Source organism: Pelodiscus sinensis, chromosome 27 (assembly GCF_049634645.1).
Source record: "Pelodiscus sinensis isolate JC-2024 chromosome 27, ASM4963464v1, whole genome shotgun sequence".
Lineage (NCBI taxonomy): Eukaryota > Metazoa > Chordata > Testudines > Trionychidae > Pelodiscus > Pelodiscus sinensis.
The window spans coordinates 4,111,385-4,688,100 of NC_134737.1; the positions used below are offsets into that span (position 1 = coordinate 4,111,385).

Genomic DNA, 576,716 nt, shown 5'->3' on the forward strand with positions numbered 1-576,716 from the left:
AGTATGCTTAGCTGAGGTCTCATTAGTATGAAATTTGTGAGGCTACCGGTGACCTCCCTCTAACCTGAGCTGTACATTCTAGATGTCTGTTCTAGTCTCTCATTCTGTACCAGTCGTTTCTACAGCTAGCCACACTGTGCATTAGGAATCTAGCCCTGTGTTTGGTAAGAATGCTGATCCCAATACAGAGCCATTGCTAAACTATTCCACCAATAGATTACATACATTTTCATATGGATATGTGCGGTTTCTGCTCTCTTCTTTCTGTTCAGTGATTAGATAGTCTTCATTTGCCTTTTGTGGGTTTGGGTTGGGGGGATACTGGCATTTGTGGGGAAAACTGCTCTCCTATTTAACTACCCCATCCTGCCCAAATCAGCTTGCACTCCTTCATAACTGCTGCCCAACTTTTATGGTAGAACTGAATGCACTTAATGGCTCAGGAGGCAAATGTACAAAAGCTACCACAGATTCCCTGAATGGTAGGCTTCCATACTTCTGTTGGTAGCTCAGTATTCTTGCTACCCCGTCTCGACACAGTTCAACCACGTATAGACGAATGACAAAGCTGCTCTCCTTGAGGAGAGGCAATCTTACCCCCTTTTTGCTATAGCTTGTTAGCATCCCTGAGCTGGAAGAGACCTCAGGACATCATCCAGTCCAGCCCCCTGCTCAAGGCAGGACCAATCCATTGGCCGGTTCCCCCCAGAAAGCAAAAGAGGCTCCATTCAGCTGGAGAAGGGACTCGCGTTGTTGCAGCAGATGATGTGTGTTTGCCATTTCTTAAGGCAATGAAATGCACTGAGAGCACTTTGGCCTCTTATACCCGAAATGGGGCCATGCTATCAAAGCACATGCAATCTGGGTCTAGAACCGTGCATGGGAATCTCTCATGCAAGATCAATAGACCCGAAGGGAACAGACCCCATATAGATGCCTTAGAGAACAGTCCTTTCTGTCGCAGGAGAACGGACAGTTCCCGAGTTGAGTTCTTGCCTTCCTTATTCCTACCTGAAGCAGCCAGATTCCCCTTAGACACCATCTGGTGGTGAAATGTGTGCTATGTGCAGGCGGATTCCTCTCTGCCCGACACCGAGGATGCAGATGGTGACATGACATCACGGCTGGCAGAAATGTGAGAGACCAAGAGCCCTGCTTAGCTGAGCCAGTGCTGAATTCCTCACTTACTAAAAATGAATATGGGAAAACATCCCAGATGCTGCATCTGCCCCTCTAGCTCTCATTCACAGGAGGAATCAGAAATGGGTGGGTTGGACGCATATTACTGTGTGTTCGTTCGTCTAGCTTAAACGCTGCAAAATTCTCCTGACAATCCTGTGTTCAGCTGGCACTTGGCCATCAGACTGAAACACGTACAAGGCACAAAGGAGGGGAAGAGGTGGTACAGGTGTAGGTACATCGCTGCTGCTCTCTCTGTAGGACATGCCAGTTGCTTGCCTTACACTGATGTATAATGAGAACCCAGGGTCCTAGGATGACCATACCTGTTATCGTCTCAGTCTCCTTCGATGCCTGCAGGCTCCTTGTTGACTTTACGCAGGCAGCTGAAGTCAGTTGGTGAGGGTTGTGGGGTTTTTTGGACTGAATAAAAGCACAGCATGCAGGAGCTGGCCCAATCCTCACCATTCCTTGGTGGTGAATTCTGATGACCTCACTTGATTTAAATCTCACCCTTTCAACATTGGTTATTAAACAACCAGTTATCTGTGGTGCACAGCTTGTTACTGAAATACCTCTGGGTACATAGGTAGCTGGCTGAGCTCATTTAAATATCTGATTTATGGCTTCTTTCTAGCAGGGATAGCCGGGAGAGTGGATAGGTTTGGATAAATATCCAAAGGGCAGACCTTGTCCCAGTCAAACCACTTAACATCTGTGTGTGATTCCTATCCTTAAAAGGAGAATAACAGTTCAGGGCAGGGACTGAATCTTTGTGTATCACTGACCATAATCTTCACTGAAGTTTCTGGGAACTACTGGAATACCAATAATTATTCAAACTGGGTCTGGGCTGGGTAACTTGAAAACAAACTTTCACACTGTACTGATATTTCTCATACAGCGCAGAACAAATTTCAAACTAGTATAACTTCACTGACATCAATATTTCCCTGATCTGCACCAGTGTACGTGAGAGCAAAATAATTACTTGCAGTTAGGGGAGTAGGAAGGGAAATAAAAATTACATATATCACTCCATTTATTTTTTCATGTCAAATTAATTAAAAGCACATTTATCGAAGCCCCACCAGCAATAAAGCACATACATATTTAATATTTATTGAAATATTCATGTTACATAGCTTTAAGGCTTCGATAAATATTATTTGAATAATCAATTGAAGTTTAATCAGTGCTTTAAGTTTTGAATTTTTTTAATTGCATTGGTTATTGTATGTGTATTTTGAGCCCTGATTATTTTCAGCTGAAGACTTTTTTTACTGGATTTGTATAAAAAAATCCAATAGCAGTCTCAGCTCAAGATGCATTGAAACTAAATACATCTGTTTTTAATAACCAGATGACATTTGATCAACATAATTGTCATCTTAGAGTTAAATGAAGTCTTCATTTGATTCATGTAATTCAAAATATGACCTTTATCTTCCATCTCTTAGACACCACAAAACTCTTAAAATTCTTGGAGGTTTCCTATGATCCTCTTGGGTAATAAACAAGATGAATTGGAATTGCTCATTTATTATCATAAATTTGACCTAGCTGGTATTACTGAAACCTGGTGCAATGATTGCTGTGATCAGAATATTTATAAAAAATTATTATAACCTATTTAGGAAGGATCAAGTGAGCAAAAAGGGAGGGAGTGTGACAGTGTCAAAAGTGGCATACCCTTATTTTGATCTTCACTGATTGTTGATCAATGTCCTAACATAAAACACAAGATGGCATATTGGTATCTGCCAAAAGACCAACAAATTGTTCTAGGAATCAGATGGCTGCCTCCTTGTGCACATATCTACAACATGTAGGGAGCGGGAAAGTTGTATAATGTGGGAGACTTCAATATGAGTGTCATGCTGCCAGTACAAAAACATCCTTGGAATCTACTATATATGAGAGCGTTTCTCTGAGTGTCTGTTCAAGAAGGCCTCCCAAATGATAAGAGCTAGGACTATCAAATATGATATGCCGCTTCCTCTTACTATAAATGAAAGTGAAGTTAGGGTTTGTCACAACAATGGGATGTGCCCGGAATGTGATTTTCTCATGAGATGGAAAGGGAGGGATCTGGTTGGAGGGACAGTTATACTGTAGAATGATCAGAGATGGGGACTGGGACAGCTAAAATACCAGGGCTGTCTACACTGGCGGGTTGTTGCGCCAGAAGTATGCAAATGAGGCTAAGCGTGGAATATCGCTGAGCCTCATTTGCACATCTAATGAGCCACCATTTTTGCAGAAGAGGCTGTTGTGCCAGAAGGAGCTGTCTACACTGCCCCTTCTTGCGCAAGAAAAACCCTCTTGCGCAATGCCGTTATTCCTGAAAATAATCAGCACAGTGGCATTGCGCAAGAGGGTTTTTCTTGCGCAAGAAGGGGCAGTGTAGACAGCTCCTTCTGGTGTAAGAGCCTATTCTGCAAAAATGGTGGCTCATTAGATATGCAAATGAGGCTCAGCGATATGCCATGCTTAGCCTCATTTGCATATCTCTGGTGCAAGATCGCACCAGTGTAGACCTAGCCCAGGTGACAGCGGTGGAGAAAGGGACGGATATATATATAGGTGCTGTTTTGGCAATGCCAACTTCATAATTATAAGCCAAAAAGCATTGTGGGAAAATTTCATCAAAGAAAAATAAATGATTGGAAATCCTTTAAGAACATCTTGCTTGATGTAAAAAGCCACTATCAAGGAAGAAGGCTGTATTAATTTAAAAACAAGCCTGGTTTAGAGGAGAAGTGAAGGCAGCTATAAAACTTTTTCAAAATGGAAGGGTAGAGTTCATAGTATTACATATGAAGCAGAAGTTAGGAATTCTAGAAAATGGATAAGGGAAGCCAAGGCACTCAAGAAAAAAACCTATAGTCAGAAAAGTTAAGGGTGATAAGAACAACTTTAATATGTTGGTTGCTTACTAGGAGGAAACAGTAGAATTCTCAAAGCAGAAATGGCAGAGTTCAATAAATATTTATGTAATTTGAGTGGGGAGGGGAGAGGTGATGTAGTCATATTGTATGATAACTCTATTCCACTAATGTCTCAAGATATTATACTGCAGCTACTAAAGCTAGACATTTTTAAATTGGTAGCTTCACATAATTTACATCAGAGTTTTAAGAAATGCCTAAACCACTGATGTTTGTTTTTCAATAAGTCTCGTTAACAGCAGGGACGTTCCAGGAAACTGGAAGAAAGCTAATGTTGTACCAATATTTTAAAAAGTAAATGGGATGACCCCAGTAATTGTAGGGCTGTCAATCTGGCATTGATCACAGATAATGGAGCAGCTGATATGGGACTCGATTTTAATAAAGAATAAAAGGAGGGTAATTAGTGCCAGTCAATGGGGGTTAATGGCAAATAGATCTTGTCAAACTAACTTGATTTTTTTTGTAATGAGATTACAAGTTTGGTTCATACTAGCGTTGATGTAGTTAGACTCCTTTAAGGCATTTGACTTGGCACTGTATGGTATTTTTATTAAACACTAGAAAGATACAAAAATGACATGATGCCTATTACATGGATGAAAAGATGGCTAAGTGAGAGGTCTCAATGTAATTGTAAATGGGGAATCCTCATCCAACAGGTGTGTTTCTAGTATGGTCCTGCAGAGATCCGTTCTTGGCCTAGCACTAATTAATATTTTTATTCATGATCTGGAAGACAACATAAAATCATCATTGATAAAGTTCGCAGATCATACAAGCATTAGGGGAGTAGTAAATTATGAAGAGGGCAGGTCTCTAAGAAGGTTGTGGATTGCTAGGCAGGCTGGGTGTAAGCAGATGACTTTTTTAAAATGGCTAAATATGCAGATGTGAGAACAAAGAATGTAGACCATATTTAAATGAGGGGATTCTATCCTTGGAAGCAGAAACTTTGAAAAAGAAATGGGGGAGTTAGTAAATCAGTTGAATGTGAGCTCCTGGTGAGACCCTATGCTCAAAGGTGTTATAGGTTGACCCTCTCCAGTCCAGCACCCTTGGGACCTGACCAGTGCCAAACAAGAGAATTTGCTGAACCATGGGAGGTCAGTATTGTCTAGCAGCATCAACACTTCCACTGCTTTTTGGGCTCTTAGAAGACATTAAGGGTACATTAGAGCTAAGTAACAGCACAGAACACTGAAGGCTGCGACTTTATGGGACCACAGGAAATTTGGCCACACCCATAATAAGTGGACATGGGTCTAACTAAAACCACGGACGTTGCCAGACAAGAGTGATGGACTATGGAAGTTGAACCTGTAATGGAATCCTTGGATGCATAAATGGGGCATTTTACTTCTGTTTTGGGTACTGGCAGTGCAACTGCTGTTGGAATGGTCTGTCCAGTTCTGGTGCATTCAGTTGAAGAGGGATGTTAATAAATTAGAGAGAAGTCAGAAAAGAGAATTGGGAGGAAGGTGGGTTAAAAATGCCTTACAATGATATACTCGAGTAGCTGAAACTTTTCAGCTTTAGAAAACAAAGGTGAAGGGCAGTGTTCCTCTGTAAGCAATGCGTTTGTGTAAGCGGTGCATCTCAGGAGAGATTCAAATGCCACCCAGCTGATTAGCAGAGTGCCCACAGCTAGGTCTTTCTTCTGGTGGTGCACATTCTTACATGCCTCAGTGCATATAACAAAATTTATTCTGCACGCGGACGGGAGAAGATTAGATGTAACTTTGGTTAAGGGGTGAATTAATTAGTCTGTTAGTTCCCCTGTAGGGGAACTAATATTTATTAATGGGCTTTTTCATCTAGAGCAGAGAGGTTATAACATGATCCAATGTCTACGCTGAATTTACACAAATTCAGACTAGAAACAAATTGTACATTTTTTTTTAACTGGGAGAATAAACAGCCATTGGAACAACTTAGCAAGGGTCATGATGGATTGTTCATCACTGGCAATTTTTAAATCAGGATTGGATTTATTTCTAAAATCTGCTCTATTAATTGTTTTGGAAAAGCTCTGTGGCCTGTGAGATAGATGAGGTCAGACTAGATAATCACAGTGGTCCCTTCTGGCCTTCAATCTTTGAATATCTTCAGATAAATAAAATATGGGAAGTGAGCAATGGCTTCTCTCCAGGGATCTGCGACAGACTTAGAAGCTTTTTAAAATGTTTACCTAGTGACTCGGGGGCCTAAGGGTGAGATGTTTTTTTTTCTCTGCAAAGTTCCACTTTGCCAGGTTCCTTGGTCCGTTTAGCATTGCTGAAAATCCTACTGTGTCTAAGGCTACGATCGTGTAAATACTTTTGCTGTTAAGCCTTGTCTACACTACCAAGAAGATGGCTGCTGCCACAATCGAACTTCTGGAATTTGATTTAACGAGTCTAATTAAGACTCACTAAATCAAACTCAGAGGCACCCCTGCTGGCAGTCAGTACTCCTGCTCTTGAAAAGAGTAAAAAAAGCAGACAGGAGTGTTTGCTTCCATCCATCTCCTGCTGTATGGATGCTGTCAAGCTCAGCTTAAGGTAAGCCAACTCCACCTACCTTGTGTACCTTAAGCCAAGCTGCCAGGTCTAGTATTGACCTGGCCTTCATGTGCATAAAACTCTCAAGAGCTGGTCATAGATTGGCAGTTGTCCTATTCTGGCCCAGGTCAACCTAATTACTGAAAGTCTTCACCACCTGATGGTGGTTTAGTGGCCAAAATAAGAAACTATAATTAGGAAGGAAACTCAATTCCCAACCTATGTCTCCCTTCTCCCTCCTCTTCCCCAAGCTCTGCCTGATAGCACTGCCCCTTGCCCTGTCATGAATGAATCGCAGCCATTTTCAAGTGAGTGGTACTCTGCACACACGTTTTATGAGCTAAGATGCTAGAAGTTGTACTTGCTGACCCTGCCTTATGTGGCTCTGATTTATAAGCTGCTGTACTCTGTGCTACTAAAGCTTAAGGATCTCTTAAGTCTTTTCTTTTTCCTTTGCAAGACAAATAAAAGGCTGCTATGGCAATTTAGAATGGAAGTTGGAGCCTTTAAAGAGACCACAAGCAAAACAGAAGAAGAAAGAAAAGGGTTGTTTGCTTTTGGTTTTTTGTTCGCAGCAGAGAGATTATTGTTGACTTTAGGAAAAGTTCATCCTGAAGGCAGTTGCATGAGTTTAGCAAGATTGAGCTGTTTAAAATTTCAGCGTTGTCCGCCAAAAATATAATAGGAAGTTGTATAGAGAGGAATGTGCTGACAGCAGTAATGTTTTGGTAATAATTCATGTGTTGTAGATGATGCTCTGGAAAGCAGCCCAGCTGGCTAATGGAGATTGGTGATGCTCTCCTGCTGATGGCTGTACAATTGATTGGCATTTCTGCTCCATCATGAAATCAGTTTGCAAATGAAATGAAGATGGTTTCAAAGACAAGGGTTTGTGGAGAAGCAGAGAAGGGGAAAGCGCTGAAAGTAACAGAATACAAGGTTCAGGGGTCTGAGTCTTGTCTAAATGAACTGGCTTGGTTTGATTCTTGATCAGTATTGCATGTTTCTTTCCTTCTGCCTCTTCATTTTCCTTAAGGGGGGTTGCAGATAAACACCTAACTGGATATTCAGAGGCTACAGATCTGTATGTGTAGTCTTTCCCAACTGGCTGTTAGCAGTATTCATGCAGACTAAGGAGAAAAAATCCAGGCATTACTGGTCAAAAGGCATATCGCTTCAGTTCATACCTGGTTCTCGAAATGCATGCCATGCAGAGAGCCCAGACAAAATGACACGCCACAAGTCTCACGTCAACCACCTATTTTGGGAGGAGCTTTGTGTGAGACCTCTGGACAGAGGTGAATTTCCCCACGATCTGAAGCATCTATAAACCGTGTTGAGTGTGAGACTTGGCAGTGGCTTGATGCTTTGCAGTTGGGAGAACTAACATCTCATCTTCTCCAAAATCCCAGGTAGCCCTGAGCAAAATCTTGGCCATCCTTAAAGAAACCTCCATCACCACCTCTGCCTGCAGTGTGTGCGCTCTATGCCAAAATGTGTGATGTTATCTTGCTGCTTGGTTCGATTTATTGTAGATCCAGGGCAGGTCTACACAACTTTACAGGAGAAACCAGGACACTGCAGGGAGACTTAACCACTTTTATTATCAGTTTTAAGCAGTTAATACAGTTTAAGTTTTACAAGCCTTAAAAACAATGACTATAATATTTAAACCTTAAATTAAATACTATAAATTCTAAAGCAATTAGTACAGCACAAAGCAATGCAAAAGCAATTCATAGAAGAGCTACTATAATACAATAATAGAGCCTAGTTGACTTACACTTCACCCATATGCTACCTACAGTACCAGGCAGGAGGTTGGTGGTCCCTTTGATTCCCACCCGTCGGAATGCCATGCAGTGTGAAGGGTCTATTTACTTTTAGTTTCATTGACTAGTCAATCTTGCTCATTCTTTCCCATCAATTCTTCTTACTAAGCCCATTTTATAGCAAAGCGAGAGTTGGTCGTTCTAATATGTACCAATCAACTGCATATTGTGTAAGATAGCTAAAATGCCCAGTGCCCTATTTGGGGTACAACTTGCTACTCAGGATGTTGCACAAACTGTGCATAATTGACAGTTTTATGGCTGCATCTAATTTTTGTTTAGCAGAAACAGAAGTACCAGTACAAGGTTGCTTGTCATGTGCTCTTGGCATGGTCTCGCATACTATGCTTAATCTGTATTGTTATGCAAAACGTTCCTGCCTCCTGAGCCTTGCCTGCGTGCTTACATGCCCCAGACTTGAGACAGGCCTGGGTTTTGCTTGTTAGAGATCTGCACTGTGGTCAAGGCAGGGTAGTCCAGACTCGCCTAATGTACCTGCTCCTCCAGCTGCTAGTTACAGCTATTGGGTTGAGTCCGGTCTTAAACTAATGCCCCAGTTCTGCAAATCTCTCACTCATTCTGCTGGTGGGTGCTTCTGTAACCCACACAAGTAAGCTATGTCTACACTCGTGGCTTCTTGCACAAGTGTGGCTAAGCGTGGAAAATCGCTGAGCCTCATTTGCATACCTAATGAGCCACCATTTTTTTCAGAAGAGGCTCTTGCACAAGGAGCGTCTACACTGCCCCTTCTTGCACAAGAAAAACCCTCTTGTGCAATGCAGTTACACCTATTACTTTTCAGGAAGAATGGCGTTGCGCAAGAGGGTTTTTCTTGCGCAAGAAGGGGCAGTGTAGATGCTCCTTCTTGCGCAAGAGCCTCTTCTGAAAAAAATGGCGGCTCATTAGGTATGCAAATGAGGCTTGGTGATATGCCCTGCTTAGCCTCATTTGCATATTACTTGCGTAAGAAGCCACGAGTGTAGACATAGCCCTAGTGTGGTTCATTGTTCCATGCAGTGGCACCTAGACCACAGCAACAGATAAGACCAAGAGACCTCTACAGCATGGGCTGGGAGCCAGCTGGCCTTTAGCTCCGAGGCTAGAAGCTCCTATACTAAGCTCCCAGAGGCCCCAGCTTCAAATCCACCTGGTGGTGAATACACTTCCACAGGTCATCAGTGGGGTTTTGGAAAACCACAAAATTATGCCCATGCAGCTCTGATTAGAGCATCCCGGACACATGGCATAAAGAAAGCAGGAATTGCCTGTCCTTTCCAAATGGAGCAAAACATTTCTGTAGCACTCCACAACCCCCAGGTGGTGGGCTGTGCCTTTAGCGCGGTTACCAGATGGAATAGCTTGGCGCTAAAGCAGCCTCCAGATTCTAAGCTCCATCAGGATGAGCATAAAGCTTGCTAGAGAACTAAGAAACTGAAATGGTCGCCAAATGAAATCAATAGGTAGCAAGTTTTAAAACAAAAGTAAGTTTTCCTTCATGCAACTCACTGCTAACCTGTGGAACTCCTTGCCAGAGGAGGTTGTGAAGTCCAAGACTACCAAGGGTTCAAAAAAGAGCTAGATAAATTCAGAGGATAGATCCATCAATGGCTATTAGCCAGGATGAGCAGGAATGGTGTCCGTAGTCTGTCAGAAGTTAGGAATGGGCCACAGGGGAGGGATCGCTTGATGATTCCCTGTTCTGTGCATTGCCTCTGTGCTTTATTAGGGGAGTGGATAAACATGCACCCAGGAATAGACCTATACCCTAAAATGAAAATTGCAAAAGAAAATAGGCAGAGTTGGACTAGAATGAAGACCCTAATGACTTTCCTTTATTTAATGTTGTCTAGATTTCTATGTGCTTGGATGTAATGCAATACCTTTCTATTGAGCCAAATAGAGAGGTATTTACTCGTGAGTTAATAAGTCCTAACTCAATCAAAACTCCAAGTTACATCAGCTGTGTTTCTAATTCATAATGGCTGAAGTATGGTCCAGATGTCCCGCTCTTAGCATATGGTTTTGGCTTTGACTTCCTAGAACAGACCTAAACATTCTATACTCACGTTGAGGAAGCCTTAATACAGCCCTTCATGGAGGGTCTCACCTCCCAGATAAAATGTTATAATGTTCTTGGAACAGTCTGGCGGTAACTGTTCATGCCAGACACAGCAGCATATGCCGGGCAGAGAAGGGAGTACCTTGGGATGAACACTCCAAATTGCTTTGCTAAGCAGCATGTTTCCCATGCTGCAAATATATTCTGGGTTTTTTTGGTTTTTTTAAGTGGACTTGGTCCAAAGATTTCACTCCAAACTGGTTCCATGGGCTACATGGGATACCAATTTCCCAGGTTCCTCCACTCCACATCCATTTTTCTTCAGCCTTCTAAGACTGGTACATTCATAAGTCCTGAATGAGCCAAGTTATTTTTTAAAAAAAGCTGAGAATAGACAAGTCCTTGACCAACAGCAATTAGTTCCTTGCTATTGTGAATTTACAGTACCTCAATCAACACTCTGCCCATGCGATTCAGACCTATCTCCATTTAGCATTAGTAGTTTTATGCCAGCTTCCCACATACAAATCCATTTGCAACAAAGCCCTAGCTTTCCTCTTTTCAGTTTTGTTGCTGTAATAATCTGTTTAATGGGAAAAAATCCAAAGTTATGAAACAAAAGGACGAAGTATAAAAAACACATTGTGTGAAATGAATAGAATTCATTTGACGCTCAGAAGAAAGCCTATGGTTTCATAGTGCACAATTGTGCATGTTTTACAGATGAGGCCAGTTCATGAGGTGGTTTATTACTTTGTACTATCATACTACTGAGCAGTGCTAGGCATGGATCAAAACCTCATATTGCTAGAAGCTGGAGAGCAATAGAACAAGAAAAACTGGGTCCTGGCCTCAGAAGTGTACCCCCTACTTTTGAATTGTAAGTTAACTTTAAAAGCACCCCTCTGGAAGGGAGAGAAAGGGATCCCCAAATCACAGGCTGAAGAGCAAATAAGACAAAAACCCATCATAGCTGGAGGCATGATCAAGCAGGTCTTTCAAAATGTCATTTATTAAAGATGATGGACATTAATAAAAGCTTCCTCCATTGATCTGCAAAGCTTTTGCAGAGTAAAAACTAAGAATGAGTATAATGAGATTAGTCTTATATTTATGCTGCATGGTCTTATGTTTTAAATTCTGCAGATGAAAGAGTCAGTCATGAAAGGGCAATGCAATGGAGCACTATCTTAAGACCATGTGAATGACTTGTCTTCTTATTACCATTGTCACATGCCTGTTGTATGTATTTTAGATTTCCTTCTTTCCTTCTTTGTCACCAATCTGGGGCTCAGACAGTGGAAGGAAGGCAAAACCCAAGGAAAGACGCGGGGGCGGGAGGGTGTCAGAAGAGGAAAAAGTGATGACAAAATAGGAAAACATAGCAAAGAAGGGATGAAAGAAAGGGAAAGGGGGAAAGGTGTGATTGAAAGATCACTCCCTTCCATACATTATACTTAGGGCATGAAAATGTTTTATACAGATTTATGTAATGTCCAGATATTGACAGGAGAGCATTCGATTTAAGAAACCCCCCCAATATTCTAATTCTGCTTCTGGAGAAGGAGAGATTAAAATCCCTAAGGAGGCTTCTCAGGTGACGAAGACAGGAGAGCATCAGTTTTTCTTTCATTAAACAAAGCCGTTTAGAGGAGTGCCAAGCATCTTAACTAAGGTTATTCCTACTGGTGGGTGGAGGGGGGGGGGGGGAGAGAATGCAAATGGGTCTGACATGCTTCGTAGGCTGCAGATGCCTTGAACTTTGTTTTCCAAAAGAGAGGAAAAAAAATCCAGAGTGCTGTTTTTCCATGTGTCGGCATGCAGGATCAACTAACAGTGAAACTAGGGCACCTTTAATTCTTCCCGTTCACCAAGCCCAAGACCGTGCTTACCCATACAGCAGTGACATTGCTAATCAGGGAATAATAATTCCCAGAATCAGTAGGATAATTGCTGATGAAAAGGGTAACTAATGGGGGAATAGACTGAAAGATTGACAGGCATTGCAGTCTATGAAGCCACAGCCAAATGCCAGTTTAATTGAGCTTTGATAATTTCCAGTTTGGAGAATTTAGTGAGGGGTATTTCACTAAGTGCTTTTAAAAACTATTCATCTGAATGAAGAAAGTACCATTGCAGAATGGATCTCCCCATTTCTCACCTCACTCATTCCGCTTCTCTCGCTTGCAGGTCCTTGTTCGCCTGCCTGATGCAGTTTACAGCTGCAAAGGGGTTAAATCATTTTGTCAGGGGATTCACAGCCCAGACCTACACTCTGATCAAAGCTGCCCAAGTCCTGCACAGCCAAATTTGATTTTCTTACGAGGGCAGGGATGCTACTCTGATGGGAGCAGGCAGCCACCTTGCGGAGCTGTAGCTATGGGCCGATGGACTGCAGCTGCATTTGGCAGAGGGAGATGGAGAGCAGATGATGATGGTTTAGAGATAAGTACACTGCTAAATTTTAAAGATTGATTAGATGTTAGGAATTAAGTCCTGCTCCATCCCTTTACATACCCTATCGGGACAGGCTCTTGCCTACACTGTGTTCAGCACTGACTCATCTGTACCCCTGGGCAACATCTGTTGTAAGCTGTGGGTAAATTCCACAGTGTAGACACAGCGTATAAAGGCACTGACTAAGCAGCCACAGTTGAAAGGTGTTTTGCAGTTATGAAGGTTCTGATCCAGCTATGGGCCAGACTGTTGCCTTGAGTGGAACTACTCCTGTGCTAAAAATTAGGAAATTAAGCCACCTGCCTTAATTGGTTTTAAATGGTAAATTAGGGCCAAATGTTGTGAAGTGCTGACTGACCTCTGCTGTCAGGCAGGCTGTGACGGTGCGTTGAGGGTCCCCCGTTTCCTGCACCCCGAAATGGCACAAACAGACTCCATCAGCCAGTGGAATTGAGGGTGGTTTATTGCTCCTCCAGGATACAGCATAGCACAGATGTAATCTGGTTACAGGAACTGGGGCTAAGAGGCCTCAGTGCCCCCCTTGAGATAGGGGAGTCCCAGCCCCCCTCCCCAGCTCCTTCTCGCCTGCTTTCCAGACAGGAACTAACTCTACCTCTCCCAGCCCTGCCCCCAGCCAGGGCAGCATTCCACCTCCCTTTGTTTCTCCCCATGGGGGTAGCTGGTTCAACCGGTATGGTACCTTTGCATAATAAGGTTTTCCCTGATGGGTCTTGCTTCGGACAGCAGAGGTCACCACAGCCCAGCAAGTACCCCCACTACGTCACACAGGCCCATAGTATTTCTGAAATTAGACTGTGAAAGTGAGCTTTTTAAAAGCACTTGGTACTGGCTGAATCTACTCCCATTCAGGATGGTGACAATTTTACCCCTGACAGTTACGCCAAACTCATAGAATCATAGAATATTAGGACTGGAAGAGACCTCGAGAGGTCATCAAGTCCAGTCCCCTGCCCTCTGTGACAGACCAGGCCATGTCTGGGCACAGCTGAAAGCGTCCGTTCAGGGCGAATTGCTCAACTTTGGGGCTTCTTACAGTCCCCAGACTGGTGACCTCTCCAAACAGGCCACAAACCAGTCCCACAGAGCGCTTCAGCTGCCTGCCTGAAGCCTCACGAGCAAAACCCCTCCGGCACCCCAGCAATATCCGTGCCCCAGGTGGCCCCAGGACTCATACATGGGTGGGAGGGTCTTAGCACCCAATCCCCCCTACCCCGAACAAGTTGTCCGGTTCCAAGAAACCAGCCACAGATCCCTGGTCAATTTGCCCTCTGGACCTTACCCAGAAATCACGCTGGGCCAATCCTTTAGCATCTAACAACTAAAGGTTTATTACCACAAGGAAGAAAAGCATGAGAGTAAGGTTGTTAAAGGAATAGTACATTACATGCATCGAATCTCCCAGTCCTCGATGCAAGCTCTAGCAGAGATGTTACAGCTGCTGGCTTAAGAGTCCTTGTTGCACATCCTAGGATCAGGATGGGTTCACAGTTCTTTCCGGCTCTTCAATCCCTGCACTGCTGCCTCTAGGATGAAGTGCTGAGCTGCTGACAAAAATGGAGTCCACCACATGGCCTCTTTATACCTCCTTCCTGGCCTCTTCTTGGCTGCAACAGGCAGCTCTCAGGTGTCCGCCCTCATGCTTTAGGTGTGTCCTTGGCCCCTCGAGTGCCTTTGTTCCATAGGGCCCCGCTAATTAGCATGTCCATAGGCTGGGTTCTGCCCAATGCTCAACACATTCAGAGAAATATTCAGTATCCACACAGATTACAGATTCCTAACTACACACACAGACATTATACAATCACATACATAGCATACACAGGATCAGCAGACAGTAAGCTCCTATTCACCACCCCACATGGCCCCCTTTTAATACCATTTTTGGGGCCAACACCCCCACCTAAGGGTGCAGCAGTGACCTGGCTGCTTCCCTCAAATTCAGTAATGTGACACCCTCATGGCAGGACCAAATACTGTCTAGACCATCCCTGCTAGACATTTATCTAACCTACTCTTAAATATCTCCACAGATGGAGATTCCACAACCTCCCTGGGCAATTTATTCCAGTGTTTGACCACCCTGACAGGTAGGAACTTTTTCCTAATGTCCAACCTAAACCTCCCTTGCTGTAGTTTAAGCCCATTGCTTCTTGTTCTATCCCCAGAGGCCAAGATGAACACGTTTTCTCCCTCCTCCTTATGTGACACCCTTTTAGATATCTGAAAACTGCTATCACGTCCCCCCTCAATCTTCTCTTTTCTAAACTAAACAAACCCAATTCCTTCAGCCTTCCCTCATAGGTCATGTTCTCTAGACCTTTAATCATTCTTGTTGCTCTTCTCTGGACTCTCTCCAATTTCTCCATCTTTCTTGAAATGTGGTGCCCAGAACTGAACACAATACTCCAATTGAGGCCTAACCAGCGCAGAGTAGAGTGGAAGAATGACTTCTCCTGTCTTGCTCACAACACACCTGTTAATGCATCCCAGAATCATGTTTGCTTTCTTTGCAACAGCATCACACTGCTGACTCATATTCAACTTGTGGTCCACTATAACCCCTAGATCCCTTTCTGCCATACTCCTTCCCAGACAGTCGCTTCCCATTCTGTATGTATGAAACTGATTGTTCCTTCCTAAGTGGAGCACTTTGCATTTGTCTTTATTAAACTTCATCCTATTTACATCAGACCATTTCTCCAATTTGTCCAGGTCATTTTGAATTATGACCCTATCCTCCAGATTAGTCGCAACCCCTCCCAACTTGGTATCATCTGCAAATTTAATAAGCGTACTTTCTATGCCAATATCTAAATCGTTGATGAAGATATTGAACAGAGCTGGTCCCAAAAACAGACCCCTGCAGAACCACACTTGTTAAGCCTTTCCAGCAGGATTGTGAACCATTAATAACTACTCTCTGAGTACTGTTATCCAGCCAGTTATGCACCCACCTTATAGTAGCCCCATCTAAGTTGTATTTCCCTAGTTTATTGATAAGAATATCATGCAAGACCGTATCAAATGCCTTACTAAAGTCTAGGTATACCACATCCACCGCTTCTCCCTTATCCACAAGACTCGTTATCCTATTAAAGAAAGCTATCCGATTGGTTTGACACCATTTGTTCTTTACAAATCCATGCTGGCTGTTCCCTATCACCTTGCCACTTTCCAAGTCTTTACAGAAGATTTCTTTAATTACTTGCTCCATTATCTTCCCTGGCACAGAAGTTAAAATAACTGGTCTATAGTTTCCTGGGTTGTTTTTATTTCCCTTTTTATAAATGGGCACTATATTTGCCCTTTCCCAGTCTTCTGGAATCTCTCAGGTCTCCCATGATTTTCCAAAGATGATAGCTAGAGGCTCAGATACCTCCTCAATCAGCTCCTTGAGTGTTCTAGGATGCATTTCATCAGGCCCTGGTGACTTGCAGGCATCTAACTTTTCTAGGTGATTTTTAACTTGTTCTTTTTTTATTTTACCTTCTAAAATTACTCCCTTCCCACTAGCATTCACTATGTTAGGCATTCCTTCAGACTTCTCGGTGAAGACCGAAACAAAGAAGTCATTGAGCATCTCTGCCGTTTCCTGTTACTGTTTCTCCCTCCTCACTGACCAGTGGGCCTACCCTCTCCTTGGTCTTCCTCTTGCTTCTAACATATTTAGAAAAAGTCGTCTTGTTTCCCTTTATTCCCGTAGCTAGTTTGAGCTCATTCTGTGCCTTTGCCTTTGCCTTTCTAATCTTGCCCCTGCATTCCTGTGCTGTTTGCCTATATTCATCCTTTGTAATTTGTCCTACTTTCCATTTTTTATAGGACTCCTTTTTTATTTTTAGATCATGCAAGATCTCGTGGTTAAGCCAAGGCGGTCTTTTGCCGTATTTTCTATCCTTTGCACACATTGGAATAGCTTGCTTTTGGGCCTTTAACAGTGTCCCTTTGAACAACTGCCAACTCTCCTCAGTTGTTTTTTCTGTCTAGATTCCCATGGGACCTTACTTATCAGCTCTCTGAGCTTACCAAAATCTGCCTTCCTGAAATCCATTGTCTCTATTTTGCTGTTCTCCCTTCTACCCTTCTTTAGAATTGTGAACTCTGTGATTTCATGATCACTTTCACCCAAGCTGCCTTCCACTTTCAAATTTTCAACCAGTTCCTCCCTATTTGTTAGGATCAAATCTAGAACAGATTCCCCCCGGTAGCTTTTTCAACCTTCTGAAATAAAAAGTTGTCTCCAATGCAGTCCAAGAACCTATTGGATATTCTGTGCCCTGCAGTGTTATTTTCCCAACATATATCTGGATAGTTGAAGTCCTCCATCACCACCAAATCTTGGGCTTTGGATGATTGTTAGTTGTTTGAAAAAAGTCTCATCCACTTCTTCCACCTGGGTAGGTGGCCTGCAGTAGACTCCTAGTATGACATCACCTTTGGTTTTAATCCCTTTTAAAAACTGAATGCTTATGCCAATTCCCTGGCTTTCAGGTGTGGGCATGGTCTTTTTCTCCATCATGTGATCTTCAGTGCTTTCCCTGTGAGAGATGGTACCACTTCTTCCACGTCCCCTACTTTCTCTGTAGCTGTGTCATTTCCAGGCAGCCCCTTTGGCCAAGGCTTTCAAAGATAATGTGAGGTCGTCTTAGGGGAGTGAAGTTCTGAGGCCCTCGGTTGTGACCCGTGAGGTCTGTTTCTCCGGGGGCATGTGATCAGCACTTTCGGAAAATCAGGCCAAAGTGTTTCAGACTGGGCACCTGGAACATAAGAATTTCCACACTGGGTCAGACCATAGGTCTGTCTCGCCCAGTGTCCTGTCTGCCAACAGTGACCAGTGCTAAGTACCCCTGAGGGAGTGAACAGAACAGGGAATCATTACGTGATCCCTCCCCTGTCACCATTCCCAGCGTCTGGAAAACAGAACTTTACTTTTTAACCCAACAACCTTTCTGATGGTTCTTGGCTTTCCCCGCCATGACCATGAGTGGTCAGTGCAGCTGGGGCTGGGGGAGGCAGGCCCGCAGCCCCACCTCCTCCACTGAGGCTCTTCCCCCCTCCCCCCCACGGGGAGGGGATGAGCATATGCACACCCCAGCAGCAGCAGGGAGGAAAGAGGCCACACAGAATAGTGGGAAGAGAGGCATCTGCTGCCTGAGCTGGCCCAAGCTTCCCCCACCCCAGGTGCAGCAGGTAAGAAGGTCACATGGCTCCAGCTTCTCAAGCCCATGGAGCACTGGGGAGGGAGGTGGTGGCATGGCCCGAGTCACCCCAGAGCATGGAGGAGGGCAGGTGCTGTAGGGCAGTAACACTCCACCCGCAGTACGTCTCTAGCAGACGTTCTCAGGGCGGCATGTGGGTGGGGTCAGGTTGGGGGTTTGGGGATGGCAGAGCCTTCCCCCTCCTAAGCCACTGGACACCTATGTCACTCACATAGCACTAGATGCTTGATAACGTACATCATCAGCCTAAGAGTAACATTTTTAAAAGCACATAAACAATTTACATAATTAAATCCCATTTTCAAAAGAGACTCAAGCACCAAAGTCAGTTTAAGTTCCCCCCCAGGTCTTCAAATCTTAAAACCCAGTTCTGCTTGGGCTGGTTTGAGTTTCAGATTAGTTTCTCCCATTAAGGAATGACACGAAATTTCACAATGTCTTTGAGTCCCATAGTTGGTGAAAGTTGAATTCACACTAAAGATTCCAGCAGGACAGGCCACCTCTGATATGATAATTTCCCATGTCACTCTAGTCTTATTGTTGGCTTACATAATCGTATTGGAATTACTCCTCGCCTGCCACTCCACCTCAGCTGGGATGATGTTTTAAACGGCAAACCTCAACTCTGGTTTCCCCAAGTTTCACCCCTCCTTCCTGTGTAATTTGGGTGTCTGTTCTGCATTATTGTTTGGCATTCATGTACTATGCTGCACTTTTTATAGACAAACTCACAGCCTCTTCAAATACTAAACCCACTAGGAAGCCATTTTTTTTCTTAAGCTGTCTCAAATCCTTCAGTCGTAAGACAATCCAAAACCAGAGACGACTGCTACAGTCCTCTCATAAGGGGCACTAGCTACTAAAGGCCTTTGAGGATGCTATTTTATCTACTTAACCTCTGTTTCTTTCTACTTGTTTTCACTAATCAGTTTCCAGCAGCATTCTGGTTTTGTTTTTTGGTGATTTAGGGAGCATTTAGCCCAAATGTTCTTTTGTATGATTCCATTTCCATGACCTTCCACTCTTTGAAGCTATTCACCACCAAGGTGAATTCTCTTCCTCAGTTCACCAATTAAATATACATATTGTAGTGTTCCTGAAAAGATGTGCAAGGGGAGGATCAGGAAGATAAAGCATTTTTGGAGAAATTATTGATCAGGATTTCAATGGAACTGTCACCGTGTCCTATTTGTCTGAACAGAACTGCATCTTGTGGCTTTCCCAGGGTTAAAGGAGATAACCTCTTTGCTTGACAGTTAATTCATTCATTAGATAACAAATGTATTTAGCTCTCTTTTGAGGGCCATATCCTGATTAGGCATGTTTCTAAAGACCCTGGAAAAAATAAGAGGCTTAACACATAGCAGGCTCTGAGAGATCTTTGTCCATAATCAGGCTATGAAATCACTTAAAGATAGATGAATGAATAGACAGGTGACAGGGTTAAAGAAATGCTGTGTCTGAAACTAATTGAAAATGAACTGCACCTTGCATGGGAGAAACACCTTCTTTCTGAAGAACTCAGTGACTGATGAACTTCTATTGATTCTACCTCCCACAGCAACTAAACCCATTTTATGAATGGGCAAGCAGCACAGAATGGCAAGGGTCCAATATGAAGCTAGTGATGGAGGCAGTAATAGAAATCAGGAGCTCAAATTGCCAATCTCTAGCTCTGATGCTGATCAGAAGGAAAGAAAAAAAGGAAAAAAAACTGTGCGGAAGTGGAAAATGTATAAATTGTTTGCCTTTCTGATACAGTTTGAACTTCTCTAATACGGCAACTTCCACGGTCCAACATATTAGGGAGCTGGATGTCCACTTATGGGTGTGGCCAAGATTATCCTGGTCCCATCAAGTTTTACAGCCACCACTCCTAGCTCTCAGTGTTCTGTGCTGTTATTTAGCTCCAATTTACCCCTAAATGTCTTCTAAGAGCCCAGCAAGCAGTAGAAGTGTTGGTCATGCTGCCAGACAATAATGACCTTCCGTGGTTTGGCAAATTCTCAGGTTCAGTATCAGTCAGAGCCCCAGGGTGCTCGACTAGAGAGGTTCAACCTGTATTTGAGACTCTGTTCTTAAGTAAGAAAAGCGGATGACAAAGTACTAAAAAATGCACAACTAGTATAATTTATGGCTACATTAGTTACTGAGTGCAATTACATATTTATAGTATGACCTCTTGTTCATATTTATTAAAAATAAAGTATCTGGATCGTACTGTAAGCATAAATGCAAACGTGTATCCAGCCACTTCCTCCCTGCCTCCTCACACTTCCTCTAATGTATTTGTATCTGATGTTTATGGATTTCATTTAAAACTAATAAAACATTGAAAATTGGAGCGGGGAGGAATAGCAATGAGAAGGGATGATGATGGGAAAAGACCAGGGAGAAAGAGCTGAAAATGAAAAGAATGCCTGAGGAAGGGAAAGAGGTGACAGGGTCTACAAACTCCCTAACTGCGTACATTTCATTCAGCTTTGGGAGCCATCAAATGAAATTAATTATTAACAATTTAGACTGTGTAGACTAATTTCTGTACTGGGGCCAGGCTGGAATCTTTCCTGATCAAGTTGAACAGGAAAGGATTTAAATTGAGGTCCCTGAACTGAAAAGATAATACATTAATCTAACTCATTACACAAGCCAGAAATGAATTCATTTATTTTTTCAATGATGAAGTATCTTGTTATCTGCCAGAAAAGTGGGTTACTAAATATATAGAGCGATATCCTTGCGTGACATAGAACTGGATGTCGGCATGAGATTAAGAAGCGGGGGAGGGAAGCTGTGGAAAACAGAATTGTCCAAAATGATCTTTTGCTTTTGTATTGCTATGATCAGCCTTTTGTTTCTGAATTTTTGTTTGGATCAAGTTGTGATGATGGGTTTGTGAGGGGGGAATACACCCTTCCCCCCCAGTGCTGACAATTCAGAATATTTCACTCTTGCATAAAACGGTATGGACTATAGATGCAAGGAGGTCAAGTGATCGCTTCTGGATTTATATACTTGAACCTCTTTAATCTGGCATACGCAGGAAAACAGGGTGTGCTAGATTAAAGAGTTTGCTGGGTCAAAGAGGGTGCTACGGGGTCTGGGCATGAGGAGTATGGGGGTAAGTCACTTACCTGGTACCTCACTCCTAGGAGCACATGTGGCTCCATGCTGCTCCCAACCACTGCCCCCTGCCACTATGGGAGTGGTGGGGGAAAGTCACAGGGGAAGCATAGCGGTGTGCTGCCATTCCCTCAGCTGGAGGGAGGGGGAGCAGCAGCAGGCAGAGCTGCTTCCTCCTTCATACCAGGGGTGTTCCCAGATGAGGGACACCCAGGCTATGTCTACACTGGTGGGTTCTTGCGCAAGAACCCGTGGCGTGTCCACACTGCCTGCCTGCTGTTGCGCAAGAAGAGTTACAGTAGAGAGTGGGAAGAGAGGGCGTCTTGTGCAAGAGCTACGCTGTTTTCTAACAGGTGTAAGCCCTCTTGCTCAGGAGCTCTTATGCAAGAGTGCAGAGTGGACGCGTGGCAGGGGTTTCTTGCGCAAGAAAGCCCTTTGGCTAAAATGGCCGTCAGACCTTTCTTGTGCAAGAAAGCATCCACACTGCCATGGATGCTCTTGTGCAAAAGCACATGGACGTGTTCTTGAGGAAGAACCCGCCAGTGTAGACAGCCCCAGAGTACAGAGGTTCAAGTGTACTATATAACCGTAAAGTGAGAACATGCCAGTGGACTTTACTCCTTCTATTAAGGGAGTTCACAATCTATGGCCCAGGTCCTGAGGTTCTAATTTAGGCCGAGATCTTAAAATGTGACTAACGATTTTGTGAGGGCCTCTTTTTGCTCAACTTTGCACACCTTAAAGGGGCCTTTTACTTGTAAGATGTGTAAAGCTGGGCACCAGAAAAAGCTTGGACACACTACTCCCTAGCCCCTTTTTACAGTCAGTGTTTTTATCGGTTATCCTCCTGCCTAAGGGCTGGTTAACTCTGTTTGAAATGTATTTGGCTGGAGTGAGGGCTGCTGCTGCTGCTTAGGCTCCGGGCATGAAGAGAGGCCCACCAGGTAAATCTGCCAAACACTTTATATGAGCTGCACCTCCCCCCCAAAGTGAAGGGTGCACTGTCTGTCCAAGCCAGAAACACTGTGCTTCCACGCACTTCTCCTCCTTTCAAGTCCTCAATACTTAGCCCCACAGAGCTGGTAAAGTATTTGGCTTAAAATAGTTAGACTTCCTGGAAATGGAGGGTTAAATCCCAGCTCCTGGACTAGCTAAGCTCTGCCCCCTTTGGATGCAAATATAATTGCAAGATATTCACTGTGCCTCAGAGGCTACAGAAGTTCTGTAACAGGACAGCTGACCCACTCTGACCAGCAGGGGCCGACTGGTCTGGTGGGATACTGGGAATTTCCTGGTGGGCCGTTGTATCCACCCGTGATGGGCCGCCGTTGCCCCGTACTCCGAGCAGCTCTGCGTCCATGCTGTATGAGGTGCACGGAGTCTGACCCGCTGCTTGTGCTGCGTGCCAGACATGATGCAGGGAAAGAAGGCAGGGCTTGAGGGGCACGCAGGGGGTGACATCATGGGGAGGATCGTTCCCAGGCCTATTTTGATTGTCAGTCAGCTCCTGCTGACTAGCAGGGGTTGAAGCAGGCTGGAGGGAGTGTGCGCAGAGCCCCAGCCAATCAGAGGCTTGTAGGGAGCCAACCAGAGGGTGGCTTACTGGGGCAACCCTCTTATAAAGAGCTGCTTAGAAGAAGTGAAAGCAGTTGGGTCCTGACCAGGTGAGGGGGTGCAAGACGGGTTCCCAGCAAGGGAGAAGTGATGTTAGATATGTCGACTCCAGCTACATAAATTATTTCAACCCTCTGAAGTAGTGTAGACCAGGCCCTAGAGTGGGAAGCTAGTTCTGTGCATCTCTTGCAACCTGTCGGAGGAGCGGGGCAGGATGTTTGGGAGATGGGTGGTGCACTGTGGGTTTATCAGAAGGCTGTTTTGAAGGGTGCCCATCATTCTCCGTGCAGTGCATGTGGGATTTGTTTAGCCAGGGGTGCGCTCACGGGCATAAGAGTCGTCATGTCAAACTTGACTATTCATTCAGAGGTCATTATGTATGTATTGCAGTGGCCTCATTGTATAAAAGCCTTGGTTAGGGCTCCCAGACTGAAGTCCCTGTTAAATCACCAGATGTGCCTTTTCTCAGTAGTGATAGAAATGTAGCTGTTAGTCTGGTGTAGCTGAAACAAAAAACAGGACTATATAGCACTTTAAAGACTAACAAGATGGTTTATTAGGTGATGAGCTTTCGTGGGCCAGACCCACTTCCTCAGATCAAATAGTGGAAGAAAATTATCACAACCATATATACCAAAGAATACAGTTTAAAAAAATGAACACACATGAAAAGGACAAATCAAACTTCAGAACAGAAGGGAAATGGAGGGGAGGGGTAAATGTCTGTGAGCTAATGATATTAGAGGTGATAATTGGGGAAGCTGTCTTTGTAATGGGTAAGATAATTAGAGTCTTGATTCAAAGTTAAGTGTAAAGTGTCGAATTTAAGCATGAATGACAGTTCAGAGGATTCCCTTTCAAGTGTTGTCTTAAAAGGCCTTTGATGCAGGTAATCAAATTGTTGAGACAATGTCCTTGCTGGTTGAAATGGCAGGAAACTGTTTTTTCTTTGTGATCCTGTCTTATATCTGTTTTGTGGGCATTGATCCTTTGGCAAAGTGTCTGACACGTCTGTCCAATATACATAACGGACGGACACTTTTGGCACATGAAAGCATAAATTATATTTCTGGATGCTCAGGAATATGTATTCTTGATCTTATAACTCACTTGGTTAGGTCCAATAATGGTATCAGCAGAGTGAATATGTGGACAAAGCTGGAAATGGGGTTGGTTTGCAAGGGAAGGTACCAGGGTTGGTATTACTGTGGTATGTCCTGTGGTTGTTGGTAAGAATCATCTTGAGGTTAGGTGGTTGTCTATAGGAGACTATGGGTCTGTCTCCCAGAGCCTCTAGGAGTTGAGTATCCTGTTCCAGTATAGTCTGTAGTTTATTGATAATGTGTTGGACAGGTTTAAGTTAGGGGCTGTAGGTGATGACAAGTGGTATTCTATTGTTGGTTTTCTTGGGTCTGTCTTGAAGTAGATGGTTTCTAGGTATTCGTCTGGCTCTTTCAATTTGTTTTTTTATTTCTCTGGGTGGGTAGTTGAGGTTTATAAAAGCTTGGTAGAGATCCTGAAGTTTCTGGTCTCTGTCAGTGGGATTAGAGCAGATGCAGTTGTATCAAAGGGCTTGGCTATAGATGATGGATCGTATGGTGTGTTCTGGACGGGAGCTGGAAGCATGTAGGTAACTGTATGAGTCGGTGGGTTTTCTGTAGAGTGGTGTCTAATTTTCCATTGCTGATTTGTACTGTGGTGTCCTGGAAATGGATCTCTCGTGTAGAATGGTCCAGGCTGAGATTGATGGTGGGGTGTAGGTTGTTAAAATCTCTGTGGAATGTCTCCTTCTGTTCTGAAATTTGATTTGTCCTTTTCATATGTTCATTTTTTTAATTGTATCCTTTTTTATATATGGCTGTGACAATTTTCTTCCACTATTTGATCTGAGGAAGTGGGTCTGGCCCACGAAAGCTCATCACCTAATAAACCATCTTGTTAGTCTTTAAAGTGCTACAGCGTCCTGTGTTTTTTTTTTTCTCAGTAGGTTTGTCACATTCCAGCAAAAGAGGCTATAAGGTGGGTGCGGTGCAAAGGCGTTGTGTGTCAAGAGGCAACTGAAATTACAATGGACAGTTCTTAGGCAATTCAGTTGCCTTAAAACTCAAGCAAAGCTGCTAGTTGTGATCTGTGCACATTTCCCCGTGTCTGCAAAAAGCAGAGTACAGATGGCTTCTATAGACGGCGGCTCCAAAAAATCCCCACTGCCCGCTCTTTTCAATCAAGCTGCATGCTTCATCTGTGAATTGAACCAGACTTCATGAGAAGCAAGGCCTGTGAGCTCAGCATGGGCTCTGGCATACAGGAGGGAGACGGAGCCAGAAATTTCATGCCTGTTTATATAACCCATTCCAATGGGCAGAACAACCAGCATCTGTCTCCACATTTAGTATCTGAGGATGCTTCTCTTCCTTGGGCCAACATTGCCTCCTGCGTGCACTGTTTTTAAACAACACTTTTTTTTTCTTTGGAAAAATGTGTGAAGCACGAAGCCTTTAATAAGGCACAAAGAAATAAACAAAGGATGTAGGACTGTGGTGTCCAGGAGCTAGGGCAGGGACTTGGGAGATCCTGATTTCCAAGCCCAGCTCTGCCATTCATTTCACTGTGTGCGCGCTTGAGCCAGATACATGCAAGCTACATTTTTCCTGAGTCGCTGTGGTGGCAGGTACGTCTGTTACTGGGAGCCCAACTTGAGACTGAGGACTGAGCACCGGAAACTTCCTGTGACTTAAACTGCATCTATGGTTACGCCAAAAATCATGCACAGTGGACAACAAAGCCCTCCAAGCCTGGGCATAACATTGCCCAACTCGGTGCATGAGAGAATTCCTGAGCTATACCCAATTCTGCTCTGGTGTAAACTGCCTGAGCATTTTTCTAGCTGCTGGACAGGCCCTATAGCAAATCTATCTCTGCAGTTACTAAGTACTTCCAGCAAGATTCCCTGACCTGACAGCAAACCTACTCCACTTTCTTTTTATTTCGCTATTAAAGCACCTCTGCCATGACCAGCTTGGCAGCCTGCTGCTCAGGAAAAGTGAGGCATGGGTCCAGTGTGAGCTATCCTGTACACTCCCTCAGGTTTCTGTGGAGGTAGGCCCAAGCTGCAAGAGCTGTCTTTAGCTCAGGGGTCAGAAATCCACTGGGCTACGTCTAGACTGGCATGATTTTCCGGAAATGCTTTTAATGGAAAAGTTTTCTGTTAAAAGCATTTTCGGAAAAGTGCATCTAGATTGGCAGGATGCTTTTCTGCACAAGCACTTTTTTCAGAAAAGTGTCCGTGACCAATCTAGATGCACTTTTCCGCAAAAAAAGCCCTGACTGCCATTTTCGCGATTGGGGCTTTTTTGTGGAAGACAAATCTCAGCTGTCTACAATGGTCCTTTTGCGCAAAAGTCTTTCGGGGGAAAAAAAAGACTTTTGCCCAAATGGGAGCAGCATAGTATTTCCACAAAAGCACTGACAATCTTACATGAGATCGTCAGTGCTTTTGCGGAAATTCAAGCGGCCAGTGTAGACAGCTGGCAAGTTTTTCTGCAAAAGCAGATGATTTTGCGGAAAAACTTGCCAGTCTAGACATAGCCCTGGTGTTCAGAATCCAGGGAGTTGATCCTCCTCCTACAAAGAAAGAAGCAGCGTTCAGCCTTCAAATAGCCCTAGCCTTCATGGGCAAATGATGCCTGATTTTGATATGTGCCTACAGTTAGTTTTCCAGTCTATCTACTGTACGTGAGACTCAACTAAGCCAATCATACGTGTCTTCACATAAGATGGAATTTGAATCTGAGCCTCTATGAAGTATGCTAAGGTGTTGGCTTCATAGCGCAGACATATCAAAGCATCTAAAGGGGGATCTGTTCTGCCAAAATGCTGAGCATCCTCATCGGACGTTCACTTTGATTTGTGCTCAAAGGAGCCCACTTTTCTTCCATCAAAGGGAGAAAAACCCTTCCTTTCAGCGAGGAACGTAATTAATAGAGCTAGGAGGGAAATGGGTTTCTCATCCTGTGAGAACTTTGGGGGGGGGGGGGGGGGAATCCCATATCAGAATAAAACTTTGAAATCTTGAAAAACTATGTGAAGCGAGGGGAGGAGGGGAATCAGAACATTTCATTTTAATTGACTGTTTCCCCCTCCTGTAATTAGCTTAACTTTTGAAAGGAAAAGTGGTTTCAAACCCAGAATCCAAATGTTTTGTGTCCCAAAAGGTTGAAATGAAATATTGTGATGACTTCAACATTCTTCCAAAAAATTTCCCACGGGTCCCTTTCTGCAAGAGTTTCTCTCTTGGCAAATTGGCATTTTCTAGTTGAAAAATTCCTGACCAGCTCTAGTAAGTTGTAGCTGGTTAGAGTGTCAGATGGCTGGTACAGAACCCTGATCAGACTTCAGAGAGAGGGAGGAGGATTTTGCAGGATTGGACCTGTAGGTGGGTAGAAGGGAAGGTGATTACACTCCTACCCTACTACCTCATCTCCTTAGTGCAAGGATATGTCACCTCTGCTATCCCTTGGTGACAGCTAGAGGGAGGTACAGATATTGACATCTGGCCTTGATCTCGTCTTCAATTTTTGAAATAGAACAGAATTATCTCTGATACCTCTGGGAATAAAGCCATGCTGTTCTTTCTATCTTTGGGTCATTCACCTTGCCCTTTAAGTCATCTGAGGTATAGTGATAATCGCTTGGCTTTCATGTTTAGCATCAGCTTCTGCCTTGCTTGGATTTAAATGGGAATGAAAACAAACAGGTTCTTTTTTGCCAATGTAAACACAGTGTCGTTTAATAGACGATAGCACTCTAGTTTATTCTCTGATGGAGACCATGTGTCTACCAGTCCCACCTTGTCTGCTGCGAACAGGAAGTGGCTATTAACAACATTGATTCCCCTCTTAGCAGTAAAAGTTCCCCAGGGGGTTCTAGTCTGAGGGCTGTGACTCTTAGATGCTCATTAACGAACTGCCTGGTGTTGCACAAAGACTAGGACTTGCTTGTATGCAGATGACACCATTCAGCTAGGGGAGGTAGCAAGGCTAGTCTGTCATCCTCAAAGCCACCACTTAAAATCAAACACGAACAAGGCCTGCTCACCACTTGAAAGGAAGAGCCACTCATCTCCCTGCATGACGGGAAACAAACACTATTGGTGTTAGTGCGATTGTGGCTGTTTGAGCTCGTAGACTTCCCCGGTTCTCCTGTCACTGTTCGGGATCAATGCTGAGGTCTTATCTAAAGCAGGGGCCCTTTTTTAACTGGTCGTGGGCTTTCCTTTAGCATTGCACTGCCAAGAGGTTTGACTCATCTTGCAGCATAACTATAAACATCCTTCCAATGTGTAAGTTAAATTGGTTTCCTGGCAGCCCATCATCATATCATCTCTCTCTCTCTCTAGTAGCCCAGTGTCTGAGAGTCTGTAATGTCGAAATGCTGTCTGTTCCCTCTGGGGGGCGCTGTTGCTGAAATGCTGGCTGTTCCCTCTGGGGGGCCCGTGCTGCATGGGGAGTGTGGGGCCCTAACGGCTGCTTGAGCCTCTTGCTCCCCCGCGGCAGCCCGGCTGAGTGGCGCAGAAGTCAGCCGCGTGCCATGGTGGGAGGCGAAGGGAGGCGGGGAGGCGAGATGCAGCATGACAGCAGCTCCAGGCCCCGCCTCCTGGCCGTGAACATCATCGCCCGGCCCCCCTTCACCTCCTGCCGTGGTGCTCGGCTGACTTATGCGATGTTCAGCCAGGCCGATGTGTGGGAGCAAGCGGCGCAAGTGACCATTTGGGCTCCGTGCCCCCCCATGCAGCACGAGGAGTGTGGAGCCCAAACGGCCATTTGGGCTCTGTGGTCCCCCCAGTGAGAGGCAGGAGGGGGAGGAGAAGTGACAGAGAAAGGCAGGAGGAAGAGGAGAGCTGAGAGAGAGCGGGAGGAGGAGGAGGGGAGGGAGAGAGAGAGATGGAATGAGAGACTGGAGGCTCAGGAGAGAAGACTGACATGGAGGAGAGACCTGAAAATCCCATTTTATGATGGGCTAATTGGCTAGTCATATGTATAGTAGCCCAGTGTCAGCGAGTCTGTAACACTGAAATGCTGGCTGTTCCCTCTGGGCAGCCCGTGTTGCATGGGGAGTGGGGGGCCCAAATGGCTGCTTTCTCCCCCGAGGCAGCCTGTCTGAGCAGCGCAGAAGTCAGCTGAGCGCCATGGCGAGAAGGGAAGGGGGGTGGGGCGGTGTGACAGCAGCTCCAGGCCCCGGCCCCTAGCCGTGAACGTCACCACCCCACCCTCCTTCACCTCCCACCATGGCGCTTGGCTGACTTCTGCGCCGTTCAGCCGGGCCACCGCGTGGGAGCAAGTGGTGCAAACGACCGTTTGGGCTTCACGCTCCCCATGCAGCATGAGGAGCATGAAGCCTAAAAGGCCATTTGGGCTCCGCGGTATCCCGAGTGTGAGGAAGGAGGGGGAGAAGAAGAAAGAGAGGCAGGAGGTGGAGGAGAGCTGAGAGGGGGAGACAATGGGGGGGCGGGAGAGAGAGAGAGAGAGAGAGAGACAGACACACACACACACACACACACACACACACACACACACACACACACCAGAGGCTCAGGAGAGAAGACTGACGTGGAGGAGAGACCTGAAAATCCCGTCTTATGATGAGCTAATTGGCTAGTTGAACAATACTCGCTTATAAAAGAGTAAACTTATAAAACAATGAATAGTCTTGCAGCACCGTAGAGACTAACAAAACATGTAGATAGGATTATGGGCACAACCCACTTCATGAAAGCTCATGATGCCATCTATGTGTTTTGTTAGTCTCTAAGGTGCTGCAAGACTATTCGTTGTTTTTCCAGTTAGACTAACTCAGCTACCTCTCTGAAGCTTATAAATGAGTTATAGTGCCCTACTTAGCTGAGTGATAAACTCAACAGCACTTCAGAAACCTTCCTGGTGGGATCACCCAGTCTCCTGCTGGTGCCAGTCCAACCCATGGCAAATGCTCTGTCTTTGTCATGCCCCGCTGGTCTATAAAACCAACTCTCTAACTAGCCTCATTAGCCCTTGTGTTTGGGTGGAAAACATTTTAAACTATTCACATACTCAATAATTTCCCTGGGACTCTTTCCTAGCTCTGCAATTGTTGCATTAATTGTCTGAATGCTAGAACTAATCTATAGCTATTTCGGAGCTTTGCAGGTTTCACTATGACAAGGCACAGTCTCCTCTGAATTTCACAGTGAGACTGAAAAGAAGACACGTCCTCCTGCTCCTATAGCACAAGTTGTCATTGCACTGGGGGTATGCCTACACTACAGAGTTTTGTCGGAAAAATGCTTGTTTTTCCAACAAAACTTGAGGAACATCCACACTGCAAGTGCGTTCTTCTACAAGAAAATTGAAAGAACAGAGGGGGAGTTTTCTGGCATTGGTAATCCTCATTCTATGAGAGAGAAGCCTTTCTGCAAAAGAGCTCTTTTGGAAAAAGGTGCATGTGGATGGGGAAGAGGGCGTTGATTCAGAAGAGGAGGAAAGAGGAAAAAGCACAGGTGTGCTGGTGGCCGTTCCACCCGTAGCAATCTCCGCTTACGTGTGAGAGTGTCAGTTCAGTCTGGTTGCTCTCTTGTGAAAAAGCAGATCACTTTTTCGATGCGCTTTTGAAGGGTGGACGCTCTTTTGGAAGTTTTTTGGAAGATTTCATCTGAAAAAAGCTTCTTCTGAAAGAAGTTGCTGGTAGTGTAGGATCAATGACACCCAGTTCTAGAAAAAACAAGTGGTCCTGTAGCTGTGTGTGTGTGTGTGTGTGTGTGTGTGTGTGTGTGTGTGTGTGTGTACACATATATATAGTATCATGAGCTTTTCTGGGTATAGCCCACTTCTTCAGATGAGTTCTCCAGTTCTAGTTCCACCCAGTTTAGTGAGCACCTGCCCACATACATTAATTATTTTATTACAGTGCTTCTAGAAAAACAGAAGTCACTTGATTTTGTGCAGCACCTCTTGCCCTGAAAGATGCTTTATAGACCTGTCCTCCCGGTGCAGCTACCGCCAGGATGAAATACAGCATGCAGCATAGCTGTACAGAATTTCAGGCTAGGAAATGAAGAATACCAGATCTGTTTCTGTCTGTCGGTAGCGGGGATTTAGGGAGGGAGACTGTCACTGCATGAGTTGGAAATTGCCCAGCGTTGCAGAGCTATCGCACCAGTGAGCTGTTCCTTGGGATTCTTAATGACCACATGTGTTCAGGGCTTGGGTTTTACATCTCCACTGAGTGACAGCACCTCCAGCTGCACAGTGCAATGATGACAATTTCAAAGGAAATGGCTGTATTTGGGAATGGACTGTTACAGAGGGCAAAGTCTTTTCTGTGGTTTAGTTTTTCCTCCTCCCTCTCCCCCCACCAACCCTTCTGTGGAATTCTACAACAGAGTCTTCCATGAAACTATCAGATGGTCCGAAAAGCTTTCCTCTTCCATTACACTTTATAGGGCTTTTCCATCAGGGTACATAGGTCTGGCTCTCAACTCACCTTTCAGAGGTCCCTGTTACTCTGCCATTTAGTGCTTGATAAAGCAGCAACTAGGGCTCTGACTGTCTCTCTCTGAATAGGCTTTCCCACCCTATCCGAAGCACCCAGCAGCCTGAGATTGTTCTGGGTGGATGGTTTCTTGGCAATCCATTTGCTCACATTTAGACTAGGATGCTGTAACTGGTGCTTAGACTCAACAACAGATGTAACTAATTAGCAGAGCCCTCCATGCAGTGACAGTCTTGCTGTCCACATGACATTCAAACCAGGATCCTCGCAGTACACAGGAGGCATGGCAACCAAACTGGGCCTGGTTCTCCCTAACCCAGGCAGTAGGATGTGTGTTTATCTGGTCTCAGGTGGAAGTTGCTCCTTGCCAATTTGACATGGGTCACATGTATGTGTGACTTGGCTACAAGTGAATGTGAGCCCGAATCTGTATGCGTTACTCAGGCTAAATCCTAGTGGAGTGAAGTAATTCTGCTTACTGCTGAGCTGATACATTAAAAAGCATCCTGTGTCAGATGTAATCCCTCACCCACAACGACCACCTTCCTTGGGCTGATTTCAGTACGTAGTGCTCAGTGCCTCGCTAAGGACAATAAAATCGGGCTGTGCATTTGTCACATCCATAATGGTTCAGTGTGTCTTATGCACCCTCCTTCTAGTGGCTGCTCCAGAAAACAGGCGTCTACTGCAGCAACTGATGTATGCATGTACTGCTTGAGTTCCAGAGATAGCGACGCAGGCATTCACATGCTGCAAGTACTAGATCGAATGCTTGCTAATTACCTGTGCTGCCTTTATTACTAGGGAGCTGACCCTTTTAACAAGGTTGGCTTTGTCAATGGTCACACACACACACACACACACACACACACACACACACACACACACCTCTAATGTTTAGAACTTCAGCTATGCAAATGGTGTAACTGAAGTCGCTGTACTTAGGGTGGTGTCTTCCATGCAATAAGGTCTGCAGGAGCTGCTCTCCCATCAACTCCAGTTACTCTTCGGCTATGTATACATTCGCGGCTTCTTGTGTAAGAGAGATGCAAATGAGGCTAAGCATGGAATATTGCTGAGCCTCCTATGCATACCTAATGAGCCACCATTTTTGCAGAAAATGCTCTTGCGCCAGAAGGAGCATCTACACTGCCCCTTCATGCACAAGAAAAACCCTCTTGCGCAATGCCGCTTCGCTGATTATTTTCAGGAATAATGGCATTGCACAAGAGGGGGTATGCTTCATTTGCATATTTCTCGCACGAGAAGCTGCAAGTGTAGACCTAGCCCTCTTGTCCTGGTGGAGCATCCATTCACTGTGTAGAGAGGACAAGCTCTTACTAGCCTGTGGATCACATGGGGCTTTTCACACATTCTTTAATTAAGCAGTGACTCATATTGCTAATAGGAGAGAGGTGGTATTAATTCATATTACAGCAGTGTAAACAGACATAGGCCAGATCACACTATGGGGGAAGGTTGGCTAAAGGAATTAAAAAAGGAACTGGAGTCAACCTACATTAAGCTGAGTTTTGGCACCGTCCTCACAGTGGGAGGTCGATGGGGGAAACTCTGCTGTCGACTTATCTTGCTAAATGCGAGGAGTAGGAGTACCAGTGCTAAGGGGAGTGGCCCTCAGTGTTTGGTTTAGCAGATCTTTTCTAGACTTGCTAAATCAAATGCTGGGAGATTGACCGCCTTTGTGTCAATCTTCCCACAAGTGGAGACATGGCCGTAGAGGGAGCAAAAGGGACTTGCACATAGGGGGTGGCTTGGTTTCAGTGCTGTAACTTTCTGCTCATTTGTCCAGTCAGTCAATTATGCAACTTCGTGAAACTTTCACACTGTAGAAGAGCATTTGTATTTTATTTATTTTAAGATGGCTTTCCTATTAAATCACTGCGCTAAAAGCTCCATTTAACCTCTCTGATTTGGGTATCTATATGTTAGAAATATTTCAGCGCCGCGAATAGCAATAAAGAAATCTGATCTTCATTTATTCCCAAGCAATTAAACGTTATAAAGAAATTACGTTTCATTAAGGAAATAGGTCCCTCAGCCCTAGGAATGCCATTTATGAATATTTCTTTGTAACGGGAGCATGCGCATGTTGACAGGAGATACTAGAAATATAGTTACAAACAGCTATTGAAAGTCCCAGGCACAAAGCATTTTTTTTTAATTTTTAGATGGTAGTTGGTTACGTAGTTTGCCAGTCTGAGCTGTCTAGCTTCTCACAAAGATGGGAGAACCTTGATAAATGTATTGTTACCTAAGAAAGGTGCTATATGTGAGAGAAGGCCACATTACACCCAATGATTCCTATATTTAGCGCAGTAACATGTATTTGAACTAACAAGGACCCATACCAATAGTCACTGAGATTGTCTACACAGTGGAGCTATTCTGCATCTTAAGAGCAAGCCAACGGGCTCACTATTCCAATGCCCCGTAAACCTCATTGCATGAAGGATAAAGGACGTTTTACTATAGCGCCTTATTTCAAGGTAAGGGTGCTGTGTAGATGCACCTTGATTGTGATGCTTTACCTGCTATTTGAATAAGAACATAAGAACGGCCGTACTGGGTCAGAACAAAGGTCCATTTAGCCCAGGATCCTGTCTGCCCACAGTGGCCAGCACCAGGTGCCCCAGAGAGGGTGGACCGAAGACAATGATCAAGCGATTTGTCTCCTGCCATCCCTCTCCAGCCTCTGACAAACAGAGGCCAAGGACACCAATTCTATCCCCTGGCTACTAGCCTTTTATGGACCTAACCTCCATGAAATTATCTAGCTTCTCTTTAAACTCTGTTATAGTCCTAGCCTTCACAGCCTCCGCTGGCAAGGAGTTCCACAGGTTGACTACACGCTGTGTGAAGAAGAACTTTCTTTTATTAGTTTTAAACCTGCTACCCATTAATTTCATTTGGTGTCCTCTAGTTCTTCTATTATGGGAACTAATAAATAACTTTTCTTTATTCACCCTCTCCACACCACTCGTGATTTTATATGCCTCTATCATATCCCCCCCTCAGTCTCCTCTTTTTTAAACTGAAAAGTCCCAGTTGCTTTAACCTCTCTTCATATGGGACCTGTTCCAAACCCCTAATCATTTTAGTTGCCCTTTTCTGAACCTTTTCCAAGGCCAAAATACCTTTTTGAGGTGAGGAGACAACATATGTAAACAGTATTCAAGATGTGGGCGTACCATAGTTTTATACCGGGGCAGTAAGATATTCTGTGTCTTATTTTCTATCCCTTTCTTAATTCCTAGCATCCTATTTGCCTTTTTCACCGCCGCTGCACCCTGCGTGGAAGTTTTCAGAGAACTATCCACGATAACTCCAAGATCTCTTTCCTGATTTGTCGTAGCCAAATTAGCCCCCATCATACTGTACCTATAGTTGGGGTTATTTTTCCCGATGTGCATTACTTTACACTTATCCACATTAAATTTCATTTGCCGTTTTGTTGCCCAATCACTCAGTTTGGTGAGATCTTTTTGGAGTCCCTCACAGTCTGCTTCTGTCTTGACTATCCTAAACAGTTTGGTATCATCCGCAAACTTTACCACCTCACTGCTTACCCCTTTCTCCAGATCATTTATGAATAAGTTGAAAAGGATTGGTCCCAGGACTGATCCTTGGGGGACACCACTAGTTACCCCTCTCCATTCTGAAAATTTACCATTTATTCCTACCCTTTGTTTCCTGTCTTTTAACCAATTCTCAATCCAAGAATACTATTGATAGATTTGTGCACTATGAGTGGGAGAAACCAAACCTTCTGTGGAATCAAAAAAAAAAAAAAAAAAAACCTTTGCAAGAACCTGATCCTCTTTCACAACTGTGAGTGACCCAAATTTTCTGTCATTCACACAGCAATTGCATGTTCTGCTGTGCTTTTGTAACACTGACAGGCGGAAGCAAACATGGAATCTCTGGAGCTTAGTGCACGAGCCTCTACCACTTGAGCTAAACGCCAGCTCGCTCTCAGCTAAGGCTGTACAGCAAATTCATTCTTTCTCTCTGTTAAGTGTCTAAGTGCCACATCCAGAAGGTGCGTGGGTTATTCTTCCACGCAGTTCTCTTTTCAGATGGACTGGAGAGGATATAACTGTCTGTCTGTTTTGTTTAGGAACAGTGAAACAGCTAGAGCAAAGACTCCTCATAAAGAAACCCAATACCTGGGTAATAGTCAGCAAGCAGAATTTGTTAAAATGTTGCATTAGATTCTTAAAGGTTTGGAGGAGGAGGACTTGGAAGATAACTGGAGTAAGGGAAAAAAATCACCAGTGCCATTTGCAGAAGAGCACACGCATCTTCTGAGCCAGAAGTCCTTCTGTGTAAGAAAATATAAATCAATGAATAAAAGCTTCTGAGAAGATGGGTTAATAGACTCTCGGGCATTTTCTAGTGCCTACTCCAACAGCCTATCATAGTTGTAAGGAAGACTAGGCCTTAGTAAAATGTTTCCCACTCTAACAGATAGATGCTGTCCTATTTAATTCCAGAGTACTATACATTAATTTTTGTCTGTGCTGTATGGCGTTCCAAACAGTGTGTTTGTGGCCACTGGTGAACAAAGGAGACTAAACTGAAACTCAAAGTATTGTAGAAGCCTGGTTGTTTCTGTCTGTATTTTTTAGTGATTTTTTTTTTTACATTAAATGTTTTCTATTTTAGACCAACCGTGTTTCCATGTTTCATGGCGATATCTCTCCTACCTCACTGTAATCAAGATGCATTTTTAAAAAAATCCACTTTTGCTCATTTTTTATTAATTTTCAAGTCTCCCATCAGACGAGTGAGATTTTTGCATGGCAGACATACATGCACACACCTGGTCTTGGAGAAGACTTCTGGAGATGCAAGTTCCCTCCTGAGCATGCTTCAGTTGATGAAAATTCTGTTTGCAAGGAAAATCAACTTTGGGATCATTGAGAGCAAGATTTTTTTTTTCCGAGCAATTGATTTGGTCCATAAGATGCATCAGATCATTGCGTCGAGTAATATAATTTTGTTTATTATCTGTTTCGCATATGATAAAAACACAGAGGAGCCAACTTGGTGGTTTCTGACTATAGCAGAATGACAAAGGGGCATGCACTACCTCCATGCTGAGTGTCTCGTGAAGCAGAAAAGCAATTCAGTCAGACTAAAGGCTACAGATGAGGCCATATACTCTCGGCAATAAATGCAAATGATTTGAATTCATTGCCCTGGTAAAAGAGAGAGAGAGAAATTAAAGCTAAAGATGTTGCAGATCACGAAATTCAACTTTAAGCTGCCACAAAATTAACATAAAAGAAAACATGATACTAAAGGGGAGAAATAGATTCACTAAAATAATCTCTCTGCTAATGAATAGACCTGCTCTGGTTTTAAAGTACCTTTCTGTCCTCCTCCTTTTCCCCCCACCCCACCCCAATCAACTGCAATCAATCTGCTGACTACATCTTGTAAATATTTGGATGTTCATTGGCCCAAGAAAACAGATCATCCTCCCTTAACATCAAAGAGTCTTTGCTAGTTCCTTTGTTAAGTAACAAATGGTTCCTTTAAAAAAAAAAAAAAAAAAAAAAAAAGCAGATTCATGTTTTCAGGGTTACACTGTTTTTGTTAAAACAAAAAACAGGATTATGTAGCACTTTAAAGACTAACAAGATGGTTTATTAGGTGATGAGCTTTCGTGGGCCAGACCCACTTCCTCAGATCAAATAGTGGAAGAAAATTGTCACAGCCATATATACCAAAGGATACAATTTAAAAAAAGGAACACGTATGAAAAGGACAGATCACATTTCAGAACAGAAGGGATGGGGGGGGAGGTAAATGTCTGTGAGCTAATGATATTAGAGGTGATAATTGGGGAAGCTGTCTTTGTAATGGGTAAGATAATTAGAGTCTTTATTCAAACTTAGGCGTAAAGTGTCGAATTTAAGCATGAATGACAGTTCAGAGGATTCCCTTTCAAGTGCAGTCTTAAAAGGCCTTTGAAACAGGATGCAGGTAATCAAGTCGCTGAGACAATGTCCTTGCTGGTTGAAATGGCAAGAAACTGTTTTTTCTTTGTGATCCTGTCTAATATCTGTTTTGCAGGCATTGATCCTTTGGCGAAGTTTGAGACATTTGTCCAATGTACATAACGGACGGACACTTTCAGCACGATAGCATAAATTATATTTCTGGATGTGCAAGAATATGTGTTCTTGATCTTATAACTCACTTGGTTAGGTCCAATAATGGTATCAGCAGAGTGAATATGTGGACAAAGCTGGCAATGGGGTTTGTGCAAGGGAAGGTACCAGGGTTGGTATTAGTGTGGTATGTCCTGTGGTTGTTGGTAAGAATCATCTTGAGGTTAGGTGGTTGTCTATAGGAGACTATGGGTCTGTCTCCCAGAGTCTCTTGGAGTTTAGTATCCTGTTCCAGTATAGGCTGTAGTTTATTGATAATCATAGAATAGTAGGACTAGAAGGGACCTCGAGAGGTCATCGAGTCCAGTCCCCTGCCCTCATGGCAGGACCCAGTACTGTCTAGACCATCCCTGCCAGCACCAATGCGGGGACCTGAATATGGCCTTAGCCAGGTCATTGAGGCCTTGGTCATTGGCAGAGCCAATCGTGTGTGTTTGTTTTGCCTTGCATCTGGGAGTTGTATGTGTAGAGTGTCATTAATGTGTTGAACAGGTTTAAGTTGGGGGCTGTAGGTGATGACAAGTGGTGTTCTATTGTTGGTTTTCTTGGGTCTGTCTTGTAGTAGATGGCTTCTAGATATTCGTCTGGCTCTTTCAATTTGTTTTTTTATTTCTCCGGGTGGGTAGTTGAGGTTTATAAATGCTTGGTAGAGATCCTGAAGTTTCTGGTGTGTTCTGGATGGGAGCTGGAAGCATGTAGGTAACTGTATGAGTCAGTGGGTTTTCTATAGAGAGTGGTATCTAATTTTCCATTGCTGATTTGTACTGTGGTGTACTGATTTGTAATGAGCTATGACATTTCTTCTCTCCTGTTCAGTGCAGGAGGGGGAAGTGGTCCTAGCCTGCTTATTCATCAAGTAACGAAGTGTGTGTGTGTGTGTGTGTGTGTGTGTGTGTGTGTGTGTGTTCTTTTAATGAAAAGAAGTCAGAAGCTCACCAGCTCAGACTACAAAGCTAATGGAATCCTCTTATAAAACATGTACTGCAATGATGTCCCTAAAGTCTGTTGAATTGCTATAAGTTGTGGTGTTCTGGACCATTTTTAGAGGAAATTGTGAACACTCCTGGGCAGTGGTATCATCATCCTTGATTGTGGCCTCCATGTGCTACCAGAAAAGAGAATTATGGTTTTGAATAAGGATTTCACACTGAAAAGTTTTTTTTCTTCTAGTCTGTGTAAAACTTTTCTGTTGTAAACTTTAATTTAAATTACTTCTACAATTAAATTGGAGTGATGTTCTGTTGGTTTTATCAGGGATTTCTGTAGATTGGGAAAGGAGCAAAATATGCTCTTGCAGAATAATATAGTGTTTTCTATATGTGTCTACACAGCAAAGTTACTTCACAAAAACGGCCATTGTACCGAAATAACTATGCAAGCGTCCACACAGCAATTCTGTTATTTTGAAATAATTTTGAAATAACAGATGGCTTATTCCGACTTGTGTAAACCTCATTCTGTGAAGAATAACGCCTCTTCCAAAATAGCTATTTCGAAATAAGGCGTGTGTAGATGCTCCACCTCTGCTATTTCGAAATAGCTCCTCACCAGGGCCATTCTAAGTTATTCCTCCTGGGGCTCTAAATTGAGATAGCACGTCCACATTAGGGAAGCCTGCAACAGGACTAATTATGAGGCTTCCTTGCAGTGTAGACTATTCCGGAATAGCTTATTCCGAAATAACTGTGCAGTGTAGACATATATGATAGGAACAGTGGCCTTTTAAACAAGGCATTAGAATGGGATTTGAGAGCTGGGTTCCATTCAGACCTGTGTGACCACTTAATCTTTCTGTGCCTCCATTCCCTACCTGTAACATTGGGGTGACAGTCTTTCCTTTTCCTTATCTATTCCTTAGGCCATCTTTATTCCATGTATAGTCTTAAGCACCAATTCACTGGGCTATCCCTATTCAGAAAAAACACACAAGCCCATGCTTGATTCTAAGTCTATTCCTAAGTGTCATTGGATTTAATGTAATTTAAGCATGTCCCTGAGGTTAAAAAGTTACTTGAGTGCTTTTCTAAATATGGGTGGACTGCTACCTCATGGACTTAGTCTATAAGCTCTTTGGGACATGTACTCTCCTTATAATATATATATATATGCATGCCAGCTAACAAAAAGGGGGCCAAGTTTGTGTTCGGGCAACTCGATGCTTTTGAAATGCGTAATACGTAATAACACGCCAATGCAAATACAATTAACTATGGTCCAGAGCACTGCCCTGTAGTGGTTTGAAATGTTAGTGAAGATTACCATGAGGCACAGACCTTATGATGATGCCTACTGTAAAAAAAAAAAATCTATGACTACTGTAATTCTGTGTGTGCACCTCGAGATTGTGTTAGGTCATATAACTTCATGACTGGGCATCTAGTAGGTAGGGGCTAAATCTTGTCTTGTCATCTGAAGGCTCTGGAATGGGTACACGTACACTAGGTTGTCAAAGTTGGTTTGGTCCATGCTTTTTTTCTGGATTCCCCTACAGCCTGACAGGGACAATCTGAACACGGTGGTGAGATTGAGAGGGGACAGTGTGTAAGGTTCTGTGGCTGCAGAAGGAAGTGTGTGTATGTGAGCATGTATACTAGAATTACACTATAGTGATGGTTCCCTTTCTTTTCTAGATAACTATGGCGCATCTTAGCTACACCATCCAGAAAACAAATCTGCTTTTCATGCCACTCTCTAATAAAGAATTTTGAATGCCAGCCTCTCTAAACCCCACTGCTTCCATACCTTGTAATAGTACCAATTGTACAAGGCGGGGAGTCACAGTGGTGCAAGTCCAGTTTCAACAGGCTGTAGAATGAGTCTCAGGAAGACAGGTATTGCAGTTCGTTAGCCATGTATTAGTGCAGGTACTGGGAACCCTTTTGGGGTTATGGGCTGCTGACCAACAGAAAAATCAGTCGGGGGCTGCACACAAGTAAGAAGCAAAAAAACCCAAAACAAACCCCCAAACCCTCACTGACATGGACCCCGACTGAGAAGGAAAGACACTCCCCGTATTCCTCTCACACCAGTGCCTGGGGAGCCTACACTAGTAGATTTTGGCTATGTCTACACTACAGAGTTTTGCACAAAAGCAGCCGTTTTTGTGCAAAAGCTCACAACGCGTCCACACCTCAAGCGTGTTCTTGCACATGTAAAATGAAAGAACAGAGGGGTTTTTCCAGTGTAGGTATTCCTCTTGCTACAAGGAATAATTCCTTTTTGTACAAGAGCTCTTTTACAAAAAGGTGTGTGTGGACAGGAGAACAGTGGGGTTTTGCTCAAAAAGAGGCAATTGAAAAAAGCCCAGATGCCCTGGTGGCCATTCAGTAAATAGCAATAAGAGTGTCCTTTCGAGAAAGCATCCATGCAGTTTGGATGCTCTCTTTCACAAAAGCGCATCGCTTTTTCCATGAGGACACTTTCTTGCGCAAGAAGTTTTTGCAGAAGATCTCTTCCGAAAAAAGGTTCTTGTGCAAGAAGCCTGTAGTGTAGACATGGCCTTTGTGTGCTCTAGCCCCATGGGAGGATGATGGTGGGGGAGGAGGGCCTGGAGCATCAGCATGGGCTCCCCAGGGCTGTAGTGGGGGCAGATCAGGCAAGCTGGAGGCCACATCTGGCCTTTAGGTTCCCCACCACTATACTAGTGCCAGAAGTGTTAAGTACCAGTACATGTAACAAAATGCAGGACAATGTAGCACTTTAAAGACTAACAAGATGGTTTATTAGATGATGAGCTTTCGTGGGCCAGACCCACTTCCTCAGATCAAATAGTGGAAGAAAGTAGTCACAACCATATATACCAAAGGATACAATTTAAAAAAATGAACAAATATGAAAAGGACAAATCACATTGCAGAACAGAAGGAGGATGCGGGGGGGTGGGAAGGGGGAGGAAGGAAGGTAAGTGTCTGTGAATTGCTGATATTAAAGGTAGGGAGAGTGGGATGTTTGTGAGTTAATGGTATTACAGGTGATAATTGGGGAAACTGTCTTGATAATGGGTGAGAAAGTTCAAAGTACATGTAACAGTGCGTGGTAATCTCTTATGTAGAAAGCACTCGTTTCAGCTCCTGTATAAATTGGAATGATAATACTGAACAAATAAATATAATTTAGGATTTGTTTTCAGGGGCACTGATGATAATTCAGAATGATTCAAGGCCTGAAATGCCAAAGGGAAAGGAAGGTTGAGAAGATTCCTGTGCCAGAAACATGCAGGAATCTGAAAAGTTCACCAGACATTGGCAGTGGTGGAACCAAAGAAGTTATTTTGCCAATCAAAATTCCTTCCCCTGCCCCTAAGCTCTTTGTCTAACCCAAACAGTGAATCATGCATTAGAAATATTGAAGCATTTATAATTAGAAGCAATCTTTTTTTTCCTTTGTCTGGACTGGCATATTCAGTGGGTTGGGTTTCAGTGCCAACAAATATTTGCCAAGGAAAACTTTCTCATTTAAACCTTCAGCTTATCCAAATAACGAGACAAGAGCTGGAAGTGGGCTTTGGCTAAGTTAAAGGATTTCAGCTGGGTAAAACAATACACTGTTCCGTTCATTTTTGAGCTAGTCCATTTTTATCACTTTGATTGGAGGTAGGTGGTTGGCCTATTTACCCATGTGACCAGCAGGGTGCATAGCTTACATAGCACATGGCATTGTTTATCATGTCAATCTCTGTGTCATCATAATGGAGTTTGTAGTTGGACATGTTTGTTTATTCTTTTCTTCTACCGATACCTCATGAGAAATTTTGGACCCTCCCTTATTAATCCATGGCCAAATTCCACTACCATTATGCCTGCTGGACCATACTTTGCACTCCATGAGGAGTGTTATGAAGGCCATATATACTCAGTAAATCATGAGAGGAATCCCTTCTTGAAGTTCAAGAACTGAATACGGAGATGTCGAGTGGATGGGGCCAGATCTTCAGCTGATGTAAATGACTTCCACATACCTAAATGGATTTATCAGACTATCCACTCCATGTTTAGGCTCTGGTCTACACTAGAGAGTTCTTTTGAAATAACTCCCCTTATTTTAAAATAATAAACAGATTGTTCACACTACCAAGTCCATTATTTTGAAATCTGTACTCCTGCTCAGTCCATAAATCGGGTAGTCTCTAAGGTGCCACAGGACTCTTTGTCGTTTTGTCAAATACACACTGAGGCCAGGTCTGCCCTATGGCCAAAGGTCATCTTAAGGTACACAATTCCAGCTACATTAAAAATGTAGCTGGAGTCAACGTATCATAAGCCAGGTTTTGGTGCCTTCCCCACAGCTCCCACTGAGAAATGCTCCAGTCAACTTCCCTTACTCCTTGAGAGGAGTAAGAGTCTCAGTGGGGCCACCCTCAACATTTGATTTAGAGGGTCTTTACTAGACTCGCTAAATCGAACACCAGAAGCTTGACGGTCGTGACATCAGTCTTCCCCGTAATCTAGAGGTGGCCAAATACAGCCACTCATCTGAAGCTGACTGCAGTTAAAGAAGTGGCCCACAAACTCTAGGGTGCACCCCTGAGGGGATGTGGAGGAACATGTGGGAGGGGTGTGAGGCAGGGTGGATGTCCACCTTGCCCGCAGCTGCAACCAAGCTCTGCCCTCAGCCACAGCCCCACCTCCATGCCACTATCTCAGTCTCTGCCTTCACCCCAACCTCCTCTGCTAATGGACCCTTGACTTCAGTAATGGGGGAGGGAGCTGTAATCCCTACAGGCTAATACTGAGATACATTAGGAGGAGCATTTTAGGACAGTGGTTCTGCTACTGGCCATGCTTCCCCCTTGCTTTGCATAGATTCTTTCGGGGGGCTGTCAATCAGAAACGCTTCTCCAGCACTAAATGCACTTCTTTTTTATTACTGCATGCTATTAAAATTGCACCATGAAGTCTCCCCTAATATCATAGGGATTTGTTAATGGCAATATTTAACTTTTGGCAGACTGGAATATAAACATTTGCATATTCATTATGGTAACTTATTGGCATATACACTATGGTAATTAATTTTAAGCACTTGTAACCACCAGTGGGTAGATTTGAACCTGGGACTTCTAGGGCTTCATAGAGGACCTGCTGCCGCTTGAGCTATAAAGCCATCTGCTGTGGTTTACTGTCCCAAGTGGTGGTACGTAGATGACTTACAGTGAGGTGATAAACTACTTTGGGGAGCAAGTGATGTGTTATGTATGATTTTTTTAAGGTGGAAAGTGAATACTTTGTGGGAGGAGATAGCTGGAAGCTGGGTTTACAGTTCTCTTTGGAAGGGAGCAGGGACTGATTCCATTACAGGTAATATGGGGGTGCAACAGGAAAAGTTTGAGCGCCAATGTCTTAACAACAAGGGGCACAAGGAAGCAGCATGTGTTCTGGTGAACGTGAGATGAGCTAGAGCAAGGAAGAAAGGACAGGGGAAGGATCATGGACCACATTTCCTCCAGAGCACTTTTAACTGTGTTTTTTTTCCCCCATTCCATTATATCTTTCTTCGTCTTTTGCAAGGAAAAGGGAGGCTTCATTGACAGAGCTCCAAAGGGATGTTGTTTTTTTTAACTTCATTGCTATTGCTTTCATCTGTGGGCTCTTCAGACAGGGTATGTTTAATTGGGGTCCTGGTGAAATAAAATGTTCAAATATATTGAAAGGCAGCCTTTTTCCTTTCGTAACATTAATCCCCCAACATCCCTGGACCCCTTGCCGGCTATTGAGCCAATGAAAAGAACTGGAGGAGGTCCCCCTTTATGCATGAGGCAATAGTGGGAAAACTCCCTAGATACTCTTATCTTACAGAATCCAATATGTCAATTAAAGCTGACAGATCTTTCCGCAATAATCACTTATACACGCACAAAATAAGTCTCCCTCTGTGATATGTCTTTCTAACTCAGAGCAGACTTCTCGGCCGCTATGGGGTAGAATGGTAGAGGGGAACATTTGTTCACGTACAAAAGCTAAGACACACTGTTTGATGTGCAGCATGTAGCGGGTAGGTGCATTATTAAGTCTTATTTTACACACACGAGAGAGATTCTGGAGAGACACATTAGACTAGAAGCTGCTGCACCAAATTACTGTGGGGGAAAAATGGCTGATACACTCACAAAAACAAATAATTTAAATAAAGCCATATTCTTAATGGCTTTTATCAGGATTTGCATAAAAAAATTAAATCAATATCTTTCCCTGTCTTTTCTGAGCCTGGCTGGGCTCCTGCAAGAGAAAGGGTCTTATTTAAACTTCCCAGCTTCTATTGGATTGTGAATTTTCCTTCTCTCCTCTACCCCCTATGCTCTCACTACCCTTCACAAAGAAATTGCTAAGCTAGGATAGAAATCCAGTAAAAGAATATTAAATGATATGCAGATTTGGGGCACTATATTCCTCAGTTTCTTGCAAAATACTGTATAAAATTCTGAGCAGGAAGATTAACACATGATATAGTCACCAAAAAAAGGGGTTTTGGTTCTTTTTTGTTTCTCCTTCTGTTATGCAGTGAACAATCCTGGTCCTTGAATAAGTGGGGGAGAAAAGATGAAATTAGAGTTTCACAAAACTTGTTCTGTATTTTTATTAAAATACACTAGATAAAGGATCATTAAAGGAGATAATACTGCAGGATAAAAAAACATAATTCCAGTCAGTCTTGACAATATGCTCCCACAATCTTTTTTCATTAGGACAGCAGGTCTTAACTGATGTCTTTGAGGATAATGCTAAATACGCCAAATGATTGCTATCCATAATGCACATAGTGTACAGTTTTATCCATAAAGTAGCTTGCTCATAACAGTGCCCATCTTTCAGATTTGGCAATATAAATGACTACAGTGTGTATATGGTTAGTCTGAGAGGCTCCCACAATGAAGGCTGGATATCACGGTCTAGTTCATAAAAGCAAAAGTCCTCCTTTTCTTATTGGTCACATTCCAGAGGAGCTAAAATCAGAACCCTGCATTTAAACATCTCTCGCACTTGGAAGATGTTCACGTCAGCAGAACATTCAGAAATGCTCACGCGCACATTGAGAGCCAGATTTTCTCAAGAGTTCTGCTCCCTGGGTTCACACTGGGTGCTGATGAGCTCTCGACAACATGGCCATAAGCATCACAATGGGGTACTGAGCCCATCTGCAAACCTGGCCCCCACTGTCAGTTCTGAGAACTTGAAAACCTGTCTCCTTAGCAGTTTTCCCTGTAAGCCGAGCAATTGGGCAGTCACCCAGGAGAAATTCAAATGCCAGCTCTCTGATTGGCACAGAGCCCACAGCCGGCAACATGCTTTTCTACTGGTGGTGCACTTCCGCACCTGCCTCAGTGCACATAAAATTTATTCCACTCATGGATGGAAAAAAATTAGAAGGAACACTGATCCTAAGGCTCAGACAATGTACACATGCAGCCAATAGTGATTCCCTTTAAGTTGTAAGGGTTTTGAAACAACAACTATCATCTTTTATGATGTGATACAATAGGAAGAGAGCCTAAGCCATGAGTCCTTTGTGTCAGAAGCCTGGTATGAGGCTGGATCTGCTTGCAGCCTCTGCCAAGAAACAGGGGTGATATTGCCGAAATACACTTTCCCAAAAAGTCCTAGTCACAGAGTACTCTCACAAACACATCCTGGTATCAGGTGGTTCCAGAACATCCCACTATCAAGGATGGTGCCTAAACATTCCCCAAGGATAACAAACACACTGACCCATTGTTACGGGCATACATCTGTTAGTGGTCTGGGAGAGTCTGTGGAATACTACTATCTTGTTTCATCAACAATAAACCTGGCTGGGTGCCTTCATTCCTTAACAGATCTTGTGACCCTTGGGAGGTTTGCTCGAGTTCTGTCATGCCATCTGTCTGCACAGGGCTGGGGAACACACATACAGCCAAACATCTATGAACATCTCACCAAATGTGTCTACATCACCTAGCATGCTGGAGCCTCTTCCTGCTTCCAAAATACAAATAAGGGATAACGATGATTTGGGAAGGAAAACCCCACTGCCATTCCTGACTTCTGCTTCATCCCACAAAAGCAAGCAAATCAGAGTTGAGTGGCTTAACCCAAGGTTTTCAGGGCAGCCCAAATCCGCAGAAATGGAGGAAGGGGGAGAGTTTTAGACATAACCACATACCTGACATCCATGACTACTGGTCCAGGTTTTCAGGCTGAAAATATCTCTACTATTTTATTAACAGGAACTTTTTAACTTGACCTTAAACCAAAAATGACAAGAGGAGAAGAATATTTTCATCCCCACTGTGTCCGCCACCCATTGATGGCAAAACAGGAATGCTCATATGAGGGCCATATTTGTCCCTGAGGGTACGTCTACACTGCATCCCTAGTTCGGACTAAGGATGCAAATGGAGACGACCGAAGTAGTTAATGAAGCGAGGATTTAAATATCCCGCGCTTCATTAACATGATCTCGCCGGCGCGCTAGTTCGAATCACAGCTGATTCGAACTAGGAAGTGCGCGCCGGGATGCGTTAGTTCGGACTAAAGCCCTTAGTCCGAACTAACATTACTCTTCACTGCGCGCACGTCCTGGTTCGAATCAGCTGTGCTTCGAACTAGCGCGCCGGCGAGATCACGGTAATGAAACACGGGATATTTAAATCCCCGCTTCATTAACTACTTCGGTCATCTCCATTTGCATCCCTAGTCCGAACTAGGGATGCAGTGTAGACGTACCCTTAGAGATTATTAAGATGCAGATTTTTAGCAGGAAACACTAGAGCAACTCCGCTCTTCTGTTTCATGTCAAGGGCTGTGTAGAGACTCCTCAGTTAGTCTAAAATTGATGCAATGGCCTGTAATCGTTCATTCTGATCCGTTACAGTCCATTGGGTGAATGCATAGCCCAGCCCTGCTCCTTTTGCTGTGTTCAAAGCCTTCTGAAGTTCTCTGCCCATGTGTCCACCTCTTGTTCAAGCAAAACACCTCCTTGGCTACGTCATTGTCGTGATCGGGGCTTTTTTTGCGGAAAACACTACTGTGCTGTCTACACCGGCCCTTTTCCGGAAAACTGTTCCGGAAAAAGACTTTTGCCTGAACGGGAGCAGAATAGTTTTTCTGGAAAAGCACTGATGATTTTACAGTAGATTGTCAGTGCTTTTCTGGAAATTCAAGCGGCCAGTGTAGACAGCTGGCAAGTTTTTCCGGAAAAGCGGCTGATTTTCCGGAATAACTTGCCAGTGTAGACACAGCCCTCTTGTTTTAAATTTCATTCCAAGAGCCATGATAGTTAGTCTGGTTGCTTTAGAGCTAACACACAACAGAAAGCCGCCTTGATGACTTAGGAGCCAATAGTAATAGGATGCAGAGTCTGTTGGAAAAGATTTCAGAAGGGACAAGTAATTGGGAGTATTTCAGTTTGTTTTTGTTTTGTTTGTTTGTTTGTTTTCAGTGCTCGGTTTACAAGCCCTTAAAGGGGGCTTGATTTTCAAAGTGTTGAGTGCCTGCCTTGTGGGAATATGACCCCTGTTTGAATCTGAAGGGAAATATGCAGCCCCAGAAATGTCCATTTCAAAGATGCAGCGGGATATTTATAGAGAGAGTTTAACGGACATTTATGGTCTTTAGACCCGGGGTTGTCAAACTTTTTTTCTCATGATCCAGTTGAAGAAAATTGTTCATGCTGTGACCCAACAGAATGTGACTGGAGTGTGGGCTCCAAGGTGGGGCTGAGGACGAGAGCTTTGGGTTGTAGGAGGGAGCCCTGGGTGGAGGCAGGGTCAGGGCTGGGGCAGGAGGGGCTTACCTTGAGCAGCTCCCGGTCAGCGGTGCAGTGGGGGTACTAAGGCAGCTTCCTGCCTCTCCTGGCACCTCAGACCAGGCTGTGCCCCAGAAGCATCCTGCAGCAGGTTCCCAGCCAATGGGAGAAGAGAGCTAGCACTCAGAGCAAGAGCAGTGCATGGAGCCCTGGGCACTCTTCCCCCTACACTTAGGAGCCAGGCCTGTTTCCGGGCACTCCAAGCATCCTACACAGTCTGCAGTGCTAGGGACAGGCAGGGAGCTGCCTTAGCACCCCCCACTGTTCATCTGATCCCCCTGCAGCAACGAGACCCATCACCTGACACTCCACCACCCAGTCCTGGGTCCTGACCCAGCGTTTGAAAACCACTGGTCCAGACCTATAATGGTTACATTATTGGAACATTTTGGGGCCTGGGAATGCAGTGGATGTGTGTGTAATTGCACTGGAACTTGGCATGCATGCGGCTTGTGTGGCTGTCATTTCGATATTTAGCCAATTTGGAAGCTACTCTGCTTGGATTTACTCAAATTGCCGGGTGATACTAGTCACTGAGTAGTAGTACAATAAACCTCTGATGATGGTAATGAGCCATAATAAGTTTGACACACAAATAGTTGTGTCCAGCAAGTGCAAGTTTAAATATCACGTACATCTTCACTGTGCAAAGAGTCAGCAAAGCAGAACGGTGATTAGCATTCTGTGTGTTAAGAGAATTAAAGAAGGCAGGTGGAGTTCTTTTTTTCTCCTTTTATTGCCCCCATTGAAATCTGTTGCCTCCTCACAAGTAAAGTGAATGTCAGGTTTGGATATGTATCAGGAAATGCCGATGGGAGAAGTTGCTGATCCAGGTCACTTCTCATGTCCCAGCAACAGTGGATCTCCAACTCACAGCCTGCTACTCCAGAAGCACAGATTTCTGTCACATCAGCATCACTGCCCGTATTCATAGACCTAGCAGCAGGGAAGCGACTTGTCTGAGGTCACATCCACAGCTCAGCAGCAGAGTGAGTACTAGCCCTCAAACTCCCGGAGAGGCATAAGGATCTTGCACAAAATGGGTTTTTGTGCAAAAAAAACCCATCCACACTGTTTGTTTTTGTGCAGAAACGCTTTGCACAAAACTGGCTTGAATAAATTATGCAAATGAAGCATGGTGATATGCTAATCCACATTTCATTTGCATAGGCTCTTTCGACAAAAGCCGTAGTGTAGATGAAGCCCTGATGTCCAGGTTTGTTTTCCATGCACTCCACCACAGTGGCTCCTCCTAAGATCAGTAGTATTAGCATTATCAGGCCAATGAGACACAGGTGAGCAGTTCTGATTTCATCCAGTAGAGGGCAGTCACACACACACTAGCTAGTTCATTACAGTTTACTGCTAGAAGAAGAGGAGAGAAGGGGAAATACCAGTCAAAGATGTTGCTTCTTTCCTACTTGCTTGCCTGTCTCAACCTTATTTGCATATAAAGACCTGGCAAAGTCTATGCTTTTAAAATGTCTCTGTAAACAGTATTTTGCAGAATTCTTCAGTACTTTCTCCATAACATGCCCTGTTCTTGAGATATTTTTAGGTGCTTGCAGAGAATGGTTAAGAAATGGCATATTATCTGAGCCTTCAATTTTTGATATCCCAACTCGGCGCAGATATGGTTGGCAATTGTGTTTTTTGACAGTAACAAGGCATTCTGTAACTCAGGAGTCATACATTCTGTACTCCTGTCCTTGAACTTAATGAAAACATATTTCAGTTAGAAAAACTTCCATGTTAATTTCAGCTCCATTCAAATCACAGGGGGGAAGGGACAAGTGTTTAAATGTGCCAATATGATACTGAGGAAAAGGGCAGAATTGATAACGAAAAGAAAAATCCCATCAATCTTCCAAGGAAAGCAAACAACAGAGAGCAAAAAAAAATATGAAAAATTACTTGACAAGGTTCCTTTAAAGAAGAAAAATTGCATATACTACAGGTTACATTCCCATTGATCTTTCACTCAGCTTCCCATGTATATGTGGACTTGACTATTTGATATTTCCTTTTATTGTCAGAGGTAATAACTGAGTGGAAGCAATCATTTCTAAATAACGGCCTGCTATTCTCCAATTGTAGTGATTAATGCTGAATAATTATTAGCTCTGAATATTGCATTGGATAGATACGATGGTAGTAGCTAAAAGCTGTCAGCAATTGGCATCAGCACTAATGAATGAAAATCTCCCTCGATGGAGTAGTGCTTGGTTTGCTCAGGAACCTATAGATGGCACTCTTTTCTCTCCCAGAAACATCAAACAGCTGTTTTAAATCCAAATCAGCTGTAGACCTGGATTCCGTTTTCCGTGACCCTCATGCAATGTCCTAAATGGACACATGGAAGAAAAAGGGAGAGATGTGCCTGTTTTCAGTATTTTAATTGAAGGTAAAATCCATGTTATCTTTGGGAGCACAATTATATTATACAGAAAACATTAATGCCGTTGGCTGCTGCATAAGTCTGTGCACGCCCAGAGAAACACTAAAGGAAATTCACAAATCCTTGTTATCCAGGCCTTTTAGAGAATAAGAAAAGCTGTTGGAAAAATCGAAAGGTTTAAAGGAAAAATCGAAAGGTTTAAAGGAAAAATCGAAAGATCTAAAGCTGTTGGAAAAATCTCGAAGAGATTCATGACCCTTGCACAGGGATGCAAAGGAGTTTGATGTATCAAAGAGGGAAATCACACATGTATGGGATGGGGGGCTCTACAGCTAACCAACAACTCTCTCTGACTCCCAGCTTTACAGACTGTTAGAAGACTGGTTTGCAAACTATCGCCCAGTCCCTGAGCTCTGCCAGAGAAATGCTCAGGACAGCTTCGGAGAGTGATTTTAAGCCTCTTTGTCCAGGCACTAGCTGGCATGGGGACTTGTAGCCCTTTTCTGGTGAGGGACAACAGCCAATTACTCCATCCCGGCTTTGAGGCAAGTAGAAACAGGGAAGGAGTGATATCTTTGAAGCACGACTCCGGGTGCTGGTCCTGGCTGTGTTGCTCTGTGTAAGGAAGTTGAGAGTAACCACATGGCCTACTGGGCATGATCTAAAGGTTTTACAGTGAAGCCACGGTTACATATATGTCAATTTGAAAATGTCAGTGACCTTGTGTCTCCAGCAGCTGCACGCCTCGCTTCATGGAGGATGTGGCAATTATGGTTTCAATAGATTGTAACACTGCTTCTTCTGTAGCTGATTCCTAGAGCCCCTCCTGTCACATATGGTGGACACCAGGAGTTGGACTGACAGTGCAACATGGATTGTCGTGCAGGAACTAATTTTTGCATCCTTTGCCATGGGGATATACGCAAGCAGTTCTGCATGTTTGCTTGTGTATATAAACATATGATTGCCTGTTACATGTTGTGATTTTGTGCAGGTGTTTGCGTGAAATAGAGATGTGGTTCCCTAAAAGCTTGGGGATTCAGGCATGGATTCAAATGCTTAGACCGGATATGGAACCGTTCTTTCAGTTTCAGAGCAGTATGAGTGTCTGTGCATGTGGGTGTGAAACACAGGCATGGAAGGGGTGTGTGGAGAGGGAGGGTATTTACTAGTGCAGAAGCTGATGAAGTCCCACAAGAATAATGTTTCTTGCTAAATTTCACCAAGAGGTGGTGGAAATCTTGAGACAAATGCCAGTGTTGTGAGATACTTGCCTTATGGGGCTGAATACATGTGAGAGCAAGCTGCTGAAATTTTGATGCTATAGCAGGTGGAAATGTGAAACCTGGTTTGTAGAATTGTAGGATTGGAAGGGACATCGAGAAGTGAGGTCATTTAATCCTGTGCCCTGAACTCATGGCAGGACCAAGCACCATCTAGATCATCCCTGACAGGTATTTGTCTAACCTGCTCTTAAAAATCTTCAGTGACAACGCTTAAGTACCCTGAGAGTTAAGACATTTTTGCCCAGTCTAGACTGTCCTTTCTGTAACTGAAGCTCAGTGCTTTTTGTTCTATTCTCAGAGGTGGCAGAGGACAATTTTGCTCCCTCCTCCATCTGAAAAACATTAAATGTGCTGTATTTGAAAAGTGGAGGGGAAGGGACTACACAATCCATCATTCAGATCCACATTTGGCCTAAGCAATTTGGAAACAGTTCAGGTCAAACAGCAGTTACAATTCACGAGCTGGCCAAAGTAATGCATTCGCAAGCTAACTGAAGTGGTTTTAACTCACAAAAGCTCATGCCCAAATAAATCTGTGAGTCTTTAAGGTGCCATATGACTCCTCATTGTTTTTTCAGATACAGACTAACACAGCTACCCCTCAGAGACTTTTCTGGGAATGGTTTTCCAATCAGCTATGCACCCACTTTTTAGTAGCACTATCCTGGGTTGTATTTCCCTAGTTTGTTTACGAGAAGGTCATGTGAGCTGGTTTCAAAAGCCTTACTAACATAAGGATATATCTCATCTACTGCTTACCCCTTATCCACAAGGCTTGTTATCCTATCAAAGAAAGCTACCAGGTTGGTTTGACACAATTTGTTCTTGACAAGTACATGCCAAGTGTTACTTATCTTATTATGTTCTAGGCATTTGCAAATTGATTCTTAAATTATTTTCTCCATTATCTTTCCTGGTACAGAAGTTAAGCTGACTGGTCTGTAGTTCCCTGGGTTATCCTTTTTTATAAATAGGCACCTAGCTAATAGTTCATATCTCCTTCAGTCAGCTCCTTGAGTATTCTAGGATGTAAATTATCAATCCATGGTGACTTGAAGACACCTAACTTGTGTTTTAACTTTGTCTTCCTATTTTAACCTGTAATCCTACAGCATTTTCACTGGCATTAGTTATATTACATGTCCAATAGCTACTAAGCTTTTGGAGAAAAACTTTGAAACAAAAAAAAATCACTTAGCATTTCTACCATTTCTACATTTTCTGTTTTTATTTTCCTCTTTATTGAGTGATGAGTCTACCCTGTACTTGGTCTTTCTCTTGCTTCTGAAGTATTTATAGAATATTTTCTTCTTAGCCTTTGTCTCTAGCTATTTGTGCCTTGGCCTGTTCAATTTTGTTTCTGCATACGTGTGTTATTTGTTTATATTCATCATTTATAATTTGACCTACTTTCCACATTTTGTAGGATTTTTTTGTAAGTTTCAGATCATTGGAGATCTTTCACTTATGTCAGGACTGTCTTTTGCCTTACTTCCTCTCTTTCCTACACAGTGGGATATTTTGCTCTTGTGCCCTTCTGAAAAACGGAAGCTCTCTTGAGTGGTTTCCCCCCTTAAACTTGTTTCCCATTGGATCTTATCTACCAGCTCCCCTGTCTTTATTGTGGTATCTTCCCTCCGACCATTCCTTAGAGTCATGAACTCCATTTCATGATCACTTTCCCCCAAGCTGCCTCCCACTTTCAAATTTGCAACCAATTTCTCCCTATTTGTCAGAATCAAATCTAGAACAAACTCTCCCCACAGTTTTCTTCTTCTGAATTTTTTTTAAAAAAATGTCACCAATACAGTCCCAAGAACTTATTGGATAACCTGTGCCCTATTGTGTTCTCTTCCCAGCAAATGTCTGGGAAGTTGAAATCCCCCATCATCACCAAGTCATATGCTTTAGATGATTTTGTCGTTTAAAAAAAGCCTCATCCATCTCTTCTTTATAGTTTGATGAGCTGTAATAGACCCTTTCAGCTTCCAACGCAACCCAGACTTAATTCAGATCTCCATTCAAACATCTCCTTTGTTGCCTTTGAATACATATGCAAAAAATGGGAGTGGGCAACCCAATATGAATCCAGATTTCACCAGAGGTCAAGAGTGGTCAGGGCTGAAGATTGGATTCGGACCCAGCTCTTGTGCATATACATTTACTTGTATATTTGACACACAGAATCATAGAACAGTAAAACTGGAAGGGGCCTCGAGAGATCATCAAGTCCAGTCCTCTGCCTTCACGGAACGACCCAGTACCATCTAGACCATCCCTGATAGATGTCTACCTAACCTGCTTTTAAATATCTCCAAAGAGGTAGATTCCACAACCTCTCTAGGCAACTTATTCCAGCATCTGTCTATCCAGTGGATGTGTGAATAGGGGTGATGCAGGGCCACGACTGTATATTGATATGCTTGATACATTTTTTTATATATAATTTTGATAAGTAATATCAATGCTTATTTAAAGGGTTTTTTTCTTTTTTTTCCATTAAATTTCTATAGCTGGTGGGAAATTTTGGAGGGGTCAGATAATTATTTAATGACCATAGACACTGCAGTATTAAAAAGTTAGAGCTTCATTAACAGCTACAACCTACGTTGCTAACATCACGTCAAAATATAGAAGATAAATATCCTTAACTCAAACCTTACTAAGGCACAGCATTTGTCTTAATTTGCCTATCTGTAAACTCTGATTATTGTCGCTGGAAATATATTTTTTTCAGCAGTCGTGTGTGGGTGAAATCGATGCTTTCCGACATTCACCGCTCAAATTCTAATCCCTTCCAAGCCTATATAGATACAAGCTTTTTCCTTTACCTTCCACAAGGGGCAAGTTACAAGAAGTGGCCACAGGCAAACTAGCAATTCCTGCCTTTCCCAGTAGGAATGATTGAAAACAGTGGGGCTGAGGGAGAGAGCGAGAGAGAAGTGTCTCTTTCCAATCTCACTCCCTGTGTTATTCTGAACAGAGACAGTGCAGGATTAAGCCTTGCATCTCATTTGTTTCATTCATTTTATTTCCTGTGCCTGTAGGAGCCCTGACAACCTCCCCTCTACCCCCCCTCCCGCTTCAAAGGCCAGACAGCCTTATGCAAATCCTGGTTGGTCAGAGGAGAAAAAAACTTGGCTTGCTGGGAGACCAACCATGAACAGCACCTAAGGGCTCCTGTTGCAACCAGGCTCAGGGCTGATCTTGCCAGGTGTGATGGAGCGGCATGTTCCAGAGACTCTCTTCCCCGTGGCGATGCTCACAAGCAGGGGGAGGAGAGGGGAGTGGGGTTTGTGCTTAGCAGGAAAGGTTCCAATCCTGCCCTGTTTGGTTTGCAACTCCAAGAGCCAAACTCCTGAATAAAGTACACAAGACAGTGGGGTTTGCATGCAGGTGAGTACTGGCAAAAGGGGCTGAACAGGCAAACGCTCTTTGTACAGGTCCTGTCCATTAAGTTCCCAACAGGGGCTGCTTCTTGGCTCTGTGTGATTTGTTTTCCCTGTTCACTTTCCTCTGGCCTGTAAATGAGCCACTTGCCTCTGATGTCTCTCTACTGGTCGTAAGATGCCCTGAGTGGCAAATACCACAGGCCAGCAGACTGTTGGGAGAAAAGGCTGAAAAGTGAAACACCGTTCCCAGGTGGGGGCTGGGAGCCCATTCACATTTCATTGCACTGTAGGTTATAATTGGCCCATTACAACCAGTAAAAGGGATGTCATGCATGTGCTGTTTACACAAGTGCACAACGTATCTCACAAACAAAAGTACACATGCACACAAAGAAACATATACCTGCATCCCGATATTTACTAAGCTCTGGGACAATATTAACACAAAGCACTAAAATGCACATGCAAGAGACATGCACAAAATAAAGGCACAGGAACTGCACAAAATAAACACACACTTATGTTCACAAAATTAAGGCACAATAGACACAAAATACAATACTTTCCATGAACAAATAATGAAGTACTGGCATAGCATACTATTAAAAAACAAAAACACACACCATCTACTCTCACAAACAAATATATATCTCTATGCAATACATAGATAGCATGAATGCAAAACAATATACATGCTGAAACAAGAGAGGACTATACAGCACTTTAAAGACTAACAAGATGGTTTATTAGGTGATGAGCTTTCGTGGCCCATCACCTAATAAACCATCTTGTTAGTCTTTAAAGTGCTGCATAGTCCTGTCTTTTGTTTCAGCAAGATCAGACTAACACGGCTACATCTCTATTACTAAACAATATACATGAGATTCATACACAGTTCTGTCATGGCAGTACACAAATGCACAGGATATTCACACGTGTGCGTCTACACGCAGGCACAGACAAAAATGTGCAGCACACATTAATACAACAATTAGGTATATTTCCACTCTTCATCCTTATTTTTCAACCCAACTCCACACATTCAATACTGATATTTATTGCATGCTTTGAGTGCAAGAAGGCATCCTGTGCTTCCCCAGACACTAGTATATATCATCTGCTTCAGGGATGGGAGGAGACACAAATCCAGGTGAGGAATCCCTCTTTAGATGTTTCAGGAAAAGACACACTAGTGCCCAAAGCATCTAGAAAAGGGGCTGTAAATACAGGCTCGTGGGTCAGATCTGCTCCACCAAAGTTAGCCACTGACAGGCCCCCACCATGGTATTTACCTGCGCCTCCACAGGGACAGGGACAGCTGCCGTTAGCCACAGGTTGATATTTCCAGCCAATGGGAGCTGCAGTTGCCTGTTCCTTTGGGGGTGCAGGTAGATATAGCAGCAATGGCCCACAGGGGGCTAAGCCTGGTGAACCGCCACCAATTTATTACCCAGCCCTGACCTAGAACCACAGAACTGGTCATACAAATGGCATCATTCATCAGCTCACCTTCCCTAGCCAGGTGAATCCCAGAGCAGTGCTGTTTCCTGCCTGCCCGTGCCACAAAATAAACCCTAGCTCCTCGCATGCATCACAGAGCGGCTTCCTCTGTTGCCCTCCTAGGCTGCTCTCCAACTCAACTCAGGAGTTAGGTTCTCCATCCAGGCAAACAATTTGCCACCAGGAAATAACAAACAGGAGGCTATCCTGCAAGGAGGCGAGCAATGATTGAGATGCTCTGACCCACCTTGTACAGCTTTCTGGGAAAGGAGAAATTGCATTAGCAGGACGAGCATTTAACCAAAGCTGGTATTTGTAATGGGATTTAGTTCAGTTTGCTGTGAACGAAAGACACAGTCAATATATCAGGCAGGGACAGAATAATGAAAGAGCAGAGATTGCTACGGGAATGATCCTTGAAGGCACAGTGAGCATGCTCCTGATCTGTGTCCTGTGTACCTTTGCAGAACATCTAAATTTCCCCAATATACCCAGTCTTAGGGAAATCAGTGGGACTCTACTGATTTACTTCAGTGGGAATGAGATCTGGCCCATATGTGGAATAGGGGAGACGGGACACCTCTTTTCTATGCTTTGGAAAATTGCAGGGGATGGGTTTAAAAAAGAAATCTTTCCCTGGATGATTGCAGGCATAGGAATTGACCCATCATAGGAGGGTATTTACAATCATTTGTCTGCAGGAGAGGAGGTCAGTTTATTATCCTTTTACAACCCCCACCTTCCCAAATTGGGAAGCTTCTTTAACAATAGGTGCAAGCAACAGACATAGGTTTGTAGGTTTGATTCTTCTCCCTTTCCTGATAGACTCAAAAAAGATCCCTCTGAAATAACCAACTCACTCTTACAAGGGAAAAAAGACAGCTAAAGGGGAGAGACTGCTCCGGCCCTCTCCTGCCCTTTACAAAGAGGACCGGGTTCCTTTCTGAGCCTGACTGAGCCAGCTTTGCTTTCCTCCAGCTCGTCCAGACATTTGTAGCTGCAGGCAAATGACCTGACACTAGAGGGCAGCTAAAGAATCTCTACACTGGTGTTCATTTCTTCCCCTGGAGTGTGTTCCTGGATTTCTGGGCAGAAGTGCAGCCTGATTTAAGTCTCTTGTTTATTAAAAAGTGTAAGGAGTAGCGCCTGGGAATCCTTTTGGGGTCCAAGTCGGGCTCTAGCTTTCCGCTCTCAGGGATGAAGCTGTATTGCTTTAAACTCTACACCTGTGTGGCTGTAGCTTTAAGCACCAGGCAGACACATGACCTGGCTCTGCTGAATGAAGAGAAGCTGTTTTTATTTCAGCGCTGAAGGGAGCTCCGCACAGAAGAACCAGGAAGGCTTGAAGGGATCTGGATGGTTGGAATATCTCCCCCAAGACCGTGGAGTTTTAGAAAGTTTTAGCTGTTTTTATACATACTTTTCTCACGGTATTTTAATGTGCTTTCTGGTCCCTATGAATGTCTTCCTGGGTAGGATCATTCTCTTATCTAAAGAGTGTCAGTCTTCAAACTTTCAGGAGATAAAACATAAGGCAACACTGTTTATGCCCCATGGCTTAAAAACCTTCTTTGGCAACCATCTAGCAACCCACCCCTGTACTGTGAGGGCAGTAGCTAACTGACACAGAAAGGAAGTGAGCACCTGCTAAGGAGAGGAATGGGGATTGTTTCTGCTTTGAACAACATCAGATTTGATTTACCCTAGAAGAGCCCCCTCACTCCACGTACTTCGGACAACTGTGTTAAAAAGAAGCAACCGTGCCATTATGCACTGATAACACAAAATAACCACCCAAATCTCCCATCCTTCCCTATACATTGTCCCCAGTGATAGCTCCCTTCTCAGCTGCCCTCCTAAAATATGCACCATGCCCTGGGCAATAAGAGGTTGGGCTAATTCAGGCCAAAAGGGGAGGCAGTTTCAAAGGAAAATGGTGAGGTCAGATTACTCTCCAAGCAGACCCTTATGGAGGAGCAAACTGAAGCCCAGATGGACTAATGGCCATGGATAACACCTATGGCAGTGTAGGAGCGGCAAAGGGAGATTTCTCAGTAGTTAGGGGGCTAAATTTTCAAGAGTTCAACCCTCCCACCTGGAGCCAGGTTGGTTAATAGTGCTCAGGACTCCAGGGGGATAATACAGAGCCAGAGTTTTCAGGTCTCCCCGTGGTGGAAGCTGAGGTGCTGTAAGTCTGTCTGGGCTGCCTCTCTGTTGGTCAGTAAGCCTTTGCCCTGACCTGGTTGTCCAGGAGAATCTCAGAGGCTAGTTATTAAGTCTTATGCCAATTCTGTCAAGTTCCCTGTGCTATACATGGAAACTGAGGCACAGAAGTCCAAGTTCTCTGGTGCAGGGCCTGGCCCCTTTCCTTCATTCTGGCCACATGGGAAGTGCAGAAGGCTGGTTACAAAGAGCCCTTAGAGAGCAATTACCTGTGCAAAGGGCTGTGTGCATAGCTCACCCCAGAGCCCAGAAGTGTGGACTGTCCACCCCATTAATCCCCTAGTTAATGCTTATGCCTGCTGGGCTGCAGTAGACAGGAAGATGACAGACCCCTAACTGTGGGCTTGCAGGGGGGCTTGGAAGCCTGTTCTGCAGCCTCTTTACTGCTCAGGGCCCTGTGTGACAGAGATGCGGACCCCACCAGGGCGTGGTGTGTGTGTGTGTGTTTGTGTGATGGGGGTGTTAAGAAAATAAAAGGTAAATGCAGCTCCCCCCAACACCTGCCACCTGAGAGGGGACCCGTGGGACGTGCTGGCGGCAGGGGAGGCTCTGTCCGTGTTTCTGGTGGGGGGGACATGCTCTTTGCCCGCGGGAGGCCTGGGCAGGGTGGGGGTTCGCCGCGGCGCGTCTACACGAGCCCGGCTCCGAAGGGCGGGCGGGGAAGGGTTAAGGCCGGTGCCGGTATGTTAATGAGCTGCATGGTGATGCGGGGAGGCCGGCTCTAGCAGCCAGCCGGCTGCTGCTGGGGGGGATGCGCTTCCCGTGCCAGGCAGGCGCCCACAGTCCCTGGGAAATTCGGCGGGGAGGCAGCGCGGAGGCAGCTCCCGCCGGCGGGGCCTGGGGGGGGCAGGCGGGCCCGGGGCGGCTCATGTCCCAGCAGGGGGCCAGGTGGGCAGCGGGCAGGTCGGAGCCAGCCGCTGCCTGACGCCGCGGGGGAGCCGGCAGGAATACGGAGCGGCCGGCGGGGGATGCCCGGGCGCCGCGCGGAGCCCCGCTCCCTAGTGCCGAGGCGGCGGAGGGGGCAGCGGTCCGCCCCCCGAGGAGACGGCCGGCGGCGCAGCTCCGGGGGGTAAGTAGCGGGGCCGGTGCCCGCGCCCCTCTTTTTGCTGCGCGCGGTTCTGGGGGGCGCGTCTCTCCGGGGTCCGGGATACCCCCCACGCGGGGTGGGACTGGAGATTCCTCCCCCTGTGGGGGACCCAGCCCCCCGCGTTTGGGCCCGGGGCTCCGCGGGAGGGGTGACAGCTTCGCCTTGTGGGGGGGTCCCGCCAGCTGCCTTCCCCCGGAATTGGACCCCGCGATGCCCCCGGAGAGCCCTTTGGTCCCCGCTCCTGCCCAGGCTCTTCCTTGTGCCTGTGGGTTTCCCCCCCTCTCGGTTTAGCTCTCCCGCCCCGTGTGTTTTTATTCCTCCGTGAATCGCAGCGGCTCCCTTTGCCGTCCGGAGCGAGGGGCTAGAGGCGGAGACCAGCAGACAAAAAAGTTGCCCACTGACACACAGACCGTTACTCGAAGCGCTGGTGAATGCCCGCAGCTAGTCCCAGGAAAACTCCCCGCTGCTGCCACATCTCTGGCTGAAGCCGGGTGGGCAGGGGGCTAGAGGGAAATCAGCCTGCCCTTTCTCCAGAGAAACCCTGTGTGTCTCTCAGTGCCGGGAAAATCCAACACTGTTTGGACCATCCCTAGAGGATTTTACATCCCGGCTTGACAAGCCCTGGCTGGGCTGATTGAGTTGGGGTTGGTCCTGCTTTGGGCAGGGGGCTGGACTGGATGCTTCTTGAGGTCTCTGCCAACCCTGGGATTCTATGATTTTGTGTTTCACCATAAGGGAAGCAGGACATCTATGTGCATCTTCGTCTCTTCTTTGGGCCTCCACTGAGATCTGCAATAGGCCAATACTTGCCTTTCTCCTGGGCCAGCAATGTTGGTATTTTGTGGGGCTGGGGACAGCGAAGGTCCAGTGACTAATTCTGTAGCAGTGTCCCAAGCTAGCATGGTGGAAAGGGGTTAGGAAGTGTGTGGTGGGTAGTTGAAATAAGAGAGGTGTTAGCAGGGAGCAATGCTATACAACCCCATTTCCAAGAGGGGTTCCCATTATGTGCCTGGTTCTTGACATTCTGGTGCTGTTTGACATCATAGCCGAGTTGTGGGAGACAGGTTGGGCTCTCCTTTGCTGGACAGTCCATTGGTTTGCTGCCTCTGAAAGTTAAGTCAAATGCCCTATTTCTGCAGCTGAAAGGCTGCTGCCTCAAAGAATCTGTGCCCTCTTCAGAGCAGAAGTTCTTCTCTACCCCCACCCCTCAACACAGATATTAACCCTCTTATAAAAATAATTTAACTCTGCTGCTGCCTTTGGCCAATTTCCCACTCACTCTGAGTGCAATGCGATAGTTCAGGGAGCTGAACGAAATAGCTTTGATTTTGGAAAAACGGTTCAGCTAAAGAGAAACTAAAATGTACAATTTCTTCTGTGAAATGGCTCGGGTGGCAAAATACAGGCACTTCACTCCGCTCTCCTCGCCATCTCTGCTGGGCTCATTGCAAAGATAAAGTAACTCAGTTTACTCTTCATTGCCTTTATATCTTTATTTGCTGTAATTATTTGTGGAGTTTCCCCCGGCTTATAACAAGTTGTGCAGTGGGAACAGGTAACAGATGCTGTTGAGAAGCTGCACAAAACCACAAACATGATAGAAATAGCTTCTTTTCATCACACGATGTGCTTTTCTTCCCATTTAACCCTCCACTCCCCCCTGCTCCTCAGCAGAACAATCTACTCTCCCCTGAATGGAGTGAGTGGCCAGGAGAAGGGAAAGCAAACCAGTTGTGACCGCTAGATGCCTGGGGGTGGGACAACGGAGAAGAGGTGACTCCAACTGTCCTGTGCTCTTGCACTCTCCCCAGCAAATTGCATGCGTGTGTGACAAGCTGTCTTGCAAAGCAGCTCTGTGGAAAGGAGATGGGGAGCCGTTTGTGGGGTAGATACTGTGGTCCATGTGAGTCTCTTGTTCTGCGTGCGAGCTGCGATTGACTGGTCCCTCCACGCTCCAGGACTGGCTGTGTACAGTTGAAGCCTGGAGCAAGCCTTGAGGGTATGACCCAACGGCTTGGGTGGATTGTAACAGGTGATAGAATTCTCTTCACTGAGCCTGCGTGCTGCTTGAGAGAGTCTAGCTGGATGCTTCAGGGTATGTGCCCAAGATTCTAAGGGAGATACCCAGCCTTCTCTTGGATGCCCACACGATGCATGCCAAAGGTTGCTTTTTGAAGTACCTTTGTCCAGGGATGCCTGGTTTAGCAGAGAAAAGGTAAAATCCACCACTGGCCAGAAATACCCATATCCACACCCATGCTTCAGTCCAAATGTTGCGCTAATCAAATCGCTTTAATTGGCCCGGTATAGCTCAAACAACAAACATGCAATGGGGTAGCGGTGGAGAACATCCCTTCCTCCTCGTACTTGTTGTAGCGATCCCTTTCCATGAGCAGCAGCAAGGTGTCCGTCCATCCATCCCCTTCCCCTCCTTTCCATTCCAGTCTTCAGGGGTGTTTTTTGGCTGATGAGAAATTTGTTTCCTTCCTCTCTCTGTCATTCTTAAGGGCTGGGGGGATTGAGAGATAAGCCTGTGACGGCCCTTTCACATCTCTAAACACTCCTGATTACTCAGCTAATCTTTATTTCATGGGCATGTTAAAAGAAACACACAAATGGAGAAAGTGGAAGGTGGGGAGATGTTTAAAATACACAAGAAAGGAGCCGGCAGCAGTATAATCAGTCTTATGCCAGTGATGTGAAATATTTATGGGTCTAAGTTGTGGCAAGATTTTTCTCCCTGCTGCTTCCCTCACCCAGCCTTTCTCAAATGTTTCCCTTTAGTAAAATAATCATTAAAAATCCGGCGTGAGGGGCCTGATGGCTGTTTCCCTCTTTACCCAGCTGTCTCCTGGTGGAGTTGCACACAGCTGTCTGTACACATCGCCTGGGGGGCACAATGTACTTCTGTCTGTCACTACCAATGAGAGAGCCAGGGACTGCTAGCCAAGCTACCCAAACCATAAAGAGACCGGAGTGTTGTGTTACAGTCAGTTAACTAGAAATCATTCCAAACCATCCCTTTGGCCAGCCAGTGGAAAAAGTGGGTGTCTCTTTGAGGTGCTTGCATTTTACCATGGTAGTCTGCTTCCGCTGTGGGCATTCTGCTATTAAGTCCTTAGATCTGAGTTTTCAAATTTTTTTTCCCTCCCTCCCCCCCAATCTTTCTCTCTCCCCTGCAATTCAAACAGTGATGAATGGACAAAAATCCCTCAAGGGAAACATTTTTTCACTTAGTTACAAAGATTTCATGGCTAATTAACGTAAATGTGGGTTTTAGAGTGTTAATCTCTTAACCAGCTTGGCTAAGAGGCTGGGAGGACAACAAAGAACAGGACAAGAACGGAAGTGGCGGGGAGCGGGCAGAGGTAGAGGTACTACCAAGTTTTCCCTGGGGTTTGCCTATAATCTTGATGACTGAATTCTTGGTGCCTATATAGTTATGGCCAAGAGTATCCCACATATGCCTGGAGTATGTCCACTTACTCCTTGGATCCATGTACCTTCCCTCTTATGCCCCCTTTTCTACTCCCCAAAAGATCTAAGCTCAGCTCTCTGCAAGACTAACGGACATTTTGGGCTGAGGCTGTGGAACATTCTTTGTGAAGAGTGATGGGAACAAAGCTTCAAGGATAAAGAAGAGAAATTGGGAACAACAACAAAAAATAATCCAGGCAGTATATTGGCCTGAGGGGGGGGGGGGGGTTACATTCAGATTCTAAAATGCTACATTCAGATTCTTTCTCTGTAGCTATTTATTGGGGTGTTTTGAAGAGAAGGGCGTGCAGCAGGGATGCCCCAAACAGTCACAAGGCTATTGCTTCATGCTAATGCCACCCAGTTCTGTGCCAGAATTGGGAATCAGATTCGTTAAGAAAGTAGATCTATGGGAGAAAGCTAAACTGAGCACATCAAACTCATGTCGCTTGTGCCTTTCACCTTTTTCTCAAATCTAGGCTTCTGAGTTTAAAAACCTGCCTCAGAGCCACCCAGCTTTTGCTTTGCACAGGGATTTTTTTCACAACTAAACTTTGACAATAGATTTTTCAGTTTTAGTTGCACTCCACCTGTCCGCTATTCCACTCTTTCTTTCTTATCCTTTCTCTTCCCCTACACCAGGATCCATCATTGAGAGCCGCCTTTGGCCTAAGAGACTAGGACCATTTGAGAGCAGTAACCATTTGTGAGCTCGGAAACATAATGCATTGGGCAGGCCCGGCTGTGAGTCTTAGTGGGAATAGGGTACAATTATTGCTGGAAGATGGAATGAGGATGGATAGTGGGCTACCTGAAATACCATCTCACTCCACTAGAGGGGGCGGACGCAGATCAGGCTGAAGTGTACTCAACAGCTGCTTTCATGGGGGGGAAGAAATAAAAGAGCAGGAAACTGTCACCACTTCTAACTTGGGAATGAACTAAAACTGGCCATCTCATCGCCTTGAGTGCCACTGGAAGGAGACGTTCAGAGAAGCAGCACTGCGAATTGGACCCATAATTTCCCTGAAACCTACCTGTTACTGGAATCAGCATTTCTGGGGGAGGTAGGAAGACTTCAGTGCTTTGCAAAGATTCCCCGATAAGTCAGAATGGCTATAGCTAATGCCCTGCCCCCCCCCCCATATACACTCACCCAACCCCACATCCCTTTTTAATCCATGAAAGAGGAACTCTTTCTGCAACACCTGCTGTGGCCTGGCTGCAGATGGGGAAAAAAATGTTCTCAGGTGGTGGTAAAATTGCTCTGGCGAGATTTAATTAATAAATAAAGGAAGGAAGATAAAATAAGCATGCATAACATATGTCAGTGATGCATCTCTCTAATCTAATCTTCTGCTGCATGTTCTCTGCTGGGTCTTGTCTCTGAGTTATAATCCGACCGTGTGTTTCAGTGAGGTTGAAAAATATTGTTTGCCTCACTTTGCTGGCTAAAAGGTGTTTCTGGCCACTCTGTGGGATGGCATGTAGCAGAGATGGAGTGCTGAGGAAAAAGGTGGTCTCCCTTGTTCCGATCTGCTATATCCTTTCTCGCATTTCTCGGTGTAATCTCAGCTTCTCGTTGGGTGAAATAGAAAGGGGGTGGGGAGGGAGAAGGGATGAAAAGCAAGATAAATGCATCATGTTATGAAAGTTTAATCCTGCTTTGCCTGGGCTAAAATTACATTCAGAGCAGGAGATAAAAGGCATCAGAGTCACATTATACGGATAAAAAAAAAATCCAGATCATCTTAAAAAGAAGAGTGATAGGGCTCAGCCCGGATCACTATCAGCCAAGCCCTCCATCCTGCCCAATGCAGATGTGTGCTGTTTTGCTGCAACGGGAAACCAAACAAGGTGGGCTCCTTGTCTGCAAAGTGCCAGCAATCTACAGAGGTTAAAGGCCACTGATGTGAAAATGCCTATTTTGTTGTAGCTGGAATCTAGGGAGCAGTGTTCAGTCTGTGCAAGAATAGCCAAGGCCATTTGTTTTGTCCCAGCATGTGTATCCCCCTTGTTGAACCGGATGAAATTGGCATAATTCAGTTACGTGTCATGGGGCCTTCAGTGCTAAAGAGCTAATGGAGGTTTTCCTCAACATGACAAGATAATTCTGGCGGCTTTGGAATGTGAGTTCTAACCCACTGTCTCTGTGAAGTTCCAAGTGGCTGTTGCATGAAAAGCAGTGCTAGAGGGTGGGCATCTTGATTTGGACAGAGCGCTCCCTGGGTGCGCAAGGCATGGAAAGGTTCGGTGGTGGGACTCTGAGTGTGGCCCCCTGGAGGACGATGCTAACACGATGAGTTGCCTTAGACACTGTTAATCATTTCTGGCATCCCTTTTGCCCAGTATTACCAGGGCCGGCCCACAACATTTTGGCACCTGAGGCAGGGAGCTCAAATGACATCCCCATGGCCCCTTGCTTGGGCCAAAATTTGGAAAGGTCTCAATTCTCTGGGTCCTAGTGGCGCCCCCTTACAGTCTGGCACCTGTGGCGGCCGCCTCAGTTTGCCTCATGGTAAAGCCAGCCCTGAGTATTACTGTGCTTTACATATATTAAGCTTTTCCTCCACAGCTGTAGGAGATCAGTACATTCTCTGATTTACAGACCTGGAAACTGAGGCACAGGCCTAGAACTCAGGAGGAATCCTGTTCTAGGGCACAAGCACATGGCCTTAGACGTTTCCTAGGAGAGCTTGCTATACAAACACATCGCTCAGTCACCAAATGAGGTCTCTCTTCTTGGACATTAAAACTCCTACCTGGGGCATATCTCAGTTTTACCCGCTCGTATTGAATTGTTGCTTTTACACATGGTGTGGCCTGTAGCATGAGGGTGCCTTAAAAATGTTGCACTGTGGAGAGGACCATTTGGGGAGCAGCCTCTTGTTCACCTCGCAGTCTCCTAGGTTTCAGCCCCGAATTCCAAGCCGCTCTAAAATGAAGGTATGTTCTGGACCAGCAGGGTTGGAGTCAGAGAAGTGGCAGCAGGGAGGGTAGGACAGGCGGGTCCCTAACCGTCTGAAGGCACCATACTGATTCATGGACCAGAGTTTTGGAATTGCTTCCCGAAGTTCCCGGGGCCTCCCTTGCCTAGGGGGGAGCAAGGCTGGAAGTGGTTCTGGTGTGTTTGTAAGAGCACAGCCTCCCCAACAGGACTGGGACGCGTCTTCCAGCCCTGCCCTTGCTTTGCAGTGACTTCCCCGCCGTGCAAAAGTGAAAGGTGACGTCTGGGTAAATATTACGTTGACCTCTCACCTCGTCGTCCTCCTGCCGCTGCTGCTGCTTTCTTTTCGCTCGTTAATGAAGCCACCAGATGCCCTGGAACTGAGCTGCAGAGGGGGAGGGAGGAGTCGCTCCAGCCTGAGGCTCACACACTGCGCCTCTAAGGGAAGAGGGGGGATAAGTAGAAGGGGCAAGACAACATTTGCTTCAGCACCGAAAGCTAAACAGGAAAGGAAAGTCTCCTTCCTCACTGCCTGGTGGGATTGTGCACCCCCTCCCCCTGGTAGGGAGTGTTAAAGAAACATTTGCTCGGACCTGGAGTGCTGCTGTTTTGCTGGAGAGGTGGGAGCCAGCCAGAACTTGACAGCTGTCTCCCAGCCGGCTCAATGAGGCTCTCCACGTGAGCATGTGACGGTACAGTAAAGGCCGCTGGGATGTGGTTTTTTATGACATTGCTATATCAACAGGCGTGCTAGTGTTGATACAATTATACCAGCATTTTTTGTCAGCGTAGCTCATTTTGTTCAGGGAATTGATGTTAGCGATTCCTCAAAAAACTCTCATGTGCCAACGTAGGCCATTACAGCTATACCAGCAAACCTTACTGTAGTGCAAACTAGGCCTAAGGGTTCGACTTCGCAAAACTTTCAGTGTTTGGTTGTGGGCAAGTCTGTAATTTTGTGATTTCCACACACACACACCCTTTCCACGCAGATACGTTTGTACAATTACAGACTCAATGCCAGGCATCCAGGTTCTCTAAGCAGCTTACTGTTTACAAGCCAGCACATCTCGTCCAATGCTCATAGGGGCCGGCATGTGTGTCTTGGGCTTGTGAGCGCAATGTTCTGTTAGCAAGCCAGTGCTTGTCTTCTGAGCACCCTGGGCCACTGTTTCCCATAACTGTTGGGCAGCTACCCAGAAGAGATTCAGGTGCTGCCCCACTGATTAGCAGAGTTTCCAGAGCTGGCAACATGTGTCTACTGGTGGTGCACATCTGCACATGTCTTGGTGCACATAACAAAATGTATTCTGCCCATGAATGGAAAAACTAGAGGGAACATTGCCCTGGGCAGCAGGATAGTGAGCAAGTCCAGCCTTTGACCCTTTGAGGTGACGCAAAAGTGCTATTGACAAGGTCCAAATGGATCCAAGAGGGGTGCTAGCATGACAGACACCAAGGACTGAACCGGAGACTTGCGGAGACAAACCTGTGAGCTGTTACAGATGGAACTCAAGAATCGGGTCCTGTAGCTGCAGCTGCAACAGCCTCCTGTCCTCTGAGGATCTGCATAGAAGAGGATGTGTAAAACACACTTGTCTGTAGATTCACATCTAAACGCCATGCCGCTTGAGGAAGGTCTTTTTAGCCTTCGTTTTCCCAGCGTGGAGCTTAGAGGGAGACAGGTTAATGGTTCAGGAGGAGGCCACTCTCCATATGCATCACAGAGAGCTAAAGGAAACAGCTTATTACAGTTTTCAGCTCCTGACCGGCAATTACCACCATTTGGAAACAACCATTTTAACTCACTCAGCGGCAGCTACTGATCAGCGTCAAGCTACAGAGCTCTGACTGCCCTTTACCTTGTGTCAGGAAGTCCAGTAATTCTGGAGAAAACAGGAAGCCTCTTGGGCGGAGTGTCACAGATTACTCACTTGCTCTTCTACATGAGAAGACTTTCAAGACGGAGGCTCCACTTTGATATGTTCCCAAAGCTGCCGTCAGGCCCCAACTCCACTTGGATCGAGTTACCTATGTGCTCTCCAGATGTGAGGAACAAATGAGTGTAGGAGATTCCTTCAGGCGTGTGAGGAGTTGTAGTTTTGGATCTAGGTAGACTCACTTGTGCCATCATCAGGACTTTGCATGATACGCATTGCAGTAGCTGCCCTTGTCTTGGGGACACTATGCAGCCATAGGTGAGCTAGGCAGGAGGAGGAAGGTGGCAGCTCTGTGGCTTAGGTCTTTCGGCTCCCATGGTAGGAGTCCTATAGGATGTTGGTATCTAACTGCAAGCTGGTTAGAGAAAGATGGAGGAGAGGCATGACCCATACACAGACTTGTACCTGTTTAACAAGAGCTGTATGAGTTAAACCCATACAAGTCTGTGAGAAGACAAGAGCAGAGTTTAGGGGTCCTATAAATAAGATACTATCATGGCAATTTGGGGGCGCAATCCAGACCAGCATTTGAAGGCAGCCTGCAACTACCTGAAGGGAAGTTCCAAAGAGGATGGAGACAGGCAGTTCTCAGTAGTAACGGATGGCAGAATGAGGAGCAATGGTCTCAAGTTGCAGTGCGGGAGGTGTAGGTTGGAGACCAGGAAAAACTATTTCCCTCGGAGGGTGGGGAAGCACTGGGAAGGGTTCCCTAGGGAGGGGGTGGAATCTCTGTTCCAAGAGGTTTTTACGTCTTGGCTTGACGAAGTCCTGGCTGGGGCGATTTAGTTGGGGATGGTCCTGCTTTTAGCAGGGAGTTGGACTCAATGATGTCCTCCCGTCTCTTCCAACCCTAAGCTTCTGTGATTCTAAGAGGTTTTCACCACCAGTGTTTCCTCTAATTTTTTTTCATCCATGGAAAAAACTTTCAGTCTTTGATAGAGAATAAAGTTTTATATGCACCAAGGCATTTGTGAATGTGCACCACCAATAGAAACACACAACCTGTCTGTGGGTGCTCTGCTAATTAGCTGGGTAGCATTTGAATTTCTCCTGAGAGGCTACACAAGCCCTGCTTCTCTGGGTGTGTTACGTTGCTTGACTGAAGTAGCTCTCAGCGAGTGTTTGTTTGAGGTAGATTTCTTACCAGCCTTCCTTCTTTTCCCACCATGGCTGATGTTCTCTTAGCCAGGGCCTTCCACAGAAGCCCAAAGGGCTGGTTTCCCTCTTCTTCCCAGGTGGTGGATCTTTGCATGAGGAAATATCAATAACTCTTAATACACCACACCCCCACACATATCGTGCATGAATGTAAATGATCAGAGTTATTAGTTTTCCTTAGATGCAGATTATAACCCTAATGCGGTGGGAGACACTGAATTAGTCAGGCCATCTAAAACCCATTTTCTGACTGTGAAGCCCTTGTCCTCTGGCACTGGGATGTTCTTAGGGTTTCTTTCCCCTCTACTACCTTATGGCCGTTCAGGACTACTGGCTCCTATTACTAGCACCCCCCCACAAAGGGGCGCCCTGGGGGGCTGGGCTGTAGTGGTCCCCTGCTGGATTAACCATGCTTAATCAGTTAAACTTCGTATTTAACCGGTTAACAGATTCACTGTGATTTTATATCCCTCTCCTGACCCTAAACGCTCTTAACAATCTGGCTCGTAGTGGTACTTCTCCATTTCCCTGTCTATGGAATGGGTTGAATGTTTGTCTACTTGGCAGGTAGGTGAGGGTGTGATTTGTTTTGGGATCCTTTTATGAAAGAGAGTAGCGCTGGGCGAAGGGGAGGGAATTTGCATCAACAGTAATCCTTTCACAGTGGTACCAAGCTCCATTCCAGCATTTTTCTCTGATCAGCCATTTGTCAGTCTCTAAATGCGGAACTTTTTACCACTAGTGCTGGGTTAACTCCAGCAGAGAGGGTGAGCTTGTCTGTAACCAATGTGCCATGCTGTATTTTGTTTGTACTGAGAGACACCAGAGCTTTGGGGGGTAGGGGCTAGGCGGTGTCCTTGTGCAGGGGCAGTCTGCGCAAGCTTTAAATTCACACCGCAGCGACGGCGAGTCTGCAAACACCTTTTTCAGCTCAGCTGAAGAAAGCATTTGGAACCAGTATTTGCTTGTCTGATACAAGGTCTTGGGTAATGGGGCTTTTCAAGGCATAGAAATTGCATGGCATGGGCAATTCTGGTACATCAGTTCCACCAAATAAATTTTCTGACTTTCAGGTGGTCACAGATTGTCACGGGCTGGGATGTGCTAGAACTAATCCTCCCAAAGAGACAAAGGCAGCTGCTATTTAAGGGGCTTGGGAGCATGTTTTGTAACTTGTTTAAAAAATGAAACCCGCTCAAGGGATCATAGGCCATTAGGAAGCTTGTCTGAAAGCAACCGTGCTAGAAAGTTGGGTGGGAATTGGATTGATTTTCGCAGATGAAGCTCCCATTTGACTTCTCATTTGGCCCCAGGGCAGCAGTAGCTGAAAGTTGTTACCCTCCGGCAGCTGGTGGGTGGCTTATATGAGCTTCTGTCTGACTCCTGGTGCTCAAGGCCTATGTTTCCTAAAGGGTCCATTTTTCAGAAGTACTGAACATCTGCCTTCTGCAGATCAAGTTCCTTGAAGGATCTTTCATATTAAGCACAATGTTCTTGCTAATCCTTTCCATCCACGTGCAGAATCCATTTTGTTTTGTGCACAGAGGCATGTGCAAATGTGTACCAGCAGTAAAAACAAACCCTAACTGTGGGCACCCCAAGGAGGGACTGGGGTCCAACTGTTCTAGTCTCTGTACAAACAGCACAGACAGTTGCTGTCCCAGAGAGTTTGTGATCTAGGATTGAGGCTGGAGAATTAAGATATAGCAGTTGAATGAGCGCTGAGCCAGATGTTCAGGTTCCTAGCATTAGACCTGTACCATGGAAAATGTGGATATTTTGAATAATTTTCCATCCCAAAACAGTCTGAAAGGTCAAAATCTTAAAAATTTCTGTCAACTAAAAATCCAAATTTTAAAAAAAGTTGGAATCAGTCAAAACATTTCATTTTGATGGCAAAATATTTCAGTTTTGACTTTTTCTTTTTTACTTTCATTGGCTTCAATTTCTAAATTAAAAGTTGTTGGAAGCTAGAAGACCAAAATTTTTTATTTGGAAAATATCAGAATAAAATGTTTGAACAATTTCAAACTGTTTTCCCAGATTTTTTTTTAAATAGATACATTTGTTGAAACCAAGCCTTTCCTGTAAAATGCTTCAGTCTTGACAGTCACTTTCCAAGAAAAATAAATAAATGGTTTATCAAAATATCCCAGCTGTACTTAGCGTCTGCCATTTGGGCTGGATTTGCTGACGTGTTGAGTAACCAGGAGCCCCATTGTGAGATTTAAGGCTAATTTTGGCATCCCCTGGTAAGAAACCAATTTTGTAGCTTCTAGCCTTCGTAAGCATCCTGCAATAGGGAGCATGCAAACAGCCCCGTAAAGTGAAATACAAAGGCACTCTCCTTGTGTGTCTGACTATTCTCACATCAGGGATTTGGAGAAGAGATTTGCTTCCTTTAGAAGGCAATTCTTGTACTTAAATTTCTACTTACAGCTGCTACAAATGACAATTGGCAAACAGTATCAGATTTGCCAGAGGATACTTATCTCCCCCTCTTTAAAAAAATATTCCAAACAATGTACAGTTTAACATGAAGAAAAGCCAAACACTGAGTCATAAATGTGTTAATCCCTAACAATTCCTGTTGCTTTTTCTGCAAACTCCCCTCTATAAACATGCATTGCCAGGTTATCTAATCCAGCCATTTTGTTAGGGAATAGGATGTCATGCTAATTTCCTTGTTTTGTGATCTGTGGTGGTTTGTTTGGTTAACAGTGTTACGGACCTTATAACTACCTCACAGAGAACTTGACATTGTTCTGATGGATGTCATTGGAAGCAGGGCTCAGCTTGTATCAAAGTGTAGAACACGTTACTATTAGTCAGGAAGAGGGGTTCTATTTTACATGAGTTCTCATCCTCAGAGCTTCAGTTCACATTCTGAGGTTTATAGGAGAAATTTCGCTTTAAAACATTTATTTTTGTCTCTCTTTCACCCAAAACAATCAGTCAGATCAGATTGTTTGACACAAGTCTCATGATCCTAGGAATTATGGGACAGTAAACCTAACTTTTTTGCTACCAGACAAATTGGTTGAAATTATCGTAGAGAACAGAATTATCTGACACAGAGATAAACATAGTGGCTACGTCTAGACTGGCATGATTTTCCGCAAATGCTTTTAACGGAAAAGTTTTCCATTAAAAGCATTTGCGGAAAAGAGCGTCTAGATTGGCATGGATGCTTTTCCGCAAAAGTACTTTTTGCGGAAAAGCGTCCATGCCAGTCTAGACACGCTTTTGCACAAAAAAGCCCCAATCGCCATTTTCGCGATCGGGGCTTTTTTGCGCAAAACAAATCTGAGCTGTCTACACTGGCCCTTTTGCGCAAAAGCTTTGTACAAAAGTACTTTTGACCAAATGGGAGCAGCATAGTATTTCTGCAAGAAGCACTGATTTCAGACAGTAGGAAGTCAGTGTTCTTGCGAAAATTCAAGCGGCCAGTGTAGACAGATGGTAAGTTTTTCCGCAAAAACATCTGCTTTTGCGGAAAAATTTGCCAGTCTAGACGCAGCCAGTATGTTGGGGAAGAGCCAGCATGGCTTCTGTAAAGGAAAATGTCTCACCAATCTATTAGAATTCTTTGAGGGTGTCAGTGTTCCAGTGAATACAGTGAGTTGGACTTTTCATGTCTACACTGGGGAGTTATTTCAAAATAACAAGGCGAGCGTCCACATGACCAAGCCTGTTGTTCCGAAATAATGGGCTTATTTCGGAAATAACAGCTCCTGCTTGTGAAGAGGAATAAGCTTATTTCGAAAGTTATTTCGGGAGTTATTTCAAAATAACCTGGAAGTGTAGCCATAACTTCAGAAAGCTTTTGGTGAGGTCATGGGATAAGAGGGAATGGATGGACAATGGATCAGTAACTGGTTAAAATACAGGAAATAGGGTAGGAATAGTCCATTTTCATGTTAGACAGGAAAATAGGGGGCACCTCAAGAATCGGCACTAGGACAAGTGCTAAGTTCACCATTTTCATAAATGATCTGGAGAATGGCGTAAACCAGTGGCACCCAACCTGTGTCCATGGAAAGTTTAAAAATAAGGATCGGGCCTACCATGTCTTCTTTTTTTTCTTTTTCTTCCCCCAGGCTGGGGTGGGGGGTGGGGATGGTCAGTGAAATTTTAATCGATTGAAAAAGGTTTGGGTTTGGAACCACCGGTGAAAAGGGTCCGTATGCTCGAAAAGGTTGGGAACCACTGGTGAAAAACAGTGAGATGGCAAAGTTTGCCGACAAGACCAAATCCCTCAAGATAATTAAGTCCAAAGCAAACTGCAAAGGGCTATGAAGGGACATCACTAGACTGGGTGACAGGGCGACAAAATGGCTGATGAAATGAAATGTTGATAAATGCAAAGTAATGCGTATGCAGTCTGGTCTGCTGGCAGTGGTGTGTACTGTGGCTTTTTGCAGCACTCTACTGGCAGTGCAGCGAGGGTGAAATTAACTGATGGCCATATGCTGCTGGGTGCATTCACTGAAAGAAGACTGTTGTGAATGGGACCAAAGGAAGCCTATTCTGATGGAACAGGGGGGAGGGGAGCTCTAGGCATTTGGGGACTAGGCAGATTTTACTGTTTCCCTGTGAAATACGGTCCCACAAGTCCTGGGTGAATATATTGTATTCCAGGCACTGCTGGCTCTAGGCCAACATGGTCTGGACGTAGGAAGGAAATGATTCAGTTGCTTTACAGACAAGTGCTGCTTTCAAACTGAAAGGGGCAGGAGACAGCTGAGACTTCAAAACTCGTTTCCCAAGTGAGTCAAGTTGTTGTTGTATGTATTGGTGGCAGGGCCAAAAGGCCCCAGGCCTGGGTTGGAAGCCTGTTGTGTGAGGCATCCAAACCTCCATCCCTACCCCAGAGCACTTGTGTGCCATGCACATGTTGAGAGAGCACAGGTGGATACAACCAACCAAAAGCAGGTGGAGGGGAGACCGCAGAAGAGTGAGAATAACCGATGGTCATAAGATGCTACTGTCTAGCCAGTTCCTTCTGCGTGGCAAGCACTGCGGAAGGGTGAGTTTTAAAGAGAGGAGTGCAGTGCCAGTGCGTGTTTTGATGAAGAGCTTTTCTCGAGCAGAAAGTGCAGCATGAGAGATATTTGCAGGAATGGTAGAAGCACTATAGGCTTGTAGTGACCAGAACATTGGCTAAGGAGACGGGAGACCCGTGCTTAGGCAAGTTGATTTGCTTTTCCATGTTGTTTCCTCTCACTCCCTCTATCTGGTCCGTAAACTCTCCTGAGTCTGGAGCTGGTTTTTCATGATGTGTTTGTATAGTGGATCTCTATAGGCCTACTAGACGCTACCATAATTAACAAGAGATGGGTCAAGTCTTTTACCCTGGGCAGAGTTTTGGGCCCCTGAAAACCACGTCATGCCATCCAAGTCATCCTTGGTTACTTCCCTGTCTTCTGCCTGATAACCTCTTATCATTGGCATGCACAGGCCTAAGCATCTGCTTTCTCCATCCTGTTGTCAGCTTGGTTGGAGAGGAAGGCGTTTTTAAATGACAGTAAAACCCTTAGCGAAAAAACCAGAGTCAGTGTTAAAAATAAAGAAAACAAGACAGCTTGTTTCATCTAAACAGAAGGGTTATTAAACCAGCTTGAATTAATCAGTGATCTGCCAGTGCTCTGAAATTGAAAAGCAGGGCTGAGGAACAGAGCAGCTGAGGGGGAAGACTCCACTTTCCCAGGTAGAAATTTACATCAAAGTCCTGCAGGAGAGATGCTAATGTGCTCTCCATGGCAGGAAGTGTTCCTGCTCCTCCGCTTCCTTGGGAAGATGCTAACAATGCATTAGACTCTGGGGCACTCCATCCGTCACTCTTCTCTTAGCCTGAGCGCAAAGGGAACAAGTGACGATGTCTGGAAGGGCTTCACCTGTCAGCACCTGAGTCCCTGGTAGGAGTTGGTGTTGAGGCTGGGAAGCCCCAGGAGATCTCCTGAGGAGTTTCTACCTCTGCCAGTTGTCACTTTCTGCAGCGGTCTAGGAAGGATCTGTCCTGTTCATATCCGTGCATTATGTTTCTCCAGCATCTGAGCATCTCGGCGCTTTCCATAAATGTTAATGAAGCTTCAGACACCCAAATGAGGTAGTTTAACGGAAGGGTAAATGGAGGCCCAGAGAGGCAAAGTCACTCTACTCATGTTGGTTACACTCCATGGCCTAAATGTCCACTGAAGGTTATGAGTGTTCTTCAGCCCGGCAGGTTTGACGCACACTGAAGGGTTCTTCAGTGGTATGGGATGTTCTGTATTGAAATAACCAATTTAGTGTGGCTGTTAAGTTGAGGGCTTTGAACACTTCACAGCTCCCTTACTGTCTGTCAGATGCCATGCACACAAGTGGCACTGTAGAAAGAAAGAGTCGTCATTCCCCGGTGGAAATCCCAGGATTTGAAGCGACAGCTAGATTTTTGGGAAGCAAGTAGCTGGTCTACCGGATCTCATGAGTCCTGAGGCTACTAAAACCAATAGTGAGGAATCTGGCAGGCTACTGGAACATCCAATAATGGGTGCTTAGAACAGGGATGGGGGACCTTTATTGGGTGGGGGGCTGCTGACCCACAGAAAAATCAGTTTGGGGCTGCACAAAAGTGAAAAGTAAAGAAAAAAAAAACCCACATTCCCCTCACACACCAGAGCCTAGGGGGGAGTTCAGTTTGTGGGGGAGAGCTGCTGTGAAGAGGGCTTGGGATGTGGTGTCTGAGCAGGTGTCTGGTGTTTTCCAGCTCCCCAATGCTGGGGGTTGCCCCGAGCCTCAGGAGCCAGATCCAGGCAAGCCAGGGTCTGGAACTGGCCCCTGGGCTGTAGTTTCTCCACCTCTGGCTTAGAGGGTGATAAACACGCTTCATAGGCTGGGGTGGAGTGGGGTGGGGACCCTCCAGTTAGTGGCAGAATTAGAATATAACGCCTGAGGAGGTCTGTCACCTGTCCCCAAGCTAACTGCAAGACGTGCCCGGTTTCAGTGCTGTTGTGCACTTTTAATCTTCCTCCGCCACATTCAGGGCTAAGTTTTCCCTACCCCGGAAGGATTAAGATCAAGAGCCTTGAGAGCCGGTGTAAGGGGTTGTTTCTTTTGATGCTGCTTGGTGCTTAGTTTCACATGCTGAAAAAATACCTGTCCCCAGCCCTGTGAAAACAAAACTCTGTATCCCGTAACCACCAAGCACCTTTCAAATGGGGATTTTCACCCAAGCACGTGGGTTCATGTTCTTAATTATTTCAGTGCTGCTGGCTGAGTGAACTCAAGAGCTGGCCAGCTGGGGATATTCAGCATTTCAGAACCTAATTTTAACAAATGTACAAGTTCCTCATTTACCTAGGTAATGGCACTGGGGCTGCAGTGTAAATACATCTAGCTGCCATGGGGAATATTCAGGATAACAAATTCCACAGTGCTGTGCTGGCTGGCATACCTAAAAGCTTTTGGGGGTGGGGTTTTTATTTAGATTTGTTTGGGGACCCATTTAATTCAGAAGTGGGATTCATCCACTGCCTGCATTGATCCTGGGAGCTCTACTCTCGTGGACTCACTCCATTTTCCTCCTATAGTTCCAGAGCAGCTCTCTGTACCACAGGGCAATCAGAGGTCTTTTCATACATAGAATACTAGGTTGGGACTCAGGAGGCAAGAAGCTAGTTTTCCACTTTGCCTCTGACCTACTATGTGACCTTGGTCAAGTCACTTAATCTGCTTGTGACTCCGTTTCCCATCTATACATTTGTATCTCACACTGGGATGGCATGGATATAATTGATTAATGACTGTGAGAGGTTCAGATGCTACAGTGGGATAAGCCCCTAGATAGAGGTGTGGCTTTATTCAATGCAGCTGAGCCCTTTACTCAGGTTTGGATGAAATAACCCAAGATTTTTTAAAAAAAGGGGGATGGGAGTCTCCTTTTTCTTTGTCAAGGCAATAAGGAAACACTGCAGGGTCTACACTGGATTTTGTGCTAAATGGTTGCATGGTGAGTAAAGCCATCTTTCCTCTCTTCCCAGGCCCTTCCCTAGTGATACTGGATAATTTAGAAGCCCTTTTGCAGCAGTAAGTTTAAAGCTGCCAGCTGCTCTCTACAAGATAATAGGTGTTGGATAACAGTGCCATGAAAAGAAAAGGTGTTTTGTTTCTGCCACCTTGGTGTTCTAGGGCAGCAGTGAATTTTGCTAGTTTTATTTTGGGTTGGTTAGGACTTGTGCTTCCAGCTGAGATGAGCAGCCGCTTGCAGTTCATATGTGACAGCAAGAGCTGGGGTTCTGCTATAGACCCTCAAATGAGATTTAAGATGACATCTTGGCTCCATTAAAGTCAGTGGGAATTTTGTGACTGGCTTCATTTGGGTCAGGATTTTATCCTTAGCATAGGATGCCCCTGTGCCGTTACACACCACACCTGTGACGAACACTGAGCTGCAATTCACAGAGATAGCTATGTCTGTGTTCATTTGTATGACAATAGTGCCTAGAGGCCCTATAGCGCTAGGCACATGAGTGCAACTTGTCCAAAGTTGCACAGACAGTGCATAGCAGGGCCTGGATTACCAAGCCAGGTTTCCTGACTCTTACTCCAATGCCCTAGCCAGGAGGCCATGATGCCTTGCATGTAGAACCTCTCCCCTGGTGATTTCAGAGCATTTTCATCAGTTAAACCCATCTCCCCATCCCCACCCCAGTGATGAAAGCATTATGCCCATTTTACAGATGTGAAAACTGAGGCACAAAGATGCAGGAAAGGGACTTGCCTGAGAGAGCACAGTGAATCAGGCACAGTGGCATATTCAAAAATAGAACCAGGGTGTTGCTACCCTATCCACTATTCGGACTCCCTCACCATCCTGCCTAAAAAGGAAATATGCCATCTCAACTGCTAGGAAGGGACTTGCCCAAAGTCCTGCTCATTGGTTTTTCTCTTCCCTTTATCCTAAACTGGCTGGTGTATGTGTGGGAGAGAGATATGGAGAGGAAGGGGGAAAGAGAAGGTTCATCCGGTACATTTGTTGCATAAACAATATCTCAGGCCGGGACAATCTGAGTGCATTTTAGTACATAATTCATGCAATTATGTTTGTTATCAAGGAAATGCCTTTTCACAGCTGGGTTTTATTTTCCCCTCCTCCACCCCACTCCCCCAGTCCTTGCGGAAGCAATAGCCACAATACTGTACTTTGCCCCGCTACCTCTTTCTCAGATAGCTGCGAACAAGCTTGCAAAATCCTGTCTGCATGAATAAGCGGCCTAAGGAAAAGAGAGGGGGGTGGGATGTAACTGTGAGGGTCACTCGTGGTTATTTATTTTGGCTGTCAGAGTGTTATCTGGGATGAGGGCTGTCTTAGGGAAATGTAAGTGGGTTTCATGGGGGGACCAGCATGGACAATAAAATAAGAAAATAAGGCATAGATCTAGACTGTATTTCTAGCCAACTCTTCAGAGAGTTAATTGCTGCCAGGGCCATGAAAAAGCCTCACTGCTGTGTCTTCCTAACCTTTGGTAGGAGCATCCATGCTACAGACTGAACCTCTCTAGTCCGGGACCTGACCGGTACTGACTCAGAGAATTTGCTGGACCACAGGAGGTCAATATTGTCTGGTAGCATAACCAACCCTTCCACTGCTTGCTGGGCTCTTAGAAGACATTTAGGAAGGGGTGGCCTGTCCATATAGGTGAACTAGGTGGTCGCCTAGGGTGCCAAGTTAAATGGGCATCATATGGTGGCATAATATCATTGAGGGGTTTGGAGGTGAGGGCGCCGATTGCATGATTCACCTAGGGTGCCAGTTGCTGGCAGCTAGTCTAGGGCTGCCCCTGCATTTAGGGGTAAATTGGAGCTAAATCACAGCAGAGAACAGTGAGAGCCAGGGTGGGTGGCTGTAAACAAACTTTATTGGGCTGCGAGAACATCTGGCTCACTAAAATCATGCCAGACCACGGGTGTGGCTGGACCAGAGAGTGCCGTACTAGAGAGGTTCAACCTATACTGCAACTTGGAGAAGGCAATTTGCAATAGCTCCCATTGTCACTCGACATTGACAATCTGGGTTCACAGCTAGCGAGAGTGTTAAACACCGGGAGTTCCTAGTGGGTGTTTCTCTGGGAAAGCTCTAGCCAAGTGTAAAGATGCGACAGGATTCCTCTCCTGTGAGCAGGACTAGCAGGAATGTCTTCAGGTGGAGTTGGAGGCATCTCACTGTGTCTGGCTGTTACCTACACACAGTCCCTCTGCTTCATGAACGAAACAAAGCCTCATAAACTGTTCTAGCAGCCTGATGATTAACCATTCAGAGCCCAGCATGCAGAAGATTGTCAGCCTGCTTGTTAGCTTAATTATTTATAACCACTTTAATTTATTTGTTACGTCTTTTAGAGGGAACCCTAAAAATGCCCCCAACAAAAAGCTCTAGGTGGCCTTGTAATTACCTTTCTATCTTACAATATCATAATGATTTCAGATCATTATCAAGCTGGGTAATTGTAGTTTGCATTGAATTCTGAAGTACATCATTGAGCTGACTAGTAAACTTAGAGAACAATATCTGTATTTAAAAAAAAACCACACAGTTGAAGTTCCCATTTTCTTGAAGCTGGTGCAATTTGGGGAGCCTAAAATGCACAGACATCCCATAGTCTGGATGAAATGGGATCAGGCTTTGAGCACTGGGGTGGGACCTGAATCCTGTTCCCTGCGCTGCCGCTGGCTTGCGGAGTGACACGAGGCTGTCTGTGCTTCAAGTTTCCTCATGTGTAGCGTGGGGATAATGCGACCGACTGCCTTGTAAAGTGCTTTGAGATCCAGTGGTGAGAAGTGCCCTATTAGAGCTAAGTATTCTGTGGTGTTGAACTACCCTATGCTCAAATCACTCATGGGTTACTCGCACTGTTCCACTGACGGACCGTTTTCAGACTCTCTCAGGACACTTTCTTCATGGGAATAGCCTTTCCTTGGAGTGTGAAGAATTTTATCTTCACGTATCCCTGGAAAATGTCAGCATTTTGGCTCTGAAGAAGAAATCTTCCTCTGCTGTATTGGGGCTTTCGCTACTGGGGGAAGTAGAGGGAGAGGTGACAAGCAAAAAACAATCTTGCTGAGGCGAAGTAACTAGTCTGAATGGTAGAAGAATGTTTGATGGATCCTCCCCTGGATAAGTGTACAGCTCAACCTAACACTCCCGTGTGGAGTCTCTAAATCAGGATTTAAAATTGCAATCCACTGCAGTTGTACCTAAATAGGAGTGCAGAGCCACAACGTTCACCTCTAGAATGGAAACCTCTTTAGGTTTATGGCCCAACGTTAAGGTTTTGTGAAATTCCTGATTCTATTAAAGTCAGTGGGAGTTTTGCCATTCACGTTGGAACCAGGGTTTATTTTCTGAAAAGTTCCCCAAAGCTCCAGTGCTGATCTGAGCTCTCTGAATGTCTTGAGGGTTGTCTTGCAAGAATGGAGTTTCTTGCCAAGTTTGTGGTGCTGGCTGCTCGGGTTCTGGATGAGAAACCTTCTGTGGAGAAACATTTCACTGAGCCTTTTGGAAACTCCAGAAAGGTTCTATCCCCCTTAAATTATGTTTCTGAATTGTACCAAGATTTGTGAGAGCAGGTGGGGGTGGACACGGGTCCTTCCCAAATTGGCTCATCTGCTCTGTTGATAGAACTTGGAAAAGTTTTAATTGAGAATAGGCTGTTTCCTTAACTTCAGGGGCAACTGGTATTTTATTTTTTGAATAAGGGCATGTCTCCTTTTGGAGCTTGAGGGGCAAATCCCAGCTCCAGGAGATATATCCATAGTAGCTCTGATAAAGCAAGCAAAATAAAAGGAGAGTGTTTCTGTGGTGGTGCAAACAGAAGAAGGGACTAGCTTCTGCAAGGTGATCCAGTCCAGAGCACCTAAGCATACTCCCCCAGCTAGACAGTCCTACAGGACACGCCCTCCCAATTCTACTGTTGCTTTTACCTTGAATGCGAGTGCTTCCTTGAGCCGGAATTGACACCTCCAGCACCATGTGTAGACATCCTCTTTGAACCATGGTATCCAGCCTGCTAGCCATATATGGCTATTGGGCTGGTTGAGTGTGGCGAGTTGGCTACAGTAGTGGCTACTGCTTCAGAAGGGGTTGGACACCACGGCCTTAGAGTAGGCATGAGAGGCCACATTATGCAAGGCACTGTACAGAGTGGGGACATAGCTCTGCCCCCAAAGAACTTGCCATCTAAATACACATGATAAAAAGTGGGAGGAGCAACACATGCACACACACACAGAGAAAGAGAGAGAGAGTGACCGACCTTCCCAAGGATAATCAAGAGGTCAGTGGCAGAATTCATGTCTCCCAAATCCCAGGTCATTTGCTCCATCCACTAGACCATACAACCTTCTGTGATAGATCTGGGAAGCCCACCTCCCAGCTGTTCTATAGCGGTGCATGCAAGGCATCAGGGCTCCAACTTATTCCAAGAGGGAGCATTTATTAAATAGATCAACTTTTCACCGGCCCCTCTTCCCAGTTGTGCCCTTGGATGGCTGCGTGTTGAACTGGAATCAACACGCAGGGTCAGGATTGCCATGGGCTGAGGCTACTCCGAATAGATGGTTCTTGTATTTTAGTTTATATCATGCAGCTTGTAAGGCCTGCCCTTTCGATGACCCTTTCTTACCACCAAGGGGATACTGGGGAATTTCTGACAGGCTGGTGACATATGGAGGAGGTCAGCAGGGTGAGCCAACAGAGCTCCCTGCTCCTGGTCTCGTGGTAATGAATCTCCCTTTGACTGTACACAGCATGCAAGGCAGAATCAACCAGCAGGTCTAGAAAGCCCTCAGCAGGGGGCAACTGTCGCCAAGCCCCTTCTCACACTCTTAAATTTCTGCATCATTCAGTAAAACAAACTGGAGAGAGAGAGAGAGAGAGAGACAAACACAAGAAGGGCTTTTATTTTTCCACTGAGCATCTCTGGAGACTCTGTGCAGTTCCCGGGCCTCAATTGCAACACAATGGGGCAACCTGAGGAGGGAAAAAAGTTTAGTGCCGTGAGCTGAACGTCTCTAATGAACATCTCTGTACAGGCTCAAAGTTGGTCAGCACTGAAATGCTGTGTCTTACTTTTCTTAAGGGTATGTCAGCACAACACAGCTTTGAGCCATACAGGCCTGTTGCTAAAATTCAGGGGTGTTAACACTGCCTGCACTTTCAGACAAACAACTTCCACCACCTACGGGCAGCAGGAGAGTGCCACAAACCACTATTTACACTCGTACTTGTCCCGGACAAACCACTATTTACACTCGTACTTGCCCGTGATAAAGTTTTTCCTCACTGGGTGAGGGGGAGTGGCTTAAGCACCTTTGAACGGCAAAACCTTTGTTACTGAAATGCTAGTGTAGACAATCCCTCAGCTGCATGTCTTTGTGGAGTTCATGCTATACGGTGGCAGAGACTTCTGTAGTCTACAACTTCCTCTACCTTCCCCGGCAAAGCTGCGAAAGTATCCAAGAGCCCTGAAGAAGTGCAGAGCTACCCTTACTGACTCATCCAGGCACTCAGATCAGATGGCTCTTATTTGCTCCAGTTCATCAAAGATAAAAAGGGCTGAGCTTCTCCCCTCCTCTCTGAAGGGAAAGGAAGAAGATGTAACAACCATGTCTCAAAGGGGATGTCCTGGGAATAGCTGGCCCAGGAGCATACGAGGGCCAAACCTATGTGCTCTGTTTTGAGTTACTGCCTTGCTTTCAGAGCTTTCTGGCTAGTGCTAAGATAAGGTAGGAGCTGAATAAAGGGCAATTGTAATTGACAAAAAGCGCCCCCCTTGCATGTGCACTGTTGTGGGAGGCGAACTGCAAAGGGGTTATTTTGGATTGGATGACAGGTCCAAAGGGATTCCCACAGCCAGCTGACTTGCAGCTAAAATGATTACTCCTCTGCTCCTCTTTCATCTGCTCCAGGTAATGACTAAGTAACTGCCAAGATACATCCAGAGAGCAAGTATGCATTCAGTTGAATGTGGTGCCGTATCCCTTTTGTGTTATGTGAGAACATTGTAAGACAGTGATGAGTCAAAAATGGTATGAGGCTTTCTATTTAACTTCCTTTCTGGAACAGAGGAACTTCATTTTGACTCTCAGCCAGCAGCCAACAGGGATCAGAAAGGCATTTGGAGAAAAAGGCAGGGTTGTGAGGCCAGGCGCTTGCCAATCTGTGCGGGGTTGGATTACCCAGGGGTGTTTGGGGTCAGGATTAAGATGTGTTGCACAAGCTGGGCTGGAAAACTAGCCAGAGCAAGCTTTCTCATGGGGTATTGGGCATCGCTGATGCTGCTTTCCGGTATTTCAGCAATGCTGGTCCAAAACGAAAGGCAGAAATGAAGAAATGTAGCCGAATGCTTCACAAGAGTTTTGTCTCAGATGAGTTCTGGCTATGGAAGCAGGGTCAATAGCAAGGGGATTGGGAGCGTCTCTTGGAGCTGGTTTTAAATCCCCGATATCTATCCCTTTTCTTGCTGGGGCAAAACATTGTGCATGGATTTATGTATGTATCTATGTCCCAAGGTGCTGGTAAGGAGAGCTGGATATCAGAGCCTAGACCTGCTTAGAGAGGTCTCGGAGAATCTTTCTCCTTTGGCCTAAAACACAGAAGATGGCAGGCATACTATCTTAGGCCTTGCCTCTGGCAAAGTCATTTACGCTAGTAACTGCGAAGCTGGTGCAAAATGTGTTAGTGTAGAGGAAGACGCAACATGCCAGACGGTTGTGTATTGGACCCTGTATAAGTGAGTGCAGGGGGACCCTTGCTCATTGAATACAAAATGCTACTAAATGAGAATTCTTAGTGTGGTGTCTCCACGGCACTCAGGTGTAAAGAATTCTGTACCTTTATGCCAAGGGTGGGGAAACTTTTTTGGGTGGGAGAGCCTGCTGATCCACAGAACAATCAGTCGGGGGCCATGCACAAGTTAGAAGCAAAAACAAACAAAAAAGGTCCCCTGGAAACTAAAAAAACACCTCACTGACGTGACTCGCGACTGAGAAGCAGAAAAAATCTCCCCATGTTCCCCTTGCACACTAGAGCCGGGGGGAGGGGGCAGCAGACTAGTAGATTTTGTCCCCCCGCCCCTCCCGGCTCTGGCATGAACTTCCTCAATGCTGGGGACCGGAGCTGCAGGGGCTAGATCCAAAGCCATGGGTTCCCCATCTTGCTTTATGCCTTTCCAAATGCTGTGGTCATAGGGTCATCCGGAGAGCGGGCTGGCTGAATGGAAGCTGAGCCCAGCCAATCTCTACAGGGGAAAAGGGGGTATTCATGAATAAATTAACCCCTGTATGGCTAGCTGTCCCCTTTTAAAGAAGATTCTGTCTTAATGAAGTGAACGCAGCTGCTGCACCAGCGACATCTAAATTGTTCCTTTGGTCCCATCACTTTCTGCAGAGAATTTTCCTTTATTCCTGTTTTAATTTTCCCTTCTTTATCGCGTGCATAAAATAACACTAATGACAATCTGCGGCGTCTGAGAGTGAGTGACAGCTGAAACAAGAAAAATGACTAATCGTGCCTCCTGCAGCCCTGTCACATGGAGATTAAATGGGTCCTTTTTGTTCCTCCCCCCACCTCAATGAGAATCATGGGCATTTGAATAATAATATTATAGTCTCTATTAGGATGACAGGGGGGGGGGGAATCAGCTCAGACCCATGATTATGCCTTCAATCTAATAATTATTTAAATACCAGATAACTCCTTTCATTCAAAGTGAGGCCTTTCAGCTACATGGGTTTACATTGTATCCCTGAATTTACTCTCCCTTTCACCTTGTATGGTCAAATGGATCCCAGATAGCTTTTAAGGTCACATTTAAGGCTAAATTATACCCTGCTCACAAAAACTAAAAAGGCATCAAATAGTATTAAGGGTCTGAGTTAAACATGCCCCTTTTCCCCCTAAGAGCACCCAACTCAGTGTTTAACACTTCCAGCTGTGAGTAGCTATCCTCTGACCTCTCTGCTGGCTCCAGATTGAGTTGAAAATTGCTCTGCTTGGGTTTTGAAGTTCTCTGTGCCACAAAGCCCTTCTTATCTCTACTGCACTAGACTCAAGCTGCCTTTCTGTGCCTTCTCGCAATCTGCTCATCCCTGCTGCAGATACCCCTGTCTCTGACACGCCAGGCCTTTCAGGACAATCTTGTACACTTGTATTCGCCGTCCTCTTTCACTGTCCTCTGAAAGTACTCCACCTTCTCTTGGCTATTTCTCTTCCTTAGTTAATATTCAGGGTAACTTTGCAAAACCCACTAAGAGTTTGGTTGTTGTGAAAGGCGCTATGCACAATAGGGCACCCTGCAGAGCTGGCCGAAACAGACCAACTTTGTTATCCACACTTTTCTGAACGTTGTTTGTGTTCCTAGTTGTCGTGCAACCTAAACTTTTTCAAACAAGGAACACACACAGATTTCAGAGCTAGGAAGCATTGTGCCCCACCGAAGAATTCTTTTTCCAGCCTTATTTTGTGTAGTGCCTCGTTTGATCAAACAGGCTAGATTTTGATACATGCACTTTCTCTCTCTAAAAGCTATTTTCCCCTCTATGACAAAAATTTCGTTGAAAGGTTTCTCGCTAGCCCTAAGTGAAGATAGGTACGATGGGATTATACTTGCGGCCCCCTTCCATCTCTGATTGGTGGTTTTAGGGTATTAAACGCTTTGATTAGGGCTTTCAAAGTAGTGCAATTCATTAGGGGGAAAGGCATGTTCTCATCATGTTAGCCCAAACATGATAATTCATTTGAGGTAAACACCTAGGCTGCATCTAGACTGGCAAGCTTTTCCGCAAAAGCAGCTGCTTTTGCGGGAAAAGCTTGCCAGCTGTCTACACTGGCCGCTTGAATTTCTGCAAGAACACTGACGATCTCATGTAAGATTGTCCGTGTTCTTGCGGAAATCCTGTGCTGCTCCCATTTGGGCAAAAGCCCTCTTGCGCAAATGCTTTTGCGTAAGAGGGCCAGTGTAGATAACGTGGTATTGTTTTGCGCAAAAAAGCCCCTATCGTGAAAGTGGCGATCGGGACTTTCTTGCGCAAAAAGTGCTTTTGCGGAAAAGTGTCCGTGCCAATCTAGACGCTCTTTTCCGCAAATGCTTTTAACAGAAAAACTTTTCCGTTAAAAGCATTTGCGGAAAATCATGCCAGTCTAGATGTAGCCCTAGTGAAGACAAGGCAGGTTGTAGTTTAAATATGTGTGAGCAGATAAAAGTAATCCTTGCAGTGTTTCCCTGTAAAATGAGCACATGGGCAGCCTCCTAGGAAAGATTCAAATGCCGCCCAGCTGATTAGCAGAGTGCACACAGTTAGCAGCATATATATAAATATATATATTTATTTATTTATTTTACTGGTGGTGCACAGCCACATATACCTTGGTACATATAGCAAAATTTAGTCTGCATATAGATGGGAAAAAATAGCGGGAACATTCTGTTACCTCCTACTCTTTACCTCAACCTCCTGATATGTATGAGGATAATAAATTGCCCTGTCTTTGCTAGGACTTTCCCATGTATTAGTTCACATGTGTTAAGACTGTACCCTTTTTCATGGGCTTGTCCACATGGAAAACTCAGCCGCTGTACAGCATTGTCCTCCACCTCTACAAGAAGCAATAACGAGGCTGGCAAGAGACTTCTCCCATCAGCCTAGCACTGTCCATATGGGGTGTAAGTTGATTTAACTGTGTCACACAGAGGTATGGATTTTTCAATCCCCTGAGTCACATAATTGGAATATCCCTAGTGTAGACCTGACCTCCGTGAAGACAAAACCATAGAGGCATAGACAAGCACACAGCTCCTCTTGCATATCAATGGAGTTTAAGCTCCCTTCTTCAACAATCACAGCCCAGGTTCCTTGGTTACTTGAACAATATTAATGTTGCATTCACTGGTCCCCTTGATAAATGTTTAGCCTCCTCTGCCCCTTCTCAAGGAGTGATGTTCACAGGTGCCCCTATTGCTATTAAGGGGAGAGTTCCTTTAAGCAAGAATTTCTCATGGCCATCTCCAATCCGGTGAAATTCTTTCTTTGCTTTTTAAATTTCCATCAGTACGATCACAGTCTGCCATGGGAACACCCCTTCCCACGCTATGGGGTGGAGAGAAGTGTTTTTTCGGCTGAACTGTGTTTCGTGGGGTGGGAGGAGGATCTAATTTGGTCTTTGAAGACATCTTGTTCTGAGAGATCCTCTCAGTACAGCAGTGATCAGAGTTCCCTTCTGACATGCACCTTCCCAGCCTATAACTCTGCTGTGGTTGGGGAGTATTGGATTCTGAGACGCGACTAAGGAATGGAATTCCGGAGTTCACTTGGTTCACAGTCACGGTGGGGTGGTCACACAAAAAGCTGAGTGCGCTGGAGTTATTCGGCAGACTGCCCTGGCTGTTGCTCAGTGGGATCCTTGTACCTGCACATCCGGAATGTGTTTAAATGTTTTCCTTTTGTTCCTTCCCTGCGTACAGTTTCCTGGCATTTCCTTCCGCCTAAAACAACAAGGCAGGACATTCCTAGCCTCCAACTCAGAGCTGATTTCGCATGCAGGCCCCTCAGTGTCTCCTCTCCGGCTGTGCTGTCATTTTCTCCAAGTAGAAAGCTGTCTGGAAAGTGTGGCACTTGCGATCAGGTCATCGGTGTTTATGCGGGTTATCTGCAGCTCCTGTGTGTCTGAAAAGCAGTGAGCAGCGTGGAGAGTGGAGACTTGGGAGCCACTTGATTCTGCCCTTTTGAAATGCTCTCTAGCCAGAAAAGGGAGCGTTTTAAAAACGTTTTGCTTGGAAAATTAATGAGAGGAAATGTGCAAAGGAGGCTGAGCTGAAAGGTTAGCTGGCAACTGGCTCTCTTCTGTTTCCACTCTCATTTCACGTTCAATGCCCAGAGATGATGACTCCTTCTGCCACAGCCTCACAGACCTCATACTGCCACAACCAGAGGTAACAATTAAGACACCGCAAAGGTGAACTGAGCATTTCAGGGAAGTATCACTTAAAGCAATTACAAGCTTCTAGTTTGGCTTCCTCGGCCCTGATTTGTCTCAGACTGGAAATGGCTGTTCTGGGACTGAGGTCTCTTTGAATGGTACATAAATGCCTGTCTCTTGCTTGCCAAGGTGAACAAGCTTAGGGAGAGACTATCCATTTAGTGATACTAGAATGTGAGCAGTGTCCCCCGCACCTGGACAGCCACACAAGAAAGAGTCAAATGCTGCCCAGCTGATTAGCAAAGCACCCACAGCCTGCAGCATGTATTTCTACTGTGGTGCACATCACAAAATTTATTCCATGCTGAGAGTAGCAGATTGTGAGAGCTAGCAATTTAAATACCGAAAACAATGTCAATCAAATATTCATTTCCCTGAAAGTGAGAGGTACTGAATTGGGGGTCACTGGAGAGTAAAGTCCTGTCTCTATTCCCGGCACAGGCAAGCATTCTTACTCTTGCGTGTGGGAAACCACATGTGAGAGACAGAGGAATTCATTCTGTGGCTTCTAAGGCCTTGCTTAATGATGATTCCTCTGGCATCGATATAACTGTGCAGGTTCAAAACCCTGGCCCAGTTGCTCTTCATTGGGACAGTTTACATGACTACACCTCGCCCTTCTGCTGCCTTGGTGCCCGTTCCAATTCACACCAACACAGCATGTCTACCCTAGGGCCGCTGCGCTGGTTGCATTGCATTTGCTGCATCCTGGCATGGATGCCAAACACCCAGAGTAGCAAAGACTTAACACTGCCGACCAATGGAGCAGGCAGTTATAACACAGGCTGCGTTTTGTAGCCTCCCTTCTGAGAGAGAGACAGTAAACCAAAGGCTGCCGTGCTAAGCTGGAGATGAGCATGTCCGGCCTGGAGGTAGCGTGATAAGATTTACAGCTGCAGTCGTCCCATCCTCAGATTGGTAAGGGATGGAGAATTATGCACTCAAGTCCCAGCTTTGGGTTGGAGGCAGCATTGACAGTGGGTAAAGGAGCAAACTAATGTGGTAGGATACCAGAGCTTTCTCTCCCTTTCTGACACTGATTTGTACAACCCTTATGCTCTGTACCTTTGTTTCCCCTTCTGTAAAATGGGATAACTTTGTCCAACTTTGCCTTTCTTCCCCTTGGGCGCGCTCTGCTCTATCCCACAGTAAAGTCTGGGCTACTCCAAATCGCTGCAGCCTGCCCTGGTGAATGGGAGACTATGGACAGTACAGCCAGAGTTGTATCCCGGTGAATTAACAGGGATGCTTGAAAAGACGGTGAAGCCCCGCCCCGCCCCAGAAATGCAGACCTTGCTTGTGAAGGCAGATCCCTCTGACTGCGCTGTGTCACAATCCTTAGCCATTCGCATTGCTTGGCACGCCACTTGCAGCATCACTGCATTGCTGGTTAGTACCTGGAGTGATGTGCATTGACACTTGCAACTGCATTAGCAGGCTCCTCTCCAAGAGTCCTTCTGCTGGACCCTGCAGGCTGTTTTGGAAAGGGGCCAGCACCAGCATCTGTCAAAGACACCACGGCAGTGTGAAAAGAAATAAGGGGGAGCTGGTTCTCTTAAAATCCCAGTTGTCAAGTGCAACTGCGATTCGATCCCTGGATTTCTCCTGGTGGATTATTCGCTAATTCAGGTAGATCTTCCTCTGGAAATATGCCTTTTAGGGCCATATGTGGATGGCCCTCATTTCCATAGGCTCTGAGATCCTCTCATAATCTTTATTGGATGTCGTTATCCTAGCAACACTCCTATGCAGTGGGGGAGTATCACGCCTGGTTTGTCAACATGGAACTGAGGCACAGAATAAGTGAGTTGCCCAGGGTCACCCAAGGTATCTGTGGCAGAGTTGTAAAGTGAAATTGGGTCTCTTGACTGCCAGTGCAGTGCTCTACCCACTCCACCTTCATCTCTTCCCACTGGGATCAATTGTTTGTTTCCAGGTGGATCTGTATGATACCTGAAAGTTTACAGCTTTCAGACACCTCCTCTTTTACACCCCAAATTATCTCCACATACCACAAACGTTGTGTTTCTCTCTGTTGCTCCAATGAAACAATTTGCATGAGAAATGTGGAGTGATGAGACTCAGGCTTTTGTAGATGATGTTGGTCTTTAAAGCACTAAATCCTGCATTGTGCATTTGACCTGTTCTGATGGTCCTTTTAGTTGGATTAAAACATCAGGTTTGAAATACTTAGATTCCCTGGCACAAGTGCAATCCGATCCCAGCATGGCTGACTCAGAATTTTGGGGTTCAAATTTCCAGCTGTACCAATAATAGCACCAGCAGGACAGCGACTATAAGCCACAGAAGCCAGAGTCTTAACCAGTAGACTTGTTCTGAGCAAGGACAGGTGACACTGATTAAGAAAACAGTAGATAACCTATGTCTTTTCCCTCACCATCATCCTCACAGAGGAGACCTTAAAAACTAGATCCCCTATCCTCTGTACGTCTGTCCAAAAATGTACAGTTCTTTTCATGAAAGACTTTTCCCCGGCATCATTGTCCAGACTTTTCTTCCTTCCTTCCCCCACCCTGTAAGCCTTCCGCTCCCAGATAGAAGTGTAGTTTTATGACTTGGGAGAGCTGGTTTCAATAGCTGACTGCCTCTGTGACCCATGTAATCTCTCGGGGGGAAGATTGGCAAAAGGCAGCTAGATGCAAGTCAGAGTCAGCGGGCGTTGGTGCTTTTGAAAAGCTCTTGCCATGCCTCATGTCACCATCTGTAAAATACAAATGATGCTTTCTTTTTCCTACCTGGGATGCATCTATTTCAAGTGTAAGCTCTGTGCAGCAGTCCTTCATGGTGCAGCCTCTAGGAGTTACCACGGTATCACTAGTAGCGCTAAGAGGGGTGGCAGGTGTGTAGAACATGGGGACCCTTAGGTATAAAAGGCCCTATTGAAGTATATGGATTCCTCTGGTCTCATGTTTAATGGTCGCTGACTCACCTGGCTGAGGGCGTGAATGGTCAGGATAGAGCAGAGAGAACAACATAAGTGGGGGCCAGGGGAGTAGAAAGGCTTTAAAAAAAATCTCTATGCTTCTCTGAGTGTCCCGGAAGGGTGGACAAAACACACTCTGACGTCAGCCTGTCTCACGCAGACAGCGCTTTCCCCAGGCAAGCCTCCATTTCCTAAGGAAATCCCAGCTTTACGGTCCCTAATTTGGCTTGACAGCTGACTGAGCGTATGTGTTAGAGAAAGGATGTCAGAATGCTTCCAGCCCCACCCTGCTGCTGCACCCCAAATCCAGACTAGACCCCGTCAGCTTTGAAGTCGTCTAATTGTCCAGAGTGTGGGGGAGTGTCTGCGGGGGGGTAGAATGATCTCAGTAGCTTCAGGAGTCAGCTGCTGAAGGAGTAGGAGAAGCCAACTTCCATTCTCCATTTTCACACCCCTGAGTGAGAAAGTGCAGTAAAGTGGCAGTGGAGACAAGCCCTCAGGGTATGTCCTTGCTGCAAAAAAACCTGAAAGCCCCAAACCTCCTTGGCTGCAGGTCTCAGCACACCTGGGCCAGCTGACTCAGGCTGGCACTATGGAGCCAAAAATAACAACGTAGACATTCCTGCTCCAGAATGAGCCTGGGCTCTGAGAACCCTCCTTCCCTCTTGCTGGGTTTCAGAGCTCGGGTGGGGATGTCTTAGCCCTGCAAAGCCCACCCGCTCCGAAACTCGTCGCTGCAGGGATTTGGGTTTGTTTCTGCAGTGCAGACGCATCTTGTGGTTCACAAGCGTCTTTGCACTAGGAGCCAGGGTGTGATTCCCCCTTCCAGCAGATGTGCTAGCTCTCATCCAGCTGAGGTATTAAAAATAGAGTGTAGCCACAGCAGCATGTGCAGTGGGAGGGGCTAGCTGCTCAGAACTGGCATCAGTACGTCTCCTGGAGCTGGGAATCGCCTTGCTCAACCCAGCCTGCAAGGCTGACATCCTCTCGACACTCAAAAACGGGCCTTCTAGTGACTTTGGGAAATGTCATTCCCATCCACTTGCTGCACAAAGGGAAGGAGCAAGGCCTCTCCAGTTGCTCCTCCTCGCTTCCATGCCTCTGCGGTTAGCATCAGACTCCTTATCCCCTTCTCAGTCCCTCCTTAGAAACCTGCCTACCTCCTCTTGGATCGCTCCAGTCTGGTACTGGTTAGGCCAAGAAGGGTTGGCGGGCTTCTACTTTTCTGTACAGCTCTCCTCCTTCACGTGCTGCCTCAGTTTCCCTACACACACACCCATTTATCTGTTGCTTCCTGTCTGACACTCACAGTCTAAGCTCTGTGGCCAAGGGGTGTCTCGCTCTGTCTGGAGCACATGTAGCAAAACCCATGTTGCTTCCCTGTGGCTCGTTCCAACAACAGTAGCCTTGACGCTGCAGAGTTATGAGCTGGCTAACTGCCGAAGAATCTAGGGTCTCCATGCCATTGGACAAGTTGGGTTTCGCTGCTACGGGTACCTGTGCTAACTGGGGCATGCCGACACAAGCTGTAAGCACACTTCCAGTTGCAGTGCAAACAAACCTATCCTTTCCGCACCAAGCCACCATCCCCCTCCTGCCCAGACGCGGGTGGCTGCATTTCAGGGGTGGGTGAAGTCACTCTGCTCTGGGATCCTCCTGGCTGAAAGGCAGACGTGCACTTCCCCCTCTGCCGTGGCGAGAGGCAGAGAGGAGGCCCAGTTCTAGACATGGAAAGCTTTGTCCTATAAATGCAAGTTGTACTTCTCTGCATGAAGCTGTAACCTTCACCGTGAATTTAAATTTTACAGGATTTGGAGGCAAAACCCGCCTCTTCTCATCCTTCACCTACAGTCCCGCACCCTGTAGGAAAAGTCCCTTCAGCTAACATTTAGGTTGAGGGGTGGGTGCCCAAACTGTGGTATCTTTTGTCCCAGGGCTGAAGTTGATTATCCCATCCTGCACTCCATGGCACCAAGCACAGTATAAACAATTGAACCACGTAACAAATTAACGCGTAGAGGCGACACATCGAGCCTGACTGGTTTTCCAATAAGTTAGGAGCCCTGCTTAATGCTGGCTGGGATTAGAGATGTCCTTGCTTTATCTCAAGGACTGTATAACTAAAAAACCTCTCTTGAATTGTATCTACGGGGCACGCTGGGTTTAATCCTTTGCTTTGTGTGTGTGTTTCCCCCCTTCCTCCAGAACCATGTGAGGAACCTCGCCAGGGCAAGGGACACCTACAGGGAGCTTGGAAGTTCACCTTCCCCTTCTCTTTACTACTCTGCCCCAGGATGGATCAGAGGAAAAACTGGCCTCGGATGCTGGACTCCGATGGCTGGTCAGCAGCTGTGTTGTTTCTCTTTTTGGTCGCACTTTCCCGGCACGCAGCCGGGACTGTCCTGTTCAACACCTTCCACTCCGAGAACCGTGACTGGACTTTCAACCACCTGACCGTCCACCAGCGCTCTGGGGCAGTCTACATTGGAGCCATCAACCGGGTATACAAGCTGTCCGGCAACTTGACAATGCTGGTGGCTCACAAGACTGGCCCGGAGGAAGACAACAAGTCTTGCTACCCGCCCCTCATTGTCCAGCCTTGCAGCGAGATCCTCACCATCACCAATAACGTGAACAAGCTGTTGATCATCGACTACTCGGAGAACCGGCTGCTGGCCTGCGGGAGCCTCTACCAGGGCGTCTGCAAACTGCTGCGGCTGGACGACCTTTTCATCTTGGTAGAGCCTTCCCACAAAAAGGAGCACTACCTCTCTAGCGTCAACAAGACGGGCACCATGTACGGGGTGATCGTGCGCTCCGAGGGCGAGGACGGCAAGCTCTTCATCGGCACAGCGGTGGACGGGAAGCAGGATTACTTTCCCACCCTTTCCAGCCGCAAGCTGCCGCGGGACCCAGAGTCATCGGCCATGTTGGATTACGAGCTGCACAGTGACTTTGTCTCATCGCTCATCAAGATCCCCTCGGACACGCTGGCCCTAGTCTCACACTTCGACATCTTCTACATCTATGGGTTTGCCAGTGGCAATTTTGTCTACTTCCTGACCGTGCAACCCGAGACCCCTGAGGGAGTCTCCATCAACTCAGCCAATGACCTCTTCTACACGTCCCGCATTGTCCGCCTCTGCAAGGATGACCCCAAGTTCCACTCCTACGTCTCGCTGCCTTTTGGCTGTGTCAAAGGGGATGTGGAGTACCGCCTCCTGCAAGCAGCTTATCTCTCCAAGCCAGGGGACGTACTGGCCAACGCCCTCAACATCACAGCCCAGGATGACATTCTTTTTGCCATCTTCTCCAAGGGGCAGAAGCAGTATCACCAGCCTCCTGATGACTCAGCTCTTTGCATTTTCCCCATCCGCACCATCAACACTCAGATCAAGGAGCGCCTGCAATCCTGTTACCAGGGGGAAGGCAACTTGGAACTTAACTGGCTGCTGGGGAAGGATGTCCAGTGCACCAAAGCGGTAAGGATGGTTGTGGAACATTGCCCTTATTGCTCTTGAGAAATCAATCCCACTTCTGACACCATTTGTGTAGGGACATATGGTCTTGGGCTTAAGACCTTGGACTAGAATTTTGTGGTGTTTTAGATGCTGCTTGTAATTATTAGAACTGGGAGCACAGGCTGTTGGGAATTTGGAAGCACAGGAAACAGGAAGGAGGTGGGAGGAGATGGGCCAGGCCTGAGTGAGAGCTACAGAGGAGAGCAGCAGCAGCTTTGTAGAGAGGTTTCACCTTTGGTAAATAAAGGCCTGTTGAAGTTTGTTACTACCTTACTTGCATGATACAACAAATTTGCAGGAACTGGATTCAATTCGAGGCCCTACCCCCAGACTCCCTGAGTAATCTTAGGGAAGTTGCATGATTTTTTTGTGCGCCTTGGTTTCCCCACAAACCAAACTAGGATGATAATCCTTCCTTCCCTTGATTCCCTAGGGCTGTGAGGTGGTGCTGGTGCTGAGGGTCACAGAACCAGCTTGGTAGACAGATAAAAAGTCACAGCTTGTTAGAAACATTTCTGCTATTTCCAGCTGTCCATTCAGATTCCAGACATCAGACTACTTCAAAGCTTGTCTCTTTCAGCCTGCGGCAGGAGAATATAGTGCAAACAAAACTAAGCAGGTGAATGCAAATGCAAGTTGCATATTCTGTGTGTTTACTTTGCTAGCTCAGATCTTGATTGACATACAGATTCCTCCAGAGTCATCCCAATCCCTGGAAATGCCTTTAACCATAATATGTTCAGTTTGGCTTCTGATTCTCTGGTACCAGGGATAGAGGGGGGATTTCAGAGCGACAGGTGAATTGCTAGTGCAGAGGATGGCCGTGGAATGGTGAGTTTTTCACATATATCATGCTGAAATTAATGCAGCCGGTAGGGACTCAGTGGCATTTGGTAGCTATTCAGTGGCTCCTGTGGGGGAGGAGTTATTGAACTGCAATCAAATCCTAGTTGGTATTGTGTCCACACTTCAAACTTGTGGCACTCATTAACATTCCTCATTGAGCAGCTCAGGCAAGGGATCCATGAGCAGTCCTTTGCTGTAATACAGTCTTTCATTTCAGTGGTGGTCTTACCCCCATTTCAAAGAGGGGAAACTGAGGCAAAGTGAGGGGCACAGTGAGTCTCTATCTGGTGATTAGTGGTTTTCAACCTGGGGGGGTCTGAGGAGTGTGCAAAACATTATTACCCTAGAACCGCGGTTTTCGACCTCTGGCCCTCAGGCCCTTGGGGTGTCCACTGACGATGTCTGAGACTTCCAAAGGTGAAATCTCCATTCAACTTTTCTGGGGGGGGGGGGGTCCTCAAATGAAAAAAGGGTGAGAGCATTGTGCTAGATCATGCTGTCTCGAAAGGAGACTGTTAGGTACTAACAGTGAGGCCGCGGTGTGGGGGGGGTCCCAGCTCTGTGCCCCAGGAAGGGGTGGGGCAGAAAGAGTGGGGCCACGGGCAGTCAGCCCTTAGTCCTGCCCAGACTATGACATGCCCCTCCCTCCCAGCCTTCAGTGTTGCACAGAGTAGCATTCTGGTGCTCCCACAGAACTTGAAAGGGACCTGGAGCTGCTGCAGAGTCAGTGGCTAGAAGCGCTGGACCCCACTGAATCGATGGACCCTGGGGTAGTTTGGCAGGCTTGGGCACTAAACACCCTTTTAGGTCAGATGGGGTATTCCAGGAATAGGATGGGATGAGCAAGGAGTATGGGAATTCTGCATTGCTAGGGTCCATTCCCTATGTGGGGAGGGATGAATACACAGTCCCTCTTCAGAACAGCCAGTCTGGCTGGCACCTTGCACCTGAATCCTGCTCGTGTGGGAAGGGTGAAAACCTGCCCTGAAGTCTATACAGGAGGGAGGTGGCTGCTCCCCTGAAGGCATGAGTAGCAGAGAGGCGGAAATGGCAACTTCCTTTCTCTGATCAGAGGGCAGAGTTGGAGAGCAGACACCTGCCCTTCCTCCAGCTGGTGCTTCTGATCCCAGCACGCCTTGCGCGGGCTCATTAGTGGTGTAAGGCAATAGCTGGCTCCGGCCGTGTGACTCTCTGCTGGCCCGTTTCGCCGATCCTGGGCCGTTTCAGAAAGTGGGGAGGGGGTAGGAAGAATTGCAGCTGAATGTTACGAATGGATCTGACTGTCTGAGGCAATGCGAACATGGCTATCGGAGCGTGTGCATGGGCCAGCACAGCGAGTTTAGAGATGTGTTCCCGGTATGGTCATGTGAGCAAGGCTGGTTCTTTTTTCCCTCCTTGTCCTCCTCCCTCCCACCCCCAGATCAGCCATGCTGCGGAAACTTCATGCTCAGCTCTGGGGGTGTGGGATGGGGAGAAAGGAACTGCTTGGGTTGCTCTGCTGTGACCTCTCTGGTTCATACAGAAGCTTCAAATGGTCTTCAGAGCAAATCTCTTCGAATGGTCTTCAGAGCCTTGAAAAGGCTGCTGGTCTGATGATTATTTCAGAGATGCTAGACTCCGGACAGCCCCTGTTTCTTGACTGGAAAGTTCAGGTGTTCCAGAAATCAGACCAAGACCATTGAGAGGGGAGAGAGTATCAGTATGGGACTCTAATGCACCAGGAGGACAGAATAAGGAGGAGAGAGTCAAGGGAGTCAATGAAACCATTTCCCCTCCGGTTTTCTGTTAGTGACCTTGTGGGATTCTCGCCAATCCCCGGCAGCTAGCGTGCAGTGAAACCACTGTGGCCTATGCCCATGCCAACCCCCCAGCTGCTTTGCCTACAACAATAAGGAGAGAGGTTCCTGTGCTGGGAAGAGGGGCTGACCTCAGCTCACAGGAGGATAAACCTGCTGTATGTAGGTTGTTGTGACCACCCAGCGACGTGCAGGGAAGTTGGGTGTGCTCGCCCCATGGTTGGGACTGTGCGCTCAGTTCTGTATGATCCAGAGGGCTTTGCCTTTGGGCTTGTCTCTCGCTCACCCTTGCCCAATGCCTTGTCTTTTTCCAGCCAGTCCCGATCGACGACAACTTTTGCGGACTGGATATTAACCAGCCCCTGGGCGGCTCCACACCAGTCGAGGGCGTGACCCTCTTCACCACCAACCGCGACCGGATGACCTCGGTCGCTTCGTACGTCTATAACGGCTACAGCGTAGTGTTCGTGGGGACGAAGAGTGGCAAGCTCAAGAAGGTAAGGCTGCCCCTGTGACTCCAGAAAACCTGGGTGAGGGCCATCTCCCTTTCCCCAGCAACACTGATCTGCCAGGTGGCCATCCCCTTTGTACTTCTCCCGAGGCTCTTTCTGAGTAGCCCATTATGAGGCCATATGAGAGAGCCTGAGGCTTTTATTGAGGAAGGGAATTCAGCAAGTGGATATGTGAAGCAAACTCTGCTGCATCTGAGCTGGTGATGGGGCACCGTTTAATGTAGCCTCCCTCAGAACCCAGAAATGCCAGGTGTTGGACTGGAACAGAGCTTGGAGGCAAGTCCAAGACTGCGGAAAATGTCCTTTCGGGTCCTTGAAGAGAAGTAAGTTAGTCAGACAAGGCAATGTCTTGTCATTTCACCAAGCTGTGGGACTTGAAATCCCTATAAGCCAATAGGAAGTAGCGTGCAGCTGAGTTCTTGTCAGGACTGAGTTCTGCTTCCAGTCAGCCATTCCATTCACCCACAGTTAATATTGGTCTGAGCAGTGTACTGGCTGTCACATACTCTGTACCTGCCACAGGTGTATTGTTGTTTGCAGTGGTGGTGTATCTGTGCTGGCACCAGGATATTAGAGACTGAGGTAATAATTTGAGGTAACAATTTTATAGGACCAATTTCTGTTATAACAAGTTGCTTAAACAGCCCGGGAAACACCTACAGGAAACAGAAAGCCTGGTGACAACACACCCCTGGTTGTCACCTATGACCCCACCCTGGAATTCATATGGGGTGTCATTACGCAGTTACCATTCATACTCAGTGGTGACCACATCCTGAAAGAATTCCTTTCCAAACCCTCCTTTCTGGCTCTCAAACAGTGCCAAATTCATGGTCCAAAGCAAACTCCCCACAGATCGGAACCCACCAAGTCAAAGGTGCCCCAGTCTCTGCCCTCACAGACAGAAAACCCACAGGCACATCTCCATTGCCACAAGGATCCATACCCCCCATAACACATTTTTTTCAAGCTACAGGGGCTCCACATACACCTATCACAACATTGGTATACCTCGTCTGCTGCACTAAATACCCCTCTACTGGGTGGAATGAGCCAAGCACTACACTCTTGAGTGAACTCACACAAGAAATCGCAAAAAGATTTAAAACACCATCTCACCCATGGGCAAACAATTTTCACAGACCAATTGCTCCTTATATGACCTCTCGGTCCTCCTCCTCAGTGAAACCTGCAAAAGACAAGCCTGAGGGAGCTTAAATTCATAACTTTTTAGATAGTAAAAATCAAGGACTCCATGAGAGGGTGGGTTATTGCTCATTATAACGATCTCTAGCCCACTAACCCTCCTTTTTCCTATCCCTGCAGAGGTATTACAGTACCTGCCTCTTAAAACATGTTAACTCCTTATGCTGAACAATCAGTTCCACCTTATATTTCCCTCTGCTACATTGAGGATCTTTTTCTCAGACCCCAAGAACAGTTCTGTGGAGCTCAAAAGCTTGTTTCCTTCACCACTAAAAGATGATCTAATAAAAGATACTGCCTCGCCCGCCTTGTCCAGCAGCAGTGTTGCTAAGGCCACATCTATGTTTACCATGCTGGGGACCCCAGTCAGTACCGGTACTCTTTGCATTTGCGAAGAGTAAGGGAAGTAAATTGCAATTGCTCACGTCGACCTCCCACCGTGGTGACCGCACCAAGCTTGTCTTAAGGTATATTGACTCCAACTAAGTTATTTACATAACTGAAGTTGTGTACCTTAAGCCGACCTTCCATGTCTAGTGTAGACCTGGCCTAAGTCAGTCCAATGTGGCCACTGTAGAATGGATGATTCCTTGTAAGAATCCAATGGGCTTCCAGAACTACTCCAGCACTTACTTGTGCTGTCTGTTGGGAATCAAGGGCTGAGAGGGGATGCTTTTTTCCCTCCTACTTAACACATGACCTGTCTGTGGGAAGGTGCTGCCAGTGTCAGTTTGGCTCTGAAGTGGTTTGGACTGAACCCAGAGAGGAACTGGGTCAGGGCTGCTGCAAGGGAGAACTCGGCAAGTAGTAAATCAGCACAAATAATTTATTCAGTGGGTCCAAACTCTTCTGTTTATGAATCATCTGTGGGCTATGATGGATAATTTTGAATTGATTCATGATCTGCTTGGTCTGTAGATTGTGCATGAGCGTCTCCTTCCACATAGCCAGTGCCCAAAATTCTGTTAGTGCGGCACATGACACGGTTATGAGAGTGTTTCTGCTTCCTGGCTGAATGAAGAGTAATAACTCTTAGATCCCGATTCCCAGGGTGAATATGACCTATATGCTTTTTGAGTGGACCAATTTGCTATTTCCATTAAACTTTCTGTGATCCAAGTAGCTTGCTAGAAGATTACCAGAAAGTGATTGCGACAGGGGCACAAAGGAATTCAATTTTTGGTAGCCCACATAATCACAGAGTGTGTGTTTTTAGGTGCTCACCATCTGTCTACTGGAAGGCCTCGTGCCTACAGCATTTCCATTCATGCCTTTTGAGCGGCACCCATCATAATAAAAAAGCTCCAGGGTTCCAGTGGGCCTCAAGATTGTTGTAGCCAAGGCGGTCTCCCAGAATAAGGTCGTCGTGCTTACCACGCTTGCATACCTAGAATTTGCAGGATGTGCTGATTTGAACCATAGCAGCACTGTGATTGGATGCAGAGGGAGCACACAGCACTCACGGTCAATGTTTGTGCAATCAGCCTGCACCTTTCTTCCCATGCTCTTGCTTGACATGCATGTCCCTTTAGTAATACCCATCTGAAAAAAAAACTTTGCAGATGGAAATCAGTGGAATCTGGCAACCCTGCGCCAGAGCTGGCCCTACCACGAGGCAAACCGAGGTGGCTGCCTCAGGTGCCAGACTGGTGGGGGGAGAGGGGCATTAGGACCCAGAGTATAGAAAGTTGTGTCTGCTGCTGGTGCATATGTAGGTAGCAGAGCAGTACCATGAGAGGAGTAGAACAAGAAGAAGGAAGAATTGAGACCTTTCAAAGTTGGACCCAAGTGAGGGCGTATGGGGGCATCATTTGAGCTCCACGCCTTAGGTACCAAAATGTTGTGGGCCGGCCCTCCCAGTGCGTGGGCAGCAGTAAATAAAATGTCTCACAGGCCTGACATAGAAACCTGATGAGCTGCAGGTTGCGCAACACTGCCCTAGGGATTTCTTATTCCTAACTCCTAGGACTAGTGAGCAAAACAAAGTATGAAGGTAAAGAGAGATCCTTGGCTAGTGTAAATCATCCAACTGACATCAATGGAGCCATGCTGGTTTACTCTTTGACCCAGTGGGATTTGAAACTTTCAACACAACAATCACTGTTGAGCAAATATACAATATGGTGAGGTCTAGTCATGAGTCTCATTCTGGCTTCATCCTAATTGGTGGCCACCAGCTTGAGCCCTGGATTTAGTGTTACTCTCTTGGGGTGCTTGTGTCAATCCGAGTCAGCAGAGATCTCTCATGGTGTGCTTGTTGTATCTCTCTCTCTCTCAGCAGATATTTACAGAAGCTGCCCTGGAGGGAAGACTCTGTTAAGAAATCCAGGAGAGAGCTGAGTGAATTTTTTTTGACAGAAAATTTTTACCAAAAAATGCAGATTTAGTTTGACCAAAACATTTTGCAAATTCCAGTCAGATTTGTCCAGTTGTTTTGGCTAAATAAAGATCTGAAATAATCCGCTTATGTTTTGGATTTGAGAGGACTCCTCAATGCAAACTACATATTGGTTGATTTAATTTAATTATTTTTTAATGCTCAAGAAGCTGAGAGGTGAACATTGTTCCACCCCAATCCGTGCTTTGTAATTATTTTATTTTTCTGTATGGCTGGAAAAAAAAACACCAGTTGCTCACACAGCTCTGCTCCTCCTATCTGCCCTGCTTAGAGGGCAAGAAAATGGCTGATATATGGTGCAACCGCTTCTTCTGTGTCTTGAAGAGACGTGAATGGGTTAACTTGGCTGCCTTTGGGAAACTAAGCCTCAGGGCAAAGTCATATTACTTCTCTGTGCTGTAGCTTTGCCTCTCACCTCCCACCCTTCCCATGGACCTCTGGGTGATTGATCGGCTGTGCAAGATAAAATTCTTTCCTGTTTGCATCACAAAAGCAGGGTTAGTTGCCCAAGGCAAAGAAATACCCCATGTTCCTTCTCCCTCAAAAGAGCAGGAGGCCTTGCTGTGGTAAAATTATGATTCTGTGATTGAACGGGCCTTCCTCTCTACTTCCTCTGAAACACTCCTTTTGAAGATGAGGTTGTAAAGCCCATGCTAAGCCTGATACAAATGCTGATAACATGCATTAATCCAGTTCTTCCTGTGGAATGATCCCTAGATTGGTGCCAGTGTTTTTGTTCAGGGCGCAGGTCTGTGCTTGAAACGCGGACAGGGGAGCTTCTCACATGAGTGCACTTAATCCACCTCCATGCGAGATGGCCCATCTGTGGACATAGCCAGGGCTGCAGTGAGATTGGTGGGAAGGAGCCTGGTTCTATGCCCGTGGAAGGGGCAGGGCTGAGACCTAGCCAGCCCTTTGGGGCACCTGGAACATGCCAGCCAGGGCTCCGGAGGCAATTTAAAGGTCCCGGGTGCTCCAGCTGCTGCAGCAGTTGGCGGGGCTGGACATAGAGCTGTCTACACTGGGGTTAGGTCGGTTCAACTGCATTGTTTAGGGATGAGGATTTTTCACCGTTCTAGCGATGTAAGTTTACAGTAGAGACCAGTCCTCGGATGTCAGTGCGTTAAACACAGAATGGAAACGGACCTATGGGGTGCATAACAACAGACCTCTTTCTCCTCCTAATTCCTACTCTGGCATTTTGTTGGCCCACAATCAGATGCCCCTTCAGTCCTCCACTGCACAACTGTTCAACCCTGGCATTATCAGGGGATACATGAATATCGTCACTCAAATATGTTAGACAGGGAAAGTAGTGTTTCTGCTGCAATGTCACTATTTGTTTTCATTTGTATTTCGCTTGCCCTAGGAACCACAGTCAGGAATGTCCTTTTGCTGGGTACTGGACAATCATGTAAGCGCTCACTCTGTATGTCTCAGCGGGGTAGCCGTGTCAGTCTGTAACTTTAAAAACAGCTAGTCCTGTGGCACCTTAGAGAGTAACAAATATATAGCTTTCGTGGGTAAAACCCAGGTTTCGCCCACGAATGCTCATCTTACTCTATATGGCGTACAGAATAGATAGGAAAGGAAGAAAGACTGAGGTAACCAAATGAGGAGTGGTAACTCCTGTTTTTTCGGTTCATTTGCCTAAGCAATGCTAGTCAGGAATGATAGGGATGCATCAGAAAAGAGGCAGGGTTTATCCACTTATTGGAGGCCTTACATGACCTCAACACAGCCTTTAAATCGGAGGGCGTGGTTTTGTGCTGGGAAGTTATTTTTGGGTGCAAAATCAGAGCTAGCTTATCCAAATCCAACCTCAAGTCAGATGCTCAGCATGACTGACGGATCATGCAGCTCAACTGAAGGCAGAAACTCCTTCTGGGGTGAGTTCTAAATGTAGCCCCTGAATGTCCATTCTCTGTAGCACCCAGGCAAGACAGAGAGAAGTTGTTATGGGTATCCATAAAGAGCAGGAAGCATCTCCCTCCCCTATCCAGGAAGAGACCAGGGCAAGCACATACTGGAGTTGGATGTCTGCATTTTTTTGTAAGTGGCATCAATGTATTAATGGTTGTTCACTGCAGTCTGAGTGCTGAGCAGCCGTACATTGATTTGCAGCCTTGGCTTCTGACGAGGCGCAAAGGCAACTCTTGGTGTGACCCTTTTTGGGGCATGGCTGTACCAACCTTTCCGCTACACCCCAGCTCACCCCGAGCCCCTGCTCGCTCTGCGGCAGCTATATGGCAGAATCAACCGAACAGACTCCCCTCAGACAGCCCATTGCAAACACATATGCCGTCAAGCTCCCCGCCAACCAGGTAGAGAATGACAGGTGCATGTTGTTTACTGTGTTTGGCTGGCAGGAGAGTCTCATTTAAAGGCTGTTAAAGCAAACATCTTGTGCTTGCATGTTGGGTATTTAATGTATTGAGCAGGATCACATCCTATTAATTATGTAGGATTATAGGGAACCGTCTTTCTGGCCTGGTTTAATCCCTTCTGCCATTTACACAGTGGAGACCTTTTAAACAACTTCCCTTCTGAGGCAGAATAAGTTTGTCCCCGTTGATCAGTTTTGTTCGATTAGTGGGAAGCGGCTGGAGGCGAGGAGGAGTTTCGAGACTTACCTGTTGCTTGGAACAATGGCAAACAGGTGCCGAGCAATGTGCGAGTTTGGTCCAAGCCTTTCATGGCATCTGGTGAACGTCCTTGATACGACATTTCTCAGCACTGTCTGAAGTTGATGAGACCCTCACCTTCTCTTACCATTCAGTGGAGTAGTTAAACATGTTGTAAGTCACCAAATGTCGACCACCTACCCCTGTAATAGCCTCATAACCTCCAGCCGAGAAGTTGTAGAGCTCTAACTAGATGTGCGACACGGCCGAAGTCCAAAGGACCAGGGCTTATCCCTTTGGCGTGGCTCATCTCCCAAGGGACTTGAGAGTGGTGAGTGAGGAGAGAAGACTGGTGACATCTTGGCTTCAATATCAACAATCCAGGTGCTGTCAATGCACAAATTCCAGGGGGGAATCAGGACTAGAGCACAATTCTTTCTGGTCCAAAACGCCAGGCATCTCTCCCTCGATCTCAGTAAGGTCTCCTGTAATTGGTCTCTGATCCTGACTTTGGACCCAACCCCTAGAGGGCAACCACACTCCTATGCACTGCGTAAGATGGGACAAAGGTCTTGCTGGGGGCAGAGAGCAAGCAAATCCCTCAGAGCATCCTCAGAACCTGCGTCTCTGTCCAAGCCCTTGGCTACAGAATCACATCCCTGTGCTGGCTGTCAGGAACGGTGACACGCTGGGGAGGAAGAAGGTCCCTTTGGCTCTCACCAGAGGCTGAGTGTGTGCTGTGGGAGAGGAATTCTACTACCAAAAAGAAAAAGCAACCCAGAATTAAACTTGCTTCCCCCTCCCTTAATTACATGAATCACAATAAAATTCCTTGGATCCAAAAACAGCTTTCTAGGGGATATTCATTCTAGTCTGCCTCTTACTGTGGGACTCTGCCATTTCTCTCTCACACACACACACGTGCGCACGCACACACCTGGACTGATGTCTGTGCCATCTAAGCACGGCCCCTTATTAGCCTGTGCACAGCCCATTAGAAAACCCTGGAATCTTTATGGGAAAAGCTTTGATCCATCAGTTTCTGGGAGATTAACACAGATCTGCCAAGGGAAAAAAATAACGCAAGGGAAAAGGAGGGGGAAGGGCTCTGACCTGATCTCTGGCAATACCCTGGTTGGGAAGCCGGGGCTTGTTTTCACACACGCTGACAGGCACAGAGGAAGGAGGCGCTTTGGCTTTCCAGGTTTCAGATGCAGCTATGTCCGGTGCAGCTTCCGGCCACACCTACAGAGCAGAGGGCAGGAAACTGGAATTAGGAGCAGAGAGAAAAGCCAAGCAGCCTAAGCCGGAGTTCTGAAATAAGTGAACTGTAATACTAAGGTGACCAAGTCTTTCGATTGTCAGATGATTGTTCGCTGAGAAGAGGGAGGAAATTTAAGCGTCATGACCCACCGAGGGTCCCCCTTCAAAGTCCTGTTTCTTTTTAGTGTTGCCCTTTTGGCTAGCAGCACCTGGTGCCTGATGCTATGTCTGGATCATTGCCACATTTCCTCGGAAGAAGGCAGTGTGGCCCATCAGAGACGGCACCGTGTTTAGGACATTGGCGGATCTGGCTGGGAGTTAACACACTGACTCATTCTGTAATTGTAGGCAGGACACACAGGGCCTAAAATCAATGGGAGCGCAGTGTGCCCAGGACCCCTGAAAACCAGGCCATTAGCACATCTGTGCCTCAGTTTGCCCATCTGTAAAATGGGGATAGTAATGCTTTGCTTGCCTTTGTAAAGCATGGTAAGATCTACAAAGGAGACGTGCCATGTACAGGTTGAATCTCTCTAGTCCGGTACTGTCTGGTCCAGAAACACCCGTGGTCCAGCGTGATTTTAGTTAGTCAAATGTCTGCTTAGCCTGGGTGTGGTCAAGTTTCCTGTGGTCCTATGAAGTTTAACAGCCACTAGTCTTGGGCTTTCAGTGTTCTGTGCTATTTAGCTCTAATTTACCCTTAAATGTCTGAGCCGAGCAAGCAGTGGAAGAGTTGGTGATGCTGCTAGGACAATATTGACCTCCTGTGGTCTGGCAATTTCTCTGGTTTGTCACCAGTCAGGTCCCGAGGGTGCTGGACTAGAGAGAATCAACCTGTACCTGCAAAGTTGTCGTCTTTATTACCAAGTTGCCAATCTACCGACCAGGGATGACTGAAAGCCATTGCCTTCTGAGAGCTATCGGGGGGCTTAATGTAAAAAGGGGGGAGGGATAGCTCAGTGGTTTGAGCATTGGCCTGCTAAACCCAGGGTTGTGAGCTCAATCCTTGCAGAGGCCATTTGGGAATTTGGGGCAAAAATTTGTCAGGGATGGTACTTGGTCCTGCTGTGAAGGCAGCGGACTGGATTCGATGACCTTTCAAGGTCCCTTACAGTTCTAAGAGATAAGCAATCTCCATTAATTTAAAAAGGAGCTGGTGGGTCCAATCCCCTCCTTTTTGAGGGATACTTTTTGTTTGGAGATTTCCCTAGAGGGGAGGAGTCAGAGAGCCAGCTATGAAATTTTCTGAATGTATCGTGCTTCCCCTGTGAGAATTCATCTTACTGAAGAAGAAGAAGAAAAAAGCCACATTCATTCAGTGATGTCCTACTTCCTAGTCAGCTAGCTGGCTCCTCTGAAATTCCTGAGGAGCGTCTGTCTGTGTGCCTCTCTCTGCTCATCTCTCCCAAAGGAGACTGACTCCTTCAAGTGCCGAGATCTCCAAAGCCCAGCAAAGGCTTACGTCACAATCACATTATACTCCCCTTTATGGCTGCTCTGCTGTAAATCACCCAGGACTGCTGCAAACCTTGCTTACTAGCAGCTACTGTGTTGTGTAAAATCAGATCACCCAGCTGAGCGGATTTAATTCTTCCCAACCAGGCATGTTCGGTGTCTCTAATACTACACAGAAGAGTTTGCTGGGTCAGCTCAGCTAAGCTCCTTTCCCTCAAGTGGAAATTTTTCCTTTCTGTACTTGGCTGGACCTGTCAGAATTCATATGTAGTAAATATTTAATGACTGCTGCAATTTGCTGGATCCTGTTGACCTTTCAAGCTCTCTCCGTCTCCCACCCCAGCCCAGCAAAGCTGATTTTCTTTGTATCCCAGTGATGCATTGTATTTTAAACGTCTTCTCTCATTCCTCCCGTTCAGCTTCCACTACCATAGCTGACTATTATCCAGTAGAGGAGGAGGTTGGTTTTTCTGGTCTCCGAAACAGGGAGCTTAACGCTTTGCCCCCGTAATGAGATTGGCTTATTTCCCAGACTCCTGGTAGTGAGCTTGTGGTTTCTTTTCTTCCTTTATGATCCTCTAAGGGTCCAGAGCTGGGGAAGGCCAGCCTGGGTGGTTTATTTACAGTTTGCATCTGTCCTGCAAGATGGGGGGAGGCATTGTGACATCGCTAGTGAACACTGGACACGAGGGGAAGTGTGTCTTCTTGATGCAGCGCTGTCCATAGCGAGTGTGAAGGGTGCTCTTTCTGAAGCCAGGGAGATAGAGAAGACATGCTAGTCTTGATAACTGAGCGGAAGGCACGTTGTGCTGGCCAAAACAGTCATTGACTTTTGTTCATGTGACTCTGCATGTTCCAGGCAAAGACCTCAAAGCATTTTGATTGCACAGTGATGCTCCACCATGCTTCCCCTCTTTCTTCCGGCACGTGGGTTGATGTTATCTCAATTTTTTTCACCTGGGGAAACTATGGTAGAGAGTGAATAATAGCTTGGTTGTCAGCAGCGAGTTTGCCTGAAGTGTTTGGTAAATGTGAACGTCCATTTCCACAGAGGAAGCAATTGATAAGCTTATGTGGCTAAAGAAGTCGTCTTTCTGGAGCTGGTATATTCCTGCAGTACAGTGCTGGGAGCAAGAGGGATTTGGCTGGTGCCTTTTTCTTTTGTGATTCATAAGCAGCTTTTGGAGTATTCACACAATCTACCTATGTTTAGTAATGTAGGCAGGTGGTGTGGGAAGAGTTGATAATACTTCTCTTAACCACACTCCTTCTCCTTTCAGTGGGAGTTGTTCTTGTAGTTGTAATGCCCAGCCCTCAGAGCGTAGCTGCCCTGGGGTTAGTTCCCCGAGTCGGATGGTAGAGTGGGGAGGGGAATCTGGTAGGGTGTGCCTATTCTCACTCTCTTTATAATCAAACTTTGAATTCCAGCAAGTCTGCTGCTGTATTTTTTTAAGTGGCATTGGGCCAAGAGGTTTTACCATGAGAAATGGCTTTGCCAAGCGTGCTGTCGGCAGGTAGAAGGTCTCGACATCTGAAAATAATGCTTTACTAACACTCCAAGTGGCAGCGAGGTATCTGATTGGGCTCTCAAGAAAAACATACCAGCAGAGGTCAGCTTTAAAAGCTCCCCTCGCAGGCGTGAGTCATGGGAACAAATATTTAATGGACTGGGCACAATTCAAGCCTCACTAATTCAATCCTGCTGTAGCTGAGTTTCCAATTACACTAGTCTGCCACAGTGCTTTCTTACCATATCTCTGTCATTTCCACACCCTATCCTGTATGATAGAACAGGCTTCATTGGACTAAAGGGAGCTTTTTTAGAGTGGACCACATAGGCCTTTTGCCCTAGGATACATTCCCCTCCAGGGTGTTCCATGGACTTAGCAAGAGGTTTGGAAGGAAAAAGCTTCTGTGGCTCTAAATTAGGAGGGGTGTGGGGAAGGGGTTTGAGGACACCCCCTCCCCCGCTAGAGTTAGGTTTTGAATTCAGAGCAGGGAAGTTTCTGACTTAGGTGAAATGAATTGCGGTGGACTCATTCCAGTTCTCAGCAGGATCGTGGCTCCACATCACAGAACGGCTACCGCCGGTGGCACGAGCTGGCTCTGTGTTGCTGTCACCAGCAGTGCGACCGAGGATTGTGAATGGATGCTGATGACTGAACTCCCCCGGTGGCTACTATTAGGGGTGTCTCAGAGACCAGGCACATGGGGGGAGTGGGGACAGGTGGAACGTGCCCTCGTGTGGGCTGTGCTCGTGCCTGTTCTGCAGAACTGGAGGGGTATGATGGATATGGCTGTCAGCCCAGCTACTTCCATGAGCAATAAAAAGCACAGAAAGCTGCCTGCCTTCCTTGAATGCTGGGGTGTTAGGAGGGAGGTGGCAAAGCCCTACTCTATGATTAACTAACAAATCTATTTTCCCCTGGAAATTGGTGTCCCCCACTTCTGAAATTTAACATAAGACTAATTAAACCCACCCTCCTCCTCTTTTTCTCACTTCTGCGCTCATTGCTAAAGGGCTAGTCTCTATAGACTGGGTCCGGCAGTGAAATCTATTCCACTTCATGCTTGGTGCGCATTGTTCTTTTAGCTTGGAATTCCTTCTCTCCATCCCTCCCTTCCCCCCAGTGCTTCCCACAATGGACCAGCCCAGCCCATTATCCCATGTATGGTCCCCAGCAGCCTCTTCTTTTTGTGAGAACCATTGTTCTTCACAAGCTTTCTTTAAGTGCATACAAAGCAAATGTGCTGATGAGGCCAAGACCTACTGGATAAAGCATGAGTACTTGGGACTCTATTTTCCAAGCAACTTGATAGTCCAATATCTTTTTTTTCAAAAGACCCCTGCTTCTTAGGGGTGGGAGGTTTATATTAAAGATATAACCATTCAGAAGCCTGGATTCTTGTGATAAAGGAATTTCCATCAAGCAAACTTAGAAAAGACATTAATGCAACAGTTAACAACCAGCAACTGCAGGGGGCGAACGTGTCGGCTTGCTTCTTCTGTGTTTATGGGCTTTATGCAAGTCCACCAATGCTGATGTGTGTTGCCTTTTGATTTTGACGCTAACCATTGCTATGAATTAAATTTGCAGCCATATAATTAGGATGGCTATTAATAGGGCCTCAAGCTAAATGTCGCTGTGCTAGTTGTCTTTTTCCTGATGGAAAACTTGCATCCTTGGAACTCAGCTAAAGTAGATGGGGAGACTGATGTGACAATTATACTTTCTACCTCCTCTAACATGGATATCGATCTTAGGCCTGATCCTGAGCTACTGAGGAAGTTTCCTGAGTAAGGCACGTAGGACTGGGAACTAGTGATGGGTTTCACAATAGTGTTCTCTACTGTGTTTCCAGGGCACAGGCGGGTCATATGTGGGAGCGGGGTGGAAATAAAGAGAATGGGAGACTAAGTGTTAATTTTCCAGGTAGGAGACAGACTGTGAAGCTAAAAACTTCATTAGTCTTGCAGCTCTCCTTCCTGACTGGCTGCAAAATCTCCTTGCAACCGCCTCCATTTTTCACATTGCTCCCTTTTGGGGCTAAGCCCCTTGCTGCATTCCCAGTTTTCTCTCAGCAGGATGAATGGAGTGACCAGGCTCACTGCATGACTCACCAGTAAAAAGTGATCTTGTATTCTATCCCAAGAGATAAGGTGTAATACATCAGTGAAGTGTCCTTCAATTCAGCTTGCCAATGAAGGCAGTGTTTGGGATCAAGAATAAATGACCTTTGAAGTGCTACAGACATTGCAAGCAAGCAAATAAATAAATATATTTCACCATCATGCTGTTAATAATTTATACCAAGAAAAAAACTGATTCATAGGATGACTTGCAGCCCAAGTGATCTTACAATCTACATGGGATCATATGTACTTGGTTGGGAGATCTCTAAAGAAAAACCGAAGATGCTATTGGTAATCCAACAGATAGCATGCGTCTCTCTGAACCCTTCTCACAGCAGGTGCTGTATTAGTCCAGGTCATAAAGACTTTAGGAAAAAATATAAACCTGGGATCTTGGTTAATACGGAGATTTTTTTTTTCTCAGTCACAGGGCTTTTTGTCATGGTGACCGATCCAAAATCTAATTCAGACAACTACATTTTTGTCTACCATCCCTAAATTAGCATGGCAGTTTAAACTGGAGATGATGGTATTCCTCACATCCTACCCTAACCTTCTGGAGTGTTGCTGTAAGCTGTTACACAGCCGGTTGTGTTCTGCTGTGGTTGTGGCTGTATTTCAGTGCTGCCTGTAGCCATTCCAGCATGTGTGTCGTCTGCAAAGTGCCTGGGCACAGGTTTGGATGAAAGGTGCCGAGGAAACATAAAACATTTGTACTGCTGTGACTCAGATTCTTTGTGGTTCCACATGCATTTTTGCTGACCTGTTGAATGTCTGAATGCATGGTGCAGAGTCCTGCTTGTACTCATTTGCCATACAGGTTAATACTCCACTCTAGTAAAGAATGGTGATAATGATCCGATTACTCAGGTTACCATTTACAGGGGACTGAACTAGATGGCCTCTTGAAGTTCTTTTCCAGCCCCAGTATCCCACGATTCTAGGATTCTACTTTGTCGGGGTAAAGGCAAACTTTAAATATGAGGTTTCTCCTTGTTATATGATACAGGAGACCCTCGACTTGCGGCCCCCTGCACTTAAAACCATTTTTGTAAGTGCGGAAGGGGCCAAAACCCCCCGACTTATGTCCTCATCCAGCATTTATGACGGCGCACAGCGCCCATCGTAAATGCAGGTTCGAGTTACAACACCCCCGACTTGCAACGCTTCCCCCAGAACCAATCGCGTCACAAGTCAGGGGCCTCCTGTAGTTGTATTCAGTTGGGTTGATTTCCAGATGCAGTAGTGGGACTAAAGTAGGCCTTTCAGAATGAAATATGCATTGGCCCTAACCTTATATGACTCTGCTTGTAGATGATGATCTTATCTGCTTCATTTACTCTTAATTATAGCCCACATACACACTCTAGAGCACAAGTCATTCATATCAGCACATAGAGAAACCAAAGGAACCTGCAGATCTGTGCTGAATAGATGAAAATCAGCCGTTGGAATAGTCCTTCCAGTACAGTTACCCCATTTTTGGATACAGGTTTGAATGCTGAAGGCTTTGTTGTCTCAACCCTTCTGAGATCCATCCATTGAGAACCATTGACAGGTGTATTAGTATAACTGCAAGCTCTCAGAAACTGGGTGCTTAATTTCTTGCATATGGTTGTCAAGGGGGCAGGATTTTGGCTGGCATCACATGATCTGCCTGGGACTGCTCTGTCTACACCATGCTATGGACCCAGGAAATCTCTTACTAACCAGGGGGTTCTACACCCTTGTCTAATAATCATGTCAAGACCACAACAAATAAAGCCCCTAGAGCTATTACCTTCAGTAGGATTGCCAGGTGACTGGTATTCACCCACACAGTCCGGTATTTTTGCCTCCTGTCTGGTTTAAAAAAAAAAATCAAAAAAATACCGGACATGTAAAATATCTGGTATTTTCTGATTTTTTTTTTTTTCCCCAGCCAGGAGGCAAAAATACCAGACACTTGGCAACCCTATGACATACTCAGCAACTGGCCTCCGGACCCCCTGCTTACCTGGTTCCACGGGGAAGCTGCATTATGGCTTGATCAAGAAAACAAAATGCCCACTGGCAAAAAGCCTAAAGACCACTAAAAACCCTAAAGTAATGGGTTCCCTGGGTCTTCGTGCTCAACAGCTCCCCTGTTCCTATCCCTATTCTGACTCTGCATGCACTCTGAAAGGGGCCATGTTGTTTTAACATTTTTTTTGCTTAACTCTCGGAGTCCTCTTTTTTTTTTTTTCCCCCCTCAACAACTTTGGTCTCCCCCTGCACCCCCCACCCAACATAATTTTTTCCACTGTGGTTTTTTTTGGGGAGGGAGGAGGGTGTTCGGTATTTTTGGTTAAACCATCTGGCAACCCTAACCGTGGGTCCTACTGTTACAGAAATTGAGTCTTCTTGCAATCCCAAGCTAGCCTAGCTTTGCTATTATTGGCAGCCACAAGAAGTTGGAGCCTTCCTCACTTTTTAATTAATTAGTGCATTGAGATTCATGAAAAGGGATCAGAGCACAAGAGAACAACGGGCATGTTTCGAAGTAAGTTAGAGTGAGCAAGTCCTAGTTCAGGTAACCCAGGCTGCCCTGCCTCCACAGAGCTGAGGAGGAAAGGGGACAATTGTACAAGTTCAGGGCCCCCCAAAATTTCTAGCTGTGATGAAATGGGAAGGAAGGAAGCCTCAGCAAGCATGGTGTACCAGGAGCCCAGATTTCTCTACTGGCCTGGTGGAAGCAAGGAAGATGGAGGGGAAAGTATGGTTGTTCTTAAATGGTCCGATGAGCATTCAAAGGAGTCCCTGGGAGGCAGGGAAGGGTTAAATGGATTTCCCGTGGAGGGAGCGCTGCACACCATGCTGTCACCAAGGCTCTGGAGGAATGACAATGCCAGCCGAGGGTGAGAGTCACTGAGAGAGCGCCCCAGGGTATAAAGCTGCCAAGTCCATTAGGCTTTGTTTGTGTTTTACATCAAGGAATCGAGAATGTCTCTATTCCCACTCCTCCGCCAGCCCTGGCATTTAGGGACCATCTCAAAACAAGCATCTTTTACTGAGCGCGGGGTAGGGATGCGACAGTGGAGTCGATTAACCAATTAACCGATCAGCAAAAGCTGATTTGGTTAATGCTATAGGGATGTAATAGTGGAGTCGATTAACCAATTAACCAATCGGCGAAAGCTGATTGGTTAATGCTATAGACTACATACATTCTCCCTCTCCTCCCTTCTTCTCCCCCCCCCCCCCCCAGTAAATTTTTTAGCAGGCTGGCCAGCAGCCTGGCCAAGTCCCGGGTTATGCTGGGTATGGGACCTACCCCCTCTGCGGTTCTGCATTTAAAGTGTATTAGGAGCCAGGCAGGCAGGCAGCCCGGCTCAGATCCAGCTTGTGGCAGGTCAGGGAGCTCAGACCTCCCTTTCTCCTCCCCTTTCCTCCCCCCGCCCCCCAACAGACACTTCTGCCACCCCACGCTGCTGCCTCTGCATCAGTCCTCTAGAGTGGGGACTGATGTTTGTAGTGGTTTGACAGCTGGTCAGAAGAGTGCTGAAAGCAATCTGCCTTGCAGGGAGCTGTGGGGCAACACTCTGTGAAAATCGGTGGTTTAGACCAACTTGTTTTTGTCTCACTGATGCTCCCCTGGTTTCTACTCTGGGTTAGAAGCCTAGAATCCTAGGGCCAGCAGAGACCTCAGGAGTCATCGAGTCCAGCCCCCTACCCAAGGCCGGACCAATCCCAACTAAATCAACCCGGCCAGGGCTTTGTCAAGACGAGACTTAAAAACCTCTAATCAGTCCTCTAATCTGTCTAGGTCACTCTGGGCCCTATCCCTGCCCTCCAATGTATCTATCTCTCCCCCTAGCTTAGTTTCAGCCACAAACGTGTGAGGGTGCAATCCATCCCCTCATTCAGATCATTAATAAAGATGTTGAACAACTTTGGTGAACCCCAAAAACTCAGTGTGAAATTGGACCAAGAAAACAAAGTTCCACCCCTTTGGAAATGAGGCAGAATGACCAAGGTTGTGTGGTGGCTGCCCAGGGCCATGCTGCAACTTTGACAAGCCAAAATATTCAGTCCTGCTTCCCAACCCTTCCCCCACTTTCACCAATACTGAAAAGCTACGCTGCAGCCAAAGATTGTTCTGTGTCATCAGCAGTCTTCCCTGTAAGCTGAACTCTTGAGGGGCCACCCAAGAGAGAGTCAAATGCTGCCCAGTTGATTATCACAGCATTCACAGCCAACAGCATTTGTTTCTACTGGCAGTGCACGTCCGCACATGCCTCAGTGCACATGACAAAATTTATTCTGAACATGGATGGAAAAAATGAGAGAGAATGTTCACCACCAGCAAGGAGTTCATCTTGGACATTTCCAAGTGCACGTGACTCCCTGTAGTCTGGTGCTAGAGCACTGGTGTGATAGCTGCCTGGGAAATACCCAAGAGATGGAAGAATTTTTTTAAAAAACCATCACATTGAGGCTATGTCTTCCCTATGCAGAAGATGGATGCTGCCATGATCATTCTTCCAGAGTTTGATTGAGCGAGTCTAGTAAAGGCCAGCTAAATCGAAATCAGAGGGTGCCCTCATGAGGAGCAGAGGAAGCTGATAGTAGCATTTGCTCCTGGCGAGTGGAGACCGCATGGAAACTCGAAATAAGGTATGTCAACTCCAGCTGTAAAATGAACACAGTTGGAGTTGTGTATCTTGATTTGACCTTCCCATGTAGTGAAGACCAGGCCTGAATTATCCTAACTCACTACTCTTGAGAGTAAAAACTGGGCAGGATTGTAAAAGGGATTAGACAGGACTACCCAGAGTTACAGGAATAAGGACTCAAATGTCACCAAGAATGTCATTTAGAATGGCTATAGTCCTTCCTGCTATAAAGCACCAGCCCTCTGCTAACTAACAGGAGTTAGAAGGTCACTTTCTCAGGGATAGGTTATCCCATAATTGCCTATTTCACCTGCCTCTGAAGCATCAAGTATGGGCCTGTTATATACAAGATACTGGACTAGATTGTTCCTTGGTTTGAGCCCCAACTCCTAGGTAACTTTTCACCACCGTGCCAGCTTTGGGTTAACTTCTTGTGCACTTTGCTCAACACTCACCATGGCACAAGGCCAGTCGTTAAACCCCATTTTGTCCAACCTCCATGTTCGTGCTTACCCAGAGCATGAGTCATTTGACTCCCCTAAACTGTTCACCTTTCTCATGAGGCTACAGGAGAGCAAAGCTCCCACCACAGCTACTGCATCTGCTGTGTAGTTGGCAACACAATGCCTCCAAACAGGCAGGAGGACTGTGGCAATTAAAATTGATTAGCAGTCATGTACGTGTTTTTTAAAAAAACCCAACAAGATTAAAAACAACAACACTGCTAAAGTGTTCTTCATAATTGTAAAACTCGGTTCTCCCTGTCTTTCCTTCACACCCGCCTAGCCACCATCACCAGCGTGCATACATGGATATTTGAGTCTCTAAGATGTTTGAAACTGAAATATGTCTTCCTTTTAAGTCCTCTTTATTTCCTTTGAGACCTCTTGTTCAGCAAATTTCAGACTGGCACAGGTAGGGTAAAAGAGTGTCAAGGCGCATTGATCTTTCTACTTTAGAGTACAATGTCCTTTCATAGCCAGCTTCATGCATACTCCTTCCTCTGAAATACCAAAAAGGGAATCAACCCTCTCAACCCCTCTGTGAGAGAAGTGTTGAGGAAACTGAGGAAGGGAGGTTAAATGATCCTTCAGAGGCCACCAAGGGAGTCAAGCACAGCAAATAGCCCAGTGTATCTGGCTCCCAGCCTGGTGCACATGCCTGCTTTTAGCTCATCCTGCTGAATTTTCTTACCACTTTAGTACCCTTACTGGCATGGACGCAAGTTCTTGTATGTCTCCATGTCTGTCAAGAAAGTGTCTTTTTTCTTTAAGTCCTTTTTTCCAAGACACTTTTTAAAACGTCATAGTGAGGTCAAAATAATATAAAATCTGGTCTATTTGTAGTATTTTAAATCCCTGGGTGGCAAAATCTCTGTGAGAAATCCATGTCATTTTGCCTCTCTCCATGCCTCCCGGAGACAAACACAAAGGCAAACAAATCCCGCATGTTGACCTGTTTGCTCCGTAGCACAGGGCTGTTGGCACGGGGGTGGTTTGGGTCAAGGAATGGGGGGAGACGATGAGAGGAAAAGTGGAGCATGCCCTATGGAAAGGAAACCCTAGGTATCCAGGCTTTCAGAGAGCTCAGCTTCTAGCAGCTGTTACTGAAAACGGGAGAATTCCCCTGTCCGCCCACCGCTAAAGACAATGGGAGCTCCTAAGGGCTGTGGAACAATTGAAAATCTGACCACTTCAACTGGGGGCTGAAGTCTCTCGAAATCTGGACGTGAATGTACAGTGATGGTCGCCGAATCCTGGGCAAACCAGTGCAGCGTAAAGGGACAAAAGAAGCTTGCTTTGGTGTGGCAAAGGCACCCCACTTTCAGCATGTCAATTGTGCGGGCCCCCAAGCAGCCCCCACGGCTGCCCAGAGTATAGTGCGCCCCCCCCCCCCGCACCCTCCAGCCCTTGGAGCAGTGCTCTGGTGGCGATTTTAAGGGCCTCGCGCTCTGGCCGCCACCGTTGCTGCAGGAGCTCCAGCCCCTTTGAATCACTGTGTCCCCTTTGCCCCCATCCCCCCCCCCCATCAATGGGCCTGACCCACAGAATTTGGTCTAATAAAAGATTTCACCTCCCCCATCTTGTCTCTCTCAGGCTAGCTATAGACATCCAGAGATGTATTGGTTCCCAACCCACCTCCCCTTTTTAAATGATGTACTAGCGCTGAATACTGAATTACTTCCTGGGGTGGAAAACACGTTTTTCCTGCCTCTTTTTCTTCTACGGCCATCCCCGTTTTCAAAGCCATTGTCTGACGTCTTTCCCCCGTGCGCTAGGGATTGAACAAAGATCTCACAGCTATTGCTTGTTGAAGTAGAGAAGGTGCCGCGTCTAGTGGTTAGAGCAAGGAAATGTGGCAGGGTGGTGAGAGAGGCTGCATAGGTCAGGATTCCCGAGTTCTAACTCCCAACTCTGCCATTGAGTAAATCACATAGATTGTGTACGTCTACTCTGCAATTAGATGCCCACCGCTGACCTATGCCAGCTGACTCAGGCTTTGCGAGAGAGAGGCTTGAACTAAGGGGCTGTTTCGTTGCAGTGGATATGTTTTTGGGACTAGCTCAAGCCCTGGGACTCTCCCATCTGATAGGATCCTACATTGTTACCATTTTATTTATGCTCCATTTTCCATTGCTTTCCACAGGTAAGTACATCAGTAAGCAAAGGCAGCAAGCAGTCTGGTGGCCCCTTAGAGACTAATACATCTGTTAGTCTCTAAGGATACGTCTACACAACTCAAAATAAGCTACACAACTTGAGATATGCTAGTTGCATAGCTTAAGTTGAAATAGCTTATTTCAAATTTGGGAGCATCTACCCAGCACTTATTTCGAAATAGCGCACTCTTCCTCCGACTTCCCTTACTCCTTGTAAAATGAGGGTTACAGGCATTGGAATAAATGGTCCTCTGGCAGGATATTACTTCCACATGATGTTGAAATAACTGCTTGTGAAATAACTGTGGACAATGTTATTACAGAATAATGTCCCTTATTCCAAAATAACACTGTTGTGTAGACATAGTCCAAGGTGCCGCGGGACTCCTCATTGTTGCAGATACAGACTAACATGGTGACCCCTCTGAATCTAAGCAAAGAGCAACTGAAATGAGCCCCTTCTTTCACTCTAAAAGACGGCCTGTTTAAAATATACATATGAATGAAGTGAAGATGGCTGAGTGAAGATTTAAGATTCTTTGGACACACACACACACACATACACACACACACATTCAAACAGAGAAATACAGGTAGGAGCAGCAGTCCTGGAATAATTACGAAGTGGATTGATTGTTTTGCATCAGCCTCATGCTGTTGGCTTCTTAGCTGATTTCCCCAACCACTCTCCCGCCCCATTTTCATCCTTTTGTTTGGTTACATGTCTTTGCATCAAATAGATACATGTAGATGAAAGTGGCGTGCATTTAAAATGTATGCATGCATCATACTGCTCAAGGTAGTAGCTACTGTACATGGGGTGAGGGTTTTTTATTTTTGGTTTTGTGTTTTTTGTTGTTTTGCAGTAAACTGATGAATTATTTATTGTGTGCTGGGTTTTAATCTCATAAACCTGCCTGCAGGCCGCACGCACATCAGCCTGAGCATTCTATAATGCACATAAGTCAGACAGCACAAAGGACTCGAATGACTGTAGGTAGTAACTGTTCATCTTTCCTCGGCCTTTTCCTCTCCCTCATCAGTTCATTAAAAGCAGTTGGGCCTGTTAAGCAGGTCCTCCTTTGGCCACCACCATTCACTTAGAAATTGATTTGCATCTGCCTGTGCTCAGTTCCAAGCCACTACAGTAGAGAGACACATCCCCCAGAACTGCTGGGGAGATAAGAGAAAGGAAAATAGGTTCCCATAAAACAAGTTCTTCTTTCAAATACAAATTTGTGCCTCTGATGGAGGACTCTTTCCCTCCTGATTGACCTGTAAGTGTTTGCAATGTACTAGTTAGCAGCAATGGGTTTACATTTGATGACTAATGCAAGGTTTGATTTTGCTAGTCACTTTACTGCCAGTGGCTTATTAACGGGAAAACCCGCCATGTTACTTTTCACCTGCTTGCAATGTCAGTGTTTCATTGATGAGACTTCTCTGAGAAGTCTTAGAGGGGTAGTTATGTTAGTCTGTAACTTCAGCAGTCTGGTGGCACCTAAACAGACTAACAAATATATCATGAGCTTTCGTGGCTAAAACCCATTTCATCAGATGAGTTGGAGTATAAATTACAGAATCCGGGTAGATATAACAGCAAAAGCAGTTCCCTGTCAATTGGAGGACCAGTGTTAATGACACTAATTGAGTCAAGCTGGATGTGTTTCTTTCATAACTTTTAATGTGGAAATGTGAATATCAAAGATGGGGGGAAATTGCCTGTGTAGTGCATTCACCAATTAATATCGATTTTGTCAACTTCGGTTTGAATGAAGATATTAACTGGTGAATGCACTATAAAGGCACTTTCTACAAAGCTTTTGCTGTTTTATACTTTGATTCTGTAATTTCTACTCCAGCTCATCTGATGAAGTAGGTTTTAACCATGAAAGTCCATGATATAATATATTCAAGAGTGGCCTGAGCCGGGCTGCAGCAGCTGGCGCCCTAGGCAGGGTGGCACAATTGGCACCCCTGCCTGAATGGCCGTCAATGGCTGTGACATCATCACGGGGCGCCCCGGCAACCTTGTGATGTCATCATCGCGTGCCCGGGCCAGAGGCTCCCTAGGCAGCTGCCTAGCTCGCCTAGGCTCACGGGCTGCCCTTGAATATATTTGTTAGTCTCTAAAGTGCCACAGGACTGCTCATTCTTCTCAGAGAAGGCTCTCAAAGAGAGCTCATTAATACAGTCAGGGTGTGTCTACACAGCACAGTTATTTTGGAATAACGGCCGTTATTCAGAAATAACTATGAAAGTCTACACAGCAATTCCATTATTTCGAAATAATTTTGAAATAATGGACGGCTTATTCCAACTTCTGTAAACCTCATTCTATGAAGAATAATGCTTCTTCCAAAATAGCTATTTTGAAATAAGGTGTGTGTAGATGCTCCACCTCTGATATTTCGAAATAGCCCCTTACCAGGGCCATTCTAAGTTATTCCTCTTGGGGCTCTAAATCAAGATAGCACATCTACATTAGGGAAGCCTGCCTCAGACTAATTTTGAGACTTCCCTGCAGTGTAGACAGGCTATTTCGAAATAAGCTATTTTGGAAGAACTATTCTGTAATAGCTTATTCCAAAATAATTGTGCAGTGTAGACATAGCCTCATAGTCCCTGCTATGGGAACGTGTTACAAGACAACATACACAGGTGAAGGGACATCTCTGAGACCACATGCTATGTTAGTATGTGGCAGAGCTGGAATAGAACCCCCCCCTAGACTCTAACCTCCTGGGCCTTCTCTCTGAGCAGGCTCCCTGGTTTATTTGAGTTGAATCGCATCTGCAGCAGAACACTTTTCATTCTGAAACTGCAGGGAGGCAGGATATGGTGACTTAAACTCAGTTTTGGCCAAATGCAAGGAAATGAGTCCGCTGTGTTATGTCCGGTCCTTGGCTCTTTACAGTCTCAGAGGACAGAGCATGTGCTTCTGAATCACCAGTCCGACTCCCGGCACCATCCCAGGACTGTTCCAGCTCGCCACAGGGTTATTGCACATGGCAGGGAGATGGCAGGCATTCAGGTGAGAGGACACACTAGATCCATGTGGTGCTCTCAGTCAGCAGGCGTTTCCGTTGTTTGGTGGTCTGCTGGCTGGAATGTCGAGTCCCCAAGGAGAACAATTCCCCATCACTGTCAATACTCCTGTCCTAATTGTCATTCTCAGTAATAAAGGGAAGGGAGGAAATTTACACTCCCTAAATTCTGTGCTGCTATTGCGTCAAGGAAGGGACAGAGGGAGTGCCTCAGCAAATGAAAAGACCAAAAATAGCTCCTCCACCACTTGATGCACTTGATGCAAGAGCCTGCTGGAGCTGTCCTGTTCACTAGAAGGCTGAAATCTTTCAGCCCCTTATGAACTTGTGGCTAATTGGCATACTAATCTCCGCTTTGGGGGTCCCAGGAGAGCCCCAGGGCTGTGTTATAAGTGTCTTGGCTAAGGGGTACTGCAAGTGTTTGAGGGGAAGTTGATTTAGTTGGAAGGAGGATGGTAGTTCTGGAGTGGGTAAATTTCCTGCTACAGTCAGGCCTGGATTCTCTAAGATTTAGGATAGCTTTGTGGCTCCTGAAATCAAAGGCTCAGTTTGAAGTACCTGGCTTTGCTGGCTTCCTGCCTGCCAGTAGGTTAGGAGTGTCTCAGGATGCATCTACACCAGTGTTTCTCAACCAGAAACCCTTAGCAGTACTCGAGAGAAGTCTGGGGGGTACATCAACACAGCTGAAATGTGGAGAAAACTGAATTTTTGTTTTAAGTTTTAGTGTTTTACTGTTTTTGTACTTTTTACACCCAAAAATTTCATCGCCCACCTGCCTGTGATTAAGTTGTTTAAAAAAAAATTTATAAGTACCCCCAGTACCTACAGTTTTCAGAAACAATTTTTTTTTTCTGCCGTTGCAACACATTTGTTTAAAGGGGTACTTTATAAAAAAAAAAAAAAAGGTTGAGACACACTGGTCTACTCTACAAGCACTGCAGTGGCACAGCTGCAGTGACGCGGCTGTACTGTGGACCACAGAGACAGAAGGGGGTTTTCATGAAGGATGGTTGTTAGACTGACAGAAGAATTCTATTGACCCTACCCTAGGGACTAGGTCCGCCTAGCTATGACTCACAGGGAGTGACATTTTTTCACAGCCCTGAGGTTGATCTAAGATTTAGAGGTAGTCCAGGCCTTAGATCAGTGTTTCCCAATTTTATTTGGCCATGGAACCCTTAGGGTTGTCTTTTTAAAAGAAGCTTCCATGGAGCACCAATTGAACAGTAAACTCTTTTGTGCCAGGGTCCATCTTTTTGTGCTGTGCGTAGCACAGTGAAATTTAGCCCTACCTCAAAAGAAGTAAATAATAATATGAATCCCTAGCGCATCTAAGCACCACAGCCCAGGTGGGAGGGGGAAGGAGATATTAAGGGGAGAAATTGTGAGGCTTTTCCTGCATGCCTGGGGCTAGATCACTCCTTGAAGTATCAGACATCCCTGGTCTCTTGGGGGTAGAGCCATGTGGCTTTTGAGGGAGAAGAGATGGCAGTGGGGAATTCACAAACTGACTGGGCCAGCGAAGAGGAAGAGAGAAAGGGGTAGTATGCCAACTGAAGCTGCCAAAAATATTGCAGAGGAGCCTCCCCCCCCCCCAAATCCCGTGTGTAACTCCCGTAGTAACAGTCATAGTCACTTGTCGTGTGTGACACTGAGAATAGTCACTCTCACACGCCTGAGTTCTTATTCCAGCCAGAATAGTCTGTGGCTTTGGGCAAGTCACAGCACTACCCTCTGCTTTACTTTTGCCATCTTTAAAACGAGTATATTGTTTACCTGCCTCTCGGGGAATTGTAATAATTAATTGACATTTAGAAACTACAACGGGGGGGGGGAGCACTTAGGAATGCGCTGGGGGGTTAGTTAAAACTGCTTGACTTTGAAGTCTGCAGGCACGGTGTGAATGAAAAATTTAGAAAGGATGGAGGTAAAATCTCTACAATTTCCTGCAAAAATAATTGTAAAAACAATGTCAAATTCAGCTCTAGGTTTTGCTCTGCTTTGCAGAGCGAAAATGCCAAATATAATGTATTGAAGGGAGGGATTATTGTGCCCAGTAGCTAGAGCACAGGGAGAAGATGTTAGGAGTTGTCCTCAATTCTGCTTCTGATTCCTTGTGTGACTTTGGGCAAGCTGTTTTTCCTTTCCGTGCCTCAGTTTCCCCAGTGTGTAAAAAGGAGATAACATCTCTTCCTTACCTCCCAGACAGTTTGTTTGAAAATTGGTTTGAGACCTCAGGATGAAAGGAAATTGTATAACTTATTCATAAATGATCTGGAGAAAGGGGTAAACGGTGAGGTGGCAAAGTTTGCAGATGATACTAAACTGCTCAAGGTAGTTAAGACCAAAGCAGACTGTGAAGAACTTCAAAAAGATCTCACCAAACTAAGTGATTGGGCAACACTCCTGCCAGCTTCCTTTACTACACGCAACTGTAAGGAGTACAGGCACCAACCGGAGCCACCTTCACTGTTCAATTCAGCAGGTCTTAACAGAGTGTGAAGAGGTCAAAAAGATCTCACCAAACTAAGTGATTGGGCAGCAAAATGGCAAATAAAATTTAATGTGGATAAATGCAAAGTAATGCACATTGGAAAAAATCCCCCAACTGTACATATAATATGAGGGGGGCTAATTTAGCTACAACTAATCAAGAAAGAAATCTTGGAATCATTGTGGATAGTTCTCTGAAGACATCCACGCAGTGTGCAGCAGCAGTCAAAAAAGCAAACAGGGTGTTAGGAATTACTAAAAAAGGGATAGGGAACAAGATGGAGAATATCTTATTGCCCTAATATAAATCCATGGTACGCCCACATCTTGAATATTGCTTGCAGATGTGGTCTCCTCATCTCAAAAAAGACATACTGGCATTAGAAAAGGTTCAAAGAAGGGCAACTAAAATGATTAGGGGTTTGGAATGGGTCCCATATGAGGAGAGATTAAAGAGACTAGGAGTTTTCAGCGTGGAGGAGACTAAGGGGGGATATAATAGAGGTCTATAAAATCATGAGTGGTGTGGAGAAAGTGAATAAGGAAACATTATTTACTTGTTCCCATAATATAAGAACTAGGGGCCACTAAATGAAACTAATGGGCAGCAGGTTTAAAACAAATAGAAGGAAGTTCTTCTTCACACAGAGCATAGTCGATCTGTGGAACTCCTTGCCTGAGGAGGTTGTGAAGGCTAGGACTATAACAGGGTTTAAAAAAGAACTAGATAAATTCATGGAGGTTAGGTCCACAAATGGCTATTAGCCAGGATGGGTAAGGAATGGTGTCCCCAGCCTCTGTTTGTCAGAGGGTGGAGATGGATGGCAGGAGAGAGATCGCTTGATCATTACCTGTTCAGTTCACTCCCTCTGGGACACCTGGCATTGGCCACTGTCAGCAGACAGGGTACTGGGCTGGATGGACCTTTGGTCTGACCCAGTGTGGCCGTGCTTATGTTAACTGCTAGGCCATTTTATAAAGGAGTTTAAGTATCTTATATTCCAGTGCAGAACAGACCTCATTACTTGGTGCAGGCTATGCTGCCTGCTGACACTTGCCTTTATTTTTAGCGATAGGTCTATAGCAGAGACTAGTAACTTGAAAAATGGGCATGCAGCTGAAGCCAGCACACATCAGCTCAGCCACTGGCATTTGGTCCTCTTGTGCTTTGAGTGTGAGAGAGAGTGGAAGGGTTTCATTTCAGAGTCCTGGTCACTCCTCGGCCGATGTAAATCAACACAGCTCCATTAAAATCAATACAGTAACACTCATTCACACCAGCTGAAGATATGACCCGTAGATTTTAAGGTCAGCAGGCTGATCTATGATCTTCTAGGCTGAACGCCTGTAGAACAGAGGGACCTGGATAAAATCACATCTGTTGAGATCCTTTGCTAGATTAGGACTTGCTTGGCTGTCCTAGGGGGTCTGGATTTGCAATGAGTGACAGAGGAATAATTGCCACGAAAGCAGATAAAGCTTCCGCCACCCTCAGGATTTTGTCACTGCCCCAACAATAAGAGAATTAACAACTTTGATGTCCTGAATCTTTACCTCCCCCTCCGGCTCCCAGCTCAAACCCTGGCAAGCTTGGTAGCAAGTTTGGCTTAGCTGTAGGGTGGGTTAAGAGAGGAATTATACTGATGGATGGAGGGGGTGGGGGGATGAATGTTGATAGTGGATCTTTCGTGTTATAATCCTCCTCTGTTCCTAGGTGTGATGCCCTCACATAGGTCACCTTTCCCTGAGGTAAAATTTAGTGCTTATGCTGTGTGTGCATCTACAAATCCGGGGGGTTCAAATTTTTTGGCTGAGTTTTTTCGGGAAAAGTATTGGGGTTTCCCCGGGGCTGTCGGTAGAACCCATGCCAGCCTTCAATGCTGAGAACAGCTGTCATTTCTCCATCTTGTAGCCTGTGTCAGCTACAAGGGAGGGGTGGGTGAGATTCTGTGGCCTGCACTGTGCAGGGGGTCAGACTAGATGATCATAATGGTCCCTTCTGACCTTAAAGTCTATGAATCTATGAAGTCTAACTGGGTGGCCTACAAGGGCGTTTTCCTCCTAGGACCATACCTGCCAAGGTGTCAGACACAGAGGCCACATGTTCCATTTTCCCTTCATTGCCACTTCTTGAATTTCCATGTTGTGGATACTTCATATAAGCTGCAGTAGCACCTACAAACTTCACTCATGTACCAGTGCTCCATTGTGCTAGGCGCTGTACAAACACTGCACTGAAAGATGATTCTTGCCCCCAGAGATTTTGAAAGAGAGGTTTTTCAAAGATACAATGGGGAATTCAACAGTCTTATTTTGGAAGGGGATTTGATAGAAGAACAATCACAAGCGATGGGACACTTGTCCAAGTGCAGAAAGCACAGGGCTTGGTTCCTCAGTTCTATTGACTTAAATGGAGTTATACCGATTTACACGATCTAGCCTTAATCCTCTTCCTTCCATATTCTGAATCAATGTAATAACTCTTCCTTCGTTTCTGTCCTTTCATATTCCTGCCTTCAGAATAGGGTTGCCAGATGGTTTAACAAAAAATACCAAACCCCCCCCTCTTCCGCCCCCCAAAAAACAAATAAATAAAACACCGGGAAAAAATTCTGTTGAGGGGGAGAACAAAGTTGTTAAGCACAAAAAAAAGGGGGCGCTGCACCTTTAAATGGCCCTGTGCTCCTCACTCCCCCATCCCCGCCAGACGTGGCAGAGGAAAATTGTCCCCACCAAGCTTCCCTCCGAGGGAAACAGAAAATACCGGACATTTTTTTTTTTTACCGGACGGGGTACTCGAATAACATACAGTTCAGGTGAAAACCGGACACCTGGAAACCCTACTTCCGAAGCAAATAAGCAAGCTATACGATGCCTTTAGAATTAAATATTTTGTTAATTTTTGCCCAAAGAGACTTTATTTAAGGGGCAAAGAGCCTGTGACTATTCCCAGCTGTTCCCGTTCTATCTGAAGCCGCCTAAAAGAGCGGTGAGTCAGAGAGGCCCTCCACCCCGGCCCCAGAGTCGCTTGCTCTGAAAGAATGCTGATGTCTCACAGACTGCTGACCAAGGCCCGGCACCTGGGCGGAATAATGGCTCCCTTAGAAATTTATTACGTCCCAGTTTTCCCAGCCGTGGCATCACAGTGTTGTGAGTTCCTTAAACTCTGCTTATCTAAGCAGCCCTCAGAATTTCTCACAGCACCCTGGCTTCTGCTTTAGACGGGCAGACTTGTCCTGGTTAATTAAAAGCCAAAGCAGAAATCCCTCCCCCTCCTCCCAAAGTGCTTTCACATCGCGCTTCCTATAGATGCCATGAGTTTTGACTATATACACTTTGAATATTTTCCCCTCACGGTCTCTTGCAGTAAGCAAATAAGGCCTTTGGTCCAGGAATACACATCTCCCCTCCCTTCTTTTCCCTCTTATTAAAGCTTGTCCATAGGCAACTAGTAGCAGCACCAAGGAGGGGCATTGCCCCCCTGTGATTCCTGCCAAAATTTTGGTTGTTAGAGTGCTTCCTCATGCCTCCTCCCTGGGTAGCCCTCCCTGCATCCTCCCCTCACAGGCACCAGTTGTCTATGAGCTTATCAAGCGGAGGAGTTTCAGCAAGCATCATGGGTTGGGAGTCAGGAGTCCTGGGTTCTATTATTCCTGTGGTAAGAACTGAGGATTGAGAGCCAGACTCCCTCGGTCCTTTGCTTTGCTTGTGTTTGCAGCATGACTTGCATTGACATCGCCTATGGGCGCGTCAGTCTACCCATCTCTACGATAGTGATGAAATGTGCTGCAATAGTGTGGAAGACCAAAGTATCAGTGTGATAAATAGGCTAAGCGTGTAGTGTTGGTAGTTGAGAGACCATGATCTGATGCCCCATTTACAAACAAGCACGTGAATTACCAGCAATGGAAAAGGAGTTCAGAGGTGGTATGAAAAGCTGAACAGCAAGTTCTCATCTGATGACATGGGTCTTACCCACAAAAACTCATGATACTCTCTAAATTTTATTAGTCTTTAAGGTGCCACCGGACAACTCATTGTTTTTTAACAAGTTGAGTGTGAACCTGATGACTTGGCTGGCTTTCTATCGTATTACCATGTCATGCTGCCTTGGTTAGAGAAACACTTCAAGAAATAAGTGCACCAAGTAAGGTTGCCAGTCATTATTCCATCTTGCAGACAGACAGGGCAAGCAGTGAGGATTTGTGTGCTGGCTTGGCACGCTGTCCTCTCCTTCCCTGGAGCATGCACCTGGTGAGACTATCAATGTGTATTTGGGAGCGCACAGCTTCTCACTAGATCAGATTGCAGAAGAGACACTGCTGGCCCTTTGGCTTTATGCCACCTGATTAGAGACGAAGAGTGAATCTCAGCTGCAAATTATTTTAGGAGGGAATGGGAGGATCATGTGATTTTTTTTTTTCCCCTTCCCCCGTCTTCCCACCACAAACATGACACTGAGTTTCACTTGTGAGAGGGAGAAGGAAAAAGCAGCGGGCCCCATATACACTGTAGAGCAGGGGTTCCCAAACTTTTCCACATCATGCCCCCTTTTTGATTTTTGAGAAACCCTCACCCCCCCCCAAAAAAAGCAGCAAAACTTGGGGTGGGATTGACAGGGGTGTGTGGCTGGGTTGCCTCGCGCCCCCCCCCCGGAATTTCTTCACGCACCCCCAGGGGGGAACACCCCCCCACCCCGTTTGGGAACCCATGCTGTAGAGAATCCCAAAGCAGGGACTCTGGTTACAGTTCTCTCTTGGAGAGTAGACCAGCCTCTGACCACTTTTAACTTTGTCCCTGGCTCATGCTACCACCCTGATCTGCCCAAGGCACAGTCTGAAGACCCGTTCAAATACACTTAATCCCCATCTACCTGTTCCACCTGTGGGGGTTGCTCTCATGTTATAATTGAGTTGTGTATCACACTAGCACCCCACAGTGCAGAAAAGTCTCTACAAAGTGAGTTTGTTGCTCTGTTGGCAGGAGTGGTCCTTAGGAGAAAATCCCTGGTCCTATTTCCCCAGGAAACTCTGCACTTGGACACTGGCATAGCTAGTGCTACTGTGAGGTGTCAGTGTAGGCAGGTTAAAGACACAGATGGAAATGGGTTTCCTGCAGCAGAAGCCAGGACAAATGGAGGCGTCTGCACATTAATACCTTTTAAAATGGAAAGAGAAAGTTTAGCATGGAAGCAAATTGCCTAAAGGAAATCTCAATATACCCTGGTTATGGAGAGCAACTCTGGAGAGCAAGTTCTGATCACCTGCTTGACTTCACAATAGCATAGCTCTTTAGACCACGAGATTTCCTTGCTAAAGGGCCTTCTAACATCAGAGGAACCGGATTTTTTTTTAAAGCGGCTCCTTATCCATTTGTTTTAACTCCTCTATTATGCCCCCGAGTTCAGTTATTACAGAGCTGTCTTACCTCAGTGCTGATGGCCTGCCCTTTTAGATGCCCTCTTTGGAGTTGACTCAAGGCCTGCGTTCCCTGTAAGCGGTGCGCTTGGGTGGTAGCTCAGGAGAGCTTTAAATGCTGCCCAGCTGATTAGCAGATTGCCCACAGCTGGATTTTTTTGTTTGTTTCATCTACTGGTGGTGCACATTTTCACATGCTTTGGTGCACATAAAAAGTGTATTCCACACATGGATGGAAAAAATGCATACATAGTAGGAAAAGATTAACGGGGATATTACTCAAGGAATACCTGACCAGTTCCGTGGAGGTAAGTGGCTCTAGCGAGAACTCGAGAAGGAACTCAATGGCAACTTCTGTGGCATTTTTACCTGCTACAATTTTCAGTTGTCATTCTATAATGTCCTTTGTACCTCCATGAGAGGAGGTCCAGCCTGTAACTGTGACTCTGGGGGATTGGATGGCCAAGAACATGCTTTTCCTAGACTGCCGCCTTTGCTGAAGGCATCTCAGCATACTTTGCAAAGTATGCAGTATGTCATGCAAAAGCAGCAGCTGTTCTCGCATAAGGTTTCAGCTGTTGAGGAACTTTGTGTGTGAGAGTGTGATTGTGAATTGAGGCAAAATAAAGTGTAAATTGAGAGTAACTTGACTGAAGTTGTCGGAATTTCACTTGTGTAAACATGGGGTAAATGAGAAGAGAGTCAGATCCCTGTTGTTCAAGGGAATGGGGCAGAGGGTTTCTTTAGAATATCGTTGCAGGGGAGAGAGAGAACCGAAACAAAGTGCAGCCGAAATAGCAACTAAAAGGGATGGGGGGAATAGTAGCTCGATATTTGCTAGAGGAAATGGGCTTTTTTTAAAAATTGTGTCCCACATCTATACTGTGATTGCTGAGAAACTTGTGATCAGAAGCACTGAGTAACTAAGGTTCAGTGAGATCTTTGTGTTATTCCTCTAGGAGCATTAAAGAACAGCTGACGCCTTCTGGAAAATGTTGATAAAATCCCTCTTTTTAGAAGCATTTCTGCCTCTCTAGCACAAATGTGCTATTTTGTGTTTTGTTTGTTGGTGGTTCTCTCTTCCCTGGTTCTTTATTGTTGGGGGATGTTGAATGAAAACAGGATTTTCTGCTCTCACAGCATATTCCCCACTTTGTTACAATGCCTCAGTCCTCAGGATCTCCTGGCCCTCTTGGGATCATGCCCTCTGTCCTGGAAATAATTAGTTTGTCAGACACAGACTGAGGACATGCCTACCGAGGGCACACCAAAAAACTGCCATGAAAATGTTTCTTGTATTCCCTTACAGAAGGAGGCAGTTGAAGTTCAAAGTATTGGCAGTTCGTCATATTCTTACAACAGCATGGTGCACGTTAGCTTAGATGTGTATTGTGTCTCTTTAATGTGAATGGGGGCGACCCTGCCTCTTTCAGCAGAGAGAAATCCCAGCAGAGAGAAATGCCTGTTGGCGGTGGGGTCCCTCTCCAGCATCCACCTCTTTGGTTGTGGTTAGGACAAGAAGCAATGGGCTTAAATTGTAGCAAAGGAGGTTTAGGTTGGACATTAGGGAAAACTTTCCATCTGTCAGGGTGGTTAAACACTGGAATAAATTGCCTAGGGAGGTTGTGGAATCTCTATCTTTGGTGATATTTAAGAGCAGGTTAGATTAACACTGGTCAGGGATGATCTAGATGGTGCTGGGTCCTGCCGCGAGGGCAGGGGACTGGACTTGCTCACCTCTTGAAGTCCCTTCCAGTTCTAGTGTTCTAGGATTCTATGAAATCTTTTGAAAAGGCCTTTAAATGGTTCCCTTTGACCAGTGTTCCCTCTAAGGTGGGAGGCAGCATAGCTTCATAGCCCCGCCCCGCCCTGTCCAGTCAGTCAGCCGTGAGCCTCTGACCCAGCAAGGCTGATTAATCAGCGGGACTGCCATGCAGCGGAGAGGGAATGCTGCCTTTGCCCACAGATTTTTAGGGGGCAGGAGGTACACCCTTGGGAAGCAGCATTAATGAAAAAGACATGGGGCTGTTTGCAGATTTGAGCACTAATACAGATTTAAAAAAAATGCCTATGCTATTGTGTCCTGCATGCCGAAAGCATTCAGGGAAATGACCGTCCCTTCTGGTAAAGTCTGCATGTAAGCGTTCTATGGTAGTTCAGAACCACACCATTGGAGGGGTCTGAGACAAGCAATGGAAATGCTGAAGGGCTGGAATGAGATGCTGAAAACGAAGTGTGCATTTGCTTAGCCAAGTAGTGAGGTAGGGCAAGCATCTGCTGTGTGCGTTTTTTGAAATGTGTAACCCCTGCAGAGCGAGAGGAAGAGGAAAAGGGGGCAGCAGGAGATACACTGACACCATCATTAAGGAACAGACCCTGAAGAATGCCGAGCATCTGCAGTTGTTATTGACCTCAGTGGGATGAACAGTTCCTCTCGGGATTGGAGGAAGTGGGGCCTAGTGGATAGGGTACTAGAGTGGGATTCAGGTGACGAGTTCTCGTTCTGACGAGAGCAAGACCTAGCACCTCACTGTTCCTGTTTCTTCTCTCACGTTCTGTCTGTAACTATATTCTTCAGGGCAGGGAAGGGAAGGTATATGTACATTTCTCATAAGGTATATGCACAGTGCCTGCCTGGTGTCTCTGTGCCCTTTGGTGCTACTAGAACACAAATAAATAACAATTGGGATCTACATTTTAAGCTGAATAACAGGAAATATCACCTAAGCAGACCTATTTGTCTCTTAACTAGTCTCCCAGGCTCCCTAATTTAGGTCATGGATAAAATACTTGGGATGTACACTGCAGGGAGCAAGCTGGCAACGTTCTGTGAGCTGTGTTCTGCGAGACTGCGAGACTGTGTTGGCTTTGTTTAATTTACTGATGCTTTCTAAGAGCCGGTAAGTGTGCAGACATCACGGCTTCCGCGCTGCGCTGTGCCTGCCACAAATTGGTACGGCTTTCTTCTTCTTTATTTCTTTACCCCAAAGCCTCACTGCAGCGTGTATTCTGTTTCTATTAGCAGGCATTGCCAGCTTCTTCCGGTCCGGGAGGTTGTTTTTGGTTTATTGGCTTTGGAAGCTGCAGTGTGCAGCCAGAGGGTGCAGAAGTGTGTGCTCTCTCTCTGAATGGCAGCAGCATAACCACAGCCAGGGAGGTGGATACTGGAGAGGGACCCCACCTCCACCAGGCACTAGCACGAGACTCTTTTCCCCCCCGGTTTCCAGCATCAGTGCAGACAGTGGTACTGAAGAACTCATTACTCAGCAGGGGGTTTTGTTACCTAGATATGTACAGGTAGCTGCCCCTTCTTTGGGAGCGGTGATGGGGGCGTACCCTGCAAGTGCAGCCCGTTTCCTCTGGCTTGCTGGGGGAGAAGGGGTAAGTGCAGTGCCTGAAGGCTGCTGAAATGCATTTGACCAGAGCCCTGCGTTTTTGCGAATCAGGTGCAAATACAAATTTTGCATCCAGAGCCCTGCAAATGGGCAGGGCCCTTCGTCCGTGGTGACGGATGGCAGAACAAGGAGCAATGATCTCAAGTTACAGCGGGGGAGGTCTAGGTTGGATATTAGGAAAAACTATTTCACTAGGAGGGTGGGGAAGCACTGGGATGGGTTCCCTAGAGGGGGGTGGAATCTCCATCCCTAGAGATGTTTAAGTCTCGGCTTGACAGAGCCCTGGCTGTGTTGATTTAATTGGGATTGGTCCTGCCTTGGGCAGGGGGCTGGACTTGACCTCCTGAAGTCTCTTCCAGTTCTATGATTCTGTGAGGGCCAAAGTAGCTGCCTTTATTTAAGAAGATGCTTGTCCGGGCATGTGGTGACCCAGTGCAGGGATTGATTATCCTGTTGATAGATGGAAGGCGTCACGCACCTTTCCCTGGGCACAGCCGAGGGTCACTCTGAGAAGGCAGCATCAAAAAAGGGACCTTGTTTTGTAGACGTGTGTGATCTTTTTTTTTTCCCCCCTCTGGAACCAAGCTCTGAGAACTTTCCTGGGTTTAGCTCATGGGACATGTAAAGTGTATATGTCTGTTAAGCAACTTCCTTTCTTTTAGTCCCACATTCCCTTAGTTTCCTGTTGGTTGTGTAATTTCGCACAGGCGTGCAGTGAAGAGCACCCTTTCTCCTAAGGAGATGACCCAATGGGTAAAGAGCTCGGAAGCCCCTCGTAGTCTCAGCGAAGAGCGCTAAAACACAGATGAGTTGGCTGCGGTAGTGTTCGCAGAAGTCCACCGGGCTCTGCAGGCGTTCATTTAAATGACTGTGCAGTTGAATGAAGACTGATCCCCTTTCCCCCTAATTTTTCTGAGCTACCCTATGGAACTGATGAGCATCAGATTATAATTCTCCTAGAGGACAGTTTAAAAATAGCACGCATCCCCCTATTGAAAGGTAATCATGCTTTAGCAATGTCTGTAGAGCTTTTCCATTAGGGGCCCTCCTCTCTGCCTTCAGGCAGCCCTGACATAGCAGGATTGTGTAAGGAAAGGAAAATATCATTGTTCCTAAGAGGTCAGTAGCTTAAAGGATGGAGCTGTGGTGCCTAATTCTCGCTAATTGCTCCTGTTCCCCTCTGACTTTCTTACCTGGGGCCGTTTCACTTGTCAGGCTGGAAGGGATGTGACCCAGATGCTGTTTTTCTCTGGACAGATTTTAAGTAACTGCAGCTCCCTTTTATTGGCTGCCGAGCTGAGGGAGGGAGGAACGTTAGCCGCGGAGAGGCCAGCAGGGCCGTTGTTTTATGAGGCAGTGACAGATAAATAGCCTGTTTTGGATTTTGCTCATTTCCCTGGCCTGGTGCACTGACTCAGGGCTCTGCCTATCTTCGGGGGGGGGGGGGGGGTGGTTGTGAGAGCAGAGCCCCATTCTCAGGGCCGGCCCACAAAATTTTGGCACCTGAGGTGGGGAGCCCAAATGACGGCCCCATGCTCCCTCGCTTGGGCCCAAACTTTGAAAGGTCTCAATTCTGCCTTCTTCCTGTTCTACTCCTCTCATGGGACTGCTCTGCTCCCTACCCCAATAATGGAGAACTAACAACTTAAAAGGCCTTGTTCAGCCGCAGACACAATTTTCTACACTCTGGGTCCTAGTGGTTACCGGGGCCAGACGGAGGCATGGGCAAGCTGGGCAGCTTCCCAGGGTGCCAACCGATGGGGGGCGCCTGATGGCAGCTGTAAGGAGTGCACGGCATCCCTTACAGCTGCCATCAGGAGCCGCGCGCCCGACTCCTGCAGTGCCGGTCCACCCGCATCCCCACAGCGCCGGCCAGCAGTGCCCTGTGCCCGGAGGCGGCGCCACGCGCCCGGGCCCGGGGCACCGAAAGGGCTCGGGCCAGCCCTGGTGGTGACCCCCCCACGGTCTGGCACCTAAGGCAGCCACCTCAGTTTGCCTCCTGGTCAGGCCAGCCTTGGCCACTCTGGCCAGAGCAAGGCGCTGAATTGTAATGGTTTCCCCTGCTGGCGGTGCGTTAGTCAATCCGGCTGCAATAGCTGCCTCAACCATCCTCCTGCGATGGAGTGAGCTGCCTGGCGAGGCCTTGCAGACTCCAGCTTGAAGCTGCCATACCAGTGCCTCGGGGTTCCCTCCAGATGACTGTTCCTGTGTGGCTTTCTCAATTCTTCCAGAGGCGGGGAACCCTTTTAGGGTTGGGGGCCGCTGACCCACAGTGCCCTCAGCTGGGGGCTGCACACAAGTGAGAAGCAAACAAAGAAGCAAACCAACCCTCTCTGAAGTGGCCCCTGACAGAGAAGCAGAAAGACTCTTCCCACATTCGCACACCAGAAACTAGGTGAACCCAAGTAGTAAATGTTGTGTGCTCCAATCTCGGTGTGGGGTGCGGGGGGAGAGCCGGGCCTAGAGTGCCGGTGCAGGTTCCCCAATGCTGGGTGCGGGGGGAGGGCCTCTGAGCCGTGGGGGCCAGATCTAGACAACCCAGGGGCAGCATTTGGCCTCCAGACCTGAAGTTCCCCACCCTGCCTTAGACCTTCTCCCCATCTGCTTCTTACGAGTTATCTCTCTTTGGCTTTGGACTTCCAGTCCTACTCGCTGAAAGAAGCCAAAGTCTCATGGCCTGGAATGAAAGGGGTTGCTTCAACAGAGCCAGGAAGGGTTTGGCACTCTGGCCCCAAGGGTCTGGCCTGCTGATGAGAGAGATTCAGATCATCTGAATTCACTAGGAGCTAAGGATTGCCTGGCAGTCCACCGTGCTGAGAGGCCTATGATTTGGGGTCCTGGGTACACTAGCCACCCAAAATGTGCTGGCACGTTTTCAGCTGGCGCGCTGCACATGGTGTTTGGGCCTCGTTCACACTAGGAATTGGCATATCTACAGGATGTGGATGCTGCAGCCTCCCTTTGACACCTCATCCAGAGCTTAACTACCCTTAGAGCGGGAAAGTTTTTCCTAATATCTAATCATATGTGCAAAAAAAAAAACCTAAACTTCTGTGTGCAGGCGAGTGGGGAGTTGGAAGGATAGGAGGCTGATCAGGCTAGGAGAGGGGATGTATGGATTGTATTGCGATGTCTAAGGGGAGGCAAATCTTTGCTTGCTCAGAAAGCTTCCTTGCCAAGGGTTAGTCCCGGAGGCTGTCACTGTAACGTGCCCTGTGGTGCAGTGGGACCGGGTGCTGAGCAATGCCCTTAGTAGTTACCGAAAATACCGTGGCACGTTCTGCAATCCAAGGTGGGCCTGAATGAAAGCCCCAGATCTAAGCACCTCCAGACCTTGGGAAAACGCTGCTCTGAGCACAGACCCTGTCATGGATCTGCAGCCACTCAGCTCACTTGGCATGTGGCGTGACCCCACGTTGCCTGGATTCTGACTTGCCCAGAGAAACCATATCCTGTTGCTAAGGGAGGGGCTGAGTCTGCCACCCACAGCCGTGGCTGCACTACCCGCCTCCCAACCGTGGGTCGGGTCGCGCCACGGCTGGTGCGAAGCAAACGCTTTGAAGTGAGGTAACATTCCTCACCTCTCCGCTCCTCTCACCTCTGACCCCAGCACATTTCTTCCTGGCGACCTCCGGGTTTCAGAGCCGACCTTTTACTGTGGCAGGGGGGCGGGCGGGGTGGGGAAAGAGGTCGAGCTGAGGAGGACTTCATTTTGAAAAAGAGCAGGTCGATGGGGTCGAAGGGCAACAATGCAGTGGGACGTGCTAGCTGAGTGGGAAAGCCGGGCTGTGAAGTGAATGGGGGCACGTTGGAACGCTCTGTCAGGCAGCATTGATTTTATTTTTTTTGTTTAATACTCGCTGGTACGTTTAATTTCCTAAAATGCAAAATACAAGTGAACAGCTAAGCTCTTGATTTAAACTGATACCACCCAACCCTCATTCTACCCTCAGCCCCTGCCAAAGGATTCCCAACCCTGCTAGGAGGCTGAAAAGACTGAGAGGGGCTCCTGGCACCTTTAGACAAATATCACCTCGCCCCCATCCCTAGTAAAACAGATGAGATTTCAGCACAAGGGGACCCTAGAGTTCCTGTGAGATTTCTCTCTCCTCCTTGCGGGCTCTCAGTCTCTCCCACTTGACGTGGTTCTCAGGTGACTGCTGCCCCTCTTGGCCTTACCGCTGAGAAATGTGATCCGCTTGGGAAGCGCTGTCCCCGGTGAACGTACTTTTGTCGGGCTGTTCAGCTCTGCTCGGTCTTTCTTCTGTGGCGCTTTCAAAGCGGCGCATTATCCCCCTGTGCGGCATGCCTGCCCCTTTGAAGTGAGGGCTCCTAGGCCGGTCTGAGAACCCACCGGTGTTTTAACCCGGGCCGTGATTCACTGCGTGATGCTGCAGCAGGCGGCGTATCGCTGCATTTTCACAGCGGTCCCTTAGATCTTGAGGGCATTGCAGTGCAATTCCCATCTCTGGCAGAAGGGGGTGGCGTGAGGAGCCCCTGATTTTTGTAGCAGGTTTGCTTCCCCGCTCCAACTCCAGTCCTGTGTCCCCCAAGAGAGAGTTGAAGTCGGCTCATCAAAGCCGCCTTCCCCCCACACACCTCCCGTGGAGGCAAAGGGGGAGAGGGCAGGTTGCTCTATAGCCTTCTGCAAGTCAGTTGGATCCTTGCTTCCTTTGTGGGGGACAGTTCCTCCTTTGACAAGAACACTGATTGTATCTTCTTTTGTGAAGATTGGGGAAAGGAGAGTTGCAGTAAAGGGAGCAGGGGATTCCAGATACCACTGAGTAGAGCCCCAAGCACATACAGATGCGGACACAAGTTTTGTATCTGCAAAAAAGGGGGCGTGGATCGCCGCACTGCATCCGTGGATGTGGATACACGCAGATACAAAGTGGATATCCACAAATTTGCAGGGTTCTAGCTACAAAATGTGTATCAGCTGCTGTGGATGTCTGTGTCCACCTCTGCGGATGCGGATAATCACAGCTATGAAGTGGATAGCCCCAGATTTCCCACCGAGCTCTTTGTTAGCTTTAGTCCATGGTGTGAGGTGGCTCTGGGTCAGAGAGGAGCCACAAATCCTCACATTCCCTCATTGCTCTGGGGCCGTCTCCCTGCTGACAGCTCCTGATCAGGACTCTTGGCCCCTTTCATCTTAGTTCCCCTCTGCGCTCTTAATGACTTTAACATGTGCAGCCTCCAGCAATGCAGCAGAGTCTCCCAAGATCAGGCTGGTAGGAGACACAAATTCAGGAGCTGCTCCCAAACATGGTTTTCCTTGGAGTCTGTTGGAAGGTGTAATGCTAGACCAAGAATGCAAGAACTAGGGATGGTATTAGCAGGTCCCTCTGTGCCTTCTATGAAAGCCTCCCTTGTCTTACAGCAACCCCCCAGAGCCTGTGTTATGTCAAAGACAAATACAGGAGGCTTCAGTTTCAGAAAATAAGTAGCTTGTGTGTCACCAGAATGACAGGGAAATATTGCAGTTCTCCCTCTAATTACTGATCTCGGGGAGCAGGTTGCTATGACACAGTTGGGCTCCCTGTTCTCCTTCCCTCCCTGCCCCCTCTGACTCTTGGTATCCCACTTCTTATATTCCTCGTGTTTCCTTACTTTCCACAGCCCTCTCTGGCTCCTGAGAATGGAGGCTCAGGAAATGGCCCTTCCTGGTCAAATGAAGGGGGAGTTTGGAGGAGCCATGGTCCATCCATGTGACCAGTAATGCAGTGCCCCATAACGGGATGCTTCAACAACAGGTGGAAAACTCCTGTCGGTGCCAGGGTGTACTGTGTGCAATTCCGGCTTGGATTTTCCCACCCTGGGTGCTCCCTATTCCCATGCGTGAGTCATGCAGTGAAGTGCATGTGCTTTTCCTTTGGCAACAGTTGCTCAAATGCAAAGTGCTCTTCCTCTTGGAATAAGAGCTACTGCCGCAGATTCCAAGGGAGCTATCGTCCAGTCTCTGCAATGGAAGATGCACCCCCTTAGGGGAGGGCTGGGCTCCTGTCGAGGTGGGGAAGGGGCAGATTTTGCATAGCCTGGGGCTGCACTGGCAGCTTGCCAGGCACCCAACAGTTATACTTGATTTGCCTGTAAACTTTTAAGAGCAGGAGTGAACAGCGCACAGCCAGAGCCTTTGGGAGATCTTGTTTCATCAGCCGAATTCACGGTTGCCCTAGCAATAAGGGATGCAGCAGTCAGGTAGAGCCGTAGGAAAGGGATCTTACCTGTGCACGTCCAGCTCCCCCTGGCAGGCAGGTATCCCACCAAAGGGGGGCCTTCCTAAAGCCCTGCCCACTCCCCTTCGGTCCCAGCATCCTGCACTCAGCAGCCATAAAATCTGCAGTTCTCTTCTGCCCCCCACGCAGGGAGGTTTTAGGGAGCGGTCTGCCCCCGGAGTTACGACATCATCTCTGCAGCTGATTTTCCCAGAGTGAATATGGTACAACGGCTGCAGCTTTTGCCATCCACTTCATCAATCTGGATGGCTCACAACAGGCGGTGCAGGTCTCTGAGCACATGGAGGCCCTTGGCTGTCTCTTCATTACACATCACAGCCTCTCCCTTTGCAATAGCCTGTGGGGAGCACTGCATATCAGCGCCCCCCCCCCCCACACACACAGATGATAGAGTCCATCCCACCTTTCCTGCCACACCTTCTTCAAACCCCGGGGAGATCAGACAGGCCTTGGGCTGTGCCCATCAGGCAGCAGGCTAGAGCTGGAGCTGGGGCCACTCTTGGGGCCCCTTGCATCCCTGCCCCCATCCCTGCTCCCCTCTTTTCCCCTCCCTCACTGCCCTCTGGCTCTCAGAGCCCCCTGCCAGCTTCCCACGTGGCTGCCCAAGCCCCCCTCTCCCTGCAAACTCTGGGCGCTGCGAAAGTCTCTTGGGGAGCAGCACCACTGGGAGGTCACAGTGGCACCCCTCCGAATAATCACCCATGACCTCAATATTGGCGCACAAGATAAAACTCACTCCGCGTATAGATGGAAAATCTTAGAGGGAACACTGGACAGGATGCAATAGGGGGAAAGAGTGAAGTGGTGGCAGGAAGGGTTGGGGATTAGAGGACACGGAGGGATCCCTCCTCCTCCCCCCCCCCCCCCCCCCCGAGCTGCTGGATCTTCCAGGACAGTGTGTGAATGTAGTTGGCCCATGGGCCAGGAGTTTGAGACCCCTGGTCCAGAGGGCTCTCCTGCAGTAAATGTGTGGAAAACACCTTTGCCGCATTTTCTTTGGGGGTACCAAGGTAACTCTCAGATCAAGTCCCGTAGCCAATCCCAGAGAGTGTGAAAGAGTCCAATCCATATAGGTGCAAGCCAGCTATGAAAGGGTACGTCTACACTTGCTCCCTAGTTTGAGCTAGGGGTGCAAATGTAGGTGACCGAAATTGCTAATGAAGTGGGGATTTAAATATCCTGCGCTTCATTAACTTGATCTTGCTGGCGCATTACTCCACTCAACAGCTGATTTGAACCAGGAAGTACGCACTGGGACACGTTAGTTCAAACCAAGGGGTTTGATTCGAACTAACGCACCCCGGCGCGCACTTCTTGCTTCAAATCAGCTGTTGAGTGGAGTAATGGGCCGGCGAGATCATAGAACACTAGGACTGGAAGGGACCTCGAGAGGTCATCGAGTCCAGTCCCCTGCCCCCATGGCAGGACCAAGTACTGACTCGACCATCCCTGCTAGACATTTATCTAACCTACTCTTCAATATCTCCAGAGATGGGGATTCCACAACCTCCCTGGGCAATTTATCCCAGTGATTGACCACCCTGACAGTTAGGAACTTTTTCCTAATGTCCAACCTAAACCTCCCTTGCTGCTTCTTGTTCTATCCTCAGAGGCCCAGATGAACAATTTTTCTCCCTCCTCCTTATGACACCCTTTTAGATAACTGAAAACGGCTCTCATGTCCCCCCTCAATCTTCTCTTTTCTAAACTAAACAAAACCACTTCTTTCAGCCTTCCTTCATAGGTCATGTTCTCTAGACCTTTAATCATTCTCGTTGCTCTTCTCTGGACCCTCTCCAATTTCTCCACATGTTTCTTGAAATGTGGTGCCCAGAACTGGACACAATACTCCAACTGAGGCCTAACCAGCGCAGAGTAGAGCAGAAGAATGACTTCTCCTGTCTTGCTCACAACACACCTGTTAAAGCATCCCAGAATCATGTTTGCTTTTTTTGCAAGAGCATCACACTGCTGACTCCTATTCAGCTTGTGGTCCCCTATGACCCCTAAATCTCTTTCTGCCGTACTCCTTCCCAGACAGTGGCTTCCCATTCTGTATGTGTGAAACTGATTGTTCCTTCCTAAGTGGAGCACTTTACATTTGTCTTTATTAAACTTCATCCTGTTTACCTCCCCTATTTACCTCATCCTATTTAAATCCCCGCTTCATTAGCAATTTCGGTCACCTACATTTGCATCCCTAGCTCAAACTAGGGAGCAAGTGTAGACGTACCCTAAGTGACCCCATCTTCTCTGTGTGTCTCCCAGCATATTGTCTGCTTTTCTGGGCCCTCGGGAAGGCCTCCGTCTGGGAGATGCTGGGTCCTGTCTCAGCAGAGACATGTCTTGTGGAAAGCACCGGATCCTGGGGAACACTCCGTTTACTTCTCGACAGGCAGAGTCTCGTTTAATAGAATCTTTCACCATCCGATATTCATCGCACCGCAGCGTGGCTCTCGGTGAGGACTGCAGGCGCAGCACGAAACCGTCTCTGCTCCTCACTCTTGCTCCCGGGTACACAAAGGCTGTGTGAATAAGTATGCAGGAAATGTCTCCTCCTTCCAGATTTATTCCTTCATTAGGTATTTAAATACATTCTGTTGTAGAGGATGCTTCTGCGAGGCTGCTGCCTTTCCTCTCCACGCCCTGGAGAGTCTCCCTGTTCCCTCGGCACACAGCAGCTCCATGGCTTTCTCTGCTGGCCGAAAGCAGAGAAGAGCTTGTTTTCCAGGTGTCTGTGGCAGTGGGCCTGGAGATGCCATTGTTGGGAGCGGCAGCTGTTTGAGGATGCACCTGTCCATAGAAGGATGCATTCCCAAAGTAATTCCCACCCCAGAGGATGCCAGTGAGTGGAGTGAACACAGAGTCCAATAAATGGCATTTTGGTGACTACCGACAGCCTCGCTGACAATCAGAATAAGCTCTAGCATTGAGTTGCCCCATCTCAGGCAGGATTTTAGGTTGGTTCAGTGGCTCTCAGCACCCACACTAGATAAAAGGTTCCAAATCCCCAGACAAACAGCATCTGCACTTAAAGGAGAATCGGGGCTGAGCACGATCCCATCTCCTTCCCTCCCTCGCCCCCCAAATAAACCGAGTTTCCTCCTTGTTGGTGTGTTTCCTAGTTGTAAGCAGTCCCACCGCAATGAACCACTGACTGTGGAATAGTCACCAAACCAAACAGAGTTGGGAACCCCAGGGAGACTAAAATTAGTAGCTGCTGCCTTGGGCAAGAGGCCACCTGGGGGGAGTTTTACTCTTTTAACTTGTATCTCTTTTTGTTCCTTACGTTAGCGTGATGGCTTTTTCTCTGGAAATGAAAGTGTGTTATTACCACTCAGTAGAGCACAGCCTAATGCAGGCAGAGCCCGGTCAGCTTTGCCTACCCCCACTTCCATTGCCACCCAGAGCTTGCCCAAGCTATGGGCTGACCAGGCTACCGCCTGGGGCGCTCCATTGTGGGGCCGGGGCCGGGCATGTGCCATGTGCCCGGGGGCGGGGCTGCACATGCGCCGTGTGCCCAGGATGCACGAATGGCTCGGGCCGGCTCTGTCGCCACCCTCAGGTCTGCCAATGCTCCTGACCTTCAGTGCCTCCTCCCATCCCAGCCCTGCTCCCCATCACCTCTCTGACTGCATTTCATGCTTTCTGGAGGGACCCTTGCTATACTTGTTCTAGCTCCCTCCTCTTCTCCCCCCCTCCCCCACTCAACAAACCTTACTAATGCATCTGAATCTTGGTCTGCAGCACCTTTTGGCATTCACATCTTTAGCTTCTCTCCTGCACAGCTTGGCCAATGCCTCTCAATTGTGGCCTGGGACAACCTGTTCTGGATTCCTGCTGCATCTCCATCTTATCCTTCAGTCTCCTCCAGTCACCCGAGCACAGACGGCCAATCCAGCCAGCTTGTTGCAGATTTGGAGCAATGTTTTTCAAAAGTTGCCATTAATTTTGATTGCTTTAGTGTTGGGGTGTCCAACTCAAAATGCCTGCGAGGGGTCTGATTTTCAGATGATGTATAAGTTTAATGGGGGGGCAGGTGATCGGCAAACCTGGAAACCAGGAAGGCAAGAATTGTAACTTCAGTTGAATCCCTTGTTCTGATTTTTTGCGGGGAGATCCCTTCCCAAATCCCACTGCACACCATGAGGTCTGGAAAGGTTCAAGTCAAATCAACCTGTTTCCCAGGCCCAGATCTGCGTGTGGGCCCTGTGTTAGGGTTCAAGTTCAGATGGATCTGTCTGCAAGTGGCACCAGTGGCTGTAATGAAAAACATCTTGCAATGTGCCACATCTCACGTCTTCCCAGCACACGTGATTTGCATGCCAAATCCCGCATGAACCAAAGGTTCCTGGGATTTTGATGGACAGATTGCAGATGCTAAAAGTTCTAGGGAGCCGGACCTGCTTTGCAAAGTCAAGCCAAGCACATCTGGCTGATTTCTGCAGTTCTGACAGAACAGTTCTTCACAGCTCTAATTATAAATATCTCAGTACTAGCACTGCAGTTTCGTCTGCTGCTAAGATCTAATATCTGGTCTAGGGATGGAATAGAGTTCCCCAAAACATGGAGTTCCTCCCCATCAATCCCGGAGACCACGGCAAACCACAACAGATTGTGCCAAAGAATATTTTGAGGTCTGAAACCTTTAATGCAGCTGTAAATTCTCTTCCATGATGATGGACCTTAATCCTGGGAGGCAGTAACTCCCAGTATGTGACCGGCTTTTGGTTTACTTGCTCTAGAATGCCTGGCTTCCGTCATCACGCGGTGAAATATACAAGTAAAGATACTGTACTAAAACAGATGCGGGCAAGTCTCAGCAGGATGAGGCTTACAGCTTTGTAGCTATTATCTGTTGCTCTGTGTTGCTGTTTCTAGAAGGACCTCGCTCCACCTTGCAAGCAGGGATTTCCCTACACACACCCCCATGGGGGTGTATACCCCCCTGAATTCTCCCAACACCTTCCCAGGTTTGTGAACTATGGTGCCATACAGCCCAGCTTCACCCTCACGGTCTCACCTCTTATCAACCTTGACACCCCCCCCCCTTGTAAATTCAAACACACACCCCTAATTTCAATTCCTGGGGAGGCTATTGGTTACAAGTGTTTCTTAGGAGGTAATCTTAGCCAACCCACAATTTCTTTCTATTGCTAAAAGTTGCCTATAAACCTTGTACTTGTCTGCTGTACATCCTTTGCCTTTTGCTTGGTTTGGGTTTTCTGGGCGCTTCCCCTGACTTGTCCTGACAACTTGCCTCACCCTGGGCTAGCAACAGACTTTGCCAGGCTCCGAGCAATGAGGGAGAGGCTCGGCTCCAAGCCCCTGGAAGAGGTAGGGCCTTTGGCAGAGAGGGTGTTGGTCAGCCAACCCTCAGCACCACCAGGACTGTGCCACGCCTCCCCCAGCCAGCCCTCAGTGCCACCCAGGCCGTGCTGAGCACAGATCCAGCAACAATTTACAGGGCCTGGGGCTCTGGCTGCCACCGCCGCCATGGTAGCCATGCCGGTGGCGTGGAGCTGCAGGTCCCCCCCCCCCCCACACAGCAACTGTCCCCTTTGCCTCCCCCTTGTTGGCAACTCTGGCCTCATCCCTGAATTAGGTACCCCAGTTATCAGGGCAGGAGAGGGCTAGCCTCTGCGTGATCCCAAGTCAGAGCCAGTTGTGCTGGTGGCAGTGGATTGAACCACGCTCCGTACAGGCCCCTGAAGAACCTTCCCAGTGGCAAAGGCTTTTGGTTGCTGCCAGCCCAGGCCGGATTTGAACGAGTGTCCCAGAGGTGAGCTTTCTATATTTGTCCCGTTATCATTTCCTGACCCAGCTGTTCTCCCTTCCCCTTCGCTACATCGTTTATTCTCTTCTGAGAGCCATTTACATTGGGCCGCTTCTCCCCCCCCCCCCCCCCCTCGCCAGGGCTTTTTGACTTCTTTTGGCATAAGCTGGTTTGACCTCTGTCTCACTGAATAACCTTTCACGTCCACGTCTTGCCGTAAGCTTTGCCGACCATGCCAGCACTGGGCTTTGTTTTCGATCCCTCTCGTTCTGGCTGAAGCTCTTTACGGGAACGGGTTCCTCCTTCACGTCTTGCTCTTCAATATAGGCTGAAGCATTAGATGAAAAATTCTGTATTTTGTTTGACAATTTTCAGGGTAGCCCAGGTGCAGCATTTGAGCTGAGCCCTACCTCTCAGCTGGGAGAGTAAGTCATTAGGCAGTTTGTATGTCACAGGCATTCTCAAATCGCCTAGAAATATGACACGGGAGTGAACAAAAGAAACCCACATTGGGACCTTGCTTCCCTCACCAGGAAACACCCTACGGGCATTCTGGAGACAGGGAGAATTCGGGCGCTTTTTGCATGGTTGGGACAAGCTAAAGGGAAGTTAGTTCCAATAGTCTCATTTAATTGAGTCTTCAGTCAACGCAGATCAGTTTGCTGTTTGGCTTAAGAGCGGCAGGATCAGCAAATGAAATATTTAGTTTAAACTGGGATTTATTATAAAAGCTGTGAAAATTTACCATCTTCCACTGGATCCATTGTTCTTTCCTGACCTGTCTTTTCCTAAATAGAGACTTTCTTAGAAACACACAGGTTAAAAGTTTAAAAGCTTACGGTTTCATTCATAATTCACTTATCAATGAGGCTTTGATTCCTCCCCAGGAAAAAGAAGCCTTTATCTTTAGTGCACACTGACAGGGTTACCGCTGCGCTAGAGCTAAGGTTCTGTTTTGGCTTTCCTTTACAAGCTCCTTGTTTCTACACAAGGATGGTGGATGGATTCCAGGGGTGGTGCATGGAAGAGAGAACGTGATTTGGGTCACTGGTTTGACTTTGGCCCAGGTCAGTAGATGACAGCCATCAGATGATAATGCTTTTTGGCAACTTGCTATGGAAAAATGAGCTACTGGGTTTCAGTCCAGTTCCCAGAATGGGCAGGTGTCCACATCACAAGCACTGACTACTGCCCTCCTCTCGGGTGTCTCTTAAAGACCATCTATGCAGAGACGTCACAGCACAGTTGGGCCAGGTGACTGAACAATAGTCATAATTAAACATATTTCATACTTGTATTCTGAGCGTGGATCTCAATGTATTTCACACAAGTGGGGAAAGCATTACATAAGAACGGCCATACTGAATCAGACTAAAAGTCCATCTAGCCTAGTATCCTGTCTTCTGATAATGACCAACACCAGGTGTTCCAGAGGGAATGAACAGAATAAATAAACATCCACCTCCTGTCACCCATTCCCAGCTTCTGAAAAAGGCTAGAGCCGCGCCCTCCCTGCTGATCCGGACTAATCGCCATTGATGGGCCTGACCTTCATGAATTTATCTACTTCATTGTTCACCCTGCTTCACAGATAGGGAAACGAGAGGCACAGGGAAGGGAATGACTTGCCTGAGGTGAGGCAACGTGACCTGTGGCAATATGGCTGAAGCTTGCCCTGATACCTGATATCTGAGCTGTCTTATCTGGCTGATCAAATGAGGCCTTTGTTCCCCAGGGCCATAAGTCCGGCATCTTTCACCCACACTTGATGCAAACTTTGTTTTAAAGGGCATTGCCTTCTTCCTGGATAGGAAAATGCTTTGTGAGGATACCTGGGCCACACAGTTATCTACCACAAGCTAACCTGGAGTGGTCAGTAGGTTTTAATGGGGGAGGGGATATTTTTAACTAAAACCACAAATGGGCCCTTTTGAAAGGATGCACATGAAGCGCGGTGTGGCTGAATGGCAGTGTGTGCTATCAGTCTGGGGCACACGAGTGCTGCTTAGCTGAAATGAAACTTGGGCAAAAGTCAAAGAACATACGGGAGGGTCACCGGTATCCACCCTCCTGCAAGAGCTGCAATGGACTCAGCATTACATTTCAACCTGCTGTCTTCTTCCTTTTGCCCCAGGATGTAGAGCTTCCCAATCCCATGGCAAGGTGCCACGCCAAGACAGTCGGTTTCTGAACAGTCGCCTTTCCCCTACTGCTTAGTCATTGCTGCTTGAGTGCACCTTCAAGTTACAACTCCACTTCCCCTGGATCTTCCCCGGCACCTGGCCCTACCTTTGCCTAACCCAGATGGCCTCCGCATCTCCTTGAAGCACAGCCGAAATATTTCCAACATTTTCTTCTTGATCTGCGCCAGCAGCAGGCTCTTTGCCTGGCTTGGCGTTCCAGCCTCATCTCCTTCCATCTTCTCCTTGTGTCCAGGTGTCGCCCCCACAGAATGTGGCCAGGACCCTGCATTTCAAAGGGCCTGACTTGTTGGGCTCCTTTTGGGTGTAGTTCTCCCCTGTACAGGCACACGCACAATACTGGCAATTCTGAGATGGATTAGAGAAGAGAAGGAGCCTAGCAATTTACCTCTAAATGTTCCCCTTTCAAGAATCCTCTGCTTTTAATCTCTGGCAGAGAAATCTGCTCTCAGCTGCCTTTCTGTGCCATAAATGGCCACAGCATGCAACAGTTTGCTGGGCTAATCCCACCCGCCCCTTTTCCACAGGTGTGCTTGCCTTTCTCAGATGCCCTCCTGCCAGCTTCTCCTTTCAGTAGCATCAGACTGAAGGTGGAGGGTTATTACCTGCTTGTGCTCCTCGCTGCTCTGCAGAAGAACTAGAGGCTTATATTCTATTCCCATCGCTCCCCACTTATTTTCCTGCACAGTGAAATTCATTCAAGGTACTAATCCTGTGAACCATAGGATGTTGTTTGTTTGTTTTCCTTAAATGTCTATTTGCAACAGCTGTCCTGAACTTGAGGAGCTTGGAGTGTGCTGGGCAGGTGGTACAGCAGAAGGGATCGGTAGAATTCTCTCTGCATTGTGCAATTGCTTTAGTTTTGCAATGTGGACTCTGTCTTCGATGCATGGGGTTTTCCTTGCTCAAAGCAGACACGTTGCCGTGGTCCCTCCCTTTGCAAGATGAAGAACCACCCCTAGTGTAATATCCTAGTCCTGCAGTTAATCATGTGTGTAACGTTTTTCCACATGAGTTGTCCCCTTGAAGCCGATAAGACTTTTTGCTGCGGGAAAGGTTTGCATATGCGTAAGTGTTTGCTGAATCAGGGCCTTAGACTGGCCCAAGTTAGGCTTTGGAGGGTTCATCCTTGAGGGTTTTTCATTGCCACTCTCTGCTTGTTGTGTCTCCTTCTCTTCTCAGTGCTCTGCTCTCTGAGCTAGGAAGGCTTTGGAGACCCAGTGAGCTAACGCTCAGCCCATTTTCCCCTTTTGAGAGCTTAATTAAAAATCGCTCTTGAAAAACACAGTTTAGTGTTCTCTCTCTGTAGATGCAGTCTATAGGTAGCCTCTGCTCAGGAGAGACTTGGAGCTGGAGTAGCAAGGAGGCAACTGTGAGGCCTGGCCAGAGCTCAACATATTTCTGGGGACACCAGACCAGGACTGAGGAACATTGACTGGGCTGTATGTGTAAGGTCTGGCACTGGCAAAGCAATGCGTGCAGCTGCATGTCTGAATTGAGATGCACTGGCAGAGCTGCATGGGGGGAGGGGGCATTTTATGGCTTCCATCTGCATTATGTCTGGCTCCTTTCATCACTTTCATAAAGTCCCAAATTGATCAGATGCGCTCCTCCAAAAAGAGAGAGATTCGGAGCGCCTTTTCCACTCCCCTGTGACATAGCCTCTCCAGCCAGCCAGCTGCAAGAAAGCTGATCCTGATCTCATGTCCCTCCTGTTCTGCAGAAAAATAACCAAGCCCTTCCTGTAGGCTCAGCTAGTAGTTGGAAATGTGCACTGCTTTGTTGGCAGTTATGTGGTTGGAGGTCTCTAACACATACAGTTATATGTGCTTGTGCAGGGCTCTGTGTTAGCTATACAAATACCTGTTCCAAGAAAACTAACCCTAGCAAATACCCTGGAACAGGAGAGGGAACCAGGCACCCCAAAAACAACACGACCATAAATCCTCAGTACTGGGGATACCTTCTGTCCCAAGCAGCTCAGTGCTCCTCTGATAGACTCTGCTCTACGAGGGGTTACAGCACATGGCACAACTCATCAGTATGAATGTGTGATTTCAAGCAGGCTTGCTTCACTCCAGTCGCAGCCGGAAGAGTGGAGATTAGAGCAGAACCAGTCTGGGCCAGCAGATGCTGGGTTAGCTGATCTCCTTGGTGTTAGGGGTCCACAGTGAACCATCATAACCATTGCTCCAGTTTTTTCTAGTGGTCAAATTGATAATGAGCAGATTAATTTAATTCCACTCTCTCTCCCCCCTCCCCCCAACCCCTCATACATCTGTTCCATGCCTGTTCAGCTGTTAAGTGTTTTTATTGGCACAATGCAGTCTTCTTTCAGGGTCGAAGCAAGTGAAATCACTGACCCTCTGTATTTTTGGGACCGTCCTCCCCACAGACAGACTGCATGTGGCTGTGGTCTACAGCTGTACCATTCTGGAGTGCAGTTGGGTCGGATCTCACAAGCTAAGCAGGGTCGGAACTGGGATTGGAGGTGATCTGGGTGCTGCAGTGAATTGTGGTGTTGCTTCTCTAGGAAGTAATATCTTTTTTATGAGCCACTAATAAATCCCCCAGTCTGGCAGGCTTGAGGTGCTATGTGAAATGTCAGCTTCAAGGCCTGACCTGTCCTGTCCTGGTCAGTATAGATCCTGACTTCGGGTACTTCTTACAAGGGTTGAGTTGGGTCTTAGCTAAATTCTAGCTTGGGTATTTATAATCCACCTTACATGTTGCTCTTTCTCTTGCATACAATAGTACTTGCTTGCTGCATTAAGCCCTTGTGTAAAGGGTAGTGTTGAATAACTACTGCACCCCTCTTCCCTAAGGAGTTGTCTAAACTAAGATTTAAGGTGTAGAATTAGCTGTGCTCTGCCGCGGGCTTTTACTTGAGCAGGCTTTCATGAATTCAAGCTGGGGGAAGATTTTCCAAAGTATTTAGGTGCCTACGTCCCATTAAAGTATGTGAGTTGAATGAGTATCTATAGATGTTGACTTTTACTACTCTGTGCCCGGTGTAGACAAAAACATGTGATCGCTAACACAGATGAACATTACACCTTCCGCTCCTGTCTAAACAAGATGGCTGCATGACCGTGATGTGGGACCTGATTGGATGTCCGTGTCTCTGTTTATGATGCGTCACAAGATCTGGTGGGCTCGCCTACACACCTCCGAGTAGCTGCTGTTCTAGATCTGAAAGCTGTCTGTGCTAGCAATGAGCATTTGAAGGACCCATCTCCAGCACACTGGGGAACAAACAGATACAAAAGCTGCCTCTCGGGATGAATTGTTTTAAAAGGCATCAAGAGGAGGACAGAAATCTCTGCATGTTGTTCATATTGTGGCGAGACCCAGACAGAGAGAAGTGCTCAACACAGTGTGAATACTCCTGGGCTACGTCTACACTACAAGTTTTTTCTGCAAAAAATATGCTAATGAGGACTCATTTGCATAAGTCAGTCTCATTTGCATATTTTCTGCCGATTCGTTTTTACACTGGGGTTTTTGCACAAAAACAAGCACTGTGCACGTTTTCTTTTTGCGCAAAAACCCCTTTTTCCACAAGATCCTTATGCCCCAAAAAAGAAGGTATACCAATCTTGCGGAAAAAGGGTTATTGCACAAAAAGAAAATGTTCACACTGCTTGTTTTTGCACAAAAACCCTAGCACAAAAATGGATTCACAGAAAATATGCAAATGAGATCATGATTCATACAAATGAGTCCCTCATTAGCGTATTTTTTGCTGAGAAAACTCGTAGTACAGACGTAGCCCTCGTAGAAATGCACGGGACACTCTTCACTCTGAACTCTGTCAATGTCCTGCTGCTACCATCTTGATCGCTGCTTTAAATAGTCACCTCTTGCAAAGAAGGGAATCTGGCAGGGCTGACAGGTGGGAAGTGATGCTTTCTGTCCCAGCTGCACTGGCACACAGCTGAACTACGTGAAGAGACATGGTTTTCAAACCCAGCTTGTCGCAGATTAGCGGATCTAAGTCGTGTCATTCAGAATAATTGCATCGTTAGGCATCTCGGTATCTTTAAAGTCCAGAGTGCCTTGTCAACAGACAGACAGGACAGTCCGACTTTAGTGAGATCCTAGCCTGGCTGTAGTGGTGTGTAACAATTGTGCACCTCCGGAGACATGCGAACAATGTTTACAGTCACCTCCATACTGTACAAGTAGCTGGGTCGACAATTTGGTGTGACGCATTTCTAAAGTGGGGGCGTGTGCGGATCTTTGAAACACAGAAGTGTGTAGTTGTTGTTTTGCTTTCGGGGCTGTATGCTCCCTATCGACCTGCTGAGGCATTTTACAAGTTGACAGAGCAAGGCCCTCAATGGAGAGATACCTTATTGTGAAGGACTCTGGCCGGCTTTAACACTCTGGAAGGACGAAAACCCTGTTAAAAAGATGGGCAGCAGAAATGCAAATGTGAGGATCTGTGGACACAGACTCTCTCTCTCTCTCTCTTTCTCTCCTTTTCTCCTCCTTGCTCGTTTGCTGGTACTGCAGGGGAAGGGCAGAGGAATGGTCACTGTTTTCTCTGGGATTATTCAGAAGCAGGATCTAGCTGGCACTGAACTAGTGCTCAGCTGGGAGGCACTGATTCCATCAGAGAGAGACAGCGCTACCACGCGCTACACGAAGATAAACAGCAGGAACACGTGTGCGGAGAGTGGCGTCCATAGATCTTAGATTAAACACTGCAGGCAACTCAGTGGCTGCAGGATGGCACTGGACACTTTGCTTATCCTCAGACAGCCGATTCCGCCCCAATGACACTGTTTACACTGCCTGATGTACCACAGTCTGATTCACTTTGCTTATGTGCAGCCATCTGGTGCAGCACTGAGAGTTGTTCTGGACAAGGTGGGGGAGGGGAGGCAGGTGGTGTAGAAGCTGGGTATTTATCAGAGGGACACGTGTAGTCGGACTAGGCACACACTGTGGTTCTGAACTATAATGAACATTTTTGCATGTTCTTGTTAAATATAAGGACCACCCCTCCTGGCAAAAAATCTGTCTATGTGTGCAGTGAAACTGTATAGTTCTCTGTTTCAGAATGTTCCAGGGAAAAAAGGCCCAAACGATAGAATATTATTTTTTCTAAAGAAAAAAAAAAGAGGCTTTGCAAAATATAATAGAAACATTCTCATGACATTTGAGGGACTTTACTTGGCAGACAGAAGGGTGACTTATTTACTGTGTTACAGACATCCATGTAGCTGAAAGGGATGTGTGGCTCTGTAGTTCTCTTTTCTCCCAGCTTGTTTGCTGTGTATTTGACAGTGCTTTGTGTAGAGTCAGATTCCCCCTGGTGTCAGTTAAGTTCAATTCTTTGTTGTCATGACAAGCCAGAGGAGTCTCGTCAAAATGTAAGAAGACGACAGATCCCTTAAGTCTGTCCACGAAACTGCAAGCCACTCATGACGGGGTTGCACCATGTTTCTGGGGGATGATTCCTTGGTGGTGGTATGTGTTGGGACTCTCGCAAAGCAACAGGACAGAAACAACATTTTTTTAAAATGTGCCTGTGAAGCCAGTGGAAGACAGACTGAGCAGCCAGTGGAAGGGAGACTGTTAGAAGTTTGAAGTCCAGAGTAGGAAGACAGTCTAGCTGATTAAAGGAGGAGTTTATGGTGTCATCCCAGCACACTTTGGCAGTTTTCAAAGGCAAACCATGTTGCCCTAGTGCTTGGGAGCCAGAAAACGAGGTGAACCAGCCTAGTTTCACCGTCTAAACTGAGTGAAGCACAAAATGGGCCCCACACAACCTCAGTGGTGAAAGGTAAATGTCATTGATGTAATGTTTTCCATCCAAGGAGGAGGGTGTTTGGTGTTGTGTTGAACCTCCCCTTGTGATGACCTGCCACAGCAAGTCAATGACAAAGCAGAGAACTGAACTCTGCTGTCACCTCTTACTTCCTTTCTCTGAACTAACTCGCTAGACAGCCAACAGGGGCTGTCTAATTTCTCTGAAGTCTGGGACCTCTAGCAATGCAGCATCCCCTCCAATGAACCTACCTCCTACTAGGGACATGAATGGGTAATCAGTTAACCGGTTACCTGGTAAGGGTGATGCTCACTGGGTAATGATTAACCATTTCCTGGGCGCAATTCTCACTCGTCCAACTGCTGTTTCTGCCCACACACAAAACTGCCGACTCCCCGGGGAGCCAGAAGCCCGGTGTGGGACCAGAAGCAACAGGGCTGGAACAGCCCCTGCCCATGGTGTGGAGGCCTCTCCCCCCATCTGCTCCCATTAATCAGTTAAACTTAATGTTTAACCAGTTAACTAATTAAACAGGATTTTACATCCCTAGCATTTATGCAACAGCCCAGATGGATGCTCTGAAATCGATTTAGTGGGTCTAGTTAAGATCTGCCAAATCGACCACATATCGCTCTCCCATCGATCCTCTTACTCTCCCCTGGATGAATAGAGTAAAAGAAGTCAATGAGAGAATTTCTCCCGTTACCCCTTTCCCACAGTGTAGAGTCCATGGTAACTCAACTTAAGGTACGTCAACTCCAGCTACATTATTCACATAGCTGCAGTTGCATAGCACAACTCCACTTCTGTTGTTGTGTGTAGACCTAGCCCCAGTCCCAGTGTCGGTACTTACTGCATGACCAGGTCCCGTGGAGAGCCTGGAACCCAAGCCTGAGAGCCCCACAAATCTGATGAACACCCGTTCCCAGAGTGCATCTTCTGTGCTTGTTGCACTTGGGTTTTTCAAGGCTCCAGGTGTGTTCAGTGTCAGCAGAGTTAGGCTAACACTGAGGGCTAAGAAGCTTCAGGAGGTAGCCAAGTTAATCTGTATAGGAAAAAACAACAAATGTTTTGGTAGTACCTTATAGACTAACAAAACATGTTGATGGTATCATGAGCTTTCGTGGGCACAGCCTACTTCTTCAGATGACCGGAGTTTTGAGTTTAGGATGTGCAGACCCAAAATAAATAGGAGAGAAGGAGGGAGGAGGGAAAAAAAGGAAGGGGTGGGAGACAGGGAGCAGAGGGTATAGAAAATTCAGGAATGTAGAGGGAATCAGTAAGTATCTGAAGATTGGGTAGTTAAAACAAGGCATATCAGAATCAAAGTCAATTAATAGTATCCTTCCTGACATAGGAATCTACACAAAGAGCTGTTTGCACCTTCATAGACTATTAGGTAGATAATGTCCTAACCATCCTTCATCACCATTATGACTTCTGTGGGAGAAGTTAGACTAGCTCAGGATGCATTTGAAAATCCCACCCATGGCTTTCGATTTGTCCTCAGATTTTCTATTGCTGCCCATCCCCGCAGTGTCTGGACGCCTTCCTGATAACAGAGTGCACATTCCATAGTATCTGGTGGGAACGTTAACTCTCCTTAGAAGTTACCACGAGTAACTGAGAAGCTCTTTGAAAAAGAAGAGTGTTTGGTAACCTAGGTAACCTGAAGGGTTCTGCTCTGTGGGTGGCTGTGTGGATTTTTTTTTTTTATTCCATCCCGAGCCTGTTTCTGATTAAAACAAACACTGGTGCACACCATCTTGTCAGTCACTCTAGGCTAATCTCTATAAATAATCTCTTCCCAACTCCCCCACTCAGATTGGTGGTAATTGCTTCAAGACATGTCAGCTTTTGTTTAAAGTTCCTTTCGCTTTTTCTTGAGGTTGTAGAGAATACAAATTGTGTGTCTTTCCTTTAAGGGAAAGAAAAGCCGAAAGATGAAAAAAAAAAAGTATATTCACCTGGGGATGAGGGGGATGGGGGGAAAGGAGGGGAAAAAACCCCGGCGTGTTAGAAAAAAATCATTTGACTATCAGCCTCCAGCAGCCTAGTGGTGCTGAGAACAATTTACCTGTCAGCATCTATCAGGATGGGAAAGTTAGAAAAACAATGCCATCTCTATGGAGGCAAATGTGGGGGTGAGAGAGGAGGAGGAGAAGGTGGAGAATAGCTAATGAAAGCTGTGCTGTATTCTTCCAGGCCTTAAAACAGCAAAGGAGGAGAGATGGTTTTTAACATGCACTCCATGGCTTGCTTTCGGAAAGGAACCCAAGTGTCCACAATATTTCAGGAGAAGGGGGAATGCGGGTGGGGTTGAGACTCATCTAAAAATACAGCAAATAAGAAACATTTAGAAAAATAATAATCAGGAAACTTTTTGTAGCATTTTTATTGTTCTTTGCAGTCCTGGTTCTTTTATTAAGCATCCCTGTGTCTTGCTTCCTCTACTGTGGGCTCTCCTTTCCTAGTTTCCCTTCCTTCTCTTCCTGCCGGCACACGGTCAAGGTTGTCTATCTTATCTGTGTATTCTCCTTGGCATCTCTTTAGCTGGCAGTCTGGAAACCACCAGAATTTCAAGGGTTAAGTGTGCTCAAAATAGCCCAGTGGATGGAAAAATGGTAACCACCCACAAATAAAACCCCGTTAAGAGAAAGGATATGCAGAAAGAGACCTGCATAAGTCACTGGCATAGTACCTATGAGTTATGGGTCTTTGCTTCTTGTAGTACAGTCCTCACCCTTCACACGTAAACAATGATTAGCAGCACAGAATAGGAACAGTGTCCCCCTTGTTAATTCCTGTCTGATATGGCTGTTGGGGGATAGAGGAAACTAAATAGGGGTTGCTTGTGAGGTGGCTTTTTGGGTTGCCAGATGGTTTCAGGGAAAAAAACCAACAACAAAAAAAATATGCCAGGAAACAGTTTGTTGACCCCCCCCCCCCCCCCAGAGAGTTGTTAAAACAAATAATAATAAAAAAGTCCCTTTAAAAGCCATGTGGTGAGGCTTTTTGGCCCAAACAGGCAACCGGGGGCTGCCTGCCATCTTGCCTCCCTGAGCCAGGCCGGAGACCTCCCCAGTAAGCCCTAGGGTTGCCAGGTTGCCTCCGTATTGAGGTGGACATCCCAGGATTTTCTCCTCCTGGACAGGAAAAAAATCAGAAAGTACTGGATATTTTAGGTTTCCGGACAGGAGGTGAAAATAACGGACTTTCCGGGTCAGTACTGGACACCTGGCAACCCTACTTCCTATGACCAGAGCCACAGAGGGCATTCCCAACGCGAACCGTTCAAACTACAAAGAGGAACAGCTGTTAAATACATGAGCAGAGTTAAGGTGGATTAATTACTTGGTGTAAAAATAACAGCTTGGGCTGGACAAACTTCCTGCCAAGTGTGTCTGCCCAATATTGGAAGCTAAACCAAACCCTCTTCAATAAAAAAAGAACCAGATATATTCACAGAGGTTAGGTCCATCAATGGCTGTTAGCAGGATGGGTTGGAATGGTGACACTAGCCTCTCTTTGCCGGAAGCTGGGAATGAGTGATAGGGGATGGATCACTGATCTTTCCCCCTTCCCCCATGCTCTGAGCCCCCCAGCACCCCCCAGGGGAGGGTGACACAACATTACCTATAAGAAACTTGAGTTACTTTCACCCTTGCCTAAAGGCCTCCACTGAGACTGAGCACTTGTTTGCAAAGAGCTGTGCAAACACAGAGGCCTTTAGGCAGGGATGAAAGTAACTTAAGTTTCATATAGGTATTGTCACCTCCTCTCTTCCCCCCCCCCAAAAAAAACCCTCGCCCTTATGATCTACACACAGACAAGGTAGAATTTTGAGGTTCGTTTTACAGATGCAGAGTAATGGTACAGCAGAAATGGTCCTCTGGGTCTTAGCCACATGCCCACTCTTTTGGGGGGGTTCTCCTCTGCACAAAAAAGGCTGAGATTCCCTAGATGCATTCTATTGCTTATGCCCAGCACAGAAGTTGACCAAACTGCCCCTTCCCTCCCCTGTCCCTGCAAGCAGTTGGTTCAGAAGGAGGGTGTCCCTGGCTCAGCAGGATGGCTCACTAACTCTCTGGAAACCAGCATCTGCCAGAGATTTCCCTGTCTGTGGCGCTGCCTTACTGCATCCTTTTGAAATGATTTGATAACCGAGCTGTTGCACTGTTAAAAGGAGGCAACTGTTTCACTCCCTGTCAGCTGCAAAGATCTAGTTCTGAAACCTCTGACAGCAGCTGTTGTCACTGGGACTCTCTTGTCTGGTGCCTCTCTTAAACTTTCCGACATTCCGTGTGTGTTTCCCCCCTCCCCCCCCGTAAGATTTGATCTGACATGCAGAACAGCAGGGTCCTGGTCTTAACAGCCTTCCCTCACTAAGCTGAACTTCAACCTTTGGGTATCACAGTCCATTTTGCTATTGCTGGCTCTCAAGTTGGGGCCAGGCAAAAGGACTTGAAGTCTTAGTAACTTGAGCCTGGTAGAAATTTCACTACCAAAGTCACATCCAAATGAGTGCTGAGAGAGGAGCAATTGGGGTTTTCCCTTGGTACGCAGTTCCATCGGCTCCTTGGTTCAGTTGTGTTTAATCTGTGATTGGCCAGTCCTAATACTCTCTCTGACCTATTTCTCCCAAGTTTTGGCTCTGACAAAAGTCAAACTGCATACAAAGTTCAGGGTGTGGCCTGTTGGGGTCTCTTGATTCTATTTTTCAGAAAGAGATCTACATAGTTTTACCCAGAATGCTCTTTTTGCTTGACATCTGAGAGTCATTTCCCCAGCACATTCTACTAACAGTATTTCTTAACTACACCTAGCATGCAGGTATCTATGTGATATTTAACATTCTAAATGTAGTATCTCAGCTCATAGCAATAAAAATAGTGTTAATTTCTCTCCATTCCCTTGTGAATGTCGGGAGGTGGATGTAATTATTTTGTGCTCTCTTTTTTTCCCCCGCCTGATTACTGCCCAGCAGTTTGAGCACTAAGAGCATATGGAAGTGCTGTGTGGGCACATGTTTTGGGAAAGATGGCGTCCTTTTCTTCAGACTTCGTTAAAGAGCAGGAGAGGGATGAGTTACAGTGTGTTAATTCAATCTCATTTAAAAGTGTGTATGTTGCTTAAAAAAATAAGAAATTGCTTTTAGGAAATGGCAGAGTTTAACTGGGAACTTCATTGTTCTCTTAAATTCGGGCTTTCCCCTTTTCCTCTAGACACTCACTCACTCACGCATCCATTTGCCCAGATATGCAGAGTAATTTGTCCCAGAATTGTCACTCTTACCTATCTAGGTAGCTTCTCTTGTTTTGACAATTAAATACTAATCAGAGATTTGGTGCATAACTCTCCGTTGGCTCTGGTGAGAATACAACATATGTATCAAGGGAGGAATTGGCCCATAGGTTGTAGTGGCAACCCCAGGCATCTGTGATACATCAATCTACAAATGAAATTAGAGTTTACGGGAAAACTGTGGTTTGGATTACAAACAAATCCTAGAATGTACAAATCTCTGTTTAATCTGACATGCTATTGTAGCCTGAGAGTGCTTTTCACAGGGGAAAAATGATTTTACAGAAGTTTCAAGCATCCCCTGAAAAATTTCCCTAAATTGGGTTTCCACTGTACTGAAAAAGTAAAAAAAAAAAAAAACTGTCTCTAGTATCATCTTCCAATGGGTCTGCTTTCTTTCTGCCTTTGATTTTTCTGTTCTTTCCCCTACTTTGCTCTTTCCCAATGTTTCTGTTTGAAGAACAAGCAAGGGAGAGAGAGAGATGTGGATTGAAGCTTACGGCTGCTAATTAGTTCCAAGGGTTGGAATGGAAAGTTCATTGGCCAATTACATTTATCTTCTCACCCAGGTGGATTTGAGAATTCAGCATAAAGAGAATGTGTTAGGCATATTTAGATGCATACAAGATCATGCTGCATTTTAACCTCACCCAAAGTCACGGTTTGGGGAAGGGACTGAAATATAATGCTCTCAGTAGGGCAATGCCAAATAGGGCTGTTAAATCACCACAATTGGTATTAAGGGGGAAACATTGCCATCAATCCAGCCCCCGGCCCAAAGCAGGACCAACCCCAACTTAATCATCCTAGCTAGGGCTTTGCCAAACCTGGACTTAAAAACCTCTAGGGATGGAGACTCCACTCCCTCCCTAGGGAACCCATCCCAGTGCTTCTCCACCCTCCTAGGGAAATAGTTTTTCCTAATATCCAACCTATAGCTCTCCCAATGAGAGCAAGTTCGGGCCCACAGCCTGGTGCAATTAATTTGTTGGATGGATTAGTGTTTTCGTTTTTGTTTTCCTCTCTCCAACCATGAGGGGTTGGATCTGGCAGGAGATAAGATACTAATGCAGGTGCCCTAATCTGCTGTGGGGAGGCCTGTGTTGGTTCCTCTGGCATTTCAAAGGTTTTAAAAGAAAGCAATCCATAGCTACCAGGGAACCCATTTGAATAAGAAGTACCACATGACAAATTTTTGACAGGTTCCCAGCAGCTGTAAACATGGTACCTGCAGAAAACTGATAATTTGGATTCTCTAAACAAAATCTTTCCCTTGGCCAGGTGTTTCATTAGCTATCCTCAATCTAATCCAGAGCCCAAGTCACCATAAATGTGAGCTAGTAAACTGTTAATGGACAACCTGCTATCCTGGTTTCTGCTAGCTGCTCTCGTTTGCATGATTCAAAAACAGCGGGGGATGTGATTTGCATTCCTTATGGCCACGTGAAGGCCCCATGGAATCTCTGATCCCCTTTGGGGGAAGATTACATGAGATGGAAGAGTGACTGGCAAGGAAATTGCATTAAATTACACCCGCACGGGGTGGGGGTGGGGTTGTGTGAACACGTGTGCGCACCTGCCTTGTATAGAGGGTAGGGGGGAATGGTTGGAGCACGATAGCTCTGTGTGTTTGTGTGCATAAGAGAGAGAGACACACACACATGCATGCACGAAAGAGAGAGCAGAAAAGGAGTTAGATATATGTTGAAATGCACCCAAGAGAGGAGAAGGTGGAGGGGCGCATGAGAGAGAAGATTCTCGTTGCTTTACACAGAGGTGAGTTAATTTGAGCAGGAAGGGGAGAATGTCAGCTCAACCTTTTCTACCGAAGGGGATTGGAGGGAAGTTGGAGCTGAGAGAGATGGGATTTGACTATCCAAACCTTCAAGGAAAATTAGCCTGGAAGCACGTAAAGATTCTTCTGTGAGACTCTTTCGTTCACATCCTAATTAGCACAAGCAAACACAGAAACTACGCTGAGAATGAGATACATGTGTTGATATTTAATTATATAACAAACCCCTAGTCTGTTACAGTAGCTCCTGGGAGTGGGGAAGGCAGGCGGTACGAGGTGTGCTGGAGTTTATTTAAAAATACTTTAATGAATTCATTACAGCATCAAAGAGGCTCCATATCCTATTGCTATCGGGGGCATTGGGATGGCAGTTGAGTCCTAGAACCCAAATTGCCTTTGCCATGCACCGTTTTCCCTCCATCGTGGCTCACGACTCCATCTCTGCCTGCTGGTAGCAGTGGGTACTGAGTTCCTCCTTTATAGAGGTTCAGGGAGCAGATGGGATATCCAATCAGATGGTGCCTTTGAATTTCTATTTTCACTTCTGCCCAGAGGAGCAACTTGGGACTATCCTGTTGGGGGGTGGTCCTGGTAATCCTGGGGCTCTCTCAGCTCTGCCCTCTAAAAAGACCAGACTCTGAGGGCCCAGTACCCCCAAAGAGGATCAATTGTCAAGAGCTCAGGTAAGGCATCTAAATAAGGGCTGGATTTTCAGAAGAACTGAGCATCTGATGCGCATCCATAGTACAGAGCTCCTTTGAACATCTGTCCCAAACAGGAAATGGTCACTCTCCTCCAGCCCCTAAGGCCAGGTCTACACTGGAAGGTCAGGCTAAGATCCGCAACTCCAACTACATAAAATATGTAGTAGGAGTTGGCTTACTGTAAGCCGAGCTTGGCACTGTCTTCACAGAGAGAGGCTGATGGGAGCAAATGCTCCTGCCAGTGTTCCTTACTCTATGCAACTGTAAGGAGTACTGGCAGCAACCGGAGCCACTGTCACTGTTCAATTCAGTGGGTCTTAATAGAGTGTGAAGAGCTCAAAAAGATCTCACCAAACTAAGTGATTGGGCAGCAAAATGGCAAATGCAATTTAATGTTGATAAATGTAAAATAATGCACATTGGGAAAAATAATCCCAACTGTACATACAATATGATGGGGACTAATTTAGCTACAACTACTCGAGAGAGAGAGATCTTGGAGTCGTCATATATATATATATAGCAGCCCAGTGTCTGAGTCTGTAATGCTGAAATGCTGGCTGTTCCCTCTGGGCGGCCCGTGCTGCATGGGGAGTGCGGGGCACAAACGCCTCTTGCTCCCCCGCGGCGGCCCGGCCGAGTGGCGCAGAAGTCAGCCGAGCGCCATGGCAGGAGGGAAAGAGGGTGGGGTGGTGACGTACACAGCCAGGGGGCAGGGCCTGGACGAGCGTGCATCCCTGACGGAGACAGAGGAGAGTGAGAGGCAGGAGGGGGAGGCTTAGGTTGGACATTAGCAAAAAGTTCCTAACTGTCAGGGTGGTTAAACACTGGAATAAATTTCCCAGGGAGGCTGTGGAATCTCCATCACTGGAGATATTTAAGAGCAGGTTAGACAGACACCTGTCAGGGATGGTCTAGATCAGTGGTTCCCAAACTTCTCGGCATCATGCCCTCTTTTTGATTTTTGAGAAACCCTTGTGCCCCCTCTCCCCAATAGCAGCAAAAACTTGTTGAGCAAAAAAACAAAAGCTGACCAGGGCCAAAAAACAAAAATAGCAGCACAACTTGCGGGGGCGGAACTAATGGGGCGGACTGGGTTGCCTCATGCCCCCCCTGGAATTGCTTCACACACCCCCAGGGGGGCATGCCCTCCAGTTTGGGAACCCATGGTCAAGATGGTGCTTGGTTCTGCCGTGAGGGCAGGGGACTGGACTTGCTCACCTCTCGAGGTCCTTTCCAGTTGTAATATTCTCTGATATCTCAAATTCTGCCTTTAGGAAGCATTGCACCATATGGCTATGAAATGAGTCCAGACGAGGCTGTCTGATATTAGCCACAGCAAACGATCAGCTCTTTTTATTTCCCCATTAAAGAGGCTCACGGTGGGCTCAGCTTAATCATGCTCCCCCCCTCCCCCGCATCCTCAGAGCCCCCTCCCCTTTTTAATCAATATCTCAGAAGAGCAGGAAGCCTTCCCTCACTGCTGGAGAGATAATTGAAAAAGTCCTGGGGATGTAAATAATTAACGTTTGTTGTGGGGTACAGGGAGTGTTTTCCCTGGCACTTTGTCTGGGTAAGTTAGTGCTGTCTGCTGGATATACAGTCACCTTGATCAATGACTCTGTAATTCATGGACACCCCCATTAAAGTGCCAAACTGCAACCACTCGCCTTAATTCGCTTTGCAACTCTCTTCTGACTGTTTGCTTACTGAGACACGGCAGCGGTTCTGTCCCCGAGGAAGGGATGTGTAAGAGCGCAAGGCGCTGTACTAATATCTCACCAGTGTTTTAACAAGGGGCTTTCACATCTTTGTGTATGGTATGCCCCCAGCATGAAGGGGCCGTGTAGGGGCAATGAAAACTATACACTGTAACCCACCCCCGGCTATGCATTCCAATGCAGGAGCACCTTCAGTCCTGTATCCTTCCAAGACAGGTGTTATTGGCTGTGTGACTTGTTACTTGGTTTTAAGGTTTGCAGGTAGAAGGTTGAGGCGGACTCAGTGCCCTTCATTTCTCCTTCACCACCCTGCTGTTGAGTGTGCTGTGCCTCGCTCCACCCAAGAACTGGCTGCATTTCAACACTGCTGTGTGACTCCACCGCCTGAGACTGTCAGGCTGGAAGGTGCTATAGCAGGGATGGACAATAATTTTCACAAGGGGGCTACTTAACAAATTTTGCTACGTGGTCACAGGATGGTTCTGCCTCTTGAAAGGGGTGGGGCCTGGAGTGGAAGGGGCAAGGCTGGGGACTAGCCTCCCGCAGAATTGTCTGGGACTAGAGGGTTTGGAGTAAAAACACAACAAAGGGCTCGCAACTCCTGGACCTGCGGCAACCATGTTGCCTGACAGCTGTCTGGAGTTGTTGCGGTTTTTTAAAGAGCTCATGGCTCCAGCCCTTACCAGAGTAGCGCCATGACCATGAGCCATTTAAGCAGGCAGGGGAAATGATTTTCTAGCTGAAACCTGTGAACTCTTTCCTGGGACTCAGCACTCAAATTAACTCCAGGCTGCTTCCAAAACCAATGTTGAGGTTGGGTCATGCTACAGGGTTCTGGCTTCTCACTGTTTAGTATCAGCACTTCTGCAAGCCAGGAGGTATGTGTAGAAACCATTGTAAACACCCTGTCTCACTTCTAATCCTCAAACCCCACCCTGAATGTAAAGGCCTTGTGCTCTACCCTGAGGTCAACATGGTGCCCTGGGCAGAAGGCATAGGTGGTGATGAGGCAGCTGTCGGGAACCAATAATTTAACTGGCACAAGGGCACGGCTCGGCCCCTTGGCATGGCTTCGGCCCGTCCATGTGTAAAACATGCAGGTCACATTCCAAGTGACAGGGTCGGGGTCACTGATCTGTGTTGTCAACGATGCGGTAGGTCGAATAATCAAACCCTTTCCCTTCCAGCTCAGTGGCTGCCAGCACTCAGGAGTGGCCACAAAGCCAAGCCCAGTGAGGCAGAAGCACTCCAGGCCAGCCCAGCTGGTGCACCGGCTATTTTTATCTGCATTCAGGGGAGGCTGCTTTCATAACGGAAGGTGGGGTAAGGGGTGGCATCAGCTTCCAAAAACAATGAACCTCTCGACTTGTCCCTTGCTGGAATAGCTTTCTGCTACCTGGGTCTGGGGGCAATGGAATATTAACCAGGGATTTACCAATAGGAGCTTTGTCCAATCTCATCACTCAGCAAGAGTTCATAGAGAAATAATGCATCTGTGGCCTGCTCTTTGTTAGAGGTTTGTTCTAATTACTTGCCACTGGTGTGGGAGGGGGTAGTTGTGACAGGGCAAACTACAGTGGATAGGCAAAGCCATAATTTACAGCAATGCAGCTACACCAAAGATTGTAAACATAGCAGATCCTCAGTAGAGAAGGCTTACTACATGCTACCAAGAAGGAGCATGTGGCACAGAGCAATGTTCTCTCATCTTTTCAGCCCCTTTGCGAATGTTTCTCCATCCTTGTGCAGACTATATTTTTATGTGCACCAAGGCATGTGCAAATGTGCACCACTAGTAGTGTAAAAAAAAACCACTAAACACCTGTGGATGCTCTGCTAAGCAGCTGGGCAGCATTTGAATTTCTCCTGAGCAGCCGCACAAGAACCTGGCTAACAGTAATACAACCTCCAGAAAGAGAAAGAGAATCCTTTGCCCCAACTCATCCCTGCAGGGTAATCATCTCTCAGAGCTCGCAAGCGAAGTATGGTTGGGGCTATTCAGTACTTGGCTGAGAAGTGAAGGAAAATCCAGCAAGTTTCAAGAAATGGCATTGGTATCTCTGTGGAAGATGCTTTTCCATCAGGGCCAGCACCATGGCCAGTGACCTAAGATGCTGTGGGCAGTGTTACCTAAAAGTTTAGACATAAAAACACTAAGCACTCTGGGCTTTGAAGATTCTGTGATGCTCTTCATGTGAGATAGGGTACTAGTATCCTGGCCATGCTGCGTTACCTACTTACAATCCCACCACAACTTTGACTGGCTAGTCTTAGTTGCTCGTCTTCAACAGCTACGTGTTTAACATGACAGTGTAAACTGCCCTGTGTCAGCCAAGAATTTGCTGTACTTTATTGGCAAAGAGTATCAGAGGGGTAGCCGTGTTAGTCTGGATCTGCAAAAGCGACAAGGAGTCCTGTGGTGCCTTATAGACCAAGGGTATGTCTACCCTGCCACCCTGGTTCGAACTAGGGTGGCTAATGTAGGCATTCGAACTTGCAAATGAAGCCCGGGATTTAAATATCCTGGGCTTTATTTGCATGTTCCGGGCGCCGCCATTTTTAAATGCCCCGTAGTTCGAATTACCTGCCCGTGGCTACACACGGCACGGACTAGGTAGTTCTAATTAAAGCTCCTAATTCAAACTACCGTTACTCCTCATTGCAGGAGGAGTAACAGTTAATCCGAACTAAGGATTTAGTTCGGATTAACTTTAAACTGCCGCATGTGGCCGCGGGCAGTTGGTTCGAACTAAGAGGATTTAAAAATGGCAGCCGGACGGGAACATGCAAATACAGCCCGGGATATTTAAACCCCGGGCTTCATTTGCAACTCTGGTTGCCTGATTTGCCTACCTAGCTCGAATTAACGAGCTAGTGTAGACATACCCTCTGTTAGTCTATAAGATGCCACAGGACTCCTTGTCACTTTTATTGGCAAAGTTATTCCCCTCCTATAAATTTGTGAAATGTTTGGCAGGCTCTCGGGATGAAAAAAGCCATGTCAGTGTAAGGCAGCCATGTTACAATATTATTAAAATATATGGTATGTGCTGTGTGTAGACATACAAAAATAAGACCCAGCATTACATATCAGAGAGCAATACTTCATTAAAGATACTGTTAACACTGCTGTGAGGCATCTGTCTACCTACTCTTCTTACTAAGAACATATGGATAGTTTGCTGCTGTCTAGTTCAAATCTTCCTTCCCAAATAAATCTTCCATTTCCAGTGATACCATTTCCTGAAAAGCTTCCTGCAGGGAATATTTTGACAGAAAGTGTGATAAAATATAATAATATGGATATCTCCCCGTTTGCCATTTATGAGGAATTCTGTTACCTGGGGGATTCATTCTATATTGTGGTATGGCACAATGTAGATTCCCTGTATATGCAGAGAAACAGCAAGCATTAATAAGGAAACTTTACATTTTGCTGTATGATCTGAAAAGTTTTCTGGGATGGTCTCAGCCACCCCAGCTACTCCAGGTCCTCACTCCGCTCACCTTTTTATCCACAAATCATTTCAGAGCCACCATTCCCATGGCTTTCTTAGATGTGCAAAATGAAAGAGTTTTGTAAAAGTGTCCGATCACGAAATAACATTTGATTACTCTTTGCACACAGCAAACCCATTCTCCTTCACCTGCTTTTGTTGGTGTGTAGCACAGCATTGGCCACTGTCGGCCGACAGGATATTGGGATAGATGGGCCTTTGGTCTGACCCAGTGTGGCTGTTCTTAAGAAGGGCCTGAAGGCAGAATGCTGATTAGATCGAGTATTAGCGTGTGACTTTCGTAAGTGCCTAAATTGCACAAGTGTTCAGTTTCCCTTGGAAATCAAAGGGACTTAAGCTCCTAAATGATTTAGGTGGTTATGAAAAATGCTACTCTTACCCTGCATCTCTGCAAATAACACAATGTGTGAAGCAGTAGAAAATCATTCTCCTCTCTTTGCAGACTTTACTTGTCTCCTGTTTGCCACTCTGCAAAATCCATATGCACTCTTGTTTTGCATGATTGGCTCAATTTCCATTACTATCCGACCCACTGACATTTGGCTGGACTCTGGTGGGATGAAGCCCTCCTTGAAATTAGCCTGAATATTGAGTTTGTTCTGGAAAGATAAGGAAAGTGGCCCTGGGGGAGAGGGTGGGAATTATGCATGCGAAACTACACTGTGAAATTAGCACCAACAGTCATACTCCCAGCCAGCAATACTTCTGTGGGATCTGTTTTGGATTTTTTATTTATTTATTTTTATTCTGGGCAATAGACTTGTCTCCCTCAACCCATTGGCTTCCAATCCTAGCACAGGCTCGCCTGAGGAAGCCAAAGGATAAATTCTCTGCTAGCTTAGTCTGAAGTTGGTGTGTAGCACAGCAATATGATACTGAAGAGGAATTTTAATTTCATGCTGTGTAAGAAGAGTGCATGCAACAGTAGCAGCTGTATAGATTTTCATATGAATAGATGTACAGTATTCAGAACAGTGTTATCTTGCGGATTTTAGTTCTTGCTTTTCCTTGCCACTTTCACATCTCCCTCCTTCTCCCGCCCCCCTCCGTTGTCCACCCACTCTAGCACTTGCTGAAATTGAAAGTATGTCCTTGCCAGATTGATGTATAAAACAAACAAGTGTGCTTCTCAGTTACATTACAGTCAGGTTCAGGGACCTTGTGTCTGAGAAGACCTGAACACAAACATATTCTGCTTGCAAGAGATGATGTTTTTAACCTAGTGCCTCTCTCACTCAGTGTTGCGGGTCTCTAAACGAGAGCAATGTAAGACAGCAGAGCCCATTAGTGCTGCTAGACTTACACGGATGCTATTAAATAATAAGCTATTTCCTTATAAGTGAATCCACTGCTGGTGGAAGGGACCTGTCCTCTGATCCCAATGTCCCCATATTACTTACGGAACATCTATAGCTGACTTCAGTGCAAGTTTCCCCCTGTTGTGGCCCTGTGAGGGTGCTGAGCTGTAGAACAGTCCCCTTCATAGGTGGGGGGAGGAGAAGGCAACACAGAATTTAATAGAGAATCACTTGCACCTCACTATAGAATTTTACAGGGTGGTTTTAGAAAGGTGGGGTTCCATTCTATCAGACTTGGAATCATTTCTATAAAATCCAACTAGCTTCATCTCCATTAAGTGACACTCTAAAAACACCTTCGATGGCCAATTCTAAGCGCGGTTTTTCTGGTGTGATTCCCAACTGGGCTGCTCCTGGGATCCATCCGCCCCAGCTGAAAATTCTGTTAAATGGAATGTTTGGTGGGCACGTTCTGTGGTGCCACTCAGAGCCGAGGTCTGTGAACCTGAGGCTGGACGTGGCAGACTATTCTCGCAGCCACGTGGATGCTGCAGGCCCTTTGCTTGCCCCTGCCCAAAAGGCTGTTGGTGAAAGCAAACGTGTCCTCTTTGGAATATTGGTATTTAAAAGCCTGGAGGAAAATGTAAAACCAAATAAGCTACTGGGTTTACTGGGTGGGTTCTGAGCTGAACAATTAAGGCAGAGCTGAGCCTCACAGAGGGCTCCGTGTCTGACCTTTCGGTGGGGATAAGCATCCATAAAATACAGGATGGCAGCAGGGACAGCCTTGGTAGTGCAGGTCTGGGCAGCACCAAGCACAGTATGGCCTTGCTCTTGGATTGATGGTTTTAGGCCCGACTGCAATATGGCTGTGGCTCAGGTGTTACCAGCTCACCTCTCATTGGCTGATCGTGCCCAGGGGATGGGTACCCTAACTCTTTGGTGGGCTACAACACACAATTATCCAGTACTGAGCAGCACTGACCGTGAGCCTGTGTCTAGAAATGCCAGCTGCCGAAGTAAGAAGGCTAAGCATGTGAGTCTTCTGGCCATATCTATGATGGGGAGCTATTGCATCTCCCATTTCTCAGGCTAGCTCCATAATCTGAATTCAAGGGCTGGAGCACAGTTGAAAATAGGACTATGAAAGCATCTAGCTCATCTAAGGGTTGGCAAATAGTGGCCTGCAGACTGGATCGGGTCCGCCAGGGTTAGCTCCTGGTGGGCCCCTACCGCTGTATTTACCTGCCCGGCTGCTGGTATCGGCGATGGCTGCTCATCGCTGTTCCCAGCTAACGGGAACTGCGGGAAGCTGTGTACAGGTCCGTGCCGCTTCCCACCACTCCCATTGGCTGGGAACAGCGATCTACAGCCAATCAGAGCTGTGATCTCCAGGACAGCCGTGCAGGTAAATAAAGTGTCTGCAGCCCACCCGGGGCTAACCCTGGTGAACTGCTGCTGTGTTATTGCCCACCCTGAGCTAACCTATGGTTTATAGTGTACTCATCGCCGTGATATCTGGGCACCTTTTAGGGGCAGAGTTCTGCTTTTACATGGTTGAGGTGGAGTAAAATAAGTTTGCCTGACCATTCAGATGCTTGGAATAATCACACCAAAGGGTTAAAAAATAGTAGAGTCTGCAACCACTGGTTCAAACTCTTGCAGGGTTGACTGAGGCCTTCACCCTTCTGAGCTGAATCCAGTCTGAGGGCCGTCTTTCCCAGGAGATCTTGAAAACAAATCCTGCTGGCTCCTGAAAAGCATCTCATGGCACGTCTCAGAAGAGTAGGTGCACAGTCTCATCCCTTCCTATGGTCTGTGCTACTTAGTTCTCCACCCCAGAGGTGGCTGCATTTCAGTGTTGAAGTGTACGATTCATAAACTCTTTTGAGTTGAAAATGTCTCTCCAAAATATATTAGGTTATTATTTTTCAAAGAAGGGAGCCTGATCTGATTGTTCTTGTGGGTACCGATCAGTAAACAAACTTACCACAGCCAGAAAGTTGGCTTTAAATAAACTTCTAATAATGGGCTGTGAGGTGAACAGCACTGCCAGTTTCCATGCTAAAACGTTCATTAATGCAGCCGCACATCCTAGCATGTCCATCAAGACCGATCAGTTTTGCCAGTTAGGACAGGTGAATAAATGTTCTGGCGTGCAGGACTGCTTTTCTAATTCCTGTACGTGGTAGGGAAAGGCGTGTGCCAGAGAAATCTTTGTTCTAATTGCCCAAGAAGCGTGGCGGGGAGGGGGAAAGTTGGAGAGAATCATCAATACAGAGCTGACTGGGACACCAAGGTTTGTAAATGAGCCCAGAAGAAGAGTTTGCAACAATGCAAATGCTCCTCACTCCTTTTCTCATCTTATCTCCTTGACAGCTGCTGGCAACGCACTAAGTTGAAGACCAGCAGTGTTAGCGCTGGCTCTTTGCATTCCCTGACAACCTCTGTGAAGGATGGAGGAACCCGGCAGTGCCACCAGATGGACCTTGTTTCACAATCATTTACAATCCTGATGGGTTTGTCAGGCCACAGCAGCCTCTGACTCTTAATTCCCAGCATGCAATTTACTTTCTTCCCACTAGGAGGAGAAGAGAAATGTTTTAGGAAGGAGTGAGACTAGCAGGTGGGTCTGAGGGTTACACAAACCCCTCTCCTAAAAACTGAACTTCCCGTGAGGAATGCTTCTTAGCAAAAATGGTGCCTGCATTTAGACATAGTGGCTTCTTTTGCAGCTCGGGATCGATGCAGCTGGGAAATGCATGAAAGGGTTCAGCAGCACGGCAGACACATCGTTAATAAAATGCAGATTTCATTTCAAATCATTGCTCAAAATAGCTCACTAATGGTGACAGTAGCTTCTGCATATTTAAAGCCAGTGCCGGCTTTGCAATCAGCCCATTAGAAACCCAGTGCTCCCACATTTTGTACCAGTGCCCCTCTCTGGATATTAGCTTCAAGTGTGCAGTGGGTGCAGCAGGCTTTTGTCTGGTGGTTAGTGAGAAGCAAGCGTTAAAGCAAATCAGCTCTGCAGAGAAGAGCATCATAAAGAACTGCCCAGCTACAGACATGCTACTCAAACTAGCCTTGGCGCAATCCAGCAGGCTCGTGGGGTCAAGATGGAATCATGCCAGTGAAATGCATGTCGGAGTCTGTTGAACTAATCAAGTCAAACCCGACAAACCTGGAAAGTCACTGCATTCTCAAGTTCTGTGCCACCTAAGCTGACTCTGCAGGTGGCAACTTTCTGCCGGGTAGCTAATTACTCTCCTCATTCTTAGCACACATGGCCCTATCATGGCACCAGATCCTGCCTCGAGGAGTCCAATACCTGCAGGCTTAGGAGATGCTGGCCCCACTGCAGAAGATGCAATGACCTCACTGGCAACGAGAGAGACATTGCAAGATTAAGAAACAGGGCTAGAGGACAGGGAAGGTGCTTGAGCTGAAGGAAGTAGGGAAGCTGTTTCAAGCATGGTGTGAAAGGAGGAGAGGAGCTGAGGTGAGCAAGGGGAGCGTAATAGGGCATAGATTGCTTTTCAGAGCTCATAGAGTCTTGGTGGGCTCTTCGCTCACTCAGTCCCTTCTTTCACAAAGCAGCCCCCATGCGCCTATCGGACTAGAGACCAGGTTGGCAAGGGACCTTTCCTTGTTGCTCTAATTGTGGCATATAGGGTTGGCTGTGTTCTTACAAGGCAGAGCCTGCTGTTCTAATGGAAGTCGTGACTCCTCAGAAGAAGAGCGTGAAAATAGGTGAGGCTCTGGGGAGAAAGACCTCCCAGGCTGACTGGTTGGCTTCCCAAGGCGCAGGAGACCATGAGGTGGTCGACGTTCCTCTGTTGCTTGCTGGAGTTGGCTGTGACTTTGATTTGAAAAAGGAAATCTCAGGGAGCTGAGGCCCTGTTTGTTTGTTTGTTTGTTATTGGTCTGGGATGAACTACAGATGGAGTGAATAACACAGCACAAGGAGGGAGCTTTGACGGGGAGAAAGTCAGGGGAGTGAGCCGGCAACACTCATGGGGTTGTCTGGTTTGCGGTGGTTTCTCCATGTTGTGCCTTGCCCCTCAGGGTGACAGTAACAGAGTATTGGTTAAGTCAGGGTGCAACCACGGAGCTGAGCACAGAGCCGGGGAATAAGGGTGTTGACTGCAAAACAGACACACTCAAGCTTGGTCTACACTGAAATGGTATATTGGCTGCGTTGGTCAATGACGTGAAAAGAACACATCCCAAGTGGCACAGCTATGTTAGCAGAAATGCACATGTAGTCCCGTCTATGTTGAGAGAGGAGCAGGCTTTTCAGGCATGCTGATGTGAGGGAGGAGCAAAGGGGGCAACTGCCCCAGAGCCCAGTGATTCAAAAGGACCCAGCCGCCTCTGCTACTGTAGTGGCGGCCAGAGCTCCAGGCACTTTAAATTACCCCTGGAGCAGTGCAGTCCAGGCAGCTCTGAGGCCCCGCCCCTTCTGCCTGAGGCCCCGCCCCTTCTGCCTGAGGCCCTACCCCTTCCAGGCATGCGGCGCTACCACCATTCCCTCTCCCAAGGATCTGGCAATTCAGTTCCGCCATCACTGCTAACGTTCAGAGAGGTGGTGTTCTCATGGCAACAGGAAATATATATATTTCTCTCGGCCTAGGCCTCATCTACACTAGAGGGTTATGTTGGCCTATCTAGAGCAACAGAGCAATGTCAGAATAGATTGCATAACACAGACCTAGCCTAACAATGACTTACTCCTGTTGTAATTGGTTGTAGTCTTTAGAAGAATAAAGGAGAACAGTAACAAAAGGTGCTTTTCCCAAAATCTCCATAGCAGGAAGGGTCTGCAGGGAAGAGCAAATTCACCCTGTGGTGAAAGCATTGAATTGGGGACACCCAAAACCTGGGTTCCATGCTTGACTCTGCCACAGACTAATGTAAATACTGAGTCCCGTTCTGTGCAGCCCGCTCTCACAGAGACTGAGAGAGAAAGGACGAGCTGCTCAATTAATTCAAATTACCAGTCCTAGGAATCTGAGGCGAGCAAAGCAGCAGCCCTGCAGTTTGTCTCCCCGAGAGCTCTCTGAAGCTGAATGCGAACCACGACAGGACTAATAAAATATGACACTGCAACAAAATGTCGGGCCTGCAAGTCATTAGCAAATTACATTATGCAGATGTGGGCTTTTTCATGTTGGTGTGATAGGAGGGCACGGCTGATCGGGAGAGGCACCAAGCAGCCCTGCTCTCCTGAGAATTAATTGCAAACAGCAGAGTCCTGCAAACTGCAAAGAGGTTGTCTCAGCAAGGGTGGGGCAGACTGGCTCCTACAGTTGATGTTCAAGAGGGAAGGAGATTGAGAGGATACGTTTGAAGTTGGCAAAGATGCTGAAGGGACGACGTGGGGTGGATGGAGATGATCCCTTTGAACTAATGATAAAACCCCAGAATCCAGGGATTCGGAGTGCAAAATAAGGGCATGGCAGCAGCAGAGAGAATTCCAGTGACTCTTCGTCTCCAGCGATGGTGAGGTTGCTGAGTTGTTCTGCCGCCAATGGCAAAAGCATCTGAATGTAGCCCAGGTCCAGAAAGAGAATAGCAATGAATTAGCACGGGAGGGCCAGGTCAGTGCACGGATGTGAAGTGGCCAGGGAAGGCTCACTGGGCAGCAGACAGGTAATGTCGGTGACACAGGGTGTGTGGGGTTTCAGTTCTGTGACAGCCCCCAGCATCGCGTGAGGGGGCGGATACCAGTGAACCTGCCCTCCCTAAATTCCCTCTGCGCTGGGGACAAGATGGTAGCTTGGCACCTCTGTCAAAACGGGTGTAATCCAATACTGCCACTCAGCCACTAGCTAAGGAAATTGAGGCTGGAGTAGTGATGTGGGACTCAGCATTCAGGGCTGCTACACCCCTTGGGTATGGTAGGAGCAGCATTCGGTAAGACCATCTGCTGTAAAATAAATACATGGTGGGGTAGAGCTGTGAGGTGTCAGCGAAGCAAGTGGATAGCAATTATTTGCATGCTAGCAGTTGCCAATCCTTCTCCACATGTGGGAACAGATATTTTGACAGAGCTGAGCACCCAGTGTACTAGTCTGCCATAAAAGTCTGGCCCAATTATGGGTGCTAAGTTATTTGGAAAATCTGATCCATATGGTATTTTTTTCATAGCAAATTCTGGCTGTATTAGATTTTTGGCTAAGACTATTAGCTCTCTTTCGAAAGCCTGTAAGAACATCTAAGGCACAGCCGTTTGCTCTCGCTCTGCAGTAGGAGAAATTAAAATAAACTTGAGTATCCTTTGTGCTTCAGTTTGGGGCTGGAATGGGGGGGAGGGCAGGAGAAGCGATGAGCTCAAGGAGTTGACTTCAGAGTCCAGTGGCTTCCAAGTGCTGTGTCCACACTTCAGGAGTTTGCTTTTAAGTGCAACACAGGTAAAGATTTACTGTTCTGTTCACTGTCCAGCCCCTCAAAAAATCGCTTTGCTGTGGCCCAGCTCTAAATCTCCTAATGGCCCTCATCCAAAGCCCACTTATGTCAATGGAAAGACTCTCATGGTCTGCAGTGGATTTTAAATCTGGCCTTTTTAGCTGAAAATCCCGTGACCAGAACTTGTTAGGAGTTCTTCTAAATGTTGCTTCATATGGAATTTTTCAACAATGTGGTGGGAAAAGGGGTCAGAAAATGATGATTTGTTAAAATCCCACCTTTTTGTGGGAAATGGTCAGTTCTGAGGCAACAATGGTTCCTCAGGTCCAAGGTAATGTTTAGCAAGATACCCTGCAAATAGTTTAATCAAGAATAGCCGAGGTCCGGCTTCTCCAGAACCAAGTGAATGCCCTGATTTCTTGGCTCTTCTGTGTTGTCTCTTGCTCTTGCTCTTGCTCTCTGTTTTTTTCATGAAGAGTGGTGGCCCAATGTGGAACAGAAACATTTCTAAATATTAAAAATATTCACAGGATGGGAAAAGCACTTCCTGCCCAGCTGGATTCATGGCCTGCCATACCTCCTTTTAAGAGACCATCAGCGGCTGGCAGGACTTGTGAATCCCAGTAGAGAAGGTGATAAAAATGTAGCACTCCCGTTTATATTTTACCTTCCCTGGAATCATTACTTAGGTTAAATCTACACTACATCGCTTTTAGCAGCACCGCTGTGTCGACACAGCCAAGTCACTGAAAGCCAGGCAGAGTAAATCTTTTTGTTGACGCACATCTTCCACTCCATACAAGTGGCAGTTTGCTTTTTTTTTTTTTTAAGAACTTGTGGACAACAAAAGCTTTGTTGCTGTATTGCCAGTGTAACACATCCCTAGTATTCAAAGAGTCACATATCCGGACAGTCGTGTGGCCGTTACTGAAAGGCAGACAAAATCTATTGTTTTACTATCTCTAGATGGTTCATAAATCAAGCTCTTAAACCAACTCCCAGATGTGTGTGGTGACACCTCCACCATCCTCTGGATGTAGAAAAGGCTGCTGAAAAAATTATTGACTTGATCTGAGTGCTGCTTTATCACCTCCCAACTGGTAGCACCATGGACTGGAATGCTCATAGCTTGCAAGCAGATTCTTTCCCTTTCTTCACCATGTGATGAGTGGACTCGGAATTAAGATTCTCTTTGCTCCTACAATGGAGACCTTGCTGGCACAAGTGAACTGAAAGGTAGACTGCCCTCAGAAGGAGCTGTGATAAGCTCTTCTCATTGGGAAGCTGTTCTCTGCGGACCTTAGAAATGTCACTTGCAAAAGTCATGGGAGGGAAATTAGTGTTGGATGTCAGGAAAAGAGACCACAGACTAGACCAGAAGCAGCCTCAAGTTTCATTAGCATACCCTGGTGGGTTGTCTGGCAGGAGGGATTTCTCTGAAGCCAGATAGAAGCTGGAATAACTGTAATGAGACAGAAAACGAAACACTGTCTCTCAGACCGCGTCTACCGCAACGTGTAAACTTGATATCCTGTCTGGAATTCATTAGCAAGTGAGTCCCCATCACCATGTTTTGCTTAGTGCAGGGACTGTGGTCAGAGAAGAAAGGGGAGTTTTATCAAACTTAGTTCAGGCTGTGGGGAAACGGACTCTCTGTCTGCCGTTTGCGCCTGAAAAGCCAGAGGTGCCTAGGAAGCGGCCTGCGGGTGTTCTCTCCACACTTGCTGTTTTCACAGATTTATGCAAATGGAAAAATCACCCCTGAATTAGTTTGGTTAAATAAGTGTCGGGCACATGGGGGGGCCTGGAAACGGGTTACGTACTAAGAGCACTGTGATTTTTCATTCCTCAGAGCTCCCCTATGGGCCAGTGTATGGCTCCTACATCTGCATGTCTCTGAAATCCAGAGAGCCTCTGGCGCAGCTAGTGCATCGTACACTGGAACTAGAGTGAATAATGATGTATTGAGCTATCCTGGACTAGATACAGCCGATCGGCTCGTTTCTGTTTTCCAATGGATTCCACTATCAGCCCTTGGTGGGGGAGCCTCGCTTCTGAAATGTTGCCTGTGCTTTGTAGTCAGTGTCACTGTAGTTGTCACCCAAGGATGATAGTGACACGAGATGGGTGAGGTAATAACTTTTATTGGACCGTCTTCTGTAGGTAGGTGTAGGGTCAGAGGGAGAAGCTCTGTAATAGATGTAGACGAACGATTCCAAGAAAACCTTCCAAGTCAGTCAGAAACTCATGAGAATCCCTCCTCACTGGCTGATGAAGGCAGCAAAAGGGAGGCTGCTCACTTCCCAAGAAGGGAAGATGCTCTCTCCCCCCCCCTCCCGTTTTAACCCCACTTGGATTTCAGCAGCTGTCCTGCACCAAGTAGTCTGAAGAGGTACTTGGTATGTCCCAGACGGGTGCCAATCAAATCTCAAGCAGTTTGGTTCAAATGAGCAGACGTTTTGTCCAAACAGCATCCAGCTCTCTTCAGACCTGCAAATTCCCCCATACGGACAGGTTTTCATACGAGATTCCCACTACCTTCCTGCGTCCAGTCATGCTAGAAATACTCTGCAAACAGTTGTCTCCTGCAGTTCTTTTGCAAGTCCAGGCAGGATGCAGAAGGGCAGAGGCAGCTATTAAAATAGACAGAGATAGCTGAAAAAGAAAGTGAATCTCCTCTTCCCCCCCCCCCAACTGTTACGAGTTTGGACCAAAGTTCTGAGTCCAGTCTTCCTTTGTTTTTGGTTAGGCCCCTGTTAATGCCCCATTCCCCAGCACAGATTGATGTTTGCAGTCTAATCCATATTCTGAAGAAAAACTTTGTTTTCCCACCAGCCCTACCAGCTGACATATCACCAGTATGTCTGATCTGGAATGAGAGGGCAGGTGAGTGATATATACAGAGTTTCTTGCATTTTCTGTGCATGATGGATCGTGAACCAGAAAAGAGCAGCAAATATGATTAAAGGTCTAGAAAACATGAGCAATGAGATAAGACTGAAATAATTGGTCTTGTTTAGTTTGAAAAAGAGAAGACCAAAGGGGGACGTGATGGTAGTTTTCAACCTACGAGGGTGTTATAAGGAGGAGGAAGAAAAATCGTTCTCCTTGGCCTGTGAGGATAGGACAAGAAGCAATGGGCTTAAACTGCAGCAAGGGAGGTTTAGGTTGGACATTAGGAAAACCTTCCTGCCAGGGTGGTTAAACACTGGAATAAGTTGCCTAGGGGGGTTGTGGAATTTTCATTTCTGGAAGTATTTAAGAGCAGGTTAGATAGACACCTGTCAGGGATGATCTAGATCAGTGATGTACAACCAGTTCTGAAGCCACGATGATGGCTACTGCTATTGCAAACTAGCCACGTTATTATGAAAATGTAAATAATTTTGTGAGCCAACTAGCCACACTCAACCAGCCAAATAGCTACACGTGGCTAGTAGCTTGCATGTTGGACACCATGGATCTAGATGGTGTTTGGCCCTGCCATGAGGGCAGGGGACAGGATTCGATGACCTCTTTCAGTTCCTTCCAGTTCTAGTGTTCTATGTTTCTGTGGGTCCAGTCCAGTCTGGCAATTCTTATATTCCCATATACATGACTGTCAAGTGTTAATGGTGTTGTCTGCGTCAGCCTGCGGTGGATGCTAGGGTAGAGAAAACATGGGACTCGTGAAGTCACTAATTGAAAAGTTTGATGCTCCACTGAGACTTATTTGACTCTCTTTTTAAGAACTGTTGTCTTGGGAGGGGAATTACGGCACAGCAGAAAGTTGTTACCTATCATCAGACATACAAGATCTTATTGATGTTTTGCCCATTGAACCAGGAGACTCTGTGGTTGTAACCAAGTCTTTGTCTGTAACCCCTGCCTGTGTGAAAAATGCAATTGGTGTGAACTGGTGGGAGGGGGAATTGGCTGAACTTTCGCAATGCAAACAAGCAGCTCTCCTTGGGGGCTTCTCTTCAAATGGAACCTTCAGGTTGAGAAATTAATGATTGTATTTTGGTATAAAGCAATATCCCGGCCTTTAACAAGGACTGCTCCCTGCTGGTGTGTTTATAGAACTCCCATGTCATGACAAGAAGAGACCTGAGGTTGAGAAGGATGGAGCCTTGAGCTCAAATATGGAACTCTCCTGGCAGAATAGAAGTCTCTAGCCTCTGTTTATCTGGAAGTGGGCGACAGGGGAGGGATTGTGTGAGGATTGCTGGATGTGTTCCCTCCCTCTGGGGCATCTGGTATTGGCCACTGTCGGCAGACAGGATACTGGGCTAAATGGACCTTTGGTTTGACCCAATCTGGCCATTCTTATAAAGCCCTGTTCTCATCCATTCATGCCATTAACCTTTTGGCCTGCCTTCCACTGTTGAAGAGTTAAGAGTGAGACGTTTGAAAGCAGATGTGTTTGGGTCTCACCTCACCGAGCATGTAAATGAATATTCTTCCGAGGTTCGCTCAGGCTAAGAGCAAAGCTGGAGCTCTTAACATGGACTTCAACTTCCTTTCTGCAGAATGTGGATTAGCAATTTTGAGGTCTTCTAGGCTTGGCAATCTGGACTCAACATAGATATTAATCCAGACAAGGAGAGTTCCACATAACATCATCTTCCAAAATTAAAAAAAAACACTTCAATACAGAGAGAATGAAGGGTCACAGCCTTGTGAAATGGCCACCAGAAGCTATTTCCTTTTAAAAAAAAAACTCTACATCAGGGACTCCTCAGATATTAAAGTGTAAAAATGGAGAGATGATGGATGCAGCCAGCTCACTATTGCCTTATTACCCTTCTCCCCTCTCTTGTGCCCCCAGCTGATGCACACAGCTCCTTCCAACACTAATCTTGTATCCTTTAACTTTTGCATGAATGAACACAGCGAACCAAAGAGCGAGTCGCAAAATGGTTGTCAAGGCTCGCATTTGGTGCAAGGGATTCACTTCCTTAAGCCAACACTTTCACACTTGGCTGCCTCAGAGTAGGCTCCTAAATCCATCTCTCAGCCTCTGAGCGGAATTGACCTGAAACACATGAGCACCTAAAGCTCCCGCTGGTTTCCGTGGGAGTTACGGATCCTCAGCACTTCTCAGAACTGAGCCGCTGTTTTTCTTGAGAGAGCTAAATATGGATTTGAGAGTCGAAATGTAGGCAGTGAGGTGTGAAAATAGTGGCCCAGCTAGCAATCTGATGAAAGAACTGGGCTTGTTTAGTTTAGAAAAGGGAAGACTAAGAGGGTTCATGATAGTGGTTTTCAAGTATCTAAAGAGCAAAGCAGATTTAGGATGGACATCAGAGAAAACTTCCTGCCTGTTAGGGTGGTTCAACACTGGAATAAGGTGCCTAGGGAGGTTGTGGAATCTCCATCACTGGAGATATTTAAGAGCAGGTTGGACAGACACTTGTCCAGGATGGTCTAGACAGTGCTTGGTTCTGCTGTGAGGGCAGGGGACTGTACTTGATGACCTCTCAAGGTCCCTTCCAGTTCTAATATTCTACGAGTCTGAGTTGCAGGTTTCAGATACAGATGGAGCACGGGGTGTGTCAAAATTAGCAACCAGCATGACCCTCAGGGAATTATTCTGCCCCTTCTGCTCTAAGGGCTGTGATGAAAATCACTTCCTCCTTAGAAGTCAAGTGGGGGAGCAGATGCAGGGCTGTTGGGGCTATTAGTGTTGGTCAGGAAACAAACCTACAAGGGCAGTGGGGAGGGGATGGTCTCCGTGTTAAATTACTGAACCACACACACTGTATTTGCCTAACCAACTAGACCTGATTTGCTGTTCAAATAGTGGTTTTCTGCCTCATGTTGGCAATCAGGGAGCTAATTACATTGGATTAGGGTTTTTTCTCTTAATTACATGAAAAAATTTAGCGGGGCTGATGTTCATGAGGCTGCAGGGGGATTAAGGCGGAAGCCTTGTGTTTATCTACAGGTCAATTATGGAAGTGAAAGCAGTAATGTGGTGTCTGTCCCGTCTCTGGACCCCTGCTGGAGCGTGAGCAATAATGTTGATTCTGGGCCATGGGCCGGGGGAAGGGTTAACACAGCTGGCTGGATGTGCGCTTACAGACATGCAGGCATTGTAGGGCAGGGAGAAAAAGGAGCCAGGTCTTGTCACAGGCCTGATGCGGAATTCTTCCCTTTTGTCTCACGCCGTGGGCTGTCCCTCAGTGCAAAGCCTTTCCTGGAGAAATTATGGGTAAAACTGCATCCCGTGTTAGTCTGACTGTTCCCTTTGTTGTCGCCAGTAACATTCCCACCCACTTCAGTGGAAACAAATGCTGATCTCACGGTAAAATCTCACTCTGCATCGTCTCATGGTGAGAGGTTGTGTTCCCTTTGTTTGGAGTTGGTCCTAGGAAGGCACCGAGCACTGAACTGGGACAGATGATATCTTGGTTCTGTTCCTAACTCTGCCATTGGCCTGCTGGGCAATTTTGAGTTAGTCCTTCCCCCTCTCTGTGCCTCGGTTTTCCTATCTGTTAAATGGCGATCACAAAGAAAAGTTGAGTTAGGTGGTGGTATTACTGGTTATGACATCTCTTCATATTACATCCAGCAGCCCTACCTTTTCAAGCCCACTCTTCAGTTTGGAGAAACCTAACACACTTATTCTACTTCAGTTTATTGCTTCTCCATGAATTTTTTAATACATCCATCACTGGGTAACTGCAGACTCTACTCTTGATTCTTCGACTGTTTGTCCCTATAGTCATGTTAAATGCCAAGAAACTACAGTGGTGGTGGTGCGGAGTGGAATCTAAGTGCTTAGACGAACAGAGAGGTGAGTGTGGTGTTCTCTTTCAGTCTGGCTCAAAGCCATTGGAGTCAAGGGCAGGGACTGTTCTGTGGATTCTAGTCGCTTAGGATGGGTGCCTTTATTCTCCACAGGAAGGATACACACGCTGAAGGCTCACACAAAAAGAAGCTACTCAAGTTGCACTCTCAAGAGTCTATATCTGGGCTCATTCCGATCCCTGGCTGATCTCACATTTGAGCTGGCACCTTTTGTGGCATTTTTTTGCCTTTCTACCAGCTGTTCCTAAGCTCGCCAAAGAAGATGCTGAGGTGTGGCTGACCGCCAAAGCACTGTCTGCCTGAGTGACTGTGTGTGGTTGCGGGCAAGTCACGTAACCTCGTAGTAGCTTAGTTTAAAATGAGACACAGCTGCAAAGCTCTGAGCATCCCCAACGCTCACTCCTGCTAGAACTGGAGTTCGCTGGTATCTGGAGGCAGGATTTTGCTCCAGACCCATCAGGAACTCAGCAGCACAATGAGGCCAAGTTACTTAAAGTTTGTGAGCTTCAGAGGGGGAGCCCAAGTGAGTCTGTAACTGGAAAAAACTTAAACAACAACAACAAATAGTCTTGCAGCACCTTAAAGACTAACAAAACATGTTGATGGTGGTATGAGCTTTTGTGGGCACAACCTACTTCTTCAGATGACTGGAGCATTAAAAGTCCAGATCCAAGAATAAATAAGGAAAGGGGAGGGAGGAGGAAAAGAAAGAGGAGGGGGGAGGAAGGGAGGAAAAAAGTAAACACTTGAACACTCTAATTTCACTTTTTATTCCTCCCTTCCTTCCCCCCCCCCCCCCCCACCCCTTCCCTTATTTATTCTTGGATCTGGACTTTTAATGCTTGTCATCTGAAGAAGTGGGTTGTACCCACGAAAGCTCATGATTCCCTCTACATGCTTTGTTAGTCTTCAACATGTGGCTAGACAATTCGTCGTTTTTTAAAGTTTGTAGTGTAGTTTGGGGGTGGTTGCATGCTAAGTGATTATTGTGCCATCCAAAATGAAGCTTAGTTCCCCTCCTCCCGGGTCACTGCCCCAAAGGCTACAGAGTAACCATCATGTTTAATCTTCAGTCTTCCTGCAGTTGAACCTGAACTCTTCCCCTGGCTATCTGAGACCTGGGCCACAGGAGGAGGAGCGCCAGCCAATAGTCCCATTCCCCCAATTCTCATCCACTTCTTAGAGGTCCCGTTCTGTTTTGCACCTGCCTTGGTCACACTGACTCCCCTGAGGGCAGGAACAGAAGGGCGTGAGCATTATGCAAGCTCAGCTCCGCAGTCCATCACGTGGACCCTGGGCAAGACTCGGTCAGCCTGTGTGCTGCTGGCACAGACTCTCGGGCGTTAGCTGAGCTACCTTACTTGGTGTCTGGGAAAGGGTTGAATGTGTTCCTGAGGAGCTCAGAGAGGCAGGAGCAAGCTTTCTCTCCCCCCTCCCCCCACTCCCACTCCCCTGCTCAGCAGATGATGGTGAAGATAGTGAAGCCACTCCTTTCACACAGCTCTGCTCTCCTCCACTGCTGCGCTCGAAGAGAAGTTCTTTGGGACAGAGGCTTTTGCCCAGTAGCATACTGGGAGCATGAACTGAACACAGTCAGCTTCTGAACACAGGATAGGAGCTGGCCTCATCAGTGGGTGTTGATACTCTCTGCATACTTCCCACCAGGAAGCTTTTCCTCGTCCAGGCTTGGGTCCGAAATGCTGACACGGTGCGTCAGTTCTGAATTCTGGTTAACGCAGACTTGGTCTGCATCCCAGAAGTCTGCTTATGAGCAGGAGTAACCTTGGCACACCGTGTGTCCCCTGTGGGGTTATTAAATAAAGACGAGCTGAGCTCCAGCGCAGCCTTGGTCTGTGCCCAGGGGACCGGGAGAGAGAGCAGGGAGCTTGGTTACTTGACGACTGACACATACTGCCACAGCTCTGTGCTGCTGGGCTGCATCTCTCCTGCCCTGGGCTCTCTAGAGACCCGCAGGGCTGTGCTTGTGTCTTGTCCTTCAAGGACCTCACTTAACAAACTCCAGGAGATGAATAGAAGCAGCTTTGCCACCCACAGACTGTCTCTGGGGTTGCTGACTTTTGCTTTCGGTGGATCCATTGCAGCCAGAGAGAAATAGCGTGTCATGAACACCCTCAGCCCCCTGGTTTCTAAAGCTCTCAGTGGATTTAGCCTGTGTGGCAGCAGCACCCATCTCGGCCAACACAAGTGATGGAAGCGGGGACTTGCAAAAGCTGAACACATAAGGTTCTACACTCGGCTTGAGCTGAGCAGCCAGGCTTTATGACAGTCGACCATCCCCCTGCCCAGCAGAGGTTAGACCTGCTGATGCTCTCACCACAGATCTGTGTTTCTCTCTCCTTCCCTCCTTCTTTCATATGCAGGCCTGGGTCAGCTGATCAGTGTTGCAATTATTGGCATTCAAAAACCATGAGCCACATGGGGGGAGGGATAACTCAGTGGTTTGAGCATTGGCCTGCTAAACCCACAATTGTGAGTTCAATTCCTGAGGGGGCCATTTCAGGATCTGGGGCAAATCTGTCAAGGATGGTACTTGGTCCTGCTGTGAGGGCAGGGGATGGGACTCAATGACCTCTCAAGGCCCCTTCTAGTTCCATGAGATAAGTATACATACCCACACACACATATATATGTGACTTGTGGTTTTTGAATGGGCAATAACACCCACTAATAGTATAAAGAGATAGAGATATAAATGCCATTTCATTAGCGTGTGTGTAGGGGGAGGTTAGTTACCATTAGGGCTATGAACTTTAGGGATGCATTTTCAAGCTTTTCTCTGAAATCGTGAGGGTTTGTATTTTTGAAAAGAAGAGATTCTCCTTAATGCCATGACTCCTGGCACTGGGGCTGTAAGAAAAATACTCAAATATTGTGACCACTAGAGTTGACGGCACTGCCTGGTCAGTCAGTATGCCTGGGGGTAAGGGAGAAAGGGATGCATATTCCCCTAAGAACTTTTTCTGACTCTCATTTAAGTAGCTAGGAGTGCTGGCATGTGGGAGACAGACGTACGTGGCTAATCATGTCCTGGAGAGTCATTTGACTCTTCCTCAGAGAGGACTTGCCAGCTGCTCCTAGCTCCAACTTAACCCAAGATTCAATAGCCCTGTGAGTGGCTTTTTGTTCCATGTTACTTGGTCATCCCAGACCAGCACACCATTCTCTCAGCTGTGAAATGTTTCTCCGTAAGACAATATGTCCAGGGAGAGATCTTGACACCGCATGTCAGAAGATCGTGCGGCTGGCTGGGCGCAGGTGAGGTGTGAACACATAACAGTGATAGGGCTCTATTTTGGGATTTTCCAGCAAAGAGCCACAAATGGGATGTGACAAGCTGTTTTAAGCGTGACAGCCGGTCTCCCTACGCATTACACCAGCTCTTTGCTTCCCTGTTGCACCTTGCATCCAGGAATCCAAAACCACTTTGTAAAGGTGACGCACTACAGCCCCTCTTTTCCCTGTCAAGTATGTAGAACGTGTTAGTCTCTGCTTGGCCTTGGGTAAGTAACCGCCCTGTGCCTCAGTTTCCCCATCTGAAAAACAGGGATATCAGTGCTGATCAGCCTTTATAACAGGCTTTGAGATCTAGTGATGAGAAGTGTTATGTAAGGGGGTGAAGCGTTATGATTTGGGGGGTGATTCTGGAACAAGTCCCTTATTGGCAACTCCATGTGTATTGCAAAAGCTGAGCAAGCAAATGTCCTACACTTCTGATTTTCCCCTTGCAAGCTCACATTGGGGACATGTTAACAAGCCGAGCAGGGGGTGCAGCTCGGCCAGTTGGCATGTGAACGCTGTCATAGCAAAAATGAGCACCTGTGATGTATATACCCTTCATGGAAAGAAACAGCGGGCAGTTGGTAAGTTGAGAAGCATAGTTGCCAGGAAAAGAAAAGGTTTTATGCTGGGTCTCCACAGCAACGTTTAGAAAGCCTAGGTCTTACTGCTTGTAATCTCAGTTCAGTACCCAGTAAATGAGTGTCTACCAGCAAAAACCACGAGAGCTGGTACCCGGGCCCTAAGTCACACTGGCATGGTAGTGAAAGGTAAGGCTGGCTTTCTCCTGGGCACACAGTGGCTGCCAGTCTGTCAGCATTGAATTCATGCACACACATTTGTATTTATCATAAACAAAGTGTTCAAAAAGCTTGAACTGTATCGCTCTGCCCTGTCGCTGGCACCCTGGCGGCATGTCCCATGGAAATCATCTCCTTTGCATGATGCATTGCAATATAACCAGTCACAAAGGCATCTGATCTGCCCCCTTCCCCTCTTGCCAACTCTTCCTGCACCTGGCGTTCCTCCAGGCAGCTGGCAGAACCTAATCACTTGTGTGTGTGTCTGTGTTCATGTTCATTATATCTGACTCTTCCCATTCCTGTCTGTTGGTCGTGATTATTTCATTCCATTGCCCTGAATGAGTTAACTTGGGATGCACCTGAACGGTAGCTCTTGTACCTAGGTGGAACACACATGCGGGTGCTGCCTGGGCTTCCAGACACAGACAGCAAGAAATCTACCTGTGCAACCCAAGACACGTTCCTCTTTAATTGCAAGTGGTGGGCATCAAGCAGAACGAGGCGCGATGGCTCCGGCTTGTCCTTGGAGAGTTCATGAGTTCCGAGTGGAGGCCTGCTGCCAGCTCTCAGCAGCCTGGAGGCACAGGCAAAGGGGAGAAGGCGGAGGGGTGGGAAAAAGCCAGCTTGTGCCAAGGGTTTGGCACGTCTGGGGTGAGAGGCTTGCATGGGGAGCTGTCCGCTCAGTCTCTTCAGGATTTTGTTAGGCAAACGTCGGGGCGTCTATGGCCCACGAGCCGCCTTTGTTTAGCATCTGTTCGTGAGGCAGAGACAAGAGGGCGGGTGTTTAAAAGAGGTGCTTTGAGTGGCGGCAGTCCCCTCTGCCTCATAGCAGAGGTGTATTTACAGTTGCACTTCAGCTCTGAGGGGAAGGAGTCAGGTCAGGGCAATGCTAAGCACAAGCAGCAGAGCAAGGGAGGGGAGAGAATTACAGAAAGGCCCCGTAGGTGGGGCCCTCATGATACAGCAACACCTACCCCCTTCCCTTCTCTACGTGACCAGTGCTTAAGTCTGTTGGATGGTTTACCCTGCTCAGGGCCAATATGTAAAGCCAAGTGCTGGACACTTAATGATTCCTGTACCTCAGAGATGCTCAGAGCCATAAAAATAATAATAGAAAGTGGAGAGGGAAAAGGCACTTCATGTTTAACAAAAGAAAAAGGAAGTCAATGCCCCTTCAGACTCTTTACTAAGAAACAAATTAGGGGCAGGTTGAGTTTGATTGCTCAGCAGACGTGGCCTGAGCAGTTTCCCCTCTGTGACTAATATACCGGATGCTCTCAAGAGGCTGCATGATCAGTGGGTAAAACTCTCATAAGAGACTTCGATACTGCTGGAAGGTGTCAGATTGACGGCCCTGCAGCCCCAGCCCTGTACCTGCAGAAATTATGCCAGGCAGGAAGCAGCCAGGTAATTCCGCCCTCACAATGGCTGCTCCAGAGGGGCATTTTGAGGGAAGGGAGGGTTGTCCTAGGAACACAGGAGCCATTGCTCCCAGCCCGTTTTGCCGCTGACTGTGGGCCTGATCTAAAATCCATTGAGATGGGCAGAAAGACTTGGCATTGACCTCACGGGCTTTAGCATCGGACCTGAAGTTGATCATCTCTCTGAGCAATGAAAAAGGGGAATTTGGAGTCTGTAGCCTACTTCATTCAGCCTTGGCCTTTCTGCTGAGATGGTTAGCAAAATGGAGGCATGGCATGCAGCTGGTCAAATCTCTGCTGTGCTTTGGGGGTGAAAGTAACTTAAACTTCTTACAGGTATTGCCCCATTGCAAGATCTCCTGGGGAGGGGGGTAGAGCAAGTGGTTGGACTGGTTGAAATAGGAGAATACCTGTAAGAAATTTAAGTGTGGGAAGGAGTGTGGGTGATGAGGGAGTTAGTGTTCATATTTGCACTTGCCCCCCAGCAAAACTTTGTCGTTCACAGGTGGGGGGTTTGGGGTAGTGTTAAACACCTGTGAGCAACACAAGTTTTGTCCATTGATTCCAAGTGTAGACACAGCACTAGCATCTGCGATCAGTGAGCAGAGGGGCTGCGGCGAGGCATTTCTGGAAGCTGAAAGATGTGTATCCCAGAACTGTCATTCCTTCCCACCAAAAGGTGGTGATAAGCAAGAATTTTTTAGGAATTGAGAGTTTTGCCCTTTGAGGCCATCTCCTCTGCCCACAATTTCAAAGCCAGATGATTTAAAGTAAAACCCAACACCGCCTTCACCTAACCAACCCATCTGCCCAAATTGGATTCTAATGAATCCATCCCCGGAAGGATAGTACTTAATTAATTAGGAGCTCATTTGCATGAGGTGACACATTATTAAAGTTCCTCTCCTGCGAGTAGGAATGTGACAAGGTGTGAGCTGACAGCTTTTCAAATAAAAAATCTTTTAAGGAATGATCTTCCCAACTGCTGGCTTTGTTCTCAACAAGCGTCTCAAGCAGTAATAAATTAAAAGTACTGGAGTGCTGATTAGTCTCTGTGTGGTGCCTCCTTACCTCCCTCCCTGTTTTCTCTTGGAGAAAATAGAGGAGGGGAGAGGTTCTGTTGTCATGGTCTCTGAGTTGTAGTTTGAACCCAGTAAAGGGCTTCATCCAAATCCCATGGAAATGAATGGGAACACATCCCACTCAAGGGCACGAGTCTCATGTAGAAAGGCACCACACCACGGCCCAAGAATTCTGGGACCTAACCCAGAAACAGGAAGACAAACCAGCCACCTGTTCCAAGGGGCTTTACCGAGAGGAACGAGGGTTGTCCTGGAAGAGAGCCTTGCCCCATCTGTGTGTTATACATGTAGATGCTAGAAGAAAATAAAAAGGAAACCATGAAAGAAACCTGTCTCTTAAAAGTCTTTAAAATATTGAAGAGAGGAAAAGGCATCCTTTTGTTGCTTTAATTATGCAGCACTTTCCATGAATGCCTTGAATCTTTTCCCCCCTCGAATTTTGCTGAACTGGAAAAGTTTGCTCTGTGGTTAATGTGATGTATTCTCCCGTATCATGAAGCACCTCGCGCGACAGTGCAATTCCCTTTCACTTGCTTTGGCTTTGTCGTCAAAGCTGCTTCTCTCTGCTTTTCCTTTGTGTTTCGCTCACTGGATCTCTGCTGCAGCTGCTGTCATAAAGAATAGCTGGGGGGAGGCAAAGGAGGGGGAAGGAGGGACGACTTATGAGTACTTTCCATTTTAGGATGCTTAAGTATAGCTTCTGGGCTGCTGTGAGAGAAGTTTCTTGCTCTCAGTTCATCCAAAGCATCTGAGTTGTCCATTAGTCAGAATTGTCTTTTGAGGCAATGGAAGTTTGTGTTTACTTAAAACATTGGAAAAGGCTGTTGTGTTTCTAGGCTGTAGCTGTCTGCCTAGGCTCTGTTCTACATTCATAAAAAGAGTCACACACCTTTGTGCGTGTGTATTTAACTGGTCCTTTTTGGTAAAATAAGTTACCAGCAGCACAGCCCGCTGATGGGGGGAGGGAAGGAGCAATTGCAGCAGTAGCTGTGTCCAAAGTTGTGGGGCTTTTTGTATTGCCAGGGCTCTCCGCATACCATTTAGTTTGGAATCAGGGAATTGGTTTCACTCCCCTCCCCCCCTTTCAAACTTGCAGGTAGGACAGGCTGAATGGACGGACTCCTTCCTCCTCCCCTTTTTACCACTAGGCTCTCTGAGCCTCTTTGAAACAGCCTCCATCGGTGCACTAGCAAAGGGGTGGAGTGAGCATCCGCACCACAACTAGCTGTCATTTGCATGGGATATGTGCTACCCTTGGCGTGACATCTAAGTATCTGCACTGCCCACTTTAGGAGAGAGAGCCGACTTTCTCGCCCTCCTTTTCCAAAACGCCCTTGGTCCGTGCCATGGGAAGAGATCTAAAGCAGTTTCACGTCTCTTTCCATTTGCACGCCCTCTGTGCTGACTGCATTCCCCCCTCACCTGGACAAAGGGCACATGCAGCTGGCTTGGAAAGCAATCATTTGTAATGAGAACCTCACAGTCCAGTGCAGACTGTGCAAAACCCTGAGGCTGAAACTGCTTTGAGTGAGAGTTAACGTGGTGCATTTGGATGGTGGGTGAGTTTTGTGCTCGGTGGCACGTGGGTGCAATAGCTTCCCCTAATAGACACGAAGGTCTGCACTGCCTGCTGCTCAGTACCTCCTAGCTCTGCCGCCGTGCAGTGCAGTGTCAGGAAGGAGAGCTGGCAGCAGAGGGAGGCAGGCTCCGGTTTCTGTGCGGCTGCTCACTAGTTATCACAGCATTTATGGACAGACAGAGTCTTTCTCCAGGGAGCTCGATGTCCCTGGGTTGTGACTGAGATGGTTGAGCTAGCGCTGTCAGAGCTAAGGAGTTTGGGAAGTGTCTGTGTGTGCAAGAGAAATTTTTGACATGAGTATTGGAGTTACAAAAGACGGGGATCTATAATAAATGGGTCATGGAGTCTTGTAAAATAAACTCAGGCTTGAACCTTCTTTCCCTTTCCCCTGCTTTAAGCGCTGAATGAACAACTATAGACGCAGGAACTCACTTACTATTCAGCTTATTCTGATCTGCTTCACTACTGTCTTACTCCCCTACCTGCCTCCCTCTGTCTTTTAAAGGTATAAAGCACATGGGCAGTCACACAAACCAATGTAGCTGGCAGGCCCCAGAAATGAGGAATGCCCCAGAGTAGAAAAGAACATCGTTCCAGTCTTCAAGGAAATTCTGCTATTCTGCCTTATCAGGAAGCTGAAGTTCCTCGGCACATGCCTGGAGTGTCCCTTAAATAAGGGGGGAGGAAAGGGTGGGAAAGTATTTGGGGTTGGAAAATCCAAGCAGTCACTTTGCTGCTCTCACACTGACTTGTTGCTTAGTTTGTTTTGTGCCCAGCAGCATGAAGGAAGAACTGGTATGTCAGGCTAGATTTGCAGCCCAAACTCAACTATCTCGGCTTGGCAGCTTGTTTGGCTCAAAGCTTTCATGTCAGTCAGCCTTCATGGGCAAAACCCACTGCATCCGATAATGAGTTGGAGAGGGATCACTGGAGCCTCCCTGCTCTGTGTTAGCCCTTTCCCTGTGGTATGAGTTACAAGAGTGCTCTATGCCTATGTAAATATAATTAATAGATGAGATGCTAATAGACGGGACTCAAGAACATGTAGCGGAGTTGCTGAGTTTTGTAGCACCAATGTAACTACTTATGTGCTGCACATGACTTCTTCTGCAGAGCTTTTTGCATGAGGCTCTGAACAGTACTGACTCATCTTCCCGGCTGATCCTCTAGAGGTTGAAAGAGGGAAAGCTGCAGGGAGTCGGCTGATGGATTTAATCTCTGGCTCTTCACTTTATGGATTTTGTCATGCTTTGGAGAGGGGAATTTTGCTGTTCATTTTGGTCTTGAGGGGCTCTTTCTCCACCAGCCATTGAACATGGCAAATGAGTGACCTTTAGAAATGAACCGTATATTGATGCCTGGCCAATAGCATCTGCAGGGGAAGAAATAGAGAAGACATCACCAAGAATGACTCTATTCCACCATAATTTAGGGCTAAATAGAGAAAATATGACAGGAGCGAAAGGGACTGGGCTGTAAGGGTGCCTCCAGGTAATGATGGTAATTGGATACGCTGATTTGAACTGAATGTGCACGTAACAGGTTGTCATTAATTTCCTCCCGGTCATCTGTATGATTTAAAAGAAAGATACTTAATAGGGTTACTATTTCACTTTAATTTCGAGAGGGAAACTTCCTATGCAAAGGCCTGGATACTAAATCACACCACTGTTGTTCCTTCTTATATCAGAACAAAGAGTTTGATGGAGGAATAAGGCCCAGATTCAGGTTTGGGTTTGCCCCATATTTAATCTTAGTCCAATAATGACTAGGGTTGTGTCTAGACGACATCCCTCTTTCGACAGAGGGATATAAATTAGACACTTTGAAATTGCAAATGAAGCCGGAATTTGAATTTCCCATGCTTCATTTGCATAATTGCGTCACTGCGCTCTTTCGAAAAAGCGCTATTTTGAAAGTGAAACTGCAGTCTAGATGCCTTCTAGAAGCCTTTTTTGAATGATCCTGTAAAACTCCAAAAATGAGGTTTACAGGATCTTTTGAAAAAGGCTTCTATTTTCGAAAGAACCATGTATAGACTGCGGTTTCACTTTCAAAATAGCACTTTTTTGAAAGAACGCCATGATGCGATTATGCAAATGCAGTGAGAAATTCAAATCCCAGCTTCATTTGCAATTTTGAAGTGTTTAATTTATATCCCTCTGTCAAAAGAGGGATGTAGTCTAGACATACCCTAGGATATAAATGGAGAGGAATGTCAGCTAGCAGGTCAAGTAAGGTGCCTAGGTGTTGGAATTCCAGGGCTGTGTTTGTAGCTTCACCACATACTTATTGTATAACCCTGGCCAAGTCACTTGACCTTACTATTCCTCATTATAGTCCCCCGTAAAAAAAGTACTAATCTAGCATGGCAGCGGGGGCAGGGGAGAGGAGGGATTCATTGATCGATTAATAGAGATTTGACACTGACTTCAGAGATTTGTCACTAAAATTGAGGCAGGTTTTGTGTCCACTGGAGAAGACCGTTGGAGTATCTCTTGCAGCAGTTAGTCCATGGGGCTGCACACTTCTGTGAGTGGCATAGACAGCTGTGGATTTCACTGTGCAGATGGAATTTGTCTCATGCGGATTTAGCCCACTCTGTTAGGGTGCAACAGAATCACCAGCACTTCAGAATGCTGCACTTCACATCTCGGTGGGCATTGTGAAGGCAGAGGATGTGAGATCACTGATCAGATGCAGACCCCAGCATGGGTTATTTTTAAATAAGAAAACGGGATAGAAAAAGTGAGCTAACTGGAGGGGGGGGAATACTCTATTGTTATGTGCATCCAACCTCCTTTCTAAGCTTAGCATGATTGCAGAATAATTCTGTTTAATTAAACTGCATTAGCAAATGTAAATACTTTCTGCAGAGATCGTTTGCTTTGAATAAGCCACACACAAGAAGTCTCAGGCTGATGTTTGTTTGTCTCATCCTGTCTATGGGCAGGCAGGTTTGCATGGCTGAACCTCATGTTTGCAGGCTCCTCAGTCAGCCCCAGGACTAGACCGGAAAAGTCCACAACATTGTAGAGAATGTGGAGTGGGAAAGGCCTGATAGGTTTCTGGGCCTTTGCTCGCTCCAGCTAGAATCATGTTCCTCTGTGATAGATCAGCAAAGCAAGGCATTAAGAGAACTGCCCCGTAGAGCTGAAAGTACAGAATCAGTCATCGTTTCAGTTCTTGAAGGGCGTGCACCAGGAGCAGAGCACAAGTCTGTGCTGCTTGCTTTTCTATTTCCAATAACAGATGCAGACACACTATGTACTTCCACAGCCTCTAAAATCCCACCAGGGATATCCATTTTACAGAAACATAATGGTATTAGAAGGAATTCACCCTGCTGGGCTAGAAACCCCAAAAGGAAAGTCTCTGGGGCAGCGGGCACTTTTCACTTTGTCACTGTTATGGATACAAATAGCAGAGGGGTGACTGTGCCCAGTGCCCCTTGCCTCCTTACAAAGCATGTACGTGGTTAACCAATGAACCAGTTAATCAGTAATCTCACCCTTACCAGTTCTGGTTAACCAGTAGGGGGTTGCAGGGGACTGCGACAGTTCCGTGGGGCCTGTTGGAGCAGCTCCTGTCCATGGCAGGCCTATGCTGCTCCCCTCGCGCTGCAGGTTACACATTGGCGCCCCGGGAGCAGGACCGGCAGCCCCTGCTGGTCCTGCTCCTTGGGAGCTGGCTGCAGAGCCCACAGCAAAGCCTCCTCAGCAGGTGTGGTGCCAGAAGCAGCCCCTGAAGCACCCGGCAGACCCTAAAGCATGTGAGTTTTAGTGGTTACACGGCTGACTCTTTACATCCCTGCTCGTCACCTGGAGAATCGCTCATTGCAGCTGCGTGTCTTTGTGCACATGCAGCGTCTCTCCGGGACATGTCACGCACGCCCGAGGTTGCTAACAATACCAATTTTCTTTGCGCCCATGTCCGCTCCTGTGCACGTGGAAGTGTAGCACGTGGAAAATGTAACGTCAACGGTCCTTGCGTTGCTCTTAGGATCTGAGGCAGTAAGTCAGCCTTTGTGGGCAGAGACAGACTCTGCTGTTTTTCTAGCACTGAGCCCTTCACCCGGAGATTCAGTCTCAGTGAAAAACTCATAATGAAAAGAGCCAGGTAATTTAATTATGGAAGGTTCCCACAAAGAGTGTTAACACCCTTTAATGGGAGCCTGCTGGGAGGAACTGGAAGGAGATCCAGATGAATCTTAGCTTTGGTACAGTAATCATCATAATGCCAGACAAAATACATCATGGAAGCGTTGACACAATAGGCAAGTAGGAGCTTCATGTCATATTAGAGGCTTGAATGGATCATACATTGTCACTGGGGGTGCTACACTGCAACATATACATGACACAATATGATATTTTGCTAATCTCGTAAAATAATGCAGAGCTTATGCCTACAGTCTGCATTGTAGGGGTATTAGCCACATAAATCTCCACAGTGCCTTTGAAGAGCTGCAGTTTCGGCGTGTGTGCGCGTTTTGCTGGCCCCGTGCACACTGAGCCAGCCCTGGTGTTTGGATTTGCAGAGGCTGTTGTTCGGCTCTTTTTAAGCATATTTGCAAACGCCTCGAGTCATCAAGGAGAGAGCTATATCCATCCCAGGTGACTCCTGGGATTGGCAGCCAATTCCCAGAGACTCTGCCCCCCTCCTCATCCTCCTGTCTTCTGTTCTCCACACTGCTGAACATCTCCGTGTGCTGAGCTTCTGATCCTCTTCCGGCTTTCGTCATATCATCTCCACCCACTTCTCCGACTATCTGCCTGGCCACTCTTTCACAGGGGCGCAGGATCTGCTCCCAGAGGTGACTATAACAGAACTGCTCCATAATGTAATTAAATTAGCATTTTGGTATGGGGGGAAATGATCAGGGTCAGCCTCTCTTAGATTCTGGCTTTAGACAGTTTCATTAGCAATCAGTGATGTGGTACATAGGCAAAGTAGTAGGAATGAGATGTTTGCCGAATGTTCAGAGAGGCCAGTGTTGCATGCTCAGACTTGCGTTCCTGGGCTCCAGGTGTTACACTAAATTATTCTCCTCTTCCTAGTGTCTATGGCATCGCATTTATTGACACAGTTGCCTGGCATTCAAAAGGTTCATACCGCAGCATAAGTGGGCTCAGGGAATTATTTCCCTCTCCAAATTTCACTTCACAAAAGCCTCATGAAGTTGATCTCTTCTTCTCCTTCTCCTTTCAATGAAATGATCATTTTTCCCATGTGACATCATGATTTGTTGCCAAGGAAACCAAACTTATCAGGATTAGAGTGGTCCATCAAATGGATGCATCTTGCTACCGGTTGGTTGGGTGATGCAGCGCTAAATGCCTGGTTTGGAGATTGTCCTGTAAGAAGAATGAGGGAAGGACTCTAGTGATGTTTCAGCGGGCCACTGGAGTTCAGAGATTTAGTGCTTGTGTAACCCACGCTCCCACTGGGCGTGGTGCACAGTCCCATGTAGTAGGACTTACACCACTTAGAGAGAGAGAGCGAGAGAGAATGAGTTTGTTCTACAGCCGTAGCTGAGAGCCAGCTGGCTTTTAGCTCATGCACTAAGCACAAGAGACCTCTGGTTTGATTCTGCTTGTTGGCATTACACTTGGTTCTGGGAGACAATTGCCAGAGGAGTCTGAGCTAGAGGGCAACCCAATAATGAAATTGCTTCTCACATCTTTTCAGCTGGAAGGACGACAGTGGCTCTTTGTGGCCAAGCGACTCTAGCAGGTGCATGACTATCCTCCAAAGAGGCGTACTGTCGTGAACAGTCCCCCAGCATTTATGTAGGGTGATTTTTTTTTTTTAACTCAGGGCCTAAAATATCATGGAATAAGGGAAGAGGAACCACAGCCCAAATTCTGGGAGAGGTGAAGGGCGGCAGTTTAACATGAGTAACAATACCACAAAGAAGGAGTCAGCTACAGAGAGAAATGGAGCTGCAGTGAATGCCTCTTCCCTTAGAGGGGGTGGTCCCTTTTGGGACACGATGGATATTTATAGTGTTGCTTTCCAGCAGCCCAAGCCCAAATGAACCCAGCATCTGGACCACATGTCCTGCTTGCAGTTGTGTCGCTCTCAACCGCGGCAATTAGTGTGTGCCCTGCCCAGCCCCCCACAGCCTCTTGTAACCATTCTCAGAGCTCTTGTACCTGAGCTGGCACATCACACTCAAGGCACAAGGTTTAATATAACTGATTCTCTCCAGGCGAATAGCGGCTCAGAGAGCAGATTAAAAGCAGCCAGCTGCGTGAGCTCCACACCGCTCATCTGGCTGGTTACCTTCCCTCCTACACCCCGTTCCAGTGCTAACCCGTTAGAGATGGCGGAGCTTTCTCTCTGTCTCGCTCAGGCATGCTTGTATCCTCCTGATACCGCTAGACTAAGTCTTAAGTGAACTGCATTAGCCACCCGTGGGGCAAGCCATCTTGCAAAATGCCGTTGTGTGAGGTGCCAAATGCTCAGCAAAAAAGGACAGGGAAAAGGAAGTTGTTGTTAACCCCATTTAACAAAGGAGAAACTGAGGCACGGGTTAAGCGTCTTGCCTGAGGTCGCACAGGGAGTGTGTGGCAATGCTGGCACTGAGCACAGATCTCCTGAGCCCCAATCCAGTGCCTTATCCCTGAGGCCTCCCTGTCTCTAAGATGACATGTCTCTTCGTGAAGGAAATGGGAAACAGTGGGAAATGTTAGTGTGTCCTCTTCAGCGACTCCAGTCAGGCTGTCTCCCTGAGAGAAAGTTGCCTCCCAGCAAGCGTGGCAGCTGCCAGTAAATGCACCACAAATTACAATCAGACATTTTCATGGAAGGACGGTGGAGACTGTTTCCGTGGCAACAGCTTTAAACAGCTAGTTTAACGATGGGTGGCTGGAGAGAGACAGCGGAAGATAGAGGCTGGGAGAACATCTTAGGTTTGGAGACAGAGCAGTGGTAAAGGCAAGAGTCACTTAACGTACGTCTCCACAGCAATGTTATTTCGTATTAACATAGACCGTGTCTACACTACAAGCCTTTATTTTGAAATAATGTCGAGCTGGAGAACTTCTTACTCTGACTCCTGTAACTTTAATTTCACGAGGAGTAAGGGAAGTCGAAGAAAGAGTGTTCTTCTTTTGACTTCCTGCCATGTAGACAGTGCCAAACGCCGATTTAAGCTATTTCAACTTAAGCCACACAATTGGGGTAGCTGGAGTTGGTTAGCTTAATTCTACTTTAGGCCTGCTGGGTAGACATACCTGAACTTAGCAGGGAGATTATAGAGGACACTAGACCAAATGCATGTCTCCTGACAGCTTTTGCTGATGCACGAATTCAAGGGGGAAAGGAGCTGGGTGGGATGGATTTTGCAGCTTAGTTTAAATGACTGAGTTATAGTCATGGAACTCTCAACTTCCCCCTGCTCTAAGGGCAGCAAGAGCTGATGGTTTGAACATTACCTGAGGGAAGGGAAGATGTGATTTCATGGCTGTTGATTTAAAAGGAACTCGATGTTGTTCAAGGGAATTCACCCTGCAGAGCAAGAAAAATAGCAATAGGAATCCGGAAGGACCAGGTGCCACACTGTAGGTCCTCTGTGATTGATGGTACCATGCCCCACTGAGATAATAACTGTTCATTAGTAACCTGTCAATTGATAACCAATAATTGATAAACACCAATTTAATTGTGAGTATGTTTAGTGAAAGGGGTTCTCACAAATCCAGATTGGTTTAATAGTAACAAACGTCAGACAGAGCTCTTGCTTGCTTTTCCTGATTAAGCATAAAGACAGCACATATGCAGAGAGACGTACCATTACCAACAGCTGTAGAGGAACTTGCCTGTAGTTCACACACATTCCTTTGCGATTAAAAAAAAAACAAACATTTCCCCTCCAGTTCTCCAGGTGAACTCCAGAGAGATGGACAAAGGGTTCATCTCTGTCCTTAGATACAGGAGCATAATGCTAGAGTCAATCCGTGGAAGTCAATATGTGTGATACTTTTTTAAGCACAAGATCACTTTTTGAATTTAAGTTAATCTAGGATCCACCTCAAACCCAAATAATCTTGCCCCACCACTTCTCTGAGGCCCCATTCTGCTCAGTCTGTGGAGATGAGGTACAGGGGGTACAGTGCCTCCCTCTCCTGCATCCCCTACCCTGCACAACCAGCAGGATCCTTGTGGGGGGGGGGGGGAGGCAGTGCCTAGGTAGAGGACAGGAGCCCCTTGGCAGTGGGGGTGGGAGGGGCAGCTGAAGTGCTGTCACTTGATAGCCTCCCAGCCAAACCAGTCAGGATCACCTGTTGGAAGCTTCAGGATCTACCAGTAAATTCTCATCTACTGGTTGGTGATCACTGACTTATACAATCGTCGTCCCTGGGAAATTTACGATGAAATTCTGCCCTTGTCTCTGCATTCCATAAAGTCAGTGGAGCGTCTTTACACCAATATAATTCGCAACAGGATTTGCTCTTCTGGCTTCATCCAACTTTCCCCCTCTAAAAGTTTGTCAGACTTTTACTTCCAGCGTAGCCTGCTAGGAGTCTATAATAACGGAATTCAAAGCTGGGGTTGGGTGCAGATCTCAACCCCTTCCTTCTCTCTTCTTCACAGATTCAGTTTGGCTCCTGTTCTTCTCATTAGTAAGAAAAAAAATTAAAAGGTGAAAAGATGGGAGAGATGCCCAGAAAATAAATATGTTAGCACGTCCAAATGCAACTCGCTGCTCAAGTCTGGCAGGGAGGTACCCAAAGCTCTTCCAAACAAGCTGGTGCATTTAGTGACTGGATGCAGATGACTTCTCTCCTCTGTGAATCTGATAATGGTGTCTCACACTGTCATGGAATCTTGAGCAAACAGAACTTAGGTGTGTAAAGGAGGAGCAGTGTTCTTATCCCCATTTTACAGACAGAGAAGTTGAGGCACAGGCACACGGCCTGATTTTTCCATGGGTGCTGAGCAGTAAATGCCCTTCTCCCTTGTGATTTGACAAGGGGCTATACAGTGAGTTCGTAGAGAGTCAAGGATTAGATCCTCAGCTCTCCAGTTTGGAGTTCTAATCCCTAGGCAGGGATTCCTCCTCCATCCCTGCATACTGCCTGTGAGGAAAATAAGAATAGTCACATGCCTCTGCCACAAGCCCTGTCACCTTTTATGAAGATTCAGCCTCCTCCAAACTTGGATTCTTCATGCCTCAGTCTCAACAGTCAGGCATGGAGTAACTGAGCAGCAGGCTGGGCTCCAGCAAGATAGCATAGCATGATACTGCAACAGATGGCTTCTTTGGCCACGTCTCCACTTACCAGAGGATCAACACTCTGGTGATTGATCTTCTGGAGTTTGATTTAGTGGGTCTAGTAAAGACCCGCTGAATCAAATGCTGAGAGCACCCCCTATTGGCACCAGTATTCCTCACTGTTGAGAAGAGTAAGGGTAGTCATCGGGAGTGTTTCTCCCATCAACCTTACACTGTGGGACCACCCCAGAAAATCAATGCAAAGTATGTTGACTCCAGCATCACAATTCTGCTATAAGAGTTTTTTTTCCCAAGACTCTGGTCCCTTGTACTTTCCTTTCCTAGCAGGGCAGCATGCATATGCTTTACAGGTACCTGAGACATGCTATGGTTTGCTAACCAGCATGTAACAGTATCTTTGTCACTGAGGGCCATGGGGCCATCAATAGGCCCTTTGGAACCTTTGCCTCGCATGGCGGGTTTAATCTCCCAGCCTGAGGCTTGCCATTGTTTTCAGCTTGGTGTTATATAGACACCGCCTTGCAATCAAATGGCTGTTTAAATATGCAAATCCTGGTAGGACAGTCAAAATGTAAATTGTTTATTCTCCTCCCAGCTCTGCACTTAGCCTCTAAGGCCATAAATTATTAATTTTTGGAAGAGGTGGTGTGATCTCTGCAACAGTGGGGGTTATCATGACTTGTGTCGAGTTTTCCTGCAGGGCGAGGGATTTGTATCATACAGCTTCAAATCACCATGCCAAAAGACTAGCAGACATTCAGTCTCAACAAACCATGCGACCACTCAGCTATCGGTTCGTGTGGCAGCTTCTAGCTAGAGAAGAAGCTGCCAAATGAATTTGACATAGCATCTCAGAGGACCACATCATCTCAGAATGTGGCAGACTCAGTCCTTACTCTTTTAATATTTTAAAGGACTTTCCCACTGAGGGGAAAGTTGGGTAGTCAGTCTGGGTCACTCTTCCTGGGTGTTCTTACAGCCTAAAACTTTGGGGCTGGTTCTGCTTTCAAACCTCAGTATACATTGGGGGTAACTCCACTGTAACCAAAGGGTGAATTTCAAACGAGTGATTTTTAGAGTCATAAGTCCCATTTCAACAAGACGTGTGAACTGGGGTCTCTTATTTGCTTTTGAAATCCCATCCAAAGTGTGTGCGCATGTTTGTAAATTCACCCACAATTTTGTCCCAAGTCAGAGAAGAAAGGAAGACCGAAAGAATCATGAGAGACAAATGATAGTCATTTCACTCAATGCGCTTCTGAAAGGAGCTCACATACCATGATGATAAGCAGTACAGGAACCTGAATAGAAAAGTGGCCACTGTAAATCAGATCCGATCCAGCCTCTGTCTCTAAAATATGTAATATTTACCAAGCATATTTCTAAAAACAGCCAGCTCCCCTATTTTGACAGATGTAATACTGAACCGGGGTTGTGGGAGAATGGGAAGCCATTAGATGGTCAATAATTTACAGTATTATATTGTTGTATCTCATACTCCCAAAATCACTCTAAACGATAAAGGCCCGGGAGTAACTTCAGTGAAGTCAATGGAATTATACTGGTATAAGAGAGATCAGACTTTCTGGGCAGAGTTTTCACAGAGCCCCGGCACTCACATTCAGGATTAGATTTCCAAAAAGCTCCGCTCCCATTCAAGCAGGTATTTTCAGAAAACCTCACACTGGATGCCTATGGAATGCTGAATACGTCTGATTATCCAGCTCCAAGTGTCTGTGTACTAGGGATATAAAATTCCATTTAAATTCGTCAAATCCCATTTCATTAGTTAACCTGTTAAACTCAGCCCGGGCTGCAGGGTCAAGCCAGCCCGCAGCAGGTAGGGGGTGTTCTGGCTGGATTGCAGCATCCTCTGCCTGTGGTGGGCCTCATGGGGTTCCTGCCCCCACAAGTTAACTGTTTAACCATTTACATCCCTTCTGCATGTAGGGGAGGCTTAAAAATAGTATTGGAGAACCTGTTTGTTTTCTGCAGTCCAGGGTGCATTTCTGCTCATCTTTCATTCAGTAGGAGACAGATTTTGAAAGACTATTTCTTTCTGAGTCTCTTTCCTTTTCCCCAAAGTTCAGTAGAATCAGGAAGTCAATGGAAACCCACACTATGTATCAGTGATCAATCCACTGGCTGTCATTTTTTAATGTCTGCTTAGACATAATAAATAAATCAATCTCCAAGCCCTCTTCCGTTGACGCCAGTACTCCATTAGAACGAGAAGAGTAGCCAGCATCGACAGTTTACCCTGCCAACCTTCCCCCACACAAGATACCACACTAAGTACCTAGCATAGCTGAAGTCTCATAGATTAGTCTCATTGACGGTGCGGGTTGGTGTAGACAAGGCCTAAACTTAAGACAAAAGCCAACATCTGAATCCAGCAAGTGAGAGGTGTGCAAGGTAAGCGTGGGACAACTGTGATCAGCCAATGAAGTTGCTGTTTCACCAGGCCAGCTGGAAATCTCACTATTTCTCATCATGTGTGGGAGTGATGTTGCATTGATGTGTAAACAGACGCTCGGCTTTAACTCCAGTCCCTCGTGTCGGTTGTGAGCATTCCTTGCCTTATGTCTTCAGTATGCAAGCACCAGTTCTGCACATGACCTGTCCTCTGCCTGTCCTTTTTCCAGATCCGAGCAGATGGGCCTCCCCATGGCGGAATTCAATATGAAATGGTTCCAGTTTTCAAGGATGGGAGCCCTATCCTTCGAGACATGGCCTTCTCTGTTGACCAGAAGTATCTGTATGTCATGTCGGAGAGACAGGTAAGCAGTGCTCTTCTACACCTCATTGGCTGCTGCTTTACCCCTGTGCACCACACTTTTGGAGCCACTGTTCAGTGGTCAGTACAGATCGGCACGGTGCCAAAGGAGGATTACTTTTATCTAGTTCTGCCCATCTGTGCAGGAGGAGTGAAGGAACTTTCTTCCATGCGAGCATGCTATTGTCTGCAAGAAACAGAGATAGGGCTGAGTTGACATCAGTGAAATATGGTTTGGGATTTGGATCTTAGTCTGCTAGGAAAATATGTCCCCATCACAAGTCTCACCATCCGCAAGTTTGGCAGGAGGCTGATTTTGCATAGCTGTGTTGGAATGCCAGTGATGATTTTTTTGTTTTCTGGATTTAGTGAGATATTTTTCAAATTCTCATGAAAGTGAGTGATTGTTGAAAACAGGGCTTGGAGCCAGGACATGTTGAAGGGAGAGGCTGTGCAAGCAGATTCTCCTAGTGCAACTAAATGTTCACATATATCAATTCTTTGCTAGGCTAGTCCTGCCTTCAATCCCAATCAGCTGCTGCTACTTCTCCAGTCTGCGGCATGCATGCGCATAAATGTGGGAAAGGTGGTCTAGGAGATAGGGCATTGAAATGAAACTGGAGAAAACTACTATCTATTCTTGGCTCTACCACATGTATCACATGTGGTCTTGGGCAAGTCACTTAATCTGTACCTCAGTTCCCCATCTCTAAAATGGAGATACTTTCCTATCTTACCAGAGTGTTGTGGGAATACAAAACCATTAATGGTTATTTCTTATGTGATGAGGGTAATTTCAGTGCTTAGGTGCATGCCCAGGCCTTTATCTACACTCTGGGAGTTCTGCTAATGCACTTTAGTCCCAACTTGCATCTTCCCAGGCTCTCAGCTCCGTTAGTGCTCCTCAGTCCTGACCTATCAAAACCCCTGGAACAGAAAGCGCTTGCTGTAATAAATCAGGCAGCAATTTCTTGGAGACTGTATCACACCACAGACGACGAGCCTGACCAAGTTAAAACTTTTCTCAGTTTGGGAGCCCAAATCAGAAGGGTCAGGTTCAGGCTGGCCAATGGGGGAGGGATAGAGGGGGACAAAGGGGAAAATACACTAGTGCCTGGTGTTTCAAAGGGGCCCGATGCCATTGCTACTGCAGCAGCCGGAACCCTGGTTCCCTTTGAAATAGTGCCGGCGACTTTCAGTGCTGCAGGGGGTGGCAGTGCAGAAGGCCATCTGCCCCCCAGTCCCGCCCCTTCCTCCCAAGGACCTGCCTCTTCCGGGGGCACAGAACTGCCCCCCAACCTTGCCCCCAGGCCTCCTGGCTGTGTCAGCTCCTCAAAGATTCCCCAATATTTACTATTAGTGAGGCCTTTCCTCTGAACCTGTTTCTGAGAGTGATAAACTGCCCCTCTGAAAAGAGGGACCAGACTGTACAAAGCAAAGCTAAAATCATCATGATGAAAATTTATGGGCTGCAGGCCACTGGCGTCCATTGCTTGAGGGAGCCAACACAGTGTTAATAATACAGGACCTCAACTGTAACAGAGCTGTATCAGCCATTCCTCTCTCAGATGAGGAAACACAAGCCGTCCCAACTGCTAAGCCAAGCTCTTGGGTTCACTGACTCCGTTCAGCATTTTAGTGGCAATCACTCCCAACTATAGAATACAGATGAATAGAACTAGTGCTTTGTGGGGGAGGGTAAGAAGTTATATCTGAAGAGGTCCAGATGTCAATGAATTTTCTTCCATTTTCAGTTAACCCCTATAAGGCACAATGCCCTGCTCCCCATCCGCCCTGCTGGAAAACAGGGTACAGGCTGAACCTCTCTAGTCTGGTGCTCTGTGGTCTGGCAACATCTGTGGTCAAGCAAGATTTTATTGAGCTGGATGCCCACTGTTCATGGGTGTGGCCAAGTTTCCCGTGGTCCCATAACATTTGTTTAAAGCCCTCAGTCCTGGCTCTTAGTGTTCTATACTGTTCTTTAGCTCTAATGTACCCCTAAATATCTTCTGAGAGCCCAGCAAGCAGCGGAAGGGTTGGTAATGCCGCTAGAAAACATTGACCTCCCATGGTCCGGCAAATTCTCTGGCTCAGCACCGGTTCCTAGGATGCTGGAGAGGTTCAATCTGCAACGAAAGACTCCTTCATCGATAAGGCTGGGAGCCTGTCTCAGATTGACGCGGGATGTTTTAATATTTGCGGAGCACCTAAAGGGCCTAATCTCATTTCTCTGGTGAATGGGAAGTCAGTTTGAGTCCCAGGCTGTTAGCATAGGTCCGGAGATGCCCACACCTTCTGCAACTGGAAGGAAGGGCGCCTACATGTTCTCCATAGCTGAATTCTTTATGACCTCCTTTTGGAATGATCAGAGCTCAGTCTAAGGCTTACATTGACTGGCACAGCCAGACAGTGGTTGTACTAGGTGTCACAATCTCATTGTATTCACTTGGGACCAGAGCAATAGTGGTAACTCTGAGTATTCAGATTACTTGTCAGAATGGGTGTGGGTATTTAACCCACGTAATGGCAGCCTGTCATGTAGCCGTGTGCCTGTGAAATGCACCAACAAGGAGGAAAGTTGGCAGGCAATACAAAAAATCTTGAGGTTGCAGATCAACACTGTAATAAATGTGTAATGACCTATGTGCGTTGTGCTTTCCTACACCATCCTGCATTTCGTGGCCACTAAATGCTCCTCCATGCTAAAATCCAATCCTCCTGCAGTAAAAACAGGCCTCTTCCACTTGAATTAATGTTGAATCTTCATTAGTTGTTATGCATTATAGAGCATATGATACATATATGAGCCATTCTGCATCCATCCACAAGAAGGCAGTGTCACTATAGGCAGTGCTGCTTAGTAGACAAAGCACTGGATTGGGATTCAGGAGACTGGTTTCTTTTCCTGGTTCTGCCACTGCCCTGCTGAGTGACCCTGGGTAAATGGCTTCCTATCTACATGCCTCATTTTCCCCATCTGTAAAATGGAAATAATGCTACTGACTTCCTTTGTAGGGTGTTTTAGAATCTCAGATGAAAAGTATTGTATAACTGTTAGGTATTATTATAATCACACTTGCTAGTTCATTGTCATTTCAAAATATCATCTGTAAACCATGTCAAAGCAGAGGAGGAGGCGGGAGGAAAATATACTCTCTAGCTGTAAAGTTATTTAATGCCAGAGAATAAATGTTTTCTAGAAAGAGTAAGGCATTTTCCCATTTTCCCCTTCTATAAAAAAAAATCCTTGTAGTTAAATCATCTGATTATAGCAACTTAGTAGGAGAAATTACCATAAATAGGTACAAATTTAGGACTTCTTCCCAGAATGCACTAGGCCACTGCATTAGACAATTTGTTCAGTTTATTTTACTTGGCACTGAGTCCATGGTGCTCTGCCCATGCAGAGAAACTAGACATTGCAAGGAGCTGTGTGACTTTTCTAAAATCGAATGCCCCAGATTAAAACTTGGATGCTGTGATCGTTTTTCTGGGGGCCACATTATCTCTCACGCACACCCATGGAAGGGAGTTAAAAACAACCTGAGTTTGAAATAGGTTTCCAAGGGAAATCCAGCAGGGATGCCTCCATCTCATCTCTTATGAGGCGAGAGGGTCTAAATATTCATCAAAGTTGCTAATTTGCTTAATTGTGAAGCAAAACGAAGTGGAGAGAATTAGTAAATAATGAAACATACCTGGAGCGTAAATTCCATTATGTGCTGCAAAGGTCTGTGATTGGGAGTGAGAGATCCTAGAGCATCAGTCTAGATGGAACTCTCCAGCAATCTTTCTCCTTCTGAGCCTGCAGCCCTATAGTGTTGTGATGTAATAGTTCTGCAAAATATGTGGGGTTGTATTTTTCCCTTGAATCCTGTGCAGAAAAGATGCCCAGTGATTTAACAAGGGTCAGTTCTGAGAAAAGCAGAAAGGCCCATCAATTGCAGAAGCTGTGATGCTGTAAATACTAGGAAATGCCCTTAAAAGAACTGGATATGCACAATAAAAATGGCTTTAAAGGTCTTGAGTCAAAGAGGAAAGGAGAGTGAAATTTCTTCCCAAGTTAAAGGGATGTGGGCAGGTAGTTTAACCTTAAAGCAGAGCTGCCAGCAATTATTTATTAACCTGATGGAGAAGGTTGTCCAGATGCTGTGATGTATGTAACTTTTCCCCCGTTTCAGCAAATATTTAGCATCTCTCTGTAACCAACTTTTTAAAACCCCACCATTTTTGTAGGGCCCACCAAAAACATGCATTCCCCTACTTGTGTCTTCACCAACACCACTGATGATACTAGTGCGAACTAGGAGAAGAAATAAAAGGATCTGTGCTGGGTTGGGGTTGCACAGGATCAAGAAGCCATATCCAAGTGGGGATATTTTCTGACAAAGTACGGTCATACCATTTCTGCATCAAGCTCGTCTTAGGTGTGGCTGGTATCAGGTTGGAAAAACAAGCGTCTAATCAGAAAGCCTGGAGTCCTATGAAGTGTATGGCAGTTCCACCTTGACATTGGCTTTTGTCTCATGGTCCCGCACCCACAGTTCCCAGTGGTGGCAGTTCACTCAAACTTAGCTATGGTCCTCATGTGCACCTTTCCTGTTCTGTCACCAGCTTTTACTAGGACACGTGATTTGACATTTGATTTCTGTCACATCTTTTAACAGTAAAGAAGCAGCACCAGCTGTTGCATAGCCCAGTTTAAAGACACACAAAGAAAGAGAAACTCCATTTCCAGGGCTATCATCAGGATACTGTCAAATACAGGTTGAACCTCTCTAGTCCGGCACCTTCGGGACCTGGCTGGCACTGAATCAGAGAAGTTGCTGAACCATGAGAGGTCAATGATGGCTGGCAGCATTACCAACACTTCCACTACCAGATGGGCTCTTAGAAGACACTTAGTGGGTGAATTAGAGCGAAAGAACAGCACAGAATACTGAGAACCAGGACTGGTGGCTGTAAACAAACTTTATGGAATCGTGGGAAACTTGGCTAAACCCAGGATAAGTGATCATCTGGCTAACTAACATCATGCCAGACCACACATGTTGTTGGACTAGAGAATGCTGAACTAGAGAGGTTCAACCTGTATGTGTTAGAAATTACTGTTAAGAACTGTTGTGTGAGGAGCTGACTTTGTTCTCTGTACACTTTGCTCTAGCTAGCACTTAGGTTATAAGGGAAGTGTGTCTGAAAGGGACTGTTAATAGCAGAAATTCACTCTCCCAAAATCCAGCACCATTCCACCAAACATTTCCACTAACAGGCCGCACAGGACTTAAATAGCGGTTAGCAGCACTCCATGAGGGGCCAGTACAGAAATAACGCTGTTGATTGTGGATCAGGACTGAGATGCATGGGCAGAGTTATGCAGGGTCCCAAGATGCTGTAGGTCAGGGTTGAGAGGCATTGGCAAACTTACGTGATGTTTCAGGACTGGAATAGCAGGAGGTGTTGCAGTTCAAGACAGAAATGTGTTGGCATGTCAGAGGTGAGGGAATGGCAGATTTAGCTCTGATCCCAACAAGAACTGCCTCTCATTTTTCACAGGTACCTACGTTCAATTAGCAGGGTTGGTTTTTTTTAATTAAATAAAATGCTGAATTTGAGATTCTTGATCCTTCCACCTGCTTCCCTGACCCCTGTTGGAATCAGTGCAGCAGAAATATGTAGCAGCATATGGAGACATACTCTACCTGTGGTGAGTCTGCAAACAAGAAGCAGCAGAAGAGGGGTTAATGATACCAGGAGAGCAGAGCAGCCATCAATAGGCTGGGGGCTGCCATAGGCCTCTTGAATAAGGACATATCGTTCCCATAGTAAATCTATCATAAACCACATGTCTGTATGTGTAAGGAAATCTCCGAGAATGAGGATCTGAGTACAGTTTGCTGGGAACACCCTTAAAGGGATCGTTCTAGTCAGTAAAGAGGCTTTATAGAAATGCAGTCCTGGGGCCCTAATTATTCACCTGCCGTGAAGGGAATGGCCTTTTTATAAACGAAACGCAGAGCTTTTCAATTATATTTTTACCCTGCAGGGCAGAAAAAATTTTATGACTGCAAGGTTATAACCCCTTCTTATGCCGGATGTCTGCTCTCTGTCCACCTTCAAGTCATAGCTGCGCTTTTATCGACCGCAACTTTGACGGTGCGCCCCCCTTCCATCTGTGTAAATCACGAGTGGCTATTGAAATGAAGGGACATAGATGGTGTGAAACTGACATGGGGATAAATAGGCCCACTGATGCTTTGGTGCCTGTTAGTCATGCAGTGCTACTAGCATTTACAGTTGCAAATGGATCCCGGGCTGAGAGCATGCTAGGTGTTGTAAAATCACAGAGCAAAAGACAATCCCTGACCCAAAGAGCTTACACTTTAGTTAGATGAGACTTGATGGCTATAAATGAGGTATTTAAAAAAGGACTGAATATCATACTGCAGAGTTGTGTGTAGGGGATAATCCTGAACTAGTCAGGAAATGGGGCTTGCTAGGTCTTTCTCTTCCTAATTTATTTAAAAAGCTGTCCACTAAATTCTGATGGTGGAATCTTTGTTATAAGTGACGCAGGCTTCTTGCATGACCTTTGGCAATTCATTTAGCTTCTCTGTGCCTCAGTTTCACATCTGTCCATAGGGGATAATAACATTGCCCTGACTCAAGAATGTTGTGAGTATAACTGTATTGATGATTGTGAAGTGCATTCAGATCTACCGATGAAAAGTGCTCTGAAAGAACGAGGTGGTGGTGGTGGTGGTATTATTATTATTGTCATTATAATATAGTAGTGACAGTCTGACATACACCAGGTACAGTGTGCAACAGCAGTGTTACAAGCAGAGAAAGATGAGCAAGTCATCACAAGTAATTTCTTTAGGCTTCACTTTCTTCTTCCTACCTGTGAACAGATTGTGATTTTTTTCTCCAGTTTATTTGTTCTTCCTCATGGTTTTGAAAGGAGCGTTCTTCAAATGACTCTTGATATGTAGCTTGTTCATATTTTCATTGGACTGGTAAGCCATGTGGTATCTTCTCCAATCAGGGAAGAGGGAGCATAATCCAAAATTTATCTCCCGTAAATATTCTCCCACATCCATGTAAACTGTGTTGCCCCATGAGTGTTCCTGCCAGCGAAGTTCTCTGTGGTTGGTTGGTTAGACTGGATGCTTTCTGGGCAAGCGCCTGGAGTTTCTAGGCACTCCCATAATAGAAATCAAACTCCATCAGCTGGAGTCAGAATAAAATCCATGAACTGCGTGACAAGAGGTCATGGAAGGGCCATAGATGGAGATTACACTGGCCTTTTCACACGGGTGCAAGCGGGTGTAAAACTCCATTAGGGGACCTTCATTTAAATGGGAGTCAGGCAGCTTCCAAACCCCTTTCATCCTTACTTGGGAATTGTCGGTGGGTCTCCCAATTTTACCTTTAGAAATAATTAGAAGAGAGAGAGGGAAAAGAGCACCAAAGCGCCTGAGTGATTGCTCATGGCTTATGTGACATTTTTATACCAGTTTGATGTAGTTCAGAGACCCTTATGCAGAATATTATGAGCCGAGCAGCGCTCCCGCCCGTCACTGGGTGGGAGGTGGGAAAGATTAATGCCAGCCCCTACCGATTCCCCTCACGTCCCAACAAGAAGGGCAACGCAGTCAAAGAAGAGAACGTACTGTGCCTCCGCCTGCCCGTATAAATGATGGGCCGTCTCCCCCAGCGCCAGTGGGAGGCAGGTGAACTCTGCCATGGAAGAAGCCAGGGAGGTGGAGAGATTGATTCTTGAAGGTTATTTGAATGAAAGGGGTGGAGAGAGCTGTTTTATGGGCCCACCGAGGTTTCCTCTCAACCTCATCTGAAGCTGTAATGGGTTACACATAGGTTTTGACCGGTAGCAGTTAATTAACATCTGCTCTAGGGGGCTTGTGTCAGGTCTCTGGCTCCACAATAGGCTGCTGTAAAAGGAAGATTAGGGAGTTGGTGGTTTTCTAATCAGTCGACAGGTTTAGTCTAATCTTTTTTCCTTTAGAGTTTCCAGCCTGGGGCTGAGATATCTTTCTTGTGCGCTCTCTGCCTTTCTCTCTTTTTCTCTGCCGTCTCACCAAGTGATTTCCAGACACTTACCTTCCGTTACCTTAATCAAGGTGCATGCAAAGGGCAACATAGCTCAGCACATGGAACTAGGGGACAGGAACTCACAGATTTTTATTGCCATCTCTGCTCCGAGCTCACTGTGCGTGTTGTTGGGCCAGACACTTGCCCGCTCTGTGCCTCAGTTTCCCCATCTGCAAGCTGTGGGGAGTAACAGGGGGCTCCATGGATGAATCAGTTTGCAAACTGCTTTAATGAAGAGGAGGCGCCATTGAAAAGCTGGAGTTCTCTCACCGTTGAAAACTGGAGTTCTCTCATCTGGAAGGGAGGAGGCTGGGTTCACACACATCTCATGAGCCATGCCGAGCAATGGACCAGTATGCTCATGAGATATGTGTGAACCCAGCCTCCTCCCTTCCAGATAGCTACAGAGCAGTCACAATAAGACGGGGGGAGGGGATTACAAATCCTCATATGCAAGGTCTAATCGGGTGATTGCTTACTACCTTGTTTACATACAGAATGGGAAAACACTAAAACCTAGTGCAGCTGCTCTATATATACCATGTGCTCCACCAGGGCTTTATATGAATAAACGGTGTCTCTCCTGTTAGCGGTGATATATTTGCCTAACAAATATCGCATGTCAGGAGCTGCAGACCTGCAGGAGTCTCTGGGAATAATTTGTGATCTAGCTCACCATCTTGTAACCCCAAGACATGTAGATCCTGTGATAATTGCTTTGCTTTGAACTGAGTGGTGGGGGCGGAGGGCAGAAGATGCCTGGATGATTTAAAAGGGTGTGGAATTGGAGTGAAGACTGAAAGAAAAACAAGGAAGTCCATCAATCCTGGGACAGAGAGGCCATAAATACAGAGCGTGTCTTGAAGGAAACGGAGAAAACACAGTAAAAATGCACAAGATGGATAAAAATCTGGAGTCCTAACGGGGGAAGCAAGCTAATTACAGGTTTAGCTCTGCTGCCTGCTTGCTGAACTGCTAGTTCATTGGGCATAATCTTAGAAGTGTTTGGTGGCGATTTGGTTGGATTCAGATACACTTGCTCAAAATAGTATTTACTTAGAGCAGGGGTGGGGAACCCTTTTTGGGTAGAGGGCCACTGACCAAAAGAAACGTCAGTCAAGGGCCTCTCACAAGTGAGGAGCCACCCCCCCCAAAGAAACTAATCCCAACCCCTCACTGACATGGCCCCCAACTGAGAAGAAGATACTCCCCACATTCCCCTCACACAACTTAGCCTGGGAAGCCTAGGCTAGTAGATGTTGTGTGCTCCCGCCCCATAGGGGGTGGCGATGGGGGAGGGGAGCCATAAGCCTCGAGGGCTGGACCCACGCAAGCTAAATGTGGGGTTCCCCACCCCTGATCTAAAGTTTTACTGCTCCTCTCAAATTGAACCATGCATCCAGTTTGCAAAGCTGCTCTTTCTGTGCCTCGTGTCCACTTAAGGGGTTTCGTTACAAACCCCAAGTCCACGCACGTTTGCCAAAAATTCAGCAAGTCAGGCCTGGGTGCTCCTCTTTGTTGCTAGGGTTGGCGTGGTCCCAAGTTGGTGGATATGTGTGAGGGTGGGACTGCTCTTCTGAACAGGTATAGGCCAATTCTTGGTTGTGGGTGTAAACTTCAAAACTCTTTTGGGTTTTGATCGAATGCCAGTCTTTCTCCCAAGAGAAATGTCATCACAATCGATATGGTTTTTGCAAAGAAGTTCAGAACAGCATTTCCTGGCAGAAAACTTAAGTGCTTTTGAAAAAACATCTTATCCCAAATTCAAAGAAATGTGCTTGTGCTTAAAGCAACCTACTAAGGATGTTGAAGGCCCTTTTTTACTTTACAAAGAATAACTTGTAGTTAGAAAGCCTGTTGAAGTTAACAGCGAGGTTCCCTATGGTATTGTTACTGCCTTCTCACTTCCCTTCCAGTTGGGTTTAAAGTCCTGACCCATCTACCGCCACATTGTTCTGGGATGACAACCTACCCTCAGAGTAAGTGGAGTCAAAGCATCTAACCTCTTCAACTCTTCCCATCTTTTTTTCCACACATTAGCAGAAACATCCCCATGGAAAATTTAGATTCTTCTCACCCATCACATGTTGTTGGTTTTGAGTTAAAGATCTGAGCAGGTCAAAAATCTGAGAAATACATTCTGAAGTTGATTTTGCTTTGTAGGTTTTTCAACATACCCATTATTCATTCCCCCCTCCTCCTAATTTTTATTCAAATTTTTTTATATCAACATCCATGGAAAAAATAGAAGCCAAAACCTTCACTAAAAGGCATGTTGATGAAAATATTAACTTGGTTGATGCAAATCATGAATCCTTTTTTACAAGAAATGAATCCTTTGGGGGGGGGGGGGGAATGCAGCAAGCTTCCAGGAAGTGCTTCATTCTTCTAAAAGGGCCTTTTGGGGACAAGCTCTGTTAAACGTGAGCAGGTTCTGAGACTGACCTGCCTGGTGTCATGATACTGTCTCCTTGTTGGTTGCAGCCACTACATCACATTCAGATGTCTAAAACCACTTCTCTGTCTTTTTTCTTTTTCACGTAAATAAGTGTCAGAGTTGCCAGAAGCATGCTGTGCAGGCATGAATGAGGAGGACAAGAGGGAGGTAAATGAGAAGGAAGTGGGCAACAAGGATCCGGCAATGGGGAAGGAGAGCTCTCTGCGAAACGGTCTCTCTAGAAGAGTGAGGTCAGCAAGGTGAAAATGATGGAGACTCCTTGAGTTAGGGACTTGGCTCTGAGAGGTGCTCTCAGCAACATAAAACTGACATGTTCCCTGATGACCTGGTCACGCTAGACTAGCTTCAGTCTAAAAATCCAGCTTTTCATGTTTTGTTTTGTTTTCCGTAGGCAATTAGAGGTAATTAAGAAATCCAGCTAAAAATTAATCTGAGGTCATTAAGAGAAGCTACCTGGTAAGCAGGATGTGTTGGCTAGCATTAATTGTTCATTTTTTTTTTTAAAGCAGGCAGGTGGAACAACATATTGTCTCATTTTTTCCTTTTTCCCTCCTGTTGACAGTCCATTTGTCATATATGCAGAACAGTGGTTCTTAATTTGTCCTTGCCTGGGTCAGTTCCATGGTATTTCTACAGCTCCCATCCTGCAAGGACTTATGAGGAGTGTCATTGCTCTCACTGGTGCAAAGTGAGGTGTGTAAGTTTGTGCGGGAGCAGGCCCTTATAAGATGAGCCTTCATAGAATAGAAAGTTAAAATTCCTCCAGCCCAGCATCAACCTTCAACATCAGTCATTCAGCAGGTTTATCTAAATGGGGCATATTTTAAGCCTTGTTCCTATGATTCTTCCTTTTAAACCTACCGTAGAGTGAGTGTGTGTGTGTGTGTTTCCTCTGCCAACCACAGGTCTCCCAGCATGCACTTGCCTCTGTATTTGCTTCCCTTTCCAATTTCTCGTGCTCCCCAGACCTATTTTTCATTTTCAGACAGGCAACCTGAAATACTTCCAATTTCCCTCACTGTACACATGCTTATAGACACACATAGACACTTTCACAAAGCCACTAGTGGACAAGAATTTGTCAAGGGGGGTAAATGGCAGTTCTTCATAGTGGGGAAAGGTTTAAAACCTTTAGAGGAGTTGTTCCCCATGACTAGCCCATGTCGTGCCCACGACTGTTTTATCTGCTGGCAGTGCTGTGATCTGTCTCTTTCGGTGCCAGAATGAGAACAAGGAAACTTAATCCAATGTTATACATTTCAACTCAAACTGCCACCGCTGCTTTATTAAACTAGCTGCTTTTGATTGTAGATGGCAGGTCTCCTATTATCCCTGGCTTAGTAAATATTGAATTTGCCTGCTGCCTCGGTCTCGGCGCGTGCCTGTCACTTCACAGGTGGAAAACTGAAGACGGACCAACATGCAAAACGTTTGCTTGTTTTTAAAAGCAAATGGTGGACACGCATGCATTTTGCTCCATTTAAGATGCTAATATTCAGAGGCATGTGCGCGGAGTACCGGGAACCCTGCTGATGTATCAATTAATTTCTTTCCATTTAACTCAAATGGTTTAAAATGTATACAATGCACTTTTTTTTTTAATCAGCATGGGAATCTGTTCTTGGTCTACCCCAGGATGTTACAAAACAACTATTCAGACATTATCTGCTTAGTCCACTGATTGGAACAGAGGACTTGGGAGTCACAGAACTCTTGTGTTCTATTTCTGGCTCTGCTGTCAATTTCCTGTGTGTCCGTGGGCAGCTTGCAGCCTCTTGCTGCCTCAGTTTATCCCTCTTGTAATAGAGAGGCATTGTCGTTCTTGTGTTTTAATGGACATACTTTTGCTGATCAGTGTTTTGATCATTCCAGTGGGAAGTAGCTCTCTTTTCTGGGTATGCAGGGTTGTAGCTATTCTTGCCCCCCCCCCATCTTGTAATCTGTCTGGCACCAAAATGGATTTTGCCATCTCTTCCCACTCAACTCTGCCCCCATTGCACTTGCAAATTATGGATATGAAAGTGTAACCGTTTACGTGGTTAACTGATAAGCCTGGGCTCATTTATTAACATGTGCAGTTACAAAAACTCCCCACTCGCCACGCACTGCTGCCTCTCTATCAGAGGCAGCAGCACGGAGGGGCAGGTGAGAGTCAAGCCAGCCCCCTTCATGCACCAGCCTCTGCCTTCCCCTCCCCTGAGTAACAGCTGCATTTTTCAGGGGTTACATGATTAAATAATTAAATGCATTTTAACAGGCCAGGTCTTAGGGCAAGGGCAGCAAGGTAGTTGCCTTGGGCCCCGCTCTGCCCGGCGCCGGTCTGCTCAGCTGTTTGCTTGCCACACTGGCTGGGAGCCACCTGGCTACATGGTGCCGCCAACACAACATGCCGCCTTGGGCCCCACAAACTCTTTGGCCAGGCCTGCATTTTAACATCCCTGGCCTACTCTGGCCTACTTTGCTGGCAACCCTGGCCTACTCTGCTGTAGTAAGAATGAACAGGATTCGGCAGAGACCACTCACCTATTTTTTTGCCCTGAGCTGAGATGTATACTGGGGGTCTGCAGAGATGAACAGGCTAGGCCGCAGGCTAACTTCCTGCACTACCCAGCCTGCCTCTCGCCCTCTTGAACCTTCCAGTGCAGCAATAACATACTAACATTCCAATTTGCATCCACTGTCTGAATGCCAAGTATCCTTTCCACTAATGGCTTCTGATTGGATCTAATGTTGGGAACATCCTAGTTCCACTGTGGCAAAACTCCCGTTCACTTCAGAAGCCACCAGGATTTTACCCATGAATTTAATCATTCAGATAACATAGAACCTTGGACCACTATTTTGAAGTGGCTAGTGATTCTGGCTCTCGGACTTGAGACACCTTGAGGGAGTGTGATGTCGGGCTCCTCCAAAGGAAACAACTAAAATCACTACATGATTCTAAAAATCATATTCAGAAATTGAGGGGGAGGCTATTGTGACCTGCTGGTTCCAGTTTGAAAGCAGGCATCCAGATAAGTCTCTGCTGGAATTTCACCCTGTAATAAGAATAATGAGAGGGGAAATCATATTCCCTAGTCGGATAATTACTTACAGGAGAAATCTGAAATTTCACATTGTCCATTTCAGAAAGTGCTCAGCTATGAAATTTAAAAGCAAACCTCAGATTCCTCTTTTTCTATCAGGTTTTTTTCCCCCCCTTTTCTCATTCTGTGCTGCTCTAACAGAGGCTTCTCAGCAAATGAGTTTGGCGGCTACTCAGCCGGTGAGGAAGGGAATTGTTCATGCTGGGCGCGAACAAAAAAGACACATAACTCACAATATGGAGAAGGGAGCTCTGAAATTGCACAAATTATTCGATTTTATACTTTAATTAGTTTGAATTAGCAATGGGAATAGATGCATAAAATGATCCAGTCAAGGGTGAAATGGAAAAAGGGATACGGTATAGAGTGTCACTTTATTATTATGAAGTTTGTGGGAAGTAAATGTAGAAGGCAGAGAGACCCTTCCCATACTAAGGCGTCATCCCCTGAATACAGACATGAGAATTTGACAGGGATGGGTTGCAACCAATTTCAGGCAGGCGTGGCCATAGACATACTCCATACAAGTGGCAACTTAGGGCATTTAAGGTCTTGCCCTGACTCAAGTTGGCATCTTACACCCTTCCCACTTGGCAGCAGCCCCCCAGAGTCGGAGAAAACTGCAACCACTTACCACTTGCCGTGACAACATCTCAGCTCCCTGATCTTGCTTGGACTCCATCCAATGCCAGCTCAGTACTAGATGGCTGAAATGTATGGCTAAAAGGAAACAGAAAGGTTTGAAACCACTTCAGATCTATCTGAACTTTTTATTGAAAACAATAAGAAAATGTCTTTTTTTTTCTTGTACTTCTGAAAAGTTCCACGAAATGTGATTGATAGGCTGGTTTTGACTCCATTAAGTCTCTCTGCTTGCTGGTGCCATTCCAAATTGGAAGGAGAAAAACAAAGCAACAAGCACCATTTCCTGCAGTAATTCTGACATGAGGAAAGGCAAGAAAATCTAGCCTGATTGCCAACCTAAATTACAAGATAAATTTAACCCAGTCGGGCCCTAGGACTCTCTTGCAGAACCAAGTCCTGGGAGGAGAAGCCGCCCCAACTAACATCCTTCTTCCCCGAGATGGGTTGAGGATTCAGTTCTAGTCAGGTTCTTATACTGCAGCATTCCCTATAGTCCTAAATCGAGAGCTCTTAAATATTTTCTTTAATAATTTGGATAGTCGAGTGGAGAGCATGCTCATAAAATGTGCAGATGACACTATGCTGGGAGGGGTTGTAAGCATTTTGAAGGAGAGGATTAGAATTCCAAACAGTCTTGACAAATTGGAGAATTGGTCCGAAGTTGTCAAGATGAAGGCTCATGAAAAGCCCTGGACTTAAGAAAGAAAAAAAAAATCAAATGTACAATTATAAAATGGGGAGTAACTGGCTAAGTGGTAGTAGTGCTAGAACGGATCGGCGGACTGTAGTGGGTCGCAATTTAATATGAGTCAGCAATGTGCAGCAGCTGCAAAAAAAAAAGGTCAATACCATTCTGAAATGTATTATTAGGAATATTGTATATAAGTCCAGGCCCACTGACGGGGGCATGGCAAAAGGGGTAGTTGCCCCAAGGCCCAACGGGGGTGGTGCAGGAAGCCACCGGCACTTGAAATCGCTGCCGGAGTGCTAGGTCATGTGCTCTGAGCAGTACTGAGGGCTGGGACGAGGGAGGGTATGCCATGCTCTAGCCAGAGCAGAGGGCGGGCTGTCCTCAGCTCACCTCTTTTTGGGACCATGGAGTCGACCCCATCACCTTGCCTGGGGCCCGCAGATGCCATCGGTTCCCCTGTGTAAGTCACAGGAAGTAATTGTCCTTCTCTGCTCTATACTAGTGAGGCCTCAGCCAGTGTGCTGTGTTCAGTTCTGGGTGCTAACTTTGAGCAAAGACGTGGAGAAACTGGAGAGTCGGTGATCAATTGTTCTCTGTGCCCTCTCAAAATAGGACAAGTTAGCAATGGGCTTAATCTTCAGCAAAGGGGGATAGGTTAGATAGGAGGAAAAACTTTCTCATTGTAAAGCTTGTTACGTTCTGAAATGGGTTTCCAAGGGAGGTTGTGGAATTCCCATTAGTGCAGGTTTTTAAAAACAGGTTGGACAGACATTTCTCAGAGATGGTCTGGTGTACTAGGGGGATGGGCTTGATTTTTCAATATCCCTTCCAAGCTTCTATTTCTATGATTCTCTAGTACAGGAATGCCTTCCAAGAATGCATCAAGCAATGTAACTTACTTTTGCCATGTATGAGCCTTTCCTTGAATGAAAGGAGTGAGATTCCTTAACTTTGTCACTCAGCTTAACTGATCTGGGAATGGGGGTTCCAAAAGGAACTCCTACTAACATTAATATGCCTTGCAAGTAACTCCCGCATGTCCCAATAAGGAAATGGCATTCTAACAGAGTGGAGAGGGACCACAGAGTGTGAATAGGATGAGAATATTTAAATAGTGAAGGTACAAGCAGTTCTAATGTAAGAATATGATGGGAATTCAAAACAAAAGAAACTCTGGACCCTCACCTATTTAGATTGTAAGATTTTTGGGAAAGGGAATGTCTGGATATATACAGTACCTTGCACAACAGGGTTGTAATCTCTGCTGGGTCTTTTTGTTGCGATGGTGACACATACAGATAATAATGGTGAGAATCCAGTTCCACCCAAACTATTTTTAAGGGTCTGAAATGTTCAGGGGAAAGTTTCTGCAGGTTCCTGCAAGTTGTAAAATGATTGACAAATTCCAGGAAAGGTGGGTATGATGGTGTTTCCATTTGGGTCTACTAAATGATATTGGAGTTGGTTGGAAAACAAGAGAGAAAATTGTGAATTCCTCATCTCGTGTGTGTGTGTGTGTGTGTGTGTGTGTGTGTGTGTGTTGACTGTAAGATCTCAGCGGCTTTGGGGTGTGTGTGTGAGCATTGATTGTGAGATCTCAGGGGCTTTGGATAGCTCAGCATCCAGATCTCTGGAGGTTTCTGTAGTGAAAACCCCAAGCCTTTTGACATGTGAACCATCTCAGTCTTAGGTTATAAATTTAATGCAACCTTACATCAAGCTCTGTTCTAAAGCATGAATCTTTACTCCCAAGCATTGCTAGAGCCCAAGCCCACAATATCTCTGCTATTCTTCAGAGGCCGTTAGATTGATCTGGCATCTCTGGGCTATACTGATGAGGAAAAGCGGCTCCATTAATAATCTTCTATTTATTCTAGAAATTCAGGAATGTGCCAGGCAGACTAAACATTCTGGCTTCCCTTCTCCACCTCAAGGCTTGAGGGAGCCGGGGGAGGGGGAAGGCTCCATGCCAGTAACAGCAGTGCCCAGTGCTAAGTCAGAGGCCTTGAAGAACTTGCCAAGGTTGTTAGTGTCCAGACGGAGCTGGAACACAGTGTTCAGCAGATCTGCAGGGTGAATGTATGGTGGGAAATCCGCCGAGGTCCCTTCAGAATTCTTGCGGGGACACACCTACCTCCCCAGCTCCAGGCATTGGGGTTTTACACTCATTTACCCTGAGCGCTTTGATGAGGCTCTGCAGTGGTTAGAACAGGATGGCTGGAAGTCAGGACTCCAGCAGTCTGTGGCAGGCTCATGGGGCTGCTCCCTTAACCTCTCTGTGTCTCACTTTATCCATCTGCGAAAGAGAGAGAAAACGTACCTGATGCATTCTTGTGTTGTGAGACAGAACTCATTCTCCTCTCTACAGTGTTGAGGTGTGTGTCTGCAAAGTGGTGTAGCTAAGCAAAGGAAGGTCAGCCCCGTCCCACTACTGAATCCAAGTATCTCATAGTTCCTCATGAATTTATTCTCGTGGTACCCCTGTGAGGCGGAGTGTGTTAGAATGTCAGTGAGGAGTTGTGTCAGAGAGCAATGAAGGGATTTGCTCAAGGTTACATGGAGAGTCTGTGTCAAAGTCAAGAATCATAGAATCATGGAATACTAGAACTTGGACTCGAGGTCATCAAGTCCAGTCCCCTACCTGCACGGCAGGACCAAGCACCATCTAGATCATCCCTGGCAGGTGTTTGTCTAATCTGCTCTTAAATATCTCCAGTGTTGGAGATTCCACAACCTCCCTAGGCAACTTATTCCAGTGTTTAACCACCCTGACAGTTAGGAAGTTTTTCCTGATGTCCAACCTAAACCGCCCTTGCTGCAATATAAGCCCATTGCTTCTTGTCCTAGCATCAGAAGTTAAGGAAAATATTTTTTCCTCCCTCCTCCTTGTAACACCCTTTCAACCCACATTTACTGAGTCCCAGACCTGTGCCATAACCACAAGACAAATTTGTGGAAGGAATGCACAACAATTTCTATGTCTAGTAAAAATGTCTCATGGAATTTGTATCCCTGTTCAGAGGATGGTGACAGCACCGTTCATAACTCAGATATCCTAAAACTCTGGATAGAGCAACAAGGCTGTGACATTGGCCCAGCAGTGACTCTTTAGCGACTCTGTGATTTGGACACTGAGAGACAGCAGGGTTGACTTGCCGTGCTCATGGAGGGCTATGTAATTGGTCAGAGCCACCATCTAAAATCCAATCTTCCTGCTGTGATTGCTCAGTTCTCTTTGTTTGATGGAAATGGGTGATTTCTTTAAACTCAGGACACAGCAGAGTGAAGATTATGCTTCAGGTTATCTTCATACTCTGAGGATTGCCAGTTCAAAGGGGAATTTATTGGGGCACTCAACTGTGGAGGAGTCACTACAGGCATTTGAGGGTATGTTGGGCATCTCCAAACATAAATGCTGCTTTATACTGTCTTTGTCAGGAGCAAGATATTATTTTATATTTATATCACTGACACCAAAGCAGTCATGTGTGTCACAAAACAGGAGGTAGGAGACTCTCAGGAATAGAGGAAGTACAAAACACATGCAGTCTTAGGCCACGTTTTCACTTCCCGGAAGATCAACACTGCAGCCATCGATCTTCCGGAATTCGATTTAGCGGGTCTAGTAAAGACCCGCTAAATGGAAGGCTAAAGGCATCCCCATCGACACCAGTGTGCCTCGAATCATAAGGAGTAAGAGAAGTTGACAGGAGTGTTTGCTCTCATTCACCTCCCACTATAGAGATGGTGCCAAAGTTAGAAATAAGGTGTATCAGCTCCAGCTATTCAATTAACATAGCTAGAATTGCGTATCTTAATTCGAGCATCTCTGTAAGTATAGACATGGCCTTAGGCAGCTGGTCTGGTTTATGTGAAGATTTAAAGGTAATATCAAAGTTATGCCACCTAAGACAATCAGACATCCTCCCTCTCTTTGGCTCCTCTTCACAGTTTGTCTATCCAGTTTCTCTTGCAACACATATTTCCCTGTTCCATGCCCTTCTGTCTGTTTAATTAGTATTCACGTTCCCTTCAAATGGAAATCAAGTGAAGTCTTCAGAAAGCTGAAGTGACTTGCATTATTAGCACATCGCATGGGCGGGATGGGTGCCTGCTGTTCTGTCACGCACGGCAGTGAAAGATTCGGAGGAGTCCAAATTGGGTTTTCCAAATGAACTGAGCTGATTTGTGAAACAATTGAATTAAAAGAACCGTTCAAAATCCCAAACCATTAACAGAGTAAATGCATGAATTTGAAAAGTACAAATCAGCACTGCATCAGAAGCCAAGACTGGGCAATCCTCAAACATAAGGAGCAGCGGGAGGAGGGTTTAAAAACTTAGCTCTGGCAGGCTTCAGAATTCTGCTTTATCTGAACCCTCCGTACTTTAGAGATTGTTTGGGGGCAAGTCCAGGTGGTTAGTTGTGTGTGTACAGTGGCCAAGCACTTTATTGCCCTGAACCATGATTGGGGCTGCTAGGTGGCACTGCTGCACAAATAATTCAATAATAATAATTAATAATATGACCTACAAAATGGCCAAATACACGATTAGCTCATGATTGCTACCCACCCTAGCAAGTCAGTGATGCTCGCCGTGGCAGTAGGCCCTGAGCCAGCCTGTTGCAATCTCCCACCTTCTAGTCACAAATGCCTTGGTAAATGCTGGATTTTGCAGCATGCCTTTGAGGTTAGCAAATCCAGTCCCTGGTGGGTCCACCCCCCTTGAAGACTCTGGACTGCTCCAGTGTGAGCACCACAGGTGATCACAGATGCAGCAGTATGGCCAGCGCTGAGCATTCTAGTCCATGATCTTTTCATTTTTTCCCCCTGCAAAAGGTTGGTTTGACTGTCTCCCCCACCCCCAACATACGCACACACCTCTTTAAGAGATGATTGATTGGCAGGCAACTGGTCCCAGTATTGAGGGCGCTATTAATATGCTCATAAGAACATGGTGATAAATATTTGGGGGGGGGGGGAGATAAAATAACAACTCCTCCTGCCTGGGACTGCGTGACAACTTGCAAATATTCTTACCCACAAAACAAATTAGCTTAAAATCTTTCCTTTCAGAAAGAGCTGACCATTCAGGAATATCTTGGATTTGGAGAAAAGGCTCTAGAAACTTCTTTCCTTTGACAGTGCAGAAAGGAATGGGCATGCTCCTATAATTTGAGTTCTCTACTTTTCAGCCTGTGCTTTCCCACTGATACCCGATTGTGGTATAGGGGAATCTGGTTTTGATTCGCAATAGAGTTTTGGATTAGTGTGTCAGCAAAGGATGTGGACGTTCCAGAGTAGGCAGCCAAAATCATGACAAACAACATTAAGGTCTTGATTAAGTATAGCAATTAAGCACATACTTACTTCATTGTCTTACCAGCCTTACAGAAGTGAAGTGTTAACTACAAGGTGTTCTGCAGGATGGTGCTCATTGGATAACATTGAGTTCCTGTTCCCTGTGGGATTTTAAGACTTCAATGCTGTACAGCAATATTGCACTTCAGCAGAGTCCAGGTTTGATGTCACAGAAAGGAGAGGTGACACTATCCTGCCAACCCCAGTTGGTGAATTCAGTTATTTTTAATGGCCTGAATTAAATCTGCGTGAGTCCCGAAAACGATAAATTGTTCTGGCTCGCATCATTTGAAATAGGATCCTTAATGCTATAGAAGTTCAGGTTTTATTTCGTTTTGCACTCAGTGTAGTCTTATTGATGGCAGCAGTGTAACGTTCTTGAATTATGGGTGACCAGAGAGAAAGAAGGCATCTCTTTAGCTCCCTTATGTTATTGTCTCTGGGTTCAGAACGAGATGTGTAGGCTCCAGGCTAGATTGTGTAAATCTCGTTAGAAAGCCATTCCAAGCTAATGAAACCCTGGGAGAGAGGGATTTGGCTTCCCAGCCCCATAGCCTTATAGCAGAGGCTGGGATAAATCCATCTTCAGTTATGTGTAAGCCCCTCTCTTCTCTCCTGTCTCGCCTGCTTGTATTTATTGGTGAAGCCGCGATGCTGTCATTGTTCTTTGAGATCAGCTCCAGGTCAGTAATTCATCGCGTATGCTCCTAAGCAAATTAAAGTGGCAAATGGTTTATTTCCCTTTTAAAATAAGACTGTTTTAAAAAAAAAGTCTCTCTCTGTCTGAATTTAAAGCACGACTAGCTAACTAACAAAATGAATGAATGTTGAAGATACATCGTGTAGGACATCCCCACAATTCACTTGGCAATATGTGTAAATTCAAGGGACCAGAGTTGTTAAGATAACCATTTGAAACAAGGTATTCAAATGCATCTCATCTTTCATTATCTGTGTAGGCTGTGAATGTTCATGCTGTGGAGTCAGATCCAACTCCTGGTTGTGTTTACTTCGATCTTATATCGTTGCAAAGCACTGGTTTACCAGCTCCTATTGTCTAAAGCAGGATTGACTTTGGCCTTTCTTCTTTTGAGTCCATTGGGGTGGTTCTGAAGTTTGTGTGTACATATGTGGCATTGCTAGTCTTGTTACTGTCATTCCTAACAAATGGCTATGAACACAGTGACTTGCTTTCGGATCCAGACCATGCATATAGACATGCTTTGTCCTCTCTGCAGATTGCTACTCAGAGTCAGGGAGCCGAACATCACAATATGTAGGAGTCACGTCATCTAAATAACTGCAGAGAGGTGTCCTTGTGTTTTAGCTTGTCTTTCTGACATACCACAATCCATTCCAGACACTGAATTAGGAGTATTTTATTTCTCTGTTCAGTGTTGTTTCTTCTCTCACCTCCTTTCCTCACTTTCCCTGGCTACTGGGAGGGCATGAGGAGGGGTGTCCCCGTCCTACTTTGCCCCACCACTAGTTGGCTTGGAGTTCAGTGCTCCCTTCTGTGTCTCTCAGTGCTTCAGGATGCCTGAAAACAAGAGCTCTGGCCAAACTTTGAGCTACGTCTACACTGCAGGCTTCTTGCACAAGAGTGTGTTCACACTGCCATGTGCTTTTGCGCAAGAGAGTGTCCACGCGGTCATGGATGCTCTTCTGCAAGAAAGCTCTGATGGCCATTCACAGAATGGCCATCAGAGCACCCATGCTTTTTCCAATAGGGGTTTCTTGCGTGAGAAACCCCTGTTGTTCGTCCATGCACGCCTTTTTGCTCAAGAGCTCATGTGCAAAAAGGCTTATTCCTCGTAGAAAGAGGATTAACTCTTGTGCAAAAAGCCCTGTGTTCTGACGATCTACTGTACTTTTTCTTGCACAAAAACACGCCTATAGTGTGGTCGCTCTGCGAGTTTTTGTGCAAAAATGGCTATTTTTGTGCAAAAACTCTGCAGTGTAGATGTAGCCTCAGACATACAAGAGCAACATGAGCTCTTGAGCCAGCTGTGCTCTAACTAACAAACCTTTAAGCACTTACACACCCCTCTATAAAGAAAATATTGAATTAATCTACAGCAAGGATCCAACGCAGAAGGTTATAACTGAGGTACTGGAGCATTTCAGGCCATTACTCTAGGATGCTGTTGTGTTTTTTAAAAAGGAAAACTAGTTGTATCTCAATATAGTCTAGAAACTTGTGGGACATGGTGGTTGGTGGAAGTAAAGCTGGTTTCCCTTGCGAGCCATATAAAGCAGAAAAATATATAAGGTTTCCATGTGCCAGAGCAAAACTAAATGTGACCGCTCAGATAAAAATCCACTATAGAAAATGCATCCAGGCTCTTCTGGGATAGCAAGGGCTGCTGGAATATTTACGTTGTTTTTCATTCTCTTTATCTTCTGTCTGTCCCAATGAATTCAGGGTATCCTTTGCTTATAATGAAGGCTCTGAAGGTTTTAATGCATCTTTTTTAAAACACTAACTAATCTTTTGTAACACCTCACAGTCTCATGTCCTATAACTAAATACATTTTATTTAGAAATACCATTTAATGCCACTTTGGATTTCCAATTATTCTTCAGTCAGACTTTGAGTCTTCGTTGCTTCGATATGCACAGAAGATGACAACATCAGAGCAGCCAGACATCAGCAATGGAAATAATTTGTTGTTTAAGAGTGTGGTAAAATATGAAGACGTCGGGCCAAATTCATTCCTAGCATATTGAAATGTGTGGCGCATGATACTGGCAGCGAATTCATCCCACAGACTCCCAAGTGTGCTGGGAGAAAACTACAGCAGCAGTAATTGAGACAAACATGAGGGACGTGTGTTGCTGTCATGTCCATGGTACAAAGGGCCCTATTTTTTTATTTATTCTTGTTCAGGGTAGATATGTAGTGGTGGTGAAGGGTGCTGCGTTGACAGCCCTGGGGCATTGCTATAGCATAGCAGGTACCACGCTTCTCCAACATACTGAGCTCTCCCTGTTTCTGGGTGATGTAACATAATCTGGTGATTTCTGAGGGATGGAACACCATTCCAGAAACTCAGTTCCTGCTGCACAAGAGGTATTTAATGGCAGCACGGTTTGTGTACTGGGGTAAGGCAGTAACACAGCCACTAGACAGACTTTTAAAGGCCTTCACTTTGTTACTGTAGACTTCCTGTATAATATTCCCCCCCCCCCCCCCCCTCCAGTAAATCAGGCAGGGATCTTTGCTAGGAGCAAAAGGTTCAAATAAAGGTCAGGTGGGGAATTTATTTTATTTTATTTTATTTTATTTTATTTTATTTTATGTTGTAAAAACCTAAGGGACTTCCTAACTGGCTAAACACTATTCACAGAAATAGTCATGAAGTTTGCCCTTAGCACCTAGCTGAGCGTAACACGGGCACGAGAAAGAATTCCTCTTTGAGCTTCATGGAAGCTTTCAGAAGTCCTTTTATCACTGTCCTTTAGAAGAATAAAAATATAAACACACCGCTTTGGAAATTAAGAGGGGCTGCTTTATTATGAATAGCCTTTCATTTACCAATCAGGAATTTTGTGTAGCATCTACCAGTATACACAACCCTGGGAAATGGTGTTTGCCAGATTAAAGATTTTGCCAGGCCAGGAAGCGTATAGGTGGGGTACTTACCTGCCACTCCCTGTTCCTGGTCACTCCCAGCAAAGCATGTTGCTTCGCTGCTGTTCCCCCAGCTGGGGTGTAGAAGCAGCAGCCGCATGCAGAATTGCTTCCACCTCCGCCTGCCACGGTCTGTACCACGGGTGTTCCTGAATTAGGGCCACCCAGAATACAGAGGTTATACTGTATTAGCAAAGGGCTTTTAGTACTGTATTTTTTTCCCTTCTAATCCAGTTTACAAACCAAACTACAAACTATGCACAAGGATTGCTTCCCCTACTACTAAAATGCAGCCACTTCTGGGCTGGATAGTGGCTACCCACCCATACAGTTGCATTCATGTACTAGAGAGATTAGCAAGTTTAAAAGAGCCTAGATAAACACCTGGTAAGAGCAAGAGCTGAGGAATATATTGGATCTGATAGAAAATTTATGGCCGCTAACTATAATTATGAGGGTTTTAACTTAGTTTCTTGATTCATGGTCACACTTGGCATAACTAAGTAAAGTCAAAGAGGGGTTGCTGTGTTAGTCTGTAACTTTAAAAACAATGAGCAGTCCTGTGGTACCATAGAGACTAACCAAAATTAGGGTTGCCAGGTGTCCGGTTTTGAATCGGACAGTCCAGTATTTGAGCTTTCTGTCCAGGAAACAAATGGAGAAAATACCAGACATAGAAATGTCGGGTATTTTCTAATTAAGTAAGATTTATTATTATCATGAGTATCAGTACGCAACTACACAGTAGAGAAGAGGAGAGCGAGGCCAGAGAGGGATGGAATCCCCGGGGCCGGACTTGCCCGTGCACCCCACCAGGAGCGTGTGGGGGACGGGCAGCACCCCGGGATTCTTGTGCACCCAGGCCAGCCCCGCTCCCCCCATCCCTCTCCTGACCAGCCCCGCTCCCCCAGACCTCTTCCCGGCCAGCCCCGCTCCCCTCCTGGCTGGTTTCCCCACACACCCCACCCCAGATCTGAGATAAAGTGTGTCCAATATTTTTTTGAAACCTTCTGGTAACCCTAACCAAAATATACAGAACTGTGAGTTTTCATGGGTCAAACCCACTTCTTCAGCTGAGTTGGAGTGTGGGTTTTACCCAGGGAAGCTCATGATTCTGTATCTTTTGGTTAGTTTCTAAAGCGCCCCAGGACCACTCGTTCTCTTTGAAGTAAAGCCAACCCCGTGTAAGAGCACAATGCAGAGTTCACCTAGTTTACCTCATGGTAAAACTAAAGCATGTTCACCTCGCTATGTTACCCCAAGACAACTACTTGTTATTTATTATAATTTGTACTTTCCTAGCACCTAGCAGCACCAGTCAGAGGCACAATACAAACACAGATCAACGAGACAGGCCCTGCTCCAAAGACCTTACAATCTAAGTATAAGACAAGAGACAACAGATAAAGACCAGGCCTCAATTGCTCCAAACAGCTTTATCCGGTAGCAAAGACAATGTTATTGCGCTCGGGGTGAAAGAGCAGTAAGTGCCTGTACTATTAAAGGGCTGCTGTGTTGCTAAATAGAAACAGAGCCCTGGTTTCTCCTGTTGCACACCATTTAAGCTGACTGCACCAAATGTTCAGCAGCATTCTGTTCACCTTTCCTTTTGACAGGGCCTCCTGCAGCCTATCCCACGTGAGACATCAGCCTCTCTACACGGAGATGTTTTCTGGGCGAGAGATTGCACTGGAACATGTGTCTCGGGAGGTGGGGGGGTGTTGTAATTGAACATCCACCCCTCTGGTTCCAAGGGGCTCCTGTCTGTGATGGCTGCCTCAAGGCTTTGGTTTTTTGCACAGGGGGAAAGGGTGGGGGGAGGGAAGACTGACGGTTCATTTTGTGTCAGAATTACAAGGCTTTAGATATCTTGGGAGGGCTCATTTTTCACATTGCTGGTCAGGTATCTAAATTACTTCTGACAGCTTGATGGGCTGATATACAAATGGGTAGAATGATAGACAGAGGGGCAGAAGATTGACTAGCAAGGACAAGAGGAGGAGCAAACGCTCCTACAAAGGTACCTGCACTACAATAGTCTTTCTGCACCAAATGACCGATGAATCAATGGTCAAACTCTGAATGCATTGCTAATAATATGAAGCTGAGATCTTAAAAACAGGACAGGAGATTTAAATAAACAGTTGCCATTGAAACTAAATGGAGTTGTGCATCTAAATCCACTGGGCAACTTTTTTAAAACGTCTTCCCACCTTTGTGTCACATTTATCCTGAAGAACCTTAAAACCGTTTCCAGATGCCAAAGACAAGGATCATTTCACCACTTTGGAAAGAGAGCCACCTCTAGAGTTGAGCATCGTAGTTGTTTAACCATGCATGATAGCACAGGCTGATCGTCTGGGACCAGAAGCGTCTGCAAGGAGAATTTAGTTTCTGCATTAGAACTGGCTCCGAAGATGCGGGTTGACACCGGCTCTTAGGAGCCGTCCTGGCTAAAAGAAATCAGGGTGGAATACTCCAGTCTGTGTTGAGCAGGAGGTCAGAATAGATGAAGAGAATTCCCTTCTGGCTTTTAAATCGACAATATGCTTGGGGCCTCAGTTTGGAAATTCACTTGAGAGCAGCACTTTCCGAAGCACAACACCATGGGACAAGTGCCATGTAATGCAGCACTGAGTGCATTGCCAGTAGCTGTTTTCCTAGCACCAGTTTCCCATGGGGAGTTCTGACAGGTCTCAGACCTACCCAGCTTGTGCCGGGAGTTCCCAGGGAGAGGTGCTGCAGGCACGTAGGAACAGAGGTCCCCAGGGATTTGGAAGCTGTGGATTTCCACTCCTACCATCATCCAAGCAGAACAGCCACTGAATGATTATGGCAGTCACACACAAGGGAGAGTGCTGAGGTGGGGTTATTTAAACTATATTGGTGTGTGCCAAGGGTATGCACAGCAGGAGCTAATCAAATCTTTTCAGTGCCATCGACACCCTGGGCCGTGCCAGAGCAGAAAACAAAGCCCAGATTGTTGCAGAGCACAGCTTTGCTGGTCTACTCTCGAGAGGCAGGTGCAAGGTTCTCTGCCCATTCCATGTTAGCCATGTGGGGTCCCTTGCAAGGTGGGTGGCAGGGCATTTCCTCCTCAGCAGTTCTGCCTTTTCATCTGCAGGATGGATTTAGCATTTTTGTTTGGGTGTTGGCTAACCATGGCCAGCACCCCTGGAACTTGGCTGGGGGAGGGAGAGGTGGGTCATAGCCGTACCTCAGGGATGGTTCAAAATCTATGCAAGTGGCATGAAAACCTAATAATGCAAAACGGAGGGTCTTGTGATTAAGGCACTGGAGAACTAGGTTCAAGTCCCAGCTCTGACAGACCTCACTGTGCAGTCTTGGACAAATGACGTAACTCCTGCTTGCCTCAGTCCCTCACCTGTGAAATAGGAATAATAATGTTTCATCTGTCTAGTCTGTAAGCTCCATGGGACAATGATAGTCTCTTATGTGCATGTGTGTATGCTGCACAGCGCCGTCAGGCACTGATCTCAATTAAAACCTCTGGGTGCATCTGTAATGAGACAAAAATAGACACCTCTACAGCCGGGGTGTCCAACACGCTAGCCACATGTGGCTATTTGGCCAACTGAGTGTAACTAATTGGTTCACAAAATTTACTTTTTTAGAATAATGTGGCTCATTTGCTATAGCAGTAACCACGGTAGTTACTGGTTGAACACCATGGCTCTACAGCCTCAATTTCTCCTTCAACGATACTGGTCTCCCTGCAGTGCATGCTGCAGTAAAGCATGTGGGGAGTTAATAATTCAGCTGCAAGAAAGAGCCTATCTGAAGAGCATTCCAGAAGATGCTAGGGCAGTGTGAAGCAGGCTGCCGAGGTCCCTGGCTCCAGAACAAGCTCCCTGCTCTGGCTGCCTCTGATGCATATGCTGCTCATTTTTCATACTCAACTCGGCTGCTGCCTGCGTCTCTTTCCTATCCCTGTTCCTGCCAGTTTTATGAGAAAAGAATAAAGAGGGGAAACAGATAACCATGGAGGTTCATTTGCCAATTGTCAGACTGTCGGTGCATCAGAAATAGAGTAATCTGTCTGCTTACCCCACGCCATCTTAGCCGCACAGGCCTTCTTTCATTAGCCGTGTTATTTATTTATGGCTCTCTCTAGCTACTCCGTGTTTTGGAGGAGGGCACCTGCTGGTGTGTCCCTTTCCCCCAGAGCTTGTTTTGCCTTATTTAATTTTCTCAGCACGTGGGCGGGTTGGAGAAGCTGGTTCTCTTGGACTCCTGATGTTCTTGCTGAGGGAAAATTCCTTCCTTCAACACCACAGGGTGCAGTGGATGGATCGATTGCTGAGGGCAGAGCTGGGATGGTAGGGTGGGCCTGCTCCGCAGGTTGTCCCTTATCCTGTTGCCTGATAATTAGGGGTTCTCGGAGTGAGGAAGGAGAGATCACACATGGGGCAGGCCTATTAACCCCTTTCCTTGCAAGCTGTCATGCAGAGAACTTTGCCTGCCGCAGCTGCTGTCACTCAGACTTTCACCAGGAGGGCAGCTGAGGGAAAGCAAAGCTCCAATCCTATCCACCCCATGCATTAGACACATGCTGCTCTGCCCCGGTTGGCAGCCCTCTTGCTAGCCATAGGGGAAATACAGCAGTTGTGAAGTGTGGAAAGGCCCTGAGTTGGGGTGTGCGGGTGAGGTTGTTATAAAATTACAGTTAATTCTTACTTTATTTGCTTGTTGTTCCCCAAACCAAGGGAGTTATTTCTAGGTCCAGTCTTCCCCTTCACCCTCCCCTGGTCTGTGCTGTGTGTCTACGTGGCTTCCCCTAGAAAGGGTGCCCCAGCTCCTCCTACCTTTTCCTCATGTTGAGTGATGAACTCAAAAGATCCAGAGATTCAGCTCAGATGGCACTCCGAGTTAGAGCCAGGCTCTGACTGGGACACCAACTCTTGAGTCCCTCTAAGGCTAAACCTACATTAGGGGGTGACTTTGAGTTAAGATGCATAACTCCAGCTATTTCAGTGGGTAGCTGAGTTAGTCTGTAACAGGAAAAACTTAAACAACAACAAAGTCTGGCAGCACCTTAAAGACTAACAAAACACGTAGATGGTATCATGACTTTCGTGGGCACAGCCCACTTCTTCAGATGACCTTCTTCCAATACTCCGGTCATCTGAAGAAGTGGGCGGTGCCCACAAAAGCTCATGATACAATCTCCATGTTTTAACTCCAGCTGTGTTAATTGCAAACCTTAAATCGAAGTATCTTAAATCGAATTTTGGCGCCGTCCACACTGCGGGAAGTCGAAGGGAGCGCACTCTTCCTTTGACTTCCCTTACTCCTCGGAGGAGCAGGACTGAGGCAGCGTCGATCTTCTCTGTAGTGTTGATACGGCGTAGGAGGCTCTAAACCAGGACATAGGTTCTGGACCTCTCAAGCTCTGTAGAGATTTGGGGAGATTTGGTTCTTTGCCCCAGCTTCCCAGCTGAGCCTAGCCTTCTGATCTGAACTAATTCAATAGCTCGAGGCTGTGAATTATGACTTGGAAATCTCTCTGGAACAGGCACTTACATGGGAGTCTTCCTTTATCCTGTTTCCAGAATGGTTGGAAATTCAGCTCAAGTCAGTTTGCTGGTTCCTGCTTCTGCCCTTCACCACTTTATCTGGGAAGCTTCCACTTCTTCTCTTGCCCTGGTCCCGCTAACTCTCTACAGCAATGGCAGCTTTCCCTCAATCTGGAGGTCATTGGAAGGTATTGACGTGTGTAGGCGCTCCTTCCCTCGGCAGTGACACAGACCTGTTCGGTGGCTCTGTCTGTTTGCCCGAAGTGCCCCTGTTTTGGTTTCGTATCAAGGTGGTGACATGGCTGAAGTCAAAGTTGTGGTGTTAGTGATCATCTGGGGAAGGCAGTAAGAGGCATACAGCACAGAGGTGAGAGTCTGTGTAAACAGACAATCTTGCATGCACCCCAGCCATGCTGTGCTGGGTTTTTGCAATCTCTACATAGTGTCAGAACGGGATTGAATATAAAGCTGCCAGAAGAGGGTCTTTGACAGGTGACATAAAGACTCGCATCCTTGAGACTACTGAATCCATGAGATGCTGTTTGGGTGGAAGTGTGTTGAGAAAAATAGATAATATAGGGTTACACCAGGACACCTCGATTCGATTTGGTTAGGATGCCAGCAGGAATCCTCGATTGGAACCGGTGTCTTTGTGTCACCTGGTGAACCTCCAATATGCCCTCATTGCTACCTGAGTTTGTAGCTGTGAACAACGCCATCGCTGTGCACACTGCAAGCATGTCCTGCTGATGCTCTCAGGCTGCTGCTTCGTCCTGGGAGGGTTACCTAAAATGCTGAGAATCCAAGCAAGTCAGAGGGTGGGGAGCTAAATGTCTTAAAAGGACAGAATCAATCCATGACACAGGGACTGAAGGTTCAAGCCGTGTGCCCCGTCCTTCCTAAAGGCCGTTGGTTCTTGTGCTAAGTTGCTATTTCGTCTGGGGAGGAAGGTTTTACCACTCTCCCTTTCTCAGAAAGTGGGGTGGGGTGCTATGGGTGTGTGGAAGAGTCCTCCAGGGCGTCCAGCGAGAAGGGTAGGGTCTGTGTCTGCAGAAAGAAGGGCCATCTTGCTTTCTCAGCCATGGCCTGCTGGGTCTCCCCAATCCGTACAAAAGGAGTTTGGCAACCAGTTAGCAGGAGGCAGTGTGAACTGTCAGTGTGGCACAGGAGACATGAATTCAGCAAAACTCTAACCCACCCCACCCCCTTCGCCCGCCAGCCACAAGAGCCCGCTATGAGACACGGGGTCTCCTCCAGGCTTTGCAGTAGCCCCAAAATTGCTCTGACTCTGGCTCTCCTATGTGGCAACACTGCTTGCTGAGTCAAGACAGGGAAGGCTCCCCTAACCTGATTGGCCTACAGCTGAACTCCTTCACCAGCCCTTCCATGGCTCCGGTTGCTGCTTATACTTTTGTTTAGGCCGGTGGGAGGCCCTCGTCTGTCCTTTCCCCTGGTTCCCAGAGGCCCTTCCAAACCTCAAGCACCAATATTTGCTTTGTGGTGTGCAAGAGAAGCGGAAGAGAGACTTGCTGGCGGGAGCGAGAATTGAAGTCAAGTCCCTGGAAATTGGGAGCATTTTCAGGAGACGGTCTGATGGCGAAAAGCCACAATGTTGTGACTTGTGGAACGGTCAGACCCATTGCCAACCTTAATTGTAAGTTTAAAACAAACCCCAGGCGACCACTGCTTCTCGTGCCTTCGCTTTGGCAAGTCGCCCTGGTTTCAAGGGCTCCTATCATTCATTTTGTGGTTGGCCTGTCAGAAGTCAGCCTCGTATTTAGGAAAGGAAAGTTAAAAGCCTGCTATGTAAAACGGCCCACTGTTTGCACAGCTGATTTAACTTTCAGGTATTCAGTTTTTTAAATTAATTTAATTAAGACTTACTCAGGTACAGTATTGGAAAGGTCACCTGTCCCCGACGCTGCAGGAATACCTGTGAACCCAGGCTTCTTTGCTTTTTTACTTGTCTGCTTTCACAATTGTTTCTGGATGAGAAAGCACAAGACTTGGGCTTTGTTTCCTGTGTGGACAGTTAATTTATATTTATAAAATGTGTGTGTGTGTGTGTGTGTGTGTGTGTGTGTGTGTGTGTGTGTGTGTGTGCGCGCGCACACACATTTACACGCACACCCCTCCCCAGCCAGCGCTTCACACTAGGCCATGTCCCTAATACCTAGAGCACAGTTCTGGGATTCGGGACTTGAATTCCATTCCCAGCTCTGCTATCAACTCCCTTGGTCACGTCAGTTCACATCTCCCGGCCTCAGTTTCTCCCTCGGTAAAGTGAGGGTGCTAATACTTACCAAGCCCACAGAGGGCTTATCCTTATTTGTAAGGCAATTTCAAATTCCAGGGTGATAAGGATTAATGCTGTGATAACTCCATGTGACTAATACAGTGTTCAAAAGCTCACCCTCTTCTCCTGTCTCGGGTAGGTAGCCAGGGCTGGCCTTACCATGAGGTGAACTGAGGCGGCCGCCTCAGGTGCCAGACGGTGGGGGAGAGGGGGACGCCACTAGGACCCAGAGTGTAGACAATTGTCTCTGCTGCTGGTGCAGATGTCTTCTCTCTGCTCTAGATGCACAGAGATGGTGGGGTGCTGTGCTGGAGGAGGGAGGGCCCAAAAGACGTAACAGGCAAGCAGGAGAAAAGGAGGCATGGGGGCATCATTTGAGCTCCCCACCTCAGGTGCCAAAATGTTGTGGGCTGGCTCCATAGGTAGCCCAAATCTGTCTAACAGCTGCAGGCCCCAAGGGCCGGAGTTAATCTAACCACTTAGCAGTGTCTTTCATTCAACACATGGGCTACTGCAGCTGCCTTTCGGCTGGTGTCTTTGTGGCTCACCTGGAAAGCACTCCACAGCATTTCCAACAAGGAGGCAGCACTGCCACAAATAACGTGCCCACTGGGGCTCTGATGAGATGTAGTAGACCAGACGGCTGGCTAAAAACCCCATAAGGGTTAGGTGCTGTGTCACCACGCAGCTTCATCATCCTCCCCTTGGCCTGTCTTGATAGGGCCACTCCCAACCCCATGCTCACCAGCACTCGTGTAATATCAGTGTGCCCAGGAGAGCAGCCCCACCTCCTGCTCAGCAGGGTTGGTTTCGCAAAGGGTTTTATCCTGTGCTCCCCGTACGGAACAGGCAATTGGAAGCGTCCGGGCAATTTTAACAACCAGCATATGGACGCCAAGGGAGCCTGCCGAGGTCGCGGCTGTGCGTGTCAGATTGGAAGTGAATTGGCGGTGGAAGTGGAGCCACCTTGCAGAGATGAAAGGCTGAACCGAGGGTGTTGGTCACAATAATCGCAGCTTTGGTGACTGCGGTAATAATGTGCCTTCGCCTACAGGATGTTCAATACTGGTCGGGGTGCTTTTTTGGTGAGGGAGGGGCATATTTCAGCTTCCGAATGAACTATTTCCCCATGAGAGGCAGCATCCAAATCAAGAAACCCAGCTCCAGATAGAAGCCCGGGAGGGAGGGGGGGGGGAGAATCTGTTTTAACATTAAATATAACCTTGTTAGTTATTGACGTAGAGTAACTGAAGTCATTGTATGTGGTTTGTAGAGGCAGTATCCAGGGATCTAATCTATTTGTCTGATATTTATGGGTAACGTTTGGATGCCTCGTTCACTCATTACTCTTCATTATGACGGCAATCCTATTTTAGGGGCCTATCATTTTAAACTACTCTTTAACCATAGCTTGCCCTAATCTTTGTGTATACACCTTCACTGGACTTCAGGAGTTTTAGGTGAGCTGGGGGAAGATATGGCTGCTGTCTAGCTTATGATTGGTTGGAAGAATGACATTGTGCAGCCAAGTAATCACGGAGGAATGGATGGATAAAGCCAATGGCTGTGTCTACACTGGGCCACTTATTCCGGAAAATCAGCCGCTTTTCCGGAATCAGCTGCGAGCTGTCTACACTGGCCCTTGAATTTCCGGAAAAGCAACGATGCTCTACTGTACAAAATCAGCCGCTATTCCGGAAAAACTATTCTGCTCCCGCTTGGGCATAAGTCCTTATTCCAGAACACTGTTCCGGAAAAGGGCCAGTGTAGACAGCCCAGTAGTCTTTTCCAGAAAAAAGCCCCGATCGCGAAAATGGCGATCGGGGCTCTTTTCCGGAAAAGCACGTCTACATTGGCCACAGACGCTTTTCCGGAAAAAGGGCTTTTCCTGAAAAGCAGCCTGCCAATGTAGACGCTCCTTTTCCGGAAAAACTGAAAACGGAATAGTATTCCGTTTTAAGCATTTCCGGAAATTCATGCCAGTGTGTAGACAGCCAGTGGGAACCGTAGGTGCTCAGAATCTCTGGAAATCGGGCCAGTTAGCACATGTCTACACAATATGTTAGCTGGCCTAGTGGGGTGTGAATTGTAATCCACTGCCCAGTTCTCATTGACACGATCACCCCTTTATGGCACGTAAAGGGGTCCTAAAATGGGAATACATTTTGAAAAAAAATTCCCCATTGTTTATAAAGCGCTCTGCGGGATAATCCCCACTGGGCTCGATTGGTCTTTCACTGATACCTATATGGCTTCCATCACAGTAGTATTTGAGCACCTGACAGTCTTTGAATGAAGAAGAGTTCTGTGATGCTCAGAAGCCTGCCTCTCATCCAGAGAAGTGGGTCCAATAAAAAGATCCTATTTCACCCACCTTGCATCTGTAATCTTTGAACGGGTTTGTTCTCACAACGCTCCATACGGTAGGACAATGCTATTTTCCTGATCTGCAGATGGGGAAATCGAGGCAGAGCAAGATTAAGAGACTTGCCCAAGACCATCCAGGAAGTCTGTGGAAGAGCAAACTCACAAGCCGTAGGCCAATCCCCTAACTGTTGAACAATCCTTCCTCTCCTAGGTAAATACCAGGTTTGCATACCTAGAGGTGCAGAGCAGCAGCTCCAGCTGAGAGTTGTAGGAGCGATGTGCTGTCGGCAACTCTGAAACTCATAAGCCATTAGCGAACGAAGCATGGAAACGGGACTCTGCTCTCATGGCTAGAGGGTCTACTTGGCCAGCTTAGGTGCCAGGGCTGCTGTGTGAGGACAGGCTCTTGGTATGGTCGAGATCCACCTTCCGTTCAAGCTGGGCTAAACTTCACTGGTGTAAGCTGTCTCTGCTCTAACAGTTTCTGTGGTGCTGCTACTCGGGTGGCTAAAATCTCACTGGAGAAACCCCACAGATAGGCTTCTAGGCCTCAGGCACCAAACCAGGAGGGCTGGCAGAGAGAACTGAGAAAAACCTAGACTTTCCCTGCCTATCGCCATACAAAGCATTGCACTTAAAGGAGACGTTTCAAAGCTGCTGGAGACACGCCTTTGTCACAGGGGACAACAGACCCAAAGCATTGGCCTGCTGGTGACCTTTGCCATCCCACCAAAGAAACTGCGCTGCAGACTAAAGCAAATACCTGAAGTGGGCTTTTGATTGAGAGTCACTCCTGGGGGGCAGCAGGATGGGATCTTTTGTGTTTCAGGGCAATTCTTTCCCACCTCCTTTATTCCTCAGATGCCTCAGCGCTTTCCCCGGCACAGATCTCAACTTCCTCTGGCTGTGATCCATTAAGGAAGCTTTGGCAAGGTCGTGGCATAACAGCACTGAAGCTTCCTCCCAACAGGCGTGGAAATGATAATGTATCACCTGTAGTGCGGAGTCGGTGGATCCCCTGGGTAGCAACAAGTCCAGGTCTAATTAGAGTTCCAGGGAATCAAACCGTTGTGCTACTAATGATTCTTCAGCAAAGTTCTGATTAAAACAGCAATTTTAATAAGCACTGCTCCAGTGTAAGTGTTCACTGAACATTTAATTACATCACTTATGACTCCAATATTATTTAAAATCCTATTTTTGCCACTTGCACAGAAAGAGACACACACACGATAATTGGTCACCTTAATTAATTTTCTAAGCTCCTGTTAAGACTTTAAAATGACTGTTGGGTATGTATTTTAGGCACATGGCAGCAAGGCAGAGCAGCAAATGAAAAAGGCCATGAACTGATCAGAGATCAAAGTTTACTATGTTGGATTGATCCCCACCTGAGTCTGGAAATTCTGAGAAGCTGTTCCCCTTTTATCTTGATTAATTAGTCCCTCTGAAGCTTGGGTCTAATCAGTGTCACACAAAGAAGGAATCTTATCATCAGGGTGACCACATTGGTGAGTGTGGGCTTGCTGTGCAATTTGCCAGTTGTTGCTGGGTCACAAGAAAGTCACTTCACATCAAAGCAATAATGCATTCGGAGGGATGCAGTTGTGTTTGATACCCAGCCGTTCCAGGGGGAAGCAAGGGGAGAAACCTCCCGTTCCACTGACATGCCAATTATCTCCACACTGACTTTCCACCAGTTGCATGGCTCAGTCTTGTGCCTATGCCCTTAAAAATATTAAAGGGCCCCATACTGCCAACTGCCAAGCACCCTGAACTCACGTTTGCATCCACGGGAATTGAAGGCACTTCCTGTGTTGGGGCAGGAATAAGAAGGGCGGTCTTTGGCTGCACTCCTGCAATGGGGGAAAGATTCGACTCACATGGAGTTCACTGTAGAACTGGGGGGATAGTTAGGCAAGTGAACCCGTAAAAGTAGCATCACAGATATTCACCCCCTAATTGTCCTGCTTCACCTCTCACCTTCATATAATGTGAATAAAAAATAATTCAATTGAAACACCATCTTGGGCGCCATTTGAGATACATGCCGCCTCCCCCATTCTGATTATGTCCAGTGTAGAGATGTGAGTGTGTAGCAGGTTAACCACCTTAATGGTGATGCTTACCTGGTAATGGTTAACCGTACCTGGGAGCAGCCCCCTGCTAGCGGCCCTTCGCCCACAAAAGCTGGGAGTCCAGCCTTATGTGGAGCAGCAGTAGGGCGGGGGGGCGACTGGCTGGCAGCTTCCTCTCCCCTTCCCACTCCCTGCTGCCACTTCCAGGCGGGTGCGAAGCTGCCACCACAGGGTTGAAAGCAATTGGGTTGGAACGGTACATAACTTTAGTACTAATCACTGATAAAAAGACCATGACATTCATTCTGCAGAACCACACACAAGCATCCCCCCTCCTTTGCATTTTTGTTTTTTTGGGGGTGTTTTGCAGTTGAGGACAGTAATTTTAGGGCCCTGGTGTAAAATAAACACACACCACAAACACAGTTTCAGAATTAAATCCCGCATGTTTATTCTTAGCACTGGAATTATTCGTGGGGTTGTCTGGTCTGTTTTTTATTTTTTCCCCTTGGGGGTTTTCTAACCTACAATGTTATAAGCTGCACAAAGAAGGGAAGTGGTTATGCAGGAGTTTGGGAATCTGTAATCAGTGGTTGCATTTAAAAAAAAAATTACATTTAGTTGCCAGATTCTTCTAGGAGCGCTGAGTTGTGTCATGCTGCCTTCTCCTAAACAAGGAATCGAGCACCTATGAGTTGGTGAGAAAAGCCTAAAAGACAAGGAGAGAGGTGGGGTTCATGAGGTCCCAAGAGCTGGTGGTTTTCGAGAGGAGACTAGATGCAGATTTACTTTGACGGGATGCTGTCACTGTTTGCTGGATCCCAGTGAGAGCATCTCATTCCTAGTTATTAGCATCTTTGCGTGTCTCTCCCTCTTTCTTTCTTTGTCAAAAATATACTTACTTGCTCCAAATAACCCACTGGACTGTTATATTGCTAATATAATGACACAAGAGTTAGCCCAGCACTGGTCTGTGTTAGGGGAGAAGGTACACATTGCTTGTATGGCAATGTGTCTATATGGCAGACTTCAGCAGCTTAGTGATCTTGGGGGTTGGGCTTATCGAGACTATATATGTATGTAATGCACATCATCTGTAGTCAGTCTTATGATCAATGTATTTTCACTGACTCCAGAAATGTGTGGACATTTTAACCAAGTATTCAAAAAAAATGCATCCTAACATCATGTGTGTGTCACCTATGAACTGTGGCCTGGCTTCAGAGTAGCAGCAGCCACATGCATGTGATGCCCAGTGGTTCTGTTCCACCAAGGAGCCACTTTCTGGCTGCCGACATCTGTGTGCACCCCTGAGGATGCACTGATGCTGCCACCCCACTTCTCTCAGCGCGGTCATCACACATGCACTTGTGCTGGCTTGCAGTGGGCTCCCTTTTGTGTGCTGGTGGGCGTGAGAATGTCGGACTGTGTGCAGTCTGAAATATTCACAGTACTGCGTGGGACCTTCTCGGGTATCAACAGTTGTGTGGTTGCCAAGAGAAGACCTGGATGTTGGTGGTGAGAAGGAAGTTTCCCTGTTCCCTGCAGGATACTAGTGGCTGTCTGCCTGACAAGAGTGTGAATCTGCAGCAGAGACTGTGAGTCCGGGCTGCCTTGGTTCATTGGAACAGTCCTAGGTGGCAGCTTGTACTGCACAGCTCCCCTTGCCTGGTTTGATTGCAGTGGCGATGCCTGGGAGAGGCATGCAGCACTAGTGCGGTGTACACTCGGGATGCTATGCAACAGCCTGAGAGGGTTTGCTGGACTTGACAGATGTAATGGGCCCACGGCAGGAGGCAAGACACCAGATTAGACAGGCCCGGTGGTCAGATGCACTGCGGCAGAGCCTTAGCTGTAATGACTCATGGCATGCTCACAGCCCACCCAGGACAGGGAGAGGCAGGGAGTTCGTGGCATTGCAGTTTGTACCACATCCTGCCCACGGAAGCATGTGAGCTGCAGGGACAGTGGAGGAGCTAGCAGGGTGAATAGAAGGAGTCCTGGATGAATGACTGTGCGCAGCTCTTCTCTGATATGAAAACCAACTTTCCCTCCTCTACGTTTACACGAGCATGTTATTTCCCCCTGGGAATGAGAATAGAAGCTTCCCCTAACACCTTGGTTTTTCCAGCACATCTTGCTCCGACACTCATACAGATCTAATGATTAATGAGAGTGGCAGTAATCCACAGGAAACTTGGGCTGTCTGCCAGGGCAGAGTCCGCTTCAGATTCAGCCCCACCCACTGGGGCTTTGTGTGAAGGGAGAACTTTTGGTCTGAGAAGGATTTCAAGGTGCGTTTGGGGCTGCAGGAGAACTTCCACCCTGAGAAGCCCGCAGAGCCACCCCAGTCCTCCCCATCGGGGGCTCGTACCCCATTCCTCCCTCACCTCCTTCCACTTACCCTTCCCTAGCCCCCCTTCCTGATGTACAAAATAAAGAAAATGTGTGTTCAAAAATAGAATCTCTCTTTATTGAACAAAACTGGGGGAGACTGGGAAAAAGAGGTGGGAGAGGGGAAGAGAGAGGCTGGGAGAGGGGAGGGCAACTAAAATGATCAGGGGTTTGGAATAGGTCCCATATGAAGAGAGGCTAAAGGGACTGGGACTTTTCAGCTTAGAGAAGAGGAGACGAAGGGGGGATATGATAGAGGTCTATAAAAGCAAGAGTGGTGTGGAGAGGGTGCATAAAGAAAAGTTCTCCATTAGTTCCCATAATAGAAGGACTAGAGGACACCAAAGGAAATGAATGGGCAGCAGGCTTCAAACTAGTAACAGAAAGTTCTTCTTCACAAAGCAAAGAGTCAACCTGTGGAACTCCTTGCTGCAGGAGGCTGTGAAGGCTAGAACTAGAACAGAGTTTAAAGAGAAGTTAGATCAAGTCATGGAGGTTGGGTCCATAGAGTGGTATTAGCCAGGGGGTAGAAATGGTGTCCCTGCCCAAAGTTTGTGGAAGTCTGGAGATGGATGGCACGAGACAAATGGCTTGGTCACTGTCTTTGGTCCATCCCCTCCAGGGTTCCTAGGGTTGGCTTCTGTCTGCAGACAGGCTACTGGACTAGATGGACCTTTGGTCTGACCCAGTACGGCCATTCTAAGCTCAGGGTCGGGGGTCTCAGTGGACCCCCTTGATTTTCATGCACACCTGCTCCTGGGTGGCCAGGCTGGCAGCTCTCCTGCCCTAGATGGCCACTTTCCTGTGCCTAGTGCAGAGTTCGTGGGCGAGGTCCACGATGTCTGCATTAGACCAGGCGGGTGCCCGCCTCTTGCGGTCCTGGCCAGGCTCCCGAGAGCCGCCAGCCTGGTCCCGGGAAGAGGCGGAGGGCTGGGGGGCATTGGGTGGCTGGCTCATGGCGTACCAGGTGCAGGATCTGCTGGCTGGTGCTGGCAGGCTTGCACCTGGCACGGGCACCGTAGCCAGCCCGTGCCCCTTTAAGGGCTCCGGGGCCGGGAGGGGGGCATACGAGTTTCCCTGGTGGTGCCCAGAGTGGCCACCAGGGAAAGCTGGGGAGGGCTAGCCTCCCACTAGTTCGAATTAAGGGGCTACACGGCCCTTAATTCGAACTAGTAAGTTCAAACTAGGCATTAGTCCTCGTGCAATGAGGTTTACCTAGTTCGAACTAAGCGCTCCGCTAGTTCAAATTAAGTTCGAACTAGCGGAGCGCTAGTGTAGCGCCTATGAAAGTTAATTCGAACTAACGTCTGTTAGTTCGAATTAACTTTGTAGTGTAGACATACCCTACCACAGTTAGATGGCCCAGACCAGCTGAGGCTTTTTGACTTGGGCTAAGGGGCAGTTGAACTGTAGTATAGACATTCAGGCTCGGCAGTCTGAATGCTGAGACTCTCCTACACAGCAAGATCCTAGAGCCCAAAAATCTACGTTGCGATTAAACGGCCCCTGAGCTGGTGTGGGCCAGCCAAGGGTTTTTAATTGCAGTGTAGACTTGCCCCAAGAGACTCTGGGCTTGTCCAGTCAAGGTTTTAGTGGACAGCAAGCTGAGTGTAAATCTACAGCACGCTAGCCTGCTGTGCACTGTCGGGTCATGTGGACCCTCCTACCGTGCACTAGAAGTTCTGTAGAGCACTTCGGTCTACTCCTGTTTCCAACAACAGCAGCTCAAAGAGCACTAGAGAGCTTCCAGTGTGCAGTAGCAGGGTCCAGGCAGCCAGCCAGCTAGCGATACACTAGGACCCTGTAGATTTTATAACCCAGCTTGCTGATCACTACCTGTGCATAAAGACAAGCCCAGAGGCTCATCAGAAAGGTTGCCTAGAGCCGAGTTTTAGGTACACTGCTTCTGCACTTTCCTGCTAACTCTGTAATTGAATAATCCTTTGTCGTCATGGAAACGTCTGTAAATATGGCCTCCGCGCCCTCCTCATAGCTTCCCCTCCAAAGATTACAGCTGCTGATTCAATTTTTGACAACCTGTCAGATGATTTGGGTAATGTTTTCTCTGTTAAGCTAGGGAGGAGTAGGGGAGAAAAGGTGTTTATTTTCTAATGGCTGGTTTCTCTTATCTGTCAGTACAGTCCCCTCCTCCTCTGTCCCTGCCTTAGACGCATGTTCTTACATCAGTTACAGTGAAACACACTGCATTGCTGGTGCCTTTGAACTGACAGGGCTACATCCTCAAACACAAAGACCTGCAAATCTGTGGCTATCCGATTTATATCCATGGATGTGGATGCCACTGTCCGCAGCTCAATTTTTTTGCACATATGGGTGCGGATACAAATTTTGTATCTACAACCCTGCCAATTTGCAGATACAGGCCGTCCCCGGGTTATGTACAAGATAGGGACTGTAGGTTTGTTCTTAAGTTGAATCTGTATGTAAGTCGGAACTGGCGTCAGCCGCTGCTGAAACTGATCAGTTTCAACCGCGGCTGAATCTGGACGCCAGTTCTGACTTACATACAGATTCAACTTAAGAACCCCAGGCGTCCCCAAGTCAGCTGCTGCTGAAACTGATCAGTGGCTGATTCCAGGAAGCCTGGGGCAGAGCAACTCTGCCTCGGGCTTCCTGTAGTCAGCGCTGGTCAGTTTCAGCAGCGGCTGACTTGGGGACGCCTGGAGCAGAGCAGCTCGGGTGCTGCCGGGTTGCTCCAGTAGCGTGGCTCCTCTGTGCTACTGGAGCAACCCAGCAGCACCCCAGCTGCTCTGCCCCAGGCGTCCTGATTCAGCCGCTGCTGAAACTGACCAGCAGCGACTGAATCAGGATGCCTGGGGCAGAGCAGCTGGGGTGCTGCCGGGTTGGTCCGGAGCGGCGCTGCAGGACCAACCCGGCAGCCCCCAGCTGCTCTACCGCAGGGGTAGGCAAGAAAAGCCTGGTCTGCTGGGGGGGGGGGGGGAGCACTACCTGCACACACACCCCCCCAGAAGACCAGGGAGACAGGGAGCAAAGCCTTGGAGCACGCCCACAGGCTGTCCCGCTGCGGGCATGCTCCACAGCTTTGCTCCTGTCCCCCTGGTCTTCTGGGGGGGGTCCAGCAAAGCCGCTGGACCCCCCCCCCAGCAGACCAGGGACACCAGAGCAAAGCCGCCACCTGGGCGGCTTTGCTCGTTTGCCCGGGAGCAAAACCGCCCAGGCGGCGGCTTTGCTCGGGTGTCCCTGGTCTGCTGGGGGGGTCCAGTGGCTTTGCTGGACCCCCCCTAGCAGACCAGGGGGACAGGAGCAAAGCCGCCCAGGCGGCGGGAGTCCCGCTGCCTGGGCGGCTTTGCTCGGGTGTCCCTGGTCTGCTGCGGGGGGGTCCAGCGGCTTTGCTGGACCCCCCCAGCAGACCAGAGAGACCGGGAGAAGCTTTTTTCGCCCCAGAGGACACGGGTGGTGACCCGCCACCCGTGAGCTCCGGGGCGAGAAAAGCCCCATTTATAAGTGCGGATCCGACGTAAGTCAGATCCGCGTAAGTCGGGGACTGCCTGTACTTGCTTTGTATCCATGGACCTCTGCATGCACAGATGTCAGTGCTGATATCTGCAAATGTGGATAGAAATTTTGTATCTGCACAAGGCTCTACTCAAACACTCTTTCCTAATGTGCATGGGGAGAGTGAATGCATATATGTGACCATAGGACTGCCTTCACAAAACATGCTGTCAGTGCAAAAGCAGCAAGGCAGTTCTGTGTGAGAAATGCACAGAGATAGATGCTTGAAAACTTGCCTTCAAAGTCAGCTTTGAAAAGAGGTATTTGGATGCTTTCATGGAAGGGACCTTCTAAGCATGTATTAATTTTCTACTGAAGCTAAAAGTCTTGCCCGTCCCAGATGAGAGCCCTCGCTTTGGATGACGGAGAGTGGGGACGTACAGAAGTTTAAAGTATCCAGACGTTACTGTGGGCTATAGCTCATGCTCTCTTCTAGAGGGCACAGATTCTGGCTCTGAAATGCTGCACCTTTGGAAGGTTTTGGTAGCCTGGCTAGCCTATCATTGAGCTTGTCTGTGCCAAAGTCACAATGCACCGGGGCTGCTGGTGGAAGAGCCGTGCAGACGGCCGCTTGCTCTGCCACCAGGGCTCATCCGTGGGAGATCTCACTTTGCATCTCATCTATTATGTAAAGGATGCATTAAAAATAGCTGTGCAGTTCCTGCGGACATTGGCACGCATGCTGAGGAGTCAGGACGAGGCTTGGATTGTTCTTCGCAGCGACTTTGTGTGGTCTCCCTGCATTCCCTTTCAGGAGCGCCGGGGCGGGTGTGGAAGCTTTTCAGGAAGGACTGAAGCAAACAAGCTGTTTGTGCCTTTTTAAGTGGATGTCGAATCAGCATCCTGCAGCAGGTGCTTGCATGGCTTTGTGCCTGCTTTGACAGTCCCCCTTTGGAGAAACAGACCTCCTTGTGTGACAGTCACCTTTCCACTTTGCCCTCTGGCCTTTGCGTGAGCCAGTTTAATTCTACTCACCTGCAATGCTTTTCCCATGGAGACCACCAAACACAGGGTTAATTTTGGCACTGGGGGGGGGGGGTTTCCTGTTTCTGAAATTTGCCTGCTTTTCAGAGCCTCTCCACAGCGCCCATAGCTATAAACCAGGCAGGATGGGTGTGAAAGTGAGAGACTTGTAAGGAGTGCACTAGAGAACTGAGCTTAGTCATACAAGGAGAGGTGCCATGCAGTGCTACAGGTCTGGTCTGGGGGGTACTGGGGTGTTTTAGATGCTGCTTGTAATGATTAGAACTGGGAGCACTTGCTGTTGGGAATCTGGAAGCACGGGAAACAGGAAGGAGGGAGGAGGAGAGGGGAGCAGCAGCAGCTTTGTAAAGAGGTTTCACCTTTGGTAAATAAAGGCCTGCTGAAGTTTGTTACTACCTTGCTTGCACGATACAACAGATACTTTGATCAAGCCTGCAAGAGAGTCTAGTGCTGGCATAGCTGGCTGTCTCTAAGTCACAGGCCTACGCCCAGAGGGGATGCGAAGGGTGAGAACCTGAGGCAAAGAGGAGGTGCAGTGGGAGAGTGAGAAGAGCATGCAATCTCCAGCTTTGATCTTTGCTGCTGGGCCCTCACTTTCCCGAATATTGAGACTCGTTTAAACATTGGTTTCTAATCCCAAGATGGCTCTCGAGAAGGCAATATGCTGATATTCACAACGAGGGGTCTGAGGGATGAAAAGCCACTCATTAAATCACATCTCCTCTCCCCCGTAAGACTGGTCCCTGCCGTGCATTTGTGAGCACTTTGTCCAGTGCTCCTTTTGAAATGGCCCCAGCGCTGAGTTTCCTAGCACGTATGGTGAGGGTCTAATCCACAGTGTACCAGACTTCACCCTAGGGCGATTTCTCTAATCTAAACATTCCTTTTTCACGTTCCTCTCATTTGTCCTAGTCATTGCCCCGTGTACCATGGGGATGAGAAGGTATAACTGGTGGGGCTGGAGCAGCTCCTTGCCTGCCACAGGGAGGGGGCTTCTCCAGCCCCACGGAGGGCCTGCTGCAGATGGGGGGGGGGGGGCACAGTCAGGGGCTGCTGTAACCTGGCTGAAGCAGGCTCTGCCTGTGGAGGGGGTGGGGGACATTCAAGCCTAGCAGCAGGGAGGGGGTGGAAGGCTGCTCCCCTCACCTTCTTTAATCGGTTAACCAGTCCAACAATATGTTTAGCCTGTTAGCCAATTCAATGGGATTTCACATCCCTAACGTACCACACCAAAAAGCGTCTCCTGCTTCCTTGATGTTTATGGGTGATGGTTGATGTCAGTTTCACGCGTGGCAGGGTTCTGCATTAAAAACCAACATCATCTCGGCCTGGTCCACACAAATCAGTTCTGGATCTGAACTTTCCCAAAGTTTAAGGCTCACGGGGACCCAAGGTTTGGGTTCTGGCCCAGCTGGAAGACGGGGAACACAATGTACTTCTCAGCCTCATACAGCAACAGGGCTTTTTGCGTAGGCTTGGAAATCTATTCCAAAATGCCTCTGTATTTGAGCAGCACTGGGGGGGAGGGGAATAAGACAGCAGCAGAAGTGTCAAAGAAAAAGTTTGTCCAACTTTTCATAAATACCGGGGGGAGTTTGGTTTGTTCTTTATTTCCCCTCCGATTCGTCCCATGCAGTCACCCTGAAGCATGAGCAGCTGGACCTGATGAGAATCCTTCCCATTTTTTTTTCCTTTTATGATTCCCGCTGGAGCCATGACTATGTTTTTTATGAATGAAGGGGGGAAAAATCTCATTGAAAAGTTCATCAACTTTCGGCTCCTACTCACTGAGTGATAGATCGCTTTAATTACCTTGAATTACTCAGCATTTCCACAGCGCTCCCCAAAGTCATTAAAAATAGATTTTCTGTTTGAACTTCGCTACCCGCAATGGGTCTCTAGGCGATATGCCGCATTGATGGGATGCCCCTTGGGTCGGCTCCTAGTCAGAGAGGTCAGCTGCTTGTGTCCGTAGGAGTCATAAAATGTAGAAACTTCTACTTTATTTATTCATGTATTTATTGGAGCCAGACTGTTTTGTTTTATTTGAAGGCTCTCGTGGAAGGGGGGAAGGGTGTTAAATTTAAGAGGACTTGGAAAGTCTCCATTTTTTTTTTTAATTTTGTTGCAGGTCAGTCGGTCAAGGAAAGCAGTAATGAGTCTTTATCATTTAATTACTGGGAACTAGGTTCATAATTAGGGAAGTGAAAAACTCAACACCAAAGCTGGTGTGTCAAGTGAGGGAGCAAAAACAGAAAAGGGAGCGTAAGACGCTGCACTTTGAGACTCCTGCTGTCTCTCTCATACAGACTCTCTGGAGTCCACAGGCCTCTGCCTGGGCTTAGCAACCCATCTTTGCACAAGAAGCCGGAGCATCGTGTTCTCCAGTTGTAGGACCAGGTTCTAAATTTGTAAAAACCAGGTGGCCAATGGTAGGTGCCTTCATTTGAGTGAGGGGTGCCCCTCAGCAGACACCTTGGGTCTCATTTCCAAGTCCATTGGGGCGAGGGCAAATACTCGGTGCCTATGGAAAATCAGACCAAAGGCCGGTGTTTGACAACTCCCCTCCTCTCACACAGCGAAACTTTCCACCACCCCGGTAAAGCTCATCTGTACAGCGGATGCCTGTCAGAGACCGCGAAACAAACCGCCCCAGGAATTAAGGACCATCCTAAACCTCCCCACCTTCTGCTCCAACGGCCAGGCCGGCTTCTTCCATCAGTCTGCCTTCTCTTCTATACACACAGAGCAGCCTGGGCATTTAAAAAACCAAATCACACACAATTCTGCCCTTAGGGAGAGGACGTGGGAGAACAAACCAGATGCGATGGATGATGGTTAATGTACGACTGGAAGGCGGTCGGATATTAGTGATGATGGTGAATTGCCCCAGATGGAGTGGGATGGGCTATGCAGACTCTTATGCTGCAGGGGCTGAGTTTCAGGGATGCTGGGCAGTTCTAGCTCACATTAACTTCAGCTGGCGATTAGGCGCTCAGACTTATTTCCCCCTCCCCGCCAGGGACACCGCCCAGTATGTGTGATGCAGCTCCTATAAGGGAGCTCTGTCTCTTCCCTGCTTCCCTCCTTCTGTTCCTTCCACTGGCTCTTTGCAATCAGCCTCCTCTCCACACTACGTGAAGTGAACAGCTCCGGACTTCAGTAGTTCTGCTGTGTCTAGTTACGACTAGAAATGCATTGCCTTCCTCACCCCTGCCACCTGTGGCTGTAAAATCTGAAGAAGCCGTTCTTTTGATGCCTGCATTCCGACCCTCCCTCCCCCCGACGTGTTTGCTGCAGAGAAGAGCCGCTTATTGTGTGAGCTCCGGCCTTTTGGCCCCAGATCTGTCAGCCCGTCTCTGTCAGAGAGAGACTGGTCTGCATGCGGGGGACAGGTGGAAGCGTGTGTGCTAATAAGCCTACTTGGAGGCTCAGGGGGGCACAGCAGTGCGGCTCCTTGGCTCCGATTGTCAGAAAACAAGCTGTGTGTGGAAATGATATTTGACCACCATGGACACAGGCAGTCGCGTTTCTGAAAATGATGCTTTCGCAGAGCGTCAGTAGCTAGCCCCGTGATCCAATGAAAAGGAGGCACTTACATACTTGTGTTCCCTCAGTCACTTGTGTGTTTTTCTCTTTCCTTCTTCCATTCTCTCCTTTTCCTGCCTTCTGATTTTCTCTTTTTCCTGCCTTTTCTCTTCATCTGCTTTTTTATCTGTTAGACATGCCTTCTCTCTTTCTTTTCTGTCTTTCAGTGATCCCTGGCTGAGATGGAGGGAAAACACACTAATCCACTTCACGGCATTCTCTCCCTGCTCTTGCCAGTTTGGGAAACAAGAGCAGGCCCAGAAATCAAATCTTCAGCTCTTGCAAAGCATTGCTATTTCCAGCTGGGCCAGTCCATTTTTTCTGACTGATGTTCCTGGCTTTCTTTCAGTTTTTGCCAGGATGTGGCTATCCTTTCACCGCAGTGTGAATTCCATTCATTTGAATCCTTCATTTTTCTGTCTGATCTCATTGTTTCTTTGTTTTTCTTTTTTAAATCAGCTCCCATCCTTGTTGTTTCTTCTTCAGCCTGCAGACAGCTACATGACTGAACCATGGTCTTCCTTATCTTCTGTCCCTAATGCAGCATTTCATGCGTACAGACACTTTGGTTTCATAATGATAATTAGCCTGGCAGAGAACATTTTGAAAACAATTAAAACACAAGCATTTCCATACTACTTTTGTAAGGGGCCAGGAAACCCCAGTTCTTTCAGAGTCTCTGAGAGGGAACTAAGCTTTCAGAATTGCACGTGAGGAGATGGGTGGAGTCCTGCAAATCTGATATCCACTTCATAGCCACATGATGGGGGTACCAGATATCTGCAGACCATTTTTGTGAATGGGATGCAGATACTAATTTTGTATCCATGCAGAGCTCTTGAGATAGGGGCATGGGTGGCGGGTAATGCATGCAAGAGAAGGCATTGCTGTCCCAAAACTGCCTGCACTCTCTGGCCATCCAGGAGGGCTGAGGCTGCAGTGCAGCAGCCCTAGTCCTCCTGCTGGCCAGGAAGGATTGGGCTTCAGAGCTGGTGCTGGGCTTGGTTGCTGAAGGGGTGGGGCCTTAACTAAAGGGGTGGGGCATCAGCCTGAAGGGGTGAGATTGGGCCTTGCCTTCCATAGCTGGGCCTTCACCCGCCGCCCATGGATAGGAGTGTACGATAGTGTCTGCCAGGGCTGTTGAGAATCTTTGCCGGGCCCTGGCGGGGAGCCAGTTCCTCGAATCCCAGAAGGAGGAAGGTCATGAGTGGAAGAGGTGGGGCTTGGGGTAGCCTCCCCCTAGCCAGCCCTTCAACACTGCCAGGGATTCAGAGCATGCTGCTGCCGTTGAGAGCCTCAAGCCCTTTTAAATCACCGGTCCCATGGCCAGCTGCCCCCTTTGCCCCCCACCAGCGTCCCTGGTGTCTGCTGTTAATGGAATTTTGGTGCTTTTACTCACCAATCTGAGGACACTCTAGAGACAGTCCATTGGAAACTTTAGTATTTGGATTTTGCTTTACGTGGATGATGGACGATACATTACGGCTGTGTCTAGACTGCATCCCTTTTCCATAAAAGGGATGCAAATTAGACACATCGCAATTGCAAATGAAGCGGGGATTTAAATCCCCCCCGCTTCATTTGCATAAACATGGCTGCCACTTTTTTCCGGCTCGGCGCTTTGCTGGAAAAAAGCGCCAGTCTAAACGCGGGTCTTTCGGAAAATAAAGCCTTTTCTGAAAGATCCCTTATTCCTCTTAAATCCCCGCTTCATTTGCAATTGCGATGTGTCTAATTTGCATCCCTTTTATGGAAAAGGGATGCAGTCTAGACACAGCCTATAACTGTGAGTGCTGAGGGAAAATATGATGGTGCAAGTGTTGCAAAAAACCTTCTTCCAATATTCTCTTAAATGTTTAAATGACATTGCTTCATGTGTGTTCACCGTGATCTTTTGTTTTCTCTTCCTGAATATCATCTTGGATAGTTCATCAGTTGAGTTTTTCTGGCATGAACATTTGCAGGGAGTGATTTTAAAGTTGTGCATTTGTGGCGAACAAATGGGATATTCCCTCCAGAAGTATTTATGCATTCTTCCAATTAGGGAACAGAAACAATAACAGGTGCCTTATTGGTGTGATCAAAGTTAACCAAGGCAGGCTGATATCTCTGCTGAAGGATATACTTTAGCCAGAGAAAAATTGTTGGGTCAAATGCAGGGATGACTGGCTGAAATTTGGTAGTTTGTGTTGTGTAGGTCAAGCTACGTGGTTCCATCTAGTCTATGTATGCTTCAAAATTAGTACATAATTTGAAAAACAAAGGTCAAATAATTTTGAATAGTAAATACATTTAGGCTGTGTCTAGACTGGCCAGTTTTTCCGGAAAATCAGCCGCTTTTCCGGAAAAACTTGCCAGCTGTCTACACTGGCCACTTACATTTCCGCAAAAGCACTGACTTCCTACTGTAAGAAATCAGTGCTTCTTGCGGAAATACTATGCTACTCCCTTTCGGGCAAAAGTCCTTTTGCACAAAACTTTTGTGCAAAAGGGCCAGTGTAGACAGCTCAGATTTGTTTTCCGCAAAAAAGCCCCGATCGCGAAAATGGCGATCGGGGCTTTTTTGCGGAAAAGCGCGTCTAGATTGGCACAGATGCTTTTCCGCAAAAAGTGCTTTTGCGGAAAAGCGTCTGTGCCAATCTAGACACTCTGTTCCGAAAATGCTTTTAACAGAAAACTTTTCCGTTAAAAGCATTTCTGGAAAATCATGCCAGTCTAGACGTAGCTTTGCTGAAATTGATAGAGATAAAGAATAACACAGAGAATATCTCATTGCCTATGTATACATCCATAATATGCTCAGACCTTAAATACTGAATACAGATGTGATCACTTAATCTCAAAAAAGATATCTTGGCTTTGGAAGAAGTTTAAAAAAGGGGCAACAAAAATTATTAGGGGTTCGCAACGGCTACCATATGAAGAGAGATTAAAAACAGTGGGTCTTTTCAGCTTAGAAAACAGGAGACTAAGTATGTTAGAGATCTATAAAATCATGACTGGTGTGGAGAAAGTGAATAAGGAAAAGTTATTTATTTGTTCCAATAATATAAGAAGTAGGGGTCATCAAATGAAATTAACAAGTATTAAGTATAAAACAAACAAAAGAAAGTATTTCTTCACACAATGCATAGTCAACCTGTGGAACTCCTTGCCAGTGGATGTTGTGAAGACCAGGATTTTAACAGTTCAAAAAAGAACTAGATAAATTTATGGAGTATAGGTCCATCCAATGGCTATTAGCCAGGATGTGTAGGAATGGTGTCCCTAGCCTCTGTTTGTCAGACGCTGGGAATGGGTGACAGGGGATGGATCACTTGATCATTACCTGTTCTATTCATTCTCTCTGGGGCACCTGGCATTGGCCACTGTAGGGAGACAAGACACTGGGCTAGATTGACCTTTGGTTTAACCCAGTATGGCTGTTCTTATGTTATGTTCTTATAATATTTATTTATGGATATTCCACAAGCAGGAAAAGAGTCAAAATGTATTACATAAATTGTTTGTACAATTGTTTCTGTAATAATTATTGCTATTGGCACGTGTTATTTTATAGAACTGTGCGTGTATACACCACTTTGCAAATGTGAAAAAAGAAGCTTGCTCTAAATGTATTGTTCATTTATAAGGGCAGGTCTTGTAAAACAGCCTTGGCCCAGGGTGGCTGATCCCTGTGGGGAGTTGGAGCCCGCTTTACCACTGCAAAATGAAGCAAAAAAACAAACAAACAAACAACCACACACCTGGCATGTTGTTGCATGACAATTGGTTTAATTAAGCACCACACAATGTGAGTCAGCAGCCATGCCATTGACTGATGGGAATTCCAAGAATAAAATTAAACAGCATCAGGAGAACAAATGCTCAGAGCCCTGGTGAAGTGGGGGAGACGCTTAGGGCATGACTTCCATACAGGTTCTGTTGATATAACTTACGTTGCTCAGGGGCGTGAATAAATTGCCCCCTGCACATCATAAATTACACCAACATAAGCACCGGAGTGAACTGCATTATGTCAATGGGAGAGCTCCTCTTGCTGACCTAGCTTCAGTCACTCACAGAGGTAGTTTTGTTATGCTGATGGAAGAGCTCCCTCCCATTGGCATAGCGCTTTGTCACCAGATGCACTGCATTGACTAAAATTCAGCAGTACACTTGCACCCCTGTCGTACTTTTGCTGCAGACTAGCCCTTAGAATCGTGAAGCCACCTGATTTTTCCATCTTCACAAGCACTCAAAAACTCCCTGGCATGGGGCACAGAAGACTGGTCCTGGAGCTGTCTGTACTCTTACGCATATAGGCCTATTTCCCCCCTGCTCCAGTGCTGACCAAGCATTAGACAACCTTTCACAGTGCCCATGTTGCCCTCAGAAGACTTGGACAATGGCAGGGACAAGAGCAGGAGGCAGATTTCACCTTTGGGATATGATTATATTCTTAGCTTCCTGCTCAGTTTCATGGCTCTCGAAATCCCATGCTCTCTCCATATCTTTTCTTTGGGAGACCGAAAAGAAACAGTTTATTTTAACAGCTTGGGGACAGCCCATGCATATTCTGTTGTCTTGAATTTTCACCAGGCTTCCTTATGTGTCACAAGAAAATTCTATCAAATGGCAACTTTTGCCCCCCAAAACATACAAACATTCAGAATAGGCATTTGTAATCCACTAGTGGTGATGGGGACCATGTAAATGCCTAAGTAACTAGAATGGGGGTATGGCTAGACTGCAGGGGGGTTTCGGGATACTGGAAGTATCCCAAAAAAACTCTGCTGCATCCAGGGAACGCGTTTGCTCTTCTGCTTTTTTTGCGGAACAGCTAACACACTCTTTTGGAAGCCCCTATATTACTCGTTCTATGAAGAAGGGGGCTTCCGAAAGAGGGGTCTAGATGGGCCAAATGTCAGAAAAGCCTCTTCCGACAAAAGAATCTGAAAAAGGGACGCAAAATGCATAGTGCATTTTGTGTCCCTTTTTCCGACAAAAACTTGTAGTCTAGCCATACCCTGGGTGCAGGGTCCTCTTACAGGAGGGCTGAACTTTGGAATTGCAGAGAGCAAAGTGGGTGTGTCTATGTGTGGGTATGAGAGACAAGGGAGGGGGTACTCATCTCTTTGTGCTATAGTAGCAGTTACTGGCCCTGCAAGATCAGTACCCCATTGTCCACGTTGCTATATCAACACCTGCTGAGAGAGAGCTCCTGGCCTGAAGAGCTGGCGGACAAATGATGAGAGAAAGTAGCATTATCCCCATTTTACATACAGGTAACTGAGGCAGAGTGCAAGAGAGTTGTCGCAAGACAGACAGTGAGTGTATGGTAGCGCCAGACCTCCTGTGTTCCTTATCACACCTCCCTTGTTTCCTTTTCCTACCTTACTCTTCTTGGTGTGTAAGTTAGTCTCCTGCTTGTCCTTGCCATCCTGGATGGGTGCATGTTATGCACAGTTTTGCCTCTTACAAACATTGTATACCTTCCACCATGGGATACATCCACACTGAATTTGACCCAAAGGCCTCTGTTATAGGCAAATTCCAGACCAAAACTATTCCATAGTGTTTTGATGCAGCATAAATGATGTATAAAATATATATATTAAGTTGTTAAGTAGGGCCCAGGAAACAAGAAGAAAAGCAGCCCTATTGGTTTCATGTTTGGAGAGGAACTGGGTTCTCACTATATCAACAACACTTGGCGTGAAAGTGGCCTTTGTTCCAAGAGACACTGCTTCCTTTCAGCCCCTGACTTCCCAGCTGCTGAGAGCTGGGCCGTGTTTTGACAGACAGAGCGAATGCAATGCAGACAGTTGTTTTAATTTTCAGCCAGTTGCAGACATCACTCACCAGGAGCCAGAAACCCAAGTACAGAGGCCGCACACTTGGCTTTAGTTCTCTCTGCACAAGGGCTCTGTTTGGATGGCAGAGCAGAAGGAAGCCCATTGGTAGCGTAACGGATACACCAGAGTGCGGCAGCGAGCGATTGCCATGGGAAAGGTGAACAGGAATCACAAACATTCCTCTCAGGCCTCCTTGCACATGCAGCTTTTTAAACATAAAAGATCCTTTTTCTGCTCACTTTGATTTCCACCACAGGGGCTCCTTTCCACTGGAATATTTGCCTTTCAACCTCTTCTTCTTTTTATAACAAGCCAAACTCTGAAGCCAAGAACTGGTGGAGAAGGAGGAAGGGAGAAGAAGGGTAATTGTGGTAGTGGTGGGTTTTAATTTTTATTTCAGGTTGTGAAATGCCTCACTGATATTCAGCACTGGTCTCAGAGAGGTAGCCCGTGTTCGTCTGTAACTTTAAAAAAGTGAGTGGTCCTATAGTATCTTAGAGACTAACAAATATATAGTATCATGAGTTTTTGTGGGCTAGTCCCACTTGCCACAGACATCACAAATTTCAGTCACATCCTCCATGCACCTGGCCCTGATTCACCAGTTTGTGGCCACAGTTGTATGCTGCTGTAACCTAGAACTTGCTCTGGTGTAACATGGAAGTTACATAGTGGTGAATCTGGCAAACAGAACTTGGTTCTCCCCTGCCTTGTGTCACCATATACCCTTGTGCAAAAGCAGCATAAAATGCTGCCAACTCAGATTTCTGTATTTGATTATACTGGCTGTTTGCACCTGTGCCAGCAACTGCACAAGGTGCAAAGGAGGGATGTAAAATTCCATGTAATCAGTTAACCGGTTAAACTATGTGTTTAAAATAAAGTGGCCTGGCTGCTCTGGCCTGGCTGTGCCACCATGGGCTGCTTGGCTAGGTTAGAGCGCCCCCCTCTGGCCAGGATGGGCCCACCACAGGTGGGGGCTACTTCAGCCTGGCTAGAGAGCCCAATATCCATGGCACAGCAGCTGAGACACCAGTTCACCATTCACATCCCTAGTGCAAACCCGACGAGAAAGAGACATATAATCTTTTATGACCGAAGCCGAATGCTCGATCTGTAAATAACTAACAGTACGTGACATTTCAGAGGGGTAGCCGAGTTAGTCTATAACAGGAAAAACTTAAAAAACAACAAATGGTCTGATAGTGTTTTATAGACCAACAAAACATGTAGATAGTATCGTGAGCTTCTGTGGGCACAGCCCACTTTTTCAGATGACCGGAGTGTTGGAAGTCCAGAACCAAGAATAAATAAGGGAAGGAGGGAGGGAGGGGAAGGAAAAAAATTGGAGGGGGACGGGAGAGAATATTGGGTAGATAAATTTCAAAGGGACAGCCGAGCCAGTCTGTAACAGGAAAAACTTAGTACATGAAGTGTCTTTCCTACTGGAGGTGGGTGGGTATAGAATGGGCTGGGTCGGTCACCTCCAAGGAGGAGAGATGACATGTTATAACACGGTATGGTCTCTTTCCGAGTGCATGTGTATGATATATGCATGCACATGTCTCCTGGGCAGGGAAGGTTTGGCAGGCTTACAGTAAAATTAGGCCTTTTCCTAGGTAGAGAGGACGAGGTTTTATAAGGGTGTAATTCTGCCTCCCGCTCAGTCATAACCTTACAACTTACACATGCTGTGTATCGCTGAAGTGTGACTTACCAGACTCAGCTTGCAAGAGGTGCCTCCAAGATTGGTTTCTGTGAGCCATATGGAAGCCAGCAGTCTGCGTCCTGTCCCAGACCATCGCAGCACATGTTTACGCCTCCAAACAAGTGTGCGCGTGGGGGTGGGTTTGGGACTGGCTCCTTGGACTAGAACTCTGCCTTCCGGCTGCCAAAGGGAGCCTTTGCCTGTGCGTTGGCAGGCAGATTTCACTAACGCAAACCAGCAAGAGCCTGCGATGTGCTCACCCCAGACTGCTGTGCAATCTGTCTGCACAGGCTAAGCCCTGGTCACCTGCTCCACTAGGCTTCTTGGCCATGCATACTTGACTGCAAGTTGCTGTTTATTGTAAGTGGTACATCTGTTCTCTGCTGTTGATACAACATGCTAGGTAGTAATAATAAATAGTATTTATTAACAAAAATGTTTACACGTCAGTTTTCACCCAAATGGATCCCACAGTACTGCATAGACTATATATAAGATTTTTTTTGTAAATGAATAGATGTCGTATGAACTGGCACATTGAATTTGATTGGAGGTCAGTCTAGTCCAGTGTTCTACCTCAGAGAGTGGTTAGCAGCTCAAAGATCAAAGAATCTCATGGCAAGCGGTGATGAAAGCTCTGCTCTTAGCGAATGTCTCCTTCCAGCCCTGTTCATTAGAGATCAGTCGATGTCCCATTGCAGGATGGTATATGTGCCTTCATAAACTCTTGTTAGTTTGATTGTGACACTGGATAGTCTGGTGATCCATCTAAGGACACATCTACACAGTGGGGCTTAGCTCAATTTGCGTAGCTTATTTCGAGTTTTGGTGCTGTCTACACAGCACTTATTTTGAAATAGAGCACTCTTCCTCTGACTTCCCTTACTCCTCGTACATTGGGGCTACGTCTACACTGGCATGATTTTCTGAAAATGCTTTTAACAGAAAAGTTTTCCGTTAAAAGCATTTTCGGAAAAGCACGTCTAGATTGGCCACGGACGCTTTTCCTCAAAAAGTGTTTTTTGCGGAAAAGCGTCCGTAGCCAATCTAGATGCGGTTTTCTGCAAAAAAGCCCCGATCGCCATTTTCACGATCGGGGCTTTTTTGCAGAAAACACTACTGTGCTGTTTACATTGGCCCTTTTGCGCAAAAGTCTTTCGGAAAAAGACTTTTGCCCAAACGGGAGCAGCATAGTATTTCCGGAAGAGCACTAACAATCTTACATGAGATAGTCAGTGATTTTCTGGAAATTCAAGCGGCCGGTGTAGACAGCTGGCAAGTTTTTCCGCAAAATCATGTGATTTTGCGGTAAAACTTTCCAGTCTAGACACAGCCTGGGTGTTACCGGAGTCAGAGTAATAAGTCCTCCAGCTTGACAATATTTCGACGTTATGTCCAAATAACTGCCGTCTGTGTAGACATGGACTACGTTATTTTGAAATAATGTTGCTGTGCAGACATAGCCTACATGTTCAGTTCTTGTATTGAATCATGCTAAGCTCTTGCCCTCCAGTGTTGTGTTGTGGCAGTGAGTCCACTTCTGGAATGCACTTTTTTCTGGGGAGGAATGCAAGAGCCATTTAACACTACACAGCAGCCTATGCAACAGCTTTAAGACAGGAAGTGGAGACATCCCATTGAAACTGCAGGGAGGGGATTCATTAAGCAAAGCATCCTCGCCTAATTGGAATCTAGCCATGACACTGGGGGTAAAGCCCTCATCTTGTAGGCCATGTTTCTGGAAGAGTTCATGATGACCTCTGAGTCAGGTTCTTGACATATCTCACCAATGTAAATGTGCCTGTTCTGTTTGTGAAGATCACGGTGTGAAATTATTTGCTGATGGCCAGATTCAGGTGATTTTGTTAAGTCCATCCTGACAGAAGAGTTCCCTTTTCATTTTCTTTTTCTCTCCTGCTCCCCTGCCCCTGTGACACAGGCAGCCCCATTGTCTGGTTTTGAGAAACTTTTGCTCCCTTTTCTGAAGAAGTCTTGTCAGTAATCAAAGGAAATGGAATTGTGACTGCACGGGTTTACAGCCACTTATTTAAATTAGGCTTGTCCTGCTGTGGATTGGTCCTGCTGTGAGGGCAGGGGACGGGACTTGATGACCTCTCAAGGTCCCTTCCAGTTCTAGTGTGTGATGTACCGTACTAAGGATCCAAGACTGAGCATCTGCTCTTAACCTGAGAGTCCATAGACTCCAGATGTGCTCCTAGGAAGCTCCCCCAGGTTGAAATTGTCCCCTTTGTTAAGAGTCAGCTGGAGGTATATGAAACCCTGAAGCCAAGGCTTTACACCATATCGGATCACACCACTGGCCCTAGAAGTTCAGTATGGACCCAGACATGATTCTGCTAAGGGACATACAGCCCCTTAAAATATGCCTGACCTGACCAATTTTCAGTGCTGTCTAACCAGGAGTAACTCCTTCCTGATCCCTGTAGCGGCTTGGAATGGAAGCTTGAAATGTGATCAATTTTATCTTAACCCTGCCTCACTGGAAATATTATTACAGGGCCCAGAATTCACTAACAGTGTTTGAAGGCCAAAAGCCAAGCCAAGTCAAAATGGCGTATTTTCTCTACCGACGTGCACCGATCCTTTGGGGGAATTTCATTTCCTCCTAACCTTCCTGCTCAGAACTTTTTCCACCGTCCATGTGAAACACGAGATGCATCTCCCAGCTGCAGTGTCACATGCGTCCACCAGCAAATGGACAGACACCTGCTAGCTCTGCTCAAGCTAGCACACTAAAAGAGCAGGGTAGCCACTGAGGCATGGGCTGCACTCCCAGTGAGCTACTGAGTATGGACCTGAGGATCCAGCTTTGTGCTTCTGCAGCTGCCTCCAGTTTTAGCTCATTCCACCCCTGACAGCTCTGCTATTTTTAGTGCAGTAGCTCAAGCTGAGCTAGCAAGTTTCTGTTTCTATTCACACGGAGAAGCACACTCCCAGCCGCAGTGAAGATACTTGCACAGTGAACTGCACGTTGGGGGAGGTGGAACTCTGCTTTCATCCTGGGGATTTTTCTATAGGAAAGCTGAGTCACTTCCTCTAACACGTTAGAACAAGGTACAAGTTGAACCTCTCTAGTCCGGCACTCTCTGATCCGACAGCATCTACGGTCCGGCATGATATTAGTTTGCCGGATGTCCACTTATCATGGGTGTGGCCAAGTTTCCTGTGGTCCCATAAAGTTTGTTTACAGCCACCCCAGTGCTGGCTCTCAGTGTTCTGTGCTGTTATTTAGCTCTCATTTACCCCTAAACATCTTCTAAGAGCCCAGCAAGCAGTGGAAGTGTTGGTGATGCTGCTAGACAACATTGACCTCCCATGATTTGGCAAATTCTCTGGTTTGGCACTGGTCAGGTCCTGAGGGTGCCAGTCCAGACTAGAGAGATTGAACCTGTACTGGATTCTCTTCTTAGCTCAGCTACTTACTTTACCTCTGCCGCTGACGTTAGGCTATTTATTCAGCACCCACGTGCTGTGGTTACCACATGCTGTCTGTACAAATCAGGGCTGGCCCACAACTTTTTGGCACTTGAGGTGGGGAGTTCAAATGATGCCCCCTCGCATGGACCAAAACTTTGAAATGTCTCAATTCTGCCTTCTTCCTGTTCTACTCCTCTCATGGTACTGCTCCTCCTCCTCTCCCTCCCTGCTGCTTTCTGTTATTCCCTCTCACCTTTCCTCCTGCCTGCCTGTTATGTCTCTTGTGCCCTCCTTCCTACAGCACAGCTCTCCCCCATCTCTGTGCATCTAGAGCAGAGAGAATACATATGCACCTGCAGGAGACACAATTTTCTATACTTTGGAGCCTAGTGGTGCCCCCCCACAGTCTGGCACCTGAGGCGACCGCCTCAGTTCACCTCATGGTAAGGCCAGGCCTGGTACAAATGGATATATTTCATGGTGTTGTGTTACCCCCGTGAGGATTTTTAATTGAAGCTGGTGAATTGCTTTGCCACCTCCTGAGAAAAATCCCTGCGAAAGGGCGAGTGGCTGCTGGTTGGTTTGTTTATTGTGCAGACAAGAGGAGAGAAAATGCGATGAACACGTTTATTTGCTTCCTTTCCAGGTGTCCCGGGTTCCCGTGGAATCCTGTGAGCAATACACAACCTGTGCAGAATGTCTGAGCTCAGAAGACCCTCACTGTGGCTGGTGCTCTCTTCACCATATGTAAGTCCCATCATCAGCCATTTGATTTGAGCTAACGGGTGTTATTGTAAAAGAAGCCTTAAAAGCCTGAACTCTTTCTATAGGTGGTTATTTAAAAAAAAATAGTAGCAGCCTGTTACTATCCCCCTCTTCCTACAGGGGAATCCCCTGCACTGAAGGGGGGGATGCTATTGAATATCACTGAAGTCCTGTTAAAAAGAACATATACTCCCTAGATGTAGGAGATGGGGAATGAATCCAGCATGTGATCTGAATGTCAAACAGAATGAAACCACGTGAACTGAAAGTCATGGGAATGGAAGCCTGCTGTTTTCACACAATCCTGCTATTTACCCCAACCCCTAATTGCTCTGACCTGGAGGGAGTTTTTACTAGTGGGGTGGATTAGCTGACATTATGGACATCAGGAAGGCTGTACCTGGGTACCTAGCCAGAGCAGTTGGCTCTTTGTGGTGGGGGGAAATTATTTTAACTACTACTTAGAAATGTCGGAAAACTGACTGCTTCAGGAAGTGCGTCCAAGCCAGCCAAGCAAGGAAACGGCTACAGGTTAGGCTGAGGCTCTGTGCTAGGTCTGAGACCAGCAGCTCTATCTCAAGTCAGTGGAGACAAAGAAAAGAAAGATTTTTCGGGTAAGCTTTGGGAAAATGGGGCTTTGAATTTGGGCAGTGTTTGTGCACTCTCATTGTGACAATGGTGTTCATTGGCTAAAGTGAAAGGGGGACCTGATGCTCATGCTTGAGGGGAGGCAGGGGGGAACCTGGAACACACTGGTACAAAGGAATCGAAATCCCTTTGGCTCCAGGCCAGCCAACAAAGTGTTCCCATTAGATGTGTAGAAATTGGGGCGGAGGCAAAGAGACAGAGTTCAGGGACCCACACAATAGCACTTGGCCTCACGCCGAAGCAGCAGGTGTTAGGAGAGCACTGTGAAGGCTTATATACAAAATCCGGACTGGATTAGAGACTTGTAGGCACGGGAGGTAGATCTGCCTTCCCATAACTGGGGGAGGTGTGTTTGATTTCAGTAGCTGCATTGAGGGAAACTACGTTGAGTGGGTGGGCCACTGGTATAAACAAATATACAGGAGCGAGGAATTTAGCCCTCTTGGGTCAGATTCCTGAAACGATCTGAGCTTGTCTCTTTCCTCTTCCTTTATTGTGTCTCTCCTAAAGACTAGGCTGGCCAACCCCTCACTGACTCTGTCCATTGTTGGCGATATCACAGGGCCTACACATCTTTGAAATCAGTCCAGTGGAGTGGTTATAGAGTCCTGAGTCCTCCATGGATACTAGACAGGACCAGGGTGTGTTGCAGGGGGACTTCCCAATCAAGTAGTTCTCTGTTTAGTTGCTGGTTAAGCGTTGGCTCTTCTTGTTTATACCCTCCCGCTACAAGCCTCGCTTTGTCTGGTGATTAGAGCTGGAAGGTGAAAGAATCGCTACGCCCTTTGCCGATATTGCACTAATGAAACAAATCTCACAACCCACCAGGGAGGGGAAGGTAAGAATTGTTATCCTCATTTTTTCAGAGAGGAAAATTAGGGCATCAAGAGAAGAAGAGACTTCATATCTGTCACCCCCTGGCTGTCTTGGCTATTTTGTTTGTAAATTCTTTGGGGCTCTGTCTCACTGCATGGAGAGCAGCTAGAACAGTGGGACCTTGATCTCTATTTGGGCCTCCAGGTGCTATTGAAAGCAAACAATAATGCTAGATAACCTCATGGACGGTAGCTCCATCAGTGGCTATTAGCCAGGATGGCTAGGAATGGTGTCCCTAGTCTCTGTCAGAGGCTGGAAATGGATGACAGGAGAGGGATCACTTGATGATTCCCTGTTCTGTTCACTCTCTTTGGGGCACCTGGCATTGGCCACTGTCGGCAGACAGGACACTGGGCTAGATGGACTTTTGGTCTAACCCAGTAGGGCCATTCTTATGGTGACTTGCTCAAGGCCACACAAAAGCATCAAGCAGGACAGGGGCATAACCCAGGTGTTTCTAGTCCCCTCCTTTAATCATTAAGTGACTTTTCCTTGCCCACCCTATGAGCTAGTAGGGTGAGAACTTAAGCCAGGAGTGTGGAATTGTGTGCGTATAGAGCTATGTTATATGAGGGGAAGCACAGCAAGAAGCTCAGAGGAGCCAAACAATGCATCCAGGTAGAGGATTAAATCTGGCAAACAGCCTGCAGTGTGCAAGCCACTACAATGCCTTCTTTCCTGCTGCTATTTTTCTACCCTTCCTTGGAGTTTCTCTGCCTTCCTACTGCCTGCGCAGAGCAATGATCATTTTTAGCCCCTGTCTTAAGCTGTAAATAATTTAGTTTATCTTGCTGTTAGTGGACGCTGCTTTCATATTTGTTCGGCGGCCCCCCCAATGCTGGCGGGTTTTGTCATTTGTCATCTCTCACCTCTAATTTTTACATTTCACTTCTGCCAGATGGGCCAGCTGCTTCTGCGTTGGGTGGGGAGGTTGCAGGTCAGTGTATGCTGTCCACGCTGCGTTCACAGAGGGCTGGCAAAAAGAGACACGCAAGAGGAGGTTACGGAGATGGAAGCAGAGAGAGAGGTGGACTGCGGGGCAGGGGAGAGAGTAAAGTGGTTATCAGAGATACATGAGCCAGTTAGAGCAAAAAACAGGACTATGCAGCACTTTAAAGACTAACAAGATGGTTTATTAACCATCTTGTTAGTCTTTAAAGTGCTGCATAGTCCTATATTTTGTTTCAGCTAGACCAGACTAACACAGCTACATCTCTATCACTATGAGCCAATTAAGATACAGTGAGAACCAAATGAGAACCTTGGCCCAGTAAGATTTCAAGCTGCTTTTCTCACCTCTTTTTCTGATTTGAATTTGCTTCTGCCCTTCTGGGCCCTGTAAGGGGAGTGAAATACCAAAACCGCCGCAGATGTTCTGTGTCGCAGTGCTGTTTCCTGGCCCCACCGGAAGCAGGGAAGGTGAGCTGGGGATCTTAGGAGACAGCTTATGAAGGGATTAGGGAGAGTTTTGCCAACTCAATCAGCTCCTGAACAATTGCAAAGCCAATTAAAGCGTTTGGATCTTAAAATCATACCCATGTCATGAATTGATGTGCCAGTGAGAGACCAACATAACTGACCCTTGCAAGATGAAACCAAGACTGTGTGTCATAGGGTCTGTACTGTCATCAGAACTGCTCTTTTCAGCTCATGTGCAGATTCTTTTAGAGCAGGAGGATCTCTGTTCCCACAAAGCTCTAAGGGACCAGGAGGATCTGTCTTCAAATTCTGAGTGACGACAGCATGTTAGTATCACTCTATAACGTTGCTATTGCAATTATCCCTAGAAGTCCCAGTCAGGGATTGGGGCCCCTCTGTGCTCGGCTCTGTACATACATAAATGTATAATCTAAGTGTAGCCACTGTGGGGGAATTAACTTACAACCTCTGGATCCAAAAGCAAGAGCTGCTTGCGTTTGGGCGAAAGGGACCGATCTGTAGGTCACACACAGCAGTAGAACTACAATTCTCTGTATTCCATGTAAACATTTGAGGAGAACAAAGAGAAACACTCTGTTAGGGGAGGTACTTTTACATACACTCACCTGCAGGAGCCCATGAGACAGAGGAACAAATATTAAAGCCAAAAGCATGAAATGAGCTTGAGCTAGTGGCTTCCGCGGACACTTCATCCCCAGCAGTGGTGCTGGGAAGCTGGCTGGGGTAGGAATGGAAGAAGCAAGAGGTAGATCTGGAGCTGAATATTGGAATAGAAGAGAACGTGGTCTGAGCCAACCTACAGCGGGGACATACTGGGGATTCGCTGAGTCTGATTGCACATTGTAGTTCATAAGTCCCCCTTTTCCTATTGCTAGTTCCATTACAGTAGCATCCAAAGCGTGTCAGGGTAGATCCGTGCAGCCCATGACCATAGGTCTCCGAGCGCAGGCTGTCGGACTCACAAGTGTCCAAAACAGCTGGGTAGATATTGTGACTCAGGCTACAGCCTTGGGCTGTGACAGCCACCCAATACCCTCCCCTCTTACACCTCAGAGTCAGATGCTCCAACCCAAGTCTGAACATCTGTGCAGCTGTGTGGAGCACCATAACTTGAGCCATAGTCTGTAGACCGGGGCTCTGAGATTTGCTGTTACTCGCTCGTTAGACATGCCGGCAGGGCTGTAGAGGAAGACAACCTCTGCCTTGAAGACCTTTCAGGCTGCCCATTAATTTTGTCCTGTTAATTTTTCTGTGGACACATGTTCAGCCCAGTAACGTTTGATCTAAGGGAGTAAATCAGTAGCAGAGCACAGCAGCAGGGTAACGGACTTCCCGCTGAAGAAGGATTCAGCACACACACTTACGTTACACCTTGATTTAAGAAGTCTTCTAAAAGTCTGGGATATTACAGGAGATTCCAAAAACCCGTAGACAAGAAAATGGCTACGGGAAAGGTCTGGATTCCTTGGTTAACCGCCAGAATGAAAAAAGAACAGCCTCCTGTACAGTCCTCCCAAGAGCCAACTCGGGGCATGATCTCCGTTCATTCATTTTTATAATCAAGACAGACTGTCGTTAATTCTTCTTCCTCCTCCAGCAGTTCTGCTCCTTGGGAGGTAGGCAGAGTCCTCAAGGAGATTAAGGAGTATCCTTGGTCCAGTGGAATTTGCAATCTGCAAGGCTCTCTCTATATGCTGTTCTCTGCAAGTATGTTATTGTCTACAGGCCAATTTGTCTCTGTTAGGGCTGTTGCCATAAATAGTATGATAAAAAAGAGCCATTCCAGTGAGTCAATGAGATAAAAGCTCCAGTCAAGAGCTCACTTTAAAGCTATCTTACACTGTCACTTAAACCTCAATAATTCTTTTCTTTAGCAGCATTCATATGTAGACCCCATTATTGTATTCCCAAAAAAGGGAAAGTGGGGGAAGGAGAGGAGGATGGCTACAACAATTGCCAGGTATCAGAACAGCTGTTGGGAAAGGGAAAGCAGTAACCTCTTAGTGCTTTTCTTTTTCAGAAGCAAGCAGCCTTTCAGCAAGGAAGACAGCTCTGTTTTTGTTTTGTTTTGAGTCCCAATTTTGCAAGGCTCTTGTCACCTCCTTTAAGAGAGGTTTGGCACAAGGAGATTAAGACTCTTTGTGGAGCAGTCAGTTTGTCTGCTAATGTAGATGTTTACCTAAGATTGCGCCCAGCACTGTCAAAAGGAAAACAAAACAGCCAAACCTGCTTTTGTGTTGAATATCCATTCTGCTGGTTCCAGTCCTAAGTAGAATAGCACTTTGATGCTTAAAGCAGGGGTGGGGAACCTATGGCCTGGGAAAGGTGGGGGGGGGGCTGCATCCAGCCCTTGGCTTGCCTGGATCTGACCCCTGAAATTCAGGGGTCCCATCTCCAGCATTGGGAGTCTGGCCTCCCTCTCCGTCTAAACCCCGCATCCCCACTCCACTCCTGCATCCTACCTCCCGCCCAGCCTGTTCCTGCACCATCCACGCCCCAAGCCTCCTTCCCAGAAGCTCCCTACCACACACTGAACTCCTCATTTTTGACCCCACCCCAGAATGTAGGGGGGGGGCACAAAATCTACTAGCCAGAGCCACCCAGGTTCTGGTGTGCGAGGGGAATGTTTGTGTGTGTGTGTGGGGGGGGGGGTTACCTCTCACTTTTGTGTGGCCCACAACTGAATTTTCTGTGGGTCAGTGGCCCCGGACCCAAAAGAGGCTGCCCACCCCTGGTAAAGTAGCAAATACATTCAAATGGGCCCTTAGAAAAGCACTGTAAGGCATGGGGGGAGGGGCATGTCTCAAGCGCCTTATAATGGCATTTGGAGGTTAATAGTGAGTGAAAGTTGATATCAATTCAACATATGCCAGCCCCTGCTGTATAGTGGAATGTGAAGACTCTGCTTCCCTATATACCCTAGGATAGAAAAGCGCCATGATACGCTGTTCCTGATACCACTCTTCAGGAACAGCTGGTCATGTTGACTTTAATGGTAATTGCTTTATGTAAAATAAGTTGGTGAGTCTCTCTCCAGCTTATAGTGGACAGGTGTCCGCGTCCCCAAGTTGGCTGTAGTTGCCCCCTTTATTTTAGGTTATGTAACTGCAATTATACTGATGGTCGTAAAATGATCCCGTTTGTGTACAAACCCAGCTGCACTCCCTTGGTCTCGCTGCCCGTCTGTGCGTGTACAAAGCCTAGCACATTGGGACCCCAATCTGAATGGGTCCCTAAACCCATCCGTAATAAAAATGCTTTACAAAACGCTCCTGCCTATGCGGTCGCGGCTGGCATCTGCATAGTGTTTTCGGTCCCCTGTTGTGTTGAATGGCACCTTCATTTCCAGTCCTGGGGGAGTATCGTGAGGGGGGACTGGATTAGCCCTTTTAACCTCACCTTGCCTGATTCAGGGAGCCACTCTGATTGTGAATCAAAATTTCCCTCCGTGCTGAGATCCTCCTCAGTGGAAGGGACTTGGTGATGAGCACACAGAATGGCACGCTCCAGAGGCAGCCCTCCCCATTCAGCCTAGCACATTTAATGGCTCCTTGTGGAGGGCGGAGAGAGTCAGGCATGACAGTTGAATTTAACTCTCATGTCTCCAGCCTGGGGATAAGAAATTACATCTTCCAGTCCTTCAAGACCCTCGGCTTTCGGAAGAGATTAATTAGCCACGTAGTTTTTGTTTTTTGTTTTTTTTTGGTTGGGTTTTTTTTTTGTTTGTTTTTTTTTAATTAAAGTACAGGTGCTGTCTTGCAAATGCCTTTTATAGCTTTTTATTTAAGGTAGCGGGTGGATTATGTGTGCGTTGCTGACAGAAACGAGGAGCTCATCTGAGCCAAAGATAGTGGGTTTGGTTTTCAGAAATGCTGCCTTCCCACAGATCCCCCTGTAGTCCACAGGAGCTGTGCTCAACACTTCCTAGATCAGGCACCGTTTGGGTAGGACCCAATGATCTTTTCATTCTCTTCTCTCACCTGCCCCAAACGTGCATTTCTCTTCTGTTCTGCTGCGTCGGCGCTTGCTGTTCTAGCCCTGGTATCTGTGCACAGAGCTGTCAATGCGCCTCAGTCTTGGTCGTTCTTATCCCTTGTTGCTGCACTTTCTCAGCTTCGATGCACCACAGTCCTGGCCAGCCGTGGCACCCACTGCTGTGTGACAGTGACATGTTCCTCGGGCGTCCCTTTGCACTGATGCTTGTGTGCATTTCAGGTGCTCCCGGAAGGACAAGTGCGAGCGAGCAGACGAGCCGTCACGATTTGCAGCCAGCCTCAGCCAGTGCATGAGGGTCACCGTGCGGCCCAGCAGCATCTCTGTGTCTGAGCACAGCCTTCCGGTAGGTACCAGCAGCAGGCAGTTCTCCATCTGAGGGGCCAGGCTGACAGTTCTCCAGACCCACCAACTCAGATTCACAACAACAAAAGCCATTTCTGTCTCCACAGATTTATTTCCCATGAGCACGGAGTTCAAGGTCTTGAAGGGGTTGAGAAGGGAAGTGATCGTCTGAGCCCCTCCAAAATGGGGAGCCAGAAGTCACACAGACACTCCCATTCCCAAATCCAACCTCAGTGCCCACGTTTTCACTGGGCAACTACCAGCCAGTGTCAAACACTGAAGGAAAAGTTTCTGTTTCCTAAGCAGCTGGCACCAGCCATTACTTGTCCCGCTGGGAGGATCTAGCTCCTCATACCCATACCCGACAGGCTGCCAGCTGTTCCTTTTTAAGCAGCTGCACACGCTCCCCACCTATTCTGTTCCAGGTGCTGCCCTGGGACAGGCATTTCTCAGCAGCTGGCTATTTCCAGAACACCCGCCGCCCTTTCCCCAAAGACTGGCTAGAGGGGACGGTCTGACCATCATACATCAGTGGAGAAAGAAATTACAATACCATTGACCTTTCCTCCTCTGGCTACAATGAAAGAGTGGTTGTGTGTTTTCTGTCTAGTCTTCATCTCTGTGTAGGTATAACCCCCACACCTGCTAGGTGTGGGTCACTGTCCCATGTAGTGGCACTGAGACTACTTATGGAGAGAGAATGAGTTTGCTCGACAGCTTCGCTGACTTTTAGCTCATGCAGGTAGAGGCTCGTGCACTAAACTCCAGAGATCGCTTCTTCCTATCGGCCTTACGTAGCGTTGATACTCCATTGAGAAGCAGCAGGTGCTGAAAATCTAAAGGGAACTCTAGGTAGTTCTGACAACAAATGGGATCTTGATTGTATTTTTTTCCTCTCCTTTTCCCTTGCTTCAGCTCAGCATGCTGGTAAGTGACGCACCAGATCTGTCAGCTGGAATAACCTGTCTCTTTGGAAACCTCACTGAGGTGGAAGGCCAAGTTTCCGGCAGCCAGGTTGTCTGCATTTCGCCGGCGGCTAAAGATGTCCCCACCATCCCCGTGGACCAAGGTGAGCTGATTTACTGGTTGAAGGACTGCCTGGTGGCCGTGTGTTTCTCCTTATGGGAGGGTGGAGCCAGCGAGCGCTGAGTCGATCAAGCTGCCAGGCAAAGCAGACCACAGCCTGAGCCCCACCAACACGGTGCACGACAAAACACCATCCAGGAGTGGGGTCAGACGGGCTGCCCTGTAACAACCCTGACGTGCAGGGTGTTAGCTGTGCAGAAAGAATCCCGATAACAGGCGAATCTTCAAGCCAGCTACCCCCTTGTCTCTCATCTCCCCAGGGATCTCACCTTCATGCAAGGCAGATGTGGGAGGTGAAAGTGTGGGGGTGGTTGCATTCAGGCCTGACTCAGTCGCTGAGAGTAGGTGGATGAGGTTTCTATTTTTTGGTTTTGATCTTTGGGTTGTTTCTTCATTAATGTCACTGCTGTCATAGTCCCCCTCTCCCTCGCTCTCTCCGGAATCAGAATGCGACTTGTTTTAAATTCATTTTCTCCTTGGCATGTGTCCAAGTGTCATCTCCGCTTTCCTGCTGATATTTTCCTATATGTAAAATTCTGCGTTGAAGTTGAGTGCTCGTAGAAGTCGGGGCCTGGGAGAGAGAGCTAGGAAAGTGAAGAGCAAACCTCCCTCGCTCAGCTCAGCTAGTGCAGTTTATTCTTGCGTCGCCTCCTCAGCACTATTAATCTTCCCCTGCCCCCATCTTCGCCTGCAACACCCCCTCCTGGGCTGCATTTCAGATAGATTCTGTTGGGAGTTTGCGCTGGGGGATGAGATGAGACCGCCACACTCATGTCACTTGTGGAGATGGAGTCTGAATCCTACATCTCCAGCGCATTTCCCCATCTCACCTTTAGATGTGATGTGACTTCTATGGTGGGGGGAAGGTGTTGGCTCAGCTTTCCAGCATCTCTGGGGAGAGGTCTTGTCATACGCTTGTAGCAGCCTCCACTGGCCAGCTGCGGAACTGGCATGTTCATTGGCGTCCCCAGAGGATCCACAATGTGTGGATTATCGGCTTCTCAGAAGCCTTTAGCGTTCAGCGACCCAGCGCAGACTCGCCGTTCATGGGCCAGCCTGGTGTCTTAGTGCACCACTGGGACCAGAGGTGTTTGATTTTCTCGCACCACAGCAGAAGTGTGGGGGGGGGGGGGTCAGTGAGTTCTCAAGGCGGCCTTGAGAACTCGAGTACCTCGTCTGTCATGAGCTCTGTTATTTGTAGTGAAATGCTCCCCTAACCGCCTCCCTTCTTTTCCCCCCCAGACTGGTTCGGGTTGGAGCTCCAGCTGAAATCCAAGGAGACAGGCAAAACGTTCGTCAGCACGGAGTTCAAATTCTACAACTGCAGTGCTCACCAATTGTAAGACACCCTCACCTTTCTCTCCTGCTTTCCATCCCCACCAGCATCGCAGCCCCTCCGTTCTCCCCCGCCCCTGAATTGAGCCTGCTGCCTCGGTATACAGTGGAATGGGTTTCTTTATTAACCTCCTAAGTGCCACAGCTGATGCACCCCTCAGGAGCCATCATACAGAACTGCTCTCATGTGTCTTGTATATGGCCCTAGACCACGTCAAGATGGGCATTGGCCAAATGTGCGTGGGAGCCGCACGGAGAGTTGAAACAGAACTGGAGTACGATTTTCAGTCGTAGGCCAAGAGAGACTCTGGCGTGATGCCGGGCACAGTCTGACCTCTGAGTCATCGGCGACAGAGAGGCAATCAAGAGATCCCCATCCTGTGGAAGCTTCTCTGAGAGCGTAGAGATTTATCTGCCTTCTCAGAGAGTGAGCGTGCCTGAAAGGAGCTTGACCTGCTGGTGCCCCCAAGCTGCATGATCTTGCAACTGTGAGCTCAACTCCATCCTTGCTCACAGGCAGCTGTGGGGGGAGAAAAGAACATGTCTGGGAATTTCCCGTACGAGCCGCTCCGAGCATGGATAGGAGACACAGAGGCCTTGCAGCAGCTAAGACCACACAGGGCTGTGTTCTGTGGTAGACAAGAAGGGGTGGGGCAGCAAGAGGTGTACAGGGTGGTTATGCCAGAAGAGTCCAGGGGCTGAGTGAAGGGAACTCAGCTGGGGTTTGCTTTTCATCTTGTTTTTCAGACACAGAGGGAGAAAAAATGCCTCTCCTAGGGTGTATCTAGACTACACGGTTTTTTCAAAAAAACTTCCCCTGCATCTAGACTGCTGCTGCGTTCTTTCAAAAGTAAATCAAAAGAACGTGGCAGTTTTTTTCAACCATGGAAAACCTCGTTTTACGAGGAAGGACACCTTTTTTCAATAGTGCTCTTTTGAAAAAAAGGCACTATGGAATGCAAACTGTGCTTTTTCGAAAGAGAGCATCCAGATTGCCTGGGTGCTCTCTTTCGAAAAAGTGGCTTGCTCTTTCAAAAGTGCTGGTTTTAGTCTAGACGCTCTTTTTCGGAAGAGGCTTTTTCAGAAGTATCTTTCGAAAGAGGCTTGCAGTCTAGACGTAGCTATAGAGATGAAGTCTGTGTTGCGTCTCCTTCCCTTCAGGTCATGCCAGGGAAGCACCACGGAGCTCTGAGCTTTTTTCAGCTTCTCAGTAAATCCCGCAGGGGAGTGCAGGCCCTGTCTTGGGGAGGGCAGTCTTTAGACTCTGGTACCTCTTGGCCCTCAGTCTGTGCTCTGGAGTGAGCCCAGTACTGCCGCAGTGTGTTCCTTGCAGCAGCCTTTGCCCCAGAAGCCCATGAGGCAGAACGCTGCCGGCTGTGGTCTGTTTTGTTAAAATCTCGGCAGTGTTTATGGAGATCTCGGTGGGATCAGACAGTCAGAAACCACAAACGGCCGCCGTGAAACACGTGCAGGACACGGGAGACAGGGAATACACATGCCAAAGACCAGCTCGTGAAGGGCAGGCCTGAGCCACGGCTCTAGGGAAGCAACTCCTACTGCCAGGGATCGGACAGCTGGCTTCAGAATTGTGGTCGTTAGCGCTGGAACTGCCCTGTTAACCCTGCCTGCTGGCAGACTTAGCGGGTACCAAGCAGGGTCGTCTCCTGGTTTATTCAACGATCTTTTGTCCAGCCTCGTTTTAAAGCTGGAGGTGACCTGCCTGGAATGGAAAGTGGCAGCTGCAGCCCACATCACCCCTTGAGAATTACTCCGTGAGAATTACTCCCAAGAGCTCCCCCAAAACTGTCTGCAGAGATCTCTCCCTCTCTGCACCCCACATGCCAATAACTGACAGCTTGAGGCAGGGGTGACAGTAACTTAAATTTCTTACAGGTACTGTTGTATCACAACACCCCCACCCCTTGTTGTAGGGGGTGCTCAGGGCAGGTGGTTGGGAGTGGTTGCTAGGCAACAGTACCTGTAAGAAATTTAAATGTGGGGTAGTGGGGGGAGGGGCTGGGAGTGGTTGCTAGGCAACAGTATCAGTAAGAGGGTAATAGTATCAGTAGCGTGGGATGGGGGACCCCCATGTGCTGGGGTTCCCTCCTGCCAGCCTCAGCTCTGGGCAGGGGGAAGGACAGGGGGTAAAGGAGCTGCCCCCACACTAGACAGCCACTTCCTTAGTGGTGCATCGTCTTGCTTTCACCTTTGGCTTGAGGCTTCCTAGCTTCCATGAAAAGGGCGTCAGGTCTGAGATTGTCGAAAGGGGGCATGCTGTGGGATGGGGAATTTTTCCGAACTCTCATCAGGTGGGTTCTTGTTGTGCAAAGCTAAAAACTGTGCCCCCACAAAGGTCAAGAGAGCGCTGGGGAACCTGATAAACAGGTCTGGTATGGGCCCATTTCTAGCAGGGAGGGGATAAAAGCTTTCCCAGAGCGAGCGGTTCCCAGAGGCCATGCAGCAAGGATGCTTCCTGGTTCAGAAGTAAAGGGGACTTGTTTTAAAAATGGAAACTGCTTTCTGAAGGGACTTTGCTGTGGTGGGGGAGCGTCTGTGTGAGAAACTCTCCTCATGAAAAAGCAGATGCGCTCTCTGCGGACGAGCTTTGAAGAAGTCGCTTGTCTGCGACTCCTTGTCTAACCTTTGCCCCTTCCCAGCTGAGCCAGAGCGGAGCTGAAGACAGCGGTGAGAAAACCACACGCGCCGAAACAAACTGTTGGGCTTGAGCATCAGAACGACTCTCCTCTTGTAATCTCAACTGGGCTGTGGCAGGCAGAGAATCTGCTTCTACCTCAAATCCGAAAGCTAATAGCCAGGTCCAAGGCAGGAATGGTCCAACAGCCAGGTCCAAGTGCAGCAAACCGAAACGGAGGCAGAAATGGGTCAAATAAAGGAGTAATTAAATAAGCTCACAGTGCCTGATATTCCTCACCAGATTTGCATTTTTATGATTAGAATAAGCTTCCTTGGCTATTAAGGTCACTATGGATGCTTAAGGAAACTATAACTCAGCTATAAAAAGGGGAAGCCATTAAAAGTGCATTGTAGTGACAATAACTTTAGAAAGAAAGTAACAGACCATTAGCTGTCCCTTCACTGCACAGATGGGGTGCAAACCCCCCTTCAGTTGCAAAGCCCATGCCTTTGAGTGAATTGGGGACCCCACGAAACTGTATGAAACGATGCCCGTGGACTGTCACTGAGGACTTGACAACACAAAATGTACCAACAGCATCACTCTGTGCTTCAAAGATATTACCCACACTGACCCGAGTACTGACATGGGTACTCCACCTATCCAAGAGGCAATAGCTAGGGCGAGGGGGAAATCTTCCCATCAATCTATTCACTGTCTTCAATGGGGGGTTAGGTTGGTTTAACAATATCACTCGGGGATATGGATTTTTCACCCCCCTGAGCAACATAGTTATACAGACCTAATCCTAGTGTAGACCTAGCTTCTGAGAACAAATGAAGCTTTATTGTGAATACCAACAACTGCTATGAGCCACCCAGCTTACCTGCAGTATATAAGGATCTGTGAGATAGTGGATACCCAGCCAGATCCTTGTCAGATGGACTTACCCCATGTCCTGCACCATTGGCCTCATCCAACATAAAGCACAGACATTTGCTATGCCCTGGAACAATCTAATATGCTCCAGGTTTGACCTTGAGTGAAAAAGGACAAATAGAAACATTTACAGTTGATGATCTGAAATTCTTCTAATTATTGAAAACCACTGAGCCAAATTTCTTCGAATCTTGCTTGTTCAATAGATATCACGAAGGCTTAACATCAGTCAAGATTGCACTACATTGTATTTTCTTGGCCCATATGTGATGTTGTATAAGATGCTTCAACTTGTATTAATAATCCATTTAAAGACTGGATATATTTTAGGACATGAGCACAGGGGGCAGAGTCCTGGGCTTTTGAGAACTTGCTTTCTCAACCTTAACTTTGCATTATTATCTGTTAGTGCCCAGAAGTGTGCTAGACATCTCACAGGTATGTAATTACACTAGACTGCAGAACTTCCAATCTAAATAGATGAAACTATGGAGGGAGGCAGAAATAGGAGCAAATAACTGATTGACATGCAGGTTATTGGGTCTCTGATTTTGTAGAGTTTTTGTCTTAGTTTTCTACCCGGAACATGTCTTCCTATGTATAAATTCAGACAGAGTTCAATTCCTGATGAACATCTCTGTAACCCAGACCTTATTTCTGTCTCTGGCTCTACAGGTGCCTCTCTTGTGTGAACAGTGCTTTCCGCTGCCACTGGTGCAAATACCGCAACCTCTGCACTCATGACCCCACAACTTGCTCGTTTCAGGAAGGACGGATCAATGTTTCTGAGGTATAAGGATTTGCTTGGGGTTTTTTTTTATTGAACTCTTTCTGTTCCAAGCTAACCTGTCCATTCTGTGGAGCAGCGTACAGTATGGTTAGCATATCTGATGTTTGGCTGAGGCTCTCTGGCAAAGAGGTGTCCCATTTTTCTCTGTATTTGGTGCATCTGCTCTCTGCTGGTTCCCAAAAGTGCAGAATTAGCAGCAAATATGAACAAAGCAGGACAATGTCATCACCTAGCAATGGTGATGGGTCCGAATCAATTCCACTGCTGAGGGTCGGATACATTCCGACTAACTCAGTACTTCCCATCCAAGGACCTCAAAGCTACATCAGCATCACTAACCCCATTTTATAGATGGGGCGCACAGAGCTGCAGTGGCTTTCCAAAGATCACAAAGCAGGTCAACTGTAGTGCTGGTCGGAGACATTCTAGAGGTTCGTCAACTGGGCTGGGTTCCAGATCTGATTTTCTGACTGGATAATGATCCAAGTTTGAATGCCTCATTGGAATAACTGTGAGGGTTGGGGAAGTAATTGATTCTGGATCCAAACTGCATGACTTGGGCCCATATCTGCTAATAACTCAGGGTTCAGTTCTGGGAATGTGTCAAAAAGCTGGAGGGAGGGAACTCTTGCTAGCCAGTTTGCCAAATTTTGGAAGGGGATCCATAATCAGGGAATTTATCTGTTACCTTTTTTGATCTGGGGTTCTTGCTGTTAGCTCCTTCCACTGCAGACATCGCAGGTACTGCCAGGGTGCTAGCCAGAACAATGACACTTGACAGCGCTATGAGTTTGTAAACTTTTCTGGGCATGGATCATATCTTCTTTCTATTTGGGGGAGGTGGTGAGCACAGCTGTGTCTGCTATTAGAAATCTCTTTCATTGTGGATGGGCTTTTGCTTCCCGCCTTTGCTGTTTCTACATCTGTGTCTTTACAACATCTGCAGCAGGCATGTGCTTATGGAGTGTCCTTTTGGTGGAGAGCCATGAAATGCCTTACCTCAGGTCTCTGGCCATGGGGGTTGACAGCTGTTACTCCATTTTAACCCCAGGGGAGCCCTAAATCCATCAAATAGGGTGAGAATCTGAAAATCAAGGGGAACTGACTATCATCCAATCTCCCAGAGAGGGAGAGGAGCCCCAAAGGGAGCAAGAGGGAAGAGAACAAAATGGTAAGCCATGAGAAGAAACAATGTCTAGTTCCCTTTATCACATTTTAGAAGCTCATTGGGCTTCTAACTAAATCAACAAGGAATGCCCCCTGGGTTGCTTTAGTCTTGCATTTCTGGTTATATTGATGCCAAGAGAAGTGTAAAACAAAAAAAAACCCATAAACGACTTACATGTGTGCGTACAGCAGCGGGGAATCAGCGGTACCGAAGAGACCAACAAAGGTAATTGGGAACAGGTGCTGCTGCCGTTCTGTGGCCTACAAGAAGGAGGCAGTTTACTCTCAAAACCTCAAAGAAGTGTTTCAAGCAGCAGAGTGTGAAGATGCCAGAGGAGAAACTCCCAGCCCTGAAGACAAAGTGAAAGCTTTACCATCCTGATACAAAACCAAGTCACTTCCTTTCAAGGGAGCAAGAAGGAGTAGGAATTTTTGCTTTTGCTACTCTTCAGTGTTGGGATAATTTTCCTTCCTGTTTAGCACTTTCTCCCTTTTCCATAGGCTTTGCAATTCTGCCTTATGCTTCAGCAGCACCTTCAGTCCACTGATCTCAAAACACTTTGGTAGGGTAAGGTAGGGATTTATTGTCCCAGTTTTACATTTGGGGAAATAGACATACACAGAGAGCATGATTGACCCAGGCTCACGCAGTATGTGAGTAGCAGAGTCAGGAAAAAGACCAGGACCCCTGACTTCCCATTTCTGTTCTAATCCACAGGAATTAGAGGACCAGTTTCTATTTCTATTACAGGGAGGCCTTTTACTTATGTCTCTGAGCATTTCCTCCATCTTGTTTACCCAGTGCATCTTCTCTCTTAGCTTCCACTGTTAAGAACTAGGTTTCGTGCTGTCTGATGCCATTTTGATGTAGGGTAATGGTAACCATTCAGATGGTCCACTGTTCATCATGGCTATCCTGTACCCATGACAACGCATGAGGGCACAACCACCAAAGGCCAACTTTGCCTGCCTTTTTTTTTTTTAAAGGAAATTAATTGCTACTTGTGAACACAAGCAGCAAGGAGTCCTGTGGCACCTTATAGACTAACCAAAGTGTTGGAGCATAAGCCTTCGTTGGCAAAGACCCACTTCGTCAGATGCATGTAGTGGATCTTATACCTGCCTCTGGATATTTCCCCTACATGCATCTGATGAAGTGGGTCTATGCCCATGAAAGCTTATGCTCCTACACTTCAGTTAGTCTATAAGGCGCCACAGGACTCCTCGCCGCTTTTGCAGATTCAGACTAACACGGCTACCCCTCTGATACTTGTGTACACGCTGTATTCCGGCTGCCTTTATTATGGGCACTTCCTTTTTGCAAATTCATGGGGTGAGATACATATCTGGGAAAGAGTGTCCTCACTTAATGTAGTTCAGATCACGGTGATCTCATTGGGCCCTAGTAAAACGTTCATGCTCACAGCTATCATTGCCTTCATAACAGAGGGCTTATTATCTTAGCAACAGAACATAAATAACAAGATTTCGGCCGGAACAGCCTCTGTGAAGGCAGGATGGCCAAACAGAAGTGCACACAGCGGGTCAGTTCTCACATCTATGCACAGGCAAACACACTTGCTCTCCCATGATCCTTTGCACACAGATACATGCTCCCATGGGTGATTAGAATTAGTCTGGAATGCCAAGTTTTAATTCTGTGTAATTTGCTGTTTCCTAGAGGGGAAAGCTCTGATCTTTCTAGGTTGGTGGGGATTCCCCCAACAGGCTTCACCCTTTGATCCTACTAGGAGTTGCTTGTTTGTGTTAGGGAGCAAACAGAACCCAGAGCCCTCAAAAGGGGTTCCATGTGGAAAGGTGGCTGGGTGGAAATGGTATATTCATATCACAGATGCGCGCCCGGCTTGTGTTCAGAGTCCAGTCTGCTAGCTGTGATGACTGAAGTAATCTTGGGCTACTTTTTCCTGCTGCTTGCCCTGCAGAACAACAAGGGAGTGAGCGGAATGGTATTCCTCCCTTTTGCACCATCAGCAGAGATGCTTACACTAACCTGATTACAGGGTTAAGCAACTGCAGTCTTGCCTGCTGAGCGGATGATCGTTGGGGCAGGTGTCTCTCATAGCTGAATCTGAACATAGACATTTGGTTTGAGCCCAGTGTCACGGAGAGGTGGAATTTGGCCTGCAGAATTCCTGTTATTGATGAGGATGATGCAGAAGAAGGAAAGAACCCAGCATGACTCTGACATCTCAGGTTGATTTTTTTTTTTTTGTGGTACTGGGCCTTTAAAAAAAATCATATTGCTTATACACGGGGAACATTTAATCTGGAGGCATTGCCGCAGGAAGCATGGACAGAGACACACTCAGTCCACTTTCCCAAGCAGAGTGGATTGAGCCTGATTTATGGCAGATCCTAAGTGGGGCATCCCCTTGCAGCCAGTCAAAACCCATAGGAAACCGTTTCCAGGGGGCTAGTTCTGCAAGAATTAACGTGACAAACTCTTTCATTCCTCAGCAGGGATTTTTAAAGTCACGTGACTTTCATTAATATCAATGCGAGTCACTTGATTAAATATCCCTGCTCGAGGCGCTGAAAATACAGAGACCTGGGGCCCACCTGCAATCACAGAAAGAAGAGGTTTGTGACATAAGGCCTTATAGGGATTTCATAGCGCTATCCAACTTCCATCCCCAAGGCAGGACAGCTGGAGACTTGAGTCTGAATTTCTCCACTTCTGCAGACTCACATCAGATCTCTACCATGATTTTAATGTGTATGCGGAGGGTGGGTTTGTGTGTGTGATGATTTTAGGTATAAAATAGGTCAGTGCTAATTTATAAAAAATGCAGACAAAGAGAAATGTAGATACATAAACACATTTGTATGCCCCATCCCAATGGGGAGAGAGAACAAAATGAATCCTATTAGTTTCCTAGGATATGGGATCCATTCCCTCTTTGATGTCCAGCATGTGCAGATAATGCCATTTCCGTGTGTGTTTCAGGCTCTGAGAGCTTATGGAGAGCCAAATGTCGTGTCCATTCAAACACTTGGGAGGTTAGGTTTGAGTGATTATTGCTTTTAGAGGATGTTTTTACAAATGGCTGTGCCTCTTCATGCTTTCAGGGCTGCTTCCAACTTAAGCTGAAGCTTCTGTTTTTTTCCATGGAAATCCTGCCTTTAGGTACATGGATTCTAAGACCTGGGATGTGTTAGCTATGGAGGAGCTCTTTCGGAGCCTTATCTAAAATCAGTGGCTGTCTTTTCATTGACTTCAGTGGGCTTTGGATCTGGCCTGGCTCCTGGAGAGGCAAGTTTGGTGAAACTATTTGGCAATTCCTCTGGAGAAAAAGAACCACCAGTAGTAGCATGAAAAGCCTAATGCAGCAGGATTAACTCTTCCCAACTTTGAAACAGTTTGGTTGGTCGGTTATTGGTAACGTTTTTTCAATGGTTAGGTTTGTTCACCTGGAACCTAGTGTGCTCATCGTTGTTTAGGAACTGGGGCGCAGGAAATGATACAGGTTGAACATCTCTAGTGCAGAACTGTCAAGTCCAGAAACATCCATTGTCCAGAATTATTTTAGTTAGGCAGATGTCCACTTTTCTTGGGTGTGGCCAAGTTTCCCGTGGTCCCATAAAGTTTGTTTATAGCCACCCAGTCCTGGTTCTCAGTGTTCTGTGCCGTTATTTAGCTCTAATTTACCCCCTAAATGTCCTCTAGCAGCCCAGGAAGCAATGGAAGTGTTGGTGATGCTGCTAGACAATACTGACTTCCCATGGTCCAGAAAATTCTCTAGTTTGGAACCAGTCAGGTCCCGAGGGTGCCAGACTAGAGAGGTTAAACTTGTAATAAAATAGTGAGTGAGGAGGGAGAGCACTCTATGAAACTACAGGAGATGAGACGATAAACTGCAGGGATTTCATCCAGTTCCCTGTGCTGCTGACTACATTGAAAGCAGACTGCATCTCAGGGTCGTAAAGGGATATGTTTATGGGAGAAACACAGATCAAGGCCTGGTCTGTGCCTGAAACATAGGGTGACCTTTCTACATCACTCAGGACTGGGAACATTTCATGCCCGAGGACTGTACGTAGGTCAATTTAATCTCTAGTATAGGCCCAGCTAGGTTGATAGAAGGATTTGTCCATCAACCTAGTTAGTGCCTCTTGGAAGGATGCATTAACGACAGCAACAGGAAAATCCATTCCAGCCATATGGTATCTAAACTACAGCAGCACTGCTGTAAATGGAATCTGACCTAAACTGCTCTTTTGAATGTATTATTATTAACTGCAGTGTTGTAAATACAGATGGCACTTTATAAAGTACAAGCCAAGACACCAGTTACAGCTGAGTTCATGTTGCACAAAACACAGGATGAAAGGTCAGGTAATGGGGATTTTACCAGTGGCAAACGTGCTGAGTCCGTGGTTTCTTCTTTCCATGCTTGCCTTCTGAGGGCCAAAGTCTGCTCTCTTTTCCATCAGGTTAAATTTTGGGGCAATGCCCCTGATATCAATGGAATGGCTCCTGATTGACACCGGCAAGAACAGGACCCAGGTCCAAGTGTTTTAGCTCATGTGCCAAATGGGCTAAGGCTTATCACTTTTGTGCTTAATTAGTTGATGCGCACAAAGCCCTACATAAGCAACTTTCTCAAGGGGAAGTGTCCCAACATTCTAGACAAAGGCAGCAGAGTTGGTTGCTTGTCACTGGTGTGGGATTTGTGTAGTTCCTTTGGGATCTTGGGGCATAGAAGCATAAAATATGATCTTCTCTCTGCAAAACTGTGTGTGGAAACATTCCATGGGCAGGACATTCTATAATCATCTGTATCACTTTTGCATTGGAACCCTGTCTTTCTCCCACCAGTGTTCTGATTCTTAAAATTCCCTTCTGAGTCCCCTCCTTCCCTTATTTATTCTTGGATCTGAACTTCTTACACTCCTGGCACCTGAAGAAGTGGGTTGTACCCACGATACCGTCTAATGTTTTATTAGTCTGTAAGGTGCTACTAAAAAGTTTTTCCTGTTACAGACTAACCCGGCTATCCCTCTGAAACTTCTGATTCTTAGTCCAATTTGCAGATCTCAGGAAGGATAATGAGAAAATTCAGCCTATGTGGTTGTTTTTAGCGAGTGGAGGTGTGGATGCCCGTTCTAACTCACTACAGGATTTACTTCTCATGAATGAGAAAAGAAAGTAAACCGATTATAGAACAAATCACGTACTCCCACTGACAGCATCTCTCTTTCTCTTTTATGGAGCACTCCAGGGATGCTCAGAACTTCATAGCAGCAGCAGTGATAAAACTCCACATCAGTCACACAGGCATCTGCGATCTGAGTTCATGGAGCATCTCCATTAGCTGTCAGTTGTCCAGGGCTTCTGCCAGTTGGGCTTTTTTTATTCCAACCAGTAGAGGGCAGAGGTCTGCATGTGAACACAACTGTGCACCCACACACCTCTTTGTGAAATTTCTGATAAACATTGATCAACACCCAATGTGTATTAACAATGGAAGACGTATTCGTTCAGTGTGCAATGTATCTCAAACAAAATAATTTTGATTTAAAAAATCACTCATCTAAGACTCTTTAAGGATAGACACGCATCCTATATCGGGGTGGGCAATAATTTTTTATGAGGGGCCACTCCAAGATTTTGGTGAGTGGTCAAAGGCTGCATTTCTCTATAGAGAATGGGACAGAGTGGGACAGAGATTGGGTGAGGAAGGGAGCTTGGAGTAGGAGATCGAAGTGCAGGAGAGGATGTGGGGTCTGAGAAGGAATTTGGGTAAAGGAGAGGGGGCACTGGTTCTGGCAGGGAGTTGTGACTTGAGGGAGGGGGGTGCAGAGGGTTTGGGTGAAGACCTGGGGCAGGAGAATGGGGTGCAGGGTATGGGAGGGGGTATGGGTACAGGAGAGGATTCTGGCCTGGGGGAGGGGTGTAGCTGAGGGTACCAGATCTGGGAGGGAGTTGACCTAGGGGAGGGGGGATGCGAAAGGTTTGTGTAGTGACTTGGGGCAAGACGGGGTGGTGATCTTGGGCAGGGAGTTGGGGAAAGGGAGGGTGTGGGAGGAGTGTCAGAGGCAGGCTCTGGCCTGCAACCGTGCAGGCCCCATGAGACAGGCTTCCTGCCTGCCCAGTCCCAGGCTGCTCAAAACCATTGGCAGATCCATGTGGCTCTCTGCTTGGGGGGGGGGGGGGGGAGGCTTTGCAACCCAACCCTCCCAGCAAAATCTCTCAGCTCCTATTGGCCAGAAACCAGCCAATGGAACCTGAGAGATTTTGCTGAGGGTGGGAGCAGCATGTGAAGCCTGCCCCCCCCCCCCGTCCCTCCCCCTCCGTACCTGGAGCTGAGAAGTACAGGGAGCAGCCAGATGATTAAAACAGTGTGCCCGTGGGCAGGATCTGGTGGCTTGGCAGGCCGGATGCGGCCCATGGGCCATATCTTTCCCACCCCTGCACTATATACAAATCTACATGCCTACAAATACAGCTACACATACTTGTCTACGCAGTCATGTGTGCACAGCATTCCAATAGTTATAGGCACAGATGCCCTTGTGCATTCATGCAGTGACAAATGCCTATATGCACCATCACATGCATAGGCCAAGCACGTGTATGCACCAACACCCTTCTGCATTCTTTCAGTGGCAATGTTTTTAAAAGAACCGAAAGCAAAGCCTAGGCCTGGCACTGGAACGGGCACAAACAAGAAATGGAGGGGCTTCAATGGTGCTTTCAGTAATGCATGCAACTTTTGAGCAAACTCAGCACCATCTACGAGCCCCTGCAGGTTTTGTAGCTTCAATCACTCATCTGATAAATTTAGCCAGCAGCGATGTGGTCCCCACAAGTGCCTGTACAGTTGTTTAATGTGGAATCTCCCTGAATATCCCTCCATTCCAAACGTTATGTCCCCTTATTAATACAATCATTGTAGCTGTCAAACAACATGTAGGGGCTGCGCTTTCCCCCGGTCCCCGGAGTGGAATGCACTCATAGTCTGACTGACTCTTTATTTTCCCCAGTATCCCAATGTGACATTTTTCTCCCAGTGAAACCCTTGCTAAAAGAAAAAATCCATTATGTCCTCCTTGCCTCTAATGATGGTAGAAAATTTTTTGCTACCAGCAATTTATCTCTGCAGATATGATTTGAAAAATGTGAGTTCTGGGGTTTTTTCCTTCTTTATAGGAAAAAAAAAAGAATTTCTTCAACACTCGGCTTGTCTAGTGAATGATTGCAGCCAGGAAAGATAATGGTCCAGAACATATTTTCATTTTTTTCAGGGCTAAATATTGAGATTCTCCTGCAGTGACAGTTAGAGGTTTGAGGGGAGAGGAGGGTTATAACAACAACAATAAAAAAAAAACTTTACAATTCCAGAGCATTTTTCATCCCAAGGGATTGCAAAGCAGAGCTTCTCAAAGAGATCTAAAGGAGTTAGAGGCCCAAACTAAGTATTCATCCCCTTTCCAGCTAAATACAGGACCACTGAAATGCAGCTGTTTTTGGGGTGGAGGGTGACTTCTGCTTAATGCAAAACAGAGAGGACAAGGAACAAACTTTTGTTCAAGAAATAGGGGAAAGCGCCCCTAGTTAAACAAGTCTGCAGCTCTTAAGAGAGTCTACGGCTCTTCAGAGAGGCCTCACAGCATAAGTCTTAGCAGTAGAAATGCTGAATCAACCCTGCTGTGATTTGAGCTTGGGTTACCCAAGAACTAAGTATTTCACATCCGATGCTTAAAACAGTAAGCATTCCCTTCCAGCTAGTAAAGTCACTACCTAAGAGCAATGATCATTCCCTCCCCTACCCTCCATTCCCTCAGGATTCTCGTCTTCCCCTCTGCCGGTGTTTAAAATCACTCTTGGCGGTTAATCTGAGAAAGTCCCTATTAGAAATAAAATTTTAAAAAATGCAGGGAATAGTGCCATTAAAAAGAGACTTTATGAGGCAGCAGCTTAAGCTACTGGCTGCCCCAGATTGGTCAGCATCTGTTTCTCATTTGCAACATGCCTGAGTTACTGGAGAATTGAGATCTTGTCAGGATAGCTGCGAGCTGGGCAGGGCCTTCATTCAGTGCCTAATAAACAGAGGTGAAGGATCCCTCCTTGTGTTTGCTTCTAAATGAGTTCGTTTAATTGGTAGAAAGGGCTGCCCAATGGTTAGAGCACTAGCCAGGAATGCAGAGAGTTGGGTCAGAGCCCTGCTGGGCCACAGACTTCCTGCATGACACAGGAGAAATCCCTGAGGTTCTCTGGGGCGTCAGACCTCCATTGAGGCTTTACAGAGGCGCTGGGAGGACAAATATATTGAAAACTGAGAGGTGCTCGGGTACCACCGTACTGGGGGCAGTATAAATGTCATAGCTAGATAGCCCTGCCTTCTAATCCCGGTTGTATGTTACCTTGGGTCAATCACATCACCTGTTTGCCCAGCTGTAAAATGAGGGGAATGATATTTACTGTTAAATGTGGTTTGTACAGTGATATCCTGCCTTTTTACATTATTTAACTACGCCCCTAGGTGCCCAGAAATGTGCAGTTTTGTTAGTTTATTTCATCTGTTTCTTGGCATTGCCTGTTGGCTCTCACTGGAAGCCCTTTGAGGCAGGGACTGTCTTGGACCACTGTGGGTATGTCCAGCACCTAGCACAATGGGGCCCTTCTCCCTCACTCCAGGTGCGATTGCAATACACGGGTTAAATCATGTTGTTCAGGCCAGGCAGGGACGGGAGATGGGAAGGAAAATTAGGACTCCCTGCCCAGCGCTTAAACTTAAAGAGAATCTAACTTTCTCATGCCACTTTTCCCAAATTCTCAATTTTTGGCTTTTTGATTTTTTCTTATCTGCTCATTTAATGCAAACCCCCAGAAAATGCTTTCTGTCCAGTTTCCAATGGAGAATTGAATGGAATGACTCCGGCTTCATAAACTGAACAACTTTCACGTTATGTGCCTACAGCTGGGGACTGGGACTCCAAAGCTTCTTTTACTTGTGAACTGATTCAGGATTTAAGCCTCCGTCTGTCACTTTGGGTATGTCTAGACTACATGCCTCCGTCGATGGAGGCATGTAGATTAGACAGATAGGCAAAGGGAAATGAAGCCGCGATTTAAATAATCGCGGCTTCATTTAAATTTACATGGCTGCCGCGCTGAGCCGACAAACAGCTGATCAGCTGTTTGTCAGCTCAGCGCACTAGTCTGGATGCTCTGCACCGACCTGAAAGCCTTTTATCAACATCCCCCTTATGCCTCGTAGGATGAGGTTTATGGGGGTTGTCGATAAAAGGCTTTCATGTTGGCAGGGGAGCGTCCAGACTAGCGCGCTGAGCCGACAAACAGCTGATCAGCTGTTTGTCGGCTCAGCGCGGCAGCCATGTAAATTTAAATGAAGCCGCGATTATTTAAATCGTGGCTTCATTTTCCTTTGCCAAATAAACAAATCTACATGGCTCTGTCGATGGAGCCATGTAGTTTAGACTTACCCTTTGCGTCCTCTCATTGCTGATCTCTGGTCTGTGTTGGAAGCCTGTGCAACTCAGGAAGGACTCCATTGCCTCCCCGCAGTGGGCCATTAGACTCAGTTGCAGTGCAGACTGCCTCTCTGTTTTGCCTAGAGTGAACAAAAGTCCTGATAGTCTTGTGCCTATCACCTCCCACCTTTAACACACTTGCTCTCTGGCACTTTTACACACTTGCTCTCTGGTCACACTAATTTGGCCCCGGCTGTGTGGTACCATGTCCAGGGTCATTTCCCACACATTGGGAAGCTGGTAGGAGCCCCTCATCTCTGTCATTACCGGAGTGGGGGCCCTTGTCTTTAATCTTTGATACAAAAAGGGGGTATTCCGGTTGTAAGTCCCAGGTCCTTCACCGGAATCTGTCGTAGTCTGTTAGTTTTGGAGGAGCCAGGCTGCTGGTTCCTGTGGCAGAAAGAGCCCATTCGTGTGTCTGCTCTTTTCACTTCCATGTGTGTTTCTCTGCACTGGAGCAGGAAAGGCCTCAAGTAGCATTTCAGTGTGTTCCCCCCGCCTCTCTCCAGCCCCGTGGACTGCCGCAGAGCAGTGTGCTTCCCACTTCTCAAGTCCCCTCTGGTTTCTTGGGTTTCCTTTCCACTTGCTGTGACTTGAGCCTGGCAGGAGGATGGCGCTTTCAGGCTTTGTCTGTAACACCCTGACCGTTTGCATTTGTCTGGGAGAGTTTTACTCTTGGAACAGCGCCAGATGCCATCCCGAGGGGGACTTAGAATATTGAATCTGGATCAGAAAATGCTTGTGCTACCCATTGGGTTGAATCACTTAGCCACCAAAGAGAAACACCTTCCAATCCCTCCTGCCTGTCAGGAGCATAGGTTCCCTTTATGAAACAGAAGGATTTGGTAGGATGACAGGCTGGGTTTGTTGTTTCCAGGCTTAATCTGAGAGAGCTCTAGGAAATCTAAAGGGACGATTTCCAGAAGAGTTAGGGGCTTAAGTTCCTGAGGCCTAAAAGATATTGCAAGGATGGTGGGGGAGGGAGTTAGCATCTTGGCTTCCAGCGATATCAAAGTTCATCCTTGTAGAGGGCTGGCATCTCCTAAACTAGCTTGGCTTTGCATCTGACACAGTGAGATATCTGCAGTGAGCGACTGCAACGGATCTGCGGATGTTGCTGCAAATACATACGGGCAGTTTTATTGTCTGAACGGTACGCTGCGACTTTTGGAGCATCCACTGTAAGCCTGCAGCTTTTCCACTCGCCCCCACCACATGCCGGTGCAAGCAAGGGTTGTTGTGCATAGAGAGCAGCCTGATTTGGTTTCCCACTCATTTCCCACTCAGCCAGGGCGCCATCCTACAAGAGAGATTTCTCTGGCCAGGTCTGCACTAGATCTGGCAGCTCGGCTTAAGGTACACAACTCCAACTACGTATTCTACGGAGCTGGCATCTGCTTACCTTAAGCCGAGCTTGGCGGCATCCCCACAGCGGAAGGCTGATGGGAGCAAACACTTCGGTCGGCTTCCCTTACTCCTTGCAGAAGCAGGAGAATCAGACGCTGGAAGGAGCACCCTCTGAGTTTGATTTAGTGAGTCTTAAGTAGACCTGCTAAATCAAACTCTGAAAGATCAATTGCAGAAGCGGTGATCTTCCATTTAGTGTAGAGAAGGCCTCAGAGCACAGAATGCCCATTGAGTTCAGGAGAATGCCCTGTGAGGAAACATGGCAGAATTGGACCCGTTTTGAATCAGGTATTTGTTTTACAGCTAGTATTTGCTGACGAGCTTTCAGGTCTGTTACCCGATTTCTAGAGATGGGACCCAGTTTTGAAGACTCAAGATGAATTCATAGAAGCATTTTCTAAAGAAGTGTTCATCTCCCATTTCAATTAATTGGGATTTGGGTGCTAAATCCCGTGGGTCTACTTGAAAATCCCAGCCTTAAACTCTAGGGTGCTTATTTTAACCCAATCTCTGAGCATTTGGACACCTCTCTACCCATCAGCATGGATGGGAGCGGAAGGTGCAGTTTCACATACAGGAGCAAAACTTCATCCCTTCCAGTCCCAGCTGAAGGTGGGAGAAGTCTTGCTCATGCATCACTGAGCTACTAGAAGATCAATCCTGGGGACTGCTTTGCCCTTCTGCAGAGAGCTAGTTGGGGTTTTCCTTGGAAAATGTCAGTTAATCAAAACCCAGAACTTTTTGCAGTGTAAGAATTGGTGTCAATAAAACTCTGCTTGAGAAGATTTCTTGGGCTTTCTAGTCAAAATAAGAGGCACCCGAATAACCTGTAGTCTGCTGGTTAGGGCTTGGACCTCGCTCTTCCACATCCTAGCTCAATGCTTTAACCTTTAGGCTCATGGGTCAGGAAAACTACTTCCCTCTGATCTCCATTTTTGCATACAGGCCTGGCTGTGTAACTAGCCAGAGGTGTTGGATGACAGGGTAGGGTAAGAGAGAAAAAGGGGAATTGTTTGTAGGGTTGGGGCTGCAGATTGTGAAATTAATAGGATATTGGAATCATTTTGCTAAACACAAAAAGAGGGTCACAAAAAAGGGAAGCATGTCCCATGCTGAGCAGTCTGGTTTTGAAAAACAGACTCATAGAACTGGAAGGAACCTTGAGAACTCAAGTCCAGTCTCCTGCACTCATGGCAGAACCATGCACTGGCCAGGAATGAAACAAGATGGAAAATGAAACCTAGAATGAATGTTCAGTGTGTGGTTAGGAGGATCCAGTGCTTTTTTTGTGATGGCACTGCCCGATATGCAGTACTGGCACCTCCAGTTAGAACTTACCTGGAAAGAATGGAAGCATACCAGCACCTCTGTATGCAAATGTCCGACAGTCGGCTGGGCTGCATGTCTGAAATGGGCTTCATCTCTTAAAAGGGCAATGCCGGCCCCACCCCAGCTTTTTTTTCCCCCTCAACAGCTTTTCCCCTGGAGTACAGAAAAAAGCACTGGGAGGATCCAATCCACCTTGCAGTAAAATCGGTCTCAGCTACAGTTGGGAAGCTGAAGTAATTGATGATGAATTGCGGATAGCTTGTGTGGGAAAGGGTAAAGAGGACTGGGGAGGTAGTCTTGGGGTTTGTGTCTGAAGATAAAATGTGTAACCCAGCAAGCCAGGATGAACAATGGTGCTTTGATAGATTTCCTGAATTATGTCCCCTCTCGTTTGACTGCAATGAAAATATCAGCACTGTTCCAGAGTCCAGGTGTGTTCAGACTTGTCATTCCATAAAGGGGAGTGGCCCTGTAGTAACTGGAGTCACCTTTGCCTCTGTGTTTGCTCCTCTCAGGACTGCCCACAGCTGTTTCCCACAGAAGAGATTCTGATCCCGGTGGGGGAGGTGAAGCCCATCACACTGAAAGCCAGAAACCTGCCCCAGCCCCAGTCTGGCCAGCGTGGGTATGAATGTGTCCTCAACATCCAAGGAGTTATTCATCGGGTACCAGCTCTACGCTTCAACAGCTCCAGCGTCCAATGCCAGAACAGTTCGGTAAGGGGCCGGGGCAGTAGGGGTGGAATGGGAGAAGGGAAGGGCCCATCAGAGGAAGACATGGGAGGGACAGGACAAAGGGAGGCCAACAGCCAATAGCCATGCTCCAAGTGGGTTCTAGAATGCAAGCGCTTTAGAGTTGAATGGATGAGGCTGTCCGGGATCTGTAGAGTCTGTTCCTGCACCATTGACTAACCCACATGCTGTGAGGGCAGGTAAGCATTGTTATCTTTACATACAGGTGTGGTGACATGGATTAGCCAAAGCCACAGAGGATGTCATTCTTAGACCTGGGCCTGGAATGCAGGAGGAGTTCCTGGCTCCCATCACTGTGTTCTGTCCACTAGGCAATGCTTCCACTTACATGCACCAGAGATGCCTCTTTGTTTTATTTAAACCAGCCATCCCACCGCTAATACAGCCGTCACCCCAATCTCGACATTAGCAAGAGGACACTGTGAATAAGGCAAATTTAACTGGAAGAGGAAAAGGTGAAAGTTAAAAAAAGAAGAGAGAATGATGATAATAATAATTAAAAATAAATAAAACTAGGGGTTAAACTAATCGTGAATTCCAGATGGGAATCTGCTATAGGCATATGAAGTGTTTAATTATACTGCTCGGGTGCAGATCCTTTATGTGCCAACTCACTGTCAGTGACCGTGAGTGGGTCAGTGAAGGCAAGGCAGGCAGGAGCACAGGGATGGGTTTGAGAAAGGAATATAACAGAGGTGAGAAGGCAAGATATTTCATACTGGCGAGAGAGAGGGAGACCTGTAGGCCTCTGATCAGAGAGCTGTCAAATTCCAAGTCTCAGCAATTTAACGGAGTGCGTAATGCTAGGAAAGAAGGGAATGGGACTCAGCTGGGGGAGTAGATACAGTGCCGCAGAGTGATACAAACTCTGTGGATGAAGCTACAAAAGAAATACACACAGAGGGCCAACTGTATAGCAGCTTACAGCCCAAGAGATTGTACAGCAAGGTCCCAACCTGTAGGAATGCCATTGGAATCAGTAACCGAGAATAGCATCGTACTTCTTGGAGGGACGGCTCTAACTTTTTTTGCCATCCTTCTCGCATGTTGTAGAGAACAAAACACAGATTCAGCTGCATTCATTGCATGGTGCACACCTCTGCTCTTCACAAAAGCCATTCTCCGAACTTTAGAGGAAGGGCCTCTCTGTCTGTTGGCAGGAGACAACAGGCTACAAATGGAAGAAGAGCTGGGTGCAGGGTTTGGTTTTCTCACTTCCCATCATGTATCAGTGAGGGTTCTATATGGAACCAGAAACCTCCAGATCTATTTTAACAGCCCATGTGGATATTTTTAGCTTATTAATGAAGCTCCGAGTTGTCTTAAATTTCTCTGGGTATTTGTGCCACACTGGCTTTCTGTAAATCCCTATAGCAGGCTAGATAATAAATTAATACATACGATACAGTCATTTTCCTATCCAAAGTGATTTATGAACATTACCTAAGTAACACATACCCAGAGCAGCCCTGCCCCAGGGCAATCCTGTTGTGCTTTTATACAAATGGGGAATGGGAAGCAGAGAGTTCAAGGGTTAGTCTACACAGAGTTGTAACAACATATCTAATGGTGTGGTTTTATACTGATTTAGTTAAACTAGAGCAACTGTGTGGAGCTACTTTGATGTCTGTTTAATCCAGGCTTGTATGGTTTAGCTCTCGCTGGTAAATATGTATGTGCAAGCTAAACGAGTATAAGTAGATCTATGTTAAGCCAAAACAAAAAACAGGACGATGTAGCACTTTAAAGACTAACAAGATGGTTTATTAGGTGATGAGCTTTTGTGGGCCAGACCCACTTCCTCAGATCAAATTGTGGATATATGGTCATGCCAATTTTCTTCCACAATTTGATCTGAGGCAGTGGGTCTGGCCCACGAAAGCTCATCACCTAATAAACCATCTTGTTAGTCATAGAATCATAGAACTGGAAGAGACCTCAGAAGGTCATCAAGTCCAGCTCCCTGCTCTAGGCACGACCAATTCCAACTTAATCAACCCAGCGAGGGCTTGTCAAGCCGAGACTTAAACAACTCTAGGGATGGAGACTCCACTACTTCCCTAGGGAACCCATTCCAGTGCTTCACCACCCTCCTAGTGAAATAGTTTTTCCTAATATCCAACCTGGACCTCTCTCACCACAACTTGAGACCATTGCTCCTTGTTCTGCCATCTGTCACTATTGAGAACAGCCTCTCTCCATCCTCTTTGGAATCTCCCTTCAGGAAGTTGAAGGCTGCTATCAAATCCCCCCTCACTCTACGCTTCTGCAGACTAAACAGACCCAAGTCCCTCAGTCTCTCCTCATAAGTCATATGCTCCAGCCCCCTAATCATTTTGGTTGCCCTCCGCTGGACCCTCTCCAATGCGTCCACATCCTTTTTGTAGTGGGGGCCCCAGAACTGGACTGTAGTCTTTAAAGTGCTACATAGTCCTGTTTTTTGTTTCAGCTAGACCAGACTAACACGGCTACATCTCTAGTACTATGTTAAGCCAGTGCAGCTTCTGCATGTGGATGAGCTCTAAGTGACTTGCCTAAGACCACACAGGGAGCTAGTGTCCAAGTTGGGCCCCCTGACTCCTCCTCCTCTACTTGTTCCATTCAGGTTCTCATCTTGCTTAAAAGCTTGAAGGCTGATGTGGACCAAATGTAGATAAGTAATCTGTGAGGAAGGAAACGCTGAACAGTCATGCCCTTTGTGGAGGGTTTCTTTAATATGCTTGCTTTTTGCAGCCAACGTTTTCCTTGTAGGAGAATTGGAGACTTTAGTTGATCTATAAAGGCTGCCAACATAGGGCCTAACATGTGATAATTACAATGATGGCACTTGTGAAATGCCCACTTGGAAACTGGTCAGAGACCTCCAAACTCATCTCTATGACCAGTGGGCACCCATCAGAAGGTGAAGCATTCCAGTCAGCCTTGATTTGGATTTGAACCGGTGACTTAGAAAACTCCCTCTCTTCCCCCTTGCATAGGGTGCACTGACTGAATTTCCATAGTCAGTTGTCAGATCTTTTCAGCACTTTGGTACATTCCTGATTACATCGAGGGAGGGTGGAGGCTAGATGGAAAGTTGGCCCAGTCTGTCTCCTGGGCAGAAGAGCCACAGTGCAGAGCCTCAATCTAGTCTCATTAAATAGTGGGGATGTATTTATGAGAACAGCCAGCGTGTCTGGGATAATTAATCTATTGCCTCTTGCAGGGTCCATCAACTGATTTTAATTATATTTCCCTGGCAAGGAGAAATGAGTCTCATTATGTGGACCCAAAGCAGGATCCTAGATATGAGAGTGTGAATTGTCAGTCACTCAGACATCGTCACAAAAAGTTGTCATGGTGATTTAAAAAAAAATCATTTCCTTCCTGGTGTCTCTTCCTGACACATCCTCCCAACCACCTCCCCGAAATTTCTTTCTTTTCTTGTTCCCTAGTATCTCTATGACGGGATGGACATAAGCAACTTAGCAGTGGATTTTGCTGTGGTTTGGAATGGAAACTTCATTATTGACAACCCAGAGGATTTGAAAGGTAATGGGTGCTCGGTTTCCTGCTGCAGTGTTTTACCCTTGAGTTATGCAGTGGAGGGGACTTGTTCAAGATTTGGGAAGTATGTGGTCAAGCCCATTTATGGAAAAAAGACGTTTCTATTCATGGGAAGATTGGGCTAGAACCTTGCTAGTGACATCCAAGAAACAGTACCATTGTACCCAGAGTCATTCTGGTGGACTCTCCCCAGATCCCCCCTCCGCGGTCCCAGTTAGCCATGTCACAGATTATCAGCATTCCAGAACTGGTCTTAAGTGAAAGCAGCGTAGCACTGCAAGAAGAATGCCTTTAACAAAACATCTTGACCTGCAGCCAGCTCAGAGACAGCTCTGCCGCATGTGCCTGCCTCCAGCCCCATTGTCACAGGTCAGTGTGGTGTGACCAGCGCTCCTCATCTCATGATACTTTCAGCTGTCCACAAGGCTGAGGCTAAGGTTTTCATGTAGGGCACTGGAATCTGGGAATCCCAGTGGGATGCACATGCCCAACAGCTCTGCACAGTTCAACCAAAGGGAACGATGCATGAACTTAACTGGCATGAGAGGGAGAACAATGTGTACTCAGCATAAAGAAAAAGTGACTAGAAATCTGCAGCAGCAGCACCATGGCCTCTGGATTTTATTTTCAATTAAGTATATGTAACACCCTAGAAATATGCTCGACTGCTCTGCAGATTGCAAAACCTTCTGTTTCTCTATAGAACATGGGCAGCCACAGTCCAAGTTTCTCTTTGTGCGCTGACTTACCAAGGCACATCAACCCTAACCTAATGGGATTCCTTCTAAAAATAAGAGTGTAGCTCAGTTTCTATGCCCTAAGCAAGCACTGGCCTCCCTACAGCTCTGTGCTTTATACAGCATCCGTCGCCCTGTAGGATCCCAACGTGTTTTATCATTTGTACGTGGGAACATAACTCAAATATAATTGCCTGTGATAATTTTAGGGTCGTCAATTTAACCAGGATATTAGGTCTGAAACCTCTGATCACGTGAAAATTCAGTGTGTGTGTCGTAGATGCCTTTTATTATGTGTTCAGTAATATCAGTAGCCCATATGGATACTGCGTTTCATTCTATGGACTTTGCTTCTGTTTGCCTCAGTGCTTGATTTATAAAAGACCTGTTAAAAGAATTGACCTGTAGAAAATCTGTATGTGCCCTGCTCTGAAGCAAGCCAGCTCTGGCTGTACAGTGCAGCCAAGCCCTGATAAAGAAAGAATTCTGTTCCACTTCTAGCTAGAGGAGGAAAATAGAGCTGGTCCCAGGGAAAAAAAATGGCTTTGTGACAAAAATGAGTGCAGTGCAGAGTAAAATAGACTGAAAGCAGCAGATGAACCCCCTGAAAAGACCCGTTAATAGTCCCATTTTGCTGAAGCAGGAACATCAATTTAACAGGTTCTTGTTTATCCACACTGGAGCTGTGTTTGCTTTGGAATGCTTTGAAATTTCCTAAGGAATTTGATACACAGGAGGCCCTGATGGAGACCCTGCCATGCTCCCTGGAAATGGAGACAGTGCAGCAATGCGCTCCTTTGTGGTGGACTAAGCTAAACAAAGAGGTTTTGAAAGCTGCCTTCCAAAGCAAGCATGGGAACAATCATATGAGAACATCTGGAAAAAGGATAAGCAGGAACGAGAAGGCTTAAGAGCCCCCCCGGGGTGGCTCTGATGAGCCTGATAAATGTTCCCTGTGGCTCTTGAACTACGGTGTTGCTTATGTTCCAGCTGGGGCTGTTCAACTGGTCATCTGCAATAGCGTGGGCAATCAAAAATGGCCGAGTTGAAGAGCGAGAGGCAGGGAGTGATTAGCTTGTTGGAGAAAAAAAAATGTGAGGGACAGAACCCCACAAGTTGTGCAGAATATCGACAGGCACTTAGCTGCAAGGCAGATACATCAGAAACCTGTCAGTTCATTCCCCCAAAGCCCCTATTTCTGTGCCTCCCCCTCTTTTCCATATCTCCACCACCGCCTGGTGAGGTTGTCTTTTCATCAGTGAAAGGGAATCGTGGGCCATCTTCATCTGTAAGCAGCTGTAGCTCATTCAGCCCTGAAGATTTAATCTCCAGCTCTGTCCTTGCTTCTCCCTGCTCCACAGTTCATCTGTACAAATGCGCTGCCCAGCGGGAGAGCTGCGGCCTGTGCCTGAAAGCAGATCAGAAATTCGAGTGCGGCTGGTGCAGCGGAGAGGCCAAGTGCACCCTCCGGCAGCACTGCAGCTCCCCCATTCACCCTTGGCTCGACTGGTCCAGCAGAAACGTCAAATGTTCCAATCCCCGCATCACCGAGGTAAGAGACTCCAGCCAGCACGAATCTGCCTGTCTGTCCGCCCTGGCGCATTCTGTTTCACTTCATCGTGCTTTAAATACCAGGTGGGTTTGTGTCTGCTTCTGGCTGCCTCCCGTGCAGCCCTGATACAAGCTATGCTCCATTCTGTTCCGAGGAAGAATGAATAAAACACGCCACTGCTTCCCGCAGAATGAATTTGTTGCTTCATTAGCGTGTGTCCAGGGGTTTACACCCGCGCTGCCTGCCACTCCCTCTCATTTGTCTGGCTGTGCTCTCAGCACTAGGGTGCACGCTATGCCCTGCTCTTTGGATACTAATTAAACCAGGGAGGTAATTAGTCTGTAATTGATTTTTCTGTATTACAAACCAGCAAGGGAGTTAGGGTCCTCCACAAGGTGTCTCCTGGAGGAATTATTCACTGTAAGCAGTTGTTGCGGTTATGCTTGTACTGTTGGTGGTAGCTCTTTGGGGCCAGATCAGAAGTGTTGGATCCAGGAAGCCTTTGATGTCTTGTTTAGCTGGTTTCCATGACAAACGCGAGGTCTAATTCTCCGTTGACCTGCGCTAGATGTTGTCATTTGCACCAGTGCAAAATGAATGTAAAGGGGTCATAACATTCAGTATTACCAAATCAGAATGGTTGCACAAAGGGCAATCAGACTACCTCAGCACGCAAACTTGCACCAATTTAAAGTAGCAGCGCCAGTTTAACCTAAATCAGTTTTTAAATAGGTTTAGTGTAACCCTGCATAATTCATTGTTATAGTTTGAGTGGTTTATTTTCCATTTAGCAAAGAGCTGTTCATAATGGACTTAAGCGTAAACTAAACTTATATTGGTTTAGCTAAGATAAGTATGTTCACACAGGAGTTTGCACTATTTTAAATAACTTGTTGTTATAGAATCATAGAATGTTAAGGTTAGAAAGGACCAATAGAACATCTAGTTGTGCATGTTCTATGTGTCGACCAGGCCTCAGCCCCTCAGTGTTTACATTTTGATACAGATAGTCATAGAACAATCTGTATTTGTGTATTTCTGTGCTTAGAATGGAAATCATATTGCCTGTATATAAATCCATGGTTTGCCCACATCTTGAATACTATGTGCAGATGTATGGTTGTCCCTTCTCAAAAAAGATATCTTGGAATTGGAAAAGGTTCAGAAAAGGGCAATAAAAAATTTTAGGGATATGGGACAGCTTCCCTAGGAGAAGCGATGAATAAGGTTGTGATTTCCAAGCTTGGAAGAGAGGTGAATATATGAGAGATTTATAAAAATCATGGTGTAGAGAAAGTAAACAGGGAAATGTTGTTTACTATTTTACATACCATAAGAACTAGGGTTCACCAAATGAAATTAATAGAAAGCAGGTTTAAAACAAGTATTTCTTCACATAAGACACAATGAGCCTATGGAACTCCTTGCCAGAGGATGTTGTAAAGCCCAGGGCTTTAACGGGATTAAAAAAAAGAGCTAGATAAATTCATGGAGGACCGGTGATGCCGAGATGGCAGAGATGGTGTCCCTCGCCTCTGTTTGCCAGAAGCTGGGAATGAGTGATAGCAAATGAATCAATTGATTATTACTGGTTCTGTTCATTCCTTTGGGGCACCTGATGTTCGCCACTGTCGGAAAACAGGTTACTGGGCTAGATACATTTTTGGTGTGACCCAATGTGGCCATTCCTATGTTCTCATTAAATGGACACCTAAGCATGTCTGTTGAGTCTGCAGAGCTGGGTTCTAACTGGGTACATCTTTACTAACAAATTAAAATGTGGGACCATCTTTCATACACTCACAGAAGCTAGAAGGGGAAAGACCTTACTGCTCTGGCCATTACAACCTTCAGAGGAAACCTCTGGGCTACGTCTACACTGTAGGTTTTTTGCACAAGAACAGCCATTCTTGTGCAAAAACTTGCGGAGCATCTACACTGCACGTGCATTCTTGCTCAAGTAAATTTACAGTAAGGCGTTGGAACAGAGGGCTTCTTGCACAAGAATTATTCCTTTCCCCACGAGGAATAAGCTCTCTTGCACAAGAATGCAGTGTGGACGATGCCTAAAATGGGCCATCAGAGCTTTCTTGCGCAAGAGAGCGTCCACACTGCCATGGACGCTCTTGCTCAAAAACACATCTCTTGTGCAAAAGCACATGGCAGTGTGGACGCACTCTTGCGCAAGAAGCCTGCAGTGTAAACATAGCCTAGATATAGACAGGGCGAGCTGCTACAAGCAGCCATTTAGAAGGATGCAGCTTCGCCTGGTTTTAACTAGGAGTAAGCTACCCCAGGGCAAATACCAATTGGCCTGCCTGCACTGAGAGTTTGCATGGGTACAGGTGCCTCAGTGGCAGGCTGAAATCAGAATGTCTCCACTTGTATATCCCGTAGGATAATTCCCTAGAGTCTGTTCTGCAGGGCTTTCTCTAATACAGGTTGAACCTCTCTAGTCTGGCACGCTCTGGTCCGTTATCATCTCTGGTCCGGCATGATTTCTGTTAGCCAGATGTTCACTTTTCATGGGTGTCGCCAAGTTTCCCATGGTCCCATAAAGTTATTTAGCTCTAATGTGCCCCTAAATGTCTTCTCAGAGCCCAGTAAGCAGTTGCAGTGTTGGCAATGCTGTTAGACAATACAATATTGACCTCCTTTGGTTGGGAAAATTCTCTTGTTCAGCAGTAGTCAGGCCCAAGTAGAGAGGTTCAACCTATATCAGTGTTTTAAAGATAACACTACACAACAAAAGCTTTTCACAGCTGGCCTACCCAAACTAATTTGAATCCAGCTAGTGGGGATGACAGGGGCAGTGAAGATAGCACAGCATGGCCTTCAGCACACAAGCCCAGTCGAGACCTTGGTTATGGACACCTCTCACCACCCTGCCTTAAAGGTTTCACTGTCTTCCCTGCTATTGTTAGCCTGAATCTAGCTACTGCACCTGTTCCTGTGCGCAGCTTTTGCTGTGTAAACTTGGGGGTGTCTCATAAGATGAGGCTTTCACTATTGCCCTTTGGAAACAACACTACAGACTAACACCTGTGATTGATTGTTCGGATGCCTTTTTTTTCAGATATACTCCCTTCATTCCGTCTCTTGTCCCTTAAATCATTACTCTCCCTCCTTGTGCTTTCAATATTGTTGTTGTATAATGCTTCGATTCCTTACCTTGTGACAAGAAAGGACACTTGTTGTTTTAAGGTGTCAAGTTCTGATTAATTTCACTCCATCATCATTTAATTGTGAGAGAGAAACAGACACAGAGGCTTTTCTAAACACAAAATAATACTTATAATTTACATGGTGCCATTTCTCTGCTGAACACTTCAGACTTAAGCGAATGGTCACAAGCCCCAGTGAAGAGGCTCAGAGGGATGGCCATATTAGTCTGTATCTGCAAAAACAACAATTCCCGTGGTACCTTAAAGACTAACAGATGTATTGGGGCATTAGCTTTTGTGGGTAAATCCCATTACACTCCAGTTCATCTTATGAAATGGGTTTTACCAAAGAAAGCTTATGCCCTAATAAATCTGGGAGTGTCTAAAGTGCCACAGGATCCACACTGAGATGTGGGGGAAGAAAGCAAGCAGTAAGCTCTGGGGCAGAATTGAGGGGTTATACTAGGGTTGAATGTGACCCTCTGGGTACCTGGCAGTGGCCACTGTCTGAAAACAGGATACTGGGCTACATGGACCGACAGTCTTACCCAGTATGGCCACTCTTACCTTATGTTCCCATGAGTTTGATTGGTCCTAAGCCACAGAGGGAGGAGTTAAGGAGCTAACAACAACCAGTCCTACGCTGAGGTCTCTATGAGTAAGGCCTTCCACCTAAGTTACTCAACTCCAGCTATGTGAATAGCTTAGCTGAAATAGTGTACTTGGATCTGCTTACCACGATTTCTTCACCGTGGTAACTTGAGAGCAGACACTCTCCCATCTCTTACTCTGCTTACTCCTTCTCAGACCAGGTCTACACTGGCAGAGAAAATTGATGCAAGATATGTAACTTCAGCTACGTGAATTTCATAGCTGGAGTCAATGAATCTTGCACCGATTTTCTGGGGCAGCCCCACAGCAGGAATTTGATGGGAAAAACATTCCTGCTAGTAAGGAGCAGGACTACCAATGCTGATGGGGGTGCCCTCAGAATTTGATTTAGCATGTCTTTTCTAGACCCACTAAATTGAACTCTGGTGGATCGATCACCAGAGCATCGGTCCTCCAGCATGTGGAGATGCGGCCTCATTTTGGAGGAGTGCCTGAATCGATTGAAGAGCACTCAGCAGTTGATTTATCATATCTAAGCTCAACATAATAAATCAATCCCACTGAATAGATTGCTGCCCATTGATCCAGCAGGTAATGTAGATATGGCCTTAGTCTACCCTACAGCTGGGAGTGTATCTTCCAGCCAGGGAAGACTGACTTCTTCAACTGCACTCAGCATAACTATGTGGAACTTGCCTCTCTGGCTGAGACATGGTTTAGCTTCCCGCGTTCAGCACAAACACCTCCAATTCTCCCCACCTTGTCTGTCTTATGAAAACATGGGAGATTGTCATACTTGAACCCTATCATGTCATCCTTTGTTGTTGGAGCCTAGTATGCAAACCCCTCCAGATGCCTTCCAGCTAATCAAATCCCAGCTTTTAGCAGAAAGGCACTTGCATTTCCATCTCTTGCATAGTTTCACCCCTGCTGGGGTTTTGAGACTGAAATGCGCTAGGACTGCAGGGCTGTAGAAGAGCAAGGATAATGGCAGTGCTGATTGTATAAAGAGATCAGAAGGTTAAGAAATCAAGCACCAAAGCTTGGTGGAATCAGTTCAGGGACTGCTGCTGCTCCTAAATCCATCTTCAGCTTTGGATTATTTTACAGGCTGCAGCTTGGTTTTACAGACCAACCCTGGGAGCATGTGTTCTAGGCCTCCTTCAACAGGAAACAGCCTGGGAGTCTTTTGATTTGTATAAAAGCCAGATTAGGAGCTCATCAGTCACTCTCATTCCCCAGCACCTTCGCTGTCATAAAATTCCCCTTGGAATCATTGATAGCTGGCTCTGACAGAAGATACCGTCGTGCATCTGAGCTCCTAGTCAGCTCAACCTAGAGAAAAGGAAACCCTTGGCAAATTGCAATGCGACAGGACACCTGACCCACTGTGACAAGTTTTTGTTGGTTTCCTTCTTAATGCTTTCTCCAGCCGTGTAACTGCACTAACTCCCTGTGGTTTAGGATCATGAGAAACATTAACCTCAGCAGAAAAGGAGGATTCAGGCAATGTTACATTTTCCAACAGAGTGCAAGAGAGGAGAGGCTCTATTCTTCTCTTTACAAATTGGAAGTAACAATTTCATGTGGCGGGGCTCAGGGGTTACACTAGTGAAACAGAGCAGAATATGGCCTTGACAATGAGATGCATTCGAGATTCTAGTACAGGGAAGTGCTAGTCTCCGAATCTAACATTTGAACCTTGCAACATTAATTTCTCTCCAGCTCACCCTTCTCCTGGAGCTGTGTCACGCCAATGGATGCATGCATGGATGTGCACACACTCTTGTGTGCACACCGTGTCTGCACTTGTGTTTCTGCCAGTTATCACCATAGATACTCGTGTCCTCAGGCAGGAATCCAGAATGGTTATCTCTTCCGGGCCCCAGATATGATCAGTGAATAATTTGTGCTATAACCTGACAGAGATGGGTGGATTTCTCTGGCAACTGAATGATGTGTTATGTTTTCCGTGAGGCCGTTTCAGTATTACTGATCTCAAAGCGCCTTGCAGAATACGGAACATGCACCACCACAGTGAAATGCAGCCACCTCGGGGACAACCAGCTGGTATACACACACATTGCCAGCGGGAGTGGGAAAACTGGCAAAGGGCAAAGCTCTGGCTTCACTAAAAGTACCTCAGCAGAATGGACCTTGGTGTGTAGGGGCTTGCCCAAAAGTTTCATCTCACTCGGCAGCATGGTATTCTGCCTACCTACCCTGATGGGTGAAGGCCTGTATTGATCATCTAGGACTGGTCAGTCCAGGGCTGGATCCCTCGGGTAGTGCTCAGTCTTGATCTTAGTGTGAACAGAGGTCCTTGTGAGGCTTCACAACTAAGCCAAAGCACATTTCACTTGTTCCCCTAATAATCGTGGGGTGCTGCCAGCCCAGAGGTCTTTCTGAACTGCAGCTGTCTCGTCTCTGGTGCCATAGCAGCCAAGTTTCCACAGGCCAGTGTCTGTTAATTTTTTTAAAAAGTAGTAGTCGGGGGAGGGGGTTGCAGGGAATTCACAAAAACCTATCAAAGCACTAATAAGAATCTTCCCCCATAGAATATTCTCTCTGGGCACAAAGCCCCTGCAGCTCTTAGCTCACACTGCAACCTTGGTTTAGGGCCCTTTACTAAGGTCCTGATTCTGCAAAGCCATTAAGCATATGCTTAAGTTTAGGCTTAAGGAGAACTTAAGGATGTGTGTGCTACTCCTTTGCTCCGGGGTTGAATGTCACCTTGGCTATATAGCGATTGAAATGAGAGCACCACCTGCTTGCTTCTATCTGACACCGTGTGGTGCTAACCCCCAGTCTGCCAGCCTGAACTTTTTATCTCTGAGGTGTTTTGTTTCCTTTTTTTTTTCAATAATTTTTTAACAATGAGCAAACTTCTCCCCTTGCCCCTTCAATAGACTGCAACTCCCTCTCTCTCTCTTTCCTACAAGCATTTGTACTCTTTGCAGAAGGCCGGGTTGCAAGATGCTGGGAGCAAAAGAGGCTGTTTCCCTCATACTAAGTGATTCGGACAGTTGTAACATTTAAGAAGTCTTATTTTCCCTTCCATACACTAAGCAGGAGGAAACAAAATGTAAAATACCCACCCGGACCACAAAATAACTGGCAGCAAAGCTGCACAAGATCTGAGCTGGGGATTCCGTTCATGCTAGCTGTGGGCTGGGCGTAGCTATAGAATATTTTATCACTGTCCGACTCAGAAAATAATATTAGCTTAGCTGTGGTAATTGCAGATCTGTTGTCTCCATAACCCAGCCTGTGTGTTTCCTTCAAAGCTGGAGGCAGGAGGGGTCTCTGCGGGGAATTTAATCTTAGGGGATTGACCTAAGTGGACGCTGAGCTTGATATGGGAGCGGAAGATACAGTTCTGCTTGTGCTGGTAAAATCAATGTGTTCCATATTCAGGGGTCTGAATTATAAGGGTGCCGATAAGCAGGCTCTTAGCGCTGTGTTCAACAGGATTGAATCAGTGGAACAGAGAGATGAGTTTGGCCCCTTATATTGGCCCATGTAACTAAACTCATGGTTGATTCCCACTACAAGAATCTTCACCGTTATCCTGTTAGCAGTTAGCGTCCCTCTCTCCTGTCAGATCAGCACTCTTGTTCGTATGCCCCAGACCAGTGCTCTGGCATTTGTGTTCCCAGCATCATGTGAGGACTTGGAAATGCCAATGAGAAACCACGGAAACAAAAGGAAATGAATTATGGCTACTATCCAGTCCTTCCATTTATAAAACCAGAGTCCATGCCCTCACCTCCGTTGGCCGTGTCCTTTCTTTCGCCGTATAAAACTTCCCGAATGTCTGCAGCCTTAGCGATAAATAAATAAAAAATCAGTTTTCTTCAGAACAAGCAGCTCTCTGATCTTCTATTCATTTATTTGCAGGCCTCATTAATATAACATCACTGCAACAAACAGCTAAAGGGGGTAGTGTCAGGCTGAATAATGGAGTCACTCTGCTGAGATAACAATTAGGTTCTGAATGTGCTATCAGCTAAGACAGAGACAAGGCGGGATCATGCAGGGATGAAGAGCTAGGGATGCTTATGTGCTGAGTCCCTGCTGGGCTCATCAACTGGGATCCAGCCAGCTTAGAACATAATACAAAGAAAAGAAAAGGAAGAAGGTAAATGACTCTTGGGTAATTTTTGTGCCATCCTTTGCGTGGCTGGGACTCTTTTTCGAGTGCGACGTGATGTGATCGTTCGGGACTGCCTGGTTTGCCTCTGTAGGAAGGATAGTCTTCAGTCTTGCAGATGATCCTGTCTCCACCCCGCACACAGAACTTGCTTTTTGTGGTTCTGTGTTGTTTTGTGGTTCTGTGAAATTTCTGGCAGCTAAAATTCAACAAGCTAAACTGAGTTCAAGGTAAAATGGTTCCCATATACCTCTGCAATAGGGTTGATCAAATTCTCAGGTCAGCAGCTCCCTCTAGTCAGAGGGAAGTTGACCTGTGTTTTTTAGGTGAAAGAGAGAGGGAGAGAGAAACCATGGGGTATTTTTGTCCTTTGCCGTTACAATCCAGTCTCTCTTTGAAACGAATTTTCCTGAGGGTTATCCCTAGATAAAACTCTTTCCCTCTGTAAGAATGGAGACATGATGTTTCATGGTGCATAAGATTCCATGTTGTTTTCTTATAATGCAGATCAGTCTGTTTCTGTCCCCCTTCATTCCCAAAGAATGCCCACTCAGCCCCGGATGACCAATTAACTTTGCGGACACCTGCCTAGAGTCAAAGTGACAAACCATGGAATTGGGGCGACAGGAAACTTTAATGGTGCTAAAGAAACTGGACCATGCCTCAAGGGAGGGAATACCTCAAGGAGGGCGGGGACTCGGGACTTTTGGGGTCTGTTCCCTGATGTGAGAAGGGAATGGGGTCTAGTGGTTAGCGTAGGGGTGGCTGGGAGTCACAACTTCCGAGGTTTTGTCTTGGCTCTGCCACTGATTTGTGGGGTGACTCTGGATAAATCAGTGCTGCTCCCTGTCTGAGTTTTCCTGCCTATGAAATAGGTGCAGTAATATAGGTTGAACCTCTCTAGACTGGCAACATCCATGGTCCAGCATGATTTCAGGTAACCAGATGTCCACGGATCATGGGCCTGGCCAAGTTTCCCGCAGTCCCATAAAGTTTGTTTGCAGCCACCAGTCCTGGCTCACAGCATTCTGAGCTGTGATCTAGCTCTAATTTACCCCTCAATGTCTTCTAATAGTCCAAAAGCTGAGGACGTGTTGGTAATGCTGCTACACAGTATTGACCTCCCGTGGTTCGGCAAATTCTCTGTTTCGGAACCTGTCAGGTCCAAAGGTATCAGATTAGAGAGGTTCAACCTGTACCTATCTGTGACACAGAGCACACCCTATATGTTGTTGTATCTCTGTGTATAGTATGCGTTCTGAGCTTTCCTTTACAAGCTAATAACACTCTGATCATTGAAATTCTTGCATACCACTTATATACACTGTGTATTAAGAGTTAAGAAATTATAACTAACATGTTTACCAGACAAGTCTGGAGATGGAGTGAACTGGTTTCTCAGAGGACAAGCTGTTGACTCTAGGCAGGTGTCAGCAAAGTTAATTGGTCATCCGGGGCTGAGTGGGCATTCTTTGGGAATGAAGGGGGACAGAAACAGACTGATCTGCATTATAAGAAAACAACATGGAATCTTATGCACCATGAGACATCATGTCTCCATTCTTACAGAGGGAAAGAGTTTTATCTAGGGATAACCCTCAGGAAAATTCGTTTCAAAGAGAGACTGGATTGTAAAGGCAAAGGACAAAAATACCCCATGGTTTCTCTCTCCCTCTCTCTTTCACCTAAAAAACACAGGTCAACTTCCCTCTGACTAGAGGGAGCTGCTGACCTGAGAATTTGATCAACCCTATTGCAGAGGTATATGGGAACCATTTTACCTTGAACTCAGTTTAGCTTGTTGAATTTTAGCTGCCAGAAATTTCTTACCTGTATTTCTCTTGTAGCCTTGTCTGACTTGAATACCTTACTCTTGTTTTCACTTAAAATCGCTCTCCATGTAGTTAAAACTACCTTGGTTTTTATCATAAATTAATCCTGCGCTACGTTTAAACTGCACTGTGTTATAAACAGTGCACTTGAATATTCATCGCTTCTAGGGGTAATGGACCTCTAATATCTGATCTGTCCAGGAGAGGGCCTGACAGTGCAGAACACGTGGTGTTGTGGAAAATTCAGGGCTGGGAGTGTGCTGGGGTCACCCTGCAGGTAGTAACAAGGCTGCTGGAAGCCAGAGTGTGGCTGGTGCATTGCTGACAGGCGGCTGGGGTCAGAGTCGCTGGCCAAGGGTTGTAGCTGTACGCACACGCACTCAGGGCATGCCCTGCCTACTGGCAGGCTCTTTGCGAGTGGCAAAAATAAAGCACAGTGGGGCGTGCAAGAGTTGCAGGGCAGGTGGTGCCAAGATGCCTCGCTGGTCTGGATGGTATCCCAGAACATGACGCAACCTCTCAGGGTTCATGTGAGGTTTCATTAATATTGGTGAAGTGATGTGAGATCTTCAGGCAAAAGGGGCTTTAGAAGAGAGGGAGGAAAGAGGATTTCTGGCTCAAGTGGGGGGAAGGCAAATAAGTGTCAATCTATCTTGTTTCTCCCTTGCCAAGGCACTCCCTGCGGAGATCAACCCTAGACAATCCCCCCCAGCACCACTTGGCTTCCTCCCCTGCAGCGACCTGACTCTGTCCATCAGGCCAGGGTGGGGATGCCAGGAGGTCTGATCGGAGGGAAACGGATCCTGAATTCTGCCCGCAGAGCTGGTTGGAGCTAGCAGGTTCCAATCTCCCACCCAGGGGTTGTGTGAATTCTTGTGAGAAGAGGAGCTGTGCTTGCACAGAGGACTGATTGGCAGAACACCGGGGGCCCTGATTGGTCCACGGCCCCTATTTAACCGAGAAACAGGAAGTTATCCATGCAACTGGGATCCACCCTTCTCTGGACTGTGTGTGTTTCCTGCTCCCACTGCCTTGGCTTGGACCTCTCGATATCCTGACCAGGCCTCCCTCGGCTTATTGATCCATAGTTCTGTTCTCTAGTTTGTGTGCTTTTTCTGATCTCATGGTAACTGACGCTTTTTAGATGTAGTAAGAGCCCCTGGGGCGCAGCATCCCAGACCAGCACGATCCAGGACTGCTCGGTCCCGGCTTGCACTGAGTCCACCAGCCCCAGTTCACGGCAGCCAGTCCTGTCTGCTGTGAACAGGGAACAGGGAACAGGGGCTGCTCAGGAAGCAGACTCTGTTCGCAATGGCCAGAGCTGGACATGGACGGGGCTGCTTGATGGCAGCAGCCACTGTCCGTGGAAGAGCTCAGCTCCCAGCTGGGACCCCCGCGGACAAGGGCTGTTGCTGGAGCAGCCTCTGCCCACAGTGAGCCTCGGCTCACCCCCGGCAGAGGCTGCTTTGCAGTAGCCTCTCCCACCCCACTGCTGCCTGTGATAGCAGCACCATAGAGACGGTGCTGGGGGGAACTAGCTTCCCCCAGCACCAGCTCCTCTCCCCACCCCACAATATAATATAATATACCTATCTCCTAGAACTGGAAGGGACCTTGAGAGGTCATCAAGTCCAGTCCCCTGCCCTCATGGCAGGACCAAGTACTATCCCTGACAGATTTGCCCCAGATCCCTAAATGGTCCTCTCAAGGACTGAACTCACATAGCTAGGTTTAGCAGGCCAATGCTCAAACCACTGAGCTATCCCTCTCCCTTTTCTGCCACTTCTCATGGAGGCAGCCGGGGGGAGGGGAAGTGAGTGGTCGATACTCCAGTTGACTACCCGATAAAGCTTTTGCTTATCAGGTAGTCAACTAGTTGACTACTTGCTTACATCCCTAGTTCCAAGCTGGGCTAAGCTGTACTGGTACCAACTGTGACTTTGCCTGTGCACAGTAAGAGTTTGCACCAGGTTGCAACTAAATCAGGTAACATCATCTCTCCTGTGAAGAGAGGAGCTATGCAAATGCAAAACATTGTACTTTCACCGAGTAGTCTCAGTATGGTTTGCACCAGAGGGTCAGCATCAATGTCTCATTTTATAGATGTGGAAACTGAGGCGGAGAGCAGGGAGGTGACTTGCTCCAGGCTACCCAATGGGTTAATTGCTGTGCTGAAACAATAGCTGGGAGTGCTGACTCCCAAGTCCTGTTTTCATTGATAACAGATGCTCTAGAGACAAGATGAGACTTAACAAGAGATACCTACAATACCCTGCTGATGACAACTGTATTTAGACCCAGAGGAAAGTATATTAAATAGAATGAGCTGGCCTTGTTACATGGGGACTGCTTCCTCCTGCATCTCAGAACAGTAATGAGATTATCCTGAACATGAAACTATTGTCTCCGGTTCTTGCATCCTCCAAGCGTGACTGGCTGCCGCTGACATTCGGGAGTGACGTCAGCAGCAGCCTCAGGTCAGACTTGCTGTGCATAATTGGGTTGCACATCCACATAAGTATAGGGTCTGACAATTGCACGTGACAAATAACCCAAAGTCCAGCTGCTGCTGCCATCTCAGCATGACAGTAAAGCTGCATAATACACTGCAGAGACCAGGTCCCATTCTGCTCAGAGGAGGTCACTGAAGTTCTATGCAACCATCCCTCTATCTCTCGATTCCTTCTGCAATTTTGACTGAATCTCCCCAGCTGTAATTAATTGAACGCATCTGTTCTAACCCTGGGGCTGCTCTTTGGCACAGTTATTTCAAAACTGTTCAATTAGCAACCCCTAAAATCTAGGTCGAATGGAATTCTGGTTCGGGCATTTTCCAGGTCAGGACATTGATTTTTTTTTTTTTTTAATTTTGATAATGTTGTTATGTTTGGCAACACAGTCTGGTTTTGTCGGTTGCAGTTGGGTCATAAAATGGCAAGCCACAAGGGTGGTTTTGGGGTGTGTGATAAGTCAATGCATCCTGTAGTAGAAATACCACAATAAATAGGGCTTAAACTAATTTACAGTTGTAAGGAGAGTAAACTGTCAAGAACTGGGTGCTGGTGAGATGTAACTAGCAGTGTAAACATTAGCAGATCAGGCTTTCAGTGTTCAACATAATACAATCCATAGGGTCTTCTTTGGGAACACAATCCTTTACAGAACTATGGTAAGTGATACAAGATATGCTACATGGTATGAGGTGCAGAGAGCAGCGGTGCACAGACGCTGTACAGTGAATAAATTAAAGCCTTCAGTCATAAGGCCCAGAGTGCAAAGAGAAAGAAATTGAGGCATAGGCAGTGGAGAGATACAACACAATACAAACACGATGCAGCTGTCTGTCGTATGGTCTATAGAGCACATTACAACCCAGAACATTTTTCCAAATTACATAACACAGCTTCAGTGTTAATCATAAATAGGAGGCGAAGGGAGAGAAATTAAGAAGCATAAGAGGGAGAAAAGCAATAGCTTCAGCTGAGATTTGAAAGGATGCAGGAAGACAGTAAGATGAGGCAGGAAGGGAGGCTACTCCAGGCCACAAACACTTCAGAGAAGCAAGCTCCTGCACTGATCACAAAGGATATGAGAGGAGGCCAGCGTTAGGTAAGTGGAGGGAATTAAAAAGGGATCGCCCATAGAAGTCATGGGGAGGGGCACATGCCGGTTAGGCTACTTTGCATTTGGCAACATGAATGATTATCAGTGCTGGTGTGTCACAGTTCATCTCTATGTACTAACAATGCAGATCCCACCTACGAAGCTGTTCTGAGGTTGTGGGGGAAGTGGGCAGCTGGTAGGATGGTAGGAGGACCAGACAGCTGGTGCTGGGAATCAAAGGCTGGGATTAAGACTAATCTAAGTCAGTCTTGCATTAATACTAATAATGGTCCTTTGCTCTTAACTAGCAATTTCACTATCTGTCTCAAAGTGCTTCACGGGTGGCAGGTCTCTTTCCTTATCCCCATTTTACAGACACGGACCTGAGGCATGGAGACTTTCCCAAGGCTTCTCAGCAAGCCAGTGCAAGAGCCAGGACTGGACCCCAAGCCTCTTGGGTCCCAGTCCTATGGCCCCTCACTGGCTGGGGAGGGGAACGTGCTCTTTAATGAAACCTTATTGCAAGTGGAGGCACTCACGATTGAAGGACTCTATGAAGGGACCTCTTCCGAGCCTACCCCTTTCCCTTTAGCATTTCAAAGAATTGTTTGAAGTGCTTCTCGTTGCCTTACTCACTCATAAAATGTGGTATTAACATTCAGAGCCTGTCCAAAGCAGAACTTAACGAAGTTCTCCATAGCAGCAGCTCACTTCTTTAAGGTTATGATCTTTTCTATGTCTGCTAGAAGATCCACCTGGCATTGATTGGATCCCTAATTCAATTACATGTTTGTTTTCTGAAAAATAAACTGGTGGAGCTGGGGATGAGGGGTTCAGGATGCAGGCTGCCTCGAAGAGAGAACACTACCCTGGTCCTCTCTTACCAGCAGCTTGGAGCCAGGTGAGGAGCACCTCTCCATGGCCTCTGCAGATGCAGCCAGAGGAAGGGTGCATGTCCTCTGGCTGGGGCAGGTCCAGGTTCATCTGCCCGCTATGCCCCCCAGCCAGAGTGAGGAATGCAGCAAACTGTGCACTTTCCCCTCACTTCATACAGCTTCGGCTCCCCACCTCACCCTCCCTAAAGGGTTCCTGGGGGTGGAAGGCTCCAGGCTGGAGCAATCCTGGATGGGGGCGGGTGGAATATACCACCAGCCAGCCCCTTTCACCCGTCTGGTGATTCTGTCTCTTTTCAGCATGGTTTTCTGAGAAGCAATCCTATTCTAGGCACATCCCATTGTCCTGGCACAACCAAACCCTGACCTTGCTTTAAGTTATGATACGAGGAATCTGGATACTGAATTTGGTGGTTCTAGCTCTTACCGTTTAGAAGGAGTTCTTGAACAAACAGAGAGACTCTCAAATAAATAGTAGATAAAAAGGGAGCTGATCCTATCAGTGTAGCCCACATTTCTGCTGCTGATATTGGTTAGGCCTCTGCCTGCTGCCTCACTCCAGTTCCAGCACAGTGGGCTCAGACGCTGGCTCCCCTGATTACAGCAAGAAGACTGAGCATGATACGGAGATGGCAGTGAGAGGTGTGTGCTGGGTTGAGGATGATAACATGAGTCTCAGGACAGAGCCCGGTGGAAATGGTTCAGGTTAGGGATATATGGAATAGTCGACTAGTTGCCTGTCCGATAAGCAAATGCTTATCGGATAGTCAACAGGATAGTCAACTAGTCGCTTCCCTTCCCCTTGCTGCCTCTATCAGATAGAGGTAGAAAAGGAGAGAGCAGAGGGAAGTACTTCAAAGCAACAGTGCCACATGGAGCCTGGGATCAGCTGGGGACTCCCCAGCTGATCATGGGCTCCACACAGCACTGCCCCTTTGAAATGCCGTGGCGTTTCAAAGGGGCAGCGCCACCCTATTGAATAGTCGATGTAAAAATGCATCAATGATTCGATTAGTCAATTACATGCTACTTAACATGCTTAGTTCAGGTTGCAGGGTTTGGTGCTTGCGTGCAGCTTAAATTAATTATATTGCAAAATAAGTGAAGGAGGCACTGGGCTTCTGGGTAAACCATCCAAAGAGTCTCTTAGATCCTGACCTGGTGAAGCCTGAGTGTTTGTGTGAACGAACCACTGTAAACAAGCATCATCTGCAAAGCCCAATGAATCAGAGAGGATCCCTGGGCGATTTCCCCATTTTCTCCTGGTGCTCATGAAAGAATCAGCCTGACTCCCCGCAGCAGGCTGAAGAAATGAAAGACGGTCATTAATGGTACGTGTGTGCCCAGCAAAAGTCACCGGCAGGTCTATGCTGTGGAATCAAGCAGGCCTGATTCTAGGGCAGGACAAGCAAGGTGGTTGCCTTGGGCCCCATGTCTTGAGGGCCGCAGGCTGCCCAGCGTACGCCCTCCTCCCCCCCACCCACTCACTCGTTGCCCTGGCTGGGAGGCACCCAGTCGCATGGTGCAACTGCTGTCAGCGTGCCGCCTTGGGACCCGCAAACTCTTCGGCTGGGCCTGGGATCGTGTCGGGGGCTGCATACGCATTCTGCATTCAGCCGTGCTGACTTTCCTGCACGCAGCTCCCCCTTTCCTGCAGGAGCAGAGTGGCTGCGAAGAAGCCTAGTGGATTAGTTCTTCCCTACAGTGCTGCCTTTGCTGGTGGGAAGCAGTGAGGGGAAGTAGGCAGGAGGACTAGCAGGCTTCTGGACAGTTAGGTACAGCTGCCAGACCTTGGAGATCTCCCCCTCCCAGAGCTGATGTAACGAAAGAGCCAAGCCATGAGCAGGCACAAGGCAGCTGCCAGGAGGAGCTAGTGACGTCTCTTGTTTCCTCTCCAGATCCTGACGGTGTCAGGGCCCCCCGAAGGAGGGACACGAGTGACCATCCACGGCGTGAACCTGGGCCTGGATTTCTCCGAGATTGCCCACAGCGTGCAGGTGGCGGGGGTGCAGTGCACACCCCTGCGGGAGCAGTACATCATCGCAGAGCAGTAAGTGCGCTCGGCCTCGCTCTTAGAGCCTCACAGGTGGGTGGACCGCGGCCCTTCAGGAGGCCCGTTCCTCACACTGTCCACCCATGAGTCAGAGGCATGCTCTGGTCACTGCCTGCCTCTCTCCTCCCTGCTCTGCAGAGCTGCGGCAGAGCTTTCAGGGCCAGATCCTCAGGGGCTGTAAGCCAATGTCGCTCTCCTGACTTCAACGGTGCCACTTTACACCCGCCAGGGGATCCCGTGCTTGGATTTCCTCCCAGGGATTAAACAGCCCTTTTAAAGGTTTATTAAGCATTTTGTTCCCTCCTGCACCACGGCTCCTGCTTCGCTAAGCAACTTTAGTATGAGCACCTTGCTATTTACCCTCAGCCTTTCCACCTCCCTCCCCCCCACACACACACATTTCTCTGGTTGGAATGCATCCCGTGCTGCTGGCTGCCGGTAACCATTTGTTAGGCATGTGAGGGGTGACAGCAGTTTAATCCGAATAGGCCTCCACTGGAGTCAATTCATTTATTTCGCTGAGAAAAACGTCAGCCGAAAATTAGAAAATAGGCACATAACAGAGGACAGGCAAATAAACCTCCCAAAGTGACACATGTCCCCATTGCGGGGGAGGATTTTTTTTTTTTTTTTATTGTCAGAGTTGTGTTTTATTTTAGCCAAGGTGCCAATATGCCTATGAGAGGGGAGGGGAAGGTGCATTCATGCAGGGCAAGATGGAATATGCTAAGCAACTTCTTTTTGAGTAATCTTTACTGCACGGGCAAATGGTCAGGCAGCCAAGTACAGACACAGCACAACATTGCAGGAGAAACCTAACGGCCTGGGAGTGGACCTGCGCCAGGGTCTGTCGCCGCTGGAAGTGGCTGTTCTTGAATGGTGTGAGTGAAAAGACCTTGGTGGGTCTCAGTCTGGCTCCCAAAGCGGAGGCAGCGTGTGTCCCTAAAAGCAGCTGGATTGAATTCACCTCTTTGCTTGGCAGTCCCAGCAAAGCAGCAGTGTCTCTAGCTAAAGCACCTGGGAACTCAATTCCTTGCATGTGGACGAAACACAGCTTTTAGGGTGAGAAGAGGGAGCCACTCAGTGAGCTAGACCTGTCTACAAGGCCAGGGTGCAGGAGAGCTGCTCTGGAGAGCTCTGGCATTCAGCTTGAGTTCCCCTTTGGATTGCCAGGTTCAGCTCCTGAGCCTATTCCCCAGACTCTGCACTCGCCAACACAGGGTGAAGTCAAGGTCCAGGTCAATTCCTGCCACTCAGATCAGTGAGGGGAATGGAATGTGGGTTTTGGTAGCCCCAGGCAGTAGGGAGAAGGGACTTCAAGCTGGGCTGAGCCCATATTTTAAAAAATACTGTCCAAGTGGTTAGAGCAGGAGACAGCAAGATGGGATTTGGGGATTCTGTTCCAAGGTTGTCCATTCATCTGCTGTTTAAGTTTAGGCAAGTCACTTGAATCCCTCTGTACCTCAGTTTACCCATCTCTAAAAAACGATAACATTATCTACTGTTGTTACTGGGGGCAGCTAAGGTTATGTCTAAACTACAGCCTAGCAGCGTGATGCCCCTCTTTGATGGTCACCTACGCTGGTTCTCATTAAGCTAATGCGAGTATAAGTATTAATGACACTGTGGTGGTATGGGAGGCTGCTTTGGAGTCATGGCTGAACCATGCTGAGTATGTATCTGCCAGTTTCAGGTTGGTTTTACTTGGCACAGTGCAGTCATGCCACCTCTAACAGAGCTACTGTGGCTACGCTGCTTTTTTATACTCACGCTAGCTTGAAGAGAGCACAAGTACGTGTATATGAGCAACAAATTCACACACCTAGCTCTTAGCATAGACATCACCGGAGTGCTTTCAGATCACGGATTGAGAGATGCTACAGAAGTGTGAAGTATTAATATTATTATCGGAATGGCTCAAAGCAGGGCGCTAATGCCACTTTAAGACCCCGTTCTCTGCCCATTATGGTCTAAAACTGCCGTATTTCATTCTTGAAATCAGGGATGGGAGATGATAAAATTACCCTCCTTTGATGGTGGGAAACCCTGATTTTATGATGACGATTCCAATTACAGTTCTTCAGCTTTCCAAGTTTGTTAACATCATTAAAACATTTATCCTGGGCAGATAACAGCAAGTGTTCGCATGAGAGCTGCCTTTTATAGTTGAATCTGGATAAAAGGACCCTCTTCAGGGTTCTGTGGGCAGACTGAATTCCGAGACGATAATGACTCGCCATATGTTCCAGCCATGCAATCTATCAGCCGGCAATTAGGTTAATGTTGGTTAAAGGGCCACTTAGCCCAGTAATCAGCACCCTACAGCTCTGCCGAGTGCATCATTTTGTAGGAGGGTACCTGCTGGGATTTTGGCCTGGACTAGGAATCGGAGATCAGATGTAGCCAGCAGCTTGTGCCACCATCCCAAACTCCCAACATCTCTGGCGATGTATGCAACCACATGTCCCCTATTACTTGTTCTGGGATGATGCACAGATGTTTTTGGCCTGCTGACAAATGAAAAGCCCATGTTATTGGCTAATATTTGGTTATTTGATCTTTTCTTGTGTTTGCTGAAATCCTGCACTAGTGTCCCCTCTCCCAGTGCTGGACTGAGCCATAGTTGCGCCCCAGGCAGCAGGTGCGAGGTGCATGTGCAGCCCCACCCCCGGGCGCGCAGCACCCCTTACCACTTCAATCAGGCGCCCCCCATCGGTTGGTGCCCCAGGCAGCTGCCCGGTTAGCCCGCCCTCTCCTCCTGTGTGGAATAAAACCTGGGTCCCACCACTCTTCCTTTACAGCTTCTGCCATTAGTTCCTGGTTTTTGGCTGCCCATTTGGTGGAGGGAACAGAGCTGATCTCCCCTCTCTGAAAACTGTGGCAACCACATTGCCCCGCCTTGTCTAAACAACACTTGCTCAGCCCATTGACTGCCAGTGCCCAAAACAGCTGCTCTCTTTTTTCTTGCTGCTCCTGCCTTTGCGGAGCAACAGCAGCCAAACGATGCTCCAGGGAGAAAAGTCTGCCTAGTTGAAAGGAGAAGAGAGAGCAAAGCTTGGAAAATTTAGGCACAAGACGGAGACACTTGAACCTCTGTTCTCCAAAGGCAGCGTCTCTACAGGAAACCCATTTTGATGTGTAGTGATAGCAGCTTTCACATTAAGGCTCTTTGCTAGCATGTTTGTGTTTTGTTACGCCTCCTAGCATTGCTGAGTGTTTTGTCTGCAGGTTTCTTTTCCTGTTGCTTTTTTAAAATCCTTTTTATTTGCTAGTGAGTTTAGCATGGGTGAGAGCCGCTCAAACAATAGCTCCAGAGACTGAAGACTTCTGTTTATCTAAGCACAAGTACAAGCTTTCCTCACTCTCTCCCAGCCAATGTATCCTCAGTCTTGCTCTGGGAGGGACTTCAGTATCTATGAACCATCTGCCTGTGGCCTTTCCCATTGGGACTGACCACCAGGGACCAGCCAGTTCTCTGCAGCAGGGTTTTCTATTATAAGTGTGTGTGTACAGGTTGAACCTCTCTAATCCAGCACCTTTGGGACCTAACCAGTTCCAAACCAGATCATTTTCCAGACCATGGGAGGTCAGTATAGTCTAGTCACATTACCAACACTTCCACTGCTTGCTGGGCTATTAGAAGACATTTAGGGGTAAAATAGAGCTAAATCACAGCACAGAACACTGGGAGCCAGGACTGGTGGCTGTAAACACACTTTATGGGACCATGGGAAACTTGACCACACCCAGGATCAGTGGACATCTGGATAACTAAAATCATGCCAGACCATGGATGTTGCGAGACCACAGAGTGCCAGACTAGAGAGATTCAACCTGTATTAATATCTATCTAGCTATCTATCATATCCCATTCCATGTATCCAACCACTTAATCTACAGGGCCTTCACTACCAGGATATCTGAGTGCCTAGTCTGCTTTTCACAGTTGATCCTCTTTGTTCACCTTTCTTGCTCCTCTCCGTGTGGACAGTGAGACTCAGCTGTTCACTTTTAGTCTGTCTGGTTAGCAGGCTTTAGCAAACTGCTCTGGTGTATGGTGTTTCCAGCACTACATTGGGAATGTCTCCTGGCAAAATCTCTTTTGAGGCATTGCTAAGGATCCACACCGGCTGAGGTCACTTCAAAAACTTGGGTTCACTGCCTCTCTATTGAATAGCGTGTTGTGACAAATGATGATTTGGTTCTTGTTTTGAGTAGATGTTAACTATTACTGCTGCTGCCCTGGTGAGCATAGGACCCATGGAGATATGTGTCATGCAACCATGATCAAGCTGTTCCTTTATTTTTTTTCCTGCTTCTCGCCCCACCCACCATCCTGAGCTGCCATCCGGATCCATTATGTTTCTGTTGAGTATCTTACATTCACATTCAAAACATCATAATATTTTACACCTTCCCTTCCTGAGAGCACACGTCTGGGTACCCATCAGGACTAGATGAAGTATACTTTGCACAATTCAGTTCCACTAACCTGCTTTCCTCTGTATTGGGAGTATTCTCTAGAAGTCAAACTTGCCTTCTACGCCAAGGCCTGTATCATTTGTCTGTCATCCGTTAACGGGCCTCTCCATTTCTTATTAAACAGGAGCCTACAATGTGCGTTGTTCCATTAATGAACTCATCCATTACTCTGCGGACTTCACAGTCACTTTGCTTCAGGCTAATAAATTTGCCATTAGAGCTCTGCATTGCTCTGGAGTTTACAGCTTGTAATAATTATGTCTAATTTTGAGGGTTTTTTTCTAAAATTACTACATGGGGGGAGAAATAGACTCAGTAATTAGCACCTTCCAAAGGGGCGAGCAGCAGGCATCAAAATAAAAGGGAGAAAAGGAATCGTCAAGCTGACTAAGTTGCTGCTGCGTCTCCCGACTATGGTCTCATTGTGGGCTTTATATTTTCAGGATTGTGTGTGAGATGGGGCAGGCACTCCCAGGGATCAGCTCGGGGCCAGTGCTCCTCTGCATTGGAGAGTGCAAACCTGAGTTCATGGCCAAGTCCTCCCAACAGTACACGTTTGTGGTGAGTATCTGGGCAAAACCAATGCGGGGGAGATGGGAAAGCTAAAGCATCTGCTCTGATTTTGGCCCGATGCATGCACTAGGACAGGGCTACTCAACAGTGCCCACAGTGCACTTTGGGTTTACATGGGGCTCAACACACGGCCCATGGGGTGGAGCCAAAACAAAAAAGGAGTCAATATAATGGTCTTCTGCTACTATGCATTTTAGTAATTAAATTCCTGGACAGTCACTGCTCATTAAAAGTGTTGTCATATGGGTGGAAATGGGGTAAATATTGCATTTTATTAATACCAGCAGAACTGATTTAAATGGAGCCTGCGTGTTGTGTAGTCTTGCTTTAATCTTAGTATCCATGCCTGTCATGTGCAAGACACTATTTGCATATATTTGCATATATATTTGCATGTATATGCAACCACAATTAAGTTGCAGCCCTCCTCATGTGCTGTGAGTATCATTGTGGCCCCCAGGGCTTCAAAAGTTGAGTAGCCCTGCACTAGAACATGCCTTCAGTGGACTAGTGATGGGGAGGGGAGTTGATGGAAAGCCATGAAGTCCCGAATTCTAACTATGACTCTTCCCTGTCACATTGTACAAGCTGTTAAACTCCTAATCAAGCAGTCTCATGTTTCAGACATGCTCCCATGCCTTCCACTAGCCTTCAACCTGAATGTAGACTTAGGTGACTAAATGTATGCCCCCAGACCTCTGTTTTATTTTCCAAGTTATGTTAAATGGTGATTCTCTTTCCCTGCTGCACAGAATGGTTAAGCCCAGTTAGGTCCTGTTTGTAAAGTACCTTCAGATGCACCATGTTAAGGTGTGCTCAGCCTGTAGCTAGTCGCTCTCCTGCCATGGAATGGCTGTCATATTGCTCACAACAGTCCTCTTGTGAGGGAAGGGAAGAATAATGAAGACACTTTACTTTTGGACGTACTTACTGGGATAAATCTATTGTGCTGCTTTTTGCTGCTCTCTATTGTATCAAACTAAGATACTGAAGGCTTGGTGAAGCCACTTTTTATTATTCACATGCAAATACTCTGTATATCTGACTTCCTGTCTATCTCTACCTTTTAAATGTCTCCTGCAGCCTATTTGAGGAAGGGAGTACTTTTGCATTCCAGTACTTCCCCTAAGGTTGCTAATTCAGTGTCAATTCCATCCATATACTTAATCAAGAACTACTTTTTGGGATAGTGGATTTCTGCTGGTTGAGTGATCATTGCCTCTCTCCTTTATTTAATTAGCAGCCTTTTGATTCATAAACTTGCAAGACGCAGCTGGGGTTTTTCGTATCTCCATTTTTGCCTTCGCAGGGCACTTTATCCAACCACATTGATTTTATGCTGAGTGGAATCTGTTCGTGCAGCGAAATGCTAGCACTTACCAATTGGCCATAATTTGTAATCTAATTGATAGATAAATGAGGCCAGACCCTGCCATCTCTTAGTGTTATGAGCGTCACCTTGCCCTGGGATTTTATTTATTCAATGACGTTGCAGTGGTGTAAAATAATTATATGTCACCAGCCTGCTGCAGGAGAGAGTTTGAACGTCAGCGTAACCAGAGAAGACAATGAGGAGAAGGGCTGTCTGCTACAGTCCTGTAGCACCTATTACTTGAGGGACTCAAAACATCTTACAAATGTTAATTAAAACTCATAATTCCATTTTTACCAACTTTAAAGACACAAGAGGCTTCTTTAAGGATTGTCTCCGGGGTTAGCCGTGTTGGTCTGTAACTTTACAAAAACAACCAGTAGTCCTGTAGCACCTTAGAGGCTAACATATATAGTATCATGAGCTTTCGTGGGTGCAACCCACTTCCTCAGATGAGAGTGGAGAAATAAAAATAAAAGCAGAGTTTCATGCTATCAAAAGAAGCTAATTTTAAATCCTCTATTTTATGGGCTGAGAAACTTGAATTCAAGTCTCCAGCAAAATGTTTCACCATGTGTTAAAAATCAAAGCTCATGCATAAGCCTGTTACTGAATAAAGACGGGCTTTGAATACATTGTCCATGATGAGGTATGATTGCGTTTTGTGATGCTGCTAATGAAGGGGGCCAAGCCGACCGCTCTGCTCAGCTAAGCATACTGTAATGTTTATGCACAGGACACTTGTAACATACGATGCACCAACACAACCCTACCCAACACTGTGGCTCACCCCTGGGGCAAAAGTTGTAATGCTGAGAAGTTCAGTCTCCGCTACCCACTGAATCCTGGGCTTCTCTCCTGTGACTGCTAGAGGTCTCACTTACTACCCAGTGTGGCAGGAGTTGCTGTGATGGGGACACCAGACCACAGTCCACTATCAATCACCAAAGAGTAATAGCGTTGCACATTAGGGATCTTGGCTGGATGATTTGGCAGCCTTCAAATGAAAAGCTCTGTGTCCCTTTCTCCATGCCTATGCAGATCCCACTCCTAGGCAATTGGTCTCTTATTGGTCTTTCTTAGACTGCCAGTTCTTAACGGTCCAACAGGGGTAGCCGTGTTAGTCTCAAACTTTACAGATGAGTCGTTCTGTGCCACATTTGAGACTAAACAAAATACATAGAATCATGAGCTTTCGCAGGTAAAACCCACTTCATCAGATGAGTTGGAGTGGAAATAACATTAACCAAGATATATGTATAACAGCAGAAGTACCTGTTAATTGTAGGACCTGTGTTAATGGGGCTAATTGAGTGAGCTGGATGTGTCCCATTCATAGCTTTTAATGTGAAAATGCAGATGTTAAAGGCAGGAGAAATTGGCTTTGTAGTGCACCAACCAGTCAATGTCTTTATTCAAGCCCAGGGTGTCCATGTCACATCTGTAGGTGAATTCCAGTTCTTCAGTCTCTCTTTCTCATTGGTTAGTGAAATTCCTTTGTAGAAGAATGGCTACTTCTTAAAGGAAAATTATATAGCCACACAGAAGGAACTCGTGAGTTATGTTTAAATAATAACCAGAGCCCAGCTGAAAGTAACTGCAAGGATTAATCTTGGAGTAATACCTTGCAGCAACCTGTTAAACAAATGCTGAGCAATATTGCTCTTTGCATTGTTGTCCCTTGTTTTCAGCACTTCATTTACTATCATTTTCCCCCTCAGCCATCAAAACCTGAGTGTACATAGTTTCCTTTGATGTTTGGCTTTTAATCCCATCCCACAGCACAGCTACAAATTCCATTAAATGCAGTAATAAAATTGTTTGGTATCTTTAAAGCAGAGTTATTTTCTGACCATGAGAGTGTTCATGCCTTAGTGAGCTCATCCGAAGTCTGATAATCCTGCAGGATCTACGCTATCACCTTAGTGGTGCCCATTTTATCTGGAAAGGTGGAGCCTATCTGTTAATCTCCCATAATGTACACTGAATCATACAAGCTAGAAATGTGAAAATCTTATTTACTTGCCTCTTGTGAGATCTGGCATTTTGGCCAAAAGGAGGTTATTGGATTTATTTTTTTAACATTCCTACCACTTGCCCTTCCCTTTTTCATGTGTTTAGGAGAATGACATTTTGGGGGCAGAGCCAGACTGTTCAGGGTGGTACCTCTTAGAAACTTCTTGAATTTTATCAGATGCCTTGTACTCTGTCCTGTAATACTTGAACAAGGCAACACTCTATACAATTTAAAGGTGACAAATTTAAAACTAATGAAGGAATTTTTTTTAACATAATGCAGTAATCTCGTGCAACTCATTGCCACTATGCACTGATGTCAGGTGCATAGCAGGATTCATAAAGGGTTTAGATACATAAAAAAGTGACCACAAAGACAGAATATAAAGCACACACTGAATAAGTAATTTCCCATGGAGTTGAATAGCTAAAGTGCACACACTCAGGAGTTCTTAAATTTAAGCTTTATTAATCAAGAGAATTTTAAAGATAAAAACAGAGAAATTGAGGAAAGTAATCTAAATACGGTTTAGCGCTTAAAAAGCTTAACAGAATGAATCCAACACAGAGTGCTTACTTTATCTAGTAGTAATCATTCCCCAATTGCAATAATTGAAATTCTCATCAGCCAGTGACAAATTAATTCTACTATTAATGTATTGTTCTAGGAAGTTGATCTTGGCATGGATCAGCAGGGAACTGTGGATCTATACAGGTCCGTATCAATTTGCCATTCAAACATTAGCTCGGTTAAAACAAAAAACAGGACTATGTAGCACTTTAAAGACTAACAAGAGGGTTTCATGGGCCAGACCCACTTCATCAGATCAGTTAGCTCAGTTAGGTTCTGGAGCTGTCCATGGGAATTTAACTGAAAGCCACTCTGAAGTTGGAAATGTATACAATTGCTTAATTGCTCGCATGTCTATTTGGTCCTGAATCACTGCTTTTTTGATGTATCTGAGGTTCAGACTTAAAATTCACTGATAAGCATTGTTTTTAATATTCAAATCTGTATTGGTGTTGTCATTAGATAAGATAAAAATTGAGTGAGAGAGAGAAGCCAGCCACAAACTGCTTAATCATAGAATGATAGGGCTGGAAAAGATCTCAGGATGTCATCAAGTCCAGCCCTCTGGCCAAAGCAGGACCAACCCCAATTAAATCAAGCCAGCCATGGCTTTGTCAAGCTGAGACTTAAAAACCTCTAGGGATGGAGATTCCACCCTCTCCCTATGGAACCCATTCCAGTGCTTCCCCACCCTCCTAGGGAAATAGTTTTCCATAATATCCAGCCTAGATCTCCCCCACTGTAACTTGAGACCATTGATCCTTATTCTGCATCCGTCACTACTGAGAACAGCCTCTTTCCATCCTCTTTGGAACCCCCCTTCAGCGAGTTAAAGGGTGCGATCAAATCCCCCCTCACTCTTCTCTTCTGCAAACTAAAGAAGCCCAAATCCCTCAGCCTCTCCTCATAGGTCATGTGCACCAGGCCCCTAATCATCTTCATTGCCCCGCTCTCAACAGGTTATTCCATATTGGTCCATTCTGAGGTGCCTTGTGCTTCCCAGAACCATCTGCTGCCAACCATTGTCAGAATACTGACTCAGATGGTCTAATCCATTCTGGTGGTTCTTTCGGTACTTCTAAGCATAAGCATTAGTAAACCAATTTGGTTATATCCTCTGATTGAAAACAAATAGGCACCTGCTTTCTGCAGATTGTCTTAAAAGGAATAAATAGCCATCACTGATGCAAGCCAGTATAAAAACTGGCATTGTTACAATAAAAACCACTGGCATGATGTCAAAGGAATATAAGACTTTCAGTTCCCTGGGATGCCCTAACAATTCCTTCCATTATCCAACCCTCCACCCAATATTGTTGTTGGTTTGTGTGTATTATGGGCAACGCTGATAGTGCTGAAAAATAGTTAAGGTTACCCAACACTTCCCATTCTAAGACTTGAAAAAATTGGCAAAAAAATAGACTTGAAATTTGGCAAAAAGGTTGTCTTGTGAGGGGGGTTGCCTTTTGCTGGTTTTCTGTGAGGAAAGATACCCATATGTAGCTGAGTGATAAGCCTTTGGGGGGGGGAATCTTGTTTGGATGCGATCAGTTGAGACTTGTTAGGATGTAGCAGCAGAATTGGGTTGCAGATGCTGAGGTGAGTTTTACTCCCAGCAGCTCAGGGTACCAGATCTCGGAAGTGAGAATGGAGGAGGCTCTCTCTGCTGTGTCTCCGTGTTCCCTCAGACACAAGCTGATCCTGACTTGATCCCAGGAAACTCTGGCTCCTAGTAGACAAAATCAATGACCTTCTTCTTTCCTTTCCTTCTCAAGAATCCAGCTGTGATCTCCCTGAGCCCCAGCCGCGGCCCGGAGTCAGGAGGGACCATGGTGACCATCAGTGGCCACTACCTGGGTGCCGGCAGCAGTGTGTCTGTGTTCCTGGGAAACCAGACCTGCGAATTCTATGGGTAAGAAGGAGCAGAGCGTGTGTGTGATGTGATCCCTTCCACCACCCCAGTGCAACTTCTCAACCGTTTCAGCTGCAAACTCCTTTCTTCTCATTAATCCCATTATGTCATCTGATCCAGGAGAGTGACTGAATCTGCGATGGCAGCGAATTGCTTCTATGTATGTTCTTTTTATCCCCCGACATGATTTGCATATTAAAATGATGTCCCAAAAATCCCAAACCAACCTCACAGCAATTGGTAAATCCCTTTGAATAGTCCTCAAGCCAGTCTCTCCTGAGGTAGTCCTGGGCAAACATACCACACGTTCCATACTACAACAGCAGGCTTGTGCATCCATGACAGCCTAGCATACATGCATATCTGTGCACTTGAGAGGGAGAGGCACTCCATATCTCTTGGACAGCACAGGTAGGACTTTCAGAAGCACCCAACGTTAGCCTGAACAAACACACTAGGAGTAGGGACAGTCCAACACAGATGCTTGTGAACATTCCACCCAGGGTGTGTAAGTTTGCAGGGGATGGGAAGGGAGGGAAGAAGACTCTGTTCTTTCAGGAGCACGCACTGTCTGGGGTGATGAAATCAGGTCCGCTGACCCCATGGGCTCCTGCTGAAGGAGCTCATCCACTCCTCCAGGTCTGTGGAGTAGTGTCCCTTCTGCATGCAGTGAGGAGAGTTTTATGCGGTAATCCTCCATGCACCAGACAACTCATGTCTAGTCCCGGTTCCAGCCCATTGCCCCTTCAGGGGCAGTGAATGGGCGAATCAGGGATACATCATATTATGAAATGCTGAGGAACACAAGAGCAAGGGACTGTGTCTGACTCTGCCCCCGTGCTCCCTGAGGCTGCCAGCTACTAACATTACAATTTATGTATCACCCGTTCCTCTCAGGGGGGTCACAGACTTGCCAGACCACTGGAGAAGATGCCGGGGAGCCTGGCTCCACACCCCCAGAAGGCGCGGGACCTCAGGCAGAAGGGACAGCCCTCAGCACTGCCGATGCCCCCTTCTCCCCCACCCCTGCCCACAGCCCCCAGAACCTCTGGCGCATGCTGCGCATCTGGCTGCCACCACTCCTGCAGTAGCAGCAGCAGCGCAGAAGGGAGCCACAGGCCCTTTTGAGTCGCCAGGCTCTGGGGCAACTGCCCCTGTGCTTCCTCCCCACTCCCAGGTCAGCAGGCCCTGATTCCTCTTCTGCTCAAGCACAGGGCCAGACTGCATCCTGCATTTGAAATCAGAGGAGCTGGCATGTGTGCATTCAAGGGCAGAATTAATCCCTTCAATATATGATTATTTTCAGGCCACCTGCAGATACTGACCTGTAAAATCCTGCCCTCACTTTAAATTGTCTGCATGTTCTAATTACAGCAGACGAGCGGCAACTTACACGCAGCAAGCAGCAATGTATGAATTACACCATCTTGCCTTGCCGTGGCACACCGTGGCCTGTATTGTCCTTGGCCTGCTTTGTGGCAACGAAGTTGAATGGTAGGAGAGGTGCGGGAAAGCCTGATTAGATGAAGCAGTTTCTAATGACATTGCCTCTAATTACAGCTGCCGCCATTCTCCCGTCTCTCGGAAGAGTGGGTAGATTCACCATGACGACATAATAATAGCGCAGAAAGCTAATTAACTGATCACAGGGAGCTCAGAGTGACTCTGCCAGCAGTGATGCGTCACTTTGAATCTCATGGAAGGGCTAAGCAGGGCCCCGTGCATTCTGATCTCCCACAGACTAGAGCGTCTGCAGCGATGCGAGGCCACTGGGATGAGGGGAGGTGGGAGATAAAAGGCAATGGAAAGAGTAATGAGCCTCTTTCTGCACCATGCTGGCTGTGTGAATTTTTGGGGCACCCTTCCTAGAGGTGGAGAGGAAAGCGGAGGAAAGGGATTAAAGAGGAATCAGCTTGTAGCAAAATTATTGTTCTGAGCCAGCCACCCTCCCCCCTGCACAGATCCTGCAAGTCCTGCCAATAAAGAACGATCTGTTAAAACAAATTGAGAGGGAAGAGTGAGGGAGGGATAGAAGAGGGCAGAGAGAGGGTTAAAAGGAAGAGACAGTGGGAGGCAAGGAGAGGACCACAGTTTAGCCAAGTCGGTAAAGGTTCCAATCTAAATTTAATCCACATGATTTTAAGTAGCTCTCTTGTGTCTCCTTCTCCTTGTTGCCATTCCCAGTGGTCAAGCCATGAGTTAAATGGGCCATGAAGGCTGCCTTGTCCTCTCCAGATCAGAGCTGAGGCCCAAAGTCAAGGCAGCTTGTCCTACCACTACCCATGCCATCTGTGACTAAACATAGAACTCAGTCTCTAGGGCTGTCAGTCTGGGACCTTTCATGCCAACACTAACATCACAATACACTTATGAGTGATACAGGTGTTTTCAGACCTATCTCAGAAATGAACAAATCAAGACACCGTGCTGGCAAGTAATGTGCCCAAGGTGACAGAGTGAATCAGTAGCAGAGTTGGGAGCAGAACCTGAAGCATCCTGGCTCTCATTCCCCAACTCTCACCGCTAACTGATCCCTGTGTGCTTTTGTAGGCATGCTGCTAAGCAGCCCACATAGCTGTTTTTTGGGGGGGCTCTTAGAGAAGCAGATGGTTTGATCTGTCCAAACACCAGACAGAAAGTCCTGAGGTTCATTTCCACTTCCACAAGGGGGACAAGAAAACGAAACTGCAAAGAGAGCGATGATACTGAAACTGTTCCCGTTCTGCCCAGCTCTTCTCAGGTTGAAACTGGCTGCTTTTCACGGTCCATGTGTGCCATGGGGGGAGAAAAGGATGTAGCCTTTGAGTAAGCATACAAATCTCACTTGGAAAACAGCCATCTGCTTTCACGTGCCCAGCAGAAGGCAGGAGGTTCACAGAGGGAGGCAAGAGGCTGCAGTGTGGCAGAGAAAGTAATTTCTGAGAGTCTGCTGTTCTCTTTGGATAGTCAGGAGGGGGTCTCCGCTTGCATGGAGCCCTCATTGCTCCTCTGTGGTGTTAATAAATTCTCAGTGTCAGGAGCATCTGCCTCCCTGTGTTTTCCCTGCAAGTTTCCACTTGGAAAGCACATTGGGTAGCGTTGCTATCGGGCTATTCCCAGCTGCCACATCTCACCCCAGAAGTGGCTGCATTTGTGGTAGGAGTCGTGATTGCAATGGTTGTCATGCCTACCCTTGGGGGAGAGGCACTATGGACATGTAAGAGGTTTCCGGTACCCGTAGCGTGGACGCTCTCCAGCTAAAGGCTCTCCTGTTTCTCTTTGCAACAGGAGGTCCATGAGTGAGATTGTGTGTGTCTCTGCTCCATCAGCACATGGCCTGGGCCTCGTCCCCGTCTCTGTGAGTGTGGACCGGGCACAGTTAGAGAGCACCCTGCAATTTGAATACATTGATGACCCAAGAGTGCAGCGCATTGAACCTGAATGGAGCATAGCCAGGTAACAAGAGTTTCTTGCAGCTTCTGCCACATCTCTTGCCCCGCTGGGAGGGAATGTATGGGCCAGAAGCTAACTCACCTGATATGATGGAACTGGAGACGAGCAAACTGGACAGATTCCATGGGAACTGGTCTAGGCCTTCACCTCCTTCTCAGAGGGAGTGTTCTTTAAGGTAGTCTGTTCTTTTTTTCAGTCCTTCTTCCCCATAGCATGTCTCCCATGCAGGGTCCCTAATCCATCATTGCTAAGCATCTACAGCATCCAGATTCCCTGAGATGGAAGACCAGGTCCGGAGTCATTAAACCAATTATAATTACCAAGGCAATTGCAGCAGTCTCAATCTGTACAGAAGATTCTGGGAGAGCAAATAAAGCCCCAAGATCACTCCCATCTGCTGACAAAGTGCACAGTTGCTCATTAAAGTCTCCTTCTTATGGTCTAGACACTCTGGAATGAAACAAAAAACAGCAGCAACCAAAAAACAAAAAACCAAGTGGATGTTAATCAAAATCCCTGTTTATCCAAGATTCACTGCTAGGGACAGGACGGCAGACACTTGCAGCATCATGCTGATGCGTGGAGTGTTAAAAGACTCAGCTAAATTCACCCCCAGTGTAACACCATGAACCTGCACAAGGGAGGGAACAGAGCCATTCATTTTACATTTCGTTATTTAAAAAAAAAAATCATGGGAAAAGTTGGTATCTTGAGTGAGAACATAAGAACGGCCGTACTGGGTCAGACCAAAGGTCCATCTAGCCCAGTATCCTGTCTGCCGACAGTGGCCTGCACCAGGTGCCCCAGAGAGGGTGGACTGAAGACAATGATCAAGCGATTTGTCTCCTGCCATCCTTCTCCAGCCTCTGACAAACAGAGGCCAGGGACACCATTTCTATCCCCTGGCTAATAGCCTTTTATGGACCTAACCTGCATGAAATTATCTAGCTTCTCTTTAAACTCTATTATAGTCCTAGCCTTCATAGCCTCCTCTGGCAAGGAGTTCCACAGGTTGACTACACACTGTGTGAAGAAGAACTTTATTAGTTTTAAACCTGCTACCCATTAATTTCATTTGGTGTCCTCTAGTTCTTCTATTTAGGGAACTAATACATAATTTTTCTTTATCGGCCCTCTCCACACCACTCATGATTTTATAGACCTCTATCATACCCCCCCTCAGTCTCCTCTTTTCTAAACTGAAAAGTCCCAGTTGCTTTAACCTCTCCTCATATGGGACCTGTTCCAAACCACTAATCATTTTAGTTGCCCTTTTCTGAACCCTTTCCAAGGCCAAAATATCTTTTTTGAGGTGAGGAGACCACATCTGTACACAGTATTCAAGATGTGAGCGTACCATAGTTTTATACAGGGGCAGGCACTGGGGTTCTCAGACTGGAGGTGGGACAGTACTACAGTGTCCTGGAAAGTCTCATCAACACAGCTCTCTACCTCCCTTAGCTCCTCCAGTTCAGCCACCCTGGCCTCCAAAGCCCAAACTCGATCTCTGAGGGTCAGGAGCTCCTTGCAACGGGTGCACACATATGGCACCCGTCCACAGGGCAGGTAATCATACATGTTACACTCGACACAATAAACAGGATAGCCCCCACTCTGCTGCTGGGCTTCTGACTCCATTTTTCTAATGAATAAGTTTAAGTATAAACTGGGATTCTTTTTAAACCTTTGGAATATAGATTATTCTAAGAGTTATGTTTTAAAGAAGGTCAGAAGTCACTAGTGCCCTCTAAACTCCTTCTCCAAACTCTCCTGTTAGCTGTTCCTGGTCGCTGAGTCACAGGCTTATATAGCTCTGGTAGCCCCTCCCGCTGACTGAGGCTCAGCCAATTGACAGAGGCTTCTAGATTTCAAACCTTTTAGAAAGGTCCATCTAGCCCAGTATCCTGTCGGCCGACCATGGCCAATGCCAGGTGCCCCAGAGGAAGGGGACACAACAGGTAATCCTCTTGTGATCCCTCCCCTGTCACCCACTTCCAGACAAACAGAGGCTAGGGACACCATTCCTACCCATCCTGGCTAATAGCCATTGATGGACCTAACCTCCATGAATCTATCTAGCTCTTTTTTGAATCCTGTAAAAGTCCTAGTCTTTACACATCCTCTGGCAAGGAGTTCCACTGATTGACTATGCTCTGTGTGAAGAAGAACTTCCTTTTGTTTGTTTTAAGCCTGCTGTCTATTAATTTCATTTGGTGACCCCTTGTTCTTATATGATGGGAATAAGTACATAACTGTTCCTTATTCACTTTTTCCACCTCAGTCATGATTTTATAGACCTCTATCATATCCCCCCTTAGTCTCCTCTTTTCTAAGCTGAAAATTCCCAGTCTTTCTAATCTCTCTTCATATGGGACCTGTTCCAAACCCCTCATCATTTTTTGTTGCCCTTTTCTGAACCTTTTCCAATGCCAAGGATGTTGTGGGTTGATATGAATAATTGTAGAGATGTTATAAGAGACAAAGCTGGCATTTTCTTTGGAGACGTGTGGGTGCTGGGCTGCTGGAGGGGCTCTCCAGCAAATAAAGCAGAAGGAAAAGCAAAGAATAAAAGATCCCATTGTGCTTTTTGCAAAGTTTGGAGGTATTAGCACCAGAATCATGGCCATATTCTAACTTGGCTTATTACATTCTGCTTCCCTAAATTCTATGGGGCTAACCAGATACCTCCCCATTCTGCCAATCCTCTGCTATGTGGGATACTGTGCCCAACCCTTGAGGTGACTGCAATCTGGAAATGGGAAAAATAACAATCCCTTCAGAGCCTATACCATTCCTTATGCAGCCCTCTATTAATCAGAAGATTCGCTGTATAAATCGTTAAACACTGTGACTAATCTATTGTCCTTATTTACTTGGTCCTGATTGTTTGTTTTTTCATCCTGCTGCTTTTGTTTGTGCCGAGCCTTGAAGTGTTATGTAAGAGGGGACTATCCACTGGGGGACAGTCAAGACCAGAAAATCCAATTAACGGGAGAAACATCCCTCCCCAGAGAATCAGGGATAGTATATTAATCCATGATGTCACCTAGCTCCTGTAGAGTCCACAGAAAACATCTTTCTGAGATCAAGCATCCGTGTTGTTGGAGCACAGTCGCTAGATGCTGCCGTAGCTCTCCCTGCCAAACCTCATTAATCTGGTGTTTTCTGCTTCTCTGTAGCGGGCACACGCCTCTGACCGTCACGGGCTCCAATCTGGATGTGATTCAGGAGCCGAGGATCCGTGTGAAGTACAATGGCAAGGAGTCTGTCAATGTAAGTAGGTGGCATTGGAGTGCAGCTGGTTTCCTCATTCGCCCTGTTGAGATCCGTATCCCCTGTTGAAACCAATGTGACGTAAGCAGGCTGGGCAGCCAAGCAGGAGCATTCTGCCTCGACCACTCTGGCCTTCTCAACAGTACAGCACCTGTTTTCTGTTCTGGCATGGTCAGTGACACCGGTGCTGCATCCCATTCAGAACCCCCTGAAACTAGGGATGTAAAAGGTTAACCAGTAAGCGTCATCCTACACAGGCACTGCTTTCCGGTTCCGGTTAACCGGTAACAGAGGGGCTCGAGCAGCTCTCTGACTGCCGTGGGCACGAAGCTGTGTGCAGCCCCTGTCCACGGCGGGCCCGGGTGCCCGACTGGAGCAGCCTTCGTCCGCAGGTCCTCTGCAGACAGAGGCTGGGACCTGGGAGCCGGCAGCTGTCCCTGCACGGAGCTGGGGGTGGGATCCCTGCAAGCTGGGGTTTAGACCCCAGCCTGGGATCCCAATTTAGCCAGTTAACTGGTTAAATGCTAAGCAAACTTAACGTTTAACCAGTTAACTGATTAACTGGGGTTTTACATCCCTTCCTGGAACATACGGAACAGCTGGTGCATCCCACCTACCCATACCTAAGACATTCAGTCTGGCGAGAGAGACTCCAGCCTGGTAGCTCCTGGCATACTCAGTGGCACTGCCAGGGTGTTTTACCTGGATGTACCCAGACCCATTAGTAGAAAATTAACTCTGCAATTCTTTAGACCTGGGATAAATAAGTATCTCTGAAAAGGACTTGGTGCCCTGTGCCAAAGAGACCTCCAAAAGGTGCATTTTATATTTTTATGTGGCTTTCTGAGAATTCTGTTCAGAACCTACCCTCAGTCAAATCCACCCTCCCTTTCTGAGAAACTCTGTGTATGCTGACAGCCCTGTATAAATGCTGGCTTCCAGCAAGCATTTTATTGGTTAATGCTCCTCAGATTTTCTTCAGTACGTTTGAATTGCAGGACTAATTAAATATAAGCCCCTCAAACTCTGAGAGGCCTCTTAGGTGTTTTCAAGCTTCTGCCATTTGTAACTGTCCCAGTTGAATTGTTTGCTTGTTTTGTTTAACTGGATTTCGAAAAGGCGCTGTGATCAGAGATTAAGATACTATATACTGGGGCATCGGGGTGATGAATTCGTTTGCCTAGGGAAGGTAGAAATGGCTGAGACAGTGAATTGTAATGTGTAAGTGTTGATGGAAACTTTGTCCCAATGCTGTTGTAATACAGAGTGGACAGGACAGGTTATTAATTGAGATGGCCTTTGGTCTGTCAGTAGGGGAGGGAGACCATGCTCTGGTCAACTTGATCCTCCAGTGTTTATGTTTACCAGCTGGGGACCCCAGGTGCTAACACTGATTTAACTCTTTAGCTGAGCTCCCCATCTGGCAAGCAGGCTGGCTGAATGCATGCAAATCCGGTATGTTCACAGCTATAACCGCAGGCCCCCCTCCCCGCTTGTGGGTCCTAGGCACCAGCTCCAGAAGAGAGGGAGCTGCCTTCCATGGCCCGAGTTGGATTTTGTGCAGCTGACTGCCTGCTCCTGAGGTCAGCAAAGGGCCTGGGAGTTCTGCACTTGATGACTTCAGCCCCATGCTCTTGAATAGACCTAGGAGGAGCAAGGTGGCCGGGCTGCAGATGGGCATTGTTGGGGATCCCGAGGAGGAGTTAGTAATTCACGCCAGGGAGGCCCCTCGTGCCGGGGAGCAGCAGGGAGTCAGGGATTGTGGAGACACATGGCGTGTGTGTCATTGTGAGGCCCAGCTATATATCATCCGAGATGCACAAAAACCAACAGCAGGGGAGGGCGCCGAGTGCACAGAGGGAATTTGACACACAGACAATGGGAAAAGGTTTCTGCCGTGACCCAGGGGAGTCTGTTCCGTACAGAGGCTGCCCCGGGCTGGCACAGAACTGCCAGGGCATCTCAGAACCTAGACGTGGAAGAGTCTGATTAGGTCATTTGATCCATTTCCCCAAGGTCAGTGTCTAATCCCTCCCCTGGGCTTCGCAAGTTTGTTTTCTGTTTGAAATCACCCCTGGTTTTTCCATGCTTTAAGAAGCCCCATGCATTAGCTTGAGAGCCTTCCTTCCTCCCTGCATGTCACTGCCATGGGGCTCCCCGGGACTCCCCTCTAGCAGCGAGAGAGAGCAGATATCAATTCCCAGCGGCTCCATTTGCCTTGCTCCTTTTCTGCAGGCCTACAGCTACGTTTGCAGTGAGAAATTGCCCGCTTGGGGTTGGTTCTTTTTCAGTAGTCCCTCTGTATCTCTCCAGACATAAATACAGCTCATATCATAGCAGCTCTGGGCCCAGCAAGCATGCTAGGAGCTCGGGGAGGGAGGGAATCTGCTACTGAACAAAAAGCTTTCAGGTTGCTTTCCCCTCTTGCTGCAATGATCCAGTCAGGAGATAAGTAAAGAGGTTGCTTCCCTGCAAAGATGCCTGCCCGCCTATGAAATGAAATGAAATCCGAGCGGCTGGAAATGGGGTGCTCCTACTTCCGCAGTAAGTGTCTCTAACAGCCCTTGCTTTTCGAGGCCACAGCAGGCCTGGTTCTGCAGCGTGACACAAGTGCGCACTTGTGTCCCTTGTGCTTATACAACGCCAACAGGGGAACTGGACCTAGAACCTGTGGGGCTTAGTGCAGGAGCCTCCACAGCATGAGCTAAAAGCAGCTGGCCCTCAGCTACAGCTATAAAGCAAACTCATTCTTTGTCATTGTAAGTGGTCTCAGTACTACTACGTGGGACAGTGACCCACACCCGAAGGTGTTTGGGTTACACCTGCAGAGCCCCAGATTGTCATATGCAGAAGGGAGCTGGTGTGTAGAAATAAAGGCACCCATTTCATGGGCGAGACTGCAGCTCTGTAGGGCAGCGATGGGCAACCTAGGCTAGTGAGTGGGCCACCTGATTGTTGTAACCAAGATCATCTCCCGGGATAGGGCAGTTGTGCTTGCTGCTCGTGCGTACTAGAATTTGCGGGTTGTGCCGATGGAACCGTAGCCACGCTGTGATCGGAGGCAGAGGGAGCGCACAGCTCTCCCAGTCAATGTTGTGTGCAATCCGCACCCACCTCCCTTCGCATACCCTGGCTTTACGTGCCTGTTGCTTTAATAACACTGGTAGGGGAAAAAATGCACAGACAGAAAACCAGCGGAATCTGGCATCCCTGCACCTGGGCAACAGTAAACACAGTGTCTCAGGGGCCAAATGTGCAGCCCTCGGATCGCAGGTTGCCCTCCGTTGCTTTAGAGACTTGCATGCCTGGGGCTGCCTGTATTTCCCCAGACTTCTCTTTATGCCTTTTTCCTTGTTAGCTCTAACGGAGCCCCTTATTTAAACCATTTGTCCCACACTTCATAAACCGCCATGGCAAGTTAGGAAGTCAATAAACAGAGCTGTAATCTTTTTTTCTTTGGGCCCAGACTGTGCAAATTGTATTCTCCCCAGGCACACTCAGCAGCACAGCTGGCAGCATACCCAGGCTACTGCACGGTTGCCAAGTGGGCAGGGCTGTTCTTCAGCTAGACTAGACCCTTTCATTCCCTTCTCTTGCCCTAAAAACTGGATGAACCTCCACTCTTTAGCCTACTGCCCACAGAAGCAGGTTGATAACAGGCTGAGCTGCTTGATGGCCTTTATTCTCGTGACTGCCCTGAGAGCAAATTGAGTAAAGGTTTCCTCCCTAGGAACTTGCAAAGGAAGCATGGATAAAACTCTTACTGGGCTTCTGCACAGGACGAGTCCCAGGTTATCACGCAGGCAGATAGCTGATTTTTTTAGTTCTTGGGTTGAGCAAAACATTTCCGCATTTTTCGACAGCGAAATAATGTCATCGACAGTTCGAATAATGTCATCCAGCCTGGTGATGGCCTTTGTGCTACTGTGACGCCACACGTGGACCGGACATTCATTATTGATGATTATCATTTATCTTGTCCAGTTTTATTTGTCTGAGCTGTTGTGCATTTGATGTTTTATGAGCTTGTTTCATGTTACACGAGGCGCCCAGCAGGCAGTAAAAATCCAGTTTATTATTATTATTTAGTGACTTTCAAGAGCCATTCTGCATGGAAACAGTGTTGCATTCCCTCAAAAGCAAAATGATTTTGTAGATCTGCTCAGCACAGAGAAACTCACAGCTCAGCCTTAGCAGCCTGATTTTAAGAAGGGAGGTGTTTCAGATTTTGTAGGGATAGTGGAAGGAATGTCGGATGTAGAGAAGAGAACAGGCCTGTCTCGATTAGGTGTTCTGTGAATAGATCGGGAGTCTCTTAATTCCACTGTGTTGGGGAGGAAATTTCTCTTTGCTAAATTGATTGAAGCAGGGCTAGTGGGAATGGCATAAGACCAGGCAGTAGCACAGTGGTTCTCAGTCCGTGAGCATCATTAAAAGAAATTGTTTACACCCTTGATCTTGCACCTAAAGCTACAGCTGAGCCCACACTCAATTGCTTATAACCTTTTACAGTGTTCAGATATGTAGGCAAGAGGGACAGCTGCTTGTCTCCCTGCTCCCCTTCCGTTTTCCTGCACACAATTCCAGCCTTACCTGGAATAGCTGAAATACAGCAAGAAAAGTTGTCCTCTGCTTGTTAGCATATTTGCTTGGTTCATTATCCTCCACCTCCCTTTCATGTCAGAGCAATTCACAATTGTTAACAGATTTTATTCTTTCAAGACCCCTGTGAGGTGAGGATGTATCTTCCCCATTTCAGAAGTGGCGACCCGGGGCACTGTGTCTATCAAGTGAATTGCTCAAGAACACACAGCGGGTCTGCGGCAGAGCTGGGAACTGAATCTAGATCTCGAGACCCAGACCGCAACTCTGCCCTCCCTGTGGCTGAAGAAATAGCACCTAACATTAATTTAACCCTTTCCAAGACAAGAAAGCTGGGCTGAAGCAAACTCCTGGGTTACTAGTGTCTAGGTAGTGCCCATGCACTCTGTAGTGAGATGTATGCTCACTTGAACATTCATCACCAATGGAACCTGAGAATACTCTTTCCATGTTGCAAAAGACTAAACTTGTAGAGTGCTACCCTGGAAAGAGTTAATTACTTAGCAGTCATTCCTTTTCCCTTCCCCTTGTTCACCTCGGAGCTCTGCTTTTCTTTTCATTAATTTATTATTGTTACAAAGAGAATTCTAAATACACAAATCTGAGTGGATTTAAATTGTCTGTTTGTGGAGGGAGGCCAAATTAAACATCTCCCGAAGCTTAGGGCCTGATTTCTAAATAAATTAGCAGAGAAAGCTATGCTCTGTTTCCAAACAAACTCTTCCCCCTAGGGAGGGGGAGCAGTGGGTATTCTCAGCCCAAAGGAGTCGACCTTCATTTTATCTAGAATCCTTCAATATTGGTTGATTGTTCTTCTGTTCCTTTGGTATTAGAAGATTGTCTCTGATCACAAATGTGTAGCCAAGACCAGACATTAATTATGGGTCCCTTTCAAAGGCATGGTTGGCAGATACAGTGCAACAGAAGAGGAAAAAAAAGTACATAGCAATCTGGTTTGTGATTCTTTCGTTGCTTAGGCAATTTTCAAATTTGAAGCTCTGTCTCTGGCTCTGCTCTTGTGTCCTTGTGCTGGTTGAGAAGGACACACAAACTCTCCCAAAAACAAGACTATCATGATTCAAGCTTAAGCTGATGATTTTGGCTAAATACCAATACAGCAGAATCTGCAGAGGGAATTTAGAAAGGCGGAATGCTATTCGTCATGTCAGAATTTTGCTAATATACGAGAGCCCCTGTAACTTAGGCCAGATCTACACTACGCCAGAAACGCGACTTAAGAAATACAACTCCAGCTACAAGAATTGCGTAGCTGGAGTTGACATACTATAAACCAAATTTCTGCCGTGGAGAACCGGGGTCGATGGGGGCACCATCAGCATTCAATTTATCAGGTCTTTACTAGACCCACTAAATCAAACCCTGGAAGATTGATCGCCACCACATCAATCTCCGTGTAAGTATAGATAAGGCCTTAGTGCCATTAGAAACATTAATGACCAGAAGGGATTAGAACCCTGTTTTTGTATTACACCTAATGGAACTTACCTCCTGTAACCCACCCCAGAGCTATGCTGGGAATTCAGTCCTGGTTTGGAAGACAGACTGCAAAATTCTACATAACGCACGTAACTGCACACAGCCTTTGGTGTTCCTTTCCTCCTCAGGTACTGACTCAATACAGTGTGAAGACAAATAACACAACCTAAGGCAGCAATGGGCAACCAAGAACAATGAGGGGGCTTGCATGAGTGGCCCTCCTTCATGTCAGTGGGCTCCAGCAGCCCATGGCCCACTGGGATTCCATCTGTGGACCCCCGTCTGCCTCATGCACTGGGGGAGCCCTGCACTTCCTACTTCTCCCCTCCCTCCTAGCACTTCTGGAGCACCACAAATTGCCTGATTTGCATTCTGTCCCCCCTCCTTCCCCGAGCTGGAACAGCTGATTCACAGCGTTCCAAAAGTGCTAAGAGGAAGGGTGAGAAATAAGTAAGTGCGGGGCTCTGGTGCCGCAGTGCGTGAGAGGTGCCTGGGGAAAGGGAACAGAGAGGGGGCCACGGGCCACGTGTAGAACCCAGTGGGCTGCAGGTAAAACCCAGTGGGTCGCATGTGGCCTGTGGGCCACAGGATTGCCTACCACTGGTCTCCGGTGCAGTGGATGCAGACTGTCTTTTTGGTTTTTAAGTTGCAGGGGGGCAGCCTCTCCTTTAACTTGCTCCTCTCACCTTTTAGCCGGTAAGAGTAACTTTTATAGACAAACATTCCAAATAAGGTTTCCTTGAGAAATTAGTGACCTCCCCTTCACTATATTGTCTTAACTTGTGTGGGAAGGGAGGGGAGGGAATGAATGTGGTTTGATGAGCACCACTTTTGCCTCTTATGGTTTGTTTTTCCTGCTATCACCCTTCACTTCCCACCCTCAACATGTCAGTAACACCCACTTACACTCACACTAGGGGAGACCCAGGCCTCTCTAAATTTGGTCTTGAGTCCTTAACTCACTGCATTGCAAAATTAAAAAAAAAAGATATCAGGGCTTCAAAGGCTCAGCACAAAGGCAAATTCTACTCTCCTGTCCTCTTTCCTTCATGCCAGGTTGTGGAGGGAGAGACGGAAGTTAGACAGATGCAGCTGAAACACTTTTTGCAGCTATTGCGTGCCGTGCTTTTACAGCGATGGTTACAACTTGAGATTCAGATCAGCACAAAAGAGAGTGTCTGCAAGGAGCTTTATTAAGATCTTGAAACTCCATGGTGTGGGAGGGAAGCTGTCAGTTGTACTGATTAGCTTCGGTGGCGCTTTACATTATTGCCAGTGGATTAGAACTATGGTCCTTCCCATGTAATACATACCCCTCTGGACACTTCCCAGCTTCCCATATGTTGTCCCTCTAACTACAGGTCTCTGTCCTGCCCTGGAAAGACCAGCTCTAGACAGAGGAGAAAGCTTACCTCCCATATCCTCTGCTGAGGCCAGCAACCATAATGGTAGCTTTTATGCTGAGGGCACCTGTCCCACTAGATATAGGACTTCAGCTGTTTTGAACAGAGGCCAGTAAACAAGTCTGACAATGGCCCGTTTCAGCTGGGTTGGATTTGGAGATTAGCTATCTTCCAGTCTGATGGGGCTCTGGTGTACATGTTTTAAAAGACTCTTAGCAAGTAACTGTATAGTGGACCAAAACTACATAAGTGTAACTGCATGGAAGTCAGTTAATTTGCCGCTGGGTGTTCTGTCTGGGAAAAGATCAGACAGTGAAGGAGATTTCTTATTCTAAGTGTTAATCTTCTTCTCATTTTCCTTTGCTGTCCAGGTCTGTAAGATTGTGAATACAACGACCCTGACTTGCTTAGCCCCACCCCTCACTTCTGAGTACAGACCTGGCTTGGATGCTGTCGAGCGACCGGACGAATTTGGTTTTGTCTTTAACAACGTGCAATCTCTGCTCATCTATAATGACACTAAGTTTATTTACTATCCAAACCCAACATTTGAACTTCTCAGCTCTACTGGGGTTTTGGATCAGAAGCCAGGATCGCCTATCATTCTCAAGGTATGAATGCTGGATGTGGTGTTCCAGTCATTTGCATAATTCAGCTGCTCTCTTATTAATTCCAAAAGCCGCCTGCACTGCAATGGGAAATGGGTGGCATGAGAGAGAGTGAAGTCTAAGCCCCAGAAGAGGGTTGTAGATTAAGACCTTGTGATAGACCTGAAATGCAAAACTGAACTTGGCTATAGCCTGTAATTGCTAATCAGTGGGCAAACTCAGAGAGGGGAAGAGAAGGTTTGAAGTACACAGGGTCCCTGACGTTGTACGTTGACTGTCCTTCATCCTTCCCAAGTATGTAAATGCACTGTACTCCGGGAGTCTTTCAGATGAGTCCTTAACAAATGCCACAGCGAAGACCCCCACAGCACTTTTAGGCCAGCTCAGCTTAAGGTACGCTACTCCAGCTACGTAGAATACATTGCTGGAGTCGGCTTACCTTAAGCCGATCTTGGCAGCATCCACAGAGCAGGAGGCCAACCGGAGTAAATGCTCCCATCGGCTTGCCTTACTCCTCGTGATTGCCAGGAGCACAGGAGATGGCTGGAGCAGTCCTCGGCATTCAATTTCCAGATCTATACTAGACCCACTAAATCGAATGCCAGAATATCGACCTCTGGCACTGTGTGAGCAAGGGTTTGTTCTTGTGTTAAAGGCCAAACTGCCCCTCCCTTTCCCTGTTGCACAGGATGCTACACATAAGCTGGCAGCACATTCCCTGAAGACATGGCGCCATTGGTGTGGTGCTGTGTAAAGCCCCTTGGGCTGACCGGTATTATAACTATGTAAAGCATTTCTTACTGAGTGTGGTGCCATCAATTTATGATCTGCTAAGTGAAGAAGAGGTAAAAACTTCCCCAAGCCCAGAGAATTTTGTCTAAGTAACTTAGTTGCCCACATTCTGAGACCTAGTCTACACTAGGAAAAAGTTGGTGGCAAACTGTACTGGCACACCCTCCTAGCATAGACCCAGGAGTTCTTTTGCAGGTATAATTTATACCATATCCTTGAATGAAATAAGCTATATGGTCAAAAGTACTTTTTTGCTGGTATAACTTCACTAAGGCTTTTTCCAGAATAGTGGTGTCATAAAAAAATCATGTCCTTGCTGTACCACATAGTTTTATTAACTTGAGGCTCTCACAAATCTGAGGTTTTGTCTACATTTCAAAGTTTTGTGGTTTAACCGTGGTAGCATAAAAATGAGGGGAATTTTTGGCACACTAAATGCCTAGTGTGGGCATCATTATACCAGTATATAAGTGACTATATCAGTATAGCTTATTCTGCTTTAGCAAAGCAAAATAAGCCATGCCATCTTACACTCGTATAAGGGTGTCAACATTATAGCTTTTCCCAGTTAAAAAGAAAATCACATCTTTATCTAACCTAGTTATACCAACTGAAAGTACACACCAGGCCTGAAACACAGCAATGCAACAGGGTTAGGGCTGTGTCTACACTTTCACTTTTATTACTACAACTGATGTCACTCGGTGCTGTACAAAAACACCCTCCTGAACAACAAGTTTTAGCAATGAAAAAACGAGGACTCCTGTGACACCTTAAAGACTAGCAAATTCGTTTGAGCATCACTTTTTGTAGGCAGGAACCCACCTTTAGGCTCCAGCCTATGAAAGCTTATCCCCAAATACATTTGTTACGCTTTAAGGTGCCTCCTCATTGTTTTTTCTGAAACAGACTAACCAGTGGAAATTCGTGTGGGTGTCACCCCTTTCCTTCCTTCCAAAGTGCATGAAAGCCATGAGCATAAATGGCAGGTAAGTAATGGCTGCATGTGCTGAATCTTTATGCAGTTTTCTCTGTCTTTGTCAATAGGGCAAAAATCTGTGCCCACCTGCTTCAGGAGGAGCAAAGCTCAACTATACTGTCCTAATTGGAGATACCCCCTGCGCTGTTACTGTGTCTGAGACCCAGCTGCTGTGTGAGCCCCCCAACCTCACCGGGCAGCACAAAGTTATGGTGAGATTAAAACACAGCAGCTATCTACCTTATATATCTATGTATCTAATCTTCCCTTCCTTCCTTCCTTGGCCTCACTGTGGCAGCTACGTGCCGTTTCTCCTAGAGTTGTCAGGAATCCGATTTACCTCCTTTTGTGGCTGTTTAATGGGAAGTTAAGTATCACTGTGGAATAGAAAGGAGGAAATCTCCAGGCGCTCACAGGAGATTTCCCCCTCTACTCTCAGTGCTTGCTATAGATTCCAGGAAACTCAAATATTTGTCAGCAGGACATCAATACCAGGTATTCTATTCTATTCACTGTTCTTTATCTATTGTTCATTCTGTAAGATGAGAGAGAATTTCCTGTAACCCCTGCAAGGGTCAGGAAGGAATTTGGCTTCTGTGCCCAGCATGGTACAATTGGCCAGGTGTATTAAGGGGCCTTTTGCATTTTCCTGAAGCATCAGAGATTGGCCACTGCTGAGTACTGAATGTGATGGGCTAGCATCTGATCCCACATGGCAGCTTCCGGGTTTTCATTTACTTCAGTATTAGGCAGTGTTACTTCTCTCCAATGCAGTCAGCGACCAAGTGGGCAGCTGCTGAAGTGTCTGGGTAGAATTCGAATGAGCCTTTAATTGTAATTTTTTTCCCAAGTTCAGCAACCAAAACATATTTGAAACATCACAGTGTAATTCACACTAGAGCATCCTTGCTGACAGTTGCTTATATCTGAGGCCTTGGCACATTAAAAAAAAAACCTAACCCATTGTAACCCCAGTCTGTTTCTACCACAGCTTTCAGATACAGTCTCTTCTCTTTTCTCTTCTCACCCAGCCCACTTTCTTGGTTTTCCTTTAGCTCCGTTGCCAGTGGGATTGTCACTCTGTCTCTAATGTCCGCAGTTTACAAAAGGGAATTGAAAGCCTGCGAAATGAAAGTCAAATGGAACCATCAGATAATACGAACAAAGTCGGAGATAGCAAAAGGCTGACGTATTTATCATGAACTGAAGCCATCTGTGTGTTTCAAAAGAGCCTTTTTTTGAAGGCAGCCAGTGTTTGTATGGTCTTAGTTGAAACCGAGACAGACTGTTTACCATGTCAGCATCTTCGCAGAGAAAGGGTACATCTAGACTGCAAGCTTCTTTCGAAAGAGAGTATCCACACCTCAAAAACAGATTGAAAAAGCGATCTGATTTTTCAAAAGAGAGCATCCAGACTGCGTGGACGTGCTCTCAAAAGCCCTGATTGCTATTCACTGAGTGGCCACCAGGGCACCTGTGCTTTTTTCGATTGCCTCTTCTTTTGAAAAATGTCCTTGTTCTGCATCCACACACGCCTTTTTTCGAAAGAGCTCTCGAAAAAGGCATTGTTCCTTGTAATTTGAGGTTTGCCAATATTGAAAAAAACCTGCATTCTTACAATTTAATTTCAAAAGAACGCAATTACAGTGAGGTGAAGTTTTTTTGAAAAAAAGGCAGTTTTTTTGAAAAAAACAATGTAGTCTAGACATACCCTAAGGAATGATCTCCCTAACCAATAAATAAGGTGGTAGCTTTGAGAGCAGAGAAAATCTACCCTGCATCTGAGCAGGAAGAGTAAGTGCCAATTATTCAAAGTCTATTATTGCTTCCTGTTCCTGACTCTTCTCTCCTGCTGAGACAACCACTAGGCAGGAATCACAGTTTCCCCAGCGTGGGTGAAGGAACAGTACAGCGTGGTCAGTAGCGCCGCTGGGATTGTGTCAGGACTGAGCAGTGGTACAGGGTGAATCCAGTGTCCTTCAGGAGGGGAGGTCAAAGCTGGTGTCATAGCAGAAGCCTCACCACAGTAAAAGGTGCTGAACGAAGATACGGTCTTTCCAAGTGCATGATTAGTTGACCGTCAGCTAGACATGGGAAATCGGGGGGGGAGAAAGCACAATCCAAACCCAGAGAGGAATAGAATAATCTCCAGTATGACAGAGAAGAGACTAAAATTTAGTTTAGAAAAGAGAAGATTGAGGGGGGACATGAGAGCAGTTTTCAGGTATCTAAAAGGGTGTCATAAGGAGGAGGGAGAAAACTTGTTCATCTTGGCCTCTGAGGCTAGAACAAGAAGCAATGGGCTTAAACTGCAGCAAGGGAGGTTTAGGTTGGACATTAGGAAAAAGGTCCTAACTGTCAGGGTGGTCAAACACTGGAATAAATTGCCCAGGGAGGTTGTGGAATCCCCATCTCTGGAGATATTTAAGAGTAGGTGAGATAAATGTCTATCAGGGATGGTCTAGACAGTATTTGGCCCTGCCATGAGGGCAGGGGACTGGACTCGATGACCTCTCGAGGTCCCTTCCAGTCCTAGTATTCTATGATTCTATGAAAATGGAAGGACATTGTCTACTCCAGCATAGCCATGCAAAATCCCATTTAATTGTTTAACCAGTTAACCGATTAAAGGCTGGGGGGGCAATCTGACTAGGTTGGAGTAGCCCCCCCACCCGCTGCTGGACGGAAGCATCCCCCCGCCGCAGACAGGAGCTGCTCCAGCCCAGCCGGAGCGACCTCTGCCTGCAGGGCATCCACACTTGTCACAGACAGAGGCTACACCAGGTCTGGCGCAGCCCATCCATGGCAGGTCCCACACAGCTGGATTATCCCTCTTCCCACAGCGGGCTGGGAGCTGCTCCAGCCCCCACTGGTTAACCAATTAACCTTTCACATCCCTGCTCCCAAATGTTGTGGAATACATGAGAAGAGCGTTCTTCAGCCTGTAAGCAAGGAGCAGAGATGTTCCACCAGGTATCAGCAAGGAGCAGTGTAACCTAGCGATAGAGTGAGGTATTGGAGAAAGCACCATGCTGCATTCGCAACACTTGTATGTTGGGTCATGCAGACACTAGAACTGACCATGCAAGACAGAAACTGGGGCAGTGGGAGGAAACAGGGTACCTGCACACTGTGGTGAAGGGAGCTGTTGAGAGAGCACATGACAGAAGAGATGGAGAGAGGCCAATGTCTCTGAAATGTCCCTCATCTGATCACCACAAGCAGAGCCCGCTGGCTGAGCCCCCTTGTGTTTTGCTTGACTAGGTACACGTGGGCGGCATCGTCTTCTCCCCTGGCTCGGTGAACGTGATCTCGGACAGCCTGCTGACCTTGCCCGCCATCGTCAGCATTGCGGCGGGAGGGAGCCTGCTGCTCATCATCGTCATCATCGTCCTCATCGCGTACAAGCGCAAGTCCCGGGAGAATGACCTCACCCTCAAGAGGCTCCAGATGCAGATGGACAACCTGGAGTCTCGGGTGGCCCTGGAGTGCAAGGAGGGTCAGTATCCCGCTGTTGTTGTGTTCAGGACGGGCCAGGGGGAATGGGCTTGGAGGTGACAGTATTCCTCGACACCAGCCTATGCGGGCGGGGCAGTGCAAATTACCAAATGTTACAGGGAAGCCAAAGCTGCCGACTCCAAGTGCTAGGTGGGGGCCTCCATTCTGAGATTCCTGTGTAGCCAGCCCGTGTCACTCATGTGTTTGCAATGGCTGGCCCCTGGAAATGCCCAGAACCACCCTTGTACAGAGTAATACATCTCCCCTTGCTCCTCCCGTTGGCCCTGGGCCTCTCCTTGTGGGACTTAGTTCCTCCTCTATACCTTTCACACCTGGCCTGGAAAATTCCCTGTTTCTGAGCTGGAGAAGTTCCCACCCACTCACTGAGCTGGCGGTTCTTTTCCTTTCCTGCACCAAGAGTGTCCGCGTTGCGGTTGGTACTATCACATCTGCAGAGGAGCTGAGGTTGCTCGGCACCCCACGGAAATGGGTGCCCCTAAACCTCCTTCCTCCTTCCCCCCACCCCGGTAAGGTTGAGGCAGCAGTGGGAGAGATCAGCTAAATCCATGTTCAGGAGTACTAGCACAGTGAAGGGGGTGAGCATTTTTGGCCCTCAGCTGGTTTAATGACATTGTGGTAAAATCTGCAGGAGCCCCCTGAAACTTGTCTCGACTAGGGCCTCCACAGCTTCAAGGCAGTTTAACCAGTGGGAGTGCCAGGGAGACTGATTTTGCTCAAATCCCCTAGTGTAGACAGGGCCACAGTTAAACACACAGGCAGAGTCCTGCATGGATGTGTGAAAACACACACACACACACACACACACACACACACACACTCTGTCTCTGTCTCTGTCTCTGTCTCTGTCTCTCTCTCGGTAGTGACATTGTAGCTCTGAATTTTCTTCCAGCCCTTTGGTGAGTTCATGTTATATGCAGATTTCTCTCCCTTTTCCTGCTCAGCATAGCTCATCTTTTTCTCCTCCACGTGTTGGCAGATATATTTATAGATATAAAGTCACGATGGTAAAGAAACTGAAGACAGACAGTCAGTTTACAAACGGATCCCTTTTCCTGAGAGCTGGTATGGCCTAGCAGACTTTTCCTCACGTTGAGCTCCAATGATCTGATGCCATCAGTAGTACCTAATCTCAGGTCTGGTTTCCCTGGTAACCAGGGAAGGGGAAAGGGGCTGGTGAGCAGCCATCAGAGCCTCAGGAGCTAGTGGGGAGGAGGGGGCTGGCACTTGCATCAGGGAACTCCCCCTTCTCCCCATCCCCCCCGCACTCAGTGGGAGCAGCAGGGCAAGCAAAGCTACATGGCTCTAGCTTGCTCTGTTCTCCCAGCTTGTCTCTTGGGGTATGTCTACACTACAAAGTTCATTCAAACTAACAGACGTTAGTTTGAATTAAATTTAATAGGCGCTACACTAGCGCTCCGCTAGTTCGAAATTAAATCAAACTAGCGGAGCGCTTAGTTCGAACTAGGAAAACCTCATTTTACGAGGATTAAGCCTAGTTCGAACAAGCTAGTCCTCGTCCACGATCTCCGCACTAGGCACAGGAAAGTGGCCGTCTAGGGCAGGAGAGCTGCCAGCCTGGCCACCCAGGAGCAGGTGTGCAAGAGAATCAAGGGGGTCCACTGAGACCTCCGACCCTGAGCCCTGAGCTTACAATGGCCGTCCTGGGTCAGACCAAAGGTCCATCTAGCCCAGTAGCCTGTCTGCCGACAGCGGCCCACCCTAGCGACCCTGGAGGGGATGGACTGAAGACAGTGACCAAGCTATTTGTCTCGTGCCATCCCTCTCCAGCCTTCCACAAACCTTGGCCAGGGACACCACTCCTACCCCCTGGCTAATACCACTCCATGGACCCAGCCTCCATGACTTGATCTCACTTCCCTTTAAACTCTGTTCTAGTTGTAGCCTTCACAGCCTCCTGCAGCAAGGAGTTCCACAGGTTGACTCTTTGCTTTGTGAAGAAGAACTTTCTGTTACTAGTTTGAAGCCTGCTACCCATTCCTTTCCTTTGGTGTCCTCTAGTCCTTCTTTATGGGAACTCATGAAGAACTTTTCTGTATGCACCCTCTCCACCCCACTCATGCTTTTAGAGACCTCTATCCTGTCCCCCCTCCGTCTCCTCTTTTCTAAGCTGAAAAGTCCCAGTCTCTTTAGCCTCTCTTCATATGGGACCTGTTCCCAACCCCTGATCATTTTAGTTGCCCTCCCCTCTCCCAGCCTCTCTCTTCCCCTCTCCCACCTCCTTTTCCCAGTCTCCCCCAGTTTTGTTCTATAAAGACAGATTCCATTTTGGAAGACACATTATCTTTATTTTGTACATCAAGAAGAGGGGCTAGGGAAGGGTAAGTGGAAGGAGGTGAGGGAGGAATGGGGCACGAGCCCCCGATGGGGAGGACTGGGCTGGCTCTGCGGGCTTCTGGGGGTGGAAGCTCTCCTGCAGCCCCCCAATTACCCCCTCTCCGCAGATGGCAGCCTGTGGCAAGTGCAGCCGGGCTGATGGCCGAGTGGTGTGATGTGCCCAGTGTGGGTAGTCTGGGCAATCCAAGCCAGGACTGCTTTGCAAGCGGGGCACCCCTGAGAACTGTCTGTCCGGGGTGGGGGTCGGGAACCTTTAAGCACAGCCCTCGGCTAGCCTGAGACAGCATCTCCACGCTCTAAGTTCTCCTCTGATGCCCTGCCGGCACTGCTTCCAGCCATCCTTAAGCCCTGTTCAGGGTCCACTTAATGTGGACATGCTAGTTCGAATTAGCAAAACGCTAATTCGAACTAGTTTTTTAGTCTGGATGCGTTAGTTCGAATTAGCTTAGTTCAAATTAACTAATTCGAACGAAGTTAGTTCGAATTAACGTTGTAGTGTAGACATACCCTTGGGTGCCATGGCCACCCCCACGTTCATGAACAGGAAGCAAAGCAACATGGCCAGAGGAGCAGAGCAAGCTGGGGCCACATTGCCCCACTTCCCCCATCACTGCTGCTGAGTGGTGGGGAGAACAGACCCTCACTGCCAGCGCTGGACCCCCAGCCCTGCTAGGGCAGAGCAGGAGTGGAGAGAGTTGGGCCTGGAACAGAGAAGTTTGTCCCTGCCTTTCTCCTGGCTGCAGGAGGGGTCATGTGGCTGGTGGCTTCCCGTGGCCCTCTTCACCAGTCACCCTTGCTGGTAACCAGCTCCGTTTTACACTGTGTTGCCTTTAAACAGGTTTGAATCTAAGGCTGTGGTCTCCAACCTTTTTAAGCACAAGATCACTTTTTGAATTTAAATGCAAACGAAGATCTACCTCACACCCAAATATCCTTGCCCTGCCTTCTTTGTGCCCCTTCTCTGAGTTTACCCCCGCCCCCGTCCCTGAGCACTCCATCCTCCCTCCCCCATCCTTCACTTTCACCAGGCTGGGGCTGAGGGTTGGGGCGCAGACTCTGGTCTTGGATTAAGGGATCTGGAGTATGAGAGAGGCTCTGAGCTGAGCTCGGGACAGGCGGTTGGGATGCCGGAGGAGGTTCTAGGAGCAGGCTCTTGGGAGGGTGTTTGGATGCAGGGGTGCTTGGGGCTGGGGCAGGGGATTGGGGTGCAGGAGAGGGTTCATGACTGGGGAAGGGTTTTGGGATGTGGGCTCCGACTGGGCCTTGCTGACCTCAGGTGGCTCCTGGGTGGTGGTGCAGTAGAGCGAAGGCAGGCTCGCCCTGGCCCTGCACCACTCCCAAAAGCAGCCCGCAAACTCCATCCCAAGTCCTGTTGTCCCCTTCTGCTCTGTGGAGATAGGACACAGAGTGGGGGGGGGGGGGCACCCTGACATCAGCAGCCTCCTCTCCCTCCCCTGCCCAGCAAGCAGGAAGCTCCTGAGGGGACAGCTCCACGACAGAGGGTAGGAGCTGGACAGCAGTGCGGGGAGAGGCAGCTGAAGTGCTGGCACTTGATAGCCTCTTGGCCAAACCAGTTAGGATCACCTGTCAGAGGCTCCAAGATCTATCAGTAGATCCTGTGACGTGGAGTCCTGTGCAGATACCGCCTCTGTATCTGCAAAAACGAGCCGTGGATATCCACATTGACATCCGCGGATGCAGGTACCTGCCGCGATAAAGGGGATATCCGCAAATTTGCAGGGTGCGAGACGCAACATTTGTATCCGCACCCATAGCCACAAAAAATGAGCTGCAGATAGCTGCGTCCACACCCCCGGATGTGGATCCCCGCGGACAGAAAGCAGATATCCGCGGATTTACAGGGCTCTATTCCGGAGCTTGATTAGAACTTAGAGGAAAGATTAAATCAGTCTCTCCCCCATGGGCTCAGAGAGCAGGAGAGTCTCTGCGCCTTCGAGGCAAGAACGCCCTGCGGCCACCACAAGGGAAGGCTGTAACAAGTGTATCGGCTGCAGACCCAGCCTAATGTGCAGAAAATAGGATTAGACCTTGATCCTACTTAAGTGACACATACAGATTACACTGTGGAAATGGCTCAAGCTTCAGGGAGTCTGGTCACTCTGTGTCATTCTCTAATGGCCTCTTGCTTGAAGGGGTTTCGTACAGGCACAAGGGGACTCTGACCCCTAGGAACTGTATGGTTCTGCTGAGGAAATAGACAGAACTAGGAAGTGGAATTACCCTGTACCCTCCCCTGGCCTTCAAGGAGAAAGAAGAGTCTATACTGAACCTGCTGGTAGCCTGTCTCCTGGAGCCCAGCATGGCACCATAGATACCCAGGAGAAAACAGACTGGGAGCGTACTGCAGACACCCCTGGGCTGCTCTCCTGCGTTCAGGCATGCTGTCAAAGATTGCATTCTGGGAGACAGTAGAATTGGGGAGACTGCATTGTGGGGCAGTGTGAGTGTTGTGCATTTTTACATGGAGTGAAAGGAAAAGAGAGAGGGCTAATTTGTACCCAGAATGTCTGTGAATCAATGTATCCACATTCTGGAAAGCTGTAGGGAGCTGTGCATTTGTAGATGGGGGGATGTAGGTTGAGAGGAAGGGAGAGTGTAAACATTTTGCGGATGAAAATGAGCACTTGTGATGAGGAATGCATAGATTCATAGAAACCTAGAACTGGAAGGGACCTCAAGAGGTAATCGAGTCCAGTCCCCTGCCCTCACAGCAAGACCAATCACCATCTAGATCATCCCTGATAGTTGTCTATCCAACCTGCTCTGAAATCTCTCCAGGGAGGGAGATTCCACAACCTCCCTGGGCAATTTATTACAGTGTTGAACCATCCTTTTTGGTTTTTCGATCATGGCAGATCTCCTGGTTAAGCCAAGATGGTCTATTGCCATATTTTCTGTCTTTCCTATGCAGTGGTATAATTTGCTTCTGGGACCTTAATAATGTCCTTTTGAAAAACTGCCAACTCCCTTCAGTTGTTTTTCCTTTTAGTCTTGCTTCCCATGGAACTTCCATGGAACCTTACCAGCTCTTGGAGTTTACTAAAATCTGCCTTCCTGAAATCCATTGTCTCTGTTTTGCTGTTCTCGCTTCTATCCTTCCTTAGAATCATGAACTCTATGGTTTCATGATCACTTTCACCTACGCTGCCTTCCACTTTCAAATTTTCAACCAGTTCCTCCCTCTTTGCTAAAATCAAATCTAGAACAGCTTCCCCCCTTGTAGCTTCCTCAACCTTACGAAATAAAAAGAGGCAATAGCATAGATTGCTACACTTCCTTCTGTGATGCTGCTGCTGGTGGCCCTGACTTCACAACTGGGCTCCCACACTCTCTGGCCTCCCGGCATGGAAGATAGAGATGCCACCAGCAGCGGCAGAAAGGAAGGGTGCCAATACCATACCACACCACCCCTCCTTCTCCGCCGCCACACAGTGGCACTGGCCTCCGAACTGGGTGCCAAGACAGAAGTCACTGCTCTCCAGCCACTGAGCTTGGACGGCCAGGAAAAACCATAGACACTTCTTTAATATTTCCAAAATCTGCCCAGAGAAAGGCCTGAGGCCTTGTCAGGGAAAACCTGGATGGCTACCCAACTTATCGCCCCCCTCCACTTGTTCCCCTATCCCCTCTTGGGCTGGAAACTAGAGAAAGACTGCACTTGGGGACTCCCCAACAACCCTAGGGTCCAAAATGGCCAAAAGGTTCTGGCAGACCATTTCCCACAACTCGCACAGAAGAGATGGATCCCTACCAAATACGCCATTCAGTCTTGTCAATTTCACAGTCAGAGGTTTTTTAATGGATCCGTTCCAGAATTTCTGGTGTTTACATTGTGTTTACATCAATTCATTATGTTCTAATTGGTGGTGCAGTTTGAGAGCAAGCTGGCCACCCCGGGTTAAGGGTGCAACTGGAAGATGAGGAGGTGGCCTAGTAAAGACGTTATCACACTGAAGTGCCTGGGGTTGTGGGTTGAAGTCCTGCTCTCATCTGGGTTCAAGGAAGCTAAGCTTTGGGGTTTGTTTTGCAATAGTGTTGTGGGAAGGGCGGTCCCAAGAATTCCAGCATCATTTCTGTGCTTCCTTTGGGGCAGGACTACAACGGAGTGCTCCCTCATTTCTGCACTGCTTCTCAAGGTGTCTCTGCTGGCCCCTGTCCAGGGGCAAGACAACTCCTTTCCCTGCCCCACCTGGCAAGACTAGCAGCTGGGTGTCCCAAACTTCTACCAGCATGGGGAGATCAGATTCCACAGTCCATGACACCTTTTTCACAGCTGTGAAATTGATGGGGTCCTACTCAGGAGAGGACGGAATGCAGGAACTAGGGTGGAAGGACATAATCGCTGCACCATTGAGATAAATAACCTCTCTAGATAAAAATCTCAGTACATTTCTTTTTTGGCAGCATAACTGCGGGTGAAAAAATAAACTCTTCCCAGCAATGGTTATTAAGCTAGCAAGAGCAGAACCTTTGGGGTAGAAAGAATTTTCTCCTTGATTTGCTTTTGAGAAACCTTGTTGTTGTTGTTTTAACTCGTTGGAATTGTCACTTACAAATTTCTGAGTGTAGGAATCTAGTCCCTAGCAACAAGACAGGCTGGGCTCAGTGGTCCCAGCAGGGACACAAAGACAGAATTTAAATGATCATTGCTGGAAGCCAAGTGGCAGCAGGCTAACCTGGGACTGACTTCTGATAGAAAAAAAAACACTCTGGGAAGATTTACTGTTGTGCATCCTAGAAAAGATATGTTATATAGTTTGTAGGAAGCTTGGTGGATCAAGAAAAAATAAACAGAAGGGAGGAAATTATAGAAAATTATCTATATTCATTTTCTTGGAATTTCCATCAAGACCAGTTAAACAAAATACAATGCCCTTGCAAACAAGGCAAAGAATGACATGTGACTAAGACAGATGTATGGATTCATGGCTGACGAGAGCCTAGCTAGAGTAATAGAAACTATGGATGAAAGCATCAGTACTCCATCTAGCATCTTATGTTTCACCTCACCTCTACCCACACCCCCACCTGCACCCCTTCCAGAAAATCTATGTCTGTGCTGTACTATCCATCAACAGATACATAACTTCCTGACCCCTCCTTCTGGCATGGCAGTTTAGGCCCTGAAGCATGGTATTAGATTAGTGGTATTACTTGTAGATAGAGAAGAGAAAGAAAGTGACAGGTTGTGGTAGGCAAAACAATTTTAAAATAGTATCCTTATTTATAGCTGGAGCATTTCAAGGTATTTTGTGTGTTTATACACAAGGTGTGACCGGCATACAAATTAGCAAACGTCTTTTGTTCTCAGCATCTGTTCTTTGCACTGTTGTGCGTACTCATTTTCCCTCTCTCTGCTGCTGCTGTGAAAGTGTCTCCCAGCCATGCTGGCATGTCTGAGCTACACAGTGAGGTCCATCAGTGACCAAGCTTCCCAAGATGGCTCATTTACCATCCTGGATTTGCTTGCCAGGAAGGCAGACTGCTGGCTGTTACCAAAATCCTTTCTGTTTAGACTCAATTCCCCACAGATCCCTTTGATTACACCTTTTTCTCTCTCTTCCTCTCCTTCCCCTCCACCTGAACAGCTTTTGCAGAGCTGCAGACAGACATCAATGAATTAACCAGCGACCTGGATCGCTCCGGGATCCCATACCTTGATTATCGGACGTATGCCATGAGGGTCCTTTTCCCTGGTATTGAGGACCACCCCGTCCTGCGTGAGCTGGAGGTAATGAAATGGCTGGGTGCATGCTCTCCCTCTCCACTGCTCCATGTGCTTACGTAGCTTGGACTGTTTTCCTGGTCCCTTCTGGGAAGCTAAACTGAAAGTCACAGAGCTGTGAAGCACCTTCCCACCTCCCTTGCCGGATCTTATTAGAAGTGCTAGGATAAGTGAAATAAGCACAGAGTTCATTTTAACAAATGGCTGGACATTTTATCTCTTTAACACACTGCTTGCTTCCTCCTGATCTCTTCTGGGGCTGGGGACTGTTTTATTATTTTATTATTTCCCTTGCTAAAGCACCCCGATGGAGCTTGCAAGCCCAGCAGCAAGCTGGCTGCCTGCCTTATCAGGGTTTGGTTTGTTTGCTTGTTTTTTTTTTTAAGTCTCTTTTAATCCCTTTATTGTAGACGAAAAGCAAAGGGTATCAGGCTAGGGGCGGTCTCCTGATTTATTGCTGTTCTCTCTAAAGGATGAGAGAGAACCTTGGTATAACCTTGGTATAACCTGGCCCTGCTCTCCCTTGGTAGCTTTCATTCCCACTCACCCCCCCCCCCCTTTTTTTTTTAAGATCAGAGTCCATTTTAACTTCAGTCCTCACTGCTTTGTGCTGTGTTCCTATGAGGCTCCTGCAAATGGCAGTGGGTTGAGGGGATCAGCTCATGAGCAAACACTGGAGCTGCAGGAAGTCATACCGATCACCATGCAGTGCTTTCCCTTTGAGACGGTGCTGACTTGGTGCCCCAGTGTGGCACTAGAAGGCCCAGCAGAGGCTGGGATACTTTACAGCTGTTAAATATTGGTGTGGTTCCAGTGACGTCCATGGATCTATGCTGTTAACATCCTCTGAAGACTCGCCCACTGTCTTTAGGATGAGCTGTAAAAGAGAGGCCTTGACCACTTGTGGTCATTACAGCTGCCCTGGTGTTGTTGACATAAGCTGGTTTGGGCCTGCCAGATTCCAGTATGGGTCACTGTGTTCTGTCTACGTAAACCGTCCAATTAGATGTGCTCTTGGCCAACCAGTACTGAGTCTGCTATTGATCAATTACAGTGCATCGCTCTAGAAGTGGCTGCATTTCATGCATGAATGAAGGGATCCCTGCATATCACTTCTATCAAGTCACGCTCTGCTATGAAAGGCATTGTAAAAATACAAAAGATCATTATTATTATTTTAACAAAGGATTGAATTAAAATTAACAAACTGGATTAAAATTAGGCCACTGACAGCAAACTGCTGGCCACCATTCGTGCATTAAACTCAGGCTGCCTTTGAATTGGCTTCTCCCATTGCCAATCTCCAAAACTTTCCAGCCCTGCACACAATGTGTGTTATTTAAATTGCCAAGTAAGCTGATTTTCTAGCAAACCAATGTGTCCGCTTTGTATTGGTTTCACTTATGAAATACAGAACCGCAGGAGTGATAAATGTGTTGCCAATTACACAGTTGTTTAATTATATAATGTTGGTAGAACCAATATATAAGGCTCCAAGATGTTTAGTGAAGAATTGCTTAATGTAGTTTATCATTTTGACTCATAATGAATTACTTAAAACTAGGCTTGGCTGAAAGCCTCAATTAATCTTTTACTGTTTCTCTATAATAAAGCAATAGTCTAAATTAGTAATTAATTTACTTATGGGAGTGTCACTTCTTTTTTGCAGAACAAGTACAAAATGTCTGTCATTCGTAGGGCTTTCAGCCTCCAAGCAGAAGCGCTACTGTTCAGCGAGCCAGATTCACAGCAGTGGTGAAGTTAGAAATAAGGGCATAGTTTCTTTCGGGGTCTTGCTGAGATCGTTGTCCTCTGCTTCACAGGTCCAAGGAAATGGGCAGCAGAATGTGGAGAAGGCCTTGAAGCTCTTTGCCCAGCTGATCAACAACAAGGTGTTTCTGCTGACGTTCATCCGGACCCTGGAGCTGCAGCGTAGCTTCTCCATGCGTGACCGTGGCAACGTGGCTTCCCTTATCATGACAGGCCTGCAGGGAAAGCTGGAATATGCAACTGATGTGCTGAAGCAGCTGCTCTCGGACCTGATTGAGAAGAACCTGGAGAACAAGAATCATCCCAAACTGCTCCTGCGCAGGTAAGATGAGTGGCAGTGGAAGAATGAGTCAACAGTGTGCCCTTGTAGCCAAGGGCTACATATTGGGGAGCATTAGTAGGAGTATTGCCAGCAGGTCTAGAGAAATGATTATTATCCTTTACTCGGCACTGGTGAGTCCACATCTGGAGTATTGCATCCAGTTTTGGGCTCCCATTACAGAAAGGATGTGGACACATTGGAGGGTTCAGCGGAGGCAACCAAAATGATTAGGGGGCTGGAGCACATGACCTATGAGGAGAAGCTGAGGGATTTGGTCTTATTTAGTCTACAGAAGTGAGGAGTGAGGGGAGATTCAATAGTAGCCTTCAGGTTTCTGAAGGGGGGTTCCAAAGAGGATGGAGAGAGGCTGTTCTCAGTGGTGACAGATGACACAGCAAGGAGCAATGGTCTCAGGTTGCAGTGGGGGAGGTGTAGGTTGGATATTAGGAAGAACTATTTCCCTAAGATGGTGGAATCTCCATCTCTAGCAGGTTTTAAGTCCCAACTTGACAAAACTCTGGCTGGAATGATTTAGTTGGGGTTGGTCCTGCTTTGGGCAGGGAGTTAGACTTGATGACTCCTGAGGTCTCTGCCAGCCCTGGGATTCTATGATTCTAAGAAGCTGCAGGGGACATTGTCAGCTGACGGTCAGGGCTCCCTATATCTGTCCCTTAAGACCGGCTGAAGTTCTTTTAAATTGTGCCTGGTTCTGTTACAGCAACTGAAGGAGTCAGGTTAAAACTTAAACAGTTACAGGTTTATTGAGGAAGCTTATAAATCATATGGTTGCAATGGCTATTGTTCTATTTCTTAACTGCTAGCAAAATATAGATCTTAAAAATGGTTACAAAGAAGATAAAGATAGGAAAACAGAAATAATTGTACCAAGTAACAGCTTAATCTTTAAAGAACTCTAAGTCTGTGTACACTTAAGACAGAGGACCACATCCAGGTACAATTTTTACCCCCTTCTGTGCCTCTCGACTCCAGCGTGTCAGGCCAGGGCCGGTCCCTCAATTCCTAGGAAAGACGAAAATACGAGGTGGGCGTCCCCATAGAACCTCGGGAGGTCAAACACCTAACCCGACCAGCAGGTAGAGGGTAGAATGACACTCAAAGTGAGTGTGTGCTGGACCCATCTTTTATACCCATTGGGGTCACGTATTTCTCTTTCTTATCTGTCATGCCAAATGGGGCTGGTCTGTCTTTTGTGAGACCAGTTCTTACAAGGGAGTTGTGAACTTAATTTACACTTGTAAGAGAGATAACTAAATTGGAAGTACTGGGCATTCTTTTCTCAGTGGGGGATTCCTCTCCCAGGGACTGTGTGTTCGTATCAACATGGGTGCCAGCCGGGCACATTCGCATATCCTGATCTTGCATCAAAGCAGATCAAAGCTTAATGGCTATGCTGATTGCCTTAATCGTTCTCTCTCTCCTCATATCTATGTTTTCAGCTTCTCAGGATCAGATGAGCCAGCATAGACTATGCTGATTTTACTGCTCCTTCTCTGCCCTTTATGCTTCAGAGAGGCAAATAAGATGGATGATATGGGGGGTTGGTCTGTCTGGCTACAGACATGCCCAGATGAAGGAACCAGAGTCATGCAGTTGCTGTCCTTGCTCCAATCAGGGAAGAGCCTTAGCTGGGGGGAGGCAATGAAAGTTACATGGCCACCAGTGTCTAAAACACACACACTCACTGGCAAGTACCAAAGAAATGTTGCATACATCAGGATCTGGCAGTGGGTAGCAAGGAAACCTGGTCCAGGCAGACCTTCCAAGTGCAGAACTCCCATCCTATGCTTTTACTAATTGCTCTTACCACTTTCCGTAGCCTCTCTGGTGCTGAGGGGCTGTGGAGTGGGGAGAGGTTGCTTGATCTTTCCATCTTGCTGCACTTGGAGCCCTGGGAAGGCTCAGCATGGGGGGAGAGTGGCTCCAGGCGAGATGACCCAGTTGACACTAATAAGCGAGAGTGTGTAGTAGAGGTTTGGACAGCTTGACAGTTAAAACGCATTACTCAGCATTGACAGGCTGACCCCTGACCTGCAGGGACATGAACAATTTCACTCTTATGTTTTCCAGATGTCAGGTTTTTTATTCCCAGCCCAGGTGGTTTCTTGATGAGCAGTTCCCATCACTTCTAACCTGGTTATCTTGAGGAGATTGGCTTTGTCACTTCTTTCCTATTCACCTTGGGGGTTGGGAGGCTCGAAGGGGCTGAGGGCCCTGCTCAGAGTTGTCTTTGACTGTTGGGTCGGTTTTTTTTGGAGGGGGGGGAATTGGTTTTTTCTAAATAAAAAATGTCCCTTTGCTTCCCCACACGCACACACACAGAGCTAGCTCTTGGCCATGAAGGAAGCAACTGGAAGACAAAAAGGGACAGGGCCGATGGGCTTTTGATGGATGCCCTGTTCTGTTGTGCAGACAGAAGGGAGGAATAAGGGGGGGTCAACAGAGAGGGTGGGGGATTATGAGCGAAAGAGAGACACACGAGAGGTAATAGTTCTCCTGGACCAAGTTTAAGCCCTTGTGCAATCATCCATGAAAACATACGATCTAGTTAACCCCATGGCACTAGAGACAGGGAAGGGGAATGGATGGTTGGTTGGAGGCCTCCCGATGGTGTGTTGCATTTTTCTTTCTGCCACCAGCCCACGTAGCATGCCTGAAATGTCACGGTGCGCCAATGCCTCCACCCCAAGAGAGCTGGACTTGATAAATGGGGTGAGCTGAGCCACGTCTGGAGGCCTTCTCTCGCCATCACTGGGTGAAGGCTGACAGGGCCATCCATCTCACTGGTGCCAGATGGCCCCTGAGGTTATGCTGGTATCTCAATGTCAGACAGTTTCTCTTCCCCCTGCACCTCAGTCCATCTTCCAGCTGGGTTGGCAGGGGACGCAGGTGCTGGATGGAAAAAACTGGGTTAAGGGTGAGAATAAAAGCAAAGGCGCTCCCTTGGGACACACAAATGGTGTGGGGAGAGCATTCAGGGGCAATCTTAGCATGTTTCTTAGCGTTGCTCTGTCTGTTTCGTTCTACTGCCAGCCAGGACTATGTTGGTGCGGCTTTACGGCAGAGGTAGGACTGGCACATGCTCAGAGATTTTGCTCTGGTGGTTCTTGCATCTCAGCCACATTTCTTCTGTCGAGTAGCACCTTGCTAGTCCAAACAGAGTGAGGGTGACATGGAATTAATTCAGATAACCAGGGACTTGGAATTGAAGGAGGAATGTTTTGATGTAACTTGAAGTGAGACATCACTTGTACCTAGAGCTGTGGGTTTCCCATAATCTTAAATGCAAATGCTGCTCACACGTGATACAAAGCATGACAGTGGGTGCTGCTCACCCGTCAGCATTTACTGATCTGCAGGGTCTGATCTGGACAGCGGTCTTTGTGGAATATCTTACATAAGAACATAAGAACGGTCATACTGGGTCAGACCAAAGGTCCATCCAGCCCAGTACCCTGTCTGCTGACAGTGGCCAATGCCAGGTGTCCCAGAGGGAGTGAACTGAACAGGTAATGATCAAGCGATCTCTCTCCTGCCATCCATCTCCACCCTCTGACAAACAGAGGCTGGGGACACCACTCCTTACCCATCCTAGCTAATAGCCATTGATGGACTTAACCTCCATGAATTTATCTGGTTCTCTTTTAAATCCTGTTCTAGTCCTAGCCTTCACAACCTCCTCACACAAGGAGTTCCACAGGTTGATTGTGCGCTGTGTGAAGAAGAACTTCCTTTTATTTGTTTTAAACCTGCTGCCCATTAATTTCATTTGGTGGCCCCTAGTTTTTATATTATGGGAACAAGTAAATAACTTTTCCTTATTCACTTTCTCCATACCACTCATGATTTTATAAACTGTATCATATCACCCCTTAGTCTACTCTTTTCCAAGCTGAAAAGTCCTAGTCTCTTTAATCTCTCCTCATATGGGATATGTTCCAAACCCCTAATCATTTTAGTTGCCCTTCTCTGAACCTTTTCTAATGCCAATATATCTTTTTTGAGATGAGGTGACCACATCTGTACACAGTATTCCAGATGTGGGCGTATCATGGATTTATATTAGGGCAATAAGATAGAGAATATCTTATTCTCAATCCCTTTTTTAATGATTCCTGACATCCTGTTTGCTTTCTTGATTGCTGCTGCACTGCGTGGACGTCTTCAGAGAACTATCCACGATGACTCCAAGATCTCTTTCCTGATTAGTTGTAGCTAAATTAGCCCCCATCATATTGTATGTCTAGTTGGGGTTATTTTTTCCAATGTGCATTACTTTGCATTTATCAACATTAAATTTAATTTGCCATTTTGTTGCCCGATCACCTAGTTCGGTGAGATCTTTTTGAAGTTCTTCACAGTCTGCTTTGGTCTTAACTACCTTGAGCAGTTCAGTATTGTCTGCAAACTTTGCCACCTCACTGTTTACCCCTTTCTCCAGATCATTTATGAATAAGTTGAATAGGATTGGTCCTAGGACTGACCCTTGGGGGACACCACTAGTTACCCCTCACCATTCTGAAAATTTACCATTTATTCCTACCCTTTGTTTCCTGTCTTTTAACCCATTCTCAGTCCGCGAAAGGATCTTGTTCTAGAAGTAGGAAACATGCTGATCTGCTTTCTCATTGTATCACAGCACACTAGTTTTTTTTTAGGGTCACCTGCTGCATGAGACATAATGCTGGTGGTTGTGCCTGTAAATCCCTGGCTATCCAGGTGCATGTTTGCATTGAATTATTGTTTCAAAGGTTGAAGCAGGGCCTCAAAGAAACCTACTGCAGGAACTACAATAGGCCTGACCTTGTTTGAGCTGCTATGTTCGCTTTTGGAGTGCAGAGCTTTTCTAATCAGCCTGTGCCAGATCAAAGCAAAAGGGAAAAACCTTGGCATTTCTGCTTTTTTTTTTTTTTTTTTTTTTCCATTTCAAATGTGGAGGAATTGTATGGAATAAAAGGTTCCTTAGTTGTAAGCACCCGATTGTATCCCTTTTTCTGCATCTATCAGTGGTCTCATTAGACCGTAAGCTAGTCAGGGTAGGGACCTCCTTTCTTGTATGCTTGTACGGTACTTAGCATGCTTTTGAGCATTTGCATGGCAGGTCCAGATATTATGGAGATGAGCGAAGCGTAAAAGCCTACATGGCCAGGATAAGTGACAGTCCCAGAGTTTGGGCTGGCATGGAGAGGGCCGTGGTAAAACATTCCACCTCACCCCAGACCTTCTCTGGACCAGCTCTAGGCATTCGGCTGCTGTGGCCCAATCAATTCCACACGTGTCTGATGACACGGTGCAACAGAGGTTGCAGGGTCACTGTGATAGAAGGGCTTTTGTTCTATTTATCTATGTACTTACTTGACCTTCATCCCTACGCAGTCTCTGAGTATGCCACAGTCATTAATAGATTTTATCCACATCCAGGAAGGAAGGGAACTTCCCCATGTGACTGTTGGGGACTGAGGCAAAGAGTTGCTGAAGTGACTCATGCCAGGTCACATATGGAGTCTGCAGATGAGACAAAAATTGAATGTAGTTGCCTGCGTCAGATTGGCACCTCTGATTCCAAGATGAAAGGCTGCGTACTTCTCCCGCTTCCCTGAGCCGACTGTGTCCCCATGCTCATACTGAAAGCATTTCAGGGCCCTATCTCACCCTACTCCTATCCCATGGGTTGCTGCGTGATGAAAGAAGAGGGACAGCTCTGTGCTAACCAGCAGTCCACCAGTCCACAAACAGAGACGTTGCTTGACACTGAAGCCAGCAGCCAAAAAGCAACAGAGATCGTTTTGCAGCAGGGGGGAGTTTTCAGGGATTCCTCCGGCCGCAGTGAATATACTTGGCAGGAAATTGCTCTAAATCTGGCCCTGTTTGCAGAGGCAATAACTCATCTCAGAAATGGAAGCTCAGTTAATTTCCCCCGTGGTTTGATGAGTCGCTGTGAAGGCGTCTTCAGCCTGAGCCATCAATAATGGCTTTTCACTGTGCTCTAAAAATACAAGGCTGGTGATCTCAGCACTAGAGCCTCCCATCTCCTCTCTCTCCCCACCATCTCTCAACCCATTACCCTCGCTAGTAGGTTTTGCCCAGAACACAGTGGACCACATCAGAGCTTGCCTAGCAGTGTCATATTCCGATTGCCAGACAAAGAGAAGCCAGACGCAGCAAAAGGGCCAAACCCACAGGGACTGTGTGTGGCCAGCCATCACTTTCTTTTAGTTTCCTGCCTGCTTGAAACATGTTTGATTTTCTTTTCTTGGTGTCTCAGACTCAGAGGGATTGTGTTGGAGCTAGATGTAACATGGGAGCCCTAAATCTCTGCACCACCCAGGAAAGGAATTAAGCCAGAAGCAAAGGTTCTTCATCCTTAAAGAAGGCTCCGAGAGAGAACCCGGCCAGTCCTTTGGCAGTTGGAGTCTGGGGGTTGAACTTTTAGTGCTCTTGAGGGTAGCTAATATGGTCTGGCCTGAAGTTTTACAACCAGTTTTACAGGCAGCCTGAACCAGTGATCTGGGCATAAAAGGCTCCATCTCCTATTTCTGATGTCCCCCTAGCTAGCCAGTCCTCTTAATGCAGCCCTGCACTCACATGCCCTTTTCATTTTGGGCGGGCAATGGTGCCAAGACAGATTTGCAAGCGAAATACATTAATACAAAAGATGAGAAGTCACCTTCTGGGATTTTATCCAGGGTTGGACTTCTCTGCTCAAACATTTCTGCCTCCATTAAGTTGCTATAAACTTCATCTGCCTGGTAAAATCCCTTTTGGGGTTGTAAATGGGCTGTGGGGAAAGAGACACACCCTACACAGCTACCAACCTCTCTATCATAGTTCTCACCCATCAACCTCTCTATCATTTGATCATTCAAAGGGCTCTTATGGCAGAGCTCCTTTCTGTGCTATGTGAACACAGGATGGATGTTACCACTTTCCTGGAATTATGGAATTAAACAGCTGATTCATATTGTAAATATAAGAATGTCTTTCTTTCTCTCTCTCTCTCTCTCTCCCCCCCCCCCCCCCTCCCTCCCTCCCTCCAAGTAAGGGATATGCTGCCTGAACCCCAACCCTCCTCCCCCATGTGCCGCAGAGGGTGAGTTTGTTTTGCATATGGCACAGCCAGCCACCTGCATGACTAGTATCCGTACTTGGCCAGATGGTGTCATGCCAATGCATACACAAGGGGCTGTGGGAAGAGGTCTCTTCTGCAGCGGCAGTGGCATTTGAGAGCCTGACAGTGGGGCGGGAGGAGATGGTTATTGACTCTGTTTAATCAGAACTGAACACCTGTGGATTAGTTCTGTGAATTATCCTCCCAGAAAGGGCAGGTGATGTCGGCAAACCAAACAAACCCAAAGAGCTTTCCTTATCCTCCATTTCAGTTTGCTTGTAATTTGATCTTCCCACTCCTGGTCATTACCAGCCTCTTTGCAAATGCAAACAGTAGCTCAGCAGGGGTGAGACAGTAGGCAGGGATAGAAGCACGGCATGGAGGGATGCCTTACAGATCTAGCTTTCATGTATGACAGCGCTGCAGGCCCCAGTGCCAATCTTTTTCTCCTATGGACACAGATTGCCACTAGGTTAAAGCAAAAATCTCAGTGGGGTGGTCCTGATAGTCTACAACTTTAAAAACAATGAGTGGTCCTGTGGCACCTTACAGCAGAAGGTTGTAGGACCCCTGTTAATGAGGCTAATTAAGTGAGCTGTATGTGTCCCATGCAGAGCTTTTGATGTGGAAATGCAGATGTTAAAGGCAGGGGAAATTGGCTTTGTAATGCACCAACCAGTTAATGTATTTTTGTTCAAGCCCAGGGTATCCCTGTCAAATCTGTAGATGAATTCCAGTGCTGCAGACTCCCTCTTTAATTTATTAGTGAAATTCCTTAGTAGAAGAATGGCTACTTTTAAATCCATCATTGAGTGACCGGGCAAGTTAAAATGTTCCCCTACTGGTACATGTGTGTTACCATTCCTGATGTCTGATTTCTGTCCATTTATCCTTTGTATTGGAAACTGTCTGGTCTGTCTGGTCATGGCAGAGGGGCATTGCTGGCACTCGATGGCATATAACACATTAGAGGATGTGCAGTTGTATGAGCCCCTGATATGGTGGCTGATGTGGTTAGGTCCTGTGATGGTGTCGCTTGTATAGATGTGTGAACAGAGTTGGCAACGGGGTTTGTTGCAGGAGCAGATTCCAGGGTAAGTGTATCTGAGGCGTGATGTGTGGCTGTTAGAAAGGATTAGTTCTACGTTATAAAGTATCAGCTTCCCCTTTGCTGCCATACCAACCTGGATTGACGCCGCACCGAGGAATGGAAGATGACCATGTGGCATACACATGTTCTAGCAGCAGCAAAGGGGTTAGCACCATATGCAATAGCTATTCAAAAGAGACCAAAAGATACAAAAGAAACAAAGCCCAAGAACTAAAAAGCTAGCTTTGTGCCGTGAAGATCCAGAGGTTTCATTTGGAAGCCTGCAACATAAAGGTCTCGTCCTGTCCTGTGGATCTGAGAGTTCCTTGGGTATTGTTTAGTATGCAAACCATTCCGAGTTAGAACATTTTGTTCTAAGTTAATAATGAATGAGCAGCCACAAAGTGAAAGATTATTTTATTTTACTTTTGAGCTCTCTAGTGGCAACACTTGATAATTGGTGTTCTGTTCTTTCCTTCTTTCTTTTTCTTTATTTCACCTTTCTGCTCTTCCTCTCATGGGAGACTGGAGGAAAGCTGGCATTAAATCAAATGACTGTCCTCGTCCCTGGAACAGGGAGCACATGACAGTTCAGAGACTAGACAAAGCAAGGGAAAATTAATAACATAAATATTGATTTTGGGGGCTTTTCCACATCCTTTTTATTTAGTTTGCTTCCCAGCACCCAAGTGAGTGAGAGGAACAGCCTAGGGGCTTTCATTTCTTGTAGTAGGCTGTTTTGGAAAGCTGTCCCTGGAGTGTACTTTGTCCCTGTTATGTGGTCAATATGAAAAGGGTTTTCGCGGAGTCTGGGGCCTTCATTTTCAGAAGTTTGTGTTTTCAGAGATGGATCTATAACAGCCTTCCAGATACCAAGCCAACCATGGAGTGAAAAAATACAACCTGCTGAGGGACTAGTGCGGTGTTGTGAAGGAGCTGTTTGTGCAGCTCAGCAGACTTCTTCTGACACAGCAGAGAGAAAGGGAGGTCACTCCAAAAACACAGCAGGCGAGAGCTTAAACTTTAAAGCAGTGGTTCTTAACCTGGGGGTAATTACCCCTCGAGGGGTAATTTGGCATATTTCAGGGGGTAGTAAGTTTAAAATATAATGGGCGTTCAATTTTGTTCAACAGAAAGTATGAGAAAACGAAATACAATAAAAATGATTAATGGTAATTTTCTTTTTGTCTTTTGCCATTTTAAAAAGGAGGAGGGATAATTGTGATTGATTAGTTAAGCTTACGGGGTAACAGTGCCAAAGAGGTTAAGAACCACTGCTTTAAAGGATGACTTGCTGAGACCTCCAGCACAGATCAAAGACTAACTATGGTAGATGAGGCAGGGAAAAGATACACCCCAGGCCAACCTTTGTGAAGAGCTTATGCACTCTCCTGCTCCTTGGACCCCTGATGAAAAAAGTGACTTTTTTGCCTCAGCTAAGGAAAGAATCAGAGGGGTTGCTGTGTTAGTCTGTACCTGGGGGGGTGGAGGGGAAGAATGGTCTTGCAGCACCTTAGAGACTAACAAAAAATGTAGCTAGTACCATGAGCTTGCATGGGCACAGCCCACTTCTTCAGATGAATGAATCAAGGGGTCCAGAGTTACAAATAAATAGCAGAAAAAGGGGAATGGGTGAGGGAAAGAGAAGGAAAAAATTATTTTTCATTAGTGTCCATGCTAAATGAGGCTAATAGAATGGGCTGTAAGTGAATCATAGAATCATAGAAGTGCCTGATACTTAACTTTCTATGTCATTATGTTATCCCTTGAACTGTTGATACCTTCTGCAATGACTACTGTACTGGAAGCATGTTGTCAAGTCGGTGGAATGTTAGAACATGCAGGTATCATCAGCAAGAGTTAAGGGAATGTATAAGCATGAAGTATTGTAGTTGTGCATCAAAGTTAGACCACAGTTCCCGAACCGGGCTATGCCATGGCACAGAGGTGGCAGGGGAGGGAAGGTTCTGTCCATACAATTAAGAAGAAATCATGTTGTGCTGCACAACTGTTTTTCACCTGATTATTTTTGTAGCGTCAAGAGATACAGTATGTTAACTTCATTATAATTCAGAATGTAACTTTCAAGAACTTGTCATGTTCTATGTTTGCAATATGCATTACAAAGTTAGCCTTTTCTCAGTTAGCAAACATTTCACAGACTGATCCTGGGGTTTTTTCTACCATGTCATCAAATAGTCTGGAAAAATAATTTTCAGATTCTGTGGTGCTCTCCTGCTGTTTGATTTGACTGTTTGTTACCGGCTCGGTATTCATGGCTGGTGATTGGTTACTTAAGTCATGAGTTTCTTCTCTTTGACTGGATGTCTGAACATTTTTAAACAGAAGCACCATGAATATGGTGCTTTTCAGCATGAACTTTCAGACAGTTAATCATTTGTGATTCAATTATTACAGGATTTGCAGACATTTTCATGAATACCTGCCAGATGGTCTATATTGATAAGTGTGGTTAATAGAACTCCCAGTAGTCTAGCAAATAGGACTCATTGCTTTTGATGGCTGAAATACTGGTGAATCTATAACTTGTTTACTATTCAACCAGCTTGTCTGCATTGGTATTGTCATCTGTATTACAGTAAAAGCTAGAGCGTGCTGGGCACTACACAGACACACACACACTCTCTGACCCAAAGGGTGCTCAGTCTGGCAAGACAGACTTGAACGAGGGAGGGGAAAGGGTAGTCTCCATCAGCATTTGAGCTAAGATTAGAAGCCAGCTCTCCTAAGTCTCAATTCTGTTCCCCATCTGCTAGACTAGATCATAGTGCCTCTCTAATTATGACTCTTCTAATGGCTTTTAAGGGCTCTAAGCCCTACTCTAGACAGCCCCTGTAGCATTGTTGACTGGCAAAAATAGGGCCCCTAATTCATTACTTGCACTGCTTTACTGCTGATAGCATTAGTCTGGGAAAGACTAACTTTGTATGCACTGTAAAAACGACGACTAAGTCCAGTGGCACTGTAGAGACTAACCAAAATAAATATATTGAATCATGAGCTTTTGCAGGCAAAACCCACTTCATCAGGTGAATTGGAGCAGAAATAACAGAAACGGAGAGATCTATATAACAGCAGAAGTACCTGTCAATTGTAGGACCTGTGTTAATTAGGTTAATTAAGTGGGCGGGACGTGACCGGTACATAACTTTTAATGTGGACATGCAGCTAATGAGACCCCTTTGGATAAAGTTGTGATGATTTAAATACAAATAGGTGCCTGGAGCTCTCTCTGTACTAGCCACCACAAGCAAGGGTGGGAGACTTGTCAGAAATGTGGTTCATGTAGACATACAATGGGCAACATCCCCTGCGTAGACAAGGTAAGCTGTGCCTTGCAAGATGGAGTGGATGCTTCTAAGGGCAGCTGCTTGCTTGCTTCAAGCCCAGCAGTTGCTGTTACTGATAGCTACAATTGGGGCTAATCCCAAGGACTCGGCGCAGCCGGGCAAGATCAGAACAGCCCTATCACACAGAGAGCCAGACCACCTAGGACGGGGATTCATTTACAGCACATTCTCGGCTAGCACAGCTGGCAACAAAAGAAACATCCTTGCCCACTGATCTTCAGCCATGCTCGCAACAGCCCCTTCTTGGAAGCCTGCCTGACAGCCCCCTCTGAACACATTTGCTGCACGGTTCAAGCTCTCACAGAGGAGGGGCCCCCCTCCGCCTGTCACCAGCCCAGTGCTGCTTTCAAAAGCTTGGCCCCCATTCCAAGAAAAGGAGCAGTGTCTCTTTAAAGAGGGACCAGCAATCCTGTGGAGCCAGCATTAAAAACTATCATTAGGGGCCATTGTATTTAAATTAGAGATAATCTTGGGCACAATGTGAGGAGAGAATGCTGGGTGGGGCCGGGGAGAAAGCTGCAATTTCCCCTGCCATTGTCACTCTGCTGTCCCTGATTGCCAGCAGCCACTGCAAATTCCAGTGATTTACTGAGCCATAAGGTATAATTTGCACCATGTGCAAGGAGTTAAAGTGCCACCGGGCGTCCCTGTCAGAGGGGCTCCTGACGGGTTGTCAGCTGGTCTTTGTTCCTTTCTGTTCCTGAGCAATCTACATACACTTGTCTGGGAAACGTTGGAGGGGGCAGTGCCGAGGGACAACGGTTTCAGATCCTCCCGCGCTGCTGAATCTTAATGCTGTTGTGAAATTGTGCTCCAGATGGGCAGCGTTCACTTGGTGATTAGAAGATGGCCGCATGGTCCCAGGCCAGTGAGGAAAGTGCAGCCCAGCCTACTAACGGTTGCTGCGAGTCTGTAGGACCTTAGCCCGAAATTAGCCCTCCCCCCCCCCAGGTCGAATTTGTAAGCGATGCAGCCACACTACCAAGCCCGTTATTCCGGAACAAAGGGCCGTGGAATTCAAACTCTGTACTCTTGCTTTTCGGGGATTGTGTTATTCCTCAGGAACTTGTAAGTCTGAAATAACGTTAGTGGGGATGCTCTGGTGCTGCTAATTCAAACTAATAGGCCTCTGGGAGGCCTCCCACGGCTCCCCAGAGTATGAGTCTAAGGTAGCGCATCCACATTAACGGAGCCGGTCTCGGACTACATTCGATGCTTCCCTGCAGTGAGGATACGAAACTTGAGATTTGTAAAATCGGATGCCCAAATGGTGAATTTAGTACATTTGAAATAATCTCCTAGAGTAGACCTGGCCCAACTGGGGACATTTTGAGAGGGCGAGATGAGTCCACATCAGTTTCACTGTTGTCCATAGTGGGTTTTTACTTCCCTGCCCTTTTTCATTACTGATAGAGGGGGGTCAGTCAGTGGCATGAGTTCTTTTTAAATAGACGTAATCATGTGTCCTTTTGTCTTTTTGCAGGACTGAGTCTGTGGCTGAGAAGATGTTGACTAACTGGTTTGCCTTTCTCCTCCACAAATTCTTAAAGGTGAGGGGGAGACTGAGTGGAGATCCTCTTCTGCCTTCACCCATTCTTCCAATGCTTCCACAGCTCTCCTCCTTCTAAGGGCCTGCACGGTGACCCCAGCTTTTTAAAATGTCTGACAAGACCCAAAGTAAGGTGGAGACAAGAGCAGAGCAGAGATCTTGGCGATAAGACTTGTGCTGTGTGCAGCTGGAGCTGCAGTTCAGCTAACTTGAGTCTCAGCTAGCCATCTATGTGCTTGGCTTTGATCAACCCTGAGATTGCAAGTCACACATTTGAAATGCTGCATGCATGCCAAGTCCATAGTGAAGCATGCCCGATGCACGTCTCCCTATCTGCTTTCAGCAGAACGAACAGAGTATAATCACCATCAGCCAGTGAGCCCCAGTGTACTACACGTGTATGACAGGTAGGAGGCCTCCTCACTTAAGTAAGTTAGAGTTGGGAAAAGACCTGCCTGCATCTAGTCTATGCACCACCCAGCATAGTGTAAAATAAACCAGGGAGTGGAGTTTCCACCACTCCCCTGGGGCACTGTGCAAAGGCTGTTGGATCATTCTGATGGGGAATGTGTCCATCCTACTGTTCAGTGTAACTTTGCTTTTGCTCAGTGTAATCCCTTTCACTTGGCTGCACCCCCTGCAGCCCTCCAAACAATTCCACTCCCCACTTTGAGGACTCTGAAAAATTGTCCACCCTGAGTACCATAGGTAGGTTGACTTAACTCCCAGGGTGGAGGCAGCTAGGTTGACAGATGATTTCTTCTATTTTGGAGAGGTGGATTAACTGTGTCGACAGAAAAACCCTTCCATCGCTGTAGGAGAAGTCTACACTACGGCTCTCTGTGGCATAGTTGTAGCATTGTAGCTGTCCCGGTGGAGTGGCTGTAATACCCTCTGATTCCTTCTCCCCAGCAGTGGGGAGGCAAACCAGAGATGATACCCACGTTGAGTAATGGGTCCTGGGGATGGACTTTCTCCCTGGCTGCTGCTTTGGGCCACAGACCTGTAAACACTTGTTTGGATTAACGCTTGTTGCTAAGATTAAAATCAGCGGGACCATGCCTCTGCTTGAAGTTTAGCCTACCCATTAGAGCTGGCAGGAGGAGGCCCTGCCCCTCGATTCTGATTTTGCAGTGTGTCTTGTCGAACAGGAGTGCGCTGGGGAGCCCCTCTTCATGCTGTACTGTGCCATCAAGCAGCAGATGGAGAAAGGGCCTATTGACGCCATCACGGGGGAGGCCCGCTATTCTCTCAGTGAGGACAAGCTGATCCGGCAGCAGATTGAGTACAAAACATTGGTGAGTTGGCCGTCCACGGGACCTGGCTTTGCACGGTGCACATCATTTCCAGCTGTAAGCGACCGACTGGTAGTTAGGAGAAGCCGCACTGGAAGGGCAGGATAATATGCAGCCCTAATGCCCCTTCCAGAACTAGCTGCTTTGTGTCCAAATTGATCCGTCATTGAAAGCACATGCAGGACACACACACTTCTATGGCCGAATTCTCTGCTAGCTCAGCTCAGACTCCAATATCGTGTCCCCCACCCTCCAAAACGTGAGGTGTGCAATAATCGGTAGAACGTAGGCATCCATAGCGTTATGGGCCTGATCTTCAAACCCCCCGGGGACCAGGGCAATGTGCAAATTCAGTATGTGCTGAACGTGCTTATGCAAATTGTTTGTGAGCAGCTCAGGCTGCTAAGGTTGGAAAATCAGGGCTTACGTGTGGCATCACAGACTGCTCACCCCGGGCTGGGCTGCTCTTCTTCCTGTTGCCGCAGTGAAGCTAGGAGAGAGCAGCGGGGCAGAGCAGCTGCCAGAGTCACTCCAGCTCCCACAGCTATGGAGAGTGTGGGAGGGGGACCAACTCCTGCTGCTGCCCCATTCCAGCTCCCCCACCCCACCCCTTGGCAATCGCCTGGGCCCCCATGGCACCCGTCCATAGTATGATTAAGGCAGCAGGCACAGGGCCCCCCAAAGTGCAGGGCCTTGGTGGCCTCTCCAAACTTTCCTATGGATGGAATGGCTCTGTCCTGGCCCTCCCCAAAACATAACTTCAAAGCAAACCCTGAAGCTCCTAGATTAATAAGCTTCCCAAGGGGATGCTAGACACAACAGCCGTGTTGTAAGTGGCTTTGCGGAGGAATTCAGTGTTACGTGTCCCTGTCCCACGGTGATCATTGCTGTTATGCTGGATGTGTCTCTGAAACCCTTTGGAGTGTTGTTTGTGATGTCTCCTCCTTCTCTAGATCCTGAACTGTGTGAACCCCGATAACGAGAACAGCCCCGAGATCCCCGTGAAGGTGCTGAACTGCGACACCATCACTCAGGTCAAAGAGAAGATTCTGGACGCGGTGTACAAAAACGTCCCCTATTCTCAAAGGCCAAGAGCTGTCGACATGGACTTAGGTAGGAGCATCCCTGGCCTGTGAGACGTGGGGCAGAGGGCTAGGGAGATAGCCAGTTCTTAGAGAGATTTGTAGTGTTCAAGAGGGTGATCACATTGGCTAGAGCCAGGATAGCTAGGTGTGTGCACGCTTCCTAACCACCGGTCTCTCACACATGCACACAGCAATCCCACATACACACACCCCCAGTAGAGATGCTGTTGCTGCAGGATATGACACTGGGTCGAACTCTTTACCTGTTTGGGCCATTGCACTCTGTGTGGGGCCTCTTAATGTCCCCCAGGAAATTGTCTGAGTGGAGCAACTGTCCAGTGAGCAAATGACTGACACATCAGGTTCCCATAGGCCTCCTAAGCAAGACACCTCCACTACCAAGGCCAGATATTTATGCAGTTGAGAGCACAACGCAGCCCTTTCTCTGAACACCCCTTCCTGGGAGCCGGCCTCTCAGAGACTTATCTCTCCTGCTGCATCACATGAGACTGATGTGGACAGAAGCAGGTGTCTCTTCATCCCCGCCCATTATGAATTGCCTTCCCTACAGAGTGGCGCCAGGGCCGGATAGCTCGTGTGGTCCTCCAGGATGAAGACATCACCACCAAGATTGAAGGCGACTGGAAGCGGTTAAACACCCTGATGCATTATCAGGTAAGAAACCATCCCTGACGCAGAGCTCCCAGAAAGCAGCCAAGCGGAAGGGAAAGAAAACCAGAAATTTAATTCCTCAGCGTCTCATCTAACAAGACAGACAGGAAGGTCATGTTCTTATGATAAACCAGAATGGTTCAGTGTGCTTGTGAAAGCAGCGCTGACACAGATCTAACAGAAACTAGCAGAGTTGAAAATTGACTAAATTAAAAATGCCAGCTTCTCGCTAGATAGACTGGGTACGCCGCGAGGGCTGAGCTGCCACTGTTAAAGATGTGGGGGCTGCAAAGGTCTATCATGTCAGAGACCCAGTCCTGGAAACGGAAGCCTACGTGAGACAAAGGGGAGGAAGTATAGGAAGGGAGAGGGGCTTGTCTTTGACACGTCATCTATAGGCCATACGGCACTGTGGGGACAGACTAGCAATCTGATCAATGAGGCAGGGATAAGTGGTTTCTTGATTCTCCATCTTCCTACATGTTGATTCTCAGTTCTTTTTCAGGGGGTAACAAAGACACCTAGTTTTTAGGAAGAAGGGGACATCACCATAACTCTAAAGCCAGGTCCATACTAGACCCAGAAGGTCGGGTTAAGGTACACAATTCTAGTCATGTAAAATATGTAGCTGGAGTCAGCTTAACTTAAGCCAAGCGTGGCACAGTCTTCATTAAGTGAGGCTGATGGGAACAAATGCTCCCTTTGGCTTCCCTTATTCCTCACGACTGTGAAGAGTACTGGTGCCAACCGGAGCCGCACTCAGCGTTCTATTTAGCGGGTCTTAACTAGACCCGCTAAATCGAATGCCAGCAGATTAATCTCCAGCATGGCAAATGAATACGTGGCCTAAGTCATGTGCAGCGATTGCATGGCTTCAGCATTAAAGGCAGTTGCAGAGGAGTGTGCAGTCAGTCACGGAAGTATAGCTCTGAGCAAAGTAAACGTAAACCTGAATATCAGGGAAACATTTCTTAGTCGAGTAGAGGTGACATTTGTTAAGTGCTGGAATGAGTCTCCATGAGGATCCCCATCACCAGAGTCATTTGAAACTAGACAGGTCAGAGTGCTGGAGATGCTGCGTCCTACAGGGAGCATGGTGGTCCAGATGATCTACAAGTTTCTTTCCATCTCTTTCTTCTGTTACATTAATAACAGGGTCCAAAAAAGAGCTGGATAAATTCAGGGAGGAAAGGTCCCTCAATGGCTATTAGCCAGGGTGGGCAGGGATGTTGGTAGCCTCTGTTCACTATGTAGGTCAGAGAGAGATAAAGATATGCACTCAGCCAGTCCATCTATCTACTGCAGTGGTTCCCAGCCACTGGGCCGCGGACCTCTGGCTGCCGGGCCACGGAAGCTCTGAGGGTCAGGGCTGGAGGTCACAGCTCCCACCCTGGCTGTTGGGAGAGTCGTGTCCTACCCCGTCTTTGAGCCAACCAGTGCCAGGCGGGGTCTCTTCCCGGCTACCGAAGAGCCCTTTGCTGAGCGGCAGGAGGGCTGGGCCGAGCCCAGCACAGCAGCCTTAGAGCAGCCGCGACCCAGGCAGCAGCACTCAGCTGGCAGCTGGGGGGCAGCACAGGTTCTAGGTGAGGGGGGCAGTGCAGGCCCTGGGGGCTCCTAGGGTGGGGCGAGTGCTGGGGGCTCTGGGATGGGGGGTTCTAAGAGGCGGGGGGCTGGCACCGTGGTGTCCAAGGTGGGAAACTGGCACTGGGGGGCTCTGGGGGCAGGGCTAGTAGTCGGGGGGGTTATGGGGGCAGGACTGGCACTGGGGGACTCTGAGGAGAGGGCTAATATTGGGATCTGGGGGAGAGGTGCAGTGGGGCTCTGGAAACAAGAGGCTGGCACTGGGAGGAGTCTGGTGGGTGGGCAGGCTTCAAGGGGTGGGGGCTAGCACTAGGAGGCTCTGAGGGCAGGAGGGTTGGGTGCAGGGGGCTCTGGGATCAGTGGCTGGCACTGGGGGGTAGTGGAGGGGTGGGGGGCTATTGGGGCTAGGGCTGGCACTGAGGGGGGATTTTCTGGGACCAGGACTTTTGGTGGACTGGTAACATTATATTTGCATATTCATTATTTGCATAATGGAGATGCAAATAAAATGTTATCGGTCCACCAAAAGTTTGTGAATGGGTTTGCCAGTCCCCTGTATAAAAAAGGTTGGGAACCACTAGTCTACTGCATGCTGGAATGTTCTTCCTTACAAAGGCATGTGTTGGAGTGTGACTGCATCCAACCTCCCATGGAACTGATTTCCACTTAATAGAGGCTTTGCTCTTCAAGCCCAGTGCTCTGTACTGTACGCCAGTGTGGTTTCTTTCATACTCTGTCCCTAGCCTTCCTGTAGCCTCCGCTTCCCTCTCCTTATTATTCCCTGGAAGAGCAGAGGTTGGTGTAGTAGAACACTTCTCCTTCTGAGCAGGATGTCTTCTCAAGAGAAGTGGACCTTCCCATGAGATACTAACTCGTCCGCTGTCCTGAACAGGGGCCTTTCCCCTTTTATTTGGTTTCTCAGTTAAAGGTCACTTATTGCATGGCCATCTAGGGGCCTCTCTGTGAAGTGAGTTTCAGGGATCTTGGCTCAGTTTCTAGCAGATTGGTACCCGTGTCACAGAAACTATCACCACAGCAGGCTTCTAAGATGGCAGCTGCAATTTAGCATCGGCTTGAGCCATGCGACCTCATGTATGTGGGCTTTCTTTGATTGAGGTAGTGTGCTAAAAATAGCACCGTAGCAGCTGGATGGGCTAGATGCCAAAGCGCGTGCCGAGGGTCTCAGATGGGACTGCACTCAGGGCAGCGTCGCCCATACTGCCTCCTACACGGTTGCACCTGTACTGCTATTTTTAGCACTCTAGCTCAATCAAAGCTCTGCTATGCGCTTTTTAAGAGGCAGAACTGGTTACTAGTATCTACATGAGCAAGACAATACCCCCCCTCCAGCCAGCTTCAGTATAGATGTGCACCCCCAGTGCGTGACTGAAAAGGAAGTGATGAAAAAGGTGAGGAGAGGAGCAAGACAACTTGTGATCAGTAGGCAAGAACCAGCTTGGTTAAACAAAATAAAAATAATGGGCCCACACCACAAAGATCAGATCTGTACTTCCCCAAAAGGTGGTTCTGGTCTATTTCTGGGCAAAAGAAGAGCTACCTCCATCCTGACTTTCCTATCAGACATTTGCACAGTTCTGAAATGTCTAGTGTGGTCTTTCTTCGTGTGGTGCATGCACCCTGAGATCTGAAGATGTGGTGTGCTGTGTGGGGAGTTGTGCAATTCAGAGCTGCAGTAGTATTTGCTATTTCTTCTGTGCATATTGTACTGCAAATAAGGACCATGCAATGCTCCTTAATAGGCAGCAGGCTTAAAAACAAACACAAGGAAGTTTTTGTTCACTCAACATACAGTCAACCTGTGGAACTCCTTGCCAGAGGATGTAGTGAAGACTGGGACTTTAACAGGGTTCAAAAAAGAGCTAGATAGATTCATGGAGGTTAGGTCCATCAATGGCTATTAGCCAGGATGGGTAGGAATGGTGTCCCTAGCCTCTGTTTGTCTGGAAGTGGGAGACAGGGGAGGGATCATGTGAAGATTACATGTTGTGTTCCCTCCCTCCGGGGCATCTGGTATTGGCCACTGTTGGCAGACAGGATACTGGGCTGGATGGACCTTTGGTCTGACCTAGTCTGGCCGTTCTTACATTCTTATGATCTTTTTAAGAGGCAGCACCGGCTACTAGACTGAACATCTTGCTTCTGCCACTGATTCGTCATGTGGCCTTGTAAATTGGATAGGATAGCAGCGTTAACATTGCAATTCTGACCAAAGTGCCATAGCATTTTCCCAGAATCACAAGTGGTCAGAATCATGCTATAAATAGTAATACCTAGCTCTTACATACAAGGGCGGATGAGAGTTTTGCGGGGCCCAGGGCACGGGGTCTATTGAAGCGCGGGGCCCAGGGCAGCACAATTTCTCGCATGCACCACAGCCACAGCCGACAGGTAGTAGCGTATGCACGGGGCCTATTGAAGCATGGAGCCCGGAACATCCGCCCTGCTCACCCTGCCCTATATCCGCCGCTGCTTACATAGCACCTTGCATCAGTAGATCTCAAAGCACTTCACAAAGAAGGTCTTTGTATAGACAGCAAAGCACATAGACTGGACTTGATGACCTCTGGAGGTTCCCTCCAGTTCTTGTATTCTAGTTCATCCCCATTTCACAGATGGGGAAAGTGAAGCAAAGCTGTGGGGAGGACCCTAATCTACTGAGTCCGGTGCTTTGTCTATCCACTGGGAGATACTGGAGGTGTTATCTGAAAGACAAGCCTCTTACCTCCACACTGGGACAGGGAATCAGAAGTATCATAGAAGACTAGGGTTGGAAGAGGTCTCAGGAAGTCATCTTGTCCAAGCCCAGCTCAAAGCAGGACCAACCCCAACTAAATCAATGAATTGCCATCACAATTGACACAATTCCTGCAGCGCCTAAGTATTCAGTGGCGATCTCCCATTGGAGGACTAATCCATCTGATTAGCTTGATCAAAGGCAGTACAGCTTCAGGACAGTATCAGCAATCATTTGATGATTTGATGATTTAATTCCAAATCTTTCTCTTTAGTCCCACATTTCTTCATCAGCTCATCAAGGCAGGATCTTTGTTTTCTGGGGTTTTATGATCATACAGTCCAACCTCCTCCACTGTCAGCGGATACACTTTCTACCCAGCTATTAATATGATTTTCACATGTATGCCCTTATGGAAAAAGCCAAATAGGATTTAATAGGAAATTATCTGTATTCTATAGATTATTTTGGAACTATTTTATAGAATTGAATAGAACTATATCCTGCTTGCTGAATTCTATAGGCTGTCTTTAAAATGCCTGTACAAAGGGTCTCATTCTCTGTTAAATTCTATAGGGCTTTTCAAAGAATGTCTGTAGAATCATATTACATTTCTGTAGAACCCTATCGCTGTTAAATTGTGTAGGGTAGGCTCACATGGAACTTACCCAGGAAAAATAAACCACCCAGAATTTAACGTCAAATGATTTACAATGGCTTGCGTAGGGTTAATTTGAAGGCAGCAAACCATGAAGAGACATCGCTCACTGGAGGCTGGAAGGGTTGAGAGATTAGAAGACTATTTAAAATGAAAAATTAACAGCAGCAAGGGAAAATTCATATGGAAAATTAGACTCAGACACCTTATAGGGGTTTAGCTGCTGCATGTCCAAAGCTGAAGCTTATTAGCAGATCTGGTATCTCTGCTAGGTCATGTCAATAAAGAAGGTCTGAGCTGGACTTCTTGTCTGTTGTTCTCCCCACTCTGTTTTTTATCTTTATTTTTGAAGGGGTTTCATGAGGCATGTTTCAAGCCAGTGGGAAAACCAAACTATGTTAAAAAAAGTCAGCCAATATCTCGTTCATCTCCAAGATTTTTAGGCGTGTGATGGCAGAGGGGCAGAATATGAAAGGAATATGTGTTACATCTGATGCTAATTTGTACACTGATGCTTTTTAGCTGACAAGAGTCATTCTGCCAGACTTTAGTGAGCAAGACTGCTCTGCTAGTTGACTGCAGCTCTGATGAAACCGTAGCCAACTACAGCAGGCTGGAAATTATTGTTTCTTTGTGTGAAAATTCAGAACTTCCTTTGTATTCCATGCCCTGGAATGCTTAGATTGCATCTTAGTGAAATTAAACCAAAGTGGCATCATTTTTGCTGTGTGATGCATGAAGTTATAGTATTAATAATAATAATAATAATAACAACTTATATTTATATAGCATCTTTCACCCTAAAGGATCCCAAAGCACTTTACAGGCCATTATGCAGTAGAGATCATTTTCCTGCAGCTAAAGTGAAATGTGCCAGCTATTTTGAACACTTGCACTAGATATTCAAACTACATTCAGTTTGAAACTGCCGGGAGAATTTAGAGAGGCAGAACATAATCATCCCGGGAGAGTTTGACCTCCACACTACTGTGACCACACAGATATTCAGGGAGGATGCTCAGGGTTCTGTGGAGACTGCATGTGGGCCAGAATCTTGGGTTTCTGCCTCATCGGGGGGATTATTCCCCTTGCACCTGAGTCATCATTTGTAGTACAGGTACAGAACTCCAGTCATGGATCATGGCTCCACTCTTCTGGCCACTTACAACTCAGAATGCAAAGACAGTCCTGCCCCAAAGAGCTTACAATCTACGTTGTTGTCTCAGACATGCTGCTTGTGTCTTCTCTAATATGACAGTCAGCATAGGTTTAAAAGCTGTTGGCGTTGGCCGGAAAAAGAAGGTGGGAGATGGTGAGAGATGCCATCCAAGAGGAGACTGGAAAAGAGCTGTACAGAATCTTACAGATGAGGATATGAAGTTCAGACATGTTATATTGGTCAGCCATTTGGTGGGTTTCAAAGGAGGAAAGGACAAGAGGTTGATTGATTGATAGTCATTTTAGCCACTGCATTTTGGACAGATTGGACAGAAGAGAGAAGGGTCTTACGGAGACTGTAAGAAGGGACAAGGGCTGATCAGTGTCCAAATGTGTGTTGGCCACAGGGACAGAATGGAAGAGTCAGATTTTCAGAATTGTTGTGTGGAAAGAAGCAAGATGTGAGACAGGCTGGAGGTACCTATGCAAGGAGGGGGGAATTAAAGACGAGCATGTAGGGTGGTGAGGTTCACTGGGAGGAAGGTGGCGTGAAGAGCAGTGCAAAAAAGAGAGAATTTAGGAGGCAGAATAAGGAACTTGTTGTATCCATCCATGACTATGAGTGAGAGAAAATCAGACAGACAGAGCAAAGCCAGTATGGGGGGAGAACTTTCAGAGTGACTGATAGCGAGACGATAGATGGGTGGGTGTCACTGAGGAAGAAGAGAAGAAGTCCTTAATAAATTCTCCAGGGCAGCACCTACTCAAACCAGTGTGCAGATTTATGGAATAATGCACCCTGGCTGGCAAATTGGAGGGCAGATAACTTGGGATAACAAGGGTTATTTTCTTTGTATAACCCACCACTCTCTTCAAGTAAATCGCTGCCTGAACTCTAGAAGGAATACCAAACTCCCCTGCTATGCTGAATCATAAAGTTCTTACTTCAGAATTTAAAAATGTTAAGGTCTATTCCACTGAAATCTGTAGAGCCTTAATGAATGAAGATAAGTTTAAAAACTTCCAGTGACTGTTAGATTTATAGGGTGGGTAAAATTAAACACTGCCACTAAAACCTGCTATAACAGAATCTCGTTAGTGCTAATGTTCATTTATAGTTTGACTTCCCAACATTTAATCCTTTTTTGGTGTGATAGAGGGACAGACAATTTAAGACCCTGAAAGATGGTTTTATGACTAGTTTAGCGGTAAATCAAACTTTTAAAGTTCATAAAAATGGTTAAAATAAAAAATGGTTTAATAAGAGTGTTTTATGGTCCATAACATTATTATAGCTGTTTTATTCCCTCTGCATTACTACTTTAATTAGATTGCAACAATTCTTGAGATTCTCCATTTTTATTGGGAAAAATGTAATCTTAAATCAAAACGATGAAAAAAGTCTTCAATATGTCTTCATTTATCAGCCCTATCCTTCAGGGGTTTGAATCCAGCAGAGGACTCAACAAGATAAAGAGAGGTATCTCTCTTGTATTAAGAAAACCGAGCAGGCTAGTGGAATTGTTGGTTTCCCACCTCCCCCCTCCCCGCCTCCCACCTTGCCATCATGAACAATATGTCATTTTTCTAGCTCTCTGCAAAATTTGGGTTCTAAAACTTACAGCCGTCAGTGTTTGCTGATTAGCTGGCAGTATTCTGTATTCCAAAGGTGGCATCAACAGAATCTCATTCGTTCTCTTTCTTCTCTCCCTTTGCCTTACCAGGTGTCAGACCGCTCCGTGGTGGCTCTCGTTCCTAAACAGACTTCCTCTTATAACATCCCTGCCTCCGCCAGCATCTCTCGAACCTCCATTAGTCGATATGGTAAGAAGCAGGGCTAAGTATTGGCGATTTCAGGGCTCACTGGGCTGACTTTTCCACTGCTAGATTCATATTTAGACTGTAGCCTGGAATCATTAGTGGATCAAGCCTTTTGGTCTCAGCTCCTCATTTTGCCTAGTTCTAATCAACAAGTGAGAGTGTTGTTAACTCAGTATGCAAGACTTTACACACCTGGGAAGCGGAAATTTTATTACTTGTACAGCAGTATTGGTAGGCATTTTACAGACAATGCTCTAAAGAGTTTACAGTCTGAGTAATTGAGTCTGTTAGATGCCAGGTGCATGTTTATAGTGTTGTCTACACAACTATAATAATACACCTTCAAAAAGGATGGTGGAGAAGTCCCTGGTACAAAGGTTTTTTCGGCTTTTTCATTCTACCGACTGTGTAGCCAAAAATAGCTCCCTTGACAGATCCACCTGCTTTCCCAGTTTTGTGGCTCTCAAAATCTGCATTCCAAATACCAAGAGTCATCTGAATGGTGTGAAACCCACCAGCTGGCAGAACAGTGCTGTGGCACCATAGCAAGGGTTGTTTGCCACCTTCAAGGTCTAGCCCATGTATGAGTTCTTAGTGCCTTTTGTTCATAGGGTGATGTGAGGAGGAGACCCAGGTTGGGGCTGCAATGCCAAAGCTTGTTCTTCAGCATAAGGGGCAGGAGCATTTGTGAACTGCGAGGATGCACACTCTTGGCAAACGTTAATATTAATAATTCTAATTGCGCTGACAAAATGCAAATGAGGATGCAGATTTACCTTCCATATTCTGCATCAGTAACAGAGCCATGTTTAAAAATAGAATTACTAGGTTCTTCTCAGCCTTTCCCTCCTTTTAATCCCCTGTGCCTTAATTAAATTGGCTGGAATATTCATATTTCACTCAGTATTAATCAGGGAGGAAACTTTTGCAACTTTCGTAATAAGTTGTTCCATTTCCCTGCACTGATCCCCTTAACTGTTACTGTTGCTGAGAAAAGCAAGTGGAGACTTGGGGGGTCGAGTTGGCCACGTTCATTTTCAAAAGAATGAGAGGACAGGTGAAAAGATGGACAGTGCGCTAGTTTGGTAGCGTCCCCAGAGCGTTCTGCCGCAGGCTGAATGGACAGTGGGAGGGTAGAGTCAGGATAATACATTTCCTTGGGAATTGAAGCACCTCGTATCATTCCACAGAGGAGCAGGCTCATTCAGGGAATAATCCAGTGGAAGTGGGAGTGTGGGGACTACTGAGGAGTAGTGACAGAAGCTGCTCCCTGTGGATATCACCGGCTTCTCTTCCTTTCCATTCAGATTCAACGTTCCGGTACACAGGCAGCCCTGACAGTCTCCGCTCCAGGGCACCCATGATCACTCCTGACCTGGAGAGTGGAGTGAAAGTCTGGCACCTGGTCAAAAACCATGACCACGGAGACCAGAAGGAGGGCGACCGGGGCAGTAAGATGGTGTCAGAGATCTATCTGACTAGGCTCCTAGCTACGAAGGTAATTACCATGCACTGGAGCCTGCCTGGGAAATGTAGAAACTGGCCTATAAAGACACAGTCCCTGTCTCATGCTTTGATTGTCCATTAATGAAGCTTTGCGACCTGTCAATTGGGCATGATGATGCCCATTTTACACAGGGGAAGCTGGGATTCAGAGAGGATAGATAGTCCTGGGGTCATATACCAATTCAATAGCAGAGCCAGTCATAGAGCCCTAATCACTCCTAAACAACTCTTTGTCCTGTCACCAATTACAAGAAAGTTAAAATGCCTGTAAATGCTTTACCCGTCTCCTCAGCCAAGGGAATTGGACGTCCTATTGTAGCATCCTCAGCAATGGCTGTGGCACCGATTGCAAAAGAAATTGTGTGCGTCACATTAAAAATAAAACCTATGCGCCTCAGCAGCGCAGCCAGCCCATTCCTATAAGGTTACATACACCTGACCTATTCCTATGGGGTCTGTGCCTGGCCCTTTCTGGAGCTGTGCATAGCCTGTGTCACCATCTGGTGTCCCCCTCCTGCTGTTGCTGTTTAGCCGAGTGTGCATACATCCCTCCCATCACTGCGCTGGTTGCTGCTCCCATTAGGGTACGCTGCAGAAATTCGTGGATGATTTGTTCGAGACCTTGTTCAGTACGGTGCACCGAGGCAGCGCACTCCCACTGGCCATCAAATACATGTTCGATTTCCTGGATGAGCAAGCCGATAAGCACAGCATCCACGACACAGATGTGAGGCACACCTGGAAGAGCAATTGGTAAGCATGGGGGGAGAATGGGGGTGGGGGCACGGTTCAGCAATTATCCACACCCTGGGGAAGACTGGAAACCTAGGGATGGGGCTGTGAGTGGGGGGAGGAGGGACAGAGTCTGTGTCATTGGAGGCAGCTCGGAGTGCTTCACAGCACAAACATGCAGCTGTCCTGGCTCCCCTCTGTCACTGTGAAGGAAGATGCCAACATACAGACACGTGTGCAAAATCCTGCCCCTTTCCTTGTGCCTAGGAGTCCCAGAGCTTGTTCTTTTCGTTTTCAGGGAACTTTGGTTCTTGGGGGCAATTGTCACATTCAGGCTGCCGAATGGGTATAAGGGGAAGAGGCACCCTAGGTAAAATGTTTTGCTACTAGTCTTCAGTCCAAAGCTCCCATACCCGTGGTGTCCCAGTGACGGGGCCTCCTGGCTGCTGTGAAAATGTACCTCAATTCTGACCCGCTATGACTCAAATCAGGAACCCCCATCAACCAGAGAGTCTGCCAGTGCCTCCCAATTCTGACCTGTACAACAGCTCTTACTACAGGTTATTGATCCAGCCACAAAGAGCTAAAATAGCACTGAGAATTTAGCAACGTGTCCCCGGCTTTTTCATTTATACCGTAATCTGTTACAATTTACAACTTAGGATTTATCCACACGTAGCAATTCTGGGCCGGCACTGTAAACTGAAAGCGTGGCCGCAGCACAAGTGCTAGGGGAAAGTTCTCCCAGTACTCTCCTTGTGGGGAGCAGCTAACAGCACTGGGAGCATTCCCCCTGGCACGGTAGCAGTGTTGCAATTTGCTGCACTCCAATGTGGGAGGGGCAGATAGGAGGGGTTCACACCCCCTGAGCCGGAAAGTTACAGTGCAGTGAAGCACCAGGGTAGACTTGGCCTTAATCTGTTAAAATCCAGTTATTTTTCCAAGTATGAAGCAGCCACGAAACTGCAAACTGCTTGTAACGTGTTGGGAGTTGTTACAGGAAAACCGAATGCCTCTCCTGCAAACTTTTGTCACCACTCAGACAAATGTGGTTTTGAGCAGGGACACCGCCAGGGAGGGAGGGGGCAGTTGCCCCTGTGCCCAGCAATTTAAAAGGGGCCAGGGCTCCAGGACTTTTAAATTGCTGCAGGAGCCAGTTGTAGCATGATCTAGGCGGAGCTGAGGGTTGGTTGGGAGAGGTGCAGCATGGTATGGGCCGCACTTGGGGTATGTCTAGACTACAAGCCTCTTTCGAAAGAGAGCGTCTAGACTGCAACCACTTCTTGCAAGCTGCTTTTTCAAAAGGGAGCACTCGGGCAGTTTTTTTTTTTTAAACTCTGTAATCTAGACACACCCTGAGGGCTGGCTGCCCATAGCCCCGCCCCTTCTGCATGAGGCTCCATGAGGCCCCTCCCCCTCATACATGCACATTGCCTAGAGCAGTGGTCCCCAACGCGGTGTCCACGGGCGCCATGGCACCCACCAGGGCATTTATGTGTGCCCACCGAAACACCTAGGTTGGCCCCGTCCCCGGCGCACGCATGGTGCTGGCCCCAGGCGCATGGGCGGCCCCTGCCCCGGGCACGCGGCACATGCGCAGTGCCGGCCCTGGGCTCAGGGCGCGTGGGTGGCCCCCACCCCCGGAAGCATGGCGCGTGAGCAGCCCTGCCCCCGGATGCCCGGCACGTGAGTGGCCCCGTCCCTGGGCGCCCGGCAGCCACGGAAGGTTGGGGACCACTGGCTTAGAGCCTGGTGAAGCCCTGTACATTCCAGACCCCTCCTTTCATTCCAGGGGCAGGAATCCTTAATGAGTTGCATTTGTACTCTAGTAGTTCCCAGAGGACGCTGTCCACATAACAAAATGGAGTTCCTGCCCCAAATCGCTTACCATCTATATAGCAAAGACAGACAAAGAAACTGGGCAAACCTGGGAATTAAACAAAAGTGTCTTGCATCATAGTCTGGAGACATCCCCTCCCTCGTGTAATGAAATGAGTTTTTGGAAATGCCCAGGCTGTATGCAGGCAGGCATTTAATGGCCATACCTCATGTGTATGATATTATCCAAAGGGAATGCCTGCCAATGCTCATAGGTGAAAAATCAGTGAGCAGCTGTTCCTCCCCAAATGCTTCTGGAGCCGTGCTCCAGAGAGCAAGGGCGGATGAGTGGAGCTCACACTTAAACTATGTGCAATTGACACACAACTACAGCTTGGGCTCGATGTTCTCAAAACAATCGGAGCTATTACATCTTTGCCTTTGCTGTTATTTTAGGATTAAAAGCTCCATGGGTGAGAAACCTCTGGGGGAGGGAGAAACCATAACAATTGGTAGCCCCCTGAAGATTTTTTATATTTTCCCCACCACCACCAATCCCTCGCGGTTTAAAAAGCCTTTAATCATCATGTCTGCAGAAGCCGGATTCCCTGCTAAGGCTATGGGAAGGTAAAAACAATTTATCGAAAGCTTTAGAAGAAGGAGCTATTAGGGTAAAATGTTTGAATCCCGAATAAAATGACACTTCTTAAAGCTAAAAAGGGAAACGGTGTCGAACAACAAAGGTTTTTCTACCACAGCCATCAAACCCCATGGGTTCTGGCGGCTGATGGGTTCCCAGCCATTGCATGGCTTTGCATGCAGGAACAAAGGACGAGTCAGGAGGACAGAGGTGTAAATTCTAGTTTTCAAACTCATCATTACGTTGAGCCTTCACTGTGTCTTTACATTTCTATAGTGCTCTCCAAATGTTAGCGAATGCTCGCTATGCCCCTGGGGGAGAGCCGAGCTTTGTCAGAGAGAGTAATAGAGGCACTGAGCCAGGAAGTCATTTGTCCCAGGTATTAACTGGGTCAGTGTTAGGACTGGGAATAGAAGTCCTAGCACTATGCTCCGTTAACTAGAAAAGGACTAGGCAAGGCTCCTTTAAGACAGGAAAGGGTTAAATCCTGGACTGCATCAGATCTCTTGAGGAAGCCCAACAGAAAATTGAGACTTGGCCACCTGTTGGAAGGGGCAAGAGAGCTGGGGAGGTGTGCAGGGTGAGATGTAGGGTAGAGCCAGCGTGACAGCTTGGGCTAGGGAGGAGGCTCTTGGAAGCAGTGTTTCCTTTAATCTTTTCCATTTATGTGCAGAATAAATGTTTTTAATGTGCACCAAAGCATGTGGGAATGTGCACCACCAGTAGAAACAAAAAAAACTGGCTGTCGGTGCTCTGCTCATCAGCTGGGCAGCAGTGGAATCTCTCCTGAGTGGCCACACAAGCACCCAGCACACTGCTGGAAAGTGGCCGGAGAGCTGGCCAGCCTGGAAGGCAGTTCAGGGCCCTCAGGCAGGGAGCCGTGATTAGGAGGGAGCAGAGGGTTCAGGCAACTGGCACCAGACCCTGCCTTGGGATGGAACTGAGCAACTTGTCTGCAGTACTGCAAGGGTTAAGGCTGAAGGCTTCCTTGTAGCTGGCTGGCAAGGAAGGAAGAGCTGGGACTTGAAAGCTAACAGAAAGCAGCAGCTGGTTTTTGATCCTGCTATAGAGCCAAAGGAAAAGGGAAGAATATTTCTCCTTTGATTACTAAGGCCCAGGATGGGCGGGGGCGGGGAGGAGAGGGCAGAGATACCTGATGTGCTCTTTCCCAGGTGATGGGCTGGGAATAGGCCCTTGAGTCTGCTCTCTGCAGCGGTCGCACCCCACCCTTCCTCACCAGCTCAGTGTTGCTGCTGCTGTAAAGAACAATGAGATACGACACTAACAGGCTGCACTGACCTCCCTAAGACCTCCCAAGCCCCCTGGATTACCTAATGAGCCCCAGCACCCAACACGGGCAAACATTGGGGGCTCTCCTGAAATGGGGCTCTTCCTCTCCACTTGCAGTCCGCTTGGCTTCAGCCAGCGTTGAAAGTAACTTAACATTTCTTACAGGTCCTGTCCTATTGCAACCGGGGTCCCTGCCAGCTCTTTCAATAGCTCCCTGCCGGCTTGTGCCCCAGCTCAGCCGTGCCCCAGGGCGCACCCGCTTACTTTCACCTCTGGCTTCCGCATCCATGGCCTTTCTAGCTGCCACATGATGCACTCAAATGGCAGCCCCTCTAGAGTGGGCAGGGGAAGGGCCAAGAAGTGGCTGGAAAATCAGTGGAGAAAAATGGCCAAGCGTCTGGCCCATATTTGGTAATGAGATCGGCTCAGTTCTGCATAGGGTATCGTTGCTACGCTTGTGGTACCGTCGTGGGCTCTTGGGGCTTATAAGGGGCACAGCACTGACCACATCATTTGGGGAGCTGAAATATATGGCTACAAAAGGGACCTTCCTGTCGCTAGGGTTCATAACTTACTTTTGTTCCTTGTTTCCCTACAGCCTCCCGCTCCGGTTCTGGGTGAACGTAATAAAAAACCCCCAGTTCGTGTTCGACATCCATAAGGGCAGTATCACAGATGCCTGCCTCTCTGTGGTGGCCCAGACCTTCATGGACTCCTGTTCCACCTCAGAGCACCGCCTGGGCAAGGACTCCCCCTCCAACAAATTGCTCTATGCCAAGGATATCCCTAGCTACAAGAGCTGGGTAGAGAGGTAGGTCGGTGTGGGAGCCAAGTCAGGAGAAGCTGTGTCATTGCACCACCTCATCAGCCATCAAAAGTTTCTCTGTTCCCAGTACTCCAAAAGTGGCTGCATTTAGTGCAGGGTTAAAATGATAGATATACACAGGACTTGTTTAGTTTGGAAAGGAGAAGTCTGAGAGAGAACATGAGAGCGGTTTTCAGGTATCTAAAAGGGTGTCACAAGGAGGAGGGAGAAAAAATTTTCTCCTTGGCCTCTGGGGATAGAACAAGAAGCAATGGGCTTAAACTGAAGCAAGGGAGGTTTAGGTTGGACATTAGGTAAAACTTCCTGTCAGGGTGGTGAAGCACTGGAATAAGTTGCCTAGGGAGGTTGTGGAATTTCCATCTCTGGAGATATTTAAGAGTAGGTTAGATAAATGTCTATCAGGGATGGTCTAGACAGTGCTGGGTCCTGCCATGAGGGCAGGGGACTGGACTCGATGACCTCTCGAGGTCCCTTCCAGTTCTAGTGTTCTGTGATTCTAGGACCACACTAGCCTTGGCTCCTGCTTGGTTAGGAACAATAGGGAGGAGAAGGCATTGGGGTCAGTGCTGGCTCTTTGCAAAGAGTGCACAGAGGCCAGATAAAACTGCAGATCCCTGCTTTAGCAATGAATGCGAGGTGAGACTGCACCCGGGGCAGTTTACATTAGGGGTGTTAAATAACAGTTAATTGAGTTGTTGAGTAACCTCATGAATTTCTTATTGGTTATTCAACTAGTCTATAGTCCCCAGGGGGGGGGGGGGCAGACTGTGTACTCTGGCCCCACACCTGAGGAGCCCCCTACCACTCCGTGCTGCTGCCTCTGTATTAGAGGCAGCAGCATGGAGTGCCAGGTGGGAGCTGGTCCGTGAGGGGAGCCAGTTTAAAAACTAGCTCCCCCTTCAGCCTAGCTGATATGAGGCCCTGCCGTGCTGGGTGGCAGCAGCCTCTGCTCAGTGGAGGGAGGGAGGAGTGGGGCTCAGCTCCTGGCCCAAGCCAGAACTGCTTGTCCACCTGGCTCCTAATATACTTTAAACGCAGAGTGGCAGTTGGTGGGTCCCAGACCCAGTGTGAGCCAGGACTGAGCCGGGCTGCTGGCCAGCCTGCTAAAAAAAATTACATTCAGGAGGCATCGGCGTGTACGTGGGGCCTTGCCAATAGGCTCTCCCCTTTCATTCCCTAGGTATTACGCAGACATTGCAAAGCTCCCCGCCATCAGCGACCAGGACATGAACGCCTACCTCGCAGAGCAGTCCCGCCTGCATGCCATTGAGTTCAACATGCTGAGCGCGCTCAATGAGATCTACTCATATGTCAGCAAGTACAGCGAAGAGGTGAGCAGGCCCCCGTCCTGGTGGGGCTGCCCCCCACCCCCGCCTCGCAGGATACATACGTGGCCCCACATCTCCCCATGTAGTATAGTTGACTTCCTGGCTGGCCATCTCAGAAAGGAGGCCCAAGATCGAATGGGGCCGGGAGGCCAATTTCCTCTCTCGCTCCTCGAAGCTGGTTGATAGAGTAGCATGGTATCTATGCCATAAACAGAAGGCTTTGGTCCCTACAGCTGCCAGTAAAGCACGCCCCAGGAGAACCCAGCCTTTGCAGCGTTTTATGGGCAGCTCTGAATTCCTAATCCTTGCTGCAGCCCGCTTCTAAATGCAAAAGGGGCAAATCGCTCTGACCCAGCGAACCCCCTCACAGATCCCAGCATCCTGTGGGAGCTTCCAGTGTAGCACAAATCTTGTGTGGCAGCGAAGCTGGCAGCATGGGCTCCTTTAATACATGCATCACTTGAAACCAAGTTCTCACCATCTGTTCCGCTCCTTCATTTTCATTGTGAGAAGGACCTGTTTTGCCATTACATGCATGGGAAGGAGGGCGGGGGGTGTCATTTAATTGCATGTACGTGTTTATGATACAATGCCACAGCCATTTTCCCAATTAGTGACTAAAATCTCATAACTTTCATGCTACATGAGACCGGGAATGTCGAGCCAAAGATACCAGAGCAGAAATGATTGTATTGTGATGGTGTAATATATAGCAAGCAGTCCAAAAATAAATCCAGAATGACTGGGGAATGGAAAAGCACTCAGTGCCTTGTTTGTCTTCTATTAGGCCACATCTCAACTTGCCGTGCCAGAGATTGAACTTCTAGCATTTAATTTAGTGGATCTAATTAAGATCCACTGAATCAAATGCTGAGGATGGCTCCGGTTGGCACCAGTTGTCACAGAGTGTGGGGAGTCACCAGGCCCCGTGCCCTCGTCCGCAGTTAGATCAGAATCTCAGCAAGTAGAATAGAAGGTTTATTCGGTTCCAAGTTCTCAAGTGAGTCAAGCCCAGCCCTCCCTTCCTCATGCAGATAGTGTTGCAGTGCCCAGGGAAACTATGGCACACACACAGAGTTATTCCAGAATAGCACAGGACAGTAGAATCACATACAACACAACAAAGCAAACAGTGACTACAAAACCAGAGTGAATACAGGGACTACAGGAGGGGATACAATCCCCACTACATTACACCGGTACTTCTGGCAGTTGCGAGGAGTAAGGGAGGCCGACGGGAGCGTTGGCTCCTATCAACCTCTCTCTGTGAAGATCGCGCCAAACTCAGCTTAAGGTAGGCCAATTCCAGCTACATCTTTCACATAGCTGGAGTTGCGTACCTTAACCCGACCTTCTGGGCCTAGTGTAAACCTGCTGAGTTTCTCTGAAGGAACATAACTAAGAGGAGGGATTTGACTGCTGCAGACCAGCCTCTGCCACCAGGCATTGAGGGAATTTTGATTGGGGAATGACCCATAAGCCTCGGGAGACCCTCCCAGCTCCTGGGCAAGGCTTGCCAGCCCTGTACCAGCCCTGTGGCATCAACCTAGCCTGCCCCAAGTACTTCTGTTTTGCCAGCTTCACTAACCACTGCCCCTGTGGTGCTCGGGGAAGGCTGTATGTTATCATTAACAGCTGCTGTGTCTGAAGTCCAGATTTTTCCTTTTTTATTTATCCCTCCCCCTTCCCCTTTCCCAATCCATTTATTTCCTTGTCCCTCCTTTCTGGAATGTTTACATGAATCATGTTGTTTGTTTTGCACCAGATCATTGGGGCTCTGGAACAGGACGAGCAGGCGCGCAGGCAGCGCTTGGCATACAAAGTAGAACAGCTTATCTGTGCCATGTCTATTGAGAGCTGAAGAAAGGAGACGGCTGGTGCTCTTAGGCCAAGGAGAAGGAACGAGTTACTGCCAAGGCTCTTGGGAATGAAGAGCATAAACAAGCAAGGAAGGCACTGGACCCATATAAACACTGAGAGGTCCTCTGGGAGAAGCAGGGACTGGCCCAGATCCTAAGTTCAAAATCATTTAGATTCCAGTTTGAAATGACAGCGAGAAGGACAGAGCATCTCAAAGCAAAATAAGGTCAAGCAGGAGTAATCCTTCAAGTCGTGTGTGGAAGGAAGGAATCTGAGAAGCCCGGATGCTTCAATGGATGCTGCTTTGCATGAAAACAAAAACCATGTGATATATATTAGGAAATAACTAAAACTTTATTTAAAGGATTTTTTTTTTAAAGAAAAAAAATAGTAAAGCAACCACAGTGGCCACACGAAGAATTCCGTCGAGAAAATTCAGTTCCAAGTTCTCTCTCGCTCATCTGTTTCCTGTGGTGTGTGGCTCAGACATTCTGCGAACGGACTCCTATGCTAATTTGAAAAATTGGAAAATTAAATTATTCCTTGTCTTGGGAACTTTTCAAAAATATGAGCACAAGTTTGCACCAAACCTTTTTACACAAAGGAAGAGAGTAGTTCACCTGGACGTAAATCCGGTGGCACCAGAAGGAACTTTACCTGAATTATAAAACCATCAGATCATCTAACCTGTTTGTCTTGAAATCCAGCTTTATCTATATGTATTTATATAGTGTCGAGATATATATATATATATATATATTTTTTAAATCCCGCTTACTGTTGAATGATGGTGGGTCTGATTTTAAACATTTTTCTCTGTTTTACTTCCATTCCATTTCAACACACAGCTCCACCCAGGTGTAAAGACTGCAGTATTTTTGTTTGCTTCACTCGTGTTCTGAAAGAATGTTCTGCCCTATGTGGCATGTGAAACTAAGGAAAGTCATACACAGTTTCACCTGAAATTGGTGCATTGTTGTTTTCTGCAGGTGCAATTTAAGCAAAACCAATTGGCTGATCTTGCGCAGTTGAACAGAGCTAGGCGGGACTTAATTGCTTGGGGTGTTCGTTGACTAGAGTTCTTTTATTCCAGCCACAATGTGATTTCTTGCAGTAAAAAAAAAAAAAAAAACAACTAAAAAATCATGTTTACAGCAAGTGATACTTGAAAAGCGTAGGCAAAGTGAGATAACATATTTATTGCTTTTCTGTTTGAGACTCTCTTATATTTACGCATAAGATCAGGACAGATTCCGATTACATTTTTCCCTCAGCATATGCAAAGGCACCCAAATGTAAAGCATAGGAGTTTTTATTTCTCAATGGGAGAGAGAGAATCTTTACTCAAGATGAGAGAGTCCATAATGACACACTCAGAGTGCCAGCTAACATTGTTGTCTTTGTCTCTATTTCTCATTGTTCGGTTCAGTTTCTAACTGGCCATAGCAGCCCATCTTTTCATGGACAGCGAAAGACAAATGTTTGTGAGTGTTATTCCTTTAAAAGAAACCAAAGCTTTCCTGTCCCTTTAAAGAGTGCCAAGAGGCGGATGGAATGCTGTAAATATTTCTCTCTGTAATAAATACTGATATTTGTGCAGACTGCAGTGAGTGGAGGATGATGATGATTAGACCTAATGGAAATAGAAGTGTTAACCATATGAGCCTTGGAGGTTGCAGCCAAACAGCGACCAGAGTTTGTTTAATGGAATCAAAACCAGACTTGAAAAGGCCCAACCTTAAGTCTCCTTGCAGAGAGGCAGCGTGTGCTACTAGACACAACAATCGGACTGGGAGCTCGCTATGGACTTGCTGTATGATTCCAAGCTAGTCATGTCATCTCTCTCGGATTCTTTTGCCAGCCCTGAAATGGAGAGCGTACTAATATTTGGGGGGAAGTGGAAGAGGATTAGCTAATGTATTTTTAATATAAAGAATTGTTAAAAAACTTTCTTGACGTCCGTGAGGTGGAGGGTGTTGATCACTTTGCAGGTCAGGAGGCTAGCTGCTACCTGATCTCAACAGCAGGACTCAATGAAAATCAACTGTCTGCTCCCAAAAGATTAAGGGTGTGGGAGGAAGAAGGGAGGCCACTGTACTACTGAGGTCAGAGAGGCGCATAACCCCAGTGCTGGGCAGTATGAATCTGCTGCTTCAGGAGAGGAGTGAGTACTTCTCATCTTCCTTTGCTTAAAGGCCATACAATGGGATCTGCCAGTAGGGACCATTGGGCACATACAGAGTCATGCTCAAGTTGTTGGGTAGGATTTTTGCTCATGGATGCATGCTGTCATGCTGCGTCTCCAAGAACATTCCATTTTGATAACCGCTTGCCAGCCTGCAGCATTGCAGCAGAAGTGTGTGAGGGGACGGTGTCAAATTATTGCCACGTAGGTTAAGATCACTACTGAGTCACAGGCTGTTAGTCTCTATTCTAAAGGCAGCCAACAGAGGGACAAGGCAGGGGAACAGCATTCAGACAAGTACTCAGGAAACTTGCTGTTTTAATTACAGTGCATTAAAAAGCCATGCCAAGTCCACTTTCTCCTGATAATCTGCCTTTGTGAGTTTCTCTGGATCCTATTAATAGCCTGAAAGAAATACTAATGACTGGCCCTGTGCAATAAGCCAAAGCTTTTGACATTCACAATAGGCTAAGCTTTGCAAGGAGAAGGCTCTGAGAGGAGGGCAAGGGAGGGAATAGGAAAAGCAGCAGAGAAGACAGGATTCCTGTTACCAAGAGAGTTCCTGATGTCAAAGAACAAGTAGAAATGTCCAGGCTGTCCTGTTAAAGTCCTCGCGTCACGGTCTTGTCTGCAGTTGACAAATGTAATACCTAATCATTACAGCAATTGTTAACCTGTCATGTGGTTTGCTACTAATATTACAGAAGATTGGAGAGCATCACATTTCTGATAGCCCCTAAAAGATTCGGTTTTGACAGGGGCTTGTTTGTTTGTTTGGGTTGGGTTTTTTTTTTTTTTTTTGCTGTTCATCAAATGGTTTATGTTGTGAATGTTTTTGAGCCTTGCAAACAAGTTGTGACCATTGTTTCAGATACACATAGTACCCTGATTGGTCAGCCAAGTCACATGACCTTCTTTATGTTTGCATCCTTCTGTGCTGAATACTTATACCAGAATGACAATAAGGTTTGAAGACAGAGAGATATGGAGGCCATATTGCCTACTTCTTCCCATAAAGGGTGGGTAAAGGAATCCTCCAGTGCTTAAAGTGAAGCAGGAGACATCAGAATAGAGAAACTGTGGAAGTCTTCATAACATCCATCTATATGAAGAATGGCCTGTAGCTATATTAAGAACTGTCATGGCAAACATGCATTAAAAAAAAAAAGCCACAGCCCTGCTGCTAATGCGCAACTTTGTAGGCAGAGAGCGAAAAGGGAGATTTGTGTGACAGGTGCACTATATTGAAAGTTTGAGATGCAAATCTTTTCCCATATTCTCCTGGTCCTCTGGCATAATAGGGACATTGCATGCAGCTGTCCTGCTCCCATGACAATGGAATCCTTCCTCTTATGAGTATTCAGTGCCAGTCCTGTGCAAACTAAACACCCAGACTACACAACTCCACTTAGAGAGTATATTGTATTGCTAATAAACATTTGTATGGATCTTTACCAACAATCTCATTACAATCTGTACATGCAACAATTGGGCTAGGACTGTTGAGATTAGAGTAGAGAGCATGAGAATCAGGATTCTATTCTTGCCTATTGGCTGGCTCATAGGGTGGCGTGGACACATCGGTATTGGTGGAACCCTGCTTAGGTACAAAACTGGTATCTGTATCTGCAAAATGAGATGCGGCTTTCCCCATTCACATCCATGGGTGTGGATACCTTTGGCTATAAAGCGGATATCCGCAAATTTGCAGAGTTCTAAATACAACATTTGTATCTGCATTTGCACCTGTATCTGCAAAAGTGAGCCGTGGCTATCCACAGTCACATCTGCAGATGCAGATATCCACGGATTTGCAGGGCTCTCAGCACTGGCTACCAGTTTGAGATACCTCTGGGTGGGTTTTTTGGTCCTACACAAGATGCACTTAAAGAGTCCGACTCACCAGAGATCCTGAGTGCCCACAACTCCAAAAGAAGTGAAGTGAAGCTGGTCCGTGTGCTTCTCATGCCCTTCCCGATTTCAGGAACTAGACAAGGGATAAAACACTTTTAAGAATTATTCCTGTAACATGGGTTACTTTTTCAGCCCGCACCTAGAACATTTCCCATTAGCAGCAGCAGTGGCAGGGTTGTGGTTTCCCCGCCTGGCACGGTCAGCTCTCCTTTTCTGTTTCCACTGCTCTATGTATTTGCCTGCCAGGAGGACTCAGTTCAGCTGTCTAAATGAAACAAAACTAGAATGACTTGAGCTGACATATCAGGGGGAGACTCACTGGTGACTATCCCTCTTGAGAAAAGGCAGAATAAAAATGCTCAGAGAACGATAAATAACCAATATCAAAGATGCATTAAAAATACAGCAAAAGCTTCAGTCGTCATGTTTCAGTATTCCATTGGCCCATAAACCCTAAGCCGGTAATACAGAGCTGTGATGTTGTATATAGTTACTTCCCAGATAAAGCTTGGTGAGCAGTCTGATCTGTATATTGAATGTGTCTTCAGTGAAAACTTGATCCCTTCCCTAAGTTCCCTTCTGCCTTTAACCTTTTGTCTCAGGCCTGTCAAGATCTGCAGATGAGAAGCGCAGGGCTGATGTGGATAGGAACTACAGAGCCCCACAATATTAATGCAGAGAAGAGCAGCTGCCATTTTTTATTCGATACAGGGGGACTCATTTGGGTTAAAAATGCAAAGCTACACACTAAGGTTTCTTAAGGCAATGCTCTTTGGAAGCAACTAGTTTGAATAACCCAAAATGCAAAATCCTAAATGTAGGCCCATGCAGCTAGTTTTTAAAGGGGAGGCATTTTTAAAACTGTAAAAGCTTGGAACATGTTTCTCACTGTTTAAAAGGCTCCACAGAAGGGAAATGTCACTGTTCAGTTTCCAGTAAGCGATACAGTGCAAGGGACGTCGTTACCTCTTACCTTCATAAACGCTCCCAGTTTGAAAGAAAGGCCTTGTTGTTTTTTCTGTTCTTCACAAAAGTCCCCCATTACCAATGCTCCTGTTCTAGTTCAGGGCAACGTGGCAAGCCCAATATTACAGAAATAGAGGGTGACTGTTTCTTCCCAACTATGTTAAGGACAAACCTCTTGTACCAGGATTTCCTAAGCGCTCTACAGCCCTTGGTGATCCCTGCAGTGTTTTGTGGTACCTGCTGGCAATGGCTCAGACACAGCTTGAGGGTAGCCTCCTTCAAAAAGAGGGGTTCCCCTTGGCTAGTCAAGGTTCCATTGCGTATCTTTATCAGGCCACAGTTCAGAGGATACCGTTTGTTTTGACTGTATTGTTAACACTGAAGTGTCTCTGTGTTTATCTAAGTCAGTCTAAAAATTCCCATTTGTCTTTGTGTTATCCAGCTTCTCCCCCCACCCCATGTAAAAAGTCTCTTTCTCTCTCTCCTCTCTCCTGCCTCCCCCTTTTTGCAATGGGCAAATAACTCACATTGGCAGCTTCCAGTAAAGCACCCAAAAGTGGGCCACAGATCTGAGCTCTCCAGGCCACGTAGGTCTATAAAATCAAACCAGAAATACCCTGATCAGGCTTTCTTCTGAGCTCTCTAGTACTTCCTGCTACAGAGGGGTTGGGGAGACGATGAAAACAGACTTTCCTATCATATTTTTGTCATCTCCCGTCCCTGACAGGACATGGATGTGCATATAGGGGAAGTCATTAAAAGTAAATAAGCACTGTACCATAATACTGACTTTGCCTTGCTATTTCTTCTACGCAAAATGTACCACTGCAAGATATCCCTATTGGTACCATGTAAAGTGCTCATTTGTTAATGGTTTCTTCTGCAGAGAAACTTGGTAGTAAAATGAATTTAGGAGGTGGGCAGGGAATTTGTAACCAAACTTTCTTGACCTTCAAGAAAGGATTGGTTTGAGTATTCAAATAAAGATTTGCTGGGGTGGAAGGGCTTCTTAATTTGTTTGGCCCGTCCCTTAAAAATAAATGCATACCAATTATAAGGCAAGCAGTCATGGATAATAAATTGAACTTTATACTTTGCCCTCTCCACAATCATAACCTTTCCCTAGCTTTCCCCTGTTTCCCTTTATATTTGACACACTGGAGTTCTGTATGATAAATTTTTTTAAAGATGGTTGTCTGGTTTTTGTTGTTTATACAAGTGTTGTGGAAAAATGTAAGAAAGTTTAAGTATTTAAAAATGTTCTGAGGAAAAAAGGTTTTTTGTTATTCTAATATATGATTGTGTACCTATTGTAAATATGAAACACTCCTATTTTGCAAGCCAAGGACTCACTTTGTACTGTTGTTATATATAAATAAAGTTTACTGGATAAAAAAAAATCCGAAGTGGATCCTTATTTTCTAGCATGGAATGTGTGGGATTCGTTGTATGTGCTGAGAACACTTGCGAGAATAATTTACTTGCTGCATCACACCAGTAATCAATCAATCAATCAATCACTGGAGATCCAAAATGAAATATTTGAATGTCAGATTTATTTCCACAGCATGCCAAGGGCTTAGAAGCCACAAGATGGGACAAGAAAGTAAAACACTGCCCCCTAGCTTCACACAAGTTCTGTGGCAATTTAAGGAGTAACATGTATTTGGGCATATCCCAAATCAATTTCTTAGGTGCCACAGGTCTCCTCATTTTTTTTGCAGACATAGACTAACACGGCTATCCCTCAGAGACATCTAAAAGATACTTTTTGTCTATGATTAATTGGGGTGAGGTGAGAATATTTTTTTCCAGTAATGAGTAAATCAAGCTTTTTGCTTTGTTATTGGAGTGGGGGTGGGGAGGGAGGACATGTGTCTGGTTTTGAACTGGACAGTCAAGTATTTGAGCTTTCTGTTTGGGAAACAAATTGAGAAAATATAAATGTCCGGTATTTTCTAAATAAAATTGTGATGTAATGTCAAGTGTGTCTAATATTTTTGTTGAAACCATCTGGCAACCCTAAACTTACTGAAGAATCTCTCTTTATCCTAAAGAGCCAAAAACCATTGGAAATCAAGATAGCCTGGAATATCTGCTCTTTATCAAGAGCAGACACAAGAGAATGGTGAGGGGAAACACAGTGGTTGTATCTGAAGCATTTCTGAAATAACTCCCTCTGGCTGGCTGCTTTGTATCTGCTTGAAATGAGACAAGTTATCTATCATGCACAAATCTTTTAAAAAAGCTTTCCTCCTCTTTAAATGCAGACAGACATATTTATTTATAAAGTATCACACCGGGAAGCAGTTATCCAGCCATTAGAATGGAAAGTCATGACTCTGTTTCTAGTGAGACCACTGAGGCTATATCTAGGCTGCAGGTTTCTTTCGGAAGAAGCTTTTCTGGAAGGAGAGCATCTACACAGCAAAAGCATATCGAAAAAGCAATCTGCTTTTTCAAAAGATAGCAGAGAGCATCCACACTGAATGGATGCTCTCTCGCATGTAAGCTGTGATTGCTATGGATGGAGTGGCCACCAGGGCACCTGTGCTTTTTCCTCTTTCCTCTTCTTTCAAAAGAACTCCCTGTTCCCCATCCACACATGCCTTTTTCCCAAAGAGCTCTTTCAGAAAAAGGCTTCTTCCTTGTAGAAAGAGGTTTACCAATGTCAGGGGAAAAAGACCCTCTGTTTTTGATTTTTTTTTCTCTAAAGAATGTGATTGCAGCATGGACATAAGTGAAGTTTTTTTGGAAAAACGGCTGTTTTTCCAAAAAACTCTGCAGTGTAGACATACCCTGAGTTACAGAACCCATGAGTAAACAAAGCACTAATGTTCATGATGGCAGCCACCTGCACTGTTTAAGAGGCGCTTGGGGGGGGTCAGTAGCCTCCCTCTGAAGTTTCAACCTCTGGATTTGATACTTGAGGTCTGCTTAAAGTGCATGACCTAGCCCCAGGGGCAGCTCTAAACTGCAACAGAGCTTGCCCTGCTCCCAGTTTTACCTTTAGGGTAGAGAGTTTGTTTATAAACAGAGAGCAGCTGGGTGATTAAGATAAGAAAAGGCTCCTCATTCAAGTAATTGAAGGATCATTAGATGATCATGAAAACATTGCCAGGTATTCCACTTAAAAGATAGTGGAGGGAAGTGTAGTTTGCATCGGGACTAATGCTGTTCCACTTATGCATAAATGATTTTGAAAAAGGGGTAAACAATGAGGTGGCAAAAGTTCCAGATCATATAAAACAACTCAAAATAGTTAAGCCCGAAGCTGACTGCAAAGAGTTACAGAGGTATCTCTCAAAACTGGGTCATTGGGCCACACAAGGGCAGATGTAATTCAATGTTGATAAATGCAAAGTAATGCACATAGAAAAATATAATCCCAACTATACATACACAGTGTTGGATCTAAATTAACTGTTCCACTCAGGAAAAAGATCTTGGAATCATTGTGGATAGTTCCCTGAAAACAATGTGCAGTGGCAATCTGAAATGTTAACAGAATATAGGAATTATTAGGAAAGGAATGGATAAGACAGAAAATATTATATTGCCTTTATATACAGTCATGGTACGCCTACATCTTGAATACTGTATGCAGATCTGGTCACCCCATTTAGAGAAGGGCACCAGAAATGATTAGGGGTAAGGAACAGCTTCCATATGAGGAGAGATTTAAAAGATTGGGACTTTTCAGCTTGGAAAATAAATTACTAAAGTGTGGGGGGGATATGTTAGAGGCCTAGAAAATCATGAATGGTGTGGAAAAATAGTATAAGGAAATTATATTTACTCCTTCACTAACACAACACAAGAAGGTCACCCAATGAAATCTATAGGCAGCAGATTTAAAACAAACAAAATAAATTCAGTCCACAGTCAATCTATGGAACTCTCTGCTGGGGGATGGTGGAAAGGCCCAAACTATAACAGGGTTCCAATAAGAACAAGCTAAGTTCAAGAAGGATTGGTCCATCAATGGCTACTAGCCGGGCAGGACAGGGGTAGTGGCTCTAGCCTTTGTCTGCCAGAAGCTGGGAATGGGCAACGGGAGGTGGATCATTTGATGACTGACACTTCTGTTCTTTCCTTCTGAAGCACCTGGAACTAGCCACTGTTGGAGGACAGGACACTGGGCTAGCTGGGCCATTGGTCTGACCCAGTATGGCCATTCTTATGTTGTTATATAGAACCCAGATCTACCTGCCTCCTGGCTGTAACCCATCAGAGAACACTTCCCCTCCCATAGCTGAAATAGAGCCTGATAGTCGCTCCCTCTCCCTGAAGAGTTAGCAATGAAGTAAGACTATACGTTACAATTTTAAGCCTAACCAGTGAGCCTTGCCACAAGATGTCAGAATATGTTAGTATTAGCACTGAGTGGGTCTAATATTTATTTATTTTTTTTCTTTTATATAGGAATTAGATACAGTGCTCCTGCAGCTAATTGCTAAGTTATATGCCAAAAAAACCTAGCATTTTCAAGTGCCTTAGCAGCCCCTGGAATGAGGTAATGTGTGTGTGGGAAGGTGAACAGGGTCGATTTCACCCTGTCACCACTATTTGCTGCTTGGTTTTTGTACTGAGCATGCTTGGTAACACTGCTGAAGCTGCTGCCCTCATTCTGCTCCTCCATCATGGCAGCATGCACAGGTGGCCCGCCCTACCAGACTCTGAAATGGCGCCCCATCCCATTGGAGTGAATCCGAGCAGCTTTTGAACTAGATACAGCAGTAAGTTTTGATCGAAAAAAAGGAGAAAACATCCCAAAGCGTTCTCTGCAGCCCTCGGCATTCATCGTAACTCAGTTCAATGCCTGGCTTGCTAAGGTTATGGAGGGGCTGGTTTGATGAGGCTGCCTAAAATGGCCTGTAGCCAATCTGCAACTACTACTAGTGGCAAATATCTCCAGACCCAGTGGCTGGTGATGGGATTCTTTGTGGGAAGGGCTGTGCATTATTACAAAGAATTCTTTCCCATGGTTGGGTGTGGGAAGGAATTTTCCCATGGGCCAGATTTTCAGAGCCCTTGGAGTGGCATGTGGGGGGGAAAGTCACCTTCCTCTGCCGTGTAAATGGTGGATTCATGATTTGAGCAAGTCAGTAACTCAGCCAGTGATGGTGGGACTGTGTCACGAGGGGATGGGTATAGTTCTGTGGCCTGCAACACGCAGGAGGTCATGATCACGCAGATGATCCTGATGGCCCCTTCTGCCTTTAAAGTGTGCGTCTATGTCTATGAGATCTGTCGCTTAGTTTGCTCTCGGACTCCTGACCCCAGTTCTCACCCATGTCTCTGAGCCCTGCTCTCTCCCTGCCACTGCTCTGACTGCTAGGCAGAACTGTCTAAGCTAAAAGTCTAAGTGGGCTTTGTTTGGGGGAGGAGGTGGTGTTATGCTAACAGAAAAAAAAACTCCTCCTGGGCATGTGGGGGTTAGGGGGCTATGCTGGCACAGCTATGTTAGCATAGGCTCTGGAGTAAAGAAGCACTCTCCACTCCCATTGAAAAAGTGTTTCAAATCTTCAGTTTGCAGAGAAAAGGCTGAAAACATGATCTGAGTATGTCCTCTGCTTCCTCCTTGCCCCCAGGGGTAAGGATTTGTAGCTTGCTTCTACCACCAGTGGTGCTGGCTAGCAAGGATGGGGTGGAGACTTGATTTTGCACATTCCCCACCCCCACCCTGCTCAGCTGCTGTGGGGAAGAATTAGGCAGCTGGGCTCACCTGCTTACTCCTGCCTATCCAGTAGGCTCTTGTGATGTCAGGGGTTCTTGCTCCCTCTCACTGCCTTATGCACGGGTGCCATTGGGGGGGAGGGTTGTTTCTAGCCTCCCCTGAATTTGGATCAGGAGTCTACTCACCCTAGTCTGAGACAGTGCTCTTAAGTGTAACACAGCCTGTGTGTAATATGTGATGAATTTGGAAGCTGGGAGCAGTGCAGCTTTTGAGGCAGAAAGTTTGTTTATAAACGGAGGCAGAGTGATTAAGATAACAAAAGGCTTGTCATTACAGTGAAATAAGGCTCCTTAGATGATCAGGGAAGCATTGTGAGATACTCTGGTCAAAAGATAGGAAACAAAGAGTGGGAATAATTGGTGAGAAAAGAGGGAAGCAAACAGTGGGGTCTCCCAGGGATTTCTAGTGTTCAACACATTCATAAATGAGCTGGAAACGGGGTAAATGGTGAGTTGGTAAAATTTGCAGATGATATAAAATGTATTCAAGATAGTTAATTCTAAGGCAGACTGCAAAGAGTTACAAAAAGATTTCACAAAATTGGGTGACTGAGCAACGTAATGGCATCTGATGTATCCATCTGACGACGTGGGTTTTACCCACGAAAACTCATGAGTCTACAGATATATTTTTGTTAGTCTCTACGGTGTCCCAGGACTATCCATTGTTTTTAAAGTTACAGACTACTGCAGCTACTGCCCTGAGACTTTTACAATGATCAATGCAAAGTAATGCAGAGTTAGTAACAAAGTGCCAATATAAAAATTCTAAACCTAGTAGTGTCCCTTAAGTGACTTGCCACAAGATGTCAGAACATTCTTACTAGAGCGAGTGGATCTAGTAATAAGATCCTCTCAGCTCTAATTCATATATATATGAGAGAGAGAAAGAGAGAGAGTGACATACTGGGACCAGCACTGTTCAACACAATGAGTAGGGTGCCCGGATACTTTCCCAAAAAATAGTGAACATGGTGGGGAAAACATTGTTGGGGGGGGAGGACCAAACTTGTTGAGCAAAAAAAAAAAATGGGGGACACCTGGCAACCTTATAAATGAGCTGGAAATGGGGTAAACAATGAGTTGGCAAAAATTTGCCAATGATATAAAATTCATTCAAGATAGTTAAGTCCAAGGCAGACTGCAAAGAGATACTAAAGTCTAAATTATCTGCCAGAAAACTAAGTTTTTCAAGTGTCTAAGTAGCCCCTGGAATCATGGTTAAAGTTGCCTCCCAACCGAAATCTGAAACGGCACCCCTGACAGCAGCTCCTCAGTTTCAGTACGTTGTCATAGGTTCAAATTTACACCATCTGTGGAAGTGTCCCACACTTTGGCACTACTCACATGTTTAAGTGATTTGCTGGTTTGGGACCTGCAGACAGCTCCCTTAAGATGAATACCTTAAGTATTCATCTACGACCTGATCCATTGTCCACTGACATCAATGTCATGATTCCCTCTAGACCAGGCCTTTCAACTTTCCACGCCTTAATTTCCCCACTTATAAAGTAATAGTAACAGTAACGCCTGCCTCTTCATTATTGAGATCTTTCTATGTCAATGCAAAGAACAATCATCTTTCTTAAATGCCCTTAAGCTCAGAAATGTCATGTGAGGTTTGTTGTTTGATTAACTTAGAGACAGGAGAGCTCCGTGTTTTCCTTCCCGAATGTTTTATAGATGCCAATTCTGAAAAGAGAGCACTAAGGGGGTCCTTTATAGACTAAAATAAATAGTTTCAATCTGCTTAGGGAAGGTATATGTAAATACTGTTTACCAACCAAGGGAAGGATGAGTTCTGAGCTTTCTCCCCTCCCTGAAGGGGAAATGGATTTGTTTCCTTTTCATATATTCAAACTAACATTTTAGCACGTGCTGGGAGCTGTCTGCAGAATGGTGGGGATCAGTGAGTGACTTGCTCAACAACCTGTCAACTTTAATGGCCAATATGGATGCAATTACGGCAATGAACTTTCTTTAACAGCCTAAAAATTACTCTGCTTGATGAGAAGAGACAGAAAAAGGAAGATCTTTAAGGAAGCGTGGAAAGGAAACATGGGTTTTCTGTAACGTCTCCAAAAGGGGCTTAGCTTGTTTTTAATTTAGAGAGCGAGAGATTAAAGAGGATCAATGTGACACGGGATGTCAAAGCTCTCAACACTGCACTCAGCAGATAACAGCAAAGAATTGGGTGCTGAATCTGATCAGGATGTTATTTTATACAGGTATATGGCATTTTGGTTGCCTATTGTGGTGAATTGCCAATAGGCAGCCATATTCCACTCCCATGTGAAGACAATGAAAATCTGTCCCGTCAGTGAGATAACTCAAAGGAAATTTCAATACGAACAGAAAGTATTAAATGTGGGGTCATTTGTAGTCCACTTAACCTCGCCAGATACAACTATACTTAATCAGAATTACATTTGATGTGGCATGCACTTCACAGGGCCTCATCTGTACTGGCAAGGTCAAACAAGGGTTAGTAAAGCTAATCTAAAAAACAACTAGGGCCCTGGATTAAAGCCCTCACCCTGTCGGCTTTCTGCATCTAATTCAGCAAACTGGCTAGCTACACAGAATCCTCGCGCTTTCCCTTTGGAGGAGTCACTGACAGGGCAACTTCAGGAATTATTTGTTCCTTTCAATTTCACCCCCAAAGGTTCTCCAGCACCCAGAACTTGTGGATCAGGACTTTTTCCCCTTTCCAGTTGCTGCTTCCTTTCCAGTCTTTCCTCTTTACCACCTCTTCCCGACTTTTGGATCTTCCTTTGGCAGCCTCCTTCTTGCTAGTTTTGCTAGCATAACCCCAGTAAAGATGGACACAGTTACAGGTGGAGAAGATAGTACCCTTCCTTGGCAGAGCAGATGCCTATCATTCCCCAGCAATGTTGCCTCTAATTTTTCCATCTGTGTGTGGAATAAATGTTGTGCATGTGCAGGTGTGCACTACCACAAGAAACACATGTGACTGTGAGCACTTTGCTAATCAGCTGGATCTCTCCTCTCTGCCCAAGTGCTCACAGGGAACACCGCTCCCCAATACCATTCCCCTGTTAGCTTTCTAGGCAGCCTGTCAAAGGCTAAAGTGCTATTTGAGAGTGCTTATAAAATATGCATATGGCTGTGATCTAGTCTAGAAAGCTCTATATAGTTTGACCTCCAGCAAACTTGCCTCTGGCATGCTGCAATCAAATCACCCTTGTCCCAATACAACAAACCATAATCCTAGCTCCAAAGCTGCTATTTCAAGAAGGCATTTTCTTTCAGCAGCTGACACAGTAATAGTTTAAGCAGCAATGTGAGTACTAACTCAATGATGGATCCTCAGCTGGTGCAATCAGATCCTCAGCCAGTCATCTGAAGAAGTGGGCTGTGCCCACGAAAGCTCATGGTACCATCTACATGTTTTGTTCACCTATAATGTGCTACCAGACCATTTGCTTGCTGTTTTTTTTTTCTGTAACAGACTAACTCGGCTCCCCCCTGATGCTCCTGAACAAAAGATTGGGCTGCTTTGCAGTCCATGCACCAATACATTCTATGGGGCATAGCTTTGAATTCTCTGATGAACGAGGGGCTGAGTTTGCATGTGCATGCCGGAAGTGTGCGTGCGACTGAGTGTACGTTGGTCGTGAAGGTGCCGTATGTGGGACATATGTGACTGAAGGGTACCTGTCTGTGTTGTGGGAGAGGATAAGAACATAAGAATGGCCGTACTGGGTCAGACCCAAGGTCCATCTAGCCCAGTAGCCTGTCTTCCGACAGTGGCCAACACCAGGTGCCCCAGAGAGGGTGAACCGAAGACAAACGATCAAGTGATTTGTCTCCTGCCATCCCTCTCCAGCCTCTGACAAACAGAGGCCAGGGACACCATTTCTATCCCCTGTCTAATAGTCTTTTATGGACCATGAAATTATCTAGCTTCTCTTTAAACTCTATTATAGTCCTAGCCTTCACAGCCTCCTCTGGCAAGGAGTTCCACAGGTTGACTACATGCTGTGTGAAGAAGAACTTTCTTTTATTAGTTTTAAACCTGCTACCCAATAACTTCATTTGGTGTCCTCTAGTTCCTCTATTATGGGAACTAATAAATAACTTTTCTTTATTCACCCTCTCCACACCACGTATGATTTTATATACCTCTATCATATCTCCCCTCAGTCTCCTCTTTTCTAACTTCTCTTCATATGGGACCCGTTCCAAACCCCTAATCATTTTAGTTGCCCTTTTCTGAACCCTTTCCAAGGCCAAAATATCTTTTTTGAGGTGAGGAGACCACATCTGTACACAGTATTCAAGATGTGGGCGTTCCGTAGTTTTATACAGAGGCAGTAAGATATTCTGTGTCTTATTTTCTGTCCCTTTCTTAATAATTCCTATTTGCCTTTTTGATCGCTGCTGCACACTGTGTGGAAGTTTTCAGGGAACTATTCACGATAACTCCAAGATCTCTTTCCTGATTTGTAGTAGCCAAATTAGCCCCCATCATACTGTACGTATAGTTGGGGTTATTTTTCCCGATGTGCATTACTTTACACTTATCCACATTAAATTTCATTTGTCATTTTGTTGCCCAATCACTCAGTTTGGTGAGATCTTCTTGGAGTCCCTCACAGTCTGCTTCTGTCTTGGCTATCCTAAACAGTTTGGTATCATCTGCAAACTTTACGGATGATAAAGAGGAGATGTGGGTTTTGGAGAGTCCTATTGTGCCTGAAAGCAGGCTGAGAGAGAACAATTCCAAAGACAGCAAAAGTGAGCCCTTGCTGACACACAGTGGATAAAAAGAGGGAAATGTCCCCCCCAAAGATCTAAGTGAGGTGAACAAAATTACTGCAGATCTGCTAGCATCTTGCAGTACTTTAGTCTCTGGTCCCATAATCCTGGTTCTGTTCGGTACCTCATCTCCAAACACCAACCCTTATACTCCTCCACGCCCATCTGCCTGTATAAATGCCAAGCTATTTCTGAAACTATTAGCTTAATTCTAATGGCTGCACTTGGCAGTTTGGATACATAAGTTTATTGCAGTGTTTCTTGAACTTTTTAAGACTGAGGAACACCAAACAATTTTTTTTACGGGGAACACCAAAAACCACTGGACCAGGGGGTCGAAATGCACCACGAACCCCCCCAGGAAGACTGCCCTAATGATAGTCTGGTACATGGAGCTGAAAACGTAGACCACAAAAAAGTAAGGATAATAATAAACAAATGGTAAATAAGGTCATGTGTCTGGCCAGGAGGGAGGGACTTGGGGCAGAATGTCTGGCCAGGAACAGGTATTGGGATAGGGTGTCTGGCCAGGAGGGAGGATGCAAGAGGGGACTTGGGGCAGAATGTCTGGCCAGGAACGGGTCTTGGGGCAGGAGGGAGAGTGCAGGCGAGGACTTGGGGCAGGGTGTCAGAGCAAGCTGGGAATGCGGGGTCTTGGCAGGGGGAGGGGACTGAGGGGGGTTTGGGTGCAGAGTCTGGGCATGAGGGGGAGATGCGTACCTGGCTTGGCACCCTGTTGCAGCATGGAAAGCCTCCAGGGAACAAGTTCCTCGGGGAGGGGGAGAACTCAGCCCTCCCCCCCCCCCCCCGCCCATGCAGTGTGGGGGACTCAGCACAGCTTCAGCACCAGGCCAGGCTTCCCGCTGGCAGGGCAGGACAGGGGGAGTAGAAACCCCAACTGTCCCCCACAGATTAAACTTTGCCACTTCCCCAACAGGCTGGAGAGGGGCTCAGGGGAGAGAGAGCAGCAGCGCATGGGGGGCAGCAGAGCCTGAGCATGCTGCAGCTGGGGGGGGAACAGTAGAGCCCAAGTGCGCCCCAGGTGGGGGGGGCAGCAGAGCCCAAGCCAGGTTCCCTGCAGGCGGCAGTTTTAAAACGTCGAGATCTGTGAGTGGAGGAGGAGGGGGCTGTGCAGCACCGGAGGCCCCATGGGACAGGGGCCGTCCTGCGGGCTGGGAGGGGAGGGAGGGCAGCCACAGTGGGAGCTGTCTACGGGCTCTGCGGGGGCAGGGGAGCAGAATTGTTTCTGTTCTCTCCACAGCACACCTCTGACTGCCTCACGGCACACCAGTGTACTGCTGAATACTCTTTAAGAAACACTGGTTTATTGTCTTAATGAAATAGCAGCAGCATGGATTTGTTTGTTGGTTTTTTTGTTTATACTCTGTTCCCTAATTTTTAGTTTTCTTGTCCATAACTCAATGTGTTCCTCATGTCCATTTGCACTGGGCTTGCTTTCATTTTGCCTTCTGAACATACTGATGCAACACTTGCTTTTGAGTTTCATACAGTCACAGGAACAGCAGAAAGGTTTCTGAACATCCCTGCTTATCAAGACAAGATAATGGAGGTGGCATTTTTTAATTATCAAAAACAACCATGGCATCAATTGTGATCTGACATGGTTTTAAATGCCAACATCTTTCTTTTTCCACATACACTTAGTTAGAGGGTGACACATAATTGGAGATAATCAGAAGGTTGTTTAAAACTGACAACAATAACTCAAAAATCTATTGCCTTTTATTCCAATAACTATTCTTTTGTGTTAGTATGAGTAGAGGGCTAATGCATGTGTAATTTACATTTAACGTGAGCTCCTGGTGACAGGCAGCGAAATATATTCTAAAAGACTATTGTGGGAGAAGGTATAAAACTTCAGAGTTTTTCTCTCTACTGGAGGAGGGGGGAGAGATTCCAAGTAGATTTTAATTCCCCTAATCATGAATTCATGGATAATGAATAGCTCCATTCAGGTACAATGAGTGAACTCTCTCCAAACTAATGCGGCATTAGTAGAATCTGATTGTTTATATTATTCTTATATATATTACTATTTACAGTATTCTATTATTGTATTTCCCACAAAAAGTCCCAGACTGACCCAGCATCTGGGAAGCATTGAACACACTTGGCTACAGCACATGGTACTGTGTTACTGCAGAGAATAATAAATTCCTGATCATTAATCATATTTCTAATCATAGGATAGGGAATTCAGAACGCCTGCTTCAGAACTCACTTCTGCACCGTGCTGTACTTCGGCCATGACCCAACAAAGCAGTCAAACATGTCCTAAACATCAGAGAGATTACTCCCATACTTAGAGATAAGTACATGCGTAAGGGCATTGATGGATCAGGGCCAGAGTGTGCGGCACCTTGCAGGCTTGTTGACTGTCTGAAGGATGAGAGAGGAAATTTACCCTTCTCCCAATAATATATATCTTTGCACCATTGGCCAGGTGCACTCTGTAAAGCTTTCACCTTTCTTTAAAGCATAAGATATTAGAAGCTGGAGTGAGCTGTACTGTAACCTGTTATGGTGAATTCCTAGAATTGATAACTGGCATGTTCCTCTCATGGATTAAGTGTTTCTCATAGATACCAGGAGGAAACATGTAGCACTGGCCATGAAAGGACTTGGAGCAAACCGGCACTTCTGGAATACCTAGCACCGAACTCCTAGTCCAGCTCTTATGACCACACAAGGATATTGATGCATTTACAAATAGTTTTGTGACACAATGAATGCATCACTCATCTACTCCCTGAGAAAATTTTCACCCAGAAAGTCCTACGTTTCTTCCCAGGATGGCATCATTAGAAATAACTCACAAGGCTTACTTTGAAATCAGAGAGAATCTGTTTTCTCTGTATATTTTTCATTTTGGCTTTCAAGACTCTTTTCAAATGAGGGAATGTGCATGTTCAGGCTTTTGAGAATAAATTATTAAGGATATGGAAATAAGAGGGGCCCATCTGGTTCCCTAGCTCAGTGGGTCTCATGCCAGTGTAACAATATGATTTTTTATAGCCATATTGGAAGGCCTGTAGCCATATTGAGAGGCCTACAGCCTTCCTCTGCAGCCAGCTTGAAAAGCAGTGGCCATTAGCTGTAAAGCCTGGAGTTACAGGCTCATGGTCTATCTAAAGTGCATTAAAATGGTGTCAAACCAGCCTGTTAAGAAGGAGAGTCCATCCTAATCAGAGATGGTCTAGGTGCCAAGGGATTGGACTCGATGACCTCTCAAGGTCCCTTCCAGCTCTAGTATTCTATGATTCTAATGGCACCCACTATCACCAGATAAAGAAACAGATCTCAAGACGGCTAAAGAAAACCTTGTTTAATAGCACGTTGTCTGGCAAGAAACTACTTATTAATAGTTGGGTTTGTGGAATCCTTATTCTATGATTATGGTCCTCACTTTCCTATTGTTGCCTGTCTGATCTCTGTCTGGTTTTTAATTGTTTCTGTTCACCGTATAATTAAGTTTGCTAGATGTAAATCAACTAAGGTGGAGGGGTAGGATCAGCTGGGTAATTCTGTTACAGTATGTTAGTAAAATAATTGGTTAAGGAATAGCTAAGCAGCACTCAAGTGTCACTATATAAACTTGGGTCCAAGAAAGAGACCAACAGGAAAGGTAAAAGGAAGCAAGAAACAGAAAGAAGAAAGAGGAAAGACCTGGAAGCAGAACTCACCTCCAAGACACAGCCTAAGACCAGAGCTACCAGGACCTCTCTAAATGACTGTGACATGCGGTAACCAGGATTCAGACAAGACTGAACTTGCCTGGCCAGCAGGGGAAGTTTGCCTGCCATTATCAGGATTGGTGATCATGGCACTGTGTACTTAGCATGTGTATTCTGCTTGCTTGGTCATTGCTAATAAATAACCAGTAAGGATATTACTGTGTAAGGCTCTTTCAATGGTAAAAGATCCTGCAAGCCCTCCGGAAGTTACGCTCTGAGCCCCAGGAATTGGGTACGGGTGGGTATTTACATTAACAAGGTTACACCTTGAGCCCTAGGAACTGAGTGAAGGAGTGTGTCCCTAAAGTGTGGGAGTGACAGAGAAATCTGTGCAGGTAACACCAGGAGGGAGCTAAGATGGTGTAATGGACTAGTGCACATGGTGGTCTGGTTTAGCAGTCACAGCTGGCCTAAGATCTGCCCACTACGGGCAGCAGTCACCAGACACTTACTATGCTGTAACTGGTGCAAAATTGATCTGGACCACAGTCCAGTGAAGTATTGAAGCACGTGCACCCCCTGAGGGCCAATGGGACCATGCACGTGTTTGGAGTGAGGCGCATGTTTGCGCATCTCTCTGACCTCGGCCCTGCTGTCTTTCCCTGCCCATGCAGACTTTTTCCAGCGTGGGTATTGTTACATGGCCGTGCACGAGTTAAAACAGCTTTACAGACCACTCAGGAACATCACATTCTACTACTTACACATATTTAGAGTGTCTCCGCTCCTGAGTCATTCTGGGGGCCCTACTCCACTAATGAAGTCACGTGGGATTGGGTGGGAGAACATGCTCATTAGCTTCGAAAGGGCAAAGTTATTTGTGGGCTAATGAAGCTAAATTCTTGATTAGGGAAATCCGGTCTCCCAGAAGAGCAGCGAAATCTGTGTACCTGACACCTATCATATTATACATAGGCATGCTTCTGTCTGTCTCTGTAACGGGATCCCTGGGGTGCAGCCTGGGACTATGAAGCAGCTGTGCCCCTTAACTCTCCAGCTTGGGCTGTCTCTCACAATGCTTTGCTAGGACAAGCAGCAAACCCCTTCAGGAGTTGTGATTACCCAGCTAGCTTGCAGGCATGCTCCCAGAGCCACTCATAAATCCCAACGAAAAAGGCACCAAGCGCTGGCCCTCAGCAATCTACCATCTTGCACTGGCCAAGATGAGCAGTGCAAAGATATTAATTGCTCAGCCCTATTAGCCTGGGCAACAACTAAAGTAAGCAGTTTTTCATCACTCCAGTGGGTATTGCAGTCCTTAATATACAGGTTTGTATAGTCCTGAAAAAAAGAGGAAGAATGGCTCTTGCGCAAGAGGGTTTTGTTTGTGCAAAAGCCTCCTGCGCAAAAACAGAGCCTCATTAATTATGCAAATGAGGTGTGGCGATATTCCATGCTACACCTCATTTGCATTTTTTTGACGCAAGAGGAGGCATTGTAGACATAGCCCAAGTGTGGTTCATTATCCCAGATAGTAGCACTTAAACCACTTACAGCAAGAGAGAAGAACAAAAGAGCTTTACAGCCTTAACAGAATACCAGCTGGCTGTATAGCTCAAGGTGCAGAGACTCCTCTACTAAACTCTAGAGCTCCCAGGTTCAAATCCCACCAGCGGTAGTTATATATTTGGAGAACCCAGACATGTCTGGTGGGCACTGCTGTGTCCTCTGGCAAGGTAAAACAATTCCCTTGGTGTGGCCTCATAGAATCACAGAAGTTTAGGGTTGGTAGAGACCTTGGGAATCATTTAGTCCAGCCCCCTATTCCAAGCAGGACCGATCCCAACTAAATCATCCTAGCCAGAGTTTTGTCAAACTTGGCCTTAAAAAGCCTCTCAGGATGGAGATTCCACCACCTCCCTAGGCAACCCATTCCAGCGCGTCACCAACCCTCCTAGGGAAATAGTTTTTCCTAATATCCAATCTAGACCTCCCCCACTGCAACTTGAGACCATTGCTCCTCGTTCTGTCATCTGCCAACTCTGAGAATAACCTGGCTCCATCCTCTTTGAAACCCCCCCTTCAGGAAGTTGAAGGCTTCTATCAAATCCCCCCTCACTCTTCTCTTCTGCAGACTAATTAAGACCAGTTCACTCAGCGTTTCCTAATAAGTCACATGCCCCAGCCTCGCCCGCCCCCCCCCCCCCCCATCATTTTCGTTGCCCTCCGCTGGACTCTCCAATTTGTCCACATCCTTTCGCTAATGGGGGTGGGGAGAGCCCTAAATTGTACACTGTATTCCAGATGTGGCCTCATCAGTGCTGAATAGAGGGGAATAATCACTTCCCCCGATTTGCTGAGAATACTCCTATTCATGCAGCCCTTTTCAGCAACAAAGGTACGCTGTTGACTCATATCCAGCTTCTCATCCACTGTCATCCCTCGGTCCTTTTCTGCCAAACTGCTGCCTAACCAGTCTGTCCCCAGCCTGTAACAGTGCTTGGGATTCTTCCATTCCAAGGGCAGGACTCTTATTGAACCTCATCAGATTTATTTTGTCCCAGTCCCCCAATACCTTCTCCCTGCCCTCCAGCATATCTACCTCTTCTTCCCCCAGCCCCCAGCTTAGTGAATTTGATGAAGGTGTGAACTAACCCATCAGCCACATAATGAATGAAGATATCGACCAAAATCAGGATTGACCCTGGGGGTTCTCCACTTGATACTAGCGGCCAACTAGACATCAAGCCATTGATCACTAGACGCTTAGCTGGACAATCCAGCCAGATTTCTATCCGTCATATAGTCCATGCATCCAGGCCATACTTCTTTAACTCATTGGCAAGAATATTATGCGAGACCATATCAAAAGCTTTGCTAAAGTCAAGGTAGATCACATCCACTGCTTTCCCCATAGCTGCAAAGGGGCTGCCCCACTCTGGCCAGAAGAGGTTAAAGCAGGCTGGAGGGACCCTGCACAGAGCCCCAGCCAATCAGGGAGAGGCTTTTAGGGAGCCAACTAGAAGGCAGCTTGCTGGAGCGCCCCTGTTATAAGCAGCTGCTCAGCCGCTGAGAGGGCATTTGGCTCCTGACCACTGAAGCTGCAGGATGGGTTTCCAAGGAAGCAGAAGCACCTTTGACGGAATTATGATGGGCCAGCTCAGAGGAGGTGGAGAGGGAAGCTCTGGTCTGTAACTTACACCCCAGGTTGGTGCAAGGGGTCACAGGGAAGTGGCCCTGAGAACAAGATGCAATAGGGAGAAGTGAAGGAGGGCAAGACAAAGCTACTGCCTGAGAGTTCCTGGGCTGGGATGCAGAGCAGTGGGTGGATCCAGCCCCCCTGACCTGCCTTCCTCCTTTGCACAACATGTAGCCACCATTTGCGCCTGGCCTTTACAGGCTGCAGTTTGCCCCTGAGGTGCAGGGCTAGGTGTTGGTTGTGAGTGGCCAGTGCAAGACTGAGGACTGCTGATCTCCCCAGAAGGGGGTGAGAAACCTGAGCAATGGGCACAGCCAGAGGGCAGTGTCCTGAAAGCCACAGTCCTGGAAGTGGCAAGGGTGTGGAGCTAGAGTGTGGAAAGAGCACTGCGTGCTGAAGGGCAAGACACCAGCCAGAAGGGGGTGCCCTGCAGCGGTCTGAGTTAATTCCCGGTGGCGTGACCAACAAAGCACTGTGGCGGTGAGTGCCAACCATCACACACAGCTGTCAAAGCCCTTGTTGTTCTTCCCACCCCTTGCAACTCCAATTGCACTTTGGTCTCTTGATCAGGGTGTCTCACCTCTTTTAATAAAGTATCCCTTTTTTTAAATATATAAGTGCCCCCAATACCTTATATATTGTTTTCAGACACGCACACTTTCCTTCTGCCATTGCAACACATTTGTTTAAACAACTTAATCGTAGCGGGGTGGGCGATGAAATTTTTGGGTGTAAAAAGTACAAAAATAAAGCTCTATAAAACTTAATTTCAGTTTTCTCCAAATTTTAGGTGTGTTGATGTATCCCTCCCCTGACTTCTCTCGAGTACCTCTAAAGGTACTCGTACCACTGATTGAGAAACACCGTTCTTGATTATACCCCTGCATGCTCAGGCAATGTTTTTATACTGCCCCCGATCATCTGTCCAAATTTCTGCTTCTTGTATGCTTCCTTTTTGTTATCTAGGGTCACCGAAGATTTCTGTGTTAACCAAGCCTGCCATATTTGCTGTTCGTTCTGCACATTGAGATGGTTTGTTCCTACTGCCTCTAAGATTTCTTTAAAATACAGGACTCCTGCAGGTGAGTTGCTGCATGATAGCTCCTTTGCCGGACAATAGCTAGTGATGTCTGTTCGACCCCACCTACCCTGGGGTTGGCTTCCTCCCTTGCTATATCTCTGTAGAGCTAGTATCTCAAACTAACACCATATTTTGGTGAAACTCCATCCAATGCAATTCTTATAATTTTACATGCATTAATGATACTCATATTTAGATAAAGAAATAGATTTCAGCAGATTATAATATTTCCCTGATACTTCACATGGCATGCTTAATATATAATATCAGTTACATACAGATGAGAAATATGGGGGTGACAGGGTGCTCCCCCAAGGCACAATCTCACACATACAATATTGTGTGTGTGTGTGTGTGTGTGTGTGTGTGTGTGTGTGTGTGTGTGTGTGTAACATGTCTTTGTATAAACATTCATGTTAAATTAAAGCTACAAATATCTATCTCCAAACAAAGGATTTTAACTCAAAGTAATAGTTACGAAAATAGAAGCCAAGCAGTTTTTATTGTCTCTTTATAATTAACTCCAGGGATGGAATCCAATTACAAATGCTCAATGTTGCCCTGCGGCACAGCATCTATGAAAATGGGAGTGCAGGGAGAACGACCAAGTTTAAATGATTCAGGTAAAAATTAAATCCATGGCTGTATTTGATAATTAAGAACACCATCTCCATTAGCTCGTCTTGCTCTTAATGAACTGTGCTATTATTTTTACATTTGATTACAGAAGTTTTATGCCAGCCATTTCACCTTTATTGCTTTTGAAAATCAGTCTCCTTGTCTGTGTGCCAAGTGCAGGAGATGTGTGTAATTATATCATGTTATTTCCTCAATAAAACATTCATTTTTCTTGTCACCCCGACCTACTCAGGGGAAGTTTTCAAAGCTTTGTAATTATGTCCACATGGAGGAGGTGGGGCAGGGTGTTTCTGAACATCTCCCATATTATCTATGCCTAGGAGGGCGGGGAGCACAGATTTGGAGGCGCATGGAAGGATTGGTTCTCTCTCTGGGCAGTGCATAAATAGGAAAAATGGATTTTCCAATCTGCAGCATGTTTAAATACACAATCAATAGCATTTCACATCTTCTGAAAACTATATTTTTAAAGCCATGCATTTGCTCAGCTTCAGTATTACAATTATTGCTCTTTTAAGACTAGAAGCCAACCACTTTCATCCTCCTTCTAGCTGCCCTTTAGAGATTTCCACATTCCTACCTTAAGTTGACAGCTAAAACCCACTTTTGCTGTGGAACCCACGGGTTCATCATCCTATTCCACCTGTCCCTCTCCCAACACAATTTTAAACTGTTGCTGGAAATGAGAAATGGTGGAGGGGGAGGGAGGAGAGCATAGGAGGCAGGAATGGGGCTAGACCACCATGACCATCTCATCTAACCTCCTGCTCTCAGAAGGGGGAGAATATCAGTCACTAATTCCTGCAGTGGAGGGACATTTTCTTCCCCTAGGGTTCAGTTCTCCACTTGCCTACTACCTCAGCCAGTTATTTGTGTCACTGCATCCCACTCTGTAAAATATAATGGCACTAACCTGGGTGCTGGGAGATTTAACTGACATTTCTGGAGTACTTTGAGTGTGTCGGATGAAAGGAGCAATAGAGGCACCAGATACCAATGCGTTCATTAACTAAGTCCCTATGGGCTGTATGGCTTGTCTCAGGTTACACATTTTACCTGCTAATGCTGCCAAGGCCGAAAACAGCACTTTTGTGTCCTGGTGACAGCACCTCTCCCAGGTGCAGCAGGAGGATGTTTCCTTTGCGCTTTCTGAATTGAAATGCAATTTCCACAGCCATCCGGTTCCTAAGGAAGAGAGAGCATTTTTGCCTTTGTTCGAGTGCAGCGACACTGGGCTTTGAGAAGGAGATATAAATGCATAAACATGCTTTGTGCTGTGTTCAGCACCTCCAAAGGGAAACGGAGGGATGCTCTTAGAGGGAAGGAGGGAGGAAAGCTGCTCTTGAATGAATTTGCTTTTGACATTTGATTTTTCTGAAACAGGAACCTGCAGTCTCTGAGCTCACCAGAGGCATTGCCCCAGGCAGTACAGGACTTTTATAGACTAGGTCACAGACCTTATGCATATTTTATAAGCTCTCTCAAATAGCACTTTGCCTGCCAAAGGCTAAATAAGGTTAGAGGTCAAGCCACTTCCCTAGAAGGGAAAGGGTGCAAACCTTCTCATGGGGGAAGACAAACAGATCAAACATTTCTAGAGGAAAATAAATCTGGGAGTGGCTAGGGGGTTTGGGGTGAGCGCCCTGCCCAGGCTGATAATTGCCAAAGAAAGCTGATGAGATCACAACAGTAGTGTAAGCTCTCCTTGGCGAAAGCTACCTCACCATGAGCATGTGCAGAACTTAGTACAATGGGCTCATGATCTTAGCTTATGCCTCTAGGTGCTGCCCTGGTACAAATAAATTAATAGAAGTTGTAGTAGTGGGAGGGACTCTGGAGATCTAGGTGCTATTCCTGCCTCAGTCTACTTGTTTCAGACTTTGGCAAGTTGTTTAATCCACCTGTGCCTCAGTTCCCCAGCTGCACAGAGGGGCCGGGTAATAACTGTTTCCTCCTTTGCATCGTGAGGATAAATGTCCTGTCTGGAAGGTGCTCAGTCTGATGCTAGGGGCCATGAACATAAGTAAATTGCTAGGTAATGGGATGCATGTTGGACATGGACTCGGCAAGGCACTAACACATCCCAGACAACCATCAGATTTACATTTGTTACTAAAACAGCAACTCGAAATAACATTGGGTCATTAAATTGTGGAGTGCTCTGTGCCCAGGAAATCCTAAATAAGCCACTGACTCAAAAGGGTGAATTTTCTTAAGTTGCACCAGGAGAGGAGGGGCAAGGAGCCCATCAGTGGAGAAGTTGATAACCTTGTTCAGGATTTGGAGGATTAGCACCTGGGTAATGGAGACCAGTTGATCATAATACATTTGCTGATTAATACAGGGGTGATTTTTTTTCTGCCTTAATAAGGATGTGGTGAAACTGCCCACTCAGGAAACATGTTTGCAGCTATCAATTTGAATGCAGTGACCATGGCCTAAATACTGTGATTAAATTGACATTTAAGACATTTCATTAAATTAGACAGTGAATTCTTCTAACCCTCTGCAAGAAGCACTCTTAGCCCTAAGAGGAAGTAGAGGCGAAGGGCCCTATAAGCATCCCCAAATCCTCAAGCTTACTCTTATTTCCCTAGCATTGCTATGCACCTTATACACAGAATTGTAGAACACTAGAACTGGAAGGATCTCGAAAGATAAGAGCTATTGCTACTCCAGGTTAAGAAAGTGCTTCTTTAGGTCAAGTGATAGAGCAGGGGTGGGAAATGTAAGGCCCAGGGGCCAAATCTGGCCCATGGCTTGCTTGGATCTGGCTCCCAAGGGTTGGGGTTCTCCCTCACATCCCCAGCATGTGGGAGTCAGTGCTGGCACTCCTGCCCTGCAGCCACCCTTCCCTCTCCCCATGGGGCTGGATTTGGCAGGGAGGAGCCACAAGCCTCACGGGACAGAGTCAGGCAAGCCTGGGGCTGGATCTGACCCACAGGTTCTGCCTGGTGGGGCGGGAGAAGAAGCAGTTCTGTACACTGTTGCTCCCCCCCCCCTCGCTAGGGAAATGAAAGCACAGCAAAGTGCTGCCTGGAAACTTTCCCACACAGTGCTGATGGGCCCAAAGGAGCAGCAGGGGGCAGTGCCTGGGAACGGCAGGGGACACTGAGCCACGTGCATCCCTGGGGGGCTGCGCCAGGTAAGCACCCCGCCCCCTCATTGCCCAGACCCTACATCCAGCCTAGCAGAAGTGGAATGTAAGTAAGTAGAAATACTTCGTTACACTACATTTTTTTTCAGTATTTGTACTTTACTTGAGTAATGTAATGGTTGTGACACTTCGACTTTTTGCTCAGGTGGGGTTTTTTAGAAAATTTTTTACTTTTTACTCCACTACCATTTCTGGAAGCACTTAGATACTCACTACTTTCATCACCCCACTGACAGCTGTGCAAGCCGGCATTCTGATTCATTAAAGCACAGACGCATGCGCAAAGCATCCAATCGGCATGCAGTAACTGGTGTGGGGTTTTTTTGTTTTGTTTTGTTTTTTTTTAAATCCACCAGTCAACAAGGATGATGACCCTGCCAATGAAGAAGCCTTTTAATAGCTGCTGCAAAAAGGTTTTCTTTTGAAACCAGGATCTGTGCAGGGGTGGAGAGCCCCCCGCCTCGTGGGCCGGATCCAGGGTGTGGGGGAGAAGAAGCGCGGAGCTGCTCACCCTCCCCCCGGCGGGGGGAATGAGGTGCTGGAAACCACTCGTGGGAAGGTTTCTTTGCTGCTCCCTATGCCCCCCCCCCCCCATCACCACTCAGCTCTCCCAGCATAGGTGCACTCCTGCACCCTCCCACTCTTTCAGACACCACACCCTCAGCTCGCTCCTAAATCTCCACTCCCAGCCCACTCCAGCACCCTACCTCCCACCGTCACCCCCCTCCCTATCCAACTCCCTGGCAGCACCCTCCTGCACACGGCACCCCTCATTTTGGCTTCACCCTAGAGCTGGGGGGGTGCTCACAAAATCTGCTAACCCAGGGACCCCAAAAGAGCTAAGATGGCATGTGGGAAGCCCAGAAGCTTGGTCCTCCCTGTCTCTTCTCCCCACCCTGGGGCTGGAGCACCAGGGGAGTGAAGTATCTCAGTTGGGGGGGGGGGGCACATCAGTGAGGGTTGGAGTTTTTTGTTTTTTTTGGGAGGGTGGGGGTTGCCTCTCACTTGGGTGGTCCCCAACTGATTTTTCTGTAGGTCATTGGCCTCCTCTGATGAAGAAGACTGCTTTGCTTAAGTGAAGTCCTCTTGCACAAATGAAACTACAAGGCAACTTTATGGGTATTCAGTCTGCTCAGCAGACACCATGGATCTGCTGCGGTCCTTTCCTACACTCCAGAGGAGTGTCCATCAGGCCCAATACACCTCTGTCCTCCTCAGCTACCCGTGGGAGACTCTTCAGTGTTGCTGGACTCCTATTTTGTCCTATGAGAGCAAGGCTTGACTCTGATTATTTTTGAAAATCAATTGCTTATAAGGTTGAACAAATGTGTTTATAATTAATCATTACAATTCTAAAATGCTAAAAATGGATGCTTGTGAATGTCAACAAAATAAATACATTTCTGTAATTTGACTCCTGTATTTAATTTGGTCACTCTTTTTAGCTTTATAAATGAAAGCTCCAACTGCATTTATATTCCAGATTTGAAATATAAATGTATAGTGTGTGTCTATATATTACATATATACATCCACATATACATACACACCCACAGGTACTGTGTATATATATGCATATATGTACATGCATATTGTGTGTATACATATGTATGAGAAATATGTGACCTATGATAACTTGGGTGGTTAACCATAGATTTCCATAGGCTGGCTATTTTTTACTTCTGGGTACTTGAGTACAATTAAGATGTGATACTTTTGTACTTAAGTAACTTTTTTGGGTACTTTTTCCACCACTGCTGCCTACTCTTCCCACGCTCAGCCCACTCCTGCACCCTGCCACCCAGGACCCAGTCTCCAAGCCCTCTTCCTCGCAGCTCCCTCCCACACAGTGAACCCCTCATTTTTGGCCCCATGCCTGAGTAGGTGAAGACCCACAAAATCTACTAGCCTGATGTGTGAGGGGACTATGGAGAGTGTGTTTCTGCTTCTCAGTTGGGGGCCACGTCAATGAGGTAAAGGGTTTTTGTGGTGTGTGTGTGTAGGGTTGTCCGATAATTTCACAAAAAAATCCTGGACCATGGCAGGGAAAAAAATTGGTTGAGCAAAAAAAAAGGGGGGGGAGGGAGGGGAGACCAAACTTGTTAAGCAGAAAAAATAAAGGGGGGGGATCACTGCACCAGCCTTCCGGCTGAGAAACAGAAAACAAAAGACATTTTACATGTCCGGTGTTTTCTGTGTTTTTTTTTACCAGACAGAAGATGCAATTGCCGGACTGTCTGGGTGAAAACTGGACACCTGGCAACTGTGTGTGTGTGTGTGTGTGTGTGTGTACAGGGACAGGGGTTTCTGCATCTCACTTTTGTGTGGTCCCCTATTGATTTTTCTGTGGGTCAGCAGCCCCTAAGCCAAAAAAGGTTCCCCACCCCTGCGATAGGGCTTGAATTTACAGAGCTGAAAGCATAAAGTCCTATCCTAATTCCTCAGCTGCACAGTCCGGCACACCCGCTTACCAGAGGTGAAGGTGATACATTCCCCTAGGATTGTGTTGCCTACAGCATGTGAATTCATGATAGCAGCAGTATGTGTTTTAGGCAAAAGTGACTACTTGGAGACCCAGCCATGTGCTGTGTGGTAATGCTCCAGGGGATGTGCTGTCCCTCTTCCCCACACCCGGTGCAGAAAATCTACTGCTGGGCCCTGATTTCTTCTCACTAACAAAACCAGGGAATGGGAAAGACTCACAAAAGGGCCTTAATCTTCCCTCTGAGCCTGGGAAGGGGAAAAAATCTCAGACACATTATCCTCCATCGAGCTGCTTAAAGCCCCTCGACTCTATGTTGACAACAAAAGCAGCCGCAAAGATGTGACTCTCTCCCTGTCATAAGGGATAGGAGAGGCAATGATACTCCATCCACCGGCATAACTACAATGCAGTCACGCCTTATTTACAGCAGCCTCTGCCAGCTGAGAATCAGGCCAAGCATCCTGGCTCAGTCTGGAAACCAACGCCAGCCTTGCGCATGCCAAGGGCTGCCACACACGCTCCTCCTCTGCATGTTTGTAAAACAATCTTTTTAATTTTCTGGTTGGCTTGGCAAATCACAGCTGCTCGTTCCCCAGAGCTCCTGAGTGCGTTTGCACAGGTTCCCATTTACATACAGGAGGGCTTTAGCTTTCCTTCGCTCAGCATGCCTCAGAAATAAGCCATCTGAAATATTACAGATGGCTTAGGGGCGGAACTATTTACGGGCTATGCAGGGAGAACAGAATGGAGGGCCACATCATGAATTAGACAAGTCTGACTTAACAGCAGAGTCCCAGTTTGTTGTGGCTGCCCTGTGGTGAAGGATTACACAAGGGTTTGCTCTCCACTTATTATTTCTTTAACTCAATGGCTTTGCAGGGACTCAGCCGGAGCCAAGGTGGTTGAGTATTAATTGATACTTGCTGCTGAGTGAGGCTCATTAAACACCAGCTTTGGAGGGGCATAAGAGGCAGCAGTGAGTTCAGGACTAAAAACTTCATTCTCTGCCAGCATCTGTGATTGCAATCACAATGCCAGAAACACAACAACAGCACCCCCACCCCACCCCCCAAAAGGCCCTTATTAGTCTCCCACAAATGCCTCCCATTCAGGGAAATGACAGGGATTTGCTCAGCTTGCCATATTTTGCAGCTGGGTTAATTATTGTCATTTCAACGGGCACTGCCCAACCTCAAAATGAAAGAAAAACATATCATAATAGTTCTTGCTAATTCTCAAGCAAAACCTTTGTACTGAGTGGCAGTGGGGGGCCTCTCTTCATGGGCACAGAGACTGGGGGTGGTGGGGGGGAAGTGGTATTAGCATTCTAGAGTGATTAATGCAGTGTAATTGTGAACATGGTGTAATTAGGGGGCTAATTTATATGTGCACCTGACAACAGCATAGCTCGTTTGCTGCTGCTCTTGTGTTGCTAATGTCCTAGTAGCTAGATAAGCCACTCCCAAGGTCTCTGAAAAAGGCATTTTGGCTCATTCAGTGCCCCCCCCCCCCCAAACCCCACGGCCCTTAACTCTCTCATATGGAGGCTGACAACCACAAACTCACCCTCCCCCCCACTCCACCTTCAGTATACTCCTCATCTGCATATGAAAAGCTGGCAGGTTCACAGAACAAAAGATATGGGGAAGGGGGAGGGGCAGACTAGGACAAAGGGGGAAAAGGAGTGTGGCTACAACAGAAAACAGCAAACATTTTGGACAAAGAAAGAGGTGGAGAAAGGGACCAAAAAAAGGGAGGGGGACACACACAAGTCAAGAGGGAAAACATAAACACGGGGGGAGGGGAAATGACACAGAAGCACATATAGAAGGGCTGGAAAAGTGTGGCCCCTTTTTAAGGGTTGGGTTGCTTGGTGCACCTTCCCCCTCTCTGGTTTACCACTGCTCCTGCCACCCAGACAGCGATGTCTAGGGTTGCCAGATGATTTCAACAAAAATACTAGACACACTTGACATTACAACACAGTCTACATTATGTGGTATGTAGAAAATACCAGACATTTCTATTGTCTCATTTGTATTTTCTCAATTTGTTTCCCGAACAGAAAGCTCAAATACTGGACTGTCCGGTTCAAAACCGGACACCTGGCAACCCTAGATGTCACCCTAGTATGTCAGGGCACTCCGAAGGTTTCTGTGGGGCCCTGCTTGGGAAGTTAGAGCTGCTGGAGATGCCTTGGTGGATGTTTAGTTTGGAAGCATGCTGTGCACACAAGGCACATGACCTGTGAAGTTTGTACTCATAGCCACAACTTAATATCTGCTAGGACTACATCTGTGAGGAGGAGCATGGAGGTCTAGGTCTGCTTCCAAAGATGGATTCCTGGTTGCCTCTCCAGTCCTAATCCCATGCAAGCCCACTCGGGCTCAGCCTATCTTAAAGGCTCAGTAACTTGGCATCTTGTCACTTAGTCAGGTATCTAAAAGGGTGTCATAAGGAGGAGGGAGAAAACGTGTTCATCTTGGCCTCTGGGGACAGAACAAGAAGCAATGGGCTTAAACTGCAGCAAGGGAGGTTTAGGTTGGACATTAGGAAAAAGGTCCTAACTGTCAGGGTAGTCAAACACTGGAATAAATTGCCCAAGGAGGTTGTGTAATCCCCACCTCTGGAGATATTTAAGATTAGTTTAGATAAATGTCTATCAGGGATGGTCTAGACAGTATTTGGTCCTGCCATGAGGGCAGGGGACTGGACTCGATGACCTCTCGAGGTCCCTTCCAGTCCTAGTATTCTATGATTCTATGATGCCAGCATAACAACCCCCACAAAAACAGAGGATGCCAAACAACTTGTGTGGGGTTAGTTCAAGTGAGCTTCTGAGCTCATTACTTCAACAGCTTCATATTCCCCTTGCATACTGGAGCCCAGCCTAGTAGATTGCTCCAGCCTTGCAGTGGGGTGGCTGGCATGCCAGCACAGGCTCCCCAATGCTGGAGGAGAGGTTCTTAGGGGCTGTATCTTGTCCCCAGGCTTTAGGTTCCCACAAAAGCCTTGCAGAAGGTAAAGTCTTTTCACTCCTTAAATAAGTATCAATAGGGCCATTACCTATTTGATCCTGAGCTCTCTCTTCTGTTGCTTCACAAGGATCTCCTGCCCAGCAGCTCTCTGTGGTTAGAACTCTCAGTCAACTTTGCTAGCTAAAAGCTGGTAATGTGCAACACCTGTGCAAACTACAAAGCAGGGTTCCATGGCCTGGCTCTAAGGAGGAACACAGGGAGTACACCTTGTAACTCTGGTCTATTGTTCTGAGAGTGTTTTATGTGCCTAAGGAGCTGTTTGGCTCCCATGAGATAGGAAATTAAAACTCCCATGCAGTGAAGAGAAGAGCAGAAAAGAATATGTGACAATGAAGCAGCTTCTAAGTGCCCAGGTAAATCAGAGGCTGAGTTATAAGCCCTTCTCCTGTTCCTACATATGTAATGGAGTCAATGTGCTTTATTCCATGATTGAGGAATGAATAATATAATCTCACTTTTTCCTGGGGAAAATAATTTCATTTATTTTCTGATTAGCAGTCATTTAATTTTTGCTACTTTGCAGCTTTAAACTACAAGAAACTAGAAAAGGGTTGCAGTTATGAGCCCATCAACTTCTGCAAGGAAAGTTCAGGTTCTTGGGGCTGTGGTTTAGGTTGGAAAAGCACACTGAAAATAAAATATGTCCATGTTTTTGGGAAGTACGATATGATAAGGCACCATGGTCATACCTAGAACTGGTTGTTGGAGGTTTTCTAAAGTATTCCTGTTCACCTTTAGAGGCAAAGGCTGGTTTTGTTCCCATCTGGGTTGGGGGTTGGACACCGTTCCTTATTTTGTCACCTCTGAGTTTTGACACCTTACTCATTTCTCTCAGACAACAGAATATGCAGAGGTGTGTGTTTACAGATTTTGTGCATAATTTACAGCCCCTAGGGTGCCATTATTAAGGCATACTGCGCTACACACTGAAACTAGTCCTTCTAATTGCCCAGGCACTCTGTGAACAAGCATCCTCACGGAATGCAGTTATTGTGGTATGCATGCTGGAGCAGATCTGCCTGTGGTGGATGGGTTCTGACAAATATTGCTGTGCTGTGATAGGTCACACTACTGTGGAGATAGTGAAAGCTTCTTTGGACTTCATCTATGAGTTTACAAGAAGTGAGTGCTGATGCAGCAGATGTGGGTATTGTCAAAAACTGGGGAAAAAAACCTTAATTTTGGCTAAAAAGTCTCAGAGTGGTAGCTGTGTTAGTCTGTAACTTTAAAAAACAGTGAGCAGTCCTGTGGCAGCTTAGAGACTAACAAATATATTCTATCAGGAGCTTTTGTGGGTAAAACCCACTTCATCAGATGAGTTACTTATAATTATGTTCTTATGTTCATCAGATAAGTAACTCATCTAATTAAGAAGTGGGTTTTACCCACAAAAGCTCATGACAGAATATATTTGTTAGTCTTTAAGGTGCCACAGGACTGCTCATTTTTTCTAATTTTGATGGTTATCAAAAGTGACTAAGTGGTCTGTATCTATCAGCCCAAGGGCAGCTTTCTTTGCTAGAACTGTAGTAATCTGCAAGTCTAACTTCACAAATTAAGCAGAGGTTAACCTGACCAATACTTACATGGGGGACCTCTAATTCAGTGTTACAAGAAGTAATCCAGTGCGTGGCATTTTGAATGATTGTAACATCAACAATCCTTTTGTGCTCATATTTTGCTGTGTTGTAACAATTATATTGTTGGATAATTATACTGTGCCTTCCTGGATTCCCCCTACCTACGTAGTTTTAAATAAGTTCTGTTTCCTGTCCTAAACTGTTGTGTAGGTTTGTTGTGTGCATCTTAACAACTCTGCCCCACGGATGACTGCATTTCAGCCTTGTGGGAAGTGAATCCTTACAGTAGTTTTGTAAAGAGCTCTACATTCCCACCAGGAGAAGTTGTTGTTATATACATTTCACAGTTCTATTTCAAACACAGCTTTTATGATCAAATATGAAGGAGGGTCTGAAAATCATGGGCACCAAAGGAGAGTGGCTTTGTCCTTAGATAAACTGATGGAACAAAGGTCAAGAAACTGATTGACAAAGAGAACATGCTAATCTTTCTTCAAAAAGAGGAAAATTATATCTAATGGCTGTAATATCTAAAAAGAACTAGTATGCAGGCAGTGAGTGATTCCAGCCTTTTAAAAGCACTTAAGCCATACATTTCCCCCAGATTAAAGTTATTCGCTCTTGTTAAGTGCCTCATATTGGTGTATTATGCAGGCAAAGTGTCATGCAAACATACTCAAAAGGAAATGGCAGCATAAAAGGCACCTGTGTTGATGCAGTAGAATTAGGGGATGATAACCACTCAGGAATCAAGGAAATCCCAAAATAGATCCAGCTGGAGAAGTGCTGCTCCCTGCCCTTAGACATTTTCCATAGCAAATTTCACCATTTACATATTGTTGTGAAGTCTTTATAAAAGTATGTTGATCAACTATCCTAGCTAGATTGACACTGCTTGTTTATCTTTTAGGAAAGGAGAAAACTCGTCTGTCTTTATTTCAGTCGGTCACCTGGTTCCTGTTGGCGCTCTGTGCTGAAACTGTTCAAAAACACCTTGAAGTATGTTATAGGTATAAGACCTGAGCCAGTTCTCATAGAAGTCAAGAGGTGTCTTTCTATTGACTTCAGTGGGAGCTGCATTGGGCCCACAAACATGGTCACTCAAGATTTCACAGCTGTGGTTATGGCCATGAAAATGTCAAGGCTACAGCGGAGACAGAACTCAGCTCTCCATCCTCCAAAAGTATAGGCTGCTACCGCTTTAGCCTATATTAGTAGAATAGGACCTACGATGCATGGTTGAGATGTGCTGATTCTAATGAATAAGGGGTAAAGTTAACGCCATGTTAGCCAGATCACTGTAATGGAGGGCAGGGTCACAGTCTGAGCCATAGTGCCTTCCCCACTTTTACTGAGCTTTCACCTCTCCTGGTCCATTAGATTCTTAGATTCAAGGCCATATCTATGACTGGCTGGGATGGATCCTGGCAGCCAAACCAGCACCTGCCACAACATGGGAGACTGTAATGCTTTTTTCCCGGAGGTTTGCTGGGAAGTCCACACGCAGTAACAGTTAACATTTGCTTTCTCATTTGAGACTTTATAGCTCCATCTGAGAGCTGTGCTACAGAACAATAGCCTACAGCACCAAGCTCGAGTGATGAGATTCAGGGAAGATACTGCATTGCCAATATTTACAGTAGCAGAACATAAAGTAGGATACACACTGTATTTGTGAGCTATTTTTTACTCTGTGTGCAGTGTGCGTACAAGTAGGAGAGAGTACATATATATTGTGGGTGTTCAAGTCTGCACTTTACATCTACAATATCTGTTCTAGTTCTTCTGCTGTGCTCTTCTTACGGAATCAGTTATTAGTTTAATTAATGTTTGCTACTAAACTTCCAAAGCCATTCCTCCTAGGGAATATCCAGCCCAATTTTCATGTCTATGTAGCATTCTTGGAGGATATGTATTATTAAGTTACTATCTACCATTTCCAAAATTTTGGGAAACCAATGTGTTGGTTCAGACCCCTTTAAACAACACTCTAGAATTAATCTTTTCATCTTAAAGGGAGGCCATTTTCTATGGCATACTTATTTTAGATCCTGGGCAAATTTCTGAAACAGAGCAAAACTTGCACAAGTCCAGGCTAAAGAAAGATCTTCTAGTATTTTTTTATTTTCCAGTTTGCTGCCAAGATTATCTCCATAGTATATATTTTTAAATGTAAGTATTCATTTTAATTTTCAAGAAACATGAGTTTCGCAGCCAGATTTAAAAGTTTCATCTGTCTCCCAGAAAAAGGATATGGGATTTTTTTTGTTACTAATCTAGTAACATCTTAAATTATGATGCCCCTTGTGAATGCTTTCTTCATATTTATGAAATTATTATTTGACAATGCAACATTTAATATTACTGAAATTATTACTATGCCTGCTTCAATACAACTGTTTATTGCACATTCTGTAAAATGCTGGATAATTTCATAAATAATTATAAAGAATTTTACAAATGCCACTTGCTGCAAAGGATTGTTGCAAATCCTTTATCTTTCATAAACACAGAAATAACAATTACATTTCTGAAATTAAGAGAAACTGCATGGCACGAGGGTGAGAGTATCCCAGTTATAACACATGCAAATCTGAGTGCCAGAAAAGTGGAAGCATCAGACCAAAAATAGTTTCTTTCTGAAAAGAAGCTTTTGATTTTCATCATAGTTATCTGCATCTATTAACTAGGGCTGTGTAAGATCCATCGTGCTGTTCATGAAACATAGGAATTGTCATTATGAATCAATCAATCCATCTGTCTCCAATACTGACCAGAACCATATACCTCAGAGAACAACGATCTTATGGGTGCTAGACACAATTGGTTTAAAAAAATTATTACAAGTTTTTACTTCTCTGCTTCCCCTGTTTATTCTTTCCTCTTATATTTCCCTAGAAAAGAGGAATTAAAAAAAAGTGAGGGGGAGAACACACCCCTTCTTCCCCCAGACAATTCAAACTAAATTTGTCAAACTGAAATTGTTTAGTTTCTAAATAAAACATTGTCACAAACAAAATAAGAGTGATGTTTTAATTAAATAAACTCTCCTGTAAAAAAAAGCGTGTGGGATTGGCAGCTGGGGGGATTCAATGAGTTCTGCTCTTAGATTGTCTGAAAAAAAGACAGAAACAGATCATAGCCAGAAAATGGGAGGCTCTATCTGGATAAACAATAACCAATTTGAGTGTTCACACAAATTCGATCCTGTAAATAGAACGTTTACTGCTCACAATCTGGCTAGCTGTCCCCAGAATTAAAACGATAAAAACTTGGCAATAGACCTGAAAGAAGAACCATGTTAGGGAAGCTCCTTTTGGCATTTCCTGCTCAAATGAAAACAGGAAGTGTTGGAAATTAGGAGGGGAGACAATGGGCAATCCATGGGGAAAATCTAACGTAGGCACAATCATTAAAGAAAGAGGTTGGCATGGTTTTGGATAAGCATTCCCAATTCTATCCTTTTTTAGACACCACTGCCTCTTTCCTCTTCTAATCAGCTGCTTCCAGGTCTCTGAAAATGAAAGACTTCTTTGCAGTGCTTTGGTGCTGGGGTCACAGGGTAAAGAAAGGCTTTCTCATCTACACCTACTCTATCTTGTTTAGATTTTCCTCCCTTTCTTGCTGTTGTCCTGAGACTCTTCTCCCAATTCCCATACAAGGAGCTTATTTCTTTTTCCCCCCAGATCAGGTCCAAAAATATTAAAAGGGGAGGGGAAGAAAAAAGTCCTTAGCAACCACAGATGCTGATTCCCTCCTTAATGGCAATTTGGCTCCAGCATCGTTTTTTTACAGGAGTAAATAGCCTGAGTTTCCCCCACTGGTGGGAATCTGTTCATCGCTGATTTACCCCCACAGCCCCGTGAAAGCAGAAGAATGTACCTTAGACTTTTTTAGCCTTCCCCAAGTTCTTCCACTTACTTACTCTCCGTGCTACCCAAAGGCTCTTCATTGCCAGTGTAAAACAATTTTGCTTCTGAGATTTCCTTCAAGACAGTCGTAGTACAGTGATCTTGATGAAGGGTTAGCTGGGTTATCCATGGGGTGGAGAATGGCTGCATTCCACCCTCATTTCCCTGCTTAATTAGTGGGATTCCCCTTTTCCTTAATGCAGTTAAGTGATGCAGCCAGTTCCCTGATTTCAGTCCTGTGAGCGAATTCATATTTATTGCAATAACTAAGCAGTCCCTCTATAATACCAGTCTGAGGAAAACCCAAGAATGGTAACTCATGGGAAAACGGAGGACTGAAGGCAGAAAATGAGGATTGGAAGCAATATATTGAAACATTAGGGCAAGAGAGAGCAGATTAATATTAAGGCTCCAGGTTAAACTGTAGACCTGTTTACTTAGGGGTGTTCCACCCAACATAGCAGGGAGAGTTTGCATCTGACATGTCTCTGCAATTTCTGGTGAGCTCCACAAGTTGCTTTCTTCTCAGTTCCACTGAACATGTGTCCATGTAATGAAACAACCACTAGAATTGACAGTAAGCAGTACACTCAGAGGCCAAAGAATAATACTAATCCTCTCTTCTTACCCCATGAGGATGATTTATTTGGCCTAAGTGCATTGAGAGAGATTAGTCTGTGGAGGCTGTACAGACTCAAAGGTAATGGTGATGGTACACCGCACTTTGGGGGTAAATTCACTTTGACAAGAAAGGTAGCAAGAGAATAAGGAGAAAATCCAGCATTCTGTTGTACAGGTTCATGAACAAAAATTGGAATTATTTTCAAGATATACAGATGACAGGCAGCAGAGCAGTATGTTAACTGTGAACTATTACACAGCCGGTCAGCTCCAAGATGATTTTTCATGCACAGATGGTAAAAGACATTCTCAAAACCACTGAATCATTTTGTTGATTTCCTAGGGTTGCATTAATTTGAGTTTCCTTAAAAGACAAAATTCTGCTTACTGGGTTTGTGTATTACATAGACGAACTACACACTAGGGAGTTTCACAAACAATAAAAGTCCTGTTTGCCTTGTTCCGTTTCAAAGGTGTGCTGACCTGGTGCATCACAAACACAAAGCTCTCTCTGAGTGTTTTTGGCTCTCTTCTTTTAAATAGAACCTAGAAGTGCAGCCCTCCTCGTTGATCTTGAGGCCTTTCTTCTTCCAGAGATTTTCGAACACTTTATTTATTAGCACATGGGACAAATGGGAGATTTTGTTTGCAATTTCATCTAATGTTTCCAACACTGTCATTACTACCTTGAGTTAGAATGGCTCCATTGTAAAAACAGAACTCCCTGCATCTTCAGCTTTGACTGCAGAACACGTCCACTATTCTCTGGCTACGTCTAGACTGGCATGATTTTCCAGAAATGCTTTTAACGGAAAAGTATTCCGTTAAAAGCATTTTCGGAAAAGAGCATCTAGATTGGCGCAGAGTTCGCGTTGTAACGATGCGTTTTTGCGGAAAAGCGTCCGTGCCAATCTAGATGCGCTTTTGTGCAAAAAAGCCCCGATCGCCATTTTCGTGATCGGGGCTTTTTTGCGGAAAACAAATCTGAGCTGTCTACACTGGCCCTTTTGCGCAAAAGTTTTGCACAAAAGGGACTTTTGCCCGAAAGGGAGCAGCATAGTATTTCCGCAAAAAGCACTGATTTCTTACAGTAGGAAGTCAGTGCTTTTGCAGAAATTCAAGCGGCCAGTGTAGACAGCTGGCAAGTTTTTCCAGAAAAGCAGCTGATTTTCCAGAAAAACTGGCCAGTCTAGACAAAGCCTCTGTGTATGGAGAGTGAAGGTTCCATCAATGGTGTTCAATGCTATTGTCTTTGAGTACCCAGAGTGGTGGCAGGTACAGCACTGACAGGATATCCTTGGGAGTTAACAGGTACAGTCTGAGCAGGAGGGTTCTTTGGACGCACCATCTTCAGATGTGTGTACACATCTGAAGATGGAGAGAGGCTGTTCTCAGTGGTGACCGATGGCAGAACAAGGAGCAATGGTCTCAAGTTACAGTGCGGGAGGTCTAGGTTGGATATTAGGAAAAACTATTTCCCTAGGAGGGTGGGGAAGCACTGGGATGGGTTACCTAGGGAGGGGGTGAAATCTCCATCCCCAGAGATTTTTAAGTCCCAGCTTTAAAAGGCCTGGGATACTGGCTGGGATACTTTAGTTGGGATTGGTCCTGCTTTGGGCAGGGGTTTGGATTTGATAATTCCGGAGGTCTCTTCCAACCCTGGGATTCTATGATTCACTGGAGCTGAAGGTTTAATTTCCAACTCAGGTAAACTAACCTTTTGTGCTAGCTCTCATCCGGCGAGGGTACTAAAAAGAGCACTGTCGTCGCAGCTACATGGTCGGTAGAAATGCACCATTCGGTTTAATTAGTTAAACATTATATTTAACCAGTTAACTGATTAAATGGGGGTGGATGGAGGGCCGGTCTAGCCCAGCTGCTTCTGGCCATGCACGGGCTGTAGGATCTGTATACAAGTACTACATTATTCAGACCTCGTAGTGCTTTTAAAAACTTGTTTAGGCTGAGTTTAAAACATAAGAATGGCCGTACTGGGTCAGACCAAAGGTCCTTCTAGCCCAGTAGACTGTTTGCCGACAGTGGCCAGCACCTGGTGCCCCAGAGAGGGTGGACCGAAGACAATGGTCAAGCGATTTGTCTCCTGCCATCCCTCTCCAGCCTCTGACAAACAGAGGCCAAGGACACCATTTCTATCCCCTGGCTCATAGCCTTTTATGGACCTAATCTCCATGAAATTCTCTAGCTTCTCTTTAAACTCTGTTATAGTCCTATAGATCCTGGTTTTTGTCTCTTGCATGCAGGAGAATGTAAGAAATATGCCAACACCCTTAAGATTTGAAATCTTAAACTGCAATGACCCTCTCCCTATTGATGAGTGAGCATCTGGTGCTGTCGCATGAGCATCATCTCTTGGCACTGTTCTCACCAGAAGACACAGTGGAACGAAAACAAAAGATGTGACAAATTTGTCCTTTTCTTTCATAATTAACCAAAATATCTCTGCATGTAGCAAAGCATGGCTCCTAATTAACAGACAGGCGAGAGGCTATTTTTAAAATCCAGACCCCCCAGTAATTATATTTGCAGCAGAGAATGATATTTCAGTCAAATGCGACAGACAGTGAGTCCAGTTCCCCAGTGAAGCAATTAATATTTCACACCTGCCAAGCAAATAGGCAGCAGAGGGAAAGGAGGGAGTAGCATTGAAAAAGGGATGTTATGCTGTTGGGTCCACAGTCTTGAAGCAGGAAGACCACAGAGGATGCAAAATCTTTCATTTCATGCCATGACTTGGAAAGCACCTTTATAGTAAGGCTTTGGAAATGGGACCTGGCAAAAGCTAATGCTGGCAAAATAATTATTGCAAGGGATGGACGATTCAAGCGCTTGGGATACAAGATGATGGAAATAAGAACTGGAAACCAGAAATGATGCCATTAAGGCTTCTTGGGTAGAATCTGGTGATTATTCAGTGACCCAGAGATGGAGTGTTCATGGAGGTAAAGTGCAGTCTTGAGTGAAAGACATCTGTCAAAGCAAACAGCTTTAGTCGGCAATTTCAGCCCTCTCGCCCCTTCCCCCCAGGCCCTCTGCTGAGCAGTTAGGTCCCCACCTCTGCTCCAGAGATGATCCCTGATGATTTGGGATTGAAACATATGGTCATGGACTAGTAGGAAGGAAATGTGTGCTGAGGAGAAATAAAAGAATCCCTCCCCATTGGGCACCTTTTATCTTGTGTGAAATTTGAAACATTTTTTGAGTTCCTCTCTTCTTGCTTTTGTAATTGCAGAGCTGGTTAGGGAAGAGGGGAGCAGGGAGCTAGGGGTGCTAAACCCATGCACAACAAGGTCAAGCGCAGATCATTTGAAATTCCAAAGCCGTTTCCCTCCCCTTCGACGGTATTATCATCTCTTCCTCTCAGAGACTGCTCAGTTTTAAGGGACACGGCCCTGTACTTAACTGTCTGATTGTCTGGCTGCTGTTTGCCAGCTCTTTTGCCAACAAAATCAAACTGGCACTTGCCAGGACCAAACTTTTGTCATTTTTTTGGAGGCTCAGGGGGGCAGCTAGCAACTCTGAAGTTTTGTCGTTCAATTGCCAGTGCAGACATAGTTTACATTATTATAAATTTTAAATCTATAGAAATCCTCTACACAATCTATTCCATGCCCTCCACTCCCCCCTTGGGAAAACAGTCTCTAGTTCTTAAAACATTAGTGTCCTCTTCAGGTTAAGTAAATAAGAGGGGTCTTTTGGTCCCACTTTCCAGTGTAAAAGAAGGTCAACCTCTGCAATTTCTCTCTAATCCCAATCATTAGGAGCAGCTCCCTCATTCATCTCTGGGATGTAAATATATGAGGCCACAAGGCAGCATATTTCTATCCCAAGATCATTCTAATCATTTTTAATGTGAAAGTAAATGAAATATAATACAATGCAAAATGAAGATGTTTAAAAAGGGCCCAAAGTAAGAACCAAATAGTTAATTTTGTTGGGGGGGAGAGAACGGGGGAGTTGTGTATATTAATAGTTAGCATTTATATACCAGTACTATATCAACTAAAGAGCTAAGTGTTTACAGAATTAAGGCTCACAGCACTCTAATATTATCCCCATTTTTAAAATGGGGGAAGGAACAGAGAGGTGAAGAGACTTGCCCAAGGTTGATGAGTGAGTAAGTGGCAGAGTCTAGAAGTGCAATCAGGAGTCCTGACTGTCACTTGCTCTGATGGCTAGTTAGTGTTGTCTCCGAGCTCAGTATTTACATTGAGTTTGGAGTGTGCTGCTTCCTAGCACCTCATGCTCCTAGACCTTACTAAATTGCATTAGGATTATTCTTCTGCTAGCCAGTCATCGCCTTGCTAATCATTCATGTTGCTGCTGCTGTTTTAAGAATGCTTATTGTTTAGAGCTGTGAAACAATAATCTCATTGGATACTTTCTCTCCTTCCTTCCCCCTTGCTGATTCCACTACTGAGAGAAGCAGGCAAGAGGAGTATATGACTGCCAAGCATTAGGAAATACTCTTTCAGTTAAAGCATCTGGCTTCTTGGCAAGCCTCAAAAAGAGCCATGCTGATAGTTCTGGAATATCCACGGAGGCCCAGGAGAGGCTGGGAAGTCCTTGATAGGCTGTCAGAGCTGTGTGCTCCCCTTCAGGAGGCTGTTCACCTTTGATCCAGCAGAATTTGCATGCTTTTATCTGTTTGAGTTGGAGGCACTAACAACTTGTGTGTGTGCGGGAGTATATAGTTGCCCCTCTAGAGATCTTTCTTTCCTGTCAACTCTTTGAGGGGACAGCATAGGGAAGATGGCTTTCATATCTATGTGGATCTTGCTATATACCCAGGGGATGATTAGAGAGGAACCTCCATAGCATAGCCATGCTTCTTTCCAGCACTAAATTTCCGCTCTGCCTAACTGTGTATTTTTCAATGCCTGGAAGTACTTGCAATCTGAAAGGGTCAACATTAAGTAGCTGAGGCTCCAAAATCAGTCTTCCTTAAAATTAAGACCTGAGCCACTCGAACAACAATGCACCTGTTGCCATGCCTCACTGGTTCACAGTTAAGAATGCCAAATTCAGGATAAAAAGATTCAGAGGCATAACCGTGTTAGTCTGTAACTTTCAAAGCAATGAGTAGTCCTGTTGCGCCTTAGAGACTAACAGAAATATATAGAATCATGAGCTTTTGTGGGTAAAATCCACTTAATCAGGTGAACTGGAGTAGAAAGAACAGAAATATATAAAAACAGAAATGGTAACACATATAAACTTGTAGGGGAACATTTTAACCCACCTGATCACACAGTCATAGATTTAAAAGCAGCCATTTTCAACAAAGGAGTTTCACTAATCAATTATGCAGAGAGACTGCGGAACTGGAATTCATCTACAGATTTGACATTGTCGCCATGGGTTCGAGTAAAGACATTAACTGGGTGGCGCATTACATAGCCAAGTTCAATCCTGTTTATTGTCGCACCGTAGCTCATTTAACAAGACTTAGTGGCAGAACAATTTTCATTCAGTGAGAGAATGTTTTCTGAATTCTAAACATGCACTCAAGGGCGGATGCTCGCAAGGTAATCAGCAGTCAGGGTGGTCATTTGAACACCACCAAATTATTAATTTGAAGATTGGTTAATAAACTTGTGTGGTAGGGCGTTCCTGGGAGATTTCATGGGATTTCTGTTTCTGTTCCTCACTTAAACCAGGAAGTAACATTACTGAAATACAGCCATGCTGTGAGGATATGTCTACACAGCGGAGAGAGTGGTGCGGCCCGGGCGTGTTGAGGGAGCCAGAGCTTGAGGGAGCAGCGCCGCATGAGGGGTGCTGAGTAAAGATGGGGGCAGGTATCTGAGTGCTAGGGGGCGGAGCCGAGGGGAGCGGGAAACCTCTGTGAGCGGGTGACTGACCCAGCCGGGCAGGACCCCTCCCGCCCTGGGCATGAGCAGCAACACCAGAGGCAGGGAGCCTGAGGGAGCAGACATGCTGTGAGTCAGTCTCCATCCGCAGCTTGCCCGGATGGAGATTTTTCCCATCTGGTGTTTAGGTGGTTCTGGAGAAAGATAATTTTGTTTCCTTTTTTAGATAAAGCTGCTATCCCAGTTAATTACCAGTAGGGAATATACCACAATCTAGCAACTGGCGTGAGCACTCCACCACACAGGTGGATCAGATGCAGGTGGGAGAATGAACCAGGAGGGAGGTGCTGTTGTGAGAGCAGGAAATGATTTGAAAGCACTTCACCAGTCTCTGATGTTCAGGTGCAGTCCTGACTTCATATCAGTGCTTGTGGGACCTCTCTCAACAGGGAAGGTAATTAGGCTGCAGCCTTAAAGACAATTCCAGAGCACTCCAGGATCTGGTAGATAAGACCCTGCTGATGTAGTCTAGCTGAGAAGATCATGGGAAAAGAAGTCCCCTGGAGTAACTAGTGTCCCATGGAGTAGGAGGGAAACCATGTCTACAGTGGATGGGGGACTGTGCCAGCCCCCACCAATTAACCATAACCGGTTAACCATTAACATCCCTACTCCCTAATAGAAGAGATTCAATCATAGAGCACCCTCAGCTCAGCCGCTCTGCCTTGGACCCTTACTCAGCATGAATGACTCTGCTGCATGCTCGGATGTTGGATGCATTTGGTGGCATTGCAAATTCCAGGGAGTCAATGCGTTTCTTTCACTCATGACTTTCCTCAGGGATCCATATTGTTTGTGATTCTACAGTAGGCCCTCAGCAACCATAGCTCATCAATTGTTGTGATGCTAGGTGGTGCTCGGAGCAAAGTGGTTTAGAGAAAATATGGACAGAATAAATAGAGGATTTGCTCCATAATAGGAGCCTGGTAGAAGAACTCTGGGAGGCTACTTCACCAAAATCACAGCCAGTGAAATGTGGTCTTTGAGGTCTGCAGTGATGAAATGGCTTCTCTCTGTCTCTGTTTTCCCAGGCCAGACTCAATGGGAGATAGCTACGAAGGAAAAAGCCAAAATACTGGACAAAGCCATAGCCTTCCCCCAGTGTGTAAGTTGATCTCTGTATTGTGTTTGGAAAATGTTTTGCTCCCAGTAAATGCTGGCTTGGTGTTTTCTGACAGCTATGACAAGGCCTCAAATGAGACAATTAATATTTCACAGCTGCAGAGTTTGGAAGGTGACTAGAAAAAAAATCCAAGTGAGTGTGGGAGCAGGTGTGGTTTGCTTAAAATTCACCAACAAAAATTAATACGAACCACAAGCTAGGAGCTGAGGTGAGGCTGCTAACTAAATCCTTTTTAAAAGATTGCAGATATTCTCAAGGGGTTTCATGCTCATCCTTGTGTAGTCAACTTCTTCACTGGAGCCCTGAGGCTAACAGTTAGGCTCTGATGATGCAGGGATGACTTAGCATCAGGTGTGAAATAGTCCAATTCAGTAGAGCCCCAGGCTTACCTCATGGTCAGCTCCTCTTCCCTGCAGATGAACAGATGAATGGACTCCCACGAAGTTAGCTGCATGGTATCTTGAAAGCTGAGATCTCTGCTCTGAATGGAGACTAATAATACCTTGGCTTTTTCAAAAATACTTGTCTTTGTGCTCTTCCTCCCATCCATTTCTTCAGTGTGATCTACATGTGCTACTGGCCGCCCCAGCACTACAAAGCACTCTAAACTCGAAATAAGAAACGCAATTTGCACTATGCAAATTGTGTGTGTTATTTCAATTGAATTTCGAAATAGCATATTTTGAAATTTGGTGCGTCTACACAGCGCCAAATTTCAAAATAACGCGCTATTTCAAGACACCCTTTAACCATCGTGGAACGAGGGTTACAGGCATGCCAAAATAGTGCATCCGCTATTTCGTGACATATCATATATATATATATAGTAGCCCAATGTCTGTGACTCTGTAACCCTGAAATGCTGGCTGTTTCCTCTGGGTGGTGCTGTTGCCTAAGTCACATCCTTCACCTCCCGCCATGGCGCTCGGCTGACTTCTGCGCTACTCAGCCGGGCCGCCACGTGGGAGCAAGTGGCACAAGCGACCGTTTGGGCTCCCCGCTCTCCATGCAGCACGGGGAGTGTGGAGCCTAAATGGCTCTTTGGGCTCTGCAGTCCCCCAAGTGAGAGGCAGGAGGGGGAGGAGAAGAGAGAGAAAGAGAGGGAGGGGGCGGAGGAGAGCTGAGACAGAGAGAGAGAGAGGGGGAGGCAGGAGGAGGAGGAGGAGGAGGAGGAGGAGAGAGCGAGAGATATGGAGCGAGAGACCAGAGGCTCAGTAGAGAAGACTGACGTGGAGGAGAGACCTTATAATCCCGTTTTATGATGGGCTAATTGGCTAGTCTTGAAATAGTGGGCACGTTCAAAAGATGCGAGGTAGCTATTTCGGGATACTTCCGGTATCCTGAAATAGCTCCGCTGTGTAGACATATCCTCAGAGCATGGCTGTATTTCAGTAATGTTTTTAAGTACATCTAATCTACTCTATCTCTGAGAGAGTCTGTGTATCTCTCTGTCTGTGAGTCCATTTGTTCAAGAACTCCTCCTAAACGGGTAAGAGCTAGGACCACCAAATTTGGTAGGTAGCTTCCTCTTACCCTGACTTAAAGAAATATGGGGGTTTGATTGTGTCAGGGTGTGCCTAGAATGTGATTATTTCTCTACTAGCAGGCACAGTTCTACTGACCACAGGGAAGCAGCAAGAAGCCAGAGATGAGGATCGGGACAGCTATAACCCCATTGGGGCGGCAGGGGCAGAGAAAGGGACAACTATCTACTACATATTTCAGAGTTTGTCTGTCTGTCTGTACCCCAGATGGGGACATGTATCCCTCCCTTGGTTGTGCCCACTGCAGCTGCAGCGGACGTGTACAGGAGCTTCTCATTTGGCCTCCAGCTGTTCTGGTGAGAGAGGGTTGGGGTTGTCCTCTCTTCCCGGGGCAGCCTGCCTCCTGAACCCCTCCACCCCAGCCCCACCGCAGAGCAATGATTTAAATGAAGAAAAACAAAAAATATTTCAGTTAAGGACTTGAGCAACATCCGATAAATCCTCTAGTGTTTTATTAAGCACTTTGAACTGAAAAATGTTATGGAAATATAAGAATACTAGAAGATTTACCTAGCATTGCTCAGGTCCTTAACTCAATTTTTGTTTTTTTGGAAAATAAAATAAAAATGTACGTGCTTCATTTAAATCATTGCTCTGGGATGTCCCTCTGATACACCCCAGCCCCCTGAGTCTGCAGTCCCTATTTAATAGGTAGCAAGTTTAAAACAAACACAAAGAAGTACTTCTTCATGCAACACACACAGTCCACCTACGGAACTCCTTGCTAGAGGATGTTGTGAAGACCAGAACTTTAACAGGGTTCAAAAAAGCACTAGGTAAATTCATGGAGGATAAGTCCATCAATGGCTATTAGCCAGGAGGGGTAGGAATGGTGTCTGTAGCCTCTGTATGTCAGAAGCTGGGAATGGGGAAGAAGGGTGGAATCACTTGATGATTCCCTGTTCTGTTTAGTCCCTCTGGGGGCACCTAGCACTGGCCACTTTTGGAAGACAAATACTGGGTTAGTATTTGTGTATGACCCACTATGGCTGTTCTTATGTTCTTAGTCCCCAGGAGCCTGCATGGTGCTGATCTCCTGTTGGTGGTGTCAGTTAAACCCCAAGACAGCGCATTCAGGAACAACAGCTTTTCACCACAGCAAGGGATCTCTGCTTTGCCCCTAACCCCATCTTCACACAGGAGGCTGTTGTGGCCCCAGAAAAATCCACAGGAGGCCACATTTGAGAAACCTTTGGTCTAAAGGGCAGCTCTCAGAGGATGGTGGAGGGTCACGGGGAAGTGTTGGGAAAGGAAGCAGAATGAGGTAAGGAAAATGTCAAATATGCTGATTTATTCCTCCAGCATAAACAATGTTAGCACAAAGCCAACCCTAACAAAGGGAAGTGGTGTTACCGTCACAAATAGCAGTGTCTGGCTCCCTTCATGGAAGTCTTAGTTGAGGCCAAGAATGGAATAGACGGTGGAAACTGAACTCTGGCTGTGTCTCCGGGCTAGCTTCAGGGCAGTATGGGGGAAACTTGCCATGGTAATTGTGCTGTACCTGTTCTGGAGACAGAGAGTTTTAATTCCTCAGCCTAGCATCTTTAACTAGCACGGGAATTCACTCGTAAAGAAAATGAAATTCAAAAGGGCAGGCATTTAAGAAATTGGAAGAATATTATTGAGCAGCCACGGACCACAGCTTTTATCCCGAAGTTTGGAGAACTTTGCCAGCTGCCCCATATGCTTACAATAGATGGAAACCCTCCCCTTCCTGGAGTTGTCCCTATTAACATATTCATCTTATCAATTAGAGAGACCAGGGTGTACTTTCTGTCCCAATGTTTATAATAGACAGGATTAATCTGTTCATAAATGGATAATCAGCACCGCTGCACTTAAGGTGGGAGGAGACGTACAGGCCTGTAATACCATCTGCTTCAGTAGAATATTTTACAGACCTGATGTTTAATTTGTTCTCCAGGATTTGGTGACAGATTGTTCTATAAATTTCCAATGATTACAGGTACTGTAGGGAGGGGTTAAGAAAAAACAAAAGACAGCTCTTGAGGGATGATGCTTGTACAGGGACAAAATGAGTAACAGTGAATGGGAATTGATTTGGAGTGGAGAGCTGGCCAAAGAGTCTGAGGCAGGAGCATAGCAGACCCCAAGTAGAGGGCTGGAGGCTTGCTCTTGTGCATTTATGTCTTGCTTTTAATTATAAAACTTTCGTGGCATGTTTCATAGTTGGCTTTACCACACCCCCTAAATTGTACGCCAGAAAGTTGATCTCCGGTGCAGTAAGTATAAATGTGACCTCAGGGTTGTGAATCCCTTCCCCTAAGCCACCTGAGCAGCATAAGCTACACCAGCCTAACAGCCAGTTTGGACACTGCTGCTCACTGGGACTGAAGAAGGTAGGCGGATGGGACAGCTCTCCTGTCAGCTCAGAGCAGCTTCATTAGAGAGCTTACAATGGTGCCGCTGCATTTGTGCCACTGTAAACGAGAGTCTACTGTAGACGTTCAATTGGTGTGCGGTCTGTGAACCTCATCCCAGATGCACTGAGAGTGCAAGGACTGACTGCAAAGCCCCACCATAGTTCTGCTGCAGCATATAATGCATGTCTCTTGCCTTGTTTGTTCTACATAGTGTTCCCTGCTAGTCCAGCTCTGCTCAATTTTGATAGTGCATCTCCCTCGCATCTTGCAGCAGCTACACCCTCTTCTGTTTCAGACCGAGACACGTGTCAGCAACAACCACTAGGCTTGTTGAATTGGACTGAATAATAATTCTAGTGATGTTTATGTGATGAGGATAAAGGCTTCACTCGAGACCGGATTGAGAGCAAAATCATTTCCACTACTACATTAACAAGATTTGAACCCAAGCCTCTAGAGGGGAATAGCTGAATTCTTTAATTCACTGCAGAAGCATCCTCCGTACACTACCCACCACTCATTACTATAGGTGGGCAAGCCTCAATTCCACCGATGAATTCTTTCCCAGATAAGTAGAGCCATATGGATGGAACTGAGGGGCAGAATCTTGTCCTTCATAATTGAGCTGTTCCCAGCTTAGCTCAAACTGGCATTTACTAACTAGCTGGGTCCAGATACTTTGGAGATCAGGTGCTTGGAACATGCTACCAGGATAATGTGTTTAAAAAGCAGGGTCACTCACTATGCACACACAGTTGCATTAGCTCTATTGCCCTGCAGGTTAAATTTGGTATTATTGTAAATGCTGACTGCCTGTGTTGTGAATTACCACTATTTATTTCCATTCTTTGCAAATTAATTTCAGGTTTCTAGTAAGTTGTGTTTCTGTGTTTCTCCAGAAGCAAACTTAGTGCATCCTGCAGCTTTTGTCAGCTGACTTTCCTTTTCCTTGTACATTTTACTTCTGAAAAAAGGAAGAAGAGGGCGGGGAAGGAGAAGTAGGGTTTGATTGGTCGCTTTGTTTACTTTCCAAGCTTCAAGGCTATGTCTACACTGCAGGCTTCTTGCGCAAGAGATGTGCTTTTGCGCAAGAGCGTTCATGGCAGTGTGAACGCTCTCTTGTGCGAGAAAGCTCTGATGGCCATTTTAGCCATCAGGGTTTCTTGCGCAAGAAACCTCTGTTTCCCGTCCACACTGCCTTCTTTCGCAAGACCTCTTGCTCAAGAGGGCTTATTCCTTGTAGGGAGAGGAATAACTCTGTGCAAGAAGCCCTCTGTTCCAACACTTTACTGTAAATTTACTTGCACAAGAACGTGCATGCAGTGTAGATGCGCCGCAAGTTTTTGCGCAAGAACGCTTGTTCTTGCGCAAAAGCCTGCAGTGTAGACGTAGCCCAAGAGTATGTTGAGATTCACTCACAAGGCCCTGTTGTGTGTCCCGCCTGGTGGGGCAATGTCTCCAGGAGTGAGAAAGGAGTGGAGAGAAATAGGAGCATATGTTTCACCTGTAGCAGAGATGGGCAATAATATGGCGATTAGCCCCTTTGCTGCTGCAGGCACCAGTGATCTCAGCTCCTATTGGCTGCAAATCAATATTCTTAGCCAATGGGAGTGACGGGAAGTGGCGTGGAGCAGGACACTGCTTCTTGCAGTTCCCATTGGCTGGGAACAATGATCTGCAGCCAATGGCAGCTGCGGTTGCTGGTACCATGCGGGTAAATACAGTGGTGGGGTCCTGCCAGGAAGTAACCATGGTGGACCATATCCGGCCCATGGACTGGTGTTTGCCCATCCTGACCTATAACCTCACTGTGTTAAATGTTATTAAATGTTCTTACTATTAAATGTTCTTGCTATTAAATGTTCTTACTGAATTAGCTAGCTGGATTGTCTTTATGAGGAAGGTTGTTCCCTTTGTTTCTGTTTGAATAAAAGGATAAAGAAGGGAAGATGCCCCAGTTTACCTTTATCACTTTCGGTAGCTATTGAAGGAAGAAGAGATTTGAGCAAGCTGCTAAGTTTGTGGGTGTGGGGTGGGAGTGTAAAGTAATAAATTCCTCCATGCCTAGGAGTTTCATGATTAATAATCTGCAAAACATCTGCTGCTCAGAAGTTCATTGTCCAGCAGAAAGAAAGAACTCTGATCCTTCTGTAACGAAAGCACAGCTTTGCACCATTCACATGAACTAAAGAAGGATCTCTGTTGTTGAGCAGGAATATTGGAGCTATGAATCCAACATCAGCAGCTCTAATCATGCCCAGCAGCCGGAGGCTGTATACATAATATTGGCTAATTGGTTGCAGTGTCTTTGGGAGAAACTACTTCTCATCGGTGTCCAGGATACACATGTATTTTATTCACTTAAGGCTCGTTTTGACATTCAGAGTAGAGGGATATGTATTTTAATTGCCTTGTTAGGAAAGATTTGTTTTTTAGCTAATGGTGGTTTGAACTGCTATGGGGCACCCTGTTGCAAAGGAGTGAGCAGTTATAAGTTTCTAAATACATCTCTAATCTCTTTTTCCAGTAGATGTTGGCCCCAAAAAAGTATTACCTCACTCGCCTTCTGCTGCCATACAAATCTCACACTTCTAAAACAAAAGAGTTTTCTTGTTTATTGCTTGATATTAACATGTATTGATATCAAGCCTGGTCAGACCAGGACCTTTCAAATCAAGACCCCTGAGGGTCTTCCCCCCCCCCCCCCCCCCGGCTCTGCTACTGAATCTGTATCTTTGGGCAAGTCACTTCCCTTCAGTGTGTGTCAGTATAAAACAAGTATAGTTTTGCCTTCCCTTAAAAGTGTGGACAATCTTTAATAGCACATTTTAGAGCTTTGAGATCCTTTAAATGAAACGCTACACAACTGCACAAGCTATTTTAGAGCTTTGTCTCTCCTACAAACAGCTGACAGAGGCTGTTCTGCAAGATGTCAAGACCTTCAGCCAAAGTAATTCTGGTGCAGCAATGTCTGGTACCATAGGGGGAAAGCACATTTGACGGAGCGGAGAAGGAAGATACTGAAAGGAAAATTGTAATTGGAGGAACTACATTTCCTATTAATACTGGGTTAGGGGTAAACCATCCGTAAGTCCCCAGGGAAGAGTAAACATGTTTCACACAGCGACTAGCTGTGTGGAATTTCCCAACTGGAAAGCTGACTGAAGGTCAAGGTCAAAGAAAGTCTGCCCATGTCTCTGCGCAGCTGAGCATATTACAATCTCACTTGTACGCCCTGTAACATCAGGTCATACATGAAAACGAACAAAGTAACATGAGTGGTAGATGTCTGGGGGCTGAGAAGGAGGAGAAGCAACCTTTTTTTTTTTTTTTTTCTTTCAGTGTTCAGCCTTTTAAATGCCTCTGTACACAAATGCATTTGTCTTTTAAATCAGATGCCTTGTCTAGATCATTGCTAAAAGCAGGCTTATGTTGAAACATCCACTAGGGGCTACTTGATCAGCATGGAGTTGCGTTATTTTTTTGCGTATTCATGCTATAGATTGTGTCTGTACCACAATAGGGTGTGTCTATACTGCACCCGTATCTCAAAATAAGCTACGCAATTTGAGCTATGAAAATCATATAGCTTATTTTGAGTGTATTTCGAAATAGCTTATTTCAAAATTTGGCACTGTCTAAACAGAGCCATATTTAGAAATAAACCACTATTCCAAAACGTCCCTTAATCCTCATGGAACGAGGTTTACAGGGACATCAGCATCGCGAGCCCATTATGTCAAAAGCTATTTTAAAACAACGGGTTTGCTTAAAAGATGTGGAATAGCTATTTTGGGATACCGGAAGTATTCCAAAATAGCACCACTGTCTAGACATACCCATAATTTCCAGTGACACAGAGCTGGGCTCTAACAGTGTTATTCCCTTGTCTCTAATTGCATGGACTAATGGTAGCTGGTTATCAGCTGCATTGTGCCCCTTCTTGCATGATTACAGAGTGTTGTATACCAGCTATTGGATGGATGCTGCTATTATTTTGCATCAGGGCCCCATGGAGTGATGTACAGTACACCTATATAACAAAGAGACCGTTTCTACCCCAAGGTGCTTCCATTCTAAATGTAAGATAAGAGACAGATAGTGGATACAATAAATAGATGGGGGAAGCTAGTGCTAAAACTAATTTAACTGCAGTCTAGTGACTAGGCTGGCTGTGTGCATGCTGCATATAACCACACCTGGGATGTGAACCAGGTCAGTCGTGGTTCATAGGTTGCTTGCAGTTCTACCAGCTGAGCCAACTAGAAAACTCCCTTGGGCTAAACTGTGTAGAAAATGAGTTAACCTAATCTCAGCTGGAAGCTGCTCCTTGCAGAACTCTTATCAGCATAGCAACCCACAACAGCACTGATAAAATATCCCCATTATGACCTGGGGGGCTTGATACAAGGCTGGCTTTAATGATGTTTGGCATCTGACATGGTGCCAGCTCAAGTGAAGAAAGGACAAATCTACTGCACACGGCAAGCATCCATCAGGCTGGACGGCCTTCCTGCATCTCTGGAAAAATTAGGCGTAATTAATTCATCATTATGCAAGGGATGCTTATTCTATCTTGGGAATTTCTAATGGACCTATTTCTATCGCCCATTGCAAATGTACTTAACCTCTAGACCATGGGACATCAAGATAGATGAGAACCAGGTAAATGGGACGATTTAAAGATACTTCAGCTGCCTCATTATGCTGTGTATGCCCCCAAATGCTGCAAAATTATTCCAGACCCAGCAGATTCTAGATCCTGTTTAAAATAAAATAAAATAAAATAAATAATGGGCACATTAGATGGTCTCTCTCACCTTGAAACTGCCAGATCTGTGTTTGCCTGCAAGGCCTTTACACAGATAACTGAGAGACAATATAAACATATACTGTCCAAATAAATCACATAACCTTTTTTTCACAGTTTAACCATAAGGTTAAAAGGGCAAGAGTTCTAAAACATTTGGTTTACTTTCCGGTGTGTGTGTGTGTTTACTTTTTTGCACATTGCTTCCTGCAGACCAGACCAATTGGTTTTACTTTGTTTCTATTCCTTTTTAATTTTTCTGATGCTTATGTGTCATGTGTTGGTAGAGATTCTTGCATGCTATTCTTATAGCCAGTCAATTTGGGGACAATAATTTTCTCATTTTACCAACTAGTACAGTTGGTTTGTTAGCTGAGGCTGAAGATGTGCACTGTTGCTAGTTTTGCTTTCAGATCTCCTGGGTAACACTTACAGGTCTTGTTATAGATGTATTAATATGACTCTGTTATATTTGGGTTCCCAGAATTGCAGGGAACTATTTAAATCTCTTTTCTCAAAACATTTGCCCAGTCCATGCTGAAATGATTGTCATCTTTGGAATAAAAACAAAATACTTGTGAGCTCTCTGAACCCTAGGCTGCTTACTCTGAAGTGCTGATTTCTCAACTGGCCCTGTTGAAATGAAAAATCAAATGAAGGATAATTTTTCAAGGCCATCTTACCTCTTCATGTCCTGTTACATCCGTGTGTGTGCAAGGTGAGAGAGAATGAAGGAAATCAGAATGAAGCTGATTTATGACCATATGGTCAGCCCTCAATGTCAGTGAAACCCATTTCCTTAGATAACCCAGTAAGAAATGTCTTTAAAATACATAAGATAGATGTGTAAATTAACAATGATTCTTATCAGTCAGGATGTCTGAGAAATATCTGTTTGATATCCCAGGGGAACTATTTTTGCCGGGTTTAGAATACATTAAAATGGAGCTCTACATTCCGTACTGAATGAATAATGTTTCACATATGAGTTCTGTTTGACTCTGACTTAATTTTAAATATTTGCTGGAGAAAGGAAAAGTTAAATATACAAACAATGAAATAGCCATGGTTACCTGATTGCTTTATATCAGATGCATAAGAAATGTTTGAAAGCTGATTTTGTAGGTGGGTGTGCATTTTGGTAGCATTTTTACCCCCTGTAAATGTTTCATGTAGTTTGTTGTAAATGTTTTATGGAATGTTCCACTTTGCACATATTTGTTAGTGCTTTTGTTTGTCTTTTAAAAATTCTCTAAACTTTGAGCTTGCATTATTCCCATAGTTGCTCTAGCAAAAGTTAAAGTTTCACTGAAAAGGAGGATGACATTTAGGTGTGCCAACAGGAGAGGTAAAGGGGGCACCTACACAGGAACCTGGTGTTTCAAAGGGATCCAGAGCTCCTGGCCGCCTCTGCTGCTATTTTGACAGTGGCAGCAGCCAAAGCCTCATGGCTCCTTTGATTTGCCATGGCAGCACTGATCCGCACGGCTTTGACGGCTGGTGGGAGAAGCCAAGCACAGCAGGCCAGGAAGCATTAAGGACTGACTCCTAGGCCCCGCCCCTTGTGCCCTTGGCCCCACTCCTTCTGAGGGGCATGGCCTGAGCCCCCCTTCCAACTTGCCCTGGTGCCCACGGTGGCTGTTGGCCCCTCAATGACATTTCAAGAAAAACACAGAGTTTTAAGCAAAGAGGACTTTGCAAAATTTAACTTTCACTGGTTTTCACGGTAAAATATTCATTTCACGTACTGCAGTTGTGTGAAAGTGAAGTCACCTGAACGGAATCATAGAACACTAAGACTGGAAGGGACCTCGAGAGGTCATTGAGTCCAGTCCCCTATCCTCATGGCAGGACCCAGCACTGTCTAGAACATCCCTGATAGACATTTATCTAACCTACTCTTAAATATCTCCAGAAATGGGGATTCTATAACCACCGTAGGCAATTTATTCCACCCTGACAGGAACGTTTTCCTAATGTCCAACCTAAACCTCCCTTGCTGCAGTTTAAGCCCATTGCTTCTTGTTCTATCCTCAGAGGCCAGGAAGAACACGTTTTCTCCCTCCTCCTTGTAACACCCTTTTAGATACCTGAAAACTACTTTCATGTCCCCTCTCCATCTTCTCTTTTCCAAGCCAAACAAGCCCAATTCTTTCAGTCTTCCTTCATAGGTCATGTTCTCTAAACCTTTAATCATTCTTGTTGCTCTTTTCTGAACCTTTTCCAATTTCTCCACATTCTTGAAATGTGGCGTCCAGAACTGGACACATTACTCCAGGATGGCCGTACTGGGTCAGACCAAAGGTCCATCTAGCCCAGTATCCTGTCTACCGACAGTGGCCAGCACCAGGTGCCCCAGAGAGGGTGGACCGAAAACAATGATCAAGTGATATGTGTCATCCGGCCATCCTTCTCCAGCCTCTGACAAACAGAGGCCAAGGACACCATTTTATCCCCTCGCTAATAGACTTTTATGGACCTAACCTCCATGAAATTATCTAGCTTCTCTTTAAACTCTATTATAGTCCTAGCCTTCACAGCCTCCTCTGGCAAGGAATTCCACAGGTTGACTACACACTGTGTGAAGAAGAACTTTCTTTTGTTAGTTTTAAACCTGCTCCCCATTAATTTCATTTGGTGTCCTCTAGTTCTTCTATTATGGGAACTAATAAATAACTTTTCTTTATTGGCCCTCCCCACACCACTCATGATTTTATAGACCTCTATCATATCCCCCCTCAGTCTCCTCTTTTCTAAACTGAAAAGTCCCAGTCTCTTTAACCTCGCCTCATATGGGACCCGTTCCAAACCCCTAATCATTTTAGTTGCCCTTTTCTGAACCCTTTCCAAGGCCCAAATATCTTTTTTGAGGTGAGGAGACCACATCTGTACACAGTATTCAAGATGTGGGCGTACCATAGTTTTATACAGGGGCAGTAAGATATTCTGGGTCCTATTTTCTATCCCTTTCCTAATAATTCCTAGCATCCTATTTGCCTTTTTCACCGCCGCTGCACACTGTGTGGAAGTTTTCAGAGAACTGTCCACGATAACTCCAAGATCTCTTTGCTGTTTGTTGCCCAATCGCTCAGTTTGGTGAGATCTTCTTGGAGTCCCTCACAGTCTGCTTCTGTCTTGACTACCTAAACAGTTTTGTATCATCTGCAAATTTTACTACCTCACTGCTTACCCCTTTCTCCAAATCATTTATGAATAAGTTGAAAAGGATTGGTCCCAGGACTGACCGTTGGGGTACACCACTAGCTACCCCTCTTCAATCTGAAAATTTACCATTTATTCCTACTCTTTGTTTCCTGTCTTTTAACCAGTTCTCAATCCAAGAAAGGACCTTCCCTCTTATCCCATGGCCATGTAATTTACACAAGAGCCTTTGCTGAGGGACCTTGTCAAAGGCTTTCTGAAAATCCAAGTATACTATATCTACTGGATCCCCCTTGTCCGCATGTTTGTTAACCCCTTCAAAAAACTCTAACAGATTAGTAAAACAGGATTTCCCTTTACAGAAGCCATGTTGACTTTTGTCCAACAAATTATGTTCTTCTACATGCTTCACAATTTTATTCTTTACTATTGTTTCTACTAATTTGCCTGGTACTGAAGTTAGACTTACCGGTCTGTAATTGCCAGGATCGCCTCTAGAGCCCTTTTTAAATATTGGTGTCACGTTGGCTATCTTCCAGTCATTAGGTACGGAAGCCGATTTAAAGGATAGGTTACAAACCACAGATAATAGCTCAGCAATTTCCCATTTGAGTTCTTTTAGTGTTATACCAATAAAAACAAGCAGGATCTTATGAGGGGGATAAGGCAAAAAGCCACATTTATTGTAAAGATAATAATAACAAAATAAAGAAAAGATAGAAGCAAACAACGTTGTTTAACTACTTATTCCTAACACTACTTAACCCTTATACACTTACATATATATATAAAACCATTTCATTCATACATCCATTCATTCAAGTTCTGTGTATAGTTACCAGCCTGGAAGTTGCTTGTGACAGAATACTGGCCAGGTACTCTGTACACAAGTGATGGTAGTGGGGAGCGAAGTCCTGATCAGATGCGCATCTGAAGCTCCTGGTGGGCTGGCAGCAGAACCTTGGACTCTGATTCCATAGTTTTTTAGTCCAGTTCTTATAGGAATTTCTTCCTATGCCAGTCTATGGAAATTGCTGCATCATGCTGATGTGTCCAGGGTGGCTGCCAGGTGCTCGTCAGTGATCTCATCGGGTGGACCTCCAGTACTTGGTTTTCTCCACTTGACACCTTTTGGTTGCACTGGCACCTGACACCTTCTTCAGCCCTTTGTTGCTGTATTCTCAGGCTGGCACCTCTCAGAGCCATTCATTCATCATCCAAGCACTCTCTCATACATTCATACAGTATTTTGTATAATAATAAAAGTTGTAGTTACAGAAAGTTTCTGGGTGGTATTGCTTAAAACATTCTCTGAGTGCTGAATAAAGTTACAATGTTTTAAAGAGAACAGGCCTCAATTAAGTAACAATGCCCTTAGTCAATTACAGGGCTTGGCTCCCATAGCAGAGTTAGTGGTTTGACAATGCATTGTTACAATGTATCTTTGCAATGTCAATTTCAAGCAGCCCCCTTGCACAAACTTGAGCATGCCCTCGAGCACGGGGGGGGGGGGGGGCTGTTTCTGGCTACATAGGATTATATTCTTAACAGTTCTAAATTACATGACCTAATACATTATATTCTAAAGGGGCAATAATAATGATAAATCTAAACATTTAACAATCTTAACAAATAATAATAATAAGAAGAAGAATTAATAATAAATCTAAACACTTTAAGTTGTGGGGAACAAATTATGGGGAGTCACTTCCATTTGGGGGAATCATTTTCAATACATTAATATGTTATCCCTACATTAGAACCCTTGGATGAATGCCATCCGGTCCCGGAGATTTGTTAACATTAAGTTTTTCTATTTGTTCCAAAACCTCTTCTAATGACCTGACTAATTCTACTGCTAGAACAGTGACGTTGCAGCAGCGTGTGCTTCAATAAGAGTTGTACTAGTCCACCAGGAACCCTGGGTAGTTACTCAGGGGGACAGTCTGCGCTGAAGTTCATGGTGCTGCAGCATATTCTGGTACCCAATCTAGCTAGGTTAAAACTAGTTAAAGATGTCTATTCATGGAGTAATCACACCCTGTGATTGCAGTATAGACAGTCATCATTGTCTCATCTGTCTATTGTGAACTGCCTGGTCCCTTGGCCTGATCCTGTATTCACTGCCTGTGGGATCGCTCCAAATGAAGCTGATGGACCTTTGCACTGATGTACAGAGTTCCAGGAACAGGATGCTACTTTGTAAGCTTCCTCTGCTGGGAATGAATGTCTCATTGTTTGTTTATTTATTTTCTCTGCACAACACCTAGAACAATGGAGCTCCGATATTTGAATGGGGTTTCTAGTTGCTGACATAATGTAAAGAATAAGTCCTACCATGTGTCACTAGAAAACTACTCTCCTGTCATTGGAAAGGTCATTTTACTTTCATTGGAATATCATTTTTCCCAGGCAGTCAGTACAGTCTCATATTTGACCTCAGAGTCCTCATAATCTGGGTGTTCTTTGTATGTCTCTTCCTTAGCTGGGCCTCACTAATAATATGTAAATAGTGTATGTGTACTCTGAAATTTTAAATTCTTCCCCCCCCCCCCCAAGTTATTAGATGTTAACATATCCCATTGATAACGGTATGCCACACACCTGCTTCTTCCTTGGGAAATGCTGTATTCCTAAAATGCTTCTCCTACACTTTCCCGTGAGGTTTCACTGGATGTCTGATTGCCTATGCAGTTTGATTTTCAGTGCTTCTGGAAGCTTTTTGTTCTATTATTCACCATAGGTCTTTCTTGTCTGTGCTTATTATATGCCATCAGAAGGTACCTGGGAGTTTGCAGCCTTCCCAGCCACTGCTATTGTACAAACACAAATCAGTAGATAAGTGGTGTCTGAATTTAACGATGCACTCATAATTGCTAGTGCAGCCCTGTCTTTTTCAGGTCATCCAGCAGAGAAGTTGGAATAGTCATGTTGTTGTAGTCTGTACTTCAGGAGTCAAGGAAAGATGGAACTGATTGGGTGGGGAGGGGTGTTCCCCAAGATCATTTAAAAAAAACAAACAAACAGTATTTTGAATGCAGGTTATAATTACTGCCATAGGTGTGATGGACTTTGGACAGTGGTAAGTAGCAACAACCAGGTGCAGAATCTTGTGTGGGTCTAAAGCAGAAAGTCATTTCTGAGTGCAGTGAGAATGAGCAAAATTAAATTATTTTCTGGGACAATAAAATACACTGATCCCTTACCTATCCTGTGCTGTAAGATAAATTGTTTTGACCAGCCCAAAGGAAGCTTCCTGGGTCTTTACACTCCCTTCTCTTCTAAGTGTCCACAGTGTCCTTCCTACGCGGAAAATCCCCACTGAGAATACAAAGGGCATTCTTATCACTGCTCGACTCAGAAAGAATAATTGAATCATGTCTGGCTCCCTAGTTCCCAGACTAACTGAATACAGCCTGTATGACATAATGTGATCCAACAGTGGGGTCTCCCTATTTCCTGGCCTAGGCTACTCAGTCATCGAAGGGGCTGCTAGTTATCTTATCTTAGATTTTCTGTACTAGGGCTACTCAACTTTGGAAGCCCCGGGGGCCACAATAATATTCAGCACATTCCGAGGGCCGCAACTTAAGTGTGGTTGCATATGCATGCAAATATATATGCAAATAGCTTCTTGCACACTGATGGGCATGAATACAAAAATTAAGGCAAGACTACACAATACACAGGCCCTGGTTAAGTCAGTTCTGCTGATATTAATAAAATGCAATATTTACCCCATTTCCACCCATATGTCAGCAGTTTTAATGAGCAATGACAGTCCAGGAATTTAACTACGAAAACGCATATCAACAGAAGACCATTATGCTGACTACTTTTTTGTTTTAGCTCCCACCCACGGGCCACCAAAAAATGAGGTTTACAGGCTCTTGCACAAAAGAGTTTTTTTCGGACAAATGGCCCCATCTACACAGGGCTTTTTATCACAAAAACCTCTTCTGCAAAAAGGATAGGAAGAAGATATGCAAATGAATATTCATTTACATTTCCTCTTTCGCAAAACACCTGCAGTGTGGATGTAGCTTTGGTGTGTCTGAAGTGGGGAAAGTTCTATAGAATTTAACACACACACACACACACACACACACACACACACACACACACACACACACACACACACACACACACACACACACACACACCACCCCCAGCCCTCCTCTAGATGGTTCAAATAACTGATTTTACTGGAATAATGCCTAAGAGACACTCATTCTCAAAATCTGTAGATGTTTAAAGCCATTTTCATAGACACCCCCCCCCTGTTGGTATCATCCTTATTACATTTTATCTCTTGCCCCCTTTAATGTAACTCTGCCCTATAATAGTCTCTGTGACTACAGCTTTTGGCCTTTTCTTAGATTGCCAAGGAGAGGTCCATTTGTGGTGTGGACACCGGTCTATTGGCAAGTAGACTGAAACCAACAGTGTATTTCCCATCAGTTACCAAACATCAACCAGAGGGGAGCAAGTACTCGGGTACTACTGATTTGGCCCAGATTTGAAATACTCATCAAGTAGTGGTAACCTCAGTTGAATGAAACATTTAGCTCACTTGTCAATGCACAAAGCAGCTTCATTAGCCAATGAAGGGAGCAAGCTTTTAAAGAGAGTTAAATAATAAATTAATAATGCAACATTGTGTCTCATAAGTCTCACCCTTGGGATGGTTTCTAGATGTAAGATCCAATTAAAATCTTTGTAACTGATAAAATAGATTTGAGGGATGATCCTTCGGTGGCTTCACAGACAGCATGTTCCTCAACCCAGTGGTAACCTGGAGGGAAGGTCCTACCCAGCTAGAGAATGGTATGAACATTTAGGGGCTACATCTATACCTGCTTCTAATCTATACCCTCATTTAACCCGCGTTAGGCTCCAAGTCTCAAAAAGGTGCATGTGCATGCTCTGGCATTACCTGGCTTCCCTCAGAACTATCTGTCAGCAGAGAAGGCTGAAACATCAGTCCAGTTTTCTCCACCCCCGCAAAACCAGTATTTTCTCTGAGTGGGGTACTACCCAGCTGCTCTTTTGAGAGCAAGTGTTTGTGTTCATGACAATGGCACAAGGCCATGAATGAAAACCATCTGGTGACGCCGATTCCAAACCTCCAGTACCAGGTGCCCTGGTATATCACAGGGCACATGTTTAATCAACAGTGATGAATAGGTTGACATGTCCTGGCAGTCAGAGAAATCCTCTTTTGATATGTGGAAAGGCTCTCCCCTCTGGGCTCTGTTTTCTGGCAAAAAAAGGCAGCATGAGTTGAGATAAAGAGCTGGTGCGTGTTTCTACTGTCTCAAAAGGTGTCAATTAATGGCAGCTGCCATTAATTCCCCCTTTTGGGCTCTACAGCAGAGGCTGGGACATGGCCTTATATTTACTTGGAGCGGAGACCTCCCCTGCTGAGTCACCACTACATCTGGCATCGTTAACATTGCATTCAGGTCTCCCCTCCAGCTACTGATAGGATCTACCCTGTTTTAGTTTGTAGGATCCATAAAGACTGCTGGTCAGAGTGGTTGGCTATATAAAAGTCAGTCTATTGTGTCTGAAACATTAGTGATCTCATAATGCATCTGTTCCTACCAGTAAATCTTTCTTTTCCTTTCTTTTTTTAAGAACAAATAGGCTTTCTTTCCCCCTTGAAAAATATTGTCATTGCCTTTAGACTGTGCTTACTTTACATAAATTGCAGCCAGAAGGGATTTTTCTTCTTGCAGACGATGGCAATGTAGGTTTTTTTCTAATCCTGGTTAATGTTGCTTCTCTGACAATATCAGACTATCCAATTATGCATAATGGATCAGTTACGACCACACTTGATTATTCAGTTTTTCTGCCGCTTCCTTTCTTTTTAATGCATAGGAAGTGTTAAATTAAACTCCTCCCTCTCCCAAAAATGATGAGCATTTTCAGACAAAAATCAGAACAGTCTATTGCGTTGCATAAGCAACAGCCAGCGTTCGCTCCCCCAGTGGAATTTGTATGGGAGGCATTTACCCAGGGATTGAAATTAGGGAGAAGCCAACCATTTGCAACAGGATGGGGTGTGAACCTGGAATTCAGACCCAAGTTCTGTCACACACTGGCTAGAAAATACTGAACAAGTCACTTTCCCTCTAGGTATCTGCGCTGTGTTCACGCTATCCTAAATTTGACTCAGAAATGCAAGGACAACTTGAGGATTCATCGGGCGCTATGCAGTACTATTAAACTGATGTCCCTATGCCCGAAGGTAACTCGGGGTGGGGTGTTAATGAGTTTTTAGAGATGTGATTTTATAATTTGCAGCATCATGCTAATTAAATATTTTTAAAGAAAATGTGAAACTAAAGAGCCTATTGATTTAACACAGTCCATTCAGAAACTGACAGTATATACGTGGGGTTAGCAAATGCCTGTTAAATGGCTTCATTGCCAGTTGAATGGCTCTTTCACAGGTTTGATGTTCTGCTAATAAGTCTGGCAGGCTTTGTCACTTTTAAGTTAATTACATCCTTTCCGGAGGAAGCAGAGCCAGTTGCAACTCATGGAAGCTAATGCTGTAATGCCCAGTCGTTAGTCTGTTTCAACCAAAACAATAAGGAGTCTGGTGGCACCTTAAAGACTAGGGCTGTGTCTAGACTGGCCAGTTTTTCCGGAAAATCAGCCACTTTTCCGGAAAAGCTTGCCAGCTGTCTACACTGGCCTCTTAAATTTCCGCAAAAGCACTGACTTCCTACTGTAAGAAATCAGTGCTTCTTGCAGAAATACTATTCTGCTCCCGTTCAGGCAAAAGTCCCTTTTGCGCAAAGCTTTTGCGCAAAAGGGCCAGTGTAGACAGCTCAGATTTGTTTTGCGCAAAAGTGCATGTAGATTGGCACGGACGCTTTTCCGCAAAAAGTGCTTCTGACGAAAAGCATCCGTGCCAATCTAGACGCTCTGTTCCGAAAATGCTTTTAACGGAAAACTTTTCTGTTAAAAGCATTTGCGGAAAATCATGCCAGTCTAGACGCAGCCTAGGGGTGTGTCTAAATTACATCCTTTTGACAAAAGAGGGATGTAAATTAGGCAAATCGAAAGTGCAAATGAAGTTGGGATTTAAATATCCTGTGCTTCATTTGCATAATGGCGTCCGAGTGCTTTTTTGAAAAAGGGTTGTTTGAAAGCCCCATCTAGACGCGGTTCTTTTAAAAAAAAACGCATTTGAGAGGTACAGGACCTTTCGAAAAAGAAGGCTTTTTTTCGAAAGAACTGAATCAAGACGGTGCTTTCACTTTTGGAAAAACTCATCATGCAAATGAAGTGCGGGATATTTAAATCCCCGCTTCTTTTGCACTTTTGATTTGCCTAATTTACATCCCTCATTTGACAAAGGGATGTAGTTTAGACATACCTCTAGTCTTTAAGGTGCCACCAGACTCCTTAATGTTTTGGCTGAAACAGCCTAATGTGGCTACCTCTCTGAGAACAGGAGTAGGAAGAGCTGGGAGGGTGGGCATTAAGACCCAGAGGTGCCCCTAAATTTTGGGGTGCCCTACACAGCTCCATAAGGATGCCCCTGCAAGAAGATCAACGTTAGTGCCACATCTCTAGGTGGAGTACAATAATTGATTTTAAAAGACCTTTGGGTCGATGGAAGGGGTTTGGTAATGTAGACGTCTTCATTATCAACTCAACCTAACATGGCTTATTTTGACCTAATATTGTAGTGTAGACCAGCTCTGTGTCTCTTTGACTGTCATGGTACAACATCACTGCCTGCAAATGTAAATAGGTAAGGGACCTTGATTTTTCAAAAGCTGTAAATAACAAAAGTTCCCACCAAGGGGCAGCATTGCATCGTAGAATCCTCTGTGTTGATTTTTTTTCCCCTAGAGGTTCCCGTTGTGTGCAAAGAGAAATTATATGCTTCAAAATGCAAATTGGCTGGTGAACTCTCCTCTTTTCACTCAGCAGACTTGGGATGGTGATTTGCAAGGAAATTCAGATGCTTGCCAGTATTGGGATAGTGGCAGCTGAAGCATGAACCTCTGCAACAGTGATACAGATTGAACTGGGTGATTTTTTTTTTTTTTTTTTTTTTTTTTTGGTGAAACGTTTTTCTAAAAAAAAAAACCAAACCAAACAAACATTTCCCACCTTTGGGTAAAACAGAAAGCTTTCATGAATTTATGTCAAATGTGCTCCAATTTTGGGGAGTCAAAAAGCAAGCACTCAGAAATATTCTGAAAAAAATTAAATGCTTCATCTTGATTTTTTTTCTAAAATAATATTTTTGAAATAACTTTTTGTTTTGAATTTTACTTCCATGTTATTAGCTGTTTAAATGAAAAGGTTCTTGTTTCACCACAACTGAGATTTTATGGGTTGGGGAGCGGTTCCCCTGTATGTCAGTTCAGCCAGTAATTAGAAAAGTTATTTTGCACAGCTCTGCTTATGTACCACACTTCTTCGCTATAGTATCTAAGTGCCTCCAAGTCTTTAATGTAGCTGTCCTCAGAATACCCCAGAATGGCAGGGCAGTGCTGTTACCCCCTTATCCCGTTGTACAGCAGGAGAACGAAGACACAGAAAAGCAAAGAACTTACCCAAGTTCTTAGAGGATGGTGACACTGGAATAGGGAATTGAACCTTGGTTTCCCAAGTCCTAGCAGAGCAGCCTCTCCCGGGAAACATAGCTCTTGCTTTTCTGAACCTCACTTTACCTGAACCTACACAATGACCTTGAGGATGGGAAAGAGCAGCCAGGTGAATTTAGGTGCACTAGATGTTACAGGGTCCCTCTTTCTACACTTTCCCAGCATCCTAGCAGCATTACTTGTGCTGGGTTAAAAACTAAATAGATCCTTCTTCATGTATGCTTTTCCACTACTATTCAGTTTAACAAAATAGCAAATTTAGGCCCATTGCCCGTACTTGGGTTGACATAGGCAGACATGTGATGCCCTAGTTGTAGGATCCCAGTTAGCGTTCATGGAGGTTAGGGACTAAGAATAGCCTTGATCAGAGCCATATGTAATTGCTTCCGAACCATGCATCTCTGCTGATATACCTTCATCTTCATATCTAGGTGCCCCCAATTGTTCCTGTCCTTCGCCCCAACCCCCACGCACACACCTCTCAATATGTATCTCGATTTGGGCTTTTGTTACCCTGGGCAGGCCCACCAATAGGGGGAGGCAAAGAGGGCAATTGCCCAGGGACCTGGCAATTCTAAGGGGCTCTGGGTTCTGCCGCTGGAGCACCGCGCCATGCACTACAGAGCCCCAGGCTGTGCACTCTGGATGATGCTGAGGGAGTGGGGAATGAGGTTCGGGTGGTGCTGACGATCAGCTGCCCTGGCCCCGCCCCTTCTGCCCTCTCCTGGGAGCATGGAGCCACGTCCCCCCTTTGCCCAGGGACCCAGCGAGTCTGTTGGCTAGCCTGACTTTGAACTAGAAAAGCAGGTGGGGGGGGGGGCATGCAGCTTTGTGAATGCCCATCATTTGAGCCCTGAAATGCTCTCTGCTATGCCAGTCCTGCCATTTTTCTGAACAGAAACTGTTTTAGCATACAATTACACACATTTCCAACATCTAATATATCGTTGAGAGAGTTTGTACATCTGTCTGTGTGTCCATCTTGAGTTCCTTGGTTCAAGAACTGCTCCTGAACGGTAAGAGCTAGAATCACCAAATTTGGTATACAGCGTCCTCTTATTCTAACTTAAAGCAAGGGCGGGATTCGGATGTGCCAGGACAGTGGGATGTGCCTGGAATTTGATTTTCCCACCTAGTGGAAAGATAGGGGTCTGCTAGCAGGTACAGTTATACTGCAGACTGACCAAAGGGGGAGAGCAAAGATCCAGAGATGGGGACCAAGACAGTTATAACCCCATTGGAACAGTATAGGGCAGGGGTGGAGGAAGGGACAGCTATCTGCTATATATTTAGAGAGTTAGTCTGTTTGTGTGTCTGACTTTCTGTTCCCCCAGCCTGGGAACATGCACCCCTCCCCAGCTGTGTTCGCTGCAGCTGCAGTGGCCACAGATGGCACTTCTCATCTGACACCAGGCTGCTCTTGGGCTTGTCTAGGCTACACTGAAGTTTTGAAAGTTCCTAATTTTTTGAGGAAGAGCAGCTTTTCAAAAAAGGGGGGGGGTCGGAAAACCCCCCCGCATCCCGACTACTTTCACTTTTGAAAGCTCTGCTTTTGAAAGTGAGATTGGAAGAAGGTATGCAAATTCCCATGGAATTTGCATATCCTCTTTCAAAACTTCAGCGTAGTCTAAACATAGCCTTAGAGAAAGAGGATTGGGATTGTCCTTTTTCCCCAGGTAAACCTGCATAATGAACCCCTCAGCCCCAGCCCCACTGTAGAGTAATGATTTAAATGAAGAAAAACAAAACTTATATTTGAGTTAAGGACCCAAGCAATGCAGGGTAAATCTTCTAATTTATATATGTTATGTAAATTAGAAGATTTATAATTTATACATTTGCAGTACTTGGATGAAATCTAATGCAAGGATATTTATATTTGCCAATTATATTAAAATTATGGAAATGACCAATTTTTATACTATTTAAAATATGACATGGCAAATTCGTATTTTTATTTGAAATTAAAGTTAAATTAACTATCTCTTATCTTGATTCAGCAGTGAAACTCACCTACTGTTGTAACAGTGAAGGATGGAATATCTGAGTAATAAATTCAGCTTATGTGATATCCATAAATAAGAGAAATAAATAGCAATCAGCAATCTGCAGATCTGAATGGAGAAGTTAATCTGTTTGCTAAATTATGAGACTTATGCTTTAATGATTTGTATTGGTATTTTGTTCTGTTGCTGTTTTGTTTTACTTAAATACTTCGGACACTGCAGCAATGAAGAGCAGTCAATGAAACCAACTGGGTTAATGAGACTCTCACACGTGGCACATTCAGTGATAAATAGTAATGAAAACCTGACCAGTTTATTTCTGTTTTCTCATCTATAGGTCTCTGTCCTTTCCTTTACTGCTTCTCTTTGAGAATCTGTTTGGCAAACTTGCCATGCAGTGTATATTTATGTAAATATATGGACTATCCCAGACAAAGAAAAACCGACACAAGGATATCCTGCCATATAACAAGACTGGAAATAACCATTTAAACAACCATCTGTAGTACGACAAGGGCCTGAAACATAAGCCTATGTAGAATAGGCGTGGCGTGAGGCCTGGACAAAAATAGTCAAGACTTTGGTAATATAAAGCAAAGTCGGGCTGTGAACAAGAGGTCTGCTCCCAGAATCTGGCAAGAACAGGGATGATATTGCAGAAACACACTACATAAGAGATACTAGGCACATGTCATACAAAGACATCCCAGAATAGTAGAAGAACAGCTGGACACCAGCACACTCCCCATAGATAACAAGAATGATTTGACCCATCCTAAGGATAAGATCAAGATCACAGCATGATGGACAGGGATGTTTAGATCCAACCAGCACATATAAGGTATTGGGTGGGTGGCACCCAGGTATGTCAGCGGTAATATGTAACTTGTTTGTATCTGTGTATAAAGATGTATCTCAGAGGGGATGTCTTTGTTCAGCCTGTAGGCCCGTGGAAAGTCCCACCACTGACTCAGCTGGTCCATTGCTATGGGCACACGTTTTTAGTGAACCTGTAGAGCCTTTGGGATTCTATTACTGTGTTTCAATTGTCAATAAGTCGGACCAGGTGTCTTTGCACCTCATCTGATTTTGCGGTCATTGGGGATTCTCTTGGAGTCTGCTGTGCCAGCTATCGGTGCAGAACCAGGGCAGCACACCAAGCACATGCACGCTGCTGAACCGTTATCAACATTTCACAGAGCAAGACATCTGCCAGGGCACCACATGGGTGACCTCTGATGACACTCTCCATAGAGAGCAAGAGCTGCCCTGCCCAGGATGGAAGTGCATCAATAAAGAGTCTTCCCATTTTGAGACACTTTCGTACCTTCAGCTAGAGCTATTCCTCTTTGCTTCTACAGTTGAAAGGAGACCAGAAAGAGGTTTTCAAACAGGTTTTATTAATGTTGCTGGCAGCCTTTTCTTGGAACGAGACAGTTGTTAGATTCCTTAACTAGCTGGCTGCTTCTGTATGAATGTGACGTATTGTGTAATGCTATTGGAATGCTCTTTCAGTTGTTGCTTCCACTCTCACCTGTTGTGAGATGTGACCTCCCTGGGTCTAGTTTTCCTTATTTTAGAAAAGTGACAGGAGTTGTCTTAAAACACACAAAAGAGGTTTTCATTCAAGTACTTCTGTCTGTGACCAGCCACTGACCCTGTCAGAATCTCATTCTTCTGGCAGTGTGTGGTATGTTATGTATTGCTTTCAGTTCAGAACAGCAGGTAAAGCTGGGGAGATTGTGGCTTGTTGCACATTCTCTCTCAGGGTCACGGAATTCCCTTCCTCTGGAAATATAGGACCTACTCCTTAGAACTTAGAAAAATTAAAGTGGTTCATATATCTGCCTCCTAATAATTTATTTTTCTCACTATTATAACCTTGTTAGAATCATAGGGCTGGAAGAGACCTCAGGAGGTCATCAAGTCCAGCTCCTTGCCCAAAGCAGGACCAATCCCAACTAAATCAACCAGGGCTTTGTCAAGCTGAGACATAAAAACCTCTAGGGATAGAGATTTCACCACCTCCCTAGGGAACCCATCCCAGTGCTTCACACCCTCCTAGGGAAATAGTTTTTCCTAATGTCCAACCTAGACCTCCCCCACTGTAACTTGAGACCATTGCTCCTTTTTCTGCCATCTGTCACCACTGAGAACAGCCTCTCTCCATCCTCTTTGGAACCTCCCTTCAGGAAGTTGAAGGCTGCTATCAAATCCCCCCTCACTCTTCTCTTCTGCAGACTAAATAAGCCCAAATCCCTCAGTCTCTCCTCATAGGTCATGCACTCCAGCCCTCTAATCATTTTGGTTGCCTTCCACTGGGCCCTCTCCACATCCTTTCTATAGTGGGGGGCCCAGAACTGGACGCAATACTCTAGATGTGGCCTCCCCAGAGCCAAATAAAGGGGAATAATCACTTCTCTAGATCTGCTGTCAATGCTCCTCTGAAAGTACCCTAATATTCCATTAGCCTTCATGGCTACAAGGGCACACATATCCAGCTTCTTATCCACTGTAACCCCCAGGTCCTTTTCTGCCAAACTGCTACTTAGCCATTCAATCCCCAGCCTGTAACAATGCTTGGGATTCTTCCGTCCCAAGTGCAGGACTCTGCACTTGTCCTTGTTGAACCTCATCAGATTTCTTTTGGCCTAATCCTCTAATCTGCCTAAATCACTCTGGACCCTATCCCTGCCCTCCAGCATATCTACCTCTCCCCCTATCTTAGTGTCATCCACTTAGGCTATGTCTACACTCACGGCTTCTTGCGTGAGTAATATGTAAATGAGGCTAAGCATGGAATATTGCCTAGCCTCATTTGCATATCTAATGAGCTGCCATTTTTTTTCAGAAGAGGCTCTTGCACAAGAAGGAGCTGTCCCTGAAAAGTAATAGGTGTGACGGCATTGCGCAAGAGGGTTTTTCTTGCACAAGAAGGGGCAGTGTAGACACTCCTTCTTGCACAAGAGCCTCTTCTGAAAAAAATGGCAGCTCATTAGATATGCAAATGAGGCTCAGCGATATTCCACGCTTAGGCTCATTTGAATATTACTCGCACAAGAAGCTGCGAGTGTTGACATAGCATTAGTGTTTTCTAAGGCCACACAATTGTACCATTTCCTTACAGAAACAACAGGAATGTGACTCCCGTAACTCTAAAAGAGCTTGCGCTGATTCCTTTCAACATAACTATTTTCAGTGCTGTATTTCTTGTACAAGAACACATTTAGTCCCCAGCAAGAATGGCATGTTCACAATTATGAAGACTGAAATCCTCTAGCCAGAGGAGAGGTAAGTCTAGAGGCGGCACATTTCTCACCATGTATTGCCTAGTCCTAGCCAATGTACCTGTCTTGAGGAATGAGAAAGGAATGTACTCACCAAGGCCAATTCAATGTTTGGCCTGTCTGCTGAAACTCTTTATTTTGGGGTCCAGCTAGTGAAGGGGGGGGCAAAATATGGCCTGTGTACTGGATCTGACCCACCATGATCCTCTGTGCCACTAATGTCCCACAACCCTGTGGGACTCTGGCCTTAACAGCTTTGAGCAGCGTGCTGGGTGTGGCAGACAGGCAGCTTCCATATGGATCCCACTGGGCTGTGGGCTGGGAACTCCCAGCCAGAGCCCGCACCTGGCACTCCACCTCCTCCTGCATCCCAACTGCCTACCCTAGCTCACAACCTAAACCCCTGCATTCCCTCCTGCACCCCTGCTCCTGGTCACAACTTCCTCCCAGTGCCTGTCCCCCAAAATCCTACCCAGGTCTCAACTCCCTCCTTTACCCAAACTCCCCCCCAGACCCTCTCCTGCACCCCAATCCCCTACCCCAAGTTCCTATCTGCACCCAACCTCCATCCCATGCCCCACATCTCCTCTGTAGAAAAGTGCTGCCCTTGACCACTTACCAAAATCTGGGAGTGGCTTTCCCCATTGTAGCGGTGCGTCGGGGTTCCCCCACCTCCTGCACCCACGTAGTGGCATGAATAGACTCCACCAGCCAGTAGAACAGAGGGAGTGTATTGCTTTTCCAGGATACAGCACAGCACAGATGTAATACAGTTACAGGGCCAGGCCTAGGATGCCTCAGCCCCCCTTGAGATGGGGGAAATGGGCCCTTAAATCCCAGCCCCTTGCTTAGGCTGCTTTCTCTGTGATTCCAGACAGAAACTAAAACCCTCTTCCAGCCCTGCCCCCCAGCCAGGGGCTGGACCTCACCCTCCTTCCTTTGTCTCCCGCCCTGGGAGCCAACTGGTCGGACAGGTTGGGAGCCCCTTGCATAATGACTCACCCCCTGTCCTGCTGGGCCTTGTTACAAATAGCCGCCAGTGGGGGTCACCCACAGCCCACCGCCCAGCACAGCAACCAGCAAGGTACCAACACTACATCACACCTATCAAAAATTATTGCCCACCCCTGAGATAGTGGGGAAACTATTAAGTTGACTAGAGCAATGAAGATATATTTAAGATGAAAGAATAATTTAAAAAACTAGGCAGATATCCACCAACTATTATCCTGTACTGCATTTTCCAGCCATAAATTGGTAACAACATCCACTCATTTACCAAGTTTGACTGGATTTGAACTATTGGCCTAGAGGTGAAAGGCACTAGATTAGAGTATAGAACTGCTGGGCCATTTATGCAGAGTTTCTATCTGAGGGTACGTCTAGACTACAAGCCTCTTTCAAAAGAGGCTTTTTCAAAAGGTACTTTCGAAAAAGCCTCTTTCAAAAAAAAAGCGTCTAGACAACAAGAAGGTCTTTCAAAAAAGCCCTGCTTTCATGCAATAGCGCCTTTTTTCGAAAAATGACTTTTGAAAAAAGGCGTTATTCCTCGTAGAATGAGGTTTACCACCATTGACAATACTGCCACGTTCTTTCGATTTACTGTCGACAGAACATGGCAGGAGTCTAGATACAGGTAAAGTTTTTTCCAAAAAAAGTCCACTTTAAAAAACAAACAAACCCTGTAGTCTAGACACATCCTGAATATACTAATGCAGGTATTTCTTATTCCCACTCTCCAGCGCTCCATGTTACTGAGCACAAATACGTTGACTAGAACTGTTGCACTGAACAATCTATTCTAAGCCCTTTGAACTTGTTGGTAGAGTATTAAAGCTTCAATAACCTTGTCAGTTTTTATTTCCAAGGGCATTTTATCTACTATATATTTGAAAGAGTTTGTGAGTCTTTCCGTTTGTCTGTCTGTCTGCCAGTTTGTTCAAGAGCTCCTCCTAAGTGGTAAGAGCTAGGCCCACCATGTTCGGTATACAGCTTCCTCTTACCATAACTTAAAGCAAGTTAAGGATTTGGTAGTGCCAGCAAAATGGGATGTGCCTAGAATGAGATTGCTTCTCATAAAACAGAAAGGGAGTGCTCTGCTATATAATCATAGAGTACTAGAACTGAAAGGGACAAGCACCATCTAGATGATCCCTGATAGATGTCTATCTAACCTGCTCTTAAGTATCTCCAGAGATGGAGATTCCACAACCTCCCTAGGCAATTTATTCCAGTGTTTAACCACCCTGACAGGTAAGAAGTTTTTCCTAATGTCCAACCTAAATCTCCCTTGCTGCAGTTTAAGTTCATTGCTTCTTGTCCTATCATCAAAGGCCAAGGAAAACAATTTCCCCCCTTCCCTCCTTCATGTGACATCTTTTTAGATACCTGAAAACTGCTGTCATGTCCCCTATCCGTCTTCTCCTTTCCAGACTAAACAAGCCCAATTCCTTCAGTCTTCCCTCATAACTCATGTTTTCTAGACTTTTAATCATTTTTGTTGCTCTTCTCCAATGATCACATGCAGGCAAAGCAGGGGATATGGGATAGAAAGAAGGGACAGTTGTACTGTACAATGGCCAGAGGGGAGTAGCAAAAGGCCAGAGATCAAGGCAGGGACAGTAGTTTGCTGCATTCCTCAGTCTGGCTGGGGAGTGCAGGGGGCAGATGAACGTGGACCTGCTTCAGGTGGGGAGACATGTACTCCTCCCCTGGCTGTAGCCACTGAAGTTGCAGCAGTCATGAGCAGGTGCTTCTCACCTGATCCTAAATTGCTTTGGTGAGAGAGGGTTGGGATAGTCCTATCTTCCCAGCACAGCCCACATACTGAACCCCTCATCCCCAGCCCCGCTCCAGAGCAATGATTTAAATGCTCCTGCAGCACCTTGGAGACTAACAAAAGATGTGTATAGTATCATGAGCTTTTGAGGGCACGAAATATACTCTCTGTGTTTGTTAGTCTCTAAGGTGCTGCAGGATCATTCATTGTTTATTAAGTTTTTTCAGTTACAGGCTAACACAGCTAGCCCTCTGAGACTTTTAAATGAGGCATGTACACTTCCATTTTATTTTCCAAAAAAAACCCTCCAAATTAATTGATTCAAGGACCTGAGCAATGTTGAGTAAATCTTCTAGTAATAAAATATACATATCCTACATATCAGAAGTACAACTATCATATCCTCATCTATTGATTCTCTTTGGGAGTGGAAAGGGTCTGTTGCGTGTGAGCGTATGAGCTGTGTCTGTTGAGGAGATTAATAAATCACAAACACATGTTTAATGTAGTATGCAAGGAGCTTAAGGAGGCCAGATCTTTATTCAGAATAAACTTTTTAAAAAATCCCATCCTTAAGTATGTCTTGGAAATATTCTTTAAACTTGAAGCCTGAAGTGTTTGCAAATTTCTGGACCAACTATGTGGAAATTTTATAGGCACATCATCTACAGCACTATAAAAGCCACACTCCACGTACTGTTGAAATGACTGCCTGGTCAAATGATAAACTCTTGGAAGCTTCTGGGTCATTTCTTTTAAATATCTAGGATTCTTAAAATTAGTTTTTAAATTGTTTTTAGTTAATCCTAAATCACGTTTTAAATTAATAAAATAAGCAAACAAACAAACAAACAAAAACAAGTACAGTTCTGAACCTCTCCCTTCAGAACGAGAATGAAGGATCTGTCTGCAGAAGGGATCTTTATTGGGCAATCTAAATTTTAGTGTGTTGCCCCCTTGCCTAGCATACACACATTTTAAATACAAAGTGTCTGGCAGGACAAAAGAAACAAACAAAAACAATTAAAAAAGCAGAATGTTTCAAGCTGAGAAGTGGTGCCAAAAAACTGCATTTCCCAAACTGACTAATGTATTTGGAAAACCAATGCAGAAAGAAATGCAATAGTTGTTTCTTAAGAACTCCATGATGGATGTGCATGAACACAGGGTGAAGATCAAACTACTTCGTGTCAACTTGGCTTGTCAAATTCAATCAGCATATAGGCTAAAAGGGATTATGCCGGGTCTGTGAATGCTTTCCATATGGCTCTGAGCTCTAGACCACTTTGTGAAAACAACTAAACAGTTGATTAGATAAAGATTAAATACAGATAAGTTTATATAGATGTATGTAAAAAATATAGAGTACCACTGAAATACAGTCATTTATGGGAGATAATATAGCAGTATTGCAGAGATTGTGCACAAATAAATTAGGACAAAAAATAAGAAATAAACTTTGTTTGAAACTGTAGGAAAAATCTGGGGAAGCAGAAGTATCCATTGTAGAATTTTCAAGGAAGATAGGTTAACATCCATATTCTGGCAAAAACTTGTCATACTTTATTAATGAAGTAGCCTTTTATTAGATATTGATTATGTGCCAATTAATATTTTACTCTTCAGGGTTGTTAAGCATTGACTCTCTTAATTGGCTGCAGTTATTATGTTATTAGGGTGAATTTTGCTATAAAGAATATCATTGTAGTGAGATGGTTCACATGACCATGACTTTACTGAGCAGATAAATAATGTCTCAAGCACTGAAACATAAAAGAGAGAGAGGATACTGGGCCATTTGTACTTATGTGCATTACTAATGTCTTCCTGTGAAAAACCCCAAACTGGGTGTGATGATGGTCATTAGGCTGATGATCACTGTGGTTTTATCATCTTCATAATCATCAGCAACAGTGGCTGTCACTCTGTCATCTCCCGAGGCACACAGGCAAGGACACTACTTTTATAATATGTTCTGCTGGTGCCCATTAGGGTTATATGTATTTATAAAGGTTTTATCCTCCCTTTCTTTATCTATATTCATACCCCATTACATTTGGGCTACCCCATTTTCACAGGCTAACTTATTAGTTCCCCTAATATTCATTAACACTAGCATTGTAGCACATTGGGGCCGCTCTGCAAAATTTTTCACACTGTTACAATCACCTTTAAATGACATCTTGAGGTTTTAACTGGTGCATTGCAAGACATTTTTTCATGAGCAGCACTTACCACATCTATTCACTGTAAAAGCATCATTTCCAAGTTTATTCACTGCTCAGCTAATCATGTCAATCTATTCCTCAGCTTTTTTTAAACTGCTAAACTAAATATCTTGAAGATCTTTGGCTGTAAGCCCTGAATTACAACATTAATTTATGCTTTTATTTCACCTCTACAGTATATCCTAAATATTCGTGATATTTTTTTATTCTCAGCAACAATAATTTATTGAACTGTTCTGTGACACCATGGGCACATTGTAAAGGAAAATGGCTCTCTCCACTGATGGTCTTTTACTTTGAGGGGCTGATCTAGCGCCTACTGAAGATAACAGTAAAAGTCCGATTGGATTCAGCAAGAGCAGGATTAATTAACTGGGCCCTAAATGCATGAACTAAGATCTGATCCAAAACTTTATCTGAAACATGGCATCACTAGTAATAGAGTAATATTCCTAAAACATAACCGGGCATTACAGCCGGTCCCTGAGTTACGAACGAGTTATGGACCAAACACTTGGCCGTAACTTGAAGTGTTTGTAAGTCAGACCCCACTGATTTACATGAGACCGCGTTGTTCGTAAGCACGGGTCGCATTCATAACTCGGGGACTGCCTTCACGACTGCTTAATGGGAGGTTTGGTCGTAAGTCGGGAAACAGCTGTAGTTCGTTGCTGACTCAAAAGTAGAGCTGGCTAAAACTTGTGATCTTTGTTTTGGGTGATCTTTATTTTGGGACAAACTTCAGCCTTTTTTTTTAATTTGGGTTATTTTGCATCAGACTGTGAAACCAAATTTGCCAAAATATTTTAGCAAACTAAAAAAAAAAATTAATTTCAGAAATACTGAAACGGTGTTTCCAAAACAAAATTCAGAATGGACATCTTTGTTGATTACATAACTGCCAATTACTAAATTGCATTAATGATACTGAGAAGAATGTTGGTGTCAGGGCTGTTCCCTCCTCTGGCACACGGAGCGCAGAAGATGGGGGCTCGCAAAGGACCTTAAATACCTTGCCTCTATAGGCTCTGCTTACAAAAACTCCCCAGAGTCACAGATTTACTGACTTTGAGGGGTAATTGCCACCACCAAGTGAAACAAACCCCTCTCTTCTTGAACTCAGGAAGAAAGCACTTGGACTTTCTTCCCTGGGGCACCCCAAGCTCCTCTGCCACAAGAGAGCTTGAAAAAAGAAACAAAAGAAAACAAACTGTGTCTTTCATAGTTCACTTCTCAGGAGAGGCAGACAAACACTCCTACAGACCTCCTGCTTCTTTCAAGGACACAAGAATGAAATAAGAATGGCCATACTGGGTCAGACTAAAGGTCCATCTCTAGCCCAGTATCCTGTCTTCCAACAGTGGGCTTTACCAGATGCCCCGGAGGGAGGGATCACAACAGGTAATCCTCACGTGATCCCTCCCCTGTCTCCCACTTCCAGAGAAACAGAGGCCAGGAACACCATTCCTATCCATCCTGGCTAATAGCCATTGATGGACCTAACTTCCATTAATCTATCTAGCTCTTTTTTGAACTCTGTTAAAGTTCTAGCCTTCACTACATCCTCTGGCAAGGAGTTCCACAGGTTGACTGTGTGCTGAGTAAATAAAAACTTCCTTTTGTTTGTTTGTTTTAAACCTGCTGCCTATTTAAAAAATCCTTGAAAAAGGTGATTTTTATTAACACAACAAAAAGATACACTTGATAAAGCATCCTTGGTTGCTAGGTGTTACAGAGCAACTTGGTAAAACAAATTAAAACACAGAGAACATCTCTGGGTATGCTCTTAGATAATGAATGTGGGAGGGAAGTCATAGATTCACACAGAGAAGTTTAACCGAAGAGCCAAAACAAAGAAAAATGCCCTGATCGTGACTAAATATACATCCCCCCTTTTTTTCCCTCATGATCCCTTCCTGGTTCAGTCCACTTCCATGCCCTAGATTCCTTGGAGGCATGGTGGTCCTGCCTGGGTTTAAATCAGTCTGTGTCTCTCAACTCCTGGCTTAACTTCCACACAGAGAAAGCAGGCAAGATATCTTGTACAATTCAAATTTCAGCACTGTATCCAATTGGTTCTTCTGGCTCCCTGCCAACTCCCCTGCTAGGTACGTGAGTTTAACCCTTTAGTCACCAGGTGCTGGATAGCATTCCTCCTGTCCATCACAGTCAGTTTCACTGAACTGCTGCCTACACTATAGCAGGGCTACTCAACTTTGGAATCCCTGGGGGGCCACAATGATACTCCCAGCATGTGCTGAGGGCCGCAACCTAAGTGTGGTTGCATATCCACGCAAATAGCTTCTTTCACACTGGCAGGCAAGAATACAATAATTAAGGCAAAACTACACAACATGCAGTCCCCATTTAAGTCAGTTCTGCTGATATTAATAGAATGCAATATTTACCCGATCTCCACCCATATGGCAGCACTTTTAATGAGCAATGACAGTCCAGGAATTTAACTACAAAAACACATATCAACAGAAGACCATTATATTGACTATATTTTTGTTTTGGCTTCACAACAGTCCAGGAATTTAACTACTAAAACACATAGCAACCCAAACTGTACCATGGGCCACAAACAAATGCGCCACAGGCCAAATGCGGCCCAAGGGGCCGTGTGTTAAGTAGCACATGCACCATGCACCTAGGGCCCAAGAATGGCTTGGGCCAGCCCTAGTCACTCAGCGGGCACATAAATGCCCTGGCAGGCGCCATGGTACCCATGGGCACCACATTGGGGAGCACTGGTTTACAGCCACCAGAGCAAGAGCACGTCCACTCTGCCATGGGCGTTTGCACAAGAGATGTGCTTTTGCCCAAGAGCGTCCATGGCAGTGTGGATGCTTTCTTGTGCAAGAAAGATCTGATGGGCCATTTCAGCCATAGGGGTTTCTTGCGCAAGAAACCCCTGCTGCCTGTCCACACATGCCTTTTTGTGCAAAAGCTCTTGTGCAAAAAGGCTTATTCCTCGTAGAAAGAAGAATGACTCTTGCACAAAAAGCCCTGTGTTCTTACAATTTACTGTATTTTTTCTTGCGCAAGAACACACTTGTAGTGTGGATGCTCCGCAAGTTTTTGTGCAAAAATGGCTGCTGTTGCGCAAAAACTCTGCAGTGTAGACATAGCCTTAGTGTTTTATGCTGTTATTTAGCTCTAATTTACCCCAAATGTTCTCTAAGAGCCCAGTAAGCAGTGGAAGTGTTGGTAATGCTACTAGACAATATTGACCTTCCGTGATTCGGCAAATTCTCTGTTTTGGGACCGGTCAGGTCCTGAGGATGCCGGACTAGAGAACTTCAACCTATAGCAACAACATGAGCACTGGAATTGACAGGTTGCTCTTTTAACCACTGTGTCTCGAAAACCTTCTCCAAGGAGTTTTCTGTCACATCCTTTGAGTCATCTCTCTGTTAGAGCCTTTGTACGATTGACTCTGCACCATTGCTGGCTGTTGCTGTAATACAGGTACTCATTTTCAGTGTGTAGGAACACCCAAAGGGATGAGTGCTTCTTTCTGAGTCACAGACACTACTGCCATACTGAATGTGTCTGGGTCATGTGGAGTGAAACAATATTACAAAACAAGCCATTGGAGAATGTGAACCTCTACAGTTTTGCAATAAAGATTTAAAAGCCGAGGCCTTCTAAATGATGAGATTTAATTCAAAATCATGCAAGGACATACAAGAACTACAAGGGAAGGTGGAGCCTTTTCTATCTACTCCCTTCGACACTTCGTTTTCTTGCACAAGCCTTTAAATACCACAGGAACATAGATGTCACAGTCATGAGGGCGTTCTGATGTATTTTGGGGGATTTGATAGCAGCCTTCAACTTCCTGAAGGGAGGTTCCAAAGAGGACGGACGGAGAAAGGCTGTTCACAGTAGTGACAGATGGCAGAACAAGGAGCAATGGTCTCAAGTTACAGTGGGAAAGGTCTAGGTTGGATATTAGGAAAAACTATTTCACTAGGAGGGTGGTGAAGCACTGGGATGGATTCCCTAGGGAGATGGTGGAATCTCCATCCCTACAGGTTTTTAAGTCTCGGCTTGACAAAGCCCTGGCTAGGTTGATTTAGTTGGGATGGTCCTGCCTTGGGGGGCTGGACTTGATGACTTCCTGAGGTCTCTTCCAGCTCTATGTTTCTATGATTCTTCCTGTTCCTCACATGATTCTCATCTCTCTCCCCTGCTAACGTTGCTATGAAATACCTTCCCACCCCCCCCATTAGAACTTTCAAAACTTGCATTGGAATTTTTAAGCTGTTGTCATAAAATGCTGGCCACTTAATACTTCAGGATTCTAGCTATCTAGTCGGGATGTTAAAATGTGTTGATTTATGTGAACATCTAACCGCTGAATTTTTCAGTGGTTACATGTTTACACAGGGGTGGGAGGGAGAAGCAGGCAGGAGCTGGTGTTCATGGGGAGCTGGCTTTTAAGCTAGCTCCCTGCAAACACCAGTTTCCACCTCCTCCCGCCTTGCCCCCACCCCTCCACGTGCTGCTGCCTCTGTGGGAGGCAGCCACATGGGGAGGGGGAAGAGGGGAAGCGACTCCATAGGATCTGGCACATGTGGGGATCTGACTCCCTGCGTGTACCAGCTCCCACCTGTCCCCTCCAGCACCACCATGCCGCTGCCTCTGTGGAGAGCAGCAGAGGGAGGGCAGGCAGCTTCACAAGAGCCGACATGCACAGGAAACCGGTTTAAAAGCTGGCTTCCCGCATGCACCAGCTCCTGCATCCTTCTCGCCCCTCCCCCCGGGGGTGGCTGTTTGTAACCATGATGGTTAACTGATGAGCCCAGGCTCATCTGTTAACTGTGTACTTGGTACACAGTCACATCCTTACTATCTAGGTATGTAAATGGCTCCTACTGAAGAATCTGCGGTTTTGAATTTTGTCATTATGCTGTCACTTAGAACTGATAAAGGCAGCAATACTAAATCCTAATCCTATTGCTCCAAAAGCTTAGGCACCTAACACCTGAGCAAGAGAAGACTGCATCTCAGAGGGTGTGGCATGAGAATTTCATTCACAATTCAGCAGTTCTGATTTACTCCACAAGAGGGCAGTAACAACACACGTATATGAGCCTGTTTGTTCTAAAAATCCTTAAATCATCCGTAATGCAGTATTCTTCTTTTTACAATGTTTTAAACTAAGCCCAGAAAATGTTTTTGAACACTGTATCCCTTTGATTAGTACTTACACACAAAGGCAGTTTTTGTTGTTTAAAAATGCAGGCAGAACCTGCTTTAAGCAACTGGATTGTACTTTTCCTAACAAGCAGGAAATGAACAGCCAAACAATAGCTAATTCCTAAATTCCAAGCCTATGAAACTGATGCTTATCTCCTTCTTCCAGACTGCCTGAGTGGAACTAAAGCTTCCGGAGATAGTCAAGCTCTCAGACAGAGATTAGTCTCTTTCAAAGTTGGTTTCCAGAATGTTACATTTGTTTGAAGAGGTTCCCTCTAGACTTTAAAAAGGAAAAAAGCTTCTATGGAGGCCTGATCAATCTGAGAGCTGTCTTCTAAGAGCCCAGTAAGCAGTGGAAGTGTTGGTAATGCTCTTAGACAATATTGACCTCCCATGGTTTGGCAAATTCTCTGGTTTGGCACCGGTCGGATCCTGAGGATGCTGGACCAGAGAAGTCTAATTCTAAGGAAATTTTATCCCTAAATGGTGACCCCCTAATGTTGCCCGGCATATGTATATGCTAAGGCTTCTTGTATCCAATTTACCAGTACAGTGCAATTCATGACTGAGAAATAGTGCCTTTAAAATATAGAAGTAAGAGGGCAGATTGTCCCTTGATCACCAGGGAAGACAGTAGTACCAAGTATTCAGCACCTCTCATAATTTGGTCCCACATCATGAGTCCTTTTGCACTGAATTGTGAGTTGATACCCTGAAATCTGGCCTGTTGCCAGGAGTGTATTTCTAAAGGTTTACTTAGGGCAATGTATCAGTCCGATATTGAGAGGGGCTAAGCCCCTGCAATTAGAATCCCAGTGACATGTGAACAAAAGGAAGTCCATTGTACTCCCAGCTTCTTTGTCTTGTGTTTTTTATTTAGAATAGAGGTTGGCATATGTGTAACATTTTTATAAAAATCATGTCCAAATGCTACGGACATAAAGGATTGTTTGGATTTAATTTGCAGAGCCATGAATTGCATGTTGTATTTGTTTGTTTAAGAGGCAGTGGGTTTGCCAATAGTAATGGGGGCTATAACTCCTAAAGTTTATTTCCAGCCTGATTTCTGTTATGCTGTGTGTCAGTTTCTTTGTCTATAAAAGGCGGGGGGAGGGAGGGAGGGAGGAGGCGCGTAGGCTTACCAGCTTCACGTAAGAGAGATATTGCCTTGCATTTTTAAAGTGCTTTGAAATTACTGGGTGAAAGTGACTACAGGTTGGACCTCCCTGGTCTGTTGCCCTCGGGAGCTGAGAGGTCCTGGATGAGGGATTTTTCCAGACCAGAGGAGGTTGGTCCTAAGTGGCTCCCGTACTACCAGCTCCCCAGCCTTAGACCAGCCACAAGCCTCCTGGACAGCTCTCCCTTTCCACCAGCCTCTCTGCCCTGCTGGTCACCCCATCTCCTTTCCTGCTCTGCGGGGCAGCCCAGCTCCCTGCACACTGGACTCCTGTGGGCCAGATCTGCTCCGGAGCACTGAGCTCCTGCCCTGCAGAGCAGTCCTGCTGGATTGTATCTGCTGCCTAGTTGTGGGTAGGGTTGCCCGGTGTCCGGTTTTCACCCAGACACTCCGGTATTTGTGTCCCCTGTCCAGCAAAAAAACCAGAAAATTCAGGATATGTAAGTATCGGAAGGCCTCAGGGACACATCTGGTGGGGACAGGGGGAGCGTGGAGATTTAAAGGTGCAGTAACTTTTTTTGCTCAACAAGTTTGGTCCCCCGTTTGTTTGTTTTTCGCTCAACAACAAGTTTGGTCAGCTAATTTTTTTTCCCACCATGTTCGGGACTTTTTATGAAAGTATCTGGCAACCCTAGTTGTGGGGCGCACCAGGCACCCCAGCTGCAGGGAGCCCAGCTGCTGGCCCTCCACTGGGATTCTCTGGTCTTGGAACATCCATGGTCCTACTGGATGACGGATGTTGCCGGTCCAGGGACTCCCAGATTACAGAGGTTCAACCTGTAGTTGAATGCATAGTGATATGATTTAGCCAAGGTTTCTTTTATAGGTTTATTCTCTTTTTTAATAATGCATGCCCTTTGGGCCAGTAGATGTTGTATCTTGGATTTATGGTGGGAATTCAGGAATTTTTAGTCAGCCCAAAACAATGACTTTGTTATAAGGTGGGGAAATGACTGGTGCAAAACCATTATACGCCACCTGGCAGCTGAATGTATTCATGCTGTTGCTAAAACACTTACAGAAAACATGTTTCCTGGCAGATACGTTCCTTACCATATGTCTATTGCATCATTCACAATTAAATCAAATTACCCTTAAATAGATGGACAATATTACAGTCCAAGTGAGTGAGCCTTCATCACAGAGCTGTGTGAAATTTGGGAATGATTGGCCCAACATCCCAAAAAAGCTCAGTCCAAATTTCTCTGGTCACCATTAAACTCTAAGGTAGACACACAATTTGTTTTCAGAAAGATGTTGATGTGTATGTGTGTGTGTGTCCACCATTTTGATTCTTTTAAAACAAGGGTGAGGAACGTAAGGCCCAGGGACTGGATGCGGCTCCCGGCTTGCTTGGATCTGGCCCCCGAGGCTTGGGGCTCCCCTCTGAGCCCATTCCTGCGCTCTTCCTCTCACCAGACCCCACACCTCAAGCATCCTACAAACTGAACCCTTCATTTTTGGCCCCACCCCAGAGCCTGGGGGGCCCACAGAATCTACTAGCCAGCCCCCACCCCCAGCTCTGGTGTGTGAGGGGAATGTAAGGAGTGTCTTTCTCCTCAGTTGGTGGGTACGTCAGTGAGGTTGTGGGGTTTTTTGTTTAATATTTTTGCTTCTCACTTTTGTGCGCCCCCCTGACTGATTTTTCTGTGGGTCAGTAGCCCCCAACCCAAAAAAGGTTCCCCATCCCTGTTTTAAAAACAACCATATCTTGGTGAGTAAGAAGGACATAAATTTCGTACATAAGCCAATAAAACTGTAATTAAGTCAGTTTAAATGGAGGCTGTCATGAAAGTGGAAAGCTCCACTCTTGATTTCATTTAATAAACATGGGGAAAGGACAAAAGGGAAAGAGATCATCACACTTATGTGCTCTCTTGCTCTCTTTCATACATCCTCTTCCAAACAGCTGGTCTACATGACAAAATCTTATTGTGTTCAAATATGACTGTGAAGAGTCAAATTAGCTTCCAGAATGCCAAGTATTACTGACCAATTGGTGTAAACAGTGGCATATTGTAGTCATTATTTGTCAGCTAACTGAATAAACACCACTGTTTGAACACAAAACTTAGTAATATAGACAAACCCAGAGATGAAAGAATGGAGAATTCAAATCACACTGCTTCCTCCTTAAGCAGCATGATTTACACCAAATACTCCCCTCCAATAAACAACAATCCTAAAACAACTATTTGAACATAGAATCTTAGAATACTAGGACTGGAAGGGACCTCGAGAGGTCATTGAGTCCAGTCCCTGCCCTCATGGCAGGACCCAATCCAGTCTAGACCATCCCTGATAGACATTTATCTAACCTACTCTTAAATATCTCCACAGATGGAGATTCCACAACCTCCCTAGGCAACTTATTCCAGTGTTTCACCACCCTGACAGTCAGGAACTTTTTCCTACTGTCCAACCTAAACCTCCCTTGCTGCAGTTTAAGCCCATTGCTTCTTGTTCTATCCTCAGAGGCCAGGAAGAACAAGTTTTCTCCCTCCTCCTTGTGACAGCCTTTTAGATACCTGAAAACCACTATTATGTCCCTTCTCAATCTTTTCTTTTCCAAACTAAACAAACCCAGTTCTTTCAGTCTTCCTTCATAGGTCATATTCTCTAGACCTTTAATTATTCTTATTGCTCTCTAATATCTCCACATCTTTTTTGAAATGTGGTGCCCAGAACTGGACACAATACTCCAACTGAGGCCTAATCAGCACAGAGTAGAGCAGAAGAGTGACGTCTCATGTCTTGCTCCCTTGGGTGGTTACTGTTTGCACCTGGTCCATATGAAACATACATTCCCAAATCTGTATTTTGAAATAGGAAATAAACTGTTAGCAGATATATCAAGGTGATTAAGGAGTTTTAAAATAAACGTGTTATGAAAACATCATATTTGTCCTGACTCCCATTATCCATGAAAAACTTTTCAGGTTCCCATGCCCCAATGGGTGGTACAAGGGCTTTTGTCCTATTTTTAGCCTACTGTTCTATTTTTAACCTATTTTTCAAAGGCCAAGCTAGGATCAGGAACGAAAATCCAGATAGCCCTGCTGTTTCTTTCATTCAAGCTCACATGTGAAAAGAAAGAATACCAGGAAATGGGGCAGCACAGACATAAAAAGCTCCAATGATCAACCAAGGCAGCCAGGAAAGGACAGGATGATGATTTCATAAGGGTGGGGTTTCGGAATATGGGATAATGGAATCATTCGGAATGCTTCAGACAGGAACTGACTGCCTACTCATTTATTGTACATTTACATGCATTACACTGTAGCTCTGGTTTATAATCCTCCCCACTCTTTTTAAGAAGCCCATGTGGATGATGCTCAGCCACTTGTCTCTGCTGTATCATCATGGAATTGTTTTTGTTACATTCCTTGACAATTGGCATTCTCTTTTTTGTGCTGTACTGATGTTCCTTAGCTAGCTGAAAGCAATTTGCTGATGGCCAAGGTTTTCTTTGCACAGTTCTTGAAGAGTTAAATGGTGAACTACTATATACAGGGGCCTTCCTCTTGTTTCATCTGAAAGATGCTCTCCCCGACACACAAAGTAGCTGCTATGAACCTATCATGAGAGTGATCCTAATAGCACTGAAAGAAAAGCAAGTATTCTTAAAAATTGAAATCTAAACCATGAGTCATTGCAAATTCAAAGCCAGTCACTTGACACAAAATCCTGGAGAGACATTTGTACTGTAATCCAATAAATGATGCTATCTATTACACAGTAACAAGTAGTAGTAAATAGAATTCGTGTCTAGGTGACATATGGATCTTTTTATCCTATTATGCAGTTTAGGAGCTATATTTCACACCCTCTTAACAAAATCCTCTTTAACCATGTGGGAATATGAGTGAACAGACATCTTTTATTTCCCATCTAATACTTGACTTATGCTTAAATTGGAAAAAGAAAAATATCTATATGTCAACTCTAATATGAAATAATTAAAATCAGTGGATGAGCATGTCCCTAATATTATTTACTGGCTCCTTCCATAGCTTTGTAGCTGGTAGTGAGGCAGTATGATCTATGGCCTGTTCTTTTGTGCACAATATCTTGTAAGAATATAGGAAGACCTGGATTTTTGCCTCAAGGAGATAATTATTTAAAATAGAGGGAAGCATTTTTAAGGGAGCAGGTATGGAATTGGAGAAAAGATTATTTAGATTGATAAATCTTTAGGACAGTGACTTCCTTCTTTATGTGACTGTATGTGAGTGTGTTACAAAACAGCAAAAGCAACAAGGAGTCCTCTAGCACCTTATAGACTAACAGATGTATCGGAGCATAAGCTTTCATGGGCAAAGACCCACTTTGTCAGATGCATGCATCTGACGAAGTGGGTCTTTGCCCATGAAAGCTTATGCTCCAATACATCTGTTAGTCTATAAGGTGCTACAGGACTCCTTGTCGCTTTCACAGATCCAGACTAACACGGCTACCCCTCTGATACTTGTTACAGAACAGTTAGCACAATAAGACCCTGCACTTGTGTGCTTCCGTGGAAGGAAGGGTGGGTGGGTAAAATAACCATAACACCAGAGTGGTCTTTAGCAATAAAAAGCTAATCAGCCAAAAGGAGCGGACTGGTTTCAAAAGAAACATTTGTTCAATAACGTGAACTATGCAAAGAAACAAGGGAGCAAAACTTCTCTGGCTATAGTCTATGTTTGCCTTGTCTCAGGCTCCTGTGTTTCTGCTTCCTGTGCAGAACATGTCATAATACAGCAAAAAAACACACAAAGACCAGTCGCAAAGTGAAGATGCTGGTCTTTGCCTGTCTTAGTTGTCTAATAATTTTTACTACATGGCATGTGTGTGAAGTTCTTGGTGTTAGGGTCTAGGCTGATGACAGGTTGTGACTTAGTGGGGAATGCAGTTTGGGGCAACTCTTGGGCAGTGGAGGAGAGATAGTGGGCTCTGGCTAGCAGGAAGAGCCCAGTGAGGGAAGGCATGAGTTGGGATGAGAGGAGCTGTGCTAGAACCAAGTGATTTCCTGCTTTCCTAAAATAGATGCTGGTGGCTCTGTTCATGGCTGATTAGGGTCTCTGTTAGGGTGTGTCTAGACTACATGGTTCCATCGATGGAGCCATGTAAACTAGTTTACCCAACATAGTCAATGAAGCGGGGATTTAAATAATCCCCGCTTCATTAAAATAAAAATGGCTGCCGCGTTGTGCCAACAGTCAGCTGATCTGGCACAGCGCGGCAATCTAGACACGGAATGGTCGACAAGGGAAGCTCCTGTACACTTCATTTCATGAGGCATAAGGGAGCGGTCGACAAAGGCTTCCCTTGTCGACCATTCCGCGTCTAGACTGCCGTGCTGTCTGGATCAGCTGATTGTCACCACAGCGCGGCGGCCATTTTTATTTTAATGAAGCAGGGATTATTTAAATTCCCGCTTCATTGACTATGTCGGGTAAATGAGTTTACATGGCTCCGTCGATGGAGCCATGTGGTCTAGACATACCCTTGCTGACAAGAGTGCAGTGAGTGGTGGGTTGTGAGACTGAGGGGAATGCGGTTTTGGTGGGGTTTTAGGACTGAGGTGGTGTCTTGTGAGGTGGGGAATAACAGTGAGTGAAGTTCTCATGGTGAAATAGTGTGCAGTGACAGGCTGTATAAAATTTGGGGGAAGGGTCCGTGATCGGTCCTCGACTAAGATGAAAGGAATGTGGAGGCATTTCTGAGCTGGTCAAGAAAAGACTCAGGAGGCTGGCACTGACTGGGCAGGAGGCACTAGGTGGGAAAAATCTTGTCTGGCACCGAAAAGAAAGGAGGTGCAGGGGAGGGGGAGAAGCCTCACATCGCTACTCTGAAAGGCAGGTTACAAAGTGCAGGAAAAGCCTCGCATGTATTGTGCTACCTGGGCATGAGGTAGTAGGTGGAAAACACCTTAAATGCCTCATGCTGATTGGGCAGGAGGTGCTGGGTGGGAAAAGCCAGAGGCATCTAGTGCTGAGCAGGAAGGAAAATACTCAGGTGTCTGAGGATAACAGGGAGTGAGGCTCTATGTCTGAAACCCTGTGCAATGAGGATCTGCAATACATTTGGGGGCAGGGGCTGTGATACGTTCTGGGTTAAGATAGAAGGGCTGTGGAGGCATTCCTAAGCTGGTCAGGAAAAGCCTCAGGAGGTTGATGTTGAGTGGGCAGGAGGTGCAAGACAGAAAAAGACTCAGAGGCCTCATGCTGACAGAGCAGGAGTTTCTGGGTAGGAAATGTTTTAGGTGGCTGGGGCTATCAAGGAAGGAGGCCTCAGGAAAAAAAAAAAGCCTCAGAAACCTCATGCCGACTGAGCAGGAGATATTGGGAAGGAAACACCTCAGATGACTGGGGCTGAGAGGGTGGGAAAAGCCTCTGAAAGCTGGCGCTGACAGGAAAAGAGAAGCATGGAGGGAAGCCTGAGATAACACATACTCACAGGGCAGAAGGCATTGCATGGGTGAAGCCTCATGCAGCTAGCACTGACTGAGCAGTATGTGATAGGCAAGAACACCTCAGGCAGCTGGTACTGACAGGGCAGGAGATGCTGAGCGGGAAAAGCCTGAGATGCCTCATATTGAAAGGGTCAGAGCCACTGGGCAGTAAAAACCTCAGCCACCTCATGAAGAATGGGCCAGTGGGAAAACCTCACAAAGCTAAAGCTGAGGAAGCTGAATGTGCAGGAGGCATGGGGGAGGAAAAGCCTCACGTGATTAATGATGACTGAGCAGAAGGTGCTGGACAGCAAAAGCCTCAGAAACATCATGCTCACAGGGAACAAAGTGCCGGTTGGAAAAATCTTGAGGGAGCTGGTGCTGACAGGGAAAGAGGTGCTGGTCAAGAAAAGCCTCAGATGCCCCCTGCTTAATGGACAGATGGTACTAGGTGGGAAAAACCTCAGATGCCTCCCCCTGACTGGGCAGAAGGTGCTGGGAGGGAGAAGCCTCAGGCAACTAGCGCTCAGAGGGCAACAGATTCTGGTCACGAAAAGCCTGATGTATATCGTCCTAACTGGGTAAAAAGTGCTGGGAGTGAAAAGTCTCAGAGGCGTCATGCTGATGGAGCAGTAGGAATTGGGCGGGAAATGCCTCAGATGAGTGGAGCTCACAGAATAGTATATGTGGGGAGGAAAAGCTTCAGGCAGCTGGCACTGACAGGGTAGGGGGACCTGGATGGGAAAAAGCTGAGACACCCATGTTGATAGGGCAGAAGGCATTGGGCATGAAAAGCCTAAAATGTATCATTTTACCTGGCAAAATGTGCTGGGAGAAAATAGACTCAGATGCCTCATGCTGATTAGACAGGAGAGCTGGGAGGGAAAAGTCTCAGACACCTAGTGCTGATAGGGCAGGAGGCATTGGGCGGGAAACGGGGATGGTTCGTGTGGCTGAGCAGGAGATGTTGGATGGGAAACACCTCAGGTGGCTCTTGCTGACTGAGCAGTGTTTGTTGGGCAGGAAAACATCAGGCTGTTGGAACTGAAGATAGGAGGCATTGGGCAGGAAAACACTCAAATGCATCATTCTACCTGAGCAAAATGTGGTGGAAGGGAGAAGCCTCAGATGCCAAATGTTGCCTGAGCAGGAGGTGCTGGGCGGGAAACACCTCAGAATACATGGGGTAAAAGAACAGAAGGCATGTGGTGGAAAAAACCTCAAACAGCTGGGGATGACAATGAAAGAGTCACATAGAGGGAAAAATCTCAGACTCTTCATGTTCACAGGGCAGAAGTTGTTGGTTGGATATTCCCTCGGGTGCTCGGTGTTGACTGAGCAGCTTGTGTGAGGCAAGAAAAGCCTCAGGTGGCTGTCACTGAGAGGGCAGGAGGCATTGGGTTGGAAAAGCCTCAGATGCCTCATGCTGAGAGGACAGGCCACACATGACCAGAAAAGCCTCAGGCACCTCATGCTGATGGAGCAGGAGGTACTGGGTGGGAAACGCCTCAGATGACTGAGCAGGAGGTGTGGGGCGGGAAAAGCCTCAGGGGCTGCCAGTAAGAGGGCATGAGGCACACGGCAGAAAAAGCCTGAAATGTATCATTCTACCATGGCAAAAAGTGCTTGGAGACAAAAGCCTCAGAAGCCTCCTGCTGACTGAACAGGAGGTGCTGGGTGAAAAACACCACAGAGCACTGTGAGGGAAAAGTCTCAGATGCCTCTGAAGGTAGGAGGCATTGGGAAGGAAAACACTCAAATGCAGCATTCTACCTGAGCAAAATGTGTGGGGAGGGAAAAGCCTTAGTTGCATCATATTGCCTGAGCCAGAGGAGCTGCACAGGAAACACCTCACACCACGTGGGCTGAGAGGGTAGGAAGTGCGTGTTGGGAAAAACTTCAGGCAGCTGGAGCTGACAGGGAAAGAGTCACTTGGAGGGAATCACCTCAGACGCTGTGACGGACCGGGCCGTGTCTAGGCACAGCTGATGGCATCGCTCAGGGCGAATTGCTCAAATCCGGGGCTCCTTACAGCCCCCCTGACTGGTGACCTCTCCAAATAGGCCACAAACCACTCCCACAGAGCGCTTCAGCTGCCTGCCTGAAGCCTCACGAGCAAAACCCCTCCGACATCCCAGCACTATCGGTGCCCCAGATGGCCCCGGGCCTCATACACAGGTGGGGGGGTCCTAGCACCCAATCCCACCTACCCCGAACAAGTTCTGTCCGGTTCCAAGAAACCAGCCACAGATCCCTGGTCAATTTACCCTCTGGACCTTACCCACAAATCACGCTGGGCCAATCCTTTAGAATCTATATCTAAAGGTTTATTATTACAAGAAAGAAAAGCCAGAGAGTAAGGTTATTAAAGTACAGTACGTTACATGCACCGAATCTCCCAGTCCTCGATGCAGGCTCTAGCAGAGATGTACAGCTGCTGGTTTAAAAGTTCTTATTGAACATCCTACGATCAGGATGGGTTCACAGGTCTTCCTGGCTCTTCAATCCCTGCAATGCTGCCTCTGGGATGAAGTGCTGAGCTGAGAACAAAATGGCATCGACCACATGGCCTCTTTATACCTCCTTCCTGGCCTCTTCTGGTATCTAGCAGGTCACCTGGTCCTCAGCCTCTCTGTGTTCCCTGCTGGCTGCTCTCAGGACAGCCCCCATTCTTTGGGTGTGTCTTTGGCCCATTGAGAACCATTGTTCCACAGGTAATTAGCATGTCCACAGGCTCCACAGGCTCGGCCCTGCCCAATGCTTAACCACATGCAGGGAAATTTTCAGTGTCCATACAAGTACATGCTAATAATTGCACACACAGACATTATACAAACACATGAACAGCGTATATAGGATTATGAGATAATACGCTTCTATTCAATACCTCACATGGCCCCCTTCTATACCATTTTTGGGGCCAACACCCCCACCTATGGGTGCATCAGTGATCTGGCTGCTCCCCTCAAGATCCAGCAATGTGACAGACGCTTCATGCTCACAGGGCAGAAGCTGTAGGTTGGGAAAAGCCTCAGGTGGCTGCCACTGCATGAGGAATATGTGCTAGGCTGGAAAACTTGAGGCGGCTGTAACTGAGAGAGCAGGAGGCGCTGGGTTGGAAAAGCCTGAGATGCCTTATGCTGACAGGGAAGATAGCACTGGGCAGTAATACCCTCAGACACCTCATGCTGACTGGGCAGCAGGTGCTTGGAGGAATAAGCCTCAGGCACCTATAGCTCAGAGGGCATGAGGTGCTGATCAGGAAAAGACTGAGGTATATCATCCTAAGTGGGCAAAAACTGCTGGGAGGGAAAAGTTCCAAATAGTTCATGCTGCATGAACATGAGGAGCTGGGAGGGAAGCGCCTGAGACGCCTCATGCTTAAAGCCCAGGCATCAGTCTATGTTTCTTAGTCCTAGTAATTTACCCTTTAAGTGTAAAATCCTAGGATTTTTTTTACAAGTTGTGTGTATGTTTTTATGTATTATGGGCCATGCATTGTGTTTTTGAAAATGCAGTATAGGTGATGTCATGTTAAGTCTGACTGGTTTTCCCGCCTTTTTTCATGATAGTCTGGGGTAAATGAGTTCTGGTTGGAACCGGAATCTCCTCAGGAATTCTGCAGGTTTTCCTCTTAGGGGTAGATTCTATAGCTTCTCTAACAGGGAGCTTTCAACCACAGGTTTTAAAAAAAAGGCTGAAGGACCCCCCCTTTAAGAAGGGCAGCAGTCTCCTAGGCTTGAAGCTGCCATGTACTGAAATGGCTGACACTGAGAGGGCAGGGAAAAAGCTGCCTCCTGCTGACAGGCCAGGTGGCACATGGCCAGAAAAGCCTCAGGTACCACGTGCTGATGGAGCAGGAGGTGCTGGGTGGGAAACACCTCAGATGACTGGTGCTGACAGGGCAGAAGAATGCCCATCAGAGCTTTCTTGCACAAAAGCATCCATGTAGTGTGGACGCTCGCTTGCACAAAATCAAATCGCTTTTGCCATGCACTTTTGAGGTGTGAGTGCGCTTTTGCGCAAGAAGTTTTTGCAGAAGATCCCCCACAAAAAGCTTCTTGTGCAAAAACCCTGCAGTGTAGACAAAGCCTAAGAGGGCAGGAGGCACAGGGCGGAAAAAGCCTGAAAGTATCATTCTATCGTGTCAAAAGGTGCTTGGAGAGAAAAGCCTCACAAGCCTCCAGCTCATTGAACAGGAGGTGCTGGGTGGGAAACACCACAGAGGGAGGGAAAAGTCTCAGATGCCTCATGAAGATTGGACAGAAGGGACTGAGAGGGAAAAGTCTCAGGCAGCTAGTGCTCATAGGGCAGGAGGCATTGGGCGGGAAACACCTCAGATAGTTCATGTGGCTGAGCAGGAGGTGTTGGATGGGAAACACCTCAGGTGGCTCTTGCTGACTGAGCATTTTTTGTTGGGCAGGAAAATATCAGGTTGCTGGAACTGAAGGTAGGAGGCATTGGGAAGGAAAACACTCAAATGCATCATTCTACCTGAGCAAAATGTGTGGGGAGGGAAAAGCCTTAGATGCCTCATATTGCCTGAGCCAGAGGAGCTGCACAGAAAACACCTCACACCACGTGGGCTGAGAGGGTAGGAGGTGCATGTTGGGAAAAACTTCAGGCAGCTGGAGCTGACAGGAAAAGAGTCACTTGGAGGGAATCACCTCAGATGCTTCATGCTCACAGGGCAGAAGCTGTAGGTTGGGAAAAGCCTCAGGTGGCTGCCACTGCATGAGGAATATGTGCTAGGCAGGAAAACTTGAGGCGGCTGTAACTGAGAGAGCAGGAGGCGCTGGGTTGGAAAAGCCTGAGATGCCTTATGCTGACAGGGAAGATAGCACTGGGCAGTAATATCCTCAGACACCTCATGCTGACTGGGCAGCAGGTGCTTGGAGGAATAAGCCTCAGGCACCTATGGCTCAGAGGGCATGAGGTGCTGATCAGGAAAAGACTGAGGTATATCATCCTAAGTGGGCAAAAACTGCTGGGAGGGAAAAGTTCCAAATAGATCATGCTGCATGAACATGAGGAGCTGGGCGGGAAGCGCCTGAGACGCCTCATGCTTAAAGCCCAGGCATCAGTCTATGTTTCTTAGTCCTAGTAATTTACCCTTTAAGTGTAAAATCCTAGGATTTTTTTTACAAGCTGTGTGTATGTTTTTATGTATTATGGGCCATGCATTGTGTTTTTGAAAATGCAGTATAGGTGATGTCATGTTAAGTCTGACTGGTTTTCCCGCCTTTTTTCATGATAGTCTGGGGTAAATGAGTTCCGGTTGGAACCGGAATCTCCTCAGGAATTCTGCAGGTTTTCCCTCTTAGGGGTAGATTCTATGGGTTCTCTTACAGGGTTTTCTCAGGCACAAATTTCATAAAAAGACTGACCAACCCCCCTTTAACAAGGGCAAGTTTCTTTCTCTATGGGTAACTTTCTATCACCTGGCAAAATGCCTTCTCCGTCAGCAGGGGAAAATGTCTTTGCCCTCTCCCTCTTCAACTTGTGGGTCCTTTTGGGGCCTTTCACTAAGAAAAACCTCAGATGCTTCATGCTCACAGGGGAGAAGCTGTTGTTTGGATAAAGCCTCAGGTGGCTGCCTCTGTAGGAGCAGTATGTGCTAGGCAGTAAAAGCCTCAGGTAGCTGTCACTGAGAGGGGAGGAGTTGCTGGGTTGGAAAAGCCTGAGACACCTCATGCTGACAGGAGAGAAGGCACTGGACAGGAAAATCCTCATGCTGACTGGGTATGAGGTGCAGGGAGCGCTAAGCCTCAGGTAGCTATGGCTCAGAGGACATGAGGTGCTAGTCAGGAAAAAACTGAAGTATATCATCCTAACTGGGCAAAAAGTGCTGTGAGGGAAAAGTCCCAGGTACCTCATGCTGACTAGGCAACAGGTGCTGGGCAGGAAATGCCTTAGATGACTGGAGCTCATAGAGCAGTATGTGCTGCACAGGAAAAACCAGAAATTAGCTGACACTGACAGGGCACGAGGGTCTGGGAGGGAAAAGGATGAGATGCCTCATGCTGACAGGCCAGGCAACACATGGCCAGGAAAGCCTCAGGCACCTCATGCTGATGGAGCAGGAGGTGCTGGGCTGGAAATGCCTCCGACAACTGGGGCTGACAGGGCAGGAGAGGGGCAGGAAAAGCCTCAGGTGGCTGGCACTGTGAGGGCACCAGGCATTGGGCAAGAAAAGCCTGAAATATTTCATTCTACCATCTCAATGAGTACTTGGAAAGAAAAGCCTCAGATACCCCCTGCTCACTGAACAGGAGGTGTTGGGTGGGAAACACCCCAGAGTACTGGGGCTGAAAGGGCAGAAGATGTGTAGTGCTGACAGGGAAAGAGTCACTTGGAGGGAATCACCTCAGACACTTTATGCTCAGAGGACAGAATGTGTTGGTTGCACAAAGCCTCAGGTGCCTGGTGTCACTTAGAAAAGATTGGGATGCCTCATGCTGGCAGGGAAGAAGGCGCGGGGCAGTAACATGCTCAGATATCTCATGCAGACTGGGCAGGAATTCCGGATGGGAAATGGCTGAGATGTCTTATGCTGAGAGGGCAGGCAGCACATGGCCAGAAAAACCTCAGAAACCTCATGATGATGGAGCAGGAGGTGCTGGGCAGGAATCACCTCAGATGAGTGGGGCTGCAAGGCTGGAAACATGGAGTGGGAAAAGCCTCCAGCAGCGAGCGCTGCCAGGGAAAAGCCTCAGATGCATTGTGCTCACAGTGCAGGAGGTGTTGGGTGGGATAAACCTCAGGTGGGTAGGTCTCAGAGGGCATGAGGTGCTGGTCAGGAAAAGAATGAATTATTTCATCCTAACTGGGAAAAAAGTACTGGGAGGGAAAATTTCCAGGTGCCTCATGCTGCATGAACAGGAGGAGCTGGGCGGGAAGCGCCTCAGCTGACTGGAGCCCACAGAACAGTACGTGCTCCGCAGAAAAACATGAAATGGCTGACACAGACAGGACAGGAGGCACTGGTTGGGAAACGGCTGAGATGCCTCATGCTGACAGGCCAGGAAGCACATGGCCAGAAAAGCCTCAGGCACCTCATGCTGATGGGTGGGAAAGCCTCAGACAACTGGGGCTGACAGTACAGGAGGTGTGGGGTAAAGCCTCAGGTGGCTGGCAGTAAGTGGGCAGGAGGCACAGGGTGGAAAAAGCCTGAAATGAATCATTCTACTGTGTGAAAAAGTGCTTGGAGACAAAAGCCTCAGAAGTCTCCTGTTGACTGAACAGGAGGTGCTGGGTGAGAAACACCTCAGAGTACTGAGGGGAAAAAAAGTCTCAGATGCCTCATGAAGATTGGACAGAAGGGACTGAGAGGGAAAAGTCTCAGGCAGCTAGTGCTCATAGGGCAGGAGGCATTGGGCGGGAAACACCTCAGATAGTTCATGTGGCTGAGCAGGAGGTGTTGGATGGGAAACACCTCAGGTGGCTCTTGCTGCCTGAGCATTTTTTGTTGGGCAGGAAAATATCAGGTTGCTGGAACTGAAGGTAGGAGGCATTGGGAAGGAAAACACTCAAATGCATCATTCTACCTGAGCAAAATGTGTGGGGAGGGAAAAGCCTTAGATGCCTCATATTGCCTGAGCCAGAGGAGCTGCACAGAAAACACCTCACACCACGTGGGCTGAGAGGGTAGGAGGTGCATGTTGGGAAAAACTTCAGGCAGCTGGAGCTGACAGGAAAAGAGTCACTTGGAGGGAATCACCTCAGAAGCTTCATGCTCACAGGGCAGAAGCTGTAGGTTGGGAAAAGCCTCAGGTGGCTGCCACTGCATGAGGAATATGTGCTAGGCAGGAAAACTTGAGGCGGCTGTAACAGAGAGCAGGAGGCGCTGGGTTGGAAAAGCCTGAGATGCCTTATGCTGACAGGGAAGATAGCACTGGGCAGTAATATCCTCAGACACCTCATGCTGACTGGGCAGCAGGTGCTTGGAGGAATAAGCCTCAGGCACCTATGGCTCAGAGGGCATGAGGTGCTGATCAGGAAAAGACTGAGGTATATCATCCTCAGTGGGCAAAAACTGCTGGGAGGGAAAAGTTCCAAATAGATCATGCTGCATGAACATGAGGAGCTGGGCGGGAAGCACCTGAGACGACTCATGCTGACAGCCCAGGCATCAGTCTATGTTTCTTAGTCCTAGTAATTTACCCTTTAAGTATAAAATCCTAGGATTTTTTTAAAAATCTGTGTGTATGTTTTTATGTATTATGGGCCATGCATTGTGTTTTTGAAAATGCAGTATAGGTGATGTCATGTTAAGTCTGACTGGTTTTCCCGCCTTTTTTCATGATAGTCTGGGGTAAATGAGTTCCGGTTGGAACCGGAATCTCCTCAGGAATTCTGCAGGTTTTCCCTCTTAGGGGTAGATTCTATGGGTTCTCTTACAGGGTTTTCTCAGGCACAAATTTCATAAAAAGACTGACCAACCCCCCTTTAACAAGGGCAAGTTTCTTTCTCTATGGGTAACTTTGTATCACCTGGCAAAATGCCTTCTCTGTCAGCAGGGGAAAATGTCTTTGCCCTCTCCCTCTTCAACTTGTGGGTCCTTTTGGGGCCTTTCACTAAGAAAAACCTCAGATGCTTCATGCTCACAGGGGAGAAGCTGTTGTTTGGATAAAGCCTCAGGTGGCTGCCTCTGTAGGAGCAGTATGTGCTAGGCAGTAAAAGCCTCAGGTAGCTGTCACTGAGAGGGGAGGAGTTGCTGGGTTGGAAAAGCCTGAGACACCTCATGCTGACAGGAGAGAAGGCACTGGACAGGAAAATCCTCATGCTGACTGGGTATGAGGTGCAGGGAGCGCTAAGCCTCAGGTAGCTATGGCTCAGAGGACATGAGGTGCTAGTCAGGAAAAAACTGAAGTATATCATCCTAACTGGGCAAAAAGTGCTGTGAGGGAAAAGTCCCAGGTACCTCATGCTGACTAGGCAACAGGTGCTGGGCAGGAAATGCCTTAGATGACTGGAGCTCATAGAGCAGTATGTGCTGCACAGGAAAAATCAGAAATAAGCTGACACTGACAGGGCACGAGGGTCTGGGAGGGAAATGGATGAGATGCCTCATGCTGACAGGCCTGGCAACACATGGCCAGGAAAGCCTCAGGCACCTCATGCTGAAGGAGCAGGAGGTGCTGGGCTGGAAATGCCTCCGACAACTAGGGCTGACAGGGCAGGAGAGGGGCAGGAAAAGCCTCAGGTGGCTGGCACTGTGAGGGCACCAGGCATTGGGCAAGAAAAGCCTGAAATATATCATTCTACCATCTCAATAAGTACTTGGAAAGAAAAGCCTCAGATACCCCCTGCTCACTGAACAGGAGGTGTTGGGTGGGAAACACCCCAGAGTACTGGGGCTGAAAGGGCAGAAGATGTGTAGTGCTGACAGGGAAAGAGTCACTTGGAGGAAATCACCTCAGACACTTTATGCTCAGAGGACAGAATGTGTTGGTTGCACAAAGCCTCAGGTGCCTGGTGTCACTGAGAAAAGATTGGGATGCCTCATGCTGGCAGGGAAGAAGGCGCGGGGCAGTAACATGCTCAGATATCTCATGCAGACTGGGCAGGAATTCCGGATGGGAAATGGCTGAGATGTCTTATGCTGAGAGGGCAGGCAGCACATGGCCAGAAAAACCTCAGAAACCTCATGATGATGGAGCAGGAGGTGCTGGGCAGGAATCACCTCAGATGAGTGGGGCTGCAAGGCTGGAAACATGGAGTGGGAAAAGCCTCCAGCAGCGAGCGCTGCCAGGGAAAAGCCTCAGATGCATTGTGCTCACAGTGCAGGAGGTGTTGGGTGGGATAAACCTCAGGTGGGTAGGTCTCAGAGGGCATGAGGTGCTGGTCAGGAAAAGAATGAATTATTTCATCCTAACTGGGAAAAAAGTACTGGGAGGGAAAATTTCCAGGTGCCTCATGCTGCATGAACAGGAGGAGCTGGGCGGGAAGCGCCTCAGCTGACTGGAGCTCACAGAACAGTACGTGCTCCGCAGAAAAACATGAAATGGCTGACACAGACAGGACAGGAGGCACTGGTTGGGAAACGGCTGAGATGCCTCATGCTGACAGGCCAGGAAGCACATGGCCAGAAAAGCCTCAGGCACCTCATGCTGATGGGTGGGAAAGCCTCAGACAACTGGGGCTGACAGTACAGGAGGTGTGGGGTGGGAAAAGCCTCAGGTGGCTGGCAGTAAGAGGGCAGGAGGCACAGGGTGGAAAAAGCCTGAGATGAATCATTCTACTGTGTGAAAAAGTGCTTGGAGACAAAAGCCTCAGAAGCCTCCTGCTGACTGAACAGGAGGTGCTGGGTGAGAAACACCTCAGAGTACTGAGGGGAAAAAAAGTCTCAGATGCCTCATGAAGATTGGACAGAAGGGACTGGGAGGGAAAAGTCTCAGGCAGCTAGTGCTCATAGGGCAGGAGGCATTGGGCGGGAAACGCCTCAGATAGTTCATGTGGCTGAGCAGGAGGTGTTGGATGGGAAACACCTCAGGTGGCTCTTGCTGCCTGAGCATTTTTTGTTGGGCAGGAAAATATCAGGTTGCTGGAACTGAAGGTAGGAGGCATTGGGAAGGAAAACACTCAAATGCATCATTCTACCTGAACAAAATGTGTGGGGAGGGAAAAGCCTTAGATGCCTCATATTGCCTGAGCCAGAGGAGCTGCACAGAAAACACCTCACACCACGTGGGCTGAGAGGGTAGGAGGTGCATGTTGGGAAAAACTTCAGGCAGCTGGAGCTGACAGGAAAAGAGTCACTTGGAGGGAATCACCTCAGATGCTTCATGCTCACAGGGCAGAAGCTGTAGGTTGGGAAAAGCCTCAGGTGGCTGCCACTGCATGAGGAATATGTGCTAGGCAGGAAAACTTGAGGTGGCTGTAACTGAGAGAGCAGGAGGCGCTGGGTTGGAAAAGCCTGAGATGCCTTATGCTGACAGGGAAGATAGCACTGGGCAGTAATATCCTCAGACACCTCATGCTGACTGGGCAGCAGGTGCTTGGAGGAATAAGCCTCAGGCACCTATGGCTCAGAGGGCATGAGGTGCTGATCAGGAAAAGACTGAGGTATATCATCCTAAGTGGGCAAAAACTGCTGGGAGGGAAAAGTTCCAAATAGTTCATGCTGCATGAACATGAGGAGCTGGGCGGGAAGCGCCTGAGACGCCTCATGCTTAAAGCCCAGGCATCAGTCTATGTTTCTTAGTCCTAGTAATTTACCCTTTATGTGTAAAATCCTAGGATTTTTTTTACAAGTTGTGTGTATGTTTTTATGTATTATGGGCCATGCATTGTGTTTTTGAAAATGCAGTATAGGTGATGTCATCTTAGGTCTGACTGGTTTTCCCGCCTTTTTTCATGATAGTCTGGGGTAAATGAGTTCCGGTTGGAACCGGAATCTCCTCAGGAATTCTGCAGGTTTTCCTCTTAGGGGTAGATTCTATAGCTTCTCTAACAGGGAGCTTTCAACCACAGGTTTTAAAAAAAAGGCTGAAGGACCCCCCCTTTAAGAAGGGCAGCAGTGTCCTAGGCTTGAAGCTGCCATGTACTGAAATGGCTGACACTGAGAGGGCAGGGAAAAAGCTGCCTCATGCTGACAGGCCAGGTGGCACATGGCCAGAAAAGCCTCAGGTACCACGTGCTGATGGAGCAGGAGGTGCTGGGTGGGAAACACCTCAGATGCCTGGTGCTGACAGGGCAGAAGAATGCCCATCAGAGCTTTCTTGCACAAAAGCATCCATGTAGTGTGGACGCTCGCTTGCACAAAAGTAAATCGCTTTTGCCATGCAATTTTGAGGTGTGAGTGCGCTTTTGCGCAAGAAGTTTTTGCAGAAGATCCCCCACAAAAAGCTTCTTGTGCAAAAACCCTGCAGTGTAGACAAAGCCTAAGAGGGCAGGAGGCACAGGGCGGAAAAAGCCTGAAAGTATCATTCTATCGTGTCAAAAGGTGCTTGGAGAGAAAAGCCTCACAAGCCTCCAGCTCATTGAACAGGAGGTGCTGGGTGGGAAACACCACAGAGGGAGGGAAAAGTCTCAGATGCCTCATGAAGATTGGACAGAAGGGACTGAGAGGGAAAAGTCTCAGGCAGCTAGTGCTCATAGGGCAGGAGGCATTGGGCGGGAAACACCTCAGATAGTTCATGTGGCTGAGCAGGAGGTGTTGGATGGGAAACACCTCAGGTGGCTCTTGCTGACTGAGCATTTTTTGTTGGGCAGGAAAATATCAGGTTGCTGGAACTGAAGGTAGGAGGCATTGGGAAGGAAAACACTCAAATGCATCATTCTACCTGAGCAAAATGTGTGGGGAGGGAAAAGCCTTAGATGCCTCATATTGCCTGAGCCAGAGGAGCTGCACAGAAAACACCTCACACCACGTGGGCTGAGAGGGTAGGAGGTGCATGTTGGGAAAAACTTCAGGCAGCTGGAGCTGACAGGAAAAGAGTCACTTGGAGGGAATCACCTCAGACGCTTCATGCTCACAGGGCAGAAGCTGTAGGTTGGGAAAAGCCTCAGGTGGCTACCACTGCATGAGGAATATGTGCTAGGCAGGAAAACTTGAGGCGGCTGTAACTGAGAGAGCAGGAGGCGCTGGGTTGGAAAAGCCTGAGATGCCTTATGCTGACAGGGAAGATAGCACTGGGCAGTAATATCCTCAGACACCTCATGCTGACTGGGCAGCAGGTGCTTGGAGGAATAAGCCTCAGGCACCTATGGCTCAGAGGGCATGAGGTGCTGATCAGGAAAAGACTGAGGTATATCATCCTAAGTGGGCAAAAACTGCTGGGAGGGAAAAGTTCCAAATAGATCATGCTGCATGAACATGAGGAGCTGGGCGGGAAGCGCCTGAGACGCCTCATGCTTAAAGCCCAGGCATCAGTCTATGTTTCTTAGTCCTAGTAATTTACCCTTTAAGTGTAAAATCCTAGGATTTTTTTAAAAATCTGTGTGTATGTTTTTATGTATTATGGGCCATGCATTGTGTTTTTGAAAATGCAGTATAGGTGATGTCATGTTAAGTCTGACTGGTTTTCCCGCCTTTTTTCATGATAGTCTGGGGTAAATGAGTTCTGGTTGGAACCAGAATCTCCTCAGGAATTCTGCAGGTTTTCCCTCTTAGGGGTAGATTCTATGGGTTCTCTTACAGGGTTTTCTCAGGCACAAATTTCACAAAAAGACTGACCAACCCCCCTTTAACAAGGGCAAGTTTCTTTCTCTATGGGTAACTTTGTATCACCTGGCAAAATGCCTTCTCTGTCAGCAGGGGAAAATGTCTTTGCCCTCTCCCTCTTCAACTTGTGGGTCCTTTTGGGGCCTTTCACTAAGAAAAACCTCAGATGCTTCATGCTCACAGGGGAGAAGCTGTTGTTTGGATAAAGCCTCAGGTGGCTGCCTCTGTAGGAGCAGTATGTGCTAGGCAGTAAAAGCCTCAGGTAGCTGTCACTGAGAGGGGAGGAGTTGCTGGGTTGGAAAAGCCTGAGACACCTCATGCTGACAGGAGAGAAGGCACTGGACAGGAAAATCCTCATGCTGACTGGGTATGAGGTGCAGGGAGCGCTAAGCCTCAGGTAGCTATGGCTCAGAGGACATGAGGTGCTAGTCAGGAAAAAACTGAAGTATATCATCCTAACTGGGCAAAAAGTGCTGTGAGGGAAAAGTCCCAGGTACCTCATGCTGACTAGGCAACAGGTGCTGGGCAGGAAATGCCTTAGATGACTGGAGCTCATAGAGCAGTATGTGCTGCACAGGAAAAATCAGAAATTAGCTGACATTGACAGGGCACGAGGGTCTGGGAGGGAAAAGGATGAGATGCCTCATGCTGACAGGCCTGGCAACACATGGCCAGGAAAGCCTCAGGCACCTCATGCTGATGGAGCAGGAGGTGCTGGGCTGGAAATGCCTCCGACAACTGGGGCTGACAGGGCAGGAGAGGGGCAGGAAAAGCCTCAGGTGGCTGGCACTGTGAGAGCACCAGGCATTGGGCAAGAAAAGCCTGAAATATTTCATTCTACCATGTCAATAAGTACTTGGAAAGAAAAGCCTCAGATACCCCCTGCTCACTGAACAGGAGGTGTTGGGTGGGAAACACCCCAGAGTACTGGGGCTGAAAGGGCAGAAGATGTGTAGTGCTGACAGGGAAAGAGTCACTTGGAGGGAATCACCTCAGACACTTTATGGTCAGAGGACAGAATGTGTTGGTTGCACAAAGCCTCAGGTGCCTGGTGTCACTTAGAAAAGATTGGGATGCCTCATGCTGGCAGGGAAGAAGGCGCGGGGCAGTAACATGCTCAGATATCTCATGCAGACTGGGCAGGAATTCCGGATGGGAAATGGCTGAGATGTCTTATGCTGAGAGGGCAGGCAGCACATGGCCAGAAAAACCTCAGAAACCTCATGATGATGGAGCAGGAGGTGCTGGGCAGGAATCACCTCAGATGAGTGGGGCTGCAAGGCTGGAAACATGGAGTGGGAAAAGCCTCCAGCAGCGAGCGCTGCCAGGGAAAAGCCTCAGATGCATTGTGCTCACAGTGCAGGAGGTGTTGGGTGGGATAAACCTCAGGTGGGTAGATCTCAGAGGGCATGAGGTGCTGGTCAGGAAAAGAATGAATTATTTCATCCTAACTGGGAAAAAAGTACTGGGAGGGAAAATTTCCAGGTGCCTCATGCTGCATGAACAGGAGGAGCTGGGCGGGAAGCGCCTCAGCTGACTGGAGCTCACAGAACAGTACGTGCTCCACAGAAAAACATGAAATGGCTGACACAGACAGGACAGGAGGCACTGGTTGGGAAACGGCTGAGATGCCTCATGCTGACAGGCCAGGAAGCACATGGCCAGAAAAGCCTCAGGCACCTCATGCTGATGGGTGGGAAAGCCTCAGACAACTGGGGCTGACAGTACAGGAGGTGTGGGGTGGGAAAAGCCTCAGGTGGCTGGCAGTAAGAGGGCAGGAGGCACAGGGTGGAAAAAGCCTGAGATGAATCATTCTACTGTGTGAAAAAGTGCTTGGAGACAAAAGCCTCAGAAGCCTCCTGCTGACTGAACAGGAGGTGCTGGGTGAGAAACACCTCAGAGTACTGAGGGGGAAAAAAGTCTCAGATGCCTCATGAAGATTGGACAGAAGGGACTGGGAGGGAAAAGTCTCAGGCAGCTAGTGCTGATAGGGCAGGAGGCATTGGGCGGGAAACGCCTCAGATAGTTCATGTGGCTGAGCAGGAGGTGTTGGATGGGAAACACCTCAGGTGGCTCTTGCTGCCTGAGCATTTTTTGTTGGGCAGGAAAATATCAGGTTGCTGGAACTGAAGGTAGGAGGCATTGGGAAGGAAAACACTCAAATGCATCATTCTACCTGAGCAAAATGTGTGGGGAGGGAAAAGCCTTAGATGCCTCATATTGCCTGAGCCAGAGGAGCTGCACAGAAAACACCTCACACCACGTGGGCTGAGAGGGTAGGAGGTGCATGTTGGGAAAAACTTCAGGCAGCTGGAGCTGACAGGAAAAGAGTCACTTGGAGGGAATCACCTCAGATGCTTCATGCTCACAGGGCAGAAGCTGTAGGTTGGGAAAAGCCTCAGGTGGCTGCCACTGCATGAGGAATATGTGCTAGGCAGGAAAACTTGAGGTGGCTGTAACTGAGAGAGCAGGAGGCGCTGGGTTGGAAAAGCCTGAGATGCCTTATGCTGACAGGGAAGATAGCACTGGGCAGTAATATCCTCAGACACCTCATGCTGACTGGGCAGCAGGTGCTTGGAGGAATAAGCCTCAGGCACCTATGGCTCAGAGGGCATGAGGTGCTGATCAGGAAAAGACTGAGGTATATCATCCTAAGTGGGCAAAAACTGCTGGGAGGGAAAAGTTCCAAATAGTTCATGCTGCATGAACATGAGGAGCTGGGCGGGAAGCGCCTGAGACGCCTCATGCTTAAAGCCCAGGCATCAGTCTATGTTTCTTAGTCCTAGTAATTTACCCTTTATGTGTAAAATCCTAGGATTTTTTTTACAAGTTGTGTGTATGTTTTTATGTATTATGGGCCATGCATTGTGTTTTTGAAAATGCAGTATAGGTGATGTCATCTTAGGTCTGACTGGTTTTCCCGCCTTTTTTCATGATAGTCTGGGGTAAATGAGTTCCGGTTGGAACCGGAATCTCCTCAGGAATTCTGCAGGTTTTCCTCTTAGGGGTAGATTCTATAGCTTCTCTAACAGGGAGCTTTCAACCACAGGTTTTAAAAAAAAGGCTGAAGGACCCCCCCTTTAAGAAGGGCAGCAGTGTCCTAGGCTTGAAGCTGCCATGTACTGAAATGGCTGACACTGAGAGGGCAGGGAAAAAGCTGCCTCATGCTGACAGGCCAGGTGGCACATGGCCAGAAAAGCCTCAGGTACCACGTGCTGATGGAGCAGGAGGTGCTGGGTGGGAAACACCTCAGATGCCTGGTGCTGACAGGGCAGAAGAATGCCCATCAGAGCTTTCTTGCACAAAAGCATCCATGTAGTGTGGACGCTCGCTTGCACAAAAGTAAATCGCTTTTGCCATGCAATTTTGAGGTGTGAGTGCGCTTTTGCGCAAGAAGTTTTTGCAGAAGATCCCCCACAAAAAGCTTCTTGTGCAAAAACCCTGCAGTGTAGACAAAGCCTAAGAGGGCAGGAGGCACAGGGCGGAAAAAGCCTGAAAGTATCATTCTATCGTGTCAAAAGGTGCTTGGAGAGAAAAGCCTCACAAGCCTCCAGCTCATTGAACAGGAGGTGCTGGGTGGGAAACACCACAGAGGGAGGGAAAAGTCTCAGATGCCTCATGAAGATTGGACAGAAGGGACTGAGAGGGAAAAGTCTCAGGCAGCTAGTGCTCATAGGGCAGGAGGCATTGGGCGGGAAACGCCTCAGATAGTTCATGTGGCTGAGCAGGAGGTGTTGGATGGGAAACACCTCAGGTGGCTCTTGCTGCCTGAGCATTTTTTGTTGGGCAGGAAAATATCAGGTTGCTGGAACTGAAGGTAGGAGGCATTGGGAAGGAAAACACTCAAATGCATCATTCTACCTGAGCAAAATGTGTGGGGAGGGAAAAGCCTTAGATGCCTCATATTGCCTGAGCCAGAGGAGCTGCACAGAAAACACCTCACACCACGTGGGCTGAGAGGGTAGGAGGTGCATGTTGGGAAAAACTTCAGGCAGCTGGAGCTGACAGGAAAAGAGTCACTTGGAGAGAATCACCTCAGATGCTTCATGCTCACAGGGCAGAAGCTGTAGGTTGGGAAAAGCCTCAGGTGGCTGCCACTGCATGAGGAATATGTGCTAGGCAGGAAAACTTGAGGTGGCTGTAACTGAGAGAGCAGGAGGCGCTGGGTTGGAAAAGCCTGAGATGCCTTATGCTGACAGGGAAGATAGCACTGGGCAGTAATATCCTCAGACACCTCATGCTGACTGGGCAGCAGGTGCTTGGAGGAATAAGCCTCAGGCACCTATGGCTCAGAGGGCATGAGGTGCTGATCAGGAAAAGACTGAGGTATATCATCCTAAGTGGGCAAAAACTGCTGGGAGGGAAAAGTTCCAAATAGTTCATGCTGCATGAACATGAGGAGCTGGGCGGGAAGCGCCTGAGACGCCTCATGCTTAAAGCCCAGGCATCAGTCTATGTTTCTTAGTCCTAGTAATTTACCCTTTAAGTGTAAAATCCTAGGATTTTTTTAAAAATCTGTGTGTATGTTTTTATGTATTATGGGCCATGCATTGTGTTTTTGAAAATGCAGTATAGGTGATGTCATGTTAAGTCTGACTGGTTTTCCCGCCTTTTTTCATGATAGTCTGGGGTAAATGAGTTCTGGTTGGAACCAGAATCTCCTCAGGAATTCTGCAGGTTTTCCCTCTTAGGGGTAGATTCTATGGGTTCTCTTACAGGGTTTTCTCAGGCACAAATTTCACAAAAAGACTGACCAACCCCCCTTTAACAAGGGCAAGTTTCTTTCTCTATGGGTAACTTTGTATCACCTGGCAAAATGCCTTCTCTGTCAGCAGGGGAAAATGTCTTTGCCCTCTCCCTCTTCAACTTGTGGGTCCTTTTGGGGCCTTTCACTAAGGAACTCCCCTTTAAGAAGGGTTGAGAGTGTCTTTTTTCTTTGTCCTAGTAAATTTCCCTTTAGGAGTAAAATCCTGGCATTTTATTATAAGTTGTGTGTTTGTTTTTATGTATAATGGGGAATGCATTCTCTTTTTCCAAATGGAATTTTGGTCATGTGATCTTACCTCTGACTGGTAAGGTTTTCCCGCCTTTTTTCATTACAGCCCTGGGTAAATGAGTTCCAGTTGGAACTGGAATCTCCTCAGGAATCTTGCAGGTTTTTCCTGTTAGGGATAGATCCTATGGATTCTCTTACAGGGGGTTTTCAGCCACAGGTTTTATAAAAAGGCTGGCAGTTAATCAGATCTCCGCTGCCCATCCTAGTGACAGGTTGCATGGATCTTCCTTTCTAGGACACCTGGACTGCGGACCAGCTAAGCCGATACGAAGACTCCTCTCTGTTCCAGCAGACATCATCTCTCCAGCAGCCTTGCCAATCAGCTACCACCTACAGCTGGGGAAGGACCAGGCTGCGTGGGATCTCCTCAGAGTTCCTCTCTTAAGGCTCCCAGGAGTCAAAGATCGAGGTCCTGAGCAACCAACTTGGGAACCAAGCAAGAAGGTTTCTATGAAATTGTCTCTTGTTACTTTCTTTCTCTTGTTTTTTATTATCCAGCCAAAGGTGTTTGTTTAATGGGTCCTGGTTTCATACCAACAGGGGACTGACTACTGTGCTTGTGAAAGTGATTTTATGTTATTAAACTGCTCTTTGGTTAAACTTTTCCCCAAGTAAACTTATACCTCTTTGGTTTACATACACTGAGTCTTCCATTGCTTGTTAAAGGAGAGGGGAGGAACAGCACCAATTGATAGATGCTGGCAGTCCCAATAAAGGACAGAGGATCTGTTGTTCTTACAGCATCCCCTGTGGCCTTACTTTCAAATCCTTCTGATACCTAACAAATGGGGACCGTGGCAGGACTTCTGCGATTGGTTGTTGCCTTAAGAAAGTTTCATTTTCTTTGATACAGTAGTCAGACAGGCCCAAAGGCCCTGGGAGGGATTTTTACGGTCCTGGTTACTGACCACAAGCAGTGCATGAGGCGCTGGTCAGAAAAAGACTGAAGAAGATCATCCTAACTGGGCAAAAAGTGCTGGGAGGGAAAAGTCCCAGATGCTTTCTGCTGACTGGGCAGGAGCAGTTGCACAGGTAGCACCTCATCTGACTGGAGCTCACAGAGCAGTATGTGCTGTGCAAGAAAGCCTAAAATCTTTGACACTGACAGGGCAGGAGGTACTGGGTGGGAAATGCCAAAGACGCCTCATGCTGGCAGGCCAGGCAGCAGTCTATGTTTCTTAGTCCTAGTAAGTGTAAAGCCCTTTAAGTGTAAAATCCTAGGATTTTTTTAAAAATCTGTGTGTATGTTTTTATGTATTATGGGCCATGCATTGTGTTTTTGAAAATGCAGTATAGGTGATGTCATCTTAGGTCTGACTGGTTTTCCCGCCTTTTTTCATGATAGTCTGGGGTAAATGAGTTCCGGTTGGAACCGGAATCTCCTCAGGAATTCTGCAGGTTTTCCTCTTAGGGGTAGATTCTATAGCTTCTCTAACAGGGAGCTTTCAACCACAGGTTTTTAAAAAAAGGCTGAAGGACCCCCCCTTTAAGAAGGGCAGCAGTGTCCTAGGCTTGAAGCTGCCATGTACTGAAATGGCTGACACTGAGAGGACAGGGAAAAAGCTGCCTCATGTTGACAGGCCAGGTGGCACATGGCCAGAAAAGCCTCAGGCACCTCATGCTGATGGAGCAGAAGGTTCTGAGGAGGAATCGCCTCAGATGACTGGCTGCAGGGCTGGAAACACAGGGTGGGAATAGCCTCTGGCAGCAGGCACTGCAAAGGAAGGAGACACTTGGAAAGGTAAAGCCTCATACATGTCATGCTCACCATGTCAGAGATGTTCGGTGGGAAAAACCTTAGATGGCTGGTTCATATAGGGCAGGAGGTGCTGGATAGAGAAGGCCTAAAGTATATTATCATAACTGGGCAAAAAGTGCTGGAAGGTAAAAGTCTGAAATGCCTCATGCTGATTAGACAGAAGGGAAAAGTCTCAGACAGCTAGTGCTGATAGGGCAGGAGGCATTGGGCAGGAAACGCCTCAGATAGTTCATGTGGCTGAGCAGGAGGTGTTGGATGGGAAACACCTCAGGTGGCTCTTGCTGACTGAGCAGTGTTTGCTGGGCAGGAAAACATCAGGCTGCTGGAACTGAAGGTAGAAGGCATTGGGCAGGAAAACACTCAAATTCATTATTCTACCTGAGCAAAATGTGGTGGAAGGGAGAAGCCTCAGATGCCAAATGTTGCCTGAGCAGGAAGTGCTGGGCGGGAAACACCTCAGGATACATGGGGTAAAAGAGCAGAAGGCATGTGGTGGGAAAAACCTCAAACAGCTGGAGCTGACAAGGAAAGAGTAACTTGGAGAGAAAAATCTCAGACTCTTTATGTTTACAGGGCAGAAGTTGTTGGTTGGATATACCCACAGATGCCTGGTGTTGACTGAGGAGCATATGTGAGGCAAGAAAAGCCTCAGGTGGCTGTCACTGAGAGGGCAGGAGACGCTGGGTTGGAAAAGCCTGAGATGCCTCATGCTGACAGGACAGGCCACATATGGCTGGAAATGCCTCAGGCACCTCATGCTGATGGGTGGGAAAGCCTCAGACAACTGGGGCTGACAGTACAGGAGGTGTGGGGTGGGAAAAGCCTCAGGTGGCTGGCAGTAAGAGGGCAGGAGGCACAGGGTGGAAAAAGGATGAAATGAATCATTCTACTGTGTGCAAAAGTGCTTGGAGACAAAAGCCTCAGAAGCCTCCTGCTGACTGAACAGGAGGTGCTGGGTGAGAAACACCTCAGAGTACTGAGGGGAAAAAAAGTCTCAGATGCCTCATGCTGATTGGACAGAAGGGACTGGGAGGGAAAATTCTGAGGCAGCTAGTGCTCATAGGGCAGGAGGCATTGGGCGGGAAACACCTCAGATAGTTCATGTGGCTGAGCAGGAGGTGTTGGATGGGAAACACCTCAGGTGGCTCTTGCTGACTGAGCATTTTTTGTTGGGCAGGAAAATATCAGGTTGCTGGAACTGAAGGTAGGAGGCATTGGGAAGGAAAACACTCAAATGCATCATTCTACCTGAGCAAAATGTGTGGGGAGGGAAAAGCCTTAGATGCCTCATATTGCCTGAGCCAGAGGAGCTGCACAGAAAACACCTCACACCACGTGGGCTGAGAGGGTAGGAGGTGCATGTTGGGAAAAACTTCAGGCAGCTGGAGCTGACAGGAAAAGAGTCACTTGGAGGGAATCACCTCAGACGCTTCATGCTCACAGGGCAGAAGCTGTAGGTTGGGAAAAGCCTCAGGTGGCTGCCACTGCATGAGGAATATGTGCTAGGCAGGAAAACCTGAGGTGGCTGTAACTGAGAGAGCAGGAGGCGCTGGGTTGGAAAAGCCTGAGATGCCTTATGCTGACAGGAAAGATAGCACTGGGCAGTAATATCCTCAGACACCTCATGCTGACTGGGCAGCAGGTGCTTGGAGGAATAAGCCTCAGGCACCTATGGCTCAGAGGGCATGAGGTGCTGATCAGGAAAAGACTGAGGTATATCATCCTAAGTGGGCAAAAACTGCTGGGAGGGAAAAGTTCCAAATAGATCATGCTGCATGAACATGAGGAGCTGGGAGGGAAGCGCCTGAGACGCCTCATGTTTAAAGCTCAGGCATCAGTCTATGTTTCTTAGTCCTAGTAATTTACCCTTTAAGTGTAAAATCCTAGGATTTTTTTTACAAGTTGTGTGTATGTTTTTATGTATTATGGGCCATGCATTGTGTTTTTGAAAATGCAGTATAGGTGATGTCATGTTAAGTCTGACTGGTTTTCCCGCCTTTTTTCATGATAGTCTGGGGTAAATGAGTTCTGGTTGGAACCGGAATCTCCTCAGGAATTCTGCAGGTTTTCTCTCTTAGGGGTAGATTCTATGGGTTCTCTTACAGGGTTTTCTCAGGCACAAATTTCATAAAAAGACTGACCAACCCCCCATTAACAAGGGCAAGTTTCTTTCTCTATGGGTAACTTTGTATCACCTGGCAAAATGCCTTCTTTGTCAGCAGGGGAAAATGTCTTTGCCCTCTCCCTCTTCAACTTGTGGGTCCTTTTGGGGCCTTTCACTAAGGAACTCCCCTTTAAGAAGGGTTGAGAGTGTCTTTTTTCTTTGTCCTAGTAAATTTCCCTTTAGGAGAAAAATCCTGGGATTTTATTATAAGTTGTGTGTTTGTTTTTATGTATAATGGGGAATGCATTCTCTTTTTCCAAATGGAATTTTGGTCATGTGATCTTACCTCTGACTGGTAAGGTTTTCCCGCCTTTTTTCATTACAGCCCTGGGTAAATGAGTTCCAGTTGGAACTGGAATCTCCTCAGGAATCTTGCAGGTTTTTCCTATTAGGGATAGATCCTATGGATTCTCTTACAGGGGGTTTTCAGCCACAGGTTTTATAAAAAGGCTGGCAGTTAATCAGATCTCCGCTGCCCATCCTAGTGACAGGTTGCATGGATCTTCCTTTCTAGGACACCTGGACTGCGGACCAGCTAAGCCGATACGAAGACTCCTCTCTGTTCCAGCAGGCATCATCTCTCCAGCAGCCTTGCCAATCAGCTACCACCTACAGCTGCGGAAGGACCAGGCTGCGTGGGATCTCCTCAGAGTTCCTCTCTTAAGGCTCCCAGGAGTCAAAGATCGAGGTCCTGAGCAACCAACTTGGGAACCAAGCAAGAAGGTTTCTATGAAATTGTCTCTTGTTACTTTCTTTCTCTTGTTGTTTGTTATCCAGCCAAAGGTGTTTGTGAAAGTGATTTCTCCTAGGCTTGAAGCTGTCATGTACTATTGACCTCTCCCTTTAAGCAGGGCAAAGGTCTCCCCATTTTAGCCTCTCTCTGGAGGCTGGCATATGCTACACACAGAGACCTTCACCCCTACAGAGGGGAATGGCAGTCTCTCTTATTGCACACTTTTCTCCTCTGGCCCTTATTGTTCTCCAGATTAAGGACCAGTCTATGAGGAGGGTTTGGTTCTCTTTTGCCATGCTTCTTTCTTGATTGGTAACTTTACATCACCACACAAAATGCCTGGTCAGTCAGCAGGGAAAAATGAATTTCCCTCTCACATCTCAAATAGAGGGTCCTTTTTGGACCTTTCACTCAGGGACTCCTCTTTAAGAAGGGTTGAGAGCATCTCTTTTCTTAGTCCTAGTAAATTTCCTTTTAGGAGTAAAATCCTGGGATTTTATTATAAGCTGTGTGTTTGTTTTTATGTATCATGGGGTCTGCTTTCTGGTTTTGCAAATGGAATATTGTTCATGTGATCTTAAGTCTGACTGGTCAAGTTTTCCTGCCTTTTTTCATTACAGCCATGGCTAAAGGAGGTCCAGGTGGAACTAGAATCTTCTCAGGAGTTTTGCAGGTTTTTCCTGTTAGGGATATATTCCCACTTGACACCTTGGGTCTGGCTTCCACCCCCTCTTCAACTGGTGTAGCTGTCTGGAGGTGCTGGGCTCCCAAGTCTTACTCATTCACACCTCATTCATTCAACAGGGCAATTAATTACAGAGTGGGGAGGGGGGGGGAGAGAGTGGGGGAAAATCTTATTCTGCTACAAGGTTTCTATATAGGGTTCTAATACAAAGTTATTTCAAGCAGCCCCTTGCACAAGCCTGAGCATGCCCTGGGGCACAGAGGGGGGGCTGTTTCTGGCTACATAGGATGATATTCATAACAGTTCTAAGTTACATGACCTAATACATTATATTCTAAAGGGGCAATAATAATAATAAATCTAAACATTTAACAATCTTAACAAATAATAATAATAAGAATAAGAAGAAGAATTAATAATAAATCTAAACACTTTTAGTTGTGGGGAACAAATTATGGGGAGTCACTTCCATGTGGGGGAATCACATTTTTAATACATTGATATGTTATCCCTACATACTCCCCCTTTTGACACTATGATATCTGGTATACTCGTAGTGTCACTTTCTATTTAATTTGTTTAAGAGAAGGTATTGTGAGGCAACTTGTGATTGAAATGTAACAAATATTCTTTTTATCCAGGTAGGTGACTTTGCCCAGAGCGAGAGAAAATAGTGATTTTATCCAGGGCAGCTTGGGCAACAGTTTGAAACCCAATTAACAGTGCATGAATGTATGTGCTCTTATCCCACATAGTGTAGGCATTTTTGCATTTAGCCCTGAAAACAAAATTGGTGGTGTGCCTCAGTTTCCCTTTTTACATCACACACCAATTTTGGAATTCCACTTTCTCAGGTGAGAAGCTTCAACACTAATGACAAGTACTAACAGTAAAATACCAGTGTTACAAGGCTTTTGAACATACAATGTGCTCTTGCGTACATTTTTTTTTTAACCATTTCCAGGGTTTTGGTACAAAATCCTGCACATTGAACATTGTTACATTCTTAGTAACTGCAGTACAGTGGTTATGAAAGTTAGCATAAGTAGCAGGAACAAATCCATGCCAAGTGTACGCTGACAATTTGGGGGTTTTAGGTTGAAAAATCTGCAGCCTTCCTTGGCCTCATAGGTCTTGCCCCATTGCCCTGTTGTTTGAAATGCAAAGCTCCCTCTTTCAAAGACAAAGGGCCTGGCTGGGTGTGCCTCCCCTGGGAACACTCCTGTCCCAAACACACTGACTTCCCAGCAAGCTGATCATACTCAGTCACTTGGTTGCCAGACTGCTCCAATTCCCTGGCTGATTCTGCCTCTTCTGAAACAACCCTCAGTCCCTCTGAGATTTCTCCACAGCCATCCACACTGGGTTTCTCTAAATGCAGTCAAAATGTTTAATGCTTATTGAACCTTTCCTGCCTAGTGCAGATTATCTTTAACACAGTATACTAGTTAGTTAGTCAGACAGACAGACAGACAGACATGAGACAAACACAAAACATTCTTTGTTGCAACAATACATCCATGGTGTTGTAGGGTATTTAGCTGGTACCAGCTTGTCCTGATTTTCTGAAAGACAAAAAAAACCATACTTCTACCCCTTTGGGGGTGGCATTATTATTTACATACTTTCTCTTTTATTTTACAAATATGCTTTCATGTCTCTTTGCTTACAATTACTCCTATAGGTAAATATTTTTGTTTTGTAGGCAAAACAGGTTTCAATGATTTTTACCCCTTCTTGTGGGTGAATTACCCCACTGTGTAATTATTAAATTTAGGAGGTGTACTTTAGTTTTCCTCTTATACAGCAGACTAAGTTAGTAAGTTTCTGCTGTGTTAGGTTTATGAATAGAGAGTAGCCAAGAAGCATTATTACTATAATGCTGGGAGGGTTTTAAGTGTGAGATGTGTTTCCAATGATTATTTTAACATTTTAAAGGTTTTTCTTTTTTTTTCTTTTTTTAAAGAAAATCATGTACACATTACAGGGTTACTTATGAACATTAGCATTAAACAACAAGTAGCCCTGTGGATCTTACCAATAGGTGTTTAAGTATTCTGTGATAGCATGCCTTTTATTTAGACAACTGAGCTTTGAGGCCAGTGTGTTCAAAACTATTTTGAAATCTTTCCGTATGCAGACCCCTTTTTGTTCTGATCTCAGGTAGTTTGCTAATCAAACTATCTATTTACCTGCAAACTTTTTTTTTTTTTTTTGTGTTAGGGCATTTACACCACAGACACTTTCTGGCTTGCTTTTAGATTAAAAGCTGTTTGTAGCTTGGTCTTAAAAAGGGACAGAATAACTTTTGCCAGAGATTTACAGTTTTGAGTTTTTACTTTAAGTCCTGCTCTCTCACACAGCAACCTGAAAAGGAAATTACATCCTGTTGTGGCTCCTGGAGCCCTCCCAGGATTTTAATTTGTTTTAAGCATACAAAACAGTTTACTAACCTACAAAACAGGAGTTCTGGATCTTAAAAACCTTACCTACTATTTACACTATATTTACACACAGATGCATGCATATATTCTCTGAATATTTCTAACACTATTTTTACATACCTGTACAAAGATTACATTCACTTTTATTCATTTGGGGGTAGTTAAGTTCCCAATAGAACCCTCTTGAAGTTCTTTAGTCAAATTTGCCTGGATTATTTACAGACACTCTTTTGGAAAAGGGCCCCTTTTTCCTTCAGAATGGCTGCAAAGAAACCAAGAATTCTTTTCCTATAACATTTTAGCATTTTCACAACTGCTCAATTTCCTCCAGACTCTGTAGAGTTAACTTTTTTGTGTTTTTGTTAAACACCTTCTTATTTCTTAAAATGAAAACTGGCCTTGCTTCAGATATTACTTCTTGTAAGTATTGTTTTAAGAATTTAGATTTCCAGTACCTGTACTTCCTGCTTTTTCTTAGTTCTACCACAAGGCCTTCAATCTATCTTTTGCCTGCCTGCTTGTCTGGGCCTGATCCTGTTTTTTGTTGTTGTTGTTGTTGTTTTTGCTGAATGGCCCTTTTCCATGGACACAGGCTTTGTCCCATTACCAGTTTAGCAAGGAGGGTGGCCTTGTTCACTAAACCCCACACCTCCAGGTCCTTTTTCTTAAGCATATCCCTGAAAACTTTGAGAGTGCTACTTTAACTCTCAGTACCCATCCTTAAGGGAATCTAGCGGTGTCTGGGTACTGAGGGACAGACATTTCCAACTTTTTGCTTCTGCAGCAGAGGCTTTTACATTTTGCAGTTTCATATTTGAATTCTGATATTCAGTCAATTTGAGGAACACCTCATTACAGGTTTCATAAGAGCCAAATGTGACGGACCGGGCCGTGTCTGGGCACAGCTGAGGGCGTCCGCTCAGGGCGAATTGCTCGAATCCGGGGCTCCTTACAGTCCCCCTGACTGGCGACCTCTCCAAACAGGCCACAAACCAGTCCCACAGAGCGCTTCAGCTGCCTGCCTGAAGCCTCCCGAGCAAAACCCCTCCGACGCCCCAGCAATAACCGTGCCCCAGATGGCCCCGGGCCTCATACACACGTGGGGGGTCCTAACACCCAATCCCACCTACCCCGAACAAGTCCTGTCCGGTTCCAAGAAACCAGCCACAGATCCCTGGTCAATTTACCCTCTGGATCTTACCCACAAATCACGCTGGGCCAATCCTTTAGAATCTATATCTAAAGGTTTATTATCACAAGAAAGAAAAGCATGAGAGTAAGGTTATTAAAGTACAGTACGTTACATGCACCGAATCTCCCAGTCCTCGATGCAGGCTCTAGCAGAGATGTTGCAGCTGCTGGTTTAAAAGTCCTTATTGCACATCCTACGATCAGGATGGGTTCACAGGTCTTCCAGGCTCTTCAATCCCTGCAGTGCTGCCTCTGGGATGAAGTGCTGAGCTGAGAACCAAATGGCATCGACCACATGGCCTCTTTTATCCCCTTCCTGGCCTCTTCTTGTATGCAGCAAGTCACCTGGCCAGAGGCCAATCTCTATGTTCCCTGCTGGCTGCCCTCAGGTGACAAATCCCATTCTTTGGGTGTGTCCATAGCCTATTGAGAGTCATTGTTCCACAGGGCTTTGCTACTCAGCCTGTCCATAGCCATGCTTAACCACATTCACAGAAATATTCAGCTTCCACACAGATTACAGATTCCTACCTACATACACAGACATTATACACTCACATAAATAGCGTACATAAGATCAACAAACAATAATCTCCCATTCAATACCCCACATGGCTCCCCCCATACCAATTTCTGGGGCCAACACCCCCACCTAGGGGTGCAGCAGCGATCTGGCTGCTTCCCTCCAATTCAGCAACGTGACACCAAACTGAATCTGTGTTTTCTTTTCCCTTTTTCTTTTGGATTTAGCTTTTCCTGCAGAGAGAGATTTTTTTTTTCTTCTTTGCAGGTAGCTAAGTGGAGGTAACTGTCATTGCATGCCTCCCATAATAGCCAAATTGCTGCTGCATCTCCTTTGGCAGCATTAGAAGGTTTGTACATGAGGATATACTGTGCCAATCTATCCTCTAGGTCTGAAATTGTATGGACATCAACTAACACTAGATTAGACTAAGGGCTATGTCCGAATTTTGGCAAGATTTGTTGAAAAGGTTCAAAAGATTTGTTTATCTTTTACAAATGCCAAGTTCTCTGTCTCCTCTCTGGGAGCCTTCTTAAAAGACTGCTTTCGTTTAAACATTTTTTAGTACACCCAACCTCCTATTGGGGCTAAAATAGCAATACCAATACCTCTTTTTTCTGGAGCGAGAAATTAAATTCTCCTCCCTTCTTTCTAATGCCAGCACTCTACGACTGGGGAGGAACGAGAAAGCTACTTCTCCTCCTCTCTTTACCCGGCCTTCTACCACCGGGGGTGTGCACACCTTACTGATCACTTTTTAATACTTTTCAAGGTTTATGATCACTTTTTCACACTTCTCAACATCTTTACATTACTCAATAAATGCTCATGGTACCTTCCCCCTTTCGCAATTCTCCACCAAAATGTTGTACTTAAAAGAAGTACTCGGGATCTTTTTCAGGGGGATAAGGCAACACGCCACATTTATTGATCACACATAGAATAATTAACAGTTATCATATGCATATGATATATATATATATATAAGTCACTCATGCACTCACACACACACACACAAGCCCACTCCGTCTTGCTGTTGTTACCAACAAGTTGCTCCCCTTAACTGCACTGGCCAGGTGAGTTAGATGGGGGAGGGGTGGAGCCGGGCTTCTGCAGATCCGGATCGATGCTCCGATGGTGACAAGACGAAACCCGGGGTCCTCTGCAAGACACCTCACTTTTATAGCATCCCTCTCATATGCAAATATATATCCCAGATTCAAACTCTGGGTCTGTGTCTGTTGTCCCTTTCTGCTGCAGAGAGGGTGTTTTCAAAAGAAGGTGCCTGCTTCTAATCCCCAAGGCAGTCAGTATGTCTGCTCTCCTTTCTTCAGCCCACTTGACACCTTGGGTCTGGCTTCCACCCCCTCTTCAACTGGTGTAGCTGTCTGGAGGTGCTGGGCTCCCAAGTCTTACTCATTCACACCTCATTCATTCAACAGGGCAATTAATTACAGAGTGGGGAGGGGGGGGGGAGAGAGTGGGGGAAAATCTTATTCTGCTACAAGGTTTCTATATAGGGTTCTAATACAAAGTTATTTCAAGCAGCCCCTTGCACAAGCCTGAGCATGCCCTGGGGCACAGAGGGGGGGCTGTTTCTGGCTACATAGGATGATATTCATAACAGTTCTAAGTTACATGACCTAATACATTATATTCTAAAGGGGCAATAATAATAATAAATCTAAACATTTAACAATCTTAACAAATAATAATAATAAGAATAAGAAGAAGAATTAATAATAAATCTAAACACTTTAAGTTGTGGGGAACAAATTATGGGGAGTCACTTCCATGTGGGGGAATCACATTTTTAATACATTGATATGTTATCCCTACATACTTTTGACACTACGATATCTGGTATACTCGTAGTGTCACTTTCTATTTAATTTGTTTAAGAGAAGGTATTGTGAGGCAACTTGTGATTGAAATGTAACAAATATTCTTTTTATCCAGGTAGGTGACTTTGCCCAGAGCGAGAGAAAATAGTGATTTTATCCAGGGCAGCTTGGGCAACAGTTTGAAACCCAATTAACAGTGCATGAATGTATGTGCTCTTATCCCACATAGTGTAGGCATTTTTGCATTTAGCCCTGAAAACAAAATTGGTGGTGTGCCTCAGTTTCCCTTTTTACATCACACACCAATTTTGGAATTCCACTTTCTCAGGTGAGAAGCTTCAACACTAATTACAAGTACTAACAGTAAAATACCAGTGTTACAAGGCTTTTGAACATACAATGTGCTCTTGCGTACATTTTTTTTTTAACCATTTCCAGGGTTTTGGTACAAAATCCTGCACATTGAACATTGTTACATTCTTAGTAACTGCAGTACAGTGGTTATGAAAGTTAGCATAAGTAGCAGGAACAAATCCATGCCAAGTGTACGCTGACAATTTGGGGGTTTTAGGTTGAAAAATCTGCAGCCTTCCTTGGCCTCATAGGTCTTGCCCCATTGCCCTGTTGTTTGAAATGCAAAGCTCCCTCTTTCAAAGACAAAGGGCCTGGCTGGGTGTGCCTCCCCTGGGAACACTCCTGTCCCAAACACACTGACTTCCCAGCAAGCTGATCATACTCAGTCACTTGGTTGCCAGACTGCTCCAATTCCCTGGCTGATTCTGCCTCTTCTGAAACAACCCTCAGTCCCTCTGAGATTTCTCCACAGCCATCCACACTGGGTTTCTCTAAATGCAGTCAAAATGTTTAATGCTTATTGAACCTTTCCTGCCTAGTGCAGATTATCTTTAACACAGTATACTAGTTAGTCAGACAGACAGACAGACAGACATGAGACAAACACAAAACATTCTTTGTTGCAACAATACATCCATGGTGTTGTAGGGTATTTAGCTGGTACCAGCTTGTCCTGATTTTCTGAAAGACAAAAAAAACCATACTTCTACCCCTTTGGGGGTGGCATTATTATTTACATACTTTCTCTTTTATTTTACAAATATGCTTTCATGTCTCTTTGCTTACAATTACTCCTATAGGTAAATATTTTTGTTTTGTAGGCAAAACAGGTTTCAATGATTTTTACCCCTTCTTGTGGGTGAATTACCCCACTGTGTAATTATTAAATTTAGGAGGTGTACTTTAGTTTTCCTCTTATACAGCAGACTAAGTTAGTAAGTTTCTGCTGTGTTAGGTTTATGAATAGAGAGTAGCCAAGAAGCATTATTACTATAATGCTGGGAGGGTTTTAAGTGTGAGATGTGTTTCCAATGATTATTTTAACATTTTAAAGGTTTTTCTTTTTTTTTCTTTTTTTAAAGAAAATCATGTACACATTACAGGGTTACTTATGAACATTAGCATTAAACAACAAGTAGCCCTGTGGATCTTACCAATAGGTGTTTAAGTATTCTGTGATAGCATGCCTTTTATTTAGACAACTGAGCTTTGAGGCCAGTGTGTTCAAAACTATTTTGAAATCTTTCCGTATGCAGACCCCTTTTTGTTCTGATCTCAGGTAGTTTGCTAATCAAACTATCTATTTACCTGCAAACTTTTTTTTTTTTTTTTTGTGTTAGGGCATTTACACCACAGACACTTTCTGGCTTGCTTTTAGATTAAAAGCTGTTTGTAGCTTGGTCTTAAAAAGGGACAGAATAACTTTTGCCAGAGATTTACAGTTTTGAGTTTTTACTTTAAGTCCTGCTCTCTCACACAGCAACCTGAAAAGGAAATTACATCCTGTTGTGGCTCCTGGAGCCCTCCCAGGATTTTAATTTGTTTTAAGCATACAAAACAGTTTACTAACCTACAAAACAGGAGTTCTGGATCTTAAAAACCTTACCTACTATTTACACTATATTTACACACAGATGCATGCATATATTCTCTGAATATTTCTAACACTATTTTTACATACCTGTACAAAGATTACATTCACTTTTATTCATTTGGGGGTAGTTAAGTTCCCAATAGAACCCTCTTGAAGTTCTTTAGTCAAATTTGCCTGGATTATTTACAGACACTCTTTTGGAAAAGGGCCCCTTTTTCCTTCAGAATGGCTGCAAAGAAACCAAGAATTCTTTTCCTATAACATTTTAGCATTTTCACAACTGCTCAATTTCCTCCAGACTCTGTAGAGTTAACTTTTTTGTGTTTTTGTTAAACACCTTCTTATTTCTTAAAATGAAAACTGGCCTTGCTTCAGATATTACTTCTTGTAAGTATTGTTTTAAGAATTTAGATTTCCAGTACCTGTACTTACTGCTTTTTCTTAGTTCTACCACAAGGCCTTCAATCTATCTTTTGCCTGCCTGCTTGTCTGGGCCTGATCCTGTTTTTTGTTGTTGTTGTTGTTGTTTTTGCTGAATGGCCCTTTTCCATGGACACAGGCTTTGTCCCATTACCAGTTTAGCAAGGAGGGTGGCCTTGTTCACTAAACCCCACACCTCCAGGTCCTTTTTCTTAAGCATATCCCTGAAAACTTTGAGAGTGCTACTTTAACTCTCAGTACCCATCCTTAAGGGAATCTAGCGGTGTCTGGGTACTGAGGGACAGACATTTCCAACTTTTTGCTTTTGCAGCAGAGGCTTTTACATTTTGCAGTTTCATATTTGAATTCTTATATTCAGTCAATTTGAGGAACACCTCATTACAGGTTTCATAAGAGCCAAATGTGACGGACCGGGCCGTGTCTGGGCACAGCTGAGGGCGTCCGCTCAGGGCGAATTGCTCGAATCCGGGGCTCCTTACAGTCCCCCTGACTGGCGACCTCTCCAAACAGGCCACAAACCAGTCCCACAGAGCGCTTCAGCTGCCTGCCTGAAGCCTCCCGAGCAAAACCCCTCCGACGCCCCAGCAATAACCGTGCCCCAGATGGCCCCGGGCCTCATACACACGTGGGGGGTCCTAACACCCAATCCCACCTACCCCGAACAAGTCCTGTCCGGTTCCAAGAAACCAGTCACAGATCCCTGGTCAATTTACCCTCTGGATCTTACCCACAAATCACGCTGGGCCAATCCTTTAGAATCTATATCTAAAGGTTTATTATCACAAGAAAGAAAAGCATGAGAGTAAGGTTATTAAAGTACAGTACGTTACATGCACCGAATCTCCCAGTCCTCGATGCAGGCTCTAGCAGAGATGTTGCAGCTGCTGGTTTAAAAGTCCTTATTGCACATCCTACGATCAGGATGGGTTCACAGGTCTTCCAGGCTCTTCAATCCCTGCAGTGCTGCCTCTGGGATGAAGTGCTGAGCTGAGAACCAAATGGCATTGACCACATGGCCTCTTTTATCCCCTTCCTGGCCTCTTCTTGTATGCAGCAAGTCACCTGGCCAGAGGCCAATCTCTATGTTCCCTGCTGGCTGCCCTCAGGTGACAAATCCCATTCTTTGGGTGTGTCCATAGCCTATTGAGAGTCATTGTTCCACAGGGCTTTGCTACTCAGCCTGTCCATAGCCATGCTTAACCACATTCACAGAAATATTCAGCTTCCACACAGATTACAGATTCCTACCTACACACACAGACATTATACACTCACATAAATAGCGTACATAAGATCAACAAACAATAATCTCCCATTTGAGGGGGAAATCTCGCTCCCCTGGGGTACAGAGCCCCCAGAAGGGTTCGAGGCCGGAGGTCAAATCAGTGAGGCAGGAAAGAAACTTAGAAGAGAAAACTTTATGATGCATGCATGCAGGCTGTCACTTCCAAGAGTGAAGCAGCAGCCCTGACAGACAGATTCAGGTATCCTTTATACAGAATGCTTAGACAGCTCAGTTGTGGATTGTTCTTCTTTAACATATCAAAGTCTCAGCAGAAGTACTTTGAGACTTCTGTTCACCCCAGGAGTGCTAGAAGTAAGTTTTTACAGTACACAAAGCCACATGAGAACTTGAGTGGAGGAGTCTACAAGGCAAACTGTGACAAAGATAAGGGTTTACATGACAAATTGTGACAGACTAGGAGTATCCATGAATTTGAGATAGTCATTTGTAAGGGTCTTTGATTAGAGCTAATTTGATTTCTCTCTGTTACAGGGAGAAAGGCCTGGAAAACTTTTTAACCCTTACAGCAGTTTTCTTTCAGAGAGTTTTGATTTCTGCACAGTCCCCCTTAGACACAATTGGAGTTATTTGATTTTCCCCACAATTCCCCCCTTTAATACTCCTATTGGAGTATTACTCAAAGTTTATTCTGGACATTCTTAGGTATTCTTCCTTTGCTAGGATGAAGTCTCATCTTAGAGGGAGGTTTTCTTTATCTGCTGGGTAAATGACCCACTGCCCATTCAACCCCAGATCTTTACCAGTGCCAATTTTGCTTTTAAAACAAAATGGAAACATAGTTCCTGATGGATGTAATGCTTGAGTAAGCGGAATCCCTGAGGCAATCAGCTTTTTATGCCAAATCTGCCGGTTCCCCCCCATGACTATGTACTTCTGGCACAGTGTTATCATTCTGGGCATCTACCCACTCCCGCTCTCCTGTAGAGTACTGACTACCAGTAGATCTGAATTTTAGGGGTCTGGTCCACAAGGAGGCAGGAGTTGGGATAAACTGTAATGGTAAAAGGCTTTCAGAGCCTTTTATAAGCTGTTCACATATCCAACAGTCACTTGTATTGGTGAGGGACACAACCTTTTGCAGGGCTTCCCAATAAGGGTGGGGAAAGTTATATACTAAGGCTATTCTGACTACTAAAAGAAGGAAAACAATCCTTATCCTATTATAGTATCTTAAATTTCTAAAGTAGAAAGGATAATAATAATATAGTAATTAGCTAGCAACTAGCAAAGCAGTCTTTTAACTAAACTTAATCAGTTAGTATTGTTTGGCTTGCCTCTGCAGGCACTCTTCGAGATTTCGTAGTCTCTTAGTTCACTCAATTCTGGAATGTATTTCCCTTTGTGAGAGTTACAGGGCGCCAGGCTCACCTGTAGGTCTTTGCTGGTACAGTCCTACCTCTCAGGTTGTACCTCGAAGCTCCTGGTGGAGGCCGGTTTGGTAACAGTCTGGTTTGAGAGTCTGCCGCCTCGGTCCGCTGAACCTCGTCCTCAGGTGATTCCTCCAGGGAGGGGTCCTGGGTGACGGGGTCAATCAGCTCTGTTGGATCTGCAGTTCGGCGTACATGACTTGCGTGGATCCACGAGCGGCGCTCCTTCACCTTTACTGCTGTGTGGGTGATGAGCAGCAATTGGAACGGTCCTTCCCACCGGGCTGTCAGGGAATTCTTTTTGCGATGTTCCTTCACGAACACGTAGTCGCCTGGTTGGATGTTGTGGCACGGCACATCAGTAGGTGCTGGGAGGGCTTCCTTTACCTGCAGGTGCAAGCTCTCCTAACCGTCATTTTATGTCTAGGTTTCTTCTTTCTGTGTGGCTGCTAGCCTGTGGGCCTCCTGCAACATTAAACTGCTTACAAATCACACATGAATTAGATATGAATTAGATATTCTTGAGACAGCTTCTAGGTGCATGCCTGGGGCGTACCATTGTTTTGGGATCTGTGAGGCCACCCCCCTTTTGCTCATGTGTGTCATTTGATGAGACACCTGAGCAAGCTGCCGTGTGAGAGATTTTTGGGGCGACTGGGCAGCCATCAGGTGCACCCATTATCCCAGCTGGGGATAAGGAGCAGCCTGCTTTCTCCCAAAGGTTTTTCTCTGCAGGTTGAGCAGCTTGCTGTAGTTCTATCAGGTCCTGCAAAGAAACAGGGAGGGAAAGAGAGACCAGAATCTGAAAGGGAGCCAGAGGTCCATGTGCTGCCGCATGTCTGGCTGTTGCATCAGCACTCCCATTACCCAGAGAAACAGGATCAGTGGCACCTGTGTGGGCCGGGCAATGGGTAATAGAGAGGGATGTGGGTAGCTGAATAGCATCAAGGAGTTGGGAGATAAGGGGACCATGAGAGATAGCAGAGCCAGAAGAGGTAAGGAAACCTTGTTGTTTCCAAATTTGTCCTGTGGCATGACAGACAGAGAAAGCATACTTTGAAACAGTATAAATGGCAGCAGACTGTCCGGACGCTAAAAGGCAAGCACGAATTAAAGCGATGAGCTCAGCAGCCTGAGCTGATTTTGATTCCTGGAAGAGAAAAGAACCTCTAAAACATTATTATCTGAGACCACTGCATATCCAGCCTCTTTTACCAACTTTTTTTTACATGAGCCATCAGTATACAATACAAGATCTGCATTTTCCAGCAGTTGATCAGACAAATCTTGGGGGCTTTACACAGTGCTCAAGCAATTCTTCACAGTTATGGGTATGTACTTTACCAGTAGAGGGTAAAGGAGAAAAAGTAGCTGGGTTAAGTACATTACATCTTTGAATTACCACATTTGGGGAAGAGAGGATAACATTCTCATACAGGGTTTGTCTCTGAACAGATATGTGCTGGGTGCGGTGTCGCTGTAAGAGAGCAGAGACAGCATGAGGGACCTGTAAGATAATGCTGTGGCCTAATGTGACAGGTTGGGCCTTTTTCAAGTAATTCAGCAGTAGCTGCAACTGCCCTCAGACAAAGTGGGAACCCACGGGCTACTGAGTCCAGTGTTGCAGAAAAATAAGCTATGGACGAGGTGTGGGCCCAAAGGGGTTGACAGAGAACTCCAGCTGCAATTCCATCCTGTTCATGACAAAACAGAGTAAAAGGCTTGCTATATTTAGGTAAGCCCACTGTGCAGAAGAGTTTTAAGGGAAAGGAAAGCAGATTCACATTCTGGGGACCAGGTCACTGGGTCAGGAGCTAAGTCTAAGAGTAGAATAGTAAGGGGCCTGATGAGTCCAGAAAAGTTAGGAATCCATTGTCTGCAATATCCTGCAGTACCCAGAAATTTGTAAACCTGACTTTGGTGAAAGGGTGAGGAATGGAAAAAACTTGTGAGATTCACTCAGGTGTTAACTGGCGGCCATCTCCTGAAAGTAAATGTTCTAAGTACTGAACTCTTTGTTTTACAAACTACAATTTGGCTTTGGAAGCCTTGTGACTCTTTTTAGCAAGACACTAACACATATGAGGTATCAGTTTTACATCTTTCCTCAGTTTTACTAGCAATTAACACATCATCAACATACTGAACTAACACAGAACTGTAGGGAAGAGAGAGAGAATTAAGGTCAGCTTTTTTTTAAAAAACTGAGAAAACAGAGTAGGGCTTTTACAATAACTTTACAAAAACATGTCCAGGTTAATTGATGACTCTGAAAGGAAAAGGCAAAGAGAAATTGGGAATTCTTATGCACTAGAATAGAAAAGAAGGCAGAACATAAATCTATTACAGAAAACCAGGTTAGTTACTACTGGAAATCTAGGGATTACAAACTTATTAATGGCTCTTAAGTCTTCTACAAATCTATAGATTTGCTTTTTCACAGGTAGTATAGGTGTATTACATGGTGAAGTTGTATAAACATGTATCCCTTGTTTAAGGAGGGAGAGATTACAGGCTTAATGCCCTCTTGTGCCTCCCTAGCCAATAGATACAGGGCTACCCTTGGGAAAGGCTTGTTGTGTCTGTATGTTATTTGCACTGGTGTTGCAGAGGCTAGCAACCCCACTTCATTCACATGGGCTGCCCACAATGTCTCTGGGACTTCTGAGAGGTCCAGGAGGGGTGTATGTCCTGAGGTCTCATCAGATTCCTCTGAGAGTAGTAATGCCATCAAATTTGGAGCCTGATGGGGGGAAGGTCAACAAATATCCCTTCCTCTCTACAGAGAAGGTTTGCACCCAATTTACACAACAAGTCACGTCCCATAAGGTTTACAGGAGAACAGGGAGATAACAGGAAAGAATGTTCAGCTGACAAGGGTCCAAAGCGGGGTGGGGGTGCAGATGGCACATCTGGGGAATCAAGCTGTTTAGAGAAGCCAATTCTTGCTGCAGCTTTTCAATAGAATCTTTTTTTGCTAGCCATAGTGCTCTGATTATTTTTTTTTTACTGCCACATCCTCCCAGAGGCACCAATATTCCATCTGGTTAGGATGTTTTTCCTCGAGGAAAACTCTAAGATAAGCAAGCTTTTGTAAGTCAAAGTTCTAATTGTCATGTATTCTGGGAATTCCCCTGAGTATAGCCATTCCAAATGCTCAATAATTCCTTAAGTCTCCTTAGTTTCAAACCTGCAGGCAATACCTAGCTGACTGATCATCTGAGACAAGGGAGTCCCAGGCTGTGAGAAACCTTTCCTCTCAGTAGGAGACAGACTTGAGGGAGCAATCTTATCCATGTTAGCACTGTCTTGTCCAAGGACAGCGCAGGAGCCCAACAGTACTACCCTCCCCAAGGATAGTACAGGCGTCCAGCAGCACTACCCTCTCCAAGGATAGTGTGGGAGTCCACACAAACTGTCAGCTTCACTCACACTCCTTATGTGCCGGGGGAAACCGCCCTTGCTTTCAGTAGCTGTGCAGTGACACTGACAGCACTGGTGCGGCTGCGGTCCCCCTCCGGACTTCACTCACTCAAAACCATGCGCTTGGACTCGCCACCAATCAGTCAGCAACAACAACAACAACAACAACAAAATCCAACCCCTATTTGGCTATACCCAGTGTTTTCGTTTTAAGTTTCCCTCAAGCCTCTTAACAAAAAAAAATTTTAAGTAAAAGATGACTCTTACCGCCAGCCGGTCCAGCTGGTGACGAGAACAGGGAGGCGGACCGGGGGATTTTAAATGGATCCCTTACCCTCCAGATGCGCGCTGTAGTCCGTTCCCATTCCCCGTCATCAGCCTTTCCAACTGGAGTTCCAAGCCATCCCACTTCTGACACCAAATTGAGGGGGAAATCTCGCTCCCCTGGGGTACAGAGCCCCCAGAAGGGTTCGAGGCCGGAGGTCAAATCAGTGAGGCAGGAAAGAAACTTAGAAGAGAAAACTTTATGATGCATGCATGCAGGCTGTCACTTCCAAGAGTGAAGCAGCAGCCCTGACAGACAGATTCAGGTATCCTTTATACAGAATGCTTAGACAGCTCAGTTGTGGATTGTTCTTCTTTAACATATCAAAGTCTCAGCAGAAGTACTTTGAGACTTCTGTTCACCCCAGGAGTGCTAGAAGTAAGTTTTTACAGTACACAAAGCCACATGAGAACTTGAGTGGAGGAGTCTACAAGGCAAACTGTGACAAAGATAAGGGTTTACATGACAAATTGTGACAGACTAGGAGTATCCATGAATTTGAGATAGTCATTTGTAAGGGTCTTTGATTAGAGCTAATTTGATTTCTCTCTGTTACAGGGAGAAAGGCCTGGAAAACTTTTTAACCCTTACAGCAGTTTTCTTTCAGAGAGTTTTGATTTCTGCACAGTCCCCCTTAGACACAATTGGAGTTATTTGATTTTCCCCACACATTCAATACCCCACATGGCTCCCCCCATACCAATTTCTGGGGCCAACACCCCCACCTAGGGGTGCAGCAGCGATCTGGCTGCTTCCCTCCAATTCAGCAACGTGACACCAAACTGAATCTGTGTTTTCTTTTCCCTTTTTCTTTTGGATTTAGCTTTTCCTGCAGAGAGAGATTTTTTTCTTCTTCTTTGCAGGTAGCTAAGTGGAGGTAACTGTCATTGCATGCCTCCCATAATAGCCAATTTGCTGCTGCATCTCCTTTGGCAGCATTAGAAGGTTTGTACATGAGGATATACTGTGCCAATCTATCCTCTAGGTCTGAAATTGTATGGACATCAACTAACACTAGATTAGACTAAGGGCTATGTCCGAATTTTGGCAAGATTTGTTGAAAAGGTTCAAAAGATTTGTTTATCTTTTACAAATGCCAAGTTCTCTGTCTCCTCTCTGGGAGCCTTCTTAAAAGACTGCTTTCGTTTAAACATTTTTTAGTACACCCAACCTCCTATTGGGGCTAAAATAGCAATACCAATACCTCTTTTTTCTGGAGCGAGAAATTAAATTCTCCTCCCTTCTTTCTAATGCCAGCACTCTACGACTGGGGAGGAACGAGAAAGCTACTTCTCCTCCTCTCTTTACCCGGCCTTCTACCACCGGGGGTGTGCACACCTTACTGATCACTTTTTAATACTTTTCAAGGTTTATGATCACTTTTTCACACTTCTCAACATCTTTACATTACTCAATAAATGCTCATGGTACCTTCCCCCTTTCGCAATTCTCCACCAAAATGTTGTACTTAAAAGAAGTACTCGGGATCTTTTTCAGGGGGATAAGGCAACACGCCACATTTATTGATCACACATAGAATAATTAACAGTTATCATATGCATATGATATATATATATATATAAGTCACTCATGCACTCACACACACACACACAAGCCCACTCCGTCTTGCTGTTGTTACCAACAAGTTGCTCCCCTTAACTGCACTGGCCAGGTGAGTTAGATGGGAGAGGGGTGGAGCCGGGCTTCTGCCGATCCGGATCGATGCTCCGATGGTGACAAGACGAAACCCGGGGTCCTCTGCAAGACACCTCACTTTTATAGCATCCCTCTCATATGCAAATATATATCCCAGATTCAAACTCTGGGTCTGTGTCTGTTGGTCCCTTTGTGCTGCAGAGAGGGTGTTTTCAAAAGAAGGTGCCTGCTTCTAATCCCCAAGGCAGTCAGTATGTCTGCTCTCCTTTCTTCAGCCCACTTGACACCTTGGGTCTGGCTTCCACCCCCTCTTCAACTGGTGTAGCTGTCTGGAGGTGCTGGGCTCCCAAGTCTTACTCATTCACACCTCATTCATTCAACAGGGCAATTAATTACAGAGTGGGGGAGGGGAGAGAGGGGGAAAAATCTTATTCTGCTACAAGGTTTCTATATAGGGTTCTAATACAAAGTTATTTCAAGCAGCCCCTTGCACAAGCCTGAGCATGCCCTGGGGCACAGAGGGGGGGCTGTTTCTGGCTACATAGGATGATATTCTTAACAGTTCTAAGTTACATGACCTAATACATTATATTCTAAAGGGGCAATAATAATAATAAATCTAAACATTTAACAATCTTAACAAATAATAATAATAATAATAAGAAGAAGAATTAATAATAAATCTAAACACTTTAAGTTGTGGGGAACAAATTATGGGGAGTCACTTCCATGTGGGGGAATCACATTTTTAATACATTGATATGTTATCCCTACAACCACACAGCTGTTCTGCTCTGCATACTTAGCTACCCAGCCCTTCTCCTAAATCTGAGACACTAAGTTCCCACTCTACTCACTCACCTGGGAACAATCCTGTCCCACACATACTGACTTCCCAGCAAGCTGGTCATACACAGTCACTGGGTTAACCGCCTGCTCCAATTCTCTGGCTGTTCCTGCCTCATCTGGAAGAACCCTCAGTCCCTCCAAGACTTCTCCAACACCATCCACACTGGGTTTCCCTAAACCCAAGTCAGTGGAGTCACTGCTAACAGACAAATTCTGTCTGCCAGGCACCAAAACAAGTGCCTCACACAAGAAGCTGCTGCCTTTTGCAGGCAGAGCTTTCTCCTGAATGCCTTCTCCCAGCAAGGCCCTGTCACCTCCCTCAGTCACAGCAAACTGCTTGCTACAAGCACTGCCAGGACTCTCCTCCCTATGAGCTTCCTTAAGCAGCAGTTCACCCTTCCCTGGCTCTGCAGCAGCCTTGCCCTGCTGAGCCACAACCAACTCCTCCTGCAATTCCCTTACTCCCTGAGTTATCTCCAGCCCCTCTGGTGGATTCACAAACAATTCCCTCTCAGGCACACAGACAGACTCACAAGATACAGGGTCAGAGGCACCTACTCCTCCTTTGCAGCTCTCTAGATGGTTGTAAACTTCCACACCATCATTAGGCTCCAGAGTCAACATGCCCTCAATCTCTCCTTGTGCCTGGGCTACGGGGTCACCCTGGTCCCACAGAGTTGCTCCCCCCTCTTCCAGCAACACAGCAGCATCAGGCACAATATCAGGGTCACCACTGTCTGGTCTCTGGGGTTCTGGCAAAACACTGACTGACTCTACCTGAGTCACCTCATCCCTCTCCCCAGCAGACACAAACCTTGGGCCACCCCCTTCTTGGGCTTTAGCCATATCCAGACCCAACTCTGGGACAACAGCACTGCTCTCATCCTTCACAGGCTGCGGGGCACCTTCCTCAGACAAAGGAAGAAACTCTTCCCCACACACGGACAGACAACCAGAGACAGCTTCTCCCTTGTCCCCACTCCCCTGGCTAATCTCAGGCATACAGCTAGCCACTGAGACAGCTTCCTTTACTGCCCCACTGCTACTTCCACCAGCCAAATTGCCAGCTTGCACACACTGTGCTTCACACAACTCAATTTCAGCTTGTGCAGGTTCAATTTCACAAACCTCATCAGCCACCAACTCCTCAACTAAAACTTCACTCTGGCCAGCCACTCCAGGCTTCCCCAGAGAAACATTTCCCTGACTTCTGGGCTCTTCCTGCCCTGGTTCTGATTCCAGCCTCACCTCTGAGGCATCAGACGGGCCCTCACTCACAGGCTCACTGCCCACCTGCACAGACACACAGCCGTCTGCCACAGGCCCACATGTAGAGACTCTTTCCCCTTGGTTACAGGGAGACTGACCGGCTCCAGGAACCTTTCCATACCCACATGCACCCCCTTCCCAAACCTCCCTGCTAGCTACAGGTAACACAAAAGGTTTCACACATGCTTTGGGGTTGGGTCATCACATCAGCTGGGCAAAATACGTCTGCCATATCATAAGCACACCGCATACCCACAGAGTTACACATTGAACCTTCAGGAGGATACAGTCTCTCTTGTTCTTTTAGTCTCTTAAGATGGAGGTCAAGTCTAGCATTTTCCTCCTTGGCTAGGGCCATCTTCTTTGCATGCTCTGCCCTTCTCTCTGCATACGCTGCCATTCTCTCTGCATGTTCTGCTTTTCTCATCTCAAGTTCCCGATCCATCTCCTTCTGTCTCTTAGCAATTTCTTCATCTGCCTTCTGCCTTCTTTCAGCAGCTTCCTTGGCTCGCTTCTGATCCCTTTCATCCACATCTCTGGTTAGTAACAACACTACCAGATCTAGTTTAGAGGCCCTTTTCCAAAAGGCAATGCCTCTCCCCAAGCACAAATCCTTCAGAGCACTTTTGCTCAGACTCTTATATAATTCCGGGATCATCACAGCGGCTCTTTAATCAACCAAACTCTCAACACCAAAAATCAAATTTACACAGCGTGGGGTCCTGATCCCAAAGCTCAATTGACCAAGATCTGTGGATCTTGCCGACTACGCCACTGTGACGGACCGGGCCGTGTCTGGGCACAGCTGAGGGCGTCCGCTCAGGGCGAATTGCTCGAATCCGGGGCTTCTTACAGCCCCCGACTGGTGACCTTTCCACACAGGCCACAATCCAGTCCCACAGAGCACTTCAGCTGCCTGCCTGAAGCCTCCCGAGCAAAACCCCTCCGAAACCCCAGCAATATCCGTGCCCCAGATGGCCTCGGGCCTATACACAGGTGGGGGGTCCAAGCACCCAATCCCACCTACCCCGAACAAGTTCTGTCCGGTTCCAAGAAACCAGCCACAGATCCCTGGTCAATTTACCCTCTGGACCTTACCCACAAATCACGCTGGGCCAATCCTTTAGAATCTATATCTAAAGGTTTATTATTACAAGAAAGAAAAGCATGAGAGTAAGGTTATTAAAGTACAGTACGTTACATGCACCGAATCTCCCAGTTCTCGATGCAGGCTTTAGCAGAGATGTTGCAGCTGCTGGTTTAAAAGTTCTTACTGCACATCCTACGATCAGGATGGGTTCACAGGTCTTCCGGGCTCTTCAATCCCTGCAGTGCTGCCTCTGGGATGAAGTGCTGAGCTGAGAACCAAATGGCATCGACCACATGGCCTCTTTATACCCCCTTCCTGGCCTCTTCTGGTATCTAGCAGGTCACCTGGTCCTCAGCCTCTCTCTGCTGGCCGCTCTTAGATGTCCGCCCTCATGCTTTAGGTGTGTCTTTGGGCCATCAAGTGCCATTGTTCCACAGGGCTTCACTACTCAGCCTGTCCATAGCAATGCTTAACCACATTCAGAGAAATATTCAGCTTCCACACAGATTACAGATCTACACACACAGACATTATATACTCACATAAATAGTGTACACAGGATGAGAAAACAACAAGCTCCCATTCAATACCCCATATGGCTCCCTCTTCTACCAATTTCTGGGGCCAACACCCCCACCTAGGGGTGCAGCAGCGATCTGGCTGCTTCCCTCTTGAACTAGGAAGGCCGGCATCCAATCTTAAACGACAGAAGCCTTGATACAGTGATCCCCGCGTTTTGCTGCTGCCAGAACTCCTGCTTACTACCACAGGTTGGTGCGGAAGTCAGGGAGCGGGGCTAATTTCAAAGAGGGGCAGTGTGCAATAATTCTCAACGGATGTTGCCGTGCAGCGTAGGGAGTCAGCGCCTCACTTTCCTTCTCCTCTTTTCTCTCCCTAGCAGCTGAAAGGAGGAAACAGACAAGAAGACAGCAGCGCTGAAGAAAGAGCGGGAAAAGAGAGCGGAAGCAGAAGCCACGGGAAAAGGACGCCCACGTGACACGCATGGCTCTCCCTGTATCGGGGACGCTGGCCTTCCACTTCAACTTCCTTCCCCTTTGAGGCGGCAGGTCCAGGGACCTCCCTGTAAACAGGGATGAAGGTCCACCCCTTAGAGCAAAATTGCTTCATGAGGAAGCTAGAGCTGAGTGACCCCCCTTTAAGAAGGGGAGCGGTCGCTCTGTAGGTTTCGGCTCTTTAGGAGCTAGCCTTTCAAATAGATCTGGGACGTGACCTGTGCCTGTAACTGGGGTGCAGGTGTCCCTTTTTCGCCTCGCCTCGTCTTGTCCCGCCTGGACTTGCTTGGCAAAAAGACCACCCTCTCCTGAGGGCATGGAGGTCTGGGCTTTTTTCCTCCGCTGCCACCTAAAAGCTTCACGACCACCCTGTAAGGAGGGTTTGGGTCACTTTGCCACGCTGCGTTAGCCACAGGCCACTTTGACGTGCCAGGCCAAACAGCTGCCCTGTAAGCAGAGGGCAAGGTCTTTCCCCTCTTCAACTAGGGAGGCCTTTCCATGGCCGTGGCTGAAGGACCCCCCCCTTTAAGAAGGGGAGCGGTCGCTCTGTAGGTTTCGGCTCTTTAGGAGCTAGCCTTTCAAATACATCTGGGACGGTGACCTGTGCCTGTAACTGGGGTGCAGGTGTCGCTTTTTCGCCTCGTCTTGTCCCGCCTGGACTTGCTTGGCAAAAAGACCACCCTCTCCTGAGGGCATGGAGGTCTGGGCTTTTTTCCTCCGCTGCCACCTAAAAGCTTCACGACCACCCTGTAAGGAGGGTTTGGGTCACTTTGCCACGCTGCGTTAGCCACAAGTCGCTTTGACGTGGCAGGCCAAACAGCTGCCCTGTAAGCAGAGGGCAAGGTCTTTCCCCTCTTCAACTAGGGAGGCCTTTCCATGGCTGTGGCTGAAGGACCCCCCCCTTTAAGAAGGGCGGCGGTCTCCTAGGCTTGAAGCTGCCAGGTGCCACTGACCTCTCCCTTTAAGCAGGGGTTCAGGTCTCCCCGTTTTAGCCTGTCTATAGAGGCTGGCACACGAGGAAGCTAAAACAAAAGGCAGGACTATGCAGCACTTTAAAGCCAGCTCTAGAAACAAGCCCTTTTAGTGAATTGAGGGGTTGTCCTGTCGCCTTCCCATCACCCTGACCTGTACGCACTCTCCACCGCGTCCACGCCGAGCGAAGCCTGCATCCAACTGGCCACGACTTCTGCTGCTGCCAGGACTCCTGCTCACTGCCGCAGGTTGGTGTGGAAGTCAGGGAGCGGGGCTAATTTCAAAGAGGGGCCTTGTGCACTGACGCTGAACGGATGTTGTCGTGCAGTGTAGGGAGTCGGCGTCTCACTTTCCTTCTCCTCGTTTGCTCTCTCTAGCAGCTGAAAGGAGAACACGGACAAGAAGATAGCAGCGCTGTAGAAAAAGCGGGAAAGAAGAGCAGAAGCAGAAGCCACGGGAAAAGGACATCCACTTGGTATGCGTGGGTCTCCCTGTATCGGGGACGCTGGCCTTCCCTTTAAACTTTCCTCCCGGTTGAGGCGGCAGGTCCAGGGACCTCCCTGTAAACAGGGATGAAGGTCCACCCCTTAGAGCAAAGCTCCTTTATTAGGAAGCTGGAGCTGGATGAACTCCCTTTAAGAAGGGGAGCGGTCTCTCTGTAGGTTTCATCTCTTCAGTAATTATCCTTTCAAGTACTCTGTTATAGTTACCGCTCCCTCTATGGAGGGTTTGGTTTTCGTTTGCCATGCTTCTTTCTCAACGGGTAATTTTGCATCGCCAGGGAAATCACTTCCTCTGTCAGCAGGAAAAATGTCTTCCCCCTCTCCGTGGGTCCTTTTTGGGCCTTTCGCCAAAGGACTCCCGTTTAAGAAGGGTTGAGAGCATCTCTTTTCTTAGTCCTATAAATTGCCCTTTAAGAGTAAAACCTGGGATTTTATTGTCAATTGTGTGTTTGTTTTTATGTAGAATGGGGCATGCATTTTTATTTTGCAAATTGAATATCGGTCCTGTGATCTTAAGCCTGACTAGAAAGGTTTTCCCGCCTTTTTTCATTACAGCCATGGGTAAACGAGTTCCAGTCGGAACCGGAATCTCCTCAGGAATTTTGCAGGCTTTTCCTGTAAGGATAGATTCCATAGGTTCTCTTACAGGAGTTTCTCAGCCACAGGTTTTATAAAAAGGCTAGCAGTTACTCAGATCTCCGCTGCCCATCCTAGTGACAGGTTGCATGGATCTTCCTTTCTAGGCCACCTGGACTGCGGACCAGCTAAGCCGATGCGAAGACTTCCCTCAGTTCCAGCAGGCATCATCTCTCCAGCAGCCTTGCCAATCACATATCACCTACAGCTGTGGAAGGACCAGGCTGCGTGGGATCTCCTCAGAGTTCTTCTCTCAAGGCTCTCATGAGCAAAGAGATTGAGGTCCTGAGCAACCAACTTGGGAACTAAGGAAGAAGGTTTCTATGAAATTGTCTCTTGTTACTTTCTTTCTCTTCTTGTTATTTGTTATCTAGCCAAGGGTGTTTGTTTAATGGGTCCTGGTTTCATACCAACACGGGACTGACTACTGTGCTTGTGAAAGTGATTTTATGTTGTTATACTGTTCTTTAGTTACCCGTCCCACACCCTCTTTTGTAAACTTTTCCCCAAGTAAACCTATACCTCTTTGGTTTACATACAATGAATCTTCCATTGGTTGTTAAAGGGAAAGGGAGGCACCGCACCAATTGATAGATGCTGGCAGTCCCAGTAAAGGACAGAAGATCTGTTTTAGTTAGGGCATCCCCTGCAGCCTAACTTCTCAATCCTTTTGATACCTAAGAAATGGTGACTGCGGCAGGACTTCTGTGATTGGTTGTTGTCTTAAGGGAGGTCCTGTCAGTTTCGTTTTCTTTGGTACAGTAGTCAGTGAGGCCCAACGGCTCTGGGAGGGATTTTTACGGTCCTGGTCCCTGACCGCAAGCGAAGCTTGGGCACCCCGGAACCAGGGGAGTCCCATGGTGGAAGAAGCGTATGCCTTGCTAGAGCAAATAGGGAGAGCCCGTTAACCCTTTCATTCCCTTTTCATTGTGGCCGAGGATAAGTTTTTTTATTGAAAAGTCTCGAGAAGAGACAAGTTTGGGGACGGCGCAGGTCACCCCAGAAGCAAGCGTGTCTCTGGCTGCCTGTCAGTAGCGGCTGCTTGTCAGCAAGCGACAGGGACTAGTCGGGATAAGCTTTTTGTCAGGATATATTCTTTTTCTAGAGGGCAGAGGTAAGGCCCTTAGGAGATCTCGAGCCACGATTAAGCGTATATTTTCATGGAAAGGATGGAAGATGGAGTCTAATAAATTGTCTTTGGAGTTTGGTGTGAATTTATTTGGGAAATCTAGGAGTCCTTGCAAAGAGGGCGTGAACAAATGGTACTAGATGTTAATGCTGAGACAGCAAGAGCCACCTCATTAACCAATCAGCTCTCACAATTGGAAACACAACTAGCTGAAGCCCAAAGTGTGTCCATGACAGCACACCTGACACATGATGATTTTAAAATACTGCTAAGAGCATGTGAAACAGGACTATGTAGCGCTTTAAAGACTAACAAGTTGGTTTATTAATGAGCATTCGTGGGCCAGACCCACTTCCTCAGATCAAATAGTGGAATTTTCTTCCACTATTTGATCTGAGGAAGTGGGTCTGGCCCACGAAAGCTCATCACCTAATGAACCATCTTGTTAGTCTTTAAAGTGCTACATAGTCCTGTTTTGGGTTTCAGCTACACCAGACTAACACGGCTACATTTCTATCACTATTTAAAAAGCATGTGTGCAAGCAGAAGATGTTTTGCCATATTCAATTAGCATGATCACACGTAGACATCCAAGGTAAAATAACTGCAGTCTAATGAGAGAACAAGATCATTTCCCTCTTGAACTAGGAAGGCCGGCATCCAATCTTAAACGACAGAAGCCTTGATACAGCGATCCCCGCGTTTTGCTGCTGCCAGAACTCCTGCTTACTACCACAGGTTGGTGCGGAAGTCAGGGAGCGGGGCTAATTTCAAAGAGGGGCAGTGTGCAATAATTCTCAACGGATGTTGCCGTGCAGCGTAGGGAGTCGGCGCCTCACTTTCCTTCTCCTCTTTTCTCTCCCTAGCAGCTGAAAGGAGGAAACGGACAAGAAGACAGCAGCGCTGAAGAAAGAGCGGGAAAAGAGAGCGGAAGCAGAAGCCACGGGAAAAGGACGCCCACGTGACACGCATGGCTCTCCCTGTATCGGGGACGCTGACCTTCCACTTCAACTTCCTTCCCCTTTGAGGCGGCAGGTCCAGGGACCTCCCTGTAAACAGGGATGAAGGTCCACCCCTTAGAGCAAAACTGCTTCATGAGGAAGCTAGAGCTGAGTGACCGCCCTTTAAGAAGGGGAGCGGTCACTCTGTAGGTTTCGGCTCTTTAGGAGCTAGCCTTTCAAATAGATCTGGGACGTGACCTGTGCCTGTAACTGGGGTACAGGTGTCCCTTTTTCGCCTCGCCTCGTCTTGTCCCGCCTGGACTTGCTTGGCAAAAAGACCACCCTCTCCTGAGGGCATGGAGGTCTGGGCTTTTTTCCTCCGCTGCCACCTAAAAGCTTCACGACCACCCTGTAAGGAGGGTTTGGGTCACTTTGCCACGCTGCGTTAGCCACAGGTCGCTTTGACGTGCCAGGCCAAACAGCTGCCCTGTAAGCAGAGGGCAAGGTCTTTCCCCTCTTCAACTAGGGAGGCCTTTCCATGGCTGTGGCTGAAGGACCCCCCCCTTTAAGAAGGGCGGCGGTCTCCTAGGCTTGAAGCTGCCAGGTGCCACTGACCTCTCCCTTTAAGCAGGGGTTCAGGTCTCCCCTTTTTAGCCTGTCTATGGAGGCTGGCACATGCCGGACACAGAGACCGCCCCCTCTACAGAGGGCAGTGGCGGTCTCTCCCATTGCACACTTTTCTCCTCTGACCCGTCATTGTTGTCCGGCTTAAGGGCCACCCTGTACGGAGGGTTTGGTTCTCCTTTGCCACGCTTCTTTCTCCCAGGGGAGCTTTGCATGGCCAGGCAAACTTAGCAAGGGAAAATGGCTTCTCCCTCTCCCTCTTCAACTAGTGGGACCTTTTGGGGCTAAGGGACTCCCCCTTTAAGAAGGGTTGAGAGCCTCTCCTTTCCTTAGCCCTAGTAAACTGCCCCCAGCAGGATTTCTACTTGGCTTTTTTGGAATTTCTCGTCCCGTGATGTTAGGGACCTCTCTGAATGAAGCCGGGGTCTCCCGGAACACGGTGTGGCGAAGGGGCGGCTGGAAGGGGCTGGTGGAGGCCGTGATCAATTCGACCCTTTTTCCAAAAAAGCCAAGAAAGACCCACCGGCAGCGATCCCAATGTTCCCAGGTCTGGAAATGAGCAGGTCAGGCAGGGGGGCGCCTTTCAGCTTCTCCCTTCCATGTCCCGCCTCCTCCTTTCCTCGTGCCCTTCCTACGTGACACTGCCCCGCCAACCTCAGCTTTGACCCTTGCTTTTCTTCTGCACACCAATCACGTTGCTGGCTGTAGGTGTATTGAGTGAGAAGGGGCTGTCCTCGGTGTCCCCGTTACAGCCCCTTTGTCTCTTTGCTGCTAGACACGGGCTCTGTTTCGGACTGTGTTTGACATGCTTGAGAACTGTCCTTCGTGACAGGTGTTGGCCGTCCGGCGGCATCGGCGCACGAGTCGCAGTGTTGGTTCTTGCACAGGGGTGCCCCTAACCCTACTAACGGGACTGTGTAAGGAGTAAGGCGCGTGTGTCTTGGAAAAGGGTAGGGTCACAAAGTTGTCCTTTTCTTGGTGGGGTGGATTGGTCCGTCGGGAAGGGCCTAAGAGAGGGAGGAAGGCTTTCTTGAGAAGGGGAGACCTCCTCACCGGTTCATTTCCAGACATTTTCCCCTTTGCCATTTCTTTCCCCTTCTTCAAAGGGAGTAAGTTTTGGCGGAAGTAAGGCTGACCCCCCCCGTAAACGGGCTTTGGGTCTCTCTCCTTTTTGCCCTCTCTGCATGGGCCCAAAGTGAGCTCCCTCTAACTAGGGTTTGCGTCTTCACTTGCCCAGCCTTTCTCCCCCGCGAGGAAGCTAAAACAAAAGGCAGGACTAGGCAGCACTTTAAAGCTAGCTCTAGAAACAAGCCCCTTTTAGTGAATTGGGGGTTGGTCCTGTCGCCCTCCCGTCACCCTGACCTGCACGCACTCTCAACCGCGTCCACGCCGAGCGAAGCCTGCACCCAGCTGGCCACCACTTCTGCCGCTGCCAGGACTCCTGCTCACTGCCGCAGGTAGGCGCGGAAGTCCGGCTGCGGGGATCATTTCAAAGAGGGGCCTCGTGCACTGACTCTGAACGGATGTTGCCGTGCAGCGTAGGGAGTCGGCGCCTCACTTTCCTTCTCTTCTTTTCTCTCCCTAGCAGCTGAAAGGAGGAAACGGACAAGAAGACAGCAGCGCTGATGAAAGAGCGGGCAAAGAGAGCGGAAGCAGAAGCCACGGGAAAAGGACGCCCACGTGACACGCATGGCTCTCCCTGTATCGGGGACGCTGGCCTTCCACTTCAACTTCCTTCCCCTTTGAGGCGGCAGGTCCAGGGACCTCCCTGTAAACAGGGATGAAGGTCCACCCCTTAGAGCAAAACTGCTTCATGAGGAAGCTAGAGCTGAGTGACCCCCCTTTAAGAAGGGGAGCGGTCGCTCTGTAGGTTTCGGCTCTTTAGGAGCTAGCCTTTCAAATAGATCTGGGACGTGACCTGTGCCTGTAACTGGGGTGCAGGTGTCCCTTTTTCGCCTCGCCTCGTCTTGTCCCGCCTGGACTTGCTTGGCAAAAAGACCACCCTCTCCTGAGGGCATGGAGGTCTGGGCTTTTTTCCTCCGCTGCCACCTAAAAGATTCACGACCACCCTGTAAGGAGGGTTTGGGTCACTTTGCCACGCTGCGTTAGCCACAGGTTGCTTTGACGTGGCAGGCCAAACAGCTGCCCTGTAAGCAGAGGGCAAGGTCTTTCCCCTCTTCAACTAGGGAGGCCTTTCCATGGCCGTGGCTGAAGGACCCCCCCCTTTAAGAAGGGGAGCGTTCGCTCTGTAGGTTTCGGCTCTTTAGGAGCTAGCCTTTCAAATAGATCTGGGACGTGACCTGTGCCTGTAACTGGGGTACAGGTGTCCCTTTTTCGCCTCGCCTCGTCTTGTCCCACCTGGACTTGCTTGGCAAAAAGACCACCCTCTCCTGAGGGCATGGAGGTCTGGGCTTTTTTCCTCCGCTGCCACCTAAAAGCTTAACGACCACCCTGTAAGGAGGGTTTGGGTCACTTTGCCACGCTGCGTTAGCCACAGGTCGCTTTGACGTGGCAGGCCAAACAGCTGCCCTGTAAGCAGAGGGCAAGGTCTTTCCCCTCTTCAACTAGGGAGGCCTTTCCATGGCTGTGGCTGAAGGACCCCCCCTTTAAGAAGGGCGGCGGTCTCCTAGGCTTGAAGCTGCCAGGTGCCACTGACCTCTCCCTTTAAGCAGGGGTTCAGGTCTCCCCGTTTTAGCCTGTCTATAGAGGCTGGCACACGAGGAAGCTAAAACAAAAGGCAGGACTATGCAGCACTTTAAAGCCAGCTCTAGAAACAAGCCCTTTTAGTGAATTGAGGGGTTGTCCTGTCGCCCTCCCATCACCCTGACCTGCACGCACTCTCCACCGCGTCCACGCCGAGCGAAGCCTGCATCCAACTGGCCACGACTTCTGCTGCTGCCAGGACTCCTGCTCACTGCCGCAGGTTGGTGTGGAAGTCAGGGAGCGGGGCTAATTTCAAAGAGGGGCCTTGTGCACTGACGCTGAACGGATGTTGTCGTGCAGTGTAGGGAGTCGGCGTCTCACTTTCCTTCTCCTCGTTTGCTCTCTCTAGCAGCTGAAAGGAGAACATGGACAAGAAGACAGCAGCGCTGTAGAAAAAGCGGGAAAGAAGAGCAGAAGCAGAAGCCACGGGAAAAGGACATCCACTTGGTATGCGTGGGTCTCCCTGTATCGGGGACGCTGGCCTTCCCTTTAAACTTTCCTCCCGGTTGAGGCGGCAGGTCCAGGGACCTCCCTGTAAACAGGGATGAAGGTCCACCCCTTAGAGCAAAGCTCCTTTATTAGGAAGCTGGAGCTGGATGAACTCCCTTTAAGAAGGGGAGCGGTCTCTCTGTAGGTTTCATCTCTTCAGTAATTATCCTTTCAAGTACTCTGTTATAGTTACCGCTCCCTCTATGGAGGGTTTGGTTTTCGTTTGCCATGCTTCTTTCTCAATGGGTAATTTTGCATCGCCAGGGAAATCACTTCCTCTGTCAGCAGGAAAAATGTCTTCTCCCTCTCCGTGGGTCCTTTTTGGGCCTTTCGCCAAAGGACTCCCGTTTAAGAAGGGTTGAGAGCATCTCTTTTCTTAGTCCTATAAATTGCCCTTTAAGAGTAAAACCTGGGATTTTATTGTCAATTGTGTGTTTGTTTTTATGTATAATGGGGCATGCATTTTTATTTTGCAAATTGAATATCGGTCCTGTGATCTTAAGCCTGACTAGAAAGGTTTTCCCGCCTTTTTTCATTACAGCCATGGGTAAACGAGTTCCAGTCGGAACCGGAATCTCCTCAGGAATTTTGCAGGCTTTTCCTGTAAGGATAGATTCCATAGGTTCTCTTACAGGAGTTTCTCAGCCACAGGTTTTATAAAAAGGCTAGCAGTTACTCAGATCTCCGCTGCCCATCCTAGTGACAGGTTGCATGGATCTTCCTTTCTAGGCCACCTGGACTGCGGACCAGCTAAGCCGATGCGAAGACTTCCCTCAGTTCCAGCAGGCATCATCTCTCCAGCAGCCTTGCCAATCACATATCACCTACAGCTGTGGAAGGACCAGGCTGCGTGGGATCTCCTCAGAGTTCTTCTCTCAAGGCTCTCATGAGCAAAGAGATTGAGGTCCTGAGCAACCAACTTGGGAACTAAGGAAGAAGGTTTCTATGAAATTGTCTCTTGTTACTTTCTTTCTCTTCTTGTTATTTGTTATCTAGCCAAGGGTGTTTGTTTAATGGGTCCTGGTTTCATACCAACACGGGACTGACTACTGTGCTTGTGAAAGTGATTTTATGTTGTTATACTGTTCTTTAGTTACCCGTCCCACACCCTCTTTTGTAAACTTTTCCCCAAGTAAACCTATACCTCTTTGGTTTACATACAATGAATCTTCCATTGGTTGTTAAAGGGAAAGGGAGGCACCGCACCAATTGATAGATGCTGGCAGTCCCAGTAAAGGACAGAAGATCTGTTTTAGTTAGGGCATCCCCTGCAGCCTAACTTCTCAATCCTTTTGATACCTAAGAAATGGTGACTGCGGCAGGACTTCTGTGATTGGTTGTTGTCTTAAGGGAGGTCCTGTCAGTTTCGTTTTCTTTGGTACAGCAGTCAGTGAGGCCCAACGGCTCTGGGAGGGATTTTTACGGTCCTGGTCCCTGACCGCAAGCGAAGCTTGGGCACCCCGGAACCAGGGGAGTCCCATGGTGGAAGAAGCGTATGCCTTGCTAGAGCAAATAGGGAGAGCCCGTTAACCCTTTCATTCCCTTTTCATTGTGGCCGAGGATAAGTTTTTTTATTGAAAAGTCTCGAGAAGAGACAAGTTTGGGGACGGCGCAGGTCACCCCAGAAGCAAGCGTGTCTCTGGCTGCCTGTCAGTAGCGGCTGCTTGTCAGCAAGCGACAGGGACTAGTCGGGATAAGCTTTTTGTCAGGATATATTCTTTTTCTAGAGGGCAGAGGTAAGGCCCTTAGGAGATCTCGAGCCACGATTAAGCGTATATTTTCATGGAAAGGATGGAAGATGGAGTCTAATAAATTGTCTTTGGAGTTTGGTGTGAATTTATTTGGGAAATCTAGGAGTCCTTGCAAAGAGGGCGTGAACAAATGGTACTAGATGTTAATGCTGAGACAGCAAGAGCCACCTCATTAACCAATCAGCTCTCACAATTGGAAACACAACTAGCTGAAGCCCAAAGTGTGTCCATGACAGCACACCTGACACATGATGATTTTAAAATACTGCTAAGAGCATGTGAAACAGGACTATGTAGCGCTTTAAAGACTAACAAGTTGGTTTATTAATGAGCATTCGTGGGCCAGACCCACTTCCTCAGATCAAATAGTGGAATTTTCTTCCACTATTTGATCTGAGGAAGTGGGTCTGGCCCACGAAAGCTCATCACCTAATAAACCATCTTGTTAGTCTTTAAAGTGCTACATAGTCCTGTTTTGGGTTTCAGCTACACCAGACTAACACGGCTACATTTCTATCACTATTTAAAAAGCATGTGTGCAAGCAGAAGATGTTTTGCCATATTCAATTAGCATGATCACACGTAGACATCCAAGGTAAAATAACTGCAGTCTAATGAGAGAACAAGATCATTTCCCTCTTGAACTAGGAAGGCCGGCATCCAATCTTAAACGACAGAAGCCTTGATACAGCGATCCCCGCGTTTTGCTGCTGCCAGAACTCCTGCTTACTACCACAGGTTGGTGCGGAAGTCAGGGAGCGGGGCTAATTTCAAAGAGGGGCAGTGTGCAATAATTCTCAACGGATGTTGCCGTGCAGCGTAGGGAGTCGGCGCCTCACTTTCCTTCTCCTCTTTTCTCTCCCTAGCAGCTGAAAGGAGGAAACGGACAAGAAGACAGCAGCGCTGAAGAAAGAGCGGGAAAAGAGAGCGGAAGCAGAAGCCACGGGAAAAGGACGCCCACGTGACACGCATGGCTCTCCCTGTATCGGGGACGCTGACCTTCCACTTCAACTTCCTTCCCCTTTGAGGCGGCAGGTCCAGGGACCTCCCTGTAAACAGGGATGAAGGTCCACCCCTTAGAGCAAAACTGCTTCATGAGGAAGCTAGAGCTGACTGACCCCCCTTTAAGAAGGGGAGCGGTCGCTCTGTAGGTTTCAGCTCTTTAGGAGCTAGCCTTTCAAATAGATCTGGGACGTGACCTGTGCCTGTAACTGGGGTACAGGTGTCCCTTTTTCGCCTCGCCTCGTCTTGTCCCGCCTGGACTTGCTTGGCAAAAAGACCACCCTCTCCTGAGGGCATGGAGGTCTGGGCTTTTTTCCTCCGCTGCCACCTAAAAGCTTCACGACCACCCTGTAAGGAGGGTTTGGGTCACTTTGCCACGCTGCGTTAGCCACAGGTCGCTTTGACGTGCCAGGCCAAACAGCTGCCCCGTAAGCAGAGGGCAAGGTCTTTCCCCTCTTCAACTAGGGAGGCCTTTCCATGGCTGTGGCTGAAGGACCCCCCCCTTTAAGAAGGGCGGCGGTCTCCTAGGCTTGAAGCTGCCAGGTGCCACTGACCTCTCCCTTTAAGCAGGGGTTCAGGTCTCCCCTTTTTAGCCTGTCTATGGAGGCTGGCACATGCCGGACACAGAGACCGCCCCCTCTACAGAGGGCAGTGGCGGTCTCTCCCATTGCACACTTTTCTCCTCTGACCCGTCATTGTTGTCCGGCTTAAGGGCCACCCTGTACGGAGGGTTTGGTTCTCCTTTGCCATGCTTCTTTCTCCCAGGGGAACTTTGCACGGCCAGGCAAACTTAGCAAGGGAAAATGGCTTCTCCCTCTCCCTCTTCAACTAGTGGGACCTTTTGGGAGTAAGGGACTCCCCCTTTAAGAAGGGTTGAGAGCCTCTCCTTTCCTTAGCCCTAGTAAACTGCCCCCAGCAGGATTTCTACTTGGCTTTTTTGGAATTTCTCATCCCGTGATGTTAGGGACCTCTCTGAATGAAGCCGGGGTCTCCCGGAACACGGTGTGGCGAAGGGGCGGCTGTAAGGGGCTGGTGGAGGCCGTGATCAATTCGACCCTTTTTCCAAAAAAGCCAAGAAAGACCCACCGGCAGCGATCCCAATGTTCCCAGGTCTGGAAATGAGCAGGTCAGGCAGGGGGGCGCCTTTCAGCTTCTCCCTTCCATGTCCCGCCTCCTCCTTTCCTCGTGCCCTTCCTACGTGACACTGCCCCGCCAACCTCAGCTTTGACCCTTGCTTTTCTTCTGCACACCAATCACGTTGCTGGCTGTAGGTGTATTGAGTGAGAAGGGGCTGTCCTCGGTGTCCCCGTTACAGCCCCTTTGTCTCTTTGCTGCTAGACACGGGCTCTGTTTCGGACTGTATTTGACATGCTTGAGAACTGTCCTTCGTGACAGGTGTTGGCCGTCCGGCGGCATCGGCGCACGAGTCGCAGTGTTGGTTCTTGCACAGGGGTGCCCCTAACCCTACTAACGGGACTGTGTAAGGAGTAAGGCGCGTGTGTCTTGGAAAAGGGTAGGGTCACAAAGTTGTCCTTTTCTTGGTGGGGTGGATTGGTCCGTCGGGAAGGGCCTAAGAGAGGGAGGAAGGCTTTCTTGAGAAGGGGAGACCTCCTCACCGGTTCATTTCCAGACATTTTCCCCTTTGCCATTTCTTTCCTCTTCTTCAAAGGGAGTAAGATTTGGCAGAAGTAAGGCTGACCCCCCCGTAAACGGGCTTTGGGTCTCTCTCCTTTTTGCCCTCTCTGCATGGGCCCAAAGTGAGCTCCCTCTAACTAGGGTTTGCGTCTTCACTTGCCCAGCCTTCCTCCCCCGCGAGGAAGCTAAAACAAAAGGCAGGACTAGGCAGCACTTTAAATCTAGCTCTAGAAACAAGCCCCTTTTAGTGAACTGGGGGTTGGTCCTGTCGCCCTCCCGTCACCCTGACCTGCACGCACTCTCAACCGCGTCCACGCCGAGCGAAGCCTGCACCCAGCTGGCCACCACTTCTGCCGCTGCCAGGACTCCTGCTCACTGCCGCAGGTAGGCGCGGAAGTCGGGCTGCGGGGCTAATTTCAAAGAGGGGCCTCGTGCACTGACTCTGAACGGATGTTGCCGTGCAGCGTAGGGAGTCGGTGCCTCACTTTCCTTCTCCTCTTTTCTCTCCCTAGCAGCTGAAAGGAGGAAACGGACAAGAAGACAGCAGCGCTGAAGAAAGAGCGGGAAAAGAGAGCGGAAGCAGAAGCCACGGGAAAAGGACGCCCACGTGACACGCATGGCTCTCCCTGTATCGGGGACGCTGGCCTTCCACTTCAACTTCCTTCCCCTTTGAGGCGGCAGGTCCAGGGACCTCCCTGTAAACAGGGATGAAGGTCCACCCCTTAGAGCAAAACTGCTTCATGAGGAAGCTAGAGCTGAGTGACCGCCCTTTAAGAAGGGGAGCGGTCGCTCTGTAGGTTTCGGCTCTTTAGGAGCTAGCCTTTCAAATAGATCTGGGACGTGACCTGTGCCTGTAACTGGGGTACAGGTGTCCCTTTTTCGCCTCGCCTCGTCTTGTCCCGCCTGGACTTGCTTGGCAAAAAGACCACCCTCTCCTGAGGGCATGGAGGTCTGGGCTTTTTTCCTCCGCTGCCACCTAAAAGCTTCACGACCACCCTGTAAGGAGGGTTTGGGTCACTTTGCCACGCTGCGTTAGCCACAGGTCGCTTTGACGTGCCAGGCCAAACAGCTGCCCTGTAAGCAGAGGGCAAGGTCTTTCCCCTCTTCAACTAGGGAGGCCTTTCCATGGCTGTGGCTGAAGGACCCCCCCCTTTAAGAAGGGCGGCGGTCTCCTAGGCTTGAAGCTGCCAGGTGCCACTGACCTCTCCCTTTAAGCAGGGGTTCAGGTCTCCCCTTTTTAGCCTGTCTATGGAGGCTGGCACATGCCGGACACAGAGACCGCCCCCTCTACAGAGGGCAGTGGCGGTCTCTCCCATTGCACACTTTTCTCCTCTGACCCGTCATTGTTGTCCGGCTTAAGGGCCACCCTGTACGGAGGGTTTGGTTCTCCTTTGCCACGCTTCTTTCTCCCAGGGGAGCTTTGCATGGCCAGGCAAACTTAGCAAGGGAAAATGGCTTCTCCCTCTCCCTCTTCAACTAGTGGGACCTTTTGGGGCTAAGGGACTCCCCCTTTAAGAAGGGTTGAGAGCCTCTCCTTTCCTTAGCCCTAGTAAACTGCCCCCAGCAGGATTTCTACTTGGCTTTTTTGGAATTTCTCGTCCCGTGATGTTAGGGACCTCTCTGAATGAAGCCGGGGTCTCCCGGAACACGGTGTGGCGAAGGGGCGGCTGGAAGGGGCTGGTGGAGGCCGTGATCAATTCGACCCTTTTTCCAAAAAAGCCAAGAAAGACCCACCGGCAGCGATCCCAATGTTCCCAGGTCTGGAAATGAGCAGGTCAGGCAGGGGGGCGCCTTTCAGCTTCTCCCTTCCATGTCCCGCCTCCTCCTTTCCTCGTGCCCTTCCTACGTGACACTGCCCCGCCAACCTCAGCTTTGACCCTTGCTTTTCTTCTGCACACCAATCACGTTGCTGGCTGTAGGTGTATTGAGTGAGAAGGGGCTGTCCTCGGTGTCCCCGTTACAGCCCCTTTGTCTCTTTGCTGCTAGACACGGGCTCTGTTTCGGACTGTGTTTGACATGCTTGAGAACTGTCCTTCGTGACAGGTGTTGGCCGTCCGGCGGCATCGGCGCACGAGTCGCAGTGTTGGTTCTTGCACAGGGGTGCCCCTAACCCTACTAACGGGACTGTGTAAGGAGTAAGGCGCGTGTGTCTTGGAAAAGGGTAGGGTCACAAAGTTGTCCTTTTCTTGGTGGGGTGGATTGGTCCGTCGGGAAGGGCCTAAGAGAGGGAGGAAGGCTTTCTTGAGAAGGGGAGACCTCCTCACCGGTTCATTTCCAGACATTTTCCCCTTTGCCATTTCTTTCCCCTTCTTCAAAGGGAGTAAGATTTGGCGGAAGTAAGGCTGACCCCCCCGTAAACGGGCTTTGGGTCTCTCTCCTTTTTGCCCTCTCTGCATGGGCCCAAAGTGAGCTCCCTCTAACTAGGGTTTGCGTCTTCACTTGCCCAGCCTTCCTCCCCCGCGAGGAAGCTAAAACAAAAGGCAGGACTAGGCAGCACTTTAAAGCTAGCTCTAGAAACAAGCCCCTTTTAGTGAACTGGGGGTTGGTCCTGTCGCCCTCCCGTCACCCTGACCTGCACGCACTCTCAACCGCGTCCACGCCGAGCGAAGCCTGCACCCAGCTGGCCACCACTTCTGCGCTGCCAGGACTCCTGCTCACTGCCGCAGGTAGGCGCGGAAGTCGGGCTGCGGGGATCATTTCAAAGAGGGGCCTCGTGCACTGACTCTGAACGGATGTTGCCGTGCAGCGTAGGGAGTCGGCGCCTCACTTTCCTTCTCCTCTTTTCTCTCCCTAGCAGCTGAAAGGAGGAAACGGACAAGAAGACAGCAGCGCTGAAGAAAGAGCGGGAAAGAAGAGCAGAAGCAGAAGCCACGGGAAAAGGACGCCCACGTGACACGCATGGCTCTCCCTGTATCGGGGACGCTGGCCTTCCACTTCAACTTCCTTCCCCTTTGAGGCGGCAGGTCCAGGGACCTCCCTGTAAACAGGGATGAAGGTCCACCCCTTAGAGCAAAACTGCTTCATGAGGAAGCTAGAGCGGAGTGACCCCCCTTTAAGAAGGGGAGCGGTCGCTCTGTAGGTTTCGGCTCTATAGGAGCTAGCCTTTCAAATAGATCTGGGACGTGACCTGTGCCTGTAACTGGGGTGCAGGTGTCCCTTTTTTGCCTCGCCTCATCTTGTCCCGCCTGGACTTGCTTGGCAAAAAGACCACCCTCTCCTGAGGGCATGGAGGTCTGGGCTTTTTTCCTCCGCTGCCACCTAAAAGCTTCACGACCACCCTGTAAGGAGGGTTTGGGTCACTTTGCCACGCTGCGTTAGCCACAGGTTGCTTTGACGTGGCAGGCCAAACAGCTGCCCTGTAAGCAGAGGGCAAGGTCTTTCCCCTCTTCAACTAGGGAGGCCTTTCCATGGCCGTGGCTGAAGGACCCCCCCCTTTAAGAAGGGGAGCGGTCACTCTGTAGGTTTCGGCTCTTTAGGAGCTAGCCTTTCAAATACATCTGGGACAGTGACCTGTGTCTGTAACTGGGGTGCAGGTGTCCCTTTTTCGCCTCGTCTTGTCCGGCCTGGACTTGCTTGGCAAAAAGACCACCCTCTCCTGAGGGCATGGAGGTCTGGGCTTTTTTCCTCCGCTGCCACCTAAAAGCTTCACGACCACCCTGTAAGGAGGGTTTGGGTCACTTTGCCACGCTGCGTTAGCCACAGGTCGCTTTGACGTGCCAGGCCAAACAGCTGCCCTGTAAGCAGAGGGCAAGGTCTTTCCCCTCTTCAACTAGGGAGGCCTTTCCATGGCTGTGGCTGAAGGACCCCCCCCTTTAAGAAGGGCGGCGGTCTCCTAGGCTTGAAGCTGCCATTTGCCACTGACCTCTCCCTTTAAGCAGGGGTTCAGGTCTCCCCGTTTTAGCCTGTCTATAGAGGCTGGCACACGAGGAAGCTAAAACAAAAGGCAGGACTATGCAGAACTTTAAAGCCAGCTCTAGAAACAAGCCCTTTTAGTGAATTGAGGGGTTGTCCTGTCGCCCTCCCATCACCCTGACCTGCACGCACTCTCCACCGCGTCCACGCCGAGCGAAGCCTGCATCCAACTGGCCACGACTTCTGCTGCTGCCAGGACTCCTGCTCACTGCCGCAGGTTGGTGTGGAAGTCAGGGAGCGGGGCTAATTTCAAAGAGGGGCCTTGTGCACTGACGCTGAACGGATGTTGTCGTGCAGTGTAGGGAGTCGGCGTCTCACTTTCCTTCTCCTCGTTTGCTCTCTCTAGCAGCTGAAAGGAGAACACGGACAAGAAGACAGCAGCGCTGTAGAAAAAGCGGGAAAGAAGAGCAGAAGCAGAAGCCACGGGAAAAGGACATCCACTTGGTATGCGTGGGTCTCCCTGTATCGGGGACGCTGGCCTTCCCTTTAAACTTTCCTCCCGTTTGAGGCGGCAGGTCCAGGGACCTCCCTGTAAACAGGGATGAAGGTGCACCCCTTAGAGCAAAGCTCCTTTATTAGGAAGCTGGAGCTGGATGAACTCCCTTTAAGAAGGGGAGCGGTCTCTCTGTAGGTTTCATCTCTTCAGTAATTATCCTTTCAAGTACTCTGTTATAGTTACCGCTCCCTCTATGGAGGGTTTGGTTTTCGTTTGCCATGCTTCTTTCTCAACGGGTAATTTTGCATCGCCAGGGAAATCACTTCCTCTGTCAGCAGGAAAAATGTCTTCCCCCTCTCCGTGGGTCCTTTTTGGGCCTTTCGCCAAAGGACTCCCGTTTAAGAAGGGTTGAGAGCATCTCTTTTCTTAGTCCTATAAATTGCCCTTTAAGAGTAAAACCTGGGATTTTATTGTCAATTGTGTGTTTGTTTTTATGTAGAATGGGGCATGCATTTTTATTTTGCAAATTGAATATCGGTCCTGTGATCTTAAGCCTGACTAGAAAGGTTTTCCCGCCTTTTTTCATTACAGCCATGGGTAAACGAGTTCCAGTCGGAACCGGAATCTCCTCAGGAATTTTGCAGGCTTTTCCTGTAAGGATAGATTCCATAGGTTCTCTTACAGGAGTTTCTCAGCCACAGGTTTTATAAAAAGGCTAGCAGTTACTCAGATCTCCGCTGCCCATCCTAGTGACAGGTTGCATGGATCTTCCTTTCTAGGCCACCTGGACTGCGGACCAGCTAAGCCGATGCGAAGACTTCCCTCAGTTCCAGCAGGCATCATCTCTCCAGCAGCCTTGCCAATCACATATCACCTACAGCTGTGGAAGGACCAGGCTGCGTGGGATCTCCTCAGAGTTCTTCTCTCAAGGCTCTCATGAGCAAAGAGATTGAGGTCCTGAGCAACCAACTTGGGAACTAAGGAAGAAGGTTTCTATGAAATTGTCTCTTGTTACTTTCTTTCTCTTCTTGTTATTTGTTATCTAGCCAAGGGTGTTTGTTTAATGGGTCCTGGTTTCATACCAACACGGGACTGACTACTGTGCTTGTGAAAGTGATTTTATGTTGTTATACTGTTCTTTAGTTACCCGTCCCACACCCTCTTTTGTAAACTTTTCCCCAAGTAAACCTATACCTCTTTGGTTTACATACAATGAATCTTCCATTGGTTGTTAAAGGGAAAGGGAGGCACCGCACCAATTGATAGATGCTGGCAGTCCCAGTAAAGGACAGAAGATCTGTTTTAGTTAGGGCATCCCCTGCAGCCTAACTTCTCAATCCTTTTGATACCTAAGAAATGGTGACTGCGGCAGGACTTCTGTGATTGGTTGTTGTCTTAAGGGAGGTCCTGTCAGTTTCGTTTTCTTTGGTACAGTAGTCAGTGAGGCCCAACGGCTCTGGGAGGGATTTTTACGGTCCTGGTCCCTGACCGCAAGCGAAGCTTGGGCACCCCGGAACCAGGGGAGTCCCATGGTGGAAGAAGCGTATGCCTTGCTAGAGCAAATAGGGAGAGCCCGTTAACCCTTTCATTCCCTTTTCATTGTGGCCGAGGATAAGTTTTTTTATTGAAAAGTCTCGAGAAGAGACAAGTTTGGGGACGGCGCAGGTCACCCCAGAAGCAAGCGTGTCTCTGGCTGCCTGTCAGTAGCGGCTGCTTGTCAGCAAGCGACAGGGACTAGTCGGGATAAGCTTTTTGTCAGGATATATTCTTTTTCTAGAGGGCAGAGGTAAGGCCCTTAGGAGATCTCGAGCCACGATTAAGCGTATATTTTCATGGAAAGGATGGAAGATGGAGTCTAATAAATTGTCTTTGGAGTTTGGTGTGAATTTATTTGGGAAATCTAGGAGTCCTTGCAAAGAGGGCGTGAACAAATGGTACTAGATGTTAATGCTGAGACAGCAAGAGCCACCTCATTAACCAATCAGCTCTCACAATTGGAAACACAACTAGCTGAAGCCCAAAGTGTGTCCATGACAGCACACCTGACACATGATGATTTTAAAATACTGCTAAGAGCATGTGAAACAGGACTATGTAGCGCTTTAAAGACTAACAAGTTGGTTTATTGATGAGCATTCGTGGGCCAGACCCACTTCCTCAGATCAAATAGTGGAATTTTCTTCCACTATTTGATCTGAGGAAGTGGGTCTGGCCCACGAAAGCTCATCACCTAATGAACCATCTTGTTAGTCTTTAAAGTGCTACATAGTCCTGTTTTGGGTTTCAGCTACACCAGACTAACACGGCTACATTTCTATCACTATTTAAAAAGCATGTGTGCAAGCAGAAGATGTTTTGCCATATTCAATTAGCATGATCACACGTAGACATCCAAGGTAAAATAACTGCAGTCTAATGAGAGAACAAGATCATTTCCCTCTTGAACTAGGAAGGCCGGCATCCAATCTTAAACGACAGAAGCCTTGATACAGCGATCCCCGCGTTTTGCTGCTGCCAGAACTCCTGCTTACTACCACAGGTTGGTGCGGAAGTCAGGGAGCGGGGCTAATTTCAAAGAGGGGCAGTGTGCAATAATTCTCAACGGATGTTGCCGTGCAGCGTAGGGAGTCGGCGCCTCACTTTCCTTCTCCTCTTTTCTCTCCCTAGCAGCTGAAAGGACGAAACCGACAAGAAGACAGCAGCGCTGAAGAAAGAGCGGGAAAAGAGAGCGGAAGCAGAAGCCACGGGAAAAGGACGCCCACGTGACACGCATGGCTCTCCCTGTATCGGGGACGCTGGCCTTCCACTTCAACTTCCTTCCCCTTTGAGGCGGCAGGTCCAGGGACCTCCCTGTAAACAGGGATGAAGGTCCACCCCTTAGAGCAAAACTGCTTCATGAGGAAGCTAGAGCTGACTGACCCCCCTTTAAGAAGGGGAGTGGTCGCTCTGTAGGTTTCAGCTCTTTAGGAGCTAGCCTTTCAAATAGATCTGGGACGTGACCTGTGCCTGTAACTGGGGTACAGGTGTCCCTTTTTCGCCTCGCCTCGTCTTGTCCCGCCTGGACTTGCTTGGCAAAAAGACCACCCTCTCCTGAGGGCATGGAGGTCTGGGCTTTTTTCCTCCGCTGCCACCTAAAAGCTTCACGACCACCCTGTAAGGAGGGTTTGGGTCACTTTGCCACGCTGCGTTAGCCACAGGTCGCTTTGACGTGCCAGGCCAAACAGCTGCCCTGTAAGCAGAGGGCAAGGTCTTTCCCCTCTTCAACTAGGGAGGCCTTTCCATGGCTGTGGCTGAAGGACCCCCCCCTTTAAGAAGGGCGGCGGTCTCCTAGGCTTGAAGCTGCCAGGTGCCTCTGACCTCTCCCTTTAAGCAGGGGTTCAGGTCTCCCCTTTTTAGCCTGTCTATGGAGGCTGGCACATGCCGGACACAGAGACCGCCCCCTCTACAGAGGGCAGTGGCGGTCTCTCCCATTGCACACTTTTCTTCTCTGACCCGTCATTGTTGTCCGGCTTAAGGGCCACCCTGTACGGAGGGTTTGGTTCTCCTTTGCCACGCTTCTTTCTCCCAGGGGAGCTTTGCATGGCCAGGCAAACTTAGCAAGGGAAAATGGCTTCTCCCTCTCCCTCTTCAACTAGTGGGACCTTTTGGGGCTAAGGGACTCCCCCTTTAAGAAGGGTTGAGAGCCTCTCCTTTCCTTAGCCCTAGTAAACTGCCCCCAGCAGGATTTCTACTTGGCTTTTTTGGAATTTCTCGTCCCGTGATGTTAGGGACCTCTCTGAATGAAGCCGGGGTCTCCCGGAACACGGTGTGGCGAAGGGGCGGCTGGAAGGGGCTGGTGGAGGCCGTGATCAATTCGACCCTTTTTCCAAAAAAGCCAAGAAAGACCCACCGGCAGCGATCCCAATGTTCCCAGGTCTGGAAATGAGCAGGTCAGGCAGGGGGGCGCCTTTCAGCTTCTCCCTTCCATGTCCCGCCTCCTCCTTTCCTCGTGCCCTTCCTACGTGACACTGCCCCGCCAACCTCAGCTTTGACCCTTGCTTTTCTTCTGCACACCAATCACGTTGCTGGCTGTAGGTGTATTGAGTGAGAAGGGGCTGTCCTCGGTGTCCCCGTTACAGCCCCTTTGTCTCTTTGCTGCTAGACACGGGCTCTGTTTCGGACTGTGTTTGACATGCTTGAGAACTGTCCTTCGTGACAGGTGTTGGCCGTCCGGCGGCATCGGCGCACGAGTCGCAGTGTTGGTTCTTGCACAGGGGTGCCCCTAACCCTACTAACGGGACTGTGTAAGGAGTAAGGCGCGTGTGTCTTGGAAAAGGGTAGGGTCACAAAGTTGTCCTTTTCTTGGTGGGGTGGATTGGTCCGTCGGGAAGGGCCTAAGAGAGGGAGGAAGGCTTTCTTGAGAAGGGGAGACCTCCTCACCGGTTCATTTCCAGACATTTTCCCCTTTGCCATTTCTTTCCCCTTCTTCAAAGGGAGTAAGTTTTGGCGGAAGTAAGGCTGACCCCCCCCGTAAACGGGCTTTGGGTCTCTCTCCTTTTTGCCCTCTCTGCATGGGCCCAAAGTGAGCTCCCTCTAACTAGGGTTTGCGTCTTCACTTGCCCAGCCTTTCTCCCCCGCGAGGAAGCTAAAACAAAAGGCAGGACTAGGCAGCACTTTAAAGCTAGCTCTAGAAACAAGCCCCTTTTAGTGAATTGGGGGTTGGTCCTGTCGCCCTCCCGTCACCCTGACCTGCACGCACTCTCAACCGCGTCCACGCCGAGCGAAGCCTGCACCCAGCTGGCCACCACTTCTGCCGCTGCCAGGACTCCTGCTCACTGCCGCAGGTAGGCGCGGAAGTCGGGCTGCGGGGATCATTTCAAAGAGGGGCCTCGTGCACTGACTCTGAACGGATGTTGCCGTGCAGCGTAGGGAGTCGGCGCCTCACTTTCCTTCTCTTCTTTTCTCTCCCTAGCAGCTGAAAGGAGGAAACGGACAAGAAGACAGCAGCGCTGATGAAAGAGCGGGCAAAGAGAGCGGAAGCAGAAGCCACGGGAAAAGGACGCCCACGTGACACGCATGGCTCTCCCTGTATCGGGGACGCTGGCCTTCCACTTCAACTTCCTTCCCCTTTGAGGCGGCAGGTCCAGGGACCTCCCTGTAAACAGGGATGAAGGTCCACCCCTTAGAGCAAAACTGCTTCATGAGGAAGCTAGAGCGGAGTGACCCCCCTTTAAGAAGGGGAGCGGTCGCTCTGTAGGTTTCGGCTCTTTAGGAGGTAGCCTTTCAAATAGATCTGGGACGTGACCTGTGCCTGTAACTGGGGTGCAGGTGTCCCTTTTTTGCCTCGCCTCATCTTGTCCCGCCTGGACTTGCTTGGCAAAAAGACCACCCTCTCCTGAGGGCATGGAGGTCTGGGCTTTTTTCCTCCGCTGCCACCTAAAAGCTTCACGACCACCCTGTAAGGAGGGTTTGGGTCACTTTGCCACGCTGCGTTAGCCACAGGTTGCTTTGACGTGGCAGGCCAAACAGCTGCCCTGTAAGCAGAGGGCAAGGTCTTTCCCCTCTTCAACTAGGGAGGCCTTTCCATGGCCGTGGCTGAAGGACCCCCCCCCTTTAAGAAGGGGAGCGGTCACTCTGTAGGTTTCGGCTCTTTAGGAGCTAGCCTTTCAAATACATCTGGGACAGTGACCTGTGTCTGTAACTGGGGTGCAGGTGTCCCTTTTTCGCCTCGTCTTGTCCGGCCTGGACTTGCTTGGCAAAAAGACCACCCTCTCCTGAGGGCATGGAGGTCTGGGCTTTTTTCCTCCGCTGCCACCTAAAAGCTTCACGACCACCCTGTAAGGAGGGTTTGGGTCACTTTGCCACGCTGCGTTAGCCACAGATCGCTTTGACGTGGCAGGCCAAACAGCTGCCCTGTAAGCAGAGGGCAAGGTCTTTCCCCTCTTCAACTAGGGAGGCCTTTCCATGGCTGTGGCTGAAGGACCCCCCCCTTTAAGAAGGGCGGCGGTCTCCTAGGCTTGAAGCTGCCATTTGCCACTGACCTCTCCCTTTAAGCAGGGGTTCAGGTCTCCCCGTTTTAGCCTGTCTATAGAGGCTGGCACACGAGGAAGCTAAAACAAAAGGCAGGACTATGCAGAACTTTAAAGCCAGCTCTAGAAACAAGCCCTTTTAGTGAATTGAGGGGTTGTCCTGTCGCCCTCCCATCACCCTGACCTGCACGCACTCTCCACCGCGTCCACGCCGAGCGAAGCCTGCATCCAACTGGCCACGACTTCTGCTGCTGCCAGGACTCCTGCTCACTGCCGCAGGTTGGTGTGGAAGTCAGGGAGCGGGGCTAATTTCAAAGAGGGGCCTTGTGCACTGACGCTGAACGGATGTTGTCGTGCAGTGTAGGGAGTCGGCGCCTCACTTTCCTTCTCCTCTTTTCTCTCCCTAGCAGCTGAAAGGAGGAAACAGACAAGAAGACAGCAGCGCTGAAGAAAGAGCGGGCAAAGAGAGAGGAAGCAGAAGCACACGGGAAAAGGACGCCCACGTGACACGCATGGCTCTCCCTGTATCGGGGACGCTGGCCTTCCACTTCAACTTCCTTCCCCTTTGAGGCGGCAGGTCCAGGGACCTCCCTGTAAACAGGGATGAAGGTCCACCCCTTAGAGCAAAACTGCTTCATGAGGAAGCTAGAGCGGAGTGACCCCCCTTTAAGAAGGGGAGCGGTCGCTCTGTAGGTTTCAGCTCTTTAGGAGCTAGCCTTTCAAACAGATCTGGGATGTGACCTGTGCCTGTAACTGGGGTGCAGGTGTCCCTTTTTCGCCTCGCCTCGTCTTGTCCCGCCTGGACTTGCTTGGCAAAAAGACCACCCTCTCCTGAGGGCATGGAGGTCTGGGCTTTTTTCCTCCGCTGCCACCTAAAAGCTTCACGACCACCCTGTAAGGAGGGTTTGGGTCACTTTGCCACGCTGCGTTAGCCACTGGTCGCTTTGACGTGGCAGGCCAAACAGCTGCCCTGTAAGCAGAGGGCAAGGTCTTTCTCCTCTTCAACTAGGGAGGCCTTTCCATGGCTGTGGCTGAAGGACCCCCCCCTTTAAGAAGGGCGGCGGTCTCCTAGGCTTGAAGCTGCCAGGTGCCACTGACCTCTCCCTTTAAGCAGGGGTTCAGGTCTCCCCTTTTTAGCCTGTCTATGGAGGCTGGCACATGCCGGACACAGAGACCGCCCCCTCTACAGAGGGCAGTGGCGGTCTCTCCCATTGCACACTTTTCTCCTCTGACCCGTCATTGTTGTCCGGCTTAAGGGCCACCCTGTACGGAGGGTTTGGTTCTCCTTTGCCACGCTTCTTTCTCCCAGGGGAACTTTGCACGGCCAGGCAAACTTAGCAAGGGAAAATGGCTTCTCCCTCTCCCTCTTCAACTAGTGGGACCTTTTGGGAGTTAGGGACTTTCCCTTTAAGAAGGGTTGAGAGCCTCTCCTTTCCTTAGCCCTAGTAAACTGCCCCCAGCAGGATTTCTACTTGGCTTTTTTGGAATTTCTCGTCCCGTGATGTTAGGGACCTCTCTGAATGAAGCCGGGGTCTCCCGGAACACGGTGTGGCGAAGGGGCGGCTGGAAGGGGCTGGTGGAGGCCGTGATCAATTCGACCCTTTTTCCAAAAAAGCCAAGAAAGACCCACCGGCAGCGATCCCAATGTTCCCAGGTCTGGAAATGAGCAGGTCAGGCAGGGGGGCGCCTTTCAGCTTCTCCCTTCCATGTCCCGCCTCCTCCTTTCCTCGTGCCCTTCCTACGTGACACTGCCCCGCCAACCTCAGCTTTGACCCTTGCTTTTCTTCTGCACACCAATCACGTTGCTGGCTGTAGGTGTATTGAGTGAGAAGGGGCTGTCCTCGGTGTCCCCGTTACAGCCCCTTTGTCTCTTTGCTGCTAGACACGGGCTCTGTTTCGGACTGTGTTTGACATGCTTGAGAACTGTCCTTCGTGACAGGTGTTGGCCGTCCGGCGGCATCGGCGCACGAGTCGCAGTGTTGGTTCTTGCACAGGGGTGCCCCTAACCCTACTAACGGGACTGTGTAAGGAGTAAGGCGCGTGTGTCTTGGAAAAGGGTAGGGTCACAAAGTTGTCCTTTTCTTGGTGGGGTGGATTGGTCCGTCGGGAAGGGCCTAAGAGAGGGAGGAAGGCTTTCTTGAGAAGGGGAGACCTCCTCACCGGTTCATTTCCAGACTTTTTCCCCTTTGCCATTTCTTTCCCCTTCTTCAAAGGGAGTAAGATTTGGCGGCAGTAAGGCTGACCCCCCCCGTAAACGGGCTTTGGGTCTCTCTCCTTTTTGCCCTCCCTGCATGGGCCCAAAGTGAGCTCCCTCTAACTAGGGTTTGCGTCTTCACTTGCCCAGCCTTCCTCCCCCGCGAGGAAGCTAAAACAAAAGGCAGGACTAGGCAGCACTTTAAAGCTAGCTCTAGAAACAAGCCCCTTTTAGGGAATTGGGGGTTGGTCCTGTCGCCCTCCCGTCACCCTGACCTGCACGCACTCTCAACCGCGTCCACGCCGAGCGACGCCTGCACCCAGCTGGCCACGACTTCTGCCGCTGCCAGGACTCCTGCTCACTGCCGCAGGTAGGCGCGGAAGTCGGGCTGCGGGGATCATTTCAAAGAGGGGCCTCGTGCACTGACTCTGAACGGATGTTGCCGTGCAGCGTAGGGAGTCGGCGCCTCACTTTCCTTCTCTTCTTTTCTCTCCCTAGCAGCTGAAAGGAGGAAACGGACAAGAAGAAAGCAGCGCTGATGAAAGAGCGGGCAAAGAGAGAGGAAGCAGAAGACACGGGAAAAGGACGCCCACGTGACACGCATGGCTCTCCCTGTATCGGGGACGCTGGCCTTCCACTTCAACTTCCTTCCCCTTTGAGGCGGCAGGTCCAGGGACCTCCCTGTAAACAGGGATGAAGGTCCACCCCTTAGAGCAAAACTGCTTCATGAGGAAGCTAGAGCGGAGTGACCGCCCTTTAAGAAGGGGAGCGGTCGCTCTGTAGGTTTCAGCTCTTTAGGAGCTAGCCTTTCAAATAGATCTGGGACGTGACCTGTGCCTGTAACTGGGGTGCAGGTGTCCCTTTTTCGCCTCGCCTCGTCTTGTCCCGCCTGGACTTGCTTGGCAAAAAGACCACCCTCTCCTGAGGGCATGGAGGTCTGGGCTTTTTTCCTCCGCTGCCACCTAAAACCTTCACGACCACCCTGTAAGGAGGGTTTGGGTCACTTTGCCACGCTGCGTTAGCCACAGGTCGCTTTGACGTGCCAGGCCAAACAGCTGCCCTGTAAGCAGAGGGCAAGGTCTTTCCCCTCTTCAACTAGGGAGGCCTTTCCATGGCTGTGGCTGAAGGACCCCCCCTTTAAGAAGGGCGGCGGTCTCCTAGGCTTGAAGCTGCCAGGTGCCACTGACCTCTCCCTTTAAGCAGGGGTTCAGGTCTCCCCTTTTTAGCCTGTCTATGGAGGCTGGCACATGCCGGACACAGAGACCGCCCCCTCTACAGAGGGCAGTGGCGGTCTCTCCCATTGCACACTTTTCTCCTCTGACCCGTCATTGTTGTCCGGCTTAAGGGCCACCCTGTACGGAGGGTTTGGTTCACCTTTGCCACGCTTCTTTCTCCCAGGGGAACTTTGCACGGCCAGGCAAACTTAGCAAGGGAAAATGGCTTCTCCCTCTCCCTCTTCAACTAGTGGGACCTTTTGGGGCTAAGGGACTCCCACTTTAAGAAGGGTTGAGAGCCTCTCCTTTCCTTAGCCCTAGTAAACTGCCCCCAGCAGGATTTCTACTTGGCTTTTTTGGAATTTCTCGTCCCGTGATGTTAGGGACCTCTCTGAATGAAGCCGGGGTCTCCCGGAACATGGTGTGGCGAAGGGGCGGCTGGAAGGGGCTGGTGGAGGCCGTGATCAATTCGACCCTTTTTCCAAAAAAGCCAAGAAAGACCCACCGGCAGCGATCCCAATGTTCCCAGGTCTGGAAATGAGCAGGTCAGGCAGGGGGGCGCCTTTCAGCTTCTCCCTTCCATGTCCCGCCTCCTCCTTTCCTCGTGCCCTTCCTACGTGACACTGCCCCGCCAACCTCAGCTTTGACCCTTGCTTTTCTTCTGCACACCAATCACGTTGCTGGCTGTAGGTGTATTGAGTGAGAAGGGGCTGTCCTCGGTGTCCCCGTTACAGCCCTTTTGTCTCTGTGCTGGTAGACACGGGCTCTGTTTCGGACTGTGTTTGACATGCTTGAGAACTGTCCTTCGTGACAGGTGTTGGCCGTCCGGCGGCATCGGCGCACGAGTCGCAGTGTTGGTTCTTGCACAGGGGTGCCCCTAACCCTACTAACGGGACTGTGTAAGGAGTAAGGCGCGTGTGTCTTGGAAAAGGGTAGGGTCACAAAGTTGTCCTTTTCTTGGTGGGGTGGATTGGTCCGTCGGGAAGGGCCTAAGAGAGGGAGGAAGGCTTTCTTGAGAAGGGGAGACCTCCTCACCGGTTCATTTCCAGACATTTTCCCCTTTGCCATTTCTTTCCCCTTCTTCAAAGGGAGTAAGATTTGGCGGAAGTAAGGCTGACCCCCCCGTAAACGGGCTTTGGGTCTCTCTCCTTTTTGCCCTCTCTGCATGGGCCCAAAGTGAGCTCCCTCTAACTAGGGTTTGCGTCTTCACTTGCCCAGCCTTCCTCCCCCGCGAGGAAGCTAAAACAAAAGGCAGGACTAAGCAGCACTTTAAAGCTAGCTCTAGAAACAAGCCCCTTTTAGTGAACTGGGGGTTGGTCCTGTCGCCCTCCCGTCACCCTGACCTGCACGCACTCTCAACCGCGTCCACGCCGAGCGAAGCCTGCACCCAGCTGGCCACCACTTCTGCCGCTGCCAGGACTCCTGCTCACTGCCGCAGGTAGGCACGGAAGTCGGGCTGCGGGGCTAATTTCAAAGAGGGGCCTCGTGCACTGACTCTGAACGGATGTTGCCGTGCAGCGTAGGGAGTCGGCGCCTCACTTTCCTTCTCCTCTTTTCTCTCCCTAGCAGCTGAAAGGAGGAAACGGACAAGAAGACAGCAGCGCTGAAGAAAGAGCGGGAAAAGAGAGCGGAAGCAGAAGCCACGGGAAAAGGACGCCCACGTGACACGCATGGCTCTCCCTGTATCGGGGACGCTGGCCTTCCACTTCAACTTCCTTCCCCTTTGAGGCGGCAGGTCCAGGGACCTCCCTGTAAACAGGGATGAAGGTCCACCCCTTAGAGCAAAACTGCTTCATGAGGAAGCTAGAGCTGAGTGACCCCCCTTTAAGAAGGGGAGCGGTCGCTCTGTAGGTTTCGGCTCTTTAGGAGCTAGCCTTTCAAATAGATCTGGGACGTGACCTGTGCCTGTAACTGGGGTACAGGTGTCCCTTTTTCGCCTCGCCTCGTCTTGTCCCGCCTGGACTTGCTTGGCAAAAAGACCACCCTCTCCTGAGGGCATGGAGGTCTGGGCTTTTTTCCTCCGCTGCCACCTAAAAGCTTCACGACCACCCTGTAAGGAGGGTTTGGGTCACTTTGCCACCCTGCGTTAGCCACAGGTCGCTTAGACGTGCCAGGCCAAACAACTGCCCTGTAAGCAGAGGGCAAGGTCTTTCCCCTCTTCAACTAGGGAGGCCTTTCCATGGCTGTGGCTGAAGGACCCCCCCCTTTAAGAAGGGCGGCGGTCTCCTAGGCTTGAAGCTGCCAGGTGCCACTGACCTCTCCCTTTAAGCAGGGGTTCAGGTCTCCCCTTTTTAGCCTGTCTATGGAGGCTGGCACATGCCGGACACAGAGACCGCCCCCTCTACAGAGGGCAGTGGCGGTCTCTCCCATTGCACACTTTTCTCCTCTGACCCGTCATTGTTGTCCGGCTTAAGGGCCACCCTGTACGGAGGGTTTGGTTCTCCTTTGCCACGCTTCTTTCTCCCAGGGGAGCTTTGCATGGCCAGGCAAACTTAGCAAGGGAAAATGGCTTCTCCCTCTCCCTCTTCAACTAGTGGGACCTTTTGGGGCTAAGGGACTCCCCCTTTAAGAAGGGTTGAGAGCCTCTCCTTTCCTTAGCCATAGTAAACTGCCCCCAGCAGGATTTCTACTTGGCTTTTTTGGAATTTCTCGTCCCGTGATGTTAGGGACCTCTCTGAATGAAGCCGGGGTCTCCCGGAACACGGTGTGGCGAAGGGGCGGCTGTAAGGGGCTGGTGGAGGCCGTGATCAATTCGACCCTTTTTCCAAAAAAGCCAAGAAAGACCCACCGGCAGCGATCCCAATGTTCCCAGGTCTGGAAATGAGCAGGTCAGGCAGGGGGGCGCCTTTCAGCTTCTCCCTTCCATGTCCCGCCTCCTCCTTTCCTCGTGCCCTTCCTACGTGACACTGCCCCGCCAACCTCAGCTTTGACCCTTGCTTTTCTTCTGCACACCAATCACGTTGCTGGCTGTAGGTGTATTGAGTGAGAAGGGGCTGTCCTCGGTGTCCCCGTTACAGCCCCTTTGTCTCTTTGCTGCTAGACACGGGCTCTGTTTCGGACTGTGTTTGACATGCTTGAGAACTGTCCTTCGTGACAGGTGTTGGCCGTCCGGCGGCATCGGCGCACGAGTCGCAGTGTTGGTTCTTGCACAGGGGTGCCCCTAACCCTACTAACGGGACTGTGTAAGGAGTAAGGCGCGTGTGTCTTGGAAAAGGGTAGGGTCACAAAGTTGTCCTTTTCTTGGTGGGGTGGATTGGTCCGTCGGGAAGGGCCTAAGAGAGGGAGGAAGGCTTTCTTGAGAAGGGGAGACCTCCTCACCGGTTCATTTCCAGACATTTTCCCCTTTGCCATTTCTTTCCCCTTCTTCAAAGGGAGTAAGATTTGGCGGAAGTAAGGCTGACCCCCCCGTAAACGGGCTTTGGGTCTCTCTCCTTTTTGCCCTCTCTGCATGGGCCCAAAGTGAGCTCCCTCTAACTAGGGTTTGCGTCTTCACTTGCCCAGCCTTCCTCCCCCGCGAGGAAGCTAAAACAAAAGGCAGGACTAGGCAGCACTTTAAAGCTAGCTCTAGAAACAAGCCCCTTTTAGTGAACTGGGGGTTGGTCCTGTCGCCCTCCCGTCACCCTGACCTGCACGCACTCTCAACCGCGTCCACGCCGAGCGAAGCCTGCACCCAGCTGGCCACCACTTCTGCCGCTGCCAGGACTCCTGCTCACTGCCGCAGGTAGGCGCGGAAGTCGGGCTGCGGGGATCATTTCAAAGAGGGGCCTCGTGCACTGACTCTGAACGGATGTTGCCGTGCAGCGTAGGGAGTCGGCGCCTCACTATCCTTCTCTTCTTTTCTCTCCCTAGCAGCTGAAAGGAGGAAACGGAAAAGAAGAAAGCAGCGCTGATGAAAGAGTGGGCAAAGAGAGCGGAAGCAGAAGCCACGGGAAAAGGACGCCCACGTGACACGCATGGCTCTCCCTGTATCGGGGACGCTGGCCTTCCACTTCAACTTCCTTCCCCTTTGAGGCGGCAGGTCCAGGGACCTCCCTGTAAACAGGGATGAAGGTCCACCCCTTAGAGCAAAACTGCTTCATGAGGAAGCTAGAGCTGAGTGACCCCCCTTTAAGAAGGGGAGCGGTCGCTCTGTAGGTTTCGGCTCTTTAGGAGCTAGCCTTTCAAATAGATCTGGGACGTGACCTGTGCCTGTAACTGGGGTGCAGGTGTCCCTTTTTTGCCTCGTCTTGTCCCGCCTGGACTTGCTTGGCAAAAAGACCACCCTCTCCTGAGGGCATGGAGGTCTGGCCTTTTTTCCTCCGCTGCCACCTAAAAGCTTCACGACCACCCTGTAAGGAGGGTTTGGGTCACTTTGCCACGCTGCGTTAGCCACAGGTCGCTTTGACGTGCCAGGCCAAACAGCTGCCCTGTAAGCAGAGGGCAAGGTCTTTCCCCTCTTCAACTAGGGAGGCCTTTCCATGGCTGTGGCTGAAGGACCCCCCCCTTTAAGAAGGGCGGCGGTCTCCTAGGCTTGAAGCTGCCAGGTGCCACTGACCTCTCCCTTTAAGCAGGGGTTCAGGTCTCCCCTTTTTAGCCTGTCTATGGAGGCTGGCACATGCCGGACACAGAGACCGCCCCCTCTACAGAGGGCAGTGGCGGTCTCTCCCATTGCACACTTTTCTCCTCTGACCCGTCATTGTTGTCCGGCTTAAGGGCCACCCTGTACGGAGGGTTTGGTTCTCCTTTGCCACGCTTCTTTCTCCCAGGGGAGCTTTGCATGGCCAGGCAAACTTAGCAAGGGAAAATAGCTTCTCCCTCTCCCTCTTCAACTAGTGGGACCTTTTGGGGCTAAGGGACTCCCCCTTTAAGAAGGGTTGAGAGCCTCTCCTTTCCTTAGCCCTAGTAAACTGCCCCCAGCAGGATTTCTCCTTGGCTTTTTTGGAATTTCTCGTCCCGTGATGTTAGGGACTTCTCTGAATGAAGCCGGGGTCTCCCGGAACACGGTGTGGCGAAGGGGCGGCTGTAAGGGGCTGGTGGAGGCCGTGATCAATTCGACCCTTTTTCCAAAAAAGCCAAGAAAGACCCACCGGCAGCGATCCCAATGTTCCCAGGTCTGGAAATGAGCAGGTCAGGCAGAGGGGCGCCTTTCAGCTTCTCCCTTCCATGTCCCGCCTCCTCCTTTCCTCGTGCCCTTCCTACGTGACACTGCCCCGCCAACCTCAGCTTTGACCCTTGCTTTTCTTCTACACACCAATCACATTGCTGGCTGTAGGTGTATTGAGTGAGAAGGGGCTGTCCTCGGTGTCCCCGTTACAGCCCCTTTGTCTCTTTGCTGCTAGACACGGGCTCTGTTTCGGACTGTGTTTGACATGCTTGAGAACTGTCCTTCGTGACAGGTGTTGGCCGTCCGGCGGCATCGGCGCACGAGTCGCAGTGTTGGTTCTTGCACAGGGGTGCCCCTAACCCTACTAACGGGACTGTGTAAGGAGTAAGGCGCGTGTGTCTTGGAAAAGGGTAGGGTCACAAAGTTGTCCTTTTCTTGGTGGGGTGGATTGGTCCGTAGGGAAGGGCCTAAGAGAGGGAGGAAGGCTTTCTTGAGAAGGGGAGACCTCCTCACCGGTTCATTTCCAGACATTTTTCCCTTTGCCATTTCTTTCCCCTTCTTCAAAGGGAGTAAGATTTGGCGGAAGTAAGGCTGACCCCCCCGTAAACGGGCTTTGGGTCTCTCTCCTTTTTGCCCTCTCTGCATGGGCCCAAAGTGAGCTCCCTCTAACTAGGGTTTGCGTCTTCACTTGCCCAGCCTTCCTCCCCCGCGAGGAAGCTAAAACAAAAGGCAGGACTAGGCATCACTTTAAAGCTAGCTCTAGAAACAAGCCCCTTTTAGTGAATTGGGGGTTGGTCCTGTCGCCCTCCCGTCACCCTGACCTGCACGCACTCTCAACCGCGTCCACGCCGAGCGAAGCCTGCACCCAGCTGGCCACCACTTCTGCCGCTGCCAGGACTCCTGCTCACTGCCGCAGGTAGGCGCGGAAGTCGGGCTGCGGGGATCATTTCAAAGAGGGGCCTCGTGCACTGACTCTGAACGGATGTTGCCGTGCAGCGTAGGGAGTCGGCGCCTCACTTTCCTTCTCCTCTTTTCTCTCCCTAGCAGCTGAAAGGAGGAAACGGACAAGAAGACAGCAGCGCTGAAGAAAGAGCGGGAAAAGAGAGCGGAAGCAGAAGCCACGGGAAAAGGACGCCCACGTGACACGCATGGCTCTCCCTGTATCGGGGACGCTGGCCTTCCACTTCAACTTCCTTCCCCTTTGAGGCGGCAGGTCCAGGGACCTCCCTGTAAACAGGGATGAAGGTCCACCCCTTAGAGCAAAACTGCTTCATGAGGAAGCTAGAGCTGAGTGACCGCCCTTTAAGAAGGGGAGCGGTCGCTCTGTAGGTTTCGGCTCTTTAGGAGCTAGCCTTTCAAATAGATCTGGGACGTGACCTGTGCCTGTAACTGGGGTGCAGGTGTCCCTTTTTCGCCTCGCCTCGTCTTGTCCCGCCTGGACTTGCTTGGCAAAAAGACCACCCTCTCCTGAGGGCATGGAGGTCTGGGCTTTTTTCCTCCGCTGCCACCTAAAAGCTTCACGACCACCCTGTAAGGAGGGTTTGGGTCACTTTGCCACGCTGCGTTAGCCACAGGTCGCTTTGACGTGCCAGGCCAAACAGCTGCCCTGTAAGCAGAGGGCAAGGTCTTTCCCCTCTTCAACTAGGGAGGCCTTTCCATGGCTGTGGCTGAAGGACCCCCCCCTTTAAGAAGGGCGGCGGTCTCCTAGGCTTGAAGCTGCCAGGTGCCACTGACCTCTCCCTTTAAGCAGGGGTTCAGGTCTCCCCTTTTTAGCCTGTCTATGGAGGCTGGCACATGCCGGACACAGAGACCGCCCCCTCTACAGAGGGCAGTGGCGGTCTCTCCCATTGCACACTTTTCTCCTCTGACCCGTCATTGTTGTCCGGCTTAAGGGCCACCCTGTACGGAGGGTTTGGTTCTCCTTTGCCACGCTTCTTTCTCCCAGGGGAGCTTTGCATGGCCAGGCAAACTTAGCAAGGGAAAATGGCTTCTCCCTCTCCCTCTTCAACTAGTGGGACCTTTTGGGGCTAAGGGACTCCCCCTTTAAGAAGGGTTGAGAGCCTCTCCTTTCCTTAGCCCTAGTAAACTGCCCCCAGCAGGATTTCTACTTGGCTTTTTTGGAATTTCTCGTCCCGTGATGTTAGGGACCTCTCTGAATGAAGCCGGGGTCTCCCGGAACATGGTGTGGCGAAGGGGCGGCTGTAAGGGGCTGGTGGAGGCCGTGATCAATTCGACCCTTTTTCCAAAAAAGCCAAGAAAGACCCACCGGCAGCGATCCCAATGTTCCCAGGTCTGGAAATGAGCAGGTCAGGCAGGGGGGCGCCTTTCAGCTTCTCCCTTCCATGTCCCGCCTCCTCCTTTCCTCGTGCCCTTCCTACGTGACACTGCCCCGCCAACCTCAGCTTTGACCCTTGCTTTTCTTCTGCACACCAATCACGTTGCTGGCTGTAGGTGTATTGAGTGAGAAGGGGCTGTCCTCGGTGTCCCCGTTACAGCCCCTTTGTCTCTTTGCTGCTAGACACGGGCTCTGTTTCGGACTGTGTTTGACATGCTTGAGAACTGTCCTTCGTGACGGGTGTTGGCCGTCCGGCGGCATCGGCGCACGAGTCGCAGTGTTGGTTCTTGCACAGGGGTGCCCCTAACCCTACTAACGGGACTGTGTAAGGAGTAAGGCGCGTGTGTCTTGGAAAAGGGTAGGGTCACAAAGTTGTCCTTTTCTTGGTGGGGTGGATTGGTCCGTCGGGAAGGGCCTAAGAGAGGGAGGAAGGCTTTCTTGAGAAGGGGAGACCTCCTCACCGGTTCATTTCCAGACATTTTTCCCTTTGCCATTTCTTTCCCCTTCTTCAAAGGGAGTAAGATTTGGCGGAAGTAAGGCTGACCCCCCCCCCCCCCCCCCCCGTAAACGGGCTTTGGGTCTCTCTCCTTTTTGCCCTCTCTGCATGGGCCCAAAGTGAGCTCCCTCTAACTAGGGTTTGCGTCTTCACTTGCCCAGCCTTCCTCCCCCGCGAGGAAGCTAAAACAAAAGGCAGGACTAGGCAGCACTTTAAATCTAGCTCTAGAAACAAGCCCCTTTTAGGGAATTGGGGGTTGGTCCTGTCGCCCTCCCGTCACCCTGACCTGCACGCACTCTCAACCGCGTCCACGCCGAGAGAAGCCTGCACCCAGCTGACCACGTCTTCTGCTGCTGCCAGGACTCCTGCTCACTGCCGCAGGTTGGTGTGGAAGTCAGGGAGCGGGGCTAATTTCAAAGAGGGGCCTTGTGCACTGACGCTGAACGGATGTTGTCGTGCAGTGTAGGGAGTCGGCGCCTCACTTTCCTTCTCCTCGTTTGCTCTCTCTAGCAGCTGAAAGGAGAACACGGACAAGAAGACAGCAGCGCTGTAGAAAAAGCGGGAAAGAAGAGCAGACGCCACGGGAAAAGGACATCTACTTGGTATGCGTGGGTCTCCCTGTATCGGGGACGCTGGCCTTCCCTTTAAACTTTCCTCCCGTTTGAGGCGGCAGGTCCAGGGACCTCCCTGTAAACAGGGATGAAGGTCCACCCCTTAGAGCAAAACTCCTTTATTAGGAAGCTGGAGCTGGATGAACTCCCTTTAAGAAGGGGAGCGGTCTCTCTGTAGGTTTCATCTCTTCAGTAATTATCCTTTCAAGTACTCTGTTATAGTTACCGCTCCCTCTATGGAGGGTTTGGTTTTCGTTTGCCATGCTTCTTTCTCAACGGGTAATTTTGCATCGCCAGGGAAATCACTTCCTCTGTCAGCAGGAAAAATGTCTTCCCCCTCTCCGTGGGTCCTTTTTGGGCCTTTCGCCAAAGGACTCCCGTTTAAGAAGGGTTGAGAGCATCTCTTTTCTTAGTCCTATAAATTGCCCTTTAAGAGTAAAACCTGGGATTTTATTGTCAATTGTGTGTTTGTTTTTATGTAGAATGGGGCATGCATTTTTATTTTGCAAATTGAATATCGGTCCTGTGATCTTAAGCCTGACTAGAAAGGTTTTCCCGCCTTTTTTCATTACAGCCATGGGTAAACGAGTTCCAGTCGGAACCGGAATCTCCTCAGGAATTTTGCAGGCTTTTCCTGTAAGGATAGATTCCATAGGTTCTCTTACAGGAGTTTCTCAGCCACAGGTTTTATAAAAAGGCTAGCAGTTACTCAGATCTCCGCTGCCCATCCTAGTGACAGGTTGCATGGACCTTCCTTTCTAGGCCACCTGGACTGCGGACCAGCTAAGCCGATGCGAAGACTTCCCTCAGTTCCAGCAGGCATCATCTCTCCAGCAGCCTTGCCAATCACATATCACCTACAGCTGTGGAAGGACCAGGCTGCGTGGGATCTCCTCAGAGTTCTTCTCTCAAGGCTCTCATGAGCAAAGAGATTGAGGTCCTGAGCAACCAACTTGGGAACTAAGGAAGAAGGTTTCTATGAAATTGTCTCTTGTTACTTTCTTTCTCTTCTTGTTATTTGTTATCTAGCCAAGGGTGTTTGTTTAATGGGTCCTGGTTTCATACCAACACGGGACTGACTACTGTGCTTGTGAAAGTGATTTTATGTTGTTATACTGTTCTTTAGTTACCCGTCCCACACCCTCTTTTGTAAACTTTTCCCCAAGTAAACCTATACCTCTTTGGTTTACATACAATGAATCTTCCATTGGTTGTTAAAGGGAAAGGGAGGCACCGCACCAATTGATAGATGCTGGCAGTCCCAGTAAAGGACAGAAGATCTGTTTTAGTTAGGGCATCCCCTGCAGCCTAACTTCTCAATCCTTTTGATACCTAAGAAATGGTGACTGCGGCAGGACTTCTGTGATTGGTTGTTGTCTTAAGGGAGGTCCTGTCAGTTTCGTTTTCTTTGGTACAGTAGTCAGTGAGGCCCAACGGCTCTGGGAGGGATTTTTACGGTCCTGGTCCCTGACCGCAAGCGAAGCTTGGGCACCCCGGAACCAGGGGAGTCCCATGGTGGAAGAAGCGTATGCCTTGCTAGAGCAAATAGGGAGAGCCCGTTAACCCTTTCATTCCCTTTTCATTGTGGCCGAGGATAAGTTTTTTTATTGAAAAGTCTCGAGAAGAGACAAGTTTGGGGACGGCGCAGGTCACCCCAGAAGCAAGCGTGTCTCTGGCTGCCTGTCAGTAGCGGCTGCTTGTCAGCAAGCGACAGGGACTAGTCGGGATAAGCTTTTTGTCAGGATATATTCTTTTTCTAGAGGGCAGAGGTAAGGCCCTTAGGAGATCTCGAGCCACGATTAAGCGTATATTTTCATGGAAAGGATGGAAGATGGAGTCTAATAAATTGTCTTTGGAGTTTGGTGTGAATTTATTTAGGAAATCTAGGAGTCCTTGCAAAGAGGGCATGAACAAATGGTACTAGATGTTAATGCTGAGACAGCAAGAGCCACCTCATTAACCAATCAGCTCTCACAATTGGAAACACAACTAGCTGAAGCCCAAAGTGTGTCCATGACAGCACACCTGACACATGATGATTTTAAAATACTGCTAAGAGCATGTGAAACAGGACTATGTAGCGCTTTAAAGACTAACAAGTTGGTTTATTGATGAGCATTCGTGGGCCAGACCCACTTCCTCAGATCAAATAGTGGAATTTTCTGCCACTATTTGATCTGAGGAAGTGGGTCTGGCCCACGAAAGCTCATCACCTAATAAACCATCTTGTTAGTCTTTAAAGTGCTACATAGTCCTGTTTTGGGTTTCAGCTACACCAGACTAACACGGCTACATTTCTATCACTATTTAAAAAGCATGTGTGCAAGCAGAAGATGTTTTGCCATATTCAATTAGCATGATCACACGTAGACATCCAAGGTAAAATAACTGCAGTCTAATGAGAGAACAAGATCATTTCCCTCTTGAACTAGGAAGGCCGGCATCCAATCTTAAACGACAGAAGCCTTGATACAGCGATCCCCGCGTTTTGCTGCTGCCAGAACTCCTGCTTACTACCACAGGTTGGTGCGGAAGTCAGGGAGCGGGGCTAATTTCAAAGAGGGGCAGTGTGCAATAATTCTCAACGGATGTTGCCGTGCAGCGTAGGGAGTCGGCGCCTCACTTTCCTTCTCCTCTTTTCTCTCCCTAGCAGCTGAAAGGAGGAAACGGACAAGAAGACAGCAGCGCTGAAGAAAGAGCAGGAAAAGAGAGCGGAAGCAGAAGCCACGGGAAAAGGACGCCCACGTGACACGCATGGCTCTCCCTGTATCGGGGACGCTGGCCTTCCACTTCAACTTCCTTCCCCTTTGAGGCGGCAGGTCCAGGGACCTCCCTGTAAACAGGGATGAAGGTCCACCCCTTAGAGCAAAACTGCTTCATGAGGAAGCTAGAGCTGACTGACCCCCCTTTAAGAAGGGGAGCGGTCGCTCTGTAGGTTTCGGCTCTTTTTTAAGAGCTAGCCTTTCAAATACATCTGGGACGGTGACCTGTGCCTGTAACTGGGGTGCAGGTGTCCCTTTTTTGCCTCGCCTCGTCTTGTCCCGCCTGGACTTGCTTGGCAAAAAGACCACCCTCTCCTGAGGGCATGGAGGTCTGGGCTTTTTTCCTCCGCTGCCACCTAAAAGCTTCACGACCACCCTGTAAGGAGGGTTTGGGTCACTTTGCCACGCTGCGTTAGCCACAGGTCGCTTTGACGTGCCAGGCCAAACAGCTGCCCTGTAAGCAGAGGGCAAGGTCTTTCTCCTCTTCAACTAGGGAGGCCTTTCCATGGCTGTGGCTGAAGGACCCCCCCCTTTAAGAAGGGCGGCGGTCTCCTAGGCTTGAAGCTGCCAGGTGCCACTGACCTCTCCCTTTAAGCAGGGGTTCAGGTCTCCCCTTTTTAGCCTGTCTATGGAGGCTGGCACATGCCGGACACAGAGACCGCCCCCTCTACAGAGGGCAGTGGCGGTCTCTCCCATTGCACACTTTTCTCCTCTGACCCGTCATTGTTGTCCGGCTTAAGGGCCACCCTGTACGGAGGGTTTGGTTCTCCTTTGCCACGCTTCTTTCTCCCAGGGGAGCTTTGCATGGCCAGGCAAACTTAGCAAGGGAAAATGGCTTCTCCCTCTCCCTCTTCAACTAGTGGGACCTTTTGGGGCTAAGGGACTCCCCCTTTAAGAAGGGTTGAGAGCCTCTCCTTTCCTTAGCCCTAGTAAACTGCCCCCAGCAGGATTTCTCCTTGGCTTTTTTGGAATTTCTCGTCCCGTGATGTTAGGGACCTCTCTGAATGAAGCCGGGGTCTCCCGGAACACGGTGTGGCGAAGGGGCGGCTGGAAGGGGCTGGTGGAGGCCGTGATCAATTCGACCCTTTTTCCAAAAAAGCCAAGAAAGACCCACCGGCAGCGATCCCAATGTTCCCAGGTCTGGAAATGAGCAGGTCAGGCAGGGGGGCGCCTTTCAGCTTCTCCCTTCCATGTCCCGCCTCCTCCTTTCCTCGTGCCCTTCCTACGTGACACTGCCCCGCCAACCTCAGCTTTGACCCTTGCTTTTCTTCTGCACACCAATCACGTTGCTGGCTGTAGGTGTATTGAGTGAGAAGGGGCTGTCCTCGGTGTCCCCGTTACAGCCCCTTTGTCTCTTTGCTGCTAGACACGGGCTCTGTTTCGGACTGTGTTTGACATGCTTGAGAACTGTCCTTCGTGACAGGTGTTGGCCGTCCGGCGGCATCGGCGCACGAGTCGCAGTGTTGGTTCTTGCACAGGGGTGCCCCTAACCCTACTAACGGGACTGTGTAAGGAGTAAGGCGCGTGTGTCTTGGAAAAGGGTAGGGTCACAAAGTTGTCCTTTTCTTGGTGGGGTGGATTGGTCCGTCGGGAAGGGCCTAAGAGAGGGAGGAAGGCTTTCTTGAGAAGGGGAGACCTCCTCACCGGTTCATTTCCAGACATTTTCCCCTTTGCCATTTCTTTCCCCTTCTTCAAAGGGAGTAAGATTTGGCGGAAGTAAGGCTGACCCCCCCGTAAACGGGCTTTGGGTCTCTCTCCTTTTTGCCCTCTCTGCATGGGCCCAAAGTGAGCTCCCTCTAACTAGGGTTTGCGTCTTCACTTGCCCAGCCTTCCTCCCCCGCGAGGAAGCTAAAACAAAAGGCAGGACTAAGCAGCACTTTAAAGCTAGCTCTAGAAACAAGCCCCTTTTAGTGAACTGGGGGTTGGTCCTGTCGCCCTCCCGTCACCCTGACCTGCACGCACTCTCAACCGCGTCCACGCCGAGCGAAGCCTGCACCCAGCTGGCCACCACTTCTGCCGCTGCCAGGACTCCTGCTCACTGCCGCAGGTAGGCGCGGAAGTCGGGCTGCGGGGATCATTTCAAAGAGGGGCCACATGCACTGACTCTGAACGGATGTTGCCGTGCAGCGTAGGGAGTCGGCGCCTCACTTTCCTTCTCCTCTTTTCTCTCCCTAGCAGCTGAAAGGAGGAAACGGACAAGAAGAAAGCAGCGCTGAAGAAAGAGCGGGAAAAGAGAGCGGAAGCAGAAGCCACGGGAAAAGGACGCCCACGTGACACGCATGGCTCTCCCTGTATCGGGGACGCTGGCCTTCCACTTCAACTTCCTTCCCCTTTGAGGCGGCAGGTCCAGGGACCTCCCTGTAAACAGGGATGAAGGTCCACCCCTTAGAGCAAAACTGCTTCATGAGGAAGCTAGAGCTGAGTGACCCCCCTTTAAGAAGGGGAGCGGTCGCTCTGTAGGTTTCGGCTCTTTAGGAGCTAGACTTTCAAATACATCTGGGACGTGACCTGTGCCTGTAACTGGGGTGCAGGTGTCCCTTTTTCGCCTCGCCTCGTCTTGTCCCGCCTGGACTTGCTTGGCAAAAAGACCACCCTCTCCTGAGGGCATGGAGGTCTGGGCTTTTTTCCTCCGCTGCCACCTAAAAGCTTCACGACCACCCTGTAAGGAGGGTTTGGGTCACTTTGCCACGCTGCGTTAGCCACAGGTCGCTTTGACGTGCCAGGCCAAACAGCTGCCCTGTAAGCAGAGGGCAAGGTCTTTCCCCTCTTCAACTAGGGAGGCCTTTCCATGGCTGTGGCTGAAGGACCCCCCCCTTTAAGAAGGGCGGCGGTCTCCTAGGCTTGAAGCTGCCAGGTGCCACTGACCTCTCCCTTTAAGCAGGGGTTCAGGTCTCCCCTTTTTAGCCTGTCTATGGAGGCTGGCACATGCCGGACACAGAGACCGCCCCCTCTACAGAGGGCAGTGGCGGTCTCTCCCATTGCACACTTTTCTCCTCTGACCCGTCATTGTTGTCCGGCTTAAGGGCCACCCTGTACGGAGGGTTTGGTTCTCCTTTGCCACGCTTCTTTCTCCCAGGGGAGCTTTGCATGGCCAGGCAAACTTAGCAAGGGAAAATGGCTTCTCCCTCTCCCTCTTCAACTAGTGGGACCTTTTGGGGCTAAGGGACTCCCCCTTTAAGAAGGGTTGAGAGCCTCTCCTTTCCTTAGCCCTAGTAAACTGCCCCCAGCAGGATTTCTACTTGGCTTTTTTGGAATTTCTCGTCCCGTGATGTTAGGGACCTCTCTGAATGAAGCCGGGGTCTCCCGGAACATGGTGTGGCGAAGGGGCGGCTGTAAGGGGCTGGTGGAGGCCGTGATCAATTCGACCCTTTTTCCAAAAAAGCCAAGAAAGACCCACCGGCAGCGATCCCAATGTTCCCAGGTCTGGAAATGAGCAGGTCAGGCAGGGGGGCGCCTTTCAGCTTCTCCCTTCCATGTCCCGCCTCCTCCTTTCCTCGTGCCCTTCCTACGTGACACTGCCCCGCCAACCTCAGCTTTGACCCTTGCTTTTCTTCTGCACACCAATCACGTTGCTGGCTGTAGGTGTATTGAGTGAGAAGGGGCTGTCCTCGGTGTCCCCGTTACAGCCCCTTTGTCTCTTTGCTGCTAGACACGGGCTCTGTTTCGGACTGTGTTTGACATGCTTGAGAACTGTCCTTCGTGACAGGTGTTGGCCGTCCGGCGGCATCGGCGCACGAGTCGCAGTGTTGGTTCTTGCACAGGGGTGCCCCTAACCCTACTAACGGGACTGTGTAAGGAGTAAGGCGCGTGTGTCTTGGAAAAGGGTAGGGTCACAAAGTTGTCCTTTTCTTGGTGGGGTGGATTGGTCCGTAGGGAAGGGCCTAAGAGAGGGAGGAAGGCTTTCTTGAGAAGGGGAGACCTCCTCACCGGTTCATTTCCAGACATTTTTCCCTTTGCCATTTCTTTCCCCTTCTTCAAAGGGAGTAAGATTTGGCGGAAGTAAGGCTGACCCCCCCGTAAACGGGCTTTGGGTCTCTCTCCTTTTTGCCCTCTCTGCATGGGCCCAAAGTGAGCTATCTAACTAGGGTTTGCGTCTTCACTTGCCCAGCATTCCTCCCACGCGAGGAAGCTAAAACAAAAGGCAGGACTAAGCAGCACTTTAAAGCTAGCTCTAGAAACAAGCCCCTTTTAGTGAATTGGGGGTTGGTCCTGTCGCCCTCCCGTCACCCTGACCTGCACGCACTCTCAACCGCGTCCACGCCGAGCGACGCCTGCACCCAGCTGGCCACCACTTCTGCCGCTGCCAGGACTCCTGCTCACTGCCGCAGGTAGGCGCGGAAGTCGGGCTGCGGGGATCATTTCAAAGAGGGGCCTCGTGCACTGACTCTGAACGGATGTTGCCGTGCAGCGTAGGGAGTCGGCGCCTCACTTTCCTTCTCCTCTTTTCTCTCCCTAGCAGCTGAAAGGAGGAAACGGACAAGAAGAAAGCAGCGCTGATGAAAGAGCGGGCAAAGAGAGCGGAAGCAGAAGCCACGGGAAAAGGACGCCCACGTGACACGCATGGCTCTCCCTGTATCGGGGACGCTGGCCTTCCACTTCAACTTCCTTCCCCTTTGAGGCGGCAGGTCCAGGGACCTCCCTGTAAACAGGGATGAAGGTCCACCCCTTAGAGCAAAACTGCTTCATGAGGAAGCTAGAGCTGAGTGACCCCCCTTTAAGAAGGGGAGCGGTCGCTCTGTAGGTTTCGGCTCTTTAGGAGCTAGCCTTTCAAATAGATCTGGGACGTGACCTGTGCCTGTAACTGGGGTGCAGGTGTCCCTTTTTCGCCTCGCCTCGTCTTGTCCCGCCTGGACTTGCTTGGCAAAAAGACCACCCTCTCCTGAGGGCATGGAGGTCTGGGCTTTTTTCCTCCGCTGCCACCTAAAAGCTTCACGACCACCCTGTAAGGAGGGTTTGGGTCACTTTGCCACGCTGCGTTAGCCACAGGTCGCTTTGACGTGCCAGGCCAAACAGCTGCCCTGTAAGCAGAGGGCAAGGTCTTTCTCCTCTTCAACTAGGGAGGCCTTTCCATGGCTGTGGCTGAAGGACCCCCCCCTTTAAGAAGGGCGGCGGTCTCCTAGGCTTGAAGCTGCCAGGTGCCACTGACCTCTCCCTTTAAGCAGGGGTTCAGGTCTCCCCTTTTTAGCCTGTCTATGGAGGCTGGCACATGCCGGACACAGAGACCGCCCCCTCTACAGAGGGCAGTGGCGGTCTCTCCCATTGCACACTTTTCTCCTCTGACCCGTCATTGTTGTCCGGCTTAAGGGCCACCCTGTACGGAGGGTTTGGTTCTCCTTTGCCACGCTTCTTTCTCCCAGGGGAGCTTTGCATGGCCAGGCAAACTCAGCAAGGGAAAATGGCTTCTCCCTCTCCCTCTTCAACTAGTGGGACCTTTTGGGGCTAAGGGACTCCCCCTTTAAGAAGGGTTGAGAGCCTCTCCTTTCCTTAGCCCTAGTAAACTGCACCCAGCAGGATTTCTACTTGGCTTTTTTGGAATTTCTCGTCCCGTGATGTTAGGGACCTCTCTGAATGAAGCCGGGGTCTCCCGGAACATGGTGTGGCGAAGGGGCGGCTGGAAGGGGCTGGTGGAGGCCGTGATCAATTCGACCCTTTTTCCAAAAAAGCCAAGAAAGACCCACCGGCAGCGATCCCAATGTTCCCAGGTCTGGAAATGAGCAGGTCAGGCAGGGGGGCGCCTTTCAGCTTCTCCCTTCCATGTCCCGCCTCCTCCTTTCCTCGTGCCCTTCCTACGTGACACTGCCCCGCCAACCTCAGCTTTGACCCTCGCTTTTCTTCTGCACACCAATCACGTTGCTGGCTGTAGGTGTATTGAGTGAGAAGGGGCTGTCCTCGGTGTCCCCGTTACAGCCCCTTTGTCTCTTTGCTGCTAGACACGGGCTCTGTTTCGGACTGTGTTTGACATGCTTGAGAACTGTCCTTCGTGACGGGTGTTGGCCGTCCGGCGGCATCGGCGCACGAGTCGCAGTGTTGGTTCTTGCACAGGGGTGCCCCTAACCCTACTAACGGGACTGTGTAAGGAGTAAGGCGCGTGTGTCTTGGAAAAGGGTAGGGTCACAAAGTTGTCCTTTTCTTGGTGGGGTGGATTGGTCCGTCGGGAAGGGCCTAAGAGAGGGAGGAAGGCTTTCTTGAGAAGGGGAGACCTCCTCACCGGTTCATTTCCAGACATTTTTCCCTTTGCCATTTCTTTCCCCTTCTTCAAAGGGAGTAAGATTTGGCGGAAGTAAGGCTGACCCCCCCCCCCCCCGTAAACGGGCTTTGGGTCTCTCTCCTTTTTGCCCTCTCTGCATGGGCCCAAAGTGAGCTCCCTCTAACTAGGGTTTGCGTCTTCACTTGCCCAGCCTTTCTCCCCCGCGAGGAAGCTAAAACAAAAGGCAGGACTAGGCAGCACTTTAAATCTAGCTCTAGAAACAAGCCCCTTTTAGGGAATTGGGGGTTGGTCCTGTCGCCCTCCCGTCACCCTGACCTGCACGCACTCTCAACCGCGTCCACGCCGAGAGAAGCCTGCACCCAGCTGACCACGTCTTCTGCTGCTGCCAGGACTCCTGCTCACTGCCGCAGGTTGGTGTGGAAGTCAGGGAGCGGGGCTAATTTCAAAGAGGGGCCTTGTGCACTGACGCTGAACGGATGTTGTCGTGCAGTGTAGGGAGTCGGCGCCTCACTTTCCTTCTCCTCGTTTGCTCTCTCTAGCAGCTGAAAGGAGAACACGGACAAGAAGACAGCAGCGCTGTAGAAAAAGCGGGAAAGAAGAGCAGACGCCACGGGAAAAGGACATCTACTTGGTATGCGTGGGTCTCCCTGTATCGGGGACGCTGGCCTTCCCTTTAAACTTTCCTCCCGTTTGAGGCGGCAGGTCCAGGGACCTCCCTGTAAACAGGGATGAAGGTCCACCCCTTAGAGCAAAACTCCTTTATTAGGAAGCTGGAGCTGGATGAACTCCCTTTAAGAAGGGGAGCGGTCTCTCTGTAGGTTTCATCTCTTCAGTAATTATCCTTTCAAGTACTCTGTTATAGTTACCGCTCCCTCTATGGAGGGTTTGGTTTTCGTTTGCCATGCTTCTTTCTCAACGGGTAATTTTGCATCGCCAGGGAAATCACTTCCTCTGTCAGCAGGAAAAATGTCTTCCCCCTCTCCGTGGGTCCTTTTTGGGCCTTTCGCCAAAGGACTCCCGTTTAAGAAGGGTTGAGAGCATCTCTTTTCTTAGTCCTATAAATTGCCCTTTAAGAGTAAAACCTGGGATTTTATTGTCAATTGTGTGTTTGTTTTTATGTAGAATGGGGCATGCATTTTTATTTTGCAAATTGAATATCGGTCCTGTGATCTTAAGCCTGACTAGAAAGGTTTTCCCGCCTTTTTTCATTACAGCCATGGGTAAACGAGTTCCAGTCGGAACCGGAATCTCCTCAGGAATTTTGCAGGCTTTTCCTGTAAGGATAGATTCCATAGGTTCTCTTACAGGAGTTTCTCAGCCACAGGTTTTATAAAAAGGCTAGCAGTTACTCAGATCTCCGCTGCCCATCCTAGTGACAGGTTGCATGGATCTTCCTTTCTAGGCCACCTGGACTGCGGACCAGCTAAGCCGATGCGAAGACTTCCCTCAGTTCCAGCAGGCATCATCTCTCCAGCAGCCTTGCCAATCACATATCACCTACAGCTGTGGAAGGACCAGGCTGCGTGGGATCTCCTCAGAGTTCTTCTCTCAAGGCTCTCATGAGCAAAGAGATTGAGGTCCTGAGCAACCAACTTGGGAACTAAGGAAGAAGGTTTCTATGAAATTGTCTCTTGTTACTTTCTTTCTCTTCTTGTTATTTGTTATCTAGCCAAGGGTGTTTGTTTAATGGGTCCTGGTTTCATACCAACACGGGACTGACTACTGTGCTTGTGAAAGTGATTTTATGTTGTTATACTGTTCTTTAGTTACCCGTCCCACACCCTCTTTTGTAAACTTTTCCCCAAGTAAACCTATACCTCTTTGCTTTACATACAATGAATCTTCCATTGGTTGTTAAAGGGAAAGGGAGGCACCGCACCAATTGATAGATGCTGGCAGTCCCAGTAAAGGACAGAAGATCTGTTTTAGTTAGGGCATCCCCTGCAGCCTAACTTCTCAATCCTTTTGATACCTAAGAAATGGTGACTGCGGCAGGACTTCTGTGATTGGTTGTTGTCTTAAGGGAGGTCCTGTCAGTTTCGTTTTCTTTGGTACAGTAGTCAGTGAGGCCCAACGGCTCTGGGAGGGATTTTTACGGTCCTGGTCCCTGACCGCAAGCGAAGCTTGGGCACCCCGGAACCAGGGGAGTCCCATGGTGGAAGAAGCGTATGCCTTGCTAGAGCAAATAGGGAGAGCCCGTTAACCCTTTCATTCCCTTTTCATTGTGGCCGAGGATAAGTTTTTTTATTGAAAAGTCTCGAGAAGAGACAAGTTTGGGGACGGCGCAGGTCACCCCAGAAGCAAGCGTGTCTCTGGCTGCCTGTCAGTAGCGGCTGCTTGTCAGCAAGCGACAGGGACTAGTCGGGATAAGCTTTTTGTCAGGATATATTCTTTTTCTAGAGGGCAGAGGTAAGGCCCTTAGGAGATCTCGAGCCACGATTAAGCGTATATTTTCATGGAAAGGATGGAAGATGGAGTCTAATAAATTGTCTTTGGAGTTTGGTGTGAATTTATTTAGGAAATCTAGGAGTCCTTGCAAAGAGGGCATGAACAAATGGTACTAGATGTTAATGCTGAGACAGCAAGAGCCACCTCATTAACCAATCAGCTCTCACAATTGGAAACACAACTAGCTGAAGCCCAAAGTGTGTCCATGACAGCACACCTGACACATGATGATTTTAAAATACTGCTAAGAGCATGTGAAACAGGACTATGTAGCGCTTTAAAGACTAACAAGTTGGTTTATTGATGAGCATTCGTGGGCCAGACCCACTTCCTCAGATCAAATAGTGGAATTTTCTGCCACTATTTGATCTGAGGAAGTGGGTCTGGCCCACGAAAGCTCATCACCTAATAAACCATCTTGTTAGTCTTTAAAGTGCTACATAGTCCTGTTTTGGGTTTCAGCTACACCAGACTAACACGGCTACATTTCTATCACTATTTAAAAAGCATGTGTGCAAGCAGAAGATGTTTTGCCATATTCAATTAGCATGATCACACGTAGACATCCAAGGTAAAATAACTGCAGTCTAATGAGAGAACAAGATCATTTCCCTCTTGAACTAGGAAGGCCGGCATCCAATCTTAAACGACAGAAGCCTTGATACAGCGATCCCCGCGTTTTGCTGCTGCCAGAACTCCTGCTTACTACCACAGGTTGGTGCGGAAGTCAGGGAGCGGGGCTAATTTCAAAGAGGGGCAGTGTGCAATAATTCTCAACGGATGTTGCCGTGCAGCGTAGGGAGTCGGCGCCTCACTTTCCTTCTCCTCTTTTCTCTCCCTAGCAGCTGAAAGGAGGAAACGGACAAGAAGACAGCAGCGCTGAAGAAAGAGCGGGAAAAGAGAGCGGAAGCAGAAGCCACGGGAAAAGGACGCCCACGTGACACGCATGGCTCTCCCTGTATCGGGGACGCTGGCCTTCCACTTCAACTTCCTTCCCCTTTGAGGCGGCAGGTCCAGGGACCTCCCTGTAAACAGGGATGAAGGTCCACCCCTTAGAGCAAAACTGCTTCATGAGGAAGCTAGAGCTGACTGACCCCCCTTTAAGAAGGGGAGTGGTCGCTCTGTAGGTTTCGGCTCTTTTTTAAGAGCTAGCCTTTCAAATACATCTGGGACGGTGACCTGTGCCTGTAACTGGGGTGCAGGTGTCCCTTTTTTGCCTCGCCTCGTCTTGTCCCGCCTGGACTTGCTTGGCAAAAAGACCACCCTCTCCTGAGGGCATGGAGGTCTGGGCTTTTTTCCTCCGCTGCCACCTAAAAGCTTCACGACCACCCTGTAAGGAGGGTTTGGGTCACTTTGCCACGCTGCGTTAGCCACAGGTCGCTTTGACGTGCCAGGCCAAACAGCTGCCCTGTAAGCAGAGGGCAAGGTCTTTCTCCTCTTCAACTAGGGAGGCCTTTCCATGGCTGTGGCTGAAGGACCCCCCCCTTTAAGAAGGGTGGCGGTCTCCTAGGCTTGAAGCTGCCAGGTGCCACTGACCTCTCCCTTTAAGCAGGGGTTCAGGTCTCCCCTTTTTAGCCTGTCTATGGAGGCTGGCACATGCCGGACACAGAGACCGCCCCCTCTACAGAGGGCAGTGGCGGTCTCTCCCATTGCACACTTTTCTCCTCTGACCCGTCATTGTTGTCCGGCTTAAGGGCCACCCTGTACGGAGGGTTTGGTTCTCCTTTGCCACGCTTCTTTCTCCCAGGGGAGCTTTGCATGGCCAGGCAAACTTAGCAAGGGAAAATGGCTTCTCCCTCTCCCTCTTCAACTAGTGGGACCTTTTGGGGCTAAGGGACTCCCCCTTTAAGAAGGGTTGAGAGCCTCTCCTTTCCTTAGCCCTAGTAAACTGCCCCCAGCAGGATTTCTACTTGGCTTTTTTGGAATTTCTCGTCCCGTGATGTTAGGGACCTCTCTGAATGAAGCCGGGGTCTCCCGGAACACGGTGTGGCGAAGGGGCGGCTGGAAGGGGCTGGTGGAGGCCGTGATCAATTCGACCCTTTTTCCAAAAAAGCCAAGAAAGACCCACCGGCAGCGATCCCAATGTTCCCAGGTCTGGAAATGAGCAGGTCAGGCAGGGGGGCGCCTTTCAGCTTCTCCCTTCCATGTCCCGCCTCCTCCTTTCCTCGTGCCCTTCCTACGTGACACTGCCCCGCCAACCTCAGCTTTGACCCTTGCTTTTCTTCTGCACACCAATCACGTTGCTGGCTGTAGGTGTATTGAGTGAGAAGGGGCTGTCCTCGGTGTCCCCGTTACAGCCCCTTTGTCTCTTTGCTGCTAGACACGGGCTCTGTTTCGGACTGTGTTTGACATGCTTGAGAACTGTCCTTCGTGACAGGTGTTGGCCGTCCGGCGGCATCGGCGCACGAGTCGCAGTGTTGGTTCTTGCACAGGGGTGCCCCTAACCCTACTAACGGGACTGTGTAAGGAGTAAGGCGCGTGTGTCTTGGAAAAGGGTAGGGTCACAAAGTTGTCCTTTTCTTGGTGGGGTGGATTGGTCCGTCGGGAAGGGCCTAAGAGAGGGAGGAAGGCTTTCTTGAGAAGGGGAGACCTCCTCACCGGTTCATTTCCAGACATTTTCCCCTTTGCCATTTCTTTCCCCTTCTTCAAAGGGAGTAAGATTTGGCGGAAGTAAGGCTGACCCCCCCGTAAACGGGCTTTGGGTCTCTCTCCTTTTTGCCCTCTCTGCATGGGCCCAAAGTGAGCTCCCTCTAACTAGGGTTTGCGTCTTCACTTGCCCAGCCTTCCTCCCCCGCGAGGAAGCTAAAACAAAAGGCAGGACTAAGCAGCACTTTAAAGCTAGCTCTAGAAACAAGCCCCTTTTAGTGAACTGGGGGTTGGTCCTGTCGCCCTCCCGTCACCCTGACCTGCACGCACTCTCAACCGCGTCCACGCCGAGCGAAGCCTGCACCCAGCTGGCCACCACTTCTGCCGCTGCCAGGACTCCTGCTCACTGCCGCAGGTAGGCACGGAAGTCGGGCTGCGGGGATCATTTCAAAGAGGGGCCTCGTGCACTGACTCTGAACGGATGTTGCCGTGCAGCGTAGGGAGTCGGCGCCTCACTTTCCTTCTCCTCTTTTCTCTCCCTAGCAGCTGAAAGGAGGAAACGGACAAGAAGACAGCAGCGCTGAAGAAAGAGCGGGAAAAGAGAGCGGAAGCAGAAGCCACGGGAAAAGGACGCCCACGTGACACGCATGGCTCTCCCTGTATCGGGGACGCTGGCCTTCCACTTCAACTTCCTTCCCCTTTGAGGCGGCAGGTCCAGGGACCTCCCTGTAAACAGGGATGAAGGTCCACCCCTTAGAGCAAAACTGCTTCATGAGGAAGCTAGAGCTGACTGACCCCCCTTTAAGAAGGGGAGCGGTCGCTCTGTAGGTTTCGGCTCTTTTTTAAGAGCTAGCCTTTCAAATACATCTGGGACGGTGACCTGTGCCTGTAACTGGGGTGCAGGTGTCCCTTTTTTGCCTCGCCTCGTCTTGTCCCGCCTGGACTTGCTTGGCAAAAAGACCACCCTCTCCTGAGGGCATGGAGGTCTGGGCTTTTTTCCTCCGCTGCCACCTAAAAGCTTCACGACCACCCTGTAAGGAGGGTTTGGGTCACTTTGCCACGCTGCGTTAGCCACAGGTCGCTTTGACGTGCCAGGCCAAACAGCTGCCCTGTAAGCAGAGGGCAAGGTCTTTCTCCTCTTCAACTAGGGAGGCCTTTCCATGGCTGTGGCTGAAGGACCCCCCCCTTTAAGAAGGGTGGCGGTCTCCTAGGCTTGAAGCTGCCAGGTGCCACTGACCTCTCCCTTTAAGCAGGGGTTCAGGTCTCCCCTTTTTAGCCTGTCTATGGAGGCTGGCACATGCCGGACACAGAGACCGCCCCCTCTACAGAGGGCAGTGGCGGTCTCTCCCATTGCACACTTTTCTCCTCTGACCCGTCATTGTTGTCCGGCTTAAGGGCCACCCTGTACGGAGGGTTTGGTTCTCCTTTGCCACGCTTCTTTCTCCCAGGGGAGCTTTGCATGGCCAGGCAAACTTAGCAAGGGAAAATGGCTTCTCCCTCTCCCTCTTCAACTAGTGGGACCTTTTGGGGCTAAGGGACTCCCCCTTTAAGAAGGGTTGAGAGCCTCTCCTTTCCTTAGCCCTAGTAAACTGCCCCCAGCAGGATTTCTACTTGGCTTTTTTGGAATTTCTCGTCCCGTGATGTTAGGGACCTCTCTGAATGAAGCCGGGGTCTCCCGGAACACGGTGTGGCGAAGGGGCGGCTGGAAGGGGCTGGTGGAGGCCGTGATCAATTCGACCCTTTTTCCAAAAAAGCCAAGAAAGACCCACCGGCAGCGATCCCAATGTTCCCAGGTCTGGAAATGAGCAGGTCAGGCAGGGGGGCGCCTTTCAGCTTCTCCCTTCCATGTCCCGCCTCCTCCTTTCCTCGTGCCCTTCCTACGTGACACTGCCCCGCCAACCTCAGCTTTGACCCTTGCTTTTCTTCTGCACACCAATCACGTTGCTGGCTGTAGGTGTATTGAGTGAGAAGGGGCTGTCCTCGGTGTCCCCGTTACAGCCCCTTTGTCTCTTTGCTGCTAGACACGGGCTCTGTTTCGGACTGTGTTTGACATGCTTGAGAACTGTCCTTCGTGACAGGTGTTGGCCGTCCGGCGGCATCGGCGCACGAGTCGCAGTGTTGGTTCTTGCACAGGGGTGCCCCTAACCCTACTAACGGGACTGTGTAAGGAGTAAGGCGCGTGTGTCTTGGAAAAGGGTAGGGTCACAAAGTTGTCCTTTTCTTGGTGGGGTGGATTGGTCCGTCGGGAAGGGCCTAAGAGAGGGAGGAAGGCTTTCTTGAGAAGGGGAGACCTCCTCACCGGTTCATTTCCAGACATTTTCCCCTTTGCCATTTCTTTCCCCTTCTTCAAAGGGAGTAAGATTTGGCGGAAGTAAGGCTGACCCCCCCGTAAACGGGCTTTGGGTCTCTCTCCTTTTTGCCCTCTCTGCATGGGCCCAAAGTGAGCTCCCTCTAACTAGGGTTTGCGTCTTCACTTGCCCAGCCTTCCTCCCCCGCGAGGAAGCTAAAACAAAAGGCAGGACTAAGCAGCACTTTAAAGCTAGCTCTAGAAACAAGCCCCTTTTAGTGAACTGGGGGTTGGTCCTGTCGCCCTCCCGTCACCCTGACCTGCACGCACTCTCAACCGCGTCCACGCCGAGCGAAGCCTGCACCCAGCTGGCCACCACTTCTGCCGCTGCCAGGACTCCTGCTCACTGCCGCAGGTAGGCACGGAAGTCGGGCTGCGGGGATCATTTCAAAGAGGGGCCTCGTGCACTGACTCTGAACGGATGTTGCCGTGCAGCGTAGGGAGTCGGCGCCTCACTTTCCTTCTCCTCTTTTCTCTCCCTAGCAGCTGAAAGGAGGAAACGGACAAGAAGACAGCAGCGCTGAAGAAAGAGCGGGAAAAGAGAGGGGAAGCAGAAGCCACGGGAAAAGGACGCCCACGTGACACGCATGGCTCTCCCTGTATCGGGGACGCTGGCCTTCCACTTCAACTTCCTTCCCCTTTGAGGCGGCAGGTCCAGGGACCTCCCTGTAAACAGGGATGAATGTCCACCCCTTAGAGCAAAACTGCTTCATGAGGAAGCTAGAGCTGAGTGACCCCCCTTTAAGAAGGGGAGCGGTCGCTCTGTAGGTTTCGGCTCTTTAGGAGCTAGCCTTTCAAATAGATCTGGGACGTGACCTGTGCCTGTAACTGGGGTACAGGTGTCCCTTTTTCGCCTCGCCTCGTCTTGTCCCGCCTGGACTTGCTTGGCAAAAAGACCACCCTCTCCTGAGGGCATGGAGGTCTGGGCTTTTTTCCTCCGCTGCCACCTAAAAGCTTCACGACCACCCTGTAAGGAGGGTTTGGGTCACTTTGCCACCCTGCGTTAGCCACAGGTCGCTTTGACGTGCCAGGCCAAACAACTGCCCTGTAAGCAGAGGGCAAGGTCTTTCCCCTCTTCAACTAGGGAGGCCTTTCCATGGCTGTGGCTGAAGGACCCCCCCCTTTAAGAAGGGCGGCGGTCTCCTAGGCTTGAAGCTGCCAGGTGCCACTGACCTCTCCCTTTAAGCAGGGGTTCAGGTCTCCCCTTTTTAGCCTGTCTATGGAGGCTGGCACATGCCGGACACAGAGACCGCCCCCTCTACAGAGGGCAGTGGCGGTCTCTCCCATTGCACACTTTTCTCCTCTGACCCGTCATTGTTGTCCGGCTTAAGGGGCACCCTGTACGGAGGGTTTGGTTCTCCTTTGCCACGCTTCTTTCTCCCAGGGGAGCTTTGCATGGCCAGGCAAACTTAGCAAGGGAAAATGGCTTCTCCCTCTCCCTCTTCAACTAGTGGGACCTTTTGGGGCTAAGGGACTCCCCCTTTAAGAAGGGTTGAGAGCCTCTCCTTTCCTTAGCCCTAGTAAACTGCCCCCAGCAGGATTTCTACTTGGCTTTTTTGGAATTTCTCGTCCCGTGATGTTAGGGACCTCTCTGAATGAAGCCGGGGTCTCCCGGAACACGGTGTGGCGAAGGGGCGGCTGTAAGGGGCTGGTGGAGGCCGTGATCAATTCGACCCTTTTTCCAAAAAAGCCAAGAAAGACCCACCGGCAGCGATCCCAATGTTCCCAGGTCTGGAAATGAGCAGGTCAGGCAGGGGGGCGCCTTTCAGCTTCTCCCTTCCATGTCCCGCCTCCTCCTTTCCTCGTGCCCTTCCTACGTGACACTGCCCCGCCAACCTCAGCTTTGACCCTTGCTTTTCTTCTGCACACCAATCACGTTGCTGGCTGTAGGTGTACTGAGTGAGAAGGGGCTGTCCTCGGTGTCCCCGTTACAGCCCCTTTGTCTCTTTGCTGCTAGACACAGGCTCTGTTTCGGACTGTGTTTGACATGCTTGAGAACTGTCCTTCGTGACAGGTGTTGGCCGTCCGGCGGCATCGGCGCACGAGTCGCAGTGTTGGTTCTTGCACAGGGGTGCCCCTAACCCTACTAACGGGACTGTGTAAGGAGTAAGGCGCGTGTGTCTTGGAAAAGGGTAGGGTCACAAAGTTGTCCTTTTCTTGGTGGGGTGGATTGGTCTGTCGGGAAGGGCCTAAGAGAAGGAGGAAGGCTTTCTTGAGAAGGGGAGACCTCCTCACCGGTTCATTTCCAGACATTTTTCCCTTTGCCATTTCTTTCCCCTTCTTCAAAGGGAGTAAGATTTGGCGGAAGTAAGGCTGACCCCCCCGTAAACGGGCTTTGGGTCTCTCTCCTTTTTGCCCTCTCTGCATGGGCCCAAAGTGAGCTATCTAACTAGGGTTTGCGTCTTCACTTGCCCAGCATTCCTCCCACGCGAGGAAGCTAAAACAAAAGGCAGGACTAAGCAGCACTTTAAAGCTAGCTCTAGAAACAAGCCCCTTTTAGTGAATTGGGGGTTGGTCCTGTCGCCCTCCCGTCACCCTGACCTGCACGCACTCTCAACCGCGTCCACGCCGAGCGACGCCTGCACCCAGCTGGCCACCACTTCTGCCGCTGCCAGGACTCCTGCTCACTGCCGCAGGTAGGCGCGGAAGTCGGGCTGCGGGGATCATTTCAAAGAGGGGCCTCGTGCACTGACTCTGAACGGATGTTGCCGTGCAGCGTAGGGAGTCGGCGCCTCACTTTCCTTCTCCTCTTTTCTCTCCCTAGCAGCTGAAAGGAGGAAACGGACAAGAAGAAAGCAGCGCTGATGAAAGAGCGGGCAAAGAGAGCGGAAGCAGAAGCCACGGGAAAAGGACGCCCACGTGACACGCATGGCTCTCCCTGTATCGGGGACGCTGGCCTTCCACTTCAACTTCCTTCCCCTTTGAGGCGGCAGGTCCAGGGACCTCCCTGTAAACAGGGATGAAGGTCCACCCCTTAGAGCAAAACTGCTTCATGAGGAAGCTAGAGCTGAGTGACCCCCCTTTAAGAAGGGGAGCGGTCGCTCTGTAGGTTTCGGCTCTTTAGGAGCTAGCCTTTCAAATAGATCTGGGACGTGACCTGTGCCTGTAACTGGGGTGCAGGTGTCCCTTTTTCGCCTCGCCTCGTCTTGTCCCGCCTGGACTTGCTTGGCAAAAAGACCACCCTCTCCTGAGGGCATGGAGGTCTGGGCTTTTTTCCTCCGCTGCCACCTAAAAGCTTCACGACCACCCTGTAAGGAGGGTTTGGGTCACTTTGCCACGCTGCGTTAGCCACAGGTCGCTTTGACGTGCCAGGCCAAACAGCTGCCCTGTAAGCAGAGGGCAAGGTCTTTCTCCTCTTCAACTAGGGAGGCCTTTCCATGGCTGTGGCTGAAGGACCCCCCCCTTTAAGAAGGGCGGCGGTCTCCTAGGCTTGAAGCTGCCAGGTGCCACTGACCTGTCCCTTTAAGCAGGGGTTCAGGTCTCCCCTTTTTAGCCTGTCTATGGAGGCTGGCACATGCCGGACACAGAGACCGCCCCCTCTACAGAGGGCAGTGGCGGTCTCTCCCATTGCACACTTTTCTCCTCTGACCCGTCATTGTTGTCCGGCTTAAGGGCCACCCTGTACGGAGGGTTTGGTTCTCCTTTGCCACGCTTCTTTCTCCCAGGGGAGCTTTGCATGGCCAGGCAAACTCAGCAAGGGAAAATGGCTTCTCCCTCTCCCTCTTCAACTAGTGGGACCTTTTGGGGCTAAGGGACTCCCCCTTTAAGAAGGGTTGAGAGCCTCTCCTTTCCTTAGCCCTAGTAAACTGCACCCAGCAGGATTTCTACTTGGCTTTTTTGGAATTTCTCGTCCCGTGATGTTAGGGACCTCTCTGAATGAAGCCGGGGTCTCCCGGAACATGGTGTGGCGAAGGGGCGGCTGTAAGGGGCTGGTGGAGGCCGTGATCAATTCGACCCTTTTTCCAAAAAAGCCAAGAAAGACCCACCGGCAGCGATCCCAATGTTCCCAGGTCTGGAAATGAGCAGGTCAGGCAGGGGGGCGCCTTTCAGCTTCTCCCTTCCATGTCCCGCCTCCTCCTTTCCTCGTGCCCTTCCTACGTGACACTGCCCCGCCAACCTCAGCTTTGACCCTCGCTTTTCTTCTGCACACCAATCACGTTGCTGGCTGTAGGTGTATTGAGTGAGAAGGGGCTGTCCTCGGTGTCCCCGTTACAGCCCCTTTGTCTCTTTGCTGCTAGACACGGGCTCTGTTTCGGACTGTGTTTGACATGCTTGAGAACTGTCCTTCGTGACGGGTGTTGGCCGTCCGGCGGCATCGGCGCACGAGTCGCAGTGTTGGTTCTTGCACAGGGGTGCCCCTAACCCTACTAACGGGACTGTGTAAGGAGTAAGGCGCGTGTGTCTTGGAAAAGGGTAGGGTCACAAAGTTGTCCTTTTCTTGGTGGGGTGGATTGGTCCGTCGGGAAGGGCCTAAGAGAGGGAGGAAGGCTTTCTTGAGAAGGGGAGACCTCCTCACCGGTTCATTTCCAGACATTTTTCCCTTTGCCATTTCTTTCCCCTTCTTCAAAGGGAGTAAGATTTGGCGGAAGTAAGGCTGACCCCCCCCCCCCCCCCCCGTAAACGGGCTTTGGGTCTCTCTCCTTTTTGCCCTCTCTGCATGGGCCCAAAGTGAGCTCCCTCTAACTAGGGTTTGCGTCTTCACTTGCCCAGCCTTTCTCCCCCGCGAGGAAGCTAAAACAAAAGGCAGGACTAGGCAGCACTTTAAATCTAGCTCTAGAAACAAGCCCCTTTTAGGGAATTGGGGGTTGGTCCTGTCGCCCTCCCGTCACCCTGACCTGCACGCACTCTCAACCGCGTCCACGCCGAGCGAAGCCTGCACCCAGCTGACCACGTCTTCTGCTGCTGCCAGGACTCCTGCTCACTGCCGCAGGTTGGTGTGGAAGTCAGGGAGCGGGGCTAATTTCAAAGAGGGGCCTTGTGCACTGACGCTGAACGGATGTTGTCGTGCAGTGTAGGGAGTCGGCGCCTCACTTTCCTTCTCCTCGTTTGCTCTCTCTAGCAGCTGAAAGGAGAACACGGACAAGAAGACAGCAGCGCTGTAGAAAAAGCGGGAAAGAAGAGCAGACGCCACGGGAAAAGGACATCTACTTGGTATGCGTGGGTCTCCCTGTATCGGGGACGCTGGCCTTCCCTTTAAACTTTCCTCCCGTTTGAGGCGGCAGGTCCAGGGACCTCCCTGTAAACAGGGATGAAGGTCCACCCCTTAGAGCAAAACTCCTTTATTAGGAAGCTGGAGCTGGATGAACTCCCTTTAAGAAGGGGAGCGGTCTCTCTGTAGGTTTCATCTCTTCAGTAATTATCCTTTCAAGTACTCTGTTATAGTTACCGCTCCCTCTATGGAGGGTTTGGTTTTCGTTTGCCATGCTTCTTTCTCAACGGGTAATTTTGCATCGCCAGGGAAATCACTTCCTCTGTCAGCAGGAAAAATGTCTTCCCCCTCTCCGTGGGTCCTTTTTGGGCCTTTCGCCAAAGGACTCCCGTTTAAGAAGGGTTGAGAGCATCTCTTTTCTTAGTCCTATAAATTGCCCTTTAAGAGTAAAACCTGGGATTTTATTGTCAATTGTGTGTTTGTTTTTATGTAGAATGGGGCATGCATTTTTATTTTGCAAATTGAATATCGGTCCTGTGATCTTAAGCCTGACTAGAAAGGTTTTCCCGCCTTTTTTCATTACAGCCATGGGTAAACGAGTTCCAGTCGGAACCGGAATCTCCTCAGGAATTTTGCAGGCTTTTCCTGTAAGGATAGATTCCATAGGTTCTCTTACAGGAGTTTCTCAGCCACAGGTTTTATAAAAAGGCTAGCAGTTACTCAGATCTCCGCTGCCCATCCTAGTGACAGGTTGCATGGATCTTCCTTTCTAGGCCACCTGGACTGCGGACCAGCTAAGCCGATGCGAAGACTTCCCTCAGTTCCAGCAGGCATCATCTCTCCAGCAGCCTTGCCAATCACATATCACCTACAGCTGTGGAAGGACCAGGCTGCGTGGGATCTCCTCAGAGTTCTTCTCTCAAGGCTCTCATGAGCAAAGAGATTGAGGTCCTGAGCAACCAACTTGGGAACTAAGGAAGAAGGTTTCTATGAAATTGTCTCTTGTTACTTTCTTTCTCTTCTTGTTATTTGTTATCTAGCCAAGGGTGTTTGTTTAATGGGTCCTGGTTTCATACCAACACGGGACTGACTACTGTGCTTGTGAAAGTGATTTTATGTTGTTATACTGTTCTTTAGTTACCCGTCCCACACCCTCTTTTGTAAACTTTTCCCCAAGTAAACCTATACCTCTTTGCTTTACATACAATGAATCTTCCATTGGTTGTTAAAGGGAAAGGGAGGCACCGCACCAATTGATAGATGCTGGCAGTCCCAGTAAAGGACAGAAGATCTGTTTTAGTTAGGGCATCCCCTGCAGCCTAACTTCTCAATCCTTTTGATACCTAAGAAATGGTGACTGCGGCAGGACTTCTGTGATTGGTTGTTGTCTTAAGGGAGGTCCTGTCAGTTTCGTTTTCTTTGGTACAGTAGTCAGTGAGGCCCAACGGCTCTGGGAGGGATTTTTACGGTCCTGGTCCCTGACCGCAAGCGAAGCTTGGGCACCCCGGAACCAGGGGAGTCCCATGGTGGAAGAAGCGTATGCCTTGCTAGAGCAAATAGGGAGAGCCCGTTAACCCTTTCATTCCCTTTTCATTGTGGCCGAGGATAAGTTTTTTTATTGAAAAGTCTCGAGAAGAGACAAGTTTGGGGACGGCGCAGGTCACCCCAGAAGCAAGCGTGTCTCTGGCTGCCTGTCAGTAGCGGCTGCTTGTCAGCAAGCGACAGGGACTAGTCGGGATAAGCTTTTTGTCAGGATATATTCTTTTTCTAGAGGGCAGAGGTAAGGCCCTTAGGAGA

General features: G+C 47.0%; 1 protein-coding gene and 5 long non-coding RNA genes across 13 annotated transcripts; 4 read left to right on the plus strand and 2 right to left on the minus strand.

Annotated features, from left to right (window-relative positions):
• Positions 1-60,077: 60,077 nt before the first annotated feature.
• On the plus strand, positions 60,078-386,434 carry PLXNA2 (plexin A2). 4 transcript variants are annotated; one of them, XM_075909971.1, is made up of 32 exons: positions 60,078-60,365; positions 94,070-95,346; positions 98,342-98,524; positions 200,377-200,511; positions 258,907-259,007; positions 266,205-266,328; positions 267,243-267,396; positions 268,656-268,752; positions 272,998-273,112; positions 287,050-287,250; positions 290,721-290,817; positions 292,931-293,121; positions 309,277-309,428; positions 314,357-314,474; positions 320,221-320,357; positions 323,625-323,792; positions 326,969-327,062; positions 334,936-335,175; positions 337,012-337,155; positions 340,208-340,442; positions 348,427-348,569; positions 350,387-350,655; positions 363,726-363,792; positions 364,943-365,089; positions 366,040-366,199; positions 366,743-366,846; positions 374,720-374,819; positions 376,124-376,314; positions 376,906-377,075; positions 381,401-381,613; positions 382,809-382,959; positions 384,722-386,434. In XM_075909971.1, the coding sequence occupies exons 2-32, from the start codon at positions 94,159-94,161 to the stop codon at positions 384,815-384,817; spliced, it is 5,685 nt and encodes a 1,894-aa protein (XP_075766086.1). In that variant the 5' UTR covers positions 60,078-60,365; positions 94,070-94,158; the 3' UTR covers positions 384,818-386,434. The 4 variants fall into 4 exon arrangements, with proteins under 4 accessions (XP_075766086.1, XP_075766087.1, XP_075766085.1 ...); XM_075909972.1 differs by lacking the exon at positions 60,078-60,365 and adding an exon at positions 64,203-64,927; XM_075909970.1 differs by lacking the exon at positions 60,078-60,365 and adding an exon at positions 76,752-77,895.
• On the minus strand, positions 213,965-255,034 carry LOC142820874 (uncharacterized). Its single transcript, XR_012897825.1, has 3 exons — positions 254,832-255,034; positions 214,798-214,883; positions 213,965-214,115 (listed from the first exon to the last, which is right to left on the minus strand). It is a non-coding gene; the product is annotated as an uncharacterized LOC142820874 (long non-coding RNA).
• On the minus strand, positions 385,202-417,850 carry LOC142820873 (uncharacterized). The gene is made up of 4 exons (XR_012897824.1): positions 417,725-417,850; positions 410,073-410,201; positions 388,905-388,988; positions 385,202-385,326 (listed from the first exon to the last, which is right to left on the minus strand). It is a non-coding gene; the product is annotated as an uncharacterized LOC142820873 (long non-coding RNA).
• On the plus strand, positions 407,188-413,576 carry LOC112546805 (uncharacterized). Of its 4 annotated transcripts, none has more exons than XR_012897821.1 (6): positions 407,188-407,304; positions 408,263-408,378; positions 408,905-409,000; positions 412,026-412,161; positions 412,530-412,708; positions 413,209-413,576. It is a non-coding gene; the product is annotated as an uncharacterized LOC112546805 (long non-coding RNA). The 4 variants fall into 4 exon arrangements; XR_012897820.1 differs by having other exon boundaries at positions 412,073-412,161; XR_012897822.1 differs by having other exon boundaries at positions 412,073-412,161; positions 412,605-412,708.
• Positions 417,851-417,878: 28 nt separating the features above from the next.
• LOC142820877 (uncharacterized) lies at positions 417,879-450,501 on the plus strand. Its single transcript, XR_012897827.1, has 5 exons — positions 417,879-418,049; positions 430,731-430,804; positions 433,374-433,630; positions 448,867-448,978; positions 450,435-450,501. It is a non-coding gene; the product is annotated as an uncharacterized LOC142820877 (long non-coding RNA).
• Positions 450,502-492,954: 42,453 nt separating this feature from the next.
• LOC142820865 (uncharacterized) lies at positions 492,955-518,806 on the plus strand. 2 transcript variants are annotated; one of them, XR_012897810.1, is made up of 3 exons: positions 492,955-493,159; positions 497,153-497,361; positions 518,631-518,806. It is a non-coding gene; the product is annotated as an uncharacterized LOC142820865 (long non-coding RNA). The 2 variants fall into 2 exon arrangements; XR_012897809.1 differs by lacking the exon at positions 492,955-493,159 and adding an exon at positions 495,558-495,678.
• The last annotated feature ends 57,910 nt before the right edge of the window (positions 518,807-576,716 follow it).

Excerpts from the sequence above, each read along its gene's own strand:
- PLXNA2 (XM_075909970.1), top strand. The coding sequence starts at position 77,814 with ATGGGAGTCTCCTTTTTCTTTGTCAAGGCAATAAGGAAACACTGCAGG. Across the intron at positions 95,347-98,341 it reads ATGTCCAGTGCACCAAAGCG|CCAGTCCCGATCGACGACAA; the intron begins GTAAGGATGGTT and ends GTCTTTTTCCAG. Across the intron at positions 98,525-200,376 it reads AGAGTGGCAAGCTCAAGAAG|ATCCGAGCAGATGGGCCTCC; the intron begins GTAAGGCTGCCC and ends TCCTTTTTCCAG.